General features: G+C 43.9%; 6 protein-coding genes, 2 long non-coding RNA genes and 2 pseudogenes across 49 annotated transcripts; 3 read left to right on the top strand and 7 right to left on the bottom strand.

Moving 5' to 3' along the window:
• The first annotated feature begins 6,814 nt into the window (after positions 1-6,814).
• Positions 6,815-125,810, top strand: GDPD4 (glycerophosphodiester phosphodiesterase domain containing 4). 18 transcript variants are annotated; one of them, XR_013362276.1, is made up of 18 exons: positions 6,815-6,946; positions 10,575-10,777; positions 15,151-15,254; positions 25,941-26,034; positions 28,594-28,653; positions 36,854-36,895; positions 36,967-37,060; positions 37,859-37,936; positions 38,724-38,869; positions 39,253-39,335; positions 56,693-56,849; positions 65,492-65,713; positions 66,650-66,804; positions 88,686-88,833; positions 93,195-93,277; positions 94,017-94,066; positions 104,627-105,264; positions 125,355-125,473. XR_013362276.1 is itself a non-coding variant. In XM_077867151.1 (17 exons), exons 2-17 carry the CDS (start codon positions 10,589-10,591, stop codon positions 125,606-125,608), a joined length of 2,016 nt encoding a protein of 671 aa, XP_077723277.1. In that variant the 5' UTR covers positions 6,815-6,946; positions 10,575-10,588; the 3' UTR covers positions 125,609-125,810. The 18 variants fall into 18 exon arrangements, 4 of the variants coding, with proteins under 4 accessions (XP_077723277.1, XP_077723279.1, XP_077723280.1 ...); XR_013362274.1 differs by having other exon boundaries at positions 36,797-36,895; XR_013362275.1 differs by lacking the exon at positions 6,815-6,946 and adding an exon at positions 6,963-7,371 and having other exon boundaries at positions 36,797-36,895.
• LOC144294939 (nucleophosmin pseudogene) lies at positions 48,048-49,540 on the top strand (annotated as a pseudogene).
• Positions 125,811-127,608: 1,798 nt separating the features above from the next.
• MYO7A (myosin VIIA) lies at positions 127,609-211,985 on the bottom strand. Of its 7 annotated transcripts, none has more exons than XM_077867143.1 (51): positions 211,712-211,974; positions 209,678-209,741; positions 194,215-194,328; positions 188,583-188,735; positions 181,189-181,206; positions 179,596-179,780; positions 178,943-179,064; positions 178,723-178,865; positions 178,344-178,457; positions 176,861-177,014; positions 176,334-176,410; positions 175,625-175,744; positions 174,717-174,859; positions 173,810-174,020; positions 173,171-173,306; positions 171,337-171,443; positions 165,603-165,740; positions 163,728-163,886; positions 163,242-163,334; positions 160,952-161,046; positions 159,635-159,719; positions 158,807-159,025; positions 158,340-158,447; positions 157,287-157,496; positions 156,700-156,903; positions 156,286-156,462; positions 155,718-155,807; positions 154,177-154,304; positions 151,961-152,087; positions 151,152-151,271; positions 150,440-150,613; positions 149,378-149,605; positions 147,870-148,040; positions 145,763-145,880; positions 144,888-145,014; positions 143,569-143,852; positions 142,459-142,649; positions 141,656-141,780; positions 140,886-141,043; positions 139,790-139,943; positions 138,408-138,563; positions 137,784-137,889; positions 136,542-136,655; positions 135,416-135,503; positions 135,144-135,250; positions 131,713-131,898; positions 131,147-131,263; positions 129,993-130,076; positions 128,777-128,896; positions 128,054-128,197; positions 127,609-127,966 (listed from the first exon to the last, which is right to left on the bottom strand). In XM_077867143.1, the coding sequence occupies exons 2-50, from the start codon at positions 209,693-209,695 to the stop codon at positions 128,108-128,110; spliced, it is 6,666 nt and encodes a 2,221-aa protein (XP_077723269.1). In that variant the 5' UTR covers positions 209,696-209,741; positions 211,712-211,974; the 3' UTR covers positions 127,609-127,966; positions 128,054-128,107. The 7 variants fall into 7 exon arrangements, with proteins under 7 accessions (XP_077723269.1, XP_077723272.1, XP_077723270.1 ...); XM_077867146.1 differs by having other exon boundaries at positions 143,569-143,738; positions 211,712-211,973; XM_077867144.1 differs by having other exon boundaries at positions 127,609-128,197.
• A 2,578-nt stretch (positions 211,986-214,563) lies between these two features.
• On the bottom strand, positions 214,564-266,687 carry CAPN5 (calpain 5). Of its 6 annotated transcripts, none has more exons than XM_077867137.1 (13): positions 266,561-266,687; positions 249,873-250,096; positions 243,288-243,419; positions 228,873-229,081; positions 224,829-225,021; positions 223,851-224,044; positions 223,117-223,194; positions 221,343-221,538; positions 220,600-220,722; positions 219,227-219,423; positions 218,194-218,309; positions 217,511-217,647; positions 214,564-216,546 (listed from the first exon to the last, which is right to left on the bottom strand). In XM_077867137.1, the coding sequence occupies exons 2-13, from the start codon at positions 250,035-250,037 to the stop codon at positions 216,364-216,366; spliced, it is 1,923 nt and encodes a 640-aa protein (XP_077723263.1). In that variant the 5' UTR covers positions 250,038-250,096; positions 266,561-266,687; the 3' UTR covers positions 214,564-216,363. The 6 variants fall into 6 exon arrangements, with proteins under 6 accessions (XP_077723263.1, XP_077723262.1, XP_077723264.1 ...); XM_077867136.1 differs by lacking the exon at positions 266,561-266,687 and adding an exon at positions 265,396-265,529; XM_077867138.1 differs by lacking the exon at positions 266,561-266,687 and adding an exon at positions 265,250-265,382.
• On the bottom strand, positions 235,839-240,673 carry OMP (olfactory marker protein). The gene has a single exon (XM_077867871.1). The coding sequence runs from the start codon at positions 237,997-237,999 to the stop codon at positions 237,508-237,510; it is 492 nt and encodes a 163-aa protein (XP_077723997.1). The 5' UTR covers positions 238,000-240,673; the 3' UTR covers positions 235,839-237,507.
• Positions 266,688-278,182: 11,495 nt separating the features above from the next.
• B3GNT6 (UDP-GlcNAc:betaGal beta-1,3-N-acetylglucosaminyltransferase 6) lies at positions 278,183-287,477 on the bottom strand. Of its 2 annotated transcripts, none has more exons than XM_077867157.1 (2): positions 287,055-287,477; positions 278,183-282,412 (listed from the first exon to the last, which is right to left on the bottom strand). In XM_077867157.1, the coding sequence occupies exon 2, from the start codon at positions 282,410-282,412 to the stop codon at positions 281,288-281,290; it is 1,125 nt and encodes a 374-aa protein (XP_077723283.1). In that variant the 5' UTR covers positions 287,055-287,477; the 3' UTR covers positions 278,183-281,287. The 2 variants fall into 2 exon arrangements, with proteins under 2 accessions (XP_077723283.1, XP_077723282.1); XM_077867156.1 differs by lacking the exon at positions 287,055-287,477 and having other exon boundaries at positions 278,183-279,573; positions 281,065-282,582.
• Positions 280,697-337,925, top strand: LOC144294940 (uncharacterized). Its single transcript, XR_013362290.1, has 3 exons — positions 280,697-281,150; positions 318,218-318,292; positions 337,345-337,925. It is a non-coding gene; the product is annotated as an uncharacterized LOC144294940 (long non-coding RNA).
• ACER3 (alkaline ceramidase 3) lies at positions 292,977-451,497 on the bottom strand. 13 transcript variants are annotated; one of them, XM_077867161.1, is made up of 13 exons: positions 451,290-451,426; positions 441,661-441,760; positions 438,645-438,771; positions 414,097-414,207; positions 376,887-376,939; positions 352,007-352,059; positions 349,580-349,661; positions 345,028-345,063; positions 327,075-327,133; positions 310,670-310,771; positions 307,460-307,564; positions 303,016-303,061; positions 292,977-302,483 (listed from the first exon to the last, which is right to left on the bottom strand). In XM_077867161.1, the coding sequence occupies exons 4-13, from the start codon at positions 414,182-414,184 to the stop codon at positions 302,430-302,432; spliced, it is 678 nt and encodes a 225-aa protein (XP_077723287.1). In that variant the 5' UTR covers positions 414,185-414,207; positions 438,645-438,771; positions 441,661-441,760; positions 451,290-451,426; the 3' UTR covers positions 292,977-302,429. The 13 variants fall into 13 exon arrangements, 11 of the variants coding, with proteins under 11 accessions (XP_077723287.1, XP_077723286.1, XP_077723293.1 ...); XM_077867160.1 differs by lacking the exon at positions 438,645-438,771; XM_077867167.1 differs by lacking the exons at positions 438,645-438,771; positions 441,661-441,760; positions 451,290-451,426 and adding exons at positions 376,626-376,730; positions 407,388-407,462.
• LOC144294936 (T-complex protein 1 subunit eta pseudogene) lies at positions 346,035-347,847 on the bottom strand (annotated as a pseudogene).
• LOC144294941 (uncharacterized) lies at positions 445,826-448,012 on the bottom strand. Its single transcript, XR_013362291.1, has 2 exons — positions 447,730-448,012; positions 445,826-447,500 (listed from the first exon to the last, which is right to left on the bottom strand). It is a non-coding gene; the product is annotated as an uncharacterized LOC144294941 (long non-coding RNA).
• Positions 451,498-452,386: the final 889 nt, after the last annotated feature.

The following is a 452,386-nucleotide window of genomic DNA, read 5'->3' as shown; positions in this document are numbered from 1 at the left end:
GTACTGTACACATCTATCCCATGTGTTAGGTTTCTATTGCTACATAACAAATTAACACAAATGTGGCTTAATACCACACAAGTGATCTCACAGTTTCTATAGGTCAAATGTCTGAGCACAGCATGGATAGATATTCTGCTCAGAGTCTCATTAGGCTGAAATCAAGGTATTGGCCAGGGCTATAGTTTATCAGGGCCTTGAAGTCCTCCTTCAGGCTCACTGGTCATTGGCAGAATTCATTTCCTTGTGGTTGTAGGACTGAGGTCCTCATTTTCTTTCTAGCTGTCAGCCAAGGACCATGGTCAGCTCCTAGAGGCTGCCAATAGTGTCTTGCCCCATGGCCCTCACAATTTACAAAACAAATGTTTGCTTTATTCCAGGTTAGCCAGAGCACATCTCTCACTTTGGCAACTAGCCAGAGAAAACGCCTCTTTTAAAGGGCTCTTGTGGTTAGGTCAGGCTTATTTAGATAATCAACCTGTTTTAAGGTCACCTAATTTGGGAGCTTAATTACATCTGCAAAACCCCTTCACCTTAGTACTTAGATTATTGTTTGGGAAAATGGAAAAGTTATGTACAGCAAAGGCTGGACACCTTGGGGGGCTTAGTCCATTCAGGCTTCTATAACAAAATGCCATAGACTCCGGATGGCTTATAACCAACAGAAATTTATTTTCCACAGTTCCAGAGGCTGAGATATCCAAAATCATGGTATCAGCATGGTCAGGTCCTGGTGAAGGCCCTATTCCAGGTTGCAGACTGCTAACTTCTTGCTGTGTCCTCACATGGCAGAAGGGATTAGGGAGCTATATGGGCTCTTTTCTTCTTTATTTAAAGATTATTTATTTATTTGAGAGAGAATGAGCAGTGGGGAGAAGCAGACTCCCCGCTGAGCAGGAAGCCCAGTGCAGGGTTGATGCAGGGCTCCATCCCAAGACTTGAGATCATGACCTGAGCCAAAGGCAGATGCTTAAACAGCTGCCTAGGTACCCCTGGGCTCCTTTTTCTAAAAGCACTAGTCCCGTTCATGAGAGCTCCACCTTCATGACCCTAGTGCCTCCAAAGCCCCCACCCCTTTATGCCATCATTTTGAGCACTAGGATTTCAATATATGAATATGAAGGGCAGGGAGATACACTCAGACTTTAGCAGGGTCATCTTAGAATTCTGTCGAGCATATCCAGGAAGGGGCTATTTGCTCTCAGCCATCTGTTAAGGACCTAGGAATTAAGGGGTGGGGAAATAACTGGAGTAGTATACCTGTAGTGCAGGGACCTGAACCCAGGTATTCCTTTCCAAACATCTGTACTTTTTTTCCTACCCTAATTCTCTTTGGCAGTTGGGAAGTCTGAATAATACACTGTATCGAGAATAGGCAGACACCAACCCGAAGGCACTGCTAGAGCCATGAGGCTGGCTAGTGGTGACCCAATTCAAATGAAGTCACACTAACACCTTTATCCTGCATTTGATGTTATTGTATAACTGCCTTGTAGGCACTGTGCAAGGTGTTCTCACTGCTGGCTGTAAGTAAATGCAGTGCAACTATTATGGAACCATGAAGGAAGGAGATGGATGGTGATGGGGCTACTCCTGGACTCCTGTTAAGGTAATTTTGCTGGGTAAGATATTATATTTTCAGGAGAAGCCTCTCACCAGAAATAAGGGGATACCCAAAACCATGGGAGACATTTGAAGGAAGTATGTCCTGTCTTATACTTGGATCTCTTCAAGAGAACCATCACCCAGGCTATCCCGTTCTTCTAGGCATCTCTTATTGACCACAGATCCTTTGCTAATCTGTCACCATGCTGAATCAGTCATCAGTTACTGGATGCAGCAAGGGAGAGCTGGAAGCACTCAACCGTTTAACATTTACCTACTGTGAATTTCCTATCCTACTCTACTGAATCATACTACCCACTACCTGCCTATAAAACTATCAATAATGGACTTAGGTTCCATGTCTAGCTCTTCCTCTACTTCCTGGGATGACACAGAATTCTTGGTCATTGGAAAAGAATTGGGAGTAATCCTGTAGGCCTTGGTTAGACTTTATTTAAACCCTGTAACTATGAATATTGGCCTTAACTTCAACACAATGTATGCATGTGCGTGTGCACACACACACATAACTTTGGATTAGATAATATGTTTCACCTAGGCTGTTTTCTTGTGCGGTCAAACGACCTTCACCTGTTTGCCTCCAGTAATCATGACCTGTAATCCTGAGGTAATAACCCAGCTACTTCATGTTTTCTGGGATTATCAGGCCCCCATAGCCACAACCTGGCCTTGACATAGAAGAGAAAACTTCCCAGTGGGTACTGAGGAGAGAGGACACCATAGTCTTATTCCTAAGTGGGGATAATTAGAGCTGAAGACCATAGGAAATCTACCAGTTATGCTAGGCTAATAGTTAATGAGATCACTCAAGCCATCCAGCAGATTAGCCTAGACTCCTTAGGCTGGGTGGTTTTATTTTCATTTATTATTGTTATTTTAACCAGGGTGGATTTAGAGCACAAAACTGATCTCCATAATCCTATAGCTAAAGGGGCTATCGGTGCGGCTATCGGTGCCCTAATCAACAATTCCTCTTGTTTATGGATTATGATTAGTGACAAGGAGAATAATCAGTATTCTGCATACAGGAAAAGGCAGTATGGTTATTTAGTGTATTGCAACCTGGTACCCCTTTTTCTTGTCTGAGTCTGAGCTCCCTTAGCCCTGGTTTCATGGCATTCCCTATTCCAGTGATTTTCAAATTGTGCTTCCTACACCAGCAGCATTAGCATCACTTGAGAACTCTTCAGGAATGCAAGTTCTCACGGTTCTTCATGGATCTGCAATCCGTAGGTAAGTCCTCCAGATGGTTCTGAAATAGCTCAACTTTGAGAATCACTGCCTAGCTATTGTATTAACTATTCTCCAGGGTTGCCTATGGATTGTAATGGTATGTATAACTGCTGGAATGGGGTATGATGTATAGAGGCCACATAGAGATTGGAGGTGAAGAACTACCATGGTTGAGGAATAAGAGTTAACTTGCCCAATATTCTCTGCTGGCTGGCCTCTCAAGAAAGAAGTTGGCCTTTGAGCTCCATGGAAACTAGCTACAGATAAATGCTTAGAGAAATCAGTTCTACTAGAATGCTGATCAGGTCACTTGTCTGCCATAGCAAGATACGATCTTTTGTCCCGGGCCTTGACAGAAGAGAGCCTGTGCATTCTCTTCTGTATGTACAATACAGAAGTATGTATGAATGTATGTATGTATGAAAGTAGGTATGTATGAATGAGGTGGTGGGAAAGGCTTAGGAGCCATGGTTCTGCCATGTCATGCAGCTACTGGATCACAACCCTCATTAGGCCAGCTAATCCATAGCTTTTCAGACCTTTGTTAAAAAAACAAACTTCCTCATTGGTAGTGATGAGGAAGGGAGTTAAATAGGAGATATACAATCACATTCAAGCAAGGATCAGAGTCTCATTCCTGTGTGCTGACTTCTAATGGAATGAGCAACGAGGGTCTTCCAAAACTGTTGCTGCTCCTATGTTCAATGGTTTCCTCCAATAAGTGCTATTCTAAAGGCCTAGTATGTGTCCTGTGTGGTCACGTGGTTTTGCTCTGTTATTCAACTGTATGAATATGCTGACATTATTTATTCATTTTCTGTTGCTGAGCATCTAGGTTATTTGCTCTCTGTGGCAGTGACATGCAATGCTGCCATGAACATTATTGTATATTTATCCTGGTACTCATAAGCACAAATTTATCTACTAGATATCCTAAGTGTGGAATTGTGGGATCATAGGGCATATATATCTTCAAATTTTAAAGATAATACCTACAAGTTTTCCAGAGGGGTTGTACCAATTGACATCCCCCACTATTGTGGGAATTCATACACATTGCTCAACCTTGCTCACATTGCTCAGTCAATCCTTGCTAACATTTAATATTGCTGACTAATTCATTGTAACCAATCTGTGTAGTGTAGTGTAGTGTAGTATTTCATTGTTTTTTTAGCCTTTTGTGAAGTGTTTTTTCAAATCTTTCCCTCATTTTTTTTCTTTTTTGTCATCTTTTAAATATTTTCTGTTGCTATTCTTTGTATATGCTGGATAATTTTTCTTTCTCAATTTTGTGTTACAAAATCTTTTTGTTGATTGTCTTTTTAAAACTAAACTTAATATTTTTAGATAAATGTAGATATACATACATGAGAAATAATAGAGAAATAGCCCACATACTCTTTATCCAGTTTCTTTCAATGGTACCATCTCACAAAACTATACCACACTATCACAACCAGATTACTGACATTAATAGAATTAAGATACAGAACAATTCCCATCCCCACAAGGGTTCCTAATTTTGCTCTTTTACAGCCACACCTACTTCCCTCCTGTCCCTACTTCCTTTTTATTATAATTTCCTTCTCTGCTGGCTTTGGGTTTATTTTGCCCTTCTTTTTCTTGGTTCTTCAGGTAGGAGCATAGATTACTCATTTGAGACTTCTTTTTTTCTAATTTATGTATTTAGTGTTGTAAATTTTCCTTTCAGCACAGCCTTAGATGTGACCCACATCTGCATTTTATATGTTGTATTTGCATTTCATTTAGTTCAATGTATGTTTAAAATTTACCTTGAGATTTGTTCTTTGACCCATAGATTATTTGAAGAGGGTTGTTTAGTTTCCAATATTTTTTTTTTTTTTAAGATTTTATTTATGTGAGTGAGCACAAGCAGGGGGAGCTGCAGGCAGAGGGAGAGGTAGAAACAGGCTCCTGGCTGAGCAGGGAGCCCGAAGTGGGGCTCAAACCCAGGACACTGGGATCATGACCTGAGCTGAAGGCAGTTAGCTGAATGAGACACCTAGGCACCCCAGTTTCCAAATATTTGTAGATTTTCATCTACAGTTGAAACAAGGAAACAATGGCTTTGAATCACACTGTGGACCAGATGGATTTAAGAGATATATCCAGAGCATTTCATCCTAAAGCAGCATACACATTCTTTTTGAGTGCACATGGGATATCCTTCATAATAGATCACATAGTGGGTCACAAATCAAACCTCAAAGTACAAAAAGACAGATCATGCCATGCATACTTTCAAACTACAACGCTATGAAACTTGAAGTCAATCACAAGAAAAAGTTTGGAAAGACCACAAATACATGGAGGTTAAAGAACATCCTGTTAAAGAATGAATGGGTTAACCATTCTCAAATAACCTAATCTTACACCTAAAGGAGTTAGAAAAGGAAATAAAGCCTTAAAAAAATAAAAATAAAGCCTTAAAAAGCCTAAAGTCAGCAGAATAAGGGAAATAATAAAGTTTAGAGCAGAAATTTAAAAAATGGAAACAAAAAAGCCTCATAGAACAGATCAATGAAACTAAGAGCTGATTCTTTGAGAGGATTAATAAACTTGATGAACCCCTAGCCAGATTTATCAAAAAGAAAAGAGAAAGGATCCAAATAAGTAAAATCCAAATGAAAGAGGAGTGATCACAACCAACACCACAGAAATACAAATAATTATTAGAGGCTATTATGAAAAATTATATGCCAACAAACTAGGCAATCTGGAAGAAATAGATAAATTCCTAGAAACATACAAACTGCCAAAACTGAAACAGGAAGAAATAGAAAATTTCAACAGACCTATAAGTAGCAAAGAAATGGAATCAGTAATCAAAAATCTCCCCACAAACAAAAGTCCAGGGCCAGATGGCATCCCAGGGGAATTCTAGCAGGCATTTAAAGAAGAGTTAATACCTCTTCTTCTCAAACTGTTAGAGAAAAATAGAAATGGAAGGAAAACCTTTTAAAAGATTACTAGCTGCTCTTTGAAAGGTAAATTTGGGGAATGGTAAACTGGAAGTAGGGAGATTCTCTTGGAGTCTACTGAAGTAACTGTCTTAAGCCTTACTATGGAAGTACTAAGCAGTTGGTACCTTCAGAGATGATTAGAAGCCTCGAGGGTATTGAAATATACCAAGAGGATGACTAGCAGGAATGGACGGGAAGTGGGGGGGGGGGGGCAGGAGCGGGGGCGGGGGATGCTGCAAAGGAGAGGGAGGAGTCAAGAAGAGAGCGTTGGTTTCAGGTCTTACCATTTAACAATTTGGAGCCACAGGAGGTCGGTCAGATTTGAAGGAAAAGAATTCAGCATAAGGTATATTGAGTTTGAGGTGTCTAAACAGCATGACAAGTCAGATAAAGATGACCAGCAGGCAACTAGATACAACGGTTTAAGAGCTCAGAAACGACATCAGAGCTACACAAATAGCTGGAGAGGGTTGCCTGGGTAGCTCAGTGGTTGAGCATCTGCTTTTGGCTCTGGTTGTGATCCCAGAGTCCTGGGATGTAGTCCCACAGGGGGCTCCCTGTAGGGAGCATGCGTCTCCCTCTGCCTAGGTCTCTGTGCATCTCATGAATAAATAAATAAAATTAAAAAAAGAAAAGAAATAGCTGGCGGAATCAAAGATGAAATAAACAAAACTAAAACAGGCCCATTGTTTGAAGTAGGTTGGGGGGGAAAAAGACAAGAAAAAAAGTAAAAAAAAAAAAAAAGGGAGAGATAATCTGTAAATAACTTGGCTACAAAAAAGTTAATGCCTAAACTAAATGACGAACAAGAACTAAGCTTATGCCCAAGTTATTTTTATAAGCAGCAAAATAAAGAGAGCATACTTCCAGACACACACTTGAAACGCGGTGGTGACCTGAGCTCGGATGGGGGGCGGTCGGAGTAAACTTAGCCTGGCGGTGGGGGAGAGACCTGAGGCCACGCCCCCGCCGCCCCGGCCACGCCCCCCGGCCTCGCCCGCGCCGCGGCCTCCAGCGCCTCCTCAAACCCGGCGTCCATTTTGAGAGACGCTGGTCTTTTCCAGTGGAGAAGTCGTATTTGTGTTTGAGGCTTTGAAGTCGCCGTAAGTAGTGTGTCCAGCTCTGTGCTCCCCTCCTTAAGCATCTCCAGGAGTGGAAGGCTTCGTACATATTACCGAGTTGGCGGCCAGGCCTCAGGCCCTCGTGCCCCGGCAGCGCAGTGGGCGCGGTGAGCTGGTGCCATCGCCGCCTCAGAGGAGGAAGCCGAGACCGCAGGGCCCTCAGGCCGGGCAGGCCCAGGGCCTCGGCTGCGCCCCGGGGCGGGCCTGCGTTCGTTCGCCCCGCAACTCCCTGCAGGTGTGAGGGGCTCGGCCGTCCCTCCCCTCCTCGGCTCTCCTGGCCCAGTGCTGCCTGGGTTCAGCGCCTGCAAATGTTGTCTCTTGCCCCGTTTCCTCGTGGAGGGCGCCTGAGTCTCGTTCTAGGTTCTCCATCCTGGCAAGTAGGCCCTGGCGTTTGACCGAAGCACGAGGTAGATGGTGGTGCCCTTTGCTATGATGGGACAGGCTTCAGAAGGAATAGGTTTGGAAAGTTGGGTTTGGGATATATTTTGAGATGTTTGGGAGAAATCCCAGTGGAGATTTTGCAGGCTGCAGGATATATGGGTTTGGAAATCAAGAGGAGAGGTTTGGAAGGGGAACAATGTTTTGATCTTTCCCTAAATGGTACTGAACTTCAAGGATCTGTAGGTACGTGGGAAATGGCTGTGGTAATGATTCTGAAAATGCTGCCTGTAATTCAGTATTCAAGCAGTTTACCACCCTCCCAGTCACAGGGCTTCTGTTCTTGGGCATATCAATATTTGCAGTTGGTCACACCAAATTCATGGAGTTTGATCATCAGCCAATTCAGGCTTCTCATTTCCGTTGTGATTATTTTCCTTTGACCCATGGGGTTCCCCCCCCCCCTTTATATATTGTTTAATTTCCAAGTGTGGATTTTTATAGTTATTTTTTTCTTACTGATTTCTGGCTGAATTGTGCTGTAGTCAGAAAATATGCTCTGTAAGATACCAATTCTTAAAAGTTTATTAAAACCAATTGTGTGGTTCAATATACGACTTTCAATAAATGTTCCAATTCCAATGGAATGTATATTCTGCAGTCATTGAGTGTTTTATACATGTTAATTAAGATTAGTTCATTGGGACGCCTGGTGGCTCAGCGGTTGAGCGTCTGCCTTGGGCCCCGGGCATGGTCCTGGGGCCCCGGACCTGGTCATCCGGCTCCCTGCATGGAGCCTGCTTCTCCCTCTGCCTGTGTCTCTGCCTCTCTCTGTGTGTCTCTTGTGAATAAATAAATAAAATCTTAAAAAAAAAAATTAGTTAATCAAGTTGTTAAAACCTTTTAGACTTTTTTGTCTGGTTATTATATTATTATTGAGAGAATATAAATTAATATATTTTTTATTCAGAGAAGTATGCTAAATCTCCCACCATGATTGTAGTTTTGTCTGTTTCTCCTGTAGAAGCCATTTGATTGGGTGCCCATAAATGGGAAATTATTTTTTAAGTCATTTTGCATCATGGTGAAAGGTCTTTCTTTGTCTTTTTGCCTCAAGCAAAAAACAAGGTCTTTTGATCTGCTGGTAACTAGTGAGGTAGACTGCATCATTTGACTCCAATTCCTACCCTTCCTTTCTCTTTTATGTTCCTGGTAATTTTTTAAAATACATTTTTGAAAGATTTTATGTATTTATTTGAGAGCGAGCAACACATGTGCATGAACAGGGTGGGAGGGAGCGGGAAAAGCAGACTCCTCGCTAAGCAGGGAGTGGGACATGGGGCTTGATCCTAGGAGCCTGGGATCATGACCTAAGCCAAAGGAAGCCACCAACCACCTGAGCCACCCAGGTGCCCCCATATTCCTGTTAATTTTTTTTTTCCTGGTAATTTTTGATTGAATAGTTGGCATTGAGAATTTGGTTTTTTGGCTACTTGTATTTTTTTTTTTTTTTTAATTCTGATCTTTGTTTCAGAAGAGATCCAAGTTACTTGGAAACATTTTGACAATTTTGAAGCTACTTTTTAAACTTTGGACCGGCCATAATCCTAGTAGCCTTTAATGTAGACCTAATTTTTTTTTCACCCTTTTTTCTACTATTGAGGCAATACCCTTCTGAGTATGCTTCCTAGTGCCTCATGGATTATGAGGCTTTTCTGCTCTAGAGAAAACACCAACTATTCCCAGCCTTTTGTGAGCTCTTTTGTCTAAGCACCTTGTTTTATGTGGTTCTTTCTGTAGTGTCAGATAATTTCTTCACACCCATGTACTGATTTGTATTCAGTTGGTGACTCAGGGGAAGACATAGGGGTTGGTGCTTTTCCTTCCCCAAACTCCCATTTCTGTCTGCTCAGTTCAGGGATACTGCCAGGATTCACCTACATTCTCATTCCCAGTGCTTCATCCTGGAAACTATCCAGATTGCATATATAATACTCACTTCCTTTGTTTCTTCTCTCTCAAGAATGGCTATCGTTCACTGCCTGTTGTCCACTGTGTGAAAACTGTTCTTTCATATTTTCCCCATGTTTTTAGTCACTTAAGTTGGGAAGGTTACTCCAGTCCCTCTTATTCCCATTTTTGCCAGAGGTGTACATTCAGACTATGCACTGTGAACTACAACACACTTAACTACAACACTGCTTTTCACAGAAAAACTAAGTGGAGCACAACAAAGTTTTCAGGAGCAGAGATGATTGCCTGGGATCAGGCCCTTTAAGACTTCTTGTTTGTTTATTCTTAAATAGTTTTCAGGGGTTTTTTTTGGCCATTCATTCCACACATTCTCTGAGAGTATCCTATTACAGTAGGGTGAGAAAATTCAGTAGTGACAGCTAGACATCCCTCAATATCCTTTTCTTTTCTTTCTTTTTTTCTAGTAAGAAAACCTCTGTCAGTGAAATGCATGTTCAATTTTTGTCAGTGTCCTTAAAATAAGGGGGAACATCCTTTGTTCTTCTCCCTTTCTCCTAGTTGGAATTTAGCATGGTAGCATGTAACTTGAGCATCCATTTTTGGATGCTGATGAGGAACCCCTGTGCTGCAGTGGAACAGCAAGATGGAAGATATCAGGGTTCTTAAGGACATTGTGAAGCTACATACCGCATAGTTTCTGAAATATTTTTGTTGGCAAAAGAAAAAACAAACTTGTCATATTTTGGCCATTGCTATTTTGAATATTCCATCATTTAAATTGAGGCTAATGCTAACTAATTCCACATGGGAAAAGAGCAAAAGGGAAGGGGCAGCCAGGCAGCTGTGTATCTGAGTCACTTATTAGTCGGTGGTTGAATTTTCACATACCTCACCCATGCCTCTTAGGTTCTCAAGTTATTTCAGGAGCATATTACAAATATTGAAAAAACACATGTGTATATGTTATCTAATAAGATGCTTTCAGCATTTATTAGTTGTCTAGGACAGAGAATATGGTCCCACTTTAGAGGTGAAAAAAAAAACTAAACCTTAGATAGCTCATGACTGCACTAAGTACTCAACAAGTTAGGGGAAAAGGTAGGGTGAAGCTCTACTCATCTGCCCCGAATCCAGTGCATTATCCTAGATTATAAACTTTTAAAATCTATCAATTTTTGATGGAATTTTCTGTATGACAGTGAGGTAGGAAACATTTGAAGGAGCTATTAGATCCTAATCATTTTATTTGTCATTTCAGCAAGAGGGTGAACCATGCTTAAGGCCAACAGGGTTGAACCTGGGAGTAGCCAGAAGAATAGAAGTCTGAAAGAGCGTAATCCATGTGTCCTGTGCACCTGCAACCGACAATGCTACATCACCTTGATTACTGGTTGCTATACCTGCGAGTGGCAAGTCAAACAGGAGAAAATGTCTAGACCTGGACCCTGCTGCTGCTCTTGGGTACAGAGAGATGGGAAGGAGTAGGACCATACTTTCTCAAATGTGGGGAACATGGGCTGGTTCCTGGCCCTATGAGGGATCATTAGAGTCCCCAGGCCTGGGCATAGTAGAGCTCTAGTTCTCTGATGAAAAGCCTGCTACAAGTCTGGAGCCAAAATTAACCTTACAGAAACACATGCTTGTTTTCTTCATTTTCTTTCACTTTTATTCTTCTCCTTTTTCTTACTAAATCTTTTTTCTTACTAAATCTTTTATGTCATTTATTTACTCATTGATTTACTTTTGCTTTTATTCATTTAGTAAATTTTGAAGAAAAAGTTTAGGTGTAGTTAGATGTTTTTGACTAGGAATTACAGGAATGCTTGAATCTTAAATTCTCTCTTCATTGTGAGTTTCCCAAAGGAGTTATGTTTATGAGAAAAATAATAGCAAGTAGGAAACAAGGTATTCCTTTATTATTGGTCAGGCTAATGCCTATTTTCCCTAATGAAAAACTTTAGTAAGGCTGAGTTGTGGCATGTGACCTAATCTTATTGAAGCCTCTTATTTTAAATTCTAAGCCATATGTTGGGATCCTCTGGTGGACTATTTGATATAAGAGACCAAGTGATGAGCACACTGAAGTGATAAGAGGAGGGCCACATCATGTACCTTCATGTACTTGTAAATGCAGTCCAGCCAAAGTCTGAGATTCTGACCATTTAGATCACTAGTTTCTTATATGTAAAGTGGGGAGCACAAGCAAAGGGGTAGTAATGGGAAGCTTGCCTAGATTAGGAGACGTGTTCTACTCTTTCCTATATCTTACCTTCCTAGACAGTCTATTAGTTTATAGTTTATACGGACTAGTTTATATACTAATGTCTAGGAATGAAGAACTGCCTTAGATATGGTTCCTGCTCTCAAGCAATTCATAGTCTATTGGAGGAAGAGACCAGCATGATGCAATCTTAATTTCTAAGAGTATTTGTGTGTGTGTATGTGTATATATACATACATGCTTCCATGTGCCAAGGGAGAGGCTGAAAACAACTTCTTATAGAAGGCAAGAGGTGATTAAGAACTGGGTAGCTAAGCATAGGGGATGGCAGAAGCAATAGTATTGGAGGAGTCAAGGGGCATTGGTATAAGGTTTATTTTAGGTGGAAAGGAGGTTACAGATGGAGAAGTGATGGGAAGTGAAGCCAGAGAGGGAGATGGGACCAATGTTGTGTGGTTTTAAGAATTTGACTTCTATCATGTAGACGATAGAGAGTCCCTAAAGATTTTAAACTGATGTTCCTGATCTATGTTTTGGAATGATTGTTTGATCATGTGGGGGATGGATTGGAAGGTACAAACAAGGGAGGAGATGTCTTTGCCTTCAAAGAGAAAATGATAGCAGTATTTAATTAAGGTAAGAGATGTTGGTGGTCTAGATTAGATAGTGATGGTAAATATGGAGAAGAGTGAACTGATTCAACAGAAACTTATTACTTAGGATTGAGGAAGTAAGTTACATGAGAGTTACTATGTAATAAGAAAGAAAAGGGAGGCTTCATGGGCAGGGTGACATTTGAGGCAGTGTGTGTAATGGAAAAATCCTTGGACTAGAGCCTGGGAGAATGTTTGAGTACTAATTCCCACTCTGCCTTTGGCTGATGATGTGAGATCTCTGAGCCTCTCTATAGTTAGAGAATTGAATGAGATAATTCCTAAGGTCCCTAGATAATTCTCAAGGCCCCATTTTCGCTCAGGGGAAGGAGCAAAGCATGTAGCATAAGAACTAAAATCTTGTGTTATGAGAAAAGACTACATGGATTCAGTTTATGGCTTTACCACGGACTATCTCCAAATTAGAGTTTTACCACTTGCGCAGGTTACTTGACAGCTAGTGCTTTAGATGCCTCATTAGAATAATGGAGATGGTAGGTATGCCTGGGTAGCTCAGTGGTTGAGCTTCTGCCTTCAGCTCAGGGCATGATCCTGGAGTCCTAGGATTGAGTCTCGCTTTGGATTCCCAGCAGGGAGCCTGCATCTCCCTTTGCCTATGTCTCTGCCTCTCTTTGTGTCTCTCATGAATAGACAAAATCTTAAAAAAAGAAAAAAGGAAGAAAAATGGAGATGGTTATAATAGTACCTACCAATAGGATTTGTTGTGGGAATGGAAGAAGTAATATATGGAAAACACTTAGAATTGGGCTTGGCACACAATTAGCCCTTAATAAATATTAGCTATTTTGTTACTCTCGGAAGTGATCTTTCATATACAGAAATATTGGTACAAGGGATTATGGGTAGAGGAAATGAGGTGGTCAGAGGTCGAGGAATAGAGAAACAGTGGTGTGTTTAGGGAAAAGTAAATTTCCAATGTTGAATTAAGGACATGTAAAGCAATGGTAAGCAATAGGGTTGTAAAGTAATATTTTGATCAAATTATGAAGCATCTTTGTGTCAAGCTAAAGTATTTGAACTTTCCCTTGTAAATAGCGGGGAGCCTTTGAAAATGATTGAGGAAGAGGGGCAACAGTGAGAATCAAAACAAGGAAATGGATCTATTCAACAAAAACAAGTTAGTGGAACACTTCTGTTCCACAGTGAATAAGACAACTAAGGCCTCAACCTTCCTGCAGCTTATGAATCTAGTGGGATGTGTTAGTTAATAGACCATAAATGAAGAGAGATTATTTCAGATAGTGATAGGAGCTTTAAAGATATTAAATAAGAAACAGTGTTAGAATCTGGGGTGGGAGAGTGGTTGGAGAAGATCTCTTTGCAAAAGCGTCATGTGAACTGTCTCCTAAATGGAGATGTAGTCAGCCATGTGTGCAGCTGGGGGCAAAAGTATTCCAGGCAGAGGAACCAGAAAGTTCAAAAGTTTTGAAGTAGAAATGAATTTGGTCATATTATAGAAACAGAAAGAAGGCCAGTCTGGAGTTCAGAAATGGAATGTGTAGAATAAGATGAGGTCAGGGATGGACAAGGATTGATCAATGAGGACCTTGTGGGCCATGGCAGGCAGTTTGATGGTATGTTAATGCAACAGGAAGCTCTGGCAGGGTTTTGAGCAGGGGAATGACATTATCTGATACATGTTTCTAAAGTCCACATGAGATTTAGAAGATAGAGTAGGAGTGTAAAATCTGAATCAAAGATTTTGTGCTCTTCATCCTCCTACACCCAGAAAGTGCACCTTGATAGCTGTAATGTCTCTCATCTTTTTGGAATACAGTTCCTACATTTTCCATTTTATTTATTTTTATTTTTCACAGTAATGCCATAGTTTAGACAGGGCAAAGATTATCTGTCCAGTGTTAACAGATTAAATGCAGTGTTCTAAAGAGGCAGAATTCTTTTTTTTTTTTTTTTAAGATTTTATTTATTTATTCATGGGTGGGGGGCCGGCAGAGACACAGGCAGAGGGAGAAGCAGACTCCACCCAGGGAGCCTGATGTGGGACTCGATCCCGGGTCTCCAGGATCACACCCTGGGCTGAAGGCGTTGTTAAACCGCTGAGCCACCCGGGCTGCCCTAAAGAGAGGCAGAATTCTTATTTAGGTGATACAGAAGTGTTAAGATTGTAACTCAGGTAGCAACGCAAACCTAATGTTCCCGGGAAGCATTTGGCAACCTCTAGCATGACTGGCTTGTGATGTGACTTTCAGTGAAGGAGGTTGCCTTCAAGGCTGTTTGAACACCTCCATAAAGATGTACTCCATCCTGGCTTTAGGCTCAGAGATCTGGGCAGTATCCCTGCTACTTCTTGGCTGTGTGGCTTTGAGTCAATTATTTCACTTCTCTGAGCTTTAGTTCTTCTGCAAAGTTAAGGATAATAATACCTAATTTATATGGCCATATTGAAAAATGAAGCAAATGAAAGTAGTTTTTGCAATTTCTAGCATTGTACTGGCACAAGGTAGCTACTCAAAAAAAGCTTTATTCCTTAACCTGTCCTCCATCCCCCAAATTTGGGCAGGTAAGTGACTAAATGAACTGATGAGTGATGACTGGATGAATTACTCAAAGATTGAGTCAGCGAACAAACATTTGGTAGATGAAGAGGTGGATTAATGCAACAGAGGGTTGTTAAGAGCTAGCTCCATTTAAGGAACTCTGCTGGATATTGCCAGGATGGAGGTGTGTAACAGTTTCTTAGAGAAGAAACTTTCTCACCAAATACAAAAAGATAAACATGTAATTGCAACTAAATGTAATAAATGTTATAAATAGGCTTATACAAAATTCCATAGGGGTAAGGAGAATACAGTGGTCACTCCAGTCTCCAGAAGATAATGTGCGGCATTGCAACTATACAGAACTTTGACAAGTTTATACAGATATTGCTGAAGTGACATGGATAAATGGAGCTGATTTATACTTTTTTCTTTTCCCAGAGAGAGCGATTATTTTACCCATTTGTGATTATTTCATTTTTCTTGTCTGTGATTTTGCTGTTCGTGTGGATAGAAACTTCAAATGAATACTTTGGCTTTGACTGGTGAGTTTCACTTTTTGTATTTTCATTTGTATAGGGGCTCTTTGGTTTGCTGGCCACCTGAATTGTACCTCAGGCTGAAAAGATCTGGTGGTATAAGAGGAAGGGTCACAAAATTGGTCTTTTCCACAGTGGGTGGATGAGAGGCCTAACTCTGTGGTGGAGGAAGGATGCTCAGCACCCTCACTTATTTCACTTACCTTCCACATTTAGTCCAAATCTGGCTCAGTGGGAAGCTATTCAGATGACTCCCTGAAACCTTGTTCCCAGTCTTTTTGTCTGGGCTACTGATGCCTTATACTAGTTGGTCTTTGTGTTCTCTGTCCATGAACCCTCCTGTCTCTGCCTCACCTCTAGCCTCCCCCTCTTCCTTCTGTACCTAGGGAGCTTCCTAGGGCTCTGAACACAGAAATGGGTGTCCTTGGCATTCTTTCATGGCCACACTCTTCATACTGGATTGCTCACAGCAATTCCAGTTTCTTTGGTCTGGTGGTTGCAAATCTTACTCATTATTTGGTATTTGGGGGAGAAAGAGGTATGTTTGAATACGAGACTTTTAAAAAAATGGAATATAGTTGAGTTTTACTTTTATAGAATTAAAGTGTGTTTTCTTTTCTTTTTTTTTTTCAAGGGAGGAGGGGAGAGAAGAAAGAGAGGAGGGGAGGGAGAGAGGGTTAGAGAGAGAGAGAATCTTAAGTAGGCTCCGTATAGCATGGAGCCAGAGGTGGGACTCAGTCTTGTGACCCTGAGGTCATGACCTGAGCCAAAATCAAGAGTTGGACAGTTAACCAGCTGAGCCATTTAGGCACCCCTGGTTTGTTATTTTAAATATAAAAACTTGAAAAATATAAAAATCAGCTTAGTCTTATTCTTGAGTGACAATCACTTGTTGGTATATTTCCCAGCCTTTTTTTCTACACTTATTTTTTTATATTATTGCACTCATACCATACATATATATAATTTTATTTTTCCTTTTCACTTAAAATAATTATAAACATTTTGAAAAAATTGTTAAAAACTGAACATCATTTAAAATAGTTTCAAAATATTTCATGATATGAAGATGCTGTAAAATACTTAACCACTTTGTATGTGGTTATGAATGTTTCTAATTTTCTTGTTTTTATGAAATAAGAGTGCAGAGAATAAGAGTTTGTATTCTGACTTAGGTCTTAGATAGATTCTCACAAGTAGCATTATTGAGCCAAGAAGAATAAACATTTTTAATATTCATTATGCCTATTGCTGATGTACTTTCTCAAAAGATTGTAGTGATTTTCATTTGCAACAGAGGTATATGAGAGTTTCTTTGTTTTTGTTTTTGTTTTATAGAGAAAGAGAGCACACATGTGCATGTATTTGCCTGAGTTGGGGGGAGGGGGCAGAGGAAGAGGGAAAGAGGAAGGGAAAGAGGAAGAGGGAAAGGGAGAGAATCTTAAGCAGTTTCCACACCCAGCATGGGGCCAACTTGGGGCTCAGTTTTAACCACCCTGATATTATGACCTGAGCCGAGATCAAGAGTTGGATGCTCAATCAGCTGAGCCACCCAAGTGCCCCGAGAGTTTCTATTTTAACCTGTCATTGACAGCATTAATTATTCTATTTTGAATAATTTTTATTAATTTTATAGATAGAATTTGTTTTATTTTAATTTAATCATTAAGTGTTAAAAATAGTTTATTTTCTTTTTAGTTTTCTTCTTTGCCCATTATCTTGTGGGATTTTTAGTGATTTTTCTTGTCTGCTTATATGCAGTCTTTATGCATCAGTTCTAAGTTACTACAAAACACTTGAAATACAAAAATGTTTCATTTTTTTTTAATTTTATTTATTTATGATAGTCACAGAGAAATTGAGAGAGAGAGAGAGAGAGGCAGAGACACAGCCAGAGGGAGAAGCAGGCTCCATGCACTGGGAGCCTGATGTGGGATTCGATCCCGGGTCTCCAGGATCGTGCTCTGGGCCAAGGCAGGCGCCAAACCGCTGCGCCACCCAGGGATCCCTGTTTCATTTCTTATATTTAGAATTTCCCAATTTTGGAAAACTTTTTATTGAGATATAATTTATTAGTTTCAGGTGTACAACATAATGATTTGGTATTGTATATATTGCAAAATGATCACCATTTTAATTAACATCCATCACCATTGTTACAAATTTTTTTTCTTGTGATAACTTTTAAGATCTCTCTTCAGCAGCTTTCAAATATATAATATTATTACGCCACTATGCTGTATATTACATGCTCAGGACTTACTTTCTAACTGGAAATTTGTACCTTTTTTTCTATCTTCACCCATTTTACCTACCCCTCACTCCTTGCCCCTAGAAACCACCAATCTGTTTTCTGGGTCTGTGAGTTTAGTTTTTTTTTTTTTTTTAAGATTTCCTATAAGTGAGATCATATGATATCTTATCTTTCTTTGATTTATTTCACTTAGCATAATACTCTCAGGGTCCATCCATGCTGTTGCACATAGCAAGATCTCATTCTTTTTTATGGCTGAATAATATTCCATTGTGTATTTATACCATATTTTTCTTTATTAATCCATTGACAGACATTTAGGTTGTTTCCATATCTTGGCTATTATAAATAATGCTGCACTAAAGATGGGGGTGCATATATCTTCTTGAGTTACTGTTTTTATTTCTTTTGGATATCCCAAAGTGGAATTGGTAGGGTCACATGGTAGTTCCATTTTAAATTTTTTAAGGAACCTCCATACTGTTTTCCACAGTGGCTGTACCATTTTGCATTCCCACCAACAGTGCTCAAAGGTACCCTTTTTTCCACATCCTCACCAACATTTGTTATTTCTTGGCTTTTTGATAATAGCCATTCTAACAGGTGTCAGGTGATATCTCATTGTGAGTTTTGATTTGCATTTGCCTGATGATTAGTGATACTGAGCACCTTTTCCTATACCTGTTGGCCTGAATGTCTTTGGAAAAATGGTCAGGTCGTCTGTCCATTTTTTAGGCCTTTCATTCATTTTGAGTTTATCTCTGTATAAAAAAATGGTCTAGTTTCATTCTTCTACATGTGGCTGTCCAGTTTTCCTAGCACCATTTATTGAAGAAACTGTCCTTGATTTTTTTTATTAATTTTTTCACTATAACTTATTTTAAAGGTCTTGTGCTTTTATTTTCCACAACTCTGTATGCTGTGCTCACCGCAAGTACAGCTGTCACCATACAATGCTATTACGATACCATTGACTGTATACCCTATGCTGTAACTTTTATATACTTTATCATGTACCTCTTGGTGTATATGTCTTCTTTGGAAAAATGTCTGTTTATTACATCTCTTTCTCAATTCTAATTGGGTTATTTATTTGCTATTGAAATGTATGAGTTCTTGATGTATATTTGATATTAACCACTCACTCAAACACGTTTTGCAGATATTTTCTCCCTTTAAGTAGGTTGCCATTCATTTTGTTGATGCTTTCCTGTGCAGAAGCTTTTTAGTTTGATATAGTCCCACTTGTTTATTTTGTTGCCTTAGCTTTTGGTGTCAAATCCAAAAAAAATCATCACCAACATGGATGTCAAGAAACTCTTTGCTTATGTTTTCTTCTAGGAGTTTTATTATTTCAAATTTTACATTCAGACTTTAATAATCCATTTTGTGTATGGTATTACACAGTGGTCCAGTTTCATTCTTTTGAATGTGGCTGTCCAGGTTATTGAGGAGACTGCCCTTTCCCTATTGTATATTCTTGGTTTTTGGCTTCTTTGCTGTAAATTTATTGACCATATATACACCTGGGCTCTTTATTCTGTTCCATTGATCTATATGTCTGTTTTTAATGCCCACACCATACTGTTTTGATTACAATGGCATTGTAATATAGTCTGAAATCAGGGCGTATCATGGCTCCAGCTTTGTTCTTTTTCCATATTGCTTTGGCTGTTCAAGGTCTTTTGTGGTTCCATAAAAATTTTAAGATTGTTCTATTTCTGTGAAAAATGCCTTTGGAATTTTGGTAGGAATTGAACTGAATCTACAGATGGCTTTGGGTAATATGGGAATTTTAATAATATTCTTTCAGTCATGAATGTAGGATATCTTTCCATTCATGTCTTCAATCTCTTTCCTCAGTGTCTTTTATTTTCCAGTAGGTAGGTCTTTAACTTCCTTGGTTAAATCTCTGCCTAGGTATTTTATTGTTGTTGATGCTAATGTAAATGGAATTTTAAAATTTCTTTTTCATATAATTCATTAGTAATGTACAGTAATGCTACTATTTTTGGGTGTTGATTCTGTCTCCTGCAACTTAACTGAATTTGCTAAATTAGATTTAATTGTTTTTTGGTGAAGTCTATATTTTCTATATATAAAATCATATAATCTGCAAATAGAGACATTTGTACTTCTTCCTTTCCAATTCTGTTTTTTTTTTCTTGCCTGATTGCTTTGGCTGGGATTTCCAGTACTATGTTGAATAAGAGTGGTGAGAGTGTGTGCACCCTTGTCTTGTTCTTGATCTTAGAGGAAAAGCTTTCAACCTTTCACAATTAAGATATTCACTGTAGACTTGTCATATGTGTCCTTTATTATGTTAGGGTATAATTCTGTATTTTATTTATTGAGTTTTTTTCTTTCCAAATTTTTGTTTAAATTCCAGTTATCAGGGACACATGGGTGGTTCAGTGGTTGAGTGTCTAGACGCCTTTGGCTCAGCCTGTGATCCTGGGTTCCTGGATTGAGTCCCACATCGGGCTCCCTATGAGGAATCTCTCTGCCTCTGGCTTTCCTTCTGTATCTCTCATAAATAAATAATATCTTAAAAATTAATTAATTAATTCCACTTAACATGCAGTGTAAATTTAGTTTCAGATATAGAATTTAGTGATTCAGCACTTGCATATTATACCGAGTGCTCATCACAAACAGTGCCCTCCTTAATCCCCATCACCCACTTAACCCATTCCTCTCCAACTTCCCCTCTATTAACCATCAGTTTGTCCTCTATAGTTAGGAGTCTGTTTCTTGGTTTTCCTGTTGAGAGTTTTTATCATGAATAGATATTGAATTCTGTCAAATGCTATTTTTTCATCTATGGAGATGATCATATGATTTTTGTGTTTCATCATATTAATGTAGTGTATCGCACTTACTGTTTTGTGTATGTTCAACCTTCCTTACATTACTGGGATGAACCACTTGATCATGGTGTATGATCTTTTTAATGTGCTGTTAAATCTGGCTTCCTAATATTTTGTTGTGAATTTCTGCATCTATATTCATCTGGGATATTGGTCTATAGTTTTTTTAAATTATTTTTTATCTTATTTAAAATATTCTTTATTCAAATTCTATTTAGTTAACATATATTATTAGTTTCAGGGATAGAAATTAGTGATTAATTCGTTGCATATAACACCCAGGGCCTGTGGTTTTCATTTCTTGTAGTGTCCTTATCCAGCTTTGGTATCAGGGTAATTCTGGTTTTGTAAAATGAGTTTGGGAGTGTTCTTTCCTCTTTGGTTTTTAGAAGAGTTTGAGAGAGAATTGTGTTAATTCTTTAAATATTTGGTAAAATTCACCAGTTAAACAATCTGGTCCTGGGATTTTCTTGCTGGAAGGTTTTTGATTTCTGAGTCGGTCTTCTCAGTATAGGTCTGTTCAGATTTTCTATTTCTTCATAATTCATTCTTGGTAGGTTGTATGTTTCTAGGAACTTACCCATTTCTTCTAGGTTGTCTAGTTTGTGGGCATATAGTTGGGCATAGCAGTTGTTTATGATCCCTTTTATTTCTGTGGTATCAGTTGGAACGTCCCCCCTTTCATTTATAATTTTATTTATTTGGGTCCTCTCTTTCTTCTTTGGTTAGTCTTGCTACAGGTTTGTTTATTTTATTTACCTTTTCAAAAATTCAACTTTTAAGTTTGTTAATCTTTTCTGTTATTTGCCTGCTCTCTATTTTACTCATTTACCAAATAAATTTGCTCTTAAATGAAAGTAAGACTCTGCATAAGGACCTTGCTACACAATCAAAAGTATATACTGTCAGTCTTCCTCCTAGTTTCCCCCCAAAGACTATCTAGCCATTTACCAAGGTCGTTGTGCATGGGGGTTATACTTTTACAGGAACTAATGGACACTGACACTGAACTGATAGGAATTTCTGGAGATGTGATTCACTAGTCAGAATAAGGCTTTCAGATGATAGGTAATAGATGGCACTTTGGCTCAGGTCCATTTCTACAGTGGGTCTAGTGGGTCCCCAAACCCACTCTGGTTATTTCTCTAGTTCTGGAATGCATAATTGGAATAAACATACTTGGCAGCAAGCAGAATTCCCAGTAAATACTCCATCATCAAATAGAAATTGTATGTATAAATGTATTCCCACAGGTTCTAATGCCACAAATAAGTTTCATGGGCAGTTTTCTATTGCTGCTATAGCAAATTACTACAAATTCAGTGGCCTGAAACAATACCCATTTATTATCTCACAGTTCTATAGGTCAGAAGTCAAGCATGCTCAACTGGGTACTCTGCTTCGGATCGCATAATGCTAAATTCAAGGTGCCAGCTGGCCTGAGCTTTTATCTGTAGTCTCTGGGTGAAAATCCACTTCCAGATTTATTCAAGTTGTTGGCAGAATCCATGTATTTCTGGCTGTAGAAATGAAGTGTCCTTTCTTTGGCAGTTATCAGATGGAAGTTTTTCTCACCTTCTAGAGGCCAGTGCATTCTTTGGCTTGTGGCTTTCTCTATCTTCAGAGCTAGCAACTGGGTGTCAAATCCTTCTTGCACTATGTATTTCTCTGAGTTCTTTTTCATCTCTCTGATTTCCTCTTATGCTCTCCTCTTCTGATTTTAAGAGTTCATGTGATTACACTGGATTACCCAGATAATTCAGGTTAATCTCCTTATTTTAAAGTTGACTGATTAGTAACCTTAATTACATCTGCAAAGTTCCTTTTACCATCTAACATAACATCATCACTGGTGTGACACCAAAGGGCAAAGGTCATGGGGGCCAGAATTGTGCTTGCCCATCCCTCCTTCCCTCCCTTCTTTATATGTGTGTCTGTCTGTCTATCTTTATCTACTTTTATCTTCTCCCATCCTTCTACCATTCAAAATAGGGTGTGTTGATAGTAATTAACCATATATATTAGTACTTAAATTAGAGGTATAACCATTACCCAGTGGTGAGAACTCTGACCTCTTGTGGAGAGAGGATTGGTCCATTTTTGGTTGCATGAGAGATAATTGCATCATGTTAGAAAATAAGGGTAGTTAGTAGAAGTGTGTATGGATACCAAATTGACCTTGAGTGGACTGTGATAATATACTTTCTGGGTCAGCTAAACTAAAACTTCATTTCTGAGAATTACATTCCCAATATAGGATTGAGTTAGGATTAGTCACGAGAAATTTGCATAAAATTTGGATGTAGGAAGTGAATCAGCAGCCACTGTTTTATATACTCTGAAGGTCAGCAGTGTGCTCAGGCATTATGGCAGCCTTCATGCAATATCACTATCTGGTAGTTCACTTAGCTGACATGGAGTGGCACCTCGGCCCACATACACTCTGATCCTGCCAGATCTTTTTTAGTTTCTCCATGTCCTAGGTCATAGTAGTAAAAGGCACCAACTATTTCTGAAGGCCTCCTTTATCATCAAGTTTGGAGGCAGTATGTTACAACTTTGTTAAACTAATATTTGTTACGTGGAGCACAGGGTGCTAGATGATGAGTCAGGGCAACAATAGTGATGAAGTGGTTCAGTGACCACAAGATTCCCTGATGCCTTCATTTAGATTTTAAAAAACATATCATCCAGCTTTTTAAATTGTTCTTATCTTTAGCTAGAAACAGGTAGAGCAGAATTTTTGATGGGACAATTGTCACTTTCCTTCCCCCCACACACCCTCTGTGTGTGTTGTGGGGTTGGACTTGTCTCCCTATTCCTTATGGTATGTGAAAGTTCTCAATGCCTCACAATAATGTGCCTTTTTTTTTTTTTTCAGAAATGATTGGTGGTTCTAATATAACTGTGGTATATAGTATATGTATTGGGGGAAGATGCAAGAAAGCTGCATCTTGGAGCTATAGGAAAGCAAGGATGAGGTCCTGAAGATTTCTTAAGCACTAGTACAGCAAATGTCGGTTTAGATGAGGAGGTTGCATTGACTATGCTGTCCTAAAAAGGCTCTCTGTATTGAATAAGAAGGCCTTCTTCTAAAAGGGGGATGTGATTATGGAACTAGGGGGATATAAAAGAAAATGGCCCAAAGCAGAGAGAAAGCCTCTTGAAAATACTAAGTCAAGAAGCCTAAATTGGACAATCCTTGTAGAGTGAGCCTCCTGTATATTCATCAGCAGTGGTATATTCCCAGATTAGAGGGATGATAGCCAAGAAAGACTTCTTTTTTTTTGATTCTCGCTGATGTGTAGGTAGTCACTAAAGCTAACTCCTGCTCATTCTTCTCACTCCCTTTTGTTACCTACCTCCTGCCCACACCACTAGCCAGATGAATGCATAGGAAGAGGTAGAAAACGGAGAGAGAAAAAAATCACAGCTTTTCCTTTGCCTGAAGTTCATAGCAAGTAGATAAGAACTTCACTTGAGTTTGGCGAGAGAGTTTTGAGCTGAACTAAACTATTAAATACTTACATGTGATTGAATATATAAAAGAAGTTTGAAAGGAGGGACGCTTGGATGGCTCAGTGGTTGAGCATCTGCGTTTGGCTTAGGGCTCCCCAGAGGGAGCCTGCTTCTCCCTCTGCCTATGTCTCTGCCTCTCTCTGTCTCTCGTGAATAAATAAATAAAGCCTTAAAAAAAAAAAAAAGAATGTTAAAGGAAGTGAAAAAAATCTAGTGTGGTCAGAGAAATGATTAGAAATCTAGTGTGGTCAGAAAAATGATTAGAAAAGACAAGGGGCACAATTAAATGGCAAACCTTAGTTTTCTTTTTTTTTATTATTTTTTTTTATTATTATTTATTCATGATAGTCATAGAGAGAGGAGAGAGAGGCAGAGACACAGGCAGAGGGAGAAGCAGGCTCCATGCCAGGAGCCTGACGTGGGACTCGATCCCAGGACTCCAGGATCGCGCCCAGGGCCAAAGGCAGGCACCAAACCGCTGAGCCACCCAGGGATCCCCAAACCTTAGTTTTCTATTCTTACTTGAAAGCAAAGCCAAAACCATTTCTTGGTTAAGCTGTTTGATTAGTCCTTTGGCTATATCTACACTGATATTAAGTCCATTGTTCATTTTCTTTCAAGAACTTTGTATTAAAACACTATATTTGAGCAGCCCTGGTGGCTCAGTGGTTTAGTGCCTCCTTCAGCCCTGGGGTGTGATCCTGGAGATGTGGGATCCAGTCCCACATCAGGCTCCCTGCATGGAGCCTGCTTCTTCCTCTGCCTGTGTCTCTGCCTCTCTTTCTCCCTCTCTGTGTGTGTCTGTCGTGAATAAATAAAATCTTACAAAAAAAACAAAAAAAAAACCAAAAAACAAAAAACCCACCACTATATTCTTGGGGCCCCAGACTGGCTCAGTCAGTAGAACATGGAACTCTTACTCTTGGGTTGTAAATTCATTTGGGTATAGAGATTACTTAAAATCCTTTTTTTTTTTTTTTTTAAGCAAAAACATATTCTTGTTACATGGATATTAGTCCTCCTTTATTTCTTTAAATATCTTAAATATATTTGTTTTGTGATTCTTTTCTGATTGCTCTATTTTCTTGAATGCAAGTTATTCCATGTGTCAGCTTTATTGAATTCATTTGTTGACATTTTTTTTTTTTATGATTTCTGATTTCTGGGTGTAAGTTCATCTTCTGCAGAATACTGTTCCTTGTGTTTTGATTAGTGATAGCTCTCGATAGGGTGACTGCTTGCCTGTTTCTTTCTTCTTGATGTGTTTTATAGCCCCTGACCAAAGAGAATTTCCTTTCTTATTTTTAATGTGGTTATATGTTAGTTGATGTATATTTTAAATTATTAAAATGTAATTTCTCCAGGTTTTATATTGAGAGAAGGTAATTTCTGTTATCTGGAAATGAGTCTAAATTATTTGACATATAATATGTAGACTAACATAACTAAGTTATGTTGGTGTTATTTTTGCTAAGAAAAATAACACTATTTTTCTTAGCAAATAATTAGCAAGTTTCTTTCATAACCTACTCTTGGAACAGAATATGTCCCATCTGCTTTACAAGGGCCCAAATCTCTTAGCTCTAGCATAGAGCAATTTTTTTTTTGCATAGAGCAATTAATATGGTAGCTATGATTGCAGTTATATTAGAAAACATATGCAAATGGACAAGGAACTTGCCAGAATGGAAAATACTAATTTTATTAAGATGGTGAACTTATGGATGACTTTTTCTCTTTTGACATTCCAGAATTTTTGTATTATATAAAGAGGGCATAATTTTTGAGTATATATTCTAGATAACTTTTAAAAATCATACCACTTATACAGACCCCCCCCCCCCCCATTAAAATACCAAGTTGCCTGTAGGGTAAAGTCAAACTTCTCAACTAAGTATCTCCACAGCTTTTCAAAGATCTCTTCTCAGATTGCTTCTCTTAACTCCTTTCATTTTCTTATGCTTCATTTAGTCCAGTCTTGTTCCTCACCCTTGACACAGACACTGCTAATTTCTGCTATGTTTAAAGGATTGAAACACATTTTTGCAGGGTCGTTTTTCTAGGTACAGGATACTGGTTCTTTTGGTCCATTGTTTTGCTCAGTTTATTTGGGATCCTGGCTGCCTACTCTTCATTGCTGGTGGTGAGTAATGTTTCATTGCGGTTGGTGAGTAATGTTTCACATTTCTCCTATTCTCTTCCTGAGAAGCCTCATGAGGTGCTCCTATCTGAGATGGTATCTAGTAGGTGCTGGGAGCCTTCAGAACCTAAGATCATGCTTGTCTTAGCAGAGTTGGGGTTTGTATCAGCTACTTGAATCTTAGGCGCAAGGGATGGATGGAGGAAAAAAGGCTTGTGCTATTAGAGGATCTGTCTTAGAACCTCCTCTTTTAAAAGGTACCAGAACATCCTTTTTCTTTTTTTTTTTTTTTTTAGAACATCCTTTTTCTAATCTTGTTTCATAGCCAATTATTTTTATGGTTCACCCAGTGTTGTTATTTTAAACACCCCAGATTCACATTACATATTGAACTACCGCATTCCATATCCTGTCTCCTGAGCATCAGTATTTCTGGGCCTTACAAATTAGCTAGTTTTTCAGACCTATTCTAATATGCAAATGTACGTTAGTTCTCTAGTCCAGGTGCAGAGTAGTAATATGTAAGACCTTTGGCAAATAGTGACCCCATTTCTGTTTCCTGACATAGTAGTGTAGTGTGACATGAGAAATTCAGGCCAAGCAAGAGAAAAGTCTTTAGAAGTGTAAAGCTAGGGGAGATTAACTTTCAGGTAATGGGAGTATTTCAGTGCCCACGTACACATAGGACATATATATCTTGGGCAGCCCAGGTGGCTCAGCGGTTTAGCACCGCCTTCGGCCCAGGGTGTGATCCTGGAGACCCGGGATCTAGTCCCATGTCAGGCTCGCTGCATGGAGCCTGCTTCTCCCTCTGCCTGTGTCTGTGCCTCTCTCTCTCTCTCTTTTTCTCTCTGTCTCTCTCTGTGTCTCTCATGAATAAATAAATAAAATCTTTTTTTTTTTAAAAAGACATATATATCTTTCCCAGATTTCACAATTCCCTGACCTTACTGATTTCCTTTCTGATACAGAAAACCCCAACCCACCAAATCCATTGCAATTTGCATTTTTTCAATAAAATTTGTTAATCATTGTATGAGTGATAAGTATTGAGTATACAGTGATCAACAAAACATGCAGTTTCTGTTTTCATGCAAGACACTTCAAAGAGATAGGTATGAGATGTAAAGTTATAAAAGTGTCATAGTTCGCTGAGTTTAGATTCTAGTAGGGCAGCTAACTCTTAGACAAAAATAGCTAACCCAGACAGAATATTATATTTGTCATTAGAGAGGCCTAAAAAAAAGTTCTGCATGGGTTCTGAGAAGGAAGAGGTGACTTTCAGCCAAGAAGGAAGACTTCTTGGAAGAGGTGGCACTGATGTGTGATCTTGAAGGGATGTTGAATTTGGGCATGTGTATAATATGCAGATGGGGGAAGAACATTTCCAGGCTGTGGGAACATTATGACAAAGTTGGCACGATAGAAATATGGAGTGTGGGTAGATAGGAGGGAAAGGTCAGTTTCTGTTAGCATATAGAGCATAATGGAGAATAATGGGGGCATAGCTAAAAAGATAGGCTTGTGACAGATTTTGGAAGGTCTGGAAAGTAAAGCTAAGACATTTGGCATAAATCAGATTTCTATTTCAGGAAAACCATCCTGGAAGTTTTGATGTGGAGGGTGGCTTTTCTTTTAATGGGGAAAATGCAGATGAAGGATGTGCTCTGGGCCAAACTCTGGCCACTGACTTGTACTGCTTTTATACACAGTGCACATTAAATGGTATAGTTAGCTTCTAAGGCAGAAATGAGTTCTAGTGTCCAATAAGGCAATATATTTTAACTATCACAAACTTCCTACTCTATGGTACATCTTTTTGGATACATGCAGTGGCAATAACAGTGCACAAAGAGGAAAATCTGAGTTCTGTTTCTGTTGTTAGGTTACTTTGTAACCTCTTTGACTCTCAATTTCTTTTTTTTTCAAATGAGAATGATAATATTTAATTGGCATTTTATGGGGCTGGATAAAAAGCAAATGAAATCAGATATATAAAATTATTTTGATAAAATAGTTAAGAGCTTTATATATTCCCTGCTGACTTGGAGCTAGTTAGATTTAGATTAAAATCTAATTAAGACTTGTTGACTAAGTATCAGATTAACAGCAGTGGTTAACTGTTGTAACAATGGCACTGATTCCTCAAGAGCTTTTAAATAACTCTTGGAAGGGCTGGCCTCTGCCTTCTCTTCTGTCACAAGTGAGTCTAAGTAATAACCAGAATACAGTTCATCACAGGGAAAAGAAATTGTTAGGAACTCAGGAAGAGTATCAGTATGGCAACTGTTAGGAAATTCCAAAGAATTCTTCCTGGAGGTGCTAGTGAACATTACACATAGAAGGTGACATTTTAACTACCTTGGAACCAGTGGCATGGGGAGGGAGAGCTTTTCAGGCAGAGGAGCAGCATGGCAAACTACCAGAGGCTGCAAAGTACAGGTATAGCAAGAAGTGAATATAGTGCCAGACTGTGAAGGGAATTCTGAGATATAGAACAGTGCTTTGGGCAGCAACTTGGTGATTTCAAAATAACCTCCTTTTTCTTCTTTGCTTTTCCAGGTACTTGCATTTTTGTTAGTTTGGGAAGGGTATGAACTATACCTGCACTGGTGTCATAAGGTAGGACACTGAATCTTTGTAGGAGACCTTGGGCCAGGACTGAATGTGCCTCTTAGGACTCAGTGTTAAGAACAGAGTGACCCTTTCTTTCATTGTTCCTTCTAAGAAGAGATCTATTTACATTGTTGGAACTGAAAGCCTTAAATTTCTAACAGTTGTAACTGATTTACTGATGGAGCTGAACTCAAACTTTTTTTTCACCACTCCTTATTAAACCCCTCTGTGACCCTGTTCTTCCCATCCCAGTAACATCATAGACAAGCTCCATTACTTTCTCAGTCCTTTATAGTCATAGGAACATTCTCATCTCGGTCAATAAAAATTTCAGTTCATTGTAATAACCCAAACTTCCACAATATAAGATTTTTCCTCTCCTTATTTGGGCCTGACCCAGGCCTGGAAGCCTGCATGATAGAGCATGATGTCCTTCTACCTCTTTCACCAGAATAGGGCTAGGAGAAGAGGGGCTAGAATAAAAGAAACAGTGGCACAAAGAGGGGCAAGAATGTCATCCGGGGTTGATGCTGTCAGGACCAGGTAAATATTCAGTTGTTTTTATCCCACAGGGTTTTTCTGTGTGTATTTTCAGAGACCCTTCTGCTAAAATCTTGTCTGTGCTGAAGTGTGTGTCTGTCTTCCTATACTCTCAGAAATTTGTTGAAATCTTCTTGACTCACCCTTAGTTTGGAGCCCTTTAAAATGACTCCACAGTGGTGTCTCTCAAAGGACCTATATTTGTTCTACGGAAAGCAGCATCTCTGCCCCAACATCTGTGGACATGCAGCTCATTTCCAATAGCCTCCCTCATTTTGTTCTGTCATGGGCTTGCTTGAGCAGCTCCAGCCGCAGCCTCTTGCCTTTTTATAAACTTTTTCAGGCATGATTTGACACCATATTTTGTTTTTCCTTAAACCCAAGAACATACCAAATTCTGAGTGGTCCCCTTAAAATTTCTTCATACTCAAATGAGAAGAATGAACTGGAAATGTAAAAGGGTTATTAGAATAGGTCAAAATTGAAGTCATAAGATCTTACAGGGAAAGAATGTAGATTGAGAAGTGAAAAAATAGGCCTTATTGAGATCACCGTGGGTTTTGGGGTTGGACACTGATCGGTTAGTCTCTACCAAGAATCGTGTGGAATCTAAAAAAAAAAAAAAAAACAAATGAGTAGACAAAAAGCAAAATCAGACCGATAAATAAAAAGAACAAACTGATGGTTGCAGTGGAGTGTGGGGGGGAGTGTTGGACAAAATGGGTGGAGGGGAGTGGGAAATACAGGGTTTCAGTTATGGAATAAGTAAGTCACAGGAATAAAAGGCACAGCACAGGGAATGTAGTCTGCGGTATTCTAATATTGTTGCAGGTGACAGATGGTAATTACACTTGAGGTGAGCATAACATAACATAGACAGTTGTCAAATCACTATGTTGTACATCTGAAACTAATGTAACATTGTGTGCCAAATATACTCAAAATTTTTTTTTTTAATTTTTATTTATTTATGATAGTCACAGAGAGAGAGAGAGAGAGGCAGAGACATAGGCAGAGGGAGAAGCAGGCTCCATGCACCGGGAGCCCGACGTGGGATTCGATCCTGGGTCTCCAGGATCGCGCCCTGGGCCAAAGGCAGGCGCCAAACCGCTGCGCCACCCAGGGATCCTCAAAATGTTTTTTAAAAAGGAATGAAAAAGGAATCCCTCTGATTGAAACCATTCTTTTTTTTTTTAAGATTTTATTTATTCATGAGAGACCCAGAGAGGGAGAGAGGCAGAGACACAGGAGGAGGGAGAAACAGGCTCCATGCCGGGAGCCTGATGTGGGACTCAATCCCAGGACTCCAGGATCGCACCCTGGGCCAAAGGCAGGCGCTAAACCGCTGAGCCACCCAGGGATCCCCAAACCATTCTTATTACTATTCAGGCTTATGCCTATTTTAGAAATCATGCCTACTTTGTCTCTGGCAGTTAATGCTGCTACTTGACCTCTGCCACAGCAGGATCTCATTATTGCCTTTGAAATCAGGAAACTAATTTCATTGGTGGTATCTCACCTTTATTCAGTCATAAGACGTTTAGCCACCACTGTGCTTTTCAAGGATACTGACACTCTCCTCACTAGTGTATTTTTCAGTGTCCTCTGAGACCTCCCATAAAATATAATAAGGGAATGGGTGACCTGCTCATAGGTGATACCATTTCAGCAAACTTTTCTCAATAAATCTTTGGATTCTTTTTTCTATATTATACCAAGAAATTGCTGGTATCCCAATTTTGTTAAGCATAGGCCGCTATTGAACCAAAGTTTCGAACAATCAAACAGTTAGAACCACTTTGAGATGTGTAATACCTGGATTCTAGTGTATTCAATTCAGAATCTCTAGTAAGTACACTCAATAAATTTAGCCTGATCTAAAATTGTGTTCTTTTCTCCTTGTCCAGCACCCTTATGATTCATTCCCATACATAGTCTGCAGGGTTTTTGACCAATATAAATTAACAAATCCCTTTTCTCTTGAGGCATTCTGGGATCTAATTCCAGTTATGAGTCTATAGGAGATGAGAAATGATGGAAGTAGGGTATGGGAAGAGTAGGCATCCCCTTGGAAGGTAATTACCTTGATTGGGTCTTCATACCATGAAAGATTAGGCCTAGCAGACTTGAGAGGAAAAACTGCTTCTATTAGCAAGGGAGATTCTGTAGGACTTGAAGTGTTAGTTGTCATGTATTCAGAGTAAACCCAGAAGGAAAGGATTAGCACTAAGCTTTTTTTTTTTTCTTTAATTTTTATTTATTTATGATAGTCACAGAGAGAGAAAGAGAGAGAGGCAGAGACATAGGCAGAGGGAGAAGCAGGCTCCATGCACCGGAAGCCCGATGTGGGATTCGATCCCGGGTCTCCAGGATCACGCCCTGGGCCAAAGGCAGGCGCCAAACCGCTGCACCACCCAGAGATCCCAGCACTAAGCTTTTAACCCATTCCTCTTCTACCTAGGGATACTTTGGGAAGAATGACTGACCTCAATCAAAACTTAATAAGAACCCAACCTCCTGATAAACACTTAAGATGTTTTTTAGTCAAAAGATAATAAAGAATCCTTGTCAATGAAAATTTCTAGCACAATATAACTTGCTAAATATAAATAATATTATTGTAAATAATACTGGAATTTATATGTTAGGTGAGAGACATGGCTGGCTGGAGTTGTATGATTAGTGGGATGTAAGCTAAGGATGCTCCATAACCAAAAAGGCTCCTTCTTTGAAGTAATGTTTTCCTATAACTTTGCTCAAAACACATCTCACACTCAAAGAAAGTGAAAATACTGATTTGAAAAGATATGAACCCCTGTGTGTATTGCAGCATTATTTACAGTAGCTAACATATGGAAGCAGCCTGTGTCCATCAGTCCTTCTTAAAGATAAAGAAGATGTTATGCTAAGTAAAATAAGTCAAAGAAACAAATATATGATTTCATTTGTATGTGAACTCTAAAAACCAAAATGAACAGGCAAAAAGTGGAAACAGACCTATAAATACAAACAAACTGATCGTTGCCAGAGGGGAAGGGGTAGGAAAGAAGCATAAAGAGGAGAAAGAAGTGGGGAGTGGAAAGTATATCTCCCAGTTATGGAATAAATAAGTCACAGAGGTGAAAGGTGGTACAGCACAGGGAATGTAGTCAATGGTATTGTGACAGTGTTGTATGGTGATAGTAGCTATATATGAGGTGAGCATAACATTATGTATAGACTTGCCCAATCACTGTGTTGTACACCTAAGACTTTTGCAACATTGTGAGTCAACTATATTTCAATTAAAAGAAAACACACCTCACATTTTAAGTCCCAGGACCCAAATGCATCCTAATATAGAAGGGGAAAGACCTTTTTATGAGTAACTGCATATGACGGGTTGACATTTCTCCAAGAGAAAATGTTTTATATGTACCTTCTAATTGCCCGAATACTTTGAATCATTATTAAGTTTGGTGTTGGGTAGATTATAGAACAGTATGAGATTCATGTGAGCTTGATTTGACAATTAAACTTTTATGTTGAGACGCTTCTGTTTTGTTAATAAGCTACTTAAAATTTTTGCATCTGTGTACATAGGAGAGATTGGCATATACGGGCATACCTTATGTCACTGCACTTCACTTTATTGCAGTTTGCAGATACTGTTTTTTACAAATTGAAGGTTTGTGACAGCCCTGTGTCCGGCAAGTCATTGGTGCCATTTTTCCAACAGCATTTACTCACGTTGTGTCCTGTATCACATTTCTGTAATTCTCACAGTATTTCAGACTTTCTCATTGTCATTATATTTGTTATGATGATCTGTGATCAAGAATCTTTGTGTTACTGTTGTAAATGTTTTGGGTTACCATGAACCACCACCATGTCAGATGGTGAACTTAATTGATAAATGTGTATATTCTGACTGCTCCACCCACTGGTCATACCCTGTTTTCTTTCTCCCTTTCCTCAAACCTCCCTATTTTCTGAGACAACACTGGAAGTAGACAATATTGGAATTAGACCACTTAATAGCCCTACAGTGGCCTCTGAGTGTTCCAGTGAAAGGAAGAGTTACATCTCTATGCTAAATCACCAGCTAGAAATGATGAAGCTTAGTGAGGAAGGCATATCAAAAGCCGAGATAGGCTAAAGACTAGGCATTCTTGCACCAAACAGCCATGCTGTGAATGCAAAGAAAAAGTCCTTGAAAGAAATCAAAAGTGCTATTCCGACAAACAAGAATGGCAAGAAAGCATTGCTGATAAGAAGAAAGCTTTGGGATCCCTGGGTGGCGCAGCGGTTTGGCACCTGCCTTTGGCCCAGGGCGCGATCCTGGAGACCCGGGATTGAGTCCCACGTTGGGCTCCTGGTGCATGGAGCCTGCTTCTCCCTCTGCCTATGTCTTTGCCTCTCTCTCTTTCTCTGTGACTATCATAAATAAATAAAGATTTAAAAAAAATTTTTTTTTAAAAAAAGAAGAAAGCTTTGGTGGTCTGAATAGAAAATCAAACCAGCCGAAGCATTCCCTTAAGTCAAAGCCTAATCCAGAGGAAGGCCCTCTCTTCAATTCTCTGAAGGCTAAGAGAAGGTGAGGAAGTTGCAGAAGAGAAGTCGGAAGCCAGCAGAAATGGTTCATAAGGTTTAGGAAAGAAGCTCTCTCCATAATATCAAAGTGCTGGGTGGAGCAACAAGTGCTGATATAGAAGCTGCAGCAAGTTATCCAGGAGATCTTGCTAATTCATGATGGTGGCTACACTTGACAACAGATGTTCAATATAGACAAAATATCCTTGTATTGGAAAAAGATGGCATCTAGGACTTCAATGGCTAGAGAGAAGTCAGTGCCGGGCTTCAAAGGACAGGCTGACTCTCTTGTTAGGGGCTAATGCAGCTGGTGATTTTAAGTTGAAGCCAGTGCTCATTTACCATTCCAAAAATCCTAGGGTCCTGAGGAATTACACAAAATCTACTCTGCCTGTGCTCTATAAATGCAACAACAAAGCTTGAATGGTAATATGGTTTACTGAATATATTTTAAAGATTTTATTTATTTATGTTAAACACAGAGAGAGAGAGAGAGAGAGAGAGAGAGAGAGAAAGGCAGAGAGGCAGAGGGAGAAGCAGGCTCTATGCAGTGAGCCCGATGCGGGACTCCATCCTGGGACCCCAGGATCATGCCCCAGGCTGAACGCAGGCGCTAAACCGCTGAACCACCCAGGGATCCCCATGGTTTACTGAATATTTTAAGCCCACTATTGAGACAACCTGCTCAGAAAAAAATTTTCTCCTGCTCATTGACAATATACCTGATCACACAAGAGCTCTGCTGGAGATGTACAGCAAAATGAATGTTTTCATGCATGCTAATACAACATCCATTTTGTAGCATAGATTAAGAAGTCATTTTGACTATCAAGCCTTATTATTATTTAAGAAATACATTTTGTAAGGTGATAGCTGCCACAGATAGTGATTTCTCTGATAGATCTGAGCAAAGTAAATTGAAAAGCTTCTGGAAAGATTCAACATTCAAGATGTCCTGAAGAACATTTGTGGTTCATGGGAAGCAGTCAAAATATCAACATGAACAGGAGTTTGGAAGAAGTGGATTCCAATTCTCAGGGAAGACTGAAGGGTTCAATACTTGAGTGAGTAACTGAAGACATAGTGGAAATAGCAAGAAAACTATAATTAGAAATGGAGCTTGAGGGATCCCTGGGTGGCGCAGCGGTTTAGCGCCTGCCTTTAGCCCAGGGCGCGATCCTGGAGACCTGGGATCGAATCCCACGTCAGGCTCCCGGTGCATGGAGCCTGCTTCTCCCTCTGCCTATGTCTCTGCCCCCGCCCCCTCTCTCTTTGTGTGACTATCATAAATAAATAAAAATATTTTAAAAAAGTGGAGCTTGAGGATGTGACTCAATTGCTGTAATCTTATGATAAAACTTGAATGAGCAGTTCTTATGGGTGAGCAAAGTGTTAAGATGAAATCTGCTGGTGAAGATGCTGTGAGAATGGTTGAAGTGACACAAAGGATTTAGAATATTATGTAAACTTAGTTGGTAAAGCAGTGGCAGGGTTTGAGAAGATTAACTCCAATTTGGAAAGAAGTTTTACTGTGAGTAAAATGCTGTCAAACAGCATCACATGCTACAGAGAAATCATTCATGAAAGGAACAGTCAACCAATGCAGCAGACTTCATTGTTATCCTATTTTAAGAAATTACCACAGTCACCCCAGCCTTCAGCAACCACCACCCTGATGAGTCAGCAGCCATCAACACTGAGGCCTTACACTGGCAAAAACATTATGACTCACTGAAAATTCAGATAATGGTTAACATTTTCAGCAATTAAGTATTTTTGAATTAAGGTACGTACGTTGCTTTTAAAGATATAATGCTATTACACACTAATTGACTACAGTATAATATAAACATAACTTTAAATGCACTGGGAAAGCAGAAAATTCATCTGACTTGCTTTATTGTAATAATTTATTGTGGTGGTCTGGAACTCAACCTGCAGTTATGTCTGAGGTATGCTTGTACTTTTTCTTTTTTGTCCTGTCCTTGTTGAGTTTGGGTGTGAATGTTTTGTTGGCTATGTAAGACAAGTTAGAATGTGTTCCCTCTTTTTCTATTCTCTGGAAGAGTTTGTTAAAGATTGGAAATGTTTAAATGTTTGATAAATTAGCCATTTAAGCCAGCAAAGCCTGGAGGTATTTTATGAGGAGGTTTAATTATGGATTCAATTACTTTAATGGATAATGGAAAGGCGGTAACTAAGTACTCTTTAGAGGGCAACACAGATGTAGAAAAATTATACATTTAGAGGAGAAAAATTTAGGGGCACTTGGGTAGCTCATTTGGTTAAGTGTCTGCCTTTGGCTCAGATCATCATCTCAGGGGCCTAGGATTGAGTCCCGCTCTGGGCTTTCTGTTTAGCAGGGAGTCTGCTTCTCTCTCTACCTCTCCCCACTGCTTGTGTGCTCTCTTTGTCTCTCTCAAATAAATAATAAAATCTTTTAAAAAAATAAAGGAGAAAATCTCAGAGTTGTGTTTTCTTGGTCTCAGTGTTTTTTCTTTGTGAAGTGTGTAGTGTTCTGGCAAGCAGATTTTGGTTTCCCTTTGTCCAACAAATATTTATTGGATGCCTACCATGTGCCTAACATTCTGCAAGGCAGTAAGGATATAATCATAAACAGTGTCCTTGATACCATGAATGTTATAGTCTTTGGGGAAGACATACATTGAAAAGGTAATTAGAAAGTACGATTTACTTGTGATTTTGTTGATTCTTACAAAAAATGTAGTGACCCATTGTAAAGGCCATTGTTGAAGCTGAGAGATGCCTAGCAATATTGAGGGCTCAGCTGAGGCAGTAAAAGCGTCAAACTACATAGCTGAGTGATTTTTTTCCAGCCATGCTGTCCAGCAAAGACTTCTACACAAAGAAAGTAAGTGATTGGATCCATTCCATATTGGAGATTTGCGAGGTTGTTAGATTAAAAGGATGAGGAAATGAGATCCCTGACATTGTTGAGACACACATAAAATTCCCAACGACAGTTCTGATTCAGTTCTAGTGTCTGGAAGTCAAGAAAAACTTTCTGTTTCTCCAGATCGTGATTCTGATAGTGATTATGATATGCTCATTTTTTCTCTGGATTTTATGCAAGTTCTGGCGAGACAGGTGGCTGACAGCTGGGCTGTCACTTCAGGTAAGCATCATCCTATAGGTCTAGCACTGTCTGTCTAGATGTGTTCAGCCTAACTTTTGGCTTTCTCCCAGGTCTTTGCTCCTTACATACACCTGAGCAGCATAACTGTGATGGTTATCCTTTCCTGGCCTGTGGCCTTCTACTTGATCCATTTGGAAGAAGAAGGTATGTCATGTGGGTGGAACCTCGCCTGATTCTTTCAGCTCTGACTTTAGCTTGTTTTCTACACTTAGCAAAATGCAAGTTTGGCAGACAGCCACCACTATATCTTTTTGAAATTTGTTTAGCTTGTTACTTCTACATACTCTTTGTGGTTGAACTCAATGATTTGTGGTCTGTCACAGCATTTCTCTAACTTAACAAGTCTCCATCTAAAGAGGGATTCTTCTAGAATAATAAGAATTTTCTCCATGTTGTTACAGATTGTCTGGGAATGGATTGAGGGTGGGGTGAGAATAGAGGTACATTTTATTTGACCAGAATGTTTGTACAAGTCACGATTCCTTTAGTTTGTATCAAGTATTACTAGTTTCAAGGAATGAACTTACGATAGGTCCAGATGTCCCTGGTTCCTTCCTAGTAATTCAAAGCAGTCTCCTGTGTGTCCCTGACTGACAGAAATGTCTGCTTTTTCCACTGATTTCCTCTCCATTCCTAATATGGAAACAAAAGAGAATCAGCTATTTACTGAATTGTTTTGAGACTGAAGTTATCTTGCAGCATCTTTACTAAAAAACTACAATCTTCCTTTCTATGCATCTCTCTTTTTACTCTTAGTTAAATAAGGAGTGTTTGCTTCCTGACTTGTGGAAGGATGCAGACAAAAGAAAGACTAGCTTGATACTTTTGCCATTGATGGTTGTATGTGTGTATATGAGTAGGTGGAGGTGAATTTTAGGCAATACTTCTGGGCAGGATCTTAAAGGGTTGATAATGATCTCTTTTTCATTTCCTGAATTTTAGCTAGAGTCAGAAGATACAAGATGGCACACAATGACAGAGAAAGAACCAAGAGATGTAATATAATCACAAAGTTGAGAGGTTAGAGCTGGAGATCTAGATTTGCAAGTGATTGGAGCATAAGTGATAACTTTTAAAAATGTGCAAATGGGTAAAATTCTCAGAGGTCTAAAATAGTGTTGAAATGGCCAGTGACAGCAGATATTGTGTGTGTGTGTGTTGTGTGTGTGTGTGTTGTGTGTGTGTGTGTATAAGAGAGAGAAGAACGAGTACCTAATATTTATTGATTACTTAGTATGACTCATCACTGTCCTATTAATTCTATGAGGAAGATTTTAGTAGCAAGATAGCCCCATTTTTAAGAATGAAGAAAATGAAGACCCAGAGAGGTTAAGCAATATGTTCTTAGTTACACAATTAGAAAGTGGTAGACTCTGGCTTTGAACTAAGATTTCTGTCATCTAGGGCTCCTTCCACTATATTGCACTGCCTTAAATATGGACATTTTAGGCTTTCCAGATTTCAGGGCTTTCTTAGAAGCAGCCAAACTACTCATCCTCCTGAGAAGGTATTCCTTAATATTTTCTCTTCATCCTACCTCCTGCACAGTTTATTCCCTTATAAATTTGCAGTTCCAATAATCTTTTCTTAACAATAATGCTTGTATTTGGATAACCCTATACTTTCAAATCACTGAAAATAAATAAGGGTGTGACAGAAATAGTAAATCAGCCAGTCCACAGAGTTAATTAAACCAATAGACTGGGTACTTACTGACTGCTGCTGGGATAGTTGGTTGCTTTGGTTGCTTGAGATGGTTCTCCATTCCTCTTCTGCTTTGTTCTCACTTCTCCCCCGACTTTTTCAGCTCTACAGGTGGCTATTGGATTGCCTTTTTTCTTCATCCTTTTATGTCTCTATGTTGTGCCACTGGGGATTCATTCTCCCTGCATTCAGGAGGAGGGTAAATTGGGACCCAAGCCAGACTTCTTTGGACATAGAGGGGCACCCATGGTAGGTCTGAACATGGGTGAGTAAAGGTATGCATGGGGTGTGGGGATGAGAATGGGACCTCAAAACCCTGGGAACCCATGGAAAGGAAAAAGGGTTAGCTTGAAATGACAAGAATAAGGAGTTAATTATAGAGGTTGTATTTGAACCCAAGTCACCTGACTTTATTTTTATGTACTGTGCCCAGTGGTATTGCCTCACATGAGCAAAGTCCTGGAATCAGACTGGGTAGAGGAGAATATAGGCAGGCTCTTTGAAAAAAGAGCTGAGAGATCCAAACTTATCTTCCTAAAGCCTTTTCATTACTGGGCTCTCTCCCAGCCATAAAAGGGATGTTAGGATGAGAGATACTGAGGTATAGGGACTAATGTTCTTTACTTTCACAGCTGGGGCCTGAGAATACCATGATGGCCTTTGAGAAAGCTGTTGAACAAGGGGCCTATGGGCTGGAGAGTGATGTACATTTAAGGTAGGAAAGCATGGGCAGGGGTGGGGAGGAGATAAGACCAATGTTGTGGAAGACAACCAGCATGGCCCAAGTTGTAGAGAGGGCAGGCCCCGGGAAGTTTCTACTGTGTTTATGTGGCACATATCCACAAAGCACATACACACACCACTTCTTTACAAACCATACATCTGTACCCCTACATTCTCAAACATAGTCTCATAAATCATAACATGTACTATATGGTCTCCATACATAATTCAGGTTTGTCTTCATCGCAAACCATGTTGACATTTTAACCCCATGTACAATCTTAGCAATCTACTTAACATTCCCTGGGCACCTATTATATTCCAGGCCTTCTTGTTAAGTGCTAGAGAGAGGCAAATAAGATGTAGCCCTGCCTAAGAGATGTTCCCAGCCAGTGAAGGAGGCATGGCATGTTTACAAACACAGTATAAAACCATTTGTGGTGAGTTCCTTCCAGGGAAGAGTAAGTCCGATGCAGTGGAACCTCAGTGGAGGAAAAGGCCTCCACTTTTTCACCACCTATTGTGTGAAAAAGATCTATATCCTCAGAAATGTGTTTACATTGCCTTGAGAGAAAAATATTTTAACAGAGATGGAGAAGGAAGGTATGCTGGGCAGAGGCAGCAGTTTATTCAAAGGCATCTAAATGAGAAATAAGTTTGTAGATCATCAATAACCTATATGGATTCCTAAAGTGATATGCTTTGGGGACAGGAGAGGGCTATGTGAAGAAGAAGTATAGCTGTAAAGCTCACTGAGGCTTGATCATGGAGATCCCTAAATGTGTAATGGGCAGCTGTGGTAGATTTTAGAGAACATATTACCATATTGTTTTAGAAAGGCTCATCAGGAAGTGTATGAGGGAGAAATGTCAGGGAGTTGGGTGGTAGACTATAGCAGTGTCCAAGGGAAAACAAAAGAAAATTTGGATCAGAGCAGGGGTGAGGACACAAAGACATGCTTTGCTGTAGAACCTGTATACCTTAGCAACTGGAAGTGGAAAGGCTTAATCTGTAGCATGGGCATAATTAGACAATGTGGTGTGTACAGACTGTCTTCACAGCCCTTCTAAGGGGGAAACAAGAAAAATGAACCTTACATTTCACAGATGAGGAAATGTGTTTTGAACCTAGATTCAAATAAGGGAAATGTATTACTAAAGTCATAAGGCTAGAATTTACATGATAAATCCAGAATTAGAACTAGATTTCCTGACTCCTGACTGGGGTTTTTGATGTTACCCAGCAATGACAATTGTTTGATGCAGAATGTTTGAATATTGTGGATATTCTATCAGAGCACCTGGGTTCATTTGTTGAAATGCCTTGTGGTCATGGCATAATGTGGTAAAGGTGCTGAGTCAGTGAGGTCCTGGCATACTGCCTTTCTCTCTTCTGTTACTTCTGTGACCTCAACTTTGATGTAGGTGATCCTTCCAACCCCTCAGTTTCTTTGCTTATACCGGCACTATCCATATTCATGGATAGGTCATACCCTAAGTTTTATCATTACCAAAAATTGAATATCAGTTAGAGTCCAGTCAGGACACAAATACCACATCAGTAATTTTAACAGAAAAATGTAATATCCAGAATTACTAAGTGTTAAAATGTGGTTAACTACGAAGAGGTAAGAGGATCCTGAGAGTTCAAAAGTATCAAGTACAGCTACTGGAACTTCTGTTCCAGATGAAATGAAGTAAGCACATATCACCCTTTTTTCCCCCAAGAATTACAAAAAAAAAAAAAAAAAATACCCCTCCCCAAAAAACTGGACAAAATTCATTTACAAGTGCACATCCTGCCCACTCCTTTGAAGAATAAGAGATGTAGTTGACTTTCTTAACCCACAGAAACAGAGAGTTAGGCAAAATGAGGAGACAGAAGAATATGTCACAAATGAAAGAACAGGACAAAAATCACAGGAAGAGACCTAGTGAAACACCTATAAGTAACATGCCTGATAGAGAATTTATTTATTTATTTATTTATTTATTTATTTATTTATTTATTTATTTATTTATTTTTAAAGACTTTATTGTTCATGAGAGACAGAGAGAAAGAGAAAAGCAGAGACAGACAGAGGGAGAAGCAGGCTCCACGCAGGGAGCCCAATATGGGACTCGATTCTGGGACCCCAGGATCATTCGGGACCCCAGGATCATGCCCTGTGTGTGGAGGCAGACTCTCAACTGCTGAGCCACCCAGGCATCCCCTGATAGAGAATTTAAAGTAATGATCATAAAAATACTTACTGGACTTCAGAAAAGAATGGAAGGCATCAGTGAGACCCTGAAGACAGAGATAGAAAACAAAGAACCATTTAGAGTTGAAGAACACAATAAATAGCAGCTTGAAAGAAGCAGAGGGACAATTTAATAAATTAGAAGACAGTAATTGAAAGCAAAGGAAAAAATAATTATGAAAACAAAAATAAACTTATGGAACTCAGTGACTCCATCAAGCACGATAGCATTCACATTATAGGGTTCCCAGAAGGAGGAGAGAAAAGGGGGTGGAAAATTTATTTGAAGAATTAAGAGCTGAAAATTTACCTAATCTGGGGAAGGAAACCGGTATTCAGATCCAGGAGGCACAGAGATCCCTCAACAAAATCAACCAAAGTACCCATCCCAAAACACATAGTAATCAAAATGGCATAAAGTAACGATAAAGAAAAAAGTCTTGAAAATAGCAAAAGAAAACAGTTACATACAAAAGAAACCCTGTAAGGTTTTTTTTTTCTTTTTTTTTTTTTTGAAACCCTGTAAGTTTATGAGATTTTTAAGCAGAAGCTTTGCAAGCCAGAAGAGTGTGTCACGATCTCTTCCAAATGCTGAAAGGGAATAATCAACAGCCAAGAACACTCTTCCCTATCATTCATAATGGAGAAAAAGTTCCTCAAAAGAAAAAACTAAAGAAGTTCATGACCACTAAACTAGCCCTACAAGAAATATTAAAGGGGACCCTTTATTGTAAGAGAATGGAAAGTAGGAAATACAAAAACAGTAAAAGTATTTCCATAAAAAAACTAGTCAAGGGATTTACAAAATGAAAGGATGTAAAATATGGTACCATACACCTAAAATGGGAAAAAAGGAATAAAGAATGAGTTTGAATTTAAGTGACAGTCAACTTAGTATAGATTGCTATATGGTGAAGATGTTATATACAAATCTAATGGTAACCCCAAATCAAAAACCACTATAGATATGCAAAGAATAAAGAGAAAGAAGTCCAAATATGTCACTAAGAAAACCAGCACAGAAAGCATAAAAGAGAAGAATCAGAAAAACGACAAAGACAACCAGTAACAAAAAATCAAATCCATATCTATCAATAATTACTTTGAATGTAAATAGACTAAATGCTTCAATCAAAAGACATAGGGTAAAGAAATGGATTGAAAACAAAAAAAAAGACCTATATGCTGCCTACACAGAACCCATTTCAGGCCTAAAGACACCTGCTAATTGAAAGTGAATGGATGGAAAAACATTTATCATGCAAATGGATGTCAAAAGAATGCCAGAGGAGCAATACTTAGACAAAATAAATTTTCTTTTATGTTTTAAAAATCGTTTTATTTTCATTCTAGTGTAGTTAACATATAATATTAGTTTCAGGTGTACAATGTAGTGATTCAGTAATATATATAATTTTATATATTACTCCATGCTCATTGTGTTAAATGTACTCTTAATCTTCTTCATCTGCTTCACTTATCTCCTCACCCACTTCCTCTCTAGTAACCTTCTGTTTGTTCTCTATAATTAAGAATTTGATTCTTGGTTTGTCTCATTTTTTTTCTCTCTGTTCATTTGTTTTGTTTCTTTTTAAAAAAAATTACTGTTTTTTTCTTAATTTAAATTTTAGGTAGTTAACATACGTGCAATATTGGTTTCTGGAGTAGTATTCAGTGATTCATCACTTAAATATAACACCCAGTGCTCATCATAACAAGTGCCCTCCTTAATACTCATCTCTCATCTAGCTCATCCCCACCCCCCCCAACTCCCTCCATCAACCCTCAGTTTGTTCTCTATCCTTAAGAGTCTTTATGGCTTGTTACTTATATCAGGCAAAATAAACTTTAAAACAAAGAGTGTAACAAGAGACAAAGAAGGACATTATGTAATAATAGAGGGGACAATTTGAGAGGATGATACAACAATTTGAAGTATTTATGTACCCGGGATCCCTGGGTGGCGCAGCGGTTTGGCGCCTGCCTTTGGCCCAGGGCGCGATCCTGGAGACCCGGGATCGAGTCCCACGTCGGGCTCCCGGTGCATGGAGCCTGCTTCTGCCTCTGCCTGTGTCTCTGCCTCTCTCTCTCTCTCTCTCTCTGTGTGACTATCATAAATAAATAAAAATTAAAAAAAAAAAAGAAGTATTTATGTACCCAACATAGGATCACCCAGATATATAAAAGAGATAATAACAAACATAAACAAATTAATTGATAGTAATACAATAATAGTAGGGGACTTTAACACCCTGCTTACATTGATGCATAGATCATCCAAACAAAAAATCAACAAGGAAATAGTGGCTTCATATTGACACACTGGACCAGATGGATTTAACAGATATAATTGAAATATTCCATCCTAAAACAGCAGAATGCACATTCATTTCAAGTGCACATGGAACAGTGTCCAGAATAGATAACATGCTGGGCCAAAAAACAAGCCCCAACAATTTCAGAGACAAAGTCATACCATGGATCTTTTCTGACCACAATGAAACTAGAAATCAACCACAAGAAAGAAGTTGGAAAGAACACAAATACGTGGGAGTTAAATAACATGCTAGTAAACAATGAATGGGTCAACCAAGAAATCAAAGAGGAAGTAAAAAATACACATGGAAACAAAGGAAAATGAAAACACAATTGTCCAAAATCCTTGGGATGCAGCAAAATCCGTTCTAAGAGGGGAATTTATAGCAATACAGGCCTACCTCAAGAAGGAAGAAAAATCTCCAATAAACAACCTAACTTTATACCTAAAGGAGCTAGAAGAACACAAACAAAACCTAAAACCAGCAGAGAAGGAAATAATAAAAGATTGCAGCAGAAATAATGATATCGAAACTTAAAAAACAATAAAACAATTCAATGAAACCAGGAGCTTGTTTTTGAAAAAAATCAGCAAAATTGATATACCTCTAGCTGGGCTCATCCCAAAAAAAATGGTGGCAGGGTGGGGGGAGACTCAAACAAATTCAACAATGAAAGAGGAGAAATAACCAACAACACGAAATACAAACAGCTTTGAGAGAATATCATGGAAAACTATATGCTAACAAATAAGACAAACTCCCCCAAATTGAGAAATTCCTAGAAACATATAGTGTACCAAAAGTGAAACAGGAAGAAATAGAAAATTTGAACTGATTACCAAGGACATTGAATCTGTAATAAAAACTCCCAAAAAACAAAAGTCCAGGACCAGATGGCTTCACAGGTGAATTCTACCAAACATTTAAAGAAGACTTAATGCCTATTCTTCTTAAACTATTTCAAAAAATAGAAGAAAACCTTCTAAACTCGTTCTTTGAGGACACCCTGATACCAAAACCATAAAGAGACCACAAAAAAGGAAAACTACAGGCCAATATCTCTGATGAACATAGATGCAAAAATTCTCAAAAAATACCAGCAAACTCAGCATCAAAAAACAATCCAATTAAAGAATGAGCAGAAGACATGAACAGACATTTCTCCAAAGATGTCCAGATGGTAAAGAGACACATGAAAAGATGCTCAACATCACTCACCACCAGGGAAATGCATATCAAAACTACAATGAGATAATACCTCACACCTGTCAGAATGGCTAAACTCAAAACCACAAGAAACAACAGGTGCTGGAAAGTATATAAAGAAGAAGTGACACTTGTGCATTATTATTTTTTAAAGTTATTTATTTATTTATTTATTTATTTATTTATTTATTTATTTAAGACAGAGAGAGAGAGGCAGAGACACAGGCAGAGGGAGAAGCAGGCTCCATGCAGGGAGCCTGATGTGGGGCTCGATCCCAGGACTCCAGGATCACGCCCTGGGCCAAAGGTGGCGCTAAACCACTGAGCCACCCAGGCTGCACCACACTTGTGCATTATTAGTGGGAATGCAAAGTGATGGAGCCACAGCGAAAAACAGTTTGGAGGTTCCTCAAAAACTAGAACAACCTTATGATCCAGTAATGGCACTAATGAGTGTTTACCTCCAAAATACAAAAAAGAAACCACTAATTCAAAGGGATATGTGCACCCCTGTGTTTATAGCAGCATTATTTAAAGTAGCCAACTTATGGAAGCAGCCCAAGTGACCATTAATAGATGAATGGATAAAGAAGATGTGGTAAAAGTATCCAATGGAATATTATTCAGCCTCAAAAAAGAATGAAATCTTACCATTTACAATGATAAGGCCGGAGCTATAAGGAATAATACTATGTGAAGTAAGTGAGTCAGAGAAAGACAAACACCATATGGTCTCAGTCATAGATAGAATTTAGAGGAAAAAGCCAAATGAGCAAAGGGGGGAAAATGAGACAAACCAAGAAAGAGACTCTTAACCATAGAGAATAGACTTCTGGCTACCAAAGAGGAGGTGAGTGGAAGGATAGGTGAAACAGGTGATGAGGACAAAGGAGTGCACTTGTGATTAGCACTGGGTGATGTATGGAATTGCTAAATCACTATACTGTATGCCTGAGACTAATATTACACTGTATGTTAACTATTTTGGGATTAAAGGGAAAAAAACTCCTCTTTTCTCTCTCCCCTCAGCCCGTGGTAACCATCATTTTGTTTTCTGTTTCCGTGACTTTGACTACCATAGATACCACTTATGAGTGGAATCATTTAGTATTTTTCTTTTTTGTGACTGTTCACTTAGTATAATGCCCTCAAGTTTCATCCATGTTAAAGCATATGACATAATTTCCCTTTTCAGGCTGAATAATATTCCATTATATGTATATAACAAATTTTACTTATCCGTATGCTGATGGGAATTTAGATTACTTCCATATCTTGCTATCTGGACTAATGCTGCTATGAACATGAGTCTACAAATACATTTTTTAGACCTAGCTTTAAATTCTTTCGGGTATATACTCAGAAGTAGAATTGCTGAGGCATTTGGTAATTCTGTGTTCCGTTATCTGAGGAACTGCTATGCTGGAGAAAGGGATTTTTAAAACCTGTGTATAAAATCTTGGGCAGACCTTTATGTAATCCATACATGAAACCCTACAGAAACAACACAGCAGAAGATTTGATAACTGAACAATGGTCTGGAGTACCATCCAGGTTTAGATTTACTTCTGGCTAGCATATAGTGGGAAGGGCCAGAAAAGCACAGCAAAACCTTTGAAAACTAAACTGGCTTTGAAACCATGGCCCACATAAATGGGCCAGAACATGTGTGCCTAAGTACATTGACTGCTAAAATAAATTTAAATAGCAGTGAGGAGCTCATCAAAATGCCAAGGGTACAATCCAAAGTTTGCATCATACCAAAACCTACAAAAAAATCTCAGCTTGAATGAGAAAAGATAATTAATAGATGTTACCACCAAAAGAAACAGATGTTAAGGCAGCTATCATAAAGTATCTCAAACAATTGTGGACACTCATTAAACAGATTGTATTAGCAAAGAAAAAGAAGGAATAAAGAACCATATGGAAATAAAATTTCTTTAGAGAAAAGAAAATGATTTAAAAAATCAACCTCAAATCATGATTATGTTATATACCCCAAACAAATACAATGTCATGTCAGTTATTTCTCAGTAACATGAGAAGAGTTAACCTCTTAGCATTTGAATTACTCCCTCATTTATTTTATTTTATTTTTTAAAGATTTATTTATTTATTTAGAGAGAGAGAGAGAGGCAGAGACACAGGCAGAGGGAGAAACAGGCAGAAGGAGAAGCAGGCTCCATACAAGCAGCCTGACTCGATCCCGGGTCCCCAGGATCACACCCTGGCCTGCAGGTGGCGCTAAACCGCTGCACCACCGGGGCTGCCCTACTCCCTCATTTAAAAAACACTTTTAATTTGGCTTCCAGAGTATCATACTGTCTTGATTTTCTTCCTTTCTGGACTGTTCCCTGTATGTGTGGGGTTTTTTTTTCCCCTCATTCCTACCATTTCTTCTTATTCTCAAAATGGTGGAATTTTTGAGATTTGTGATAAAATATAAAGGAAGTCTCATCCTACCCCCAAAGTGAACTTTTTTTGACAGTGTTCACCACATTTTGTAAAATTGCAAACACATTTTAATGATATGTCAAACATGTTTAAATGAAACTTTCATTTGAATATGATATTTTTAAGACACATTTGAAAAGGAGGCATGTCTATACATCAAAAGCAAGTAATATAAACTGGTATTTAGCATCTGAGAGAAAGCTTATGATAAGAATCTATACAAAGACTTTTGGTTGCTGAGATTTATAGTATCAAGGCCCAGCTAGATAACCTCACTAAGTGTGGAACAACACCTCTCAGAGAACACTGAATCATGTTTTCTGAAGCAATGATCTTGTCTAAGCCAAAAGGAGAAATGTTGACTTCCTGGGACTCAAAGGAAGCTGAGCATAGAGACTGAAAGATTGCAGTAAGCTTATGTGGGCTTTGCTGCCCCATTTCTTCCCCACCAACTTAATTTTTACTTAACTTTTTAGGGGAAATAAGCATAGTCCCTGGTGTGATTCTGTCCTGCGTGGCTGTTCTGTGAAACAGTAGTCCTATATCTCCATCTGCCTTCTCTCCCACCTAAGTGTGTGCCACCACCCCTTGGAAGATTTGATATGGACATGAGCCCCCTGAGGCCCCAGAACTATCTTTTTGGTTGTGAGCTAAAGGCTGACAAAGATTACCACTTTAAGGTGGATAATGATGAAAATGAGCTCCAGTTATCTTTAAGAATGGTCAGTTTGGGAGCTGGTGGTGCAAAGGATGAATTGCACATTGTTGAAGCAGAGGCAATTATGAAGGCAGTCCAATTAAAGTCACACTGGCAACTTTGAAAATGTCTGTACAGCCAATGGTGTCCCTTGGGGGCTTTGAAATAACACCACCTGTGGTCTTATGGTTGAAATGTGGTTTGGGGCCTGTGCATATTAGTGGACAGCACTTAGCTTGGTGGAAGATGCAGAGTCAGAAGATGAAGAAGAGGATGTGAAACTCCTTAGTGTATCTGGAAAGCGTTCTGCCACTGGAAGTGGTAGCAAGTTTCCACAGGAAAAAATAAAACTTGCTGCTGATGAAGATGATGATGATGATGATTTTGATGAGGAGGAAGCTGAAGAAAAGGCTCCAGTAAAAAAATCTATATGAGATACTCCAGCCAAAAATGCACAAAAATCAAACCAGAATGGAAAAGACTCAAACCATCAACACCAAGATCAAAAGGTCAAGAATCTTTCAAAAACAGGAAAAGACTCCCAAAATACTGAAAGGACCTAGTTCTGTAGAAGACATTAAAGCAAAAATGCAAACAAGTATAGAAAAAGCGAATTGAACAGTCTTGGGCGCTACTGGTAAATTAAACCCAAAGCTGAGGAGAGAGGAAAAGGAGAGACAAATATAGTCCATTTACTGACTGTCATCAACAATCCGGACTGAAGTCTCAAATCCCCTTTCCTGATTTGCCACCCACCCACACCCCCTTCCAGGCTGGAAGCAGTCTTACTCTTGATATGCTAAAGCACTTTTCTTTTGACTGCTGTGATTCAGTAACCCCTTAAATTTTGCTTTCTATGATTTGTGCATTTGCCTCACCTCTTTGACCATGTTTTTTGTTTGTTTGTTTGTTTGTTTTTTACCATGTTTTAATCACCTTTGTGTCTCCCTAGCTGCTCAATAAATATTTGAATGAATCAAAAAAAGAAGCATAAATGTTGTACTTTGTGTGTGTACACACATTTGTGTATATGTGTATGAGAGAGAGTGGTAATTTCTCTCAATATCGCGTACCCTCTAACATCCATATTGAACAAAATGTCAGATATTTCAGTATGGATGTGCCATGCCAAACTATAATAAAGCCTGAGGCAAAAGGTAGAGTCAGTAATTCTGTATTTGAAATTTAGTATTTTGTTTGTCATGGATTTTTCATTAATTTATATATATTTTACAAAATCTATTTATTTATTTATTTATTTGAGAGAGAGCGCATGCATGGCTAAGAATGAGCAGGGGAAGGGGCAGAAGGAGAGAGAAAGAGAATCTCAAGCAGACTCCCCAGAGTGCAGAGTCCAGTGGGGGTGGGGGTGGGTGGGGCTCAATCCCAGGAGACGGAAATCATGACCTGAGCCAAATTAAGTTGGAGCTCAACCAACTGAGCCACCCAGGTGTCCCATCATTAATTTAGCTTTTTAAAAACATTGCATCAAAACAGTATTTATCTTGACTACTGAATTTTTGGCACCTTCCTTACATTTTTCACCTGACATGAGTGCAACAGTTTTGCTACTGTTTTTTCTTTTCCTATTTTACTTTAGATGAATGGAATACTTTTTAGGACTTTATCTCTGCCTCTGGCTTATTAGCTGTATTTTTTTTTTCTTTTAGTGGTTGTGCTAGAGTTACAATATTATGTTTAACCTATCACCTCTTCCTTAAATATTATACATCTTTTGTATGTAAAATACAAATCTTTTAACAGTGTACTTCACGGATGCCCAGGCAGCTCAGCAGTTGAGCATCTGCCTTAGGCTCACAGTGTGATCATGGGTCCCGGGATTGAGTCCTGCACTGGGCTCCCCATGAGGAGCCTGCTTCTCCCTCTGCCTATATCTCTGCCTCTGTCTCTGTGTCTCTCATGAATAAATAAAATTTTAAAAGTCTTAAAAAACAAAAAAACAATATACTTCCATTTCACCTCTCCCATCATTTGACTGTTTCTGTCATGAATCCCTCAATACATTGTTATTAATTTTTGCTTTAAATGGTCATAGTCTTTTTTAAAGATTGAAAATGAGGAAAAAAGTTTTGAATATTTACTTATGTATTTATCTTTTCTGGTACTGTTCATTCTTTCCTTCACTGCCCAGAAGCTTTTATTTTGATGTAGATTCTGTAGTTTATTTTTGCTTTTGTTTTCTTTGCCTCAGGAGACATATCTAGAGAAGTTACTGCCTGTGCTGTCTTCTAGGATTTTTATGATTTCAGGTCTCACATTTAGGTCTCTAATCCATTTTGAATGCATTTTTGTGAATGGTGTAAAAAAATGGTCCAGTTTCATTCTTTTGCATGTAGCTGACCAATTTTCCCAGCACCATTTGTTGAAGAGACTTTTTCCCAGCAGATACTCTTTCCTGCTTTATTGAAGATGAATTGACTGTATAATTGTGGGTTTATTTCTGGTCTTTATTCTGTTCTGTTGATCTGTGTGTCTATTTTTGTGCCAAGATCATACTGTTCTGATTACTGCAGCTTTGTAATATAACTTGAAGTCTGGAATTGTGATAATGTCCAATTCTGTTTTTCTTTTTTAAGAATGCTTATTTAGTAGGGTCTTTCATGATTGCATGTAAATTCTAGGATTGTTTGTTTTAGTTCTGTGCAAAATGCTATTGGTATTTTGATAAAGAGTGCATTAAATGTGCAGATTACTTTGGGTAGGATAGACATTTTAATAGTATTTGTTCTTCCAATCCATGAGCATGAAATTCTTTCCATTTGTGTCATCTTCTATTTCTTTCATCAATGTTTTATCAAGTATGGGTCTTTCACTTCCTTAGTTAAGTTTATTCCTAGGTATTTTATATTTTTGGGTGCAATTGTAAATGGGAGTGTTTTCTTAACTTCTCTTTGTTGCTTCATTATTAGTATATAGAGATGCAATGGATTTCTGTACATTGATTTTATATCCTGCAACTATAAGTCTAATGTTTTATTTATTTATTTATTTTATTAGTGAGAGAGGTGGGGGGGAGGGACGGGGGGGAGAGAGAGAGAGAGAGAGAGAATCTCTGTGCCCAACAAAGAGCCCAATGTGAGGCTCAATCTCATAACCCAGTGTCAGTCATGACCTGAGCTGAAATCAAGAGTCAGACACTTCACCAACTGAGCCACCCAGGCACCCCTATAAGTTTAATGTTTTAACCATCATTTTTGAGGGCTTTTGAGTAATACTTAATTCTATTTAATTTAGATATTTTAAATTGCATTTGTGCATTTAATATATTGTTTTGGTATTGCAGTTGTCTGAAATATATTCAGAATACTTAAGGAATTCTTATCTAATACATTAAATTTTTAACTATATAGACCCTATGTGCTCTTATATCTTTCAAATCCATAACTGTAGTGAGATATGAACTTATAATCACAAATCTAGATCAGTTACTCAATTTCCTATTTTAAATTGAAATTACAAAGAATTTTGTACTTCTGTACCAAAAGCAGACTTCTTGCTTTATTCTTAATCTTAGAGGAAAAGTTTTCAATCTTTCACTATTGAATATGATGCTTATTGTGGGTTTTCATTTATATCTTTTATTATGTTGAGGTTATTTCCTTCTACTCCTAGTTTATTGAGTGTCTTTTATCATGATAGATATTTGATGCTGTTAGATGCTTTTTTGGCATCGATTGAGGTAATCATGCTTTTTTTCCCCCTTTATTCTATTAATGTTGTATATTACATTGATTGATTTTTTGTTGTTGAACCATCTTTGCCTTCCAGGAATAAATCCTACTTGATCATGGGCTATAATGCTGTTAATATATTGCTGAATTCAATTTCTAGTATATTATTGAGGATTCTTGCGTCAGTGTTCATTAGGTATATTGGTCTATGGTTTTCTTTTCTTGTAGTGGTTTGTTTGGCTTTAGTATGAGGGTATCCTTTAGTTTCTTTTAGTATTTTTTGTTTCTTTTCCTCAGACTCAATAACTTCTATTGTCCTCTCTTCAAGTTCACTGAATCCTTTTGCCTGCCTAAATCTACCTTCAAATCCTTCTAGTCACTTCTTCATTTCAGTTATTGTACTTTTCTTTCTTTCTTTCCTTTTCTTTTCTTTTCTTTTCTTTTCTTTTCTTTTCTTTCTTTTCTTTTCTTTTCTTTTCTTTCTTTCTTTCTTTCTTTCTTTCTTTCTTTCTTTCTTTCTTTCTTTCTTTCTTCTTTTTTTTCAGTTATTGTACTTTTCAACTCCATAATTTCTTTTTGGTTTTAGATTTTAAAATCTTTTTATTGATATTTCCATTGTGTTCATACATTGTTTTCTTTACTTTGTCCACATCCTCCTTTAGTTCTCTGAGTATTTTTAAGATGATTGTTTTAAAGTCTTTCTGTAGTATATCTGCCATCAGCTCTTTACAGGAACAGTATCTGTTGATTTATTTTTTCCTGTGAATGGGCCATACTTCCTGTTTCTTTGTGATTTTTTTAATTGGAAACTGGACATTTGAGTCTAATAATGTGGTAACACTGGAAATCAAATTCTCCTCCTTCCTCAGGGTTTGCTGGGGTTTTTATTATTATTATTTTTACATCATGTAGGATGTCTCTGCTGTGGGTCAGCCTGAGGTATAAAATCAGGGTCTTAGGTTTTTCTGATCCTTTCCTTGGGAATGCTCAATCACTTTATAATTTTCTCCATATATGCATCTGTTTCTAATGTGCTGGCCTTTAATGTCTGGGAAAAGGAGAAAAATGAAGAAAGGTAAAAATTAAATTGAATTAAGTATTATTCAAAAGCCCTCAAAAATGATGGTTAAAACATTAAATTTATAGGGGTGCCTGGGTGGCTCAGTTGGTGAAGTGTCTGACTCTTGATTTCAACTCAGGTCATGACACTGGGTTATGTGCTAGTCCTCTAAAGTTCCTGGCAGTCACTTTAGCCTGAAGAGGAGGATTTTGTAACAGTGGGAGTAGGTGCAACAGTGGTTGCTTGTCTCTCTGTCCTTCTGTGGCAAAAAGCAGCAAACAGTGACCAGAGCACACCATCCCCTATATTTAGAGCATAGGGTTGTTTTTGCCATCATGGCTATGTAAACTACCTTTGGGACTACAGGGTAAGCTACCCTTGGAACTGTACACAGTTGTTTGCTATGTGGCTGGGGTGGGTTATTGGTAGCTGCTAATGTGCTAAAAGCTGAAATTGACCAAAATTAACCTCAGTTTATGTGCAAGCCTTCCCCTGGACATTGCTAGCTTTTTAATATACTCCGGAGTTCCAAAATAGTTACATTAGACAAAGTCTGCCAGCGCAGTTGTTGTCTAAGTTGAGAGACAGATTCTTGGTGCTTCCAACTTTGCCATTTTTCCACAATCCTCTTTTCTTTCATTTTTGAAAGATTTTAAATTGATATTTATTTTTCTTCATCATTTAAAACCTGTTTCACTGTTTTTTATCTCATATTTTTTGATGAGAAGTCTGCTGCTTTATGCTTGCTTTTGTTTCTCTCTAAATATGTCCTTCCCCCACCCCCGCCTACCTTTACCAGTTTTCTTTTCCTCATCAGTTTTTGGGTGTTTTTCACCAATTTGGATGTGATAATCCTTAAGGTGGTGTGTATATATGTACTTTTATATTTATCCTTCTTGGTCTTAATTAAGACTCTTGGATTTGCTGATTATCAAATTTTTAAGATTTTTGGCTTTTATTTTCTTAGATTTTTTTGTTTCTCCCTTTTTAGGACTCCAATCATACATATATATTACTTGTCTAGTAGTCTCAGTAGATCATTTGGATAGATTGTATTGCTACCTCTTCAAATTTTCTGATTTGTACGTGATCAGAGAATTTGAATAATATTCAAATTCTCTCTGATGTTGATGTCATCTAGTGAAATTTTCACTTTAATTATATTTTTCAGGTTTAGAGTTTCCGTTTTTTTCTAATATTTCTAGTAATATCTGATGTTAATGTCATCTAGTGAAATTTTCACTTTAATTATTATATTTTTTTGGTTTAGAGTTTCCGTTTTTTTCTTTTTTGTGACTTACAGTTGTGTTTTTATTATGTTCATGTTTTCTTGACATTATTTAAATACACATCTAAACAATCCAATCATGAAATGGGCAAAAGACATGCACAGAAATTTCGCAGAGGAAGACATAGACGTGGCCAACAAGCACATGAGAAAATGCTCCGCATCACTGGCCATCAGGGAAATACAAATCAAAACCACAATGAGATACCACCTCACACCAGTGAGAATGGGGAAAATCAACAAGACAGGAAACAACAAATGTTGGAGAGGATGTGGAGAAAGGGGAACCCTCTTGCACTGTTGGTGGGAATGTGAACTGGTGCAGCCACTTTGGAAAACTGTGTGGAGGTTCCTCAAAGAGTTAAAAATAGATTTGCCCTACGACCCAGCAATTGCACTGCTGGGGATTTACCTCAAAGATACAGATGCAGTGAAATGCCGGGACACCTGCAGCCCAATGTTGATAGCAGCAATGTCCACAATAGCCAAACTGTGGAAGGAGCCTTGGTGTCCATCGAAAGATGAATGGATAAAGAAGCTGTGGTCTATGTATACAATGGAATATTACTCAGCCATTAGAAACGACAAATACCCACCATTTGTTTCGATGTGGAGGGACCTGGAGGGTATTATGCTGAGTGAAATAAGTCAATCGGAAAAGGACAAACATTATATGGTCTCATCCATTTGGGTAATATAAAAATTAATGAAAGGGAATAAAGGAAAGGAGAGAAAATGAGCGAACATATCAGTGAAGATGACAAAACATGAGAGATACCTAACTGGGAAATGAACAAGGGGTTGTGGAAGGGGAGGTGGGCGGGGGGTTGGGGTGACTGGGTGATGGGCACTGAGGGGCACTTGGCGGGATGAGCACTGGGTGTTATGCTATATGTTGGCAAATTGAACTCCAATTAAAATTAAAAATAAATACACATCTGTATTTTTGTTTTATATTTATGTTTTAATACCCTTGTTGATTCATCTCTTTCATATCTGAATTTGTCTTTATTGAGTAATTTCTTCTGGTTCTGGTTATATTTTCCTGATTCTTCATATGTCTGGTAAATTTGGGTTACATGCTGGACATTGTGATTTTACCAGGCTAGGTGCTATATTTTGTTGTATTCCTTTAAAGAATTTTAGACTTTTCTAGCAAGCAGTTAAATACTTAGAGTAAGTTTGTTCCCTTGAAGGAAGTTTTTAAGTTCTTTAATGTATCATTTTAGTTCTAAATTATCCCCACTCTAGGTCATGGCCCTCTGAAGTCTCTGAGGAATGCCTTTGTAATTACTGAAGTCTCTCTGCTCTTGCTGGATGGAACTTGAAAGATTCATATACCCCTGTGTGAGCTCTGTACACTGTCTTAGAACTTTCTGGTAATTTTTCTTTTCTTGGAAGTTGTTCTTGGCAAGCTTAATAGAGTTTTACTTTGCACATATACTAATTGATATTTAGCCATATGCTCAAAGTACCTCTACATATTTCCCTAGAATTCTTTCTTTTCTTTTTCATAGCTCCATCCTTTATGAGACTCTATTCTGCAAATTCTAGCTCTCTTGACCTCTTTTTAATCTGTTCTCTTTCTACTCAAATCAGCATGATAGTTGGGTTCATTTTAGGTTCTCTCTCTCTGTGCCACAGTCTAGTATTCACCTACACTACAAGAGGGAAGCCTGGGTAATTGAAGAACTAATTTCATCTGTTTACCTTTTCCTAGAGATAAAATCATACTGTGAAATGAGGTGAAAAGAATTATTTCCCTTATTTTTTCCAATTTTCTAGTTGTTTATGGCCAGGAGGCTAATCTCAGCTCTGTTACATTGCCTCATGGCCATTACAGAGGTCTCTTCAGAGGTATTTTAATGAGAAAGGAGAGATTTTCATAAAACCAGAGATACTTCAAGGCAAAAAGCAGATAAGAGAACAAGGAACTTTTCTAATAATAGCATCTAATGTGAAGGGTCTAGGGCCAGAAGTACGCAGTTCAGGACCTACCAGGGAGATTGGTCAGAACAGGGAGATTGTGTAGATGCTAGCTTAGTGTGATTCCAGGACCACAGGGCCTTGCCCCATCCCTACCCCCACTCACCTTACTCAGGTCATTGCCGTACCTACTGTTTTCTTGATGCCAGAAAGCCTCTAGATAGGGAAGCTACTTTTTCACCATTACTAATATGATTATATGTTACTTGATACTGAATTCTTGGCATAAAAATATTGAAATCAAAGCGTGAGTGACTAGTCCTTATTCCTTTGCTGAGATTTGGAGGGAATAAGAAACCCTAGTAAGACTTGTGACCTTGATGGGCTTTCTAAGAATCTACCTTATCTGCCAAGGTAGCTGAGTTCAGCCTTTCTCCCTCTTCTTTTCCCTTTCTGCTTGCAGTTATGATCTTGTGCCTTTTCTTATGCATGACAGTGACTTGAGAAGAACAACCAATATTAGGGAGGTCATGCCAAATGCCTCCTTCACACACAGTAGCCTCTTCACGTGGAGTTTCCTGTCGACTCTGAATGCAGGCAAATGGTTTGTACAATCACGGGTAAGATACATTTTCCAACTCAACAAACCTGCATCAAATCTCTCTTCTGTAGGAAGTAATGTGCTGCTCCTAGAAATAAAGTCAAACATACATACATTTTCATCCCATTTTGGTAGGAGAACTGTGGCATTGACAGGAGGACTTTTCCAGGAATGTAGTCAAATTGTTGCTTTTTACATTCACTGGAAATTTCTGAAGATGAACTCATAAACTGACTTTTGTCATTTAATTCCTTTTTATCCAAGAATTTCATAAACTTTATATTGTGTCTACCATGTACACAGCATTTTCCTAGGCATTTTGAGTAGCTCACAGTTATAGATGAGCCATACTGGGAAATAAGTTTATTTTTTCCTCCTTTTCTTATCATTCAATACATATTTACTGAGTACCTTTTGGGTACTAGGCACGTGGAATACAATGGTGAATAAACACACACTCAGCCTAATGGAGTTCACAGGCTAGAAAAGATAATTACAGGGATCCCTGGGTGGCGCAGCGGTTTGGCGCCTGCCTTTGGCCCAGGGCGCGATCCTGGAGACCCGGGATCGAATCCCACATCAGGCTCCCAGTGCATGGAGCCTGCTTCTCCCTCTACCTATGTCTCTGCCTCTCTCTCTCTCTCACTGTGTGCTTATCATAAATAAAATAAAATAAAATTAAATTTAAAAAAAAGAAAAGATAATTACAATACACTGTAATAAGTGCTAAACCAGAATTTCAGGTTGCTTAGGAGCACACAGAGCAACTTCTAACTTAGTCTGAGGGATGGAGATGGGGGATTCTGGAAGGAGGAGATAAATAAGCCAATAAAGGTGTGGTAAAATAAAAAGCGTTGCTGTGTACAATGTAATTCACAGGCAAGAGTGAATGTTTCTAATTGAGAGAGTTGGAGAATACTTCATGCAAAAATATCATTTGAGCTGCAGGCGATCATTAATGGGAACCATGGGCAATGATGGTGTGTTTCAAAGATTGCAATATGCTGATGCAAGAGTGGATATGGTGTGTGTGTATGCATGCATGTGTAAAAGAGGAAGAAAAGAATGGAGGGAAGGAAAGAAAAGGGTGGGTAAGGAGGAGATGGGAGATAGATTTGGAGGAAAACCTGGGAAAACATTGAGAGGAGATTATAGCAATGCTTGACAAGTTAGAGAGTTTAGAATTATTCTGAGTATTTTAAAGTATCTAAAATAAAAGGTCACATTTGCATTTGATACAAGTTAAACCTGCTTTCCCAGGATAGATTAAAGAAAACAAAACAATTTACAGTTTCCAGCTTATCATGTGTCTAGGGGAAGATCCACATGACTTAGCTTATACTGATCAGATGTACTCATTTGAGACTTCAATTTTGGGAATAAACATCTGAGCACAACAGACAGCGGGCATTCATACTGCTAGCACCTGTATCACCAGAGATAGCATGGTATTGACATCAGCTGTAATAATAGCTCTTTTATCAGGTAATAGGAAAATAAGTCTTAAGGTATTTATAATTGTATACTAAGGATGTAATGGAGTTTTATTTATATTTGATATTAACTGAGAAGTTTTTTTTATCTTTTCTCATGTAAAAAAGTGTTAAGTAATGCGTTATGTTAAAATGAACTACTCCACTTTAATTTCATTTTATTAACTAGTGTTGATATAAGAGATAGGTGAACGGAGATTTAGAATTACTGAATCTTCTTAGAAAACTTGTTCTTAAGGGGTAGTGGAAAGGGAGGTGGGTGGGGGGTTGGGGTGACTGGGTGATGGGCACTGAGAGGGGCACTTGATGGGATGAGCACTGGGTGATATGCTATATGTTGGCAAATTGAACTCCAATAAAAAAATAATAAAAAATTTCTTGCCAGACTGGAAAAAAATAAGAAAACTTGTTCTTACAGGAGTATATAGCCTATAAATACTCTTTCCATCAATGAAAATTACTCTGATATTCCAGGTTTCTGTGTATATATAGGCTCTGTAAATGTTTCATCATACATGAATAAATACATATATTAACTAGAGATGTTCCATTAGAATGTATATATTAAGTTAGCCATAGGTAATGTTTTAACAAATGTGTGTACCAGATGAAAGAGCTGATACTCTGTCTGATGGATAGCGTATGACTCCTAAAATATTATTGTAAGTGATAGGGTTGGGTATGTCATTGTAATACATTTTGGTGGATTTTTAAAGACTTAATAGTTTTATTTTAGCATATTTAGGTGGCATGCTTGCAGTATTTAGCTAATACTATACTATGACTACTGATGAGTATCCTGGATCCTGGAGTTGCAAATATGGTTATGTAGGGGGCTTTATTTTTAGGTTTAATTGTGGAGTTTCTTTGCTTGGATGCTGTGCAGTCAGGAGTAGCTGAAGTGATATTGACATGTCATTTAAAAGATTTGGATATTTGGATACTTTTTGACAGCAAAGAAATTGTTTTGTGAAGATTATTTGGGTCACTCTTCTTTGGATGTGTGTAATTATGGATTTATGATAGTGGTGAGTTGATCATTATTTGTTAGTATATTTATTCCTGAGATTATTGGTGAAAATTAAATCGTTAATTTGATTGATAATGAAATAAAAATAATAGAACAAATATTGTTAAAATGTTGACAAAACCAAAAGACAACCAATAGGAGAAGATATTTGCAAATGACACATCTTTATGAGCTAATCTCCAAAATCTATAAAAACTTAATCAGACTCAATACCCAAAGAACAAATATCCAGTCAAGAAATGGGCAGAAGACATGAACAGATATTTCTCAAAGAAAGACATGCAAATGTCCAACAGACACGTGAGAAGATGCTCAGCATCCCCCCAGGTCAAGAAAATACAAATCAAGACCACAATGAGATATCACCTCACATCAGTCAGGATGGCTAAAATTAACAAGTCAGGAAATGACATGTTGACAAGAATACAGAAAAAGGAGAACTCTATTGCACTGTTGGTAGGAATGTAAGCTAGTGCAGCCACTCTGGAGAACAGTATAGAGGTTCCTCAAAAAGTAGAAAATAGAGCTACCGTATAACCTAGCAATTGCGCTACTGGGTATTTACCCCAAAGATACAGATGTAGTGGTCCAAAGGGGTACTTGCACCCTAATGTTCATGGCAGCAATGTCCACAAAAGCCAAACTATGGAAAGAGTACAGATGTCCATCAAGAGATGAATGGATAGAGAAGATGTGGTGTATGTGTACACACATACATACACATACAATGGACTACTACTCAGCCATCAAAAGATTGTTGTTCCTGGAAGTTCAGCTGAATTCCTGTTTGTCCAGAAACAAGCATTTCTGTAGAGCTTTCTTATATCTTTTTGTTAAAGTATAATTCTCAAAATGATAAAAGAAAATATAATTCTTATGCAGGGGTGCCTGGGTGGCTCAGTCAATTAAGCTTCTGCCTTTGGCTCAGGTCATGATCTCAGGGTCCTGGGATTGAGCCCTGCATCAGATTTCCTGCTTAGTGGAGAGTCTGATTCTCCCTTCCCCTCTGCTCCTCCTCCTGACTTGTGCATGTGTGCTTGTGCTCTCTCTCTCTCAAATAAATAAAATCTTTTAAAAAAAATACAATTCTCCTGCAACTAATGAGGATGAATATAAGTTTTATTTAGCACATTAATGAGAGAACAAAGCAGAATGACAAAACCCACTCAAAAGAAAAGTGAGAAACCAGCATGCATATAGTCAGTGCAACAAAGAAATCCTGAAATCAGATTGCTAGAATAAATACAAACTTAGTTAATATACTATATGACAATAAAGCTATACCTTTGGACTTCTCTACCAGAAAAAGTCATTTGCATCTCTACTGGACAGAAATCATTTCCATTTTTATCAGTTTTCTACAAATTAACATCTAACTTTTACATAGTTTTGCCCTAATCAATAGTAAATAGTAATCCAAACAAAGATACCTTCCCCTGAGAGTCAGATGACCCTTACATGGGTTTGTTAAAGACTATGCTAGCATGATATTGCATAGTCCAACAATCAGCTTTTTGCCTTATTTCTGAGTGAATAGTTTAACAGTCTCCTTTTGTAGTCATAATTAACTTTTATAGATTACTTAGGGGCTCATCTGAGTGTAATTATGTGTTATATGGATTTATTTATATACATTCAGTAAGAAAGGTCAACACACATAAGGTTCCTTGTATAATCAGCACATCTAGAGCCAACAGGCTTCTAGAAGCCGACAAGGTTGGTCGGGGGGATGAGTGGAATATGTGAAGAAGATTAAGAGTACACTTACCCTGATGAGCACTAATTCACAGAATTGTTGAATCACTACATTGTGCAACTGAAACTAGTATAATACTGCATGTTAACTATACTCGAATTTTAAAAATAGTGCTCAAGTGTTGGGAGTATACATATTTATGATTATTTTGTATTCTTGATGTATTTACCCCTTTCTCACTATATAATGACCTTCTCTGTCTCTTGTTAACATTTTTGGCTTGAAGTCTACTTTGATATAAATATAGTTACACCTGCTTTCCTTTTGGTTATTTGCTTGGAGTATCATCTTCTACCCCATCACTTTGATCCTGTTTGTGTCTTTATAGCCAAAATGAGTGTCCAGAAAGCAGCGTATAGTTAGGGGCTGTGGTTAGCTACATTTCACCCTTTTTAAAATTTTTTAAATTTATTTTTATTTTTTTCATTTCACCTTTTTAAAAAATTTTTTGTTAACATATAGTGCAATATTGGTTTCTGAAGTAGAATTCAGTGGTTCATCACTTATATACAACACCCAGTGCTTATCATAACACTGCACTCCTTAATACTCATCACCCATCTAGCCCACCCTCCATCCACCTCCCTCCATCAACCCTCAGTTGGTTCTCCATAGGTAAGAGTCACTTAAGGCTTGTTTCTCTCTCTTCTTTTTACTTTTCTCCCTTCCCATATGTTCATCGGTTTTCTTTCCTAAATTCTACACATGAGTGAGATCGTAGGGTATTTATCTTTCTCTGACTGACTTATTTCCTTACTGTAATACATGTTAGCTCTCTCCATGTCATTGCATATGGCAAGATTTTTCTTTTTGATGATTGGGTAATATTCTGCGTGTGTGTGTACTGCCTCTTCTTTATCCATTCATCAGTCAGTGGACATTTGGATACTCTCTATAGTTTTGCTGTTGTTGATAATACTGCTATATAAACATCTGGATGCATGTACCCCCTTGAATCTATATTTTTGTATGCTTTGGGTAAATACCTAGTAGTTCAGTTGCTGGATTGTAGAGTAGTTCTATTTTTAACTTTTAGAGAAACCTCCAAACTGTACTCTAGAATGGCTACACCAGTTTGCATTTTCTTCTGAGGCAAAGATAAAAAGCTTTGCCACTGGATCAAAGAGTAGGAATTACTAGGCAATCAGTCTTTGATGTGTGCCAGGTTGCTAATACTTTTAGAACATGGCCTCTCCTTTTATGTACTTTCAAAAAGAAAGTTTTATTATGACTTGGAAGATCAGCAAAGATGATTGTTGAAGAAATATTTTGAGATTATTGAAGGTGTTTTTGCTTTTTGTGTTTTGTGAGAATAGTTCCCACAATGTTTGATTAACTTAAATCATACAGAGGCCTATTTTCAAAAGAGCTTGCTGTGTATACTCTATGACATCCAAATAATCCCAGGAATTATTTAATTGTCCTTAGTGTTTGGCCTTGGATTTTGGATAATTTGTGATCTGGAATTGGATTATGCCCTTCCTTAGCCAATATATCATGGCCTAGATCAGATGTTGGCAAATGGTGGCTTGCTGTCCAGATCCAGCTACTGGCTATCTTTATACAGCTTGTGAGCTAATGGAGTAGTTTTTACATTTCTACATGGTTGAAAAAAATCAAAAGAAAAATGTCCCATGACCTATAAAAATGATATAAAACTCAAAATTTCAGGATCCATAAATATTTACTGGAACATAACCATGCTTAATCACTTATAAATTGTGTGTTGCTGTTTTTTGCACTATATATAGCAGAGTTCAGTAGTTGTGACAACAGAGGCTATGTCTCACAGAATCAAAATATTTTGTATTTGGCCTTCACAGAGTAAGTTTACTGAACTCTGGATAATGAATATAGCCATAATTTGATAATGTGCAGTAGAACTTTCTACAACTCCTGAAAATATTTTGTCTGTGGTGTTTTTTCTTTTGGTAGATTATTTTTGCAGAATAGATTCCTAATGATGAAAGTTATAGGAATGTGCCATAGAACAGAAAGGAATGTTCTTCTGACAAAAATAATAATAATAATAGTTATGGATTGGGACGTGGAAAATGATTTAAGATTATTAGAAATTCCCACTACTTAAATGGTTTTTAGTACTTTGAGCAACCTGAATTTCCATGGTAGTAGGATTAATAGTAAAGATAGTGGCACCTATATCAACAAGAAGTTGTATTGTTGTTCATCTATATTTACAGATAGCTCTCTTCAGAATTGTATGTTGAATGGTAATGTTTCCCTTTAAGTGGGATTATTGGGCAGATTTTGGATAATTGTTATTTTTCTTACCAGTATGATACATTGGATCATCCTACTTGTAATTTCTCTAAGCATAAGCACAAAGAACTAAGGACTTTTTAGTGTTGTTTTTATTTGATGAACCAGGTGTCTTATGTGGAGAACCAGAGGTTGGTTTTCATTTCTAGCTCATTACTTCCTAGTGCTTTTTTGAAAATGTTTAACCATATGTTGGAGATTCTTTAAACTGGCTGTGTCCCATTCCAGTTTATCTTTCTCACTAAGTCCCTGATTTTATATACCAAAAAAGAGGCTCAATTAACTTCTGCCATTAGATCTAACACATAATAGTATTTAAAGCTTACTGGAATCTAGTTTTATTTTATTTTATCTTAAAGATTTTATGTATTCATGAGAGACACACAGAGAGAGGCAGAATACAGGCAGAGGGAGAGGCAGGCTCCCTCCGGGGAGCCTGATGTAGGACTCGATCCCGGGACCTGGGATCACGACCTGAGCCCAAGGCACATGCCCAGCCACTCACTGAGCCACCGAGGCGTCCCTGGAATCTAGTTTTAAGCTCTCATATTGTTTAACCTTTAAAAACATTTTTTGTTTAATTTATCTTTAAAGGAAAGTCTTTATAAAAGTCCTTGCACAGTACATTCTTATTTATGCCCATTCAGGGACTTTTTAAAAATTGTGCTCAGCTGAGTTATTTAAGTTCTGTCTTGGTCTTTCCCATTGTGTTCTTTTAACAGTTTTCCCCAAATGAAGGTCTAATAAGAGAATTAGTTGGCCTTGATCTGGTGGAATATAACAAAATATTGAATTCTGAAGCAAATTTTCTATTTTCCTGAGAATTAATAAAACCCTTAATAACAGACCTCAACTCAGATCTAGACCATAGTTTGACTTTATTTCTATGGTCTGACTTCTGTTCTGGCATGAGGATACTGTATAATATGACTATTTCTTTGCCAAGAAGGAGACCAGAAGAAGGAAGAAATAGGATAAGATGAGAACAAAGATAAAGTCGTGTAGAAAAAAAACATTACTTGCCTCTTGAGAAAAGGACCCATGTCCTGTTTCTTTCTTAGGCATAGCCTTTTATCACTTACTTCACCCACAAATGATTTAAAATGGGCAAATGACTATAAAAGTAGTCATCTGTTAAATGTAATATGGCTAATAAATGTATGGTGTAAAATGAAACGCTGTGTATTGCAAAGATAACAGGACAGTTCCTGCCATAAGGGAGGTACATTCCCGTAGAGGCAGTAGGGAGTGAGGGAACGATGTGAATTGTGTACTTTTCTATGTACTAGACATGCTTGTAGACCCTGTAAATATTTTATCATATTTAATATTCAAAAGAATCCTGAGAAATACATAGATTGCCTCTCCCTTCACCCATTTTATAATTTGGGCAATAAAGACTTCGAGAATTTAAACAGTTTTACCAAGATTACACAGCAACACACACACACAAAACAAGGATTTGAATCTGATCTAAGATGTAAACAAATAGAAGGCAGAATGAAACATACAACTGAGGTGTAAAAATGAGCCTCTGGAGTTTAATACCATCAGAATCTCGTTAGTTCAGGAATATTTAAGGAAGGCTTCGTGAAGGAGGTAACATTTAAGCTGGGCTTTATAGGTTTAGGATAAGATTTTTAACAGGTGGATTCAGCAAGGAAAGCCAACGAGCGATGGAGCTGGAATTGAATCCAATTTTATCTAAAGCCAATGCCTATTTTCTTCCCATTACATAAACTAGAATAGTGAAAGCAAATGTGGGAAGCCAGTGTGACTTTTATAAAGAGAGATTTTATTACCTCAACTTATAGAAAAAAAGCTGAAAAGGTCAAGACAAAATTATGAAGGAACTTCAGTGCAAACACATGTTCTACAGTATAGAAGAAATCATTCCAAATACCATAATTATGTATATGAAGATTACATTGAATTTCTCTCCTTGGCAACTCTTATCTCAGGACAAGTATTTCAGAGGGTCTGGTGGGTTGAATGATAATGGAGCAAAATGGAGGTAGGGCTGGGTGTAGGGCTATAGAGCAGGAAAATTGGAAATTGCTTTTGATAAGAGTCCATGTATTCTCTGATATATTTGTTTTTAGTTCAAACCATTTTACAAAATGAAACGCCTCTCAAAGGCTGATCGTGAAAAAGCAGAAAATCAGACGATTCCAAGACTAACTGATTTATTGGAACTTGCACAGAAGGAACAAAAATTTGTGATATTTGATCTTAATGGCCCTACACGAAAACATCCTCTTAGAAACACATATGTTCGCCATGTAGTAAGCGTGATCCTTGCATCTAAAATTGAGCAACATCTGGTATGTCTACCTCATTATTTACAGTAGAATTTAGTTTGGGAGGTGGGTAGCATGTCCCAGGAGTATAGCAGTTGAACCTGACCCACCTTGTAGATCTTCCCTGGGATGCTCAAATAATTTTGCTCTCTGTAGATATAGAGGTGATTACTTATGTAGCCACATGTGGCAATCTAAGAATGACCCAGTTAAATTTATCCAGGGGAGAAAAACAGTAGCTGTTTGCTACTCCAAACTAAATGATGTAACAGCACTCTGTTAAAAGGCATGTGTGTAATGACTATGTGATGTGACTTATACCATCACTAGCATAGAACTATTATAAGGGGCCAGGGCAGCACTGAGGCTTTGAAGATTTGGCTTTAACTAATGATACAGAAGAAAGAGCTGGTTCTTATTCAAGCAGAGATTTGTTCATCATGTTTTTCAGAAGCAATTCTCTGCACTTGAACAATCATTCCAAATCTCTTAAATTCTTAGAATATGGTAGATTACTGACTGAAACCAATATGTGTTTTCCTGCAAATAAAATATTTCCACGGATGAATCATAAAAGCATTGTCCACTGATATAGGAAATAACCCCTTTCAAAGATGATTTTTAGTGTCATCAGCCAGAGGAAATTGATTCCCGCCTTTCACCCGCACCTACCAACTCCTCATCCACTTTGGCTAGTGTGAGGCTATTGGAACACCAATGGGCCTTTGACTCAGGATGTTAACTCTGAGAAATCTCAGCTCCAGAACAATCCTGGTGAAAGCCACATTATAAGAGTTCATTAGACAGTATGAGGCCAAGGTGACTCTTTTTCACTAAGGGCTAAATCTCTCTCCCTGGGACTCTGCTCCCTGGGACTCCCTGCTCTCTCTCTTCTACATGGAACTCTTTGTACCTGGAGAGCTGATTATCCACTGAAAGACTTCCTTTTTATCCTTACAGATTTTTTGGTTGTCAAGTTTTGATAGGCAGTATGTCAGAAATGCAGCTCCTGGTTTTCAGCAAGTGGGCCGGTTATTTTCCATTGAACGTCTTACAAAAGAAAATATCAGTATAATAAATGTTGACTACAAGAGGTTATTCTACAGTGGGTTGAGGTAAGAGTTTGACCATACCTCTCTCGGCAGGTATTGCCTTGCATAAAATCAGTACTCCTACCAAGCGCTTTGGCTTCTCTATCTCATCTCAGAGTTTCTTTGTGTGGTTCTTTTTGGAATCCCCTATTTTCCCCTCTTCCCCATCCCACGCTATCTTTCTTCCTCCCTCTGCCAGCAAACTTTCAAGTGTAGACTGTGTCCCTTGAACACAGTCTTCAGCCCCTTCTCTATCTCCAGTCTGTTATCATTCAGCACACTTTTTTGTATGCTTAGTGGTTTTGTTCTTATGTAAGGTGATTGAACAGTCAGAAATCAGGAAGTTGTTTATTCCTCCTGCCATTACCAGATGGATTGCAGTTCCTCATAAATAGCTTTGTGGTCCAGATAGCCAAATTTTTTATAGGGATAATTAAGATGGTGTCCTTCTCTCCTACTCATAACTAAATAATTATTTTTATTTTTTATTTTTTTAAATAATTATTTTAAAAAAACAACCTTAAAACAACCAAGGACAAGAAGAAACAAATTATTAGCTATGTTTATAAATATGTAATTAGTGACAAATTTTTCAAATTAAAAGCACCAGGGAATAAAATGGTACCTTTTTCAGACTTAACTGTTATTAATGACTCCTTGATTTAATCCACGTTTCCTTTCTCTTATATTTGAAAGTAAAATTTTTCAGATGATTTTAAATGTTCAAAAACAGTTTTGGGGCAGCCCTGGTGGGACAGAGGTTTAGCACCGCCTGCAGCCAGGGGTGTGATCCTGGAGACGCTGGATCAAGTCCCACATCGGGCTCCCAACATGGAGCCTACTTCTCCCTCTGCCTGTGTCTCTGCCTCTCTCTCTCTCTGTGTGTGTGTCTCAATAAATAAAAATAAAATCTTTAAAAAAACAACAACAACAACAACAACAAAAAAAAAACAACAACAAAGTTTTCCCTGCAGAGATATATATATACAAAATCTCCTTGGGCTTAATAAAAATTCCCACTAGATGCCTGGGTGGCTCAGCTTTTGAGCACCTGCCTTCAGCTCAGGGCATGATCCTGGGTCTGGGGGATCAAGTCCTCCATCAGGCTCCCTGCAAGAAGCCTGCTTCTCCCTCTGCCCATGTCTCTGCCTCTTTCTCTGTCTCTCTCATGAATAAATAAATGCATTCATCTTTTAAAAATTCCCGCTGTTTTTCTGCAACTCAAGCCATGAACTAAGCTGTTAGATTTACCTCTGCTCCTGCTCTTGCTTCTCCTGCCTCTCTGGCCTTTTGGTGGTTGATCATGAAATACTATCTTTTTTCTTTTAGCAATGTTTTACCTCTATTTCCTAATCAGATTTCTCTTTGCTCAACTACTACTTCTATTTTGAGTGTATTTTTCTTTCCTTTTACATTTTTTCAAACAGAAAATAGCTCTATGATAGTGTCCTTATCTCCTACTCATTATTTAGATCAATCTAGTACTTGAAAAATAATTATAATAGCTTCCATTTATTGAGCATTTACTATGTGTCAGGTTCTGTGGTTGTTAGACCACAGGCTTTTTTTCAGTTTCTGCCCTCCTCATCATCTACACATAGGACTTTAGATAAATTTCTGATCATTTGTTTTCTCATTTGTAAATTAAGATAGCAACAACCTAAGGAGGAAAAAAAAAGAATAACAATAACATGATGAACTGGTTAAAAGATTAGATGATAATATTCTTTATATAATGTGCATGCAAAATACTGGGCAAGTGTAAGAACACAAGCTGCTGCTTTTATCATCACCATCCTTACATGCTGTGCCCTAGAAATGATCATCATCCCCATTTTTTCAAATGAGGAAACTTGTTTCTAAAGAGGAAAAGTTCAGATAGGCTAGGTAATTCACCAAAGTTAATATACTTGATCAGTAGGGGACCAAACTGAGATTTAAATATAGGTCTGACAGAGTCCAGAAGTCCAAATTTTTTCACCCTAGGAATATAGGTATTCCTTGGCTGTAGTTATATGGGCATAGTTTCAACTGGCATCAGATTTGAGAGGGATCATGTCCTGAATCCTATTATAAAGTTAAGCAGTTTAATTTAGCTCAGCAAGTATTTACTGAGTACTAGTATATACAAGTGTATCATGCTAGTTTTATATGAAAAGTCCAAAGCAAGGCACTATCCTTTTCCTTAGGGAAACCATGTATTCTAATAAGAACAAAAGAGGTTTTTCCATATAACTATACTGCAAAGCTGATCGTGATAAATTCATGTGCTGTACATTATTCTAAGTCTTTCTCCTCAAGGACCACTGCATTTTAAGAAATTAAGCTACTTGTGTAATGTTTATGACCAGAATATTTGTAATTATGATCACATATCCAGTATATTCCCTGTGATTATTATGCTCACTTCATAGTTTATCTGACCATGTTCACAAGACATTATGACCTTGCCATTTTTGACTAAGAATGCTTTAAATACATTATTTTAATCAATTTATATTAACATAGAGATGTCCTCTGCTTTATTTCTAATGTGGAAATTTTTATAGCATTTTTTAAAAGCCTGGGTGGCTCAGTCAGTTAAGTGTCTGCCTTCAGCTCAGATCACAATCTTGGTATCCTGGAATCAAGCCCTGTGCTGGGCTCCCTGCTCAGCAGGGAATCTGCCACTCCCCCTGCTTGTGCTCTCTCTCTCTTAATTTTAAACCCTGATTTATTGAGGTGAAATTCATATAACATAAAATTAACCATTTTAAGAGTCTCATGCTCTACTGACTGACCTAAGTGAGAACTTAAAATTAACCTTATTTATTTATTTATTTATCTATCTATCTATCAAAATGAATATGGCTTTATTTTTTTTATGATTGTAAAAGCAATTCATGCTTGTGAAAACATTCATGCTGTTCAGAAAGATGTAAAGGCAGTGAAAATATCCTTATCTTTTCATCCAAAGGTAACTTGTATTTTCTCCATGTGACTGTGTGCACATTTGAATGCACACAGATTCACACAGATTCACACATGTATGTGTGGATTTATATTTTCACAAAATCGAGATAATACTTTTTCCAAGTTCAACAATATATCCTAAATATCTTCCCATGTTAATAAATGCAGATCTACCTTACCATTTTATTTTATTCTGCCCCACATGTGAATTCTGCCATTTAAAAATTTTTTTTCACTTCCGTTTTTTAAATTTAAATTAAATGAATTAACATAATGTATTATTGGCTTCAGATAGAGGTCAGTGATCATCAGTCTTCTATAACACCCAGTACTCATTATATCATGTACCCTTCTTAATGCCCATCACCCAGTTATCCTTTCCCTCCAGGAACCTTCAGTTTGTTTCTTATGATTAAGGGCCTCTTATGGTTTGTCTCCCTCTCTAATTTCATCTTGTTTTATTTTTTCTTCTGTTATGATCCTCTGTTTTGTTTCTTCAGTTCCAGACGTGAGTGAGATCATATGATAATTGTCTTTCTCTGATTGACTTGTTTTGCTTAACATAATACCCTCTAGTTCCATCCATGTCATTGCAAATGGCAAGAATTCCTTTTTTATGGCTGAGTAGTATTCCATTATATATATATATATACCACATCTTCTTTATCCATTCATCTGTCGATGGACATCTGGGCTTTTCTGTAGTTTGGCTATTGTGGACACTCTTGCTATAAACATTGGGGTGCAGGTGCCCCTTCAGATCACCACATTTGTATCTTTAGGGTAAATACCCAGTAGTCATTGCTGGGTCATAGGGTACCTCTATTTTCATTCTTTTTTTTTTTCTATTTTTTGAGGAACCTTCATACTGTTCTCCAGAGTGGCTGCACCAGCTTACATTTCCACCAAGAGTACAGTAAGGTTCCCCTTTCTCGACATCCTCATCAACATCTGTCATTTCCTGACCTGTTCATTTTAGCCATCTTGCCTGGTGTGAGGTGATAGTTCATTGTGGTTTTGATTTGTATTTCCCTGATGATGAGCATCTGTTGCTCATATTTTCATGTGTCTATTAGCCATCTGAATGTCTTCTTTGGAAAAATGTCTATTCACATCTTCTGCCCATGTTTTAATTGGATTTTTTGTTTTTTGAGTATTGAGTTTAAGTTCTTTATAGATTTTGGATACTAATCTTTTATCAAATATGTCATTTGCAAATATCTTCTCCCATTTCATCGTTGCCCTTTAGTTTTGTTGATTGTTTCCTTTGCTGTGCAAAAGCTTTTTATTTTGATGAAGTCCCAGTAGTTCATTTTTGCATTTGTTTCCCTTGCCTTTGGAGATGTGTCTAGCAAGAAGTTGCTGTAGCCAAGGTCACAGAGGTTGCTGCCTATGTTCTCCTTTAGGATTTTGATGGATTCCTGTCTCAGACTTAGGCCTTTCATCTATTTGAGTCTATTTTTGTGTATGGTATGAGGAACTGCTCCAGTTTCATTCTTTGCATTTAGCTGTCCAGTTTTCTCTTTGTGCTCCTTTAGTATTGGTGTATAGAAATGCAGTAGACTTCTTGCATTGATTTTACATCCTGTGACTTTGCTAAATTCCTGTATCAGTTCTAGCAATTTTGTGAATAAGTCCTATCGGTTTTCTACATAGAGTATTATGTCATCTGTGAAGAGTGAAAGTTTGACTTCTTTACTGATTCAGATGCCTCTTATTTCTTTTTGTTGTCTGATTTCTGAGGCTAGGATGTCCAGTACTATGTTGAACAATAGTGGTGAGAGTGGGCATCCTTGTAGTGTTCCTTACCTTAGGGGAAAAGCTCTGTTTTTCCCCATTGAGGATGATATTAACTGTGGGTCTTTCACATATGGTCTTTATGATATTGAAGTAGGTTCCTTCTAGCCCTACTTTCTTGAGGGTTTTTATTAAGAAATGATGCTGTATTTTGTCAAATGTTTTTCTACACCTATTGAACGGATCATATGATTCTTGTTCTTTCTTTTATTAATGTAGTGTATCACATTGATTGATGTGAAGATGTTGAACCACATTTGCAACCCAGGAATAAATCCCACTTAGTCGTGGGGGGTGCTTGGCAGGATGAGCACTGGGTGTTATGCTATATGTTGGCAAGTTGAACTCCAATAAAAAAAAATTAAAAATAAATAAAAATTCATCTTTAATTTCCTGATTGAGTCCTTCATTCTTTATAGGATGCTCTTTAACCTCCATGTGTTTGAGTTCTTTCCAAATTTCCTCTTGTGATTGAATTCCAGTTTCAAAGCATTGCAGTCTGAAAATATCCAGGGAATTATCCCAGTCTTTTGGTACCCGTTGAGACCTGATTTGTGACCTAGTATGTGATCTCTTCTGGAGAATGTTCCATGTGCCCTTGAGAAGAATGTGTATTCTGTTGCTTTAGGATGGAACGCTCTGAATATATCTGTGCAATCTGTCTGGTCCAGTGTGTCATTCAAAGCCCTTGTTTCCTTGTTGATCTTCTGCTTAAGTGATCTATCCATTGCTTGAGTAGAGTGTTAAAATCTCCTACTATTATTGTATTATTATTGATGTATTTCTTTAATTTTGTTATTAATTGGCTTATAAAATTGGATGTTCCCAGGTTAGGGACATAAATATTTACAAGTGTTAGGTCCTCTTATTGGATAAACTTTTTAATTATGATATAGTGTCCTTCCTCATTTCTTAATACAGTCTTTGGTTTGAAATCTAATTTGTCTGATATAAGGATCACCACTTTAGCCTTCTTTTGATGTCTGTTAGCATATAAATGGTTTTTCACCCCCTGACTTTAAATCTGGAGGTGTCTTTGGGTCTAAAATGAGCCTCTTGCAGATAGCGTATCAATGGGTCTTGCTTTGTTATCCAGTCTGATACCCCATGTCTTTTGACTTTGGCATTTAACCCATTTACATTCAGAGTAATTGTTGAAAGACATGAATTTAGTGCCCTTGTATTACCTGGAGAGTCAGTATTTCTGTATGTTGTCTCTGCTCCTTTCTAGTCTATGTTACTTTTGGGCTCTCTCTTCACTTAAAGGATCCCTTTTAATATTTCTTGTAGGGCTGGTTTGGTGATCACAAATTGTTTTAGTTTCTCTTTGTCTGGAAGCTTTTTATCTCTCCTATTTTGAATGACATTCTAGATGGGTAAAGCACTCGTAGCTGCATATTTTTCATATTTAGCATTCTGAATATGTGACGCCAGTCCTTTCTGGCCTGCCAGGCCTCTGTGGAAAGGTCTGATGCCAGTCTAGTGTTTCTACCATTTTAGGTTACAGACCTATTGTCCTGGGCTGCTTTCAGGATTTTCTCTTTGTCTCTGAGATTTGCCAGTTTCACAATTATATGTCAGGGTGTTGACCTATTTTTATTGATTTTTAGGGGGGTTCTCTGTGCCTCCTGGACTTGGATGCCTATTTCTTTCCCCAGATTAGGGAAGTTCTCTGTTATAATTTGCTCCAGTATACCTTCTACTCCACCCCTCTTCTTCCTCTTCTGGAATCCCAATTATTCTAATATTGTTTTGCTCCATGGTATCACTTATTTCTTGAATTCCCTCCTCATCATCCAGTAGTTGTTTATCTCTTTTTTTTTCTGAAATTTTTTATTCTCTATCATTTTGTCTTCTAGATCACAAATTCTCTTCTGCCTCATTTATCCTAGCAGTTAGAGTCTCCCGTTTTTTATTGCATCTCATTAATAACCTTTTTTATTTTGACTTCATTAGATTTTAGTTCTTTTATTTCTCCAGAAAAGGATTCTCTAGTGTCTTCTGTGCTTTTTTCAAACCCAGCTAGTATCTTTATAATCGTTATTCTGAACTCTAGTTCCAACATTTTACTTATGCCCCATACAGATTAGGTCCCTGTCAGTACTGCCTCCTGTTCTCTTTTTTTAGGTGAGTTTTTATGTCTTGTCATTCTTGCTGAAAGTGGTGGTTGCTTTTCAATTTGTAGAGTTGCAGCTATTCTTTTCTTAGCTCTCTGGTTAAGTTTGCAGGTATTCAGAATGAATTGATAGCTATCTAGATGAATTCCTGGGTCTAGATGAAACTAAGGTCTCCTATTCCTCCACCACCTTTGAGTCTGTCCTTGAAATTAACCATTTTAAAGTGAACAGTTCATTAGCATTTAGTTCATTTACTTCTCGTTCCATCCGATACATTTTTTCCCTCTGTTTGATGTTTTAATTTAAATTCTAGGTAGTTAACATATAGGGTAATATTGGTGTCAGGAGTAGAACTTAGTGATCAGCACTTACATATAATACCTAGTGCTCATCACAAGTGTCCTCCATAATACCTATCAACTTCTTAGCTCATCCTCCACCCACCTCCCTCCATCAAGCCTCAGTTTGTTCTCTCTAGTTAAGAATCCCTGTGGTTTGCTTCCTCTCTTTTTTCCCCTTCCTCTATGTTTATCTGTTTTATTTCTTAAATTCCACGTATGAGTGAAGTCATATGGAATTTGTCTTTCTCTGACTAATGTATTTCACTTAGCATAATACACTCTAGCTCCGTATGTGTCACTGCAAATGGCAAGACTTCATTCTTTTTGGTGGCTAAATAATATTCCACTCTTCTTCTGTATCCATCTTACTTATCAGTTGATGGATATTTGGGCTCTCTCTGTAGTTTGGCTATTGTTGGTAATGCTGCTATAAACATTAGAGTACATGTACCCCTTTGAATCTGTATTTATGTATGCTTTGGTTGAATACTTAGTGGTGCAATTGCTGGGTCATAGGGTATTTTTATTTTTAACTTTTTGAGGAACCTCCAAACTGTTCTCTAGAGTGGCTGCAACAGATTGCATTCCCACCAACAGTATAAGAGGGTTCCCCTTTCTCCACATCCTTGCCAACACCTCTTGTTTCTTGTGTTGTTATTTTAGCCATTCTGACAGATTTGAGGTTGTATCTCATTTGGTTTGATTTGTATTTCCCTGATGAAGAATGATGTTGAACATCTTTTCATGTGTCAGTTAACCATCTGGATATCTTCTTTGGAAAATGTCTATTCATGTCTTCTGCCCATTTCTTAGCTGGGTTATTTATTTTGGGGGCTTTGAGTTTCATAAATTCTGTATAGATTTTGAGACTTACCCTTAATCAGATACGTCATTTGCCAATGCATTTTGATAGTAGAAATTTTTATTTTCCTTCTCTTCCTTGGTCAGTCTTGCTAGGAGTTAATGAATTTTATTAATCCTTTCAAAACCCCCAGTTTTGGCTTTGTTACCCTTTATCTGTTGCACATTTACTTTCCCATTTCATTGATTCCTGTTCTTTATTTTCTTTTACTTAAAGTTTAATTTGCTCTTCATTTTTTTGTTTGTAGAAACTTTATGTTTGAGTTTTAGATATGACAACAGGAGCAAAAACCTTTTTATGGAAGGCTGGAATTAGATATGGAGTTTTAAATGGCAATTCTATTAGTGGATAATTCCAAATTGAAAATACACACTGGGCCATCTGGATGGCTCAGTTGAGCATCTGACTCTTAATTTCAGCTTGGGTCACAATCTCAGTTTCATGAGATCAAGCCCTGCGTTGGGCTCCTTACTCAGCAGGGAGTATCCTTGAGATTCTCCCTCTCTCTCTGCCCCCTCCCCTCATTCATTCTTGTGGTCATTTGTGCTCTCTATCTAAAACAATCTTTTAAAAAATAATAGAATAAATAAATCTTTAAAATAAAACCCATAATGTATAATAATACTCTAAGAAAAACATACTTTAGTTTTTTAAATCTTAAAGTGTAGAATAGATGGTATATATCTGCTCTCATAATTTACTTTTCTCAAAACACTTCATTTTTTTAAAAAAGATTTTATTTATTTATTCATGAGAGACACAGAGAGATGCAGAGACATGGACAGAGGGAGAGCAGGTTCCATGCCGGAGTCTGACACGGGACTTGATCCCAGGCCTCCAGGATCAGGCCCTGGGCTGAAGGCGGCACTAAACTGCTGAGCCACCTGGGTTACCCAAAACACTTCATTTTTTATTGAGGTATAGTTGACACAATGTTACATTATTTTCAGGTGTACAACAACTCTGTGCTATGCTTACCACAAGTATAGCTACCACCTGTCACCATATAAGGCTATTACAATACCATTGGCTTTATTCCCTATGCTGTACCTTTTATCCCTTTATGGACTTATTCATTCCGTAACTGGAAGCCTGTATTTCTTTTTTTTTTTTTTTAAGATTTTATTTATTCATGACAGACAGAGAGAGAGAGAGGCAGAGACACAGGCAGAGGGAGAAGCAGGCTCCATGCAGGGAGCCCAATGCGGGACTTGATCCTGGATCTCCAGGGATCACACCCCGGGCCGAAGGCAGCGCCAAACTGCTGGACCACCGGGGCTGCCCTGGAAACCTGTATTTCCCACTCCCCTTTACCTATTTTGCCTATGCCCTCCAACCCCATTCCATCTGGCAACCAGCAGTTTGTTCTGTTTGTGGATCTGTTACTATGTGGTTGGTTTGTTGGTTATTCATTTACTTTGTCTTTAAGATTCCACATTTAATTGAAATCATATAGAATTTGTCTTTTTTTGTCTAACTTAAGTTAGCATAATATTTTCTAGGTCCATCTATATTATGGCAAATGGCAAGAGCTCTTTCTTTTTATGGTTGAGTAATATTTCATTGTATATAAATATACCACATCTTCATTCATCTTTTGGTGGACATTTGGGCTGCTTCTATATCTTGGCTTATTGTAAATAAAGCTGCAATAAACATAGAGGTATGTATAATTGACATTTCCACCAAAAATGTATAAGGGTTCCTTTTTCTCCACATCCTCATCGGCTCTTGTTACTTCTTGCCTTATTGATACTAGCTAGCCATTCTGACAGGTGTAAGGTGATGTCTCATTGTGATTTTGATTTGCATTTCTCTAATGAAGAGTGAGATTGAACATCTTTTCATGTGTCTTGTGGCCATCTGTATGTCTTCTCTGGAAATACATCTGTTCAGATCCTCTGCCAATTTTTAAAATCAGATTTTTTTATATTGTTGAGTTATATAAGATACTTATATTTTTTTTATATTAAGCCTTTATTGGATGTATCATTTACAAATATCCTCTTCCATTCAGTTGGTATTGGTTGCCTTTTCATTTTGTTGATAGTTTCCTTTGCTATGCAAAAGCTCTTCATTTCAATGCAGTCCCAATAGTTTATTTTTACTTTTATTTCTCTTCCCCTATGTCTAGAGACATATCTAGAAAAATGTTTCTGAGGCCTAATGCCTATGTTTTCTTCTAAGAGTTTTATGGTTTCAGGTCTCACATGTAGGTCTTTAATTCTTTTTGAGTTTATTTTTGTCTATGGTGTAAGAAAGTGGTTCACTTGAATTCTTTTACATGTAGCTGTCCAATTTCCTAGCACCATTTATTGAAGTAATTGTCTTTTCCCCATTCTTGCTTCTTTTGTCCTAAATTGACTGGATGCACATGGGTTTATTTCTGAGCTCTCTGTTCTGTTTTATTGATCTATGTGTCTATGTTTTGTCTGTACCATACTCTTGATTATTACGGCTTTGCAGTATATTATGAAATCTGAGATTGTGATATCTCCAGCTTTGTTGTTCTTACTTAAGATTGCTTTGGCTATTTGGGGTGTTTTGAGGTCACATACAAATTTTAGGAATATTCTAGTTCTGTGAAAAATACTCTTGGTATTTTGATAGGGATTGTTTGAATCTGTAGATTACTTTGGGTAGTATGGACATTCTAACAATATTAATTCTTTAAATCCAAGAGCATAGAATTCTTTCCATTTCTTTGTGTCATCTTCAATTTCTTTTACCAATTGTTTTGTAGTTTTAGAGTACAGATTGTTCACCTCCTTGATTAAATTTATTTCTAAGTATTTTTTTTGAATAATTGTAAATGGGATTGTTTTCTTAATTTCTCTCTATACTGTTTCATTATTAGTATAGAGAAACACAACAGATTTCTGTGTATTAATTTTATATCCTGCCAGTTGACTGAATTAATTTATCAGTTCTAATAGTTTTTTGGTGGACTCCTTAGGGTTTTCTATATATAGTATGTAATCTGGAGATTTTGACGGTTTTACTTCTTCCTTATGAATTTTAATGCCTTTTATTCCTTTTTCTTATCTGATTACTGAAATAGGATGTCCAGTATTGTGTTAATTAAGTAAAAGTGGTAAGAGTAAACATCCTTGTCTTGTTCCTGATCTTAAAGGAATAGCTCTCAGTTTTTGATGACCTTAATATGATGTTAGCTCTGAGTTTTTTGTATTTGGCCCTTATAATATTAGAGTATGTTCTCTCTAAACCTACTTTGTTGAAAGTTTTTATCGTGAACAGACATATTTTTCAGATGCTTTTACTGCACCTTTTGAGATATCATGTGTTTTTTATCCTTCTTCTTGTTAATGTGGTATATCTCATGGTTGATTTGCTAATATTGGACTACTCTTGTGTCCCTGTAATAAATCTGACTTCATTGTGGTGAATAATTTTTTCACTGTATTGTTGAATTTGGTTTGCTAATATTTTGTTGAAGGTTTTTACATCTATGTGCATCAGAGATATTGGCCTGTAGTTCTCTTTTATTGTACTGTCCTTATCAGGATTTGTTATCAGGGTAATCCTGGCTTCATGAGTGAATTTGGAAGTTTTCCTTCCTCTTTTATTTTATTTTTTGGAAAAATTTGGGATTAATAGTATTAACACTTATTTAAATATTTGGTAGACTTCAACCATGAAGCCTTCTGGTTCTGTACTTTTGTTTGGAAGTTTTCTGATTACTGATACAATTTCATTACTGGTGATTGGTATGTTCAGATTTTCTATTTCTTCCTGATTTTTTGTATGTTTCTTGGAATTTATCCATTTCTTCTAGGTTGTCCAATTTATTGGAATATAATTCTTTATTATATTCTCTTATAATTCTTTGTATTTCTGTGATATTAGCTATTTCTCTACCTTTATTTCCAATTTTGTTAATTCTTTTTTTTTTTTTTTTGATAAGTCTGGCTAAAGGTTTTTCACCTGTGTTGATCTTTAAAAAAACAAAAACAAAAACAAAAACAAAACAAAACAAAAAAAACCAGCTCCTGGCTTTATTGATTGGTTCTATTGTTTTTTTAGTTTGTATTTCATTTATTTCTGCCCTGATATCTATTCTTTCCTTCCTTCTATTGGTTTGGGGTTTTGTTTGTTCTTCTTTTTCTAACTCCTTTAGATATAAGATTAGGTTTTATATTTGAGGTTTTTCTTGTTTCTTGAGGTAGGCCTTTATTGCTATAAACTTCCCTCTTTGAACTGCTTTTGCTTTGTCCCAAAGATTGTAGATCATTGTGCTTTCCTTTTCATTTGTGTTTATTTAAATTTTATTTCCTCTTTGATTTCTTCATTGACCCATTGGTTGTTTAGTAGCATGTTGTTTAGCCTCCGTGTGTTTGTGGTTTTTCCAATTTTTTTTTGTAATTGATGTGTAGTTTCATGCTACACATCAATGGTTAAAAAAGATATGTGGTATAATTTCAATCTATTTAAATTTATTGATACTTGTTTTGCAGCCGAACATGATCTGTCCTGGAGAATGTTCCCTGTGCAATTGAAAAGAATATGTATTCTGCTGTTTTGGTTGGAATGTTCTGTGTATATCTGTTAGGTCTAGTGTATCATTCAAAGCCATTGTTCCTGAGGATCCCTGGGTAGCTCAGTGGTTTAGCGCCTGCCTTTGGCCCAGGGCATGATCCTAGAGTCCTGGGATCAAGCCCCACATCAAGCTCCACATCGGGCACCCTGCATGGAGCCTGCTTCTCCCCTCTGCCTATGTGTCTGTCTCTCTTTGTGTCTCTCATTAATAAATAAATAAAATCTTTAAAACAAACAAACAAACAAAGCCATTGTTCCTTTGTTGATTTTCTATCTGGGTGATCTACGCATTGATTTTTAAGAAGAGTATTAAAATCCCCTATTATTATTGTATTACTGTCAATTTCTCCCTTTAGAACTGTTAATATTTGCTATATATATATATATATATATATATATATATATATATATATATGCTCCACTGTTGGATGTGTAAATATTTATAACTGTTATATCCTCTTGTTGAATTAATTTCTTTATTATCATGTAGTACAGTTCTTTGTTTCTTCTTATAATTTGTGTTTTAAAGTCCATTTTGTCTGATATAAGTGTTGCTACCCTGGCCTTTTAATTTTTTTTTCACTTCTATTTGCATGGAACAAGTTTTTCCATCCATTCACTTTCAGTCTGTATGTGTTTTCAGGCCTGAAGTGAATCTCCTGTAGGCATCATAAGATTTGGTCTTGTCTTTTTTAGCCATTCTGTCACCTTATGTATTTTGATTAGATTATTTAGTCCATTTACATTTAAAGTAATTACTGATATATATGTAGTTATTGCCATCTTATTGTTTGTTTTATGGTTATTTTTGTAGTTCTTCTCTGTTCCTTTTTTCTTCCTTTGCTCTCTTCCCTGTACTTTGATGGCTTTCTTTTGTGATACGTTAGATTATTTTCTCTCTCTAATTTTTGTGTATCTATCACAGGTTTTTTTTATTTGTGTTTATCATTGAGTTTATATATAAACACGTAGCTGTCTACATTAAGTTTATGGTGACTTAAGTTTGAACACATTCTAAAAAGCACTAATTTTTACTTCCCCTCCCCATTTTATCCATATGATGTCATGTTTTATATCTTTTTATTTTGTGTATATTTAATATACAAAATTTTTATAGATATGATTCATTTTACTACTCTTGTTATTTAACCTCTATTACTGTCTTTATAAGTGATTAATCTATGAGCTTTAATTTATGGTTGCTTTTACCTGTGAACTTTTTCCCTTTCATAATTTTCTTCTAATTATAGCCTTTTCTTTTTACTTAAAAAATTCTCCTTAACCTTTATCATAAATCTGGATTAGTGGTAATGAACTCCTTCAACTTTTTTATATCTGAGAAACACTTTGTTTCTCTTTGTCATTATTTTTTGCTATTTTTCTTTTTTTTCTTTTTAAAGTAGGCTCCATGCTCAATGTGGGGCTTAAACTAACGACCTGGAGATTGAAAGTCACTTGCTTTACTGATTGAGCCAGCCAGGCACTCTGCCATTTTACTTTATATGCTTTGGTGTGGACCTCCTTGGGTTTATCTTTTTAAGACTTTCTGTGCTACCTGGACCTGGATGTGTTTCCTTCCCTAGATTAGGGAAGTTTTCGGTTATCTTTTCTTTATATAATTTTTCTGCTTTCTCTTTTTCTTTTCCTTCTGGGATCCCTGTAATGTAAATGTTGTTACACTTGATGTCACTGACTTCCCTTAACCTAGTTTTATTTATTTATTTTATTCTTTTTTCTTTTTGCTGTTCAGCTTGGTTGATTTCCATTACCCTGTCTTCCAGATTGCTGACCCCTTCTTTGGCCTCTAATCTGCTAGTATATTTTTTATTTTGGTTATTGGATTCTTCAGCTCTGACTGGTTATTTTCTGTAGTTTCTATCTTTTTGTTGAAGTTCTCAATAAGTTCTCCACTCTTTTCTCACGTTTATGGAGTATCTCTGTGAATATTACTTGGAATTCTTTATCAGGCATATTGCTTATCTCCATTTCTTTTAGCTCTTTTACTGTGATTTTGACTTTTTGTTTCCTATGGGACATGTTACTCTGTCTTTTCATTTCTTCTCTCTGTGTTCATTTCTATGTATTAGGTTTAGCAGTTATATCTGCTGGTCTTGAATATGGTGGCCTTTTGTAGTCCTATACTGCCTTCTGGCACAATCCCCTCTGGTTACCAGAACCAGGTGCTCTGGGAGTGTCCCCTGTGTTGGCTGCATGCACCCTCCTATTGTAGCTGAACTGTGATTGCCTTCAACCCGGCTGGCTGTGATGACCTGCTTTGCTTGCTGTGGATACACTAGGCAGGGTTTGGTCTCCACATTATTGAGAGATCTACCCGCAGCAGCCACTGGCTTGTTGGTGTATGGGGCCTAGCTGTCTGCAGTTAGCCTCTCTGCCACAGCTGTAGGCATACCAAAAGGCAGTGCTTGCTCCCTGTTCTAAGAGGCCTAGCTGCAAGGACTATGGGCACCCTGGTGTGTGTGTGGGGGGGGTTATTTTTCCACTTCCCCAGAGCAGGAGTCACTTTGGAGTGGACTGGTCCAGCTGGGGCAGACTTCAGAGTGTGGTGGGCAGCAGCCACTTTGGAGGGACTCTTGCATCTGAGTTGGATGAGGTAGTTCTGCAGGGGAACACCATGGCAGGACATGTGGTACTACTAGCAAGATAGATAGTGTTAGCGCTGGCTGTCTAGGCTGGGGAAGTGAAAGGCAAATGCTGTCTGCCAGTACTTTTGTTCCCTGAGAAATTTCCTGTAGATTCTTGCTCCTCCTATACATATTCTAAGAAGGGTCAATGAATCTCCTTCACATATGCTTTACAAACTGCTGCTTTTGTGCTGTTTTTTAGTCTAATTATTTGGTATGCTGGTTCTTTATGCTCAGAGACTCAGTTTCCTGTCACTCCCAGCTCTCCCAGAATTAAGTCTCATGGATTCTTAAAGCTCACAGAGTTAAACCCTGCTGATTATTAAAGTTCTTGGAGTTAAGCCCTGCCAATTTTCAAAGCCAGACATTATCTTCCAGTGTGGGTCCCCCTGCCAGGGATGCCTGTGGTGGAGTCTGATACTCTTGCTTCTCTGTGCTTGTGATATGCCTCCCGTTTGTAGTTAGTCACAGCAGGAATTTGGTTCTAAGAAAAGTCTCTGTCCCTCCCTACCATTTTTACCATTTTCAGTGTGGCCTTCTCTCTATGCTTAGCTATGGCAGATGTGTTTTGCCAGTCTTCAGGTCATTTACAGTTAGTCACATAGAATGTTGCTGTTATCTCTGTGTGTCCCTGGGACAAGATGAGTTCGAGATCTTCCTACTCTCATCTTTCTGAAACAAGTAGTAATTCTATTTTTAATATTTTTGAAGAACTGTCATGCTGTTTTCCATAGCAGCTGAACTAGCATTGCACAAAAGTTCCAGTTTTCCATATTCTCCATATCATTATTTTCTGTTTTTTTGATGTAGCCATCCTAATGGTTCTTTAAATGTTTGGTGAAATTCACCAGTGAAATCATTGGGTCTAGGACTTTCTTTGTTGGGATATTTTTAGTGATGATTCAGTCTCCTTACTCATTATAGATCCATTCACATCTTCTAATTCTTCATGATTCAGTCTTGGTAGGTTCTGTGTTCTTAGGAATTTATCCATTTTATCTAGGTTATCAAATTTGTTGATGTACATCTGTTCATAGTACTGAAAGTTCATAGTACTTTCTTATCATTCTTTTAATCTCTATAAAATTGGTAGTAATATCCTTTCACTTCTGATTTCTGTAATTTGAATCTTTTTTTTCTTATTAGTCCATTAAGCTAAAGGTTTATTAATTTTGTTGATTTTATTCAAGGAATTAACTTTTGATTTCATTGATTTTCCCTATAGGTCTTCTTTTCTCTAATTTATGTATGCTGTCATCTTTATTGTATTCTTTCTTTTACTATGTTGGGTCAATTTACTCTCTAGGTCCTTGAGATATAAAAATAGGTCGTTGATTTGAGATTTTTCTTGTTTTTGTTAAAAGATTTTATTTATTTATTTGAGAGAGAGAGCCTGAATGGTGGGGAGGGACATAGGGAAAGGGAGAAACAGACCCCCTCACTCAGCAGGGAGCCCAATGTAGAACTTGATCCTAGGACCACAAGATCATGACCTAAGCTGAAGGTAGCTGCTGAAGCAACTGAGCCACCCAGGCACTCTGAGATTTTTCTTGTTTTTTAAATATAAGCAAATTTAGCTATAAATTTCCCCTTTAGCACCACTTTTGCTGCATCCCATGAATTTTCCCATGTTGTGATTTTGTTTCCATTAATCTCTAAGTATTTTCTAATTTCCCTTGTTGATTGTTTAAAAGTATGTGGTTTAATTTTTCACAAATATGTGAATTTTTCAGTTTTATGTTACTGACTTCTAGCTTCATCCTCATGTGGTTAGAAGATACTTTGTATGATAACTATCTTTTAAAATGTATTGTGACTTTATCTGTGACCTAACATATTGGTCTATCCTGTAAAATGTCCTGTGTGCCCTCAAGAATAATGTTTGTATGCTGTTATTGTTAAGTATTCTGTATATGTCTATTAGATATAGTTAGTTTCTTGTGTTGATTAAGTCATCCATTTCCTTACTTATCTTTGATCTGGTTGTTCTATCCATTGTTAATAGAGTATTGACGTATCAAACTATTACTATACATCTGTCTGTTTCTCCCTTCAATTCCATCAAGTTTTGCTGTACACATTTTCTTGGTCTGTCATTAGGTGCATAAATGTTTATAATTGTTATATTTTCTTGCCATATTGAACCATTTATTAATGTATGTGTCTTTCCTTGCCTCTTGTTACCATTTTTGATATAAGTCTATTTTGTCTGATATCTGTATAGCCACCTCTGCTGATTTGGGTTACTATTTGTACAGAATATCTTTTTTCCATTCTTCATTTGTAATCTGTCTGTCTTTGAATCTAAAATGAGTTTCTTGAAGAGAGCATATAGTTGGGTCATTCTGCCAATGTCTGTTGTAGAGTTTAATCCATTTACATTTTTTTTAAGATTTTTATTTATTTATTCATGAGAGACACACAGAGAGAGAGAGAGGCAGAGACACAGGCAGAGGGAGAAGCAGGCTCCACAAAGGGAGCCCAACATCTCCGGTCTCCAGGATTACACCTTGGGCCGAAGGCTGCGCTAAACTGCCAAGCCCAAATCCATTTACATTTAAAATAACTACTGAGAAGAAGGGACTTAGGTCATTTTGTGACTTGGGTCATTTCTGTAAATATTTATTTTGTATCTGTCATCTCTTACTGTTATTTCTATAATGCCTTTATAACTTTTTTGTCCCTTATTTCCTGTAGTATTGTTTTATGTATATGTGTTTAGTTGATTTTTTTGTAGTGAAATGTTTAAATCCTTTTCTTATTTCTTTTTGGATATATTCCATACCTATTTTCTTTGTGGTTACCATGGAAATTATATTTAACATCCTAGGGGATCCCTTGGTGGCTCAGCCGTTTGGCACCTGCCTTTGGCCCGGGGCGTGATGCTGGAGTCCCGGGATCGGGGGCCCGTGTCGGGCTCCCTGCATGGAGCCTGCTTTTCCCTCTGCCTGTGTCTCTGCCTCTCTCTCTCTCTCTCTCTCTCTCTCTCTCTATCATGAATAAATAAATAAAATCTAAAAAAAAATCCTAAATCCATAAGATTCTAATATGAATTTATACCAGCTTAATTTTAGTAACATACAAAAACTCTGCTTCTTTACAATTTCTTTCCTACCTCATCTGGTTGTTGATATCAGAAAATTACATCTTTGTATGTGGTGTACTCCAGAACGTAAGCTAGTAATTCTTTTAAACTCATTAGTCTCTTAATTTACATAGGAAACTATGTGTGGAATTATAAACCGAAATTACAGGGATACTGTCTTGCAGACTAATTGTTTTTTCTTTAGATATATTAGTCTTTCAAATTATTCTTACAATAATACTAACTTTTATGGTTGCCCATTTATTTTTATTGAGATCTTTCTCCATACAGCTGTGAATTACTCTCTAGTACTCAATCCTTTCACCTTGCAGGACTCCTTTGGGCTTCTCTTAAAGGGCAGGTTTAGTGGCCATGAACTCCCTCAGTTTATCTGGGAATACCTTAATTTTCCCCTTCACTATTCAAGGACAGCTTTTTGGTTTGTTTGTTTGTTTGTTTGTTTGCGATAGTAGTCTTGGTTTTTGTGTGTGTGTGTGTGTGTTTTAAAGATTTATTTATTTATTTATTTATTTATTTATTTATTTATTTATTTATGATAGACACACACAGAGAGAGAGAGAGAGAGAGAAAGGCAGAGACACAGAAGGAGGGAGAAGCAGGCTCCATGCCGGGAGCCTGACATGGGACTCGATCCCGGGACTCCAGGATCGCGCCCTGGGCCAAAGGCAGGCGCCAAACTGCTGAGCCACCCACGGATCCCCAGTAGTCTTGGTTTATATATTTTTTTTCTCTTAACATTTGGAATATGTGGGCCCATTGCTTCCTGGACTCTAAAGTTGCTGATGTGAAATCTGGGGATAACTTCATTGAGGGTTCCTTGGATCTGACAAGTTGCTTTTGTTTTAGTGCTTTCAGGATTCTTTCTTTGTCTTTGCCTTTTGAAAATTTGATTATAGTGTGTCTCACTGTGTGTCTCTTTGAGTTCATCATATTTGTAGTTCTTTGAATGTTATAAATACTAGTCCCTTGTTGGAACTGTGTTTTGCAAATATTTTGTCCTAGTCTATGGCTAGTCTGTAGTATCCTCTTAAGGGGGTCTTCCACAGAGCAAAAGTTTTTTAATTTTTTTTTTTTAATTCTTCCCAAGGCTCAAGTCTTTTGTTTTGTTTTTTTAAGATTTTTATTTATTTATTTGAGAGGTTGGGTAGAGCACAGAGGGAGAGTGAGAGGAAGAAGCAGACTCCCCACCAAGCAGGGAGCCCAATGTGAGGGCTCAATTCCAGGACCCCAGGATCATGACCTGAGCCAAAAGCAAATGCTTAACCAACCGAGTCATCCAGGCACCCCCAAAAAGTTTTTAATTTTGATGAAGCCTAGCATATCAGTTTTCCCTTTTATGAGTCATGTTTTTAGCTCAAGTCTAAGAGCTCTTTGTCTAACCCTTAGATCTCAAAAATTTTCTTTCATAGTATTTCCCTGAAAGTGAGTTTTACATATCTTATATATTTTATGTAGTTTTATATATTTAAGTCTGTGTGGTATATCTCAAGGTACTTGTTTTTTTGTGTTTTTTTGTGTTTTTTTTTTTTTTTTTGGTCTCTGCCTGTCCAATTGTTCTGTCACCATTTGTTGGAAAAACTGTCCTTATTCCATTGAATTGCTTCTGCACCTTTGTAAAAAAAAAAAAAAAAAAAAAAAAATCATTTAGGCATATTTGTGTGGGTTTGTTTCTGGGTTTTAAATTATGTTCCATTAAAAATAAATAAATAAATAAATAAATTATATTCCATTGAACTGTGTGCTTCTCTCTTCTCTAATATTACACGTTCTTGATTACTGTAGCTTGATTACTAATAAACCTTAATATTAGGTAGACTGACCCCCTTTCACTTTATTCTCCTTTTTCAGGATTGATTTATTTTGGGGCTGTGTCTTTCCATATAATTTTGTTTTATTTTTAAATATTTATTTAAAGAGATGGGAGGAGTGCAGGGGAGGGGCAGAGAGATAGGGAACAGCAGACTCCTTGCTGAGCAGGGAGCCTGACTCGGGGCTCAAACCCAGGACCCTGGAATCATGACCTGAGCCGGAGGCAAAAACTTAACCAGCTGAGCCACCCAGGTGCCTCTCCATATAATTTTAGAATCAATTGACCTGGTTGTACAAAACACTGGGATTTTGATAGGAGTTGCATTAAGACTATAGATCAGTTTCAAAATTAACTGATCTTTTTAAAGATGATAATTAACATCTTTATAGCATTGAGTCTTCCAGTCTATGAACACATTGTCTATTTTTAAAAAAATATTCTTTGATTACTTTCATCAGTACTTTGTAGTTTTCAGCTTATAGATTTTGCACTTGTTTTGTTGAGTTTATACCACAGTATTTTATTTTCTTTGTTAATTGTTAACGATATTGTGTTTTTGATAGTTTCTATGTATTCATTAGTAATATATGTAAATGTGATTGATTTTTGTGTATTGGTTTCAAAAGTATAAGTAGCTTTTACTACTATTTCCTTATTCCTATTTTTTTATTTATCTGTGGGTAATTTGTAGAATTATCTTAGAGATAATTCTAACATACTGGATAATTGCAAACACTCCTGCAAAGGCAGTGCTATATAGTTTATAGTTATACATTGAGCCTAACAATTTGCCAGGTTAGAGTATGATAGAGCTGGAATTCAAACCCAAGCTTGTACAGAGCTGTTTAAAAAAATTTTTGAAGGCATTTACATGATGTATTTTGTAAGAAATTTATTTTTTATTTTTTAGTTTTTGTAAGAAATTTAATTCCTGAAAATGACAACTTGACTAGACTTGCTAAGGATTTCAATACTTATTTTCTTCTTTTCTCTATAGAGAATGTACAAGTGTCTGCTGATATGTTGTGCATTGGGAAACGTTTGGTTTCATTGTCCCTACTCAGTGCTTGTAAATAAATTTTATATTTGAAATTTAAGTATTTACCAGATTGGTATTCATTTATTCATTCCTTCATTTATCATTTATGAGGGCAGGTATTATGCTAGGTACTAGATATGCAGAGATGAATAATACACAGTCTCTACTTTTAATTTGATTATAGTCAAATAAAGAAGACTAATAAGAAAGCAGATAAATTTAGTAGAGGGTGTTAAGTGCTCTGATGAAAGTATGTGTAGTTGCTACACAATAGTGTCCTGGAGCTGGTTCATGCCAGCACATGGGAGTCATTTATTAAATATTCAGAAGCTTTGCAGATCTGTTTGACCAGTGGTAGCTTAAAATTGGCTAAGGTAGAAGTATTTACACCATAGAAATTGGCAAATGCTACAAATAGTGCTTTGTCTTTTTTTCCTACTTTCTTTTTTTTTCCTCCTCAGGACATCTACTTTACTAACATATCATGTTGGTTAGGTATTAAATCCAGTCCTTTACCTCATTGCAACATAAACCCATTCTGCATTATCATAAGTTGTCACAGGACCAGCTGCTTCTAGTGATTTAAGCAGCGGCCTCTTCCAAACCTGGTGGTTTGTTATCCTTTTAGATGAGGAAAGTGAGATTAAGTCTAAATTCCCTGTGGATTCTGTTTTTATTCCAGAGATTATAAAGCAGCTAACATCACAATCAATTTATACATCGTCAATGAACCTTGGCTCTACTCACTGGCCTGGTGCTCCAGGATTCATTCAGTGACCACAGACAACATTCAGATCCTGAGGCAGATAAATCACCCTTACTTCTTCATGGTGAGCTGGTTGTCCAGATTGTTCTTTTCAAGTCTGGTATAGTAGGAATGAAAGTCCTTTATCCCACCCCTACATTGTCCACTGTGCAGACCCCCTGGGGAGCTACTTAATAGCAGAGACCTCTGTGATATTGGAAATAAGGCATTCTTTTCCCTTCTCTCACCCACATCCTTCTGTGATTTGCAGAGAGAAATTAATATTGTTATAATAACTGCCATTTATTGAGTCTTCACAATATGTTTTTCATGCACTATATAATTTGACCCTCTCAGTTACACATTCTTATTATCCCCATGAAGAAAGTGAAATTTGAGGATATTAAGATTCTTGGACATAGTCATATGATGCCACATTCAGAATGAGGTTTGACTCCAGAGTTTTGTTACGGTAGCCCCACCTTCCTAGACGCATGGCAATGATGACAATGACTGGGTTGTGTGGAGAAAACCAAGTATATTTGACTCCAAAGTGAAAACTGTGTGTCCTGAACAAAATGCTTTTGAAAAGAAGAGTCAGTCTCAGGGCCTGAGCTCAGTGTGAAGTGTGATTGAGATTCTCCCTCTCCTTCTGCTCCTCCCCCAACTTGCATCCTCTCTCTCAAAATAGGTAAATAAAATTTTTAAAAAGGAAAAGAGAGAGCTAGTGTCCAGCCACCTAACTTGATTGCCCTCCTATCCCTGATACTGCTTATTGTCAAAGGTTTAGGGACCTGAACACTTGGGTTATAATCACAGCTAAACTCCTATAATTTGTTATCTGTGGAAGCAGCCCTGGATAACCAGTTAACTGCTACCAAGCTCTTATCTGTTAAAGTAGCTTGACTGAGCTGGACACAATAGTGTACAACAGAAATGAGCTTAATTTCTCTTCATTGTTTAAACTGCTCTGTGAGTTAGCCTTTCCCTGCTCCTGAATGAAATCCTACTCAGGTCCCATAACTTTTCTAGTCACTTTTAGGTAATTTTAAAATTTCACTTCCTAGTCACCAAAGAGCCTCAATTCAGAGAAGTGTCTAGTTGAGAGTAAAAACCCAAACTCCAAGCTGTCTTAAAAAGGTATGCAGTTAAGCAGAGAAGCCCAAATGAGAAGCATAAATTTCAGTTGCCTTCACCATCCCTCTGGGCATCACTAGCCCTTGTTTAGAGTCAGGACCAGGGCGTCACTAGCCCTTGCTTAGGGTCAGGACCAGGAGAAAAAGAATCAGGGTCAGGACACAGTCTCATAGAGCCAGTACTACATTGAGGTCTGGTGGCAGTGTAAAATTACTGATACCTTTGTTCTCAGTGGCTTGGGTAACTTTCTGGGGATGACCTTGAAGAAAACCTTGAATGGCAGGTCCCTTGGCTAGGTGAAGCCTTTCTATTTGTCTGTCCTCATATAATTTTCCTTTCCTTCCCTGATATTTTTATAACATTTTGTTTTTAAAAATTGATTACAAAGTAAGCCTGTTCATTATATGAAATTCAGTCATTATAAAAATACATAAATCTGAAAGCAACACACCACTCCATAATCCTGTCCCCTAAATCAGTAATGTATCAGAGTTGTCCCTTTGTATATATTAAATGAAGCTTTATTAAATCTTTTTATTTTAATACTTGGATTGATACTATTTGAATTGACAATAAATTCATGTGATTCAAAATTCAAAGAGTACAAAAGGATATAAAGTTTAAAAAGAAACTTTTTTCTATATGTGGCTTTGGCTTTTTTAAAGACTCCAATGTCACTTTGTTCAGGAAAGTGGGACCAGTATCACCTGAGTTTTCTCAAACAGCTCACACTCTGGAGTTAGAATATGCAGTTTTAAGTCTTGGCACTACCACACTTGGAAACATTAGTTAGCTTGTCTGTGCCTCTTTTTGTTTATTAGGAAATTGAGGATAATGATAGTACAACAGAATTACTTTTAATCCATCACGATCTACTCTGATCATTGGTCTGTTAATTGAAGAGGTTAAAGTGGGGAATTATAAATGTATGTGTGTGTGTGCATGTGTGTATTTACAGTCTGTCAGCTTTTACTACTTAAAAAAAAAAACACCTCAAGTGTAGTTCCTTAAGACAAATATTTATTTGTCACATTTTTTGTTATGGCTAAGTGGTCCTCTGGTCTGAGCCAGCTTGGTGTAGGAGTAGGATGAGTGCATCCATATGTCTCAGGTCTTACCTGGAATGCCTGGGATCTTTCTTCATGTGATCACTCATCCTCAAGGAGGCCAGCTTGAGCATGTTCAACTGGTGGCTGTGGGTTCCCAGCAATAAGAAAGGTCAAGCCCCAGTGCACATACAGTTTTTAAGGCTTTCCTGGTGTGTAGTCTGTGAGCCAAAGACAATTACATGGCCAAGTCCAGAATCAAGGTAGGGTAGGGGAGAAATAGATTTCATTTATTGATGGAGAGGAACAGCAAAGTCACACTATATACATTCCTACATTTTGGGTGAAATATTGTCGTTTTTGTAAATGATCTGTCACATACATACCTCATACATTTTAATTTAGAATATTCATTTACTTTGTAACACAAAGTTTTTGAGGTTACTTCAGTGGGTGGAATTCTATATTACATTTGCTTATTTAAACACCCAAATGAACCAGCTATGATTTCTAAGTTTTGTTTCCTTAAAGCAGAACAAGAACATAAAATCACTGAAAGAAGCTGTCTGAATGAGGGATTCACCCAGATTTTCATAATGCTCTTATCCCAATCTCTTAACAGTGTTTCACTCATACTTCATTCCGTTGTAGTTTAATAACCTGTTCTGTCTTCACTGAGATTTTCAAAGCATTGGCTTAGTTTTCTTGAAAATGGCATATCACTTAGATTTATAGAGTTGAGTAACATTTAATTACACTGCACAGTTATAATAAGTACACTGTTCTAAGCCATTTAGGGAGGAAGAATGACTGATTCTTAGTAAATGGACAGCTCACCTGATGGGAAACCTGGAGTAGACCAAGCTATTAGTCACTCTTTCCCAGAGGGGATTAAGAGCCTGGGTTTAGGGGTGCCTGGGTGGCTCAGTCAGTTAAGCATCTGCCTTTGGCTCAGGTCATGATCCCCGCCAGGGTCCTGGGATTGAGCCCTGCCCAATGGGTTCCCTGCCCAAGGGAGTCTGCTTCTCTCTGCCCTTCTGCCCCTCTCCCTGCTCATTCTCTCTCTCTCTCTCTCTCTCTCAAGTAAATAAATACATGTCTTTTTTTTTAAGGGTTTTAGTGGAAATTATTTAAGGACTTCTACTATACATGCTTAGTGGGCTGTTGTGAGGATGATATGTGAAAACACCCTTAAAGTGCTTCGAATGCTTCCTTAGCTCTTGTGGCTGCTCATTAATTATTAATTGTTGTCATCATGACTGTTATTGTTGTTATTATTGTTATTATGGTTATTATTCAGTTCACAGAACGACCTTAGGATAGGGTGAGGAAAGGTTCAAGAAAAAGTAAAAAGTGTCACCCTCAGGGGCATCATCAAGTAAAATTGGTCAGGGAGCAATGAGGTGAAAAGGGAGGATCAAATCAAGTAATTATAAAACTCAAATTAAGAGGACCAGGAGATGGAGCTCTGGGAAATGGGTGATTCAGGCAAAGAGCATGGAGAAGGCAATCTGTTAGTTAAGGAGGAGTTATAATTTCAACATGCTTATTTGAAGCATGATGATTTTTTAAAAGATTTTATTTATTTATTCATGAGAGACAGAGAGAGAAGCAGGCTCTCTGCAAGGTGTCCAATGCAGGACTTGACCCTGGATCCTGGAATCACGCCCTGAGCCGAAGGCAGATGCTCAGCCACTGAGCCACCCAGGTGTCCGTGAAGCATGATGATTTAGAAGAAAAATTCCTGGATGCTGGTTCACAGACAAGTTGCTTCAGCATTACCAGGGAAGCTTATTCAAAATGCAGAAATTCTAATTCCTGAGGGATTTAGTGAGACCTGTGACCTTGTATTACTGAAAGCTGCCCAGGTAGATTTGGATGTCCAGCCAGGTTTGGGAAGCCATACTATGGAAACATGGAGCAGTGGAACTCAAGAAACTTGGGCTATAGTCTAGGGCCCAGATTAGCCTTGCTATGTGACTTCTCTGGGACTCGTCTGTCTTTGAGGGTTAAGGGGAATGAAGGTTATGAAGTGTTCTGTCCCTTGTAGAGTCCCCTGCACATATAAGGGGTGATTGTTAGGTTATGAGCAGGTACACACTGTGTTTGAGACCACATCAGAGTTCTTCCATCTGCTTTGCCTGCCCCGTCTCCCCCTGCTCTTCCCTCAGCCCTGGCAGGAGAGCAAAGGACTTGGCTTTTGTGAGCTAAAAATCCCTTCCAACTGTAGTCTTTTAAAATTGTTTTGTTTTCTGTTTTGCAGACACCAGGTTACTATATGTTCATGTGGCTTTTCATGGATAGTGTTTCTGCGGTTCTCATTGTTACCATATTTTATTTTCATTGGTAAGCCTATATTTGTAATTTTAAATGAATATTTCCCAAGATTAAAGTGTAAGTGGTTCTTATGGAAAGTTCAGAAAAAATGCTTAGACTCTTCCTGTAATCCCACATGGCAAACTCTCAGGAAGACAGGGTTTAAAATCTCATTACTTCTCATGCTGCTTGTACCTCCTCACGTCCTTTCTATTCAACACAGAACAATATTCTAAGAATAAGGACTCTCACTTAAGCCTAGTCAAATCCTGTTACTACAGATTCATTGTGGACCAGTTGTAAAAGGACAAAGCTTGAAGGTTGTACAGAACAAGTGCCTCATCTTCCTGCTTCCATGAAACAAAGCAAGTTCACAAACTGGGAAGCCTGGGCTTTAGTCCTGGCTTTGTCTTTTAGTAGCTGGGGGACCCTGGAAAATCACCGCCTCTTTCTAGGCTATGGGCTTATTATTTGTCCAAAAAGATGACATTTAGAATCCTGCAAGGCAGATGTTATGGATTGCAGGATTCAAGGTGGGAAAGGGAACACCCAGGTAGAAGAATTTTAGGTAGAGGAGACCATAGTTGTTTAGGCCTCATCACACCCATCATTTCATCATTTGTGAGTTATTCTTTAAAGAGGAAAATATAAACCCTGTACTTAAGTGAGAATTTGACTGGATGGTGTTTCTTTTCTGACCACTGCCTTGGATTATTGTCTTTTTTTGGAAGAGATCTATGAGGCTCATGGATAGTCTCTTTCCTTCCAGGTGGAGAGAGAGGAAAAAAGAAATGTTCGATAATGCCAGCATTTACACAGGTAAAGTCAGAGGTCTACCCTGATCCTATCTCTTCATCCCTACCCACTGCCTCCAGGACATGGAGCCTGCTTTTCATGCTTCTGAGAAGAGCTGAGGGAGTCTGGGGAAAATCAGGGAGAAGTTGAGAATTGTCAGCTGGAGAGTCCTTGACATAGGCTTCATTTTGGACTTTCTCAAATGTTGGCAGTGAGACCTCTTGAAGATTTTGAGCATGGGTGTTTATTTGTTCACTTGTTCATATCTTAATTCATCACATAGTTAGTTATTGAGTACCCTCTTTGTGCCAGGCACTCTAAGAAAGACTGAAAATAATTGAAAGCTATCATTTAGGGTGGCCCAAGAGAGAGGGGGCCTGGCCCCCAAAGAGCAGCAAGGAAGGAGGCAAAAGTAGACAGTTGATGCCATTGAGCTAGGCACCAAGGTCCAGCTACCAAAGTAGCTGTCATGCCCAGTAGAGCTCTATGGGGTGATGTATGTTGGAGGGTGGAGGGAGAAAACTGCAGAGATCCTGAAAGACTTTACTAGAGTCTAGGCTCTGCACATAAGCAATGAAGAGATGGCAAATGAGCTTCTTCAAGGGAGCAATATGTTTAGAATTCTGTGTATAACAGAGTAACATTATTTAGCAGAGTAACTCAGGGGCTGAGGAAGTGAGATAGGCCCAGTAAAGGGAAGGAGAGCTGGATTTTATTTTTCAGGAGGCTGTGGGGATAATCACACGGTGAGTGACTAGTTGGGAAGCCTGTGCAATGTCAAAGGAAAACCAATTATGAGGCAAAGGACTGAGCAATACTTGATAGATTTCTTCCACAGCTCCTGGAGCCTTAGGTAAAGTTGGTACCATCATAGAATCATGAATTAATGTAATTTCTTGTTGATAGTGGTGAAGATCCTGAAATGCCATGCACCAACTGGCAGAGGGTTGAACTGATAAAATACTTAAGTGTTGCAGGAATGGATCCATAGGAACCATGAAAAAAATAAGTACAGAAATATGAATAAATTAAATGGAGAGCAATAGTCTTGCATACTATGAAACTGAAGGTTCAGACTAAGCTCACTCAAATCTCACAGAGCAGAAAGATCTCAAGTAACTCTGTGTTATATGGATTTTAAAGATTGCTTTACTGGCTGTTAAGAAGTCTGAAGGCTTTAGCCTTATGATTTTCAGTAGTTGTATTAGTAAACCAAAGCTGCTATAACTGAATACCACAGTTTAGATAGCTTAGACAACAGAGATTTATAATCTCTGTTCTAGATGCAGAAAGTCCAAGACCAATCAATGTGTCAGCAGGTTTGGTTTCTTCTAAGGCCTCTCCCATTGGCTTGCAAATGGCCACTTTCTTGCTGTTTCCTCATATAGCATTTCCTCTGTGCATACACACATACCAGCGCCTCTCAGTGTGTTTAGATTTTCTTTTCTCCAATTAGATTGTATTAGGTCTCATTTTAAGCACTTTTTTAAAGGCCTTATTTCCATGTCTAGTCAGATGTGAAGTACTGGGGGTTGGCCCTTCAGCATGTGAACTTGGGGGGCCCAAAATTCAGCCCATAATAGTAATAGAGCCAGGAAATGAGAAAACAAACAAACAAACATGGAAATGGTGATGAAAGTATGTATAGGAGAAGTTTTGAAGGAAAATTCAAAGAAGTGTATAAATAACGGATGAAGGAAAAAGTACTTGGTTAACTTGACCACACCTATCCACTATGTTGAAATGATGAGAAAATAAGATAAATAGAAAATGAATTAAGAATTTTTCCTGTTTTTTTTTTTTAAAGATTTTTTAGTTGCCTGTTACAGAAACCAGTTTTGCCTGATCTAAGCAGAAAGAAAATGTATTAAAAGGCTGTTTGAGTGCCCCTAAGAGATATCTAGAAGGTACAGGACCAAGTTTAGAATCAGGGAAGGAACAAGGAAGACTGAAGCTAAAACCACAGCCCAGATCCATTGAGACTCGAGAATAGAGCCTCAGACACTAAGCACAGTGTCACTCACATCTTGCGCCACAACAGCCTCCAGGATGGGCAAGTACTGCTGCAGCTGCTGCTGCCACCATAAGGCATTCATCAACTTTCTAGCTTTAGGATGTATTTTTCAGCACTGTAAAGTAATCAGTCCTTTGTCTTCTGCCTTGTTTAGTTTCTTATGGAAAGTCTTGCAAAAAAAAAAAATGCCCATTTTATCTGTTGTTCTACTTGTAACATGTCCTTTTTTTCTCTAGCTGCTTTTTAAGATTGTTCCTTTTGTTACTGGTCTTCAGTAATTTGATTATGGTTTACCTTGGATATGTGTGTGTGTGTGTGCATGTGTGTATCCTGCTTAGGGTTTGCTGAACTCTTAGATCAGTCAGTATAATTTTCATCAAATTGGATAAATTTTTAGTCTTCATTTTTTCAAATATTTCCTGTTCCTACCCTCTTCTGAGATTCCAATTACATGGATATTAGAAAGTTCAATACTATCCCATAGGTTGCTGAGACTCTGTTCATTGTTATTTTTGTACTATTTAATTTCTGTGCTTCATCTTGAGTAGACTCTATTTCTGTAGTAGTTTTTTATTGCTGTGTAACAAATTATTATAAACTTAGCAGCTTAAAATAATACAGATTTATCATCTCACAATTTCTATGGGCCATAGGTTCAGGCATGGGTTAACCAGGTCTTCTACTTAAGAGTCTCACCAGGCTGGGTCACCTGGGTAGCTCAGTTGGTTGAGTATCCAACTCTTGGTTTCAGTTTGGGTTGTGATCTTGGGATTATAGGTTCAAGCCCCATGTTGGGCTCCATGTTCAGCATGGAGTCTGCTTGGGATTTCTCCCTCTCCCTCCCTTGCTCTCTCTTGCATCTGTTCTCTCTCTCTCTCTCTCTCTCTCTCATAAAATCTAAAATAAATAAAGTCTCACCAGGCTAAAATCAAGGTATATGCCTAGACTGCAATCCCATCTGAGACTTTTAAATCCTCCTCCAAGATCACTCATTGTTAGAAGAATTTAGTTCCTTAAAATTGTAGGACTGAAGTTTTTATCTGTTTTCTTGATCACTGTTGCCAGGGTTTTCTCTGAGTTCCTAGAGCCTAACTTTAGGTCCCAGTCATATGGCTCTCTCACAAGGCAGTTTACTTCTTCAAAGCAGGAGAATGTCTTATAGCAGTTAGGTTCAGGAACAAGACACCAAAGGAAGAAAATAACAGAAACCAAGTTGAAGCATGATTGTCATAAATCTAGCCATTTTATTAATCACATCAAATATAAATGGACCAAATATTCAAAAGTAGAGATTGTCAGACTGGATAGAAAATAGAAAAAAGCTGGACCCAATCATATATTGTCTACAGAATAGTTGAATACAAAGTCAACAGAAGATCAAAAGTAAAAGATTGGGAAAATGATATGCCATGCAAACAATAAGCATAATAAATAATACCTGAAAAAAATGACTTCAAAACTTGGAGCATTACTGGAAACAAGGATTTGATAATGATGAAAAGGTCAGTATATCAAGAAGGATTTGATAATGATGAAAAGGTCAGTATATCAAGAATATAATGTATTATATACATTATAATTAGAACTCTATAAACACATGAAACAAAACTGAGAGAAGTCATACTTAGGCATGTTAACTTCCTCTCTTAGTACCTACAAGAACAACAAAACACACAAAAAATCAAATCAGGAATATAGAAGTCTGAACAACACCTTGATCTAAGTGAGATAAAATATACAGAACAACTGAAGAATATATAATATTTTCAAATGCATGTGGCATATTTGCCAAAATAGACTATCTGACAAGCTATAAAACAAGTCTCAATAAATTTCAAAAGACTAAAATCTTAAAGTATGTTCTGTGACCACAACAAAATTAAACTGGGAATTAACATTCATGAAGTATCTAGATAAGTCTCTAAGTGCTGGAAATTAATGTATTTCTAAACATCTCATTGATCATGGGATAAAACACAAGAGAAATTAGAAAATATTTGAAATTAAATGATGATGCATCTACAACAATGAAATTTGTGGGATAAACCTAAAGCAGGACTTGGAAATTTGTAACTTTAAATTTTAGAAGGAAGAAAGTTTAATATTGATGAAGTTTCTACCTCAAGAATCTAGGAAAAAAAGACTACATTTTCCCCCAAGTGAAAGGAAGGAAATAATAACAATAGCAGGAATCAATAAAATAGAAGACACTAAAAAAAAAAAAAAAAAAAAAATAGAGAAAATGAAAAAAGTGAAAAGTTGATTTTTGGAGAAGATTAATAAAATTGATAAACCCTTAGCAAGATGAGAGAGGGAGGAAAGAGGAAGAGAGAGAGAGATTGACTCCAGATATGAATGAAAAACAGATTATCCAGATCCTAAACATAAAAAGGAAAATTAGGAATATTTTTGTGCCATTAAAGTTTAAACTTAAGTGAAATAGATAAATTCCTTGAAGTATGTGGCTTACCAGAACTGAGAGAAGAAGAAATAGAAAATTTTAATAATTCACTATTAGAATCAAATGTGTATCCCAAAAACCTCACCAAAAGTCCAGGCCCAAGGAGTTTCAATGGTTAATCAAATATTTAAGAAATAATGCTGATTTTATACCAACTCAGAAAAAAAGAAGCAGCATTTTCCAGCAGTTTTTGAGGCCTCCACTACCCTCATATAAAACCTTGTGACAGAGATATTACAATAACTAAATTTATAGATCAATATTATTATGAACTTAGAACTAAAAATCTCTAACAAAATATTAGCAAATTGAATTCATCAGTATATAAAAAAGATAATAAGTCATGAGCAAGTGGGGTTTATCCCAGTAGTGTAAGATGGACATATAAAAAAAAAACAATGGACATATCATTTGAAAATTAATATAATTCAGTGAATTAATAAAAAAGTATATTTGACAAAAGTCAATACCCATATATGATAAAAATCTCTGGGAAAACTAGTAGAATGAAACTTCCTCAATCTGATGAAAAATATCTACAAAAACCAACAGCCAATATCATTCTTAATGGTGAAACAATGAATGTTTTCCCTCTAAGATCAGAAATAAGGCAAGTATATCTGCTCTCAGCACTTGTATTCAGCATTGTGCTGGAGATCCCAGCCAAATTAGTAAGATAAATAACAAGCATAAAGGAAGGGGAGAAAACACTCCTCATGTGCAGATATTATTAATTACATTTTAAAAATTCTAGACTTCCCAGGACAGACAGCAGAGTAAGAGGACTCTGATAAGCTCCCCTCATCCCATGGATGCAGATAGTTAACCCTCATGTCAGTGTAAATGACCCAGAAAATGTCCCAGAGACTGGTAGAACTCCATAACTAAATGTAGAGAAGAGGCCACATCAAAGAGAATAGAAGGGCAGATACACAATGCAGAACTGAACCTCACAGGTTTGGCCACTTGAGGGATGGAGCTATGGCTGTGGAGAGGGGAGGGAAAACAGACCGTCACACCTGGAAGCCTGGACAGGGAAGATGAATCCCTGTAACATTTGGCTTTGAGAACCAGAGGGATGAGGGTTGGAGTGCCTGGGTGGTGCGGTTGGTTAAGTGTCTGCCTTTGGCTCAGGTCATGATCCCAGGGTCCTGGGATTGAGCCCTGACACAGGCTCTCTGCTCAGCAGGGAACCTGCCCCTCCTTCTCCCTCTCCCTGCTTGTGTTCTCTCTGTGAAAGAAATAAAATCAGAAAAAAAGAAAAGAAAAAAGCCACAGGGGCTAAATTTCATGAGTTCTTACCACCAGTGGGACTTAAACCCTGGAACTTTAAAAATCAGTAGGCTTGGCTTTAGGAGAGTCAGGAGGGCAATGGGAAACTGAGTCCTCACCCTTAAAGAGACAGTGCAACAAATAGCCCACAGAGATACAGCATGGAAGCAGTTTGAAAACCTCCTGGGGCATAGAGGTGGGAGGGTTATTTACTAATCTCAGAGTTCACTGAGGGCTTCTTCAGGACCAAAGAAGCTGGCAGGCACCATTTACCTCCCTTGCCCCACTGCATATAAACACATGGTCCTTTGTGGGAACCAGTGTAGCACTAGCATTCACTACCTAACTTGCTTATACTCCACCCCACACCCTTAAGCCAGGTTTGCCTCAGTACTGGTGCTGCGGGTCCCCTTCCCCAAAAAAACCAGCACAAATCTTGCCAATACCACATCTCTTAACTGTAGTTTGCAGGGCCTACATGCAGTGGCAACTGGTCATTTCCCATGGATAATGGGCACACCTTGTTAAAACTGTGTGTCCAGCCCATGTGTCCTTTGCAGTGTTTCCTGTTTCTGTCTGGTTCCTGTTTTTGCAGTGGCTGTGCTTCCTCTATGGAAGAGGACTAGTGCCATCTTGTTAAAAATGTGTGCCCCACCCACTACTTTGAAGAACAAAAGATGTAGTTGACTTTGCTAATGCACAGAAACAGACACAGAGAGTGTCAAAATGACACTGGGGAATAAGTCCCAAATGAAAGAACAGGACAGAATCATAGCAGAGACCTAAGGGAAACAGAGATAAGTAATATGCCTGATAAAAAATTTAAAGTAATGATCATAAATATACTGGACTTGAGAAAAGAGTGGGTGACATCAGTGAAACCCTCAACAAAGATATGAAAGAAAACAATCAGAGATGAACCACAATCACTGAAATTAAAAATATACTAGGTGGGAAAAATACCAAGCTAGAAGCATCAGAAGGATGGATCAGCCACCTGGAGGATAGAGAGTAGTGGAAAGTAATCATGCTGAACAGGTGAGAGAAAAAAAAAATATGCAAAATGAGAATAGACTTAGAGAACTTGGTGACTCCCATCAGGTGTAATAACATTCACATTATAGGGATCTCAGAAGAAAAAGAACAAAGTGGGCAGAAAAGTGTTGGGGAAATAAAAGCTGAAAACTTTCTGAATTTGAGGAAAGAAACAAATTCAGATCCAGGAGGCACAGAGACCTTCCAACAAAAATCAACCCAAGGAAATCCATACCAAGACACATAGTAATTAAAATAGCAAAAAGCAGTGATAACAAATTTTAAATGCAAGAGAAAAGAGAATGTTACAAGGGAAACCCCTCAAGGCTGTTGGTGGATTTTTTGGCAGAAATTCTGCTGGCCAGAAGGGAGTGGCATAATATATTCAAAATGCTGAAAGAGAAAAATCTGCAGTCAAGAATAGTATATCCAATAAGGCTAGCATTCAGAATAGAAGGAGAGAGAAAGAGTTTCCCAGACAGACAAAAGTTAAAGGAGTTAATGACCACTAAACCAACCCTATAAGAAATTTTAAAGAGGACTCTGACTGGAAAGGAAAACCAGTAAAAAAAAAAAAAAGTATATCTGTAGAAATCGGTCAAGGAACTCACAAGATGAAATGATGTGAAGTGTCATACCATATATCTATAATGCGGGGAGGAGAGGAGTAAAAAATGGGTTCAACCTTAAGTGACCATCAACTTAATATAGATTGCCATATACAAAGGTGTTATCTACAAACCTAATGGGAACAAAAAATCAAAAACAAATGATAGATACGCAAAAAATAAAAAGGAAGCAAAGTACCTCACTAAAGAAAGCCAACTTAAGGTGAGGGAAAAATCCACAAAACCAAACACACAACAAATAACAAAATGGTAATAAATACATACCAATCAGTAATTACATGGAATGTAAATGGACTAAATGCCCCAATTAAAAGACACAGGTTGATAGAGTGGATTAAAAAAACTTTATCTATATGCTGCCTATAAGAGACTCACTTCAGACCTAGACACATACAGATTGAAAGTGAGAAGATAGAGAAACATTTATCATGCAAATGGATGTGAAAAGAAAGCTGAGGTAGCAATACTTAGACGAAATTGACTTTAAAACTGTAACAAAAGATGAAGAAGGGCACTGTATAATCATTAAGGGGACAATACAACAAGAAGACATAACAGTTGTAAATATTTATGCACCCAACATGGGAACATCCAAATACATAAACCAGTTAATAGCAAATATAAAGGAACTAATCTATAGTAATACAGTAATAGTAGGGGACTTTAACACTCCACTTACATCAATGGCCAGGTCATCTAAACAGAAAATCAACAAGGAAACTGGCTTTGAATGTCAGATGCAAAAATCTTCAACAGCAAACTGAATCCAGGAATACATTTAAAAAAAATCATTCACTATGATCAAGTGGGATTTATTTCTGGTTTGCAAGGGTGGTTCAGAATTTGCACAAATCAATCAGTACATCACATCAATAAGAGGATAGGAACCATGTGATCATTTCAATAGATGCAGAAAAAGCATTTGACAAAGCACAACATTCATACGTGATAAAAAAAAATACACCTCAATGAAATAGGTTTAGAGGGAGCATACCTCAACATAATAAAATCCATATGTGGAAAACCCACAGTTAACATCATCCTTAATGAGGAAAAACTGAGAGCTTTTCCCCTAAGGTCAGGAATAAAACAAGGTGTCCACTCTCACCACTTTTATTCAACATAATATTGGAAGTCCTAGCCACAAAAATACTCAGCAAAAAAATAAAAGTCATCTAAATCAGTAAGGAAGAATTTTTCAGATGACATTTCTATATATAGAAAAGCTAAAAGATTCTATTAGAATCTCTAGATTCTAATAACTGCTAGAACTGATAAATTCAGTAAAATCATGGGGTACAGAATCAATTCACAGAAATCTGTTGCATTTCTATACACTAATTACGAAGCAGCAGGAAAAGAAATCAAGGAAACAATCCCGTTTATAATTGTACCAAAAATAATAGAATACCTAGGAATAAACCTAACCAAAGAGATGAAAGACGTGTACTCTGAAAACTATATAAAACGCTGATGAAAGAAATCAAAGTTGACAAAAAGAAACGAAAAGACATTTCATGCTCATGGATTGGAAGAAAAAGTATTGTTAAGATGTCTATACTACCCAAAGCAATCTACACACTTAATGCAATTCCTATCAAAATACCAACAGCATTTTTCACAACTAGAACAAACAATTCTAGAATTTGTATGGTACCAAAAAAGACCACAAGTAGCCAAAATAATCTTGAAAAGCAAAACTAGAGGCACCATGAGTCTGGACTTAAAGTTATATTACAAACTTGTAGTAATTAAAACAGTATGGTACTTGCACAAAAATAGGCACATAGATCAATAGAACAACAACAACAACAAAAAAACTCTGAAATAAACCACAACTATATGGTCAGTTTTTCTTTGACAGTGAAGGAAAGAATATGCAATGAGAAAAAGTCTCCTCAACAAGGGATGCTGGGAAAACTGGACGGCCACATGCAAAAGAATGAAACTGAACCACTTTCTTACACCATACTCAAAAATGAAGCCAAAAGGGATTAAGTACCTAAAATTTTAAATAACATCATTTACAATACCATAAAAACAAAATAGGAATAAATTTAAGGAAAATGTTGCAAGCTCTCACAAAGAAGATATGGTTGGCCACTGAAAGCTACAAAAGTTTACTGAGAGAAGGCACAAATAAATGGACCAATATGCCACATTTATGAATTAGAAAACCTAATAAATACTAGTTGTCATGGAATTGACCTACAAATTCCATTTAAAGAGTGCCGTTGTAATCCTTTTCTTCCCGTGAAGCTGACAGAAATGAAGTTGATGTATGCAGCCATTTCTTCAAGATTGATATTACACTCAGGGCAAAAACAATGGAGTTCTTGGTTTACTTTGGATTCTCATTATCTTGTAGATTTTAGCCCCACAGTTCATGACCATGTGGTAAAACCTTAGATGATTTTAAGCTGTTTTCTTAGTTTTAATTATTACCCAGTTTTTATTTTTATTTTTTTTTTAATTTTTTTTTTATTTATTTATGATAGTCACAGAGAGAGAGAGAGAGGCAGAGACACAGGCAGAGGGAGAAGCAGGCTCCATGCACCGGGAGCCCGACGTGGGATTCGATCCCGGGTCTCCAGGATCACGCCCTGGGCCAAAGACAGGCGCTAAACCGCTGCGCCACCCAGGGATCCCTATTACCCAGTTTTTAATTTGTCTTTTGTAAGATTCAGTTTCCTAGCTCCATTAGTAAATGTAGTCTCCATCATTTATTTTTCTATCAATTAGATTAAAATTATTTTTTGAGCACTTAGGACACTTCTGAGCACTGTGTATATAGTGTCAAGCAAGATAAAGTCTCTGCCCTTAAAAAGCTCCCATTCTAATTAAGGATGTATTCATTTGTCTGTTCAAATTGATGTGGAAGCAATGGTTGTGAAATGCCTGAATTTTAAGTAGATGTCACTTCCTGCCTTCTGAGGGCTTCCATGTTGGCCTAAAATCTCACACACTAGACTCTTAAACTCCAGCACCATGCTGAATTGGAAGACCATAATAAAAGCTGCACAAAATTTGGGGTAGGGAAAACTAAGGGGGGAAAGAATGTGAGATGGTACGAGAGGGACTAACGTTTTAAAGATAAAATTTCACCACATGACTGGCAAAGATTGGAGAAGTGACATTTGAGGAATCTGTGTTTTTGTTGTTTTATCCCACAGATCCTAAAAGTATAAGCCTCCAAAAGAGAGAACAGGGAAGTCAAGGATCTTCAAATGTATCCACAAAGGCTCCCTTCCGAGTTATGGAAAGTCCTTGGACTCTAGCAGCCCTCTACCCAACTTTAACCAAGAACACAAAGAAACACCCAGGCACTCGTCATTTTTTAGTAGTCCCCAAGAAGAAAGCCAGTGAACCAGAGCAAGCCAAGAAAACAATAAAACCACTGATGCCTCAGAAGGATGCTGTTAGACAGCTGGCATCCACTGAGAAGTCATTTGAACCCACGTGGGATGCTACCAGAAAGGCTACCTTCCAAACTGCATTACCTTCCCCGAAGATGAATAAACCAACAATTTCTTCCTTAGAGATCCTTGAATCTGAAACAGAACCTGAAAATACCTCCAGTAGTGAGCCCTCCCAAGAATCCTCTCTTATGTTTTCTACCACATCCAGCATATTCTCCTCTGGGCTGCTTTCAAAGAAGAATTAGCTACATCTTGCCTTCTTCTTCCTTTTTGTTTCTGTGCGTAAGAGTGGTGATGGTGGATAGTGGTCAAGAAAGGAGTGCAGAGGGCCATTGAGGCTCTCAGGAGGATCGCTCTGGTCTAGCATTTTCCATAAAGAATGCATCTCAAAGGTATGGGCAAGGGAGTTGTGGTCTTGGAGCTGGAGCTGGTTGTTCTCTGATGTTACAGGGTTTCTCATCTTAACCCTTCATAACACTCCCTGCTAAAGGAATGGCTTTGTGCGTATCAGCATGGGAATAAAGACAACCTCTCAGGAACCCAGAAGAGAAATGGTGTATTCTTTGAACCCTTCTGTGATCACTCAGGTTGACAGAAACTAGGGGATGAGTTCAAAAGTGATGCCATCCTAAGTCAGAGAATGAGAAACGGCATAGGCATGGGCATGAGTTGGAGGAAAGATCATCTTACATGCACATTCTGTGATCTAGCGTGTAGTGAGATGCTTCCTAATAGCTTGTTGATGGCTGATTCTCCAATGGGATGATGGGCATAATCCCATGCCCACCCTCAATGGCCCTAGACCTTGAGCAAAAATCAGAGCCACAGCAAGTGTCTGGAGACTTACCGATTTGGAGGATTCCAAAGAAGGCAAGCATGGATCTACCAAGTGAAAGAAGCAATGCAATGAGATAAAAGTGGAATATTTTTAGATACTTTATTAATCAAACCAAGCATATCCTCTAGAGCTTTATCCTCTTGACACTAAGGTTAGGGTATTGCCACTTCTCTCAGATAAAAGTTAATCTAGTGGATGAATCAAGTTAAACAGAACTATAATAAAAAATCTAAATGTAATTATTTATAAATATTTAAGTAATTCTTCAAGGTGACAGTGGAAGAACTATCACCAGGCATGCTCTAGACAACATTAGTCCAACAAAACTTTAATATCAATCTTAAATTCTATATTTGTCCTTTTAAAAAAATTGTAGTAAAGGGGTACCTGGGTGGCTCAGTCAGTTAAGCATCTGATTCTTGATTTCAGCTCAGGTCATGATCTCAGGGTTGCAGGATTGAGCCCCACATCCAGCTCTATGCTCAGCAAGGAGTCTACTTGGAATTCTCTCTCTTCTCTCCCTTTCCCTCTGTTCCTCCTCTCTCTCTTTCTCTCTCTCAAATAAGCCTCTTTAAAAAAGTAAAAATAAAAAGCTTCTGCAAAGCAAAGGAAACAACAGAGGGAAAGGGCAACCTACAGAAGGGAAAAATGGTTGCAACCCTATTTCTTATAAAAGGTTAAATCCAAAATATATAAGGACCTCCTACAATTCAACAGCAAATACACACACACACACACACACACACACACACACACACACACGTACAAACATACATACTTGGGTAAAAAGTGGGAACAAGACCTGAGTAGACATTACTCAAAAGAAGATATGCAAATGGCCAATAAGCACATGAAAACATCATTAATTATCAGGAAAATTAAAATCAAAACCACAAAGAGAAATCACCTCACACCTGTTAGAATGGTTATTATCAAAAAGACAAAAGATAACGTATGTTAGTGAGGATGGCAAGAAAAGGGAACTCTTACACACTGCTGATGAGAATGTAAATTGTTAGAGCCACTATGGAAAACTGTAGAGAGGTGCTTCAAAAAATAAGAAAATAGAACTACCATATGATCCAGCAATTCCGCTATTGTTGGGAACACATCCAAAGGAAATGAAACCAGTACCATTAGGAGATATCTGTACTCCCATGTTTATTGCAGCACAGCACTATTCACAATAGCCAAGATACGGGAACAACCTAAATGTTTGTTGATGGAGGAATGGATAAAGGAAATGTAATAATGGATTTTTTTTCTTTTTAAGATTTTATTTATTTATTCATGAGAGAGAGAGAGAGGCAGAGACACAGGCAGAGGGAGAAGCAGGCTTCATGCAGGGAGCCCGAAATGAAACTCGATCCCGGGTCTCCAGGATCAGACCCTGGCTGAAGGTAGTGCTAAACTGCTGAGCCACCCTGACTGCCCAGTGGAATTTCTCTTTTGGTTTCCATGTGCATGGAATATCTTTTTCAATCCTTTCACTTTCAGTCTGTGTATCCTTAAAGTTGAAGTGAGTCTCTTATAGGTAGCCTATAGTTGGGTCTTGTTTTTTATACATTCAGCTCTTCTCCTTTGGTTGGAGAACTTAGTCCATTTGCATTTAAAGTAATTATTTATAGGTATGGGCTTATTGCCATTTTGTTAATTGTTTTATAGCTGTTTTGTAATTCTTCTGTTCCTTTCTTTTTCTCTTGCTCCTTCCCTTTGTGATTTGAAAATTTTCTGTAGTGGCATACTTGGGCTCTTTTCTCTTTATTTTTGTGTATATTCCATAAGACTTTGCTTTGTGTTTACCATGAAGTTTATGTATAACACAATAATCTACTTTAATTTGATAACAACTTGAGGGTTTTTTTTTTTATTTATTCATGAGAGACACAGAGAGAGAGAGGCAAAGACACAGGCAGAGGGAGAAGCAGGCCCCATGCAGGGAGCCCCACATAGACTTGATCCCGGGACTCCAGGACCATGCCCCGGGGCCGAAGGCAGGCACCAAACCGCTGAGCCATCCAGAGATCCCCCAACAACTTGCGTTTGAACACATACTAAAGCTATACATTTTTACTTTACACCCCCACATTTTTTGAGGTCATAATTTAAACCTCTTTATCTTGTATATCCATTAGCAAATTATTATATAGTTATTTTTATTGTGATTTTTAGCCTTTATACTGGATCACACCAGCATTACATTAGATTATTCTGAATTTAATTGTATATTTACTTTTATCAATGAGATTGGTACTTTCATGTATTTTCCTGTTACTAAGTAACACTCTTTCATATCAGCTTAAAGAAGTCCCTTTAACATTTGAGGCTGGTCTAGTGGTGCTAAACTCCTTCAGTTGTTGCTCATCTGGAAAACTCTTTAACTCTCTCAGCTCCAAAGGCTAACTTTGCTGGATAGAATATTCTTGATAATGCTTTTTTTTTTTTTTTTTTTTTTTTAGTACTTTGAATACATGGTGCCACTTTCTCCTGGCCTGCAAAGTTTCTGCTGAAAAATCTGCTTATAATCTTATGGGGTTCCCTTGTATGTAACAAATTGTTTTCCTCTTGCTACTTTTAAGATTTTCTGGACCTGGATATCAGCTTCATTCCCCAGGTTAGGAAAGTTTTCAACCATTATTTTTCCAAATAACTTTTCTACCCCTTTCCCTCTCTTTTCTTTTTTCTGGAACCCCTATAAATTGCATATAAGTCCACTTGATATGGCCCAATAAGCTCCTTAAGCAATCTTCACTATTTTTTATCCTTTTTACTCTTCTGATTGGATGAATTCCACTGCTGCCTTCAAGTTTGCTTGTCCTGTTTTAGCTTTATCTAGTATGCTGTTGAACCCCTCTGTTGAATTTTTCCAGTTCATTTATTGTATTATTCAGGTCTGTAATTTTTGCTTGGTATTTTCTTGTATTTTCTGTTTCTTTGTTGAAATTCTTAAATTTGTTTATTCATTGTTTCCTGACCTTGGTGAACATACTTATTGCCATAATTTTCAACTCTTTGGTAGGTAAATCACTTATCTCTTTTTCATTAGGGTCTTTTTCTGAGGTTTTATCTTGTTCTGGCATTTGGAACACATTCCTCTATTTCTTCATTTTCCTTGACTGTGTTGATTTCCATGCCTTAGGTAAAGCAGCCATCTCTCTGAGTCTTGGAAGAGTGGTCTGGTGTAAGAGATGAACCTTATTATTCAACCCTGCTCCAGCTCTTGTTGTCTCTCAAAACTTTATGATTGTCTGCACATGCTTGTTTGTTCTTAGTAGCTCCAGTAGGTGAGAGTTTGCCAAGACCTTTTGTGTCCAAAACAGGGAAGGATCTCAGCACCTAGATGCAGGTTTTTTAAAGTCAGATCCTCAGCAGCTTTTTTTTTTTAAGATTTTATTTATTTATTCATGAGACACAGAGGCAGAGATACAGGCAGAGGGAGAAGCAGGCTCCAAGCATCATCCCCTGATGTGGGACTTGATCTCTGGATCACTCCCTGAGCCAAGGGCAGGTGCTCAACCGCTGAGCCACACAGGCATCCCATTAGCAGCTTTTAAAGTATGCAAATAGGCCTCTTTCAAGGGAAGTCTGGGAAATGGGAGTTTCTGTCTGCTCTCTCTGCACTGAGCCCTGAGAGTTTAGCCAATTCTAAACTTTTCTTTGCTACCATTTTGTTGAACCTGTGAATACTAACTTGCTAGTTACCAGAGCCAGGCTATTAAAGAAGATGTCTTCTAGGTGGCAGTCACAAAAACCAGGTTATCAGATGTGTGTACAGACCCCTTTCTTGGTAGAAGGAGAGCATGAAGATGGTGCCCACTGGCCTTCCTGGTCTCTGGAGAGGATTACAGTTGACCTCTAGATGTAGGTTAAATTAAAAGCCTGCCTCTTGGGCTACAACTTTTAAAATAAGCAAATAGGCCTCTTTCACAGAAAGACTAGGTGTTTCTGGCTGCTGACTCTGTGCTGGGTTTTTGGGGGGATAGCCAGTTAAGAATTGTCTCTCTGTTATAGTCCTGTGAGACTCATGAATTTAGGCCCCATTGACCACCAGAGCCAGGTGATCAAGGGGCATGTTCTGGGTAGCAAGTACAAAAATCAGGGCAGCAGGCATGTGCTCAGCCTCCCTTCTGGAAAATACTGTTGACCTGGAGCAAGGCAGAAAGAGAACATATAAACATGGCCCTCACCAGCTACTGTAGTCTCTGGAGAGTATTGGAGTTGGCCCCTAGATAAATGTTAAATTTGAAGCCTGTCCCCCCTTTCATGGAAAGATAGAGTGTTTTATTCTTCTGCCTCTGCACTGGGTCCTGGGTGTTCACCATGGTGAATCCACATGAGTCCTTTAAGAATAGTTTCTGGGTTTGTTACAGCCTTACAGATTTAGTAGCTACAAGCCCCATTGACATTCAAAGCAAGATGTTTTGGGAGCTTATCTTTCAGACAGAAGTCTTAAAAGTTGGGGCACCAGATGCAGTGTCCAAACTCTGCTTCTCAAAGAGAAGCCAACTCCTTCTGGTTGTGCATTACCATGCTGGGGATGAGGTTTATGGCAAGACTGTGTCTCAGCCTTTCCTCCTTGTTTCACTGTAGGTTTTTTCTTGTTAATTCAGTGGGTAGAAGTAGCTTGGCTGGCTTCTAGCTTTTAAAAAGAAGGAAATTCTGCCATTTGGAACACCATGAATGAAATTAGAGGACATTATGCTGAGTTAAATAAGGCAGACATAGAAAGACAAATAGTCCGTGATCTCACTTACATGTGGGATCTAAAATAGTCAAACTCCAATAAGCTGAGAATAGAATGGTGGTTGCTAAGGTGAGAAAGAAATGGAGAGATGTTGATCAAATATATAGCAATGTAACTATAGTTACCAATACTGTTATATACTTGAAATTTGCTAACAGGACAAATCTTACATGTTCTTAACACAAAAAGAAACAAAAAATAAAATGAGATTAGTTAGTGGTGATAATTTCACAATATAGAGGTATATCAAAATATCAAGTGATATACCTTAAATATATACAATTTTTATTTGCTGATTATACCCTAAGAAAGCTGAAAGTAAACCCTTGAAACTCTGTACCCATTAAGCATAACTCCTCATTTCTCCCCCAAGTCCCTGGCAACTACCATTCTATTTTTTGTTTCTGTGATTTTGATTACTCTAAGTACTTGATACGAATGGAATCATACAGTATTTGTCCTATTATGGTTGGCTTATTTTGCTTAGCATAATGACTTCAAGGTTCATCCATTCTAGGCTCATCCATATTGTAAAATGTATCAGAATTTCCTTCCTTTTTAAAACTGAATAATGCTCCATTATGTGTGTAGACTATGTTTTGTTTACCTATCAATTCATGGACATTTGGGTTGTTTCCACCTTTTGGCTATAAACATGGACACACAAACATCTATTAATGTCCCTGTTTTTAATTTTTTAAAGTATATATCTAGAAGTATAACTGTGGAATAGTACAGAAATTCTATTTTTTTAAATATTTAGTTTATTTATTTGACAGCCTACCAGCAGGGAGAGTGGGAGAGGGAAAAGTAGGCTCCCCACTGAGCGGAGAGCCCTATGCAAGACTTGATCCCAGGACCCTGGGATCATGACCTGAGCCAAAGGCAGACACTTAACCGACTGAGCCACCCAGCGCCCCTTTATTTTTAATTTTTTGAGGAACTGCCATACCACTTTTCACAGTGGCTGCACCATTTTTCATTCCCACAGCCCTGTACAAGGGTTCTAATTTCTCCACGTTCTCCCCAACTTCTATTATTTTCTTTTTAATAATAGCCATCCTAGTAGGTGTGAGGTGGTATCTTACTGTGGTTTAGGTTTGTATTTCCCTAACAAATAGTGATGATGACTATCTTTTCATGAGCTTGTTTTTTTGAGAGAGAGAGCACATGCACACATGGGGGATGGGCAAAGAAAAGGAGAGAGAATCTCAAGCAGTCTCCACAACTAGCATGAGGTTCAGTCACACAACCCTGAGGTCATGACCTGAGCCAAAATCAAGAGTCAGATGCTCAACCAACTAAGCCATCCAGCTGCCCCTCTTTTAATGTTCTTATTGGCAATTGGTATATATCTTCTCTGGGAAAATATCTGTTTATGTCCTTGGGCTATTTTTAAATCTGGTTGTTCATTTTGTTGTTCAGTTTTAGTAGTCCACAAGACTCTGAGGGAATCTTATAATGGAAGGAACATGTATTTTTGGTCTTAAGTTGGAATCTGACTTTCGCATTTACTGTTTCTGCGTCTTATGCATCTCCTCAATTTCATTGAGCCTCACTTGCCACCTCTGTCAAATGAGCATAATATATATAAAGAGAGAGAGAATATATAATATGTATTAATATATATAATATATATTAATATATATAAATATGTTCTCGATATTAATCTCTTATCAGATAAATGATTTAAAAATACTTTCTCCTATTCTGTGGTTTGCCTTTTTTGTTCTTGATTCGTGTCATTTGATGCACAAAAGTTTTTAATTTTCATAAAGTCCAATATGTCCATTTTGTCTTTTGTTGACTCTTTCGTGTTATATCCAAGAAAACATTGCCAAACCCATTGTCATGAAGATTTCCCCCATGTTTCCTTCAAAGAGTTTTATAGTTTTATTTCATACCTTTAGGTCTCTGACCCTGTTTCTAGTTCATTTTCATATATGGTGCAAGTTAAGTGTCCAACTTCATTCTTTTGTGTATGGATATCTAGTTTTCCTAACATCATTTTTTGAAAAGATTGTCCTTTTCCCATTGAATGGTCTTGAAATGATTCCTGAAATCAATTAGCCATATATAAAGTCATTTATTACTGTGTTCTCTAGCCTATTCCATTGGTCTATAGGTTTGTCTTTATGCTTATACCCCACTATTTTGGTTACTGTAGCTTTTTTTGAAATCAGGAGGCATGTGAGTCTTCCAACTTTATTATTCTTTTTCAAGATTGTTCTGGATTTCTAGGGCCCCTTGAGATTCATATGAATTTTAAGATGTAAACAATGCCACTGGGATCTTTTGGTTTTGTTGATTGTTTCTTTGCTGTACAGAAGCTTTTTATCTTGATGAGGTCCCAATAGTTCATTTTTGCTTTTGTTTCCCTTGCCTCCGGAGACATGTCTAACAAGAAGTTGCTGTGGCCAAGGTCAGAGAGGTTGCTGCCTGTCTTCTCTAGGATTTTGATGGAATCCTTTCTCACATTTAGTTCTTTCGTCTATTTTGAGTCTATTTTTGTCTATGGTGTAAGAAAGTGGTCCGGTTTCATTCTTCTGCATGCTGCTGTCCAGTTTTCCCAACACCATTTATTCAAGAGACTGCCTTCTTTCCACTGGATATTCTTTCCTCCTTTGTGAAAGATTAGTTGGCCATAGAATTGAGGGTCCATTTCTGGGTTCTCTATTCTTTTCCACTGTCCTCGGTGTCTATTTTTATGCCAGTACCATACTGTCTTGATGACTACAGCTTTATAATAGAGTTTGAAGTCCGGAATTTTGATGGCTCTAGCTTTGGTTTTCTTATTCAGGATTGCTTTGGCTATTTAGGGTCTTCTATGGTTCCATGCCAATTTTAGAATATTTTGTTCCAGCTCTGTGAATAATGCTGGTGTTATTTTGATAGGGATTGCATTGAACATGTAAATTGCTTTGGGTAGTATAGACATTTTAACAAATGAAGTTTGACTTCTTTTCTGATTCAGATGCCTTTTATTTCTTTTTGTTGTCTGATTTCTGAGGCTAGGACTTCCAGTACTATGTTGAACAACAGTGATGAGAGTGGACATTCCTGTTGTGTTCCTGACCTTAGGGGAAATGCTCTCAGTTTTTCCTCATTGAGGATGATTAACTGTGGGTCTTTCATATATGACCTTTATGATATTGCGATATGTTCATTCTATACCTACTTCCTTGAGGGTTTTTATCAAGAAACAATGCTGTATTTTGTGAAATGCTTTTTCTGCATCTATTGAAGGGATCATATGATTCTTACCCTTTTTTTTATTAATGTGGCATAACATGTTGTTGATTTGCTAATGTTGAACTCCCTCCTGCCCTACCCTGCTGCAGCCCAGGAATAAATTCCACTTGGTCATGGTAAATAATCCTTTTAATACACTGTTCAATCTGATTTGCTAGTATCTTGGTGAGGATTTGGCATCTATGTTCATCAGTGATATTGGCCTGTAATTCTTTTTAGTGGGGTCTTTGTCTGGTTTGGGGATCAAGATAATGCTGGCCTCATAGAAAGAGTTTGGGAGTTTTCCTTCCATTTCTATTTTTGGAAGAGTTTCAGAAGAATAGATATTAATTCTTTAAATGTTTGGTAGAATTCCCCTGGGAAGCCATCCATCCCTGGACTGTTGTTTGTTGGGAGATTGTTTATTCTTATTAAATTTCTTTGCTGGTTATGGGTCTGTTCAGATTTTCTTCTACTTTCTGTTTCAGTTTTGGCAACTTATATGTTTCTAGGAATTTATCCATTTCTTCCAGATTGCCTAATTTGTTGGCATATAATTGGTCATAATATCCTCTTAAAATTGTATTTCTGTGGTGTTGGTTGTGATCTCTCCTCTTTCATTCATGATTTTATTTGTGTCCTTTCTCTTTTCTTTTTGACAAGTCTGGCTAGAGTGTTTCCAATTTGTTTATTCTTTCAAAGAATCAGCTACTAGTTTTGTTGATCTGTTCTACCAGGGTTTTTCTTTTTAATTATATGTCATTGATTTCTGCTCTAATTTTTATTATTTCCCTTCTCCTCCTGGATTTAGGCTTTATTTGCTGTTCTTTTTCCACTTCTTTTAGGCGTAAGATTAGGTTGTGTATTTGGGACTTTTCTTGTTTCTTGAGGAAGGCCTGTGTTGCTATGTACTTTCCTCTTAGGACTGCTTTTGCTGCATCCCAAAGATTTTGGACTGTTGTGTTTACATTTTTTTTTTGTCTCCATGTATTTTTTTAAATTTCCTCTTTGATTTCTTCACTGATCCATTCGTTGTTTAGTAGCATGTTGCTTAGCCTTTATATGTTTGTGCTTTTCTGTTTTTTTGATTCTTGTTTTTTTTTTTTTTGAAGATTTTATTTGTTTATTAATGAGAGACAGAGAGATAGAGAGAGAGGCAGAGACACAGGCAGAGGGAGAAGCAGGCTCCATGCAGGAAGCCTGATGTGGGACTCGATCCCTGGACTGCAGGATCATGCCCTGGGCGGAAGGCAGGCGCTAAACCACTGAGCCACCTGGGCTGCCCCTGTTTTTTTGATTCTTGTAATTGATTTTTAATTCCATGCTGTTGTGGTCAGAAAATATGGATGACTTGATTAGTCTTCCTAAATTTATTAAGACTTATTTTGTGGCCTAACACATCTGTCTGGAGAATGTTCCATGTGCACTTGAAAAGAATGTATATTCTGCTTTGGATGGAATGTTCTGTATCTGTCTCTTAAGTCCATCTGATCTAATGTGTTGTTCAAAGCCAGTTTCCTTGTTGGGTTTCTGTCTGGAAGATCTATCCATTGATGTAAGTAGGGTGTTAAAGTTCCCTTCTATTATTATTCCCTGTTAATTTCTCCCCTTATGAATGTTAATATCTATGTATGTAGGTGCTCCCATGTTGGATGCATTGATATTTACAATTGTTATATCCTGTTTCTGGATTGATCCCTTTATCATTATGTAATGCCCTTCTTTGTGTCTGTTACAGTCTTTGTTTTAAAGGCTGTTTTGTCTAATAAAAGGATTAGTACTCTGGCTTTTTTCCCCCCTTGTATTTGCATGGAATATGTCTTTCCATCCCTTCACTTTTAATCTGTGTGTGTCTTTAGGTCTTTAGTGAGTCTCTTGTAGGCAGCATATGGAAGTTTACAGCTGTTTCTTCAACTAACTTTTCTGCCTTTCTCTCTCTCTTCTTCTGGAATGCCTATAATGCAAACATTTGTTCATTTGATGTTGCCCAAGAAACCTCTTATCCTATGCTCATTTTTAAAAATTATTTTTTCCAGAGTGCTCTGGAATTATTAATACTTAATATTAAACTATTATAATATTTAATATTCAATACCTTTGGCTGGCTTAGTTGATAGAGTGTGTGACTCTTGATCTCAGGGATGAGATCAAGCCCTACATTGAGTACAGAAATTACTTTTTTAAAAAAATCTTGGAATTTTTTTCTTTTTGCTATTCAGCTCAGGTGTTCTCCTTTACCCTGTCTTCCAGATCTCTGTTCTTCTGCATCCTCTAATCTGTTCCTTCCTTCTAGTGTATTTTTCATTTCATTTATTGTGTTCTTAAATTCTGGCCATTTTTCATGTTTTCTCTTTGTTGAAATCCTAAGTTCATCTACTATTTTCTCCAGTCTGTTGAACATTTTTATGACCATCACTCTGAACTCTTTATTAGATAAATTGGTTATCTACATTTCATTTAGTTCTTTTTCTGAGGTTTTGTCTTATTTTTCATTTGCAGCATATTCCTTTGTCTCTTTATTTGGCTTGACTTTCTGTGTCTGTTTCTATGAACTAGGCAGAACAGCTACTTCTCATAAACTAAGAGAAGTGGTCTTGCCTATGGTCATCCCTTGTGTATACTGTATGTGTCTGGTGACTTTGGCTGGCTAAAGCTGTGGCTGGTTATAGGTTGGGGTTCCTAGGGCACTCTGGATGGCCAAAGCTAAAATGGGTAGAGGTGGAGGTAGTCTTGGGATTCTTCATGTAGTCAGTGCCCTGGTAGTACTACTGAAGCTGAAGTGGGTGCAAGCCAGGGTGTTCCAGGGTACTTAACGCAGGAGGCACCCTGGTAGGACAGCTAGAGCTGAGGTGTGCATCTGTGCTGTACCTTAGCAAGTTGTCTGGAGCCAAAGTGGTTTGGACCTAGAATGTTCCATGGTGTTTTACATCTACGTTACCTTGGCAAGATGACTGTAGTTGTAACAAGCACTGACCAGGATCGTACCAGTATGTGCTACACTGCGGCTGCCTTAGAGAGATGGCTTAGGCTGGTGTGGGCTAGGACCCTGGAGCTCACTGAGGCAGTAAGCCAGCTGGGATGCCCAGACCTTGTTTCCATCCACACTATCAGGGCACTTGCCAGCTCCTATTACCAGAGAGGGTTCCAGCCAGCTCTCCTGCTATTTGGCAGGTTTCTGGGGCTGCTTCCTTTATATCCTAGTTGTCCTTTTAAACCAAAGCTTTTTTTTTTTTCTGTGCTTTAGAACAGACAAATCTGTTCACCACCCCTCAGTACTATCCACCCCACTCCCTACTGCAGTTTGCAGAGTTGGTGGTGGAGGTTCCCTTCCTTCTCGTGTCTTTTTTTTTTTTTTTTTAAGATTTAATTATTTATTCATGAGAAACAGAGAGAGGCAGAGGCACAGGTAGAGGGAGAAGCAGGCTCCATGCAGGGAGCCCGATGCAGGACTCGATCCTGGGTCTCCAGGATCACGCCCTGGGCTGAAGGTGGCACTAAACCACTGAGCCACTCAGGCTGCCCTTCTTGTGTCTTTCTTGCCATTCTCTGTGTGATTTTTTTCTTCTTTAAATTCAGTTAATTAGCATATAAAGTATTATTGTCTTTAAAGGTAGAGGTCAGTGATTCATCAGTCTTATATAACACCCAGTGCTCGTTACATCTTTAATGTTCATCAAGTTACCCCATACCCCTTCACCCCACTCTCCTCCAGTGAGCCTCAGTTTGTTTCCTATGATTAAGAGTCTTTTATGGTTTGTCTCCCTCTTTGATTTTGTCTTATTTTTTCCTCTATTCCTAATGATCCTGTTTTGTTTCTTCAATTCCACATGTGTGAGATCATATAATTGTCTTTCTCTGATTGACTTATTTGTTTAGCATAATATCCTCTAGTTCCAAACATGTCATTGCAAATGGTGAGATTTCATTTTTTGGATGGCTGAGTAGTATTTCTTTTTTTTTTTTTTAATTAATTAATTAATTTTTTTTAATTTATTTTTTATTGGTGTTCAATTTACTAACATACAGAATAACCCCCAGTGCCCGTCACCCATTCACTCCCACCCCCCGCCCTCCTCCCCTTCTCCCACCCCTAGTTCGTTTCCCAGAGTTAGCAGTCTTTACGTTCTGTCTCCCTTTCTGATATTTCCCACACATTTCTTCCCCCTTCCCTTATATTCCCTTTCACTATTATTTATATTCCCCAAATGAATGAGAACATATAATGTTTGTCCTTCTCCGACTGGCTTACTTCACTCAGCATAATACCCTCCAGTTCCATCCACATTGAAGCAAATGGTGGGTATTTGTCATTTCTAATAGCTGAGTAATATTCCATTGTATACATAAACCACATCTTCTTTATCCATTCATCTTTCGCTGGACACCGAGGCTCCTTCCACAATTTGGCTATTGTGGCCATTGCTGCTATAAACATCGGGGTGCAGGTGTCCCGGCGTTTCATTGCATTTGTATCTTTGGGGTAAATCCCCAACAGTGCAATTGCTGGGTTGTAGGGCAGGTATATTTTTAACTGTTTGAGGAACCTCCACACAGTTTTCCAGAGTGGCTGCACCAGTTCACATTCCCACCAACAGTGTATGAGTGTTCCCTTTTCTCCGCATCCTCTCCAACATTTGTTGTTTCCTGCCTTGTTAATTTTCCCCATTCTCACTGGTGTGAGGTGGTATCTCATTGTGGTTTTGATTTGTATTTCCCTGATGGCAAGTGATGCAGAGCATTTTCTCATGTGCATGTTGGCCATGTCTTTGTCTTCCTCTGTGAGATTTCTGTTCATGTCTTTTGCCCATTTCATGATTGGATTGTTTGTTTCTTTGGTGTTGAGTTTAATAAGTTCTTTATAGATCTTGGAAACTAGCCCTTTATCTGATATGTCATTTGCAAATATCTTCTCCCATTCTGTAGGTTGTCTTTGAGTTTTGTTGACTGTATCCTTTGCTATGCAAAAGCTTCTTATCTTGATGAAGTCCCAATAGTTCATTTTTGCTTTTGTTTCTTTTGCCTTCGTGGATGTATCTTGCAAGAAGTTACTATGGCCGAGTTCAAAAAGGGTGTTGCCTGTGTTCTTCTCTAGGATTTTGATGGAATCTTGTCTCACATTTAGATCTTTCATCCATTTTGAGTTTATCTTTGTGTATGGTGAAAGAGAGTGGTCTAGTTTCATTCTTCTGCATGTGGATGTCCAATTTTCCCAGCACCATTTATTGAAGAGACTGTCTTTCTTCCAATGGATAGTCTTTCCTCCTTTATCGAATATTAGTTGCCCATAAAGTTCAGGGTCCACTTCTGGATTCTCTATTCTGTTCCACTGATCTATGTGTCTGTTTTTGTGCCAGTACCACACTGTCTTGATGACCACAGCTTTGTAGTACAACCTGAAATCTGGCATTGTGATGCCCCCAGATATGGTTTTCTTTTTTAAAATTCCCCTGGCTATTCGGGGTCTTTTCTGATTCCACACAAATCTTAAAATAATTTGTTCTAACTCTCTGAAGAAAGTCCATGGTATTTTGATAGGGATTGCATTAAACGTGTATATTGCCCTGGGTAACATTGACATTTTCACAATATTAATTCTGCCAATCCATGAGCATGGAATATTTTTCCATCTCTTTGTGTCTTCCTCAATTTCTTTCAGAAGTGTTCTATAGTTTTGAGGGTATAGATCCTTTACATCTTTGGTTAGGTTTATTCCTAGGTATCTTATGCTTTTGGGTGCAATTGTAAATGGGATTGACTCCTTAATTTCTCTTTCTTCAGTCTCATTGTTAGTGTATAGAAATGCCACTGACTTCTGGGCATTGATTTTGTATCCTGCCACGCTACCGAATTGCTGTATGAGTTCTAGCAATCTTGGGGTGGAGACTTTTGGGTTTTCTATGTAGAGTATCATGTCATCGGCGAAGAGGGAGAGTTTGACTTCTTCTTTGCCAATTTGAATGCCTTTAATGTCTTTTTGTTGTCTGATTGCTGAGGCTAGGACTTCCAGTACTATGTTGAATAGCAGTGGTGAGAGTGGACATCCCTGTCTTGTTCCTGATCTTAGGGGAAAGGCTCCCAGTGCTTCCCCATTGAGAATGATATTTGCTGTGGGCTTTTCATAGATGGCTTTTAAGATGTCGAGGAATGTTCCCTCTATCCCTACACTCTGAAGAGTTTTGATCAGGAATGGATGCTGTATTTTGTCAAATGCTTTCTCTGCATCCAATGAGAGGATCATATGGTTCTTGGTTTTTCTCTTGCTGATATGATGAATCACATTGATTGTTTTACGGGTGTTGAACCAGCCTTGTGTCCCAGGGATAAATCCTACTTGGTCATGGTGAATAATTTTCTTTTTTTAAAATTTTTTTTTTAATTTTTATTTATTTATGATAGTCACACAGAGAGAAAGAGAGAGAGGCAGAGACACAGGCAGAGGGAGAAGCAGGCTCCACGCACCAGGAGCCCGATGTGGGATTCGATCCCGGGTCTCCAGGATCGCGCCCTGGGCCAAAGGCAGGCGCCAAACCGCTGCGCCACCCAGGGATCCCGGTGAATAATTTTCTTAATGTACTGTTGGATCCTATTGGCCAGTATCTTGTTGAGAATTTTTGCATCCATGTTCATCAGGGATATTGGTCTGTAATTCTCCTTTTTGGTGGGGTCTTTGTCTGGTTTTGGAATTAAGGTGATGCTGGCCTCATAGAACGAATTTGGAAGTACTCCATCTCTTTCTATCTTTCCAAACAGCTTTAGGAGAATAGGTATGGTTTCTTCTTTAAACGTTTGATAAAATTCCCCTGGGAAGCCATCTGGCCCTGGACTCTTGTGTCTTGGGAGGTTTTTGATGACTGCTTCAATTTCCTCCCTGGTTATTGGCCTGTTCAGGTTTTCTATTTCTTCCTGTTCCAGTTTTGGTAGTTTGTGGCTTTCCAGGAATGTGTCCATTTCTTCTAGATTGCCTAATTTATTAGCGTATAGCTGTTCATAATATGTTTTTAAAATCGTTTGTATTTCCTTGGTGTTGGTAGTGATCTCTCCTTTCTCATTCATGATTTTATTAATTTGAGTCTTCTCTCTCTTCTTTTTAATAAGGCTGGCTAATGGTTTATCTATCTTATTAATTCTTTCAAAGAACCAACTCCTGGTTCTGTTGATCTGTTCCACAGTTCTTCTGGTCTCGATTTCGTTGAGTTTGGCTCGAATCTTTATTAACTCCCTTCTTCTCTTGGGTGTAGGATCTATTTGCTGTTTTTTCTCTAGCTTCTTTATGTGTAAGGTTAGCTTTTGTATTTGAGTTCTTTCCAGTTTTTGAATGGATGCTTGTATTGCGATGTATTTCCCCCTTAGGACTGCTTTTGCTGCATCCCAAAGATTTTGAACGGTTGTATCTTCATTCTCATTAGTTTCCATGAATCTTTTTAATTCTTCCTTAATTTCCTGGTTGACCCTTTTATCTTTTAGCAGGATGGTCCTTAACCTCCACGTGTTTGAGGTCCTTCCAAACTTCTTGTTGTGATTTAGTTCTAATTTCAAGGCATTATGGTCTGAGAATATGCAGGGGACAATCCCAATCTTTTGGTATCGGTTCAGACCCGATTTGTGACCCAATATGTGGTCTATTCTGGAGAAAGTTCCATGTGCGCTTGAGAAGAATGTGTATTCAGTTGAGTTTGGATGTAAAGTTCTGTAGATATCTGTGAAATCCATCTGGTCCAGTGTATCATTTAAAGCTCTCGTTTGTTTGGAGATGTTGTGCTTAGAAGACCTATCGAGTATAGAAAGAGCTAGATTGAAGTCACCAAGTATAAGTGTATTATTATCTAAGTATTTCTTCACTTTGGTTAATAATTGATTGATATATTTGGCAGCTCCCACATTCGGGGCATATATATTGAGGATTGTGAAGTCCTCTTGTTGAATAGATCCTTTAAGTATGATATAGTGTCCCTCTTCATCTCTCACTACAGTCTTTGGGGTAAATTTTAGTTTATCTGATATAAGGATGGCTACCCCTGCTTTCTTTTGAGGACCATTCGAATGGTAAATGGTTCTCCAACCTTTTATTTTCAGGCTGTAGGTGTCCTTCTGTCTAAAATGAGTCTCTTGTAGACAGCAAATAGATGGGTCCTGCTTTTTTATCCAGTCTGAAACCCTGCGCCTTTTGATGGGGTCATTAAGCCCGTTCACATTCAGTTACTATTGAGAGATATGAGTTTAGTGTCATCATGATATCTATTCAGTCCTTGTTTTTGTGGACTGTTCCACTGAACTTCTTCTTAAAGGGGAATTTTAAGAGTCCCCCTTAAAATTTCTTGCAGAGCTGGTTTGGAGGTCACATATTCTTTTAGTTGCTGCCTGTCTTGGAAGCTCTGTATCTCTCCTTCCATTTTGAATGAGAGCCTTGCTGGATAAAGTATTCTTGGTTGCATGTTCTTCTCATTTAGGACCCTGAATATATCCTGCCAGCCCTTTCTGGCCTGCCAGGTCTCTGTGGAGAGGTCTGCTGTTACCCTAATACTCCTCCCCATAAAAGTCAGGGATTTCTTGTCTCTTGCTGCTTTAAGGATCTTCTCTTTATCTTTGGAATTTGCAAGCTTCACTATTAAATGTCGAGGTGTTGAACGGTTTTTATTGATTTTAGGGGGGGATCTCTCTATTTCCTGGATCTGAATGCCTGTTTCCCTTCCCAGATTAGGAAAGTTTTCAGCTAGAATTTGTTCAAATACATATTCTGGCCCTCTGTCCCTTTCGGCGCCCTCGGGAACCCCAATTAAACGTAGGTTTTTCTTTCTCAGGCTGTCGTTTATTTCCCTTAATCTATCCTCATGGTCTTTTAATTGTTTGTCTCTTTTTTCCTCAGTTTCCCTCTTTGCTATCAACTTGTCTTCTAGGTCACTCACTCGTTCTTCCACCTCGTTAACCCTCGTCGTTAGGACTTCTAGTTTGGATTGCATCTCATTCAATTGATTTTTAATTTCTGCCTGATTAGCTCTAAATTCTGCAGTCATGAAGTCTCTTGAGTCCTTTATACTTTTTTCTAGAGCCACCAGTAGCTGTATAATAGTGCTTCTGAATTGGCTTTCTGACATTGAATTGTAATCCAGATTTTGTAACTCTGTGGGAGAGAGGACTGTTTCTGATTCTTTCTTTTGAGGTGAGGTTTTCCTTCTAGTCATTTTGCTCAGTGCAGAGTGGCCAAAAGCAAGTTGTATTGGGAAAAAGAGAAAAAGAGAGGAGAGAAAGAAGGAAAGAAAAAAGAGAAAAAAAAGGGAAGAAAAAAAAAAGAAGAAAAAGAGAAAGAAAAAGAAAGGAGAAAAAAAAGGGGGTGGGGGAAGGAAACAAATCAAAAACAAAACAAAACAAAACAAAACAAAACAAAACAAAACAAAAGAACCACCGGGGAGTATCTTCTGATTCTGTGTACTTTAAGTCCCTTGGCTTCTCCTGGAAGTTGTCAGTCTAGCTGGTGTTCTGGGGGAGGGGCCTGTTGTGCTGATTTTCAGGTGTTAGCAGTTGGGGGAGCTGCTGTGCCCCTGCCTGGTGCAGGGCTCAGTGGGGGTTGTTTACCCCGTGAGGCCGCAGGAGGAACAGCCCCAGTGGCGGGGCAGCTCTGGAAACCTGGATTCAGCTCCGGCAGGAACTCCGTCTGCAGGGCCTGGAGGCTCTGGGGCGGGGCCGCTGATCTGCTCAGCTGGGGCAGGAGCGTCCGAGCTGTCCTGGGCCCTCCCGGCCTCTGCCTGTCCCGGGGGAGGCGGGATCCTGGGCTGTGTCCCGGCGCCCTGTGCTCCGGAGCCTGCGCTGTTGGATTCGCGCTCCCGGGCCGCGCAACCCCCTCCGCGGAGCCGCCGCCCGAGCCCCTCCGAGCTGCTCCTGGAACCCAGCAGCCCCCTCCGCACGGAGCCTCTTCCTCTGCCTGAGCCCCTCCGAGCTGCTCCCGGGGCCGTGCAGCTCCCTCTGCGGAGCCGCCGCCCGAGCCCCTCCGAGCTGCTCCGGGTCCCACCGGTCCCGCCGTGCGCGCTGCAGCCCTTAGGGAGCTCGGCGCACTCTCCGGGGCGCGCAGTTGCTCTGTTACTGTCCCCGGGAACCCGAGGGCATCCCCGCCCTCCTGGGTCCTGCTCCACCTCCCTGCGGGCCCCTTTCCCCCGGGAAGGTCGGTGCAGCTCCTGCTCCTCCGGGACGGGGCTCTCCTGTCCTGGGGACACTCGCCCCGGCCTCAGCCCGGCTCCTCGCGGGGCCCCTCCCCCTTGGATGCCTTTTGTTTCTTTATTTCTTTTTCCCCGTCTTCCTACCTTGATAGAAGCGCGAACTCTTCTCACTGTTGCATTCCAGGTGTTCTCTAATTCTCAGGCCGAATTCATAGATTTTCAGGATGATTGGAAGGTTTTCTAGGTAATTTGGTGGAGACAGGTGATTTGGGGACCCTGCTCTTCCGCCATCTTGCTCCTCCCTGAGTAGTATTTCATTGTATACATCTACCACATCTTTATCCATTCATCTGCCAATGGACACCTGGGCTCTTTCCATAATTTGTCTATTGTGGATATTGCTATCAACATTGAGGTGTGGTGACCCTTCAGATCACTACATTTGTGGTTTCTTTTGTGGTGAAGAGGCTGTTCAGTCACCCCTCAGATCATCTTCAAGAGAAATTGCTCCATAAAATAGGTGTCCATGGAGGAGGTGAGTTCAGCATCTTCCTACATCACCCTCTTGGACCAGAACTAGCAGTGTTTTTCAGGTGTTCTACACCTTACTGATTTTCTACCCAGTTGTTCTATTAGTTTTTGAGAATGGGGTATTGAAGTCTTCAAGTATAATTATAGATTTTTATTTGCAGTCTTGTCTTTGTTTCATGTGTTTTGAAACACTGTTAATAGGTGTGTAAACATTTAGAGTTAGGTCTTCTTGATGAAATGAATTCTTTATCATTAAGCAATGAACTTCTTTATTCCTGGTAATATTCTTTCTCTGAAGTATACTTTGTGTGATATTAATACCATCATCTTTCCAGTAGTGTTAACAAAGTATTTGTTTCTCCATTCTTTTATTTCAATCTATTTGTGTCTTTGTATCTAAAGTGAATTCCTTATAGACAGTGTATAATTGGGTCTGGGCTTACCTTTTTGGATTTGCACATTTCATTCCTCACTATATTGTTAAATAATTTTAATGTTCCTTCGTATTTTATCCATTTAAAAAATTTGCCCTGAGTAGGAGAGTAGATCTCAACTCTCTAGCTGTCTATTACCAATTTTTCCATCAGTCAATTAGTCAAAAAAATGTTTATCAAGCACCTACTTATGTGACATTTTCTGGGTACCAGGGATAGAGAGGCAATCAAGTCAAAGGTTCCTGGGCTCAAGTTCATATTCTAGTGGGGAAACACTGTAAAATATATAATCTTTAAGCAAATGCTCCTTTTTGAGACTCCCTTTGGAGTTTCCATAACTTCACATAATGGACTTGTTTTTATCCCAAGCAAAATTGGAGGGCCACTTACAAGTTTTTGCTCAAAATCTTGGGGGGAGGAAGTTTAGAAGAATAAGCCTGAGGGAGTGAGGGTGGTTCTGACATTTAAGAGATGACTGTAAGTTCACCACACAGCAAACACAGGTTGGGTAAGTGACACTAAAGGAGTCTCTTTATGTCTTTTCTATCCCCTACAGATATTCAGGAACCAGCAGCCCCTGACATAGAAAATGAGTCATGGAAAACCCCTGAACAGGGGCCACCTTCCAGCCAGCCTAACCCCCCAGAACTTTCAGATGTCCAAGCTTCCTCTGTGTCACAGAAGCCCCCAAGCATGAGGCCCTCAGTCCAGCAGTATCCCCCCCAGGAGAATGTGAAACCACCAGTGCAAGGGGAAAGTGAAGCCACCAGTATCCCCCAAGGGGAAGGTCAAACCAGCAGTGTCCCCTAAGAAGAACAAATTACCAAATGTTCTTCCCCAGGGGAGTCATCAGACAGACCCTCCCTACTGAATCACATTGACTCCCCTGCCACAGAAACCCTGGGATTCATAGTGCCCATCAAAGAGGTCGCCATCTGAAAATCCCAGGAGACCTCCAGTGTTTAATCCTCCTCCCAGGAATCCTTTCATACAGTGCATTCCTTCTCTAGTATGTCCTTCTCCTACAGGATGTCCTTGGAGAAAATTTGGTCATACCTTGCCTTCTCCTACCTCTTCCTCTCTGCATAAGGGTGGTGATGGGTAATCAAGGAAGGAGTGCAGAAGGGCCATTGAGGCTCTCAGGAGGATCACTGTGGTCTAGCGCTTTCCATAAAGAATGCGTCTTAAGGGGATGGGCAAGGGAGTTGTGTGTGGTCTTGGAGCTGAAGCTGTGATGTGTGTTCTGTGATGTTACAGGGTTTCTCACCCTAACCCTTCATAGCACTCCCTGCTAAAGGAATGGCTTTGTGCAATCAGCATGGGAATAAAGGCAACCTCTCAGGAACCTAGAAAGTAAATGATGTATTATCTGGACTCTTCTGTGATCACTCAGGCTGGCAGAGACTAGGGGAGGAGTTCAAAAGGTGATGCCATCCTGAGTGAATGAGAAGTGGCACGGGCATGAGTTGGGAAAAATATCTCATCCCACACACACACTCTGTAATCTGTGCAATGGGATGATGGGCATAATTCTGTGCCCACCCACCAGCCCTAGGCCTTTAAGGGGAACTAGAGTATAGAACAAACATCTGGAGCCCCTTGTGTCTAGGAGCTAAATGTTAGAAGCAGTGAACTGGGTTCTGTGTGACTTCCACCTATCCACACTCCTCCTAAGTCTCCCTATCTCCATCAGTATGATGGTGTTGGGGCAGACCACCACAGCACCTTCCTTCTGGCTCAGATTGAATCTGGGCTACCCGTGGAGCCAAGTAAACACTGGTGGGGCAAAGCTGTCTCAGCAAATGGTCATCCCAGGGAGCAGTGCGGTCTTGGGGCCTCTATTTTTACTAGCAGCCCCTCCCACCCAGGAAGCTGGGGAGAACTCCTTGTGGAATGTTTGGGCATCCAGATGCAGATGTCCTAAGACACTTAAGGACTGACTCTGTGGCAGGATTGGGGGACTCGGGGCTGATCATCAACATGCCTCCTCCAGGGGATTCTCCATCGTCACTTTTCTAGGCGTTCCTCCTAATCATGGCCTAGGAGGATGCCCCACCTCCACATCACACCTTCCCTGTCTAAAGCCCCCACCCACATACCTGCCCAGATCATGGCCTAACTTGGTCCTTTCATCCTGATCACAAAGTAACATTTTATTATTTATTTTTTATTTATTTTTTTAGCAAAGTTCTTTTTATTTTAAGATTTTATTTATTTATTCATGAGAGACACAGAGAGAAAGAGAGGCAGAGACACAGGCAGAGGGAGAAGCAGGCTCCATGCAGGGAGCTCGACATGGGACTCAATCTCGGGTCTCCAGGATCACACTTCAGGCTGCAGGCGGCGCTAAGCCGCTGCACCACCAGGGCTGCCCCCAAAGTAACATTTTATAGGCACTCTCAAGACATAAGGATTTGACCCAAAGCAGCATCCTTCTTGGAGTTGTTGATGAACCAAGGAGATATTTCTGACAGGATGCAAGAGCTATTCTGGCTCCACTGGCCCTAGTCAAGTCCCAGAAGCTGGTTCCTTCTCTAGTCCCCAGCCCCTGCACACTTAGGCTACTACCTCCCAGACTAATGTCCCAACATTTACCCCATAACCCACCCTAGTCCCAGCCAGTCCCTTTAAGCCCCTTTCAAGCACACCTTGGGCTCAGGCATCCCAACCCCCAAACTCAGACCAGCTTAGCCCTGTACACATAGACAAAAGATATACAGGCCACTCGCACACAGCCCTGTCTTTGTCCCCCACACATTCCCCCACTCTCTCCCCCCTTCCCACAGCAAAGACACTATAGGACCAAAAGATTAAACACATACTTTATACCCTGAGGTGAACAGGGGTAACTAGCACAGGGGCTCAGCACTCACGTTGCAATATATAAAAGTGATCTGTCTCCCTCATCCCAGCTGAGAATCCTGGTCTTACAGGAATTAAGGCAGTCCCTTAGGTTTCAAAATATTCTGGGTTTGGTTTGGTTGGTCCTGGTGTGGAGAACTAGGTTGTCCTCTTGAAGTCAAAGGAGGTCACATGGTAGGACTGGTCTAAGAAAGGCATCCAAGGATCACAGGCTCTTATAACTGGGAAGGCCACAGCAAGCCAGGGCTAGAACCAGCCCTCAGGAGTGGATAGAGGGGAGTTCTGCATCCCAGCAAGGCTGCCTCGCTGGAAGGATAGGAAGCCAAGTTGGTGCAATCAATGATGGCCAGCTGGCCCAGCCTCCCTGCCCAGATGGCAAAAGTCCTCCCCCACCTGCAGAGGCAGAGGTAGCTGATGGGCCTGAGCCAGCACCACCTCTCCCACTGTTCACTTGCCACTCCTGGAGCCCCGCTGTTTACTCATGGCCGTGAGCATCTGGCTAATATAGGAAGTCAGGAGGTCATCCATCTTGTAGCCCTGGAAACAACAGCAAGAAGAGAACAGAACAAAAAGTGGGACAGGGCCAGCCCACTCAGATGCAGAACTCTCCTAGGAAACTGTAGAGAGCAGAGCCCTCGACAAAGGAGGATCCTGTCCTGCTCTCGATCCAGTCTCCCCAGCTGTACACTTGAAGAGTTAGACTCATCCAGCCAGATATCTAAGATTCTAAGTTGTTATGACCCCACATAAAGGCCCCAGTTTGTAGGTCCCTAACATACTGGTGACACTAAAGGTTCTACCAGTTGAGTCATACCTCTGAAGTTCAGCTCAGTCCAAGAAGCCTCATTGCTAATGGGTCCACTGTTGAACTTAGAGGCTAAAGGCTCAGTTCCCAGATACTGAAGTTATTCAAGCAATAGTTATTAATTGAGGTGTCTGTTTCTCAGCACCAAATTAAGCCCCTCTCCCAGACCTAAGCTGAGTCTCAAACCAACCTGACCTTGGTCCAGTCTGACCCTAGATCCCAGTCTCAGGCCAAGCTGTGCACTCATGTTTGTCCTGGGGCCTGGGATGCTAGCTGAAGCTGCAGGCAGGCCTGAATAGAAATACTCTCACCAGTGACGTCTCACAGAGCAATTTGCTCCCGCGCACCAGGTTCCCAATGGTGATGTGGAAGTAGGTGTTGCCGCTGCTCCAGTTGGAGATCTTTGTGAAGGGATGAGTAGTCAAGATGTCCTAGGGAAGCAGACACAGTCTGAAGCTACGCAGTCTGGACCCTATGGCCTCACTTCCCTCAGTTGCAACCCATAGATACCACACACCGAAAAGGCCTCCAGCTGTCGGACAAGAGAAGGAGCAAGAAGACAAGCCAGGGCAGCCCGGGTGGCTCAGCGGTTTAGCGCCGCCTTCAGCCCAGGGTGTGGTCCTGGAGACCTGGGATCGAGTCCCATGTCAGGCTCCCTGCATGGAGCCTGCTTCTGTCTCTGCCTGTCTCTCTCTCTCTCTCTCTCTGTGATGCTCATGAATAAATAAATTAAATCTTAAAAAAAAAAAAAAAAAAAGAAGACAAGCCAGCTCTGCCATGGAGCTGCTGGGGGAGGCAGGTGCCTTCCCTCCATCCATGCATCATTTGGGACCAGATGGTAGGCCACCCAAGGAAGTCTGAGAGGCTGTGAGGTATGTGGGGCTGGAACTGGAAATTTGAGAGGCCCAAAGAAACAAACTATGATGCTGAGTGAGATGGTCCTGAGGAGGAAGACAAGATGACAAGGACAGCCCTGGGGAGCACAATGTGTGTGCGTGGAGAAGGATGACCAAGAGAGATAAGAGGAAAACCAGGGAAGTGGGGCACATGAGCACAAGGGGAAGATGGTGGTCCTTGGCACTCTACCAATTGTCCAGTTGTACCCCTCCTGGGTATGTAGTAGGACTGTGCTTCCTGGTTTGCTGAGTGAGGACAACTCTGGCCCATAAATATGAACAATAGTTATCCACCTCCACCCAATGCAGTCTGCCATCCTGACCAATATGGACAGAGAACATTGTGGAAGGAAGGAATGGTTGGTAGGGGGTCCAGTGATGCCGATAGGCCAAGTACTGATAAGTTCATTGGATTCAGTAGCAAGGTGGTGGCTAGTGACTCTAGGAGAGCAATTTTGATGGAGCAGGTAAGAAAGTAGACAGACAAAGAATCTCAAGATGTGTGGCCAAGAGGGCAGATGAAGTGAGGATGGTGGCCAGCAGGGGCTCTTTGAGGCTTGGGTTTGGGGGCCATTGTTAGAGGTGCACACAGAGAAGTATACCTCCCCACCCCTGCCCCTTTACTGCTCACCTTGCTTCTGGGATCGATGAGGCTGACCCCATACTTATTGATGGCGATTAAGAGGATCTCGGGGAAGTTTGGCTCTGTAGTTTGCTAGCAAAGAGAGCCAGAAACCATCAGATACAGCTGGGGGAACCCAGAGCAGGGAAAGCTGGGTGCCAGGATTAAGTTGCCCTCTCCTGCTGCCTGCTCAATGCCAGGGCTACAGCAGGGCTGGTGGCCCTGCTGCAAGCTCATGGTCTCCATCTCTACTGGGCCCTCAGTGCCACCCAGATCCCCTCATGGGTCCCCAAATGATCCCATTTCTCACCCTCCCCAGTGGCAGTTTCATCCCTTCTCTCCTGCTTCTCTAGGAGTCTGGGCTATCTCCTCTCTCAGCCCAAATGTCTTTCATATTTAAAAATCCTGAGCTCTATCCCTGCTGCCTCCAGCTTATCTCTTTACCTCCCTCTCTTTTTGCACAGCCAGACTTCTCCAAAGGCCCCCATTCAAGGTATGTAATGAGGCCATCCCCTCTCTTCTCCATCTTGTGCCATTCCCACAGTTCTCTTGCCATCCTGTTCATCATCCTCCTGCCTCTGCTCGTGCCCCTTAGGCCCACCCCCACCCTATGGTCAGAGTGCATTTCTCACCCCATCATCCCTGTTTAGAACCCTCCAGTGTCGGCCACCACCTGCAGGAGGAAACCTCACCCCCTCGCCTGCTTGCCAGGCTGCCTCAGCACAGTCTGCTCATCTCTTACCCTGTGGCCATCCATACTCAATCTCTCGTACTTCCTGTGCTCATGCTAGGCCCTCTGCCAGGAACACTCTCCCCAGGGTCTTCCTGGAAAGCTCAGCTGTTGCCTCCTCAGCCTTCATAGTCTGGGTAGGCCTCCCAGGTTCTAGCACTTTGATGAGGGTTCCCCCTTGTCACACATGACCCAGTTCATTCTCCGGTACTCTGGCTTGTTTACACATCTGCCTCCCCTGCTAGGCTGAGCTTCGGGTAGGCCCTCGGATCCCAGGACTGAGACACCCAGGTGGTACAAAGCTGAGGGTGCTTCCATCCTTCCCTTGCCAGTACAGGTGGCAGAGGCTATCGCTGTCACCCATAGTCCTGGAGAGGAGTTCCTGTGCCTTCTTGCCCCCACCCCTTGAGGCAAGAAGCCACCCATAATGTACCTTCACCTCGAAGAAAGCTGAACCAAAGGTGGGCCACTTGAAGATGAGCTTTAGGAAGGCTAGCTTGGCTTCCTCCTTGGACTTCCCTGCATGCTTATTGAAGTAGGCAACAATAGACTGTGGGGGAAGCACAGGTCAGAGGCCTCTCTCCTGCCACTCCTGCCCCACCTGCATTGTCCAGCTCTCCCGGGCCCTGGGGGGTCCAGGCATAGGGCGAGGGTCCCAGAGGCCATGAAGGCTCCCCTCCCCTTGTTTATCCCACTCAATGGAATCCTGATCTCCCTTCCCTCTCTCCTCTCCCCTAAGCAAGCAGGCCAAAAAGTATCAAGTAAAATCAGGTCACCATGGTAACCAGGACAGGGCAGATTGCTACCAAGCGGCCAGGTGAGGCCTTTGCCTGGAGGACTGGATACTAAAGCAAGTGGAAGGGAAAATGGGACTTTATCATATACAGGGAGACTTCCGCAAGAGAGACTTCCCTGGGCTGCTGCCCAGCACCTGACCCATAGGGTGCCCAGAGACTCATTTGGCAGTGTCCCGAGTCCTACCACCACCTCCGTACTCACCCGCTTCCAGTCATCAGGTGAGATCTGCCGGATGAGGTCCTGGGGCACCAACTCCCGCAGAAGCTTGGGGATACTGGGGAAGTAGGACTTGTCCTCCTCGAATTTAACCCTGTAGATCAGTGCCCCCAGCTGCAGCACCTCCTCCCGTGTGCACTTGTGGTAGCCCCGGAGATACTTGGGCAACTCCTGCCAAAGGCAGAGCAGGTCGTAGGCATGGAGAGAATGGAAGGAAGTGGGTTCCTTCCCTACCAGCCTGATGTGAGGTCTACTGCTTACCCTGCATTCAGGCCTACCTGCTTCTCCAGCCTCATCTGACACTGTGCCCCAAGGGGACAAAGCACAGCACAGGGAATGGCAATTGTGCTTGCACAGATCCAGCACATTAGAGTTGGAAAGCAAAGCCATGTATGCATACTATTTCATCTCCCCTCATAATAGTCTGGTGAGCTGAGCAGCCCCATTTCAAAGACGAAGGGACTCAGAGTGACCAGCTGAGGAGTCTGAGACTATTCCACACCACCAAACCTTCCGAGGCTGTCCTTCATTGGGAAAAACCTCTCAGGCTGGCCTCCTCCCATTGGTTCCCCTGAGATTGGCTGGTTTCATGTGCAGCACCAGCCTCTCCTCCACTTGGAACTTCCAGACCCAGAAACAGAGTAACTGAGAATGAGGAGTGGACCAAAAGCAAAGATGAAGCCTCAAAAGGGCCAACACCACCCCTAACCTTACAACTGTCTTACCTAGTCTTTGAAACAGGGAAACATGCTGGCCTGAGGACACACTGCAGATTATTATTTTTTTTATTAACTTTTAAAAATTTATTTTTTAAAAGTTAATATGTGCATAAAAGGAAACTGAAAAACACAAGCAGCAAAGAACAAAGTCATCCATAATCACAAGCAGTTTACAGTTTGACTTCTAGGTTCTGTGTGTGTATCTACACAAGTAAGCATTTTAATGTAAGATCGTACAGTTATGTATCATGCTTTTACACACCATGAATATTTATCATGTCAAAGTCCCCAAACTATGAGTATTTTGTTAACCAAGAATACACTACACGAACTCCATCTGAAAAAAATATATAATCCTGCCTTTCTTGGCGACAAAAATATAAAAGACAAAAATGGCAACAGGCCTCTAGATAAAGATACTGGCAGAGTTACAATTAAAATACTGCATTCCCTTAATGTTCAATTAAAACTGAGACATAAAGTAACAGAGTACACAACATATAATGCTTCTAAAAGAATTCATCATCCAATCTATAATATTCAATTAGCAAGGAGGTATGTTTCCATTGAATCACTTAATGTATTCCTATAGTACAGCCAAAGAGACTAATACATGTTAATAGTTATCGTTAAAATGTAAATACGAAAACATCCGCATACAACTCTCCCTCTATACTTCCTTCTGTCCCTCTGCTGTCAACCTAGTAAGTTCTGACATTTCTCAGAGTCAGCTTAACAATCTCATGTCCAAGATGCTTCTTTCCTATCAATGATAACAAAGAGAAACTTATAAATTGGTTAATTCACTAGCTGTACATTTTATCACACATTGTCACCTCAGGATATCCAAAAAGCTTAGATGTTACAAAATAATGAACCTTTCCACAACACACACAGGTACTTCATAAAAACATACGTATAGATCTATGGTTATAACCTAAAACTGTCTTCTAAAAGTGGAGATACTAGCAAAAAGCCCTTCCCTTCACCCACACACACTGCAGATTAGAAACCTGAATCAATTGTTATCCATCTATCCACCTTTTAAACTACTCACCCACCTATCCACCTATCCATACCCATCTCTCCATCCATCCACCTACCCATCCATATGGTTCTACCCACCCACATCCATTTACCATTTGTCCATCCATCCACCCACCAATATCCACCCATAAGTTCATTCACCATCCATCCTTCCACCCATTCATTCACTGAGTCACTTCCTATTCACCCATCCACCAAGCCAACATATATTCATTATCACTATGAGCCAGGCCTTAAATAACATAAACCCTCCCTACTCTCATAAAACTTATAGTCAAGGCAAGAACAACCAACACCCAAATCAATGTATAATTACAATCTTTGAAGGAATTGCTCTCAGTGCTATCACAGGATACATCTAGTTGACTTGATCTAGTCTTGGGAACAGGGAAGACTTCCCTTATGATGATTGAAATGACATTTAAAACTCAGTAGGTGAAGTAGGGAACCTAGGCAAGAGTTTCCCAGAAGAGAGAATGTTACAGAGGTTCCTTAGAATACCTGAGAATTTGAGAAAATGTAGTTGGAGTGAAGTGAACAAAGGGGAACTGGGTACAAGACAAGGCAGCAGAAGTAGCTAATGGCACTCTCCATGCAGGGCTGCAGTCAGGATTTGAGGTTCTACCTTGAGAGCAAAGGAAGCACTGAGAGGATCCCAAAAGCATGATGACCACCTTGTGGAGAATGAATTCAAAGGGGGGAACAATGGATAGGGGAGCTCAGGGGAAGGTTACCAGCTTCACCAGATGAGAGAAGATGAGGGACTGACCTGAGCTGGTATAGTAGGGGAGAGATGTGGATGGATTTTAGAGAGATTTGGGAGGTGAAGTCATCAGGTGAATGATTTGGGACATGGAAAACGGGAGAGGGAGATGTCAAGACTGACTTGGGTTTCTGCCTTGGGGAAATTGGTAGTTGCCATTCATCGCATGGCACCATGGAGAGAGGCAGAGCTCATGGGTGAATGAGCCCTGCTGATTCCCAAGCTAGCATTCTCTTTATCATGGTAGCCACCATCCCTGTCCCCCATCCTTCCCAGAATCCTGGTCTGCCTGCCCCTTAGATAAATGGTAAAGGTAAGTGAGCCCAGAAAATATCACTGAATCTGCAGCTGTGAAGACATGGAATCAAACCCCAGTTCCACCTGCCCTGCAATCCTAATCACATCAATTGATCTCTCTGAGTTTCAGTTTCTCCCTCTATAAAATGGGAACACCATGCCTACTTGTTGGGATTTGCTGGGAGGGCAAAATGAGTGAAAAGTGCCAGACACAGAATAGAGGTTCAACATGAGGGCACCCCACAACCTCGGCTTCCTGCAGACACATGCTTGTGCTGGAAAGTGTTTGCAGATTCACACTGAGGCCTCGGATACATCCGGATACACCCAGAATCTTCAATTCAGAGGATAGCCCTTCACCAACGGAAGGACATGAACAGGTGGGGATTAAGAGCTCAGAAGAAACAACAAGGCTCTGAGGAAGAAGAGTGTGAGGCTGAGCCACTCCCCAAATCCCAGCAGGACTCTCAGAGGCCTTGCCATTAGAGGCCTGTCTCCTTGCAAGGACAGAAGGTTCCCGCTTTCCCAAAGTATAACAAGGCCAACAGCACACGGAGGCAGTAACAGCAGAGAAGTGCTAGGCAGCTCACCTGGTAATAGTGGAAGATGGAATCAGCCATCGGGTCCTTCCCTGGCACTGTGGTGGTCCACAGCTTTTTCATGAAGAACACCTGGTAGGTAAGTGAGGGCACGATTCCTGTGGCAGAGGGCAGTTGATCACCCAGAGGGTCCCAGCACAGAGGGCCACCCATGCTGAGCACTAGCCCCGGAGGAGGCTGGAGCTTAGGTCCCACCCAGGTGGGCCTCGCAGTATGGCCCTGCTCCGGGCCTCAGATGATCCCAGATGCCAGCCTCACATTACCATCCTTGACAGGCCGTGCTTTCTTTATCCAGTCTGTCAGGTGTCGAACAAAGTCGAAGAAGAAGTCATTCTCAGGGACACTGATGACCTAGGGATGTGGGCATTCAGGTCCATGCATTTTAGTTCCAGCAATATTGAGTTTTCTCATTTTCCCACCCAAGGCCCTCCTGATGGTCCTTTCTTGGAGCCAGAAGGGGTGTCCCACTCTGCCCTGACTGCCTGTTGTGCCAGAGCACAGACTACTTCCTGCCCGGAGTGATGGTCATTCCACTTGCCATTCAGCAAAGACCTACTGCACGCTATCCTAGACCATGGGGAGAAGGCCAAGGATGAGACCCAGTCCGTTCCTGGGACATTCTCCAGCATCGTGACCTGCTCCTCCCACAGGCTTCAAGCTCCTCTGGGTCCAGGACCTCCCTGTGATCACCTCTGGATCCCCAGTATTTGGCACAAGGACAGCTGATGAGGAGACAGACATGGATGCACAGGGAACTATGAGAGAGCACCTAATCTACACAATCAGGGAAGCCTTCCCACAGGAAGAGGCTCAAAAGCTGGGCCCTTGACCTCCATGGACACAGAAGTGGTGGAGAGCAGTATGGAATGGTGGTAGGGACCTGTGCTCTGGAGTCAGACCTATGTGCATCTGTGTCCTTGTTGTGTGACTTTGAATGTGTTACTTAACCTTCCTAAGTCCAGGTTTTGTGATCTGTTAGGTGGGGATAATCACCCTCCTTTCAAGGGCTATTTCAAGGATTATTTCAAGGATCAATTGGCCTCCCCAAGGCAGCTGAGGGACCAGTCAAATCAAATCTGGAAAGTACATGCGTGTTGCAGCAGAGTGATGAGCCTGGTGTGTCCAGAACATAAACCACCCAAGAGGTTTGGGGCCATGCTCTGTCATGGCTCAGAAGAGATTTAGGGGAAGCTGCTACAAGTAAGGGGGTCCCTGCAGGGATGTAAGGAGGAGAGGGGCACGGTCAGATGCCACATGCAAGCACATCTGTCTCTTCCCCTCTCTTCCTCCCTCATTCTCTCTCCCCTCCCTGCTGCCCCACGACCAAGCAAATGTTCCAACACACAGACCAACAGTGGTCAGATAGGAAGCCAGTGACCCATGACCTACCTTGTCTGCAATTTTGACAAAGAGACTGAATCCCTCTGAGGACTTGAGGAGCAGCCGGGCTGCAATGTTCTGGCAGAAGTCTTTGGCCCTAGTGCTGGACTCCACCTCAAAGGCCTGGGGAGTGGGGGGTAGGGAGGGATACTTGGCTCTGGCAAGGCCTCTGCTGGGGCTTCTTGCACCCCTCTGTCTGTGTCTGCAACAAGATTGAGCCCCCTCCCCTCCCGGAGGGAACCCTCCATGCGAGGGGCTTCCCTATGGGTCTAGAGCTGGACATGGCCTCTAAGAAAAGGAAAAAGCTAACTCCTGTCCAGATCTTTCCAGATTGTGTCCTCCCCAACCCTCCAAGTGGACTTCGCCTCTGCTTCCAGGGTTCCAGGGTTCTGGCCCATACAAGCATGGTGGTGGTGGCGGGGGTGCGGGGGGAGGAGACGGAAGGGGGTTGAGAGGCCAGGGGAGCCCAGATGGGGAGGTGATTGGGAGGAGAGAAGAGGCTGGAGGAAGAAAAAAGCAAATTCCAGAAAGGGGAGGAAAGAAGAGAGGAGAAATAGCCTGGGGTAGGGGTGGGGAGGCACTGCTCCACGTAAGGTTCCACTGGAGGGATGGGAAGGATGTGTTAGTTTCTTGTCCTTATCACTAGAATCCGATCATGGCATTTCCAAGCCTCTAGCCTCTAGGCAAATTTCAAAACTGCTTTTGAAACTAAAAGTTTCATTTCTGGAATCATTTATGTGAATGAGCCCCTGTGCTGAGGTGGGGCAGGGAGTGGAGGTCACAAAGCAGCCTGACCTACTGGGCATGATGGGAAGACAAATAGGACCTTTGGACAAGGAGACCTACAATCAGGTCAGGTGAGGAGGAAGAAAGGGGCCTGCAGGAAAGTGGGCTCAGGGCAATAGGGAGGCTTGGAGGGGTGGAGGCAGGTGGGCCTGTGCCCTGGTACAGGGCTGGCAGCAGGAAGGCAACATCAGCACAGAGCACAGCTAGGAGGGAGGGAGCAATCTTCTCTTCTCTGAGCCAGAGCCTCCTCAGAAACAGGGAAGAATGATTTTTTTCAAGGAAGCTGCTGGAGACAATAGAAGGTCAGACCCGGAAGCCAAGATCTCCTGACCCAGAGAGTTTCTCTCAACTGAGCCCTGACTCTACTGAGGAGCAGGAGGGTGGGAGCAAATGTGGGGGTCCCTGTGTCCTCAGGGAGCCTGGTCCTTCAGGAGTGCCAGTGACCAAGAAGCCTGCAGCCCTCACCTCATCGGTATCATCAGGAAAGTAGACCTTGTGGAAAATCTGGGTGGTTTTGTGCTGGATGGCCTCCACTTCCACCAGGTGTGGGGGGTACTTTCGGGACCCATTTCTGAAAACCAGGGGGGGTGGCTGTCAGGAGCCTGTTGGGTTCATGGGGCCATGGGGAGCAGGGAATAGAGGGAACTTTGGAGATTGACCCCGCTTCTAATTCCTGTCCACCACTTCCTACCAGATGATGGTCACTTAACATCTCAAGGCTTCCAGTTCCTCAGCCATAGAATGAGAGGAGAATAGTACCCACCCCCAGGGCTGTGGAGGGAACGGAAGGAAGTGAAAGAGTGGCCTTTGCCGAATATGAATTGCGGCCCAGGTGCCTGCCTCCCCAGTAGGCTGGAAGGTATGCACCAGCCCCTCTGAGCAGCCAGATGCAATCAGCGTCCAGCATGGGCACTATGTGCAACCTTTGGCAGGCTGACAGCCGTGGGACCCCAGGGACAGGTCCCACCTGCTCTGTGGGCACGTCCTCATTCGCAAGGGACACCCGCAAGCTCAGGTTGGCTGGGAACACATCCCAGCACCTGCCCCAGGCTCTTTGCCCATTCCCTCTGCTCTCATGGGCTGCCGTACCTCAGGGCTTTCTGGAGGCGCTGCAGGCAGTCGATGGCGAGAGGGCAGTGCTTGCGGGACTGCAGGAAGCGCTGCACGTGGGGCAAGAGGATGTTGCTGGGCGGGAAGAGGCCCGTGCACAGCCAGAGCAGCTCCCAGCCTCGCTCCTCACTATACCTGCAGGAAAAGGTGTGGGGTCCAGCAGGGGTACCACAGGCCAGTCATGGGTCTGAGTCCCCCAAGGGGCTGCACATCCCTCGGCACCTCACCATGGCAGCACATGTCTGCCGTGACCCCCACCACTTTTCTGAAGACCCAACACAGACCCACCTCCCTGACAGCCGGATGGTCAGTGCTACTCAAAGTGTGGCTGGCCAACCCACACCGGGCCACACAGCAGCAACATGGAAGTAAGGTGCTCATGCCAGAATGTCAACCAAACACTCTTGGTTCAGCTAAGATTTTTTTTTTCTTAGCAAGACTTCCTTCCTATGAAGGAAGCAGTGTGTGATTTGTATTCTGGCAGAAGCTCTTTAACTCATTCTTTGAGTGGCACAGTTAGATGGGTCCCTGGGCTCCTCGGGCACCACTCTGAGCTCCTTGGGCCTGACAGGAACGAAGCATAGAGGACTTCTAGAAGGAGGTGGCATTTGATCTAGGTTTTGAAGGCTGAGGCAAATTCGGATATGCAAGAAAGGAGATAACTGCTGACTGGGCATAGCACGCATGAAGGTTTGGCAGCGTGAAAAGACCCAATATATGGTTCAATGGTGGATTTTGTAAGAGGTGCAGAAAATGGCAAAGCTGAGGAGGGAGTTGAGGATCTAGTGTAAGGGGAGACGGTGGGGTTTCTCTCAGGTTCTGAGACTTAACCTGGGCCTGACCTCCCATTCCTGCCGCCGTCCAGCCCAGCAGGGAGGAAGTGACACACTCTGGGACTCAATGCTGTCAGCCCATGAGCATTTTCAGCCAGAGCTTCCAACTGCCAGCCAGCACAATGCAGCTCATGCCAAGTTGGGGACACTTGCTCAAGAACAGTCTGCAGGCAGACAGTGGAGTCTGGGCTGGGGAGGGGTGTCCAGAGGAGGTTCAGGCAGGGAGTGGCAAGAAGTTTAGGAGGAGCTGGTGCTGTTAAATTTGGAGATAGCTTCAGAGGACACAGCCACCACCTCTGGGTTCTTGACCAGACTCCCTTGGGCCTTGAAGCAGAGGTGGGACGTGAGGGGGCCTGAGGGCAGCTCCCAGCCCTGAGCAAGGAAGGACTGCTGCCAGGCAGGGCCAGCTGCTGCCTGGGGAGGGAGACAGCTCCCTGTCATGGTGGGTAGAGGACCTTTCAGATGCCCTTCAGCTGTGAGCACTAGAGGGGAGCCCGCCCCTCTCCCCCACCTTCCCCCACAACCCACCTGATGTGGTTGTCAGTCAGCTGCTTCAGGATCTGCACATACACCTCATCCTTGAGAGGCTCAGCCTTTAGAGAACCCTCAAAGATCTGGTCAGTGAGCTCATTGACAGAGCGCATCCTCTTGGATGGGTAGTCGCCCATGTACTTGAGCATGGGTGAGGAGCCGTCAAGGAAAGGCTTGTGACCAATGGGGGAACACTGGCCCAAGAGGCCACACTCTCTAATAGGGTCTGCCCCTACCCAACTGTGTGGCCCTGGGCCTCTGACTACTCACTCAACCCACCCTGTTTTCCATGCCTACTGCCCTCCCTCTCCTCAACTTCTCTGGCCACCTCTTCACCACTGATCCCACATCAGCCCAGGTCCTCATCCACATCCAAAGTCCTCAGAGCAACCAGGATGAATGTTCCAGATCATAGCCTTGACTCCTCACTGCTTAGGGGCTCCTCATGGCCTTGGGCTACAGTCCAAGCTTCTCAACAGAGCTTGGGAACCCTTTGTTAGTCAGCCCACATCTTCAGATTTCCTTCTATACCTCTGCTTTCCACCTGTGCTGAATCATTTTGTGATCCTGGGCCTTTGGGCATGCTCATTCTGACTGGAACACTCCCCATCTACCTCCCCTTTGACTGACTAGGGCCTACTCAGTCGTCAGGTCTCAGCCTAGATACCCCTTCTTCCAAGGAGGCCATCCTGGCCTCCTCCAGGCCCACATCAGTTCACTGTGGCCTGGCCCCCATCAGCGTGTCTGCCCTTTCAGCTGTAAGTACCATGAGGCCAGGGCCTGGGTCTGCTCACAACTATGTCTCCATGCCTGGCCTAGCACATGACGATGGACACGTCTGTGGATGGAATGACAGAGTCAGAGGAGATAATGGATGAGGCATCCCCTTGCATGCTGCAAGGTGCCAGGCAAATGGATCCACATCCCTCTACACTGTCCAGGACCCAACTGGCCCTTCTGTCAGAAGGAAGTAGGTATCTGGATAAAAACCCTAGAGTCAGGGGCCCAGCACCACCCACCGACCTTGGGGTTCCCCCTCCTTGTGGCCCCTGCCCTGCCCTTCCACGGTGACCACCCCTGCAGGTGTGGATATCGATGAAGGCCATACAGGCCTCCTGTGAGAGCTCCTCACTACCCAGGATCTTCTTGAGCAGAGCCTGCTTGAGTGGCTCCCGTGTGTGACTCCACAGCCGGTCCTTGCCACGGGCTTTGGACACCATCACCCGGCTCAGCGTGTGCTTGGGTGGGGGCCTGACGCAGCACAGTCAGCACTGACTGACCCCCAAGTTGTAAGATCCACTCCTACCCCACTTGTAAATGGAGGCTGAAGGCCCCACTCCTCCCTGATACACTGGGTGACCTGGGGTGGGTCACCTGGCCTCCCTGGAAAGACAGCCTGGCCCACCTCCACAGCCTCCTCCCCTCTGTTCCTCTCTGCTCTAGCCTTGGCATGTGCCACCTACAGCACTCCTCCACCTGGGGCATCCCCTGCCCAGCTCAGCCGCCACCTCCTCCAGGAAGCCTGTCCTCTGTCTCCACCCCAACCCCAGCCTCCCCATCACAACACTGGGCACACGGAATCACAGCTGCACAGTTTCGAGCCTATCTCCCCACCAGGGCTGTGAGTCAGTGAGGAAGGTGCAGGCATGAGTGGTGAGTGCCCAGGACCCGATATCTTAAATAAAGGAAGGATAAAATGACATAAGAAGGGTCATTTCAACAGACAGAAAGTGCCCTCCTGCTCCCTCTGACCCAGGCCCTGCTCATAGACAGGAGCATCACAGGGCAACCCCAACACACCGACTAGAGTAGCAGAAGCCTAGAGCTCACTCTCTGGGTCCCCCGCTATCCTTTCCCCATCACCTGAAATAGTCATAGGAGAATTCCTCCAGCGTGTAGGGCTTGGCGCGGACCTCAGGCTCTGCTGTGCGCAGCTGCAAGAGCCGGATGACGTCCTGTCTCTGGTCAGGGGTCATGGTGACCAGGGCCTAGAGACCAAGAGACAAGGGTCTGAGGTCAGCCCTTCATGTGTGGCCCCCAAGATCAACACAGTCAAGCCCAGAGCTTTCTGGAGTGGGGAAGATTGCCTGCCATGGGGATGACCCTCACCCCATGGTGACCCTGGGAGCCCTTTTGCTGATTGTGATCTCTGAGGTTACTGCTGTCTCCATCATGCTGCACTCAGGATCCTTTCCTTAACACTCTGTGTCTGAACCAGGTTGGGTCAGTCAGAAAGCCTGGATGAAGCAGGGGGATGGGGGTGTAGTGTGAGAACTGCCCAGTCAGTCTAGCTCAGCAGCTGCCTGGAAAGCCAGGCTTAAGTCTTCAGTGCTGTGATCCAGAAGAATCTCGGCCTCCCCTCCCTGCTCTGCCCGCACTGCCTTTTCAGATAGTGCGAGGTGATGTCTCCCTGCCCACTCTCCTCCCAGCCCTCGCCCTCGGCAGTTCCTCATTTGATGCAGTTTCTAGGCCACTCCCCACCCAGCACTGGTTTGACAGCTTCCCCAACTTGAAGTTGGTGGTCCTGTGAGACCCCCAGATCATCTTCACAGAACTGCAGACCATGAATCTATTTTAATTCCTCACTCCATTTTACAGATACAGGGAGAAGACAGAGAGAGGCCCAGAGGAGACTCCCATCCATCTGCCACCCCCAAGCCACATACCACAATTTCCCGCGGTGGCATGGTGACAGTGGGCATGACATACACGCAATCAGTGGGGAAGTCCCCACGCTGCTTGGTTCTCTCATTGATGCCGTTGGCCCAGCCTGAGTTCATGACCTGCTCCCCTGTGTCATGGTCCAGGATGATGAGGTCTCCCTTGGCAAAGCTGAGGAAACCCGACTCCTCCCCCGCTGGGAGGTGGAGGTGAGCAGGGCCATGTGGGGGCAGAGAGAGGCTGGATTGGAACATCTTTATTTGGGTTGATGACCCATAAGCTGTTCCTCCCGCACTGAATAACTGAGGCCCTATCCCTCTCATGCGTGCTCACTGGTCACCCTGCCTCTACCTTGCCATAGCCCTTCACCAGACATGGCCATTGCACGGGCTACTCCTCTGCTTGAAAGCCCACCATCCTCAGCATGCTCACAAGGCTATTGTGGGCTGGATTTCCTGACTTCTTCCACTTCACTTCTTGCCCTTCCTCCCTAACCTCACCCCTTCCAGCCAAACCATACCATTTGCGCTTCCCAGACACACCTGCTTTCTCCAGCCTCTGTACTCTGTTTGTGCTCTCCTCCCTGCCTCAAACACTCTGCCCACACATACCTCCTCCCCGAACCCCAGGCTATGTGGGGGTCTCCCCTCCAGATTCCCAGCATCTCTGGGCTTCCCTGGTCACTGCACTATCCCAGGGACTGTCACTTTCCAGCCCCTCTCCCCACTGAGAGTACGGCCAGGGTCCGTTTTATTTCTGTCCTTTCCAGAATTTATTTCTGTCCTCTCCTCTGCCCAGAGACTAGGAGGCCTGGGGTGTGCTCAGTCAGGGGGCGGTTACTGCTGTTCTCATCTACAGTTGGTGGGTATTTGGAGACTGAGGAGGAACCCCTGACGTCACCTGGAGAAGGTGACAGGTGATAAGCATGGAAGGACCAGGAGAGGACAATGCCCCATGGGGCACAGATGGAAGGTGCAGAGTCTGACTTTCAGTCCAGGTGGAGCCGAGGGCATCTGGGGAAGGGTGGTAACAGGCACTGGCAGTCCTGAGTGCCTGGTGATCTGCTTGGTGCCCCTGACCCCGGTACCTGGCGGCCTGTGCCAGGAGCCACTCACCAGGGTTGGGGTTGTCCTGCAGGGCCACCACGTACTTAGACCTCTTCCGGAGCCCTTCCAGGAAGGTGACCACTAGGTCACGGATGTCCTCAGCGTTGCTGGAGGTAAAGGTGTACTCATCCCCCTTGATGGTAGCCAGCGTGAAGCTGGGAGCTACCAGTTTTGCTCCCCTGCAGGACCAACACGGAGAACAGGGCCCAGCCGGGGTCAGTCCTGCCCAGCCCGAGTGAGGCGCAGCACAGCCCAGATCAGAGCAGCCCAGCGAGAGCAAGACACGGCACTCCCTGAAGGAGACCAAGGCCAGCCCAGTCAGACACGGCCCAGCCAGGGTCAGACGCAGCTCGGCCTGAGTCAGACATGGCCCTGCCGAAGTCACACACAGTCCGGAGCAAGGCCTGCAAGAGCCCAGCCTTGTTCCCCTTTGCTGTCTAATTCCTACTCCCCCTTTAGATCTCAGCCTAGATATTGCTTCCTCCAGGAAGTCCTCCTTGCCCTCCCACAGCCCTCATCACATTGGTCCTTGCTTTAAAATAGCCTGTTCCATGTCTATCTCATCTCTCAACTGAAGGAAGCTGCAAGAAGGCAAGGTCTATCTTATCTATTTTCATCCCCTGTACCTAGCACATGCCTGGTCAGAGCTGGACGTGCCCGGCCCCAGCACACATCAGACACTGCCCAGAGGCACTCCAGTAAGCCTCGGATCACTGAGGGAGGGCCTGCTGAGAATAGCAGTTTATTCCAAGATACCCCCTACCCCTGCACTGCTCTAGTGTGTCTACAGCTTTCAGTTTATAAAGAATTCTCCCATTGGTCTCACCACTGTAGGGAAGTACTAACAGCTGTTTGAGGGACGAAGGGCATGGAGGGGAGTCCCACTTGGGCCCCTGAATCCCAGGCAAGGCTCTTTCTGTACACAGTTGACTGCCCCTGACTGTCCTCCTAGCCACCCACACCCATTTCTGAATGACCATTAACACCCCATAAAGACCCCCTGCCCCGATCAGCAGGGAGGCGCCTGAAATAGTACAGCACAAGCTGCTCGAGCACATGTGACCACGACAGCTCCCTGCATGTCTCTGCACCACAGTGATATTCCTGTATGAGGCCATGGCTCCCCCTCAGAGGCCCCTGTGACCCCCAGGAAAGCTCCAGGAGCCCTCTCTTTTCCCTTCTATCTGTGCGTCCATCTGCCTCTCTTTACTTCAGACAGCACTGAATCAGGACACAGGGTTTGACACCCCCCTGCCACTGGTCTTTGTACAGCTTTGGACAAATCCCTGCTCTGCACTAAAGTGCAATGTGGGAGGGGTCAGACTAACCTACTGCTGGACACAGCCATGATCTCGGGGAAGGACAGCTCCAGGAGCACCTGCTCCTGCTCATCCACAAAGTAGACGCCTGTCCAGTTGACCGCCACGATAACGTCGTTCTTGGGGAGGCTGGGGCCTGCGGCAGAGACCATGGCAGTGAGAGGCAGGTGGGCCCGCTCACAGCCCAGCCCTCCCCAGTCCTCATACCCACTAGGGAGGTAGCGAGGGGGAACATGCTTTCATTTACAAATGGGGAAACTGAGCCTCGGAGAGCACAACCTCCCTAGAAGTCAAAATTCAAAGGGCAGTGGGAAGAGAGCCCTGAAATCAGGAAATTCACCTAGCTCTGAAAGACCTAGCCCTGTCTTTCTGCAGCTCTGGACAGGTCCCTGCCCTGGAGTGAGGTGGACTATAGAGAGGGTCGACTGAGCCCCAAGGTTCCCTCCAGCTAGATATTTGGTGATTCTACGAAGCCCAGCACCAGCATGGAGCCTGGCATGGAGCTGATGCCCAGTAATTCGGACCCAAGGATGGCTGAGCCAATGGCCTGGTGTGGGTTTGTTTCCATTACATCCACGCCCTGCTTCAGAGTCAGCCCAGCCTATACTCTGGACTGCCTGCTTCCATATATAGTAGGTGCTTAATTATCCTAGCAGTCATTCAGTTGTTTAATGCAGAGTGTTGCTGAGTACATGGACTATGGGGAGGCAGGACCCCCTCTGTTCATTGACCTGGAAAGATGAGCAACCCTCCCAGCAGGAACCCAGATGGCTGGGGACATTGGCTCAGGCCATCCCTTCCTTCCACTGTGGGCTAGAGCCATGGAGTGAAGGGTGGGAGAGGGCATGGAGGAAGATGGGGAGGCAGGAGGGCTGAGGGAGTACCTGAAAATTTGTAGGCTTCATAAAACCTGGAGAAGAGCAAAGGCCATTTGAAACGGGCATAATTGACCACATCCTCTTTGACCTTCTGGGCATCAGTCCTCCTCTGGGCATAAATCCCCTGGAGGGGCATGGACAGGGGAAGAAAGACTTCATAGAAGCTCTGTCTGGAAATCCAGTGTCTGTGCCCCCAAGCCAGGAGTAGCCCTGGAACCATGGTACCCTCCTGTGCGCATGGCCTTGTCCTGAGCCATCAGCCCAGTCACCTCCATCACTCCACAGGTCCCACCTGCAGGGAGCTCCCAGTGCAGCCGGGATGGAAAAGCCCACAGTTGCAGCCAGCATGTGTGCAACCCCGAAGTTGTGGGTGGGTGGGAAGCACCTGGGACATGGGAACATGTGTGGCTAAGCAGGGGTGTGTGTGCCAGACCGGGAGGAGGGAGTGAGGAAAGTTGCAGCACAGGGAAGGGATGGAGCAGCCAGGAGATAATGCAAAGCTGCTGGCAAGAAACTAAAGCACTAGCATTTCATTATCTAAAGATATCCCTCGGAGCCCTATTAAGAACTTGGTGGTGTTGGAGCAGAATTGAAGGGATGTATCAAAATGAACTCCATAGTGTTTATCGTCTATGGACTCAAACATGGACAAAGACACATATGCATGCCGTGTGCTGGGAGGGCCCGGAGCAGTGCTCTTCCAGGAGAGGACAAGGGTCAGAAGAAATGGCGCGTGCCTACTCAGAGAGAGAGGATCATAAAGCAAATGCAGCACGTTAACACCTGGTGAGTCTGGGTGAAGTGGAGGGGTATATGCTTCTAGGTTTTTGAACTTGTAATTTCTCCATAAGTTCAAAATTGTTCCAGATGAAAATGTTTCTACCCCTCTGACCCTAAAAACCATGCTAACTCACAGCTCTACAGCTGACTTGTATACTCCACAAGAAGACGGGTCCAGGGATGTGACTCCCACAGGCCAACAGGCTCTGGTCCAAGGGGGAGACATGGCAAGCTCAGCTGTGGGCTCTGAAGGGCAGAGACCACCTCTGTCCTCTTCACATTTGTGTCCCCATGGTGAGCACCCCAAACAGAACAAATTAATGAGCAATGGTACCTAGTCTGGAATGTGCCATGTGCCATGTGCATGATGGCAGTGAACACAGAGGAGGCCCCGGGGGAAGTCAGAGGGACGGAAGCTGTTTGGGAGGTGGAATGGATGGGCTTCAGTGGCTGACAAGGTGGACAAGTGAGGGACAAGACATTGCCTGGACTGAGAGACAGAGGGGTGGAGGGAAAACATGTATTTCCTCTGCAAGGGATGGGAGGTGGAAGAGGACCTGGTGGGGGAGCCAGGCCCAGAGGTAGAGAGGGTGCAGGGCAGGTTCAGGGAAGAGTGGAGGCTTGTGGGCAGCTCACCAGGGAAGGCACAGAGGGTTAGGGAAGAGGGCGTGCAGTGTAGAAGGGTGAAAGACTGCTGGTCTGCAGAGCTCCTCGGCAACTTGTGTGCAGAGATGACTCTGGTCTTATACAACGAGGGCCAGGAGGTGAGGAGCCTGCAGGTCCCCTCGAGCAGCCACACCACCCCTCCTCTACTAGTTGGGCAGGCTCCTTAGCTTGGAAGGGAGCTACCCAGGGCTCGTTACCTGGGGACTCAAACAAGGAGGCCGAGGGGGTCTGTACCTAAAGTTCCCCAGGCAGGAAGCTGGGCCCGAGCTCTTTTAGACAGAAAAGAGGGTGCATTTCCTAGAAGCTCTTCCAGCATGCACCAACACCCCTGAGCCGTAGGTCTAGCAGGTGGCTGCTGCCAGGCCAGGAGGAGCAGGGGCCCCCAATATCCTTGGACCCATGGTTTCTCTTATGAGGCTACAGGGTTGGATCTGATCCGTCTCAGTGTCCCTGGCACCAGCCCAGAGTAGACAGCATAAGACACAAGTGAACTGATATCCATGGTGGAGGAAGGCTGCTTAGGAGGCAGGAGGTAGAGGGTGCCATCCTGTCTCCCAGCAACCCTGTGGACAGTGAGGGCTGTGACCCTTTTGATTGGCTGGGTCCTTGCCTCTCAGCCCAGGTCACCAGAGAGCCCCTCCTCCAAGACCCTGCCCCACCCTCCTACCTTCTTGTGGGCAGCAATGGCCAGCTGGGCCCACTTCTCAAGCGTCTTCAGGGGCGTGATCTCACGATCCGGGATATAGGTGGGCACAAGGTTTAGGAGGCGCTCTAGGATCATCTCGGAGCCATAGTCCACAAAGTACTGCTGGGAGGCCAGCTCGGCCAGATCATCCTCCTAGGTGGAGAGAGTGGGGAGGGTGCTATTCACACACCCTCTGGGAAGCCCTTCCAGACCACTGAGGCCTCCAGGGCCCTGCCTCCTATAGCTGTCGACCAGCCTTTGGGAAACCGTGCACTCACTGACTCCCCAGAAGTTCTTGTCTGCTTGGTGGAACCATAAAATCCCTGAGGGCAGAGCCACACCTCTGTCTTCTCCCGCGTCACCTCAGCACCAGCACAGATGCACATGAGCTGACACTGAGAGGTCAGCCAGTCTGCTGGAAATGTGGTGGTTGACCCAGAGACAGCATCTGGGCTGACAGGCTGCCCTGGAGAAGGGGGGTACCTGGGTACTGCTGGTACTGTCAAAGGGAAGGGGGGCATCCCATTACCATCTCCATCACCATCACCCCCCCACCCTGGGATGGTCCAAGTAGTGAATGACAAGAAGGTTATGCTACAGAGGCTTCAGAGGGCCAGATGATGGGTACTGGGCATTTGCCCCTTCCCTGCCTAGGATGCCACAGCAGGCAGCCCTGGTGATATCTGCTTGGGGCTCATTGGGGCTTTGGCAGAAGAGGCCAAAGAGAAAGGCTCTTGGGTGTCTTGAAGGCAGTAGATGTTTCCCAGCCAGTTCAAAGCATTTCAGAATTTTAACAATTGACATGGCTGTACTCATGCATTCTGTGAGGGTATTAGCTCACCACCACCATGATCACCAACACCATTGCCACCATCACCAATTTGGTACCATCCTGGGCCACTAACTGTCCCCCCCATCACCAACACCATGATTATCACCACTGCCCTTGCCACCATCAGCTTCACCATCACCACCACTGCCACCAACAACCACCACCTTCATTTCCATCATGTCCATCCTTATCCCCCCATCACAAGCACCAGTAGAATCATAGGCACCATAAGAACCATCATCACTACCATCAAAAATAAAATAACACAATACGAGTTACTCCATATCACTCCTGTCCTTAGAAGGAGACTAACAGAGTACACAATTACAAACTCTGGTCTAAACGAGTAGACCTCTTACTCCTTTAGAACAAGGTTTTCTGGATGAAAGCAGAACAATACAGCATGTTCTGAAGCACAGAGGCTGTACCATGCACAAGCCCTACAGCAGAGTAGAAGACCTTCCACCAGCAGAGTTCCCACTAGTCTTCAAAGCCCTTGCTCCCCAAGGCAGTGTTGCTCTAGAGGAAGCCTCAGCCAGGCTAACCTCCACATAGGCTAATGGTAGGTCACAGACAGTAACATTCAGCCCAAATTTGGAAAACGGAGGGCTGTGAGCTAAACAGGCTCAGGCAGGAGACTCGCCCCGCAGTCACTCACCTTCTCACACCTGTACTCCCCAAACTTGACCCCTCGCACCACCTGCTGGTAGATGAGGTTGGTGGCCACATTGTCTTCGGAGGGGTTGTGCCAGGGTGTGAAGACCTCTTTGCGAAAGAAGAGCCTCCAGGGGGCATTGCGTTCCTGGGCACCCTGCTCCTTGGCATACTGTTCACACTGGGAGATGGCATCCATGACGTGGTCACTGCCACTGCCCAGGGAGGACACCTGAGGGCACAGGGCTGGAGGTCAGCGAGAGAAAGGTGAGCAGGCAGGGAAGGACTTAGAAAGAGCCACCAACTCTCCTGGAGCAAGTGGAAAACTGAGACTCAGAAAGGCAGGGACATGTCCAGATGACCCAAGAACCAGACCAGACCTCTGGACCCCAGCCGTGGGCTCTGAGTCAGCACAGCCAAATGGGCATTCCCATTTCCTAGTGTAAGCCTTGTGTGAAATGATGGACAAATGGTCACTGAAAACACAAGAGGCATCTGTAAGTGAGAAAAATTCAGGCATCTGTCGGACAACATGGTTCTGTCCCTGGACCTGCCTGAGTGGGGAGTGGAGGGCAGACACCTCTGCTGCATGTGATGTTGCTGAGTGTAGAGGCAGAATCACACATCCCCCGGCCCAGGTGTGCCCAGGGTTGCACACACTCCAGGTGGTCACTAACAAGTGAACAGAAACCACCACAGAAACCTGACAGTAACTTATATTCCCATTTGCAAATGAGAAAACTGAATCTCAGAGAGCCAGGTAGCTGCATGCTCCCCCGGTCTCTCTCTGTCATGTTTTTTCTCTGGTACCAAGGAAGAGTTGACTCAGCCCAGGTACATTGACAGAAGGGAGCCCTAGGTCTCCGTCTACACTGTGCTGGCAGACTTCTAGGTGCTCTCCACAGTCCTAATGAGTTGGGCAGAGGCAGAGCTACCAGTGGCTGAGAGGAAATGAAGGCTCTGGAAGATAGGCAACTGCCCAAGATTGTCTGGAATCAATGCGTGGCAGACGGACAGAACAGGAGCCAGGGTGGTGCCAGGAGGGGGCGCTGCAGGGTGGCCGTACCTTATCAAACAGGGCAATGTAGAGGGAGAAGCCAAAGCGGTCCCTGAGCGAGATCTTGTCAGCCAGTGCATTGCAGAGCTCCTTGGCCGTGGTTGCCGAGTCGGTCAGCAGCGTCTTGGTGGTCCCATCCATGAATGTCACAGGCAACATGATGGGCTTCTTGGACTTGGTGGCCTGAAAATGACCAAAGAGGGTCTGTGGGGATCTTTTCACTTCAGATCAGTTCATATGCTGCAGGTTCCTGGCTCCCTGCTCCCCAAGGGGACAGAGCAGCCCCACAGCCTTGGACCCCAACATCTCACCAAGATGCCACCTGTGGCTGGTCGCAGGCACCCAGGGGGCCCCACGGTGTTCCCCGCCCTGACAGACCTGAGCCTGGGCACTGGGGCCAGGAGGCTGGGGGGCTTCTGCCCTCACATTGTGCAACCATCACAAGACCCTGTGAAATGAGTAGCATTATTGCTGTTACAGAGGAAGCTATTAAGACACAGGGGGAACCCCCTGCCCAAGTCACTCTGATTATAAAACAGATGGGAGTCCATTGGGTGCTTTCCTGTTCCAACAGCCTGGGATCCCAGAACTTGAAGAACCATAGAATCCTAAGGCAGGGAATGTTTCTGGGGCACTGAAGCGCACTACACACACACACACACACACACACACACACACACACACACACCCTCGAATGCCTGGGTGGGGCCATGGGCTATACCTGCAGCTCCAACCAGCTGGGTGGCTGTGTCCGTGTCCCATTGACGAAGGTCCTTCTGAGCCGCTCCTCGCAGTACGGTGCGTAGCCAGGTGGTCCCCCATGGATGAAGTTGCGCAGGTACTACAGACAGAGACCAGCTGAGGGGCCTCCTCTCCAGCCTCCCCCGGAGACCATCACAGCAGCCTCAGCAGGTCTCCTACTTCCAGCCCTCCTACCACACTGCGGACCTGCTCCAGGCCTGGCCACCCACGCCTCTCCCCTGCTGGGCTCCACCCTGCTGCCTTTGGGATCAAGTCCATGCATCTCAGGTGGAGCAAGGCCACCCCTACCTACCTTGAAATAACTCTACCAAGGTCATTCCCCCTCTCTTTACCTAGCCTAACTGCTCCTTCTTCTTTAGGGCCCACCTCCCTGACTCCTGACTGGGTGAGCACTCTCCCCCTCACAGCCCTGGCCAGCTGGGTTGGCTCTGCCGTGACCTGCCCTGTCTCTGTGTCACCAACACTCAGGGCCTGGCACTGAGGCACAGTCAAGAGAGTGGCCCGAGACCAACTGAAATGCCTGCTCCAGGACTGTGAGGGGAGGGTCCAGGGAATGCTGTCACATTCAGTCTCTTCATTAATAAAGAGATGCTGAAGGGAGAAGAGAGTGGAGGGCTGGGAGCCCGGGAGGAAGGTGGAGACAAGGCAGCGGGAAGTGCAGGCCCAGAGGAGATGGCCCAGGCCAGGCCTCACTGCCAAGCTCCGAGCTTCCTCCCCTTGCTCCGTCCTCTGATGCCCTTCCCGCCACAGGAGGCCAAGCCCCCCTACCTTAACGAACTTCTCGGAGGGGGCGAAGCAGCCCACGCAGAGAGACACGAGGATCCAGCCCCGGGCATAGCTGCTCTTGGAGGGGTTGTGAGTGAGCTGCTTGCTGATCTGGCAGTAGATCTCATCCCTAGGCAGGTGGGGAAGTGAGGGAGCGGAGGGAACCAATCCGGGGCTCCCACAGGGCGGCCACAGGTGGGACACCGGCTCTTCTCTCCAACTTGCCCAAGACCACCCAGGGCAGGGGCCTTGGGGCCGGCTGGGGAAGGCTGCGGAGCCACCCAGGAGGCAGGTTTATCAGGCACGGAGCATGTTCCTGACTCCAATCCAGATCCACAGCCAGGTCCCCATGATCCAGAGAGGGGGGTGCCTCCTGCTTGGGGCACAGTGGTCACAGCCACTGGTGAGCACTTTGATGAGAAGCACTGTCCCTTCCTTGTCCCTCACCAGCTGGGTGGCCTGGGCAGGTGAGTTCCCCTCTCGGAGCCCAGGCCATAGTCTCGGAGCCCAGCAGGTACAATTTCTGCTGACGGCAACGGAAGGGCACAAACAGCAACCACATCTGGGGACCTTCTCTGGGAGATGGAGTGGGTTGGAGCTTTGACTTTCACTTGATGTATTTCCATAATGTTTAAATGCGCTATTTAAGTGGCCGTGCGTTACTTTTGTAATCAGATCAAAGCAATGAGGCTAGTTTTTGGTTTGGTTTTGTTTTCACTTTAAAGGGAAATGATAATATCTTCCTTATAGGCTTTCTGTGAAGAAAAATGAGCCACAGCTTATAAAGCACCTAGCCTAGGAAATCCTCAGTAAACGCTAACTGCCCGCCTGTTGAGGGCCAAGGTCAGGACCTCTGTGACCAAGTGACCACCAGAAGAGGGGCTGGCCTGGGCAGGAAGGAGGGATGATCGAGTCAGTGGCACCCCAATCTCCAGGGTTCAGGGGCCAGCACAACTTCGAAATTAATTCTGAGGTTGCTCACTTTTTATCATAACAAATAAGGTCAATTAAAACATACCGTACACGTACGATCTGCCCACGATCTGTACCACAGTCGTTTCATAAAACAAATGTAACTTTAATATCTCAGAACAAAGAACAGTTCTTTCAATAAATCAAATTTAGCTTGAGAAACATCCTTATATTTTCCCCATCTCATCATGGCCCAATAAAAGCTTCTCACCTACACTTGGGAGCTAAGGCCAAGCGAAGGGAGGGATTAGCCACGGTCCCTCAGAGACTCAACACCCGGCCTTCTGACTCCGCCCGGGGCTCCTGGCATGACGCTCTCTAGGACTGCCCGCTTTAGGTCTGACGGTGAGATAGCTGGAGGCAAATTCTTGCCCCTTCAACACACCTTGGGCAGCTACCTTTTCTTCTGAGAGGCAGGTGACCCTGGGTAGGTACCCTGACCATCTCCAGTGAGGTAGTAACTGGCCTCAGGCAGCAACAAAAGGGGGCCTGACTGGAAAGCAGGAGGTCTGGGAGGCTAGGGTCCCAGGGCAAGTCTCTTCCCCTCCCCGACCTCAGTTTTTTCCATTGGTAAAATGGGCTCATTACCCTGCCCCAACCCCATCCTGCTGTCCTCCCAGCCAATATATACAAGTTTGTGGGATCAGCTCTCCTAACCGACCATCTTGGGCAGATAGAGTCCTCAAAAAAGTCCTATCTGTCTTCCCTCCACTGACCTAGCTCAGTTGATTCCTTTCTTGCTCCTGGTGACTCTTAGATCAGTCCATCCCCTCCCCAACACCCCAGAGACCTGAACAAAGGCCTTTGCTGGGCCCAGATGGGGAACCCAAATGCAGGGTTCCCAGGCACGCTAAACACAGTGACTCTGCCCATGGGCCTGGGTTGGGTGCACCAAAGGTAAGCTGGCCAGAATGGGCTTCAAGCAGGAGACGCATTGGATAACGAGAGCGATAGTGCCCGCCATGTGGGTCCTGTCTTCCACACTCTCCATCATGTGATCTGCCCACCAGTCAATGAGGTAGGTGCTATTATTATTCCCCCCTTACAGATGAAGGAGCTAAGGCTCACAGGGATGAAATAACTCTACCAAGGTCATATGACTAGTAGGCAGCGGAGCTAAACCCAGGCCTGTTTGCTTCATCTGCCACCAAGGTGACAAGGCCACAACTCCCACCACCAGAAGTCCTTCAGGGCCACACTGGGAAGTGCTGGGCGCCCCCCTAGCCAGCGGCCCCTCAGGCACTGACCTGAGCGCAGGCCGCAGGATGCCGTTGCCAATGACGAAGTGCAGCTTCTCCAGGTTGGACGTGGGCCGGTCCTCCAGCATGCTATTGCCCTGTACTGTGGACTCCCCATCATGCAGCCTCTTGGTCACCTGGGCCGGGGGGGTGGGGGGGCGGGCACAAGGCTTGGACCAGGCAGGGTAAAGTGAAGGGCCTTGCTTCATGTCTGAGGCTACCCACTCCACTGGAGAGCAGATCCTGAGAATGGCCAGAGAGCTGGCTCCCCACCACTGTCACAGCCCTGGCCCTGTCCTACTCCCATCTTGTGCAGAACTGACGTTGGGTCCATTACTGGCCCAGACAGCTGGGCAGCACCGGCCCGGTGCCACCTACTATGGACAAGATTCCTCTGCAGTCTCCCTGACCCTACCCTCTACTCCCTACCCCAGGGGAGCCCTTTCAGCCAGTACCGGGACCTGCCCTTCTGGCTCCTGGTGGGGCACCTACCTCTCCCTGGTGGGCCACAACTCCACACGCAACCCTGACACCCAATTTATACCGAGGGTCCAACTACCCAGTCACCAACACCAATCCCCAGTGCCTCCGCCTCCGTGTGAACAGCCCCAGGCCTGGGTTCTTACAGATGCGTTTCTCCTCTCTGGTTCCACACCAGCACCAACCTGCACCCTGCCTGGAACCCCAGAGTGAGAGGGTGCCCCTGCAGGTGGGAGGGGTGTAGGAGGCCCTCACCCCTGTGGAGCACCCATAGCTCTGCTCTCATGCCATTCTCCCAGGAGCCCACCAGGGGGCATCACCTCCCCACCCCCGGGGCCCCTTCAGATAACCAGTGGCAGAGCCAGCATTCAAACCTGGGGCTACGTGGCTGCAGAACTGGATTTGAACCTCAGGAGGGGAAGAGGACAATGGGAGAGGCAAAGTAGGCTGCGGGAACCCTGAGGAGGAGCCTGAGTCTACTGTAAAGGGGTCTGGGCAGGCTTCCTGGAGGAGAGGACCTCAGGTAGAGAAGAAGGAGGAATTTTAAGCAGAGGGATGGATGTGTAGGAATGTAGGGGGTGGGGGAGCTGGTCCCGTGCACTGTAAATGCCTTGGTTAGTGTCTGCTGTCCTCCCAGCCTGCACAGTCCTAGAGCACAGGATGGTGCTCAGAAAAGCCAAGGTGACTAAATGAGAGCTCAAACAAATTAGTAGGGTTAACGCCCCATGGGCTCTCTTACCCACAGAAAGTTCGCAGTGTCTGAAAGGTCCTTTGATCAAATGCAATGGTTTCCCTGCCCTGGCAGGAAGTGTCCCCCTTTTCACCATGTGCCAGCTGCAGTCCTCTCCAGCTCTCCAGTCCCCTCTTCTGGGAAGCCCTCCCTGATCTGACCCCAGCCTGAGCTCATGGCCCTCCTCTTTGCACTCCTGCCTGCCCAGTCCCTCCTCTCACGGCCCAGCCCAAGCCCCTGACAACAGGCAGTGGTTGCTCTTGTTCCCAATTCCCTGGGTCCCTGAGCTCAACCTGGCCCCAGCCTGGGTCTCCTAAGGCAGCCCAGGGTCTGCTCTAACCTCCTCTGTCAGTTTGGACTTCTTCTTCAGGGTCAAGTGCACCAGCTTGTGCCTCATGCTGCTCTTCTTCTGCCCCTCCGGTAGCTGGGCCTGTGGACCAAACAGGGTTCAGGGCCAAGTGACTGGGCCCCAAAAATGAGGACAAGGACAATTGCCAATGGAGCTACAGCTAGAGGGTGAACTCACCTCCACACTAACATTTATGAGGGACACCCCACACAGCCACCCTCTCATCCCCCACTACCCTCCACCAGCCAGGTGATGGATGGGAAAACAGAGACTCAGAAAAGTGTAGTATGCGGCCCAGTGCCTCCCAGTGAGTCAGTGTTGCCACTGGCTCTGACCACAAAGGCCTCACCCAATCACGATCTGCACTTTGCAGTTTATACAGCGTGTACATATTTGTTCCCACAAGTAGACAGAGGAGAGTGGGGGTCAGGGAGGTGAGGCAAAGGCAATCTTCTGGATGCTCCTTCTGCTGAGGCCCCTGGGGATGCCAGGCAGCCCTTCCGACTGGCCTGGGAGGACACGGAGGGACCAGGGTGGGTGGGTGGCAGCTGAGCCTCACCTCACCCTCACCCTGCAGGGCCTGCAGCTCCCTCTTGTAGGTCTTCTTGCCCAGAGTCTCGTAAATCTTGGTCATCACAGGGATCTTCTCACTGCCATCACTCATGGCCGTGTGGTACTTGGGCTCAGGGAGGTCCCCCATGAAGCGCAGGATGGTGATCCAAACCGCCAGGGCTGCCTGGAGGCAGAACCGGGCATCAGAGGGTGTAAGCGCAATGTATTGCAGAACCATCAAAATAGCCTGGGGGTCTGGGGAGAGGGCTGGAGAGGGCCACAGGGCTCACGGTGTTCTGCTGCTCCTGGAGATTGGCCCATGTGGCCTGGGGCCAGGCTGAGTACCAGAGTGAAGTCAGCCCCAGTCCCACCCGTCCACTGGGGACCCACCACCCAGGCACCCATGCAGCCCAGCCCTCACCAGCTGGTCGCCCTCATCGTCATGGTACAGCAGCGGCTGCTTGAGTGGCCGCCGGGTATAGGTATGTGTGGTCGTGCCCTGGAAGTAGGTGGCAGCGAACTTGGCAAATTTATACTCGGAGAGGTCCTCCTCATCTTCATCAGGCAAGGGAAGGGCTGCGTCCAGGTCCTCCTCCACCATTTCCCTGCGCCCACGCTCCAGGTCCTGAGGAGGCCAGAGGGGTTCCCTGCCGTGGGAGCAGACTTGGGCCAAAGCCCCCCCAGAGCTGTCCCTATGGGGCCAGCTCTTCCTCCACATGGGGAGAGACTGTATGTCACCCTGTTTAGTGCCCAGAGCCTGGCACACGGTAGGCCCTCAATACACACGAAGAAAAGTTTGTGAACGGCCCTGGAGAGACGTGATTGGCCCAAGGTCACATGGCAAACTGACAGCTGGACAGGGTCAGGGGCCGCAGGAGCCACAGGAGCCGCATGTCATCACTGCTGCCCTTTGCTCAGAGGGGACGAGGTGGACTTTAATGAAAAGAGGCACAAGGAGGGAGGGCTATCTCACTGTCCTGTCCCCAGCCCCTGTCCCCAGCTTGATACCTCAAAGCCACTAGGTGCTTGGCCCTCCTGGCCTGGCAGGCCGCCGGAAGTCCCCAAAAAGCCAAACATCTTGTCCACCATGTCCGAGTGGTTGATGGGCTCGTGGCGGGCCCTCTCCATCTGCTCCAGGAGCTCCTTCTTCCGCCGGGCCTCCTCCTTCTCCTTCAGCTCCCGCTCTGCGTCCTCACGAGCCAGTTGTGCCAGGCGCTCCTGAGAGGTTGGAGTGACACAGGAGACGCAGGCTCAGGGAGCAAGCCCTCCTCAAGGAGCCCAAGAGAACCCCTGTGGTGGCCAGGCCCTCGTCCCAACCTCCGCGGAGGTCCCGACAGCTGGGAAGGACTGCGCCTCCCGCTTCTCCATCCTCGGCGCCCCCCGACCAGCCCTCGCCGTCCAGGGCGGACAGAGGAGCCTCCAGACAAGCCTGGAGTAATGCCGCCTGCCCTTCAGGGCGTAGCTGGGAACCCCCTCTTCCCGGGAGAGCCTGCTCTGGCCCCGCAGCTGGAGGGGACCACCCCAACCCAGAAATCCACGGCCGTTGGCTGGGTGGGGGCTCTGGCCCAGCGCCGTCCAATAGAAATAGAAGGCAAGCCACGTACGTCGCGGCTTCGTTTAAAACAGTAAAAAGAAATAGGGACATTTATTTTAAGGATATATTTTATTTAACCCGATAGTTCCGAAATATCAGGTCAACGTGTAATTAACATTTTTTAAATGGTGCTGAGATATTTTTGTATTCCTGCTTTTTTTTTACTGTCTTCAAAACCTAGAGTTTATTTTACACTTAGAGCCCCCTGCCACGTCAAGCACTCAGCCACCACATGCGGCCGGGGGCTGCCACACTGGGTACTGTCCCCCCAGCTCGGGCTTTTTATCCACGTGTCATCTCCCAGCTAGGAAGCGTGTGCCTGAGGGCTTGGCCCTCTTGCTCTGGAGCCACAGCCCCTCGGCCCCAGGACAGGACCAAGCGCCCAAGGCGCAGGCGAAGGCAGGCTGCACGGACAGATCGTGACCCGCCAGCGAGCAGCGTCCCAGGCGCTGGGCCACGCGGCTCACCTGATGCTTTCGTTCGGCCTCCTCCTTGGCTTTCTTGGCACTCATCTCCTTCCGGAGCTTCTCCTCCTCTGCCAGCCGCATTTTCTCAGCCTCCAGACGCCGCAGGTACTGAGGGCAGGGGCAGCCCATGGGCACCATCAGGGGGCTTCCTGCCGGCTCTGGCCCACCCCACCCTGACTAATGATTTGGCAGATAGGGAAACTGAGGCATCTGAGAATTTCTCCAGGTCACACAGCAGGTGGGGGCATTGTTGATTCCCAAAGCCAAAGCGGCCTCACGAGAGCAACTGGGAGGACCAAAATAAGGGGTCTGATCCCAGTTTTGTGCCCTCCCCAGAGGAGGCACGGTCCCAGATCCCCTCTGTCGGTGTGGGCCTCCACTGACAGGTAGGGATGACCTGCCTGCCTGAGGCGGAGAGCGCCCCTCAGAGGGCACACCCCACACCTGGGGGACTCCGAACCCCTCACCTCGGCCCTGAGGCGCCGATGCAGCCTGCGCGCGATCATGCCCCGGGCGTAGGCCTGCACGGTGAGCACGGCCCAGAGGCGGTGGCGGAAGGCCTTGCGCACCAGGTAGGCGCGGCAGCGCGCCTGGAACTCGATGATGTGCCGGCGGGCCAGGCGGTACTGCTGCTGCAGCTTCCGGGACCGCTGCAGGGCCTGCAGCCGCAGGAAGCCCAGCCGCATCTGCGAGGACACCGGCCAGCTCAGAGCCTGCGCCCCCGCGCCAGGCTGGCCCTGACCACGGGTGGGCACGGCTCGGGGCTCCTCTCTCACTGGCATCCCGAAGACACGGCTCCGTCTTCTCTCAGACTAGGGCTCCCCAGAGTCAAGCTCTGTCTCCTCTCAGACAAAACTTTTCTAGGGAGTGGCCTTGGCTTCCCTTGAGGGGAAGGGGGCCCCCCCACGATGGACCCCCGTTCTCAGCCCAGGAGCCGGTCTCCTTCCTGCCTGTCTGCCCAGCCCCGAGTGCAGGCTGCACAGCCCAGTTACTCGGCAAAGGTCCGCCTAGTGCCTGTTCCCAGCCGCCTCCACGGTCTCTAACAGCCCAGGTGCTCACATCCCACCAAAACATTCCAGAAGAAAAGCAACAAACTTTGCTGACCAGATGGGAAAAACCACAAGCAACAGACGTGGACTTTGGGCTGGAGGAACAGTAGAGACTAGCTGGGGCAGGGGGCCCGACCAGGCCTGGGCACAGGCACATCCTGCTGCTACGGCAACCGTAACTTGGCCGGTTCAAAGGCCTTGCAGGGCAAGGAGCGCCCCCCCCCCCACCCCCCGCCAGAGGCTCACCAGCTCATAGTTCCTCCGGCAGTTGTGGCCTCGCCAGTGCCTCTGGATCACTGTGGCAGCATTCTTCAGCTTCAGGAAGTTGGATCTGAAACAGCGGCATGATACAGGAGGACCTCAGAGCAGAGAAACAGCCCCCGAGGCAGCCAGGGTACTGGTGGGGTTTGGAATCAGGAGGGTAGGGCTGAGTCCCAGCTCGGCGGCTCCCAGCTATGGGACCTTGGGCAAAGGCATACATAACTTTCTCTATGCCTCCGCTTCCTCATCTGTAAAGTGGGTACAATAACACCTGCCCCATCTGCCTCACAGGCTTGTCACACAAGCCCATTGAGGTCAGTATTCAGAAGGCATTTACTGAATGAGTAAATGTATGGATTATAAGTAAATGAACTACTATAAAGATTAGAAGCTTTGAACGCTGTGAACGTCACTTATTGCTAACTTCCCCATTTTATAGATGAGGAAAGTGACACTCGATGAGTTGGGGACTAGAGCCCTTGTCTTCTGCTGCACTCTGAGTGAGCACAGTGCTCACTTCCCTTTCACACAAGAGGCAGCTCATCTGGGATGACAGTCACCTGTGACCTGATAGAGGACAAAGAGACCACACATCAAACAGCAGATGTCTGCTGAATGTAGAAGGACACCGTGTGTACACTTCAGGAGGAGTGAAGGATGGGTAGCTCGGCGTGTGACGGAGCCGGCGAGCTGGTGCGTGGGCACACATAAGTGAGCGAGCAGCTGTGGGAGGGGATGGACAGATGGGTGGACAGATGAACGGACAAAAGAACTAATGGATGGATGGACAGATGGTAGATGGAGGGAGGGAGAGAGTGACCAGACGTACTGCTACAGAGGCAGATTGTAGAGTTTTGTGGTGCCTAAATCACATTCCTGAGTCACCCCTGACTAATTATGAACTGTCACAGCTGTACACATGCCCTTTACATGGAATCGGGAACACATTCTGTGATTTACAAAATCTCAAATTTCCTCCTTGGGAAATTTCATCAGGCATCTGAGACACAGGAGCGTCCACCTGTGTGCCTCATATATCTGTGCGTGCGTGCTCGTATGGAGGGGAGGGCGTTGCGTTACTGGGCATACACAGCACGGTGGGTCTGTGAGTCACATGTCTGTGCACCTGTCAGTGTCCACATGATCATGTGTGCATGCTGTGCACAGGTGCGCTTGCTCCTGTGTGTGCCCAAAGGTGTACGTGGTCATTCCCAATGTTCACGCAGGGGGACAGAAGCAAGCCAAGCACACGCACACAATTCTGTATGTGGCTGAGATGAGGGAGCTGATCCCGACACACACCTGTCTTTGAACCCCCGGATGACCTTCTGGAGGAGGATGACTCTGTCGGTGATGGCCTTGTCCCGCTCCACCTCCAGCAGCATGTCGTGGTGGTCCTGGAGTGCAGGGCTCCTGAGCAGCACCCCCACCCTCTTCACAGGGCCCCCAGCTCAGTCCAGAGCTGAGGCTGCCCCACTCAGCGTCCCCCTCTTCCTCCCTTTGGAGCCCAGGCCAAGGGCTCCCTTCCCTGCTCTGGCCATGGGATAGCCTCCCACGGTGCCAGGGACAGACCCAGCTCGTGGCTGTTTCTTGGAGGCCGAAGTGACACAAATGGAGCAGGAGGAGGCTAATCTGACTGGATGGGGTCAGAGAGCCCACCATGCACACACTGGCTTCATCCCTGTGGCCATCTCTGCCCAAGCCCCCACTCTTCCAAATGTCTCTGTCACATGAATCCCTGACCTAGGCCAGGTCACTGCCATTCCTCTGCTGGCCTCTGTTGTTCCTGCTCTGGCCCTCCTAAAACACAAATCTGATCGTGACCTTCAAGTGACACCCTTGGTTCCCGGGTTCAAGCCTGGTCTCCTCCATAATCTAGGTCCTGCTGACTTCCCTAGGTCTCCCTTCTTCTCAGCTCTGGGCCTCCAACCCTCGCTTTGATTAGACAAAACTTCCTCATGCATTCAGTGTGGATGAAGGGAAGGTCTCCGTGTGCCACCACTGTGCTGGGTGCTGGGATGGGGCTGCAGTGAACCAAGCAGGCAGGGGCCCTGCCCTGGAGTGGCTGAGTCTCACAGGGCAGCCACATCACTGTGGATGTGACCTAGCAGAGGAGCAGCCAGCCCAGGCTGTCTGAATGAAGGAATGAATGAATGAATGAGAAGTAGATGTGTGGGGCTCTCGAAAGACAGCAATCTTCTGGAGAGCCCAGAGAGATGAAGGTGAGGATGAAGACAGTCCTCAGAACTGTCTGGCCCTGGACACCATCGTGCTCCCCACCTTTCCTCCCTTCCCCACACAGGCTAGAAGCCCTGCTCTCCACCCCAGGTTGGTGCACCTGCTGGGCAACTGACTTCTCGCTGAGCCTTGGAAATGGGTGTGACAGTCCTATGTCCCAGGGCCACTGTGAAGACTAAACAAGATCCTGGGGGCACCTGGGTGGCTCAGTGGTTGAGCATCTGCCTTTCACTCAGGCTGTGATCTTGGGGTCCTAGGTTCGAGTCCTGCATCAGGCTCGCTGCAGGGAGCCTGCTTCTCCCTCTATGTCTCTGCCTCTTTCTCTGTGTCTGATGAATTAATAAATAAAATCTTTAAAAAAAAAAAAGGATCCTGGACAAAAAGCCCCACCTGGGCCTAGCACAAAGAACACGCTTTGCATATGATAGTAGTGATTTGTGCAGGCAGGGAATGGCTGACATATTTTTCTGATGAAGAAATGAAGGCCTGGGGAAACGAAGGGAGTGGCCCACATCCCCCGAGCCAGGAAGAGTTAGACCAGACCCCAGATTCCCTCCAGCTCTGGGCCGGCTCCTTCCTTCCCTCCAGCTATCCCCAGTGCTGGGGCCCCACCCACCCACTAGAGGAAGGAGCCGTCCATCGCCCAGGACAGACAGAAATCTAGCACAGCAGAAATGCAAAAGGGGAAGAAGGCGGGCTGGGAGGTCACGCTGTCCCTGCTGCAGCTGCCAGGGCCACCGCCAACTCCCAGCAAACTCTACTCCAAGGCCAAGATGCCGCATGGCCCAGCTTCCTGCTCCCAGCCCTACCCCCTTTCCAACTGCCCCATCCTGAAGTCCAGCCCCATTGAGCTCCAGGGGCTGCTCTGGGGAGGGTGGGAACAGGCCCCTGCAGAGGACAGAGGGAGGGGGGCAGCTCAAGATGAACCTGCCAGGCAGAAAATCCTAGGAGGGGGCCTAAAGGTATACTCAAGAGCCCCAAACACATCCCATTTCACAGAGGGGACAATGAGGCTCAGAAAGGGCCAACGAGCTGCCCAAAGTCCAAGGGCAGGGTCTTGATTGGATCCCTGGTGAACCACCTCTGGCCTCACACTGCCCCCCAACCAGATTTTAAATTGGTCTTAAAACCAATTTCCCTTCCCCCACGGAGGAGGCCTAATCCCCCCTCCCTCTCACAGACAGCAGGGCAGGAAGATCACGAAGCCCCCCACCCCGGCACACGCGCATGTGCACACACACACACTGACCCACCTGATGTGCAGCTTCTCTACAGAAGTCCCTAGGACCCTGTCCCCACTGTGATGGGGATTTCACAGATCCACAAGGCCGCCAGAGACAGAGGCTACGCTCACCTTCAGGAAGATCTTGGTTTTGCCAATCTGCCAGTCATCGTGGGTGCCCAGCACAGCCTCAGCCATGCGTTGGCATGTCCCCCGAAGGTCGTCCTAAGAGGTACACAAGGGAATGGGCAGCCCGACCAGTGAGAAGGCCGCCTGAGTGTCCGTCCCAAGGCCAGGAGGCAGGACTCTTCCTCTAGCTCTGCCCCGACCCGCTGTGTGTCCCTGGCTGAGTCCTGCCTTCTCTGACCCTTAGCTGAGCCCGATGATTGTAAAACCCTCTTCATGTCGAACATCTAGGGGCCACTTGGCAGCGCTGATCTTGTCCACTTCGCCATGTGCGTGAAGTCCATGCCAGTTGAGCACGGTGACCCAAGCCCTTGGAAGCCCTCTATTGGCTCATCCCTGATCTTCCCAGCCACACCTGAGGTGGCCGAGCTCACACCGAGCCCAGCACACTGTCCCAATACGAAGGGCTCGGCTCTGTCCCCAGCCCCGTACCTGCTTGTAGGCGGGCTTCACTCCGGGCAGCAGCACGCGGTACCGCTCTACAAACTCCACGAAGCTGTAGCGGATGGGGTAGCCAGCCCGGCGGATCCGGATGGTCTCCATCATCCCTGAGTACCGCAGCTGGCGCACACACAGGTGCCGGTCGAACAGCTGCGGGACGGATGGACGGAGCCAAGGGCATCAGCACTGGAGGCTCCTGCTGGGAGCTCAGCCCTGCTCTGCATTATTTTCCCAGCCACACAGCAGACGAGGACCAAGGCAGACGGAACCCATATAGAACTTACTTAGCAGCACAAAATGGAACCCTCACATGGGGCAAGCTGCACACTTTGGGGACACAGAGGAGAAGCAGCTTAACTCCCCCTGGGATACCTTGAGGGGGCTTCATGGAGGAGGCGGTCTTTGCTCTAACCCTGTCAGGAGAAAGGGCACTGGAGGCGGCAGGATGAACATGGGCAAAGGTGTGGAAGCCTAAAAGCACAGGGCCTGTTCGGGGACTTCACGGGGACTGAGGAGGCTAACATGTGCCAAGATCAGGGTTGTGCAGGTGATGGGTGCCCGTACAACCCCAGGGAATGCCTTTCATATCACAGCCACGTAGATCTGTAGCTCTTCAGACAATTTCTGGCTGCTGGCAGTAAGACACCTTAAGGAAAAGACATTTTTTTCCTCATGGGCACAAAGTCATTTTTGTGAGGGCAGTAGGTCGGAGAGGGACTGGAGAGGGCCTCAGAGGCCAGGCTAGGGAGGCAGCAGGGAGTGACCAGGTCAGGGTTACATTTGAGACCCACTGCTCTCACTGCAATTGGGAGGGGGACTGGAGCAAAGAGACAGGAGACCAATGAGGTTGAGGCAACAGATGCTGAGGTCTGGGCCCAGAGAAAGTTCTAGAAGCATCTGAGAACAAGAAAGGGGGTAGCCAACTATCTTGGCAGGGCCCGGGCCTCATCCCCCCAGACCTCCTGCCCTAGATGGGGAGCTAGAGCCCTCTGTAACCCTCATGCCCCTGCAGACCCAGTCCTCATGGGGGACAGGCCAGTCCACCCTGGGAAATGTTTTCAGGCTGGGGGCAGGGACAGCACATAGCTGGCTGACTTCCGCCACCTGTTTCCTCTCCTCCAGGCACTTTCCCTGGGCCCAGCCCTGGCCTCCCTCCGTCCCTCCCTCTGTCCCTCCCCAGACACCTCAGGGCCCCAGCTTCCCCCTGGGCCTCTGGAAAGAGCTTTGTGGTAAACAACACTTCCCAGAGCTGTGGAAAGAAAGGGCTTGAATGAGGGGTGGCCCGGGCTCCAGCTTATAGGCTGAAGCCCCTTAACCTCCCTGAGTCTGCAGTCACACATCTCAAATGCAGGACCGTGAAGGTCCCTCCTTCCCAGGCTGTTGGGAAGGTTGAGTAGGGCTGTGAGAGAATCTGAACACACAGTAAAGGCTCAATAAATGTGATTTGGCGGAGTCAAAAAATGAGAACATCTCCAATCAGTCAGAGGAATCTGGGAAGGCTTCCAGGAGGAGGTGGTGGTTAGCTGGACCAAAGGAGAGGGGGCTTTCAGGGTCAGGGCCGCGGCAGTAACCCAGGCTGACTGCACGCAGAGGACATGAACCGCCCCCAGGAGGTAAGCCCAGCTGAGACAGGCAGAATCAGGATTTGAAACCGCACTGAGCACACAGTGGAGTCCAGGCTGTTTCTGGGGGACCTGCTACTCCAGTGAAGTCAGAACTTGTTCTAGGAGCCCCTCAGGTGCCCTGCTGTTTCCCAAAGAAGACAGAGTCTCAGCCCAGCCCAGCTCCCACCCTGCGCCCTGGCCAGGGCCTCCACCTGCCGCAGGCTGGTCCCCCGCCGGCTGCTCCAGGGACCAGGCCACTCACCATGGGCTTCTTGAACTCATTGGGCTTGATGCAGCGCACGAAGAAGGGCTGGCAGGCACCCAGGGTGCGCATCAGCAGCTCCAGGGACCGCTTGAACTGGCTGCTGAGTGTGGGCGAGCGCTTCCTTGTCTCGGCGCCCTGGGGGGACGGACCACGGTGATGGGAGGGGCTGACCCATGCCACCCCCCCTCTGGGAAGGGAAGCAGGAGGGGAGGTCAGCAGGCTCAGGGCCCCGGGGAAGTAGGCTAGCAGGGCACTTGGGGCTTTCCTGTGACTGGCCTCATCTGGGCTGATGCTCGACCTCAGGTGCACCCCCTGGGGCACCCCTGGGACCTGGGTCTGGAGGAGTGCTACTGGGGGAGTGAGTTCCCCCTGTGGTGGCTGGATGACTCTCCCAAGGCCCAGCCCCTCACAGTCTCCATCCTGCCTTGCCGGGAATAAATGAGCAGCCCAACTTGATCACCTCAGGACTCTGAGTCCTCTCTAGCGATGGTCACACAGGCCTACATTCAGACCCCAGCCCTTCCTCCACCTCCTGTGTGACCTTGCACAGATCACTAAACAGCACTGAGCCAATTTCCTAAATGGGAATAGTGTCACCTAACTAGCTGACAGGGCTGCAACGAGGGTGGGCGCAGAGCATGTCTCAGGAAGCAGCAGCCTGGGAAGCTGTGTGTGTTGGGGGGCGGGGGTGTGGGGCCTTGTGCCCTCTCCCTTCCCTGCAGGATTAGCCAGTCAGCAGCAGGCCCAGATAAGCCTCCTAAGAAGGCAGGCAGCTGGCCTCCCACCACATGGCCCTCAGGCCCAGAGGCTCTGAGCTCCCCTGGCTGCTATCTGGGTGAGCTGGCTAGGACCCCCTCTTCTGTCAGGGTCCCCAACACCATGATTATCACCACTGCCCTTGCCACCAGCTCCACCATCACCACCAGATACTTGCTATTCTAAAATTTGTCAGGTTTCTGTTTTAATGTCATTTGGAACCTATTCTAGGATTTTGCTAAGGGAAGCAGGGCAGTCTCTGCATTGGCATAGGGTGAATGTCAGGTCTGTGACCCCAGCACGCCCTTGCGCTGCTCCTTTGAATCAACTCTTCCTGGCCCCTAACCTTTGTCAACCACTGGTCTTTTTTCAGGGGTTCCTTTTGGTCCCAGAACCCGATCCAGCCTCAGCACCGCATGAGCCACAACTCCGGTCCTGGCCTTACCCAGCCTGCGTTAGAGCCCCGCCCTGAGCACACACACAGCCCAGACACGGACACACACTCTACACGCAGTGAGCACAGAGCACACCCGCATGCACGCACACACCCATACAGCGCACACAGTACAAACCTTTCTTGGTTTCTAACATCAGCCCCGCACTACTTGTGTCTTCCCCGCTGGGCTGTGAGCCTAGTGAGGACAAGCAGGTCTGCCTTGTTTTCTGCTGTGGCCCAGGGCCTGGCACAAGTAACTACCAGCAACCTTTCCTGAACTGGCTCCTGATGCCTACAGGCTCCTAGAAACATCCATCTTCTAATTGCTCAGGCCAAAATCTAAGAACTGGCCCCAACTCCTCTTCTTTTACATCCAATATGTCAGAAATCTTATTGGCTCTATTTCCAAAATAGATGCAGAATCTGACCTTCTTTTCTCTTCTTCCATTGCCATCTGTCCAGGCCACCAGCATGGTTCCCTCAGATTATTGCAGCAAACTCCAGGCTGGACTCCCTGCTTCTGTACCCCCTACTACCTCGCACCCCCCCTCCACTCCACTCCTGACACAGCAGCCCAGGAAAGGCCATTCGAACTCAAATCCACTCATACCCACCCCCGACACTCGAAGCCCTGCAATGGCTCCCACTTTCACTCCGTGTGAACACCGAGGTCCTTGCAAGGACGGATGATGTCCTGCGGGGTCTGGGCCCAGTTACCTCTGGTCCCTCCACCCTTCCAGCCAGCCCACCTCCATGCTCTCCTATGAATGTTGGGCACATGAGGCAGGCCCAATGGCTTTGCACTTGCTCTTTCTTCTCCCCACCGTGCTTCTCCTCCAGATGCACATGGCTGGCACGGTCACCTCCTCATCAACTTCCCAGTAAGGCCTTTCCCGCTCCCCCTACTCAACATAGCAAAGCCCCACCTCCAGCACTTCTCCCTCCTCAATTTTTCTCCATCTTCTGTATCACCACCTGACATACTATATATATGTACTTATTTACCTGCTTATTAGCTATTTCTCCCTTCTGCCAGAAAGTAAGAATGTTCCATGAGGACAGAGGGTATTTTTCTGTTCTGCTCACTACCCTGTCCCGAGGACGCAGGACGAGGTCTGGCATAGAGTGGGCCCCGTTACCATTTGTGCCAGAGGGCAGGCCTGTGTGAAGGGGAGCTGAGTGCACAGTCTACTCTCACTTTCTGGCTACTGGGGTTTCTGATTCCGTTTTTATTTCACTGAGGGGAATGGTGGTCCTTTCTGATATTCATTGTTTGCTGGGATTATCTGCAGGCATTTGGAAATAGGGTAAAGGCAAGAGTGGAAAGTCCAAAGCTCAGTGTTAAATGACTCCTCAGGGAGGCCTGAGGGGCAAACACCTGAGTGTGCTGTGCAAGGGGCTAGGAGACGCAGGCAGAGGAAGCCACCTGCATAAAGCATGAATAAGAGTCCCGTGGACTCCGGGCCTGGGGACATGTGACTGGCATTAGACACTGATCAGGGTGCTCGATGGCCTGGAAGAACCACTGTCCTCGTGGCTTGGCTGGTCCCTTCAGCAGCACTGGCTGGGCTGGGGCCGCCCAGGGCCACTTGGGGAGGCAGATACAAGAGTCAAAAGATGGAAATTTGGGGCTTGGAGATGAGCATAGGACGCAGGTTTGGATTACTGGAAGGAGGTGGTATGGGCTTCCACCCCGAGGAAAGCACTGTCATCGATAAACTGTGACTTAATACTTCACACTTCACCAAATCGATTTCTATGTTCCTCTAACAGAGCCATCAGGCTTCCAGCAGTCATAGAACATGGGTTCTTTCCAAGGGATGACAGCATTGTACGGTGACAAAGAGCAGGGGCTTGCAAAGCTTCCCCTTAGCCCTCACTTGTGTGTGACTCTGGATGAGTTCCCATGCCTCTCTGACACAGACCGGATCAAAGTCTCCTGTGTCACAGGACTTGGAGACCACATGTGGTCTTAACTCTGAGTCTCCCTTCCTTCCTGCATGTCTGGCATCCCCCTGCTGCCCAGGGCCTCACGGAGTTCCACAACAGTCCACTAAAGCCACAGCTGCAGAGCAGGGTACCTGCAATGTCCAGAACAGGGAGTGTGACTGGATGGTAGCCTCTGTCCTTGGCCCATGGCCTGGCCCTGGGACCCCACCTCTCAGGCCAACACTGTGGCCTAGCTGCTGATAGGGCAAGTGTGAGGCCCCTGCCATGGGGGGCTCCAGAGGCCAGAAGTTCCCGCACCCAGCAGTCCCCACTGAGGCCCACATATGACAGGGTGGCGGCACTGGTGAGATAGGTGTGTCCCTGGGCTCTTTCCCACTCTTTCCTCTTCTCCTCTGGTCTCCATCCCACCCCCTCCAAGCTGAGCCATTCCTCCTGGTTGTAGGCAGTCCTGGAAGATCACTGAACCTCATCTTCTCTCCCTGCCCCCTCTCCTTTCCTTTCAAAGCACCTGGAGGTGGGACCTCTCCACGAACTTTCCTGTTCTGAGGCTTCTTCCCCTGGACCCTGGGATTAGAACCCACTTATTGAGGAACCATGGAGAGGTCCAAGTGAAAGACTCCAGGGTCTCCAGAAATGGCTCACTCTGGAGGGAGTTTTGGAACACAGAGTTAGGACACAAGAGTGACACGTTTGATCTTGATTATATCTTCTTTTCTGGGCCAGGCTGTGAGCCAGCCACCTACATTTCTCACCTCATTCACTGCTCACTGCACCCCTGTGAGTAGTTAGTATCATCCCCACATTACAGGTAGAGGACCTGGGGTTCAGAGAGGCCAAAGTGTTGGCCTGAGAGGTGGGGTCCCAGGGCCAGGCCATGGGCCAAGGACAGAGGCTACCATCCAGTCACACTCCCTGCTCTGGACATTGCAGGTACCCTGCTCTGCAGCTGTGGCTTTAGTGGACTGTTGTGGAACTCCGTGAGGCCCTGGGCAGCAGGGGGATGCCAGACATGCAGGAAGGAAGGGAGACTCAGAGTTAAGACCACATGTGAGAAGACATTGGTACTGGGCAGAGAGGAAACGGAGGGCTGAGAAGAGGGAGAGATGCAAAGGGATGGCAAAGCCAAGGTGCTGCTAGGGGGTAGCCGGCACCCTTGAGGTCTAAAGCATCTTGGGAGCATGACCCGAAGGTGGTGGGTGGACACATCCCGGATGCCATTCCAGGGCCTACGGAGGTCTAGGGGTGATGACTTCCCCGGGATACTGAGCCTCAGGATGTCACCTCCTATCTCAGAGCTTCAGTCCCCCATCTGCAAAATGCAGAAAATATCACCTGCCCCTCCAGCTCTGCAAGGTTATCGGGGGATCTGACCAAGCCATGGACACAGAGGCACTCAGCGGGGCCTGGAGGAAGCAGCAGGTCCTGACACCGCAGAGAGACTAAGGAGACCTGGAACAAAGCCCTGGCTCTGCCCCTGGCTCACTCTGCAAGTCTCGTCTCTTTTTCTAGGACTCAGTTTCTTCCTTTAAGAAACTGAGATGCTCACAGTTCACACAACTCAAGAAACAAAACAACAAAACCACTCCACAAACCACTCCACAAAAAGCACAAAAGAAAGAAAAGGAAAAAACACAAAAAAACACAAAAGGAAAAAAGAGAAAACACAAAAGAAAAAAGAAAAGAAAAAACACAAAAGGAAAAAAGAAAAAACACAAAAGAAGAAAAAAAGAAAAGAAAAAGCGGGCCTTTCTCCAAGCCTCGGTGCCCCGGGGCAGAGGCCACACCCAGCCCCGGGGGCCACCGAGGCCTGGCCGCGACCACGACCACGGCCCGGGCAGGGGCCTTTTACCTTCCCGGAAGCTGCCGACTGGCGCAGAGTGCCCGGTGAGTAACCACAGAGAAACTACAGCAGGAACCACAGCGGGCCCAGACGGGGTCGGGGGCAAGGAGAACGGGGCGGGTCAGAAAACAGAGCAAAATCCAGCAGGGAGAGAGCAGGAGCCCCGGGGCAGCCGCGCTGCCCTCCCCGTGAGTCCCTCTGCGCCCCCTCGGGAGGCCACGGGACGGGAGGAAAGTCCGAGGTACAAAGGCACATCACCACGCGGGAAACGAGGCTGCCAGACCACCCCGCGAGGGACGGAGGACAAGCCGAGCGTGGGACGTGCTGCACCCCTGCACGGGCCCAGGGCTGGGGCGCCCTCGCCCTCTGCGCATGTCTCCCTGAATAACCACATCTATCCACGTCCCCGACGCTGGATGGGCTCCCTCCTGCAGGCTCCCTGAGAGCTGCTGGAGGTCCAGCTGGGGGGCCCTCCATGGTGACCCATGTCCTGATCAGGCTGTGCTCTGTGACCTCTCGTGTCACCCTTCTTCGGGCCTTGTCCCCCCACACCCCCCAGTCAGTAAAGCAGGAGGACCAGGCTGGACGATGGCAGAGGCCCCCAGGCCTCTCCTGGAGCCACAGCAAAGCACTGCCCCACTCTGCGACCAGAAGAGCTCAGCTGAGGCTGTCGGACAAGGGTGGGCCTGGGTGCCAGCCTGGCCTCTGGAGGCCCTTCCTGCCCCATAGGGACCCCACCCCAACATTACCATGGCGACATCAGCCTGGAAGATCTGCTTGATGAACTTGTTTCTGGAGGAGTGGACCAGCTGGATGATGTCTCCATGCAGGGTGTCCCGGTTCTTCTCCAGGAAGCCTGGGCAGTGGCAAGAAGAGGTCGGTCACACCGTGAGACCTGCCAGCCTCCACCTGACAAAACCCAGCCGCTCCTCAAACCCACAGTGTGAGAGCCTGAGGAGTTAGGAACTGGTTAATGGCAGCGGGGATGGGGGTGGGGTGGGGGGGGTGGAAGACAGACTGGCGGAGGCCTGGGGATGCCTGATGGAGAGCGCCGCAGGGAAGCAGCACCCCTTCCCCCATAGGACTCAGGCTGCCCTGGCTTGTGGACAGAAGTGTTCAGAGACCTTAGGCAAGTCATTTCCCTCTCCAGGCCCCATTTTTAAGTCCATAAAGTAGGTAAGACTTACGTCCCCCCAGATCCAACATTCTATAATTTTGTAACTGTGCAGAGTCCACTCAATTTTCCCATCTGTGTCCTCAGCAACAGCATGAAGCCTGATACACAACAGATCTCAGGGAAGGTTGGTTGAATTGAAAAACACGATCCTCTGTTACTCCTGACAGCAGACATTTGTTTGCTCCCCACTTAATGTTGGCCTCCTTTTTTCTTTTTTTTTTAATTTTTTTTAATTTATTTATGATAGTCACAGAGAGAGAGAGAGAGAGAGAGAGGCAGAGAGGCAGAGACACAGGCAGAGGGAGAACCAGGCTCCATGCACTGGGAGCCCGATGTGGGATTCGATCCCGGGTCTCCAGGATCGCGCCCTGGGCCAAAGGCAGGCGCCAAACCGCTGCGCCACCCAGGGATCCCGGCCTCCTCTTTTTTAACAGCAAGTTTGGATCTCCCAGTCTACTAGTTGAGGGAGGGCTGGGCAGGCTTCAGAGTCCATCCCTGCAGCATGGCTCACTGATACACTTGTCAGCCTTCTGGACAATTCAACAAGGAAGTATGAAACCAGTGGCTCTTTGCTTGTTTGTTTTGAATTTCACTGGCCTTTGACTGCAGGTGGAACCCTTGGAGGCTGAACACAAGAGCTCAGAATAGACGCACACAGCAGCTGATGCTCATCCAAGGCAGCCCGTTAGAGCAGGGTGGTGGGGGCCGGGTGGCAAAGGCAGTCTGCAAGATTCCAAGTGGGGTAACCCTGTGACCTGACTCGCTGCTTCACCTCTAGCTTTTAAATGACCTGCTTGTCCCAGCAGCACAGAAGATGCACAGAAGATCCCCTCCAAAGTTCACACTTGGTCTTGCTGATGAAAGAGGTTTAGTGGGTCCTGGGGCTGGTTCTAGGCCTGGCATGGCACCTAATGGCACCTGTCTCATGGGAAGACAGGTAACTTTGCCTTGTGAGCCTCAGCTTCCCCATCTGCACAAAGGAGCACTGAGCCCATCCAAAAGAATGGAACGCAGGGTCTTGGACAGATACCTGTAAACCCATATTTGTAGCAGCACAATTCATGGGAGCTAAAAGGTGGAAACAACCCAAATGTGCATCGAGAGATGAATGAATAAATAAATAAAATATGTCCATCTCAGATGGACGGTGGGGATGGTGGCACATTATGAATATACTTAATACCAATGTAGCCTTAAATACTGTTACAACAGTACATCTTGTATCATATATACTTAGCCACCATTTATTAAAATTTCTAAGAGAAAGAAAGAGCACTGGGCCCAGTATTCCCTAAGGCCCCTTCCCGCTCTGGACTTCAGCCCCTACCCCATCCTGGGTGGGAGACGGGCGAGGGCCGGAGAAGGCCCAGGCCAGGAGACGCCAGCCCCCACCAGCGCGCTTATACCTTGGCTCTCATAGTAGACGACGCCTGCAAAGTGGTTGATCCCGAACTGAGTCTCGTGGTTGTTCTTGGGGGGGATGTAGTTGGAGTTCAGCTTGTGTTGGGAGTTCAACTTATGCAACATGGTGGTGTCTGTCCCCTGCAGGAACCGACAGCCATGGTCAGCACTCCTCTCTCCCCACCCCTCCTCCACTCTCCCCCAGCTCCTCCTGCCTTTGCTGCCTAGGCCTGTGCACCTCCTCTTCTGTCTTTCTCAGAGCTCCCCCCTTTATTTGTATGCCACACAGGAGCACCCTGGGCCTCCACTTTGCCATCTATTAAGTGGGTAGATCAGCGTGCAGTCCAGTTTAGAAAAATCTCTTTCCCACACCGAAGATCATGGGAGCAGTCCCTCCCCCACTGCGAGACACATCCCATGTCTGCAGCACCTGTTCTGGGCCAGCTATGTGCTGAGATCTTCACCATTCAGGTCCAGGACCCCGTGGACCACAGGTGATCCCCAAAAGTCAAATAATGCACCTGCACTGGCCTCAGAGCCACGCTGGCAGGCACAGATCATTGGGTCTATTTTACCCATGAGGGAAGCCGAGGCTCAGAGAGAGGGGAGGTTTTGCACAGGCTCCCAACAGGGGGCAGGTGCACCTTGGGGAACTTGCTCTCCTCATCGATGAGGGAGATGATGTTCATGGGCTTGTTGGCGATCATGTCCAGGGCGTCCTGGTTGTCGGTAAACTCGATGTGCAGCCAGTCGATGCTCTCCAGGTCGTACTCCTCCTGCTCCAGCTTGAACACGTGCCGCACGAAGAACTGCTGCAGGTGCTCATTGGCGAAGTTGATGCAGAGCTGCTCGAAGCTGCGGGGCGCGCAGGGGACGGGGGAGGGGCTGAGCAGGCCTGGGCCCTTTGCTTGGCATGCCCTTGGCCACGCTGTGTTCCCAGCACACCCTCCCCAGCCTCTGAGGCGGGCAGCGTGGCCCAGTCCCCTGCCCCGCAGCTACACAAGGGGACACTGAGTCAGAAGGAGTCAGAAGGGATGGAGGGGTTAGGGGGAGCTTTGAGACGTCCAAATGTTACAGGAACTGAAGCGACTTGCCAGGGGTCACACAGGTGGTGAGGGGGACGGGGGTGGGGGGCAAGGCAAGCAGAGCGGCTGCTGCCAGCCCCAGGATCACCCTGGGGCTGCTCTGTCCCTCTGCCCCTGACACGGCCCCCAGAATGGCCCTTCAAGGAAGTGTGGGACCCCGAGTGTGGCTCGGCCTCAGCTGCTTCGAGGCACCTTGCAGCTTGGACCTGAGCAGATTACAGCAGGGCCTGGAGTGTCCCTACGGTGTAGGAGCCTTCTGCCCACCACCCCAGCTGGCCTCAGCTGACCCCGGCACTGGAGGGGACACGCAGGAAGCGGGGTGAGAGATGACCAGATGCAAACTCTCCAGCAGCCCTGGAGAGCGCGCTCGCCGCTCACTACGTGTAGTCTGAAGGCAGAGATGTGACACCTGTTCTGTCCCTGTTGTGGAAAAAAAACTCCCACAGAGCAGAGTCGCTCATGGTACCTGTTCACAGCAAAGTTCTCGAAGCCAAAGATGTCCAGGAGGCCGATGGACCTGCGAGAGCTCTTCACTTCCTGGGAGGGGGGCTTGTAAATTGCCGCATTGATCTTGTCCACAATCCACACGAAGAGCCGCCCGTAGATGCCCTGAGAGGTGGCTGTGTCAGCCCCTGGGCGCACATGCCCTCCCAAGGACAGGGCCCGGGCTCCCAGGCCGCCACCGCCTCGTCAGCCCCTGCCCTGCTGTTTGAAACCGCCCAGCCTTTACTCAAGCTGTTCCCTCTGCCTTAGAGCCCGTTTCCTGCTGGAACCGTTCTTATTCCATCTCAAAGCTCTGCCAAGAAGCCTTCCCTAACCTTGCAGCCCAAAGGCCCATCTTTCCATCCACCTCTGTCTCCCTATCAGCTCTGAACATCTCAAGGGTCCCAGAACCCAGCACAGAACCTGGTGCATGGCAGGGGCTCAATGGCTAGCAAACTCGTGAGTGTGGAAACAGGAAGGACTGGGGGCCCTCTCTACCCGACCCACCCCATCTTCAGTGTCTTCTTTGGAAAGACCAGAGAGGGCATCCTCTGGGCTTGGAATAGCACAGCAGACTTAGTACCCAAAGAATACCACCAGCATGAGGCCCATGGGGCTGGAGAGCAGAGCAGGCCAGGGATAGAGGACCTAAGGGGACCAAGGCTGGCAGGGTTTCTGAGGGACACAAGACGCAGCCCCTTGTAGGATGAACAGAGCTCAGGAAGAGGCAGACTCTCGCTCAGGCCCTCCAGTGGCCAGAGCCTGGACCCAACTCAGGCAGGCCTCAAGGCCCAGATGTCCTTCTGATTCCATGGACTACTCAACTCCTGCGCAGATCAACAACCTAACACAAGGGGCAGAGAGAGCCAGCGCCACGCCACAAAGGCCCACCTTGACAAAGGCATCTCGCACATCCAGCGCCTGCTCCCTGCTGAGTGGGGTGGACACGGTCTCCCCACGGGTGATGAGTGTACGGCTAGTCAGGCAGTTCATCAGGTCTGGGGGGTTCACCTGATGGGACAACATCCAGGTGTTTGCCCAACCACCCACGGCCCATCCCTCCCTCCACCCACACCTCCCTACCCACTGTCCAGCCAGGCCTTGCTCAGACCATTCCCCACAGCACCACAGCCCCACAGCCCCACAGCCATCAGCCCCCACCCAAATGCTGCCTGGAAGGACTGCTCTCTCCTTGACAGCCTCCTCACCCCCCAGCACGTTACCTGGTCCTCTCAGGACTGGCCCAGACTCTGGCTTTATTCATCCCAGTTTTCCAACTCAGGGCAGAGCCTAGAAAGCCTCTACTGACAGACTGACTTACCCAGGGTCCCTTGTGCCCCACACCACCCCCAGGGGGTAGGGGTGAGTGGGAGGGGGGCTATGGCAGCGAGGTTCCCAGGCACTGGGCTCCACTCCTCCTCTGAGACCCCTGTCCAGCACAGATCCTGCACACAGTTGGTTCTCTATATTGAACTTCTAGAACTCTCCCAGAGGGCTCCAGCTGCCAAGTTCCCACGTGCTCATTCCCCTCAACCTGAGCCACAACCACCCCTCTCAGAGAAACCGAAGCAGCTCTGGGGACTGAAGGCCAGATACTGACCTCGAGCAGGGATGCTGCTGTAGCCAGGGACGGAGAGAAGAGGACCTCACAGGCATCCAAGTTTTCAAATGTCCGGGCTGTCACAGCAAGTGGGTGCAGGGTCAGGCAAATGAGGGTGGGCGTGGGGGGAGGGGCAGGCTAGGAGGGCCAGGCTCTCAGGGTGGCGGGGGCTGCCCTCTACACAGAGGCCACCAACACAGTGATTAAGTGCCTTTCTGGGTCAGTGGATGTTTAATGAATGTCCTCACCAGGAACTACAAGCACCGTGAGGGTAGGAACCACGTATGCCCCGCACCTGGCACCATGCCAGGCATCCAGGTAGAGACACTGGCAGTCACACCCCCCCTCCCCTCATGCTCCTCCAGCCCGGACTCCCAGAGCTCCTGGTGGCAGCCCTGGCTCCTGTGAGGCAGGGTTCATGCCTGCTGGGACAGAAAGTGGGCCGCCGTCGCCGGCAGACGGCTAGGCGCTGTGCTGCCCTTGGCCCTGGTGCAGGGGTGGGGTGGGGGTGTGCGTCGGGGCCTCACCCTCATACTGCAGGTTGCCCAGATGCAGGATGGCAGCCAGGAGCTTGGAGATCTCCCAGTTCTCCGTGTCAGTGAACATGAGCACCTTCATGGCCGAGCGGATGCTGGCGTACTCCTGGCTGTCCTCCCGGCCCTCGCAGACAGTACAGTTACCCTGCAGGGCACAGGTGGGGGGCCCAGGAGGACATCAGCAAGGCTGAGGGGACCCCCGGAGGGGCAGTGCCTGAGCTGAAGGCCAGGCCAGTCTGGGGTGTCGGGCGCAGACCTCATCTCATGAGTACCATGACCTCTCCAGAAAATCTAGAAAGCTCTTGGCTAGGGCTTTTTTTTTTTTAAAGATTTGAGAGAAAGAGAGAGCACAAGCAGGGGGAGAGGCAGAGGGAGAGGGAGAAGCAGACTTCTCGCTGAGCAGGGAGCCCGATGTGGGGCTTGATCCCAGGACCCTGGGATCATGACCTGAGCTGAAGGCAGACACTTAACAGACTGAGCTACTCAGGCGCCCCTTGGCTAGAGCTTTTTGGGAACACAACCACTCCCAGGGGACCTGGGTGCCCCTTCTTCCCAAGAGTGAGAGGAGCTGGATCGCTGAGACCGGTCCTGCCCTGTCCGCTAGCCTGGTGGTCCCAGCAGTAAGGCCCTAGCTTCTCCCACCTTCACTGGACCCTATCCCTCAGGGACGTGAAGGCCGCACCAGTGCCGCCCAGTGTAGGAGGAGCAGAAGGAGGTGGCTACAGACAGGCAGGGCACTGACAGGGGTCTGCCCGATGACATGTGCCCACGAGCGTGTGTGTGTGTGTGGAGCCTCCCATGCAGCTATAGGAAGTGTCTGGGGAGGCCTGCAAACCTACAACACACACCTTTGTTGTCCTACATCCCTCCCTTGTGTGGCCCAGCCCCAGACAACTGGGCAGGGATTCTCCCCAGGGCTAAGAAAGCTGGTTATCCCCACCACCCCACCGAGCCAGCCGGCCATGTACACGCATCCCCACCCAACTGCTGCTGGGTGGCAGCAATGGCCCCAGATTCCACTTCTTGGTGGCTAGACAGCAGCAAGAGGCTGGCACCCGGGCCCTGTGACCAGTGAGCCCCCGAGGCTGAAGCTGCAACAGCCTGTGTCCTCCAGTCCTGGGGGTCCCAGCCGAGGTCCTATTCTTCACGTCCTCAAAGACCACTAACAGTGTGCGTGTGCTGGCAGGTCTGGGCACGTGTGTCTACATGTCCCCGGGTCTAGGATGCCTACATACATTTAGGAACATGTGTATCTGGGGGGATAATTCATCTAGGTGCATGTGCAGGTGGATTGTGCCCAAGTGGGGGACAAGCCCTAGGGCACATACAAGCCCCTGGGGCAGGCCTGGGGACAGGGAAAGCCCACACAGAGGTTCCCACCCACCAGGCCTAGAGCTGGCGAGTGGCCGGGGGGCTGTCCCCGGCCTCGCTGGGATGGGGGTCCCCCTCCCTGGACGCCCTGCCCGGGTCTCACCATAGCCAAGTAGTTATAGTCCGTGGCCTGGCCGAGGCCCAGCTTCTTCTTCTGATCCGCACTCATGCCCTCCAGCATGCAATAGAACACATGGTAATTTCTTTCATCAGGGGCCTGAAAATGTGGGCACAAGGTGTTGGGGAATAGAGGCAGGGGGAGGCATCAGAAACCAGAGGATCAAGATGAAACATAATTTACTATTTTAACAGATGACTTTGGCAAAAAGCCCCTGTGGGCAGGTTTCATGGCGGGAATTCCGGCACCGCAGTAAGCGGGCAGCAGCATAGGGACGATCCAGACCATGGGGCCCTCCCCCTCCCCCACCCCGCGAGGCTGGGGGTCCTGTGCTGGTGCAGCTCTGCCCTCCACTCGGGCCCACCTGGCGACAGACACGGGACTTCTCCAGCAGGTACTGCTCGATCTTGGCGCCCTCGATGGCACCCCGCTTGTTGAAGTGAATATCGATGTACTTCCCAAAGCGGCTGGAGTTGTCGTTGCGGATGGTCTTGGCATTCCCAAATGCTTCGGGGTGGGGAGAGGGTCATGGGCAAGGGCACCCACCCAGCCACCCAGCCCCACTCTGAGAGCCCTGGCCCTACCTTCCAGGATGGGGGTGGCTTCCAGCACCTGCTGCTCGATCCATGAGTGCTGCCCACTGATGGCTGCCAGGAACTGCAGGATCAGCTTGGTGCTCTCCGTCTTCCCTGCCCCAGACTCCCCGCTGCAGAGGAGACCCAGAGAGAGGCAGGACCCATCACAGTCTGCGTGGATCTCTGCCTACGGGTCTTCAGCCCCAGCTGCCTCCCCCACCTGCACCTCCCTCGTCCCCCTGCCCCAGTCTGTAAAATAGGCTGACAGTATGGACCTTTCAGGGATGGGAAAGGCTCCAGAGCTCAGTGCTCTGCCATGGCTCAAAGTACTTTCTTTCCCCTTAATTTAGATACACATATACCCCTCTGTCCATACCTGCCATAGAGCATGGCATATATTGATGCTAGATCAGTGCTTTGTCCCATTGCCCTCTGCCCAAAAGAGAATAGGAGCCTGAGATTTCACCTGACTCTAACTTGTTTAATACAAGTTAATTAAACAAGGTTGGCCTCAAAACTTAACAAAAACTTTGGCAGCATTAATAGAGATGTAAGGCCTAGGAAAGGGGAGGTGATTCTCTACATTGAGGTATTAGCAAGAACACAAAGCTAGAGCTCTAGGAGCTAAGCCTAGAGCTCCAATCTGGTGCCAGGTCACCCACCTGATAATGCAGCACTGGTCACGGCTGTTGCGCTTCATGTTGAAATAGCAATTATCGGCAATGGCAAAGATGTGGGGGGGCATCTCCCCAATCTTCTTGTTGGTATACTGGCGGATATGCTCTGGTGAGTAGATGGAGAGCAGCTGGTAGGGGTTCACAGCCACCAAGATGGAGCCTGTGTACGTCTGTGGGCAAAACGGGATGAGGAACTTGCCACTTCCCATGTGGAGGTTCTGACTCTAGAAAGTTCTCAGGCTCTGCCCTGCTCCATTCCTCTGGAAGGTACAGCACTGGCTTTGGAGTCACACGGACCTGGGGTCAGAATCCTCCCTCTCTGTGAGCTGGCGGTGGGGCCTTCTAACTAGCATGAGGTCTGGGTTGGAGTAGGTGCTCAGTGAGGTTTAATGAAGGGAGGAAGGGAGTAGGAAAGGAGGGAGGGTCTCTGAGCCTCCATTTCCTTATCTTTATCTGTAAAATGAGCATAACATAACTATTTATAAAGATGAGGAGATGGTGTACTTTAAAAGTCATAGCACCCTGTAGGTACTCCTCAAATGCTGGCTCCCACTTTGGCCTCTAAGCCCTGCATCCCAAAGATTTGGAGAGACATTCATAATAAACCAGACCATTCCAGAACAGAGGCTGGGCTGGTCCAGGGGGAGTGGAACCATGCTGTAACATGCTGAAAGGGCTGGGGGATGTGGCTTGGGGGCTGGGTAGGCCCCAGTCTCTGCAGCTCAGCCCCAGGGCAGAGGGGACCCTGTGCTCTGGGGGACAGGGAACCTCTAGCCACCCTGGTCAGCAAAGGTGCAGGGGCCCAGTGCACCTCAGATAAGCCTCTAGTGGGCTTTCTCTCCTTGGGCTCCTCTGTTGATGCAGATTGGCCACCTGTGCACAAAATTTCCTGCTGTGAGCCTGGGGCCTTGCCACACAGGGGACAACATGGCCTGGCCCCCCTGCTACCAGGGCAGAATAAGGTACCCAGGGGTTACCGCTCCCTCCACCAGCCCCTCCCCACCCCAGCTTGAAAAGGTCAGGCTCAGCCTGTAATTGGTGATGGATGTATTGACATCTGGGCCTGGAGAGACTAAAAAAACATGTGACCACAAAGAGGATGTGACAGCCTGGTCTGTCACCTCCCACCAAGGGCTTAATGCATCACCCCAGAGCCAAAGCCATGCCCCAGCAGCCCCAGCCCACGATAGCCATGCTGGGGAAAAGTGCCACTGCCAGCACCGCTTTCCAGGGGACATGCCCAAACCAGGGCCAGGTGTGGCCAGGCAAAGCAGCCGGAGCTGGGCAGCCCAGACCTGGGTTCCCGTCCTGGCTCTGCCCACGCGGGGTCAGGGCACCTGGCCACTTACCACCCTTTTCTGGGCCCCAGAGGACATTTCCCTCCCACCTGGGCTCTGGTCTTCCTCCAAGCAGGCCAGAAGCAGCTGAGCCTGACAACGCACACCGTGTGCAAGACCTGACTGTGTGCAAGAGCCCAAGCAGGAAGAGATGCAGTGGGATGGGGACGCAGCCTGCAGGGAGGGAGCTGCCAGGCCAAGCACACCCTGAGAGCCGGAGCCAGCTCTCTGCCACACTCACCCGCCCTCCACAGTTGGTCTGAGGTTGGAAGGTGGAGAACAGGAAATAAGGGAACTGGTCAGTGGGAAGTGGGATATAGAGGCATTCTCCCTCAGCCACCCCACACAGCCCAGGGCCAGGCTAATTTCTCAGATCAGAACCCATAAACCTCCAGCCCAGGGCTCCTCAGCTCATCACGTCCAGCTCAGCCCTGCCTATGAGAACCAGCTGGTCCCCATCCCCAAGAAAGGGAGTCAGTCACAAAGACCATCTTTTTGGCAGATCGCCTTGCCTGTCAACAACCTCAGTTTGTTCCTCTGTAAAAGGGGAATGTATGTATTCCCAGGACTATGTAAAGCCCGAAGGTCATAACCTTTGATATGTGCCTGTGCCTGGCTACAGAGTAGCCATCCTTACGTGCCACCTTCCTTTCTTCTTGATACTTCCTTAATAAAGTGGCACTGAACCACCTGGTCTGTGATCACCACGTGGCATGAGGCTGGCTCCACGCAGTCATTCAAGACTCACGAGGAGGCTGACAGCCATATCCTGGGGGCCAGGGAGGGAAAGCTTGGGCATGTGTGTGGCAGCAGATTTCTCTGGTGGGTGAGGTGGGGGTGGGGGGAGAGGGAGGGGGGAATGAGGGCTAGGCAGTGGGAATTAAGCACGGAGGCATGAAAGGGCATGGCATTTGGAAGGCCTGCTGGAGAAAGGTCACCTTGGCAGCCGTGGGAGGATGAAGGATTGTCCCAGAGGCTGGAGGTAGAGACACTGTTTCAGACCTAATGAACCAGTCAGCGTGGCAGTGGGAGCTGGACAGAGGTGGCCCTGGGAGCAGGCTGGGTGACCAAGTGCAGGGCCGGCCAATGCCAGAGAGGACGCAGTGATGAAAACTGCTAGAAGCCTTCCTAGAGCAGGGCCCGGATCTTCCTCTCCCCCACAAAGCCTCCAGGACCCTCTCCACCTCCTCCCACAGCACAGGGGGGCCCCCTGGAGCACCAGGCCCTGAGCCCTCTGCCACCTGGATGTCCTCCCTTCCATTCACCCGCCTGTCCAGACCCCACCCTCCCCTCCAACTCTGCTCCTTCTCACACTGCCCAGCTTGGCCAACAGGGCCCCACCATCCTTCGCCCGGGGTGGGGGTGGCCTGGGAGGCCCTTCATTGCCTCCCTCTTTTTCATCCCAGCCCACCTCTCTCCGCCCCCTGGCCCCGGCCCCATGGGCTCTCAGCAGGCTGCTGCAGGCACCCCGCTACAATTCACTTCACTCTGAGCCAGGACCAGCTTTTCAAAAATGTGACTGCAGCATCCCCTGGCTGAAAACCCTCAGGCAAGTTCCCTGGACGCAAGATACCGGAGCCCTGGCCCTCAGCAGCAGCATCCCACAGCCAGGAGGCCCCCTCCTTATTAACCCTTCAGCTAAAAACACCAAACTCCATCCCCTGCCCTCTCACCCAGCTAATTCCTCAGGTCCAAGCTGAGACGATTCCCCTACAAGAAGCCAGACAACCTCCTACGTGATCTGCACAGTCCCTATCACTTGGCCCACCTGACTCCTGTGTAATTTCAGGGCCTCCTCCCTCTAGTCGCGCTGTCCTCTCTGCCCGGGCCCAGCACCATACACGGCACACAGGATGTGCCCAGCAAATTGAAAGAATGATCAAGTGATCAAAAGAATGACTAAATTAACAGGTGGAGAAGAAATGGAGTAGACCGCATTAACTGCTGCTCACAGGAAAGCGCAGAGAAGGGAGCTGAGGGGACAGCCTGTCAGCAGCCCCAAGGCGTCCCCGCCTGCAGTGACAGTGACAGGAAGGATGGTCTAGGAACGTGGCTCATGGAAAACACACAGAACAGTGCAGGGAGCAATGCTCCCATTTGTGTAGAAAAAATAAGGTATTTTATATATAATATTATATTTGCTATATATCATATATAGTCTTTCTCTTCGGAGACAGATATGAAATTAGCAGTGATTCTCTGTGGCAAAAGGCAAACCTTCTAATTACAGCACATGTGCCCACTTCAAAATAACTTATATAACGGAGGCCTCTTCGTCAGTGAGGAGGACCCTCCCCAGCAGGGAAAGAACGCACAGCCGCCACCTGGCTCCCTCCTGGGCGCAGGACGGTGCCGCCGTCAATCCAGCGTTGCCTGTGCCCCTCAGAAGGGGTTACACTGTGAGGGGTTACACACCCCTTTCCAGATGGGAGAACTTGCGCCTCTGGGAGGCAGAGGGACTTCAAGATCACACACCAGGGAGGCAGGGGCTGAATGAAGGGGGGCTGCTGGCACTGGAGCCCAGCCTCGCCTCCCCACCTGGGCTAACCCAAACCCCAGGAACATGCCCACAGGACCGTGGAGCTGGCAGCCAGAGAGTGAAGAAGGGATGGGCTTGGCCACTGCTGGCAACCAGACCCAGGCTCGTCCTGCCCTGTCTGGGCCTCAGTACGTGTCCACCCCCAAGGCTCCGTGCTCCCCTCTGGCCTGCCCCCTCTCCAAGGTCCATGGTCAGCCCTGGGTTATTGCCCAGCTGCCCAGCAGGCCTCCTGCTCAAGCCTCCAGGAAGAAAGTCTGCCTTTGGGGCCACAGGCTGGGAGGGGAAGAGATAAAGGATCATAGGCTGGGGCAGGGGGAGATAAGCCAAGGACATAGCATACATGGTCCCCAGGGGCCCCAAGTCTCCAGGCAGAGTCCTCAGGACCTCTCTAGAGCCAGAGACACACTCTTGGAGATGTGACAGGAATGGCTCCACCTCTCCTAAGAAGCTCCCCGGCCTGTCAGCCCGGGAACCTCTCCTTTAGCAGGCCATGGAGACCAAGACACACCCTGGGCACACACACCTTCCCATAGGCACAGATGTGCTCACCCAGGAAGTCTGCTCTGGTACCAGAGGGAGGCTGAGACCAGGGAAGAGCAGGGACTCCCCAGATGCCCTTGCCAAGACTTGGACCCTGGCCTCCCACACTGGGGCTCCAGTCCATGTTCAGCAGCAGGAAGCCCTGGATCCCCACCGGCCCTGCCACTTGCTCCCTGCAGGACCCAGGGAGGACACCTGGCCTCTGAGACCACCCAACCAGGGGTTTTTCTGAGGGTCCTCCCCCACTGGGGGTGTCCAGGGCTGATTTGTGGGCCTGGGATGCTGTCCCTTAGGCTCCTGGGGGAGGCTAACTGGAGTGGGCAAGCCCAAGACATATGGTCAGGGACAGAGCATTGCCCAGCCCAGGGCTGTGAGCAGTCGTGGTAATCTGAGGAAACCCTGGGCACGTGGGGCTGTGCCCAGGGTAACCCAAGCCACGAAGTGACCAGGGGTTGCCATGGTTAGGGACAGGTATGGTTTCTGGGTGGGATAATAGCCCAGCTACTTCTTCAAAGCTCTGTTCCTACCCCATCTACCCCATCACAGATTCAAAGAGTGAGCAAGTTGAAACCTTGAACAGGACGATCCTTGAACAGAAGGGCTCCCCAGACCAACAGACACCCAGAATCCAAATCCATGGACCAACCGAGCTTGGGACCCCCCAAGTGACCCGTGAATAAGAGGGCCACTTAAGCCACTCCTCTCCACGCAGTGTCCTGTCCCCTCCTCACTCGTCCCCTCCCTCCTCCAGGAAAGAGGCCACCAGAAAGGATACTGGTGACAACTTCTAATGAGGCAAATGGCACAGATCTTAGGGCTTTCTGGAGAATCCATAAGCCTCTGGAATTCTCTCCTTTGCTCCCCTAGTTAGCCTACTCAAGGACGTGAAGCCGATTTCTCTGCTAGCTGCCCCCTAGTCCATCCCTCTCAGTTTCACAAAGAAGATTTGCTCTTCCTGCAGTCTTTCCTCCCCTCTCCTTTAAGGATCCTGTGTCTGCCTTTCTTCCTTGATCCAGTCCGCCAACCGTCCCTCACGTGTGAGGAACCAGTTTGCCTGCAAAAATCAATGAACCTGGGGCACCTGGGTGGCTCAGTGTGTGAGCATCTGCCTTTGGCTCCGGTTGTGATCCTGGAGTCTGGGATTGAGTCCAGGATCACATCCCGCATCAGGCTCCCCGCAGGGAGCCTCCTTCTCCCTCTGCCTGTCTCTCTGCCTTTCTCTGTCTCTCATGAATACATAAATATTTTTTTTAATTTTTATTTATTTATGATAGTCAGAGAGAGAGAGAGAGAGAGAGAGAGAGAGGCAGAGACATAGGTAGAGGGAGAAGCAGGCTCCATGCACCGGGAGCCCAACATGGGATTCGATCCAGCGTCTCTAGGATCGCGTCCTGGGCCAAAGGCAGGCACTAAACTGCTGTGCCACCCAGGGATCCCCATAAATACTTTTTTTTAAAAAATCAACAAACTGTGTGCAAAATAACCAACGCCATGCTTCTGAGCTATTCTTAGTGGACATGGTCTGGGGGGTCTCTGGTGGGGACAGTTCCCATCTTACCCACCTCCTCCATGTAGGGGCCTCTCAGCCTTCTCCTGACAGGAGACTGGGGCAGACATCAGCTCTGATAGTGGGCTCCCTCAGGGGGGAGGGGCAGACTCCTCCCTCGCCTGCCTCCAGACCCAAGTGTCAGACTCCACCCAACCCTGGGAAGCAGCCACAGGGCGCCCTAGGACCCTTTGTGTCCACCTGCCATCTAGAGAGAAGAGTCAGTAGGGAACAGCCAAGAACTGGGGGGCAGATACCAGTGAGTCCCCATGGGGTTGCTCCGGCCCCATCCTCCCATGTGGGTGCTGCTGCTCATGTCTGGAGGTGCCATCTCTGCCCTGCCTCCCCTCCCCTAGGTGAGGGAAAGAGTGACAGGGGCTTTATCAATGCTGAAGGGCACTCTGTAAAAGCCACTTGTGCTTACTCAGTGGACGGATATGAAGGGCCTGGGCACAGCCGCCTCCCCTTGGGAGCCTGAAATAGCAGAGGGTCCCAGAGTGGGGAGGGTAGCAGAGGGCTTCCCTGGCAGCTGAGTGGCCACAATTCCAGGGCTTCTAAGAGGATGGATCCCTGACCTTGACACAGCTCCTTGCTGGGACTGCTCAGGGACAACTTCAGGGCTTCAGGCCCCATATCTCTCTGGCTCCTCCTCACGGTCCTGACAACCTGAGCGACACTGTGCTGCTCCTCACCAGGCACTGTCCTGCCTCCAGCCTCCTATCCATGCAGCACCCCTTCCCAGATGCTGTATCACCCACCTCCGGGAACCCCACCGCTCTTCCTGAGCTGGGAGCGTAGGCCTCACTACTACACCCTGCAGAACCTGCTCTGTCTTCACTTGTCTCAAGCACTTCTCTCAACACTTGTCACTCTGGATACTGGTGCACCCTGGATACTGGTGGCCTGGGGCCTGGGGACCTGCCTTTCAGGGGACAGGGCTCCCTCCTGCTTCTCCTTTAGTCACACAGCCCTGGTTTCCTTCACCCCGAGCTGCTTGAGGGACAGGCTGAGTCAGAGACATTCAGTGAGCCCAGCACACAGCGCTGGGTCTGGCTAAACCTTGTGGAGGCTCAGTTTCCCTGTCTATAAGATGGGACTATGGGATTAGCTCAGCGCTTCTCAGAGTGTGGTCTGGAGACCCCTGAGGGTCCCAAAGGCCCTTTCAAGAAGTCCGCAAATGCCTTTTCATCTCCATATCTGTGAAGCCAGCTTTTCCTCATACACTTCAACCAAACAACCTCACATCAGTTTAGATGAGAATTAGCTGTCTTCTATTAAGCCAGACATTAAAGATATTTCAAAAAATTATAACTCTTCTAGTTAATTGGGGGGGCATATTTATAGGTATTTTTCACAAAAATATTTTCCTATAATAGATTTTTATGGTTCTTTTTTTCTTTTTTTTCTTTTTTTAAAGATTTTATTTATTTAGTCATGAGAGACAGAGAGAGAGCGACAGAGGCAGAGACCAGGCAGAGGGAGGAGCAGGCTCCACGCAGGGAGCCCAAGTGGGACTCGATCCTGGAACCCCAGGACCACGCCCTGAGCCGAAGGCAGACGCTCAACTGCTGAGCCACCCAGGGATCCCCTTTATGGTTCTTTTTAAATGAATTAATACATTTCATGGTTTCTCAGTTTTAATTTCTAATATAGTAAATATCAATAGATATAGCCTACATTAACAAATGCTCTTGGGAGTCCTCAATAATTTCAAGGGCATAAAAGGTTCCGGAGGCCAGACAGGGTGAGAACCTCTAGAATGTAATCTCCATGGGTCATCTGTGTTCTGATGGTCTCTGAATCCACCTCCTGGGATCAGTTCAGTCCTGGCTAAGTGAGACTAATTGTCCTGTTGAATTTCAAGGTTTAGGAGTATGGAGTGTGTGTACGACTGGTTCTTAGATCAAGGGTTTGACGTGGATGGAACTGGAGGGTATTATGCTGAGTGAAATAAGTCAATCGGAGAAAGACAAACATATGGTCTCATTCATTTGGGGAATATAAATAATAGTGAAAGGGAATATAAAGGAAGGGAGAAGAAATGTGTGGGAAATATCAGAAAGGGAGACAGAACATAAAGACTCCTAACTCTGGGAAATGAACTAGGGGTGGTGGGGGGTGGGGGTGAATGGGTGATGGGCACTGCGGGGAGCACTTGACGGGATGAGCACTGGGTATTATTCTGTATGTTGGCAAATTGAACACCAATAAAAAATAAATTTATTATTAAAAAATATAAATAAATAAATAAATAAAATCTTTTTTTAAAAAAAAGAATATAAGCCACTCTTTTCTGGGCATGTTGGTAATGTCATTAATTTTCACTGTAAAAACTTTTGTCATAGACTCTGAAAAATAATAGTTCAACCCTGTTTCTGTCTGGATTAGTTCAGAAAATAAGTGGGGTCAGTTGATAAGATTTTTTAACACTGTAGATTAAAATGGGTTGCACAGCCAGCTGAGCATAGTCACAGTGGCACAGTCAGCTGATCACCCTACTCTTGGTTTCAACTCAGTGAGTGGTCTTAGGATTTTGATCTCAACGTCATGAGATTGAGCCCCGAGTTGGACTCCACACTAAGCACAGAGTCTGCTTAAGACTCTCTCCTTCTCTCTATGCCCCTCCTCCACCTCTTAAATAAATAAAAGAAAAGAAAAGAAAAGAGAAGAAAAGAAAAGAAAAGAAAAGAAAAGAAAAGAAAAGAAAAGAAAAGAAAAGAAAAGAAAAGAAAAATCTTTTTTAAAACCCCTGTGGAAAAAAAAAAAGGGTTTGAGTTGAGGAGCATGCTCCCTCTTCCATCCCCTTCTGAGGATAGACTCCTGACCCAACCTCTCTTCACCTTGCCCAATGAATGGCAGGCTCTGACCCCGCAGCAAACCCAGAGAAGGCAGCTCCGCCCACGCCTCTTAATGGTTTCAAGGCCTGGGGAGACACAGGACTCCCTCTAATCACAGATCACACAAGCTGAGGGCAGGCGGGGAGGGGGGGGGGGCGGCGGGCAGCACTCACGTAGATGAGGTGGTCCCGGTAGCGGATGAGCAGGTTGCGCAGGATGCCAGCCTCGTTGAGGTCTCCCAGGCGGATCATGTCCTCCACGCCATGGACTGACGTGGGGTGCATGGGCTTGATGTGCGTGGCGTTCTGCGGGGAGATCCAGTGTTCCTGCGAGGAGCACCGTGGCTATTGTCAGGCCGCACTCCTGGGACCCAGGCTGTGCTCTGCTGGGCAGGGGGCCCAGGAGGGACAGAGACCCTGAGTCTGTGCAACCCTGGTAAAGGCCTCCTCCTTTCCCATGACCAAACTCTGTCATTATCAAGTTTGAGTCTATGAGTCTATGAGGATGGTACTCCCCCCCCCCCCCCCCACTACTCTATGGACCACTCCTCTTCCTCTTAGGGAATTCTTTCTACAGACCTAAAAGAGCAGCAGGGCAGGGACTCCAACCCCACCTAGGATTCTCATAAAGGCAATTAGAGTTCCCCCAACCCCAGTCACTTTGCAGGGTGGAGTGCAAAATGTAATCTTTGGAATTAGACTTGACTTCAGATACAGGCTCTGGTAAACAAAAGTATAAAAAGTAATTTCAGATAGTGCCAAGAACAAACCAATGTGCATATGGGATAGCGATCGAGGAGGGAACTACCTTCAGGTGGTCAGGAACTACCTCTCCAAAGAGGGGACGTTTGGGCAGAGGTCTGAATGATGGGGAAGAGACCCCTGTAAGACATGGGGAGAGGGAATTCCAGGCTTAGGGAACAGCAAAAGCAAAATCTGAAGCTGTTGAAACCAGGCAATGGCAGTGGAGATGAAGAGACGTGATCTGTTTAGGATGGGTCTCACGGGGCTTGATGATGAATGTGGAGTAGCAGGAAACTAAGTGCTTGTGAGCTGATGCAGAAACTAGAAGAGAGGTTGCTCCGTGGCTCTGCTACTCTCCCCTGCAATATCTTCTGCTGCAGGGGATGGGGGTGGCTTCCAGCTGTACATCTAGCTGATAGCACTGGCAGTTTCAACAAACCTGCAAATCTCTCCTTCCTTTTCCAAGGGGGTCTGCAGCACCTTCTCACAATCTAGCTTCTCAGTGAGGTGAGAGTGAACTGTGCTCTGGGGTATGGCTGCAGCCTGAGTGAGACCCCATAGCCCTCTGGGGGCCCCTGCCTGTTCCCAAATGCCAGAACCCTGGGATCCTCAGGACCAGACAGGAGCTTGACTTTTGGGAACAGGTGATGAGAAGAGGACCCCTCTGCCACCTCCCAGCTCCAGCCTTAAGACTTGGTGGGTAGGTAGGTGTGATGCACATGACATGTCCTCCCACAGCTGCTTCTCCTCAGGTTCCCTCTGGGATAACCAACTCCAACAACTGGACACTAGCAAGAATCTAGGGCATCGGCCCCTCATTCATCCCATCCCCAATCTAAGTGGTCACCTAGTCCTACTCATTCAACCCTCTGAAGGGTTCTGCTGATTGAGTGGTACTCTCCTCACCTGTACTCTAGCCCCTACCCTGATCCAGACCATTGTCTCTACCCGGCCCCCTGGTCCTTGCAGTTCTCCATCTCCCCTCCAGCACTCCTCAGCACCTATTTGATCCCATCGCTCTGGAGCTTGGAGCCTTTCCCTGCTCCCCTATACTCCAGCCTTCAGTTCCTTCAGCCTGGCTTTCAAAGGCCAACTGAGGTAGATACAGGGACCTTAGGCCTTTGCTCCGGTAATCCTCTGTACTTCCAAGCCAGCATGGCCTTGCTTATGCTATTCCTTTTACTTCCTTTCCACTCAGCCTTCGAGGCCCAGCTCAAGGGTATCCCAGTTTCTAAAGCCTCTGCTGACCGTGCCGCCCACTCTGACATGTGCCTTCCCCCCACCTCGACCGCAGGCTGTGGCAGGGCCTCCTCTGGGCCCCCACATTCCCTGGGTCTCCCATTGGAAAGCAGTGGTCACACTGGGCTGCCATTGCCTAAATGTGGTTCTGACCTCCCAGTGTGCCCCAAGGCTGGGGACTCCTGCTATGTCTTCTATATCCTTGGTCCATAGTGGGCCACACACAAATGGTGTGGCAGGGAATCTGATGGGATAGATGGCCAGCTGGTGACTACTGAGGAACAGTTCTGAATTAGAAGCAGAAGTCCTGGGACGCTTGGGTGGCTCAGTGGTTGAGCATCTTCCTTTGGTTCAGGGTGTGATCCTAGGGTCTTGGGATCGAGTCCTGAAGCCTCCTTCTCCTTCTACCTATGTCTCTGCCTCTCTCTCTGTGTCTCTCATGAATAAACAAATAAAATCTTAAAAAAAAAAAAAAGAAGCAGAAGTCCTAATTTTGGAGAGACCCCTGTAGTTCCTAATTCCCACCATCTCACTGCACCTGAGAAAACAGTATCAGAGGAGGATGGTGGCCTGCCGCAGGTCCTCAGAGGGGTCAGGGACAGGGTGAGCCAGAGCCCACAACTCCAACCTCCCTGGCATTTCATGGCACCTCCCGGGCCAGGAGTACTTCTGTCCAGCCCAGGCCCTCCCACAGACCTCCCCCAGGCATGAATGGGCCGGATGGGAAGATGGAAGAACCCGCCCGGACTTTCCAGTCCTGAGTGGAACATTCCTAGCTCCCATTTTATCCTATTTCTTGATAAAAATTGATCCAGTTGGAAAGTTCCCTCTGCCTGGTCCCTGCTCCATGACTCGGTGTTAGGCTCCAGCACGGGCCAGAGGGAAGAGGATGCCTGGGCAAGCTATGTGCCTGCCCCACTCACCTCCAGCCTCTGGTCCCCAGAATCCCTCCAACAGTTCAGCACAGAGGTACGAAGCAGCTCGGCTACCATGTGACCCTGTAGCCCTGTGCTCACCACCTGGCTTCCCTGAGCTTCCATGACCTCATCTATGCAATGGGAATGAGAAGAAGTATCCCTTCTTTTTGGGGATTTGCGGTGGGGCAGGGGCAGGGGCAGGGGCTGGGGTGGTGGTGGGGTGGTGGTGGTGGTGGTGGTGGTGGTGGAATTAATCTATACACTAAGAGCCAACCTTTGTTTCACTCCCACCACCTCTAAAACGCACCAGTGCCTGGTCATTGCTCAACCAGGGCTGGGTATTATTACTCTAATGCTTTCCGGTTTTACAGAGGAGATCTATGTTCTCATTTGTTTCTCATAACATCCCATAAAAGAATTAGCACTTAGTAGCGAGGAGTCACACTCAAGTGATAAAGCGGCTCGCCTGGTTACACAGAACTAAGCCTCTCCTCACCTCTTTCCTACACAGGACTCCCAACTGAGGTCAGCACCCCTCAGGCCAATGGCCACAGGTGCCCACAGCATAGACCAAAGTATAACCAAGACACAACCTGAGGCCTGGCCTGAAGGAATGCCAGAGAGAGAGAGAGAGAGAGAGAGAGAGAGAGAGAGGGAACATGGCCAATCCCAGGGAGCACAGACACATCTGGAAAAGAGTTGGTCTGGTACTGAGTTTGGAGAGACAGGGACTGTGTGCTCTGTAGAGGAAGGGAAGGAGGGGGCCTCTGGCCATGGGAACAATTTAGGCAAAAGCAGAACATTAGGATCCCCGTGAGGATCATCCCTCCCTCCCTCCTTCTCTCCTTCCTTCCCTCCCTCCCTCTCCTCCTCCCTTTCTCCTGTGAGGCTTCACAGAGAACCCTGTCTAGACAGATGCGTTGTGGGGTCTCAGAAGAACCACATGTGACTTGCCTAGTCCCTGCCCTCAAGTTAAGGGAATCTTAGAAGTCAGAGGGGTCAAAGACAACACGTGGAGGGTGGTGGGGGGTAAGGAAGGAATAAGAGTGGGAAAGGCCCTGAAAGAAGAGGCCAGAAGCCCTGGGCCCCATGCCACTGAAGCAAAGCAACGTCCCTGACCTGCCCTGGCCACCCAGTCATGTCCCTCCCCACCTGCAGCCCCCACTCTCAGGGCTTTAGTGGGAGTGGGTGGGAGGGGAGCTCTGGGATCCAGTGACACAGTTACAGGACACCATCTGACAGGCAACATGACCCAGGTGAAACATGAGCCTGCAGGCAGAGTCTCTGCCCCACCCCCCAAAGGGACTACAGACCAGGCCTGTCTGCACTGCCAGCTGAACCTGTGTCCCCTCCTCTGGCTGCAACCTCACAGTGGCTTCCTAGAAGGTCCTAGAACCAGACCTCCAGAATGATGTTGCAGGCACTCAGGTTCTAAACCCAGGGAACAAAAGCATGGTTTAACAGAAGCTGGGCACTGCCATGAAGATACTGGGTGAGGAAACACATACACAGAGGCCAAAGGTCCTGAGTGCTAATCCCAGCACCATCACTTACTAGCTGTATGACTGCGCTTGATGGTCCCTCCCTGTCTCAGTTTCCCCTTAGGGAACAGAGCATTTGCCTCTCACAGATGCTGTGAGGACCCAAAGACAGAGCTTGGGTCTAAGGGCTCTGCGGGGTGTCCCTGAAACCTGCAGGAACAACAGTGATGCCCCTGCCCCCTGTGTGTGCATTTCCTGCCTCTAGGCACCACCCCCCCGCCCCCAGCCCTGCCCTTGCCCCAGTAGAGCACTCTGCTCCCAGTCACTGTGCCCTCTTTTGCCACCAGCATCTAGTAGACAGAACCTTAGTTCTGGGTACAGCACAAGGCACAATCCAAAGAACGGGGGGACTGAATCTCCCCGGGTCCCTCCTGTCCCCGCTAAGCTAGGACTCTGTTCTCAGTACAACATCCCCACATCTCCAGGCCACGTACACATGTGTTTCCCCTCTGGACCCTCCTCCAAGCACCTGCCTTCTCCACAGCAGGACCCTGACTTTATACTCTTCCATCCCTCCCCACTCCCACTACCCACAGAACTTACACCTCCCATGTCCCTTTCCTTCAAGGCCACAAGAAATGAAGGGTTAATCCATTAGACTGATTCCCAGGGCAGTGCCAAGGAATACAATGAATTCCTAAGACACCAAAAGCTAACAGAGCAAGACTATGGTCATTTTTAGACTAACTCACTTTACTGAGGTGCTCTCTTCACAGGACCCAACTTATGAGTCAACAAACCAGTGAGATAATTACTATTATCCCCATTTTACAGAAGAAGAAACTTAGGCTCAGAAGTGACGGTTGGTGATGGTTGCATAACTAATAAATGGGCAGGATGGGAATCTGAATCCAGTCTCTCTGATTCCCTGTGTGTGTAGAGCTTCCAGCCTGGTGCCACCCTCTGCCCACCACTGTACATGTGCCACAGCGCCAGCTGCTGGGGCAGGTCCACCAGCTCCTACATTGCAGATGAGGCTCCCAATGTTCACGTTGGCCAGGGCCTTTGCAAACAAACCCGGCCAGAAAGGCTCAACATTCACACCCGCTGCTTTAATGAGGGCATTGATCTTATCCTCCGTGACTGTCACCTCGTCGTCGTGCAGGATGATGGGCCCCCATCTCCAACACCATGCAGAACAGACTGAGTGCTTATGGAAATAGAACCCAGCAGCCTGGGCAGAAGGAAAGGCATCCTCTTGCTGGGGGCAGTGGGAAAGCTCTGTGGAAGACGGGACATCTAAGAGGCAGGAGGAGGGGCACAGGTAGTGCCTCCACCCCCTTTAGGTGGCCCCTGCCTCAGGTGGCCTGCCAGCCTGTGTCTTGCCAAGGGCCTAAGGGGCAGGGGAGGTAGGGGGCTACTCACATTGCCTTCATCGTCCACCACCTGGATCTGCCCAGAGTCACACAGCTTCACCACTGCTCCAATGGGCACATCGAACTCCTGCCCAGATCTCAGGTCCATCCAGACATAGTCCCCCTGTGGATGAGAGAACATCCCAGGCCAGGTGAGCAGGGAGGGGCATCCTGTGCCCCAGCTCTCCTACCACCAGAGGCTCCTATGCCAACTACAGGAGAGGGAAGAAGGGGGAGCTCACACTTGCTGGGAGCCATCTGTGTCAGACCCGGGGCCAGGCACTTATGCAATGTCCTCAAAACCTCCTCTGTAACAGCTGTTACTGCCCCCATTTCACAGATAGGTAGGTAGAGGCTCAGAGGGGTGAAGAAACCATGCAGCTGGGCAGCTTCAAACCCAGGCCTGTCCAGTGCCCCGCTTTCCACAAGGCTCTACACCCCATACAGGTACAGCAAATCTGTTGAGGTTCAGGCAGAGACACTAAGCCACCCAAACCACTTCCTCTTGGTCCTAAAGGAGGCATCCCCACAGGACACCCAAACACTGTCCATCGCCTCTGGAGGCAAGTCTCAGAGTTCTAGGTGTGGGATGCCTGAGTGACACTGCTCTGTGCTGGGCCCTCTGATACAAGTTCCACCATACCGCCTCCCAGCTTGTGGGGAGAGCCCCGACCTTGAGGGGGAGGGTGTCCCGCTGTGTCCCCTGCTCTCACTACACGCCCAGTGAGGCACACAGAAGCTAAACCTAAAATATAGAGTCAGAGAAATGGACTTAGAAACAACCGCTTTTAGGGGCACCTGGGTGGCTCAGTGGTTGAGCGTCGGCCTTTGGCTCAGTTCATGATCCCAGGGTCCTGGGATCGAGTCCTGCATCAGGCTTCTCCCTCTGCCTCTGTCTCTCATGAATAAATAAATAAAATCTTTAAAAATAAATAAATAATAGAACAACCGCTTTCAGCACTGAGGCATTCCACAAACACCTACTGAGCACCCACTGAATACAAGGCACTGATCAATCTGAATGCAGGGGATCCAGCAGTGACCATGGGGTCTACTCCGTTCCAGCTGAGAGGAGACAGAAAACAAAGACCTGAGCAAATACATTCACACAGTCACTGCGGAGAGTGGTGAGGACTGTGGAGGGCCCTGGCATAGGGATGTGCAGAAGACTGTGCCAGCCTACAGCCCTCACAGTGGTGGGCAAGACCCAGCACCGTAGACTCTCCCTGGCCTGCAGGTAAAAGGTGGGTTTTATCCTAATCCTAATGAGAGCTCCTCCAGAGAGTGAGAGAACACAGCTTAATAAAACTAGAACTTCCCAAGCAGCAGCTAGAAACAGAACAGCTGAATAAACAGAGGGTGATGAGGTTACCCTGTGGGTAAGGCCCAGGGACGGGGCTCTGGGCTGGGAGTCAGGAGCCTGGGTTCTAGCCTTGTCCCGCCTGGGCCCGGAACAAGCTGCTGACTTGAGCCTCCGGTTCCATATGCCTCCCTCCGAGGGGTGGGCTCAGTGAGTCCCGAGGCCAACTCCTCACTGCCTCAGCCTCCTCTTCCCATTGCAGTCAACTATCGTTCGGCCCCAGCTTCCACTTCATGGGAGGGAGGTTATGCATCTCAGAGACAGACTAACTCCAAACCCAAGCTTTCTCCTGGAGAAAGCAGGAAGAATTGGAGAGCCAAGGAGAACTCCTGTGTTTCCTGGGCATCTGCGGTGTGCCTGGGCTGCAGGGCTGCTTCCCGTAAGGTGCCCTGGGGAACCCTTTTGTCCCAAACCCAAACTGTCCTTCCTGACACACCCCTCAGCCACGCAGCTGAGTTCCAGGCCACAGGCCACCTGACACAGCCTGCTCTTCTCCAGGGCCCGCTACCCCACCCACCTTTCCACGTAGAGGATGCCCGCCCATCTGTCCAGCTCTTCGGCTCCTCCCCACGGCAACCTCCTCCTCCCCAACCCCTGAAGAGTTCATTCACTCATCCAGCACGTATTTAGGGAGAGCCCACTGTGGACCAGTCTTGTTCCAGCTCTGGGGACAGAGCCAAAACACATGGGAAAGGCAGAGGGCCTACAGCCAGAAGAGGGGAGGACATTGTGGGGGCGGGGGACCACGGGCAGGTACCAGGTTGCAAGAGAGATTGGACTTTAGAAGGTTTTAAGCAGGAGAATGGCGTGATGAATTTACATTTTCAAAATCTCACTGTGGCTGCTGTGTGGAGAATGGGGGCATCCCTCCAGGCTCCAGGGCCTCTGGGCTGGCCGCTTCCAGATAGCACCATGCTGGGTGATCACCATCTATGCGACCCTTCACCACTAGCCTGCAACACCCCAAGGACAGGCCTGGGTCTGAGTCCCATCTGTGACTCCTCAGAGTCAAACAGGAAAACAGAATTCATCTCTTAATGAGAGAGAGTGTGTGTGTAAGAGAGAAAACATGTGATAGAGGGGATGTGAACAAGAATGAAGACTGTATAGCATGAGAGGAGAGAGAGTCAGACACTAACTGCTGGAGGCCAGGCTGGCCAGGATGCTGCTTCCTGCTAACTCACAATACACCCACTTCGGGCCAGGTAGATAGAGGCTTCCAGATGATTAACTTTCTCATCGACAGCTCTTAGGCAGAGGGTTCTATTTCTACCTCATCTCCTCAAAGAAGTCAAGAAATCTGCCCAAATCCGCCTGTTTTGTACTAAAACCAGGAACGGAGCCCAAATCTGACAAATTCCAAATCTAGTGCTCTTTCCTGACATCTCTCTGAACCCAGTTCTGTGAGCAAAACAGGAAACACTGATAGGACCCTTGGCCTTAAATGGCTTGCAGGCCGAAGCGCATGCCGGAAGCCTCAACAGGGGGCAGCTAGAGGGCAGGAGTCTGAGTCACCTGTATCCCCTGACCCAACACAGAGCCTGGCACACAGAAAATGCATCCCACTCCAGGACAGAGGATAACCTGTGTGAGCAGGAAATGGGAGCCTGGAGAAGCTGAGCAGGGAGCTCAGGATGTACAGAAACAGAAGTGACTAGAACTCTCCTAATCAAGGACAGTCACAAGGAGGGCAGTGACTTAACTTTCTCTTTTTCTGCTCCGGGTCTCAATTTGAGGACAAAGGCTAAAATGGCAGCTGAGTGGCCTGAGGGAGAATTATGAGGCCTGAAAACCTCTGAGGGAAGATGTTCTCATGGTCCCAGGGAAAGTTATTGAGGCATCAGGATGCAGGTGGGATGGAATCGTCTTCATTTTTACAGATGAGGAGACTGAGGTCCAAAGAGACAAAGGAATCTGGCCATAGTCACTCATCAAATTGGTGACTGATAAAATCGTGAGCACCTGCAGGCCAGAGCCTGAACCAGAACAGGATGAGTCGGGAATGCTGGCTGGGTGACAGAAGGAAAATGGAAAAGAACAGGAAAGTTTTGGGGCGCCTGGGTGGCATGGTTGGTCAAACATCCAACTCTTGGTTTTAGCTCAGGTCATGATCTCATGGTTGTGGGATTGAGCCCCTTCTTGGGCTCTGTACAGACTCAGTGTAGAGTCTGCTTGAGACTCACTCTCCCTCTGCCTCTGCTGCTCGTGCTCTCGCTCAAATCTTTAAAAGAAAAAAAAAGAGCAGGAAACTCTTTTGTGGAGCAGGAAGAAGGAGAAGAAAGGGATACTGGGTCTCACCCCACCAGCCTCTCCCATCTCCAGATTGCAGGCACTCATGCCTGCCTCTGGCCCCATTCATGCCACTCTGTTGGGGCAGATGCTCCACTGCAGACTTCATCTTGAATTGAAAATACCATTTGTGACATGCCAGATGCCTCAATATGGCTGTGTGACATGGGGCAAGTCCTAGCTCTTCACTGTCACAAGAGTGGCTAGAGCAGAGGGTCTCACAGAATGGATCTATCTGAAAGTTCTCAAAAGGACCCCAAAACCCCACAGGGAAGCTGGACCAGCCACAGCAAACAGAGTTAATGAGAGCTTGGTTCAGGTCCCAGCTCTGCCCCTAATCCTGTGTGACTTTGGGGACATCTTTCAATCTCTCCGAGTTCTGTTCACAGAGCTCACCCAGAGTCAGGGCATGGGAAGATGAGAGACCCCACAAACTCAAGTCTTTGATGTCTACCCACCTGCCCTCCCCAGCTGCAGCCCAGTGCGTGATGAACCTCACTTCCACCTGACTGGGCCTTGGCCCTTTCTGCCTCTTTCCTTCTTTGTGGAATGAAAGGAGTCTCAGGACAGGTCCCCCCCCCCAACCCCCCCCACCCCCCACCCTCCCCCCACTCCCCCGTCTTCCCATCCTCATAATCACTCTGGGACACCGGTTTTATTAGCCCCATTTTCACAGGTGGGAAAGGTGACCCAGAGACTTGCCAAGGGCACCTGTGAGCCAGGCGTCCAGCTGCTAACCGTAGGCGGAGGAGGGCCCCGGGCCAGCTCTCCCGCGGGTGGGCCGGCCAGACCGCTCTCCCCAGCCCCTCGCAGCAGCCGGGGCCTCCCCGCCCTGGGCCGCGGACACGCGGGAAGGCTCTTGGCGGGCCTGGCGCATCCACCTTGGGTGAAGGCAGAGGCTCCGGGCACCAGAAGGGGCGGCGGGGGCCAGGGTGGCGCGGGGAGCCAGGGATCGCCTGCGGCGCCGGGGGTGGGGTGGGGGGCCCGTCTGCGTGCGCCCCGCGCTCCGCGGCGCCCTGGGGCCGGGCTGCCCGGGGTGCGCCCTCCCGCTCCCGGCGGCCTCACCGGCAGGACCGCGCACGCCTTCAGCGCGTGGTTCAGGCTGCGCACCAGCGCCCACTTGGCCGGAGACTTGGCGCGCGCGTCGGCGGGGTCGGCGGGGTCGGCGGGGTCGGCGGGGTCGCGGCCGGGGTCGGGGCCGGCGCGGGGCTCCATGGCCGGCGGCGCGGGCGGCGCGGGCTCCCTAATTCACCTAATCCCGTGCGCGCCGCCCGCGGGGAACCCTAAACCCCGCCACCTGCCGCGGGCCCATGGCAACGGCGGCTTAGGTGACGCCCGCGGGCGGGCCGGGGAGGGTCCCCCACCTCCCCAGCCCCGCCGTCCCTCAGCCCGGCCCGCAGCGCGCCGCGCCCCGACCCAGCCTCGCCTGGGCTGCGGTTTTGCAGCAAATCTGTAAGTTTTTCTACGGAAAGTCCCGTGGGGATGTCACGGAGTGGAACGCAATAAACTTCGTGAATTTTTAAGACTTAAGGGAAGGCTTAAGGGAAGGTGCCTGAAAGATCCTTCTAGCTCACTGGCGTCCTCTAGAAAGCGGTGGCAGGTAAAAATCTTCAGGGGGTGGAGGAAATGAGGGGGTGGGTGGTGGCCGAGAGGAAGCTTCCCAACAGAACAGCCCCGGTGACTGGGCCTCCTCACTCAGCCTTGAGGCTGGCCGGCTGGGAGAGGGAGCACTGAGGCCTGGGGGAGGGTGTCCCCGGGTTCTCCAGGACAGTGGGCACCAAGCTGGGCTCTGTGTCCTGGCAGCCACACAGGGCTGGGCACCTGGCTTGAGTCCATGCTGGGCCGTGGGCCACAGTCCTATCCAGAAAGCACAGGCCCTGTGACTCGCCTCCCACTCCCTTTCCCCCTTTCCCTACTTTTCTTTTTTCTTTAAAGATTTTATTTGACAGATTGAGAGAGAGTGAGCAAGAGCATGAGCAAGGGGAGCATCAGGGAGAAGCAGTGAGGGAGACCAATGCAGGGCTCAATCCTGGGACCCTGCAATCATGAGCTGAAGGCAGATGCTCAACGCACTCAGCCACCCAGGCGCTCCAACCACCACCCCCTCCCCCGCCCCATGTTTTCTTCTTCCCTTTCCCTCCTTTGCCTTTGCTCTTCAAGGCCTTTTGTTTCCATATTTGGCCCTTGGCATTGCCTGGAATCCTGGAGGCCTAATTGGTCCCACAAAAACAAGCCAACTACTATGGGGAGTAGGGGGGATGGCAAGGAAGGAGACAGTGAGGCTTTACACAGAACTCAGAGCTACCCCCACTGGACTTGGGCTTCCCTTTTCCCCAGTTCTGTATCCGAGCCTCAGGGACCCAGCCTTCTGCCACCTGGCTCAAAGCCGACTGACCGCAGCCATTTCCATCTATTCCTGTGCTCACCCTGCTCTTGGGAGGGGTCCTTCCCCCAGCCAAGCACAGAGCAAGCACACCTACCTCTGCCCACCCACCGACCCATAGGAATCCATGGGAACAGGACCTTTAGACACAGGAAGGTGCCAGGGGTGGGCTTCCAGGCATCTTTCCATTTGTCCGTGTAACTAACCTTCAGAGGCTCAGACTAAAGCTTAGGAGACACCATCCTCAGAGCTCCCAACCTAGGAATGGACGCAGCCAGACCCAAATAAGGCTAGTGCCACCAGATGAGGGACAAATTCATTCTGGAGACAGGATTGCATGGCCACTATGCTGTTAGACTTGGGACCTGGACAGCTTAGGTTTAATCCTGGCTAGGCCACTCCAGCTGTGTCATCTTGAGCAAGTTCCTCAACCTGTATGTGCCTTTGTCTCTGCATCTATGGAATGACAAGGTAACAGTACCTCATGAGTTGCCTGTGATGATTAAAAAGGTTTACATGTATAACTCACTCAGATTCATACCTGTTAGAATAAATGGCTGTATGAGCATTGGTTATTATTAACTGAGCAAGTTATGTTAGGGGTGACACCTGGGTGCTGTGCTTATTTTAGGCAGACATGAGAGGGAAGGGCACTCCAGAAGAGGGAAAAGCAAAGCACAGAGAAGTGGAAATAAGAAGGAAGAGATGGTCAAACAGGTCTGGTATATGGTTAGAGGCCCCCTCAGGGAAACCCAGCCAGTACTATGAACCTAACCCTGCCGGACCCAGACCCATTGTTCAGCCCCATGCACCTGGGCCACCTTGAGCTGAAGCCTGGGAATAGGCCCCTTTCCCTGCAAGCAGCCTGCACACCAGGTGTGGGAGGCAAGTCTAATGCTCCTGTGACCCACTGTGGCATCACCAGATCCTCTCCCAGAGCCAGGGCTCACTGCTGCTCCAGCCTCATCTCCTGCTGCCTTGAACATACAGGATAGGGTCTCCCTAACCTCGCCTTTGCTTCTGCTGGGCCCTCTGCCAAGAATGCTTCACCCCACTATCCTCTTCCCTGCCCCCACCCAGCCACCAAGGCTCTACAGGGCCATGTGCCACCTGTTCTCCACAGCCCCCTCCACTGCCTTCTTTTCTGTACTTCCTTGGTGCCTCATAGAAACTCACAGTGCTTCCCTGATGCTATCACACCACCATCCAGCCCAATTCTGGCCAGATGGGGAGACAGAGTTTCAGAGGGGGTGAAGAGACTTACTTAAGGATACATACCAAGTTGGGACAAAAAGCTTTCATTTACTAACTGCACCAAATGTCATGAGCAAGTGATGTCAAGGAAGATGGCAGAGACATCTTTACAGAAACACTAAGAATATATGGGAGAAGCTGTCAGAATCAACTGTACTAGAATTCTAGAAAATAATCAAATGTTTATAGTAACCAATGGAACATTTAATAAAGAGAAAGGTGACTGAACCCTGGCAGGAGAGCTTTGTGGTATTTTAACCTACCCCCTACCTCCCATCTTGTGGCAGTCTTGAAGATGTAGGCCCCACATCCCTGGTGTGGGGTTTTGGAGCCAGAAATAGAACAGACCTATTATCAAAGAACTATGCTTGTTTTAACCTATCTGGGAACTCCCTAAAAGAATAATACAAAGGGCCTGCCTTTATTTCTCTAACTTGGGACTGCCCCAGGATGGAGAAGCTGCTCTGGTCAAAAACATTCAAAGAGAGTTGAACTACCACCCACTGCCACCTGGGGAAAAATAATCAGTTGGAAAAAACAGTAGCCACTCCAAAATGCCTGGTGGAAAGCCAGGGAAATATGGGTTTTGAAAAGCTCCTGCATATACTAGGTAATTTAGAAAACCTCACATGCCCAGGGTTGGAAGAATGTTCAGAAAAAGCCCAAGAAAGCCTTCACCTAAACTTGCACCTTCAACTGACCCTCAAGCTCTTTGTAGACAGGAAATGAAGGCTAAGTCAGGGTTGTAAATGGCCTGAGCATTGAAGGCATGCCCCAACACACACCAAGCCCAACTGCAGGACTGAGAGTTGTTTTTGGCTCTAGGGGTTTTCAAAACTTCAATGACCATGCACAATAAAGAATACAGTGTTCTTAAAGATAGTTTAGAAATGTCACTAAACAAAACTACAACTCACAAGCAGCAGCAACAAACCAGAGGGAGAGAGGAGATCAGACTTTCAGATTTATCATGTTTAAGTGTCCAATTTTCCAAAAAAAGGTCCAATTTTCAAAAAAAATTATGATGAGGCATGCAAAGAAACAAATATGGCCCACTCACAGGTAAAAAGAAATTAATAGAAACTTTCCCTGAGGAAGCTCAGACATTGGACCTTATAAACAAAGATTTTTATCAGCTACCTGAAATATAGTCAAAGAATGGGAGAAAACTAGAACATTTCACCAAATAGAGTATAAATAAAGGGATAGAAATAATTAAAAGTGATCAAATAAAATGTTAGGAGTTGAGGGCCACCTGCACAGCTCAGTGGTCGAGCATCTGCTTTTGGCTCAGGGCATGGTCCCAGGGTCCTGGGATTAAGTCCCACATCGGGATCCCTGCAGGGAGCCTGCTTCTCCCTTTGCCTATGTCTCTGCCTCTCTCTCTCTGTCTCTCTGTCTCATGAGTAAATAAATAAAATATTTTTTAAAATGTTAGGAGTTGGCAAATACAATAACCAACATGATAATTTCACTAAAGGGATTCAACAGCAAATTTGAGCAGGCAGAAGGAAGAATCAGCAAACTAGAAGACAGGTTAATTGAGATTACAGTCTGAGGAATAAGAAGAGGAAAAAAAAGAATTAGAAAAAAATGAGCAGAACCTAAGAAACCTGTGCGACATCAGGTGGACCAACATATGCATAATGGGAATCCCAAAGGATAGGAGAAGAGAAAGGGGCAGAAAAGATATTTGAAGAAATAATAGTCAAAACCTTGCCAAACTTGATGAAAGTCACAAATCTACATGTGCAAATAGCTCAATAAATTCCAGGTAGGGTGAACGCAAAAGATCCACATTGAGTCTTAGCCATAACAATCAGACAACAACAATAACAAAATAAAAGTCATCCACATTGGTAGGGAAGAAGTAAAACTGCCACATTTTGCAGTTTCTATATATAGAAAATGCTAAAGACTCTGCTAAAAAAACTACTAGAACTGTTAAATTAATTCAGTAAGGTCACAGGATACAAAATCAATATACAGAAATCTATTGCAATTCTGGGATGCCTGGGTAGCTCAGCAGTTGAGCATCTGCCTTTGGCTCAGGGTGTGATCCCAGAGTCCTGGGATTGAGTCCTGCATCAGGCTCCTCCCAGGGAGCCTGCTTCTCCCTCTGCCTATTCTCTCATGAATAAATAAAATATTTTTAAAAGATCTATTGCATCTCTATACATCAATAATGAAGCAACAGAAAGAGAATTTAAGAAAACCATCCATTTACAATTGCATCCAAAATAATAAAATACCTAAGAATAAACTTAACCAAGATGGTAAAAGACCTGTACACTGAAAACTATAAAAAGCACTGATGAAAGAAATTAAGACAATGCAAAGAAATGGAAAGACATTCCATGCTCATGGATTGAAAGAACAAATGTTAAAATGTCTATACTAACCAAAGCAATCTACACATTTAATGTAATCCCTATCAAAGTACCAACAACATTTTTCATATAACTAGAACAAACAATCCAAAAATGTGTATGGAACCACAAAAGGCCCCAATAGCCAAAGCAATTATGAAAAAAGGAAAAACTGGAAGCATCACAATTCAGAATTCAAGTTATATTACAAAGCTGTAGTGACCAAAATAGTATGATACTGGCACAAAAATAGACACATAGATCAATAAAACAGAATAGAAAGCCCAGAAATAAACCCCTCATTATATGGTCAATTAATCTTTGACAAAGAAAGAGAATATACAATGGGGAAAAGATGGCTTCTTGAACAAATGGTATTGGGACAACTGGACAGCTATATACAAAAGAATGAATCTGGACCACTTTCTTACATCATACACAAAAATGAAGCCAAAATAGATTAAGGCCCTAAATGTGAGACCTGGAACCATAAAAATCCTAGAAGAACACACAGGCAGTAATTTCTCTGACATCAGTAGCCTCCTGAGGCAAGGGAAACAAAAGCAAAAAAAACCCCCAAAAAACAAAAAACTATTAGGATTTCACCAAAACAAAAAGCCTCTGCACAGCAAAGGGGAAAAAAGATCTACATTGAGACACATTAAAATCAAACTGTCAAAAGACAAAGAGAGACTCATTGTATACAAAGCATCTTCAATATGATTAGTAGTTGAGTTTTCATCAGAAATCATGGCAATGATTTCTCTTCTGATTTCAGAAGGCAATGAGAGGATATATTTAAAGTGATGAAATGTCAGACAAGAGTTCAATATCTGGCAACAACCAACTAAAAGACAACCTACTGAATGGGAGAAGCTAATTGCAAATGACATATCCACTAAAGGGTTAATATCCAGACTATATAAAAAACTGATACAACTCAACATCAAAAAAACAAATAATCCAATTTAAGAATCAGAAGACATGAACAGACAATTCTCTAAAGAAGACCTACTGATGTCCAATACACACATGAAAAGATGCTTGACATCACTCCTCCTCAGAGAAGTGCAAATCAAAACCACAATGAGATACCATCTCACACCTTTCAGAATGGCTAAAATCAATAAGTGTTGGAAGGACATGGAGAAAAAGAAAACCTTGTGCAATGTTGGTGGAAATGCACATTGGTGCAGCCACTGTGGAAAACAGTATGGAGACCCCTCAAAAAAGTTGAAAACAGGATCCCTGGGTGGCGCAGCAGTTTAGCGCCTGCCTTTGGCCCAGGTCGCGATCCTGGAGACCCGGGATCGAATCCCACGTCGGGCTCCCGGTGCATGGAGCCTGCTTCTCCCTCTGCCTATGTCTCTGCCTCTCTCTCTCTCTCTCTCTGTGTGACTATCATAAAAAAAAAAGAAAAGTTGAAAACAGATCTTATGATCCAGTAACCTACTGGATATTTACCCAAAGAATACAAAACTCTAGTTCAAAGGGCTACATACATGCACCCTATGTTTCTTGCAGTATTATTTACAATAGCCAAACTATGGAAGCAGCTCAAGTGTCCATCAAGCGGATGAATGGATAAAGAAGATGTATATACACACAATGGAATATTACTCACCCATAAAAAGAATGAAATCCTGCCATTTGCAACATGGATGAATCTGGAGAGTATCTTGCTACGTGAAATGAGCCAGTCAGAGAAAGACAAATATCATATGATTTCAGTCATAGGTGGAATTTCAGAAATAAAACAGATGAACAAAGTGGGGGGGAGACAAACCAAGAAACAGACTCAGATATAGAGATCAAACAGATGGTTACCAGAAGGGGCGGGGGGTCGGGAGGATGCATGAGATAGGTGATGGGGATTAAGAGTACACTTATCATGATGAGCACTGAGTAACATATGGAAGTGTTGAATCACTATATTGCACACCTGAGACTAATATAACACTGTATGCTAACTACACTAGAATTAAATTTTAAAAGAAGAATGCAATATCTGGCAAAACCATCCTTCAGAAATGACAGACACTAAGACATCCTCAGCTTTCATTTGAAAGCAGAGGGAGAGGGAGTTTGTCACTAGTAGACCTGCCTACAGGAAATGCTAAAAGTAGGCTTTCAGGCTGAAATTAAAGGGCACTAGACAGTAATTCAAAGCCATACTAGAAATAAAGAACTCTGATAAACGTAATTTTACTAAAAGTATATTTACATAGGAAAAAATAAAAGCCAGCACGATTATTATTTTGGTTTATAACTCTTTTTTTTTCCTATACGATTTAAAAGGCAAATGCAGGGGCACCTGGGTGGCTCAGTCAATGAAGCTCCTGCCTTCACCTCAAGTTGTGATCTCAGGGTCCAAGGATCAAGCTCCAGATGGTGCTTCCTGCTCAGCAGGGAGCCTGCTTCTCCCACTCCCTCCCCTCTGCTCATGCTTGCTCTCTCTCTCTCTCTCAAATAACAAAACCTTAAAATAAAATAAAATGCAAATGCATAAAACAATAATTAAGAATCTGTGTTAATGGGCACACTGTGTATAAAGATGTGATTTCTGACAAGCACAATATAAAAGGGAGAGAGAGCTGTACAGAAGCATTTTTTTAATGTATCATCAAAACTAAGTTGGTATTAAATCCTACTAGATGGTTATAAATTTAAGATCTTAATTATAACCCAGGTAACCACTATTGTGTGTGTGTGTGTATATGTATATATATATATATGTATATATAATATATGGAAATTATAAAGGAATCAAAAGAGTACATTGGGGGGAAAATCAATCAAACGTAAAAGAAGGCAGTAATGGAGGAATTCAGCAAAGGAAGTGGAAACACATATAGAAAAACATAGCAAAATGGCAGAAGTCTTTACATGGAAATGAATTAAGCTCTTCAATTAAAAGGTAGTGGTTGGCTGAATAGGTTTAAAAACAAAAAACAAAAAACAGGATCCAAATATATGCCATCTACAGGAGACTCACTTTAGATTCAAAGACACAGATAGATTGAAAGTAAAAAGATAAAAAAAATATATTCCATGCAAATAGTAACCAAAAAAGAGCTGGGGTGGCTAGAGTATCAGACAAAGTAGACTTGAAATCATTATAACATTGTTAGAAGAGACAAAGAAGGACATTTTAATAAAAGGACCAATTCAACTGTTATCAACAGCCCACAAATTTATCTTCAGACCTCCCTGTGCTCCTGAATCTGAGCTAAGTACATTCAGTCCCTACCCTGGATCCACCGCAGAGCCGGAAATCATAGCCTACTGAAACACAGCAGCCCTCTCGGACATCCTTAAAGAGGGTCATGTGCACCCCAGATCTCTGGGTTTTTGCAAGCACCAGCTGGCCTTGTAACCAGGGCCAGCCCCTCCTCTGAAGACCTCAATCCCTCATCTACTGCAACAGCCTCGGCGCCGTCCCTGGCACCCGCCACCCCAGGCAGGGAGAGACTCCCCCTCCGGCCCCCTCTCAGCGTCTGAGACACCACACACCCCCGCCACCACCTGCTGCCCCCTTACCATCATGGCTCCCTTCCCTGTCTCCACCTGCTCTAGCTTAGGTCTAAACGACCCTATCTGAGTAAAGTCTGCCACTAATCTTTCCCACATGGGGAAGATCCATCACATCCTTTGAGAACTCCTGAGATTTTCACACCAAATAAGGTGAGAGAGAAAAGAAGAGTGCTCATACACAGGAACACCACCATGTGATCGTGCCGGTAGTAGTTGTCACAGCAGCTAACCATTACCGAGCTGGGTCTTCTATCAGACTCCGAGTCGAATCTGCGTTAGGACATTGCATTCTCCAGTATTCCTTTGAGGTGGCCACCGACGTCTGCCTCGCCCCTTAGACCGAGTGAGGGTGTAAGAACAGTCATTCCTTCTTTAGCACAGAGCCTCATCTGAGTGGACTGGGTGCCGGGGCTGATGAGACAGTGGGGAGCAGGAGAGGCCTGTCCCCCACTTCCAGGCTCACCAGGGGGCCTCAGGTAAACTGAGGACAAAGATGGAATGTGCTCCGACTCTGCCGTGGGCAGAGCAGGGAAGGCTCCCCAGGGGAAGAGCGGCCACCTCAAGGCCTGAGGAGAAGGCCGCCAGGAAAATGGGAAGCCAAGTGCCCAGGCAGGATGTGCGGGAGAACCGGGGTCTTTCAGGGCAGGACGGAGAGGCGGGCTCGAGGGGCAGGAGAAAGCAGCAGCACCTAGACTGACCCTCATGGCATTTTATCTTCACAACAACCCAGGAAAGAGGGATTTCCCCCTCATCTTACAGGTGAGGAAACAGAGGCTCAAGAAGGCTGAAGAACATGCCCACATCTGCCCACTCATCAAAAATGAAGCCCAGCCAGAGCCCAGGGGTGCGGGCTCTGTCTTAGAGCTGCATAGCTGGCTGGCTCCCCGCCCCCCCCCCCAGCTGGGGCCTTTCCCAGGAGCAAAGCAGTAACAGAAGTGTCCTTGCTGTGTGAGGGGTGGGCAGAGCCTGCGTTTACCCACAGGGTGAGGAGGGCCGGTTCAGAGAGGGCAAGGGAGGCCTCATAGCTTCCTGTGGGGAAACCCCGTGGGGGCTATGGGTGGCCCAGGCTGCCCCTCTGGGGGCCATGAATGCCCCCACCCACCCAGCCCTGCCTGCAGCCAAAGCCCCTGCACAGAGCAGATGCTCCAGGACAGCAACTTTCCTTCCCTTGGCTCAGCTGCCTCTGGCGGGGCTTTGAACAAGGTGTCAGGCCAGGCCGAGGGGCTCTTGGGGGGGGGGGGGTCTCCTCACTCTGGGATAGAAAACTGTCTATTCTGATCCTGCCCTGCCTGAAGCCTGCTTCCTCTCTGTCTCTGTCTCTCTCTGGCTCTCACACACACACAGCTGCAGAACAAGGCTGCCCACTGGCCTCTGATGGGTCTGGAGGCTATGAAGCTGCTGGCAAGGTCCCCACAGCACACATCCCCACCAGCCCTAGGGCTTGGTGCCAAGCTGACCTGGCTTTGGGCCCACATTCCTGGCTCTGGAGACCAGGAGCTCATTAGAGCCTCAGGCTGATCACGGGGAAGGGCTGAGGGTCAGGGGCCATGGTGGCCCCAAGAAGGAAGGAGGCGGCTAGAGGACTCAGCCGGGGCCAGTACCTCTGCTTCTTTCCCGTACTACCCTAGGAGGCTGCAGCTCCAACCAGGTCATCCGCCACTCACTGCTCCCGTGCCAGGCTCAAGGCCTGTCCTGGTCTGGCTTCATTAGACTGACCAACTTCTTATTCCCTGTCCCCAAAGGCTGCCCCACGTTGGGGCCTTGCACGTGTTCTACTTTGTGGAATGCCTGAGGATTCAGAGATGCATGTAAATAAATAATTTCTACCCAGTGGGATGAGTGCAGTGAGAAAGGAAGGCCCCAGGAGACACATCAGAGGGAGCAGTTCTAGACTGGGCCTGAGAGAGACAGGGAAATTTTCACAGCAAGTTTTAAGCATAAATAGGTGATTTCTAAAAGTACTGGGGCAGGGCAGCCCCAATGACTCAGCGGTTTAGCACTGCCTTCAGCCTGGGGTATGATTCTGGAGACCCAGGATCGAGTCCCATGTCGGGCTCCCTGCATGGAGCCTGCTTCTCCCTCTGCCTGTGTCTCTGCCCGCCTCTCTCTGTCTGTCATGAATAAATAAAATAAAATATTAGAAAAAATAAAAAATAAAAAAGTACTGGGGCAGGTGTCCTGTGATTTAACCAGATGAATGTGAGATGGGGCAGGATGAGCCACCCAACAGAGTTCTTCCTGGCAATAGAAAGATGAAGGCCAGTGGGGTGCAGAGAGCACTCACCTGTTGAAGAATCACCATTGTTCTTCCTCAGATGCTCTTGCTTCCCGCCTGGCCAGATGTGGTTCTGCAGGGGGAGAGACCATGTGAAGCCTCTGGTCAGGCCCACCCTGGCAGCCATGAGCCTGGCTGGAGTCACCTGGGCTCTTCCCAAAGTCTCAGCCACTCCTCCCTCTGGGGAACCCTCCCTCCCTGGCTACTCTCCCTCTGGCCACAGCCCAGCCTGCGTGACCTGAGCCTCAGCCACAGTCACCAGCTCTACTGCCCAGAGCAGCTGAGCTCTTCTCCTGGTTACGGTCATTCAGAGATTTCTAAAGGGCTCCTAGGAAGTAGCAAGTCCAGCCCCCTCGCCTGGACATAAGGGCAAAGGGACCCAGAGATGGACCAAGGCTTGCCAAAGTCGCAAAGCAGAGCAAGACAGGTTCAGGATCGGGACCTGATTTCTGGCCTCCCCCACCTGCTCAGGTCTGCCCAAGGAGCTAGGGTGACAGCAGCAGCCAGGCCCAAGAGGAGGGGGCACAGGCTGAGCAGGACCTGCTCATGGCATGCCCTGCCTCAAACCCTTCCACAGAGCACCCTCTGCTTTCAGGCTGGCTTTGAAGGCCCAGTACCTTGTGGCTCCTGCTAATGTCTTAGTCTTTTCTCCCACTGCTTTCTGGGTTCCTTCCTCACCTCTCCCTGCACATACACCATTCTCAGCACTCATGACTCCTGAAACATGCCACCTCTTTTCATACCTCCTGGCTTTTGCATACATTGACTCTTCTACCTGGAATGCTGACTAGCAAATTCCCACCTCTACTTTATGGCTCAGTTCAGACAGTGCCTTCTCCAGGAAGCCCTCCCTGACCACCCCTAGGCTGCCAAGAGTCCTGATGTTTCTGTCTATCCAGCCCTGACTATATGCATTATGTTGTCAGGTCAGGGTCTGTCCCCACGTCTGCCCCCTCCAAAGTTGGGGAGTTAATCCAGAGCAAGGAGGTGGGGCTGAGCCACTACCTCACACGGTACAGGGCCAGGCCCAGAGATTGCTCAGGAAGGAACTGTGGGAATCGAGTGTGGTGATCCAAGGTGGCCAGAGCCCACAGGCCCCAGTGGGGGGCCCCCATGCCCCCTAACCTGCCCCCCAGGGTGAGCATCAATTTTTCACAAGGGCCATTCAGAGGCGCCGGGGCATTTGATCCTCTGTCCAGGACGCTGCCTGACACCTGAGCCCTGACCCCTGCCCCGGAGCTCCGGAACGCAGCAGGCGTGCAGTTCTTCTGGAGACCGTGCCAGACTGGCCGGCCGGGAAGGCAAGTCACCAGCGCTGGTGGTGCTGCCCTCCTGCACCAGCGTGAGCCTCAGAGGCCGCAAAGAGCCAGGGCTTTCAGGGCCCTGGAGGGTGGATGGGGTGGTAAAAGCTTGGAATTTAATGGCCACATTAAATTTTTCTTGTAAGCTCTTTTTTTTTCTTGTAAGAAAAAAGCTACGAGATAAACTTTTTCCTCAAAATGAGAACTAGTCTCTGTTAAGTCCATTGCTTTTCAAATTGACAATAGGGAAAGCAAAACTGTGTTTGCATGTCTATGCCCATGCCTGACTTTACCTGGTCTCCACAACAACCCTGGGTTGGGGTGGGGGCTTCCTATTCCCATTTCACAGATGGAAAATTTGAGGCACAGAGGAAGGAAGTCACTTACCAAAGAGAAAGAGAGAAAGAGAGAGAGAGAGAGAGGTCAAGGAAGAGTGTCAGAGGCCAAAAGAGTGTCTCTCCCCCCTGCCCCCCGCCCCCCAGTTGCCAGCCCAGCACATTTGCGCCCCTGCCCCAGGCCTGGTCAGAGACCATTCAATGGACGCCATGCCCCTTTACTCTTCTCTTGTCCAGGCGACAAGCCTCCATCTGCCCAGGCTCAGGACAATTTCATTCAGTGGCTGCTGTGGCTGGGCCCCCGACCAGGAGCACATGGCTCCCAGGTGGCCCAAGCCCCTGATACCCCCAGACGTCCCGCAGCCCTTCTCCCAGAGAGCCCAGGAGAGCGGGCAGCCCGTGCTTACCGGGGTCCCAGCTCCCCACGCTCAGCTGCCCACCAGACTGGATGCAGCTGCCACCTGCACGAAGGGCTCAGAGCTGGGGTCACGGGTCTGGGACAGTCTGCAGACACACGTCCCCTCTTCCTCTGTCTCACTCCGGGGCTCGGCAGTCTGGGGCTCTCTTTGGATGTCACTTCTTCCCTGTGTGACTGTCTCCCTCTCCGCCTCTCCCTCTCTTTCCCGGCCAGGGCAGCTGTCCAGCCGCACCGCTGCCCTCCCCGCCCGCCACTCCAGAGCCTTCCCTCAGGAGGCGGAGTCAGGGGGGCCTCCGAGGTCCGGGTGCGGTGACATCAGCGCGGAGGGAGGCCGGCTGTGCTGCTCAGGGCCCTGCGCGTGGGGCCGGGGCGCAGTGGAGGCAGGGCCCCGGGTCCCCGGGCGTGCTGCTGAGCAGCGGGACTGGACACCGCCTCCCCCAGCTTCCCCTGCCTATTATATGTAATAAGGCCACCTGCTCCCGGCACGTGGGCGGGGAACCTCCTGATCCCGACCGGGTCACAGATTTGCTGAGTCTCGGCATCTGCCGCGTCCACCAAGGCCGTGTTCTCCGTAAACGCCTGCTTGGCACTCCTGAGAGGAGCCGACCTGGCAGGGCAGGGCCGGGCGGGGGGTAGCAAGCCCCACTGCTGGCCCCCTCTCCCCAGCCCACCTCCTAAGAACTCCCCTCAGAAGTGCCTCTGAAGCTCTTCGCCATCAACACTGTTCTGGTTGCGGGTTGCCGCGGGCGGGGGGGGGGGGGGGGGGGGGGGGGGGGGGGGGGGGGGAGGGGGTCACAGGTGTTGTCCATAATCATCCAGGAAACTTTCCCAAACCAACTGATTTGGAGCAACCCTGCCTGTACCAGGAAAACATATGAATTGAAGTGAAATAGTGTGATTTAAAAGTGTGGGGTGGGGCGTAAACAGGAGGAGTACACCGAGCGTCCTTGGCATTGGCAAAGACAATAAAGTTGCAGACTCCTTGCTGAGACCTCTTGTCACCACCCTTTGCCTCCTGCCACCCGGCAGCTGCCCCATCAGTGCAAGCCTCGCTAGGGGAACTTTGGCCTGAGCAGAGGGGAGTACTCTTGGATCCCCAGCCTCTGAACTGAGGTGGGTCTGTAGGGAAGAGGTTAGCCGCTTTCCTCCCCCACCCCACCCCCGCCCCCCGCCCCCCAACCAAAGAATGGGGTAGGAGGCTCAAGTGTGCCACCTGCTGGGCACCAGCACAGCTGCCCTCCAGAGCCCCCACAGTAGCAAGGCTGAGCCTCCAGCCTCTGCCTGGAGCAGCAGGTGGAAGCAACAGTGCCCTGACTCGGACTCGACCTTCCTGAGCCCCCCAGGGGCTGCTCCGGGGCACCATCCTCCCTTCAAGGCTAGTGCCTGCCGCCGACACTTGGCTACCTACCACTCTTCCAATCACCTCCCTTGCTGAGCCTCCCAGGCTGGTGGCGGCCTGCATCGACTGGAAAACTGAGACCCCAAGAGGAACACAGAGGTGGAATGCGGGCCTGGTTTGTGAGGATGGCCCTAGAGTGGTAGGGAGTGAAGAGGTCCTCAGTGACCTCTGGATGCCACGATAGCAACAATTTACTCAGCATCCAGTCATGTACTATGCTAAGCACGGCTCAGCAATTCATAACATCCTTTGCTCATGGTCCTATGGAGAAACCTACAAATTGGCCTTCATTCATTTTCCCTTCTCCCTCATCCCTCACCCCAACCCAATCATCACTGAAGTCTGTCCACTCTACCTCCAAAATCTGTGCACCCTTTCTCCCCAGCTTCCTGACTGGAGCTGCCAGCATCTTCCTCCCAACACCCTGCACTCTGGCCTCCCCACAAACCCAGCTCCTCTTCCTGGCTGCCTCCCTCCCTCCACTGCCCACCTGTACCAAGGGCATGGACTGGACCTTCCCTCCCAGGCAGGCTGGAAGCCCCCAGAACCCACACTGGCTTTCTAGCCACTCCCTGCATGGTGTTTGTTAGGATCAATGTTTCCACTGGCCTCCCTGCCTCCTCTCCAACACATTTGTGGGCTGCCCCACAGATGTGACTGTGGCTGGCTCCCCGCATCCCCAGTACCTGAGATGGGACTTGGGACAAGGCCAGCTGAAGGAATGATGGAATGATCCCTGTGACCTCTGCCCACAGATGCACCAGGTGGGAAGCAGGGCCCAGCCTCAGCTGGAACTCCCAAGCCCTCCCTCACATGCCTCTTGACCAGAGGACAGTCACCTAAGCCTGGGACTCCATTGTCCCTTACCCCCAGAGGGACAGACAAATACCAGAAAGGCTTTCTGGGATTGTGGTAATGTTTATTCTGAGAACATAGCAGGTCTCCAGTCCTGACCCCACAAGAGGCCCTGAGGGGAGTGGAGTCCACATCTGAGTGGTATGGACCGGAAGTCCTGCCCAGCTGCAAATGGGGACTCTGAGGCCCCCTTGAGCTAAAGGGTGCATCAGGGGAGCAGAGCAATTGCTCTCCCCACCCCACCCTCTAGTCCCATCCTGGAACTCCATCCTCACCTGCCCAGGGACCAGGGATCTTTGCACAGCCAGGAGCCAGCCTGGCCCACTCAGAAGGGCAGCAAGCAAGGGCAGGGCTGCCAAACCCCTTTTTGGGGGGAGGGGAGGCAATGCCCAATCCCCAGACTGAAGCCCGGGTCCACCAGTTGGTCCTGGTTTGCCCCTAGCCCAGGTGGGCATGGCTGAGCCAGGACCTGTCGGCCCCAGGGGCCCACACCTCTCCACCCATCGGGAGTCTCCACTTGGAAAAGACACTGAGCAGTGATGACGTGAACGTGTGTAGTGTGCACCCATACGGAGATACAAAGAGGGTGTGGTTTGGCCCTTATTTGGCACTTCTTAGTAAGAGCGCTGACAAACAAGAACCATTGGCCCCACATTGCAGAAGGGAAATTGAGGCACAGGAGGTTTCAGTGACTTGCTCCTGGTCACGTGGTCACGTGCCAGCCCCAGGCCCAGGTTCTGGAGGGAAGTCCCAGCTTTTGGAGGAGTCCTCTTGTCCTCCTTGGTCCGGTCCCAGCTCCTCACGGGGCCAGAGGCCAGGACACAGAACAGAGCCAGCCACGGAGTGGGGAGGGCAAGTCAAGAGTCCAGCATCTCCCGCCGGGACACTGCACCGAACAGCCAGATGTGGAGCTAGATATTCAGGTGCCCAAAAGGAATTCCCAGCAAGGCCACCGGAATTCCTGCTCTCAAACCAGCTGGGCTTTTCATTTATGTCGCTTGGTCTGGAGCCAGAGAAAGCAGAGCAGAGACCCAAGCAGGTCATGGTGGCAACACCCTCCAAGAGCACGGGTGGTGCTGGCGGGTGATACATCCAAATAGAAGACATCCTCTTCTTCAGCCACCTGTGGGCCTCCTCTGAGAAGGCAGGATTTCTCCTCAGCCCTTCCCCTCCTTCCCCAGCGCAATCAAAATAAAATCAGAGGACCACAGGAACTAGAGTTTAAAATGGAAAAAGGGGTTCGGGCTTTCGGTTTTCCTTTAAAAGCCCCTGGTTAAAATCGATAACACATAAAGAATATAAAACACTGAGGACTAAAGGAACATTTTGGTTTGGGTAGCAAGAGGAGGGCCATAACCTCTTTGGCTACATTCTGGGGGGAATGCTGGGTGTGGGGCCTCTAGTCAGGTGATGGATTTACCTGTCTCCTGCCAAGCCCACTAAGTGACCTGAGCCCAGTAGGCCTAAGACCACCATTCCCAGGGGCCCTCCTCCCAGGAAGAGCCCAGAGATGTCCTCAGGCCCCCCACACCCTCTGGCCCATCAAACCAGGCACACTCCTCTGGCATAAAGGTAGTAGAGGCAGAAAGATGTCCCTCCTCCTCCCCACTGCCATCATCCCACTAGGGGCCTTCACCCAGAGGCTAGGAGTGAAATCAGGGCCTGGGGTGAGATGGCAGCCATAGCCCCTCTGTGCATCTGGGCATCCACCTAGGAGAGGGCCTGAGAGCAGAGGTGAGGCCCAGGACAGACGCTGGTCCCAGAGTGGCAGGGAGGTGCCCGGCGCCACCGGGGGTCTCCTGGGCATCATTTATTCATTTAGCTAATCTCTGTTGAATAAATGGATGGGCAAGTAGACAGGATCAAAGAATGAACATATGTTACCTGCCCATTTTTCTGACTCCAGCCCAAGCAGGAACCCAGCAAGAGCCAAGAGTCCTTTCAAGGTGGCTAGAACAACAGGTGTAGGTGACAGAGAGAACAAGGTCTGGGACACAGGAGCAGGCCTGGGGCACAAGGGGCAAGGGTGGGGTTGGGGAATGTGGCAGATCGTGTGTAAACAAGTGACATCTTGGCACCCCATCGGCAGACAGCAGGGCTTGGGAAAACATTTTCAACGGATAGAGTCCCTTAGCAGTGGTGACAGCTGGGGCAAGGAGAGCTATCGTAAATCTCAGGCAGGAAGGCTCCTCCATGAGAAGGGAACGCTTTGGGGTCCTTGGGACACTGAGGCCCTGAGACGGACAGAGGCCTCGCAAGGTCACACAGCCAGTCAGTAGAAAAGCTGAGGAAAGGCCCCCAGCGTCCTGGCTCCTGGCTAGTCCCTGGCCAGGTTGGAGACATGCAGATGGTGGTAACACTGTGGAGGCCAGGCGGCCGGGCAGGTGTCAGACAGCCGTGAGGGAGGTGCTGCTGAAGACACACACGGTCACGGTGCCAGGCAGGTCGCTGGGCTGCCGGCCGCTGCGGTCCTGGAGGTGGACGGTGTGCAGGGTCTGGAGGTCGTCCGGGTCAGCCTTCAGGTGCACCTGGCCCAGGAATTCATCCTTCAGGACCCGGTGCTTCCACACCTGGGAGGAGGCAGAGGCTCGTGAAGGGGCTGTCTTCAGGAGCAGGAGCATAGGTCTGCGGGGGTGCTGGCGACAGGGCTTGCAGCCCCTTCTTGCGGGGCAAGCCTGGCTAGAGACCAGGAACCCCGCACTGCCTCTGCCTCCCGGTGACCCCAGAGCAAGGCCATACCCCTTCCGAAGCCTCAGGCCTCCTCCCATCTGTCAAACTCCCTTCCACATAAGCATGTTATTAGTTCCGCTGGTGACCTTAGAGGACACTGGACAAGTGATACACCTGCTGCCCTGATTTCCCCATCTTCACTACAAGAGTCGGATCAACGGCCCCTATGGGTCCTTTCAGCCCCAACATCTATGGGTCTGTGATTTGATTCAGTGTTAGGAAAACTTGGAAATCCTATAGTGGCTTCCCCAGGGGAATGGGGTGTCTTTTTACAGATGGTTTCTCACCAGGGAGAGGCTGGCCTGGGCGGGGGGACAGAGGACTTTTCGCTAATAAGCCCAGAATCATCCACTGGCCTCCTTGGCCTGAGAAGGAAAGGAAGCCCGTGTCCAGAACTCTGGCTTCCTGGTCCCCTGCCCTCGGGAAACAGCCACTCCTGCCACACGGCATCTGGCTACAAGCTCTCCAGGTAGATTTACCTCCAGAGGGATTTAAGAAATAACTCCCAAACCACTGGGACAAAGCTGGCAGGGGTGACCACTGTCCCTGGCCAGGAGAATGACCCTGCTGTGTCTCAAAATCATGCGAGCTAATGCAACTCACCCACCCCACAGCAGGGACTCTGGGGCACCAGGAAGGGCCGGCAAGAGAATTCTCGAGGTCAAACCATGTCAGGGACAGAGTGAGAACCAAAACTTAGTGTTCCTGCATCTCCAACAAAAGCTCTGGGCCCTGTCCCTGTGAGGGGGAAGCATCAGGCAGGGAGTGGCAGTAGGGGAGGCGCCTGAGGATGGACAAGGTCACCTGGACTGTGATGGGCTGGCCTGGCTTCTTTCGGTAGAAGATGCCTTTCACGTTGTACTCGGGCGTCGAGGTACCTTTCCACACAGCCGAGCGGACTTTGTCACCCTCGCACTTAATGATCACATAAGAGTTGGCCCCTAGAGAAATTGAGTGGGCAAAGGGGTGATGGTGGGGGCAGAACCCGAGGAGACAGATGTCTGGGAGGAGAGTTTCCCTCCCCAAAGCAGAAGACTGGAGTTCATATACCCAGGAGAAGGGAGACCAGAGGCTAACTTACTTCCTAACTTCCAGACACAGGAGGGGGCATGCTGGCAATCTCTGGTCTCCATGCCCCGAGCACTTTTCTCCCTCTTCCACTTCACCAGCATATCTTAATGCTTCCTCAGCCTGGAGAAAGGCCACCTCCTCCGGGAAGCCTTCAATAAGCCAGGTCTCCCAGCTGTCTGACCCCATGTCTGACTGCCCCACCACACTGGAAGCTGCCCAAGAGCAAGCGGCAGAGCATGTTCCTCTCTATGCACCCAGTTTCCTTCCAAGGCTGGGCCCAGACTGGATGGTAGGATTCAGTGAGCAAGAGCAGGAGAACTCTGGAGGCTGGGTGACTGCTGCTGAGCAGTCAGGAGAGGGCATGGGGCACCTCCTTGGTGAAGTGGGTCCTGGCGCTTTCCCCTAGGTGGGCTCACCTGTCGAGGAGTCCTTGAGACCAGTAGCCCTTTGGACTTGCACCTGAGTCACCTGTTGGGGATAGCCACATAAGGAGCTCCAGCAGGTGCGAGGGGGTTCATCCAGGCGTAGCTCCCTGGTACAGGGCAGGGGAGGAGAGGGGTGAGGCGATGGACAGGGGACAGGGAGATGGAAGGGGAGGGGGTTCAGGAAGGAGGGAGGGGAGGGGAGCAATATTTAGTCCACACATTGCTCATCCTGGGCAAACCACCATGGGCTTCCTGCTGCTCTGTCTCTATGCAAGGGTGCCCCATCCTCTCGGAGACAAAAGCAATTTACTGAACACCTGCTGTGATGTTACAGGTATTATTTGTAATTCCTCCCTAAAGCCCTGAGTGATAATGACTATTACCATGCGCATTTTACAGACTACAAGCACTGAGCTCACCAGGAGAAGGGATTTGCCCCACAAGCAGGACAGCGGTAGACTCAGCTGGGCAGGACTCAGGTCCACTGAGCCCACCACACATGCTGCCTCCCAGGTCTGCAGTTCGTGCAAGGAGCACTGAATCTGGGTTGCCTATCAAGGTGGGAGTGCAGTGTGGGGCTCAGAGGGTCTGCACCCCAGCAGGGATGGGATGGCTCCGGCAGGGTGCCTAGCACAACTCGACCACTGGGGTCAGGACCTTGGAAACTGCCCCCCCCAACCTTGATTCCCCAATCCTAATCTATAAAATAGAAGGGCCAGGCCCTCCACTTGGGGTTCAGGAGGGGCAAACAAGATGAGTGAAAAAGCTTTGTAAACTATGAAGGGCTATGCATGTGTGAGACACTGTCCCTTTATGTAGCCAAGAGAGGCTGGGACAGAGGAGCGAGCGGAGGAAGGCCATGGGTGCCAGTGTCAGCCCAAGGTGGCTGGAGGTCTGGGCTCCAAGCCTTGGGCAGACTCTTCACATCTCTTGGCTGCAAATTCTGGGGTCAGCCTGGGATGGAACTTGACCGTCCCCCCACCCCCACCCTGCAACCCTTGGCCCATAGCCCGTCCCCACGCACTGGCAGTTGGAGGGCACATCAGTGAAGACTCGAAGCAGGAACTCGCCAGTGTGGCCCGGCTCGAAGGTGGTGGGGATGATGACAAAGCGGCCCTCGGGCTGGTCCGTCCGTAGGAAGACACTGCGTGAGTTGATGTAGATGGAGCTGGCGGCCCGGTGCTGCAGGCTGTGCATGCGGTACTGGCGGTTCTCCTCCACCTGCGGGGAGAGGGGAGGCTGGTCCACACGGGCCCACCTGCCGTCCGTCCACATCGCACACGGCTCCCACACCGGCGCCGCCGTGAAAAGAGGGAGAGAATCCACTTCCCTGCAATGCCCAGAAAAGGCAAATCTGCAGAGACAGGGGCAGATGGGTACTTGCTTAAGGCCCGGGGCTGGGCGATGCAAGAAGGAGGATGGGACTGAGTGGTGGCAGCTAAAGGGTGTGAAGTTTCTTTCTGGGCTGACGAAACTATTCTAAAATTGTAGCGATGGTCGTACAACTCTACAAATACACTAAAAATCACTGTACACTCTGAATGAGTGAACTGTGTGGTATGTGAATTATATCTCAGTAAAGCTGTTAAGAGTAGGAGGACAACAGGAATCCCCCTGGTAACAATGTCCACGGAATTTCTGACTCACAACAGACTGAGTATCGCTATCTGCCCACATCACAGCACGTGTCCGTGAAATGACATCACCAGCTGCCAGGATGTGCTAGACAATTCCTGGATCGAGTGCCATGATAAACTATAGTCATACCTCTTTAGGTCATGAGTGTCAAAGCCACCACACTTCAGCACCCAATGGACGTACTGACATAAGGACACATACAAACTGTCACATGACCAAGCACGTCAAATGCAGAGGCTCAACTCAGACCAGGTGCCTAGTGCATCCACATGATCTCGTGAGGTTCTTGGCGTCTGGTGGGCCTAGTGTCCTGCTATGCTATGTGTCATCACACATCAGGTGTCACAACACGAGGGACTCAGGTTCCAGGCCAGCGGGAGCAGTCAGTGGCAAGCCTGCCTGGCTCTACCCAGGATGCTTCCTCCCAGGGCCCAGCAAGGCCTCCAGCTCAGGGGGACCCAGAGCCCTGAGGAAAGGCGCAGCAGGGGCCTCCCAGAGCATTGCCCCGGCCACCGGCAGCCTTCCCCTTCCCCTTCCCTCCACCAAACAGCCTGTGGGTCCAGGACAGGAAGGAATCAGCAGAGAGCTCCCAAGGCAGCCAATCCCAGGCAGGCCGGGCTTGGCTCCAAACAGGGCTCACGCTACATGGTAGGGATGAGGTCAGGGACCAGAGGGTTCTATAGTGTTCTCCCCCTGGTCAAGGGAGATTCCAGCTCCCTCACTCTCCTCACCCATAGCAGGGGTACTAGCTGGCCTCACCTTGTAGATGTCAAAGCCAATGGCCAGATTTTCACCCTTGCCATCCCGGCGGGTGGACTGTTTCGGCCGCTGCTGGATGCAGATCAGCACTTCATCTTCTGGCTTCTTGACATCAAAGATGTACTGCAGGGATGGCCGAGGAAGAGAGACACTCAGTAAGACCGTGCCGGAGACAGGCTTGCTGGCTCCCAGAAGCTAGGCCGGAGCCAGGCCCCGGCTCAACAGTGTGCGCCCAGGTGAGTCACAGCACCTCTCTGGGCCTCGGTCCCCCGTCTGTGACACAGGCTCTACAAAGCCTACCCTGCAGGAGGGGCGGGGGACTCGGGGAGATCACGGATGCTCAGTTCTGAGCCTGCATGCAGTCGGTGCCAAAAGAAGGCACAAACATGAGAACGAAACAGCTGCCTGGGTCATGACCCAGGGGGCTGCCGGGGAGACGTGCGCCCTGAGGGAGAGTCAGCCTGGCCAAGCTCCTCTGGAAGGAGCAGCACTGTGCGTGTGGAAACAAGGGGTTTGAGCCCTCGGCTCAGCCTCTGTGCAACATCCCTGTGACTCTGGACAAGACACCTATTTGTCCTCAGAGCCCTAGTTCCTTGTCTTTACCATCGGCAGGTCACCCAGGACCCCCGAACATGCCCACCCCTCCCTCACTATACAGACAGGCCCGCAGAGGAACAGCGAGGTACCCAAGGTCATGCAGGACAGTGGCAAGGGCCAGAGGGGGTGTCCCTGCAAACACTCACTTGTGGATTCTGAAAGAAGGTGTCCTTGTGATTGATGCAGCCTCCACTGCGGTTCTTCTGGGGGTCCTCGTGCCGTGTCCAGGCACCCCGCAGCCGGGCCTCCTCCCACGTCTTATGGACGCTCAGGTAAGATGTATTGATCAAGCGGCACTTGATGATGTCGGTGAAGTAGCGGCACATGTCCTCGAAGGTCATCCTGGCCATGATGGGGAGACTAAGCTTGCCAAGGCCCCCGGCTGGCCCACCCGCCCACTCACCCTGTATGCTCTGAACCCCAACCCACAAGGAGTGGGTATGGACGTGGTGGCACTTGGCCGTTTCACATCTCTTCTGGCCTCAGTTTCCTGATGTGTACAATGGGAATGAATCTCTCAACGGCTGCGTATCTCGCAGTTAGTGTAGGAATTCAGTAAAGCAATAAAGGCAGGTAGTACAAGTTCCAGTGGACAGAAGCTGGCAGAGGCTGGCTGTTACCATTATTAATAGTGTGAAGGACTACTGTGTCCGGCCCTCTACCGTCTAGAAAGCATGTTTCCATCTATTGACCATAGCTGCTGTGAGGCCCGAAGCCACAGGGGGTGGGAGTCCCTCAGTAAATGTGCTGTGGTGGCCGGGGTGCTGCCTGGCATACCTCTGGGAGCTGGGCAGGGGAGGGGGACACACATGCCCCCCTTCAAGTGCACACATACATGAGAACATGCACATACACACACCGAGCGTGAGCATATATGAGACAGGCCTTAGGAAGAAGCCCCTTCCACTGATGATGGTTTTCCAGTGCTCTGTTTTAATTTAACAGACCCCTGAGCCACACTGGGCAAAACAGATCTCATCCTCAGGATCCCAGACTGGAGGCCCCAGGTAGGGGTGGGTGTTCCGCAGTGGCTCCCCTGACACCTGCAGGAGGGACCCTCACACTTGCAGGAGGACCACTGCCACCCACCTCTGAGCCAGCCTGGGGCCCTCATGGCATCTACCGCACACAGGGTACCCTGTGCCCTTCCAGGAAGCAGCTGAGTCTCAGAATTAAGTGTCCTGCTTGGCACAGAGTCAGGACTAAATGTAGGCCAAACGAATGTAGGAATCATTATCGGGCTCTTTTTTAAAATTTATTCATGATAGACGCAGAGAGAGAGAGAGAGAGAGAGAGAGAGGCAGAGACACAGGCAGAGGGAAAAGCAGGCTCTACGCAGGGAGCCCGACGTGGGACTCGATCCCGGGACCCCAGGACCATGCCTAGACTGAAGGCAGGCGCCAAACGCTGAGCCACCCAGGGATCCTCCCATTATTGGGCTCTTTAAGCAATACCACTGCCATCTTCCCAGCCCACCCCCAAACCACACACCCCCAATCACCCCTCACCGTCCCGAACTCCCTCTTCTCAAACCCCATGTCCACTCACCCCCAGGCCTGGGTCTCTATCCTGGCCCACCAAGGCCTCCTTTGCACTCCAAGGCCAACTTAGGGAGCAGTGACCCCGAGAGGCCTCTCCTGTCCCCTCCCTGCTCCCAGAAATCTGGCTGCCAGCATGCCCCCTGCCCTTCAGTCAATTCCTCACCTGCTGGCCTCCTGGCTACTTGCTGAGGGTCCACCCTGGGGGCCAGAGCAGCTCGGGGTCCCCTGAGGTTGGCAGTGAGGACTGGGGATGAACTGCTCGACTCATTTCACAGAAAAGGAAAGAGGTACACAGAGATGGCATGTCTTGTCCAAGGCCACAGAACAAGTCAATGGTGGGGCACCTGCTAGAGCCCTGGACGCCCAGGAGCGCACTCACCAGAACTCCCCGTCATCCTGCACGGTCACACCCATTTTCTCCCGCTCGCTCTTGCTCACTTTCTGCCACTCCTCTGAGCTGGAAGGTGGGCATGGGGAGGGAAGGGGAGGAAGGTAAGAAGAGAGACCTCACCAGGCCACACTGGGGAAGGAGAGGAGGCATGAGAGACAGCTCAGCACCAGGCCTCCCCCACTGTGGGTGTGCTTGGGGGCACCAGGGCCAGGCCCAATCCCTCTCCCAAAAGCCTGTCTGCCACTCCCACAGGTAACCATAGGTTGCCACCATGTGAGGGGCCGGAGGTCTGAGAGCAAAGCTGCAGGCTGGGGGCAAGGGTGGAATGACCCTCAAGGGAGGGGGCTCCTTTGCTGGGGGCCCGACTCTGTTGCTGTTCTGGCTTCGCCAGGGCCATGAGCCAAACATAGAGCCGACCCCCCATTCTCAGCCCCGTGGCCTCTCCCTTCCCTACTCATCGCCAGGCGGGGCGCTCTGTCCCCTGCAGGAATCGGCTTACCACCACCTCCAGGTCCCCGCCCTGCAGAACCCACCCCCAACCCTTCCCTCCACCCACATGCTGGCTGCAAAGTCGGTCTCCTAATGTCATCCTCCTCCCAAGTCCTTCAAGGCCCAGCCACCTCGTCCAGGAAGCCCACCCTTGTCCTTGCCCAAGCTCTCATACGAGGGCCCCACCCACCCGGGGTCTGTCCCCATCCCACATCCCCATCCCACAGCCTCACGTGTCACTCCAGGGCCCGTTCCATTCCCGCTCGCCCCAGGGGTTGCGCAGGCGGATCATGTCCAGCTTCTCCGACTTGAAGAAGGCCAGCAGGCCGTGGCCCAGGCGCACCTTGCGCACATCAGTGATGGCATACGCGTGGCCCTTCACCAGGCCACACGCAAGGCGGGCCTCCATGTCTGCTGCTGTCACCGCCTGCGGGAGGACACAGTTGCCCAGAGAGGCAGGCTCCAGCCAGAGCCGCAGCGGCGAGGTGGGGCGGCGGGAGGGGAATGTGTGCCTACACCGCCCCCCAGAGGACAGGGAAGGCAGGGCAGCCCCACACAGGGAGGCCAGGCCTGGGGAATGAGCTCAGTGTTCATAAAGCAACCCCCCAAGAAAGGGACCCAAAGTGCGGCTGGCCCAGGGGTGTACTGGAGTTCAGGGGCACTGGCTCAACTGTGCAACTGTGAAAATATTAGCTGGAAATCAACACAGTGGGAATATTTACGCCACAGACATCATCAAATGCTACAAATCAGGGCTTTTCATTTTTCCAGGGGGCCAGTCCATCACCACACCACTGGTGTCTGCACTGAGCCTCAGCTTCTCCACCCAAAACAGCAGCAGTCAATGAAGTAAGTTGGTCCTCTTGAAGGACCAGGGTCCCTCCCCCCTTCCAGTCTCCTTGAGCATGCGATGTCTCACACCCTCCGATGCACAGACACCCCACTGCCCCAGTACAAGATCCCATACAAGGGGGATGCTGGTCCAACAAGAAGGCCTTTCACACCGTCGGGGTTAGGAGGGCAGAAGGGCCTATGGCTGGTGCCGCCTCACACTGGGGAGAGGTTGCACCCCCCAGCTGCTCCCCTGCACCCATCGGGCTGAAGGTGCAGATTTATGAGCCCCTCTGGGTGGGGGCTCTGCCTGTGACCCCACCGCCAGCTCCCACCCCAATAAGGGCTGATGAAGGGGAGGGCCGCCTCTGCACTCTCACCTTGATGGAGGCGCTGATGAGACCCCCCCGGCTGTGCACCTTCAACACACGCTCAAAGAGCTGGTTCCTCTTGGCCTCATCGTGGGCAAAGCCACCCTCGGTCAGGTCGATGGGCTCGGAAACGCCACCTGTGAAGTCCACCAACGCATCTGCCGTGTTGCCTCCATCCAGTGCCTGGTAACAGCCTGCCAGCCTGAGGAGCAACGTGGAAAGAATTCCCAGCTCATGCTCCCCAGCCAGTCTATATCCCTCCCCTTATCGGGGACATTCTGGGGACTCAGAGAGGTCAAGCACACTGCTAAGGTCACACAGCCAACAGTGGAACCCAGGTCTCTGGCTCCTGCACCAACATCTGTCCTGCTGAACCACACCATTTAGTCACCCAAATACCCCTTAGCCCCTAGCACCTAGCAGCCTGTCTTCAAAATTAGCTGTCCAGAAATGGAGCAATGCTTCTCAAAAGCGTCAAAAGCTCATGTAGTTTTTGAAATATCAACTATAAATAATTCACGTTGTTTATAACAATGTAAACCCAGAAATCACCTAAATGTCTAACAACAGGGAATTGGCTTTAGAAACTAATGCTGCCTCTGTGCTCTGGGACGTGAGGCAGCCCCTGGATGAAGCCTTGTAAAGGAACGCTTACGGCAGAAAACACTAGTGTTCACTCGGTACATTTGAAAAAACAATACAGCTGGATTCCAGTGATGTCTGAAATGTATGCAGGGGCACCTGGGTGGCTCAGCTGGTTGAGCATCTGACTCGGTTTCATGATCTTAGGGTTGTGAGATCATGCCCAGCGTTAGGCTCCGCACTCAGCAGGGAGTCTGCTTGAAGATTCTCTCCCTCCCCCTCTGCCCCAGCACACGCTCTCTCTTTCTCTCAAGATAAATAAGTGGATCTTTAAAAATAATAATAAAATAAAATGTATGCAATAATACATTTAAAAAACATTAAGTGGAGTGCCTGGATGACTCAGTTGGTTAAGTGTCTGCCTTCAGCTCAGGTCATGATCCCAGGGTCCTGGGATGGAGCCACATGTCAGGTTCCCTGCACAGCAGGGAGTCTGCTGCTCCCTCTCCCTCTGTCCCTCCCCTCGCCTGTGTGGGTATGTGCACTCTCTCTCAAATAAATACTTAAAATCTTTTTTAAATTACAATAAAATAAATAAATACAATAAAAATAAGTACAGGGATGCCTGGATGGCTCAGCAGTTCAGCATCTGCCTTCAGCCCAGGGGGTAGTCGTGGAGTCCTGGGATCAAGTCCCACATTGGGCTCCCTGCATGGAGCCTGCTTCTCCCTCTGCCTGTGTCTCTGCCTCTCTCTCTCTCTGTGTCTCTCATGAATAAATAAAATCTTAAAAAAAAAATAAGTACAAAGTAGGGCACCTGGGTGGTTCAGTTGGTTAAGCATCTACTTTCAGCTTAGATAGTGATCCCAGGGTCCTGGCCATCGAGCTTAGTGGGCAGTGATGCTTCTCCCTCTCCATCTGCCCCTCCCTCCACCTGTGCGGGTGCACATACACACTCTCTCTCAAATAAATAAATAAAATCTTTAAAAAAAATTAAAATTAAATAAATACACTAAAAATAAATACAAAATAGGGGCACCTGGGTGGCTCAGTTGGTTGAGCATCTGCCTTTGGCTCAGGTAGTGATCGCAGGGATCGAGTCTCACCTCAGGCTCCCTGCTCAGTGGGGAGTCTGCTTCTCCCTCTCCATCTGCTGTCCCCACCCCCACTTGTGCTCTATCTCTCACAAATAAATAAATAAAATCTTAAATAAATAAATACTAAATTAATACAAAAATAAAAAACATTAAGCACGGTTGGCTGGCTCAATCGGTAGAGCCTGGGACTCTTGATCTCAGGGTCATGAGTTCGAGTCCTGCATTGGGTGTAAAGATTACTAAAAAAAATAAATTAATTTAAAAAAACAAAAAATAAAAACCATTGTCTCCTATGTGCAACACACCAGGTGTTAAAGGTACAACAGTGGCTTCTTCTATAAATGTTAGGGAAACGGCTGGGGTCTTAAAGGCAGTGCTGAATGTGAATGTGAACAGCAGAATGGGATAGATAACGAAACAGATTACATAAGCTGAAAATCTATGCCTGATCTGTGTCTTGCAGTCTCCCAAAAAACAGCAACGTGGGTTTTGCAAGGTAAACTACAAGCAAAAAGAGCCACCAAAGACGTTAAAAGAGTTGCATGTGGTGGGGAGGGTGTGAAGAGAACAGAGGCAGCACAGGGAGGGAAACAGGAGTGGGGGCTGGGGCCTCGGAGGGATGGGCAGCGAAGGTTCCTGAAGGGGGGAAGCCTGGTTAACTCAAGTGGCCCCAAACAGAGAAGGGGAGTGGAGAGGCCTGGAAGACTACGCAGGAGTACAGGCGACAGGCGCCTTTATTACCTTCTGCCTGGGGTTTCTACATTTTCTGGATTTGCTATAACAGATATGCATTCATTTTATTTTATTTTATTTTATTTTATTTTATTTTATTTTATTTTATTAAGATTTCATTTACTTGTCAGAGAGAGAACGCACAAGTACACAAACAGGGGGAGCAGCAGGCAGAGGGAGAAGCAGGCTCCCCGCTGAGCAGGAAGCCCAATACGGGGCTCGATCCCAGGACCCTGGGATCATGACCTGAGCCAAAGGTAGATGCTCAACCGACTGAGCCACCCAGGCGCCACCCATTTTACAATTTTAAAAGTAAATAAATGAAAAAGCAAGCAAGGATAAATGGTACAGCTGCTGTGGAAGACAGTCTGGCGGTCACTCAAAAGTTTAAACACAGAACTGCCTTAAAGCTCCACCAATCCACTCCTAGGTGTATATTCCAAAGAACGGAGAGCAGAGACCCCGAACGGATACTTGCACACCAATGTTCACAGCAGTACATTCGCAGTAGCCCGAGGGGGAAACAACCCAAGTCCCTCGACAGATGAATGGAGAAACAAAACGTGGCATATCCATGCAATGGAATTCCGTACAGCTCTAGACAGGAAGGACACACGGACACATGCTACAACATAAATGAGTCCTGAAAACATTATGCTACGTGAAAGAAGCCAGGCATGAAAGGGTAGATATTGTACAAGTCCGCTTATATGATCTAGCTGGAATAGGCCGATCCCTAGAGATCCATGCCGAAGAGGCTACCGAGTGGCTCTCCTGGAAGAGAGGCCTGCGGGACAAGGGACACTCAGTCACCACCAGGGGGCGAGATCTGCTTTCGTCCAGTTGTCTCGCATTTGTTTTTGATGTTGGAAGTTAATTGGTCTTTCCCTTTCATGCACGCACACACTCACTCTCACACACACACACACAGCAGTCCAAGGAGACCCACAGATGGGCCTGGGGGGAGGAACAAGGGAGAGGTTCCATAGAGCTGGTGGGCTGGTCTCTGACGCCACTGGCCCTCCTGCGCCAGGCCTGCCCCCGCCGGCAGGGGCCTGAGCAGGTCACTGCCCCAAAGCCCTCCACACACAGCTAGCTCAGCAAACCTTTGCTCGTGCCTGTGCTGGGGACCCAGGGCCTGACAGACAGCGGGAGGGGAGTTGGTGGGGATGTAGAACGGATGGACAGTCAGGTAGACAGATGGATAAGTGAAAAGAAGGGGGAGCCCAACGGGCGGGGAGGGCCCACCCTCCACCACCCACCCAGGCTCTGAGATGCCACGTCCCCAGCAAGGCCACCAGGGAGGGCTTGGCAGCTCAGATCTGCGGGAAAATACCACCGACCCGAATGTGAGTGCCGGCTCTGCCCTCTCAGGTAGAACAAGGACAAACTCTTCCTCCCTACGTGGGTTGGTTTGAGGGGCTGGACACCAGGTACCAGAACTTCAGTCCAGGTCTCCGCCTGCCCAGTGTCGGCTCAGCTGGCCAGGCCCTGGGTTCCCAGGCGCTGAGCACACTGCTTGACTTTGTGGCAGCTCCCCCTCTCCGTGCCAGGAGCCCTGGCTAGAGGAGCACCCATGTGGAGCCCATAAGCCGAGCCTCCCAGTCTGCCACCCACCCGCCGGCCCGCTGCCAGCACCTACTTGGCATAGGCCTTCTCCACCAGGGCACACCAGAACTCGTTGCGGGAGCTGGAGTGGCAGTAGATGAGCTGGTTGTTGACTGTGGGCAGCCGGTCGTCAATGACCACATCCACCCACTCCCCAAAGCGCCAGAAGTGGAAGTGGAAGATGCCTGCATAGGCATTGGGTTTCTCGGGGTCCCACTCCTGCTCCTTCCAGTCTGGGATGACCTGGATGGGGAGGGGAACAGGACAGGAACACAAGGCGGGTCACAGCTGGCTTCCTGAGGAAATGGGGGCGCATGCCTCGAGGGACTCAGAATGGAAAGGAATACTGGGTTCAATCCTCATCTCTGCCATGAACGAACGTGGAACTGGAGCGAACGCTTCTCATCTCTGGGCCTCAGTTTCCCTTCTCTGTGGCAGTTAGGCTCAGGCTCCTGCCAGCTGTCACTCTAAGATTCTGGGAGCTTCCTGCTCCCTTCCTCAGGATTCCCTCTGTATCCTTCCCCCTCAGAAATACATCACATTCCTCCCACTTCCCATCTGGCTTCGGGGCAGCCACCCCGGCCCCTTCCCTACCCCTCTCTCCATCCTAACAGGCCAATCTGAACTCCTACATTCTGCTAAAATCCATCTCCGGTCTGTCCCCTGGCACCAGCCTGGCCCAGCCCCCATCTCCTCACCCCAGAATGCTGTAATAGCGTCAGCCGCCACATGTGCCCTCACTCCACAGAGCAGCACAGTGATCTTTCCCACCATGTCACTTCCCTGGGAAGTGAGGCCCAAACCTTTAATGTGTGCCTCCCCGCCACTAGCTCCCAAGCTGGCTTTTCTAGCCCCCTCACGCCCTGCTCCTTGCTCCAGGCTCTTTCTCTGCTCAGGAACTTTGGACCTGCTCTTTGCCTCTTCACCCAGCTGATTCTCGTTTGCCCTTTAGGATATGCCTCCTCCTCCCGGAAGCCCTCCTTGACCCTTCAGACTAGGCCAGGACCCATGTCAGTCCAACTCATGTCCCCTGGCACTTCTCCTCAGGGACCATTACCACAATTATAATTAAACAAGTGTGTGTCACTGTGTTCAATTCTGTTATTATCCCTGGAATGTTAACTCTCTGAGGGCAGGGATTCCTCAGGCCTGGTCACTGCTCTACACCCAGTACCCAATCTGGGGCCTGGCCCAGAGACAGAGCTTGACAAACAGGTGTTAAAATTCATAGGCATTGATTGCGTCTCTAAACTGTATTATTTATGGAACATCTCAGACACGCCAGGTGCCACGCCTGTGACTGCTACAGTTTATCTCAGTTTAATTCACACAATAACCCCATGCATAGATTACTATCATCCATCCCTCCTCTATAGCTAAAAAAAACCCCTAAAGCTCAGAAAGGGCAAGCAACAGCCTCCTAGCAGGTGTCCTGAGAGCTGGCTGCAGGCATCCCCCAAGCAGACGAGGAGAACCTGGGCAACAGGAGGCGGGGACAGAGAAGAGAAAGCCCCTCACTCTAGAGTCAGAGTGACTTGCTGGCCCTTCCCAACACGGGACCAAGTGGGGCTGAACCCAGTGGGGCCACAGGCAGCTCCCTCTGGGAGAAAACCACCCTCAGGTATGAGGATGTACACCCAGGCATCCAGGCTGAGGAGCCAGAGATGCATCAGGAGGCGTAAATCCCAAGGCCCAGACCAGCCCGAGCACAGATACTTCAGCCAAAAGCCATTCCCCAAACACCACACTCATTAAAAAGGCTTTTGTTTACATACCTCTTACCATCAACAAGGATGTCAGCAAAGACAAATGATCCCAGTGAGACACTAGAGACCAAGAAAATGAAAATGCTAACCACTGAGAGAGGGGCCATGCTGCCAGCAGCAGAGGCCTGCCCGGGGCCAGGCACAGACTCTCCTGCCCCTACCCCCACCCCTTAGCACTGCCTTTCAGGGCAATCCTGGGAAGCTGCTGGAATGTTGCCCAGGAAGCCCAGGGAGGGAGGCAGGATTCACACGCAGGGCTTCAGGGCCCAGCACAGCATCTGGAACCCAGCAAGGGCTGACACTGGTTGGTCCACTTTCAGTGTCCTTTCTAAAACCCCCGGGCTGGCTTTCTAAAGCCCCAGCCCCTAGCACCCTCTGCCACTTTGCTTTTAGAGAAAAGGCTGTATCAAAAACAGGGCACATGTAGGGTGGGTTAATATGCCCACTGCACAGATGGGAAAGTTTAGGAATGGGGAGCTGCCCAAGGGCACAGAGAGATAGGGAGTCCGAGCTCAGCACACTGGGCTGGCCAGCGCACCCTCCTCCGTTCCTTCCTGCTCTGAAAGCTCTGGACTGCATGGGGACTGGGCAGGGAGGAAGAAGAGCCCTGATAGGGCTCTGGGAGGTACTGCTGGGGATGCAGGAGGATCATTAGCCAAACCCAGGGTGTGGCCCTACACCCTCTGTGGCTTAGGAAGCAGCTAATGAGGCTCTAGGGCCTGGAGATCCTGAGTCAGGGATCCCGATGGGCCTCAATTTTCCCTCCTACACTGTGGTTGGAGGGCCCAGCATGGCCAGCTTCTTACCCCACAACCCCTCTGCTGCCAGCAGGGTACTAGGTGAGGATGACACTGTCCAGGACAGTTTGTGTGCCTGCTCACACAGGCACACAAACTCAAACCTTCCCACACTACATCCAGTCATACCAGGAAGCAAAGAGGCAACCACAGACCCTCGGGCCACATCGAAGGATTCCAGAACCAACCCAAAGAGGCTCCCGCTGGCCAAAGATGGGCTAAGCTCAGCATCTGTAAGGATAATTACTGCAAAGGATGGCAACACATCAAATATATTCCAATCTATGAGACCACAACAATACTTAAAAAAACAATCAGTCACTACTGGAGGACAGCTGGGAATCAACTCATTTTTTTAAAACTGGAAAATTAAGAGAAAGAATCAAGATTTATCCTGCCTTTTCTTTACAAACTGTACCAGCGGGTAACCAATAGCAGATGAAGGGAGGTTTGTATCCGGAGATGAGCTGCAGCTAAGATATGAGGAAGAGACCAGCATATCAGACTCTCGGTATTTTATGACCATCGACAAACAATGGATTTACCAACGGTCATAGATGGCTTCTAACATCACAAAAAAGAAAGACGACCAGACATCACGCACCCGGTGAGAGAAGTACACAATGTCTCCTATGAAGCAGTCATGCCAAAAAATTTGTATCTGAACCTTAGGAAGCCTCTGGTGGTAAGTCCGAGCTTACAGGAAATGCGTGGTACAGAGAACTCACGAACAACCCATGAAAGCCAAGCCAACAAATCCAGATCATTGGAAACACCAAGCGACGGACGGGATCATTGGAAACACCAAGGGACGGACGGGTGTCTTCGGCAAAAAAATCCCAAGGAAACAGTGAAAGGAAACAAACTATTCAAATTGTGGACCTTCAAACAAACTATAAAACATACACACTTTTATGGCAGAAATTGGAAACCAGAACTCTTATTGGATATGATGCTATAGGGAAACTACTGTGAAAGGTGAAACGATTTTAGATATGTTACAGGATTCCGGTTATAGAATTTTGTTTTTTGTTTCCTTTTGGTTTTGATGACTGCTTATTATCCAGAGATGTATCCAGAAATATTTACAGATTAAATGACATGTTGCTGGAGGGCGTAGTGGGGGATATGAGAAAACCAGATTGGCCTCGGTCGCTGAGTCGCTGCGGAGGGATGGCCTTAAGCCATCTCTCTCCTCCCATCCTGTCTCCATCTCATCCTCCCCACGGCCACCGCCCCCCCCCCCCCCAGCCACCAGCTGGCATTCACAGCTGGGGCTCTACTGACTCTCTCCGCCCCCCACCCCAGCCTCCCACCTCGGGCCCCAGGCAAACCTTCCACCCTGACACTTTAGGCCACCTCGGCTCTGCACGTGTGGCTCCCTAGCGGGTACGGTCCCCTTCCTCGTCCCTCCAGGGCAAGCGGAGCAGCAGCTTGCAGGGCTCTCCTCCCGGGGGCAGTCCCTCCCCAGGCTCTTTCCCTGATCACTGAGGGGAGCTCCTGGAGGGAGGGGCTGAGCCCTGCTCACACTCAGATCCCCCCAGCACAGGGAGGCTGGCTCCACCCACGGCCAAGTCTTTCTGGAAGGAAAGTCAAGTGCCAGCCACCGCGGGGCCCGATCCGGCTGGCGACCTTGTCCCCACCACCAGATGCGTCGGCATCTGCCTCCCCTGCTCGGGGCCGCTGAGGCCAGGATGGACCGTGGCCTCGGGGTGCTGCCCTAGCTGTGGACAGCTGTGCACGTGTCAGGGGTCATCCCCGCTGCGGAACGCAGTACCCGTGCGTGCCCTCACGCAACAGTCTGCAAACCCTGGGGCTGGCAGGGAGCTCAGGTGACCTGGTCAGTCTCCCTCCCCAGGAGAAGCCTCAACAACTGCCCCCTGTGCAGATGGGAGAGGAGAGCCCTGAACAGTCGACACACTTACTCGGGCTGAGCCCGCAGCAAAGCCAGGACTGTGTGGGATTTAGAGGCCCCAGGCACCCACTACAGAATCAGCCCAGAAACCTCAGGCACTGGGAGGGCGCTGGGGGCCCTGGTGCCTGGAGAGCTCCCAGCTCAAATCCTCCTGGGATTCTGAGCCAGTGGGACACACTCATGTGAGTGTGCAAGTGCATGAATGTCAGTGTCTGTGGGTGTGCACAACATGCATGTGTATGAGCATCAGTGTATGTGTGTATGCACACGGGAATCGTGTACATGTCAGTGTGTGTGTAGGTGTGGCTCAGGGAAGGAGCTTTCCACAGATTTCTGCCTGGGACACCAGAGGGCCAGCTGGAAGCATTTCTGCAAAAGGCCAGCAGGGCTGGGGGCTGAAGGGCTGCAGGGGGGCGCTTTCCTGCATTATCCCAGAGGTGAGGTGACTCCCCAAGCTAGAGTCCCTGGTTCCAAGCACCTGAAGTTTTCAGTTCTTAGCTTTTGATTCCAAGAGCTTCAAATTCCTGGGTTTCAAATGCTACAACGGGAAGAGGCCAGGAAGCCTGGTCCCCCCACCCCTACTCCACGTACCCTCGAGAGAACAGAGCCCAGTCGCTCATCACCCAGAGAGCAGGACATGACGCACCTGCAGGGGCCTGGGGATTCCTGCTCACAGGGCACAGCCAGATGCTCAGAGACCCCTGCAGCAGGACCCCTGCTGTTGGGCACCCCAGTTACACCATGAGGGCTAAAGATCCCCGTAGCTGGGCCATTTTGAGCCTGGTGATGATGGCAGAGGAGAAGCCATGCCCTCTCCTCTACTCTCCAACCAGAGCCAAGCCTGGCCCCTGACACTGCCTGTTCCAGAAGCACTGGGCTGCTGTGCTACCTCAGGCAGCTCACTCCCCGCTCTGAATCCTGTGCTTCTAGTCTGTGAGTAGGTTCCTCTCAGAATAACTGAAAGTAAGACCATGTATCTGCGGTAACTGGGAGAGTCACAACGAGCAAATGGAGAGGGTGCTGAGGCTCTGAGTGCCTCGTGTAACTTCTCACGGGCCCTGTGGGAGGCACCATCATTAACCCCTGCCAACAGGCTCAGAGAGGCTGCCCCGGGCCACATGGGTGGTCAGTGGCAGGCCCCTCCCCACCACACATGCTGCCTCCATGGGAGGCAGAAGCTCAGAAGATGACAGGTCTCTTCACTCTGGTTTCTTGTGGGTTCCATGGAAAATGGTCCTCTTTTCCCACTCCCTGCACTCCTCCTGGCCCAGTCTGGGCTGGAGAGCAGGGGTGGAAGGGCTGGGCTCTGTTACCCCCACCCCTTCCATAGGCATCTTCAGGACTGTATGGAGGCTGTGGCTGGAAGGGCAGGGCTTAGGGAAGGTAAACAAGGTGGCCGCAGCGCCCTGGGGAGGGCTCTGGGGTGCAGGCTGGGGACGTGAGACCTGGCTGCATGGAGCATTTCAAAACAAGGGTCATTCCCAAGCAAAACCCCAAGCATGGCCCTTGAAGTAGGACCTGATCTTGGTCACCAGGAAGAAGCTGGCCTTACTCGGGCCTGGGCCCTCAGGACAGGTGGGACACTGCCCCTGCTCATCCCAGGGGGCCACAGATTCAAAGCCTGGTTCCCGCCCCCCCACTCCTTTGGTCCTTCCACACTCCACACCTTAGGCAGATAGCCTCATCCTCTGTCCAAAAACTGCGTGAGCTCCAGAGGGATGACAAGGGGAAAGAGCTCTAAGAAGAGTCTAGTGGGGCACGAAGGTGGTGTGGCAACATCAGTCTTATCTGGTGTACGGGGCTAGGGCTGCCCTAGGACGTGCATTAAGTTGGTGACAGAGGCTAAGAGAAACCCGGGTATAGGCCTAGCCCTACCTCACCCCTCCACTCCCCTGTCCCATCCACCTCCTGCCCAGCCACCCTACAAGGGAAGGAGACCTGAGACTGCAGTACCTCCTCACCCTTCCCCTTGGGGCTCTACCTGCGGAGGACCAGATGGCATCTCCCTGTGGCCTCCTGCATGGCTCCACACTCCATACAGAGGCTGGTCTGGGGGCCACTGGGGAAAAAACTGTCAGGGGTGTTAGTACCCAGATTGGATGTTAAGAGACCTGGTTCTAAACTCCATCCTGGAGGACGCCTGGGTGGCTCAGTGGTTGATCCTCTGCCTTCGGCTCAGGGCATGATCCCATAGTCCCAGGATCGAGTCCCACGTCAGGCTCCCTGAATGGAGCCTGCTTCTCCCTCTGCCTATGTCTCTGCCTCTCTCTCATGAATAAATAAATAAAATCTAAATAAATAAATAAATAAATAAATAAATAAATAAATAACTCCATCCTGATATCTGGACCATGAGCCCATCTTGACTGCTCTAGGCCTCATCTCTGAAAGCAGCTTGGGGGGGCGGGGGGGATGCAGGAGAAGGCCCAGGAGGGGATGCTCAGGGCTCAGAGGGGTTAGAGAAAACTCCTGAAGGAGCAAGGGTGGCTCACGGTGAGAGACTGCACACCACGAGGCGGGGGCACAGAGGTTTTATTGGGGACACGCAATGCATGGGGTGGATGTGGTGGCGCAGGGTGGGGATACAGGCAGTCTGCACCAAGAGGGTCCCCAGATCCACAGGGAGAGGTCTAGTAGAGAGGCGAAGGGCCGGGCCAACTCCAGGGGTCTGGACTCCCCTCAATGTCAGCAGAGAAGGCAGGCAGGCAACACTGGGACCTCAAGCCCATCCCAGAAACAGGCCCCAGAACTGAGAGTCAGAAAGGACCACAGCCAATCCCCACCTAAAGAATCTCGACTCCAGCAGCCCACTCCTGTTCTCATGCCTTCAGGGTGGGGGCTCACCACCCCCAGCAGCCCCAGCCCCTGGGGATAGCCCCCACCCTCTGTCTCTCAGCATGTCTGTTCATAGAAGCCTGCAGCCCTCGATGGCTCTGCTTTGCGAGGAGAATGTCCTGGGCCTCTTCCTGACAAAAGCAACAGGGCTGGCCTAAAGACGGGGTGTTGGGGGCACTTCCTGAAGCTCATGCCAGGCAGGCCAGGGCCCTCCTCCCCCCATCAAAAGAGACTCACCTGGCCTGTGCCTTCCCCACCCGGGGTGCTGGAAAAACCTGACATCCCAGCAGGGACACCTGAGGCCCCAAGGAATCTACTGTCTCCAGCTCCAGGGCTCTGGATCCCTCTACCCAGCTTTCCCAGGCAGAGGGAAACCCCTTCACTATGCTCTTCCCTGCTTCGCTGTATGAACTTCAAAGGCTCTCAGCTCAGGAGGACCTCCTCCCCAAGGCCATCCTGACCAAGCCCCTACTTAGGGTCACCCATGAACCAGCCGGGCAGCTACATAATAGATCATTTAAAATCAGACTTGCTCACGGGGCAGGTACAGACTCTAGAACAGCCGCATGAATACAGGGCTCTCTGTCAATATATATGCACACGTATAGAGAGATACATCTCTGTGTAACTTTTTTACATGTTCCCTCCCTGTCTGTCACTTCTTCCTCCTGAAATCATTCTCAGAAGAGCAAGAGTTGACAAGCACAGCCTCCACCCTGCCAGCCACTCCCCACTGCCCGATTCAACCCCTGTGGCTGCCTGAAGTCCTGAGGCCCCTGGGGCACCATGGGGCCACTCCAGGCCCGGCCGGGAGCAGAGCCTTCCTGGGTTCTCAGGCTCACTGTTCACCTCAAGACTTCAGCAAAGGGCGCTGTGGCCAGGAGGGCAGTAAGTGCCTATTTGTGGACTCCCCAGGAGGCTGCTCTGTTGTCCGTATCTCTGTCCGGAGGAAACCCAATGGCTGGTGCTTTGAATGTCTCTTTCTCTGTGTCTGTCTCTCTTGGTCTCTTTGAGTCTCTCTCTGGACAAGAAGCAGAGAGAAGGCTGATGCCCCTGGCTCCTTCATCTTCCCATATGAGCTTCGACCAGGGCTCCATGGTCTCCAGCAGAAGCAGCTTCTAGACTACAGGGCCTGTGCACATCCCTCCCGTGAGCAGGAGCGCCAGCACCGGGGAAAGGAGGAGAAGAAGGATGGAGGCTCGGGGGGTCCCGGGCAAGCTGAGTACAGGCCAGCAGCTTGAAGGATGTCCACACACACACACACACACACACACACACACGCCTGGAGGAACAGGGCGCTGGGGCGGGGGACGAGGCGGGCGGGCACGGGGAGGGGGCGGCAGCGGGCACCTGCCATCAGAGCTGGTTAAAGACCACGGACGCCTTGAGGTTAGCAGGCTCCAGGCCCTCGCCGAAGGTGATGAGGAAGTACATGACCTTGCGGATCTTGGCCAGGTCGGACAGGCGCTCCCCGAACTCCAGGGCATCGGCCTCGTTCCAATCCATGGCCTCGGCGTCCTCCTTGCGCCAGAAGATGGCAGCGGGGTCCAGCAGCTGGCGCGTCATGAGGTTGGTGAGGTCGGGCGTCCAGTTCTGCGAGGTGCCCGTGATGGTGACCTTGCCCGGCTTGTCCAGCTCCACGTCCCAGCGCTCGAACTGCAGCTTCTGCTGCTGGACGAAGTCCAGGCGGTACACGGCCTCGGCCGGCCGCAGCAGCTTCTCCCCGTCCTGGCGCTTCTCCCCGCGCTGCTTCAGGCTCTCCACGCGCAGCCGCATCTGCTTGGTCAGGTCGGGGTCCAGGACCAGGGGCATGCTGAGCTGCGGCTGCTTCGGCCCGTCCTCCGCCATGCCCAGGTGCTGCTGCGCCGCTGCCTGCAGCCCGGTGTGTGCGCCAGGGCCTGGCCACGGGGCGAGAGGCCACCAAGGACGCCCCGCCTTCCCGGCCCCTCCCCTCCTGGCCACCGGCTCTCCCCAGCCCTGCCCAGCCCTCAAGAAGGGGGTGGGAGGCCCCAAATGCCTCCTCTCTACTCCTCCGACTGGCAGCAACGGAGGCACTGCAGGCGGGCAGGAGGGTGACAGGCTCCTCGGGGACACTCTGCTGATGTCAACTGCTGTGGTAACCGCCCTGACTACCTGACTGCCTGACTACCACGGAAGGGCTTGTTTGTGAAGAGGGGAAGCTGCCCGGTGCAGTAGAAGGGGAGTCAGTGGAAGAGCTGAACTATCTGAGTGTATCTGGGAGTGGGAGAGGAAGCTGCCATGACACGCCACACACAGAAAAGAGGACAGAGGCACAGGTCAAAGTGTAACAACTGAAAACGATCTGAAGGGTCTAGTGGACCACAAGCACAGTCAACTGTTAGATGGAGGCTAAATCAGTCAGTGGGATCTTGGGCTACCTGATGAGCAGGGGGTCACCAATGGGAACAGAGCATCCGGTCCTGTGAAGGTTACACCTCAAGCCCTGACTGAGGTCAGTTCTGGGGGGTCACTCATGGCAATCCCCCAAGGGCATTCAAGAGGATTAGAGATGTCAAGCTGCCTGACCTTCCCAGAACCTTTCACTTTGTAGCTGCAGGGGCAGAGGAGAGGAGAACATGGCTGAGGAATTACTGTTAAATTAACTCAGCATTAGAACAGAGCTTGCCATACAGGAGGCCCTCAGAAGATGCCTGTTGAATGAATGAATGAAAGAGGCAGGTGTATGTCAAAGTGCAGGATAAGGGAGACCCCTGGAAGGTGAGGTCAGGGAAACTGGTCTTACAGTGGAACGACTGCAGGAAGGGCAGATGTAGGCGCAGGCTGTGGCCACCATGGAAGCAGGAGACCGAGGCAGCTGATGGTAAAGGCTAATGGAGACCCAAACAGGAACAGAGGCCAGGATGATGAGGGGAGGATGTCAGCCACAGGGGCATGGTCATCCCTGGGATACAGCTGCACCAGGGGTGGAAAAGGCAGGGCAGTTGGAGGGGCCAAGCCCCTGGTGCCTGGGTGGGAGCCAGTTCACAGGGGGTGGCAATAAGGTGGACTGGGGGGGGAACATCATGGGGAGCCAATGGCATGAGCCCGTGGGGGTCTCCAAGTAGAGGGTGTGGTCCAGAAGCAGCCCGAAGGGAAGCGAGAACACCTGCCCCATCTCTGGATCCACAGGACACTTGGGGAGGCATTCGGTTTCTACCCGTGGGGACATCCAGGGGCTGTATGACCCTGGGGAGAGCCTGGGTTCAGCGTGGGCCATTGCCAACCTGCAGGAGGAGGCTAAGGGTGGACGTTACCCAGGGCCTGGGGCTCAGGTAGGCAGGGCAGGAGAGGCCCGAGGGTGCAGGAGGCTGCAGGAGGGGCTGAGCCCACTGCCACCCACAGCTCTCCTCTTGGCCACTGGACACTTTGGGAAGACCCACTAAAGCCTGGCGTAGGAATGAATAAAGAAGAGCAGGTCCCAAACTTGCATATGTGATTGCAACACTGTACTGAAATGCAAAGCAAACGCCTCTTTAGCCCCAACTGGAAAAAGAAGGGTGTGCTAGAGCACACCGTAACACTGGTTGTTTCCGGCTAAAGAAAGCCTGATGTGACATAGTATCGTCCCCATCGTGGGTCCCCCGTGTCTGGAATGGTGCCGGGCACAGCTGGTGCTCAGGGCCGGGGCGGAATGCACTGCTCTGTAGCTAACAGACAGGAACCACCTTAAATGGAACTGGTGACAGAGCATGAGACACCTAACTCTGGGAAATGACCAAGGGGTGGTGGAAGAGGAGGCAGGCAGGGGGACGGGGTGACTGGGTGGCAGGCACTGAGGGGGGCACTTGACGGGATGAGCACTGGGTGTTATGCTATATGTTGGCAAAGCGAACTCCAATTTTAAAAAAATAGTTAAAAAAAAAAAAAGAGAAAGAGCCCGAGCCCTGCCACCGGGTGCCCCCCCAGGCCCGGCCACCCCCAACACTGCCTCTCAGACAGCCTGGCACTCACTTCCGCTCTGCTCCCCTCCTGTGCTCGGCCGGGGCGCCCAGGGCTCGGAGCAGGGATCTGCCTCAGCGGCAGGTGAGCACACAGCGGCCCTCGGGTCTGGCTTGGGCCGGCCAGGCCTGATGGTGAATGCTCCACCTCACTGTCACGTCCTGATTTCTGGTCCACAAAACTCGGTCACCTGAAGTCCACGGTCCCGCCCTCAGAGAAGGCACGGTCAGGATGGGGAGACCCTAATGGCCTACCAGGGGTCCCACAAGAGGCGGGTGCCCACGGCCAAGAGATGTCTGGTAGAACAGAGAAAGAGGCGGGGAACACAGAGGTGGGGCAGGAGAGGGATTTGACACAAGTCTATTGCCACTAAATGCCACAGGCTTGCCCTTCCCGACCACAGGCTCCGTTCATCCTCCTACAGCTCTGGGGATCAGAAGTCAGGTCTACACCACAGCCAGGAGAAGGAACCCGACCTGCCCAGTGTCACACAACAAGGGGCCTGGACCAGAATCAAACCTAGGTCTGGCTGGTTTCAAATTCTATGCCCATCAACCCCAGGCTGCATCAAGAACTAGAGGGAGGGATCCCTGGGTGGCGCAGCGGTTTGGCACCTGCCTTTGGCCCAGGGCGCGATCCTGGAGACCCGGGATCGATTCCCACATCGGGCTCCCGGTGCATGGAGCCTGCTTCTCCCTCTGCCTGTGTCTCTGCCTCTCTCTCTCTCTGTGACTATCATAAATAAATAAAAAAATTAAAAAAAAAAAAATTAAAAAAAAAAAAAAAAAAAGAACTAGAGGGAAAGGGGTGGCTTCCTGGAGGAGGGGGTATGTGTGCCGAGGGCACCATGCACCAGCATCCTGAGGTTCAGCATCCCTGGAGTGAGGTCGGGGGTGGGTGGGCAGGGGCACAGCTCAGGCTGAGGACCCCTGCTCTGTGTGTAGGAAACAGGGCGGGGCAGGGGAGGCCCTGCAGGGCAACAGGCCCTAAGTGAGGGGTGACAACAAACAGGGCCCAGTCAGCAGGGACAGGAGGGGAGAGGAGGCACAGTAACAAGCTCCCCAGGGCATCCTACCTCCTTCTAGAACCCAGGAGTTGTCACCACAGCAGCTCCAGGAGGCAGGGTGCAATTAGCCAAGAGTAACTTGCTCTGCTCCGGCCTCCTGGGGACCCAGGCTCCCGGAGATCAGCCTCCAGGCCCTTGAAACTTCCAGACCAGTCAGACCAGGTGCCCTGACATCCTGCAGGGACATCCTTGAGCCCAGGGACAAATAAACCCAGATCTGCCACTGCGTCAACGACGGTCCTCCTGCCGGCGGGTCATGGACCCCTTCTTCCACTCACCAGATGGGGAGCTGCAGCAGGGCACTGCCTAAGGCCAGGCCCGGGACAGGACACTCAGCAGGCGGGGGCTCCTTCCCACAGATGACGGGAGAGCCCAACCCCAGGAGGGGACATGCTGGGCCAGGCTCTGGCCCCACTGAAGGCCCTAAGAGGCATAGGGTAGGAGGGCCAGGCCAGGGTGGCGCTACTGCCCAGTGGCTGGGCCCAACAATTTGGGGAGGTGCTCTGTCCTCGAAACTTTCTTAAACCTTCTCTGTGCCAGGATCCTGCTGGGCTCAGTGGGAAGACAGAGTTGGGCCAGCTTTGCCCATGGGGAGCTCACCTCACAAAGAGAGACCACAGGTAAATGGGGGAAGGGTGGGAAGGACAGGGCCAGCTCCACAGGATTCCTGTGTGCCACTGTCTGCCCCAGACAGAGCCCCGACCTAGCTGGGGATGGGAACAAAGGCAGGGGGACCTTGTTTTGGGCTCAGAGAAGGGGGCTGAAGCCTGGAGACAGGGGGGCGAGGACACCCCCACATCCAGAGAACAGCACTGGCCCCACCCCTCCCTGGCCCTCGAGGCCCATGAGTGAAACGATCCCACGTGCGGCTCTCTGAGGCCCTTCCAGCTGGACAGCCTACAACCACCCCCGTCTACAGGCTACAGCAGTCATCTTTGCTGAGGGCCCTCCAGCACCTACGTCCCCACAGGACCATCAACAGCCAGACCCCAGGGATACTCACCCTGGGGTGGCTTTGAAAGGTCACACCCCTGCTCAGAAGACCGGAGAGTAGGGCACCTAGCACAGTCCCAGCCTCGGTAAGGGCACAGCTCCCTCTGATGGCTAAGGGATGCTTCCTGCTTGCCTGGGAATACTCATTATGTTCTATGAATATTAATTATCATTAACCGGTAATGCAGCCACCATTCACTGAGCCTTGCATTGCACAAGGCCCTTTGAGAATAGTGTCTTGTTTTACCCTAACAAACTCCCTGAGAGGGAGCTACCCTCCTACCCTGGTTTTTCAGATGAGTAACCAGAGCGAATTATAAAAGCTACCAAATAGTGAGGCAGAGGCTTCAACCTAAGCCATGAGGCTGAGATGCCCAGAGTCTGTAGACCCTGCTGCTAGCTCGTCACGGGAAGAGCAGGGGGCAATGACTGGTATCTGCCAGCACAGGAACCCAGCAGTCCTGACAGATGACTCTTTAGAGACCAGCAGGCCAGCCTCTCCTCCAACCTCCCCGCCTCCCCAGGAGGCGAGCTCTGTGTGGGATTAAAGGGCTGCACCGCGGGTCCCGCCACAGGAGGGCGGAGTGTTTCGACCAGAGCCAGTTCTTTCCAACCTAAAGCCTTGGCGCTGGTCCAGAACATTAGCCCTGGGAACCCCCAATCATGAAACAAAACAAAACCGGCTGGGCCACTTCCGCTGAACAAGTGACAAAACTGAGGCCAAGCTAAGGACGAGGCCTGGCTAAGTCTATACAGCAAGTACTGCCGGGGTCTCCTGAGCCCCAGTTAGTGGTGTCTTCACACTGCACGGTTCAGGCAGCTTCCACATGTCACAGGTACCTCTTCTGCCAAGTGGCTCCAGGGATACTGTGTGTCCCCAGTATTCGGGAGGGGACACATCAGAATCCCCTTGGGAGCTATGCACATGCCCAGCACCCAGCCCTGGAGATGCTAAGCTGGCAGCTCAGGGAGGGGAGCAATTCTGCTGCCCAGCCAGTGCGGGGAGCCCTTGTGTCACCCCCTCCACCCCTGCACAGGTGTTCATAAAGCCATATCTGCAAGTTCAGGCTGCACCCCCCGGCCCCCGGCCAGCAGCGAGGGTCCCACCGGGACTCACCTTTTGCCACAGTGACTCCCGGGAGGCGAGCGAAGAGCAGGCCGCCACGAACCAACAGTTGCCCACTTGGCCCTGGTGCAGGTCATGGGAGCTAATGCCATCCACAAAGAGGCGGGGGTCCTCACATATGTCCTGCGGAGAAGCCGAGAGGAACCTCACTGTCAGCGTGCAGATTCTCCCCCTGCAGGCTGCCCACCCCCCATGAAGCCAGTCGGTTTCTCCAAACCCAGCTCCCTGCCAGGTGCTGCCTGCCGGAGGGCCCCGCTCCCTTCCCCTGAAGAGCCATTCTGCCACAGTTTCCATGCTTGGGGGACTGGCCCTGGGGCACCCCCTTCCTCCTGCCCTCTGTGGTATTCCCCAACCAGCAAAAGGTCAGTGCCCATCAACCTCCAGCAGCAGTAGCAGCCCCGCAGTGCCCACACCAGCCCCCTTCAGGGGTCCCCAGTCACAAGGGGTGGGGGGCAGGGAGGAAAGAAAGAACAAAGTCACAGGTGATGAATGAGTGGCAAAGGCAGGGGAGAAGCAGGGAGCTGACCATGCCGGGCCCCGAGGAGGCACGTCCTCAGGCTGTCTCACTGGACCCTCGACCCACTTGGGGCGTGTGGGGTTGTTGTTCCATTTTACAGATAAGCAATGAAGGTTCAGAGAAGGGCAGTGACTCGTGAGGGGCACACAGCAAGCAAGGCCAAGCAGAGCTCCCAGAGTGTCTCTTGTGTGGCCCATGGGGATAGTGGGGATAGGACTGGGCATAAAGGAAGCTCCCTTCCCCTTTTCTAGTCCGGGCTTCTGCCGGAGGTGTCCATGTGTCCACCCATGTCCCGAAGCATCTACATCCACAGAGCTGAGAGGGAGGCTGCACCCCGAGGTGGAAAGTGGTAAGCACTGAGACAGGCCTTCCAGGTGCCAGGCATGGCACCATGAGCCATCCTCACCAGGATCCTGACAGGTGGGCACTGTGCTCACTGTACAGAGGAGCAAACTGAGGCCCAGAGAGGCTGAGCAACCCGCCTCCCACACAGCTGGGTCTGCCTCCCCATCAGCTGGTCCCACCACAAAGAGCTCCTGAGGTCCTACCCCAGGCAACCAAGTAGAAGGTAGTAGAGTCAGGAAGATGGAATTTGAATTAGTCCCGTTTCCCATTTATGGGCTGTGCAACTTCAGGCCAATGGCTCAACCCCTCTCAGGTCATTATCCCTGCAGGGCTGTGTAAGGACTCAGATTATGGAAGCAGGGCACTCAGCAGGGAAACCAGGGCAAAGGGCTGTGGGCTCTCACTAAGGCGTCTGGGACTCCTGTTGCCACCTGTGCCTGGGAAAACCAGTGTTGGAGGGGGCCAGACCGAAGGCCATCGCTCCCGGGAGGGCATGAATGGCTCCAGATGGGACCTGGGTGTGGCCCAGAGCCAAGCCACAAGGTGGCTTCCCATAGTCGGGTCTGAGTAATATGGCCCCAGGTCACAGGAACCCAGCAAGGCTGGAGACACTGAGAGGCCTTCGCTCTGCTCTATCAGGAAGTAGGAAGGGAAGAAGCCGGCCTCCCTCCCTCCCGCCCTCCTTATCTTCTCTCCCAGGCCCTGGCCCTGGCCCACACGCAGACTAGCACCCAGACCAGCACCGGAGCCAAAGAGAACCATGACTTGACATCTGCCTCCCTAGAAGGACAGGCAGGGCGGGAGTGGAGGGGCACTGTGTATCTGGAGAACCCCAGCTGCACCCCCACCATGGGAGTAGAGGCAGCCACCACCTGTCATCACCAGGGCCCGCAGAGGTGACCCCCTAGTACCCCACCCCTTCAGATCTTCCCAGACAAGGTGCTGGAGAGCCATGATGTTCCACTGGTCCAAAGAGGAGGATGCTGAGGCCCAGGAGGAGGCAGTGACACCCAAGGTCACATGGTCAATAGGATAGAACCCGGGTCTGCCGGGCTCCCTGACTAGGGCTCTCCTCCTCCCTGTCGAGCAGGCCCTCTCAGAGCAGACCTATGGGGCAGGTCCGACCATTCCAGCCTGGCCCTGACACTGGCACCAGACACTTCTCTGGCCCCCAAAGAGAAACTGAGCTTAGGAGTCAGGAGTCCCAGGGTCCAGGCTTGGCACTGCGGCATGGGGATGCAGGTGCCTCCAGCCGGAGACTGAGCAGAGAGGAGGTGGCAGTCTGGGGCGTATTGCCACTGCCAGCAGAGACAATGTCTGCCAGCACTGAGGTAGGTGGGACCTGGGCCTACCCCACAATCCAGCAGCCACCCGGGGACACCCTGAATGGAACAGTCACAGGAACAGCTCATAGAGTGGGCACGTGCTGTGTGCCCAGCTCTGTGCAAAACCACCCTGGGAGGTGGGTACTGTTGACCTCCTCACTTTACAGATGAGGAGAGGCACACAGAGGTTAAGGCACAGAGAGGTTAAGACATTTGCCCAGGGCCACAGAGGAAGAGGTGAAGTGAGATTCAAATTCAGGCAGTCAGCCCCACAGCATCCAGGTGGGCCAGGACCTGTAAGTGATGAAGTGACCTTTCTTTCTTCCAACCCCCCTGCACCTGTCCTCAGCCCAGCTTAGGGGTGTTCGCTACACAGCAACAAGACTGAGGAGTCAGGGGCAGCCCAGACCCTCACCTACCATTAGGGCCAGGATCTCAAGACCTGCGTTTGTCCTTCCATCATCATCTTTCCTGGGCTATCGAGTAGGCACAGAGCACAGAGCTAATCAGGGAAGCTCCAGCCTGAGGGCACAGCCCTTGAGGAAGAAGAGCCTGACTGTGATCCTCCATGTGAGCACAGCTATGACAGCAGGAAGCCAGGGAGAGATCAGAGGGGGCTGCCTGGAGGTAATGACGCCAACAGAGCAGGCCTGGAGAGAGCCGGTGGGGAGGGAGGTCTCCAGAAAGAATGGGGACGCCAAATTTCCCCTGAAGAGGGATCCAGCCACAGTACTGAGACACATGCCACCTCTGACTCCCTTGGGCTCCTGGCCACCTGTGATCCCTTCCACCTCTGTCCACACTACGGTCACCCCCGCCACAGGGCCCAGGCCCGACTCTGCCCACTACCAGTGTTGGGAGCAGGACTTGGCAGGTTCTGTGAGGCTGTGGGCTGGACCCCTGGGAGCAAGGGAGGGCCAAGTGGCATGCAGGATTGGGCCGGACAAGTATCTATCTGCTGTGAGCCCTGGACCAAGCCCCACCCCAGGGCTGGGAGGTGACAGCTTTTCTGCTCCACGTACCTCTCTCTGGGGCACGGCCTTCTACACCTGCTATCACCTCTCACCCCTCAGCCCCTCACCCCGTCAGACCAGCTCCACCAGACACAGGACATAGCCCAGAACCATCTCCCTCCGGGGCACAACAAGAATTTCAGGTTTGCAGTCCCGGTGTACAAACAGGCATGCAGCAGGACAGTGGATCCAGGGCACCTTCTGCCCTCCTCTCCCACCCTGCTCGTCCGTCACCTCCCTCCTGGAATCTAAGACCACGGCAGGAATCGACCACCCACTGGCAAAAGGCCCAGAAAGAAGGCAGTCCCTTTGCCAGGAACAGGAAAAAAGGGCAGGTTCTTGGGACTAATGGCCACCCCGTGCTCCCTGTCTCATCCCGCAGCAATCCCGGCCTGCAAGGCGACCTGAGCATGTGCCCAGAAGGGAACCCCCTGCTGGAGGGGGCAGTGGGTACCCTGTCCCCACAGAGATGCAAAGGGGTCCCTGCCAAGGCCTGGGCTTGAGAGAGGAGGAAGCCCCTCATGTGTCCACACTGTCAGGAGTCCCTGAGTCATGCTGACAACCTCCTTCTCTTATCTCTCAGGCCAGCAGGCATTTACCAAACTGGAAAAACAGAAAAACAAAGAACCCAGAGGAAGGAGGAGGGTGTGGGCCTAGGGCAGGTGCCCTGGGTGGGGAAGGAGGTGGACGAGGCCCAGCCCCACCCACAGTCCACAAGAGATGAATCTCTCCAGGCAGGGCCAGCTCCAGGTCCCCGCCACAGGGCTCACAGGGAATGGGTGGGCAAGAGAGTGAGCCGGTCTGTCATCTGCCTCCCATAGGTGACGCCACAGACACCTCAAGTCATTTCAACCTCCAGAAACCGTGGTCAGCAAGAGCTAGCCTCCCCATTCACAGATGAAGCCACTGAGGCCAAGAGAGGGGGGGCGGCTTGTTCCAGGTCACGCCTCCGCAGACCCTCCTGTGAGGTAGGGGCGAGTCCATCTGGCTCAAAAACCAGCCTTCTCATTCCATTTTGGGAGAAAGCCAAAGGGAGGCCAGCAGGGAGAGAGGCCGAGGAGAGCCTCAAGAACAGAGAGGCCACGATACTGACCAATTTGATGAGAGGCGCTGAAGTTGGGATGGAAATGAAGGTGGCCTTCTCGAGGGCATGACCGGAAAGAGCTTTTTGCTCTATTTATAAACAGGCAGCTCACAGGCCCCAGGAAGGACTCCATAGAAACGCAGCTGCCTCAGGACAAAGTTCCATTTCACTGGCCAAGGACCAAGCAGCTGGGAGTTAATGGTCACCCGCTGGGCTGGCCTCGCCCCACCCACCTGAGGCAAGCCGGGCTGACTTCCTGCTCCACCAGCTGCCCCCCACACCCCGAACCCTCCCATCCTGACAGCGGAGTGACGGCCCGTCGGGTACACGAGCCCCATACCACCCAGCAAGCACTGCGTCCACATCCACCCACCATCTCACCCTGCTCCGCACTGTCACCTCCTTACCCCACCCCACCATGTGGCCTGGCTTTGAACTGCCTCCCGAACCCAGAACTGACCCCTCTCTGCCACCCCCGGGCTGCACTCAGACATCTCCCTGTCAATACCAATCACCACAAGCTGTCTGTCACCCGCCTTCACATGCAGGGCAGGGCAGCTCTGCTCCTCCTCTTCCAGGGTCCAGAAAGGACCAGACACCACAACCCAGGGAGGAAGGCCGTGAGGGAGGGGGCAACATGGCAGGACTCTCGAACTGGCAAGGAAAGAAAGGGGCCCAGAGAGGGCAGGTGACTCCACCAGGATCACACAGCAGGGAGATACTGAGTCCAGGCAGGGGGGTGTTTCCTCCTCTCACCACACAAAACCCAACCTTCCCCAGCCATGCCTCGCCAGCCTCCTTCCAGAGCCACAGATCTAAAAGGGTGCTGGCAAGAGGGCAGGACAAGGACAGCAAGGGGGTGGAGTGAGCAGGAGGCAGAGAGATCGAGTGTCTCCCCCACCACGCACACACCCAAGGCCTCACAAAGGCCCTTTGAGGCTGGCCTCCTTCCCCACCCGCCAGACAAAGGAGACAGAGGAAGGCGTGGGGGCAGGGGGCCTGAGAGGCAGGAATCTGGTGGCCAGGCCAGGAGGCTCCTGGGAGTTCCGGAGAATTGAGCTGTCGGGCAGAGGGCCAGGGCAGGCAGGACTCCGGGGTCCCGGCCTGGCTCAGTTACGGGCTCCCTCGGCCATCGGGGCCTGCGCCTTCCCCTCTTGGGCCTCAGCTTCTCTGCCTCTCAAGTACCTCGGTCCAAGGAAATACACAGGACTGAGTTGGAAGGGACTAGGATCATGGCCTAGGAGAGGAACAAGAAAACTGAATCCCAAATGTCTAGGAAGCTGCAGGGAACTCCACAAAACACAAATCTGCCCATCACACCCTGCCGATAGCCTCATGCCCCTGCCCTGGGGCTCCCACTGCCCCAGGGCACACCAGCCCCACCAACCCCAGGACCCAGGCTCCCTCACTCCCTATGCTCCCGCCAGGTCCCAAAGTCTCCTGCCTTTGCCACACAGTGCCTCCTCCCCCTTCGACCCTGAGATGCCTCCTCTGACTATTGGGTGGCAGGGCACAGCACAGTGCCCAGCACCAGAATCCCTCCTGTGTGACCAACTCAGCACCAGCAGCCACCCGGTCACCCAGGTCCCGGCGGCACCCACTCTCACACTTGGGAATTGGGGTTAAAGAAGATGGAATCATATCACGAGGCTGAACAACTCTGTTTAACACAGTCTAGCCTTGGCGACCAAGGCCGGGATTGTGGGGGCAAGGGGGTGGGGGTGGGGGGGAAGCAGCCAGAGAAATGTCACGGAGTCACCATTCTCAAGAGTAATGGTGACACTGCCTGTACTGGGCGCCAGGCGTGCTGCCAGCCTTGTTCACATGCCATCTCTTTTAATGCTCCCAACAACCCTATAAGGCACTATTATTTATTACTACTATTACTATTATCGATTAACTATCATAAATACTTTTCATTTGCAGCAAATGACTATTTCAAAACCATTATGATAATGTGTAAGCAAACTGCTTATGCTTAAATGTCACTCTACATTTCAGTACAGTAAAATATTTGCCTCAGTTTTAGCCCAAAACCACTCAGGGAGGAGGGTGGCAGGGCAGAGGGCCCCATTTTCCCCATGAGGAAGTTGAGGCCCAGGCAGAGGGCAAGATCCTGGCCGGGCAGGGGTGGCCACAGGATGAGGGCCCCTTCTCTGGCTCCCTATCCAGGGGGACCCCCCCGCCCCCGAGCAGCCCCCCAGGGCCTCAGGATGACCAGCTGCCGCCCTGTCCCCTGCAGACTGAGTGGGTCTGGACCTGCTCGCCTCAGCTCCCCTTGTGACCACTGACCTTGGGCCGCTTCCACCGGACAGTGGGCCCCGGGGTGCCCTTATAGTACAGCGAGTCATCGGTGGCCGGGAAGTTGGGATCCTCGAAGAGCACCTTCCGGCGCAGACAGGCCCGCTTCAGGGCGGAGTAGTTCTGGTCCTCGTAGGCCTTCACACACGAGAACATGGTGGCGGCTGCCCCCGCAGGGGAGGGCTAGGCGGGGACGCAGGTGGCTCCTGGGGCACCTGGGGGGACAGGAAGGTGAGAAGATCATCACTTACTGCGGCCTACTGAGCCAGGTGCCTCATGGGTGCCCCTGCCCGGCAGCCCTGTGAAGTGGTCACCCTCACCCTGTCCCCAGGCCAGGAATTGAGGCTCAGAGGCGCGGCTGCTCCATGCACGGCAAGGACGGGAACCAACTGACCTGACTTTGCGCCCCGAACTCTCTCATTTCTGATGCTCGGAGGCGATGCCAGCCCGCAGGCCAAGAGGCCAAGGGCTCAACCGCAGGCGCTCAGGGCTGCCTGGCCGCACCCGCCACCCCGTCCTTCGTCACCAGCCCTCCCGAGACCCCCTAGCGCTGGGTCGGACTCGCAGCCCACTCGGCAGCTCCCTGGCTGGTGCCACGCGCGTCCAGGCTTCTCTCCTCCAACTCCCCCCACTTAATCGGAAAGCACATTTCAGCCCCGTGTGGAGGGCGCCCCCCTTTGGCCATCGTTCACATTCATTCCAAGCCTCACCCCCAAGCACCGCCTGCTTCACTGCGTTTCTGGAATAAACATTTCCTCATGGCTCCTTAATCCTAGTGACCTAACCTCCCCCGAGCCCCCCCCCCCATCCCTCACTCGGTGGCCTCCCCATCTCTCACCGCAAAGGACTCTCCCTGATGGCTTCCCAGACTTCACGGAGTTTCACTCCTGAACACTCTCATCTCCCATCCCTGACCCCTCTCTCCCTCCCTTCTGCTCGCCTTCCCTGCCCAGATGACCCCATCTCCCCGTATTCAGCCTGGACCTCTTTTCTGGGCCCCTGACCCGCCCACCCCTGTGAGGGTCCCAGTCCCAAAGTGAACTCCTCCTCTCCCTCCACACCGCCCTTGGATTCCTGTCCCAGGAAGCGGGGCTGTAAAGCACCATCAGATCAGAAGCCCCAGAGAGCGGGGTCCACTTGGTTCGTCCCTCGAGAGCATGCAGCCCGATAGAGCCCAACACGGAAGGAGCGGCCCCTCTGCAGCGGCCCCCTTGTGCTTGTAGCCCTGTGCTAACCAAACACAGGGACTCAGGCTGGGCCTGGCTGGACCTGGACCGAGAGGGCCAGGAAGCCCTTGGGAGGAGGGGGTGGGTGGGGAGCAGCAGCTGGCAGGGCCTGACACAGGAGACGCCCTGACTCATGCTCAGATGGCCATGCATCTGGACCCACGGCCGCCGTATCTGAGACCTCATCTGGGTGCTGGCAGAGTTCCACACCCCCTGGGTCAGCTCACCCTGGGCCTGCCCACCAGGCCACAGGCCTTGACTTCTCAGCCCACCTGAGGGACCCCAAGGCAAGGCAGGCCAGCCTTTGGGGCGAACACAAGTCCGAGAGCAAGACTGATGTGGGTGCCAGTCCCAAATGCACCTTTCACCTGCTGTGTGGCCCTGAACAAGTGACTCACCCATTTTCTTGAGTCCCCATTTTCTCAGCTCCACAATGGGAATGCTGTTGCTTTAATAACTGGAAGGCGCCGTTATAATGAACCAAAGGTTGAGAAGACTGCTTAGCAGGCCAGAGGGAGCGGAAGGAGAAGAGGAGACAGGCCACCTCTCATTACCAAGAGAAGCTCCATCCCTCTGGCGCCTGCCGTGTGCAAAGCAGCCGGCAAGAAGTTCGTACAGGATTTGCAAAAGGCCCTGGGTAAGTCTTTCATTGTTTCCATTTTTTGGAAGAGAAAACTGAAGCTCAGTGAAGGGAGGCTTGTCCACGTCCCATGGCAGAGTCTAGGATTGAACACACATCCTTTGGTGCCTCCACCTTGGCCCGGTGACCCTGTGGCTAATGCCACACACCCTGACTGGTCCAGATTCATGGGAAGGAAAAGATGAGGGATTCAACAGAAGTGAGAAGCAGGGAGGGCAGGAGGTGAGGAGGGTGATGAGTTTGGAATCCACATGGGCAGCAGGAAGAGCAGGGAGGACTCACGGTCCCTGCCTGCCCAGGACACACTGTCATTTCACCTTCTGCCCCACATCCACATTGGGTCTGCTCTGCTGCTGTGTGACCTCAGCCCAACCACTTAACCTCTCTGGCCATCTCCCTCTGTCAGGAAGGCCCAGAACCCAGCCCCTCTCCCCCATCCTTCCAGTCTTCGGAGGCCTGATCGAAAGAGAAGAGGAGAGCCTGGAAAGCCAGCCCCTGGCTTCTGGCACACAGCCCCCCAGGGAGATTCATTAGCATCACAGTTTCCGGGAGGGCCTGCTCAGGAAGCAATTAAAGCTGCAGGAATTATATCAAAGAAGCTGAAAGCAGGATCCCAGAAATCAGCCCTAGCAATTCCCTGTCCAGAGCGCAGAGGGCCCAGGGAGGGGCAGCACGCTGGCCGAGGCTGCACACCCAGACCAGGGGAGAAGGAGGGTTCTCACAGCCCTCCCGGCCACACCCCGTGAACGCTCCAGAGGCTCTGCTCTCAGGAGGACAGAAGGGACGTGGGGACAGAGACAGGAAAGCATGGCTGGACCCAGGGCTGGCTGAAGGTCTGCCCCAGCTTGGCCACCTCTCCAGCTGCACCCCTGCCAGCAAGGCTGCCTGGCCTACTGAGGCCAGGCTCTTCCAGCCCGGGCCTTTGCACACACTGCACCTCTGCACTGCCCTCTCACTTTCCAGGGCCCCAGGGTCACCTCCCACTCCACCCACTGGGGTCACAGAGCCAAGAGCCTCTGAGCTTTGCCCTCTCCCAGTAGCTGCAGGCATCACCACTTAAGGCCGTGGTTAAACCAGGAGTCAGGAGCCCAGCTTCCAAACCCGGGGGCTCTTCTCTCTGGGCCTGAGCTTGGAGCACCGTGCTTGGCGCTTCCTGTTTCTGAACGTCTTCAGGGTGCACTGCAAGTGAGCGGGTATTAACAGGAAAGTCTGAGCTTCCTAGTCTTTCAGCCGGCCTCCTCCCTGGGCCCCTGCGGCCTCCTCCCTGGGCCCCTGCGGCCTCCTCCCTGGGCCCCTGCCGAGCTCACCCCACCCCCATCATTCTCCCTGCCAAGGTCTGGTGCTAAGAGCCCCTGGCAGTTCCCTACAGCTGTTTACTCAGGGCCTCCGCACACACTGTTCCTTCCACAAGTGCATGCATTCCCGGAGAACTCCTGGTCACCCTTCGAAGCTCAGCCCAAGGACTCCCTCCCACCTGCCCCTGCCCCCTCCAGTCCTGGAACCCTGTGATGATACCCATTACATAGTGCCCCACCCACGTAGGACCTGGCCAGCCCCCTCCAGCTCCTTTCTGTGGCCCCAGGGTCCAACACTGGGGCAGAAGTAAATCTGTGTTGAAAGAGCCAACGCAGGTGAGGTTGGAGTCCCTTCCTGGATGGGAGACAGACTCAAAGAGTGGCAGGGACCACCAAAGGGATCAGCTTTTTTGTGTCAGAGCCCAGAGCCACACCAGCTCTCAGGGCCCCTGAAGGCAGGGCCTGCCCATTCCTGCGGGACCAGGCCTCCAGGCCTCCCCACCACCACTCCTGCTGGCTAGGTGCCAGTGGGTGCCCATACCCCTGCTGTCCCAGGGGGCATCACAGCTCCTGCCCAGGCTTTCTCCATAGCAGCCGGCCCTTCTCCAGCTCTTGATGTGTTGGCTTTAGTTCCCGATGTCCTCCTAAGCTGTGTGACCCTGGAGAGACCATATCACCTCTCTGGTCTACATGGTCCTTGTCTGGAAAGAAAGAGCTAACATGCCAGGGTCTCTGGGAGGATCAAAGGAGACACTGCCACATGGAACCGCGTTCTGTATACTTGAACAGGGACGCCTGGGTGGCTCAGCGGTTGAGTGCCTGCCTTTGGCTCAGGGCATATCCCAGATTCCCGAGTTTGAGTCCCAAATCGGGCTCCTTGCATGGAGCCTGCTTCTCCCCCTGCCTGTGTCTCTGCCTCTCTATGTCTCTCATGAATAAATAAATTTAAAAATCCGAAAAAAAAAAAAAAGTGTATACTTGAACGCACTGTGCTTCTGAGGGAGGTCAGGACTGCTGTCGGGGGTCCACCTGTCATGTTTCCACACCCCTGCCAGGAGGGTAACGACAATTCTGGGTTCCCGTCCCCAAGGAACTCCATGGTCTGGTGTGGCCAAAAGACACAAGGCAGCATAGAATATGTCATTTCTGAGACTCCAGCAAGAGGGATGCAAGGAGGCCTCCATAAAGGCCTGGTCCCAGAAGCCAGCTGTTCTCGAGAGAAAGGCCATTCCAGACAGAGGGAACAGCTCCAGTAAAGTCTCAGAGGCAGGAAAGTGCAAGGTAATTCAGACCCAGCCTGGCACAGTGGGGCCTGCAGACTGAGCAGGGGATTGCTGACCTGGCTCAGAACAAGGGCCTGAGAGTGCTCACCAGGAAGCTCAGAGCAACCAGTTATCTGGCAGGTGAGTCAGACCAGAGCTTGAGCCCTGACCACACCACTTAATGCTGTGTCCTCAAGTGAGCTGTTAACCACTCTGAGTGGCTGTCAGCCACCTGGTTGTAGCTTCTCAGGTGACAGGGAAAGAAAGTGGCATCTGCCCCAGGCCTGCCCTACAAGACTCTCTGTCCTCACCTTGGAAATGCTGTATACCCACTTCCAGGAGGCCGTGGCCTAGTCTGCTGTTCCCTGGGCCTGCGGGAGGTGGTGTGGACTGCCCAGCTGTGCACAGGGTGGGGTAAGGGCTCATCTTGCAGCAGGTCACACTGACCCAACTGCAGGAGGGGGCTGGCACCACTGAGCCTTCCCTGGATGCTGCAGCCACCACACCCAGGGAGGAACAGGAGAGAGACGTTTAGTCCCATTTTATAGATGAGAGCTTCGAGGTACGAGTCCTAATTCTGCAGCCTCTTGGCTGGATCCCAAGCTTCTAGACTCTGTATCACACCGGGGCTTCCCAAAGCAGGGCCCCGGAACAACAGCGTGATCCCTTAGGGGGGTACTCCAATGTGTCAGTAAGAAAGCCTCTACCCATCCAGTTCTTTCTCGAGGACTTTCCCAAAGGGGACCTCGGTTCGGTCTAGAGGGTCTTCTATTCCTCACGGCCCCTGCCCACCCACCTGACAAAGGAGAAGGAGGCCTCATGTCCAGCACATCAGCACCTGGCGGAGAATGGACTTTTGGGCTGTTTTTACTTTATTTTTAAGATTCTATCAGCTGCCTTGTGGAGAGTAATGCTGACTTTCTGTTTAGTAGATGCACGGTTTCCTTTAAGAAATATTAAGGAAAAAGAAAGTTGATTTAAAGAAAGCAATGATGTTCCCAGTGGTGTAGGAGGGGCCTCTGCCATACAGAGCCCCGGGGGGCAGACTGCAGGTGAGGAAGGAGGCGGACAGCCCTCCAGGACCCGAGTGGGTCACACTGGCAGTTAACGAGACCCATCTTAAAGCTCTAATAATTTAAACAGTGTGGTACTAGCACAGGGGAGACAAACAGACCAGTGAAACAGAATAGAACAGGAGAGAAAGTCCAGAAAAAAGGCCACCAGGTGGACAACATGATGCCACAGTGCACTGGGGGAAAGACAGTCTTTTCCTTGAATGGTGCTGGGTTGACTGGTTTATCCATATGGAAACATTTGTCTTGACCCCTATACACAAAAAACTATTCAACATAGATTGCAAATCTAACCAAAAGGGAAAATGATAACGTTTTTTTAAAGAAAACATAAGAAAAAGAGCATGTCCAAATGGCCAATGAAGAAGAAAAAAAGCCCTTGAATTCACTATTCGTCAAAGAAATGCAAATTAAAACCACAGGGAGAAGGGCACCTGGCTGGCTCAGCAGGTAGAGCACGTGACCCTTAATCTCAGGGTCCTGAGTTCACACCCCACATGGGCATGGAGCCTACTTAAAAAAATAAAATGATAAAATAAAACCCTGATGAGATACCACTATAGCCCCCACCAGAATGGCTACAGTGAAAACCACCACCACACACACACACACACACACTCCTACAGCTCCTCTACACCAGGGGTAGAACTATGAATTGGTACAATCACTTTGCGAAAACATTTGACATACCTATTAAATCTGAACAAATGCATCATTCAGCAATTCTACTCCTAAGTATATACTGCATAGAAACATATGCACGTATACACCAGAAAACACATACAAGAACGTTTATCGCTGTAGTGTTTGTATAGCTGAAAATCAGGAAAAACTCCAATGTCCATCAACAAAAGAGGATAAATACGGTGTTGCGATGGAATAGTATCCAGCAATGAAAATGAGCAAATTATTGATCCATGCAACGCCACAGGTGGAGTTCCCAAGCATAACCATCTGCAAGAGAAGCCATACAGCAATCCCGTTTATATAAAATTGAAAAGCAGGCCTAACCCATCTATGGTAAACAAGAGACAGGAAAAAAAAAAAAAAAAGAAAAAAAAAAAAACAGGAGACAAGAGAGTGGTTATGTTTGGGGCAGTGACTGCAAGGGCCCCGAGGGGCCTTCCAGGATCTGCTAATACCACTTCTTGATCTGGGTGGTGGCTGCCAGGGTGCGGTCACTGGGCTGTGTGCCTGTGATTTATGCACTGTTCCACGGGGCAGTTATGCTTTAATAAAATGTTAAACAGAAAAGCCAGTGCAGTGCCCTGGGCAGAAGGGCTGGCTGAAGCTAGTGCCCCCAATCCTGCCAGTCCTGGGCCCCCATCAAGCTGGACAGTACAGCCCTGGAGGGTTCTGCCTGGCACCAGGGTGGGACAACCTAGGGTGGGGAGCAGGGAAGGAGCCCCGGGCTGGGGCCTGGCCTGGCCTCATTACACACGGGCTGTGTGCCCTTCTGCAAGCCTCCTCCTCTTCCTTTCAGGGCACTGTGGTTTTGACACCAGGAGTGCTCCAACCCAAGAGAGGGTCCCACAAGGGAAGGGTACCCCAACCAGGCACACACCTCCAGGGTTTCCTATCTGAGAAGGGGGTACCAGCTGGGGACCCCAAAAGACAATCTCGACCGCAGGCATGGAGCTCAGGGCGAGGAGCTGGGCTAACCCAGGGTGGCAGGGGGTGGTGGGAAAGAGGTCATAGGTGAGGCTCATCAGAGCCCAGTAGGGGTCCTGGAACACCAGCGAGAGACCGGGGTCCCTTCTGGGTGATGGAAAAGTGAGAAGGGTGCTGAGCAGGTGAGCGACGTGAGACCCAGCTGGCTGCCACATGGAGAATGCACTAGCAAAGTATAAGACTGGAGCAGAAGAACCAGAAGGCAGGCCACAGGACTCGAAATGACAGACTCACGTGTAAATGGAAAGCAAGCAGGTCCTTGAGCTCCTTGAGAGGGAGACTCAACTCCTCTTGGTGAGCAGCCAGTTGTGGGGGTTAAAGGGAGCCCACAGGAAGGCCTGCTGGGGGTCCCTCCTCTGAGCTGATTCCCCACACGCCACAGTGGGTGTCCATGATGCAGCACAGGCCCAGCAGAGGGGCTCCATCCGGTGCCAGCCGAAGCAGCCAGTGATGCCCCACACCCATGGCCCAGCAACCAAAGCCCCCCCATCTCCCCTCCTCGACCTCCCGCTACAGCCCACTCCAAGCCACAGGGCCCCCTCCCCTTTGCCAGCCACAAAGTCAAGGATGGGCCGATCAGCTGCATCTCATAATTTCGGGGACACAGACAATGCCAACATGCAGATCTTCGCTGACACCCATTCTGGGCTGGCCCTGAGCTGACAACGAGGGTCAGATCCTCCCGGCTGTCGCAAGGGAGGCACAGACAGACATGACACAAACGATGAACGAAGCCAGGCACTCAGCAGTCAGTGCTCCCCGGAGGAAGGCACGTTGCAGGCTGGCTTATAGCAACAGGAAGAACGGTGGTGTCTCTTCAAGATGGAACCAGAGCAAGGCTTGAAGGCTAGGCCAGAGCCGCAGGGGGCGCAGGGGGAGAGCAGCCAGGACGCACTCCAGATGGAGGGAAGGCAGGAGAGCACCGAGGAACAGCTGGAAGGCCCGGGTGTGGAGCCGGGGGCGGGGAAAGCTGGCAGGACCAGCTCTGCCAGGCTGGGATGCCAGGCTGCCAGGCTGGGGCTCCTACCAGGGCAGAGGGTAGCCCAGGTGGGGCGGAGGGGTGAGACCTAGGGGCAGATGCTGAGAAAAGGGTCTGTGGCCGAGGACCAGGCCAGGCCAGATGCCGGGGAGGGGCTGAACGGGAGAGCCCCAGGCTTTGGTGACCACCTGATTGCCTGCATGGTTTTGTTTTTAAAGATTTTATGTATTTATTCATGAAAGACACACAGAGAGAGGCAGAGGCACAGGCAGAGGGAGAAGCAGGCTCCCTGCAGGGAGCCGATGTAGGACTCGATCCCGGGACCTGGGATCACGACCTGAGCCAAAGGCAGACACTCAACCACTGAGCCACCCAGGCGTCCCTGCATGGTTTTGGATTTGTCGATGTATGCGTCCCCCTCATCCCACAGCCCGCCCCACTGTCCTCTAGCTCCGAGCTCCCGCATCACCAGCAAGCTCAAGGAGTCTATCTCTGTGCTCCAGGGGCTATATTTTGGCCTCCTGCGTGTACTAGGTGCTGAGGAAAGCGTGGTGGGGCGGGGAGGGAGTGCGTGTGGAGGGGAGCTGGGCCACCGCTTCACACTCGGGTTCACACTCGGGTTCACACTCCCGCTCCAGCAGCAGGGCCGGGGGCCGGGTGCAGTGAGTCACTCCAGCAACGCCAGGCGGCCTGGCACCAGGGCTGGGCAATCCTGTCTTTCTTCTCCACTCCCCTCCCCCGACCGTGTCCGTGTCCGATCCAGTCCCCACCCAGCTGCAGTGATCTCTCGAACACATAAACCCAACCACGTCACCCACTGCTCGCAGACTGGGGGGTCTGGAGGGCAGGGCCGGGCACACTTGGGGCACAGGGTCTCTCTCTGGGCCCAGGGTGCTGATGAACCCCCAGCAGTGCCTTTGAGGGAAAAGCTAGCTTTGAGGCTGGCTCTCTGTGTGGTCCTGGCTGAGTCCCCAGGCCTCTGCCCGCAGCTGGTCCTCACTGGGCCGTGGGTCCCTCCACAGGGAATCTCAGTAAGCAGGCAGACCTGAAAGGGGAACCCTCCACAAGGGGGGTTCCTGGGACCCTGCAGCCTGGGACCTGCTGGGCTGACAGCAGGAACGAGAAGAAGCCACACTCCTGGAGGCGGCAGCCCCTGGGCAGGGGATGGGCTCCAGGCACGCAAGCAGCTAGTCCCCCTGGTCTGTGCACTGAAAGTCCTGCATCCTGAGAGACCAGGGCAGCTGTCACCCTACCTTGGAGCTCCCAGTCCCGAACCACAACCTGTGGAGAATGTGCTGGAAAGAGGGGCAGGTGCAGCTGAGCGCCACCCACAGGGGCTGCTTCCTGTCCTCCCTGGGTGGGTGGGGGTAACACTCGGAGCTGCAGCTCATAGGCACTACCCACTCCCCACAAGGGAAACCACCTGACAAAATGAGACTTGATCAGGTAATTGAAGCCCCCTTGACTCCCCTGTGCCATGTGACCCTGCCCTCTCTGGCCTGTAGGTTGAATGGCTGGGAAGGGGACACCCCTTGCCTTTTTCAATCTGTTGGATTGTCACTGGGACAGCCCCTTTTCCTGCTTCCTGAACAGGCTGGCTATGCTTCTAGCACCACGTGCCCCTCAAGGCCCAAGCTGGAAACCTGCTGAAATGATACCCATTTCTCAGACAGGGAAGCGGACATTCAATCCTAGTTCAAGCTCCTGCTCAGCCTCACAAATGAGCTGTGCTATTTTCACTGCAGATGACGTCAAGGGGCTCAGAGAGGAAAGGGATGCATTCCAGACCGAGCCCCGGGCCTGTGTCATGTCAGAGTCCCGCTCCACCAGGCCCTCCATCCCTCCCTCAAACAAAGACAGTGACCTGCTCATCAGCCCTTGGGAGTTCGGCTCAGTGGGTGTTTCCCTTCCAACCTGCCCCCACACCTGCCCTGTGCCTGGTCAAGGGGCAGATGCGTCAGGCAGAGTTCCACCCAGGAGGTCAGCCTGGTGGAGGAGACACAGTGCCCCCAGTACCAAGCCGAGAGATCTGCTCCAAAAGGGCACTGATTCCTTCAGACAGGGCATGAAAGGCTCGTGGAGGAGGAGGCATCAAAGTAGGATCTCAAAGTGGGGAGCTGGGATTTCAAGAGGTATAAATGGAAGGTTAGGAGGAAGATGGAACACCCTAGGAAAAAGAAACCACTTAGGTAAGGCTGGAGGATGGGGTGCAGGGAAGAGGAAGAGGGAAGAAGGGACCAGCATAGAAACATTGCCAGACCGGGTTATGATAGTCCTGAAAGCCAGGCTGAGTCCTGGGGAGAGTGCCGGGGTCTGAGGCGGGCTCCTGCATGGCTCACGGCAAGGCGGAGTGGAGGCCAGGGCGCAGGCACACAGGCCAGAGCGTAGAAACAGCCACCGAGAGAGAAGCAGGGCCTGTATGGCATGGCCTTGGCTGTACGGAGGATACAGTGACCGACACTAAGGCAGGGTCCGCAGCACGCAGGCCAGAGGCTCTCTGACTGGGGGTCTCCTGGGGGCAGTAGGAGGCCCACATCGCCTCCTCAGATGGCAACGGCCTCTCCAGGCAGAGGGAGTAAGCAGCACCTGCAGCATCGGTGCACTGCTCTGCACCAGGTCATGTTCCCACCCATGGCAGTCTCCAGTGCCCTGGGGACGAAGTAGAGCCTCAGCACATCCCGTCCAGGTCCTCATCCTCATCCTCATATGGGGAGACAGTTGACCTCCTTGTGCCTCAGAGTTCTCGTCTGTAAAACCAAGGTCTTCTGCTCTATTGGCCGAGCTCTCCTCACACCTCTGCTCGAGGCAGGACTTAGCCTCACTGGCCTTACCATGCTCATCTGCAACATGGGGCTCCCACCAGGACCCAGCCCTCATAGGATGATGGTGGGGATCAAGTGACCATGCACAGCACTGGGTTTGTTGAATGAATGTCTGCAATGAGCTGTGCACCTCTCTGAAAGGCCTAACCTACTGCTGGGTGCAGGATGGGATCTGGTCACTGGGGCAACCTGTGGGGGCATGCCAGCACATTCCAAATATCCTTGAGCTCTGGCTACTATGGTCTCAGGCTGGGCTCTAGGGCCAGAGGTGCCATAACCCCAGGCTCTGCACACAAAAGCTCCTAGGCTGGGGAGAGACAGATGCTGAGCGTGGCCACATGGTGGAAGCCAGTGGCCAATGGGCACCTGGGAAGGAGATCTTTCAGAATGGCCTGCAGTGACACCGCAATTGGTCCCTATGGCAGGCTGAATAATGCCCCTTGCCAAATGTCAATGTCCTAATCCCTGGAACCTGAGAATGTTACCTTTTACAGCAAGAGACTTCACATATGTATTTAAGGGTCTCAAGTTGTGGAGATTATCCTGGATCATCCAGACGGGCCCTAAATGTGATCACAGGTGTCCTTATAGAAGGGAGGCAGAGGGCACCTGGGTGGTTCAGTCAGTTGAGTGTCTGCCTTCAGCTCAGGTCATGATCTCAAGGTCTTGGGATGGAGCCCCACATCAGGCTCCCTGCTCAGCAGGGAGCCTGCTTCTCCCTCTCTCGCCATCTCTCAAATAAATAGATAATATCTTAAATGAATAAAAGGGAGGCAGAGGGAGATATGAGCCTAGAAGAGGACAATGCAACAGGGCAACGGAAGGAGAGAGATTGGGGTCCTGAGGTCACAAGAATGCCAGCAGCCATCAGAAACTGGAAGAGACGAGGAACAGCCTCTCCTGGAGCCTCCAAAAGGAACCACCCTGCGAATACCATCTTAGTCCCATTAAGACTCAGTTCAGACTTTTGACCTCCAAACTGTCAGAGAATAAGATGGTGGTGTTTTCAGCCATTAAGTTTGCATTCATTGTTACTGCAGCAAGAGAAAACGAACGCTAACCCTGGAGAAGCTCATGGGCAGGCACGTGTGTGGCCTTGCACCTCTCTCCTGCTCAAGGGAGTGAATGAGTGAGCAAGCAAGCGAGGAAGAAGTTATGACACCCTGAATCACTTCAATGTAAAACAAAGTCACCCCAAACTTCGGTGTCTTAGTTCCTGCTACTGGTCACAAGCCACTCAGGATTGACCTCACCCCAACTGGCCTAAGTCACCCAGCAGCAGGCGGCACTGGGGTAGGGGCTGGCTGGGCAGCAGCAGGCAGATCAGGTCAGTGGGCTCTCTGCATTTGGTCCCCCAGGACGCAAGGCCCTGTAGCCACCCCCTGACCACCCCCCCACCCCCCACCCCCGCCCAGGGAAGGTTAGCTGAGTACCAATGGATGGGCTTTGTCTGCTCTGGTTGCAAGACCACAGACCCCACTGAGGCAGAAAACCACAGGCCACCACAGCCTCAACCACCAGCGCTCTCACACCCCAGAGCCCCGAGAAAGTTGGGGTCCCTAGCAAACATCTCTGAACAAGCAGAATGGGGAGCAGTAGCTCAGACAGCTGCGGCAAGCAAAGGCTCACATTCCATTAGCTTCCTGTGTTGGAGCATGAGGGCTGCCTTCCTACAACAGCCTGGATTAAAATCTCAAAGGGACTGAACCCATTTTGCCTTCAGTGAGCAGGGAAAAGTAGGCCCTGAGGCCAAGGAAGTCGGCAGCCTGGCCCAGCCAAATGCCATCCCAGGGTCTCATCCTCACCCCAGGGAGGAGACGCTACAAAACTGGGGTGGGGGGCGGTCCTTAAAGGTGAGGCCTGGGGGACCACTGCCAGCCAAGAACTGTTTGTTCTGAGCAGCAAGGGCAAGGCAGGAAGGGGCAGAAGAGGTCTCTAGGCAGGGCTTGAGGACTGGAAGAAAGGACCCTAAGGGCACTCAGAGCACTTGAGGAGGACGGCCTGGGTTGCTCAGTGGTTGAGCATCTGCCTTTGGCTCAGGTCATGATCCCAGGGTCCTGGAATCGAGTCCCACATCAGGCTCCCTGCATGGAGCCTGCTTCCCCCTCTGCCTATGTCTCTCTCTCTCTCTCTCTGTGTCTCTCATGAGTAAATAAATAAAATCTTTAAAATAAAATAATATAATAAAAAATAATAAAAAAATAAATCTACATATAACTTTTGACTCCCCGCAAAACCTTACTAAGAGCCCACAGTTAACCGGAAGCCTTACCAATAACATAAGCGGTTGATTAACACATATTTTGTTCGCTGTATGTATTATATACTGCAATCTTACAATAAACTCAGCTAGAAAAAAGATAGTATTATTAAGAAAACCATAAGGAAGAGAAAATACATTTACGTTATCGTCCTGTAAAAAAAATCCACGTACAAGTGGACCCGTGCAGTTCGAACCCACGTTGTTCAAGGATCAGCTGTACCATTAATTATAATGGCTATCAAACACCATGCACTTAGTATAGCCCTTTCGGTGACACGATCTACCTTAAACGTGGTCGGCCCCCGAGTCCCTGTCATTAGGCAGGATCTATCCTTGGGCACAGTCAAGGGCAGAGCCAGTCTCAGAGAAGAAGCCTGGATACAAGGACAGGCCCTGCAGGTAGGAGAGGGCACCTGCTTGCTGTTCGGGGACCAGGGCTTCAGGGCTGTCCCGAGAGACTGCGGTGAGGGCAGAAGCAGCCAGAAGGCCTGGAAGCAGTGTCCTGGATGTTGCCCCACAGTCCTCCCACAGCCAACTGTCCATCTCATTGCCTTCCCCCAGTGGTGGCCCCATCTCAGAAAGGGCTCCTCGACCTACTCTCCCTCTGTACGGGGTCCCTCTGAAAGAGGTCTCGGTGCAACCCTTTTGCCATGCACACCACCCCTGCTCTGGAATCTCTATCAGGTGCTCCTCCCTGTACCAAACCTAGGCCTTGGGAGGGGGGGTTGGGCGGAGGAGAGGCAGGGGAGAGGGGAGAGCGCCTCTCCCGGCTGCGGCCTCCTCCTCACTGGCCTCCACAGTAGCCCAGTGAACACAGAGCCAAAGATGGATGGCACTTGTCAGATGCACATCTGACCATCTGATGCGCCCCCTCCCCGCAGGGCTATCATTCCACTTCGCACCTCCACGCCTTTTCCCTAGACCTGCCCTGCCCTGCCCCTTCTCCTCTGCTTGGCGAACTTTTCACCCTCTGAGACCCAGCACTGGTGTATCTGCAGGGAAATCTCCCCCAGTGCCCAGGCAGGTCTCTGCCCTGGGCTCCAGCACTAGGCGCATGCGCAGGGGCTTATCTGTGGCCCCAACTGCCTCCTCACCAGTCAGAAGGGAAGTTCCTGGGGCAATGACCCCACCTCATTGTCCTGGCACCCAGCTCTGGCCTGGCCTGAGGCAGTCGCAGCTGGGTCCACCCCACCCTGCCCAGTACCCTCAGCCAAGAAAAGCAGTCAGGCCTCCCCACCCCTACCCCAGGGCTCTGGGGACCGGAGCAGGGACCAGTCCCAAAGATGCTGAAAGGTCTTAATCCTTGCAAGAGAACACAGTGCTTTCCCCAGGAGGCCTCACACTCTGGGTTGGCTGAGCCCTACCCACAAACCCCTCTCTTCCAGGAAGTCCACCCAGATTTTTCCCTCCCTAGAATATTAGGAATAGCTGACCTCAACACTTTGCTCTCCAACGCTGCTACAGGAAGAAGATTCTGACTTGAGAGCCAAACCCAGGTTCAAATTCTAGCTCAGCAGCCCTGAGAGACGAGGGAGCTCACTTAGCCCTCTGCCCCACCCTCTTCACCCCAGGGAGGGCTGGGAGGGGCTCAATCCCACTACATGAAATGAAACCTGGGCAGACTTGGCACCTCTTCATGATCTTCTGTTCTACTTCACCTCTGGACCCCAGGCAGGTGTCCCCAGGTCCCCAGCTCTGAGGGCTGGAGGCAGAGAAGCCCAAGATCCATTCTCTCCCAGATCTCCCCGGCCCCCTCTGACACACCCAAGCTCAGCAGCCCAAAAAAAGGCCCCTATCCAACCTGGGTGGAGGGTCGGCGAGGGAATCGGCCTGGCCTTGGCCCTGCCCCTTCCCCAAGCTTCCGGGGCGGGGGAGGCCGGGGGCACATCCAGGTGGGGAGGTGGAACCGAGCGGATGGCAGAGGGCTGAGCAGAGACCAGGAAAGGGGAACGGAGGTAGAGAAGGGACAGTCGGGTCCCGGGGGTTAAACCTCAGCGCGTCGGGACTAAGAATCAGGCTCCGGAGCGCCCACCCCAGGGGAGGTGGAAGACGCCCCGGGCCGCGGGGGGGGGGGGGGGGGGGCGGACCGTCGGAGCCTCTCCCCGCCCCCGCCTCGGGCCTCCAGGCCCGCGCTCACCTCCTTCCTCCCCCGCCTGGGGGTGCGCCCCCGCGCACCGATTCGTCTCCGCGGGCACGCACCGGCCCGCGCTGCGCCCGCACACGCACCTCCGACACACGCGAACGCGCGCTCGCACACGCCTCCCTCCGCGCAGCGCCTCCTACCTGCCCGGCTGGGACGCGGGGCACCGCGCGGGCACCGCACCCCGAGCTGCCGGCCTCGGGCTCGGGCCGGGATCGGCTGCGGCTGGCCCGGGGCTGGGGGCTCGCGCTCGGACTCCGGGGCTGCGCCCGCCCCGCCCCGCGGCCTCCGCCCACTTGGGGACAGAGGCGTGGTCTGCAGCGGGGCGGGCGGCCGGCACCGCTGCGCAGGCGAACTGGCGCGGAGCCGCGGGGCGAGCCCGCAGGGAGGTGGCCGCCGAGCTCCCGCCCGGGGTGGCCGGAGCCTGGGGCCAGCGCGGCTCGGCGCCCCCCCCCCCCCCCGCTCCATCGGGCCCCGCCCTCCCTCCTTCCCAGTCTCGCCCCGTGCGCCCCGGAGTATCTCGGGGAGCCCTCCGCGCCCCGCCAGGCCCGAGCCCAGGTCTGCCCGAGGTCGTGTGCCGCCCCGGAAGGCGCGCAGGCCGCCGAGCCGTGGCCATGCATCCTGCGGGGCGAGCCGTGCAAGGCCGAAACGGGACCGGGGAAAGAGGACTTGAGGCGAGCCCTGTGCCTTCCCCTCCGCCAAGGTTCAGGACGAGGATGGGGAACCGAGAGCCCCGGGAGGCTCGCGCAGAGGCCCTGACAGCCGGCCCCAGGCTCGGACTGAGCCTTCGCGCGTGTGTAACGGGGCTGCCGCAGGAGGGGCGTGTTTCTGGAGCAAGGTTGAGGAGGCTTGTGGGTGACCAACCCCGGCACAGCAGGGGCTCCGGGGAGACCTGCCTCCCCGGTCTGGGCACCCCAGGCCTGTGCCAGCCCACTTTGCAGATGGAGAAACTCGGCCCACTCACCGGGTTCTCAGTCTCGGTTAATCACCGCATTAACCTCTCGGGCACCCCGACTCGGGGCCACCACCACCTCGCAGTCTCGGTCCCAGGCTCCCCAGATGTTACACCCCGGAGGCAAGCTCCAGCGCCACCTCCCCACCCCCCGTCCGTCCCCCACCCCCAGTCCCGATCCAGCCTAGGAAGACTTTCAAATGTGCATCCGTGACCGGCCTCCCACAGAACAATGTTCCCAAACTGCCCCTGTGCCTGACTCCTTCACCGGTACCCCAGTACCCCACGGCTCGGCCCGTGCCCTGGCTGCAGCCTGCCGTGCTCCTCGCGAGGCCGCCCCCCCCCCCCCCCCAAACCTCGCTGGAGCTGCTCTGCGGCCGTCTGAAGGCTCTTCCTTCCCTCTCGGGGAGGCAAGTGCTGCTCCTCGGGCCTCCAGCGCCGGCGCCTCCATCGCCAGGCCCCACCCCCACCGCAGCACTCGACGCCACACCCCCCCTCCCGAGCGTTCCCACCCTGTTGTTTGTGCTTCTTTCCTGGCTCTGAACTCTCTCCCGGCCTCTTAGAGCTGGCGGTGGGGTCTCGGCCTCCCCGTGAGGTTGAGGGTCAAGCGCGGGGATGACGGTCATACTTGGTGACCGGGGTGCTCAGTCTGCCGGTTACTGGCTGAGTGATCCAGGCCAGTCCTCTATCCCTTTTCCTGTCTGTACACTGGGCTTTGGGCAGAAATGTGTGAGGATTAGGTAAAGGCCAGTCGTTAGGCGGAAGACGGCCCCATCATATAGGGTGTGGGGTCATGTCTGTTGCCTCGGCCTGCAAAAACAGTGGATGTTGGGTCCCCCTTTTGTTTTCAGAGTGTGGGGACCACAAAAAGAGTGTCAGGTGGTGATTCCAAGCATGAACTCTGGACTCGCTGCCTGGGCTGTCACATCAGCAGTGTGACCCTGGGCAAGCCACCTAACCTCTCTGCTTCAGTCATCTCCCTATAAAATCAGTGGAGTAGCCTTCATATCACAGAGTTGTGGGAATTTCATGGGCCATCCCTGTAAAGCCCCTGGAGTGGCTCCCTGGCTCAGAGTAAGTGCTCAGCACAGTTTAGGTGATGTTACGCTCATCCAGACCAACTTTTTGTGAAGACGCTGGGTCCTGAGAAGCAGAGACATGGCTAGTTAGAAGCCCAGGCATTCCAGAAGGTCAGAATTGCAAGGGCCCACTCTGAGCCCATCCCTGGCAGTTTCTGCCTTCTCTGACCGATGAGGAAAGAGGCCTAGAGAGAGACAGTGGCCGGTCCAGGGCACCCATCCTGGTTGGGGGTGAGGGGAAGCACAGCCCTGCTCTTGTTGAGGGGGCAGTCGAGCATGGTCTGCAGACAAGCCAGGAAGAACCCGGTCTCCCAGCAAGCTTGAGGAAGGGGTGCAGCTCCAATGATGCTCTGGTGGTACTCAGTCTTCATAAACTGAGTCATCGAACGGTGCCATCACTGGGCCTACCTCCTCTGCAGGAGCCCTCATTAGGCCCATGTTGCAGATGACAGAAATGAGCCTCAGGGAGATGCCCCAGCCACACAGGTAGGAAATGGCAGAACTAGGATCCACACCTACCCTGTCTGACTCCACTCTTGTGCTCTTCTCCTCCACCTCCTCCTCTTCCTGACTGGCTAACCAATCTCTGCTTGCATCCCCCTATAACTGGGACCTCATTCCCTCCATGGGGCAGCTCTTTCGACTCCTCTTGGAAGAGTCCTTTGTCACCCAAAGCTGACCCACTTCCCTCTCCATAGTTCTGCAGGCTCCATACCAGAGGCTGGACACAGAATCTTCTCTGTCCCAGTCCAGAACACCCTTATCTGGACTGTGTGTTACCTTATCTCTGTGTTACAAGGTTTCTCAGGTGAAACTCTTACAACAATAATAATTTCTTTCAAATCTCAGCAGATCTAATTGGCTAGCTATTGTTTGAGAAACCTAAAGGAAGCCCCTCGGCTTGAGGAGTGGCTCTGTGTGTGGGGGGGGGGGAGTGGATATTCAAATAACCGTGTCAGCCAATTCCCCTACTCCAATCTAGCCAGGGGGGCTATAGGATGGATTATAGGCCAAGGATTGTAGGGAGAGAGATGAGTCAGACATTCAGAACTTTCAGGTTGGGAGTGGTGGCTAACAGCAGTCTCCTGAGAGTGCAGGAAACGAGAGGGTCACAGTGGACTTCAGCAGACACAGAGGACAAGATTACCTTTCAGTTGCTAGGAATTCCAGGCCTCTCTGACAGGTTGCCTATACTTTGCTAGCATCCTGGATATTATTAGGAACCAACCAGAACCAAGTGACATTTATTCCAGGAATACAAGGTTGGTTTAACATTAGAGAATCCATTAATAGCATTGGTTTGCTAGGGCTGCCATAACAAAGTACCCCAAACTGGGCAGCTTAAACAACAGAAATCTATTGTCTCACAGTTCCAGAGCCTAGAAATCCAAGGTTAGGTGTCATTTGGGTTGAGTCCTTCTGTGAGGGAGAATCTGTTCTGTGCCTCCTTCCTTGCTTCTGGTGGTTGGCGGGCAATCTTTGGCATTTCTTGGCTAGTAGACACAACACTTTGATCTGTATTTTTATGTTCACATGTGTTCTCTCTTTGTGTGTAAACATCTCTGTGTTAAAAATTCCCCTTTTGATAAAGACACCAGTCTTTTTGGATTAGTGACCTCATTAGTGACCTTAATGACCTCATTTCTTGATCACCTCTTTCAAAACCCTATTTCCATGTAAGGTTACATTCTGAGGTACTGGGGGATTAGACTTCAACATCTTTGGGGGATATAAGTGAACCCATGATAAGCATGTGCCATATTAATGAATTTAAGAGGAAAACCGTATAATGTTCTTTATGGATGCCAAGAAAGTCTTTAGAACATTCAAACCCCCTTCATGATAAAAATACTCAGTGAAATAGGAAGTGAGGGATACTTTGTCAAATAATAAAATGTAGTCCTAAAGCCAGCATCTTATTTAATCAAGAAACACTGGAAATATTTCCATGAAGATCAGGAACCAGGCAAGAATGGCCACTTGCTCCACCACTATCCCACACAGGTATTAGCTAGTGCTATTTAGGCAAGAGAAATCAATTGGAGGTCTGACAATAAGAAGAAATAAAACTATCTCTATTTGCAGATGACATAATGTTACACCTGAAAAACCACAGAGAATCAATGATAAAACTAATTCAAATAGTAAAAGAGTTCAGTAAAGTAGCAGGATTAAAATATAAAATTTGATAGACCTTATATATACAAATAATAAACTGAGGACATAAGGGTAGAGAAAACCCTATCTATGATATATCACAACAGAAAAGATTAAATGCTTAGGATCAAATTTAATTAGAAATGTATAAAACCTACATAAGGAAAAATGGAAACATTCTTGAAAGACACTAAGGAAGAATGATTGAAAAGACATACCCTGCTCTTAGATAGGATGAGTCAACAGTATAAAGATGTTAGTTCTCCCTATGTGAATTGGCAACTTCGATGCAAATTAAAAATATGCCTATTAAAAATAACAGCAAGCTATTTAATGAAGATAGATGAGTTGATGCCGAAGAGCATATGAAAAACAAACATGCAAGTAAGAAACTACTGGAAAAGAAAAACTGTGAGGGTTTACTAGATATTAAAAATGTCAGGGCACCTGAGTGGCTCATTTGGACTCTTGATCTTGGGAGTTTGAGTTCAAGCCCCACACTGGACGTAGAGCTTTTTAACAAAAATGTTTACCGACATTAAAACAATAAAAGCTTCTGTAATTAAAAATGGGTGGTACTGGTGGGTGAATAGACAAATTGCAAGAGGCTAAAAAATTTAGAAAAAGACCCCAATACATCATTACCCCAGTGATTTGAGATGCATCTTTGTTACATACTAAAGATGGACCTTGTCATAAATGGTCCTGGGTAACCATTAGGAAAAGGAAACAAATAGATCCATATGTTACAGTCAACAAAAGAATAAACTATATGGTTTAGGGCTCTAAGTTTAAAACTGAAACCATACAAGGACCAGAAGGAAACATAAGCCACTTCCTCTTTAAGTGTCATGTTGGGAAAGCCTTTCTAATGATGATTCAAAGCCCAAAGGCCATAAAAGAAAAGACTGATACATTTGACTACATGAAAATAAAAAAACTTTCCAAATCACCATAAACTAAGTCCATAGACAAGTGACAAACTGGAAGAAAATATTCCAATATTATACAACAGACAAAGGGCAGATCTCCCCAATACATAAGGAGCTCTTAAAAGTTGAGGGACAAAACCCAAAAATCCAATAGTAAAATGAGGGGAAAGGCATGACAGATAATTCACCAAAAAAGATATTTAAAATGGCCATTAGGAGCACCCGGGTGGCTCAGTCGGTTAAGCATCTGCCTTTGCTCAGGTCAGGATCCCAGGAGTCCCGGGACTGAGCCCCAAGCTGGGATCCTTGCTCAGGGGATTCTGCTTCTCCCTCTCCCTCTACCCCTACCCCTCCATCTCCTGCTCATGGGTTCTCTCTCTCTCTTGAATAAATAAATAAAATCTTGGGGGAAAAAATGGCCCTCAAACATGTAGAAAAAAATACTCGGGACGCCTGGGTGGCTCAGTGGTTAAGCGCCTGCCTTTGGCTCAGGGTGTGATCCTGGGGTCCTGGGATGGAGTCCTGCATGGGGCTCCCTGCATGGAGCCTGCTTCTCCCTCTGCTTGTGTCTCTGCCTCTCTCTGTGTCTCTCATGAATAAATACATAAAATCTTAAAAAAAAAAAAAACAAAAAACTCAAGGACACTCAGAATTAAAGAAAGGCAAATTGAAACAACTCTGAGAAAGATACCACTCCTCACCTGTCAGACTGACAAAAAATGAAAAACACCTCACACATCATGTTGGCAAGGTTGTGGGGAAACAGGCATTCAAATACATTTGTGTCCATCACTGGTGGGAAGCAAATCGATGCAACCCTATGGAAAGAACTTTGGCAATACCTAACAAAATTAAATATGCACTTACACTTTCACCCAGCCACTCCACTTCCATAAATCTACCTTGAAGACAGGCCTCTGGCCATGTGAAAACCCATATGCAAAATATTTTTCATTGAAGCATTACTTTTAGTTGCAAAATCTTGGAAACAATCTACTATACATGGAAGACTCCTGAATAAACTATAGCCAAGCCATACAAAGAAGTAGTTTGCAGTTATAAAAAAAAAAATTTTTATTAAAGTTCGATTTCCCAACATATAATATAACACCCAGAGTTCATCCATCAAATGCCCTCCTCAGTGCCTGTCTCTGTTACCCCATCCCCCACCCACCTTCCCTTCCACTACCTTTAAAAAAAATTTTTTTTAAGATTTTATTTTTTATTCATGAGAGACACAGAAAGAGAGGCAGAGACACAGGCAGAGGGAGAAGCAGGCTCCATGCAGGGAGCCCGATGTGGGACTTGATCTCAGGACTCCTGGATGACGCCCTGAGCAGAAGGCAGACACTCAACCACTGAGCCATGCAGGCGGTCCCTGCAGTTGTAAAAAATAAAATAAAATAATAAAATAAAATAAAATAAAATAAAATAATCTCTGAATTGATATGACATGAATTCCAGATATTCTATTAAGTGAAAGAAAAAGCAAAGGCCAAAAGAGTGTCTCTATAGTATGCTGCTCTTCGTGTCAGAAAGAAAAGAATATAAGAACACACACAGGGGATCTGCTCATTTGGACAAAGTAAATACAGGAAGGACAGATGAGTCTGTGGAGACTGGTTCCTGAGGGGCAGGTGGGAAGGAGTGGAGCACAGGGATGGGAACAGGAGAGCAGGGACTTGGAGACAGTGCTTTGTTTCCAAATGTATCTTCGTAAATGTGTATTATTGGGATATAATTTACATACCACAAAATTCACCTTTTGGAAGGGTAAAATTCATTAGATTTTAGTCTATTTGCAAAATGGTGCAGCTATCACCGTGATCTCATCCCGGACTATTTTCATCATCCCGTTAGTGATCACTCTCCATGCCTCCCCCCAACTCCTGGTGGCCACCAAACCACTTTCCATCTCATGGATTTGTTCTTCTGGACATTTCATAAATACAACCATAGGCTAGGTGGCTTTGGTGGCTGGTTGCTTTCACCCAGCAGGGTGTTTCCACGGCTCATGCATGTTGTAGCATGGATCAGTGTACTCATTCTACTGTATGGCTGGATTGCATTCCACTGTGTGTATATAGGGCCTTTTGCTTATCCATTCATCTGTTGATGGGTCTTTGACAGTTTTCTACTTTGGGGCTATTATGGATAATGCTGCTATGGACATTCACCTACGAGGATTTGTACGAACCCATGTTTTCCATTCTTTGGGATATATACCTAGGGTTAGAATTATTGAGTCATAAAGTAACTCCAGGTGGATTTTTTTTTTTTTTTTTTGAGGAACTGACAGACTTCTTCCCAAAAAGTCCAGAGTATTTTCATAAGAACCTTGCCATGGGGCGGGGGCAGCAGCCCTCTGAGCAGGAGAGGAGGGTGGAGCTCCAAAGTCAGGCTTACCTCAGCTGCCTCACAGTTCCCCTTCCCTGTTCCCTTCCCAGGCCTCCACCCATTCAATTCTAGAAACCCACCTGGGTGCCCCCGAGCCCCTGGAGGCTGCCAGGGGAAACTGCCAAACTCTCAGCATCACAACCATGAAGCTGAAGTTCCTGGGTGAGACCCGAACCAGCCTTCCTCCCTTCCATGCCTTCTGCTAGTACTCCAAACCTCCAAGCCCTGCCCATTCCGCCTGCCAGGACCTCTGGACTCTCACTACTCCTTTCTTCCTCTCAGGTCAGGCACTTTCTTGCTCCCCTGCTCCCCATCTCCTCACTCTCCCCAGGCCCCCCCTCCTGCCCCTCAGATCCCTTCATTTGCAGCTGAATGAACTGTCTGAAATACAAATCCAGGAGCACCTGGGTGGCTCCATGGTTGAGCATCTGTCTTTGGCTCAGGGTGTGATCTAGGGGTCCCAGGATTGAGTCCCATTGGGCTCCCCATGGCGAGCCTGCTTCTCCCTCTGCCTGTGTCTCTGCCTCTCTCTGTGTCTCTCATGAATAAATGAATAAAATCTTTAATTAAAAAACTCAAATAAAAATTCCTACTCTATTGCTTCAAACTTCTGAAAGCAGGAGTAAAGAATAAAGGATGACACTTGATGAGCTAATGTCATTTCTGGGTTCTTGGGAGCATCAGAATCAACCTTGTGGAAAGACTGCTATTCTACTGGGAAAATTATTTTTTTTAAACATTTTATTTATTTATTCATAGAGACACACAGAGAGAGAGAGAGAGAGAGAGAGGCAGAGACACAGGCAGAGGGAGAAGCAGGCATCATACAGAGAGCCTGATGTGGGACTCGATCCAGGGTCTCCAGGATCACGCCCTGGGCTGCAGGCGGCGCTAAACCGCTGCGCCACCGGGGCTGCCCTCTACTGGGAAAATTATGTTAATGAGCCTGTTCATTACTCAAAGGTCAGGCTGAGTCTGGGCAGGAGGGAAGAAGAGGGTCACCAACACTACAGAGGAATTTTGTGAATGATCATCCCAGGGTGGAGAGGGGACATCTCTAAGAATGGTTGTGATGCTGAGAGTTTGGCAGTTTCCTCCAGGGGCTCGGGGGCACCCAGGTGGGTTTCTAGAATTGAATGGGTGGAGGCCTGGGAAGGGAACAGGGAAGGGGAACTGTGAGGCAGCTGAGGTAAGCCTGACTTTGGAGCTCCACCCTCCTCTCCTGCTCAGAGGGCTGCTGCCCCCGCCCCACACAAGTGCCAGGGACAGTGACCGGGCTGAGGTTTTCCTCCCACTAAAGGTATGAAAGGTATTATGGCTGTGTGTGTCCATAGGCACATGGACATGTGCCTCCTTCTCTCTGGAGCCCAGAAAGCCAGCCTCTGGCCTTGTGCAGCTATAGTCTTGAACTCTGGGTGTGCTTGCCATCGGGCATGGCGGCGAGGGCAGTGGTCAGGGCCCAGGAATGGCAGGCAGGAGGCCTGAGTCTAGAAGCCCGGTGTGACCTTGAGCACATCATTCTCCTACTTGGGCCTCAATGTCCACATCTAGCCAATGGGGATGATAATAATCCCTGTTGCCTGATTGGGGTAAGGATTCAAAGCATTCAGAGACTTAGAGGTGCTTTACAACATGCTATCTCTCCACATTTAGATGTTTTAGAAAAAAACTCTTAAAATAATTTTTAATTATTTTCTTGCTCATCTTTTTTTCATTCTTAGGTACATTTTTGTAGGTACATTTTTGTTTCTCTGGCACTTTTTCTTTTTTTTTTTTTAGAGAGAGAGAGAGAGGGCACATGGACATGTGTGTAAGTGGGGTAGGGGGTAAAGGGGAGGAGGTACAGAGGGAGGGGGAGAGAGAGAGAATCTTTCTTTTTAAAGGTTTTATTTATTTATGAGAGACACAGAGAGAGGCAGAGATACAGGCAGAGGGAGAAGTGGCTCTATGCAGGGAGCCTGATGTGGGGCTCCATCCTGGGACTCTGGACCATGCCCTGGGCTGAAGGCAGATGCTCAACCGCTGAGCCACCCAGGCGTCCTGAGGGAGAGAGACAATCTTAAGCAGGAACCCTACATGGGGCTTGAACTCACGGCCCTGAGATCATAACCTGAACTGAAATCAAGAGTCTGATGCTTAACCAACTGAGCCTTCCAGGTTCCTTTCTATTATAGTGCTTAAAAAAAGAATTACTTTTCCTGACGGCTTATTACTACTATATAGAAATTAAATTGATTTTTTTTAATATTTATTTTTTATTTTTTTATTTATGATAGGCACACAGTGAGAGAGACAGGCAGAGACACAGGCAGAGGAAGAAGCAGGCTCCGTGCACCGGGAGCCTGATGTGGGATTCGATCCTGGGTCTCCAGGATCACGCCCTGGGCCAAAGGCAGGCGCTAAACCGCTGCGCCACCCAGGGATCCCTAAATTGATTTTTGTATGCTGATTCTGTATCTGGAAAACTTGGTATTTAAAAAATTAATCAATTATCTGCAGGATTTTTCCGTGAGCATTTTTGGTGGGTTTTCTCTATGTAGACTAATGGTTCTCAATGAGGTGTACTGCCCCTTGGTTAGGAGATTTGGAAATTTGTAAGGGTTTTGTTTTGTTTTGTTTTGTTTTGCTGTGCCCAAGAAATTACACATCACAATTCAAATTATTTTTATTTAAAATATTTTCTTTTAATAGTCTAATATTAAAATTAAAGAATTATGGTGATTATTTTGAAAATATATGTGTGGACAGATGATATTATCCAAGAATTTCACTTTAGGATAGGGAGTATGACATTAACTCATTATAGAGGGTATCCCTGGGTGGCTCAGCAGTTTAGTGCCTGCCTTCAGCCCAGGATCGAAGTCCCAGGATCGAAGTCCCAGGATCGAAGTCCCAGGATCAAAGTCCCAGGATCGAGTCCCACATCGGGCTCTCTGCAATGGAGCCTGCCTCTCCCTCTGCCTCTCTCAGTCTCTGTGTCTCTCATAAATAAATAAAATCTTTTAAAAACTTGTTATAGAAAGGTGAAATTGGATTCGATAGAGTCACAGACCTCTGAGGTTTTGATAGTTTTCTTTCTTTTTTTCAAGTCATTATATTTTTGTATCTTTATCTTGCCTTGCTGTGCTCTCACCTCTTGGGCAATGTTGAAGAGAAATGGTGGTGGTGGGTGAACCTTGTTCCTAATCTTAAAAGAAATGTTTTCAAATGCTTTCACCTCTTACAAACATTTTTTTTTTTTTTTTAATCACAAATGGCTGGGGCACGTGAGTGGCTCAGACAATTAAGCAACTGACTCTTGATATCAGCTCAGGTCCTGACTTCAGGATTGTGAGATCCAGCCCCACCACCACTCCCTGCTGAGCCTGCTTGAGATTCTCTCCCTCTGCCTCTGCCCCTTCCCAGCTAGCGCTCTCTCTCTCTCTCTCTCTCTCTCTCTCTCCCTCTCTCTCTTTCTCTCGGTATCTTAAAAAAAAAAAAGAAGAAAAAAGAAAGAGGGACAGCTGGGTGGGTCAGTGGTTTAGAGTCTGCTTCAGCTCAGGGCGTGGTCCTGGGGTCTGGGATCGAGTCCTGCATTAGGCTCCCTGCGAGGAGCCTGCTTCTCCCTCTGCCTGTGTCTCTGCTTCTCTCTGTGTCTCTCATGAATAAATAAATAAAATCTTAAAAAAAATCATGAATGGATGTTGAATTTTATCATTTTTTTTCTCCTGCACTGGAGATATATTTCTCTTAATGTGATATGTCACATTGACAGATCTTCCTTTCTTTAAAAAAATTTTTTTAAGATTTTATTTTTATTTATTTTATTTGAGAGAGTGAGAGAGAAAGAACATGAGCAGGGGGAGGTGGAGCTGCAGAGGAAGAAGTAGACTCTCTGCTGAGTAGGGTGTCTGATGCCCCAAGACCTCAGGATCATGACCCAAGCCAAAGGCAGATGCTTAACCCACTAAGCCACCTAGGTGCCCCTGTGATTGCTTTTCTAATGCTAAATAAATCCACTTGGAATTTCTGGGATAAACTCATCTAGATGCTGGTACATTTTCCTTTTATTTATTTATTGATTGATTGATTGAGATTTTTTTTAAGATTTTATTTTTTATTCAAAAGAAACACAGAGAGTGGCAGAGACACAGGCAGAGGGAGAAGCAGGCTCCATGAGGGGAAACCAATGCGGGACTCGATCCCGGGACCCCAGGATCACGCCCTGAGCCAAAGGTAGACGCTCAACCACTGAGCCACCCAGGTGCCTCACATTTTCCTTTTTTATATATTGTCACACTCTGCTGGCATTTTATGTAGGATTCTCATGTCAGTTTGTGGGTGAGGCAGGCCCATCATTTTCTCTGCTTGTGTGGTCCTTGTCAACTAGCGCTGGCACAGGACCCCGGGGCCCAGATTTTCACCTACCCAGGGACCTGCCTGCAGCCTCCTCACAGAAACCGTGTGAGGGGCGCGCCCCCTGGCGGCTGTGGGGCGCAAGAGCCTGAGGAGCCGGGCGGGGTGAGCGGTGGCCGGGCTGGGCTGCCGGAGGGCCAGGCGACACCAGGTGGTGCCAGGGCTCTGCAGGATGCTGGCTTTCATTGGGCCTGGAGACAAGAGCAGCTGAGCTTCAGGGAAAAGGTGACCAGGACCCAGAGTGAAGCAGCAGGCTCACAACTACAGAGTTCTAACCCTTCTGAGCAGTAAAGTTCCTGAATCTTTTTTGAAATATATGTATCTTTTTTGAAGATTTTATTTATTTATTCATGAAAGACACAGAGAAGCAGAGATATAAGCAGAGGGAGAAGCAGGTTCCCTGTGGGGAATCCGATGTGGGACTCGATCGATCCATCCCAGGACCCCGGGATCATGCCCTGACCCAAAGGCAGACACTCAACCACTGAGCCACCCAGGCGTCCCTAAAGTTCTTGAGTCTTAATCTCTCTACCTGTAAGGTGGGGATAATCAATCTGCTTGTTAGGAAAAGAGGAGGAAGTTGACAAAGCACAGAAGTTAGGCTTTCTAGAAAGTAAGGAAGGTGTCCTCTCCTGGTCTCGGCATTCTTGTTTTCTGCCTGTAAAGCACTTGATAAATGGCAGCTAGGGAGAAGGGAATTCAGGATTAATGATAATTATCCAGCATGAGGGTCTGCATCAGGGAGGTCTGTGTGAAGGAAGCACATTTGTTCATTTATCAGTTTTAGTTTATTATTTAACTATTGTTCATTTATTCAACAAATATTTATTGGATCCTGGTAGGCAGGATGTCCCCCCAAGAGATGCACATGTCCTAACCCCTGGAGCTTATAAGTAGTTTAGGTTACAAGGGAAAAGAGAAGTAAGATTGCAGGGGGAATGAAGATTGCTGATCAGTTGTCCTTAAGATAGGAAGACAATCCCGGATTATGTAAGTGGGATCAATGCGATCATAAGGGTTCTTTTTTTTTTTTAGGTTTTTAAAGTTTATTTATTCATGAGAGACACAGAGACACAGGCAGAGGGAGAAGGAGGCTCCTCAAGGGGAGCCCAATTCAGGACTCGATCCCAGGACCCTGGGATCACAACCTGAGCCACCCAGGTGCCTCAGTCACAAGGGCTCTTAGAAGTGAAGGAGGAGCAGGAGAGTCAGAGATGCAACATTGCTGCTTGATTTTAACCCGCTGAAGCTTGTGTTGGCCTTCTGACCTCCAGAACTGTAAGATAATACACCTGCATGGGTTTAAGCAACCATGTTTGTGGTAATTTGTCACAACAGTAGGAAACGAATACAGCACTGTTCCAGGCACAGTAGCAGATGCTGGGGATTCTGCGGAATTCACGGAGCTCTAAGGAAGTGACGCCTCACCTTATATGTGGAGGTTATATCCAATGAAGCAAGAGTAGAAAAGTGTTCCAATGCTGGAACAGCATTTTGGAAGGCCCAGGGGCAAGAGCAAGAGAGTGTGCACAGAATGTCAAAAGGCCCCAGCAAAGTGAGGAGAAATCAAACTGGAGATCAAAGGAATTCGGGTCAAAGGGCCAGTCCCAGAAAGCGTTTGCTTTATCTGAGGACAGTAGGGCTAGATTTCGAGAGGGGCCAAGTTATGACCAGATCTGCCTTCTGCCTGCAGTAGTGTAGAGAGTGCATCCCTAGGTGGCTCTGGCCCACGTGAGAGCCGGTGGTAACCCGCCAGACTGGTGCCAGGGAGAAGAATATGGGCAGACGAGAACTGACTGGAGAGAGATTCTGGAGGTAAGATCAATGGAGCTTGGTGATTGACCAGATGGGCTGTGAGGGAGAAGGAGACTTTGAGCTATACCATTGCCCCCTCTTCCTGGTGTGGGCAAATCAGCGGATAGTGCCATTTCCTGAGATGGGAACATCGGTGGAGGCGTAGGCCTGAGGTGTGCCTCAGCGCATTCAAGCCGAGGTGACCACTGAGGCAGTCGGACATGTGTTGGGAGTTGGGTGAAGGTCTGTTGGAGATTCAAGGTAGACTCTGGGTCCTTGCAGAGAGAAAAAGAGGTTTCTCAACCTCAGCACTACTGATTTCGAGTAGTTTTTTTTTTTTTAAGATTTTATTTATTTATTCATGAGAGACACACACACAAAGAGAGAGAGAGAGAGAGAGGCAGAGACACAGGCAGAGGGAGAAGCAGGCTGCATGCAGGGAGCCTGGTGCAGGACTTGATCCCAGGACTCCAGGATCATGCCCTAGGCTGAAGGCAAGTGCCAAACCTCTGAGCCATGCATTCCTTTGCTACTTCTTTGTCTTAAGGTAGGCCTGGAGGGTTATCCTCATCTGCAAGCTCTGAGCTGGGTCACAGGCCCAGCCGTGTTCCAAGACTGGTGAAGGGAAAGGTGAGCACAGGTGAGGCAGGGGCCAGGTGTGGTCCTTGTGGTGTCCCCCCACTGTCAGCTCAGAAAGCTTGGTCACATGGCCACACCTAATTGCAACAGAGGCCAGGCTGTGTAGTCTAGGTGTGTGCCCAGCAGGGAGGGAGTAGCAGATTTTGGTGGAAAGCTGGCCGCCTCCTAAATGATCCGAGACACATGGTAGGTGGTGGTTTTTGGAAGACATTCCCTGTGAAGGGAGGAGAGGTTGTGTGGAGATGCGGAGTCAGGAGGGAGCCCCATAGAGCAGGACACTGCACATGGTCCCAGATTGAGTCTGTTCCCCAGTGGGGGGGGGGGGCAGGGGGGAATGGACCCTGTCCTCAGGGCAGGGAAGGCATCTGGTCAACCTCCTGACTTCCCACCCAGGCTCCTTCCTCCTTGACATTGCCTCGCTCTTGTCCATCTCCCACAGCTGGGACCCCGATACACATTTCTGCCTCACCCTGAAGCTGTTTCCTTGATTTTCCTTCTTAGCCAAGATGACTGGCAGCTCCTGGAGGTCAGGAGCACAGCATGATCCTCAGAGTCCTGATCACTGAACCCCGCCCCCCTCGGCCTTCTAACCGATGTTCAGGACAGACTCCAGTCACCCCTGCGTGCTCCCTTATCATTGTCCCTCAGGGCTACTGATCGGATTCCCCAGCCCCAACATGGGTCTGTACGTTGACCTCCACAGGCTTTTCAAAACTGTCCAGATTCCCCAATCACCGTCTTTCATAGTTTCATCATTATTCACCCCCACTGACCCCACCCTGAACCCCTGGCTTGGTTCCCCAGGGCTGACCAACCCTGAAGCCCGGCCCGGCACAAGGCCTGTCTGCACCCCTGCCCCTGCTTGCACCACTCTCTCTCACCCCCCGACTAAGTGTCGGTGGGGTGGGTGTCCGTGGGCAAGACCATTAGGAGAGGCCATCAGCTGTGGCCGGCCAGTGTGGAGAGGAGCACAGGGTGGCATGACCAGGGAATGACCATATGGCCCTGGATCAGTCATGGTCCTCACTGAGCCTCAGGTCCCCACTTTGCACAGTGGGGATTCTGACCTCATAGAGATGTTCCGGGGGGCAGCGGTGGGAGAGGACTGGTGTGGAGGAAGGCTCTGGGATCCACCAAGTTCTGCCATGGGTGTTTTCCAGGTCCCCAGTGTGAACTGAGTCCTGGGGGAGGGGATCCCCCTGACGACTCAGTCCAGCTCCTTCTGCGTTCACTCGGGGAGCGAATTATGGCAAGGACAACTCATGTACTGCACCCAACGGGTGACATCTGGTTCGCCTGCCCCCGACACTCGCCTTGCTCCCCTGGCCGCGGGAACCCGGTGCAGGAGCTGGCCGCGGCAGGCCCTAGAGGGGGCCTTGGAGCTGGGCTTGCAGGGAAAACACATCCCGGCCCGCCGGCTTCCTTCCTAGCCGCACATTAGGGTCGCTTGAGGAACTTAAAAAGTACCTGGGACTCTGAGGACCCCCCAGAGCGACACAGTCAGAAATCGTGGAGATGGGGCCGGGACCCAGGACTTCTCCATCCCTACCCAGGTGAGTGCACAGCGTAGGCGGCTGAGCCGGTGGGAGGGAAGGCATCCAGGGCAGGGAAGATGCTCTAGGGCACGGAGGGCGCCCGTGCCGCGTGGAGGCGCTCGCCCCCCGCAGTCCGCCCCGCCGGCCGGCCGGCCTCAGGAGGTCCTGTGGCCCCGGGCACAGCGCAGCCCCGGGTCGTGCAGGGCCCTCCACATGAGCAGCATCTCGTAGGGCGCGAAGCGGTGCACGAGCAGCAGCTCGCGGTACAGGCAGGGGTCGAAGGAGGACTGCCGGACGCCGGGCAGCTGCACGCCGTAGGGCCGGATGCCCTCGTGGCTGCTGGGCGCCAGGCCGCTGCGCTCCAGACACATGCCCATGTAGGCGTCGTCGATGGGGAAGAGCGGGGTGCGGCGGGCGGCGGCGCGCAGGAGCCCGACCGTGTGGCTGGACAGGAGGAAGCCGCCGCCGCTGCAGTACACCGGGTAGGCCCTCCCCGGGAACAGCTGCGGGGGCACGAAGTACTTGCTCCTGCTGTCGCGGATGGGCACCGAGCCGTCCATGAGCTGCCCCGCGAAGAGGTGTCGGTCGGGCCGCTGCGCCCGCAGGAAGCGCAGCACGTTGGCGGTGTGCACGAACACGTCGTCGTCGCAGCTGAGCAGGAAGCGCGCGTGCGGGCAGCGCTCCGCCAGCCAGTCGAGCAGGTGCACGTGCTTGAGCGTGAGGTTGAGGAAGGTGTCGGCGAAGGCCCACTGCAGCACGTCGCGGTGCTCGCGCGCCTCCAGCCCCACCAGCGCCGCCAGCCGCCCCGCGCGCTCGGCGTCCGCGTCCCCCGGCGCGGCCGTGCCCAGCAGGAAGAGGCGGCGCACCTGCTGCCCGCCGTAGCTGCGCTCCTGGCCCCAGGTGCGGCGGATGAGCTCGCGCCGCTCGTAGTTGGCGGGCGACGACTTGACGGCCAGCAGCAGGAAGGCCCCGCGGGGGCCCGCGCACTTGGCCGGCGCGTCCCAGAGCAGGGGGAAGTGGCGGCAGTGGCGGTACCGCAGGAAGTCCTGGATGCGCGCCGGCAGCCGCTCGAAGTCCGCCGTGGCGCGCACCGAGTCGTTGGCCACGCACGGGGCCCCTGTGCTCCGCGCCGACCGCTGCGCCTCGGTGGAGCCGTCCCACGTCTCCTCCTGGGGCCTGGAGGCTTGGAGGAACCAGGTGTGCAGGGCCAAGAGACTCACGCCCACCAGAAGGAGGGCCAGAGTCTTGGGGTTCAGGGACCTGCGGCAGGGGAAAGCCATCTGTGGGGGAAACCGAGTCAGAGGTGAACCAGGAGTCGTGTTGGACATCAGCGGCCCCATCAGGGCTCTCCCAGAACCAGGCCCTTCTCGACTCTGCTGTTCTAGGGTAAAAGGAAACCACAATTCCAGATTACGTGGAAGCATCTCGAGTCTTCCACAGTCTGGAGTCCTCTGACCTTCACATATCTCCCCCGGATGCCACCTGGGCCGAGCAGACTCAAAGTCAAAATCTTCATCTTCTTGTGAATTCACATCCTGCTCTTCCACCTCAGTAAATGGTGCCATTGCCTACCCTGTTCCTCCAACCAGAAGCCCCGACGCTCTCTACCCTTTCCCTTACTTATACCCACGCTCCATATCCTGGAGCTCCTGCATCCCAATCCCTCTGTGCACTTTCCTTCTTTTCCATCCCTGTCAGCCCAGAGTCTATTTCCCCCCTTTCCACCCTAGTCAAGGAAGCATGAGGTGAAAGCACTGGACTCAGACCCAGGTCAGATTCTGGTGTCCCCACTTACACACATCCTCTTGAACAAGTCACTTCCCATCCCAAGGGCTGAATGTTCTAAGAAAGGGCTAATAGATTCCTACTTTGCAGGGTTGTTGGGAGCATGAAGTAGCCAGTCAATGAGTGGCACTGATGTTTTGACCTCTTCCACTTCCTCTGGCCCCACTTCTTTTGATTTTATTTATTTATTCACGAGAGAGGCAGAGACACAGGCAGAGGGAGAAGCAGGCTCCCCACGGTGAGCCTGATGCGGGACTCTGGGATCACAGCCTGAGCTGAAGGCAGATGCTCAACCACTGAGTCACCCAGATGCCCCTGGCCCCACTTCTTTATCTTCCTGCCTGGTATCATTTTCTGTTCCCCAAACATACCAGGTCAGGCCCTCTTTTCTATGTATCTAACTCCCCCACCTGCCCAGCTGCACTTAAGGCCCTGCTTTCTGAAGACCCCTCGCAAGTCAGACTCCAGATTACAATAACCTTTCCAGTACTTACTCCCTGAGAAATCCCATCACACTGAGTCCTAAAGAACTGTCTTTCTTGAAACATACTTCTCTCTGTTTCAGAGCTGCCACCCTCTCCTTCTTTCCTCCTCCCTTTTTAACCATGTCTCTCATTTCTCTTTGCTCATTTCTACATCTTTCCACGTTTAATGGCAGGAGGTCCCCAGGGCTCTGTCTGGATATCTCCTTTCCTGTAGGACCTCCAGGCTCTGGTCCCTATGTCCCCCTAGCAGCTGCATGTGGTGGCCCACAGCCACTCCGGGTGCAACCTTAACTCTCATCTTTGTCCCCAGAGTTGTCCCAGAGTGCCACCAACCACTGTGGTTTTTGTTCAAGCCCCAAACTGTGATCGACTCCCTCCTTGTCTTTATTCCCCCACCCAAGCCCGGATGATTTAGCCCCTAAATATTCCATCGACCTGTCTCCTTCCATTCCCAATTCCATTCCCTGTCCCATTCCAACTCAAACTAGCTTCTGCTGCTCAGATGACATAGTGACATAGCCTCCTGTTTGGTCTCTTCACATACTTCCTGGCTCTCAGTGAATCCCTCCTCCACAATAGCTGGAGTACCTGTGAACCATGCAGATTTCACGTCACACCTTCCTACTATCAGCCACCTGCCCTGACCATCAGCCAGGTCACAGCCTTAGACTGGCAATATCTTTCTGCCTCGAGCTCCCCTGCCTCTACCTCTTTCACCTACATTTTAATGCCTGCTTAGCCTCCTCATCCTCCACATCCATTGAATGGGTGTTTCCTTGGCTAGGCTTTAATGTAGCTCAAAGGAGACCAGAACATTTTGTTTTTGTTTTTGTTTTGTTTACTTTTTAAAGATTTTATTTATTTATTCATGAGAGACACAGAGAGAGGCAGAGACACAGGCAGGGGGAGAAGCAGGCTCCATGCAGGGAGCCCGACGTGGGACTCGATCCCAGTACTCCAGGATCATGCCCTGGGCCAGAGGCAGGCATCAAACCGCTGAGCCACCCAGGGATCCCCTATTATTTGTTTTAAAGTGTATCTTCTTTCCTAGTCTGTAAGCACCTTGATGGGCAGGAATGGCATCTGTGTTGTTCACCACCAGTGTCCTGCACAGGGTGGCAGGTCAGATAACATAATGGTAGAAAATGCTGTTGCCTGGGTTCAAATACTGCCTCTACTAGTTTCTATTTTTTTGTTTGATTTTGTTTACTTGAGAGAGAGCACACGTGGGAGCACATGGGGGCACATGGGGGCGGGCAGAGGGGGAAGGACAGAGAGAAAAGCAGACTCCCCACTGAGCAGGGAGCCTGACCTGGGGCTTGATTCCAGGACTCTGGCATCACAACCTGAGCCGAAGGCAGACAATCGACTGAGCCACCCAGGTGCTCCTGCCTCTACTAGTTTCTAATTGCATGTTCTGAGCAAGTTAATTTAAGTCATGGTGATGAGTAAATGATAATGTATGTAAAGAATTTAGCATGGTACTTGGCACATAATAGGTATTCAGTAAATATTACCTATTGTGATTATCAGAGGTGCCAATATTTCCAGGTTGAGTCATTTCCATATAGTAGATGTTACTGTGTTGGATTGTGCTCTAGTGCTTGTGTATTATAGGCCATGCACCACGTCTAGGACAAGATGGGGACAAAGCAGGTGTTCAGTGAAATAATGGCAGTGCCAATAACTGCCCAAAAAAGTGAGAGAGCCTTGCAAAAGCATTGGTGCAATCACTGAGTCTCATTAGAAATACTAGAGGTAGGCTCCTGTAGCTCTCACTGTATTCCTGCTTCAGTGTTTGATGCGCCGACAGGACAGTAAGATGATCTAAATCTAATTTATCATCGCTGTAGGCTCAGTGGCTTGTCCTGTGCCCGGCCTGTTTGTGGCAGGCAACATTTTTTTTTTTCTTCAGTGAATATAAGACTAAAGAATGAATGAGAGTAGAATGTGGAGTCTTAGTAACTGGGCAGGAGTCTCAGCTGCTTTCAGTAGCTGTGCGACTTTGTGTCAAGTCATTAATCTGGGCCTGAGTTTCCTCAACTGAAAAATGGAGAGGGTTAACACTCATCCCTTAGTGAAATAAGGAGCAAGAAGATAATTTTGTTAATGCCAGAGTGCCATACAAATGCTAGTTTTAAAAAAAATGGAAAAGTGTGCTCTATCTTCCTTCTCCTCTCCCAGAATCATTTCTAGAAAGATAAATACCTCAGTCTTAATGCAACAGTAATTCTTGTCTCAAGGAGACTTGCATTTACTTTGATAAAGCTGATCCAGGGAGCTGAATCATAGTCACTTTATGATCTGAGCAAGGGGAAGGTTGGGCCTTGTCCTATTTCTGAGGGCGGCACTGGTATGTAGAACTCTGGTTTTGGATGCTGACACTGCAGAGCTTTGGGTATTCTCCGTGGTTCTTTTTGTTGGATTTCCCCCTTTCTCAGTGTACTCTTTTAGGTCCTCACACCTTAGGCTTTCACAGCCTCTGCTGGTCCTGATCCCTTGTTCCTTAGGACTCAGCTCAAGTACCACCTCCTGCAGGAAACCTGGTACAATGAGCTCAGTTGAACATGTGTCCTTGTTATCATGGTTGCTGAGTAGCCAAGCTGGTAAGAGGACAGACCTGCCACTTAGGAAACCTTTTCAAACCTCACGTTCCTCATTTGTGGGAATGTGGGCAGGTCATTTACCTACATGCCTTTGAGGATGATTGGAGTTGATTTGTGTAAGTCACTTTGACCCCATGCATGGGCTGCAGTAAGCGGGTACTATGGTAGCGTTAGCAACTAACAGGAATGTTGGTGGGACAAAGGATTATATAAAGTTTATGATCCTTTATGATCCTGTCACTACTCTTTGTTCTCCATTTATTGCTCCACATATATGTTTGCTTTTCTTTGCAATGCTATTCACTCTGCCTGGGATTTTCTTCCTTATGTTCCTAGGAACAGGAGAAGTTTCAGGATGCCTGCGTGGCTCGGCAGTTGAGCGTCTGTCTGCCTTTCTGCCATCAGCTCAGGGCATGATCCCGGGGGATCGAGTTCCACATCAGGCTCCCTGTGAGGAGCCTGCTTCCTCCTCTGCCTATGTCTCTGCCTCTCTCTCTCTGTCTCTCATGAATAAATAATTGAACAAATAAATTTTTTTTAAAAGATTTTATTTATTTATTTGAGAGAGTGACAGAGCAAGCATGAACAAGGTGGTGGGGGGATGGGCAGAGGGAGAGGGAGAAGCAGACTCCCCTCTGAGCAGGGAGCTGATGCGGGGCTTGATCCCAGGATCCTGGGATCATGACCTGAGCCAAAGGCAGATGCTTAACCACCTGAGCCACCCAGGCGCCCCTGAACAAATAAATATTAAAAAAAAAAGGAACAGAAGAAATTTCTGTTGGTTATTCCCTCCTCTGGTTTCATGCCAGGGTGGATGAACAGAACACGGCTTCCTGGGTCATCCACCAGCCCCCCTACCATCCTAAGGTATTCCTGGGGAATAATGGCAGGCAAACAAGTCTTTTATTACTTTTGGTCCCAACTCCAAGCATGGAGCCTTAACCTAGAAGCTTTGCCCTGGTTCCTTTCCCTCCCTGTCCTCCCTCTGGTTCTTGCTTCACCCTCTAGGAAGAGGTGATGGGAAGCAGCCCAAACCCCCGTCTTACCTTGAGTGTCTAAGAGAGAAGAAACAGACAGGAGCCGTCTCCAGACTGGGACCTATCTTTAACCTTCTGCTTTCACAAGCTGAAGGCCCATCTCTAAGCCTGGGCTTGGTTCCATATATTTGAATCTGACTAATCGTTGACATCTGACGTCCTCCTTGGAGGGAGGGTGAAGTGTGGACAGCTACAGGCTTCCTTCCTACCATAAATGCTTATGCTTTGTGAGGAAGGTAATGCCATCTCTTCCAGTTTTGTTGACTCTACCCACAGCTGCTGTCTTCTCTCCAGTGGTACGCCCAACTGAACGTTTGAATGCTGTACTGTCATCATCAGTTTTCCCTGCTAGACTGAGAGCCTGGGGCCTATTAACACAGGATATGCTCTGAAATCTTTGTTGAGTAAATTGTATGTAAACTGTTCATATGGGCATACTTTCTGAGCTCATTAATGACATCCAAGCATACTGTGTGTGGCAAATGATCATGGGCTTCGTCCCATTATCAATGGGGGTGGTCAGGAGAGAGCTCGGTCTCTGTCCTCAGGAACTCATGATTTTTTTTAAAAAATATTTTATTTATTTATTTATTTATTTATTTATTTATTTATTTATTTATTCATGAGAGAGAAAGAGACAGAGACAGAGAGAGAGAGAGAGAGAGGCAGAGACACAGGCAGAGGGAGAAGCAGGCTCCATGCAAGGAGCCTGATGTGGGACTTGATCTCGGGTCTCCAGGATCACACCCTGGGCTGCAGGCAGCGCTAAACCGCTGTGCCACCATGGCTGCCCTGGGAACTCATGATTTCTTGGGAGAGCCAGATAGTGAAAGATTATAAAAGAGGTGGGATGCAGAGGGAGAATTTGAAGAAGGAACCTGGGCGAGCCAAGGAAGACTTCACATTAGAACTGGGTTATACCAGTTATCTAGTGCTGCACTACAGACCATCACCAAACGTAATGGCTCAAGACAACCAGCATTTATTATTTTTCAAGATTCTGTGGGTGGCCTGGGAGGCTCTTGTGCCTGACACACCTGGGATCTCTCATGGGGATCTGTTCAGTTAATGGGTCAGCTGGGGCCAGCTGGGCCTTGTGCTCTCTGTGCTCCTTTATCCTGGGCTACCTCATGGCACGGTGGTCTCGGGGTTCCAAGATGTGGAGGCCTGGCCTTCAGAAGTTGCCTCATATCACTTTCACCACATTCTGTTAGTCAAAGTAAGTCATAAGAGCAGCCCAGATAGAGGATGAGAAGGGCTCCAAGAGTTGATGGTCATATTTAACCTATCACGTGGGTTTTGAGATGTAAGAAGTTTTGCCAGCAGGCAAGGAGAGGGTACCCTAGGCAAAGCTACAGAGGTGGGAATAAACAGGAGATATCTGGGAAATATTCCAGGTTTCATGTGGTTGGAGGGATAAATATTGGGAGTTGAAAATGCAAAGGTAGATTAGAAGTACCCTGAGAAGGGCTTTGAATGCCATACCTGGAGTTTTAACTTGGTCCTCTGAAAGTTTTGACAAGTCTCCGTTTTCAAGAGTTCATTATAGCAGCCCATATGGTGGTTGCTGGAGAGGGCAAGACAGAAGTCAGGGACCCCAGGGGCCAATGGTGATCCATGGGAGCGAGGTGTGGCCCAGCCTAAACTGGGCAGGGGCTGTCAGAATGGCTTTAGAGATTGGTGATTTACTGGATATTCTGTGAGAGTGTTCACCTCTCAGGCTCCTTGTCCTTCTTCTTTTTTTTTTTTAAAGAAATTTTATTATTTATTTATGAGAGACAGAGAGAGAGAGATTGAGAGAGAGAGAGAGAGAGGCAGAGACATAGGCAAAGGGAGAAGCAGGCTCCATGCAGGGAGCCCGATGTGGGACTTGATCTTGGGATTCCATGATCACCCGCTGAGCCAAAGGCAGGCGCTCAACCACTGAGCCACCCTGGCATCCCAGGCTCCTTGTCCTTCTTGCTAATTTAGAGGGTCCTGGGACTGGGGGAGTGGCTGGATGAGAGAAGAGTGAAGGATGAGGAAGGGGGCGGGGTAAGTGAGTCGTGGGAAGAAGGAGGGAAAGGGGCATGAGTATAGGTTCAGTGGGGGGATGGTAAGAGATAGCTGGAGGATTAAGGAAGCCCAGCCTTCCTGGAAACTCTCTGGCAGGTGAAGGCTGGAAGAGAATGGGAGCACCAATTAAATCAGGCTTACGAGGGTAAGAGTATAGCCCCAGGGAGGGACCTACCTGGATTTTTTTTTTCCCAGACTGTGACTTCCTGTCCCACTCATGGCTGAGGATCCAAGGCCTGGCATGGAGCAGATAACCATCCAGGAGGGCAGAATGACATAACGTTTTCAATAAAATATATATTTATTTATAAACACACAGAGAGGAGACACACAGGCAGAGAGAGAAGCAGGCTCCATGCAGGGAGCCCGATGCAGGACTGACTGGATCCCAGTTCTCCAGGATCACACCCTGGACTGAAGGCAGACGCTTAACCCCTGAGCCACCCAGATGTCCCTGACATAGCGTCGTTAATTCATTTTCTTTAAGCTCCCTAAAAACGCACCTTTTCTCCTTAGCAGAAATGTCTTTGGGGGAAGGTTAGGGATGAATTGAAGTGAAGAGAAAGTTTTCTTTCTTTCTTCCTTTTTTTTTTTTTTTTAAAGGTTTTATTTATTCATGAGAGACACAGAGAGGCAGAGACACAGGCAGAGGGAGAAGCGGGATCCCTCTGGGGAGCCCGACAGGGGACTCCATCCCAGGACCCCAGGATCATGCCCTGAGTCAAAGGCTGACGCTCAACTGCTGAGCCACTCAGGTGCCCCTGAAGTGGGGAGAAAGTTAAATGGGGGTAAGTTTATTGGAGTAAAATGAACAGACTTTGGGACAGGAAACTATGACCTCTCTAGGAAGGTTCTGGAGTGGCCAGGGAGGAACCTAGTGAGATGTGTGTAGTGGATATGCATGGCAGGGTGACTTCACAAATGTGTGTACTATTCAGAGGTGGAGTTATAACAATCATAACTTCTTTCCAGTCCTCCTCTTTACAATGGGTGGGTGTTTAAATCTAGTGTAAAAAGTCTCGGTCCAGTGGTTCAGCCACACCCTAGTCTCGAAAAACTGGAGTAGGATAAGGAAGGGTAACCTGTTTCCACCTCCAAGACAAACAAACAGCTTCGGTGAGCACAAGCTGGCACTTGATGACCAGGAAGGGGAGGAAAGTTGGATGGTCCCTTGTTCAGGTCAAACTTGTCACTGGGAGAGGATCCAGAAGAGAAGTTGATTCCTCAGGGTTGTCCACAAGTTTTGAGGTACCCTTGGCAGACCGAGGCCAGGCATTCTTATAGGAAGGATCCTATTCAGAAAACCCACTGTAATTAGTTTCATGCTAACCATGGTGCAAACCCTTTAGACAGTCCTTCATTTTACAGATCTAGAATCCAACATTTCTAGTTAAGTGACTTGGCTACAGTCAGGTACCTTTTCAGTGGGGGGCCAAGATCCTAAGGCAGGTCGTTAGACACCAAGGACATGAAGTATGTGATGTATCAGAACTTAATGCCAATGGGCTACCGTTGGAGTCTGCTGCCTCAATGCAGTGTTGGATCAGGGCTACTGTGTTCCACCCCACATGCCACGTGGAGCATGGTCCTAGTCTTGCCGGTAGCCACAGCTGCGCCAGCCCAGCCTCTGGCATACACAGACCCTGAGGAACTGGAACTCGGGCTCTCACTCCCAGATTCCTTTCCAAGTGAGTGGTGATTCTCTTTGGTTGGAGGGGTCCCTGTCTTTCCTTTCTTTCTTTTTCTTTTCTTTTCTTTTTTTTCTTTCTTCTTTCTTTCGTTTTCTTTTTCTTTTCTTTTCTTTTCTTTTTGTCCTGTCTTTCATAATTCCTCTACCTAATCATGAAATGGTTTGGTTTATAGGACTCAGTCTGAGACTCTCTTCTTTCCTTCCATGATCCCCTCCATTCCCATGGCTTCAAATATCATGTGTGCTTTTGATAATCAGAGTTCTGTCTTCAGCCCAGATCGCTTAGCTGAGTTCCAGATCCGCAGTATTTTACTACCTTTAAGCTCTCCACCAGGATTTTATCTCACACAGACTTCACAATCGATGAATCTCAAACTTACTTGGGAACTCACCCCGAATCTACTGCTTCCCATATAACTCAGATATATTTGACCTTCTAGCTGGTATCCCTGTACCCACGCTGGCCCCTGTTAGTTCATTCTCCACCCTTTCAGAAGCTTTCCAAATTCAGGTACTCAACAAGGCTTTGAAAGCCCCGTGTGACTTAATTCCTGCTCATCTCTCCAGACACTCACTTCTTGCTCTCTGCTGTGACCAGCCTTTCTTTTCCTAACTTTCACCGTTCAGTTTTTTTTTTTCCATTCATTTATTCATGAGAGACACAGAGTGAGGCAGAGACATAAGCAGAGGAAGAAGTAGGCTCCCCGTGGGGAACCCAATCTGGGACTCGATCCCTGGACTCCAAGATCACGACCTGAGCCAAAGGCAGGTGCTCAACCACTGAGCCACCCAGGAGGAGCCCCATTCAGTTAACATAAGATTCCTCTTCAGAGAAGCATTCTCTTCTCCAGTTCCCTAGTATGCATTCCCTTAGCTCTCTGTTCCCTCCCTCCATGACACCCCAAATATAACTGGCACAGTTACTTGTTGGGCACTAGAGCCTAAGTGCCTAGGATAGGATGTCTTATTCTTAATGTGCTCCTGGCATCTAACATGGACACAGGATTCCAGAGCTTGCTGAGTGGATGGCACAGTGCCATATAGTTCCCACATAGCAAGGCTTGAGAAAGGAATCTTCTTTTTTTAGTGCTTTCTCCACATCTGAGAATCAGTCCTATTTGGAGACTAGGCCCTGCCTCCTAAATCCTGCTTTCTCTAACACCTAAGTAGACCTATTCACTACCTAAGTAGACCTATTCACTATTGTAGTCCAGGACTAAAGCAAGGAAAAAAATAAAAAGCTGGGGTGGGACTGGATTGGGGGGAACCCCACCCCACGCTTGCTAGAGCTAGGCCAGTCAGCTCAATAAAAAGGTGAATGCCTGTGTATAGGAGGTATGTGTTGCAGGGTTGCTTTAGAGGCATGAACTATTCTGAGGTGGAATTAAAGCAATCTCAACCCCTTTTCAGTCATTACTTTAACAAAGCAGAGTCCAAATCGCTTTGCAAATTCACTTATATTCCTTGGCAGCTTCTGTTGATTTAGGAAAGGCTGCCTCTTCCTGACACACAAAAGAACTAGTTGACGTAGCTACCATATGGTCAGCAGATTCAAACTATGCATTCCAACGGGTTTGGCCAGCAAAACTAATATTTGAAAAGCTGTGTTTTGGATCACTGAATGAGAAGTGGGAAATTCTAGTTATGTTTTACATCTTACAGATGGCACTTTGGCCATTGCCAGAGATGGAAATCATAAACATACAATGGCTCATGCAGTATGATCTTCCTGTTTCTAATCTGTTCCCCTTTGTTGTGTGAAGCTGTAGGGTTCATGTGTTTACTCCAGAGCTCCTGAAGTTGAGAATGCTGTGTATTTATAGACCATAAATATTTAATTGAAAAGTTCCTAGCTTTTGCTTTGCAAATTACCCAAGCTTGGAGTAGAAAGTGCTGCAGTATAGTTCAAAACTCCGATAAAGATCCTTCCCATGAACAGGATCGCTGCTGGCCTGTACAGACCCTTTCACCTGGAACTGGAAAAAGGTGTCCCAAGATGCAATCCCACCAAGGCACATACTTTGACAAGCTGAGCATGGGTTAGATTTGGGCCTCCACTAACCCCTCTCCTTCAAGTGGGTGCCTTGTGCAAGGTACAAATTGTACAACTAAATATGGTGGTCCTACCTTTATATAAATCTACATATTAATATAAACCAGGGATAAAACAATACCAGAAGCCTTAGTTCAAAATTGTCATTTTTAATACTTTTACCTAGAGAAAGGTAATTAATGAAATATAGCCTAGATTATAGCAGATTAGATAAAAATACATAATTCTACTATCTTCTAGAAAAATGATTGTGACATTGGCAAATCAAATGGGAAAAGTGAATAAGCAGATCTGAGATCACCTGAAAATTGTTAGTTCCTTGTAAAGATTCACACAACCTATGTTTATTAAATAACTGCTAGAACAGACATTTGCACCAAAATGAAACTAGGAACCTTTATATTAACTTGAACAGTTTATCCGTTGGTCACACTAACGACTCAGAGATATTAAATATGTGGAAATGCTGGATAGTAGACAATGCCTGATCAGTACAATAAACAGAAATTGATAATACCTATTTATTAAGAGATTCACTTATTAATTGGTATTATTTAGCTCTAAAAAGAAAAGCCAAAAAGAAACAAGGACTAATTGTGGAAGTGACTTTGACCTTTTCCTTTTAGAAAGTTAAAAGAAAAAAAAAACACCCATGACTGTGATAGCTTATTAGTTCCTTGACAACTGCCACATGACACATTTTATATGGCATAAGGAGAGATGGTCAAAAGAGCTCAACTTTTTGGAAGTCAACTTAAAAATTAAATACAACTAGCATTTTTGGGCTTTACAGTATGAAATGGAATTCCTTTCATAATGGGAACAAAATCATGTATTCAAAGGTTTAGGCACTTTGCAGCAGGCCACTGATGATTTAGTAAAACTGGTATGAAGAAATAATTCTATAAATATTTAAACCCAAATCACATTCAATAAAGAAGTGAGAGGTCTTAAATATATAAAATATTTTCATTCTGATGAATACACACTGGAATCATCTTGCAGAGAAGTGCAGTGGGAAGTACTATTCTGTACTTCCATTATGGAGTTCATTTGCTGATGGCCTAAAGAAGAGGAAGCAAACTCCCAGAACCAGAGAGTAAATATTTGAGGCTGCAGGCCATGTACATCTCTGTTGCATATTCTTCTTTTTGTATGTTTAAACAACACTTTTAAGGTGTAAAAAAATTGTTCTTACCTTGCAAGTCTTACAACTGCAGACTGGATTGGTTTCTGAGCTGTAGTTTGCCAACCTCTGGTCTAGAGCCATTTGATATCATAAAACATTGTTACCATTTTCTTTTAGGTGCAGATGATCTCAGAATGGGTATTTATAGTGAACTATATTTATGTGCTTAAAGATTTCCCTAATAAATGTGCTCTGCTCCAATTTTAGTTACTTCTCCAAACTCAATGTAAAAGTGATATTCTGCAAATAACATTGCCAGCAGTTTCAAATAAAGCTTCTTTTATGACAATTTTGTGAATAAATTACCAGCGACTAAATCTAGTTCAAGTATCAACATTGTATTCTTTAAAGCAATGAAGCAGGTCTTGTTAAGAAGGGTTGAAAAGGAGTTGTGAGCAAAGTGTGACCTACGGTTGGTGCTCTAATATTGACAGCTGCTGAGCTAAACAGTGAGGCAATTTTAGGTCACCTGCAGGCCTGTGATCAATTTTTTGTTTTCAGGGTCCACTAGTAGGATATTTCTTAAAAAAAATATTTATTCATGAGACACACACACACACACACACACACACACACACACACACACACAGAGGGAGAAGCAGTCTCCCTGTGGGGAGCCTGATGTAGAACTCGATCCCAGGACACTGGGATCACCACCCAGTCAAAGGCAGACACTTAACCACTGAGCCACCTAGGTGCCCTTAGTAGGAAATATTCTTGTGATCATTTTCTACACCGGCTGCCAACCAGAACAGGTAGTAATCTGCTGGATTTAATAATAGATGAAGGTCTTGTGAAACAATACTGGCTACTGAAAGTAAATTAAAGTGAGGATGAGTACTGCTTATTGCAAATGGCCAAGTGTGCATCTGTTACAGAAGAAGTTCTGTAACGAACAATATTGCTTACATTCTTTAGTGCTGAGTCTTCTTAACTGCTCTGATTACCAATCAGGGAAAGAACTGTTACTTGGTGAAGCTTGCTATCCCTTATACATTTTCCACTTTTCCCTCAATGATGTCAAGGTTTTATTATCCAACATCAAAGTTTATGGGCAGTTGTTTGTATCTGTCTCTAGGTCATTTCCAAATAAAATAAAATACTGAAACGTTAATTACTAAACATAAGTTTATCTACTTTTGACTAAAGATATTTGGGCCTGCTACTTGACTTAAAGATTATTTTAATTTAAATATTTGACTTAAAGATTATTTTGACTAAAGATATTTGGGCCTGTTAATAAAAATGTTCTTTTTCACCATATTAAGAAATTGTACTATAAAGAAACACAAGCCTTTGGAAATTGAAGTGGTACATTCATAAATGTGCTAATCTACAGAATGCTGATCGGTGGCAGTTCACAACTGATGACTTTCTTATTTTCACTGGAAATTAAGGTTACTAAGGGCTAAGAATGCTAATCAATACATGTAAGTGAAAAACACTAGAAACAATAAAGAAGGGAAGCAATCTCAAAATGTCTAAAAGGAATGAAAGATGTGTTTTTGTTAAGGATAAGAGGAGAGCAATTTTGTCCCCGAGTAGTGGCACAGAGATGGTTTAAAGGCTGTTCCAGAATGAAGAGGAAAGGACAAAATCTCACATGGGCACAGAAAGTTGTAAAGGGTCTGCAGAAGGGGACAAAGGGGGGCCAAAGGGGAGAAAAAGAGGGGAATATCTTATTCAAGTGGGCAAACTGGCTAAGATTGAGTGTATTTATTTATAATATTTTTTTTAAGAAATGAGTTCAATAGTATATGGATGCAAAACTAGAGGTTGAAATTCCCTATTAAAAGGACACAGTTTCTTGGATTTTTGGAAATTTGTCAATGTCATAGCTAGCGATGGTAGATATCCTGGTAGAATGTGATCAATCATTAACTCCAGTTATCTTAAAATGCTGAAAGTCACTAAATTTCCTTGTCAACTGCAATATAAAGAACTCTCATCAAACTTTAACCATGGCCACTTAAAGCCTTTCGTCACTCACTGATACTGTTTTACTCTGTTTTCCTGAAAACCCTTGTAACCAGCTATAGGTTTTTTTAATCTTCAACAAAAAAAGGACTGTCTCAGGGACCCATGGCAGACTACAGCAGGTACTCTGGGGTACAGGCTTCTGATGTCACTGTTTAGGTAATTCTTTTTTTTTTTTTTTTTGGTTTAAAATGGCAAATTTCATTACAATTAAAAAAAATAGATCAAAATAACCCTTCCTGCCTCTTCAGCTGTCATTGACAACAGGATTTGGAGTCTCTGGTACTGGTAGTCTCTTCCAGGCTCCCCTGAAGCCTCCCCTCCCTGCCTCCAATCTTGTCAAGTTCCCTGAGAGCTCTACAGGCCAGAGCATTGTTTAAATAATTTTAAGATCATAGTCTTGGACTAATGATTTCTAGAACAAATAGAAAAGCTCATAGGTTCATAAAATCCCAAATCAAGAAAGACCTGAATTTATCACAGGGGTGAGTAGACGGATAAAGAATGATTATGATTTCTCTATGTCGTTTGCTCAGAATATTGATGCTTCTTTAATATTTCATTTTCTGGGTTTAAGAAATCCCCTTTCTCTTAAGCTATCTATAACTTGTAGCAATTTAGTAGATTAGGTCTTTGTAAACAAAAATGAAACATTTATCTTTTCTGATCTGTCCAAAATTTGGAAACCCTTCCTGAATGTTATTTTCATGGCAATATAATTGAGTAAAGTTCAGTAAGAGTTTGTTTTTCTTATAACAGGACACAATTAGAAACACTGGTTATATTAGGCTTTGACTGGCATGTGTGCACAGAATCAGAGATGACCAGTTTTAAGAAACTAAGGTGGACTTTAAGGAGCCAGGGCTTACAAACCTGCCTGGCACCTGGCTTATAGGATTCCCAAACTTACAGGTGAGTAAGGAAGGCTACCTCTTGGCAGGCCCAGAAAACATAGGACCCTGAGAAGAAGGGATTCATCCAAATCTGTGGGTACTGCAAGTGAATTCTGATGCAAGTTCTCCTAGCCTTGAGGCTTTTAAATGTCCAATCTGAGATTCCTAATTAAAGTTCCAGCAAAACAAACTTAAAAAAGCCTATGTTGTCAATTACCATTCTTGCTATATTTACATAATCAGGCCAAGTTTGATGAGACTAGACTTGTTTCAATGGATAACTGTAACCCACCATTGTAGAATATCAAATTCTAGCCTTCTAGCCTGTCTTTGAGCTATTTTCACCTCTTTGTAAATTGAATCCTGCCACCTTGGGTGTTTTGTCAGTAATTAACTTTTCCAATTTTCTTCTACCTTCCTGATTTAGCACCACTAAGACCTAAAACTGTTTCCTAAAGCCCTGCAAGCTGAAGTGACTTTAAGGCTTTATCCTAACAGTTTGGGCCACTCAGGAAGTTCACCAGACATTGTCCTCTGAGCTCTGAGAAATGCCCATGACTGTGAGACTACCACTATTATTGTGACTGCCATTTAAAGACATTCCAAGGGATGCCTGGGTGGCTCAATGGTTGAGTGCCTCCCTTCGGCCCAGAGTGTGATTCTGGAGTTCTGGGATCGAGTCTCACATTGGGCTCCCTACATGGGATAAGATAAGATAAATAAAATCTTAAAAAAAAAAAAAAGATTTTTAAAATTTATTCATGAGAGACACAGAGACATAGGCCGAAGAAGAAGCAGGCTCCATGCAGGGAACCCAATGTGGGACTTGATCCCGGGGCTCCAGGATCATGCCCTGGGCCGAAGGCAGTTGCTTAACCACTAAGCCACCCAGGCGTCCCAATAAAAATCTTTTTTTTTTTTTTTTTAAAAAGACATTTCAAGACCAACATCTAGAAATCACTTGAACTGATGACTCTCTGGACTCAAGAAACTGAGTTTATAATCCACTCCAACTACTAATTGTTTTTCCTTTTCTTTCTCCATAAATCTGTGTCTTCCTTCCTTTTGCAGATCTCTTAGCTCCCATTCTAATCTGAATCTTTTCTCAACAGCCATCATCTCAGTTTCTGCTCCTTGAAACATCTTGGGAAGTTTTAGATGGGGAAAATAAAGGGTCCAGAATACACTACTGTGGCTTAACAATTACTTTGAGCTAAAGGCATTTGAGAATCAACTGGATGCAGGAAGAGGCTTTTTTCTTTTCTCCCCTGCCTCTCCCCCAACCCTCTTTATCTGCCTAAAATTAGAACCTCCCTCAAAGAACTAAACTGTTCTAAAAAAAAAAAAAAAAAAAAAACCCACAAAACAAAAAACAAAAAAGAACTAAACTGTTATAAATCCTCTTCCTGGGACTTTTTGTGCCCCAACTAAGCAGACATTGTCACAAAACTATCATATCTCCTTTCTTTCTCCTAAGGGCCCATTTATCCTTTCTGAAAGTCATTTGTTTTCTCCTAAGTGCTCTTTCTCCCCTCCCCTTCCCTTAATAAGATGGTATATGAGCCCCAAATTCTGCCTCATTGAGTCACGCTTTTCTCTGAATTCTTGTGTACAGATGTGAATAAAACTCTACATTTTCTCTAGCTTCTGTCAGTTTAATTCACAGGCCCCTAACTACTGAACCTAAGAGGGTAGAGGAGAGGTTTTTTTCCTCCCCAACACAAGAAACTGTTAAGTAGCATGCTCACACGAACCTCAGCAAACTGGCAACTTCTCCTCAGATATTTAAAAGTTTCCTTTTTCTTAAAGGGAGTCCAACAGTTTAAAAAATAGGATTGAAGTTTTCCATTCAGGTGTGTCATGACTTTTTTTCTATTTTACAGCCCCTTCTACAAAGGGGTTTAACTTTTAGCCAAAAATTTTACTCATTATTTCCAAATGTTTACAGCATAGTGAATAGCTGTAATTTTAGACATTGAAAAACAAGACAAAGTCATCTAATTATATTATGGCACTGATAAGATGCAAAATATAAGACAGAGGTAGATCTGCAAATTGCCACACACTTGCAAATTCCAATTATAACTGATTCTCTTTGAAACATCAGTTTTATATAAATTCTTATCTAGCACATCATAAACCATGGGGTTAGAAGAATTTCTTATAAATGTGGAACTGAGAGTTAAAACTGTTCAACTTAGCAACAAATTATTTTTTTTTAAGAGCAAAGTAATATGGAAACCATTGGATTCATAAGAAAAACTTTAAATTATTATACTTTAAGGGGCACTGGCTAAATTCTGAAGGAGTTGGCATTAAAACAATTTAGTTTTGGGGTGCATGGCTGACTCAGTTGGTAGAGCATGGGACTCTTGATCTCAAGGCTGTAAGTCTGAGCCCTACATTGGGTATAGACATTACTTAAAAATACAATCTTTAAAAAAAAATAGAATTTAAGTTTTTTTCAGGCATTTAAAGATGTTCATGCATTGTGTAGCTGAAGTTTTTGGTCTGTTGATTTTGACTCCTACTTCCTTCTCCTTAGTATAAGAAAAACCTTAGTGTAAAGAAAGCCTAGTTTAACAGTCCTGGAAATTGTGCATTTAGGGTACACCAAAATATTTTATCTAATTCTGCTAAACCAAATATCACTATTTGGGGTTCTCATTTGTAAATTATCCAAAAATGAATGTTTCTCATCAATTTATCACCAATCATCAATTTATACAGTATTGCAAAGAGAAAAGAGATCACTTTAGGTGTTGGCAACATTTCATGAAAGCACCAAGGTGGGGAGGTGTGGGTGGAGTGACCAATCAGATCAGTATAACCACCTTTCATATAGTTTTTCCCTAAAAAAAATTGCTTTCAATTTTCTGGAGTGAAAATGGCAGGATATTAAGATGTGCAATCAAACTGCTCCTTTCATATCTTCTAAGATACTGGTATTTTCTGAAATGTAATTTGCTATAGGACTCACAGAGGAGCACCTTTCACATCAGATAATATGTAAACAAACTACCATTTACTCAGCAGCAAACAGGTTTTTTGTATACTCTACTTCAGGAAGTTTGCCAAGAACATAAAGAGAAGGGAGTAGTAATCCAACCCTATGGTGGCCACCCAGAATCCTAGAAGGGAAAAATAAAGGCATTGAAATAAAGTCGATTTAGTGATATCCTGAAGGTCAGCAGTATTTCCATAATTCTCACTATGGCACACAAACAGTCTTGAATGTGCGAAAACTTAGGCTGCTAGAAAGAGAACCATATGTGAGGCACACACTAATTTGGAGAGTTAGAGTCTGGATTCAGTCTCTGCTTTCTGTTCGACACTTCTAAAATGCCTTTTGCTTTCATGCTGCTGTTTTCATAGCAGAAACAAGGATCTCTGAAGAACTGGCCACAGCGTTATAAGTCATCCAGTGATGCCCATACTTCTCCACCGAGGTGTTGGGCAACTTTCTTCAACAAGTGACTGACTGCATAGAGTGGTGGCTGAATTGTTCATTCAGCAAACTGCAGGAAAAGACCCCACTGTCAGAGGAGGGGGAGGCTCTCCACACCTTATCTGACTGTGATACACAGAAACTCAGTTTCACCACACCTAGCTGCACTGTCAAGAAGGCTGTGCCTTTGTTGCCATATATAGATTCTGTACACAGGAGTGTATTTTGAGTGAAAAGTACACAAAGACAATGGTGTGAAACAAATCAACTTATTAAAAAAATGTAAGATGGCTGATAGTGTCGGTAGCTGCACATGAAATGTAGCCACAAGTCAGAATCTCATGGCAAAGAACAATCTTACGGCCTGTGTGTTGGAACGGCTTAGTTTTAGATTTTCTTAAGGCACGACCAAAGTTCTTTAGATTTGTTTTGGCAAGTGTTTTTCTTACTGGAGGATCATAAAAGTAGGCAGAAGTATCTGCCTAATGGCATGTTGGCATGCTAAGGTAAGGAAAAATGGTACCTGGACTAAAACTAAGGCTACTAGGTGAAGAAAAGCAATAAAATTTGTATTGGTTTTAAATTTGTACCAAGGTGACTTACTAGATACTGGAGAAACGACAGAAGTGTTTTATACTTTTGCATAAGAAAAAGAATGACTTTCCCTTTGAAGCTGTAGCTTCAGGATTTAATCTGGGTCAATGTCACCATGTGGTAAAAACAATCCGGATTTTATAATGCAAGAACAGGAAAAAGTTGCAACAATGCTAACTGGTAAGGAACTACAAATATGGTGATATATCAGTAAACAGGACAAATCCGGTTTTTACTCCAGACAGGTGTTATCTTTGTGAAAAGTGATTCAATTTGTTATACATTCAAACCCAAATTAGAACTAGCTGCCTTACAATGATATTTCACTGCCATTTCTCACACTTTAATTTTGGGGAATTCTGTTATAAGTTCAAGTAAGTTAGAGTAAGTTGTTCCCAACTCTTTATGTCTATGTCCTTCAAAAAATGAAGGGGCAGATATTCTAATAAGCTTTAGGTAAAGAGGATCCTGATCATTTTAGCTCTAGTTAACTTGACACATTTCCCTGGGCATAACCATAGCCTCTGAAAACTGCCTCTCTGAAAACTGGAAAATATGGTATAATTTAAAAAGTCAGAGTGTAATAACATTTACTGGTAACCTCAAATAAGTTATGCTAAGAGGATGGAATATGGGTAGGCCAGACCACCAATCATGTTTGCCTAGCCAAGAAACCAGTGACAACTTAAAAATCTACGAAGATCAAAGAAAACTAAGAAACCACCTTTAACTGGCTAGAGGTATAACATTCTGCAGATGTCCTCATGGTCTCATAAATATTACAAGGTGACCCACCCACTCTGATTGGCTGTGGCTGCACACAGACACCCCAGAGCCCACTGCAAATTGGGATATGGCAAGTGTGGAACCTAGTGGCAGACTGGAGCTTGCTTATGATCTGCTGACTAGCACAAAGACAGACAGTGAAGAACTACCAGAATTCCACAGATAGCTCTTTTTCACCTTGGAAAACCATTCATGAGGTTAGTATGACAAGAATATAAATCAAGGCTGACAGGGCTAAGTGCTGCCCCACAGCTGGCCATCTGGATATGGGGTTTTGCCAATACTTAGCTGACTGTTCTGATTATTTAATCAAATATTAAGCAAAGTATAATTCACATGCAACCCTTATCAAAAAAGGGGTAAAGGTTAATTTCCTATGATCCACACAAACTGTTAACCTGTTAGGAAAAGCCTCATTTTTCCAGCATCCAAGTATACACACACACATCATGTCTGTTTCTTTTTAAACATCTTAGGGTAAGGGTGAGGAGGAGGAGGACAAATGAGATAAAGACACAAGCTAAACAACCAACGAGCCCCATTCCTTATTCTCTGTGCAACTGGCAGAATTAGTCAGAAAGTCACTCCTTTGCTCTGATGGTCATGATATATTTGAATGTGTGGATCTTTAAGGATTTCCTCATTCATTTGGCCAGGCCTATGGTAGGTGCTTTTTTGTTTTCTTGGTGAAATAATTCATCAGTGCTTCCTGAGAGGCTCAAACAGGATCACTGGCCAGATTCCGAAGAGAAACTGTTTGAAAACAAGTGAGGACAAAAAGAAAGAAGGTAACTGCTGCATGCTATTATAGATATCCATGTTATCATGGAAAAAGAATCCATGAGCTAGGTATACTAACAACAGTCCTGGTATTAGTAGCCTGAGTATGGCACAGTCTTTCCAGACTTGAATCAAATCTCAGAAATGATTTTTATTTAATTTATTTAAATGGAATAAGCTTCCTTTTTTGTCAGGCATGGAGCTGGGCATTTACATCATCTCAGATCCTTAAAATAACTCAGGAACATAGCTATTAACAGCTCCATTTTATTGCTGAAAAAACTAAAGCTTAAAGAGAACAGACTTGCCCAAGGTCATAGAACAAGATGTGGAAGACCTAGGATTCACAAGCATCTGGTTCCAAAGCTTGTGCTCTCTCTACTACCCTTCCACCCCATCCACTTCTTCCACCTCTGGTCTATCCTCTCAATACCGTGCCTCCCTCAACATATCCATGCACGCGTGCATACACGCAAGCACACCCACCCCTAGGAAGGGAACTTACCTTTACTTTTGGCCTGTATCTCAGGTAAAGAGTTCTTGTATATAAACTGAAAGAAAAGGGGACAGGGAAAACTCTTCAGATTAATTTTTAATTCATACAGACTGATTTACTGACATTTAACCATAGTACCTCTATATATACAGAGAAAAAGCAACACTAGTAGATTCTTTGTTCATTTAGCAACCATTTTTTGAGCCATTACTCTATGCAGAACACTTGGCAAGATGCTAAGGAGGACAGAAATGAATACTCTCAGGCTGTGACCTTGGGATGATTGTAGTTTAGTAGGGAGCACTCCACTCATGCTTAATGATTCATATCATAGTTGCAGTTTCATTTTTGAAGATTTATGGTAGAGTATTCTTAGAATATTTTGGAAGTGGTTATATTAGTTCTACGAGGATTACAATACAGGTATGAGATAATCAGGAAGGTAAGGAAAATCTTCCTTACAGTAGCCTTTAGAATAAGTAACCTATGAAGACCAGACTGGAACCCGGGTGGCTCAGCGATTTAGTGCCGCCTTCAGCCCAGGGAGTGATCCTGGAGACCCAGGATCGAGTCCCACATTAGGCTCACTGCATGGAGCCTGCTTCGCCCTCTGCCTGTGTCTCTGCCTCTCTCTCTCTCTCTCTCTCTCTCTCTGTGCCTCTCATGAATAAATGAATAAAATCTCGGGGCAGCCCAGGTGGCTCAGGGGTTTAGCGCCACCTTCAGCCCAGGGTGTGATCATGGAGACCGGGGATCAAGTCCCACGTCGTGCTCCCTGCATGGAGCCTGCTTCTGCCTGTGTCTGTGCCTCTCTCTCTCTCTCTCTCTCTCTCTCTCTCGTGAATAAAATCTTTAAATAAATAAATAAATAAAATCTTAAAAAAAATAAATCCATGCATATGGCAAGTAAAAACTTGGCTCAAGACTGTTACACAGTTATAAAGTGATGGAGCAAAGCTCCAAGCTCAGATATTTTTGCTTCACTTTGTTAACTCTTTGTTTGAAACAAACATTTGTACAGTATTTAAGTCTTAAAGGGCACATGTGTTATTTTATTAAATTCTCTAATCATCCCTCTGAAATATTATTTGCATGCTTCATTCAGTGAGATACTCAAAGAATCAAAATTTCCATAACTGAAGCTTAAATATCCAAGCTTCTTTTATTTTTAGTTTTTTAGGATGAAATGTGTCTAAAACATATTCTATCTTCCCTGCCTTCTTAAAAAAATCAGAATAATTTTAACATAAATAGAAAACAAAACCAAACCTACCACCAAATACAGTCAAATGCTTCATTTTTTTTCTGTATTTACTTTAGCCTTTGTCCCCATACAAATTAGTTTTTACAGTGTTAATAATTACCTGTGTATGATTTTCATATGTTTCACTTAAAAATCCAAATAATCCAAAACCTTTCTATTTAGCTATAAAATTTTCACATTTATAAATGGCTGAATAAAAGGTATACTATAATTTACTTTATAATTCTACCCTCTTGGGCAGTTTATTTTTCTTCTATTATTATTGTTGCTATGCTAATTAAGTAACACTGTACTAAATATATTTGAGTTTACATACACATTTTCATTTTTCTGGTTACTTCTTTAGGATAAATCCAAGGAATATAATAACTGGGATAAAAATATAAGTATTTTATTTTCACAAACACATATAGTATTGAATTCTTTCCAAATGAGTTACATCAATTTACACTGACAAGTAATGTGTGATCATACTATTTCATTGCAACTAAAGAATATAGAAGGAAATTTCAAAATATTGTAAAGCTCATTTAATGGATATAAAAAAAATCTCAATTGTTTCATTTTATTTTATTATTTTTTTAAAAAGATTTTATTTATTTATTCATGAGAGACACACAGAGAGTGAGGCAGAGACACAGGCAGAGGGAGAAGCAGGCTCCATGCAAAGAGCCCGACATGGGACTCGATTCCAGGTCTCCAGGATCTCCGGGTCTCCTGAACTGAAGGCGGCGCTAAACCGCTGAGCCACCCGGGCTGCCCTCAATTGTTTTATTTAAACATTTTTAAAAAATAAGTAGTATAATCATCTGGTAAAAATTTGAAGAGTATGAAAGAGTACGCAGGAAAAAAGTCTGTCTCCTACCTGGTACCTTCAGCCCAGAGGTAACTGCTGGTACTTACCAGTTACCATATACCCTTACAAAGACAATTATGTATTCATGAGTATTAATTACTCATTTAGCCCGTTTTTCACAAAAATGGATATCCTACGGTTTAGAAGGCATTTTGATTACGAGTTAGATGATCAGTTTTCTATTTGCTTATTTGCACTAAATATCTCAACCCCCACCCCCACCCCTGCCATCATCGGGAGGCTTGACCTTCCCCTCTCCTTTATTTTTTTTTTAAGATTTATTTATTTATTTGTTTATGATAGACATAGAGAGAGAGAGGGAGGCAGAGACACAGGAGGAGGGAGAAGCAGGCTCCATGCCGGCAGCCCGACATGGGACTCTAGGATCACACCCTGGGCCAAAGGCAGGCGCTAAACCCCTGAGCCACCCAGGGATCCCCCTTCTTTATGTTTTTAATATAAAAAAAGTTGCAAACTTATAGGAAAGTTGCAAGATTGGTATGAATTCCTGTATTCTTGTCTCCCAGATGCTAAATTGTTATCATTTAAATATTTTTTTTAAACATTTACATTTTTAAAAAAGATTCATTCATTCATTCATTCATTCATAAGAGACACAGAGAGAGAGAGGCAGAGACATTGGCAGAGGGACAAGGAGGCTCCATGCAGGCAGTCCGATATGGGACTGATCCCAGAACTCCAGGATTTAGAATCCATGTTCTAAGCCGAAGACAGACGCTTAACTGCTAAGTCACCTAGGCTTAGCACTAATACCTTTTTTAAAAAAGATTTTTATTTATTTATTTATTTGAGAGAGAGAGAGAGAGGAAGGGAGAGAGGAGTGGGGGGAGGGGCATAGGGAGAGGGAGAGAACAAGCAGACTCTCCAGTCAGGGGGGAGCCTGACTCCGGGCTCAATCACAGTACCCTGAAATCATGACCTGAGGCAAAGTCAGACACTTAACCGACTGAGCCACCCAGGTGCCCCTAACAGTTTAAATTCCAATCTAACCCCCTCAAGAATCTGTTTAGCTTTCTTTTTTTCCATACTTGCAAATCCCTTCTGAGACAGTGGAGAAATCAGGCTTTTGTTATCCCCAGTATATTTACTTATTGTTTAATCAAATAATTTACTTCTTCAGTGTAACCCATTTCTAACTTCTGGCTATCTCTTCCACCTACCCTGTCACATCTCTTTCTTTAATCGCTCTGTTTCCTTGCAGTGCACAGCAGCCACTTTCTCACCACCACCAGATTTTCTTGGAAGCTCAACATCCTGCTACCACTGAGCTCCTTTCTTTATTCCTCACTGAATGCTGTCACTTTGGCACAGCACTTCTTCCCCCTCATTACCCTCTTCCTTGAAGGCTTTCCATACCAGCAGGAGAGAAGAAGAAGGTGAAAGGGAAATGTAAAAGGGAAGGTGAAAAAGGAAAGGGGAAAGTGGGAACCCTAGCCTTTTAAAATAGAATATGATGAGTATGCTTTCACCTCTTCTTCATCATTATTGAAATTTACTGTATTGTATTACACTTCTGTAATGTTCTCAGGACTACTTGGGCAGTGTTAAGGTACTAGGTTTGTAATTTTCAGACTCATTTTACAGTCATTCTTGTTTCTCCTTTCCTGTCATTTGTTAATTTCCTCAAACATTTCCTATCCCTTCCCTTTTATTTTTTTTTAAAGATTTTATTTATTTATTCATGAGGGGGGGGGAGGGGAAAGGCAGAGACACAGGCAGGGAGAAGCAGGCTCCATGCAGGGAGCCCAATGTGGGACCCGATCCCCAGACCCGGAATCACCCTGAGCTGAAGGCAGATGCTCAACTGCTGAGCCACCCAGGCATCCCTGGAGGTATTATTTGAATAATGTGATCATAGATGATTCTAATTTCATTTTTGTTGTAAATGACTGACCTCTAACAGAGACAGACTCCAACAGACTCTTTAGCAGGGAAACTGGGGACTTCTCATACTCATGCTTTCCCAGTCTGCTACTCAGAGGATCTGTTTTTTCCCCTCTAAATTTGTTCTCTATAAACAAAGATATGTTGATAAACATGAAATGAAAATGTTTATATCCTACTTGCTCTAAAAAAGGAGATGAACAACTATTTAAAATGTAGATCATATGTCAGTTAGTACAACTAATTCATGTTAGAAAACTAAGCTTCAGAGAGGGTAGGGACTTACTTAAGGTCACCTAGTGGCAGAGGCAAAGCTAAAGCATTAAATCCTGATTTTCTCTCTGGCATTTTATATTTACACCATCCTATTTGAAGGGTAAAGGAAAAAAATACTTCAATACCATGCTAAAAAAGTCTCTAATTCCTACCTGAAAAGGATGTGAAGATATGAACCAAGGCCAGTTAAAATATGCCACCATGCATGAAATTGTGTGGCAACACCTATGATAGGTGGCATCTTCTTTCGAAAGTTCCTGTGTGAAGAGGGAGAAAGAAATCACCAGGTTATTATCAGTTTTTTAATATTTAGCAACTAATGCTGACAAGCCTTTGAACACTTTGAAGTGTTACTCTCAGACATGGAAATTATTTAATTTCCTTAAGTCTGCTGTAGTCTGCATACTGTTTTCCAAAGTGTATTCTGAGGAATAGTATTCCTAGCAGAAGTTTCATGAAGAAATGACCCCGAGTTCAAAAAAATAGGAAATAGTAATAGTTTATTGCCCTCTTGCAGACTGCAATGTCTATTAACAGAATGAAGGCTGTGAGAAGTCCTATCATAAATACAAGAGTTATTTTCATTTTTTTCAGGTAATGTACTAATGCACAAAACCCTTCCTTCAAGTAATATCTTTTTTTTTTTTTTTTTAAAAGGTTTTTTTTTAATTTTTTTTTTTATTTATTTATGATAGTCACACACACACACAGAGAGAGAGAGAGAGAGAGAGAGAGGCAGAGACATAGGCAGAGGGAGAAGCAGGCTCCATGCACTGGGAGCCTGACGTGGGATTCGATCCTGGGTCTCCAGGATCGCGCCCTGGGCCAAAGGCAGGCGCCAAACCGCTGCGCCACCCAGGGATCCCCCTTCAAGTAATATCTTAAGAACACTTTATGGAACAAGTGTTCCCTAGAATACAATTTGCGAAACATTAGTCTACTTAGCTATTCACTCAAGAAACCAGACACATGCTTTTCCTTGCCCTACATACAACCATCATCTTAGATAAGCACCATACAGTCTACAAAGTACTTTTGTAAATCTTATTTCACTTCATAGTGAGTCTTTGAGGTAGCTATTATTAGCTTTGCTTTACAGATGAGGAACCTAAAATTCAGAGATCAAGTTGCCCAAGTCACTTAGCTAAGTGGCACAGCTGAGTCTCAAATTCTAGATTTTTTGATTGTGTACTATATTAATATTCTCATTTATTAGAAGAGAAAAAAATCAATGTAAAACTATTTTTCTAGATATCCCATAAATTTTTGAGACAATTACCATCTCTAAGAATCTACTTTATTTCTTAGTGGCTCTCATTCAGAGGATGATGACTTCTCTTAGCAATGTAAATGCTCTCAACAATGGAGCTTGTGATCGGTAATACTGATTCAGAACCATTCATTGAGAATTCAGATTTTTTTTTTAAAGATTTTATTTAGTTATTCATAAGAGACACACAAACACACAGAGGCAGAGACACAGGCAGAGAGAGAAGCAGGCTCCAAGCAGGGAGCCCGACACGGGACTTGATCCCAGGTCTCCAGGATCAGGCTCTGGGCTGAAGGCAGCCCTAAACCGCTGAGCCACCCGGGCTGCCAGAGAATTTAGATTTCTAAGCAAGATACATTACTTGTCTGTTTGTGTACATTTAAAATACACATTTACTTATTTAATTTTTTATTATAGAAAATTTCAAATGTGTGCAAAGTGGGCAAAATAATAATGTTCCCATTATCCAGCTTAACAATTATAACTTACAGCTAATCATCTAAACTCTCATGTACTTCTCCCCTTCCATATTTTGAAATAAATCCCAGATATTGTAGCATTTTTAATTCTAAATATTTCAACATGTGTCTCTAAAAGTTTAAAACCTCTTTAAAGGGGTGCCTGGGTGGTACAGTTGAGCAACCAATTTGGTTTCTGCTCAGGTCATGATCTTGGGGTCATGATCTCAGGGTCACAAGATCAAACCCCAAGCTGGGCTCTGGGCTCAGCATAAGTCTGCTTGAGATTCTCACTCCCTTTCCCTCTGCCCATCTTGTTTGTGTGCTCTCTCTAATAAATAAATCTTTAAAAAAAACCCAACTCTTTAAAACATAACCATACCATTTTCACATATAAAAGATTAACAATAATCCCTTAATATCACCAAATATTCAATTACTGATCAAAATCTTAATTCTCATAAGTTTAAAAGATTTTTGCAGTTTGTTTGCTTGAATCAGAATTAAAAAAAATCAACACATTGCATTTGGTTGATACTATGTATCTGTTAAGTCTCTAATTTTTTAAAAAAATTTTATTTATTGAAAGAGAGTATGCCCACAGGGGGAGGGAGGGGCAGAGGGAGAGGGAGTGATAAAATCCCAAGCAGACTCAGAGCTTCACTTGCGGCTCTATCTCACCACCCAGCAATCATGACCTGAGACCAAATCAAGAGTCAGGCACTTAACTGACTGAGCCACCTAGGCTCCCCTTAAGTCTTTTTTAATCTATACATTCCTGTTCTGTGTTCTATCCCCTCTGCAATTTATGCTGAAGAGACCAGGTCATTCATTCATCTTGTAGATTTCCCACGGTCTAAATTTTGCTGATTGCCTCTCTCTAGTGCTTTTCTGTTTATACAAAACTTTAGAGCATAGAATTTTGAGTTGGAAGGACCCACTAGTTTAATCTCTTTAACATGTTCATGTAATGGAAACTGAGGTCCAAAAAGATATTTATCTTTGTGACAGACTAAAGTCCAGAGACCCCAAATTCAAATTCTAGTCAATACATAATTGCTGACAGATGGTAAAAGGAACATATGTCTTTCTTAGAAAATAACATTAAGTATATTAAAGTACAAAATTAGGGCAGCCTGGGTGGCTCAGCGGTTTAGCACCTGCCTTTGGGCCAGGGCGTAATCCTGGGGACGTGGGATTGAGTCCCATATCGGGCTCCCTGCATGGAGCCTGCTTCTCCCTCTCCCTGTGTCTCTGCCTCTCTCTCTGTGTCTCTCATGAATGAATAAATATGATCTTTTTAAAAAAAAGTACAAAATATATACATGTATCTCACATGCTTCTTATAAATCATTTCTTCAACACAGCAGATTAGGCAGCTTTCAGATGCCTAACTAGTATCTGATCAACTCTACAAATCCCTACAGATACTACAAAATAGTCTTTGGTCCAAATTTTTAGGTTAATTAAACAAGTATTCTCAGAATTTAACTTTATTGTGCTGTACATACTTTTTAACTTCAACAATGGCAAAAATTCACATCATGACACTACTAATTCTATATGCTTATGAAATTCTCTGCTAAATAGATTGCTTCCAAAAATATTTCTCAAAGATTGAAAATATATCTTACCTCAGTGAATCACAAAAGATGTTATCTATGTTCCATAATAGAAATCCCAATAAAAATATACCCAAGGATGTATAACCAAGTCCTCTGAGCCATGGATAAACCCTGTGGGAAAAAAAGGGAAAGCAAAATGAAATTTTGTTAAGTCAAGTCATGATCAGAGCTTGAAACTATTGCTTTCACGAGAAGGAAAGGTTTTCGTTAGTATTAAAAGCAAACCTATTTATTAAATTCTCAATAAAAAAATCTCTAATACATTTGCCTATTACATTTAGCCATTAAAAATGAGAAAGAATATGCCATTAAGACTTTGGTTAAGTGTTTTAAGAAAGTAATCTGAAGGTCCTCAATAACTTTATCAGTTCCCTGGAAGAGGGAGGGGAGTGCTGGAACGGAATTAACATTGACTGAGTCACCTGCTCTGTGTTAGGCAGGCACCACAGTCAATTAGATACACAAGCAAATGAATAAAATCTTCAAATAAACCCTAAATAATACCTATTATTCTTTACACTTCACTAATGAGAAAACTGAAGCTTGGTGAGTTACTCAAAACAAGAACATTAGTTTATATATTCTTATAGCTTCAATGTGGTATCATTGCCTTAAACTGGATATATTTCAAGTGTATATCTGATCAGTACATTTGTATATATCCATGAAACACTACAATCAAGATAATAAACATATCCATCATCTCCAAAAGCTTAGTTTGCATTTTTTAGAATGTTATATAAATGGAGTAACACAACATATCCTCTTCATGGTATGGCTTCCTTCACTTGGCATAATTACTTTAAAATTCATCCATGTTGTTATGTGTACTGATACTTCATTTCCTTTAATTGCTGAGTAGTATTCCATTATATGGATATACCACAATTTGTTTATCTGTCCAAATGTTGGTAGATATTTATGTTGTTTCCAGATTTTTTTGATAACAAAACACCTATGAACACTGATAAGATTATGAGGGGTAGGGGAAGGAAGGGCAGAGGGAGAGGGAGAAGCAGGCTCCCCAATGAGCAGGGAGCCCAACTTGGGGCTTGATCCTAGGACCTGGAGATCATGACCTGAGCCAAAGATGCTTAACCAATGGAGCCACCCAGGTACCCCTCTATGAGTGTTTTTTGTTTTATATCCTCACCAACACTTGGTATAACATAGGTTTTTGTTTTGTTTGTTTTGTTTTCATTTTAGTTGTTCCTCATGTTAGTGATCTCATTGTGGTTTTATTTTTTTTAATTTTTTTAAATTTTTATTTATTTATGATAGAGAGAGAGAGAGAGAGAGAGAGAGGCAGAGACATAGGCTGATGGAGAAGCAGGCTTCATGCACCGGGAGCCCGACGTGGGATTCAATCCGGGGTCTCCAGGATCGCGCCCTGGGCCAAAGGCAGGCGCTAAACCGCTGCGCCACCCAGGGATCCCTCATTGTGGTTTTAATATGCATTTCTCTAATGACTGTTATAGAATATCTTCTCATGTGCTATTTGCCATCCATGTATCTTCTTTGATAGTGTTTGTTCACTCTTTGCCTGTTTAAAAAGGTTGTTTGCCTTCTTATTAAGTTGTAAGAGTTCTTTACATATTCTAAACATTAATTTTTTTTTTAATTTTTATTTATTTATGATAGTCAGAGAGAGAGAGAGAGAGGCAGAGACATAGGCAGAGGGAGAAGCAGGCTTCATGCACCAGAAGCCCGACGTGGGATTCGATCCCGGGTCTCCAGGATCGCGCCCTGGGCCAAAGGCAGGCGCCAAACCGCTGCGCCACCCAGGGATCCCTAAACATTAATTTTTTAAAAGATTTTATCTTATCTATTCATGACAGACACACAGAGAGAAGTAGAAACATAGGCAGAGGGAGAAGCAGGCTTCCTATGGGGAACCTGATGAGACTTGATCCCAGGACCCCAGGATCACGATCTGAGCCAAAGGCAGACGCTCAACCACTGACACACCCAGGTGCTTCTATCCTAAACATTTAAGTCCTTTGCTGGATATATACTTGTATTTTCTCCAAGCCTGTGATTTGGCTTTCACTTTAACAATGTCTTTTGAAGAACAAAAATTTGTTATTTTGATAAAGTTTAATTCATCAATTTTTCACTATAGTTTGTATTTTTTGTATCCTATTTAATAACTTTGCCTAACCAAAGGCTGCAAAGACTTCTATAGTTTCCTCTAAAAGTTTTGTAATTTTAGCCTTTATATTTAGGGATGATTCAATTCTCATAATCTTTGTAATGGCATTAAATTTTATAATGGCATGAGTTTAAGTTCATTTTATTTTTTATTTTTTTCAAAGATTTTATTTATTTTTCATGAGAGACAGAGAAAGAGGCAGAGACACAGGCAGAGGGAGAAGCAGACTCTCCGCAGGAGCCCAATGTGGGGTTCGATCCCAGACCCCAGGATCAAGACCTGAGTCAAAGGCAGATGCTCAACCACTGAGCCACCCAGGTGTCCCTTAAGTTCATTTTATTTTTATTTAGTGTTTTTTTTTAAAGATTTTATTTATTCATGAGAGACACAGAGAGAGAGGCAGACACACAGGTAGAGGGAGAAGCAGGCTGCATGCAGTATGCCCGATGTGGGACTCAATCCCAGGTCTCCAGGATCATGCCCTGGGCTGAAAAAAAAAACTGCTGAACCACCCGGGCTGCCCCGTTAAGTTCATTTTAAAAATAAGAATATCTAGTTGTCTCAGCATAATTTACTGAAAAGAATATCCTTTCCCCCACACAATTACCTTTGAAAATGTTTACTTAACATCAGTTCAGTATGGATGAGTGGTCTACTTTTGGATGTTTTATTGATCTATAATTCACTCTTACCACTAATACCACATTGTCTTGATTAGTGTAGCACAGAGCATATCAAGGAGTGTAAGTCCTCTAACTTTGTCATTTTTTTAAAGATTTATTTATTTGAGATAGGGAGAGAGGGAGGGAGAGAGAAAGAGAAAAAGAGAGTGCAAGCATGCATGCACACATGAGCTGGGGAGAGGGGCAGACGGAGAGGGAGAAGCAGGCTCCCCACTGAGCAGGAGCCTGATGCCCAAGACCCAGGATCATGACCTAAGCCAAAGGCAGACACCTAACTGATTGAGCCACCCACATGCCCCCATCATTCTTTTTAAAAACTGTTTTAGTTCTTCTGGATCCTTTGCATTCCCCTGTAAATTTCAGAATCAGTTTCTCAATTTTTACCAAAAAATCTGCAGAGATTTTGAGTGTGATTGAGTTAAACATACATATAGGTCAGTTGGGGAGAACTGACATCTTAACAATATTGAGTTTTCTAATCCACGAAAATGGTACATCTATCCATTGATTTAGGTCTTCTTTCTCTCAGCAAAAAAACTGTCCAACATAGTTTTCCAAATGCAGGTCTTACATACAGTTGCTAAATGTAATCTTTAATCTGATGTTTTTTGGTGCTCCTAGAAATTGTACTTTTGAAATTTAAATTGTTCACTGCTAATGTACAGAAATATGATTTCTGAATATCACCTGAATTTCATGAACTTGCTGAATTCCAACTTACTGCTTCTAGTGGTTTTCTGGTACATGTCCTATGACGTTTTACGTATATGTGATTTGCAAATACTATAATGGATATGCCTTCAACTAGTATAATCTTGAATAGAAATGATGATAATATATATTTTTATTTTATTCATTTTAAAGATAATTTTTTAAACATTTCATGACTACATGTGTTAAATACTGTAGAGTTTACATTAAAAAGTTCCCTTCTATTACTAATTTGCAAAGCGTTTTATTTTGTTTTTAGTTTATAAATAGCTGTTGAATTTTATAGAATGCTTTTTCTAAATCTACTATCTTCATGTACTTTTTCTCCTTTGTTTTTTAATATGGTGAATGACAAGAATGGATTTTCTCAAATATTTTAACTATAAGTATTTCTATATACATGAATGAAAAAGACAATCTAAAAACCATCAGGAAAGCACAAACCTGGCTGTGTGTGGAAAAAGCATTATTGCCACTGTTTGATGAAGGTTCTCAGAGAGGATTAGCTTACGAGAGTCATAGTCTGTCTGCAGCTTTTCAGAGCTTATCATAACCCCACTTAGGAGAGGCAAGAATGAGTTCCAGGAAACACAGGGCTCAACACAGTGAAGTCATCTGGCAAGGTTGTAGGGTGGGCCAGATGCTGAGAAGTGACAGAAGATGATGAGTGGGGGTACGGTACTCTCTATTTTCTGCTTCTAAACTTACTTACCAGGGCCAATCTTCAGCTCTCAGCAGTTCAAAGCAAAATTCTTCTGTAAGGTGAAATGAATGTCTTTGGTTATCCAGGCAGCAGGGTACACAGAAGAGAGCAAGAATTTTATCAGCAAATGTTCCCTACAAGCTAAGTACAGACAAGACTCTGGGGGCAGACTAGACTACGCGTTATTATCAGTTATGTGAATGTATAATACAGAAGACCTTCAACATATCTGTGTGTTGGAAGTCACATTGCTTCATTCTGGACTGCTTTCCTGAGTAGTGCATGGCTATCATCTGAGAAATCCCTTCCCTTCCTCTTCACCTTGAGAACTGTCTTCACCTCTTTTGACGCTGGATTTCCTCATGCCTTCCCTTTTTTAAGTTTACTCTCTCATTATGATCAAATACATCCCTCGGTAGGTTTCTGAGTAATAGTTCATGGGCTATAAGTTTTTGTGAGAACTCAAATATATGAGTTGGCAGTTTGGCTAGCTATAGGATTCTAGATTAAAATTCTGTAATTCTAGCTGCCACAATTTTGTTTTGATAAGCCTCAAACCTCATCCTTTTTATGTATATCTACCTTCTAATTCTACAAACTTATGGAATCCTCGTCAAGAATTCTGAAACTGGCACGGGTCTATTTCCACCCATTGTGTTGAATAGCCAGTGGGTTCTTTCAATGTAATAGTTTTTGTCTTTCAATTATAGGGTATTTTCTTAAATAATTTTGGTAATGATTCCTTCCCTTCCATTTCATCTGCATTGTCCCTTCTCCTTTTTTTATGTTGGTTCTTATATCTGGCCCAGTAATATTTCTATTGAGTCTCTTCTCCATTTCTTTTGTAATACCCTGATGGCATTCAGGGATATGTGTGTGTGTGTGTGTGTGTGCACGCGTGTGTGCCTGTCTTTGCTTCTGCCTTTTCTGCTGTGAAGCTCAGAGACTTCTCCATAGCAGTGGTGATTAGTGGTCCCAAGGGTCCTGAGGCCTTGTGCTGTCTTGTTTACTCTGGACCATACCATGGACTTAGTGCCTTTTCTGCACTGTGGTAGACTCTTACTGGTGGATGGGGGATGATGGACCATAATGCAATCCCAATGTGTGTTCAGAAGAAGGAATTTCAGTGGCTTCTTTAACTGTACATTTCAAATCCTTCACTTCAGTTTTTCATTTTATCATATCTTTAGTACCTTTTGGTGGGGGGAAGGGATTCTCTAACCTTTTTTTTTTATTGCATCATACTCTTGATTCATAGATATAGTATGTTTCTAGGAATATGAATGGATTAGTAATATTTATTGTTTTGTTATTTTTGAAGTTTTCTTCTTCATTCATAAGCTGTTTCTTCTAAGCTTTCTTCCCTTGTTTTGGCCTCTATCTTTCATATTGAATGCATTCATCATGTCTGGCACTCTCTCCTCATTAAAGGTGACCACTTGCTCTAAGCATATGGATTGAGGCCCTAACACTAGTAACCTTCATTGTAGAGTTATTTTGCTAGGCCAATTGTTAGGGAACTCCCAAATCAGTATCTTTAGGTCTTTTAGGCTTCTCATATTCCCTAAAAGAAGATTCTCTCAATTTTCTCCTTAGAGGTTTTTACATTCAACATTCAAAATGCATAAGGTCACCCAATGTCTGATTTCATCACAGTATTCACATGCTCAGTTGTGTCTGGCAAAACCCAATCTAGAGACATTGTTCACTCTTACCAGAGTGTAAACCTACAGGTTCCTGCAGTTGTTCAGTGGTATGGAGTAGGTGAGAATATGTAAGCATTTAATAGCTTCTTAAGACCTTTAACCAGTCTTCTTTAAGACCCCTCTTCCAACTGCATTTCCAAACTTCTGTTGCTGCTAATGCTTGATACTCAATACTTGAGAAAATTCTGATGTAAACTGGAGGTTCTTTGTTTAAAATCTGGCTTTCTTGGGTGAGCACTAATCCATCTATCACTAAAATTTATTGAGTCTTCTTGTGGGTTTACGCTTTATAAATAAATTCCTTTGTTGGAGTCTTAGTAGGGTTTCAGAAGGGAGCAAAATTAGATTGAAGATGTTGATCTTCAGTATTACATCTGTTTTCATTAATTTCTGCCCTTTAGTAGTTGCATTCTTCATTTCTGTGTGGATTGATTCTACTGATCTGTTTTCAAATTACTGAAGTTGTATGCTTAGTTCATTATTCTTTAGCTTCTCTACTTCTAATGTAAATATCTAAGGCTACATTTCCCTCTAAGAACCAGTACTTTGTAGTAGTACTGGATTTGTAGTACTTAGTACTTTCACTGATTATAAGTATTATATTATTTCTACTTTGATTTCTTTCTTTCTTTTTTCTTTACTTGTATTTCCAAGTGTGGTTTTAAGTTTCCAACTATATGGACTGTTTTGACTAATCCTGTTTTAGCTAATTGTACTATAGTCAGAGAACATGTTATGCTTTAAAGTTTTTGAACCTTGCTTTAAACATAATGTCTGGTAGACTTAATAACTACTCCATGCATGCTTGAGAAGACCAAGCATCCTTTAACTTAAATATATTAAATCAATTTGTTATTATATTATTCAAATTTTGTCTATATCCTTGTTCATATAATTACTGCATTAAAATCTCAGCATGATGGAGCACTGATATACTTTTGTTTGTAATTCTGTCAATTTTTGCTTAAAATTTTCCATACAAGGTTTAGAATTGCCTTTTATCCCCTGGTAAATCAAATCTCTTAAAAATGACCTGGCGAACACATTTGTTTTAAATAATGCCTTAAATTTTTTTGTTGTTATTAAAATGGCTAGTCCAACTTTCTTTTAGTCAGTATTTGTGTGGCACATACTGTTTTTATATCCTTTTCTTTTAAAATTATTATGTATTGGGATCCCTGGGTGGCGCAGCGGTTTAGCGCCTGTCTTTGGCCCAGGGCGCGATCCTGGAGACCCGGGATCGAATCCCACGTCGGGCTCCCGGTGCATGGAACCTGCTTCTCCCTCTGCCTGTGTCTCTGCCTCTCTCTCTCTCTCTCTCTCTCTCTGTGTGACTATCATAAATAAATAAAAATAAAAAAAATAAAATTATTATGTATTTATGTGGGTTTTTTGAGACTTATCAGGTGGGTTTTATTATCAAATGTAATAATTCTATGAGAACTCCGTAGTATTGTAGTAAGTATTACTTTCTATCTTAAGTCTTTCAGAGCTTTGGGCAGACAGCATTTTATGGCATCAAGTATAAACAACTCTTTTCTGATCTTAAGTGCCAATTGTCACTAATTTTCACACAAAATGGTTTTTTGTTTTTTCCTACAGCAGTTAAATGGCCTTTGCTAGTCAGGTGAAGAGAGAATGTCTGGCTCTCCACTCAAGCTGTTAAAGTAATGCAAAGTAAGTGAAAATAATAGCCACATAAATCTGCATGGCTATGCATCCAAGTTAAGGATAATAGCAGTAACTTAAAGAAACGTGCATTTAGTTAATTAAGTCCTGTTTTCCTCTTTCGAGTTTCAAAAGGCAGCAGTACTAACTTGCTAGAATGCAACTAACATTGCTCTTCTGTAGCATAAACACAGCTAAATACAGACTGTTAAACACTGACACTATCGATACTTGCTCTAACTGCTTTATTAGTGTTTCTTGGTCCAGCATGCTGACTATAATACTATGCTTTTGAAAGTTTTAATCAGGGGCACCTGGGTGGCTCAGTGGTTGAGCATCTGCCTTCAGCTCAGGTCATGATCCCACAGTCCTGGGATGGAGCCCCACACTGGGCTCCCTGCTCACGGGGAGCCTGCTTCTCCCTCTGCCTCTCTCCACTTACTCTATCAAATAAACTCTTAAAAAAAAAAAGAAAGTTTTAATCATTTGACAGATAAGGCATTAGAGAGAAAGGTTTAAGACTATATATATATATATATATATATATATATATATATATATATATATATATATATTAAGATTTTATTTATTTATTCATGAGAGACACAGAGAGAGCAGAGACACAGGCAGAGGGAGAAGCAAGTTCCTCGTGGGAAGCCTCATGCAGGACTCAATCCCTGGACCCTGGATCACACCCTAAGCTGAAGGCAGACGCCCAACTGCTGAGCCACCCAGGTGTCCCAAGGCTATAACTTAATATATACAAGCATTCATTTCAATTAGTATATTGCTTTCTATAGTACACTGTTGAAATATTCTCATTTTATGATATAAAAAACTATGGAATTTCTTTTATCAAAGTCCAAACCATCAGTAATGGGTAAAGCACAATATAAAATAATATATATGAGCCACAATGTTTAGTTATAGTTTAAACTTGAAATTACTAACTAACATAGCTGCTTCATTTTTGGTTTTGCATTTTGGCTTCTAGTTCATTCCTATTCATAACTGGTACCTGTTGAGAAAAGAGATGCAACTTTTAAGCTATGTTTCTTTTTTTTAAATTTTTAAAAAGATTTTATTTATTTATTCATGAGACACACACACACACACACACACAGAGGCAGAGACCCAGGCAGAGGGAGAAGCAGGCCCCATGCAGGGAGCCTGATGTGGGACTCGATCCTAGGTCTCCAGGATCACGCCCTGGGCTGAAGGTGGCACTAAACCACTGGGCCACCAGAGCTGCCCGCTATGTTTCATGGTGGGTGTACAATGAATGTACTGTGTATTTATGTTTTAATCACACTTCTTATGAATAACACATTGCTGGATTTCCTTTCCTTGCTTGAGAGCCTTTGTTTTTAATTCCTTAGTTTTGTCCATTTATATTTACTGTGATTATTGATATATTTTGAATAATTTCTATCCCTTTGTTTTCTGCTTTGTATTTGTTCTGATTTCTCTCTGCTTCCCTTTTAACTCCTTTTCCTAATATCTTTTAGATTCAGTTTCTGTAATTCTGTTTACTCCCTCATGTTTTTGGAAGTCACTACAAAATCAATTACTGGTTTAATGGTTATCAAAAATACACATGTAAAATCTAAAATTGATCACTGTCTGTACCTTCTTCCCAAATAAAAAGGATCTTAAATAACATGTGAGATACAAGAGAATAATCTTAGTTATATAGTTCCTATCTTTAGAATTGTGGGTACACAATTCTAAGTTGATGGCTAATTTCTCTCAGCATTTTGAAGATAATAGTCTACTGTGTTTTGGCTTCCATTGTTGCTGTTGACATGTCTGCTGTTAACTATTCCTTTGTTGGTAATATGTCTTTTATCTTTGGGTGTCTTAAGAACTCTGTCTTTGGAGTTCAGCAATTTCAGTATGTTTTTTCTACAGGTAACACTTAGAATTCAACTGCAGATAATATCTCTATTGAGAGCAGAAAAGAGTTTAATATTCAATTCCAACCGAAATGATGAATGAGCAAGGATTAGACTCTCTAGGAATGAACACTAGCACAAAATTATCTTGCCAAAGGAACTTTTCCTTTTCCCACTTAGGAAGCTGTAGAATTGGGAAGCCTCTGGACCAAATGTTACACTCAGCATCATACTGTAACCTTAGCTATAATTCATAGACCAGGAAGCTATCATCACACCTGATTCCAAAGCCATGATGCGCACCCTAGATTCACACCAGTAAATGGATACCTTACATACTACCACTTCTCTCCCCCACTTAACTTGGTTCTGAATTCAATCTTATGTGAACACACGTGATTGGCAGAACCTGAATATATCTGGAAAATTACCCATAAAAGAAATAAGGGAAATACAGCTTTTAGCTTTCCAGCATCTACATTATAGGAAAATTTGTACCTACTATCTCTTTGAATATCTATTCTGTCCTAATTTTTGCTATTCTTTCCCTTGGAACTGCAATAAGAAGCGTTGTTTCTCTGTAATGCTTTCTGGCTTATTTCTTTAGACTTGCCTTTCAATTTAATTAATTCTCTCTTCATCTGTGTCTAACCTACTTTTTTATCTTATCCATTGAGTTTTTTATTTCAATACATATTTTTTAATGTTAGAAGCGGACTCTTTTTCAAATATGCAATTTCACTTTTGATAATCTTCTGTTCCTTGGTCATGTTTTCATTTTTTCATTAAATATTTTCTAAAAAGTTACTTTATATTTCAGCATCTGATTTGGGGGGTTTTATTTTTATTGATTTGTGTTTCTCCTGACTTTTACTTATGGCAGCTTATTTCCTCTTCTGATTGTGTACATTTGTTGGATCTCCATCCAATCTGCAGAAATCCTAAGGGACCTACATGAAACTACATTTCTTTAAAGATAATTTACTTTTGTTTCTTTCAGATATACTGGGGCTTTAGGAATGTTGGGTCAGTTTAAGATAATTTTACACCTGGAGGTTTCCCAGATAGTAAAGGTAATGTGTATTTGAATTCACTACCTGTGTAAAGGCAGAACAGTGAATACAAATTGACAGGAGAGTCATTTTTTTCTGAAAGACAAGGTGCCTTCTACCTGTCCATGATCTCAGAGTTCATTTGACAGTTTAGTTTTCAGCTCCTTCTTTGCATTTGATGCTTTAGAATTTTCTTTCTTTCTTTTTTTTTTTTTTTGAGCTCAGCTATGCATTTAAAAAGATGTTTGTTGTGCTTTATCCACAATTTCTGGATGTTTTGTTATAAAAGAGACTTTCAGATATATCTTGTTATAGTAAACAAAACAAAACAAAAACCCCACCCAAAACAAACAAATAAGTTCTAGAGTTTCAAACTGATTTAAAAATATCTTTACTGGTAAGCACTATTCTGAGTTCCAGGGGTTACCATGATAACTAAGACTTCAAGAAACATAATCTAGATGGGCAAGATAGACAGGTAAACAATGAATAACACTAAATGAAATGATCACCAAATGAAGATATAAGAAAGAAGCTATGGGCAAGGCAGATGAAAGAAAGATGTTTTATCTCCTAGGACTTCCACTGTTATATACTTTTTTATAGGTCTGTCATTTGTGTTTCTAAAAGTATTGATATCCTATCTATTAGATTTGATTTAAGGCAAGAACTTACACTTCTTTATACTTTCCTAAGGTGCCTACACAAGAAGTAGAATAAATTAGGGATTTCTGCTTCTGGGAAGATGAAATAGGCACACTTTTCTCTGTTCTTCCTAATAAGTGCAATTAGAAATCCTGAACATTATATAAAAACAAACATAAGAAGATTCTGAAAGGTGGAGAGAAAAAGGCCAACTGGTTAGAGACTTTGGGACCTGAATTACACTACAGTGATAAGTTCTGTATTTTCTTTTCGCCTTATTTATCCTAGAGTTGGAACTGAAGATGTTAGCAACCCAGAAATGCCACTAGATACAGACAAAAATATAGCCCAACAAAAGCCTGTTCTCTCTAGCCAAATGACCAGGGAAGAGGCAGCCTAGCAAGACAGAAAACTTATGAAGTAACTACTATTCTATAGCCAAACACCACAGAAAAAAACTGTAGCCTCATCCCCAACCATGCTGCAAAGACTGAGTGGGGAGTCTAGATTTCCTTCCTCATCAGGCCATAAGAAGAAGAGGCTATAACAAAAGATACAGCATTCATGTTATTGCTGTCTTGAAAGGAGAGAAGAAAAGCAGGGCTGAAAAAGTACTTGAAATAATGCCTGAAAACTTTCAAATTTAGCCAAAAAACCTCTTCCCCTCAAAACAAAACACAACACTATAAACCCACAGATTCAAGCAGCTGAGCTAACCTCAAACATGTTAAACCCAAACAAATCCACATCAAGATACATTACTGACAGACTTGTGAAAACTAAAGACAAGAGCAAATCTGAAAAGAGAGAGAGAGAAGCAGCACCTTTCCTATATTATAAGAAAAAAAACAATTTGAATGACAGGAACTCTCATCAGAAAACCTGAAGGCCAGAAGAAAGTTGCACAACATTTTTCAAGTTCTGAAGAACTGTCAACCTAGAATGCTGTATCCAGTGAAAAAAATCAAGATACATTCTCACATGAAGAAAAAACTAGAGGATATTGCCAACAGATCTACCCTAAAAGAATGGCTACAGAAGTTTTCTAAACAGAAAGGAAATGAGGAGAGAAGGAATTTTAGAATGTTAGAGAGGAAGAAAGAGGAATTGAAAGAGTAAAAATGCAAGTAAATATAATACATTTTTCTTTTCCTTTTGAGTTTTTCTTTCTCTCTCTCTCTCTTTTTAAAGATTTTGTTTATTTATTCATGAGAGACACAGAGAGAGAGAGAGAGAGAGAGGCAGAGACATACACAGACGGAGAAGCAGGCTCCCTGTGGGGAGCCTGATGTGGGACTCAATCCCAGGACCCCAGGATCACAACCTGAGCCGAAGGCAGATGCCCAACCACTGAGCCACTCAGGTGTCCCTTCCTTTTGAGTTTCTAAATTATGTTTTATGGTGGAGCAAAAATCATAGTATTATCTGATGTGATTATAAATTCATGTAAAATGCGTATTTTAAGTGGTGTAGGGAAGAGTACTGCTGTAGGTTAAATTTTTTTCCCCTCAAAAAAGATATGTTGAAGTCCTAAGCCCCAGTAGCTCAGAATGTGACCTTTTTGGAAATAGGGTCATTGCAGATATAATGAATTAAGATGAGGTTATACTGGAGTAGAGTGGGCTCCTAATCCAATATGTCTGGTGTTCTTATAAGAAAACAACAATGTAAAGACACAGAAATACAAGGAAAACACCATGGCATGACATAGGCAGAGACTAAAATTATGCAAGTGAAAGTCAAGGAGTAGGAAAGACTGCCAGCAAGTCACCAGAAGCTAAGAAGTAAGGATGGATTCTCGTACAGGTTTCAAAGGAATCACAGCCATACTAACACCTTGATTTCTGACTTCTAGACTCCAGAACTGTGAAACAAAAAGTATAATTATAAACCAATATCCTTCACAATTACAGATGTAAAAAATCATTAACAAAATATTAGCAATTATCATTTGGCAACATATAAAAACAATTTTATACCATGACAATGAGGTTCATTCAGAATACAAACCTGGTTCAATATTGGACAATCAATCAATGTAATACCATCATACTCACAGACTGCAGGAAAAATATGATCATATCAAGTGATATCAAAAAAACATCTAGTGAAACTGAGTACCTTCCTCAACTTGGTAAACATCTAAAAACCATACAGCCGGGCAGCCCCGGTGGCGCAGCAGCTCAGCGCCGCCTGCAGCCCAGGGCGTGATCCTGGAGACCCTGGATCGAGTCCCACGTCAGGCTCTCTGCATGGAGCCTGCTTCTCCCTCTGCCTGTGTCTCTGCCTCTCTCTCTCTCTCTCTGCATCTCTATGAATAAATAAATAAAATGTTAAAAAAAAAAAAAACATACAGCCAACATTGCACTTACATCAATGGTGAAAAGACTAAACACATTTTCCCTGAAACTGAAAACAAGGCACGGTATCTACTCTCACCCTTCTTATTCAATATAGTCCTGGAAGTTCTAGACAGGACAGTTAGGCAAAAAAGGATACCAAAAGCACATACATTAGAAGGGATGATATAAACCGTCCCTATTTGCAGCAAGTCTCAAGGAATCTAGAAATCTTCTAGAACTATTGAGTTCAAGATGGCAGAATACAAGATAAAGATAAAGAATTTCTATATAATAGCAATGAACATGTAGACACTAAAACTGAAAAATAAAATACCATTTATAATTGCTCAAGAAATGGAAACTCCAAAATGCTGATGAACAAAATCAAAGACGATCCAAATAAATGGAGAGACATGTATTTATAGATTGGAAGACCCAGCATGGTAAAGATGTGAATTTATTGCAAATTGATATGTGGGTTTAATGGATTTCTATCAAAATCCCAGCAAAATTTTAAATATGGACATATTTAAATATGTATTATAAAATTGATATGGAAAGACAAAGGAACATAAGCAGCTAAAACAATTTTGAAAAGAACTGAGGAATCAGTCTACATGATTTGAAGAGTTGTTTTATATAGCTAGAGTAATCAAGAGAGTATGGCAGTGGTGGAGGGACAGACGCACAGATGAATGTAACAAAATAAAAAACCCAGAAATAGATCCACACAAATACTTACAAATCATTTTTGGGAAAAGAGCAAAAGCAATACAGTGGAGAAATTTCAGATAGCCTTTTCAACCAGTGCTCCTGGGGCAGCTGGACATCTATATGTAAAAAAATGGATCTTGACCTAAGCCTTATATCATATATAAGAATTAACTGAAAATAAAGCATGAACTCAAATGTAAAATGTACAACTGTACAAAACTTTTAGAAAAAAAAAACAGGAAAAAAATCTAGGGTTAGAGAGAGTCCTTTTATTTGACATCAAAACTATGATCCAGGGATCCCTGGGTGGCACAGCGGTTTAGCGCCTGCCTTTGGCCCAGGGCATGATCCTGGAGACCCGGGATCGAGTCCCACATTGGGCTCTCGGTGCATGGATCCTGCTTCTCCCTCTGCCTGTGTCTCTGCCTCTCTCTCTCTCTCTCTGTGACTATCATAAATAAATAAAAATTAAAAAAAAAAAACTATGATCCATAAAATGAAAACTGATAAACTGGACCATATCAAAATTAAAACCTTTTTTGCTCTGTGAAAGACTCTGTGAAGTGTATGAGATGACAAGGTATATAGACCGGGCAAGAAAATATTTGTGAACTACACGTCTGATGAAGGATTAGTATCAAAAATATGTAAGGAACTCTCAAAACCCAACTAAAAAATAAGAAACAATACCATCAGAAAATGGGTAAAGACACAAACATTTCAACCAAGAGGATATACAGATGGCAAATAGGTACATTAAAATATGTTCATCTTAAGACATTAGGGAAATGAAAATTAAAACTACAATGAGAGATCAGCGCATACCTATAAGAATGGCTAAAATAAAAAATAGTGACAACATGAAATATTGACAAAAATGCAGAGAAACTGGGTTAACTGAAACACTGCTGGTAGAAATGTAAAATGTCATACCCACCCTGGAAAATAGCATGGGAGTTCTAAGAAAAACTAAACATATAACCATGATACAATTCAGCAATTCCACTCTGAGTATTTATTCCAGAGACTGGAACATTTATATTCACACAGAAACCTATAAACAAATGTTCATAGCAACTTTATTCCTTATAGTCAAAAACTAGAAACAATTCAGATGTCATTTAACAGGTCAATGGTTATGCATCCATACCATGGAATACTACTCAGCAATTGAAAGGGTTGAACCACTGACACATTCAACAACTTGTACTTATCTCCAGTAAATTATGCTGAGTGCAAAAGGCCAATCCCAAAGGTTATATATACTGTATGATTCCATTTACATAATATTTTTGAAATTAAAAAAATTATAGAAATGAAGGAAAGATCAGTGAATGCCAGGCAGGGGTTAAGGATAGCTGGTGAAAGGATGGGGTAGGAAAGAAGTGGGTATGGCTTTAAAAGGACAACACAGGGATCCTTGTGGTGAGGGAATTATTCTGTATCTTGACTGCCAATGTTAAATCCTGGTTTTAATATTGTACTATAGTTTTGCAAGACATCATTGGAGAAAACTGGTAAAGGGTACAGGAGATTTCTATTATTTTATAATGCATGTGCTTCTATAATTACTTCAAAATAAAACGCTTAATTAAAAAAAGAAAAAAGAATAAATCAATAAATCATGTTATTTATTTATTGAGCACATGCTATGTGGCCAGGTCACGTGGAAGGTACTCACATGAATATTTATATTTAATCTTCATAAACTCTATAAAGATTGTAACTATTTCCTAAATCATCTCTCTGGAGTACTGATTCTTTGTGACATTAACAATATTCCTTAAAAAGTGTTTTGTAAGAAGCGTTTTGAGTCCAGTAGTTTGAGGAACACAAAAACAATTTTTATTTTTACTATAGCATTTTTCAAGGCAATATACTAATGTACATTACAAATATTCAAAAGGAGGCCATCATACATAGTTTTCCTCAAATTAATTTTGGAACTTTTGTTTTTACAGGATGCCAATTAACACCTTGTTTAAAGAACTAGTATTCATTATCTTATACCACAATAAATGTTGGCCTAAAGCTCTCTATCAATATTACTGCTAGAGTTGTATTTTATGTATTATTTCAACTTAGGCTATAGCTTTATTGCTTGAATATAATTTAAATCATGGCGTTGATCCAAATCACTTACCATGTAACAATATAAATAGATCGAAGTACTAATGTGAAGACCAACATTCCATACATAACCTGAATAAGAAAGGAAAAATGAAGTTAGTAAAATCATTATTCTTTGGCAAAGGAAGTATATTTTGCCTACAAAAATAGCCCTCTCAATAAAATTTACTACCTTTGGTTACATTTCATTTATTTATTTATTGAATTTTATTTATTTATTCATGAGAGACACAGAGCATGAGAGGGAGAGGCAGAGACACAGGCAGAGGGAGAAGCAGGCTCCATGCAGGGAGCCAGACATGGGCCTTGATCCCGGGTCTCCAGGATCATGCCCTGGGCCGAAGGCAGGGCTTAACTGCTGAGCCACCTGTGCTGCCCCTTTTGGTTACATTTTAAAGTACAGAATTTTTGCAAATATCTTCTCCCATCCATAGGTTGCTTTCTAGTTTTGTTGATTGCTTCTTTCACTGTGCAGCTTTTTATTTTGATGAAGCCTCTTATTTTGATGAAGTCTCAATAGTCTATTTTTGCTTTTGTTTTTCTTGCCTCCAGAAACATATCTAGAAAGAAGTTGCTACTGCCGATGTCAAAGAGGTTACTGTGTTCTTCTTTAGGATTTTTATGGTTTGAAGTCTCAGATTTAGCTCTTTAACCCATTTTTATTTTATATTATTTTTTAAAGATTTTTATTTATTTATTCATGAGAGAGAGAGAGAGAGGCAGAGACACAGGCAGAGGGAGAAGCAGGCTCCATGCAGGGAGTCCGATATGGGACTCGATCCCGGGACGCCAGGATCACACCCTGGGCTGAAGGCAGGTGCTCAACTGCTGAGCCACCCAGGCCAGGGTACCCTCTTTAACCTATTTTTAATTTATTTTTGTGTATGGTGTAAGAAAGTGGTCCAGTTTCATTCTTTTGCATGTGGCACTCCAGTTTCCCCAACACCATTTGTTGAAAAGACTTTTTCCCATTGGATATTCTTTCCTGCTTTTTTGAAGATTAATTGACCTTAAGGTTGTACGTTCATTTCCAGATTTTCTCTTCCATTCCACTGATCTATGTGTCTATTTTTGTACCAATATCATACTGTTTTGATTATTACACCTTTTTAAAAAATGTAAATTCAATTAGCCAACATACAGTATACATCACTAGTTTCAGATGTAGAGTTCAATAATTCATCAGTTGTGTAACACCCAGGGCTCATCAGATCATGTGCCCTCCATAACGCCCATTCCAATTACCCCTTCCTCCAACCACCTCTCTTCTAGCAACCTTCAGTTTGTTTCCTATAGTTAAGATTCTATCGTGTTTTGTCTCCTTCTCTATTACTTCCCGATCAGTTTTCCCTCCCTTCTCCTATGATCTTCTGTGCTGTTTCTTATATTTCACATATGAGTGAAACCAAATGATACCTCTTTCTCTGATTGACTTATTTTGCCCAGCATAATATCCTCTAGTTCCACCCACGTTGATGTAAATGGTTAAGTATTCATCCTTTATAATGGCTAATATTCCATTGCATGTATGTGTATGTGTGTGTGTGTGTGTGTGTGTTTGTGTGTATCACATCCTCTTTAATCATTCATCTGTTAGACATCTCTGCCTTTCCATAGTTTGGTTATTTGTGGACATTGCTGCTATAAACATTGGGGTGCGTGTGCCCCTTCAGATCATTACATTTGTATCTTTGGGGCAAATATCTAGCAGGGCAATTGCTGGGTCATAGGGAAGCTCAATTTTTCACTTTTTGAGGAATCTCCATACTGTTTTCCAGAGTGCCTGCACTGGCTTGCATTCCCACCAACAGTGTAAGAAGAGTCTGCTTTTTCTTCATCCTTGCCAACATCTGTTGTTTCCTGATTTGTTCATTTTAGGTATTCTGACCGGTGTGAGGTGGTATCTATAGTGATTTGGATTTGGATTTCCCTGATGACAAGAGATGTTGAGCATTTTTTTCATGTGTCTGTTGGCCACCTGTATGTCTGCTTTGGAAAAAATGTCTGTTCATATCTTCTGCCCACTTCTTGACTGGATTATTTGTTTTTTGGGTGTTGAGTTTGATAAGATTTTAAATAGATTTTCTTGGATACTAGCCCTTTATCTGATATGTCATTTGCAAATATCTTCTCCCATTCCAGACCTGAAGTCTGGAATTGTGATGCCTCCAAGTTGTTTTTCTTTTTCAAGGTTTGCTTTTGCTATTCAGGCCTTTTGCAGTTCCATACAAATTTTAGGACTGTTTATATGATAGAGGGGTAGTATCCAAAATACGTTAAAAAAAAAAAAAAACTTAAAAAAACTCAGGGTACCTGGGTAGCACATTTGGTTAAGTGTCCAACTCTTGGTTTCAGTTCAGGTGATGATCTCAGGGTTATGAGACTGAGCCCCAAATTGGGCTTGACACTCAGCACAGACTGCTTGAAATTTTCTCTCCCTTTCCCTTTGCCCCTCCTCCAGGTTGTGCTCTTTCTCACTCTAAAATAAATAAATCTTTAAAAAAACCTTATAAAACTCAATATCTGAAAAACTAATAATCCAATTAAAATGTGCAGAAGACACCAACAGACTATTCTCCACAGAAGACATACAGATGGCATAAGAAAAGATGTGACACAGACACATGAACACATGAAAAGATGCTCACCATCGCTGATCATCAGGGAAACACAAATCAAATGAGTTATTATCTTACATCTGTCGGAATGGCTAAAATCAACAATACAAGAAACAACAGGTTTCTTGTTGTGACAAGGATGTGGAGAAAAGGGAACCCTCATGCAATGTTGGTGGTCATGCAAACTGGTGCAGCCACTCTGGAAAACAGCGGTATGAAGGTTCCTCAAAAAGTTAAAAATAGAACTACCCTATGATCCAGCAATTGCACTACTATATATTTACTCCAAGAATACAAAAATACTAATTCGAAGGGATACATTTATCTCAATGTTTTTTTTTTTCTTGTTTTTTGTTTTGTTTTATCTCAATGTTTATAGCAGCATTATCTACCCGAGCCAAAATATAGAAACAGCCCAAGTCAACTGATGAATGGATAAAGAAGATGTGGTATAAAGAAGGGGAGCTAGGATGGCACATAGTAGGAGGACCCTAGGCTGGCCTTGGTTCCTTGAATGCAGCTAGGTAACTATCAAACCATTCTGAATACCCAAAAAATTAACCTGAGGACTGATACAACAAACTGCACAACTAGGAGAGAAAAGACCATAGGAAGGAATGTAGGATGTGTGGAGACATGGTTTGGGGGAGAAACACTTTATGGGTGTTGTGGAAGAGGGGGAGCCTTTGTCATGGAGAAAGGTGAGAGAGAGAGAGGAGTGCACAGTGATTGATACAAAGAGGATACTTCCCTAAAGCTATTGGTTGGGAAAATGGAAAGGGCTAATTTTCACGAGTTTTTGCAACCAGCAGGGCTCAAAAGACTGGAGTTATGGAGGTTCATGGGTTTGTCTGGGATAGAGACCTGAGGGCACTGCCCTGCTCCTGGGGAGAAGGCAGGCAAGTATCTCTGGGGCAGAAGGTGTGATCTGAGGATTACCCGGGACACATGGTGGAAAGTGACTATTTCCTATTCCTGGAGTGCATCTGTGAGAGGTGGCTTTGCCTCTCTGGGGACAAAGGAGCCTGCAGGTGGCATTTTGCTCCTCTACCCTCACCAAAGACCCAGAAAAATCTACTAAGGGCAGCTAACCTGGACACTGATGGTTTAGTCTGCTTTGCCTCTGCTCTAGTGCAGCTGCCCTTCTGGGTCAAACCTGCATTGGTTCCAGCATGTCATGACCCTCACCGAGAAGCCCAGCATGGGTTCCTGCCACAGCAAGTCCCTAAAGTTTGGAGTTTTGGAAGTTAGCAGGTTTGGCTATGATAGAGCCCAAAGTGCACTGTGCTGCTCCAGGCAGGTGAACAACCTGGAGAAAGAGGGTGAAAAAAGCGACTAAAAAACACATAGGATGCATGGGGGGAAATTATCTGCTCTTCTGGGAGGGCTTCATGAGAACAGGGAGTGTGGAATACCTTCCCCTAGGGATAAAGAAGCTAGCTGGCACCATTTACTTTCCCCATCCCTTAAGCGTAAACCAACTTCAGTAAACAAATGCTATGCACTAACACTGGTTGCCTAATGCTTATACCAGGTCCCACCCCTCTGTGCTACCCTGGTACTGCTTTTCTTGGGCAGGTGTGCCTAAGGACCAGCCCAGTGGGCCTCTTCCCCAGAAGACAAGCACAACCCTTCCTAGCCCCAACATATCTACTAACCAAAAAGTTCTGTACTTTTATTAACTTTAAAAAAATTTAAAAAAAATAAAAAAATAAAAATAAAAAAAAATAAATAAAAAAAATTTTTAACTGAAACACACAAACACAAGTGCTTAAAAGATAAACATTTTGACGATTATCATAAAACAAATACCCTTGTACTTTTTGACTTTGTAATTAAAAATGGACCATTGACAGTGTACTCTAAATCAACCTCAGTATCCCTCTCAAGCTCTATACCTTCTCTTCCTCAAGACTCAACACTATTCTAACATTAGAGTTTAATTTTGTCTGTTTTGAATCTCTTTATAAATGGAACCCTACAGGGGATCCCTGGGTGGCTTGGCAGTTTGGCGCCTGCCTTTGGTCCGGGGTGCGTTCCTGGAGTCCCAGGATCAAGTCCTGCGTCGGGCTCCCAGCATGGAGCCTGCTTCTCCCTCCTCTTGTGTCTCTGCCTCTCTCTCTATGTCTATCACAAATAAACAAACAAACAAACCTTTAAAATAAATAAATAAATAAATAAATAAATAAATAAATAAATAAATGGAATCCTATATGTGTCAAGCTTCCTGTACCCAATATTATGTTTATGAGCCTTATTCAACTTGTTATATGAGCTGTGGCATATTAGTTCTCACTATTTAATATCCACTTCCTTTCTATTTAATAATTTATTAATATTATCTAATAATAAATTAAATATAATTTAATAATTATAACTAAAATGGTTTATTTAAAACTAAAAATATATTGACAATATTTCATAAATTAATATTATTTGAATATGCATATTTTCTTTTTCTTGGTTATCATATGAGGGACCTATTTCATTAAATAGGTAATAATTATTTCAAGAATTACTTTAGGTTTTTGTTTTGTTTAAATAGAAATTTACTTGCTTATAGTTCTGGAGGCTAGAAATATAAGGTAAAGGTGCCAGCAAGCTTGGTTTTCTCTGAGGGACTCTCTTCTAGGCTTGTAGGTGGCTATCTTTTTCTGATGTCTTCATATGATTTTCTTCTGTGTATGACTATGTCCTAATCTCTCTTTATAAGGACACCAGTCATATTGGATTAAGGCCTATCCATATGAACTCATTTTACCTTAATTTTCTTTTTCAAGGCCCTGTCTCCAAATACAGTTAAGTTCTTTTTTTTTTCTTATTAATTCCAGTATAGTTAAGTGTTATATTAGTTTCAGGTGTACAATACCATTACTGTAATTCAACAGTATCACAATTGTTGAATCACCATTCAACAATTCTATACACTACTCAATGCTTATCATAAGTGTACCCTTAATCCTCCTCACCTATTTCACCCATCCCCCTTCCTCTCTAGTAACCATCAGTTTGTTCTCTATAGTTAAGAGTTTTTTTTTTTTTTTAAATTTGTTTTTTGGGCAGCCTGGGTGGCTCAGCGGTTTAGCACCGCCTTTAGCCTAGGGCCTGATCCTGGAGACCTGGAATTGAGTCCCACATCAGGCTCCCTGCATGGAGCCTGCTTCTCCCTCTGCCTGTGTCTCTGCCTCTCTCTCTCTCTCTGTCTCTCATGAATAAAAAAATAAAATCTTAAAAAAAATTTTTTGTTTCTTAAAGTCCACATATGAACGAAATCCTATGGTATTTGTTTGACTTATTTCACTTAGCATTTTACCCTCTAAGTCCACCCATGTTGTCACAAATGGCAATGTTTCATTCTCTTTTATGGCTGAGTAATATTCCATGGCATATATGTATCACTTCTTTACAAATTCATCAATGGGCGGAAAATTGGGCTGCTTCCATTATTTGGTTATTGTGAAAAATGCTGCAATAAACGATGGTGAACTTATCTTTTCAAGTTAGTGCTTTCATTTTCTTTGGGTAGTGTAATTACTGGATCATTCAGTAATTCTATTTCTTTTTTTTTAAAGATTTTATTTAAGTAGTCTCTACACTCTATATGGGGCTTGAACTTACAACCCTGAGATCAAGAGTCGCATGCTCCACTGAGCCAGACAGGCACCTCTAGTAGTTCTATTTTTAATTTTCTGAGAAACCTCCATACTGTTTTCCACAGTTGCTGCACCAGTTTGCATTCCCACCAATAGTGCATGAGAGTTCCTTTTTCTCCACATCCTTGCCAACACTTCTTTTATTTCTGATTTTAGCCATTTTGACAGGTGTGAGTGATACCTCAGTGTGGTTTTGATTTGCATTTCCCTGATGATGAGTGATGGTGAGCATCTTTTCATATGTCTGTTGCCCATGTTATGTCTTCTTTGGAGAAGTGTCTGTTCATGTCTTTTGTCCAGTTTTTAACTGTATTATTTGGGTTTTTTGGTGTTAAGCTGTGTAAGTTCTTTATATATTTTTGATATTAACCCCTTATTGGATATATCACTTTCAAATATCTTTTCCCATTCAGTAGGTTGACTTTTTATTGATGGTTTCCTTTGTTGTGCAAAAGCACTGTATTTTGATGTCCCAAGAGTTTATTTTTGCTTTTGTCTCCCTCGCCTTTCTAGACATATCTAGAAAAATGTTGCTATGGCCAATGTCAGAGAAATTACTGCCTACGCCCTCTTCTAGGATTTTTATGGTTTCAGGTCTCACATTTACGTCTTTAATCCATTTTGAGTTTTTGTGTATGGTATAGAAAGTGGTCCAGTTTCATTCTTATGCATAAAGCTATCCAGTTTTTCCCAACATCATTTATTGAAGAGACTTTTTCCCCTTGCATTGAATATGCATATTTTATATATCCATTCTACTGCAGCTGGACACTGGAGTCCAATTTTAGATATCTATAATAACCCTGCTATAGTCACTTTAATATATATTTTTGGTGACATGTTGAGATTTCTGTTGAACATTAGCCAAACTGATGGAGCAGAGTATGCATAAATTCAATCAACATTAGTAGTTTGCACAAACTGTTTTCCAAAGTGGTTATGACAATTAACACTCCCACCAACAGCGTATGATGGTTGCTAAACAACCTTGTCAATAAGCACTTAATACTGTAGTCTTTTTGATTTTAGCCATTCTGTTGGGTTTCTAGTAGCACCTCATTATGTTTGTAATTTTTATTTCCATGATGATTAATTAATTATCATTTCACAAGTTTATTGGCCATTTGAGTATAGTCTTTTGTTAGGCATCTCTTTGTCCATTTTTCTACTTGGGTCTTCTACTTTTATTGGTTTGTAGAAGGTCTTTATATATACTAGTCTTCACTTGATCATATGTGTTGTGAATATCTTAATCCACTCTACAGCATTATGTTTTTACTCTTCGGATGCCTTTTGATGAACCCAAATTCTTAATTTTAAGATAAATGATAGAATGTGTCTTGTAATGATGGCATAATTATCCATTTATTTAGGTACTCTTTAACGTCTTCAAATATGTTTTATCACTTTTTCCATTTGTAAGTCTTAGACATTTATGTTAGATTTATTCCAAGGCACTTCATATTCTTTTTAAAAATTTTTTATAATTAAAAAAAATTATTCATGATAGAGAGACAGAGACACAGGAGGGAGAAGCAGGCTCCATGCCGAGAGCCTGACGTGGGACTCGATCCCAGGACTCCAGGATTGTGCCCTGGGCCAAAGGCAGGCGCCAAACCGCTGAGCCACCCAGGGATCCCCCAGCACTTCATATTCTTAGATGATTATTTTATTTTATTTATTTATTTTTTAATTTTTATTTATTATTTATGATAGTCACAGAGAGAGAGAGAGAGGGAGAGAGAGAGAGGCAGAGACACAGGCAGAGGGAGAAGCAGGCTCCATGCACCGGGAGCCCGATGTGGGACTCGATCCCAGGTCTCCAGGATCTCGCCCTGGGCCAAAGGCAGGCGCCAAACCGCTGCGCCACCCAGGGATCCCCAGATGATTATTTTAAGTAGTACTTTCAAAAATATTTTCTACCTGTTTGATGCTGTTATATATAACAGACTGGAATATATAACTGGAATTAGTTCTTCTTTTACTATGTGGTAGAATATTCTAGTGAAGTCATATTTGTGGGAAGATTTCTGACTACTGACTCGATTACTTACATATATATATATATATACACACACACACACAGCCATTTTTTGTAGTTTTTATATCACGTGACTTTGCATTTTAAAATCTCTTCAGATTTTAATAATCTGTAGATTCTTTAATTTTCTATGTATACATTTGTGTATCACTTGTGGATATTTACAGTTTTGTTTCATCGTCTTAAATTTAATAACTTTAATTTCTTTTTCCTGCCTAATGAAGTAGGCCAAACCCTTGCTATCTCATGCTCAATTTCAAAGGGAAAGCTTTCACTGGTTCATCACTAACTGTAATATTGGCTATAGGGCTTAAAATTTATTTTTAAAATAATCTTTAACAGATTAAGAAGACCTTTTTTATTTCCAATTTGCTCTGTTTTTTTTTTTTTTTTAAGATTTATTTATTTATTTATTTATTTATTCATGAGAGACACAAAGAGAAGGCAGAGACATAGGCAGAGGGAGAAGCAGGCTTCTTGTGGGAAGCCTGATGAGAGACTTAATCCCAGGACCTCGGGATCATGACCTGAGCCAAAGGCAGATGCTCAACCACTGAGTCACCCAGGTGCCCCCAGATTTTCTATTCTTTATTAAGTTTCTGCAAGTTATACTTCTAGGAATCTGTCCATTAAAAAATACTGCAATTTAAAATTTATTAGCATAAAGTCTCTCATAATATTCAATTAATTCTTTAATGCTCTTAGGATTTAATGTGATATCCTCCTTTCATTCTGATATTATTTGTGCTTGCCTTTTCACTTATGATCAAATTTGCCAAGGATATATGTTAATTTTACTTGTCTTTTTGAAGAAGGAACTTATGGCTTTGCTTATTTTCTCTACAGATACTTGTTTTCTAATGTATTCATTTTTGCTTTTTATTTTTCCTTTGTTTCTTGAAATAGATGCCAAAACTCCCCTTTATGGTCTTTCTTCTTCCTCTCTCTTTTTTTTTTTTTTTTGGTATACACATTTTAAGGCTAGATATTTCTTTCCAAGTATTGATTTTGCCAAGTCCTCCAGGTTTTAACGTGTATTTATTTTATTCTGATTCCATAGTATTTTCCAATTTCTATGACTTCTTTGAGCCATGTATTATTTAGAATTATATTGCTTATATTTAACATAATTGTATTATAATCAGAAATTATATTCTGATTCTAATCCTTTGAAATTTAAGGTGCTATGTGGGCAAGTATATAGTCAATTTTTGTAAATGTTCTTTAAGGGTTTGAAAAAAGTGTTTCTGCAATTGTTGGATGCAGTATTTTACATCTGGCTTATGGGCAAGGTTTCATATCTATCTATCAGAAAGAGAGTGCGTACATGGTGGGGGGGGGCAGAGGGAGGAAGAGAATCTTCATCCAGACTTTCTGCTGAGTGGGGAGTCTGACACAGGGCTGGATCACCCAGGCACCACATGGGTCACGGTTTTTTTTTTTGTTTTGTTTTTAGAGATTTATTTATTTATTCATGAGAGACAGAGACAGAGAGAGAGGCAGAGACACAGGCAGAGAGAGAAGTAGGCTCCATGTAGGGAGCCCAATGTGGCACTCAATCCCCTGACTCCAGGATCACGCCCTGAGCCAAAGGCACTCAACTGCTGAGCCAGCCAGGTGTTCCATGGGTCAAGATTCTTTAATCATGTTGTGCAAATATCCCACATTTATTACTGAGAGGTATATATTAAAATCACATAAAATTATAGATTTTCTTTTAGTTCTGTCAAATTTTGCATTATATATTTGAGACATTACATGGACTAGAAATTTTGAATTATAATTTTCTGATGAATTGAATATTTTTAATACTATGAAGTAATCCCTCAGCTTTTCCCATAAAGTCTATTTTGTTCTATAATAAAACAACTATACCACATATCCATATAACACAATTATGCTTAGTGTTTGCATGGTATATATACTTTTCCACACTTTCACTTTCAACCTTTCCATTTCTTGGTATTTCAGGTGGACTCTTTTTCAAGGCCTTGATATGACTCCTGCCTACTATCTGTAGTCTCTCTACAACAGCAGAATCCAACAACTATTATTGAATATTGTATTAGATCCTGGGAATAAAATGGTGTGGAGTAAAGGATTAATATCAAGGATCAGCTTGATGTAGGACTGGTTGAGAATGACCTCAGTCTCGAAGGCTTGAATGTAACAGTTAAGATAAATGGAAAATATTATGTCTGCTTTGGTTGTGAAAGACCGCATCTAGGTTGGAGGCTTGGGGTCTGATGAGAACAGTATGAAAGGTGTTCATTATAAAGAATGATAGGAAAAAGGGGCTAGAGCTTCTATGTGTTACAATGACCTCCACTACACATAGCTCTCATCTCTGGCAGGGTACATAACTTATGTGGATGAGAGGGCAAAAGAGTCTGTGCATAAAAATAGCTCTGGATCTCCTGATGAGATGAAAACATTATACTCCTATAGTATACTGCTGTATACTCCACCATGTATCCCCTTATCCCCTCTCTGAAGCTAAGTAAACACAGCATTAGATTAAAGATGATTAAAGGCTAATTGCCAGTTTAAATCTGTAACTGCAGCTGTGATGCTCTAATGGTGAACAAGAAAGGCATGATCCCTGTCCTCAGCAATTACAATCTATTGTGGAAAAAGATAAGTAATCAGGCAATGAAAGATCTAGTATTTAACTCTGTGACAGGGACTGTACAGAGTGCTTTGAAAACCACCTAATCTAGACTTTTGCAGATCAGAAAGACTTTTATGGAGGATATGATTTTTAATTTTATAATTGAAACATTAGTAGAAGCATCATTAATAATCACTGAAATATTATTTGGAGAAGATGGAAGAGGGGTGTGTGGGTGGCTCAGTCAGCTGAGTGTTGGACTCTTGATTTTGCCTCAGGTCATGATCTTGGGTGACCTGAACCCAAGCCCATGATCACAGTGTCAAGGTCTGCTCTGTGTGGGGAGCTTAAGATTCTCTCTCTCCCTCTGCCCCTCTCCACCCCATGTGCACACTTAACCCTCTCGCTCTTTCAAAAAAAAAAAAAAAAAAGAGAGAGAGATTGGAGCTGGATGAAAGTAACCAGCATAGCTTACATTGTAGAGACCAGAAGAAAGTATGTCTAGAATATACTGTTGACATGAAGAGTGGGAAAAATGAAGTCAAAAAGGTAAAACCAGAGGTCAAATCTGGCTTTTCAAGTCATGTTAAGGAGTTGAACTTTATCTTATAAGCAAAAGGAAGTCATTACTTCTCAGCCTTTTGGCCGTGTAATATCTGTTTTTATCAGCAAAAGGAAGTCAATGGAAGTTTCAGCAATAGTGGAACATGATTACTCGTGTATTAGAAAGATATTTCTTTCTTGCTGGGTGGAGAATGAATTAGATGGAGGCAAGACCAATGGAAAACAAACCAATACCAAGGTATTACTGTAACCTAGGTGAGCGATGGGGCCTGAACCAGGGTACTATCACTGGGAACAGAGAGAAATGGACATAATAAAGAACAAATTAGTCTTGGACTGATAATAATTTGATATGGCAGTTAGGAAGAATTGGGAAAGCCAATGATGGCCTGGTTTATGATTTTAGTAGTTAGGTGCATGGTGAAATTGTTCCTTACGTTAGGATATACAAGAGAAGAAATACTGGAGGGAAAATATGGTGATTTCATTTCTAGATATGTTCAGAGTTGGAAGTGTCCATGAGATATCCAAGTAGAGATCTCTGAGAACCAGATGTTAGATATCTGGGTTTAAATCTTAGAAGAAAAAAATCTAAGCCAGAGAAACAGATTTATGAATCGCCATCATACAGAAGTCAAAGGGAATGGATTGTTCAAGGAATATGTCAAACACATCAAATAATGGGTAAGTTAGAACCTATACTCTGGCAGTGCATTGAGGCTTTTCCAAATTAATTTCCTTCCTTCCACAAGCACCTCTACCCCATACATTCTGATTCTCTTCTAGGATCTGTGCCAGATCCTACTAGTGACCTATTCAGTATTCATTCTGTTTTTTGTCTTTACAGAAGACTGATTTTATTGACCAACAATATGTCCAGCTATAAAAGCTTGATTTCTCAGTCTCTGCCGCAGCAAGAGGTAGCCACCTGACCTTAACAACTTTTTTCTATGCATATTCTATTATTAGTCATTTTTAAAATAAATACATACTTTTTTGCTCCTTGTAATTTTCACCTAAAATACTTTTTATTCTGATAATAAATTCCAAAGTAATCTGCTATAGGAGCATCATCATATCACAGAAGGAATATGAGGTTTGGAATAAAAAAGACCTGGGTTCAATTTCCAGCACTACTAGGGACTAAGTGAGAAACCCTGGACTAATTTTTTTTTTTAAAGATTTTATTTATTTATTCATGAGAGAGAGAGAGAGAGAGAAAGAGAGCAGGCTCCATGCAGGGAGCCCAACGTGGGACTCGATCCCGGGTCTCCAGGATCACAACCTGGACTGAAGGCGGCGCTAAACCGCTGAGCCACCAGGGCTGCCCTGGACTAATTATTTACCTTTCTGATGCTCAGTTATCTCATCTATAAAATAAAGATGGTAATTTCTATACAGGTCTGTCGGTATTTAGTAAGATAATAGGTAAGTCAATCTATATAAACTATATGAAAGAATATATACTACTCAGCACATAGCAGATACTAAAAAATGTCAGCTTTTCCAAGTGTGTGTACATAGTAATTTCCTTATACTGCTAATTTGTAGTAAAATGGCACAAATAAAACATAGCAGAATAAAATTTAAATAAATCTAAGTTCTGTTTTCAAACTGTTTATATAGTATGTTCTTTCTTACAAACCTTGAGGATTAAATTAGAAGGGAGAGCAAAATACTGATGTGTCATGTCTAGATATAATCTCCAGGAGACATCTACTTAGGAAGATTTTAAGCAATAACATTTTCTGAGATAATAGATGAAATCTCATCTGAGATATTTAGTTACTGATTTAGCAACCGGCTTAAAGAGGGTTCATGAACTTCTTAAAAGTTCTTTTAACCTATTTTCATGTATACTTTTTTTGTTGTTATTTTCTTACTTAAGCTATATTAGTATTTCTACTGAATGTGGCAGGCATATGATTTTAGTATTACCTTTTTCAAGGCCATCAAATTTAATAAATAGCATTTGGCTCTCTTTGGGAGATACCTGGATCACCTTGGATTTAATATAGTAAAGGAGAAATGTTATCAGTATTTTCTCCTTCAGGGAAGCTAATCTGGTTAGCAAGACAATCATCCTGGCTGTGACAGATACTTTTAAAGTGTTTATTAGGGCACCTGGGCAGCTTAGTCAGGTAAGCATCTCTATTTGGCTCAGGTTATGATCCCAGGGTCCTGGGACTGAGTCCCACATCAGGCTCCCAGCTCTGTGGGGAGCCTGCTTCTGCCTCCCTCTCTGTCTCTCATGAATAAATAAAATCTTAAAAAAAAAAAGTGTTTATTCTTTCCTTCTAATTGTATATCACCACTTATCTGTCTAGTCCCAACTCAACTATCTCCTTTCAGAAGCTTTCGGTGATCATCATAGGTAGAAACATACCTGTCATTTTACATCTTCACATGTACTTTTAGTTCACACTATTATTATATTTATTGCCTTGTGCTTTACCTTAGATAGTAGTTTTATATTATCCGTGTGAAATAAAACCCCTCTTCATTTTAAACATTTTATAGATGGGGAAATTCAAGAATAGGCACAGTATGAAATTTGTCCATGGATAACAAAGTGGCAAAAAATTGAGATTCCAAACTTCAAAAAATCAAGATTCTAACTCTCAAGCCAGAGTTCCTTTAGATAACGCTGCTTTTCTCTCCTTTCCCATTATTTCTAAGAGCTTGAAATTTACTGTAAATCTTGTCAAAAATTCCAAAACTTTTCCAATTACAAAATTCAAAACAATTTTTCTAAATTCCTGTACATAATATCAAACAGTGATATGAAAGAATGAGAGCAATACTCCACAAACTTAGACGAAAAGAAGGTTCTGAGAAAAAGCAGTTCTCTTAAGAATAATACCCAGAAACTAATTGGGAATAGATTTGTTTAAGCCATTGAGTATAAATAAAAAATATTAATTCTGGGGTGCTTAGCTTGTGAGTTGGTAGAGCATGCAGGTCTTGATCTTGGCGTTGTGAGTTCAAGCCCCATGTTGGACATGGAGCTTATTTAAGAAGAAGAAAATAAATTCTAATAACTTAACAGGACCACTGAAGATATTCTAGATTAGACTTTGGGGCAAAGGCCTCTTCAAATAAACCATTACATACAGTGAGAAGTACTACTGTATCACAATAGCGGGCCATCTTCCCTACCTCGTTTTTTAATATTAAAGGAAGTAATAGGGATCCCTGGGTGGCGCAGCGGTTTAGCGCCTGCCTTTGGCCCAGAGCGCGATCCTGGAGACCCGGGATCGAATCCCACGTCGGGCTCCCGGTGCATGGAGCCTGCTTCTCCCTCTGCCTGTGTCTCTGCCTCTCTCTCTCTCTCTCTCTGTGACTATCATAAATAAATAAAAATTAAAAAAAAAATAAAGGAAGTAATAATTTAGCTATATGCAATAAATATATTATATAATTCTATCCTGAGACATCTAAGCAGACTTCACCCTTATGTACATTACCACTGCTTTTACAATAAGTATATTTTTACAAGTCTATCTTCTTGACCAGTGAGCTCCTTGAGACCAGTAATCATGTTTTATTTGCTTGGGTTTATTAATATTAGTTATCATTTACTGACTGATTGCCATCTGATAGGGGTTTTTTTTATGCATTATCTCATTTATTTTTTAAAAGATTTTATTTTGATAAATAATTTAATAAAAATTAAATGAAATCTTAAAGAAAAAAAAAGGATTTTATTTTTATGTCATTATCTACACCCAACATAGGGCTTGAACTTAAAACCCCAAGATGAAGAGTCACATGCTCTACTGACTGAGCCACCTAGGCAACCCCATGTTATCTCATTTAATCTTCAGACAACCTCAGGAGATTATTACACCAATTTTAGAAATATAGTATAATGAGTTCTGTAAGAGTAAGAACCTCATCATTTTATTCACTAGTATCTCTCTAATGTCTAGTACAGCACCTGGCATATTGAAGGCACTTAAAAAGTGTTTGTGGAATAATGAAGAAACCAAAGCTTAAAGAAGTAATTTGTCCAGGGTATACAACTAGTAAGTAGAGAGATTCAATTTGAATCCAGGTCTGTGTGACTTTAGATCTTCAAATTTTTGCTTCACTGCCTCTCTATTTCCAACTTCCAGCTCATATCTGTTGAATGAATGAATGTCTTCTACCTTCAGACGACTTATTCACTTCACCCTACCATTCCTCCACTTCTCTCCTGAGAATCCCTAGAATATAACCCATAGCTCTAAGCTTTCATCCTCCTGCCCTTCCTATTAGCAAACATTTACCCTATCTACAGAAAAGAGAGTATGTATTACTGAAAAAATACATGGAAGTTGCAGCCTGGGAAGACAGATGAATAATTTATTACTTTTATTTCATAAACCGTGTAAAGTAGGTCTAAAACAGAACATGGAAAATTGATGGTCATAAACTTACAAAAATTATCCCAAATTTCCAAATTTTGTCTTTTTGTGCTCATGACTTTTCTTTCTTATAAAGACAAATAAGAAATTCACAAAAGCTGAAATATTCTTCATAGAAGAAACTTCCTCCTCTATATTGTCAATAAATCTTTCTAGATAAAGAGGGAATTCCATAATGACATACTTTAAGCTAAAAGAAACAGGAAAGTGAGGCTGTTCTCTCTTGTAACACCTACTTTCACCTTGTCTGTAGAAAAGCAAGGCATAATAATGTGGCTTTGGAATTCATTTTTAAAAAAGGAGATTTCAGTTAGATGACTATTATCTAGCTTAAGTTAAAAAAATTATAGGAACCCTTACTTTTTATATACAAGATAGTACAAGATAGTCTAAAACTACAAGGCAGGATCCCTGGGTGGCTCAGCAGTTTAGCGCCTGCCTTAGGCCCAGGGCATGATCCTGGAGTCCCGGATCCCACATCGGGCTCCCTGCATGGAGCCTGCTTCTCCCTCTGACTGTGTCTCTGCCTCTCTCTCTCTCTCTCTCTCTCTCTCTGTGTGTGTGTGTGTCTCTCATGAATAAATAAAATCTTTTAAAAATAATAATAATAAATTAAAAATAAAACTACAAGGCTTCTGATACCTCTGAAATATGTCCTTATTTATTTGTTTTTTTGTTTTCTAGTTTGTTAAAATAATTGTAATAGGAGTCAAACAAATCTAGGTTAAAATCTTGGCTCTGACTCTTAACTGTGTAACCACTGGGCAAATTTTTTTTTTTTTAAATTTTTTCTTATTGGAGTTCAATTTGCCAACATTTAGCATAACACCCAGTGCTCATCCTGCCAAGTGCCCCCCTCAGTGCCCACCACCCAGTCACACCAACCCCCTGCCCACCTCTCTTTCCACTACCCCTTGTTTGTTTCCCAGAGTTAGGTGTCTTTCATGTTTTGTCATCCTCACTGATATTTTCACTTATTTTTTCTCCTTTCCCTTTATTCCCTTTCACTAATTTTTATATTCCCCAAATGAGTGAGACCATATATGTTTGTCCTTTTCCGATTGGCTTATTTCACTCAGCATAATACCCTCCAGTTCCATCCACATCGAAGCAAATGGTGGGTATTTGTCGTTTCTAATGGCTGAGTAATATTCCACTGTATACATAGACCACATCTTCTTTATCCATTCATCTTTTGATGGACACCGAGGCTCCTTCCACAGTTTGGCTATTGTGGACATTGGGCAAATTCTTAATATCTCTGAGTTTATTTACCTTAAAATGTGAATAATAATCCCTACTTCGTAGGACTGCTGGGGACATTAGAGTCTGCAGTAATGGGCATAGATAGGGCGGGGCATAGGGCTAGGCACTGGGCAGCATTCAATTAACAATGGCTCTCTTTCTTTAGGGTCTGCTACCTTATTTTACTCTGGTTTCATTACGGGATGCAATTAAATAATTATTTTCTACAGCAAAGTTTCCTATGTTTGCTTTCTTCAATGTAAGTAACCTCCCACCTCAAAAAAAAAAACAAAAACAAAAACAAAAAACCTCATCAAACAGGGAGGAAATATTCAAGGAACTTTCAGTCTTTCTTTTCTAGAAAATAGTATCATAAAAAAGACTTTGTATTGTATGTGCATAAATGCTGGTTTTTTTTCTGCTTTTTTAAAAAATATTTTATTTATTTATTGATGAAAGACAGAGAAAAAGAGGCAGAGACATAGGCAGAGGGAGAAGCAGGCTCCATGCAGGAAGCCCAATACAGGACTCGATCCCGGGACTTCGGGATCACATCCTGAGCCAAAGGCAGACGCCCAACCACTGAGCCACCCACGCATCCCAGTTTTTTTTCAAGAGCAATGCTACACCTAACTACTAACAGCCAGCGGGCTTGGGCACTGGCATCCTTAAGCACTTGAGTTTGCAAACTCTGTTTTAAGCACTTCCACAGGCTATCTAACATTTTATTTTCAGAAATTGTATCAGCATATAATTTACCAGGAAAGGAAACAAAATGCAGGAGAACTATTGAACAATCAAGTGTGTAATAATTTTTTAAATTACCTGATGGAATATAGGCTCCTTTACCTTAAGGTAAACCTACAAAATATTAAAAGAAACACATGTGATTGAAGTGCATTATTGAGGGGGAAGAAAACTTATTCCAACAATTCTGCAAATCCCAAACCTCTCTTGCTTCCCTAGTCCTGCTACTTAGATCTGACCCAGTCCTGTAAACACAATCAGATTAGGTAGCATTAGCCCACAGCAGGGCTAATACCTACAGGTGGGTCTCCCCCACCTAGCTTTACCATGGGAAACTAAACATTTCAAAGCTATTGTGGAATACTTTGGCCTCTTGGCTTCTACATCAGCATCAAGGAGGGGCAACAGTAATTACTCATGAGAGCCGAAGAGATTCTGCTGAAAATGTCTGTAACACTTTTTCTACAACAAAGAACACTGGACTTAGAGACAGCAGTTATTTCAAACTCTGCCATTTACTTGCTATATACCTTAAGCAAGTCAGTTAACCAAAAGACTAATTTTTTCCTTATCTGGATAATGGGAATACAGTGGTAAGTAATGATAAGCTAAAATACATGAAAGTTTTTAGTTTATAATGCATGCTCAATAACTGAAAACATTTAAAACAGATTTCTTGTGCTCTCTTTTACTTTCTAAACCTCTAACTCACTCATCTAGATGTAGAACTCATCACCTAAATGCATTCCCAATTACACAAACCCTAATTTTAGGTTCCAATATCATGTGGGTGATTAAGTTCAATGCCTATTTAAGATTTAGCATGCATTTACTGTCCTATAAAAATAGGCCTTTAAAATGACATGGTAGAGAGAGATCAAAAGTCAAATCATAATCCTGAAATGGCTCCCATCACTTCAAGACAAAGTCCAAATTTCAAAGCTTTCCATGATATCACTCCTGACTTTCTGTCTGGCTTCACTGCTGTCCTCTTGTCCTTTTTTTCATCCTAGGCTCTAGAAGTACAGTGCTTCTGCATCTTTAAACATGCTGCTCTCTCTTTTTTTTTTTTTTTTTTAAGTCTATTAAGTTTATTTAAGTCTTTAAGTTTATTTAAATAACCTCCAGTGAGAGCTGAGCAGGCCAATTACTACCCCTTCCTCATAATACCCATTAACCAAGACAGAGTAAGCATACCCTGCAGCCAGCCTGCCAGCCACTCTTGTGAGGGACAAGGTGCCTCTCAGTGTGGTCGGCCCCGGCCCTGTCCCCAGCCCACAGCTGGGGGAGTGTCTACTGTTGAGCGAGGGTTTTTGATGGTCTCATCCACTGACACAATAAGGCAGGCGGCCTCAGAGGCTGCGGTCAGGGCACTGATGCGCACCATGGCTGGCTCCCACACAAACACCTCAAAGTTGTCAGCAATGTTCTCATTGTTGACGTCCACTCCATACCACATGCCCCCCTGGGCATGCTGAGCCCACAGCTTGTTGAGGATGTTTGTGGCATCAAAGCCAGCATTGTCACAACAGCTGACGTGGGATAATTTCCAAGGCCTTGGCGTATGCCTCGATCAACAGCTGCTGTTTTCCTGGAATGGTCCTTGAGTAATCCCGCAGATACTTAGAAAAGCTCCATCTCAATGGCCCCGCCACCAGCTACCACTGAATCATTCTTGATGGCCCTCCTGACGATCATGATGGCGTCATGCAGAGACTGCTCTGCCTCCTCCATAAACTGCTCAGCACCACCATGAAGGATGATAGTGCAGGTCTTGGCCTTGGGGCAGCCAGTGAAGAAATTGTACCTCTCGCCTCCAATCTGCGTCTCTTCAAAGACCTGGCAGCGGCCTAGCACATCAGCTGACAGAGCATTCACACTGGTTTGGATGGAGCCTCCGCAGGCCATCATTGTCCTCTTCAGATCCTCCTCCGGCACTCGGCCAGCACAGAACATGTCCCTGTCAGCAAAGTAGTAGGTGGCCACATCCCCAATGGGAAGTTTGGACAAGACGACTTTGGCTCCAGAATGATGGATCCTCTCTAACTTGTCATAGAGAATGTTCCACTCAGCATCAACAATTGCCTGATAATCCTCCACCGTGTGGACTCTGATTTCAGCATTATCTTTCTCAGCTTTCAGCTCAAGCTCAACATTTAAAAGGGCAATCATTGGATTGTTGTACTTTTTGGGTTGCATTTCAAACCCAGCATAAGAGAAAGTCTTCTTGAATGCAACACCAGCTACCAGCTGGGACTCCTCTAGAGCACCACCTTGCACCTTCTTGATTCCAATCATTTTAAGCTGCAACAACTCATCGAGCATTATCACTGCATCCACCACCATCTTAGCAAAGAAGGCTTTCTGCTGGGAAATCAGCTTAGAGCTCAGGGCGGTCATGGCACACTTCTCCAGCAGCTTCCTCTGTTCCACTTTATCTTCCTTCTTCACGGTCACAGCGATCTCTTTGATCTTGTTAACTGCCAACTGGGTGGCAGTGCGGAAAGCTCGGATGATGATCTGTGGGTGCAAACCTTCTTCCACATAGGGTTTCACCTGCTTCAGAAACTCTGCAGCCAGCAGGGTCACTGAGGTGGTACCATCACCGACCTCAGCATCTTGGGATTTAGCAATGTCCACTAGAGTCTTTGCTGCTGGATGGACAACATCAAGGAGTTTCAGAATTGTGGCCCCATCATTAGAAATTGTTGCTTTGCCTCGGCCATCTACAATCAGCTTGTCCATGCCATGAGGGCCTAGGGTGGTTCTTATAGCCTCCACAATCACCTGGCAGGCACTGATGTTACTTATAAGCTGGGGGATGCCCTGGGAGCTATCGGTCCCCTCTTTTAACAGGATAACTGGTGTGGGCATCATTTTGGAAGCTTATTCGGTGGCCCGCTACTCCTCCAGGCTCCTAAACATGCTGCTCTTTACTTTGTTCAGAAATCTTCCCCTGCTGGCAAGCATTCATCTTCCAAGATCCAGCTCAAACTATTCTTCTTTCTTGAAGCATTTCCTGGTCCCTTCTCCATTCAGCAGAAGCAGCCATTCACCCTCCTTTGTGCCCTCACTGACCATGTATAAGCGTCATGTAATTTACTGGTTTGCTTTTCTCTCCTACAAAGCAATAATTGCTTTGACAGCACAGGCTGTGCTTAGATATCTCTATATCCTCATTTAACGTAGTGCTGACCTCACAAAAATTTTGTATAATTTTACAATTTGGCTACAGGGTTTCTTATTCCTGGAGGAAGTTCCTACCCTCACTACAGTAAGAGCAGAATATTTCCTTTAAGCACCCTTAGAGCTTTAATAATAAGATATGCATGAGACACTATGTATCTGTAACTCTAAACTCAGTAAGGAAGAATGCTTTTCATATCTGAAATGTGTTGTTTCAAAATACTAACTTCCCTTTGTATAGTTTTATATTCCCATTGCTAGTAATAACAGAAATGCAAAAGGACATGTCTCTTAAAGACATTTTTTAAGGCAAATGAATTACCGAGTCCTTACCATATACCATGTATTAATTTTCGCAACTAACATGAAACATATGCTATTATTATCTTCATTTTACAGATGAGGAAATTTAATGCAGAGAGATTAAGTAACTTGCCCACGGTTCCCAGTTATCAAGTAGCAGTATTGGTCCAAGCTTGGATCTGACAGACTTCCAAGCCTGTATTTCTGACCACATCAGTTCTGAACTTGCAAAGGGGTCCAGTTTTGACCCTGCCACCAATTCTCCATATATACTTGGTTGGCCAGGCAAGTCACTAAAACTCTCTGTCTCTTCTTTTATACAATAATAAAACTTCCTTTCACATCTGAAACAAGAAAGACTAGAAAATATAGTGTAGAAGCATAAGAAAAGAGTATATTTGTTCTTTCAAGCTCCTATTCACCTTCTCAGCTCATTGATATCTAACCTCTGCCTCTATCATTATATTGCTGACAGTATCCTTATTATGGTCATTTGGACTTTTAATTGAAATTTTTATGGGTCAAACTTCAATCTTTATTTTACTCATCCTCTCCAAGGCAACTAATGCTATAACTTCTTCTAGAAATCTCTTTGTACTCTATGATATCGGACTCTCTAATTTTCCTGCATCTCTCATTACTTGTTCTAGGTCTCCTCTGCTGGCTCCATTTCTTCTACCTGACCTTCAAATGTCAGTGTTCCCATGTATAGCATGGTAATTATAGTTAACACTGGGTTGAATACTGGCAATTTGCTAAGAAAGTAGATTTCAGGTGGTCTCATCTCTCAGTCTCCACTCACTCTCTCACTCACACACACACACACACACACACACAGGGCAACTATGTGAGAAGATAAGTTAATTAGCTTGCCTATGGTAATCATTTCACTCTGTATATCAAAGTATCATGTTATAGGCCTTGAATGTATATGATTTAGGGTAAAGTATCATAACTGTACTCTCTTGTTTATCTCTCTTAAAAAAAAAAGTGTTCCATAGGGTTGCATCTGTGGCCATCTTAATGGTTCATGCTATCTCTGTGTCAGTTCATCTATTCCCACATTTCTAGTACTACCTTGACCCTGACAATTCTCAAATCCATATCACATGCTTAATGTTAGAAACAAAATAGGACTTACTGTGGTTACTATTAAACTGAACAGAACTAAGATAAAAAGTAGATGGTAGTTTACAGAGTTCTTCATTTTGAAACATTCGAACCTTTAAAAAGACAGAAAGAAATTTGTTTTAGAATATATGACTAGTAAAACAAATAGAATGCTATTTTACCACTTGTATATACAAGTGGGTCCAGTGATGCCCATCATTTTCTCCTACCCAAACTCTCATCTCAGAGAACCTGGACCAACTACAGCCTCCAAGACGCTAGGGAAATCAGGAGCAGGCACCTAGCTTAAACTGGGCCAATGAGAGGCTCTCTTCTGAAAACTTAGGAGTTTGGGAGTCAGAGACTAAATCAATTAAGTGTGGAGAATCAAAGTATAAAGTCTTATGGATTCAAAGTCTGATGCTGATATTTGGGCAGCTAAATTGAATGAACAAGAAGATGAATGAGCAGAGAACTGATCTGCATGGAGGAAAAAATAAAGCAGATTCAAAGACTTGAGACCATGTGGAGAGGAAGGAACAGAGAAAAAAGAGTAGGAGAGAAAGCTGCCCTTGAGTTGTAGTCAGGCTGTACTTCCTGCTGTTGGGTTTCATTACTACTTGTTCATGTCCATTAAATAATTAAATGTCCATTAAATAAATGAATTTCTTACTCAAGCTGGCTTGAGTAGGTTTCTAAATCTTGCAACGAGACATTCCTAAGCCATACTAATATGGAAAACATCACTCTATTATAATTGTCTCTTTATGGGTCTCCTTAACTAGACTGTGAACTCCTTGTGTGTAGGGATAAACTCTTTTTCTCATGTATCTAATCACTAGGCTAGCAAATACTCAGTAATGAGGAAATATGACCAAATATTTGACTATCAGTTAGGTATCCAACCTTTGAACCTGTACAAGCAGCAGGAAGAGTTCTGAGTTTACTAGTTAATTGGCTGTGGGAATGGGAATTGGATCCAACTCCTATGTTTTTATCTGTACAGAAAGGTGATTGGCCCAGATGATTTCTAAGATCTCTTTTACCTTTAAATTCTGTGACTTGATGACTTATTAAAAAAAAAGCCTACCTGAAAGTATTTTTTATTTTATTTTTTATATTTTAAAGATTTTATTTATCTATTCATGAGAGAGAGAGAGAGAGAGGCAGAGACACAGGCAGAGGGAGAAGCAGGCCCCACGCAGGGAGCCCAAAGTGGGACTCGATCCCGGGTCTCCAGGATCACGCCCTGGGCTGAAGGCAGGCACTAAGCCGCTGAGCCACCCAGGCTGCCCTCTTTTATTATTTTTAAAATATTTTATTTATTTATTTGAGAGAGAGAGAGAGATAAAGCAAGAGTGGGAGGGGGCATAGGGAGAGGGAGAAGCAGACTCCCCGTTGAGCAGTGAGCCTGATACAGGGGGCTTGATATCAGAACCTTGAGATCCTGACCTGAGTGGAAGACAGATGCCCAACAGACCGAGCCACTCAGATAACCCCAGATAAGCTCTTTTAAATAATGTTTTCTGAAATGATTCTGATTTTTCGATATCTTTAGACACTACCCTATATATTTAGAAGAAAATATTCTTAGGGTGCCTGGGTGGCTCAGGTCATGATCTTTGGGTCTTGAGATCAAGCCCTGTATCAGACTCCATGCTGAGTGTGGAGCCTGCTTGGATTCTCTCTTTCCCTCTGCCCCTCTCCCCACCCACTGCTCACACTAGCATGCTCTCTCTCTCAAAGAAGAAGAAAAAGAATAGGAAGAAGAAAAATTAGAAGAAGAAGAAGTTGATGATAATAACTTGAGCTAGCAAGAATGATCATATTGAGACTTAAATAACCATCATAAAAGGGGCTTAGAAAAAATTTTAAGTACTAGTGCTAGGGAATTAAATCCATAGTTAGAAGGTAAGTTTATTAAACTTGTAGTTCAATTCTCAACTCTGACATTTACCAGCTACATGGCCTTAGGCAAGTCTCCTAAGCATAAGTTCTGCTTATATCCTCAGACAAGTTATTAAATCTCTCTGTGCTTCACTTCTTCATCTATAAAATGGGGATAAAACCCACTTACTTGCACAACTGGGAGAATTAGAGATGATCTATCCAATACCTAGCACACTCACGGGTACTAAGTACATAAAAATCATATATATTATAACATAAAAATAATATTTATCTAAATTTGTATACATTCATAACTCAAGGAAAGGCAGATTACAAAGTTAAGTCAAATTTAAGTAGGGGTTTATTTAAACTGGTCATAGGGTTTTGTTAATAAAATTATTATAACTTCCCACAGATTATACTCTACATGGAGATAACAGAAGTTATAACCTTTACACTATTACAATCTCTCAGTATGATATAACAGGGTTAACTATATTACTTAATTCACTATGAGGTGAATATAAATTTTAAAATATATTAAACGAATGTTAAACATAGTACTTACATGCAGTACACAAATATACAACAGCTGTAAATCATTGGGAGTTCATCCAATAGCTATAAGAAACAAAGAAAGAGGACTTGAATATTGCAGATGTGCAGTTATTATGCAAATCAAAATAAAACATTAAAATGATTACAATGGTCATCTCTTGTTTAGAATCTTTTACTCATTTTTCATATATTTAACATCTAGTTTACTATGAGTGTTGCTCCAGGTCATTGGAAGGACGTGACTGTCAGTTGACCTGTGAGCTGGACCCAGACAATTGGAGGCTCCTCACCCCCTCCTGTCCTTGGAATAGGAGTTCCACTTGCCTTTCTCGCTCCCAGAGGCTGTTCCAAGGACATAGTCTTGAGATAGTGATGTGGTATTGAAAACACCTACAAGATATACTTGACTGAACTGAATTAAAATCTCATTACAAAGTGAAAATTTGGTAGCAGGTGGAGGACCAATTGCTGCCACCCACAATGAGTCTTGTATATAAGTACTCACTGCTTATTAAAACTGCCACCTACCAACCAGGAATGGCCTGCCTCTTTCTTCCACTTCTTCCTGCCCTCTGCTTTTGGGGGTTGGTTTAATGTCATTAACAAAAAAGTCTGCCCATCCATCTATTTATCCTAACATACACACCCTAAGTAGGACACTTGACTCACTGGGCAGCTCAGATCATTCAGTACCACAAACTATGATATCATACCTCCAGGAAAGAATGATATCTACCATCTCTAGGTCTGTGGGTTCTATCAGTATTCTTTTGCATTTTCCCTTTTCCTAGAACATCTAAGATGGGTAAAATGTCCACTAATATACATATAAGAAGAGATATTAATGACTGGGAAAGTCATTTAGTTAATCTAAGTAAATATGTTTCTGAAAATATTATTACCAATAATAATAACAGCTATTATGTATTAAAACTACAAGGCAGACACTAAGGGTATTTTTTTTTTTTAAGATTTATTTATTTGAGAGAGAGAGTGTGAGACAGCACAAGCAGGGAGAGCAACAGAGGGAGAGGGAGAGAGAGAGAAGCAGGTTCCTGCTGAGCAGGGAGCCCAACATGGGCCTTGGATCAATAACTTGAGCCAAAGGCAGACACTTAGTCAACTGAGCCACCCAGATGCCCTCAGATTGGTTATTTCTAATCCTTAAGCCAATTCTATAGAATGTTCTTATTCACTAGATATGCATTTAATTAATTATTTAATATCTACTATGTGCCAGGCAATGTATTAGTTGCTGAGGATATAATGAAAACAAGAGTCAATGCCCTCAAGGAATTCACAGTCTAGAGAGGTAAAGGGAATGAAAAATATGTGAATAAATATAAAGATTCCAACAAAAGGGGCACACACATATATTAAAATATATATATATATTTGTAAAGTGATGGAATTAATGGAATAATGAAATAGCATGTGTGCAGGGTCTCACAGTTAAGCATCTTGCAGTCATTATCTCACTTAATTTTAATAATAATTCTAAGGCAGGTCCTACTCTCTCCATTCCAAGATGAGAACACTGAGATTTAGATAATTTAAGTCATTTGTTCAAGATCACAGAGCTATAGTAATGGAGCCAGATTTTTAACTGACTCTGGAGCATAGCTCTACATTATGTTGCCTCCAAAATTTTTAACTTGAATCATCTTTACATGTTCAAAAAAGTTGATACAGTATCACAATATCCTGCAGATAAATCTACCACAAGGTTTATGATATACAGGAGATTCCTCTATTTAAACTTTGAGTCCAACTATAAATGGGATTGACTCTTCAATTTTTCCTTCTTCTGTCTCATTGTTAGTGTATAGAAATTCAACTGATTTCTGTGCATTGTTTTATATGCTGCCACTTCACTGAATTCCTGTATGAGTTCTAGCAATTATGGCGTCAAGTCTTTTGGATTTTCCAAATAGAGTATCATGTCATACGCAAAGAGTGAGAATTTGACTTCTTTGCCAATTCAGTTGTCTTTTATTTCTTTTTGTTGTCTGATTGCTGACACTAGTACTTCTAGTACTATATTGAACAGCAGTGGTGATAGTGGGCATCTCTGTTGTGTTTCTGACCTTAAGAAACTGAGAGCTTTTCCCCATTGAGAATGATATGTGCTGTGGGCTTTTCGTATATGACTTTTATGATATTGAGGTATGTTCCCTCTATCCCTACACTGTGAAGAGTTTTAATCCAGAAAGGATGCTGTACTTTGTCAAATGCTTTTTCTGTATCTATTGAGAGGATCATATGGTTCTTATCCTTTCTTTTGTTAATGTGATGAATCACATTGACTTGATTTGCAGATGTTGAACTACCCTTGCAGCCCAGGAATAAATCCCAGTTGGTTGTGCTAAATAATCCTTTTAATGTACTGTTGGATCCTATTGGCTAGTATTTTGGTGAGAATTTGGCATCCATGTTCATTAGGGATATTGGTCTGTAATTCTCCTTTTTGGTGGGATCTTTGTCTGGTTTGGGATCAAACTAATATAATACTGGCCTCAAAGAAAGAGTTTGGAGTTCTCCTTCCATTTCTGTTTTTTTGAAACAGCTTCAGAAGAATAGGTATTAATTCTTCTTTAAATGTTTGATAGAATTCCTCTGGAAAGCCAACCAGCCCTGTACTCTTATTTCTTGAGAGATTTTTGATGACTCCTTCAATTTCCTTGCTGGTTATGGGTCTGTTCAGATTTTTCTATTTCTTTCTGTTTCAGTCTGGGTAGTTTATATATACATAGGAATGCATCCATTTCTTCCAAGTTGCCTAATTTGTTGGCATACAGTTGCTCATAATATGTTCTTATAATTGTTTGTATTTCTTCAGTGTTGGTGGTGATCTCTTCTCTTTCATTCATGATTTTATTTATTGGAGTCCTTCTCTTTTCTTTTTGATAAGTCTGGCCAGAGGTTTATCAATCTTATTAATTCTTTCAAAGAACCAGTTCTTAGCTTGGTTGATCTGTTCTACTATTTTTTTTCCTTGTTTCTATTTCATTGATTTCTACTCTAATGCTTATTATTTCTCTTCTCCTGATGGGTTTAGGCCTTATTTGCTGTTCTTTCTCCAGCTCCTTTAGGTATAAGGTTAGGTTATCTATTTGAGACCTTTCTTTTTAAAGAAAGGATTGTGTTGCTATATACTTTCCTCTTAGGACTACCTTTGCTGCATCCCAAAGGTTTTGAATAGTTGTTCTTTCATTTTCATTTGTTTCCATGAAATTTTCAAATTCTTCTTTAATTTCTTGGTTGACCCATTCATTCTTTAGTAGGATGCTCTTTAGCCTCCACGTATTTGAGTTCTTCCCAAATTTCCACTTGTGATTGAGTTCCAGTTTCAAAGCATTTGTAGTCTGAAAATATGCAAGGAATGATCCCAATCTTTTGGTACCAGTTGAGACTGAATTTGTAACCCAAAAAGTAATCTATTCTGGAGAATGTTCCATGTGCACTCGAGAAGAATGTGCATTCTGTTGCTTTAGGATGGAATATTCTGAATATATCTGTGAAGTCCAATGTGTTGTTCAAAGCCCTTGTTTCCTTGTTGATCTTCTGCTTAGATGATCTGTCCATTACAACAAGTGGGGTGTTAAAGTGCTTTACTGTTTGTGTATTATTATTGATGTGTTTTTTTTTCTTTTTTTAAGATTTTATTTATTTATTCATGAGAGACAGAGAGAGAGGCAGAGACACAGGCAGAGGGAAGAGAAAAAGGCTCCATGCTGGGAGCCCGATGTGGACTCAATTCTGGGACTCTGGGATCACGCCCTGAGCCAAAGGCAGACACTCAACTGTTGAGGTAGCCAGGCATCCCTTGATGTGTTTCCTTAATTTTGTTATTAATTGGCTTTTATAACTGACTGCTCCCATGTTAGGGGCAGAAATATTTACAACTGTTAGATCTTCTTCTTGGATAGATCCTTTAATTATGATAGAAGTGTCCTTCCTAATTTTTTAGTATAGTCTTTGGTTTAAAATCTAATTTGTCTGATATAAGGATAACCACCCCAGCTTTCTTTTTATGTCTATTAGCATGATAAATGTTTTTTTATCCCCTCACTTTAAATCTGGAGGTGTCTTTGGGTCTAAAATGAGTCTCTGAAGACAGCATATTGATGGGTCCTGCTTTTTTGTCCAATCTGATACCCTGTGTCTTTTGATTGGGGCATTCAGCCCATTTACATTCAGAGTAACTACTGAAAGACATGAATTTAGTGCCATTGTATTACCTGTAAAGTCACTGTTTCTATATATGGTCTTTGTTCCTTTTTGGTCTGTGTTACTTTTGGGCTCTCTCTTCACTTAAAGGATCTCTTTTAATATTTCTTGTAGGGCCGGTTTGGTGATCACAAATTCTTTTAGTTTCTGTTTGTCCTGGGAGCTTTTTATCTCTTCTTCTATTTTTTTGTTTTTGTTTTTTTAAAGATTTTATTTACTTATTCATGAGAGACACAGAGAGAGATGCAGAGGGAGAAGCAGGCTCCCTGTGGGGACCCTGATGTAGGACTTGATCTGGGGACACTAGGATCATGACCTGAGCCAAAGGCAGATGCTCAACCACTGAGCCACCCAGATGCCCCTCTCTTCTTCTATTATGAACATGATCCTAGCTAGATAAAAGAAATCTTGGCTGTGTATTTTTCTCATTCAGCACCCTAAATGTATTATGCCAGTTCTTCCTGGCCTGCCAGGTCTCTGTGGAAGGTCTGTTGCCAGTCTAATGTTTCTACCCTTGTAGGTTATGGTCCTCTTGTCCTGAGATGCTTCCAGGATTTTCTCTTTGTCTCTGAGATTTATAAGTTTCACTATTATATGTAAAATAGGTATTGACCTATTTTTATTGATTTTTTTAAAAGATTTTATTTATTATTTATTCATAGACATAGAGAGAGAGAGAGAGGCAGAGACACAGGCAGAGGGAGAAGCAGGCTCCATGTCAGGAGCCCGACGCGGGACTCGATCCCAGGACTCCAGGATCGCGCCCTGGCCAAAGGCAGGCACTAAACCGCTGAGCCACCCAGGGATCCCTATTTTTATTGATTTTGAGAGGGTTCTGTGCCTTCTGAACTTGGATGCATGTTTCCTTCCTCAGATTAGGAAAGTTCTCTGCCATAATTTGCTCCAATATACTGTCCCCCTCTCTCTTTCCTCTTCTTCTGGGACCACAATTATTCTAATATTGTTTTGCTTTATGGTATCACTTATCTCTTGAATTCTCTCTGGTGATCCAGTAGTTGTTTAATTTCTTTTTCTCAGCTTCTTTATTCACCATCATTTTGTCTTCCAGATCACTAATTCTCCCTTTTGCTTCATCTAATCTAGCAATTAGAGCCTTCATTTTTTATTGCATCTCATTAATAGCTTTTCTGATTTTGACTTGATTAGATACCTAGGGATAAACCTAACCAAGAGGCAAAAGATCAGTACTCAGAAAACTATAGAATACTCATGCAAGCAACTGAGGAAGACAGGGAAAAACATTCCATGCTCATGGATTGGAAAAAAAAAAATTCTTAAAATGTCTATGCTACTTAGAGCAATATATACATTCAATGGAATCCCTATCAAAATATCATCAACTTATTTCACAGCGTTGGAACAAATAATCCTAAAATTTATAGGGAACCAGAAAAGACCCTGAATAGCCAAAGGATTTTTGAAAAAGAAAACCAAAACCATGGGGATCCCTGGGTGGCTCAGCAGTTTAGCGCCTGCCTTAAGGCCCAGGACATGATCCTGGAGTTCCGGGATCAAGTCCTGCACTGGGCTCCCTGCATGGAGCCTACTTCTCCCTCTGTCTGTGTCTCTGCCTCTCTCTCTCTCTCTCTCATGAATAAATAAATAAAATCTGTTAAAAAAAAAAAAAAAGAAAAGAAAAAAGAAAAAAAGAAAAAGAAAGAAAAACCCCAAAACTGGTGGCATCACAATTTCGGACTTTAAGCTCTATTACAAAGCTGTACTCATAAAGACAGTATGGTACTGGCACAAAAACAGACACAAAGATCAATGGAACAAAACAGAGAACCCAGAAATGGACCCTCAATTCTGCTCAACTAATCTTCAGCAAAGAAGGAAAGAAAGAGTCTCTTCAACAAATGGTGTTGGGAAAATGGGACAGCCATGTGCAGAAGAAGGAAACTGGACCAGTTCCTCACACCATACACAAAAATAGACTCAAAATGGATGAAAGACCTAAATGTGAGACAGGAATCCATCAAAATCCTGGAGGAGAACACAGCAACTTCGTTGACCTCAGCTACAGCAGCTTCTTGCTAGACACATCTCCAAAGGCAAAAATGAACTATTGGGATTTCATCAAGATAAAAAGCTTTTATACACAAAGGAAACTGTTGACAAGAACAAAAGACAACTGATAGAATGGGAGAAGATATTTGCAAATGACAGGGAGGTCATTTATCTCACATGGTATAAAAAATCTATAAAGAACTTAAACTCAACACCCAAAGAACAAATAATCTAATCAAGAAATGGCAGAAGACATGAAGAGACATTTCTCCAAGAGATAAACAAATGGCCAACAGACACAGGAAAAAATGCTCAACATCTCTCAGCATCAGGGAAATACAAATCAAAACCACAATGAGATACCACCTCACACCAGTCAGAATGGCTAAAATGAACAAGTCAGAAAATGACAGACGTTGGCAAGGACATGGAGAAAAGGGAACAATCTTTCAGTGTTGGTGGGAATGCAGGCTGGTTCAGCCACTCTGAAAATTTTTTTTCCTCAAAAAGTAGAAACTAGAGCTACCCTATGACCCAGCATTGCACTACTGGATATTTACCCCAAAGATATAAATGTAGTGATCCAAGGGGGTACACGCACCCCAATGTTTATAGCACCAATGTCCACAATAGTCAAACTATAGAAAAGCCCAGATGTCCATCAACAGATGAATAGATCAAGAAGATATGGTGTGTGTTTGTCTGTGTGTGTGTGTGTGTACATATTACTCAGTCATCAAAAAATGAAATCTTGCCATTTGCAGTGACATGGATGGAACTAGAGGGTATTATGCTAAGTGAAATAAGTCAATCAGAAAGTGAAATAAATCAATTAGAGAAAGGCAATTATCACATGATCTCACTCATGTGGAATTTTAAAAACGTAACAGAGGATCATAGGGGAAGAGAGGAAAAAATAAAACAAGACAAAATGAGAGAGGGAGACAAACCACAACAGACTCTTAATCACAGGAAACAAACTGAGGGTCGCTGGAGGGAAGGGGCTGGGGGGATAAGGTAACTTAATGATGAACATTAAAGAGGGCATGTGATATACTGAGCACTGGTGTTATAAAAGACTGATGAATCACTGATCTCTATCTCTGAAATAATACATCGTATATTAATTCATTGAATTTAAATCAAATTTAATAATTAAGTAAATAAATAAAATTTTGAACCATCATCTCCTGGCTTTATATTAGATATCTTTTACATTTATATTTTCTTTACTTCAGTTTTCATGTGCTAGAAAAATATTTGTGTAATTATTTGGCCTTTCCACAACGTAGTACTGAGGTATTTAAATGGCCCATTTTGGGGGATCTTCTATTCATGTATTTGGAAGGCAGGATGTAAAGAGATCTGCTTTCTCCATATTGTTCCGTAGGTCTATCTATACAGCCTGTAATGGCAGTTGAGCTAACTACTGTTATTCTTTTATTCATTTGTTTAATAAATATTTACTAAGCACCTACTATGTGCCTAGAAATAAGCTATGTGCAGAAGATAACCCTTGCTCTCATGATACTTTATAATCTAGCTAGGATGAAAGACACTAAACAGGTAACTGTACAAATAAATATTTAATTACAATTATGGTAAGTGCTATGATGGAAAAGTACATGATCAAAAAACAGAGGTCCTCATGTAAGAAGTTGTGAAGATTTTCCTTAAAGAAGTGACACATAAACTGATACCTGAAAAATATGCAGATATGAGTAGCATGAAGAGGGACTCAGAGGAAGATGAGAACCCCTAAGCAGTGGAAACAATGTGTAAAGGGCCTGTCGCAGAAAGGGAATATAAAAAACTGAAAAATTCCCATTGTGACTGAAGCTTAATTAATGATAAAGCTTAATTAATAATGAAGAGAAAGGATAAGAAATGAGGCTGGAGAGATAAGCAGCAAATAAATTAGGCAAATGTTTTAGGCTGAAAGGGATTCTTTTTTTTTTTTTTTTTAAGATTTTATTTATTTATGCATGAGAGACATAGAGGCAGAGACACAGGCAGAGGGAGAAGCAGGCTCCATGCAGGGAGCCCAATGTGGGACTTGATCCCCGGTCACCAGGGTCACGCCCTGGGCTGAAGGCGGCACTAAACCGCTGTGCCACCCGGGCTGCCCCTGAAAGGGATTCTTAATTTTATCTTAAAAGCAATGGCAAGTCCCTGAAAAGGTTTAAGCTGTGTGGCTGTCTTCATCAGCTTGGATGGTTATAAAAGAATACCCTAGACTGGGTACCTTAACAGAATTTATTTCTCACAGTTCTGGAGGCTAGGAAGATGATGGTACAGATTCTGGAGGCTAGGAAGATGATGGTACAGATTTGGTGCTTGGTGAAGTTTTTCTTCTTGGCATACAGATGCTGCCCTCTCACTGTATCCTCACATGGTGAGAGAAAGCAAGCTTCTTAAAGGCACTAATCCCATCATGAAAATCCCACCTCATAACCTCATCTAATCCTAATGACCATTTTAAGGCCCCATCTCCAAATACTGTCACACAGGGAACCAGAGATTCAACATAAGAATTCTTAGGGGACATACGGCAGTCCATAGTGATGCTATAGTGTGTTTAAAATATAGGTTTTATTATTTTCAGGTATGGTGAGGCCAACAGATCAGGAAATGATTGCCATTGAAAAGACAGTTTGTTATTCACAGTTCCTATGGCAACATAGGAGGCAACATGCTATTCCAATAGGGCCATACAGGAAAGCACCAGCATCAATCCGAGGCAGAATGAGCAAGGGGAAAAGCATGGATGACAACCTTTATTGTGGTTTCCAGAAAAAGGCAAAGTAAGAGAGGGCAAGCAGGCTTAGCATTGGCTAATGTGAATAATTTCAGTAGGCTCTAGGGTCTACAAGTAATCTTTAGTTGTCCAGTACCTGACCCTGGGGTGATTAGGGCAGAAAAATATAGTCTCCTGGAGAGTAAGAGTCAGAAAAAGAAGGTGTTTTAGAGTATGGGCTCTGGATTGGTTAGTCTAAATACGAAAGGTGCCATGCAAGGTTAGTTATTTGCTGTATCTAAGAAATGGCTGCCCCTGGAAAAGACAGTCTCTCTAGATAGCGAGGTTCTGATGCCAGAGCATCAAGAATACAAAAAAATAAGAAAATATGGTAATTATGAACTGAATGTTTGTATCCTACCTAAATTCAAATGCTAAAACCCTAATACCCAATCCAATGGTATTTGAAGATGCGTCCTTTGGAAAGTAATTAGGATTAGATGAGGTCATGAGGGTAGGGGCCCTCATGATAGAATTTATGCCCTTATAAGAAAAGATACCATAGAGTTTGCAAGAAGCCAGTCGGAAAAAGACAAATACCATGATTTCACTCAAATGCAGAATTTAAGAAACAAAGCAGAAAACAAAGGAAAAAAAAAAAAAAAACGAGAAACAAACCAAAAAGCAGACTCTTAAATATAGAGAACAGATGGCTACCAGAGGAAAGGTGGGTGGGAGGACGAGTGAAATTAGTGAAGGGGAATAAGAGTACCTTTATATTAGGGGTACTTGGGTGGTTTAGTTGGTTAAGTGTCTGCTTGGGGCCCGGGTCATGATCCCGGGGTCCTGGGATTAAGCCCTGCATCAGGCTCCCTGTTCAGAGGGGAGTCTGGTTCTCCCTTTGCCCTTCCCCTGCTTGTGTTCTCTCTCTCCTTCTCTTTCACAATCCCTCTCACTCGATCTCTCTCAAACAAATAAATCTTTTTTTAAAAAAGTACATTTATGTTAAAAAATAAGTAAGAGTACATTTATCTTGATGAGCCCAGAGTAAAATCTGGAACTGTTGAATTACCATACTGTGCACCTAAACTAATATAACAACGTATGTTAATTACACTGAAATTAAAACAAGCAAGCATCATTGAACAAAACAACAACAACAACAAAAAAGGAAGTAGCTGCCTGTAAGCCAGAAGATTGCTCTCACCAGACCCAGCCACGCTGGCACTGTGATCTCCGACATCAAGCCTCAAGAACTATGAAAAAATATGTCTATTGTTTAAGCCACCTGGTCTACAGTATTTTTGTGTGGCAGGCATAGCTGACTAATAAAATAACAAACATATGGTGCTAGATCAGGTATGTGTGGAGAGTGTTCTCCAGGGAAAGAGCATAGTTGTGGGAGGTCTACCTACAGTTACGGCAGTCCATGCCAAGGAAAGTTTCTACCTTGATTAAGGCTGAAGAATTAGGGAATAGATGTAAATGACTAGACTTGGGAAATATACAGAAAGTAAAATAAACAGGAAATTGTGATCAATTTGATATAAATGTGAGGGAGAAGAAACTCCCAAGGATAACTCCCAGGTTTGTTGCCTAAATACCACAGTTGACAACAGTACAGTTTACTGAGATGGTGAAAACAGAGAATATTATAAGAACAATTTCAACAAGCTGAGTTTGAGCTACCTGTGAGACAGCTTAAGTGGAAATGTCAATTAAGCAACTAGAAATATAAATCTGTAGCTCATAAGAAAAGTGTGGACTCCAGATGTTGGCTGCTTGTTCGCTCATTTCTTTAGAGAAACTAAATTGAACAGAGCATATGTTAAAATGACATGGATTTTATTTTTTTTTAAAGATTTTATTTATTTATTCATGAGAGACACAGACGAGAGGCAGAGACATAGGCAGAGGAAGAAGCAGGCTCCTCACAGGGAGCCTGATGTGGTACTTGGATCCCCGAACTCTGGGATCACGCCCTAGGCCAAAGGCAGACGTTCAACCGCTGAGCCACCCAGGTGTCCCAGGGCATGGATTTTTAAATCTGGGTAATACAAATACAGAAGTTTATTTCAAAACCATGAGTAGCAAAATTATAACTGGTCAAAGAGCAGAGTTCCAGGTTGGAAGTATGGTATATGACTGAAGATGAGTCTAGAGATGTAGATAGGGGCCAGATCTCAGCTTGTGGCTCAAATCATGAGCCTGACCTATGGGAACGATTAAAGCTGTTTAAAAGCTGGCATGCATTCTGGAGAGCAGACACTGTACTTTACAGGCCTCATTTCTAACACTTGTACAAAGCCTAGCAAACTCTGCTCAAAGAGTGAAAACAATTAGTTTTGTTTGTAGGAACAGTATTTCTGCTCTGGTATGACAAATGGATAGGGAGGCAGGGACACCAATTAGGAAATGGGGATCCCTGGGTAGCTCAGCGGTTTAGTGCCTGCCTTTGGCCCAGGGCGTGATCCTGGAGTCCCGGGATCGAGTCCCGCGTCGGACTCCCAGCATGGAGTCTGCTTCTCCCTCCTCTTGTGTCTCTGCCTCTCTCTCTCTCTATCATGAATAAATAAATAAATCTTAAAAAAAAAAAAAAAGGAAACAGTTACAGAAATCTGGATTGGAGATGATAGATTAAGGTCATGGCCATGCAGATAGCTAGAGCTAGATGCATTTGGGCTTCCAGTGTTTTCAGAAGTGAGAAAGCAGAGAAATTAAAGAGGAATCAGGGGGTTTGGCTTGGGCTTTCAGTATAAGGTGGTTCCATTCATTGATATAGGAAGCAAAAGGGAAACAAGGGTAATATTTATAACCAGAACATCTGTTGTTTACATTATAAAGTCTGAATTAGCTTACATTATTACCTAGCATTTAACCAATTTTTGTTTTTGTATTATAAAGAAAATTATAGGTGAACACTTATTTTTCTTTGGTTTTATTTTCTAGGATAAATATAATTACTTTTACTTATGAGAAAAGGGTGAATACATTCTTTTTTTTTTTTTTACTAGCATGTACTTTTTTCTCCCCCCTAATATCAAACATAGATGCTTGGTAGAGAATACTTAGAAAAAGCAGAAAAACATAAAGAAAAATTCCACATGGCTGAAGAAATTAAGAAATTGCCCTTAACTTTACCCTCCCCAGGATTATCAATAACTATATATGTCAGTTAGTGAAAGCAAAAAAGAATGAGTTGAACGAATGAATAGGTAAGAAAATCTGGGAGAAGTCTCCTAAAAACTTGAAGTGTTTATACTCCAACCACCAGCAACGGAAGACAAAGTCCTAAGATAGGTAAAGGAAACACAAAGAAGTAAATGAAACAAAATGTAGGTCCTAATCTTGTCTCTCACTTTCTGTCTAACTTCTAGTCAAGTTACTTCACCTCTCTTGGCTATTTTTCCATTTATAAAATTTGTAAATTGAACTACATTTTAAAAACCTTTCTAGGGGTGGCTGGGTAGCTAACAGTTCAGTGTCTGCCTTTAGCTCAGGTCATGTTCAAACCCCTGGCAGGGAGCCTGCTTCTCCCTCTCTCTCTGCCCCTCCCCGCAGCTTGTGCTCTCTCTCAAATAAATAAAATCTTAAAAAAATAAAAATAAAAATCTCTTCAAAATTAAAGCTCTATAATACTAAATTGTTCTTTGGTATCTTTCACATCCCTATTTGAAGGCCACTCCTGGTATCTCTATTCCTTCTCCAAGGTTTCCTTCATATTCATTCCCAAATGCGTTGCTCTTGGCTAATTGCTGAAAGGATGTGACACATTAATCATGAGACGAGTCAATGATAGCTTAAAACATTACCCTTTACAGAAGCACACCTAATAGTACTCAAAGGAATGAATCACTAACGATGAATCAATAATGGTGTTTCAGACATTCTAACTAAAGAAAAAGGAAAGAAACTAATACTTAATAAGCACTTATCTACCAGATCCTAAGATGACACTCTCACGTATGCCAATCAATTGATCCTCACAAATACTCCTACAGGTATTATTAAATCCATTAGATAGATAAGGAAACAAAAGCTCAGAAAGCTTAAGTGGCACAGATATGCTCAAACAGCCAGCAAAGTGGTAGTAGAATCAGAATTGGAGCCCAATCAGTCTCCTAGCAATGATAAATCTGAAAAAAATACCATCTAAGTTCCAAATCACTCTTAAGACAGAACTGTCAAAATCAGCTTGTGCTCAGTTTAGGCAGAAGTAAAGACTAGGCCTCCAATTTCTCTACAGCTACAACAAGCTAAAATTCAGGCTGGTGAAAAGGTTCACTGAGCACCAGGGTCAGTTAAGTGGCAGCACTGTCATTTTATACTTTCCTTCAGTGTGCATAAAAAACGATGGCCTAACCTAGCTGAGCCAAATTTATCCTGAAAGGAGACAAGACAAGAAGGCTTCAAGGAATCATTTTATGTTTAAATTAGAGAGGTGGGGAAGCTGTTTTAAAAAGTCCTTCAGGGCAGCCCCGGTGGCACAGCGGTTTGGCGCCATCTGCAGCCCAGGGTGTGATCCTGGAGACCCAGGATAGAGTCCCACGTCGGGCTCCTTGCATGGGGCCTGCTTCTCCCTCTGCCTGTGTCTCTGCCTCTCTCTCTCTCTCTCTCTCTCTCTCTCTCTCACTATCTCTCATGAATAAATAAATAAAATCTTTCAAAAAATAAAAATAAAAAAATAAAAAGTCCTTCAATACTGAGGATTTTCCCCTCCTCCATCATTGGGAAATTGAGTCAAATATAATTTCTGTCCAAATAGGCAAGCACATAAAACCATCCTTTAGACCTAAAGAGGCAAGAAATAAGCGATCTGTATAATTTGTCCCAAAAAGCTGATATAGTATTACAATAATGATAAAGCATAGAATCAAAGATCTCAGGATTAAATGCCATCTGGTCCATCCAATGCTGTTATCTTGGTAATAATCTTACCAACAATTAAACTTATATGCAAATCAAAGTGTGTCCCACTTCTGCTCCAAATCTATTAATGGCTTATAGGGGGAATAAAGTCCAAGAGGAAGTTTAGATCTGGCCTCTGGTTAGCTTCTCAAAACATATCTCTTACTATTTAGTTCAATGTCTACACAGAGCAGGTACTCAATAATGTAACAAATGTTAGCTATTATTACTGTTAGCACTGTCACCAACATCAACACACATTCCCATTCCATCCATAGCTACAACCACAATGCACTACTTGCAGTCCCCTGAGGTGCCAGATATACTCTCATCTCTGTGGGTTTGAGTTGGCCTGGCAAATTCCTATTCATCTTTGAGGATGCAACTCACACATGTGTTTGAGTCACCTGTGTGAAACCCTTTCTCTGATCTTCCTCCTCTAAATAATTTCTCTTTCCATTTCCATAGCATACTGTAGGTCCCTTTACCACTACATTCACTAGCATATTACCTTCTTCATTTCTAAACCACAGATTCCTCGAGGAAAGGACTATATCATCCTTATGCATACCTATTGCCCAAGTATCAATTTTTGAATCAATGAAAGTTTTTGTCCAGCTTATGCTTGGGCACCTCCAAGGACAGAGGACACAAGATCTTTAAGAAGCTCTTACTAGCTCAGAAAATTCTTCCCAAGGTGTCTCTTTTATGCCACTATGACCACAAAGAGCAAACAGAATCTTTTTCAACATGATAACCCTTCAAACACGAATTCATAAAACATTTATGTAGTACTCTGTGCCCTATAAGTATAGGGATACACCAAGGTCAACCAGAGTCCCTGCTCTTAGGTATCTCACATTCTGATACAGAAGAAAGATATTTATTTATTTATTTATTTATTTATTTATTTATTTATTTATTATATTTTTTTCTGAAGGAAAGATATTTATAAAGCAAAAGATTAAGGGCAATAACAGAGAAGCACAAAGCAGTTGTAGAGGAACATATGAAGGGTACATATCCTACCCTGGGGCCATGGAAGGCCTCCTAGAGAAGCTGCCACTTTGGCTAAGACTTTAAAGGACGAACAGGAATTGTCCAAGGGAGGGAGGGAAGTGTAATAGGGCCAGACATGAAAAATGCTAAATCTGAGAGATTCCAGTATGTACAGCTGAGTGAGGGGAGTGTCTTCTCTTCTTCAGGCTACATGTTCCCAGTTTCTTCCCCTCAAGCATCAAGACTAGAGTTTTAGTTCTTTCACCATTTTGGTGTTTCTCATTTGAAACTGACAAGCCAAGTCAGTCCTCAGAACTGAAAAACTGTCATGCTGTATCTACTCAGCACACAGTAGGGGAGACTATCCTTCCTTCCCTCAGATACTTAGTCTCGCCTTGTCTCAACACATTCATGAGGTTGTTTCTTTATATATGTGACAGACACACACTATCATCTAGGGTTACTGTTTTAGGAATAACAAGCAGGAACAATCCCAGAGATTTAAAAACTTACCTAAGTCTTAAAAAAAAACATGCGTTTAAGGGAATGTCAGAGATTGCCATATGTACAGAATTAGAGTAGATATGTTTTGTAAATTGTTCTGGTTATCCATTACTGTATAGCAAACCACCTTAAAACTCAGTGGCTTAAAATACCAAGATTTACTTTGCTGATTAATATGCATTTTGAGTAGATCTGGGAGGGAGTAGTTCATCTCTCCTTCACTCAGGGTTAGCTGGGACAGCTCAAAGGCTGGAAGCTAGAATCATCTAAAGATTCACAAACTCAAATTTTGGGCAGTTGATGCTAGCTGCAGTCTGGGGACTTCAGGTGAGGCAGGAACATCTATACATGACCTTTCCACATGGCTGAATGGCTTCTTTACAACATGGTGCTAGGTTCCCAGGGTAAGCATCCCAGGAGGATGAGGAAGCAGCTCTATTAGTTTTGCGACTCACTTTTGGAAGTAATATAGCTTTATGTCCACCACAGTAAGTCCTGTGCAGATTCAAGGGCAAGGAACAAAGATTATACCTCTTGAGGAAAGTCAATGTCACACTGTAAGAAAAGCAGGTGGGATGAGATATATTGGTGTTAGGATCTTTGGAAAATACAATGATCTGCAACATAAATAAAACTCAGGCAGTCCAGGTGACTCACCGGTATAGCGCCACCTTCAGCCCAGGGCGTGATCATGGAGACCCAGGATAGAGTCCCACATTGGGTTCCCTGCCTGAAGCCTGCTTCTCCCTTTGCCTGTGTCTCTCCCTCTCTCTCTCTGTGTGTCTCTCACGAATAAATAAATAAAATCTTTAAAAACAAAACAAAACAAAACAAAAAACAACATAAATAAAACTCAAAATTGAATTAATTTTAATACCCCCAAGGACAGGAGGTAGTCTGTGATGGGGGAGACAAAGGCACAAGAAAAATTATTAAATTTTGTTACTCCTATAGTCCATTGACAAGTCCTTGAAACAGGCAGAGTGACATTCCTCTAGGGACTCAAGTGACTTGATGTTGATACTTTGCTGAGGGCAAAGAACAATCTTAGCCCAACCCCCAGGATCCTGTGAGTCTACTTTAACATATAGAAATTCCTTTGGAAATTTTCTTTATCTCTACTCCTCACAATATATGTTGGCAATTATTCCCCAAGCATATGCCCCACTAATATCCATCTGAAGGGTCTCATGACTCAGGCTTTATTAGCTAGTAATAAATGACCTTTTCCCAAAAATAGTTAGCCCCCATCAAGGTCCTGGAAACCTTGCTTCCAAAATTCCTCAGAGACTTTCACTATCCCTGACCCCCTCCTAACTTGTAAGTCTATAATGGGCCACTCCTCATGACCCCAGTGCAGCTCTTTCTGCCCACAGGTCCTGTGAGCAGGACATCTCAAGAATTCTTTCTTGACTGTTGGCTTTAAGCCCTAACATCTTTCCTGCATCAGTCTGCTTTAGAATGAAGGATATTCAGATTGGCTTCTCGTTACTACTCCTCCAAAGCATATTTGAGTCTTTTAAAGTCTCTTTTCTTTTAAAACCAGCATAAGCATGTGCTTTCCTTATTACAAAAGTTATTTCATGTTTATTATAGAAAATGTGTAAAACATAAATGCAAAAGAGAAAGAAATAAAATTCCCTGTAATCCCACAATCCAGGGATAACTATTTAATACTTTAACGCATCTCTTTAGTTATTCACTCATGTGTTTAATTAAATGTCCTTCCTTTCTTCTTCAAACGCTTCTTCCCTTCCATTAACATATTTAATGGGCATATTCCATGTGCAAGTGCTAGTCTATATGCTAAAGTAGAGTGATATTTAAAATTAAAAGTAGGATTGCTGCTCTCAACAAGTTTACATTCTATTGGGGGAGACCAGGCCAGTGTGACTGGAGTGTAGTAAACAATGCAGAGGAAGAGTAAAAACTGAAGTTGTAGAACTTGACCAGGGCCAGATCATGTAGGCCCCAGTAAAGATTTAAATTTCACTTTAAATGCAGATGGATGTCTTGGACAGTTTTCAGCAGAACAATACGATATAATTTAAAGTTTAAAAGACTAACCTGAATGGCTGCAGGGCAACAGCTCACTATTGCAGTAGCAAGGAAATGAGACGATGATGGCTTACACAAGGGTAGGCATTGTGAAAACAGAACACATTATCTAGTTTTTTTTTTTCATTATCTAGTTTATATTTCAAAAATCAAGCCAGAAGAATGGGTAACAGATGTGATGTGAGGGATGAGGGGAAGAAAGAAATCAGGGATGATTCTAGGTTTCAGCTTTGGCAACTATGTGGAGATGGCATCACAGTAGATACTAGGGGAGGAACTGGTATGGAAAAATAAATAATTACATATTGCCCATATTAAAGGTTGAGATTCTACTAGACATTGAAGTGGTATGTCAAACATATAGTTGGTTATACAAATCTAGAGCTCAAAGATGAGGTTAGAACTGAAGACAGATGTTCTGAAGTCAGCATAAAAATCATATTTAATAGCATGATACTATATGAGATCACCTAGGAGAGAATACAGAGAATGTAGCCTAAGACTAAAAGAGTGGCCACGGCCCCTTCCTCAGCACTTCCTGCAGAGGTGGCAGCTGTCTCCTACTTGGCATCATGGCTACCCTCAGACCTCTGGTAAAGTCCAAGAAGTACATCTGGCACATGTCAGTCCGATATGTGAAAATTAAGTGCAACTTGTAGAAACTCAGAGGCATTGACAATAGGGTACACAGAAGATTCAAGGGCCTGATCTTGATGCCCAACGCTGGTTATAGGAACAAGAAAACAAAGCTGCCCAGTGACTTCCTGAAGTTCCTAGTCTACAATATCAAAAAGCTTGAAGTGTTGGGACACCTGGGTGGCTCAGTTAGTTAAGTACCTGACTCTAGGTTTCAGCTTAGGGCATGATCTCAGGGTTGTGGGATCCAGCCTCCCATCCAGCTCCATGCTCATCAGGGAGTCTTGCTTCTCTCCTTCTCCCTCTGCCCCTCCCCCTACTTGTACACATGTGCATATGCTCTTTTTTAAGATTAATAAAATCTTAAAAGAAATAAGCTTGAAGTGCTGACATGCAACAAATCTTACTCTGCAGATATTGCTCACAGTATCTCCTCTAGGGACCACAAAACCATTGCGGAAAGAGCAGCCCCGCTGGCATCTGTCAACAGTCCCAATGGCAAGCTGCTCAGCGAAGAAAATGAATAGACAGCTTAAGTGCATGTCATATTTTAATAAAACCATAAAACTACACACACACACACACACACACACACACACAAAGACTGTCCAGTCAGGTAAGGAAGAAGACTGAGGGAATTTCCTTTTACATAAAGGAGAAGTAGGAAGCCAAAATAAGTGTTTCACAAAGAAAAAAAGCAAATATTGTGTGGAATGCTTACTGAGAGGTCAAATGATAAGACAGAAATGTATTTATTGGATTTGGCAAGATGAAGGTCACTGGCAATCTTAATAGCAGTTTCTGTGAAACGAAGGAAGAAATACCTAACTCAATGGGAGGAAAAGAGAGGGAGGTAAGTGTAGAGAGAGCAGACACTCAAATGGTTTTGATGTGAAAGGGAATAAAAAAATAATTCAATAGCTGAAGTTGGACACAGGGTCAAGGGAATAATTTTTAAAGGATAGAAGTTATTTGAGTGTGTTTGTAAGTAGATGGCAGTGAATGAATGTAGTGATTTTTCTAAAGACTGTGATGGAGCAAGAGACTGGGCTGGAGTATGTAACTGCAGGCTTAAGTCTTTGAGTAGGAAGGAGGACTTTGAGAGGAGATGAGACATCTCTTCCACAATAATAGAAGGAAGAGGATAGTGGTAGAAAGATGAGGGAGTTTCTTATTAACTTCTATATTCTTGGTGAAATACTGAAGATATCAGTGAGGAAAAGGGGACATGAGGCAAAAAAGATATAAAAAGAAATCTAAAAAGCAAGACCAACAACTGTGAAATAAATAGTTCTGGAGAATGAAAACTGAAACTGTCAGGGAAATGTAATGGTACTGTCTTACGGCATTGAGTGGTTGGTTATTTGAGATTTTTGTTCAGTAACTTAAGTGAGATCAATTAGGGACACCTGGGTAGCTCAGTCAGTTAAGCATCTGCCTTTGGGTCAGGTCATGATCCTGGTGTCCTGGGATTGAGCCCAAGTCAGGCTCCCAGCTTAGTGGGAAGTCTGATTCTCCCCTCCATCTGCCCCTCCCCTGCCCACTCTCTAATAAATAAATAAAATCTTTTTTAAAAAAGTGAGATAATTTAACAGACATAATTTCTATGAGTAATATTAAGCAACTCAGTTCAGGCACAGGATAAGCAGATTAACTGAGCTTGATCAGGGTTGAATATTGCTCAGAAAACAAGGGGCAAAGGTTTGAAGGACATTTGTATGGGTGGATGGGAGTTATAATTTTGGGTCACAGATTACAAACTTTGTTGTTTTTTTTTGTTTGTTTGTTTTTTAGATTACAAACTTTGTAACAAAGGAAAAGAAATGAGGCAAAATGTACTTCCTTCCAGGTTTATTGTTTATAAACCTAATATCACATTACATAAAGTGTTGTCTTTATAACATTTTCCCATTTCAATAGTCTTCAAACTATTATTTTACTTATCTATTTTTTAAAGGTACTCAACCAGAGATCCTGTTTCCTTTATTTTATTTTATTTTATTTAAGTAAGCTTTATAGGAACCCCAATGTAGGGCTTGAACTCATGACTCTGAGATCAAGAGTCACATGTTCTACTGTCTAAGCCAGCCAAGCTCCTGTCCCTCGAAATATTATTTTAAATGGCTAGAGTACATTTCAACACATAGATATACCAGAGTATATGTAATATATGTAATAATCTCCCTTTTGCTAAACATTTAGATCATTTAAAAATCTTTACTATGTGTAACACTCTCAATTTGTAACATGCTTATAAAACATCTGTGCTCATTCCCAACTGCCCCAACCCCCTTTCTAATTACTTTTTTAGGAAGTATTTTTAGGAGTGCAATTACTGGGTCAAAGAACATGTACATGGTTTTTCTATTAAAAAAAATAACTTGGGGATCCCTGGGTGGCTCAGTGGTTTGGCACCTGCCTTCAGTCCAAGCCGCGATCCTGGAGTCCCGAGATTGAGTCCCACGTCAGGCTCCCTGCATGGAGCCTGCTTCTCCCTCTGCCTGTGTCTCTGCCTCTCTCTTGCTCTGTGTCTCATGAATAAATAAATAAAATCTTAAAAAATAAATGAATAAAAATTTAAAAAAAACTGCAAGGTACAGAAAAGTTTGAAGGACAGTACAAAGAAGTTTTTTTTTTTTTTCCCTCTCTGAACTGTTTGAGTAAGTTGCTGACATCAGGCTCCATTACTACCAAGTACTCTAGTACATTTCCTACAAAGATATTCATTTGGGTTATAGGTCTTAACCAAATGGAATTTATCACAGGATTGCAAGGTTGGTTCAATATATGAGAATCAATGTACTAGACCATACTAATAATAATAAAGGAGAAAAACCAATGATGATCTCAAGAAATTCAGGAAAAAGGATCTGAAAACTCCAACATCTTTTCATGATAAAAATCAGCAAACTAGGAATAGAAGGGAGTTTCCTCAGTCTAATAAAGGACATGCACACAAAACTCCAGCCAATACTATAATTAATGATGAGAAACTAAAAACTTTTTTCCTTAGACTAGGAACAAAACAAGAACATCTGCTCTCTCCACTTCTACTCAACAGTGTATTGGAAGTTCTGTTCAGGGCAACAAGGCAAGAAAAATAAGTAAAAGGCATCCAATTGATAAGAAAGACAGAAAACTATCCCTATTTGCACGTCATGATCTTATACACAGAAAGCTCTAACAAATCCACATATGCACACACACAATACTACCAGAGGTAAAAAATAAGTTCAGCAATGTTGCAGGATACAATAACATACAAAAATTATTGTTATTTCCACAAATTAGGCATAAGTAAAAAAATGAAATTAAGAAAACTCCATTTACAATAGCATCAAAAACTACAATACTTATGAATACACTTAACAAAAGAAGTCAAGATTTGCACACAAACTATAAAACATCACTGAAAGAAATAAAAGACTTAAATGGGAAGACATCTTACGTTCATGGATTGGAAGACAATATTAAAAATAGCAATACTCTCCAAGTAATCTGTGGATTCAATGGAATCGCTTTCAAAATCCCAGCTAATTTTTGCAGAAATTGATAAGCTGATCCTAAAATTCACATGGAAATGCAAGGGATCCAGAATAGCTTAAGCAATTTTTAAAAAGAGGAACACATTTGGAGGACTCACAGCTCCCAATTTCAAAACTTACTACAAATCTACAGTAATCAAGGCTGTATGGTACTGGTACTGGAGTAAGTATAGACATATAAGTCAATGGAACAGAATTGAGAGTTGAAAAAAAAAAAGAGTTGAAAGTCAAGAAATCAATTCATACATTTATGATTGCCTGAATTTAGACAGTGGTGTCAAGACAATTCAATGGGGAAAGAACAGTCTTTTTAACAAATGATTCTGGGGTAACTGGATATCCATCCACATGCAAAAGAATGAAGCTAGACTGACTTCATATCACATAAAAATTTTTATTTAAAATGGATTAAAGAATCAGGAGAACAAATATTGTTAAAATGTCCATACTACCCAAAGCAGCCTATAGATTTAATGCAATTCCTATCAAAATAGCAACAGCATTTTTCACAGAACTAGAACAAATAGGGCAGCCCCAGTGGCACAGCGGTTTAGCGCCACCTGCAGCCTGGGGTGTGATCTTGGAGAGCCAGGATCGAGTCCCACGTCAGGCTTCCTGCATGGAGCCTGCTTCTCCCTCTGCCTGTCTCTCTCTCTCTCTCTCTCTGTCTCTCTGTCTCTATGAATAAATAAACAAAATCTTAAAAAAAAAAAAAAAGAACTAGAACAAATAATCCTTACATTTGTATGGCACCACAAAAGATTCTGAAAAGCGAAAGCAATCTTAAAAAAAAAAAAAGAACAAAACTAGAGGTATCACAATCCCAGATTTCAAGATATACTACAAAGCAGTAGGAATCAAAACAGTACAGTACAAGAAAAACAAAAAGATATATACATACTCATACAACTGAACACCAAAAAAACATTCCAATTAAAAAATGGGCAGAGGGACGGACACCTGAGTGGCTCAGCGGTTGAGCATCTGCCTTTGGCTCAGGGCGGGATCTCAGGATCCAGGATCGAGTCCCACACTGGGCTCCTTGCAGGGAGCCGGCTTATCCCTCTGCCTGTATCTCTGCCTCTCTCTCTCTCTCATGAATAAATAAAATCTCTAAAAAATAATATAAAATAAAATAAAAAATGGACAGAGGACATGAACAGACATTTCTCCAAAGAAGACATAGAGATAGCTAACAGATAAAAAGATGTTCAACATTACTCATCATCAAGGATATGCAAATCAAAACCACAATGAGGTATCATCTCACACCTGTCAAAATGGCTAAAATTAAGAACACAGGAAACAATATGTATTGGCCATGAACTCTTGTATGCCATTGGTAGAAATGATTTTTAGAAACCAGATATGAATGTTAAGTGCACTCTTTGGTACTGGGGTTTCATGCTCCCAGGTTGGCAGTGCTAATCAATGGATGCGTATATGTGTATATAGAAATATGTGCGTATGTATATATAAATATATAGGAAATACATAATTTATACTGTGGGTGATTTTGGTTATTAAATCGATTAGCCTCTTTTACTAATACTGGGATATATAAAACATGAGTAGTAACTAAGATATTATATATGAAAGCATTTCATAATTGCTAGAGCTGGACAAATTCCAATTATTTTTTAGTATGATAAAATGCAAAGACTTATCTTTAGGATTATTATTCAGATGTTGCTCACTTGTATCACCACTCTTATTGTGGAAACTCTTGCCGTATAGTTGGTTAAGTATTTTGAACAGCATTCCTGCCATTTCTCACCATTCCTTGAAACCCATTTTAAGTTATTGCTTTATCACTGTTGTCAGATATATCACACAGTGCGAGGACTCCCTGCTTCTCTATGGCAGAGTGCAAATCTGTTATGTCATTTCATCTCTTCACTACCTAAAAAGGTTTAATGAATTCTTTCAAATTCTGTTTAAATGTCTTTGACTTTTATACATTCTTCCAAGCTCCACTGTACTGCCACAGAGTACTTCTGTAAAAATAATTTTCATATTATACCATTGTTTAGAAGTCTGTTTTCCCAGCTAGAAAAGCGTAAGAAATGTGTTCATGCTCAATTTAGATCAGTGTCTTATTCAATTGCATATTCTCCAAAGCAAGGACAGCCTTATTATAAATATGTGTTGAATATCAGAATCAATCCTAAGGATTAATGCTTTTACATTTAATATAGCTGTAATTAATAATTCACAGATCCTTCTGGAATAGCACTAATACAGCAGCTACCAGCCTTATATGGCTACTGAGCACTTGAAATAAACCAAATCTAAATTGAGATATACACCTTATTTCAAGACATAAAACATTTCATTAATAAATTTTTATACTGATTACATGTTAAAATAATATTTGAATATATTGGGTTAAATAAAACATACTATTAAAACTCATTTCACTTATTTCTTTTTAACATGGCCTTTCTTAATGTGGCTACCAAAAAATTTCAAATTACATATATACTCACATTATATCTCTACTGGACAGTGTTGTTCTGAGTTTGTGGGTTAGCAATGGGGAATAAAGAGGTCAACAGATCGAAGACTAGGGATCCCTGGATGGCTCAGCGGTTTAGTGCCTGCCTTTGGTCCAGGGCATGGTCCTGGAGTCCTGGGATCAAGTTCCACGTTGGGCTCCCTGCATGGAGCCTGCTTCTCTTTCTGCCTATGTCTCTGCCTCTCTGTGTGTGTGTCTCTCAAGAATAAATAAAATCTTAAAAAAAAAAAAAAAAAGATCGAGGACTAGATATATGGCCTCCTAGAGAAAGGACAGTAAATAAAAATCCTTGCATAGCTCTAAAACTTTGCTAGCTAGGGGAACCATCCATTCAAATGGATGCTACTAGAGAGACATGAGAAAATGCAGGCATTGAAGAATATATATTATCTTAGTGAACTGACTGTTTTTACAAAATGTCTCCAGGGGTTTCTACTCTCTAATCCTGCTCTAACATTATACATACCTGTACAGAGGAGGTCAAAAGCTGTACTGCTCTCACTTGCTTTCTCTATGGACAACTTATTTGTTCACCTCTTTATTTCACTTAGTCAAATTTGGATCCTTTGGCCTGAAATAAAAACTCCAGATATTTGTAATCCCTTTTTTTTTTCCCCTTCAGTCTCTTACCTCAATAGCACCCTCTAGTAATGTACTCTTTTCTCAAATCTAAAGTGTCTCTGGGGTGAAGGGAAATAAGCATTTAGTTAATTTTGTCATTACTGACCTGCATTTCATATTTCAGAGTCATGTGGAAGCACCAGGATCCCATTCCTACCACTGAAATTAAAACAAACAAATAAAAAAAACCAATTAGCATGAAATTCTTTGGGGGTGGCCAGTGATGTGAGAAGATAATAAGACAATGCAAAGCACTGAATTTTAAGAACAAAATTTATGAAATCTTATGGCAGGATATAGCAGACTCTGTATAAGTTATAGAATTGATGAAATTTTGATATAGAAAAAAGGTAAGTACAGTATAAGTTCTCATAAATTCCCTCTATAAGTGGATTCTTACTGGATTAGTCAATATTCTCCATTCTTTCTGTAAAATATACTATTGATAATTAGGATAAGTTTTTTTTTTTTTAAAGGGATAGAAGCTTATTGACTATAGCACAAGGGAACAGTGGGCAGAACAGCAAAGGAGACTGTCTGCCTCTCAGAATAAGCTTTAATGTTCACAGCTAATTAGCTACTCTAGTACTTCCGTGCACTTTTATCCAAATAGCTGAATTATAAACTTACTAAGAGCCAGAGAGTTATGTTTGTTCCCAAACCTAATGACACTGTACTTAGTTATCAGAAATGATTGCAAAAAGACAGCTGTTGTTTCTATGAAAACTATTTAAAATGCTTAAAACAGGCTCAATAAAATAGAGTTGTTAAAAAAAAAAGTTGTTAATAAAAATTGCTGTTGAATTAAGTGTGGGTAAGATATCTATCAGATTGAGGAAAATAGTAAAAATCTAAAGATTCCATATTTAGGTCTTAAAATTCTTCCCAAGTGTCTCTATTTTAAATAAACTGCTTTCATTTTAGGGTTTTTAAAAATTTGTTTTTTGATGCAAGAGAAACTAAATAGAACTATAATAAGGATTCCATATTCAAAGGCCATGCCATGTATCAAATATCTGTCAAAGATTATATAACTGTTTTAATGAAAATAAAATTTGAAAGTAGGTATATATATAATTTTACAATAATTCTAGGTTTTGAATTTTTAAAAATTAGCTGACAAAATATCAGTCCCTATTATACCTTACAAAAAGGCTTCTACTGTGATATATTCAGTTCAATTCAACAAGCATTAACTGAGTGCCTCCTATTAGCTAAATTCAGTTATGGTTACAAAGATAAGCTCCAGTCATTTGCCTTAATAAAGCATACAGTCTAATGGAAGAGACAGGTAGATAAGATGCCAATAAGTGGAGATATGATAAAGAGATAGAGAGTACCACGGGGAGCACAGTAGAGGGGTACTTATGAAAGATGACAGAGAAAAGAAACCAGGGAAGCTAGCCTTAAGGGTGTGTAACAGTTGGCCTTAACAAACATGGTAAATGAAGGCATCACCAAATAATCTGTACAAAGCCCCTTGAGAAAAACTTTAAACATTTGTAACTTTTGCTTTTAAAAAAGATTTATTTATGAGTGCACACGCACAAGAGTGGGGTGGGGGGGCAAAGGAGGAAGGAGAGGGAGAGAATCTCAAACAGATTCTAAGGTGGGCGTGGAGTCTGACGCAGGGCTTGATCCCAGGACCCTGAGATCACAACCTAAGCTGAAACCAAGAGTCGGACACTTAACTGACTAAGCCATCCAGGCATCCCTTGTTATTCTTGCCTTTTTTAAATTTTATTTTAAGATTTACTCATTTATTTGAGAGAGGAAGAGAACACAAACAGGAGGGTCAGAGGTAGAGGGAGAGAGAACCTCAAGACTCTGTAGTGAGCACAGAGCCCCAAGCAGGGCCCGATCTTACAACCCTGAAATTATGACCTAAGCAGAAACCAAGAGTCAGAGACTTTTAACCAACTGCACTACCCAATGCTCCATTAGTCTTGCTTAAAAAAAAAAAAAAAAAAATCACTTACTGTTTGAAATGAGGTGACAGAAGTAAACAGTTACTGCACTCATTTTACTAAAGAAATGAGGAAGCAGAATCACTGAGGTCTTTTTTCCAAAGGAAAAATTAGAAAGTGCGAAGGTGGAAAATCAATGGAAGACGGGGAGCTCACAAACTGTGGGTTAAAGCCACACACAATATACTGTGAGATAAAAAAAATTAAAATGTAGTGGGATGACCATTCTAAAAGGTAAACTGGCCACTTAATCATGCTTTACTCAAGAACTGTTTTTGCCTAAACCTTTTTAAATGTTGTCTTGTACTGTTTATTGTATAGCATTAAAAGTCTGATTTTCAGAGATCTCTACAATTTACTTCCTTTCAACAATCTATTTCGAATGCAAAGAAATGTAATAGAAGAGCATTACCTTTCTCTATACAATGTTTTCTATTTTGCCACCTTAAAGAAAACTATCAATTTTTGCTAAAGCATATCAGTTTTGAGATATAATTCACATACTATAAAATTAATTTACCTAAAGTGCACAATTCACTTGTTCGTAAATGTTCAGGTTATGCAGCTATCATTATCTAATTTTAGAAGTTTCATCATCCCAAAGAGAAATTTCACATCTATTAGTAGTCATTCCTTATTTGTCCTCAAACCCCCTCATTCCTCAGCCCTAGTCGACTACTAATGTAATTTTTTGTCTCTACAGATTTGCCTGTTCTAGAGTTTTCATATAAATGGAATCATACAATATGTATCTTTTCTGTCTGGTTTCTTTCACTTAGCATATTTTCAAGGTTCACTCATGTTATAGTATATTTCAATAATTCATTTCTTTCATGGATGAATAATATTCTATTCTATGAATATACTACATTTTATTTATCCATTCATCAGTTGATGGACCTTGTTACAAATTACATGCTTGTGTCCCCACTCCACCCATTTGGGGCTTTAACACCAAATGTGACAGTATTTGGGTGTGGAGCCATCAGAAAGTAATTAAGTTTAGATGAGGTCATGAAGGTAAGGCCCTGGGATCCCTGGGTGGCGCAGCGGTTTGGCGCCTGCCTTTGGCCCAGGGCGCGATCCTGGATACCCGGGATCGAATCCCATGTCGGGCTCCTGGTGCATGGAGTCTGCTTCTCCCTCTGCCTGTGTCTCTGCCTCTCTCTCTCTCTCTCTCTCTCTCTCTCACTGTGTGACTATCATAAATAAATAAATAAATAAATAAATAAATAAATAAATAAATAAATAAATAAATAAAAATTGGAAAAAAAAATGAAGGTAAGGCCCTCATGATGGGATTAGTGTCCTCAGAAGACAAGGAAAAGATAGGACCTCACTCTCAATCTGCCTGGCTTGCAACAGGACAGGCCATGTGAGGACATGGAGAAGTAAGTAACCTTCTGCAAGCCAAAAAGATCTTACCAGGAACCAAATCAGCCAGCACCTTAATTCTGGACTTCCCTGCCTCCAGAACTGTGAGAGAGAAGTCTGCTGTTCAAGCCACTCAGTCTATGGTATACCTAAGAGTGGAATGTATGGACCATATGGTATAATTCTGTGTTTAGCATTTTGAAGAACTGCCGAAGTGTTTGTCAAAAGCAGCTGCGCTATTTTCCACTCCCATGAGCAATATATGAATCTCTCTACATCCTCCCAATACTTGTTACTGTCTTTCTGATTACAGCCAATCTAATGGATTGAAGTGGTATTCACTGTGGTTCTGATTGGCATTTCCCTAATGATTGCCTCCTGTAGAATGTTCTTTATTATAGATTTATTTTTCTAATGGACTTTTTTATTTTTTAAAGATTTTATTTATTTGAGAGAGATACAGATATAGTGAGAAAGAGCACAAGCAGGGAGGAGAGGGAGAAGTAGGTTCCCCACTGAGCAGGGAGCCCAACATGGGCCTTCATCCCGGATGCAGGGATCATGACCTGAGCCGAAGGCAGACACTTAACCAACTGAGCCTACGTAAGCATCTCTTTTTTTTGGAGCAGTTTTAGGTTTACAATAAAATTGAGGAGACAATACAAAGACTTTCCATACAAACCCTGCCTCCTCACATGCATAGCGTCTCTCACCATCAAGATCCCCTATCCCAATGGTATATTTGTTACAACCAATGTACCTACACTGGTATATCGTTATCACCCAAAGTCCACAGCTTACATTTTATGGTTCACTCTCGGGTATGGACAAATTTATAATGACTTGTATTCACCATTATCATAGAGAACTGTTTCATTATCCTAAATTCCTTTGCTTTGCCATTTCATTTCTCCCTCTATTTGAACCCTGGCAACCATTGATCTTTTTATGGTCTCCATAGTTTTGCCTTTTACAGAGTATCAATAGTTGGAATCATTGGTTAGTAATACGTATTCTTTCACTTAGTAATAGGCATTTAAGGTTCCTTCTTGTCTTTTCATTGTTTGATACTTCACCTCTTTTTAGCACTGAATAAATATTTCATTGTCAAAAGGCATCACAGTTTACCTATCCATTCACCTACTAAAGGACATCTAGGTTGCTTCCAAGCACAGCCTTATAAAGCTATTATAAACAACTGTGTGCAGGTTTTTGTGTGAGGACAAGCTTTCATTTCTTTTGGATAAATACCAAAAAGTGTGACTGCTGAATCATATGATAAGTATATTTAATTTTGCAAGTCTGTCTACCATTTTGCATTCCCACCACTAATGAATGAGAGTTCCTGCTGCTCCACTCATTTCCTTTTCAATAAATATTTACTGGGCCCTCAACAGGTTCCAAGCATTTCCTCTGAAATAAATGAGTGAACAAGAGAAATAGGGTTCCTGTCCTCAGAATTTTAAGCCATTAAAAATATGAAAAGGGCCATTTCAGAGCTTGGGAGTCTATTATATACTGGGGTTATAACAACATCTAGGGAGTCAGAGGATGGCTATTGGGGGAAGTAACACATAAGATAGGGCTTGAAGGATAAACTGGAGTTAAGCAGGTAAAAGGATTTTTTAACAAATGAGCTCATTCTGTGTAGAAGGATCAGGCAGATGTAAAGGGCAAGGTAGTACGTTTAAAAAATGAAAGATCTGGGCAGCCCGAGTGGCTCAGTGGTTTAGCGCCATCTTCAGCCCAGGGCGTGATCCTGGAGACCCAGGATCGAGTTGGGCTCCCTGCATGGAGCCTGCCTCTTCCTCTGCTGGTGTCTGTGCATCTCTCTCTGTGTGTCTCTCATGAATAAATAAATAAAATCTTAAATAAATAAATACATAAATAGTCATAATAAAATCTGATTCAGATTTGTACTTTATACTAAAGACAAAGTACATTGTTGAAAAACTGCGCATATACACATGCATACATACAGGGACTAATATAACTTTGCATTTTTAAAAATATTGCTTTAGTTACAAGGTAGGAAAATGTCTAAAGGAGTGGTCTCTCAACTTTGATGGCAAAAAAAATTTTTTAGAAACCTCACATATATATATATTTATTTATAAACTGTATATACACTACTGTGTTAAGACACTACATACATTTTAAGACACAAAAAGTAGAAACTTAGGAGAATGAGGTAAAGAAAGAGGTAACAAAAAAAAAAAAGAAAGAGGTAACATATATACAAATAGAAGTCACAAAGTTTTCTTTGTGCACCTCAACAGATCATTTTCCTTACCACGTTGGGCTGGGAGCATTCTACTTGATGACTACAAGTTTAAATAATAACGACTAAACTTGCAAGGCATACATGAAGCTTCATAATCTAATTCCACTAATTTATTTTACTGCAATTTGTAGTTCAGTCACACCTGACCGATCTTTCTTTTTTTTATGTCATCTTTTGTGAAGCTTTTTTTTTCCTTTTTAAAGATTTTATTTATTTATTCATGAGAGACACACAGAGAGGCAGAGACACAGGCAGAGGGAGAAGCAGGCTCCATGCAAGGAACCCGACATGGGACTCGATCCCGGGCCTTCAGGATCATGCCCTGGGCTACAGGCGGCCGCCACCGGGGCTGCCCCTGACCGGTCTCTTATCTCACACTATCAACTTCTAGTCTCCTCTGCCTTTGCTGGTCTTGTGATTAGCTCATCCTTTCAACCTGAAAATTTATCCCCTGACTCCAATCCCACCTGCCTATAACCTATGTCTCTGTTCACTGAAATGTCACACAACTTGGGGCACTTGGCTGGCTCAGTCGGAAGAGCATGAGACTCTTGATCTTGGGGTAGTGAGATCAAGCCCCATGATGGGTGTAGAGATTACCAAAACAAAAACAAAAACATGAAATCTTACACAATTTCTAGATCCAACTAATTTTTGCTCATTCCTGTTAGCTTCTTGTGAAACAATTTCAAACTTCAGAACTGTTTAAACAATGGTAAAGTGCTGGGTATGTTCTACTCAGAATCACCATTTCTAATATTTTGATATATATACCCATATATGTGTGTATACCTAAATGTATGTATATGTAAATATATTATGTATACACATATAATTATTTTTATGAACCATTTATGAGTAAACTGAATACCTCACATCCCTTAACCCTTAATATTTCAGTGTGTATCCCATATCCATTTTATTATTTTTTCTCATATCTATTTTTTTAATTTTTATTTTTTTAAAGATTTTACTTATTTATTCATGAGAGACACACAGAGAGAGGCAGAGACACAGGCAGAGGGAGAACAGGCTCCATGCAGGGAGCCTGATGTGGGACTCGACCCCAGGTCTCCAGGATCACACCCTGGGTTGAAGGCGGCGCTAAACCGCTGAGCCACCCAGGCTGCCCTCCCATATCCATTTTACACTTGATCTTAGCCAAAAGGCCGAGAAGCGATCCCCATATCCATTTTAAAAGTCACCTCCTAGTCAAATCTTCCTCTGCTTTGTCTTCCATTAAGACAACCATACAAGACATATATAAGAAATAGTGTTTAACTAGGCAAGTAGTTATCAGCTTTTAGAGAATGCTATTTTGCCTAGAGAACCTTATAAATGCTATGTCCTTGTTCTAGAAACTCCTAATTCAGTGAGTACTCTGGTACCTGTATTTTAAAGGCCTGCCAATGATTTTGCTGAATATCAAAAGTCAAAGATCACTGTCAAATTTTAAGATTCATAAAGGCATGGTCCAGCTTTCTATAGTTCACTAAAGAATCTCCAGAACCTAGCACAGTGCTGAACATATAAAGAACATTTATTAAGTACTCGCTAATTGATTTTTTTTCTTCCTCCTCAGTGATCCAGCACTTCACATTAGAGTATGTGTATGTGTATGTGTAGTAGAGGGTAGCGAGGAATGTCTCTGAATTGAGAAAATATAATAGGGGAAAAGAGTTCCAAAGAGGAAAAACATTATTTCAGTAGAATGTAGACAGTAAGAACAGAAAGGCCTGCCTCACAAGCTGATGTCTGAGATAGAACTTAAGAGAGATTCTAAGGCAGATACAGCGAGGGAGAACATGCAAGTGGAGAACACATATACAATTTGAGTAAAGGTATGGAGATGTGGACAATGCTTAAGAATAGGCATTTCATTCAATAGAACTGGAGTATCAGAGAGGAAGAGAAAATATGTCAGAAAGGTGAGCTGGTAGCATATAGTGTTTTTAGTTTGCACCTGTTATACCAGTGCCAGGTATAGTACTTTATATACTCTACCTCCAAAACTTTCAAAAGATCCACAACGTATTCCCACATTATTGTTCCCATTTTGTACAGGAAGAAAGTGATGTTTGGAAAGGTTATGAAACTGACCAAGGTCAAATAGCTAGTAAGTGGCAGAGCTCATATTAGAAAAAAGTCCTTCTGTTCTAAAGCCTTGCCTAGTGTCACATTTACTCTTGGAAACAATTAAGAGAAACCACAGAATTTTGATAAGGCTGTATGGTGGCAGGTATCCAAAGGAAGAGAACTTTTACTTAGGAAAAGAATGCATGATGTCCCATGTTACCTGTGAAGTTGGTAAGTAGTATAATGAGAAGTATAGGTTGTCAATTAGAAAGACAAAAATGGAAAGAAAGAGGCTGATCCTAGAGATCACAAAGACAGAACCTGAAGACTTGGCTAATGAAGGGATATGGGAATACCAAGAAGGGGGACTAGTCAAGGATGAAACTGTAGTTTTGTACCCAGGACATAAGGAAACTTGTGGCACAGGAAACAAAGGCAGGAGGTAGCTTGCAAAGGGAAGGAGAAAAATAAACTAGAATGTCCAAAAGCAAGCCTCTACCGTGAGCCAGATGGGAAATTCAGCCACATGCCTACATTTCACAAGAAATCAAAGTAGAGTTCAGGAACTATTTTGGTCACTTTCCCTCTAATCCGTGGTTAACACAGACTCTCTCCAGACACATTAAAATAATGGGAAGAGGGACACGGGTGGCTCAGTTGGTTGGGCATCTGCCTTTGGCTTGGATCATGATCTCAGTGTCCTGGGACTGAGTCCTACATCAGGCTCCCTGCTTCTGCTCTCTGTCAAATAAATAAATAAAATCTTTAAAAAAAATAATGGAAAGAAAATGAGGGGTGACTGGCTGGCTCAGTCAGTAAAACATGGGACTCTTCATCGCAGGGTTGTGAGTTTGAGCCCCCACGTTGGATGTAGGGGCTTACATCCAATATTTACTTAAAAATAAAATCTTCAAATATATATAACAGGAAAATAAGACCAAGAGTATAAACAGTGATAACTAAGTCTCTTAAAATAATTTATCATACGGACTATACCCAGACCCAGGGGAAAACTATGATGTGCTTATGTGCTTTAATGGGGAGGAAGGGAGTAAAAACCCTTCTAGCTGTAAATCTCAACAAGTCACAAAAGCAAGATTTTTATTTTTTAATTTTTTAAAAAAGATTTTATTTATTTATTCATGAAAGATACACACAGAGAGAGAGAGAGAGAGAGAGAGAGAGAGGCAGAGACACAGGCAGAGGGAGAAGCAGGCTCCATGCAGGGAGCCTGATGTAGGACTCAATCCCAGGTCTCCAGGATCACACCCTGAAGGGGTGAAGGCAGGTGCTAAACTGCTGAGCCACCCGGGCTGCCTTTTTTCTTAATTTTTTTAAAAAGATTTTATCTATTTATACACGAGACACACACAGAGAGAGGCAGAGACATAGGCAGATGGAGAAGCAGGCTCCTCAAGGGGAGCCTGATGTGGGACTCGATCCTGGGATTCCAGGATCACACCATGAGCTGAAGGCAGATGCTCAACCGCTGAGTCACCCAGGCATCCCAAAAGAACAATTTTTAAAACCCCACCAAAATTAGTAATATCTACATACTTTTACAAAAGACTTTATTTATGAGTATGCATTTTTTATTTTTTTATTTTTTTATTTTTTTGCATTTTTTAAATTAAAGGTTTTATTATTTATCTGAGAGAGACATACAGACAGCGTGAGCTGGGGGAAGGGTCAGAGAGAGGGGGCAGAGAGCAGACTCCCTGCTAAGCATGCAGCCCAACGCGTAGCTTGATGCCAGGACCCTGATACCATGACCTGAGCTGAGGGCAGACACTTAACCAATGGAGTCACCCAGGTACCCCTATGAATATGAATCTTAAAATGAAAAATAAGCTTGTAATTTAAGGCTGTACATAAAATTGTCTTGACAAGATACAGGTATCTAGAAATTATAAACTTTAATGAGTCAATGCTGATCAAAACTTAAGAAGGGATAATTTATTGTGGTAAGAATATGAATCAAAACAAAATTAGAGGTACCAAATAAAATGCTTTCAAAAGCCAGATGTGGAAATATAAGTCAGTCAGATATTTAAGAATCAAACTTATTTTCATTAGATGAGAAATGTGGGCAAGGTATAATTTCAGGTTTTGTTATTCAATTCAGGAAAAGACAGGAAAAAATATTCTACAGATGTTCAGTATTATTTTTTTCTCAACAGAACATATTTTCTATAGTTATAAGAAGGCTCTCAAAAGATAATCAGCTTGGGAACCTGTTTTTTCCTTTTTAAATCACAAAGGTGCTAAAACAAATTTAGTGTAAGCATATTCTCCCAACCACAATGCTCTCTAAAACCTAATAAAAAAATCAATTAATGTTCCCTTAAGATTAAAGTACATAGCTAGTTCACTTAGATTTTAGGTAAGTTAGAGATACTGGTATGTCAAGAAGAGTGTAAGACTGGAACTCATGATGACTACAGAGTGAGGACCCAGTTCTCAATGGGCAATCTTTTTTTTTTTTAAATAAGATTTTATTTATTTATAGGACAGAGAGAGAGCACGAGAGCAAGTGCACAAGCAGGGGCAGTGGTAGAGTCTACCTCTGGGAGAAGTGGGCTCCCTATTAGGCGACCTGAGGCTCCATTCTCAGGACCCTGAGATCATGACCTGAGCCAAAGGCAGACGCTTAAACTGACTGAGCCACCCAGAGGCCCTTTAATGGGTAATTTTTTTTTTTTTTTTTAATGGGCAATCTTAAATCCACATGTCTGACCCTCAGTTTCTCACCTATAAAATGTAAAACAATATTCTTATCTCTTTCAGTACTATAAGACTATATTTATGACTATTTTTGTGTTCTTTAAAAGTATCAGATTTTTATAGATTAAATTTCAAAGTCCATATTCAGTCTAAATAAACCTTTTTTTTATTCATTTCCCTTTCTTTATATTTTTTTAAAAATTTTTTTAAAAATTTTTCAATTTTTAAATTTGCCAACTATAGCATAACATCCAATGCTTATCCTGCCAAGTGCCCCCTCAGTGCCCATCACCCAGTCACCCCAACCCCCCGCCCACCTCCCCTTCCACTACCCTTTGTTCATTTCCCAGAGTTAGGTGTCTCTCATGTTTTGTAGTCTAAATAATTCTATATAAATCTATAAATCTAAGTCAAAGGGTGCCTGAGTGGCTCAGTCAGTTAAGCAACCAACTCTTGATTTCAATTTCTGCTCAGGTCATGATCTTGGGGTCGTGAGTTCAAGCCCTGCACTGGGCTATGTGCTGGGCATACAGCTTGCTTAAGATTCTCTCTCTCCCTCTCCCTCTTGCCTTGCCTCCATCCCTCTCCTCGCCCTCCTCAATATAATCAGTCTAAATCTTTAGCCTAAGATCATTCTCTGGCTCTGTGTGAACACTAAAGATCTTCATTTTTATCTATCAGTATTCTGTATTGCCACCACCTCAGGACCAATACTCTCCTTCCTTCTCTGAAACAGCATGTCTCCTAACAAAGGCCAATTGGGCTCTTGTGCTCTAGGATATCATTTATTCTCCTGTATCTTCAATTTATCATCACCTTTCTCTCTTGCATCATTAATGTCTACTTCTCTAGTGGATTTTTCACATATTCTCTAATACCTCCAAAAGTTACCCTTCTGTCCCATTACCTATGCCTTTTAATTTTCCTGAGTTTTCAAAAGAACTGCCTCTACTTCCTCACCTTCTTCCCCCATCTATTCCTCAAATCCATCCACACTGCTACAACTGCCCTTTTCTGTCTTCATCTCACTCAATCTTTTAGTGGCATTTAGTAACTGAAACACTTTTCTCTCTAGTATTCTGTAATGCCCAATTCTCCTGGGTTTTCTTATCTCATGATTGCTTCTTCTGAGGTTCCTCTGTTGGCTCCTTCTATCCTTAAGGTCTAAGTCAGGGGCTGTAAATTCAAATGCCCAGAGAGGCATTTGAGTAAAATACCTAAGTGAAGAATGATAAGGAAACAGTAGAGATTGTGGTCAACTGTACAGACTATTCTAAAGAGAAAAGCTTGGCTGACTGCTCCCATGCAGAAATACAAGCCAAGTGATGTTGCATCTTCTAATTATTCAAGAGGGTACAAAGATCTGGATATCTATGGGAACTCTCTCAATTTTCAAATATAGGCAACCAATTTTAAAATGGTTAAATCTGGGGTGACTGGGTGGAGTTGGTTAAGACATTCGCCTTGGGCTCAGGTCAGGATCCTAGGTTTCTGGGACTGAGCTGCTCATCCACATCCACACATCTACATCTGGCTTCCTGCTCAGCAGGGAGTCTGCTTCTCTCTCCCTCTGTCCCTCCCCCCCTGCTTGTACTCTCTCTCTCTCAAATAAATAAAATCCTTTAAAAATAAATAATAAATAAATAGGTTCAATTTTTAAAATATGGGCCAATTAAAACATGTCTGCATGACAGATTCTACCTTTGGGTTATGAACTTGTGATATTTATATGCATCTTTCGCCATCTTCCCCTCTTGCATTCATTCCCCAACTTTATGACAATGCTGCCTAAAGCCCCCTCTGAACTCCAATCTCACATATTGTAACACCTACTTGACTCATTTAATGACTCACAGGCATTTCAAACTTAACATAACCAAAATAGAATGCCAGATCTTCTCTCTACACAGTTGCTCAAACTAGAAATGTAGAAAGTCAGCTAAAATTTGTTTTTTTTTTTTTTAACTCCCACAATTTAACTCATTAATGAGCCCTCCAGGCACATCTCTAAAATTAGTCATCTACTTCTCTCCAGTCTCCACTGTCCTAGTCTAAAACACTATTACCTCTCACCTGCACCACTACAACGGTCTTAACTTGTTTCCCAGCTTGTACTTTTACTGTCCACAAATCCATTCTCCTCAAAGTAGTCACAGTGATCTTTTAAAAACATAAATAGGACCATATCATATTCCTGCTAAAAACCCTCCACTGGCTTTTAGAATAAAATCCAGACTCTTTATTTTGGCTCTGCATGATCTGGCCCTTGCCTAAATCTTTCCAACCTCATATTCTGCTGCTTTCCCCTTTAACTACTAAAGATCGTTAGGGGAGAGTGAGAAAGGAAACAGCTATTTACAACATGGTGTATTAAATGCTGTGGTAAAGATATGCGTTGTATTCAGTGGGAGCACAGAAAAGGGTCACCCAATTCTATGAGGGACTGAAAAAGGTTTAAAGGCAAGATTTCTAGAGGAAATGACACTACACCAAGTCAGGAAGGATAGACATGCTGAATTTACCTGACAAAAGAGGTTAAAGGCAGATATGTAAAAATATAGATGGTACTAAAATCAGCAAGTAGTTTGATATAAAGTGTAAAGCATACGTGGGAGAGTTGTAGAAGATGAGGCGGTAAGGCAGAGTCCATATTAGGACCAACCGGCCACAACACACAGATTTTCAAATAGGTTGATCTTTCTTTTTTAAAAAAAGATTTATTATTAGAAAGGAACAGACAGAGAGAGAATCCCAAAGGAGACTCCACACCCAGCACGGAGCCTGACACCTGGTAGATCTCACAACTCTGAGATATAACCTGAGCCGAAATCAATAGTGCTCAACCAACTGTACCACCAAAACGCCCCTCAAACACGTTTTTTTTTTTTTTTAAGATTTTATTTATTTATTCATGAGAGACACAGAAAGAGAGAGGCAGAGACACAGGCAGAGGGAGAAGCAGGCTCCATGTAGGGAGCCCGATGTGGGATTCGATCCCGGAACTCCAGGATCACACCCTGAGCCAAAGGCAGATGCCCAACTGCAGAGCCACCCAGGTTATTCCTTTTAAATAGAAAATGGTTGGGATGTCCAGGTGGCTCAGTGGTTGAGCGTCTGCCTTTGGCTCAGGGCATGATCCTGTGGCCCCAGGATCGAGTCCGCATGGGGCTTCCTCCATGGAGCCTGCTTCTCCCTCTGCCTATGTCTCTGCTTCTCTCTCTCTGTGTGTGTCTCTCATGAATTAATACATAAAATCTTTTTTTTAAAAAATGGTTGAAATGAAAGTTGCATGCTCGGCTGAAGAACACTGGTGAGATTTAGCACAGTAAACCAGTTCTCACCATTGACCCGCTACTATTTGCTAACAGGTGTAAATGTTCTGGATAGTACACAAACTGGTACAAGTAAGAAATTCAATAGAATTGAGTTATTTAAGCCAAAGGAACAAATGTGAAATGTGTGAAAACAAAACAACATTCATTGATCCTTAAATAATGCAAATTAGAAATACTAGAGATACTTTAAAAAAGAATCTAAGCTTGGGACCTTTGGGTGGCTCAGCGGTTAATCATCTGTCTTTGGCTCAGGGTGTGATCCTGCCATCCCCGCATGGGGCTCCCCATAGGGAGCCTGCCTCTCCCTTTGCCTATGTCTCTGCCTCTCTCGAATAAATAAATAAAATCCTAAAAAAAAAAAAAAAAAAAAGGAATTCTAAGCTTTCCTTTTCTTCTTCTTACCTGCAAACTGATTCAATCACATGGAAAATCAAACAATTAATGTCTGGTGACTCTTAGGCAACATTTCATCAGTATGTTTCCCTTAAAAAATCTAAGGTATCAAAGTTAAAATCAAATTCACATTTAAAAAAATTAAAAAATAAAATTCACATTTGTAGGAATTATCTAGAATATTCCAAAAACAAGTAACAGTGACAAGCTTCCCTACATGACCATGGCTAGTGAAAACTGAGGCAGCTGAAATAGTAATGGAATTTAAATAAAAAGGTCACTGTACCATCCACATATTCTAATTAGATGTTCATATTCACAGCACTTCAGTACAGTTTTAAGAGTCTCTCAAGCATATAATAGAATTTCAGTGAGTTGGAACCTCTTGATTCAAATACTTTGGCGTGCTACCAAACTTTTTCAAGGTTACAAGAGAATACAGATATGTTCTGATACCCATTTATTTTTATCCATTTGACTGACCACATCATGGCAAGAGTGTAAAGGGTCTTTGGAATCAGATCTAAACTAGAATCCCAATTCTATCACTTATTACTTATCAACTTTGGCAAGTTGCTTAACTCTCTTTGAGACTCAGCTGCCTAAGTTGTAAAATAAAAGTGTAACAATGTTTATCATGAAAAGTCATTATGAGGATTATCTAGCATGTACCTGGCATACAATAGGCATCAACAAATTTTATTTTATAATCCTTAACTCAAACTATTAAAAAATTCATGTACATAGAGAATGAGTCATTAGATGTAGGTTAGCTCATTTGCCATGACAGAAATTAAATGGTTAAGAAATACTATGAGTTCCTTTTAAATTCTATCACGATTTATCAAAATGTGTAAGAAGGACTTAGAATAAATGAAAAAAGATAAGGGCATATTACTATGAAGTATCAAAGGTATTAATGGTTTAAAGTATGATTATTTAAAAATTATGACCCTAAGTCATAATTTTTTGGTGTTATTTGGTGGTGTCAAAACAATGCCAGCTGCAATTATAGGGTATCATAATCCTACTTTCCCTGTGAAGTTAGCACTCACAAGAGAAATAAAATGCACTACCATATTAGAGAAGCAGTAGAGTGTAGTGATTAAGAGAATGAGCTTTGGAGAGTTGTCCTAAGAAGTTTGGACTTTATCCCTAAACTGATGGGAAGTAATTTAGGGTATTTAATAAGAGCTTTTCTAATCTATTACTTACCTAGTATATAACATTATAGTAACACATACATATGCAGAGGCCAGTATATCTATTTAGCCTTATCAGTGTATTTTGGATTACTTTCTCCCATCCCATTCCCAATGAGGATGCTGCAACATTAGTAGCAGACGGGGTATTTTAGAGTGGTAGGTAGACTAATGACTACCAAAGATGTCTATATCCCAGCCCCAGAATCTGTGAATGAATATGTCACTTTATCTTAAATGGTAAAAATGACTTTGCAAACATGATTAAATTAAGGACCCTGAGTTGAGGAGATTATCCTAGATTACTGCAGCATGCCCAACCTAATCACCTGAGTCCTCAAAAGTAGGAATCTTTGGGAGATGTGACTGGAAAAATGCTCAGAGATGGAAATTTATGTAGCTTTGAAGATCCAGGAAAAGGGCCATAGCTTAGGAAGCCTAAAGAATGTTAGAAAGGGGCCATAAATCATATAGGCTGGAAAAAAAGGAAACCAATTCTCCCCTAGAGGGTCAGAAAGAAACACAGACCTGCCAACCTTAATTTTAGCCCACTGAGATATGTACTAAAATTCTAATCTACAGAACCACAAGATAATAAATGTATTTATTGTTTTAAGCCACTTAATTTGTGGTGCTTTGTTATAATAGCAATAGAAAATCAACATGATTACTAACAGATGGCTAGCATGTTAGTTAATAAACTGATGTCTTTAAAAAACTCTTGCCTACGAACTTCGACTCCTCTGAAGACTCAGAAAAGTAAAGAGGCAAGTTAGAAACTGGGAAAACATATTCATGATACACATATCTGACTGAGGATTAATATCCAGAAAATGTGATACAAAAATGAGTAAGGAAAAGACAGACAACCCAATTTTAAAACGGGTAAAAGATTTATAGAGGCACATTATAAAAGATGATATCCAATAGGCCAACAAGCTTTTGACAAGTACTCAACATCATTACTCAATGGAGAAATACAAATTAGAACCTCAGGAAGACACCACTACACATCAAACAGAATGACTAAAATTAAAAAGACTTATAACTATAGGCAACAATGTGGAATAACTGGAACTCTCAGAGACTGCTGGTAGGAGCACAAAATGGTTCAACCATTAAAAAAATTCTTCGGTAGTTTCTAAATAAATTTAAGGAGGCTACCGTATGACCTAGCCATTCTACACCCAGGCATATATACAAAAGAAATGAGTGCGTATGTCCATCAAAAGACATATACAACAGGGGCACCTAGGTGGCACAGTTGGTTAAGCGTCTAACTCTTGGTTTCGGGTCAGGTCATAAATCTCAGGGTCCTGGGATTGAACCCTGTTGTCACGCTCCATGCTCAGTGTGGAATCTGCTTAAGATTCTCTTCTCCCTCTGCCCTTCTTCCTCATGCTCTAAATAAATGAATAAATAAAATCTTAAATTAAAAAAAACAACATATACAAGAATGTCCACAGAACCTTATAAAAGTCCCAAGCCAAAAAAAACATAAATGCCCATTAACAGGAAAATGAGCAAATATATTATATTCACACAATGAAATATTACATATCAATAAAAAAAGAATGAACTACTGATATAAACAACATAGATGAATCTCAAAAACATTACATCAAGTGAAAGAAGCCAGAGGCCAGAGTAAATACTTTGTGACTCCATTAACATAAAGTTCAAGAACACGCAAATTAATATATGGAAATAGAAGTTTCTAGGGCAACTAAAATTTTCTATATATTGATCTGGGTGGTGGTTACATGGTAAAATCTCACTGAGCTGTATTTTTACTTAAGATTTGCATATTTTACTATATGTCAAATATACCTCAACTTTAGAGAAAAAAAAAAAGGACTGGGAGGTGGAAACCTTTTGTCTGCTGTGCTCCAGTATGTACTTTGCCCATCAACTACCCCCATGTAAGTGATTTGCTTTAGTACCATTGATACTGTTTCTGGAACTGGAACATTTATCCATGTTGTCCATGCAGAACCATGCAGGCAGGTTAAGGAACAAACAAATGTTCCACAGGTAGAAGAAAAGAATACAAAATGGTAACAACAGACGAGAGTTAATATGATAATTGAAGGGAGAAGGAAAATAATTCTGTTTAAGGATATCTATAGCCAAATAAGGAGAATGTCTGGACTGCCTAGGGAGGTTAAAGTCTGTTAAACAGAATGGAACTACAGCAATAATTATGGACATGATAATAACAGAAATGAGACTAGATGTTGTGCTTTTTTTAATATTTAGTTTTTAAGAAAATATTGTCATTCAATCATTGTCTTATTTTGGCTCCAGCCTAAAACACTTAGAATAAGTCAAAACTGAGGCCAGAGGAACCAGACAAAGAGCCATTACAGCTGCCTGCTTTCTGCCTTAGGCTGTATCTTACCAGGCTTTCTACTGGTTACTTTTACTATCCGTAAGGCTACTTTCCTGGCTACCTCATTTCCTCACTTCCTGTTCATTGACTATGCAGGCTACTTCGCTATCTGTGGTTCCTACTTCTCTGGTTGAGCCTGTCCCTGGGTTTTGGCTACTAGGCTGGACATGTTAATTCAAAGTACAGTCCTATAAAAACCACAACTGCATACACACAGATTAAGAAATATTAACCAAAATATGTAAACACTCTTTCTGCTGGGTGATGTTATTATTACATTACCTTTTCAACAAATTAGAAAAAAAAAGATCATTGATATTTCTGGCAATGTCTGAAAAGCTGGAACCAAAATAAAGGGTATAAGTTATAAGCTGGTTATAAAATGATTTCCAAAGGTCTTTTCCACAGCACATTGATTTTATGTCTGTTTCATTACTAACTGTAATTGCTATAATCTTAAAGGTTATTAATCTAGTATGCAATCCACTTACTTCCCCCTAGACAAAAGGCATAACGTTCTTAAGATCATTTAAGATGACTTTGATTTAGTCTGGCAGTGACACACTGTAGGTAAGATCATACTAAACTTAAGGCCACTTATGCAAAGAATTTTCAATGGTCCTTCTCACGAGGAAATGACTTTGTATCTCTGACATTTCTACTTCAGTAATTTTCTACTTTACCCTTGGTCTTAGGGATAATAAAAACCTTTAATAGACTTTTTCTTGCTCTACTTTATTTATGTTTTGACTATTTTATAACTCATGTTTCTTGTTGCTAATTATCTACTTTAGATAAACGCACAACAAATACATTTGTGCAACTACAAATAGACTTTGTAGATTTGGGAGTAAAGGGAAAAATTAAATCTCAGGAGAAAAAAATCTTGTGAAAAAGATTTCTTTTGGCATGGTTCTATTTTACATTAGACACAATTTTTAATTACTGGTTTATGGTATAATGATTAAAAGCATATAGATCTGAGTTCAAGGGGGCTCCCCACAGGGAGGCTGCTTCTCCCTCTGCCTATGTCTCTCATGAATAAATAAAATCTTAAAAAAAAAAAAAGAAAGATCTGAGTTCAAGGTATTGCTCTACCATTTACAAATTATGTGATTTGGGTCAAACTATTTCTCAAATATCCATTTATAAATAATGTTAAAGAGTTCCTCATAGGTTGTGAAGAGTTTTAAATGACATAATATAAATTAATATACTTTCCACAGAGCCTGATATATTATAAATGCCCTATAAGTGATAATTATTGTTCTCTCTTCAAACTCCATCAATGTTAACAGCAAATTTTATGGCCTCATAAAAATTAATGACTAAGCCATAGTCACATGAAGCTTAGAAAATTCCAAGAGTCTTAACATCAAACACTAAATAGTAACCAGGCAGGCAGAATTTAGATTCAAACAACTTGTCTTTGCTTTTCAATTTACTCTGCTAGCTTTATTATGGGATAAGGAATACTAAATTCATTTGAATTCATTATCATCTCTCTACATAAATGTGATTTTGAAAATATTTACCTAAAACAAATACTAGATTCTTATTCTCCCTTCAATTTAATAGCATTTCTACTTTTTAAATAGACTTACTAGAAAAATAATCAGAGGTGATATCTTTGATTCTTCTATTCATCTGTTATAAGCATCTCTTCCTTTCATAAAAAGTGCATATTTAGACTACATTATAGTAGAAAAATAAACAAAGAGAGAAAAAGATTTTAGACAAAGAGACTGGAAGGTCCCAAAGCAGCTATAATTGAGATGGCAAATTAAACTGAAATCAAGCTTACCAGAACTGGCAATTGCTCAGGGACACAAGATGGGAAAAATATGAAAAAGTAACATTTTTAATTCTTCTTTAATTCGAGATGCCTGGGTGGCTCAGCAGTTGAGCGTCTGCCTTGGGCTTAGGGAGTGATCCCCGCATCCGGGATCGAGTCCCACATCGGGCTCCTTGTAGGGAGCCTACTTCTCCCTGTGCCTGTATGTCTGCCTCTCTCTTTCTGTGTCTCTCATGAATAAATAAATAAAATCTTAAAAAAAAAAACAAAACAAAACTCTTCTTTAATTCTTCCTCACTATACTTGATATCTTGTCTTTGTAACACTGAAGACAATTGTTAGCATATACTCAATCATAAAATTATTTATGTAATGCCCATCTCTGCTGCTAACCTGTAAGCTCCAATCAACAATATATGTGAATGATACCCAGCACCGAACAGGTTCTCATTAAACATTTGTTGGATGAATTGAAAAATGACTAAATTCTTAGTGGATTTAGGCTCCAAGTCAGAACACAAAACACCTCATAAATTCCTAACAATCTGTCCCTAATATGCTTCAACACAAGGCCAAAGTTTCCAATTCTTCCTGTAAAATCTCCCTCAACTCCCAAAAATAAGTGCATCTCATAGTTACTAAGCATTTTTATCACAAAATTAAAACACTGAACATCTTATACAAGTATTTAGTAAATTTCCTTGATTTGTTAATCAAATCTCTATTTCTAGATAAAGTTTGTTTTATGTACATGTGGGTGTCTCTCATATACACAATACACACAATATTTTTAGTGGCGAGACTTATCTTGGTGAAAAATTCCAACAAGTACATACATGAAAAAGAAGTCTTATTAGCAAAACATGCCTGCTGTTTGAGGCGTTTAAAATAAAGCATCCATTCATTCATCAAACCTTCTCACATGTTTAGCTTGCACCAGGTATTGCTGACTGCTAGAAATCCAGAAGAGTAAGACTTTCAGGATGCTCAGATAGAACCAACAGTTAAAAACAGATTATGACAGTTAATATGGGCAGTGATATGATCTCAATCACAAAACCAAGAATAAGATATAGAAGTAACACGAAGAGAGTGATTGTTAGATCAGCAAAGATATCTCTCCTGTAATCACTGTCCATTTTTATTTCTATATTTCCTTCAAATCTCTTGTTCATTGTTAAACTGCCTGATATTCTAGCATACAGACTATAAGTGCTCAATAAATCTTTTAAAAAAGTAAACCCTTTATTTTGAAAATACTTTAAGATATTGCAGAATTTATGAAAATATTACAATGAGCTCCTATATACTCTTAACCTAGATTTACTAACATTTTCCCATATTTTATCTCTCTGAATACATAAAAAATGTACATAAAGTAAAACACACATTAGTGTTATTTTGTTGAATCACTTAAGAGTAAGTTGCTAAAAACTATGACCTTTTACCTTTAAGTTCTTTAGCATTTATCTCCCAAGCAGGGACGTTCTCTTATATAATCACAATGCAGTGATTAAATTCAGGAAACTTGTATTAATACAATATTATCTAATATACAGTCCTTATTCACATTTCACTGATTTGCCAAATATTACCCTTTAGACTTTCTTCTCCTCATGCTGAATATCCCTTATTTCATTAAGCTGTTAATCTGCAACAGTTCCTCAGCCTTTCTCTCTCTGTCATGACTAATATTTTTGAAACTTTAATTTTTTTAGTTGTTTCATAGAATGTGCCTCAGTTTGTTGTGGGGTTTTTTGTGTGTGATTGTTTTCTTACCATTTGATTCACATTATACACTTTTGGCAGTAATACTGTATAAATGATGTTTCCTTTTCAGTGCATCACACCAGGAAGAACCAGTTATTAGTTTATATCATTATTAATCATGTTAACTTTGATTCCTTGAATAAGATGGTACTTGACAGATTTCTTGTGTTGTTACCATTTTTACATTTGTAATTAATCAGTAACCTGCCAGAAGATTCTTTCAGGTTGTATAACTATTTCCCAAACACTTTCACCCAGTATTTTTAGCATTCACTGATAACTCTTGTCTGAGTCAATTATTACAATGATGGTTGCACAACAGTGATTAAATTAAAAAAAAAAACTGTTTACATTTATTAGTTGGCAATTAAGTTCTTTTTTTTTTTTTAAGATTTATTTATTTATTTATTTATTTATTTATTTATTTATTTAATTCATGAGAGGCAGAGACATAGGCAGAGGGAGGAGCAGGTTCCATCAAGGGAGCCCAATGTGGGACTCAATCCTGAGACTCCAGGATCACACCCTAAGCTGAAGGCAGACGCTCAACTGCTGAACGCTGAGGCACCCAGGCGTCCTGGCAATTAAGTTATTATTTAAATTTCAGTTAGGGGCACCGGGATGGCTCAGCGGTTGAGCATCTGCCTTTGGCTTGGGTCATGATCCTAGGGTACTGGGATCGAGTCCCACATCAGGCTCCCCACAGAGAGCCTGCTTCTCCCTGTGCCTGTGAATCTGCCTCTCATGAATAAATAAAAACTTAAAATAAAATAAATTCCAGTTATTTAATATACAGTGTAATATTAGTTTCAAGTGTACAACATAGTGATGAAACACTTCCAAACATCATCCAGTGCTCATCACAAGTGCCCTCAGTCCCCATCAAAGTTTCACCCATTCCCCCTACCTTCTCCCCCCATCTGGTAACCATCAGTGTATTCTCTATAGTTCAGTCTGTTTCTTGGCTTGGCAATTCTACTCTTTAAAAAAAAAGCTTTTCCTTCCCATACCATTTATTTGTTTGTGGATTCTTTTTTTATACCATATATTGTAATCCAATTCTGTCATTTTTCATTTGGAAGTTCCAAATGTCCTGGCTTGGCCAACTGCCTTCTGGTTATTTTGACAGGATTCTCTCACTTTTTGGACACTTTCTTACTTTCTAGATGTGCCAGACTCCTCTTGTATTCTCCTTACTCATCCCAGAAACCAGTCATTTCTCCAAGAAGTCTTCATTCCTTCAGTGAGTAAAGATTTTTAGAAAGCAAAGCCTCAAAACTAAGATGTGTTTGCTGCTACTTAAGACTCATTGCTTCTAGGTATCCTTTCAGAAGATAAAACGTGAATTTTTTTTTGTTTTAATTATACTGATACCTCTAACTCCAATCCAATATCACAAGGTTCTTCCTTATCTTCCCCCATTCAAATTTATATCTTCTTTCTTCCACATGAGAACTCTCCTAACAACACCATTTCAATACATTTCCTCATTTGCTTAATCCTTAAGGGCATACCAAAATAAATTTAGAATTCCTATACTCTTACACCACCAATAATAAATTAAAAAATAAATAAAAGTAAATAAAATTAGTAAACTAATAAAGTTCAAGATTTCATTGAATTTCCTTTTGTTTTCAAACTGAAGACATATAATGAAAATAACATTTAAAGTTAATTGGATTAATACTTTCACTTTCCTCCTATGTGGCTATGTTTTCTGATAAATGGTAGAATACTTTTTTTCATTATGATTATGATTTTATCTTTTCACATAAGTCTTTGTTTCACAGCCAAAATTGAGCAGAAGGTACAGTATTTCCCATATAATCCCTACTTCCCCATATGCGTATCTTCCCCATTATCAACATCCCTAGAGATGGGTTACAATTGATGAAGCTACATTAACACATTATCACCCAAAGTCCCAAAGTCCATAGTTTACATTATAATCACTCCTGATGCTGTACCCAATTGCATTAAACGTGTATATTGCCCTAGGTAACATTGATATTTTCACAATATTAATTCTGCCAATCCATGAGCATGGAATATTTTTCTATCTCTTTGTGTCTTCTTCAATTTCTTTCAGAAGTGTTCTATAGTTTTGAGGGTATAGATCCTTTACATCTTTGGTTAGGTTTATTCCTAGGTATCTTATGCTTTTGGGTGCAATTGTAAATGGGATTGACTCCTTAATTTCTCTTTCTTCAGTTTCATTGTTAGTGTATAGAAATGCCACTGATTTCTGGGCATTGATTTTGTATCCTGCCACATACCGAATTGCTGTATGAGTTCTTGCAATCTTGGGGTGGAGACTTTTGGGTTTTCTATGTAGAGTATCATGCCATCGCTGAAGAGGGAGAGTTTGACTTCTTCTTTGCCAATTTGAATGCCTTTAATGTCTTTTTGTTGTCTGATTGCTGAGGCTAGGACTTCCAGTACTATGTTGAGCAGCAGTGGTGAGAGGAGACATCCCTTTCTTGTTCCTGATCTTAGGGGAAAGGCTCCCAGTGCTTCCCCATTGAGAATGATATTTGCTGTGGGCTTTTCGTAGATGGCTTTTAAGATGTTGAGGAATGTTCCCTCTATCCCTACACTCTGAAGAGTTTTGATCAGAAATGGATGCTGTATTTTGTCAAATGCTTTCTCTACATCTAATGAGAGGATCATATGGTTCTTGGTTTTTCTCTTGCTGATATGATGAATCACACTGATTGTTTTACAGGTGTTGAACCAGCCTTGTGTCCCGGGGATAAATCCTACTTGGTCATGGTGAATAATTTTCTTAATGTATTGTTGGATCCTATTGGCCAGTATCTTGTTGAGAATTTTTGCATCCATGTTCATCAGGGATATTGGTCTGTAATTCTCCTTTTGGTTTTGGAATTAAGGTGATGCTGGCCTCATAGAACGAATTTGGAAGTACTCCATCTCTTTCTATCTTTCCAAACAGCTTTAGGAGAATAGGTATGATTTCTTCTTTAAACGTTTGATAGAATTCCCCTGGGAAGCCATCCGGCCCTGGACTCTTGTGTCTTGGGAGGTTTTTGATGACTGCTTCAATTTCCTCCCTGGTTATTGGCCTGTTCAGGTTTTCTATTTCTTCCTGTTCCAGTTTTGGTAGTTTGTGGCTTTCCAGGAATGCGTCCATTTCTTCTAGATTGCCTAATTTATTGGTGTATAGCTGTTCATAATATGTTTTTAAAATCATTTGTATTTCCTTGGTGTTGGTAGTGATCTCTCCTTTCTCATTCATGATTTTATTAATTTGAGTCTTCTCTCTTTTCTTTTTAATAAGGCTGGCTAATGGTTTATCTATCTTATTAATTCTTTCAAAGAACCAACTCCTGGTTCTGTTGATCTGTTCCACAGTTCTTCTGGTCTCGATTTCGTTGAGTTCTGCTCGAATCTTTATTAACTCTCTTCTTCTCCTGGGTGTAGGATCTAGTTGCTATTTTTTCTCTAGCTCCTTTATGTGTAAGGTTAGCTTTTGTACTTGAGTTCTTTCCAGTTTTTGGATAGATGCTTGTATTGCGATGTATTTCCCCCTTAGGACTGCTTTTGCTGCATCCCAAAGATTTTGAACGGTTGTATCTTCATTCTCATTAGTTTCCATGAATCTTTTTAATTCTTCCTTAATTTCCTGGTTGACCCTTTCATCTTTTAGCAGGATGGTCCTTAACCTCCACGTGTTTGAGGTCCTTCCAAACTTCTTGTTGTGATTTAGTTCTAATTTCAAGGCATTATGGTCTGAGAACATGCAGGGGACGATCCCAATCTTTTGGTATCGGTTCAGACCCGATTTGTGACCCAGTATGTGGTCTATTCTGGAGAAAGTTCCATGTGCACTTGAGAAGAATGTGTATTCAGTTGAGTTTGGATGTAAAGTTCTGTAGATATCTGTGAAATCCATCTGGTCCAGTGTATCATTTAAAGCTCTCGTTTCTTTGGAGATGTTGTGCTTAGAAGACCTAATGAGTACAGAAAGAGCTAGATTGAAGTCACCAAGTATAAGTGTATTATTATCTAAGTATTTCTTCACTTTGGTTATTAATTGATTTATATATTTGGCAGCTCCCACATTCGGGGCATATATATTGAGGATTGTTAAGTCCTCTTGTTGAATAGATCCTTTAAGTATGAGATAGTGTCCCTCTTCATCTCTCACTACAGTCTTCAGGGTAAATTTTAGTTTATCTGATATAAGGATGGCTACCCCTGCTTTCTTTTGAGGACCATTCGAACGGTAAATGGTTCTCCAACCTTTTATTTTCAGGCTGTAGGTGTCCTTCTGTCTAAAATGAGTCTCTTGTAGACAGCAAATAGATGGGTCCTGCTTTTTTATCCAGTCTGAAACCCTGCGCCTTTTGATGGGGTCATTAAGCCCGTTCACGTTCAGAGTTACTATTGAGAGATATGAGTTTAGTGTCATCATGATATCTATTCAGTCCTTGTTTTTGTGGTTGTTCCACTGAACTTCTTCTTAAAGGGGAATTTTAAGAGTCCCCCTTAAAATTTCTTGCAGAGCTGGTTTGGAGGTCACATATTCTTTCAGTTGCTGCCTGTCTTGAAAGCTCTTTATCTCTCCTTCCATTTTGAATGAGAGCCTTGCTGGATAAAGTATTCTTGGTTGCATGTTCTTCTCATTTAGGACCCTGAATATATCCTGCCAGCCCTTTCTGGCCTGCCAGGTCTCTGTGGAGAGGTCTGCTGTTACCCTAATACTCCTCCCCATAAAAGTCAGGGATTTCTTGTCTCTTGCTGCTTTAAGGATCTTCTCTTTATCTTTGGAATTTGCAAGCTTCACTATTAAGTGTCGAGGTGTTGAACGGTTTTTATTGATTTTAGGGGGGGATCTCTCTATTTCCTGGATCTGAATGCCTGTTTCCCTTCCCAGATTAGGAAAGTTTTCAGCTAGAATTTGTTCAAATACATATTCTGGCCCTCTGGCCCTTTCGGCGCCCTCGGGAACACCAATTAAACGTAGGTTTTTCTTCCTCAGGCTGTCGTTTATTTCCCTTAATCTATCTTCATGGTCTTTTAATTGTTTGTCTCTTTTTTCCTCAGTTTCCCTCTTTGCTATCAACTTGTCTTCTATGTCACTCACTCGTTCTTCTACCTCGTTAACCCTCGTCATTAGGACTTCTAGTTTGGATTGCATCTCATTCAATTGATTTTTAATTTCTGCCTGATTAGCTCTAAATTCTGCAGTCATGAAGTCTCTTGAGTCCTTTATGCTTTTTTCTAGAGCCACAGGTAGCTGTATAATAGTGCTTCTGAATTGGCTTTCTGACATTGAATGGTAATCCAAATTTTGTAACTCTGTGGGAGAGAGGACTGTTTCTGATTCTTTCTTTTGAAGTGAGGTTTTCCTTCTAGTCATTTTGCTCAGTGCAGAGTGGCCAAAAGCAAGTTGTATTGGGAAAAGGAGAAAAAGAGAGGAGAGAAAAAAGGAAAGAAAAGAGAAAGAGAAAAAAAGGAAGAAAAAAAGAAAAAGAGAAAGAAAAAGGAAAAAAAGGAGTGGGGTAAGGAAACAAATCAAAAAACAAAACAAAACAACAAAAAAAAAAAAAAAAAAAAAGAAAGAAAAAAAAAAAAGAACCACAGGGGAGTATCTTCTGATTCTGTGTACTTTAAGTCCCTTGGCTTCCCCTGGAAATTGTCGGTCTAGCTGGTCTTCTGGGGGAGGGGCCTGTTGTGCTGATTTCCAGGTGTTAGCACTTGGAGCTGCTCTGCCCCCTGCCTGGTGCAGGGCTCAGTGGGGGTTGTTTACCCTGTGAGGCCCCAGGAGGAACAGCCCCAGTGGCGGGGCCAGCTCTGGAAACCTGGATTCAGCCCCCGCAGTAACTCCGGAGCTTTCCGTCTGCAGGGCCTGGAGGCTCCGCGGCGGGGCCGCTGATCTGCTCAGCTCGGGGCAGGAGCGTCCTTGCTGTCCTGGGGGGAGGCCGGATCCTGGGCTGTGTCCCGGCGCCCTGTGCTCCCGGTCTGCGCTGTTGGATTCGCGCTCCCGCCCCGCAGCTCCCTCCGCGGAGCTGCCACCCAAGCCCCTCCGAGCTGCTCCGGTCCCGCCGTGCGCGCTGCAGCCCTTAGGGAGCTCGGCACACTCTCCTGGGCGCGCAGTTGCTCTGTTACTGTCCCAGGGAACCCGAGGGCATCCTAGCCCTCCTGGGTCCTGCTCCAACTCCCTGTGAGCCCCTTTCCACCGGGAAGGTTGGTGCAGCTCCTGCTTCTCCCGGACAGGGCTCTCCTGTCCTGGGGACACTCACCCCGGCCTCAGCCCGGCTCCTCGCGGGGCCCCTCCCCCTTGGATGCCTTTTGTTTGTTTTTTCCCGTCTTCCTACCTTGATAGAAGCGCGAACTCTTCTCACTGTAGCATTCCAGGTGTTCTCTCTTTAATTCTCAGGCCGAATTAATAGATTTTCAGGATAATTTGAAGGTTTTCTAGGTAATTTGGTGGAGACAGGTGATTTGGAGACCCTATTCTTCTGCCATCTTGCCCCTCCCCTGGCTATTTTTTAAAAAGATTTTATTTATTTATTTATTTGAAAAAGAGAAGGGGAACATGAGCAGGGGGAGAAGGAGGGGCAGAGGGCTCAGCAGGGAGCCCACGGGGCCTTATCCCAGGACCCCGAGATCATGACCTGAGCTGAAGGCAGACATTTTAACTGACCGAGCCACTCAGGCACCGCATCCTTAGTATATATATTTTTTTTAAGATTTTATTTATTTATTCTTGAAAGAGAGAGAAAGAGGCATAGACATAGGGAGAAGCAGGCTGGGGAGCCTGATGCAGGACTCGATCCCAGGACTCTGGGATCACGCCATGAGCCAAAGGCAGATGCTCAAACACTGAGCCACCCAGGTGCCCCTCCATCCTCAATATTAGGGATACTAAATCTCTACCTGTAGCATAAGTCATAAATATTTTCACCTTTTGGTCTTTTGCTTTGACTTTACTTATAGTATTCTTTTGCCAAACCAAAGGTTTTATTTAATTGGCCAACATTTTCTTTTATTACATCTGGATGCTGAATCATAGCTACAACGACTTTCTTCTGCACAGTTAGGATATAGAAGAATTCATGTGCATTTTCTTGCAGTACTTACAAGATTTTAGTTTTTATAATGAGGTCTCTGATCATTTAAAACTTATTCTTATGCATGATATGAGGTATACATACATCTATTCTGTTCCTCTAAATATTATTAAATTATTCACCTTTTCTCCCAGTGATTAGAGATGCAATCTTTATCATATACTAAACTCTAATATGGGCTTGGGTATTTAGACCTTTTTATTTTTTTCTAAAGATTTTATTTATTTATTTATTTTAGAGTGAGAGAGAAAGCAAGCATGAGTGAGGGAGAGGGCAGAGCTGGAGGGAGAGGGAGGATTCTGTACTGAGCCCAGAGCCCCACATGGGGCCCAATCTCAAGACTCTGAGATCATGACCTGTACTGAAACGAAGAGTTAGAAGCTCAACCAACTAAGCCACCCAAGTACCCCTATTTATGCCTTAAAAAAAAAAAAATTCCACTTTACTATCTATTGGAATACCAGTACTACATACTATTTTACCAATAAGTGTTTTAGAATATAATATATAGGAAGAGTAGTATATCCTTATAGCTCTTCCTTTTTAAAGATTGCCTAGGTATCTTCGCATGTTTATATTTTCATACGAACTCTCCTAATGAAAAAGACTTACTGGTTTTTCTATTAATAATTATTTTAATGAATATAATTTAGTTAATAAATTAACCCAGACTAATAGAAATCTTTAAGTTGTCTGTCCAAAAACAACTTTTTATTTGTTCAGATTTACTTTCATGTCATCAAGTGTCTTAAAGATCTTTTCACACAGATACTACATATTTCTTATTAAATTTATTCATAGATATTTTATGTTTTGAAATGGTACTTTAAATGGGGTTTTCTTTACTATTATCTCTAACGGGATATTGTTTGTATGTGTGAAGATTATTGCTTTTTATAATTTTAAGCCTGATACTTCACCAAATAGTTTTGTTGTTTGAGTTAGCTTGGTAATTGATTCTCTAGACTAGAGTTTTCAGGAATGCTACGGTATCTGGTTTTTTTTTTTTTTTTAAAGATTTTATTTATGTATTCATAAGAGACACAGAGAGAGAGGCAGACATATAGATAGAGGGAGAAGCAGGCTCCTTGCAGGGAGCCTGACGCAGAACTAGATCCCTGGATGGGGATCATGCCCTGAGCCGAAGGCAGGAGCTCAACCGCTGAGCCACCCAGGCGTCCCTGCTATGATATCTGTTAACAAAGATAGTTTCCTTCTTTCTCAATTTTTAGGCCCTTAATAATTTTCTCTAGTATAAATGCACTGATTAATGTTTTTAGTGCTTCCGTACTGAGTAATAAAATGCTGGCTTTAGGATTGAGATATGTCTATTACCATATTAATACAGTATCCATCAATTCCTAATTTCTTGGGTTTTCTTTTTAATAAGAAATGGATATGAAATTTTGACAAAGCATTTTTCAGCATTTATGAAGATAATCACATGGTTTTTCTTCTTGAATTTACTACTGTAATATATTGTATTAATGGATCTCCTAAATGTGAATGATCTACACTCTGGGAAATAAACTCCAGTTGTCATGGTATATTATTTTCCAAATGTGGGGCCAGATTCTATTTATTATCTACTACTTTTTAAAATAAGAAAATAGAGAATTAAATAAATTTAACTATCTTGTTAATAACTCAAAAAAAAAAAAAAAAAGCTTTAAAACCACAAATTCTTTTGTTTTTTAAGTTTGGCACAAACTGATTTGACAGTAAAATCTGACCTGATTGGACATAAGGCTATTCATAGTAATTTTTTACCCCAGTTAGTGTAAATATTCGTCTTAAGCGGCAAGATGAATAGTTCACCTATGGAGTGCTACCCCAAGTCTTGGTGGGCTTAGTAGATCTATTGTAGTACATATAATCTATTAATTTTCTAAAATCCAAAAGCAATCTGAATTTAGAAATACTTCTGGTTCCAAGGAATCAAATAAGGACTTATTAATCTATATTAGTGGTGTAATTGCAAGAAATTTTAAAAAAAATATTGAGCTCAAGGGCTTTCTCTGACCTTCAGAGAGTAAATTTCATAAGGATGCTTTCCATGAAGAGATACTGATGCAAGAGGCCCAAGAATTTCATTATGATGCCTCTACTGTGCTCTATTTTTTATCTCCCTTAATTACCCCTAAACCTTCCTCAGTTGGAAAAAGGTTACAGGAAAAAATAATTTAGAAAATATGTACCTCCATATATTCACAGGAATATCAGAAGACAGCAGATTACCACAATATGTGGAATAGTTACTCAAACCATCATATCTGTATAAACATAAAAAAAATGACTTTTGGTCATTAATATGCAAATGAATTCACTTAATAAGACATCGATCCCTAAAGAGAAAAATCCTCAAATTCAAGGTGACAATCAATCTTCAACAATTAGGAGTGGCTGCCTGGATCCTAAATATCAGGTACAATGGGAAAAGTAGCTATACCTCACCAGAAAGAGATACAGTGCCTATATATATATATCGCTAATTTCAAGTCTTCTGTATCTTTAATCTCCTCGATTGCTTTTCTTCCTTCAGCCCCACCCCTTAGACATAAACACTCAACATCCTCCCTCTCACATATTGTGCACATTCCTCCATTTTCCGTGACCACTGGTTTTAAATTTTTAATCAAGAATTGAGATATACCATTAAATTTACTCAATGCATGATTTTATGAATTTTAGTAAATTTAAAAAGTTGTGCAATATCACAATCCAGTTTTGTGGTAATTCCATCTGCCCTTATGCCCACCTGTAGTCAACATCCAGTCCCACCCAAAACCCTATGTAACTAATGATTTCCTTCTTATCTCCATTAATTTTGCCTTCTCCAGAAATTTCATTCAAATAGAATCATATAATCTGTTTTGTGTCTTTTAGTTTCTTTCACTTGGCATAATATTTGAGGTTCCTCTTTTTTGTTACATGCATCAGTTCTCTCCTTTTTGTTTGGTAATAATTTATGATATCCGCATTGATATTCATATTAGTCCTTAATTTTCCTTTTTTTAATGGCACTTTAACAGGTTTACATAACAATGCTGTTTTCTTCATAAAATGAATATGGAAATTTTCATCATTATGCATGCTTTGAAAAAATTTATGTTAACACTGGGACTATCTTGTCTTTGAAGTTTTAGTAGAACTCAAAGAAACTATCTGGGTCTGGTATTATTTATGGAGTACCTTGATAACTTACTCTATTTTCATATAAACAATGGTCTATTCAAAGCTTTCTATCTTTCCTGGGGTCAATTTTGCTAAACTATTTTCTTAGTAAATTATCCAATTCTAAATTTAGTTTCAGAGCTTTTATCTTAATTTTTTTTAAAGAACTCAGCAAATTAAAATTCTAGTTTACTGTTGAACAGTATTGTTTCACATATACAACAAACAGGCCAAAAGAGGTTTTAAAATTTAATTCCTTTGTTTCGATGGGTGTTTCCCTTCGTCTTTTTTTTTTTTTTTTTAAGATTTTATCCATTTATTCATGAGAGACACACAGTGAGGCAGAAACACAGGCAGAGGGAGAAGCAGGCTCCATGCAGGGAGCCCGATATGGGACTCATCCCAAGACCACAGGATCATCCCCGAGCCAAAGGCAGACGCTAAAACGCTGAGCCACCCAGGTGTCCTTGTCATTTCTTATGTCTGTTTATGCTTGCTCCTTTTTTCTTAGGTTAGCTAGTTGCCTACTTTTTCTTTAAAAGGGGGAGGGGAGTTGATGCATTCATTAGAACTATGTTTTTCTGTCCTTTATCTTGTTAGTTTCTGCTTCTGTCTTTATAATTTCCTCCCTTGGACTTTCATATGATTTACTTTGTGGTCCTTTTTTCTTGCCTTTTGAGATCTTAACTAATATTTTACTTTGTCTTATATTTTATTATTAAGTTTTTAAACCTATGGATTGTCCTCTGATGGCTGCTTTAAATAAATCCCACAGATTACGATATGCAAAATTTTTGTTACAATTCTATTTTAAGGATTTTATAATTTCACTTTACATTTTCCCTTTCATTTAGAATTAATAGATTTAAAATTTTTGAAAAGAAGAACGTTTTCCTGGTTTAAATTTGTTAATTTTTAGCATGGATGCACTGTGATGATATATTATTTTATTATTTCCATTTAATGTTCCACTCTTGTTCTTATGAACATTTTATGCACACTTGAGAAGAGGGCCTATATTCCATAAGGGTATGAAATTCAGCATAAATTCATGTTGTCAACTTTATTAGTTATGTTGTTAGGTCTTAGATATTGTTAATTTTTGTTGTTCACTTCACCTGTTTTGTACTGAGTGTGGCATATTATAATCTTCTATCATTATAGTTCTTTTTTTTAATTAATTAATTATTTATTTATGATAGTCACGGGGGGGGGGGGGGCAGAGACACAGGCAGAGGGAGAAGCAGGCTCCATGCACCGGGAGCCCGATGTGGGTGGGATTCGATCCTGGGTCTCCAGGTTTGGCAGGCGCCAAACTGCTGCGCCACCCAGGGATCCCTATCATTATAGTTCTATTTCTCCCTGTATCTCTTATAGTTTCTGCTATATAAAAATGGTATTTGTATTATTTGGTGCAGAGATATTTATAACTGTTGTATTTTCATTCTGAATCATGACTTCTAGAATTTTAAAAGTCTTTCTTTTTCACATTTAATGCTTTTTAATAAGAATTCTACTTTATATGATATCGAGATCACTAGCCTTACCTTCTTATGATTTCCAAATTTTCTGAATCATTTTGTTTTAGGTGTGTCTTTTGTATAAAGTTTAGTCTTGTTTAGTAAGCAAATTTTTTAATGTTTTCATTTTGACAATTAAGCTCATTTGTATTAATTGAAATGATAAGTTCAATCTCAACTCTATCATCTTACTATAATTGTTACACATCATTTTATATTTAGTATTTTTCTAAGTAGTAAGTCTTTTTTGCTCTTTAAAAAATTTCTTTTGGTAGGTAGGAAAGAGTTTTTTTTGTTTCAGGGGTTTCTTTATTTCTTATGAATTTTATAGTTCCCTGAGTCCCCTTTTCTTTTCTTATTTGATCTTTATAATCCAACTTGTTATGCTTAAATCATATTCTTTAATACTCAAATTATTACATAGGCAACAGTCAACGAACTTCTTCTACTTTGCTCTTTCCTTCCCTCATTAAAAATATTCCTCATTCTGGGACTCCTGGGTGGCTCAGTGATTGAGCGTCTGCCTTCGGCTCAAGGGCATGATCCTGGAGTCCCAGGATTGAGTCCCGCATCAGGCTTCCTGCCTAGAGCCTGCTTCTCCCTCTGCCTGTGTCTGCGCCTCTCTCTCTCTCTCTCTCTGTCTCTCATGAACAAATAAATAAAATCTTTAAAAAAAAAACAAACTCACTCTTTCTACTTATTAGACTATATAATGTCCGTCTATTATCCTTCAGTCCTATCCCACTTGTTGCAGCCTTAGATCTATAGTTGAATATGTTAAAGGCTCATCATCAGACATTTTGCCAAAGTTTTCCCAGTTTTCTCTTACTTGGATAAACATCATTCCTTAGTATAATGTAGTCAGCAGAACCTTCTGTGATGATGGATATGCTCTGTATCTGTATTGCCCAACAGGGTAGCCATGAGCCACATATAAATACTGAGCACTTGAAATGTAGCTAGTAGACACTAACTTAGTACAGGGCTCACAGATTTATGAGGAAGGAGTCACATGTATAATAGTCAGTGAGTACCTGCATGTTTAAAAATGTCTTCTTATAACCCGGATATTTGAAAAAAACTTGACTGGAATAGGAAATCCATTTTTAATGTTTAATCCAACACCAAAAATGCTGTTTCACTGGTGCTTTTCTTTTGTTTTGCTGATGATGTCTAATGCCAATCTAATTTATTTGCCCTAGTCAGTAACCCAGCCTTTTTTTTTTTTTTTTTTAAAGATTTTTATTTATTCATGAGAGACACAGAGACACAGGCAGAGACAAGGCAGAGGGGGAAAGCAGGCTCCCTGCATGGAGCCTGATGTAGGATTGTATCCCAGGACTCCGGGATCACACCCTGAGTCAAAGGCAGATGCTCAACTGCTGAGCCACCCAGGCGTCCCTGTAACCCAGCCTTTTTTACTAGAGCTTTAAGGATTTTCTTTTCTTTTCATTTTTAAAATCCAGTGGTTTTACAAGGCTATGTTTCAGAGTAAACCATTCCAAGTCAGTCTTAAGAGGTAAAAATGGACCTTTTAATACACAGATTCATTTTTCTTCTTTCATTTATAAAAAAATTTATTGAATTATAGTTTTTTTTTTTTTTTTAAGATTTATTTATTCATGAGAGACAGAGAGAGGCAGAGACATAGGCAGAGGGAGAAGCAGGCTCCATGCAGGGAGCTCAATGCAGGACTCGATCCTGGAACCTGGGATCATGCCCTGAGCTGAAGGCAGGTGCTCAACCACTGAGCCATCCAGGCGTCCCTGGATTATAGTTTTAAACGTAAACTCTATTTCACTGTTTTGTTTTTCTTCTCCAGGGACTCCAATTATATGTTTATGATATCTTCTCTGCCTCTCTTCCATTTCAATTACTTTCTCTCTGACCCTTTTATCTCATTTTCATTCTTTTGCTTATTTCTCTGCCTTCTCAAGTACCCCTGATTAAACTGTCAACACATTGTAATTCAACCTTAATATTTTTCCTAAATTTAATCAATTTTAATTTTATTTCTTTGGGGAGAAGGAGGTGTTATTTGTTTTTAAATTTTTGATTCATTTCTTTGAGGGTACCTAATTCAGCTAGGAGTTTTGTGCTACTCTGTCCTTCTGCTTTGTAACTAGTTGTAGGGAAAGGATGCCCAGGAGCCAAAAAATCTTATTCTCATTTTCTGTTTTCTTTTTACAGTAATTTTATATGGATGTAGACTGCTTCTTTTGGTCTATTTATGGAAAGCGTAAAGATTTTCGGGGGGCTTAAAAAATTCCTAGTTCAAGACTGCCCCCTTCTGTGAGAATAGTGAGGTTTAACGCCCTTTTCCAAAAAATACTTATTTACTTGGGAGGGTGGGGAGTGGAGGATAAGGGTCTGACATGTTTGAGTTTCTTTGTTTCCATAGGATATTAATTCCTCCCTCTAGATTCCTTCTTTCCCTTCACTAACATATCTCCAAAGGGTCTCTCCCTCTTCTTCTTTAAAATAATTTTGTTTTTTTGAGAGAGAAAGAATCCCAAGCAAGCTCTACACTCAGCATGGACCCCTACACAGAGATGAAATCCCATGACCCTGAGATCATGACCTGAGCAGAAATCAAGAGTCAGATGCTTAACCAAATCAGCCATGCAGGCACCCTAGTCCCACTCCTTTCTATTTCTCTCTTTCCCAGAAGTACTTTTCCAAAAATGCCACCTTAGGTCTTAAATACTTTTAAGTAATTTACACCTTTAGCCAGTATTGTGATCTACCAAATCTTAGATTGCTTTCAGAAATTTTGCATTTAAGGTGAATTTTTATTTATTTATATATTCCAGACTTAGGCTCTCAATCCCTCTCCTCTCTTCCATGCAGTTTTTCAAACTTCCCCAAGTCTAAAACATCAAAGATTGTTCTGTTGAAATTTGGTGTTTTCGCTTATTTAAAAATGATTTGAAGTTCACATATTCTTTTTCTCATGGTAAGCTGAAAGTATCAAATAAGTGTGTCATTATTTACTTTCTTACTCTATATAGTTTTCCAGGAGGAGGAATGGACAAATTCTAATTTAGGAGGCCACCATTATCCTAGGGCAACCAGAAAGTTCCTTAAATCTTTTTATTTTATTGTTACTACTGATTGTGATTTGTCAATATTTTATGAACATTCTTAAAACATCCCAGGAAGTAGGGGCACCTAGGTGTCACAGTCAATTAAGCTTCCAACTCTTGGTTTAGGCTTGGGTCATGATCTTAGAGTCCAGAGATCGAGCGAGCACTATGTTGGGCTCTGTGCTAAGTATGGAGTCTGCATTAGAATCTCTCCATCCGGGATCCCTGGGTGGCTCAGCGGTTTAGCACCTGCCTTCGGCCCGGGGCATGATCCCAGGGTCCTGGGATCAAGTCCCACATTGGGTTCCCTGCATGGAGCCTGCTTCTCCCTCTGCCTGTGTCTCTGCCTCTCTCTGTGTCTCTCATGAATAAATAAATAAAATTAAAAAAATAAAAATAAAAAACGAACTAGAATCAACTTTGTTGTTTTTGTCATTACAATGATAATGCAAGAACATGGCAGAGAGTTTCCCGTCTTATGCTCTGGTAGAGTTCATTTATCCATCCATCCAATACTTACTGAAGACCACTAAATTGCCAGTCAATAGGGACACAAAGATAACCAAGACATGGTCCCTGCCTCACAGACAAGTAGAGGAATATGAGTAAGTTGCAAAAGGTTAAACAGAGTACAATATCCTTTATAAAAAGTCTGAAAATATGCAAACCATATCATATATACTTTTAAGTATACATATATATGTAGTATAAATACAAAAACATGTGAGAAAATGATAATCAAATTAAGTTAGGGGTTAACTCTGGGAGGATGAGGGGAATAAAATCAGGCAGAAATACAAATGTAGCTTAAGTTTTATCCATAGTATATTTCCTTAAAAAAGAAAAAAATCTGAAACAAATATAGCAAAGTACTAATATGTGACAAAGATACATGGGTATGTTTGTTATATTATCTCTATTATTTCCTATGTGCTTGAAATATTCTATTTTTTTAAAAAACTACTCAACATGCAGTTCAGTTTACTGGAATTTTAAGTCAGAAGTTTCAGAATATATTCCAGTTGTGTAATAAACAATATAAAATTAAGAACCAATTTTAGGTATGAATGAGAAAAATAACCCATGTGAATATTATACATTGTTTTTAGATGAAGTGTTGTACATACCTGTGAGTGCTAAATAAGAAGCAATGTACCGCTTTTCCAGTCCATCTCTAACACTCTGAATTGCACCAAAAATTGGAGGTATAATCATAATCAGGTTACTCACTGTATTCCCTATAGGGGAAAAACACAAGAAAATAATTATATTAGTCAATACCACGTTAAATAAAAATACACACACTTGGCCCTTAATAAAAATTAAATTGGTGACTTCTAAGAAACATGGTGAAAAGATATTTATAAGGTACTAAAGGAAAATAATTCTCTACTCAAAAAAATTTTATAGAAGAATTCAATTAAAATAACAAGTAAAAGAGATTTTTTTTGGATGCCTGGGTAGCTCAGTGGTTGAGCATCTGCCTTTGGCTCAGGGCGTGATCCTGGAGTCCCAGGATCAAGTCCCACATCGGGCTCCCTGCATGAAGCCTACTTCTCCCTCTGCCTGTGTCTCTGCCTCTGTGTGTGTGTGTCTCTCATGAATAAATAAATAAAATCTTAAAAAAAAAAAACAAAAAAAGAAACTAAGATTTTTCAATCAGAACATCCACTAAAGGAAATTCTAAAGATGAAAAGGGCAAGTATCTCAGAAAGAACCTCAAAAACACAGCAAAAAATGAATTGGAGAAGATAGCCATAGAGACTGAGAGAGCAATCTATGGATACAGTAATGACAGGATAAAATACAGTATTGTGCTACTTTTGTTTGTGGAATAAAACAGCAACAAAGTGGGGTAAGAATTTTGCGTGTCTCTTTAAAATTTCATTTATGGTAATATATTTAATTTCTTGTTTCTAGCAGTGGATCTTCAACTGATTTTTGTTCCTGTCTTTACAAAAACAAACCTAAACATGAAAACCAAAGAAGCAATAAATACCCTAAAGCAGAAATAGGCAGTAAAATGGGGAAAGAAATGGATAAACTATTTTATAAATTGATTCTGGGTAAAATAAAGTAACACAAAACATTCAAAATTCCAAATGAATGATTTTCAACATAGGAGCTGATATCAAGATAAGTATCAATTAATGGACATATACAGAACACTCTACCATTTAGCATATACATTATTCTCAAGTATACATGGAACATTTGGACAGACTGTACATTAGGCTATAAGTTTCCAATAAACTTGAAAAGATAGATAACATACAAAATATGTCCTCCAACCACAACAAAATTAAGTTAGAAATAACCAAACAAAAACAAAAATTCACTAATCTGTGGAAATTAAATGACATATTCTTTTCTTTCCTTTCTTTGGGGGAGCTATTTGCCTTCCCAATCATTCTCCCTTTTTTCTTAATAAAAGAACCCCAATTTTTAACCTGAATACATTGATACTTAGCTAAGAAAACTACATTTCCAAGACCCCTTTGCAGCTTGGAATGGCTATGAGACTTGAGTTCAAGGTAAATGGAAGTCTGCCATGGTCATTTCAAGATGGATGTCAAAGAAATTACTGCCTAAGTTTTCTTCTATGAGTTTTATGATTTCAGGTCTTAATTCAGGTCTTTAATCCATTTTGTGTATGGTTTAAGAAAGTGGTCCAGTTTCATTCTTTTACATGTAGCTATCCAGTTTTCCCAGCACCATTTATGAAGGGGTTGTCTTTTGCCCATTGTATATTCTTACCTCCTTTGTTAAAGATTAAATGACTATATAAGTATGGGTTTATTTCTGGGCTCTCTATTCTGTTCCATCAATCAATGTATCCATTTTTGTGGCAGTACCATACTTTTTTGATAAATACCATATTCTTAAACAACCAATAGATCAAAGAAGAAATCACAAGGGAAAATAGATGAATTAAAGTGGATGAATTTATTTTAACACAGATAAAAAATACACACAACATAAAATAAACATAACATCCCAAAATTCACGGGATGTAACAAAAGCAGCACTAAGGGGAAATGTATAGCTATAAACGCTTGCATTAAAAAACAAGATCAGGGCACCTGGATCAAGGTCGGTTAAGCATCCAACTCTTGATTTCGCCTCAGGTCATAATCTCAGGGTTATGAGATCAAGCCTCGACTTGGGCTTCCTGCTGAGCACGGAGCCTCGGGATTCTCTCTCCTTCTGCTCCTTCCCACCCACCCACTCACTCTCTTTCTCTCTCTTGCTCTCAGTCTCTAAAAACAAAATAGCAACAAGAAAGACTGTCAAGCTGAAATGAAATAATGCTGATTATTAACATGAATATATATAAAAACATACAACATACTGGTGAAGGTAGGTATATGGTTCAAGTCTGAATACTCTAATACTGTAATATGATGGTATATTAATCACTTAATTCTATAACTTATAAAGATGGAAGGACAAAAGCATTAAAAATAACTATTAGCTACAAATGACATATCCAATTAAGTTAGTGTCCAAAATACAATTTTATTTTATTTTATTTATTTATTTTTTAAATAGTGCTGTATTTTTTTTTTAATTTTTATTTATTTATGATAGTCACAGAGAGAGAGAGAGAGGCAGAGACATAGGCAGAGGGAGAAGCAGGCTCCATGCACCGGGAGCCTGATGTGGGATTCGATCCCGGGTCTCCAGGATCGCGCCCTGGGCCAAAGGCAGGCGCCAAACCGCTGCACCACCCAGGGATCCCAAAATACAATTTTAGTATATGTGCTGCCGAAGTGAGCAGTGTCCAAAAAACAAAAAGAACTGATACACTACCCAAAAAATAAAATAATCTAATTAAAAAATGGCCAGAAAATATGAACAGATATTTCTCTAAAAGAGACATGCAGATGGCCAACAGACACATGAAAAGATGCTCAACATCACTTATCATCAGGGAAATGCAAATCAAAACCACAATGGGGTATCACCTCATACCGGTCAGAATGGCTAAAATAACACAAGAAACAACAGGTATTGGCAAGGATATGGAGAAAAAGGAACTCTTGTACACTGTGGGCAGGACTGCAAACTGGTGTAGCCACTGTGGAAAACAGTGGAGGTTCCTCATAAAGTTAAAAATAGAACTACCCTGCCATACAATAATCGCACTACTGGGTATCTACTCAAAGAATATGAAAACATTCATTTGAAGGGATATATGCACCCTATGTTTATTGCAGCATAATTAATAGCCAATTACGGAAGCAGCTTGAGTGTCCACCCATAGATAAATGGATAAAGATGCAGTATATATATACACAATGTAATATTTTTCAGCCATAACAAAAAATGAAATCTTGCCATTTGCAACAACACAGATGGATTTACACAGTATAATGCTAAGCAAAATAAGCCAGAGAAAGACAAATACCATATGATTTCACTTATATATGGAATTTAAGAAACAAATGAGCAAAGGAAAAAAAAAAAAAGAGAGACAGACAGACAAACCCAAGAAACAGATTTCTAACTACAGAGAACAAATTAATGGTTACCAGAGTGGAGGTGGGGGTTGGGGGAAGAAGGAGTTATATAGAGTATAGGAATTAAGGGATCCCTGGGTGGCGCAGCGGTTTGGCGCCTGCCTTTGGCCCAGGGCGTGATTCTGGAGACCCGGGATCGAATCCCGCGTCGGGCTCCCAGTGCATGGAGCCTGCTTCTGCCTATGTCTCTGCCTCTCTCTCTCTCTCTGTGACTATCATAAATAAAAAAAAAAAAAAAAAAAAAAAAGAAAAAGGAATTAAGGGTACACTTATCACAATGAGCACTGAGTAATGTATAGAATTGATGAATGTCTACATTGTACACCTGGAACTAATATAACACTGAATGTTAACAGTACTGAAATTAAAATACTTTTTTAAAACTACAGTAACCTATTAATGAACAGGCAATTAAAAAACAGGTAAGTTGTGATATCAAAATTTACAAGGAAGGGAATAACAGTGTAGAGTTTAGTAAGTAAAGTTATCAGCATAAAAAAAGAATGCTCTGTCTTTAAGTTGTATTATGTAAGCCTCATGGTAACCACAAAGCAAAACCTACAGAAAAATAAAGAGGGAAACACAGCATGAAACTATAAAAAATCATCAATTCACAAAGGAATAAGGGAACTATATATAACAGCCAGAAAATAGTAAGACGGCATTAGTAAGTCCTTAACTATCAATAATTGCTATAAATGTAAATGGATTAAATTCTACAATTAAAAGCCACACAGTGGTTGGATGGATAAAAAACAAGATCCAACTATAGGCTGGCTATAATCAATTCACTTTACATTAATGACATGCATATGCTCAAAGTGAAGGCATGAAAAAGATATTCCATGCAAGTGAAACCAAAAGAGGGTAGGGGTAGCTATACTTAGACAAAACAGACTTTAGGAAAAGAACTGTAACAAAAGACAAAGAAGATCATTATGTAATAACAAAGGCTTAATTCATAAAGAGGATATAATAACTAAATATGTATGCACCTATCATCAGAGCACCTAAATATATTAAGAAACACTAAGAGTTCTGAAGGGAGAAAGACAAAATGCAATTAATAGTGAGAGACTTCACTACCCCACTTTCAACAATGAATAGTAAATCCAGAAAACTAAAACAGAAAAGTTGGGCTTAAACTACACTTAACACCAAAAGGACCTAACAGACATATGTAGAACATTCCATCCAAAAGCAGAATATACATGCTCCAGGATAGATCATATGTCACAAAATAAATGTTAGCAAAAATTTAAAAACTGAAATCATAGAAAGTATCTTTTCTGACCACAGTAGTATAAAACTAGAAATCAATAACACAGAGGAAAACTAGAAATTCACAAATATGTGGAAATTAAACAACATACTCCTGAACAACCAATGGAGCAAAGAAGAAATCAAAAGGTACATTTAAAAATATCTTGAAATAAGTGAAAATGGAAACACAACATACCAAACTTTATGAGATACAGCTAAAACAGTTCCAAAGGAAAGTTTATAGAAATAAATACCTGTAGTAAGAAAAAAAAAAAAAAGAAAAGAAAAAAAGAAGGGTGCCTGGGTGGTTCAGTTAAGAATCTGCCTTTGTCTTAGGTCATGATCCCAGAGTCCTGGGATAGAGCCCCATGTCAGGCTCCCTGATCAGTGGGGAGCCTGCTTCTCCCTCTCTCTACCCCACTCATGTTCTTTCTTGCTCTATCTCCCTCTCAAATAAATCTTTAAAAAAAAAAAAAAAGAAAGAAAGAAGAAAAAAGAAAGATCTCAGGGTACCTAAGTGGCTCAGTTGGTTGAGTGTCTGAATCTTGATTTTGGCCCAGGTCATGATCTTGGGGTCATAAGACTGAGCCCAGCATTGGGTTCTGTGCTTAGCGGGAAGTCCGCTTGAGATTCTCTCTCCCTCTGCCCCTCCCCCCACCATGAGCTCATTCTCTGTCTCTCAAATAAATAAATAACCTTTTTTAAAAAGGAAAAAGACCTCAAGTAAACAACCTAACTTTATATCTCAAAGTACTGGAAAACAACAGACTAAGCCCAAAGTTAGGAGAAGAAAAGAAATAAAAATCAGAGTGGAAATAATTGAATTAGAATGAAACTAAGAACTAGTTGTTTTGTTTTTTTAAAAAAAGATTTTATTTATTTATTCATGAGAGACACACAGAGAGGCAGAGACATAGGTAGAGGGAGAAGCAGGTTCCATGCAGGAAGCCTGATGCAGGATTTGATCCCAGGACCTGGGATCATGTCCTGAGCTAAAGGCAGATGCTCAACCACTGAGCCACCCAAGCAGCCCAAAAAGAACTAGTTTTTTTTTTTTTAAAGATTAAAAATTGACACACCTTTAGCTACACTAACTCAGAAAAAAAGCGAGAGAATTCAAATAAATAAAATCAGAACTAAAAGAGGACATTACAACCAATACCACAGAAACAAAAAGGATCCTGAGAGACTACTATGAGCAATTATACACGAAAAAATTGTAAAACCTAGAAAAATGGATTAATTCCTAGATATATACAATCCACCAAGACTGAATCAGGAAGAAAATCTTAATAAAACAATAACAAGTAAGGATACTCAACACAGAAAAGCTGAAGACAAGTAGTTTTCATTGGCGAATTCTACTAAACATTTAAAAGGATTAACACCAAACCTTCTCAAACTGTTCCAAAAAAAATAGAAGAGAAGAGAATACTTCCAAAGTTGTACGCACAAATCCAGCATTACCCTAATACCAAATACTATATGAATTCATGTATATTTAGAATCTAAAAAAATGAAACTCAGAAATAGAGAACTGAGTGGTTGTTACCAAGGGTTGGGGTGGGGAACTGGATGATGAGGACATACTGGTGTACCAACTTCCAGTTAGAGGACTAACAAGTTCTGGAGATTTAATATACAGCATGGTGACTACAGCTAATAATAATATACTTAAAAGTTGCTAAAGTTTGGCCAGCTGTCAAAGGAAACCTAAAGGCCCAGGTCCATTTTCACAAAGCATACAATGAATGATGAATTCGGAGCTGATGGGTTAGTAAGATGATAACTAGCACAACTATAAAACTATGTTCTCATTGGGATGCCTGGGTGGTTTAGCGGTTGAGTGTCTGCCTTTGGCTCAGGTCATGAAAGTGGGGTCCTGGGATCAAGTCCCACATTGGGCTCCCCAAAGAGAGCCTGCTTCTCACTCTGCCTATGTCTCTGCCCCTCTCTCTGGGTCTCTCATTAATAAATAAATAAGATCTTAAAACAAAAAACAAACAAAAACTATGTTCCTATTAATCTTGGCTGGTCATAACTATGATTGCTGAAGGTTCCCCAAACACCAAAATGATACAGAATTGTTTTTTTTTTTTTTAAGATGGTAAAATAATGGATTTTCCCTCTTTTTTCTGTATTTTCTACAATGTGGTTAATTGTTTTTACAGTTTAAAATTAAAATATTAATAATATAAATGAATGATAGAAAATGAAGGCTAAATAACTTCTACTTAGAGTTAAATTGGGTTTGGGATGCTTCCAGAAAATTCAATTAAGTTTTTTTCCATAAATAAAAACTAGAGATTCATTCATATACCACACAATAAATATACTAAAACATTAAAGCAAAAAAATATTTTTTTCCACAGAGGGAATCTTGTTTGAATACAGACTTAATGAATTTTTTAAACCTGAAAACTACAACATTTTTATACCCCCAAACACAATTTATTTGTATTCTCCCCTTATTTATAGGCAAGGTTAACAACATTCCAATAATTTAGAGATTTCTTAATAGGTAAAATCCAATTTTGGTAAATGAAAACTCAAATACCAAAAGTAAAAGAAAAAAAGTCAGATGGAAAAGGCAACCTGCAAACATAAATTTGAAACAACTCTCAAGGGACAAACAGTAGGAAGTTGTCTGCCTCAGTGAGACAGTAGGTGGAGCCAGTGTGCTCAGCAGTCTTACCAGTTCTGAATTTTGCCTAAGACAGCTGTGGGGCAACGGGGTAGACAATTGAGAGCTCAGTTGTATTTACAAGTGTATAACCACCCAGAATGAAAGATGAAAAAAAAAAAAATAGAAGCATTAAAACCTGGCAAAGCTGGAAAAATGATTGATATTGCTGCCTTGCCGCTGTGAGGAGCCCTCCTGCAGAGTCAGCAAATGAGTTGATGAGAGCAGTAACTGCTTTGAGCTTGAAAGCAATCCGAAACTTTCCCCAAAGCAAGTTCATTTTGTCAGATATTTTACTGATTATGCAACTGTTCAAATAATGTTAAAGATTCCCAGAACTTCAGAGACTTTATTGCTGAAAGAAGATATGAATATCATCTAATTTAATCTCAATTTATATCTGGCAACATTTTATTCATACCTGTGACCATTTTCTAGCAGTGTTAGCTTATTTATGCTTAAGACTTATTTTCCTGACCTGTAAAATGTGGGGGAGGGGGCCAAAATATTTAAAGTCTTTAAATAAGTATGATGAAAACAATAAATATGACCCAAAAAGATCATTTCTGATATGACAAAGATCCACTGATCATAACAACCAGGGATTTCCACAATCATGCTATGTTAAGAATAAAGTGCTGGAATTTAAGAAAAAGAACAGATGAACATAGGGGAAGAGAGAAAAAAATAAAATAAGATGACATCAGAGAGAGACAAACCATAAGAAACTCTTAACTATAGAAAATAAACTGAGGGTTGCTGGAGGGGAAGTAGGTGAAGGGATGGGGTAACTGGGTGATGGGAATTAAGGAGGGCCCTTGATGTAATGAGCACTGACTATTATGTGCAACTGATGTATCACTAAAATCTACCTCTGAAAATAACACACTATGTGTTAATTGATTTTAAATAAAATAAAAATTAAGTGCTACCTGGGAATTGTCTTGGTATTTAGATCAGCTCAAAACAGTTATCAAAAGGGAGAAAGTTTGCCTTCCAATTCAGAACAATAACAAAGAAAGTTGCAGTATACGCTGTTTTACTTAGAGATGTTAAAAAATCATATAAGTGCATAATATAGTATTAGGTACTCCTTAGTAGCTTTCAAAACAGTTATCAAAAAAAATCCAGGAATCCAATACAGATATGTCTTATTTAAAAAATGATAAGCATAAATTCAGTTCAACTCGACAAGCATTTATTGTTTTTTGTTGTTTTTGTTTTTTAAGATTTTATTTATTTGACAGAAAGCACAAGCAGGGGGAGCAGCAGTCAGAGGGAGACAGAGATGGACGGTCCCCACAGAGCAAGGAACCCAATAAAGTGATAAGGCGCTTAATCCCAGGACCCTGGGATCATGACCTGAACTGACGGCATATACTTAACTGATTAACCAACTGAGCCACTCAGACGCCCCTATTAATTATTTTCTATGGGCAAGGCACTGAGATGGGAAATGGAAAGAAAGGTTATTAGCAAGTGAATAATCCCGGTTCCTGTTCTGAGAAAGTATATACACAATTTAGTAGGGACAGGTAAACAAGGAGCAAGGGAGAATGGCAGCCAACAACATACTCCGGGAAGGGAGGGAACTCAAGAGATGCTTCAGTAAGGAGCTAGCACTGGAACTGTGCCTTGAAAGAAGAAAAGATAAATACATCATCACTAATAGAAGCATCATTCTATATTCTTTTTTTTTTTTTAAGATTTTATTTATTTATTCATGAGAGACAGAGAGAGAGAGAGAGAGAGAGGCAGAGACACAGGCAGAGGGAGAAGCAGGCTCCATGCAGGGAGCCTGATGTGGGACTTGATCCTGGGTCTCCAGGATCAGGCCCTGGGCTGAAGGCGGCGCTAGACTTCTAAGCCACTGGGGCTGCCCTCTATATTCTTTAGAGTGCATCTAGTAGCTTCAAAAAATTATTTATGAAAACTGGTTTTACACATTATTTTTAAAAACATGCATTCTATTTTCACTTTATGTATGTTATAATAAAAATATTTTAGAACTATTTATTATAAAAATAAAAATGTTCATATTAAGTTCAAGAGGAAGTATGTTTTAGGTTTGGGAAGAAAAGCCAAGTACACAACGGTCTCTCAAAGAAATAACAGAAGACCTTGGGAGCTCCACATCAGTTATGGCTCAGGTAAACTAAAGTCCATTAAAATAGAGGTTACAGGGAAGGGGAAAGACTCGTAGCAAAAAAAGAATATTATCTTTATATAATGCTGCTTTGAAGGCGGCTCAAAGATGAGAGATGAACAGTGAGAATAAACAAGTAGCAGATAAGAATGATACAGAAGACATGAATTAGAAGAACAAGGGAAATAAGGTGATCCTGAACTTCCTGGAGAAATATTTGGTGAAATGAAGATTTCAGATTTATCCAAAGGTCAAAAACGGTGAAGTTTCCAAACCATGTTCAAAATGAAGAGGCATTTGAAATAACAAAATCAGAAAATGATTATTTTGATAATCTCTATTTCCTCTCTATTTTTATTGAATCTTTCTTTTCAGGGCCCAACTTGAAGTAAGTTTTGCTTAGTCACCCTACTGAAAATGATCACTCCTTCTTCTTACAGCACTTAATGTTCTAACCTCTCACCTGGCACTTAGCACAGATTGCCCTGCACTGATAGCTCTCTTTTTTACTAAATCAGAACTTAAGTATCTACGTCTATCTCCTTAAGTTGCAATTTTTTTTAAAGATTTTATTTATTTATTAGAGAGAGAGAGAGAACAAGCACACTCTCTGCCAAGCAGGAAGTCCAATGTGGGTCTTGATCTGGGACCCAGACATCATGATCTGAGCCAAAGGCAGGACTTAACTGGCTGAACCATCCAGGTGCTCCTCCTTAAATTTCTTAAGAGCAGCCTTACATTCATTCACTCACTTAAAAGCAATTATTTACTGAATACCTACTATGAAAAGCACTACAAAGGAATACAAGACGGGCACTGGGGGTTATTCTGTACGTTAGTAAATTGAACACCAATAAAATAAATTAAAAAAAAAAAAAGGAATACAAGACAGACTCTGCTCTTATGCAAATTAAACTAGTGCCAAATTTATAATATAGTAAATATATTAAAAAACAGACATCTTAGAAATAGTTCAATTATGATATAATGGAGTAATTCTTTACTCACAAATTAATCTCATAGATCAGATTTATCCTTTACCCAAAACTAATCTCACTACGATTTTTCACTCTTCATTTACATAGAGCTGAAATGCATCAGTTAAAAACCATGAATATATAGAAGGAAACAGTCAACAAAACTAAAAGGCAGCCTACAGAATGAAAAAAGATATTTGCAGGGTTAGTATCCAAAATCTATAGTAGAACTTATCAAACTCTACATCTAAAAAACAAATGATCCAGTTAAGAAATGGGCAGAAGACATGAATAGGCATTTTTCCAAAGAAAACATATGACTAACAGATATATGAAAAGATGCTCAGGATGCCTGGGTGGCTTAACCGTTAAGCGTCTGCCTTGGGCTCAGGGCATGATCCTGGAGTTCCAGGATTGAGTCCCACATTGGGCTCCCTGCATGGAGCCTGCTTCTCCCTCTGCCTGTGTCTTTGTCTATCTCTCTGTGTCTCTCATGAGTAAATAAATAAAACCTTAAAAAAAAAAAAAAAAAGAAAAGATGCTCAACATCAATCATCATCACAGAAATAAAAATCAAAAACACGAGATACCACCTCACACCTATCAGAATGGCTAAAATTTACACAGGAAACAACAGATGCAGAGAAAGGAGAATACAAGCTGGTGCAGCCACTCTGAAACACAGTATGGAGGTTCCTCAAAAGTTAAAAATAGAACTACCCTATGATCCAGCAATAGCACTACTAGATATTTAAGCAAAGCATATAAAAATATAATTCAAAAGGATACATGCACCCAATGTTTACAGCAACATTATCAACAATAGCCAAATTATGGAAAGAGTGCAAATGTCCACAGGTGAATAGATAAAAGTGTGGTGTGTGTGTTTACACACAATGGAATATCACTTGGCCATAAAAAAAAGATTGAAATCTTACCATTTGCATCAACATGGATGGAGAGTATAATGCTAAGTGAAATAAGTCAGTCAGAGAAAGGCAAATACCGCATGATTTCACCACAGGCAAAGACAAACATCGACGGTGGGGGGTGGGGGGAGGGACAAACCAAGAAACACACTCTTAACTACAGAAAACAAACTTATGGTTACTAGAGAGGAGGCGGGCAGGGTGGATATGGGTGAAATAAGTAATGGAGATACTTGTGATGAGCACCAGGTGTTTTATTTAAGTGTTGAATCACTAAATTCTACACCTGAAACTAATATTACACTGTATATTAAGTAACTGGAATTTAAATAAAACCTTGGAAAAAAGGAGCACCTAGGTGGTTTAGTGGTTAAGTGGTCAATTCTTAATTCGGTTCAGGTCATGAGATTGACCCCCACATCAGGTTCCATGCTCAGCAAGAGTCTACTTCTCTCTCCCTCAGCCCCTCCCCTATGCTCTTGCTTTCTTTTTCTCTCTCAAAATAAATAAATCTTAAAACAACAACAACAACAACTTAGGGGCACCTGGAAGGCTCAGTCAGTTAAGCAACTGCCTTTAGCTCAGGTCATGATCCCAGGGTCCTTTGATCATGCCCCAGGCCAGGTTCTCTGCTTAGCTAGGAGCGTCCATCTCCCTCTGCCCCTCTCTCACTCAAGCTTGCACACACAGGCACACTCTCTATCTCTCTGTCAAAGAAAAAAGAAAAATAACTTGGAAGAAAAGAAACCAATTATGCTATATAAACATGGACAACAGGTCTATGATCTCCCTACCAAACCACACAGTTTGAACTCTATTCCAGAGAGAGTAAATGGGGAGCAAACAGTGCAGAGGAATGACAAAGAGACAACTTTAAGATAAGTTTGATAGACTATATATGGTAGGAAGGACACAAATAAGATATGACTGCAATAATCCAAGTAAGTGATAATGAGGAACTGAACTAAGATGGCTGTGAGATGGGAAAGAGGGAAGAGAAGGCATGAGTAACTAATTTAATTGACAGAGGTTTCACAATAAATTATTTGACATAGTATATAGGGAGTTATAATCTACAGACTTCCAAGTGCAGAAACAGTAACTGTGTAACACAAAAGATGCTAAACAGAGTATATTGGTATTTCTCCTAAAAACAGGTTCCTGGCCCAATCTATCAAAAAGAATATTTATTTCCTGAATTTGTACCTCAAAATAGATCACTTTGGGGAAGGGGGTGGATATCTTTAAAGTAGCTGGAGAAGCTTTAAATACCTGGGATATGAAACTGGTTGTGTAATATCCTAGTTACTGCTACTACACTGATGCACTCCTCCTGTAGAAGAGTTGACAAAAACTGAGAAAAATGAAATTCAATTAAATATTTATTTTGTGCCAGAAACTATATAATCCAGAAAAAAGAATAAGTAACAAATACATTCACCACCTAAAATTGATCATTATTTACTATTACCAATATAATCAAAGTCACCCACCTCTCCAATCCAACTCCCCTTCACATTTCCGGAGGTAATGACTAGTGTTAATTTGGGTGCATAATTGTAATTCATTTTACACACATGTATGATAACTCTATCCAGTCTACGGCCATACCACCCTGAACACGCCCGATCTCATCTGAAAACTCTATACATATCATTCCACAAATAGTTTTTATCAATAAAAATGACAACTGAGGGATCCAGTAGATAATTACAATAGTTCGTTCTTTTCAACTGTTGCACAGTATGCTATCTATCATAGGAATATACCAAATTTATCTATTCCTATATCACTGAACATTCTAGGTTGTTTCTAGGTTTTGTTTTTATTAAGATTTTATTTATTAATGACAGACACAGAGAGAGGCAGAGACATAGACAGAAAGAGAAGCAGGCTCCCTGTGGGGAACCCAATGCAGAACTCGATCCCAGGATCCCGGGATTACGATCTGAGCCAAAGGCAGACACAACAACTGAGCCACCCAGGTGCCTCTGTTTTTTAAATATTTCTGTGAACATCTTTATGTACATTTATACAAGTGTCTTGATTATTGCTTTATATGCATTTAAACACATTTCCTAGTTGGGGAAGAAGAAAAGGAAAAGAGGAAAGAGATGGAAAGGAGTCCTGAGCTATCATAGGAGGCAGAAGGGCAATGAGCAAGGGATGGGAACATTCAGTAGAGCAGATTTCCCTTACATTTATCCTCACCATAACAGCCATATTTTAGGCCCACTTGCATGAGGTTTTAAAAAAAAGGTAAAGTAAGTGAAAAGTAAAAGAAAAACATTTTAAAAATATGTGTGTGTGCATAGAGAGAGAGAGAAAAAAAGAGTGTGGAGGATAAACAGCAAACAACTGGTCATAAGAAACTTTCCACGAGGCCACAGCTGTGGGTTGAGGGTGAGGTGATGCAGGAGTCGGTAACATGGACCTATGCAGATCAATTGTGCCTCATGGGCCTGCTTGGGCCAAGTCTGATTTTTACATTTCATTTTGTAATGTAATGCTGAACAGAGTGATTATTGGTGCTCTTCATTTTCTTTTTCTGCTTTTTTGTATTTTCTACAAAAAAATATTTCCCTCACAATATTTTGAAAAGCTGAACTATTTAAGTACTTCCCCAAGTCTAAACTATGTATTTCATGAAGAATTCACCAGTTTCTCCCAGGCTTTTTTTTTTTTTTAATATTTTATTTATTTATTCATGATAGACATAGAGACAGAGACAGAGACAGAGAGAGAGGAGCAGAGACACAGGCAGAGGGAGAAGCAGGCCCCATGCCGGGAGCCCGATGCGGGACTCGATCCCGGCACTCCAGGACCACGCCCTGGGCCAAAGGCAGGCGCCAAACCGCTGTGCCACCCAGGGATCCCCAGTTTCTCCCAGGCTTGTTGTGCCTGGCACATTGAAAGTAATATCAACTGATTGAAAATAACCAATCAATATCTGGTGGCTGATTCAAAATTTTCCATGGTAAGAAAGTAATTACTTTCTAATAAGAAAAACAAGAAAATTAGTTTCCACAAAGGAAATCCATATGAACATAACGTCAATTTTAAAAATACAACATAGCATAATGGAAGTTCTTAGAAAACAGTGCCAATTCATTAACCCTTGGCTTGGTAAAATTGATGAAAATTTCACAGAAGAGATAATAATTCCAGGTGCCTTAAAGGGTGAATAGGAGTTAGACAAGTTCAGGGAAGATATTTAAGACAGAGAGGCACAAATGTGCAAAAGCAAGAAAGAACATACCATGCCTAGGAAACCATGACAAGTAACTTTTATTACTTCTGGGGGACAAGCTATATCAGAAGACACATACAGCTACTCTAATAAGTGGAACTAATATAAACATGGACAATATGCCCATGGCCTCCCTACCAAACTGCACAATTTGAACTCTTCCAGAAAGAGCAAATAGGAGCAAATGATGTAGAGGAATGACAAAGAGACAGCTTTAAGATAAGCCATAGACTAAATGTGGTAGGAAAGACACAAATAAGATATGACTACAGTAATCCAACTAAGTGATAATGAAGGACTGAACTAACGGCTGTGAAATGGGAAAGAGAAAAGAGAAGGCATGAGTGACTAATGTTTTCTATGATGAAAGAATATGTTCCCAACTGATTATACAAAAGGCAACCAAAAATACGCAAATGTACATTTATTACTTTGCTGAAAAACTAATAAAATGTCAAAATTGTTCAGAAAGTTACCCATTTTCTTTCCATAGAAAAAAGGAGGACATAAATTTAAATATGCAGGGCCGTCATCATAAATATTCCCAAAACAGATTTTTCATTATAAATAAATAAGGTGCTTATCATGGTTGTTGACACATAGTAAGTGCCAATAAATATGACCAATTATGTTAATATTGTTTTTAATATTATCAAAAAGGCCACAAAAGGAAGTAATTTTTCTCTAGAAATCTGTATATTCAGGTAGCCCAGGTGGCTCAGCAGTTTAGCGCCACCTCTGGCCCAGAGCATGATCCTGGAGACGGGGATCGAGTCCCACATCAGGCTCCCAGGATGGAGCCTGCTTCTCCCTCTGTCTGTGTCTCTGCCTCTCTCTTCTCTGTGTCTCTCATGAATAAATAAATAAAATCTTAAAAAAAAGAAAGAAAGAAATCTGTATTGTTTAATAAGTAGTAGTTCCTCTTTAAAACCTTTTTATTAAATTTTTAAGTATAGCCAACATATGTTAAATTAATTATAGCCAACATATGTTAAATTAATTTCAACAATTTTATACATTACTAAAATGCTTACCATGATAAGTATATTACAATAGTATTTTTTTTTTAATTTTTATTTATTTATGATAGTCTCACAGAGAGAGAGAGAGAGAGGCAGAGACACAGGCAGAGGGAGAAGCAGGCTCCATGCACTGGGAGCCTGACGTGGAATTCGATCCCGGGTCTCCAGGATCGCGCCCTGGGCCAAAGGCAGGCGCCAAACCGCTGCGCCACCCAGGGATCCCTGTATTACAATAGTATTAACTACATTCCCTATGCTGTATACCTTCTTAAAATCTTTTCATGAGTTCTCAGAATTTAAATCTTCCCTGCTGCCTAGAGCATAAATAATTTCATTAGATCTGTTGAAAAAGTCATTAAATAAAATAAGTACACAAAACTATTCAGCAGTGGTAGAGAGGACACCAACGAAGATTTTAAACATGTCTGTGCAGAGTAGGGCCCATCATTTGAAACAAATAATTTTATCTTCTTACTTCCTGCCACAATATTGAATTCTTTCTTGGCCGTCAGTTCCAGACCCTAATAACACACTCCAAAACACATCACTAAGACAGCCACTTGCCAAGTTTTGGTATACTATCAAAGAACATCACAATTATCCAGAAAGGCTATTATTAAAACAATCCTCCTTTTCTAACTACAAATGTCTGTGTAAAGCCTAATTTTCTTTATACACTTCAACTGAAATAACATATTACAACAGATTAAATGCAGAAGTAGATAGGAGAATTCAGTTGACCTCTATTGAGTCAGACACTAGAGATCTTCAAAAATGTAAAGCAATGCCACTCCTATCACTAAATTTTGTTTTGGTTATTTTTTCATAAAAATGTTATTTATAATATTGATGTAGTTTTTGAATGTTGATGAGGTCCAGAGCCAACTGCCAAAAAAATAATTTTTATTTACTTGAGAGAGAAAGAAAAAGAAAAACAGAGCATGAAAGAGAGAGAGCACAAGAGCAGAGAGGAGAGGCAGAGAGAGGGAGAAGTGGGCTCCCCACTCAATAGGGAACCCATGAATGCAGGGCTCAATCCCAGAACCCTGGGATCATGACCTGAGCCAAAGACAGACGTTTAACCTACTGAACCACCTAGCGCCCCCAAGAAATAATTCTTGAATGTCTTTGGTGCAAAAACAAAAGGTGATTTTATTAAAGCAAGATGACAGGACTCATGTGCAGAAAGAGCTGCTGCCCTGGTATTGTGGGGGGCAATTGATTATCTACTTTGGGGTTGAGGTAAGTAAAGATAAGAGAAGTTCCAAAGGATTTTCATATGCTAAAGGAGACTTTCAGGATACCAGAGACCTAGCTATTGTCACATTAAAATTTTTTATCCCTCTAACAAGGCTTAACTTTAAGACAGTTGAGAGCCTCCTAGAAGAACCGTATATTGGCCTGCCTCAAGTATTTGTCAATAGGCTGCAGGTTATAAGGACATTTAATTTTATCTACATTTCCTTCTACCTTTGTTTCCCCCATCATGAATATTTATTATTTTTAAATGAAATAAAACATAAATTTAAAAAAATTTTTCTTAGCTTCCATTTCTAATATATTAGATAAATATCAATAGATAAAATTGACATATAAATAAAAGCTCTTTGGGGATCTCAATTTTTAAGGGGCAAAAGGGGTCCTGAAAACAAAAAGTTTGAGAACAAGAGAGAAAAGCACTAGCCTAACACACTACAGTCTGCCACAGGATCAAGCCAATCTTCTATTCAAAAAGCCAGAATTAGGAAGTAAGGGAGGGGGAATCTCCTCTAGCAAAATTCCCTTAATGCCGTGTCTCAAAGATTGCCACTTAGAGGGACAGTAGTGAGAAAGCCTGAAGGGAATAGCTCATTAGTCTTTTTCATGCCCCTTAACTGTGGTATGGGAAGACAAAAAGAAAGGATAAGACTTTATAAAAACTACAGATGCAGGCTCAGAATCCTGGGCTTTGGGACGATAATAAGGATCCAATGGATGGTACATGTGTGTAAGAGATGTTTCAAGAATTCAAACACTTGTGCAGAGAAGGGACTGATAAGGAGTGAATCTCCTGTTCTGGCAGTTTGGCCTAAGAGCAAACTACTTGGTCATAATGGTGCAATAACCTCCAGAAATAAAGTCTACAGTCTTTTTAGCCTGAAACAGCTGGGAGTGGAGCACAAGGCAACCATTGCTACCTAAGGGTGAGGGGAGAACATAGATGGGAAGGAGTCAGAGAGTCCCAAATATTCTAGGTATGAGTTCTACCCAAGTCAGATACCTGAACTAGCATGCTCAGAATTTTTAAATTTTTTAATTAATTAAAAAAAAAAAACTTGCAGCTATGGTTAGAAAAATAAGCTGATATCTTTATTTCTAATATGGACAAATATTGATTGGTATAAATAACTTACAAAAAAAAAAGTTCCAGGAAGTCCTCAATTAAGTTTTCAGAGTATACTATGAAGCAGGTTCCCAAACCAACCTGTTTAAAAACTGCTGGTCTATAGGATATCCTATTGTCTGTAGGATAAAATTGAGACTAAGATTATCTTTTAAGAGCTTTTTTGTTTTTAGGTGTTTTTTTTTTAAAGATCTATGTATTCATTTGTGAGAGAGTATGTGGGTACACTTACAAAAGAAGGGATGAAGCAGAAGAATCTCCAGCAGACTCCTTGCCCAGCTCAGAGCCCTATGGGAGGGCTTGAGCCCAGGACCCCGAGATCATGGCCTGAGCCAAAATCAATACGCTTAACTGACTGAGCCATCCAGGTGTCCCCCACCTTTTTTTTTTTTTTTTTTAAAGTATAATCACTAAACCCAAGGTGGGGCTGGAACTCATGACCCTGAAATTAAGACACATGCTCTTCCAACTGAGCTAGCCAGGTGCCCAAGAGCTTTAATAATCTGTCCCTGGGGGATCACTGGGTGCTCAGCGGTTTAGCGCCTGCCTTCGGCCCAGGGCGTGATCCTAGAGCCCAAGGATCAAGTCCCACGTCGGGCTCCTTGCATGGAGCCTGCTTCTCCCTCTGCCTGTGTCTCTCTCTGCCTCTCCTTCTCTGTGTGTGTGTCTCTCATGAATAAATAAATAAAATCTTTAAAAATAATAATAATAATCTGTCCCTAAATCACTTCGCAGTACCACCATGTGTTCTTTGTACAACCATATTGGATCATCTGTTCCCCAGAAAAGCTTAGCACTTTCATCACATATGGATTTGAACATACCATCCCCTGCTTTAGGTACATAAATATAATAATTAAATACATCAAATGTTACTGAATGCCTACTTGGTTAGGTACTTGAGCTAGACATTGGCAAAATTCTACCCATCATTTAAAACCGTCTAAACTGTTATTTCCTCAGTGAAGCCTTAATAAGAAAGCAGAAAATCACTTAGACATCCTAACAGAGTTAGGTGCTTACTCCCCAGGTGCCAATATTACTTTGTTGTTCGTTTTTTATTCTTCACTAATTGATGGGAGAACAGAGGACTAACTGAAGACAAAGTACAGCCCAGGCCCGCACATTGACAAGTCCTTGAAACAGGCAAAGAGACATTCCTCTACAGACTCAACTACCTCGATGTTAATACTTTGCTAATGGAAAAAGGCAATCTTAGCCCAACCCCCAGGATCCTGGAAGTCTACTTTAACATATAAAAATTCCTTTAGAAATTTCCTTTATAAAAAAAAAAAAAAAAAAAAAGAAAGAAACTTCCTTTATCTCTACCTCCCAAGATACATGTTGCCAATCATCCCCCAAGCAAATGGCCCATTGATATACATCTGAAGGGTCTCATGACTAATGTTTTATTACATGGTAATAAGTGACCTTTTCTCAATAATAGCTAGCCCCCTCAAGGTCCTAGAAATCTTGCTTCCTAAATTCCTTAGAGAGTACACTATCCTCAAACCCCTCTCAACAATCAACCACCCCTCACAGGCCCGGGGCAGCAGCTCTTCCTGGCCATGGGTCCTGTCCCTGTGCGTTAATAAAACCACCATTTTGCACCAAAGATGTCTCAAGAATTCCTTCTTAGTCAACGGCCCCAGACCTCACCCCACCAAACCTCACCTATATTCCAAAACTTCATCACTAATCTCTGATCTTTCTAGTTGTAAAGGATGATGACCCTTAATGCCAATTCCGAAGGCATACCATATACCTTGTGCATAGTAGGTGCTCTGAATAGAATTGTGTAGGAGAGAATCAATTTACAACTGGACTGGGAAAGCTCTATCTAGATATCTGGCTTTTGGAAAAGATCAATTAGATTTACGATGTGCTGTTTAAAACCCAAAACTCCCCTGGTAACATATAAACCAGTGTGTTTACTGACAGGTTTTCACCTGATGGAAATGGTCAGCCAGATATGTATTTTCTAGCTTGACTACATGACCAGAGCAACATAAAAATACCCCACCATGAACTGTCTTGAACTCTCCACAACCCAAGATTTATCACACTGATCTTGGTTGGTCAATTCTGGGATAAAATGGACCTGTGTACAAATTAGGATTCTAGACAGTTTCTCTCATGTCCCCCACATGCTTACTGCTCGTCCACGCTCTTTCTCTTGCTACACCACATCCTTTACCTTCTAAATAAAAGCCTTAGGTGAATATGCTCTATGGAGACTCATGAGTCCTTTCAAATACCCAAACTTGTGAAATTTTTACAATACTATTTTCTGTACACTTTCATGAATGTAAAAATAAGCCATATGGCTCAGCTCATATCTTTGTCAATCTTAATAAAACAAAGATTTCTACATTTTATACTGCTTTATAATCTACAAATACTTTCACACATACAACATTAAATTCCCAAAGTAACCCTGTTAAGGAGTAGACTATAGAAACCCAGACTCAAAAGATTAAATGACTTGACCACCTTTGCTCAACCAATAAAAGGCAGAACTAGACTCAAGCCCAAGGTCCATCAGTTAAACTAGGCTGCCTCCCAAGTCTACAGCAATTACATGCCTATGCTATTACTTGACGACTTAACATAATATCTCTACATCTTGATGAGGCTTATTAAAATAAGTTACAAAGGCATCTATATCCATCTATCTAGTAAATAGGTTAATAATACAGCATAATGTTGGTATCAAGAGGTTGAACATACTCATTCCTTCACTCCACAACTATGTGAGCACCAAGGTAGAGTTTAGTTGTAGCAAAAAAATGAGAAATTTAAAGCAGAAAAATGAGTACTTTTTCAGTTCATGGATGAAAGGGAAGTTTGAATTTAACTGCAAAATCTAATATTCTAAATTCCTAAGAAAACCATCACCCAACATTTGATATGGTACTTTGGAGTACATAAGGTCATTAATTTGTCTAACTTGATCCTCAAAACCAACCTATATGGTATTTTTAATTAAATTTGACAGCCAACAAAAGTGAAATCAAAATTAAGCAGTTTGTCCTAATATATACAAGATCACACAGCTTGAACAAGGCAAAGTCAGGATTCAAATGCAAGGGTACTTATAACCTGTTTTCTTACTGTTTTATAAACTATTTCTTTTATTCTTAGATTAATTTAGATTGAAATATCCTATTTCATTTTTTTTAATCCACAAAATGAGGGGCCCCTGGGTGGCGCAGTCAGTTAACCATTCAACCCTTGGTTTTGATTCAGGTCGTGATTGCAGGGTTGTGCGATGGAGCCCATGTTGGGCTCCAAACTCAGGAAAGAGTGTGCTCAAGTTTCTCTCTCCTTCTATTCCTCCCTGCCTTCACTCTCTCTCTAAAGTGGATGAATGAGGGATGCCCAGGTGGCTCAGCTGGTTGGATGTCTGCCTTCAGCTCAGGTCATGATCCTGGGGTCCTGGGATCAAGCCCACATGGGGCTCCCCTCTCAGCAGGGGAGCCTACTTCTCTCTCTCCCTCTGCCTCTCCCCTCCACTGATGCACGCTCTCTCAAATAGATAAATAAAATCTTTTTTAAAAATTCAAAATTAAAAATAAAGTGGATGAATGAATCTTTAAAAAAATCCACAAAATGAAATTAAGTAAAACATTCTTATTTTATCATAACTATTAACAATTTAGAATTTAAAGTGAAACAAAATACTTTAAATGTCTTATGATTTATTCTCTAATTGAAGGTTACACATATGTTTCTAAAATATTTATTGATTTACAATAAATATTTAACCTCCCGGTAATTTCAGTTTTCTGAAAAATGAAATAAAACTAATTCATTTCTTTCAGTCAGCTTCCAAGTCAACATAATGAAAACAAATCATTGAGATATGTATTTTCTAAACATGAAATGCTGAGTTGTCGTTTTTGAAAATGTATAGTTATTAATGTTTAGCAGTATCTCATTCTTTAACAGTGTGAACAACTTGCTTCAATAGAATACATTAAGCAAAATGTAAGTTTATGAATTTATTTCATTTAAGTTAAAGTCTTGAACAGTGTTTAAATCAAATTCATAAGCAGTAAGGAAAAAATTAAAGACTATAAAATATAAGTTTTTTAATTTTGAATTCCCAAATCTCTCAAATGAACTGTTCTAGGGGCCCCTGGGTGGCTCAGTCAGTTAGGCATCAGATCTTAATCAAGAGATTTTGGCTCAGGTCATGATCTCAGGGAAGTGAGATCGAGTCCATGCATCCCACTGGATGTGGAGGTTGCTTTAGATTCTCACTCTCTCTCTCCCTCACCACCCCCTTCCACCAAAAAGAACTGTTCTGGTTCTACCCAAATAACTTTGGGCCAATTTCCACTGGAACAAGATTTTTATTTTCCATTGTATTATTGCCCAAGTGTCAGCTTTTAAAGGTCTGAAAAAAAAAATGCTTTAAAGAAAACCAGAGAAAATGAGATAGGTCAGCCAAGACAAGTGTCCTATGTAGCAAACAAAGGTTTCTCTGTGATCCAACTAAAACAGCAATGCTCTTACACCCACACACATATATAACTGGAATATTTTCACAGTCTTTTCCATTAACCTTTAATTTAAATACAGACTTTAAAGTTAACTTTTATTTTACTTAAAAAAAGAATGAGAATGAATTAGTGAATAAAAATCACAAATTTGATAACAAAAGAAAATGAATAAAGCAGAAGAATACTAACATCTATTGAGTTTATATGTCTGGAATCATACAAGTGACATTATTTACATAATCTTTCTAACATAAAATATCACTTATGAGCTGGGTGTTATCATTCTTTTTTTCTTTTTAAGATCTTGCTTATTTATTTGAGAGAAAGAGAGCAAGCATGAGTAGGGTAAGGGACAGAGGGAGAAGCAGGCTCCCCACTGAACAGGGAGCCAGATGCAGGCCTTGATCCCAGGACCCTGAGACCATGACCTGAGCAGACACCAACCGACTAAGCCATCCAGGCACTCCTGGCTCTTATCATTCATATTTTATGTATCAGTAAATTGAGCCACAGCAAGATTAAGGAAATTTGCCTAGTGTCATATAGTTCCCAAGTCGGAATATCTAGATTCAGTCTTATGTCATTTCTCTTTAACAAGCTGTGTTCCTACCATAACATGCAAAAAGAAAAGGCAAAAGTAAAGAAAGAGAATAAGAGACACAATCATGAGTGCTGGTCTGTAGTAATAAATCTTAAGAGACAAATAAGCCATGTAATTCTGGAAACTATACTAGACTCATCTGAACCACTATAAAACTTTTCATTTGTGATCCGTATTACTAAAAAAAGATAATGTCTTAAGACAATTCTTTCACTAAAACAAATCAGTTGGGATGCCTGGGTGGCTCAGCGGTTGAGCTTCTGCCTTTGGCTCAGGGCATGATCTCACATCGGGATCGAATCCCACATCAGGCTCTGTGCCAAGAGCCTGCCTCTCCCTCTGTCTGTGTCTCTGCCTCTCTCTCTGTGTCTCTCATGAATAAATAAAATATTAAAAAATAAATAAATAAAACAAATCAGTTATCTTTTCTGCTAGTCACCTTTTTCACATTTTAAGTCTATACCTTACCTAGTATAAAACCTATTGGGAAAAAAATCCATCATACAACATTGCAAAGTACTATATATGTAATAGGTATTTAGTAGATATTTGTTGGTTTAATACTTTGTATATTCACAATACCTTGAAACCAGTTAACTACTTGAACAGTTAATGATGTGATGATCAGCCTTCAGTGGTATCAGACTACAAAAGTCCTAGTTTTAGGGATGCCTAAACCTGGCTCAGTTGGAAGAGCATGCAACTTTTGATCTTGCAGTTGTGAGTTCAAGCCCCATGATGGGTATAGAGATTATTTAAATTAAACTTAAAAAAATTTTTCTGGTTTTGTAGTTAAGTTTGGAAAAAGGTTCTGGTTTAATTGATCATGATCAAGACACCTACTGGTTATCTGAGTTGATTAATCATTTCTCTAGAATCTCCACTGATAACGGCTTCAAAATGACAACCAGGCAAAAATAAATCTTTTTTACTCTATAGATCACAATGGGCAGAATATGCCAAGCAATTTCTCATTGGTTTAACTAACATTTATTGAGAACTTACCTATATTAGATACTGTGCTAAGTGCTATGGATACTGAGTTAAAGCTAAAAGTTTAACTTGAGGCATTGTCAATGTAGTTGAGAATATAGATATGTATGTAAATAATTATAATACTATGTAAAATTTATACATATCATTCATTCAATAAATATTTATTGAAAGTCTCACTTAGCAAACACTGTAACAAACCCTAGGGCCCCTCCCTCATTGACTTTACAATCTAACATAGCCTCAGAGACTTACCAAGTCTACAGAAAAATGAACTGATAATCAAAAATGACAAGAACACATACAGAAACATGCAGCCATAAAGGAAGAACAGCAAAACAAGCAACAGAAACAGACAAGCAGGGACACTTAGGTGGCTCAGTGGTTCAGCATCTACCTTTGGCTCAGGTCGTGATCCTAGGGTCCTGGCACTGAGTCCCACATCAGGCTCCCCACAGCGAGCCTGCCTCTCCCTCTTCCTATGTCTCTGCCTCTGTGTCTCTCATGAATAAGTAAATAAAATCCTTAAAACAAACAAAAAAAAGAAACAGACAAGCAAAAATGAAAGATATTGAAATTAGTGGATACAGAATATTAAATATATTCAATATGTTTAAGGAAATAAAGCAAGAAGTAACCAAAGAATAAAAAATTATCAGAAATTGTGAGGTAGATTTGAAAAAGAAACCACCTTTAGAAATGAAAAAAAAAAAAAGAAATGAAAAATATAATAATTAAAAATACTAAAGAGAAAAAACTGAATGTAAAAGAAAAAAAATAATAAAAGGCTGAATTAACCAAGTAAAGAGAGATGAGAGAGAATAAAGCAGTACATTCTGGATCTGAAAGAATAATGTATGCAAACACAGGGAACTATGAAGCTGCATTCTGTGTTCGAGGAAATAAAAGCTGAATTATATTGCTGAAGTATAAAGTGCAAGTGTTTAGAAAGGCAAAAAATTACATCAGAAAAGTCATCAAGGGTCAGTTTGTGAAAGTCTTTATCCATTATACTTCTCAACTCTGTATTTCACATGTGCCAATATTGAAGTTCTTATCTTATATAATATACATTTTTATATGTACATATATTTAATAGTATTTCTAGTTTTGAAATGTATAAACTGTTAGCTAAAATAAATACTACTAAGCAGTATGGCAGACACCCCAAAAATCCTCTCATTACAAATACCTAGATATTCTGGATGAAGTTTAATAATATATTTTTCAATGCACAGCTCAACTCCCAAAAGACTTAAGGCAATTCCCAGAGGGAAAAATTGAGAAGAACTGAAAATCAATATGGTGGCTAGGTTATGACTGTCCTACAGAGAAAAAGAGGTAGGGCAGTGAATTGCCTGTCTCATTAATCATAGGAAGTAGAGTTTCAAATGCTCACACAGGAATAGGAGATAAGCCACTGGACCATTGAAGCATGGGAACGGCATCTGAAATCACCTATATGAAATGCTTGAGGGACTACCTACTCAGTAGTTAAATGAAACAGAAAAGTAACCACCCCTACCAGAGAAAAACAGTAGGAAAACTGTTCCATAGTGACCTGATTTAAGGGTAAAAAGCATATAAAACAATAAATACTATTATCTCACTTGGAAGTATAAACATAAGGTTACTTACAAGCATATTCTAAAGCAGCCACCAGGAGGCGCTGGGGCGGCTCAGTAGATTAGCAATTTTGGCTGAGATTTCTATCTCAGGGTGGTGAGATCAGCAGAGCATCCACTCTCTGCTCAGCTGGAGTAGTATTGTCCCTCTCCCTCCTCCTCTGCCACTCACCCTGCCTATGTACATTCTAACATAAATAAGTAAAATCTTAAAAAAAAAAAAAAAATAGGGGCTCCTGGGTGGCACAGTCAGTTGGACATCTAACTGGTTAACTTGATTTTGGCTCAGATTGTGATCTTGGGGGCATGAGATCCAGCCAGTGGTGGGGCTCTGTGCTCCATGTGGAGCCTGTGTGAAGACTCTTTCCCTCTGCTCCTCTCCACCACCCCTCCTGCCCCTGCTCACTTTCTCTCCTTCTAAAATAAATAAATCTTAAACAAATAAGTAGTAAGTGGCCAGCAGCATCCTCACCAAGTATCCAAGTAGTATCCAAGCCCTTGTGTAACTCCCTCCCTTTGTGTGTTGGCAGAACCCGTGACTTGTTTCTAACCAATAGGATACAGCAAGCTGACAAGATACACATAATTACATGTATGTGGTAACATTACATGAGACTGTAGCATCCATCTTGCTGGAGTCTCTTACTCCCTTGCTGGTATTGAAGAAGCAAGCTACTACACTGTTGGGTTGCCTATTTTGGGGGGTCTTATGCAGCAAGGAACTAAGGGCAGACTCCAGAAGCTAATAGCCTCCATCCAAAAAAGCCAGCACGAAACTGAAGCCTTAATCCTACAACCACAGGGAACCAAATTCTGCTAGTGAAGTCTTCCCTATTCAAGCTTCAGATGAGACCACAGCCACAGCTAACAACTTAGCTGCAGCCTTGTGAGACTCTAAGCAAATGACCCAGCTAAGCCAGGTCCACACTCCTAACCCATAAAAATGTGAGATTATGTGTGTTACTTCAAGCTACTACATTTGTGGAAATGTGTTATGCAGCAAAGACTAATACAAGGTGGAACTACATACTGAATAATGACAGCATGTAAGTTAGGAGAAGCATATACAAAGTTAAAGTAGCTTCTCTGAATTACCTAGAAGGAGAGAAGAAATAAGTTTGGATTTTAAGTCACACATGTATTCAAAAAATATTTAAATAAACACCAGAAAAAAGAACTAGAGCAAACCTATAGTTTCCAAACCAGTAGAGTGGAGAAGAGAATAAAAAAATCTATCACAGCCACAAGAAGGCAAGAAATATAAGAGATGCAGAATAAAAAGCATTAAAAAAGGAAGGAAATAAATAAAAATGTATCAGTAATCAAAATAAATCAGCATTCACAGAAAGAGAAAATGAGACTGAATTTTTAAAATAAGAGAAACAGCTACCTGTTATTTACAAGATAAACATCTTAAACATAAGGGCACATACTAGCTGACAGTAAAAGCCTGGGGGGAAAATGCCAGGCAAAAGAAACAAAATAGATTTTAAAGCATAAATTCAATATATAACTTAAATTTCAGGTCATTTTTAGAACTAGTGCCATGTTTTGCCCAATCTCTTTAAAGAAGCAAAGCATTTATTGATGTTACACACGGCTTTGTACTAGTCTTACAGCTGGTAGAGCAATGTTCTGAAAATACTTACACAGCATGGTTACTAAGTAATAAAGACTTCTAACAAACAGCTAATAAGCAAGATAGGCTGCATACAGACAGGATTAAAAGTAATGCACATTACACTTCCACCCAAGATACAGTATCAAGGACCATATTTACTCTCCTACCTGAAACAACCAATGAAGCAACAAAGGTGCACAAGGTAACTTTTTTGGAGGCTGAATATGTTCAAATCTTGACTGTGGTGATGGGTTCACAGGAGTATATCTGTCAAAATTTAGCAAATCATAAACTTTAAGTATGGTATAGTTTTTTTGCACAGCAAAGGAAACCATCATCAAAATGAAAAGGCAAACTACTAAATGAAAGAAGATATTTGCAAAAGATGTATCTGATAAGGGGTTAATTTCCAAAAACCCACATACCACCAAAACAAAACAAAACAAAACAAAACAAACCCCAAACAATCCAATTAAAAGATGGGCAGAGGACCTGAATAGACATTTCTCCAAAAAAGACATAGAAATGGCCAACAGATGCATAAAAAAATGTTCAACATCACTAATCCTCAGGGAGATACAAATCAAAACCACAATGAGATTACCACCTCACACCTGTCAGAGTAGCTACTATCAGAAAGACAAGGAGACAGATAAATAACAAGTATTGGTGAGAATGTAGAGAAAAGGGAACCCTCATGTAGTCTTGGTAGGAATGTAAATTGGTGCAGCCACTATGGAAAATAGTATGGAAGTTCCTCCAAAAATTAAAAATAGAAATGCTTACTGGGGTGCCTGGGTGGCTGTTGGTTAAGCATCTGCCTTCAGCTCAGGTCATGATCCCACAGTCCTGGGATCGAGAGCTCCAGAATGGGCTCCCTGTTCAGCAGGGAGTCTGCTTCTCCCTCTCCCTCTGCCTCTTCCCCAGCTTGTTCTCTCTCATGTTCTCTCTTTCTCACTCACTCTCTCTCTCAAATAAATAAAATCTTTTCAAAAAATTGTTCATAGGTTTATTATAACATAATAGCCAAAAATTGGAAACAGTCTTGGTGTTCATGATAAGACTATGGATAAACAAACTACAGTATATTCATACAGTGGAATGCTACTCAGTAATAAAAAGGAACAAATTATTGGGGCACCTGGCTAGCTCAGTCGGTAGAACATATGACTCTTGGTCTTGGGGTTATGGATTTGAGCCCATGTTGGGTGTGAAGATAACTTAAAAAGTCTTTAAATATTTTTTAAATTTTAAAAATTAAATAAAAAGGAACAAACTACTGATAACAGCATGGTTAAATCATGTTTCTCACAAGCATGAATCATAAATGGATTAATAAAAAATTTTAAATCTTTTCCATTTTAACTTGTAATATAGTAAATACCAAATGATTTAACTCACTGAGCTCTTCAGGGTCCTCTATTTTTAAATGTATAAAGGAGGTCATGAGACAAAAAATTTTCAGAACTTCTGACCTACTGAAAGTTGAATATGGGCATGCCCTACAATCTAACCATTATACTACTCAGTAGATACAGGAACTCTTAATTTGTATGTGCTAAGATAAACAAAACGGTTATAACATTATTTGTAATAACAAAAACCTGAAAACAACAAAACACCCAATGAATGAGGAACAGATAAATCAATATATTCATACAGTAAAATTCTAAACAGTAAAAATAAATGAACTATATCTAAACCCATCAACACACTTAATTCTTGGGAACATGGATGATACTTGACCACAATTTAAGTGAAAAAAGTAAGTTGAAGAATCAACACACACACAGTACAATTCCACTTATATAAAACAAGTAAACCTAAACAGTGTATTTTTAGTGTATTTTTAGGAATGCATAGTGGTAAAAAGCTGGGAAATGATAAACACTAAATTAAGGATAGTGGTTATCTCTGGAGAAAAAGGAAGAAGATGGAATGAGGGAAAGGCACAGAAGGGGTTAAATGTTTATTTAATGAATGTTTTTAACCAAAGAACAGTCCTCCTTTATCAAGGTCATAATTCTCTTCAAATGTTAAGCTTTAAGTTGGACGTTTCTAAAATAGTGAAAGAACAGAGAGCATCCATCTGATTGGCAAAATTAAATAAATGAACTCCAGTGATCAACTGGATACCAGACAACAAAACCAGACTGTCCTCACGTCTGCTTTAAAAAGGAGGTGGGGAGAGGTGGAGGAGGGATTGCTACCCAGCAGGTGAAACAGCCTGAAACTGTAATATTTCATTTTGGGAAGACTATCTTATCTAGAATGTCTCTTTATCATTTTGTATAAATGAATGAATTCCAGTCATAAAACAGTTTTTATAGCACTATCAAGATTTTAACATGCATTATTTTAAAGTTCTGTTTTGTTTTCTGAGTCTATTCAGTCTTTCCTCTTGCTGCTAAAAGCAGCTTGCTCTGAAAAGTTAAAGAATCTTAAGATGGAATCCACACCTATAATGAGTCAAAAATTTTTCCAGTCATGCAACTCAATTATTTCAACTTTGAAGGGCTTACTTATTTTCATTGGGTAAAATACCTCTTTTGAGTCTTCTAAGTACATCGTTGGGATAAATAAAATGATGCTTATAAAAATTCTTCAAAATTTTCAGATAGAGGGCCTATATTAAACTTTATTATTCTTAAAGTTTTATCCTCTAAGAATAAAATATATGGTATAATTCGGCATACTCTGAGTTTACACAATAGGAAATCAAAATTGCTGAAAACTCAACTTTAGACAGTTTCAGTTACGTATTGCTGAATAACAAACTACCCCCAAACTTCATGGCTTAAAAAGAAAACAATTTATCTCTCATAGGAAGAACAACACAACAATAAGAAGTGCAGAGGAATCTAATACATGCAATACATAAACAGTCTGTTTTGGCAAGAGTACAGTGTAACCAGGGAAAGCAGGAATTACAGGGAAAAGGAGGAACAAAGACTGAAGAGTTCAGAATACACTAGATCCCAAAATGAGCTAAAACTACATAATCACCAAAAGGGTGAAAACTGAAGACTAACACCAAATATTAGTGAGAAAGTCGATGAAATGCTGTGAAACATGACACACATTTGAGAAAAGGTCTGGCAGTTTCTAATAGAATTGAACAGACAACTATCCTCTTACCCAGTTATTCCAGTCCTGAGTACTTACCTATGAGAAATGAAAATACATATTCACAAGAAGACTTGCACAAGAATGTTCATAGCAGCTTTATTTATAATTGCCAAAACCTGAATGCACCCAGGTTTTCAACAGCAACAGGAAAACTGATAAACTGTGGTATATTCATACAATGGAATACTACTCAGTAATAAAAAGGAACTACCAATATATGCAACAACATTGGTGAAATCTAAAAAACATGATGCTGAGTGAAATAAGTCTTATAACAAACAGTAAATACTATATGATTCTACTTATATGCAGCTCTAGAACAGGCACATCTAATCTATGGTAGGGAAAAATAAATTAGAAGTGGGTGTCCTGGAGAGAAGGTGAAGGTGAGACTTAACAGGGAAGGGCATGAGGAACTTTCTTGCTTCATGGTAAAGTTCCGTATTTTAATAGAGGTTTGGATTACACAAATGTGTGTAAAAAGTAGGATGAAAGGAGGAAAAGAGAAGGGAGGAAAGGTTCACTAAAGTGAGGAGTCAGGTAGGTCAAGGAGGAAACCTACCCCCAAAAAGTTTAACCTACCCCGACTCTCCCCAAACTCAGTGTTTGTTCTTAAAGACTCTACTGACTGGATGAGGCCCACCCACATTACTGACAATAATCTTTACTTAAAGTCAACTGATTGTAGATGTTGACCACATTTATAAAATACCTTCACAGCAACACCTAAATTAGTATTTGATTAAATAAATGGATATCATAGCCTAGTCAAGTTCACATATAAAACTAACCATCACAGATGAAGAGGCCTCAACTGTAACACAGCATGATTTATGTTTAAACTTATTCTGACTAGGTTCCAATTTAACTAATATTTATTGAGAACTTAGTATTTGCCAGGTCCTTCACCTAACCGTACACTTTCACACATGACATTTAATTCTTATAACCCACTTAAATATCATTATTCTCATGTTATAGAAAATAAATTGATACAAAGAATGATTGAGTAATCTGCCCAAAGCTACAGCACTCAACTGAGCAAAGTTCAAATAGGAATCTCAATCCTGGCTCCAAGTCATTACACTATGTACTTTCCCACAGCAAACATGTAGGACTTTTGTGTCACTACTAACTGCTTCTGCTGTCTCTTTTAGGCTCTATCATTTTGCTGGGTCCTAAAATGTTTCTCCATACTTCTACTTTTTTTTTTTTTTAAGATTTTATTTGTTTATTCATAGAGACAGAGAGAGGCAGAGACACAGGCAGAGGGAGAAGCAGGCATCATACAGAGAGCCTGACGTGGGACTCGATCCAGGGTCTCCAGGATCATGCCCTGGGCTGCAGGCGGCGCTAAACTGCTGCACCACCGGGGCTGCCCCTACTTCTACTTCTTTTTTTTTTTTTTTTTTAATGATTTATTTATTTATTTGTTTATTTATTTATTTAATTTTTATTTATTTGTGATAGTCACACAGAGAGAGAGAGAGAGAGAGAGGCAGAGACACAGGCAGAGGGAGAAGCAGGCTCCATGCACCGGGAGCCCGACGTGGGATTCGATCCCAGGTCCCCAGGATCGTGCCCTGGGCCAAAGGCAGGTGCCAAACCGCTGCGCCACCCAGGGATCCCTCCTTCTACTTCTTTTAAAATACTTTTTTGCACTACCTAAAACTCTCCAGGCCAGGTTTTTTTTTCTTCCCTACAAATGGGGAAATAGTTGGCAAAGGAACAGGGTAAACCCAAAATCAAAGAAACAACTTAAAATGCACTGGGCAAGACTTTCATTTAAATGTTCACTATTCTATGTATTCTGACTTAGTAAAGTTCCCCAAATTACCATTTGAGGTCCTCGTTCTTCTTATTTACCCACATACCAATTATTGGTCCATTGAAAACAAAAACAAAAATTATCATATCTTCCAATATGTGCTGCCAAATGACAATTCTTCCTAGTTAATATCTTGAACAACATGGGTAAAAATTAACTTAAAGTGAGATTTAAATAATCTTACCCTTCAAGTATTACTAAGCTGTAATTACCAACTACATACTTAAGTCTAAAAAGTGGTTTGAGGGGCATCTGGGTGCCTCAGTCAGTTAAGCACATCCAACTCTTGATTTCAGCTCATATCATGATCTCCACATGAGACTGAGTCCCTTGATGCACTCCACGCTCAGCAGGAAGTCTGCTTGAGATTCTCTCTCTCCCCTTCCCTAAGCCCCTCTCCATGCACACACTCTCTCTCTAAAAATAAATAAGTAAATAAAATCTTAAAAAAAAAAAAATCAAGGCAAAAACTGTTGGTGAGTATTCACTGCACATCTGTTATTCAGTTCACTTACAGACAGCAGGGTGTAGCTGAGTTATCGCATCTCCTGGTAATGAATGTACGTGACACTTTACAAAATGAATAATCAAAAGAGGGAAATAGCCAATAATGATTAAAGTGTAGCAAAGAAATAAAAAGTGATAATGTTGGAAGTGAAATTCCAATCAAACAGAGTTACCAAAGCAATAGCTGACAATGACAATATTGATTGCTGTCAAGAGACTCTAGGTATGTAGCCAGGGACACTTAGTCAAGGCAAACTTATCAACATAAATGAAAAAGTGGTTGTGAGAAAAGGATGAAGATGGACTAGAAGAAGTGACACCAGCAAAAAATTCTGCATTAGAAGAACTCTCAGAGATATTTCACAATATTGAAAGTGCGAAGAGGGACGCCTGGGTGGCCCAGTGGTTGAATGTCTGGTTTGGCTCAGGGTGTGATCCTGGGGTCCTGGAATAGAGTCCTGCATCAGGCTTTCTGCAGGGAGCCTGCTTCTCCTCTGCCTATGTCTCTGCCTCTCTCTGTGTCTCTCCTGAATAAATAAAATCCTTAAAAAAAAAAAAAGTGCAAAGAGTAAAATGTTGAAGCTGAACCAAACTTAGAAGGAATATGACAATTCATCAAGGCATAGAAAAATTACTCATTCCATATCATAAGTTATACGACAAGAAGACCAGCACCGTTCAATATATTCTTGATAAGTTCTTTTACAAAGAAGTAACACATTTTAATTCTCAATGTTTTTTTAATGTCTTAAATTATAGTCTACTAGGGTACCTGGGTGGCTCATCCAGTTAAGCATCTGCCTTCAGCTCAGGTCATGATCCTGGAGTGACAGGATGGAGCCCTACATCAGGCTCCCTGCTCAGCAGGGAGTCTGCTTCTCCTTCTCCTTCTGCCCTTCCCAATTGTGTGCTCTTTCTCTCTCTCTCACTCCCTCTCAAATAAATAAAATAAAATAAAATAAAATAAAAAGTAAATTACAGTGTACTAAATATTAGTTTTGCTATTTTTTTCATTTCTCTATAGATTTATAACCAACAATAAGAGGGTTTATAGTGTTTGACAAAAAATGTTAAAGGTAACAAAACAATCATAACCTTTCCCACTGATCATTAAGACTACTTTGCCAGGTTTTAACTTGCATAGTCACTACTATAAAGAGGACTGCCTGTACCTATAACTTCTGGCACACCAAGGAACGAACATATTTTTTGACCATTAAAAAGAAAAACTACCCCCCCCTTACAATCTGCTCAAACAAAAAAGGAATTTTGAAATGAAGAAGAGGGAGGAGGAGGAGGAAGTGGGGGAAGAGGAGGAGGAGGAGAATTTGAACTCATCTTGGATGATACTAAGACACAGATTTTCAGGTATTTCAGTGACTCAGAACTGCTGCCACATCTAAACATGCAATTCTGGGGGATCCCTCGGTGGCTCAGCAGTTTAGCGCCTGCCTTTGGCCCAGGGTGCAATCCTGGAGTCCTGGGATCGAGTCCCGCATCAGGCTCCCGACATGGAGCCTGCTTCTTTCTCTGCCTCTCTCTCTCTCTCTCTCTCTCTCTCTCTCTGTCTATCATGAATAAATAAATAAATCTTTAAAAAAAAAATTTAAACATGCAATTCTGGAAACTCATCTTTTTACTATTCAAAATACACACAGCCTAGTGGTAAAAGATAGGATTCAACAACTAAAAAAAAAAAAAGATAGGATTCTGAAATATTTAACAATGAAAGTGTAAAGAATATGGCATATAGTAGCTTTAGAATCAGACCTCAACTTGAATACTACTATCTTTACACCACTTTTTGCAACCTTACATAAAAATCAAAAATGCTCAGTTGGTTGGGGCATTTCAGCTCAGGTCATGATCTCAGCATCTGGGATTGAATCATCCCCTACCCCCCCAACCCCACCCCACAACTGGCCAGGCTCTGAGCTCAGCAGGGAGTCTGCTTAAGATTCTCTCTCTCTCTCTCTCCCTTTGCCCCACTCTCCACTCTCTCTCAAGTACTCTCTCTAGAATAATAAACAAATCTTTAAAAGAAAAAAAAAGAATGAAAGAGAAAAGATAGATGAAGTGCTTAGCAAAGTATGGTACACAGTGAACACTAAGATATGGCTATTATTCCATTATCTTTAATATTTCTATCATTAGTATAAATAATATAACAATGATAAAACTGCATTTTCAAAATCATTATTAACCAGCATATTTTTCAAAGATCAAATTCTCTTACTCCAAAATATGATAAATACCCACTTCCTCCTGGGTAAGAAGACTGGACCTCAATTTCCTCCAGATAATTTTCTCCCAAGGTACATGTGCAAGGGGCAACCAACATTCACTTACCCTCTTTTTGCAGCCCCTGATTCCTATGTCAAAACCCTCCCTGCAGTCTGCTCAGTTTCCTCCTCTGAGAACGGTAAGACCAAAAGCCATTTCCCATTTCTCAGAGCTATCTGGCAGAACAGTAGTATCTTGCACTCTCATAGCTCACATGACTTAACTGTCAGTTTTCTCCTGATTCTAATCCTTGGTTCTAAACTAAGAGCCATTATTACCTATATCCACCCATAAATATGCAAAGGACCTAAGGGCCAACTAAAGCCAATCTCTTTTCTTCACTAAACATTAATTCCCTATAATATATTCATGTGAGTTAGTTGAGCAAAGTCTCAACTCAAAGTTTCAACACTTTGTGACCTCCACCTCTCCTCAATCCATTCCATGATTCTTTAGTTTAGGTCTCTGCATGTTGATGTAAAAATCTCTCCCCTTACAGTTAGTATCCATTCATACACTCTAATTCCACATTCCAAAAATATAGAAAGTCTAGCTGCTCTATAGGACAGCCTATCCAATATTTGAAGACCTGAGTTTCTCTTTTTCATGCTACACACTCCCAGGTCAGAAAGCATGGTCCTTTCCTCTCAGGGACCTTCTCTGCACTAGGTATGGGTTTGCCAACATGATCTAACAACAAATTGATAAAGCGCTTCCTTGCCAACATTTGGGCTGCCAAGTAATTACACTACAAATAATCCCTGTGTCCATATACTTCCATTATTACTTAAAAATTATTACTTTAAACTAGTAGTTCAGGATAAGTGACTCTCAGCCTAAATCATGATTTAAAGTCTTGAACAGTACAAAGAGTTGGCTTTTGTTGTTACTGTTGTTTTTTAATTTAGCCAATTACTGTGAAGAGTAGAGTAGGATCAGCTGGCATGACACTCTTGCCTCTTTCCTACAAAGCCAAACAAATGCCTGGGGAAAGGACCCAGCCATGGGAAGGTTAGTGAAGAGCTGCTTCATGTGTTGAGAAAGTGGATCCAATTAAAAGAAGAAATAGCCGAAAAAAAAAAAAAAAGGAAGGAAGGAAGGAAGGAAGGAAGGAAGGAAGGAAGGAAGGAAGGAAGGAAGGAAAGAGCGAGCCCAAAAAATGTATTTATATTTATATATAAATATAGTTGTTTTGTACTTGGCCAGAAGCAGGTACGTACCTGAAGAAGGATCGAACACTGTGCTCTCAAAACTTAACCAAAGTAAACTGCATAAAAGGAAGTGACAGGTTTTCCCTGTGCTTCCCTAGCCTCGAGGAATAAGACCTGGTGTGAAAACACGCACACACACACACACACTCCCACCCGGGGGGCAACTGGGGCCCGTCAGGGGCAGCAGCTGAAGAGACACGCTCCCCAAGTCCTCCGGAGGTGTAGTCAGTAGTGTCCTCGGATGAACCCTAACCCTTAGGAGGCAGGGTGGCGAAGGCACTTGCACTTGGGTCTCGGGGTCTCTCGTGAGCCTGGCACCTTCCCTAGCGGTGACCCAAGAGGACCGACGAGGACAGAGCTTGGGGAGGGGAAGGCCTGGGAGTCTTGGCGTGTGGGGTCAAACCAGGCTAGGACCTGCCCCTCGCCCCGTGCCCTTAGGCCGAAGGCGGCGGCAGCCGCAGCAGGAGCAGGTGTCGGGGCCCCGTCCTGACGAGCAGAGCCTCTCTCCCTCCCAGCCAGCCCTCGGGCCGCCCCCGACAGGAATCCCCACCCAGCCCCGCCTCCTCAGGCCTCCGCGGGGGTCCGGCGGGGGCTCCCCACCGCCCTTCCGCTGCCCCCAAGCCGCCCGGACCCCGGCGCGCCTCACCCGCCGTACCGGATTCCCCACCCGGGCAGCGCGGCGCCCTCCGCCTCCCCGGCCGGGCCTGGGGCCTCCCCGGCGGCCAGGTCCGCCCTCCGCCTCCCTCCCGCGGCGTCTCCCCTCGCCCTGGCGCCCTCCCTCCCAGCCTCCCGCCTCCCGCCTCCCGCCTCAGGCCCGGGCGCTGGCGCCCGCACTCACAGAACTCGGCGATGTACCAGGTCACCGCGTAGTTCTCCTCGCACCAGTCCAGTGTGGACGTCGTAGGCCCCCAGTAGCCCTCGCGGTCCGCGGCGGGAGCCATCGCGCACGCCGCCGCCTCAGCCGCCTCAGCCGCCTCAGCCGCCTCAGCCGCCGCCGCCCAAGCGCTCCTCCGCCCGCTGCGCTCGGCTCGGCAGGCTCCCAGGCCGGCTCGGGCCCTGCTCGCGCGCTCAGCGCACGCCCCGCCCGCTCGCCCTCCGGGGGGCGGGGCCGCCGCCGTCAGCGGCAGTGCCCGGCGGGGAGGCCCCGCCCACCGCGCCGGCCGGGGCCCCGCCCACCCCGAGGGCGCTAGGGTTTCCCTGGGCCCCTGCCGCCCGCGGAAGGGCCGTGCGGCGGCCGCCCGGGCGGTGCTCCCCGGGCCCACCTGTCCCGCGCACACACGCCCCTGGCTGTAGGTTCGCGGTGCCCGATAATCCTCATGCAGCTCTCGGCCTCTGGAGCGTCTGAGCCTCTATTTGTGTGTATGTGTGTGGGGGTTGATTTCACTAGGGCGGGTGGGTGGGAGCTTTCCACAAGCCCTGGCCTGATAAAACCTGTGCAGAGCTGCACCTCGGTGTCGCCTTCTTTGACGGCAGGCCCCGAACGGAGCCCCGAAACAGAACTCTCCCAGCCCCCGGGACCCCTAGGAAATAAACAGTGATTTTCCTATAAAGGTATAGGTAACTGTCTCTTGGGGACAAGGGGAAAGGGCAACGACCCTGGAGGGAAAAGAAAAAAGAAGAAGAAGAAGGGGAGGGCGGGGGCGTTAAGATCCTATGAAAGAATGAAGTCAAAACACTAAAACAGCTGCTTGAGGCTGGGCTTCCAAGCCCAGAGGTTTCCAGGGTCTACCTGTATTTTGCCCTGCTCTCCAGGCAACCAACAGCCTCCCCTACCTCCAGCCTTATGACCCCGATACTACACAACGCTGCCAGATGAATCTTTTAAAAACACGAATGCAGCTGCTCCCGCCCCTCGTGTTCAGCTACACAAACTCTTCCCTAGTTCGGAATGTGCTGGGTCCATTCCCATCTCAGCCTTTGCCCCTGCTGTTCATC

This window comes from Canis aureus, chromosome 23 (assembly GCF_053574225.1).
Source record: "Canis aureus isolate CA01 chromosome 23, VMU_Caureus_v.1.0, whole genome shotgun sequence".
NCBI classification, from domain to species: Eukaryota; Metazoa; Chordata; class Mammalia; order Carnivora; family Canidae; genus Canis; species Canis aureus.
This window is presented reverse-complemented; position numbering and strand designations above follow the sequence as displayed.

What these genes read in the sequence shown, in the direction of transcription:
- ACER3 (XM_077867158.1), bottom strand. Translation starts at nt 451,392, where the DNA reads ATGGCTCCCGCCGCGGACCGCGAGGGCTACTGGGGGCCTACGACGTCC. An exon ending in TTCTTATTTAGCACTCACAG is followed by an intron (nt 376,940 to 414,096) that starts GTATGTACAACA and finishes TTTTAATTTCAG; the next exon opens with TGGTAGGAATGGGATCCTGG. An exon ending in TCAGTTTAATAGTAACCACA is followed by an intron (nt 345,064 to 349,579) that starts GTAAGTCCTATT and finishes AATATTTTGTAG; the next exon opens with GTTTACCTTAAGGTAAAGGA.
- GDPD4 (XM_077867151.1), top strand. Translation starts at nt 10,589, where the DNA reads ATGCTTAAGGCCAACAGGGTTGAACCTGGGAGTAGCCAGAAGAATAGA. An exon ending in GACCCTGCTGCTGCTCTTGG is followed by an intron (nt 10,778 to 15,150) that starts GTACAGAGAGAT and finishes TTCTTTTCCCAG; the next exon opens with AGAGAGCGATTATTTTACCC. An exon ending in GAGAGTGATGTACATTTAAG is followed by an intron (nt 39,336 to 56,692) that starts GTAGGAAAGCAT and finishes TTCTGCTTGCAG; the next exon opens with TTATGATCTTGTGCCTTTTC.
- OMP (XM_077867871.1), bottom strand. Translation starts at nt 237,999, where the DNA reads ATGGCGGAGGACGGGCCGAAGCAGCCGCAGCTCAGCATGCCCCTGGTC.
- CAPN5 (XM_077867137.1), bottom strand. Translation starts at nt 250,037, where the DNA reads ATGTTCTCGTGTGTGAAGGCCTACGAGGACCAGAACTACTCCGCCCTG. An exon ending in TCCGGTGGAAGCGGCCCAAG is followed by an intron (nt 243,420 to 249,872) that starts GTCAGTGGTCAC and finishes GCTTCTCCGCAG; the next exon opens with GACATATGTGAGGACCCCCG. An exon ending in TTGGCTTTGACATCTACAAG is followed by an intron (nt 219,424 to 220,599) that starts GTGAGGCCAGCT and finishes CTCTCCCCGCAG; the next exon opens with GTGGAGGAGAACCGCCAGTA.
- B3GNT6 (XM_077867156.1), bottom strand. Translation starts at nt 282,556, where the DNA reads ATGCTTCCACGTAATCTGGAATTGTGGTTTCCTTTTACCCTAGAACAG.
- MYO7A (XM_077867144.1), bottom strand. An exon ending in ACTATAACTACTTGGCTATG is followed by an intron (nt 177,015 to 178,343) that starts GTGAGACCCGGG and finishes TGTGCCCTGCAG; the next exon opens with GGTAACTGTACTGTCTGCGA. An exon ending in CGTCTACTATGAGAGCCAAG is followed by an intron (nt 171,444 to 173,170) that starts GTATAAGCGCGC and finishes GCCACTGCCCAG; the next exon opens with GCTTCCTGGAGAAGAACCGG.